At 41.6% G+C, this 537,650-nt stretch overlaps 2 protein-coding genes, 1 long non-coding RNA gene and 1 other non-coding gene across 13 annotated transcripts; 2 read left to right on the top strand and 2 right to left on the bottom strand.

The window, feature by feature from the left end:
- Window positions 1–45,589: 45,589 nt before the first annotated feature.
- Window positions 45,590–48,823, top strand: LOC112449121 (uncharacterized). Of its 2 annotated transcripts, XR_003037613.2 has the most exons (3): window positions 45,618–46,291; window positions 47,829–48,009; window positions 48,635–48,823. It is a non-coding gene; the product is annotated as an uncharacterized lncRNA (long non-coding RNA). The 2 variants fall into 2 exon arrangements; XR_009496659.1 differs by having other exon boundaries at window positions 45,590–48,009.
- Window positions 48,824–237,930: 189,107 nt separating this feature from the next.
- AKAP11 (A-kinase anchoring protein 11) lies at window positions 237,931–289,727 on the bottom strand. 5 transcript variants are annotated; one of them, XM_059892195.1, is made up of 13 exons: window positions 289,433–289,637; window positions 285,447–285,570; window positions 277,768–277,877; window positions 271,675–271,791; window positions 268,781–268,828; window positions 267,129–267,263; window positions 262,052–262,316; window positions 256,557–261,060; window positions 251,677–251,832; window positions 248,466–248,549; window positions 247,641–247,687; window positions 244,218–244,378; window positions 237,931–241,832 (listed from the first exon to the last, which is right to left on the bottom strand). In XM_059892195.1, the coding sequence occupies exons 3-13, from the start codon at window positions 277,825–277,827 to the stop codon at window positions 241,692–241,694; spliced, it is 5,718 nt and encodes a 1,905-aa protein (XP_059748178.1). In that variant the 5' UTR covers window positions 277,828–277,877; window positions 285,447–285,570; window positions 289,433–289,637; the 3' UTR covers window positions 237,931–241,691. The 5 variants fall into 5 exon arrangements, with proteins under 5 accessions (XP_059748178.1, XP_024855795.1, XP_024855794.1 ...); XM_025000027.2 differs by lacking the exon at window positions 285,447–285,570 and having other exon boundaries at window positions 289,614–289,727; XM_025000026.2 differs by lacking the exon at window positions 285,447–285,570 and having other exon boundaries at window positions 289,403–289,637.
- LOC112449151 (U2 spliceosomal RNA) lies at window positions 277,627–277,824 on the top strand. Its single transcript, XR_003037643.1, has one exon. It is a non-coding gene; the product is annotated as a U2 spliceosomal RNA (small nuclear RNA).
- Window positions 289,728–317,403: 27,676 nt separating the features above from the next.
- DGKH (diacylglycerol kinase eta) lies at window positions 317,404–535,682 on the bottom strand. Of its 5 annotated transcripts, none has more exons than XM_025000021.2 (31): window positions 535,589–535,682; window positions 528,144–528,338; window positions 443,644–443,754; window positions 438,548–438,628; window positions 406,807–406,911; window positions 406,402–406,534; window positions 399,720–399,826; window positions 398,928–399,053; window positions 395,101–395,203; window positions 393,853–394,012; window positions 391,988–392,096; window positions 391,712–391,851; window positions 386,161–386,245; window positions 384,131–384,216; window positions 378,334–378,433; window positions 375,764–376,034; window positions 374,722–374,844; window positions 367,158–367,283; window positions 364,544–364,661; window positions 363,442–363,552; window positions 363,205–363,301; window positions 357,135–357,242; window positions 352,378–352,491; window positions 351,762–351,896; window positions 350,650–350,813; window positions 346,241–346,346; window positions 345,152–345,244; window positions 341,364–341,483; window positions 340,108–340,216; window positions 338,019–338,149; window positions 317,404–332,371 (listed from the first exon to the last, which is right to left on the bottom strand). In XM_025000021.2, exons 1-31 carry the CDS (start codon window positions 535,646–535,648, stop codon window positions 332,282–332,284), a joined length of 3,717 nt encoding a protein of 1,238 aa, XP_024855789.1. In that variant the 5' UTR covers window positions 535,649–535,682; the 3' UTR covers window positions 317,404–332,281. The 5 variants fall into 5 exon arrangements, with proteins under 5 accessions (XP_024855789.1, XP_024855790.1, XP_024855792.1 ...); XM_025000022.2 differs by lacking the exon at window positions 535,589–535,682 and adding an exon at window positions 529,015–529,078; XM_025000024.2 differs by lacking the exon at window positions 338,019–338,149 and having other exon boundaries at window positions 535,589–535,680.
- Between the last annotated feature and the right edge of the window lie 1,968 nt (window positions 535,683–537,650).

The following is a 537,650-nucleotide window of genomic DNA, read 5'->3' as shown; positions in this document are numbered from 1 at the left end:
GATTCTGATTATGTATTTTGGCAAGCTTAGGAAACCAGAACCCTCTCCCCCAAACCCTGGTTTCTGCACCCTCAAAGTGGCTTTAAATGAGGCAGATTTTGAATGTGGCAGCAGGAAGCTTATAGGAACCAAGTCAGACTTAAAAAAAAAGAAGAAGAAGAAAGAAAGAAATGGTACAGAGAGAGGATCCAGTAAGGTCACATATAGGACCATAGATGTTAAGAGATTTGGGTCATATGCCATTCCTACCGCTTGGCAGTTATTTTCCTTCAATGTCCTAAAAATAAGAGTATACACTTGGAGGTGGGCCACCCAGGAGGGCCCATCCTGCTGCCAATCAGGAAAGGAGAATGTTACCCAAAGCTGAGCTGGCCTTAAATGTTGGGTTTCCTTGCTAAGGAAAACTTTCTAGGGCTTTTCAAAAGTCTCTCTTCAGAATTGTACCCCTTGGCGAGAAAATGAAAATATGAACATTGCTCACAGATTTTGAAACTTTTTCAGTAGGAGAGAATGGAGGTGCTGGCCAAGGTAAACACAGTTAAAAAGTTCGGATGTTTTCAGTTTGTGTCCGTATGTTTTCAGTTTGTGTCCCCTTTTTGCATAGTTCTCGAAAGGACACTTCCAAGAGGGGAGATTTTTCACAATGGCACATCTCTGAGTCACCAAAGTTTGTGTTCTCGGTTGAACACTTAGAACTCATCATGCTTTGAAGAAGAGCAACTGGGATGGGTTAAAAAAAAAAAAAAAAAAAAGGACCCAAACAAATGAAATGATTTGTTCCTATTCAGATCAAACCCAGGGCTCTGTGACAACCTAGAGGGGTGGGATGGGGTGGGAGGTGGGAGGGAGGTTCAAGAGGGAGGGGAAGTATGTATACCCATGGCTGATTCATGTTGATGTATAGCAGAGGCCAACACAACATTGTAAAGTAATTGTCCTCCAATTAAAAATACTGCTACTGCTACTGCTAAGTCATTTCAGTCGTGTCCGACTCTGTGTGACCCCATAGACAGCAGCCCACCAGGCTCCCCCGTCCCTGGGATTCTCCAGGCAAGAACACTGGAGTGGGTTGCCATTTCCTTCCCCAGTGCATGAAAGTGAAAAGTGAAAGTGAAGTCGCTCAGTCGTGTCAGACCCTCAGCGACCCCATGGACTGCAGCCTACCAGGCTCCTCCGTCCATGGGATTTTCCAGGCAGGAATACTGGAGTGGAGTGCCATTGCCTTCTCCGCCAATTAAAAATAAGTAAACTTTAAAAATTGTGTTTAGCATGTATACGTGTATGCATCTCAGGTTTGATGGGGGAAACGGGAGAACAGCTTTCAAACTCCAGTAGAGAAACAGCAAACGTGTCTACTTCGCGAGGTCCTAGGTTTCTTCCTACTTTTTGTTTATTCACTTTGGGAAATCAGGGTTGTTTTCCCTCTCTTCCTCTTCATTATTTTTCTTCTTTGGGGAAACAATTCTATATTTCATCCTTTTTACAAATCTTTATTGAGTTCAAAGATTTTTAAAATGTGTGATAACTACTAAACCCACAGTGATTTTCATGTATAGCCCTATCCATTCTTTTTCAGTGTTTTTTAAAATATTTCTTAGTTTCTTTTTGGCTGCCTCAGGTTTGTCAGTTGGGGCATGTGAGATTTTTCATTGCCATGCTGGCTCAGTAGTTACGGTGTGCAGGCTTAGATGCCCTGGGCATGTGGGATCTTAGGTTCCGGGCCAGGGACAGAACCTGCGTCCCCTGCAGTGGAAGGCAGATTCTTAACCACTGGAGCACCAGGGAAGTCCCATTTTCCAATGCTTTATACAAGTCTTTTATTCCTTGGCATCTTGCTCTTCAGATTACAAGGAGTTCCCTCAACTCTCTGAATCGCGTTTGGCCCAAACTTCCCTGGTGGCTCAGCAGTAAGGAATTTGCCTACCAATGCAGGAGACTCAGGTTCAATCCCTGGGTTGGCAAGGTCCCCTGGAGGAGGAAATGGCAACCCACTCCGGTAATCTTGCCTGGGAAATCCCACGGAGAGAGGAGTCTGGTGGGCTACAGTCCATGGGGTCACAAAAGAGCTGGACATGATTGAGTGACTAATCAGCAACCACAACAAATGCTTGACCCAGTAGCTTCATGCATAGGCCCATAAATTACACTCCTATGGAATTCTTCATGTGACACTCTTACCTGCACGGCAGTTATTTTCCTTTCTTATCCCAAAGATGCCATCCCACGGTGTTCCCACATCCACAGGCTGGACTGGAGACCCCAATGTCAGTCCACGTGTTGCTTCTTCAATGGTAACGAAATTTTCTGACCTATTAATTTTTTTGTTCATTTGGCAACATTCCACTCCCTAATTATTCAACATTTGCCTAATAAATGGGGTGGTCCCATGGTCGGCTTCCTTTGGAAAATTCTGCATTAAACAAAATTACAGTAGTTGCTTTTTGTTTAACACAGATCTTATCGGTGACATTAATGTACACATGTATTTTGTAAATCTCCAATAAAGGGATTTGGAATTCTCTGTTTTCCAAAGAGTTCTCATCTTTTTTCCAGGGGGAGGGAGGCTTCACATACCAAGGGTTTAAGAAACAAAGTTGGGTAAAAAAACCCAAAAAAAACAGATGAGAAGCATCTATAGGACACGAATGGACAGTGAAACAAAAATGGCCTGAGTGTCAGTAAAATAGTCAGTAGAGGGGGAACTGAGAGGGACTGAAAGAGCAGGAGGGATCTGAACAAGACCACCGAGGATACTAAAGATTGTGCCAAACTGGAGAAAAGCATTCAGATCCATTTATTTTTATTAATTCTATATTGGAATATAGTTGATTGACAAGGTTGTGTTAGTTTCTGGTGTACAGCAAAATGATTCAGTTATACATCCACATGTCTCTGTTCTTTTTCAAATTCTTTTCCCACTTAGGGTATTGAAGAGTATCAAGCAGAGTTCTTTGCGATGTACAGTACAAATCTTTCTTAAAGCATCATGTTGGCTGTCCAAGTTATCACCACAGACCTGCAGTTTTCTGTTCTTGCCAGGGCCTCTTGGAGTGCCCTAAACCCCACTGGCCCATCAGTGAACTCTCAAGCTGGTTACCGCGTCTTAGATCATCTCTGGCTCCTGCTTCCTTCCTGCTGCATGTTTTCCCCTCCAGCCTCACATTTTATGCCCCAGCAACATGGGACAGCTTTCACCCTCGCATGTTCTTGCCTTTATGTGCGCACAGGCACTCAGTCAACCTGACTCTATGACCCCCAGCAACTGTAGCCGGCCAGACTCCTCTGTCCTTGGGATTCTGCAGGCAAGAATACTGAGTGAGTTGCCATTTCTTCCTCCAGGGGATCTTCCCGACCCAGGGATCGAACCTGCATCTCCTGCATTGGCAGGCGAATTCTGTACCCCTGAGCCACGTGGACAGCCCCTCATGCCTTTATATCTTGCACTCATTCGATGTCATCTGCCAGGAGTGATCTGCCCTGACGTTTTCACTTGATCATTGCCTTATTTTCAAGCATTCAGCTAAGGTCCTTTGTCCCCATGAAGCTTTTCCTGCTAGCCCCCCACCCCCAGGCTGAGCGCTACTTCTGATCCTTTATGACGCAATGTGAATATGTTTATTGTAGTTGTGAAACTTGTTTTTATGATCTTTCGTTTTCTTCTCTGTCTCTGTCTCACCCACTAGACTGCAGGCTGCCTGAGGGAAGTCATGAGCTTTGTATTCCTTCCGCCTTCCCACAGTGCTTCATGATGGTTTGTGGAATGAATGAATAAGTAATAGAACATAATGTGTTTCTGACATTCCGATAACAGAGGGCTGACCTAGGGAGAATACTAAGTGTCAAATAGGAAACTGCCCAAATAACATCACTCTCTATACCAATAACCCAATTTAACTGGGGAAGCACAGCAAACGTAAGGGCCTATCATACCTGGACAATAAGGAGGCACACATATAGAAATTTTAATGCCAATTTTGTAAAATTAATATCAAGCTTGTAGAACTTCAGAAAATTTGAACTTGGGTGACTTTCAGTTTTATGTAATTATCTACACTGTAGCAGCTTTCAAACTTTTTGGCCTCAGAATTTGTTTACTTTCTTACAATGGAAACTTCCCAAAGCATTTTTTGTTAATGTGGCCTGTAGCTGTCAATATTTACCATATTAAAAATTCACAGAAGTGTCTACTCATTTGTGGTAACAATATATAACATCATTTATGAAATATGTATCACTTTCAAAATAAAAATAAAAGTGAATAGGATTGTTTATGCTTGCAAATCTCTTTAATAGAAGACATCTGTATTTTCTTAAGTGCTTCTACACTCTGATGTGGCACATGTTTTTCCTCAACGTATATGAAGAAAATACAGCCTCACACAAACATATAGTTTGAAAAAAATAGGAATATTTTAGTTGCTTTTCCTGATACAATTATACAGGGTGTTTTCCTTTTCTGCTGCTGCTAAGTTGCTTCAGTCGTGTCCGACTCTGTGCAACCCCATAGACAGCAGCCCACCAGGCTCCCCCGTCCCTGGGATTCTCCAGGCAAGAACACTGGAGTGGGTTGCCATTTCCTTCTCCAATGCAGGAAAGTGAAAAGTGAAACTGAAGTCGCTCAGTTGTGTCCGACTCTTAGCGACCCCATGGACTGCAGCCTACCAGGCTCCTCCATCCATGGGACTTTCCAGGCAAGAGTACTGGAGTGGGGTGCCATACTACCGCCAAACTCAACAACTGGTCACTTCTTAGCCATTATCTGTACTGTGGAATCTAAAACCTTCGGTGAAATTTTCCTCCTCTGTTTCAAGGCTATCTTTATCTCTATTTTTATTTGAATAAATCTTTTACCCAGGAATGATTTTGTAACATCAGGCATTGGTCATTTGGAAAATACTCATTTACTGAGTTCCACAGATTTTCTAAGTATTGACCTATTTCATTATACAATATCAAAAACCTGCATTCACTAATATCACCACGGATTTTATCAGAAAAGTCTTTAGTATTGGGAAGCTGTTAAGTTCAGAGAGGCAAATAGGAGCTTTTTGAAATTCTAATTGGTCCTTGAAAGCTTGCATCGTCTTGGCAAAAAAATACTGCCAATTGCTTTTCTTAGATTGACAGGCTCACTTTGTTCATTTTTCAGACCATATCTGCCAGATACCCAAGTCTGAAAAGCATAATGTTTGCCATTAATTCATCTGGCAACTCGAACCAATCACTTGAGTGCTTTTTCTCATGACAGTCATACTTAGTTATGTAGCAGAAGTGCTTAACGGCATACATCCCATTTTGTTCCATGTAATATAAAAAGGATGTGTATTCAAGTATTAAGACAGGAAAAATAATAGTTTTTACTCCATCAAGGATATTCTTAAGTGAAGCTGTCAAAAAAAAAAAAAACCAACTCTGAAGTGTGTAGCAGTGATGAGCACATGACTGCTAACTCACTTTCACATCAACTGTACTGATTTATGCTATGGCTCCATCATCTTACCCATCAGTGCAAATGGCTACAGAGTAGAAAAGCAAATTATGATCTTAGTAATACCATAAAGATAGCTTAGATCTTGAGGAGCCCTTGAAAAGGTCTCGGAGACCTCAGAGGTCTGAGGACCACATTTAGAGAACCACTAAAGGCAATGCCACCCCACTCCAGTACTCTTGCCTGGAAAATCCCATGGACAGAGGAGCCTGGTGGGCTGCCGTCTATGGGGTTGCACAGAGTCGGACACAACTGAAGTGACTTAGCAGTAGCAGTAATCTGTTAGATGGAGGCACATCTTGGCACTTTGTACACAGTACAGCTTAGTTCTGTTAGATACAGCAAACACTTGATCCAAAGGTCTTGGAGACATTTTTAAATATGTAAGAGAAAAAATAGAACTTGATGAGTGAACATGGAAGGTGGCTTGCAGGAGTATTGGCTAGGGTAGCAGGGTGGATGTGCCTTAAACCCAGAATATAAAGAATATAAAACGTTTTAGTGATGAAGTCAGACATTGTGAATCTCTTCTCTCTTTTTTTTTTTTTTTTTTTGTTGTATTGTGTGGACCAGGGATTGAACCTGGGCCAAGGCAGTAAAAGTCCAGAATCCTAACTGCTGGGCCACCAGGGAACTCCCGAGTCATTGTGAATCTTAAAGAAAGAGAACACAAGAGAAAAATTAGGTGTTAGGTAGATTGGGGCAAAAAGATGTGGTGAGTTTTATTTTGGACACACTCTTCTTTCTCCCCTGAGCATCCCTGCCTCTTCTGATCTAAGGTCCAAGCTGTTTCAATCGTTCTCTGAGGACCCATTGAAATCCCCTATCTGGGTCTGACCTCCCTAAAAATCTAACCTATCATTTCCATTACCCTTTATAAGCAATCTGTTCTCATCACATTCCCTTGTGATAACAAATGAACTAATAAACTGTAACAAGTTAACATTGATTTGTGTCGAAAGGCGGTTGAATTAAGCTTTTATGTTTGCATTCAGTTGTGAAATTTACTGCTATATCCCTAAAGGAGTGCATTTATTTTTTTTTAATTTTATTTATTATTTTTTTGGCTGCACTGGGTCTATCGTTGCTGTGCGTGGGCTTTCTCTAATTGCGAAGAGCGGCCCTGCTCTCTGCTTGCGGTGCACGGGCTTCTCACTGCAGTGGCTTCTCGTTGCAGAGCACGGGCTCTCGAGTGTGCAGCGTTCAGTAGCTGGTGGCTGACTGGCTTAGTTTTCCCTCGGCAGGTGGACTCTTCCCGGACCAGGGATCAAACCCGTGTCCCCTGCATTGGCAGGTGGATTCCCATCTGCTGCGCCACCAGGAAAGTCCAGGAGTGCATTTCTAATGGTAAATTATGAGACTCCAGGGAATCTTGAATGGTAAAGTGGAGGTGAAAAGAAATCTTGATCACGTAGGAAGGAAGTAACCTGCCTGCAGTGGTGTGGCTCCTCTGTGCACAATGCTGGAACTATCTGAAGTCATTTTACCTCCAGCTTTTTAGGAAGCAACAGTGTTTGATAGGGCTTTTTAAAACAAGTTTTTATTGAAGTATACTCTATTTATAATGTGTTAATTTATTCTCTATAACAAAGTGCCTGAAATCTATCTATCTATCTGTCTATCTATGTATATGTTCTTTTTCATATTCTTTTCCATTAAGATTTCTCACAGGATATTGAATACATTTCCCTGTGCTGTGCAGTGGGAACTTGTTGTTTGTGTTTCATAGGTTTTTAACTAATTAACATCATCTCAGACTTATTCTTGGAGAAATATCAATAACCTCAGATATGCAGATGACACCACCCTTATGGCAGAAAGTGAAGAGGAACTCAAAAGCCTCTTGATGAAAGTGAAAGTGGAGAGTGAAAAAGTTGGCTTAAAGCTCAACATTCAGAAAACGAAGATCATGGCATCCGGTCCCATCACTTCATGGCGAATAGATGGGGAAACAGTGGAAACAGTGTCAGACTTTATTTTTCTGGGCTCCAAAATCACTGCAGATGGTGACTGCAGCCATGAAATTAAAAGACGCTTACTCCTTGGAAGGAAAGTTATGACCAACCTAGATAGCATATTCAAAAGCAGAGACATTACTTTGCCAACAAAGGTCTGTCTAGTCAAGGCTATGGTTTTTCCTGTGGTCATGTATGGATGTGAGAGTTGGACTGTGAAGAAAGCTGAGCGCCAAAGAATTGATACTTTTGAACTGTGGTGTTGGAGAAGACTCTTGAGAGTCCCTTGGACTGTAAGGAGATCCAACCAGTCCATTCTGAAGGAGATCAGCCCTGGGATTTCTTTGGAGGGAATGATGCTGAAGCTGAAACTCCAGTACTTTGGCCACCTCCTGCGAAGAGTTGACTCATTGGAAAAGACTCTGATGCTGGGAGGGATTGGGGGCAGGAGGAGAAGGGGATGACAGAGGATGAGATGGCTGGATGGCATCACTGACTCGATGGAGGTGAGTCTGGGTGAACTCCGGGAGTTGGTGATGGACAGGGAGGCCTGACGTGCTGCAATTCATGGGGTCACGAAGAGTCAGACTCGACTGAGCGACTGAACTGAACTGACAGATGAAATCATCTGAAGTATTAGACTTCTTAACTAAAGTTTTGGGAAATACAGGAATTAATCAAAGGGATTGTAGCTGTTTCTGAAAACATCATCAAATGGAATTGATGATAGTGAAGAACCTTACTGTATGTATCTCCTAAATGTTATCTGAATCTTTCCCCTCTTCAGTTTTGCTCAGAAAGTAATTATTATTTCTCCTTTCCTCCCCTTTGGAAATCCTATTTTCACTATATTGGGTCTCTCAGGTGTATCTCTCATGATCGCTTGTAATGATCTCATGATCACTTAACTTGTAATATTCTTTTGTTTTATTTTTACTTTTCATCATGAATGTGCACTTTCATTTGATCTTCTAGGTCTTTGTTTTCATTTTTCAGAAGTTTCAATTCTATTCTTCAAGTCATCTGTTGGATTTTTAAATTCAGAATTAAATTTTATTTTAAGAAATCTTTTTTTCCCTCTCTGATTGATCTTTTGCAATGCTTTCTTGTGTCTCTTTAAGAATTCTCCTTACAACCATTTTTACATTCATCTCTACTCTGCAAGGCAGTTCTTTTGCTTACTTGGGCTGGCTCCTCTATCAAGTTTCTGAGGTCCTTTCAGTGATGTTTTGACCTGTGTGTATCGGTTACTGGAGGCGTCTTAGGCAGTGATGGACACACGGGAAGTGGGGATGAAAGGGCAGCTGTATAGCGCAGGGAGCTCAGCTCGGTGCTCTGTGCTGACCTGGAGTGGTGAAACAGGCCAGGTCGGAAGGGAGGTTCAAGGGTGAGGGGATATCTGTATACATACGGCTGATTCCCTTTGTTGTACAGCAGAAACCAACACAACATTGTCAAGCAATTATAGTCCAATTTTTTTTTAAGGTGTTTTCTCACCAGGAGGCTGACTTAGGAACGTCTGATGGGATTCAAATAATTCCCAGTGTGTTTCAGGATGCACGGGTATCACCTGGCCAGAGTCTCTCAGTAAGCTATGGGATTATTTTTTAAGATTTTATGGAATCTATTAATTCTTAGATCTACACATTGCCATAAGTAATTTCATCCAGAAATTAGCCAATGCTTTTCAGCTTCTCTGCTGAGTCCTCAGGATGTGAAATTTCAGGTAAACCTCCTGCATTTTATCTGTTTTATTGAGAGTCAGAGGGTGACAAAGACATTTGCTGATGCTGCCATCTTCCCAAAATTATTGTTCCCCGCTATCTGTATCTGAATCGGCCTTTCGTCATTTCTTGCCTCTCATACTAAAGTGGCTTCCCTGCTGTCCTTTTGCCAACCTTCTGCTACTGCCTGTTTCCAGAAGAATCTAATCATCATGAGCAGCTGCCTGTGTCATTCTCCCATCTGAAACTGGTCAGTGGCCTATGATCACTTCAGATAAAATCCGAGCTCTTTACAAATGCCTTCTTAATTTTTTTTCCCACTTGTACCTTTAGTCTCATCGCCCATCACTCACTGCCTTGTACTTAAAGTTCTAGTTTTAGAACATAAAGGATAAGTTATAATTTCCCTATGCACTGTGCTATTTATTTCAAACCCCTGCATTTTTTGTTCATGCTGATAATTATTCATGCAACAAGCACTTACTGAACACCGGCGATGAGTCTGGCACTGTGGTAGGCATAGGAGGTATGATGTTGTCCCCGTAGGGCTTACATTCTAAGACAGATGTCACAGTTACATTGAAAGAACAGAAACCTAATAAATGCAAAAAGAAAAAAAAAAGTGCATTATCCCTCCTTCACTGCCTCTGTTGTTCCCCCTCCTCTGGGTAAATATTTATAATTCTCCCCCTCAGTTTCTACAACTAATAAGTGTATCCCATTGTCTTCTGACCACAGTCTGTCTCTGGCTGAAAGCCCTTTTTCAGATGGAGTCCTTTTATTTATTTAATTTTTTAATGCTATTTTTTTTACTTTACTTTTAAAAGATGTTTATGTATTTTTAATTGATTGATGATGGGTTTATAATATCAGTTTGATTTCTGTCATGCATCAACATGAATTAACCATAGGTGTACATATGTCCTCTCCGTCTTGAGTCTCCCTCCCCCCTCCCATTCATTCCCACCCCTCTAGGTTATTAGAGTTCCAGTGTGAGTTCCCTGAGTCATACAGCAAATTCCCATTGGCTGTCTGTTTACATATGGTGGTGTAGATGCATCCATGCTGCTCTCTCCATTTATCTCACCCTTTCTCTCCTCTCCCCCACCCTTGTCCATAAGTGTGTTCTCTATATCTGCGTGGATGGAGTCCATTTAATACCATCTTCAGATGGTCTCCTCTCTGATCGCCCACCTGGGTACACAGGTGATGGCAAGAGCAGTAGAGAGAAGCGATGGGTTCCCGAGCCATTTAGGAAATGGAATGCATTGGATTTGGTGACTGGCTGGCTGTGGACAGTGAGGCACAGGGACCAAGTCAAAGATACCCACAGGTTTCTGCCTCCTGCAAGTCAGTGGTGCCATGCATGTTGCTGTTTTTCTCATTCTTCTTCTTTCCTCCTGCCCTCCCCCTCCTCTTTTTGATGTTATTCCTGTGAGTACTATGCAGCATCATTTGTCAGCCGGGGAGATTGTCTGTCATCATCAGTCAGGACTAAAAGTAGGAGGACAGGCACGAAGGAAAAGAGCTGTGCCAAAGCCTATGTCCTGTATTTAGCGGCGGTAATTAAGAATCTTAGAAGAATCGTTGTTTCAGGCTCTTATCTTCAAACATAAATTCTGTACATGTGAAAAGAAACAGAAGCGTTGAAACAGGAAAATCTCCCTTGTAGTACAGGATGGCCAACTGCAGTTAGAAATGATTGGTGAGAGCAGAGGAAGAGTTGGAAGAATGACTGAACAAGTAAGGATCGCACAGCAGAGTGGCTGCAGAGCTCCACAGCTAGTGAGCCTCGGGGGTGTGATGACCGGGGTCAGTACTCCAGGGCTGAGGGCAAGACCCTCATAGAAAGTTGGCTGTGTCAGTATGCCCTGCTTAATTAAGCTTAGACATTCTATGGAAATATTTCCATCAAGCTTGAATTTTCCATTCTGATGATGTGGGAGTGTGAAAAAGAAAACTTATTAACTTTTTATCTGGAAAATTCCTTCATTTTTCAATGGTGAAATATTTTTGAGAAAGAAAATCATTGAGAAATGTGTAAGATCAGTATTAGTAGTAAGTCATCTGTTTGGTCATTCATGTTAGTATGCCCAGACCTAATTTTAAGTTGTTGTAAGCATACCATAGGACACAGAGCAGACAATTGCATAACCTCAGCTCTTTTAAAAATAAACTTTTTATTTTGTGTAGGAGAATAGCCAATTAGCAATGTTGTCATAGTGTCAGGTGAACAGGGAAAGGATCAGCCATCCATACACATGTATCCACTCTCCCCCAGACTCCCCTCCCATCCAGGCTGCTACATGACATTGAACAGATTTCCATGTGCTATACAGTAGGTCCTTGTTGACACAAAATCTCATTTTATTATTGACATTTGTATTTGCATTTGACATTTATTCTTCCTATACACTATTGTAATGAAATTGTGTGAGGCATCTATAAAAGGTATTAATAAGAATATGGACTTCTTTAATATTTTCAAAGAAGAAAAGTAACATTGCTAAGGGCCTTGTACTGAATTAGATCAGCCATTTTGGACTAGGGGGAATTCACAGAACAAAATCCAATGCCTTGTAAAGCAACTGTCTATTCTCAGAATTTTCAAGCCCCAAATAGACAGAGAATTGTTGCAGAGTGGATTAATCATCAGCTAGGTAGGTGATCTAGGTCATCTTTAAAGATGTTTCCAGTCCTGAGATATAAATGTAAAATCTTACCTGGCCTTTCCAGATGTCATAGGCTGCAGTTGGCAAAATGTTTTGAAGTGATAAATATTCCATATGAATCTGTATTTCTTTGTTCATTGTCTACACCAGTGCTGCCCAACAGAGCATTCTACCATGATGAAATGTTCTTGATTTGTGTCATCCAATATGGTAGCCATTAGGCAAGCATAGCTAGAGAGCGTTTGAAGTGTGGCTAGTTCAACTGAGGAAATTAGTTTCCTCAGCCCTCATCAGCCACCGAGATAGGTGGCTACCATATTGGAAAGTACAGATCTATATTCACTTTTCTTTAACACTGATTTAGAAATGCTTCTTAGTATTTTGCATTTAAAACATCATTTCACAGAAACTCGGGATCACTGTGACCCAATAACTCTAGAGCCAGCCCACGTGAATACAGTTCTTGATGGACCTGAGAAGAAAATTCAGCTTGACTCCAGTTCCATATCCTAGCACAGTGCCTGACACAGGGTATCTGTCAAAAAACACCACGCAAATTTTCTTTGAATCCCTTGAGTCTCTGAATTCAAACATCTCATTCACTCCATCCCATACGTTTCTTTTAAAGAAAAGCACCAGTTTCTTATTTCATTTTTACTGCACCAAAAGTCCAAGGATAATAAAAGTTCAAGAACTTCATGAACCAACTCAGCCCATGAACTCAGAGATTAGTCAACAGCTTAAACAAACAAGTCTGGCCAGCTGGTCCTTGCTCTCTTTTACCGCAGTCTGGGACAGGGACAAAAGGCATTTTAGGAAAGGATTTGTGTTCCTTTCACCTCGTCACCCAACCCCCTGGCTCACAACCCATCGCTTTTGCTCACAAAGCATTTGACTGATGATAAACAAGATGGCAGCTGGTCTTGGCGACCACTCCGGGCAACCCACCACGGCCCTCAGGAACGTCTCTCTCCAGGGGACCCTTGAACTTCTGTCACCCAGGGCCCCAGCCCAGTGAGATGCGGCCTGCCTTCCCACTCCTCCCTACCAAGACCTGCAGCCGCAGGCAGACGACCATCACTACACGGGCTCTCGTTTTCTTGTTGCTTAATGCCTAAGCGGGGCGGTTCTGCCACACTGAGAAGAGTTTAGACAAATAAACAGGATCAGGGCACACTATAATTAATGGGCTCCACCACACAGCCAAACTGCCCAGCTTCATAGTTTCGGACTATTTTGGATTCACCATAGAACTTTGCTTTTTCTGCAACTGCTCCATTTAGAAGGAGAGCAGGTCCCCAGTCTAGGCTGGGGTTGAGTGGGTGGTTCACGCAGTGCCCTGTTGTAAGACTGAAGTTTTGCATGCAATGTGTTTGCTGATTGGTTTTCTCCACCCCTCTCCCACTAGGATAAAGAGTGGAGAACCCCAGACCTATAGACTCTGAAGACTGAGAAATACTCCTCTGCCAGAGTCTACCACAGCCAGAAATGAATGAGCTTTGTTATGGATCAAATTGTATATCCTCCCAAATTTATATCTTTTTGAGATTAGAGCACTAATTTGATTCAATTTGGAAAACTCTTATGTCTAGGGAAGAATAAAGATGTTTTCATTAAAAAAAAAACCCAACAACAGTATTTCTAAGGCACTGTGCATCTACTCTAGCATATTTACAAGTTGTTGTTTGGTCGCTGAGTCGTGTCCCACTCTTTGCGACCCCATAGATTGTAACATACTAGATTTCCCTGTCCTTCACCACCTCTTGGAGTTTGTTCAAACTCATGTCCGTTGAGTCGGTGATGCCATCCAACCATCTCATCCTCTGTCGCCCCTTTCTCCTCCTGCCCTCAATCTTTCCCAGAATCAGGGTATTTTCCAATGATTCTCTTATACATAAAAGCACCTTACTTAGAATGGAAAAGAATGCCACAGAAATCAAATCAAAATTTGTATTTTTTGAAGCTCTAACCCCCAGTACGTCAAAATGTGATCATATTTAGAGATCAGGTCTGACGAGAGGTAATTAAGATAAAATGAAATTATTAGGGTGGGCCCTAATCTAATGTAACTGGGGTCCTTATAAGAAGAAGCAATTTGGATACAAATTCATGCAAAGGGCAGATGGTGTGAAGCTAAAGCGGAGGCCTGAAACACATCCTTCCCGCACTGCCCTCAGGAGGAACCGCCCCTCCTGACACCTTGATCTCAGACTTCTGGCCTCTATAACTGTGAGAAAATGGATTTCTGTTGTTTAAGCCCCTAGTCCATGGAACCTTGCTACGGCATCTCCAGTAAATGATCACAGACCTCTTCCAGCTCCATCTCTGTATAGGGCCATAGACTTCTTGGGAGGGATATGACCTCTTTACCGCCGTCTTCTTTTTACTACCATGAACACACAGCCAGAAAAAACACCAAGGCGCTCCTCTGCCCAAGATGGGAGCTGTTTTTCCTCCCCTGGAAACCTTTACCCAAAATGTCGCAAATCAGTTACAACAATTCATTTGCTACTTCTCTCCCCTGGCTCCCTCTTTTCCCATTGCCCAGAATAAATTAGGAAGCATCTTCAGGATCCAGACTGTCCCCGGAGAGGCCAGGGAAGCTCTAAGGGGTCCCCGGCATCCAGGCCAATTCTCCCAAAGTTGGCTTTAGGAAAACGAAGACTGATACGGGCTGCTTCTGGTCCAAGTGGTATTTCGTCAGGATCCATGGGAATAAAATTCCTGCTCCAGGCTAGCCCGGCCCCGAGAGCGAAGAGCGAGGGGAGGCGGAGACGGAGCAAGGTCCGAGGAGCAGCTCCGGTCCCCGTCAAGCCGCCAACGCAGGCCGAGGACGGTCGGACTCCTTAAAAAAAAATAAATAAATAAATAAAATTCCTGCTCCATAACACACCCTCTTCCATGTCCTGCCTCCAAATAATTGAAATTATTAATGAAATGAATGATATTGCCTTTAACTTTATTCCAGAGATATGTATTTTCTTGCCCAAGTATGTGATTTCATTCGTTATTTAGTGTTGCCATATTGAGCTTCCCTGGTGGTTCAGATGGTAAAGAATCTGCCTGCAGTGTGGGAGACCCAGGTTCCATCCTTGGGCTGGGAAAACCCCCTGGAGGAGGGAATGGCTACCCACTCCAGTATTCTTGCCTGGAGAATCCCATGGACAGAGGAGCTTGGTGGGTTACAGTCCACAGGGTCACAAAGAGAGCTGGCCATATTTTGAGAACCTCAAAGGCAACTGAAAACCTTAGGAGAGTCTCCTGTCCTCTTCTGATGCCTACCTATCCTAGTCTGGGTCTATATCCCTGAGAAAGCTGGACCTCAGGGTTTGAGAGTAGAGGTCACAGCCAATTGCAAGGTAAAAAAAACCGTTCAGCTTAAGCTGCTTCTGGCTTTGTTATCTAAAGCTGTCATCTAATCCATTAGCACATCTCACTGCACAATGCATAGGAAGCCTTGTGAGAAGTAGATGAACTCAGCCCTCAAGGGTTCCACCGTCTATCATTTCAGTTCAGTTCAGTTCAGTACAGTCACTCAGTCGTGTCCGACTCTGCGACCCCATGAATCGCAGCACGCCAGGCCTCCCTGTCCATCACCAACTCCCGGAGTTCACTCAGACTCACGTCCATCGAGTCAGTGATGCCATCCAGCCATCTCATCCTCTGTCGTCCCCTTTTCCTCCTGCCCCCAATCCCTCCCAGCATCAGAGTCTTTTCCAATGAGTCAACTCTTCACATGAGGTGGCCAAAGTACTGGAGTTTCAGCTTTAGCAGCAGTCCTCCCAAAGAACACCCAGGACTGATCTCCTTTAGAATGGACTGGTTGGATCTCCTTGCAGTCCAAGGGACTCTCAAGAGTCTTCTCCAACACCACAGTTCAAAAGCATCAATTCTTTGGCTAACAGGGGCTTATACTGAAAGGGGACTTGAGTGTAGTAAAGTAGTAAACAATAGAGAACTTACCAACAGAGCTATGTCCTTGGGGTAAATTTTCAAGCCATGTCAGTAGTAAAGCACTTTCCAGAAAAACCATGGTCAAGAGAAAAAAACATGAGCATTGCATGCTGCAACGCTAAACTATCCTTGCTCTGTCTCCGTAATTTAACAGGTATTTAGAACATAAGAGGTACCAGTGACCTGGATGGCCCACACCTCAGATTCAGTAAACTTTCAGGGAGAAAAGTGGGCATCCTTTTTCCATAACTCTTGGGAGCAAGTAGCCACACATTTTACCCAAGGATCTCATTTCAAGTATTTAAAAGCGTTTTCCATCAATATGTTCTCCTTGGTGGTTAACCCAATCCAGCCCACAGTCATTTTAATACTTTTATTATAAATTTTTAATTTAAAAAGCTATATGCCCCTATATGAAAAAATATATTAAAATATTAAGAAGAAAGTAACCACTCATCATATCTCACTGGTGAAATTCATATAAATAATTTGGCATGTGACTATCTGTATATTCATATCAATATGTTTATATTATTTAGATTGCATTGTATGTGCATATGTGTGTCTTGTTTTTTCTTGATATTATTTTAAGTATTCCTTTTCACAAATAAATACACGCATGCTTGATTGCTCAGTCATATCCAACTCTGCAACCCCATGGACTGATTGTAACCCACCAGGCTCCTCTGTCCATGGGATTTCCCAAGCAAGAACACTGGAGTGTGTTGCCATTTCCTTCTCCAGCGGACCTTCCTAATCCAGGGATTGAACCCATGTCTTCTGTGTCTCCTGTATTGGCAGGCAGATTCTTTACCACTGAGCCTCTTGCAAGTGAAAGTGTTAGTCTCTAAGTTGTGTCCCACTCTTTGAGACTCCATGAACTGTAGCCCTCCAGGTTCCTCCGTCCAAGGAATTTTCCAGACAAGAATACTGGAATGAGTTGCCATTTCCTTCCCCAGGGGATCTTCCCAATCCAGGGATCAAACCCAGGTCTCTGGCATTTCAGTCCGATTCTTTACTATCTGAGCTACCAGGGAAGCCCTTGGGATACTTGGGAAGCCCAAATGAATAAATACTCTTCATAAATAAATATTACCCTGATAAGTAAAAGTTGAACCCTATTTTTTTTTTTTGGCTGTCACATTTAACATCCACAGCTATTTGGTGACACTAAAAATAAATCCTTAAGCTTTTGATTTTAAATTACGGATTATTTGTGTATCACATAGACTCGTCCTATCTCTAAAATCCACCTAATCCCAAAAGTCCTGGGGTTAGGATCAGAGTAGGAAGAAGTAGTGTTCCAGAGATGGAATACGTGTTAAGTACATCACTTTTTTTTTTTTTTTAAATTATGAATTGAGTAGTTTGTTCTTTAGGGACAGAAAATATCCATGGCCACAAAGAAGTGCTCTATCATCCACTTTAATGATTACACCCCATAATTTACATAGCCATTGCCCCTTGCTGGACTTTAAAATTGTTTCCAGCTTTTGGCTGTCATATGTCATGATGTCATGAACTTTACTGGCTATGCATCTTTTGCTGATTTCCATATTATATCTTTAGGCTATATTCCTAGAAGAATTCTTAGATGAAAAGATAAAATTTTAAGGCCCTTTAAGCTATAATTTATACTCTTGCAGCCAACATCATTTTCAAAGAACATGATCTTTCATAATCTTAAATTGTGCCATTCAGTTTTCCCCCACCAGATCCACTGACTTCAGTTTCTTTAAACATTAATCCCCTCTCAAAGGAGTGATAAGATTCTAGACTCCCAAGGAATATATAGTCTATCTTAGACACAGAAGCCTGCACACTTCAAGACTGTTCAACCATATTGGAAAGCCTTTGGAGTCCATTCTCCCAGGAAATCATGAGATGCTCTCAAACGTATTCTCTCCCCAGCCCTTGGAAAGTTGCCATCCCCATTTCAACAATAAAAAAGAGAAAACAGACACAGTGACTATACTGACTAAACCAAAAATCTAGCATGATTGTATATAAATGTACATATGAAGACAGTGGGACTGGATATTTTAAGTCCAGACTATATCAACTGTTGTGTATGTGTCTATTCAGTTCACTTCAGTTCAGTCGCTCAGTCGTGTCCAACTCTTTGCAACCCCATGGACTGCAGCACGCCTGGCCTCCCTGTCCATCACCAACTCCCAGAGTTCACTCAAACTCATGTCCACTGAGTTGGTGATACCATCCAACCATCTCATCCTCTGTCGTCCCCTTCTCCTCCTGCCTTCAATCTTTCCCAGCATGAGGGTCTTTTCCAATGAGTCAATTCTTTGCAGCAGATGGCCAAAATGTGTCTATTAGTAGACATTTATTCAACATGAATGACCTTGAGATCATCATACTGAGTGAAGTAAGTCAGACAGAGAGAAATATTGCATGATATTGCTATCAATATCACTTTTAAGTAGAATCTAAAAATAAATGATACAAATGAACTTACAGAAAGAGACTCACAGGATTAGAGAAGAACTTCTGTTTACCAGAGGGGAAGGGACAGTTAGGGAGTTTGGGATTGGCATGTACACACTGCTATATTTAAAGTGGATAACCAACAAGGACTCAGTGAACTCGGCTCGATATTATGTGACAACCTAAATAGGAAAAGATTTTGAAAAAGAATAGATACATGTGCATGTATAACTGAATCCCTTTGCTGAACACCTGAAACTATCACCACATTGTCAATCAACTCTATTCCAATATGAAATAAAAAGTTTAAAAATAGACATTTATTATTCAACAAGCATGCACAAAGAATCTGATATGCATCGGGCACACATGTGGTAGATGTTGGGATTGCAAATGGCAAAGAACATAGACACAGCCTCCACCTACGTGGATTTAGTTTCTGTGGCTGAGGGAGTTTGTGTAAGAGGCGCCAAGAAGTCAGATGGGGAAGCCTTCCTGCTCAGCTGGGAGAGCCTGTGGACGACGCAGTGCAGCCTGGCCTTTCAGCTGCCAGCCTGACCAGCCCGACCCTCAAGCCCTCCCACATCCTCAGAAGGGAAGTCACTGTGAATTTAACTTCTCTGTGTTCACCATGCTGTTGAGGAGAGGCAATACAGAGAGCAAAGAGGCAATGGCTGGGATTTAATCGAAACCCCAGTCTGTCTGGAGAAGAGGAGAGGAGCTGACCCTCCCAGACCCTCCCCAGGCCCTGCATGCAATACTTCTGTGAAGGTGGAAGGTAAACAGGAAAACTCACCACCCCCCTGACTATGGCCTGCTATCTGCAGGGCCAGAGTGGCAGGTTTCCTAGGCAAATACAGCCTCCTCTGTGTGTGTCTAGGGCAGGTTTTATTTGCAGAGCCACTGACAAAACCCTGGGCTCTGGGGAGAGCCCAGACCGTCACGGACCCCAGCTATGCACTTAGTGCGCGTCCGTCAAGGGTGTCTTCTGTCTCTTGCTTTGCTGGTTCGTCTGTCTGTTTGTCTTCTCTCCAAATCTTTAGCAATTCAATAATAAACACCAGAAACCTAACTCCACTCAAAACATTCACGAAGGCACTGCAACCATACTTGATGGCACTGGAGCGAAGGAAGTGGGGCTGGGGGAAGCAGGGTGTTGGTGGGTGTTCCCAGTTCCTATGGTCACGGTCGTGGCCACAGCCCTGAAACACAGTGTTGGGTTCTCAGCTGGCCCCCTCGGCGGCAAGAGCTGGGGGTTTCTGACCTCCTTTGGGGTTACGGATGCTGGTCTCAGTCTGCGTAAGCGAGTGGTCAGAGTCCTTAATTGCAAAGGGGAAGTGGTCAGAAAACACACTCTGTCCTGGTGAGATTGATAACTTGTAAGATACCTTGGAAGCGCGCCAGGAAGTAACAATGAGGTTTTATGTGAAACTAAATATACACGCATCACTTGCATATTTGCTTATAATTTCCAACGTATTCTGGAAAGGAAAAAAAAAAGCAGAAGGAAAGAACTTTGAGATGGCATCCATAACAGAAGCCAATAATATTCTCTGCTGCTTCCTGTCTCTGGTGAAGGGAACATTTTGAAATCATAACAGCGACCATTAAACCCAACACTGACTATGTTCTGGCTACTAGTCAGAGTACTGTCTCTTTATTGACTCACCCTTTATTGACTCAGTTAATAGGCCATCATACTTTCCTTTAAAACAGTCCTCTGCCTCCATTTTACAGATAATGAAACTGAGGCCCAGAAAGTCAAAGATCCCTAAGATTTAGTTAGTGCTACCGCCAGGATTTCTTTGGAAGCAGATGGTTACAGGTCCCCTGCAACTAATAAATATACCCAGCTACCGCTGAGAGCTTCCCAGGTGGGGCAGTGGTGAAGAATCTGCCTGCCGAAGCAGAAGACACAGGAGATGTAGGTTCGATCCCTGGGTCGAGAAGATCCCCTGGAGGAGGGCATGGCAACCCACTTCGGTATTCTTGCCTGGAGAATCCCTATGGACAGAGGAGCCTGGTGGGCTACAGTCAATGGGGTCACCAAGAGTCAGACACTACTGAGCAACTGAATACGCACAAGCACCATTGAGAACTGAATACTTGCCGTCAAGTTCAGAAGCAACATATTGCAGGAAAAAGAGACTTAAGTTTTTGGTCATGCTTCTCGTGAAGTTGTTGCAGTTGTAGTTGGTGTGATTTTGAACTGGACAGCCAGCCTCAATGAGGCCTGTGAGCTGGGAAACAGATTTATTTTGTGCTCTCTTCACATTTCTTAAGAAGAAAGCAACCTAGAGAAATGACATAGAATTTGACCATATGCAGCTCCCACTCTGACACAGCATGTCATTTCTGTTTGGGGCCACCATGTTACCTGAGTTGTCATTGTCACCTAACCTAAATGGAAAGAATTGTTGGGTGCATTGTCCTACCAACTCCTGGAGTTCGAAGTAGTTAAGTCTAGGAACAAAATAAAATGTTGTGAGTTGGTAGACAATGAACTTGAGACCACAAAGCATACTTAGTGATCACAGGCCCATACTTTGTCTTCCAGGAAAAACATGAGAAAGAGTTTCTCTGCCCTTATGAGCTGGCTCTGTTTAAAATGAAAGCCAAGGGCAAGGCTCCAGGGTTTTGCTTTTTGTTCCTGAAGGTTGGTGAAGTTTTTGAAACTAGTTAGAAGTCTTATGGAGATAACCTAAGAGACTACAGTAAATCCAGCAAAAACTAATTGAAAACCTACTGTGTAAAGACGTCCTTTCTAGGTATTGTGGACACAGAAAATAAACAACAAAGTCTCTCTCCCCTAAGATTTCATGGGATTACAGACTCATAATTATCCCCATTTGAAGACAGACTGGGAAATAGGCCTGGGACTTTGAATTAGAGGGGAAATAATTCTGTTTGAAGGGATAGAAGAAATGTCTTTGGCAAATGTGAGGTTTGAACTGGACTTTGCAAGTCATGAGCAGAGTGTCAACAGATGAATAAAGGATAAAAAGGAAATTTCAGATCAAGGAGGTACCTGAATTGAGGGCGCAGGTGTGAGAGACTGCATGGAGAGTCCTGGATGAAGGGGGTGGGCCAACGTGACTGTGGGCCCAGACGTGTCTCTGTGTGTGTACCCACACCTGTACATGCCTACGTGTGGGGAGGAAAGGGGTCAGTGCTCTACTGAGGTCTGGAAACATAGGCCAGGGTAATGCCTATATGAGCTGGAAATTAGCAACTTTATTCCACACATCCTGGCAGTAGATGGCCATCTGGGTTTCATCCAGTTGAATGACCGGATCAGGACTTTGAGATTTGATATATCTTCAGGCAGTGTCCCTGAGTTGCAGACCCTAACGATCAGACTCAGGAGATGACTTGGACAAGAGTGTCCCTGAAGACTGTGTCTGACCCCACTGTCAGACTGTAGGACAGATGGATGGGATCAGTTTGGCTCTCATTTTTCCCTGGGGAGTAATAATGTAACCAGTATTTCACCAGTAGTATGGCATGGCAGGTCAATAATGGCTGTGTGACATTAAAAGTTTTACAGGAACCACCAGCCTCTCACTGATGGGCTCATCCATTTTTGCACAGCATGAAGCCCAGGGAAGAGAGTCCACTCTCCTCAGTAGAGGCTGTAGGGAGTGGTGTTATGGGGAGCCTAGGACTCAGGCACAGAAATGCAAGTGTGAGCTACAGACCCCATTCTCTGGGCCATCTTTGGCAAATTGCATTACCTCCATTAGTTTGGTTTGACTAGTTTGCTAGGGCTGCCTTAAAAAAGTACCATGAATGTGGCTTATACAACAGAAATTTATTGTTTCATGGTTTGGAAGGCTGAAACTCTGGAATCAAGGTGTCTGCAGGGTTGGTTCCTTCTGAGGGTTGTGAGGGAAGGGTCTATTTCAGGCCTCTGTCCTTGGCTTGTAGATGGCTGTCTTCATGTTGGGGCTCTCCCTTCATGCCTGTCTCTGAGTCCAAATTTCCTTTCTCATGAGGACACCAGTTTATTGGACTAGGCACCACACTTAGAGGTCCCATTTTAACTTGATTACCTCTTCCCAGATGACACAGTTGGTCAAGAATCCGCCTGCAATACAGGAGACATGGGTTTCATCCCTGGGTTGGGAAAATCCCCTGGAGAAGGAAATGGCAACCCACTCCATTATTCTTGCTTGGGAAATCCAACGGACAGAAGAACCTGGCAGGCTACAGCCCCCGGGGTTGAAAAGTTGGACATGCACGCACTGTTGTGTTCAGTTCAGTTGAGTCACTCAGTCGTATCCGACTCTTTTCGACCCCATAGACTGCAGCGCACCAGGCTTCCCTGTCTATCACCAACTCCCAGAGCTTGCTCAAACTCATGTCCATCAAGTCAGTGATGCCATCCATCCATCTCATTCTCTGTCATCCTCTTCTCCCACCTTCAATCTTTCCCATCATCAGGGTTTTTCCAATGAGTCAATTCTTCGGAGTTTCAGCTTCAGCATCAGTCCTTCCAATGAACATCCAGGACTGATCTCCTTTAGGATGGACTGGTTGGACCTCCTTGCAGTCCAAGGGACTCTCAAGAGTCTTCTCCAACACCACAGTTCAAAAGCATCAATTCTTTGGTGCTCAGCTTTCTTTATAGTCCAACTCTCACATCCATACATGACCACTGGAAAAACCATAGCCTTGACCAGATGGACCTTTGTTGACAAAGTAATGTCTCTGCTTTTCAATATGCTGTCTAGGTTGGTCATAACTTTCCTTCCAAGGAGTAAGCGTCTTTTAATTTCATGGCTGCAGTCACCATCTGCAGTGATTTTGGAGCCCAGAAAAATAAAGTCTGACACTGTTTCCCCATCTATTTGCCATGAAGTGATGGGACCAGATGCCATGATCTTAGTTTTCTGAATGTTGAGTTTTAAGCCAACTTTTTCACTCTCCACTTTCACTTTCATCAAGAGGCTCTTTGGGTCTTCTTCACTTTCTGCCATAAAGGTAGTGTCATCTGCATAGCTGAGGTTATTGATATTTCTCCCAGCAATCTTGATTCCAGCTTGTGCTTCCTCCAGCCCAGCATTTCTATGATGTACTCTGCATATAAGTTAAATAAGCACAGTGACAATATACAGCCTTGACATACCCCTTTTCCTGTTTGGAACCAGTCTGTTGTTCCATGTCCAGTTCTAACTGTTGCTTCCTGACCTGCATGCAGGTTTCTCAAGAGGCAGGTCAGGTGGTCTGGTATTCCCATCTCTTTCAGAATTTTCCACAGTTTCTTGTGATCCACACAGTCAAAGGCTTTGGCATAGTCTATAGAGCAGAAGTAGATTTTTTTCTGGAACTCTCTTGCTTTTTTGATGACCTAGCAGATGTTGGCAATTTGATCCCTGGTTCCTCTGTCTTTTCTAAATCCAGCTTGAACATCTGGAAGTTCACGGTTCACATACTGTTGAAGCCTGGCTTGGAGAATTTTGAGCATTACTTTCCTAGCGTGTGAGATGAGTGCAATTGTGCGGTAGTTTGAACATTTTTTGGCCTTGCCTTTCTTTGGGGTTGGAATTTGGGGGTGGGATGCATGCACTGTACTGTACCTCTTTAAAGACTGTCTCTAAATATGGTCATGCCATGGGTTTAGACTTCAACATATGAATTTTGAAGGGATGCAAATCGATATACAACATTCAGTTTCTTTCTTTGTGAGATGTCCCTGATAGTATCACCTACCTCTTACACATGTTACAAGAAAAAAGTCACCAGAGCTTATTAATTTCCTTTCAGCAGTGCTTGGCACATAGTAAGTACTTAGAAAATCATAGCTAGTGTTGCATATTAACACAGGAATATAGAATGTTCTCTAACCCCTCCCATCTGTCTTGATTACTCTTGCCTTGCTTTCAAAGAAACATTGGACTGACTGCCGTGTAAGCAGACCATCCAAATTGTATTACAGTTCACTATGAAGATGGTCACAGTGGCTCCTAAGTCACCTTTCGCAGCTTTGAATGTGTATATTCTTCACTGAGCAAAGATTGGTATTATAAAATGAAAAAAGGATGAGGCAACACATTTAGATTTTTCTCTTGGAAAGTATAAACCTCCCAATACTTTTTCCATGCAACAGTCTGATTGATGAGCTTGTACAGCCAAGGCCAATCGGAGTCTCAGCGCTGTGGCCCAGGCTGCCTCAGCGTCCCCCTGCTGGATGGGAGAGCCAACATAGCCCTGGGAAACAGACTGTGTTTAACTGCCAGTGCCGAGTCAGCAGCAAGCGTGCAAGGATGGTTATTTGTGGGAGGCACCAAAGAGTGGCTATTATTTTAAAAGAAATTCTCAGAGAAAGAATGTTGGATTTAAAATAAATAAATGGTCATAGAAGCTGAATAAAACTGTAATGTAAGTCCAATACTGAGCATTAGACGGTGTCCATCCACTGCCCATGAAAACAGCTCTCAGAAGCTCTGTGCTTTCAGTTCTTTCAGGATTCACATGACAATAATTGTAGTAAAAAAAAGGCTTCTAAAATAAAAACACACGTAGTCGATTATGCCTGCCTTATAATTTTTGAAATGTAGCTTGGGTTGGTCATGGCATACCACTGGCTCTAATGATATAAGCTGAACATGCATGTTTTGTCGATTTTTTCACGCTTTAACATCTCCAACATTGATACATATCTTAAAACTGACGTTTTAAGAAAACATGTGTCACAGTTCAGTTGACAACATTTCTTGCTCTTTCTTTCTGTGCTGTGCTTAGTTGCTCAGTAGTGTCTGACTTTTGTGACCCCGAGACTGTAGCCCACCAGGCTCCTCTGTCCATGGGCTTCTTCAGGTAAGAATACTGAGTGGGTTGCCATGCACTCCTCCAGGGTATCTTCCCAACCCAGGAATCTAATCCAGGTCTCCCGTATTGCAGGCAGATTCTTTACCATCTGATCCACCAGGGAAGCCCAAGAATACTGGAGTGGGTAGCCTATCCCTTCTCCAGAGGATCTTCCCGCAGGCATCGAATTGGGGTCTCCTGCATTGCAGGTGAATTCTTTACCAGCTGAGCTACCAGGGAAACCCTGTTTTTTCTTAGTGATACAGAAATACTGCTCAGCTAAAAATTAAGGGAGGCAGATTCAAAGAAATGTGGTTGCGATTGGAAAGTTATTTGGATTTCCTTTGGGAATAGAAACATGACTTGCTTCAGACTTGCTTCATCCTCTTTATATCTCCTTGTTTTTCTTCCTCTAGACCTACATGTGTGTGCCTAGCTGTTCAGTCCTGTCCGACCCTTTGTGACTCTATGGACTGTAGCCCACAGGCTCCTCTGTCAATGGGATTCTGCAAGCAAGAATACTGGAGTGGGTAGCCATTATCCAGGAGATCTTCCAAACTCCGGAATCAAACCCTGGTCTCCTGCACGGCAGGCAGATTCTTTACCATCTGAGCCAGCAGGGAAGCCTTCTAGACACATACTATGGGGTAAATAATAACATTCTCAAGGTGCAAATGTAAAAAAATGGACACAGAGAGATTAATGATCTAAATGATATCACCCTGCAAATTCACAATGTGTGATTCGGACTCAAAAATAGTGTAATAACTACTGCTAGGTCATGCAATAAAAATTGTAAGATCTTAAAAGAATAGCCATGGAATTTCTTGTGTGAGGGGGAGTTTGTATCTTCAGTGCCATGATGTAGACTGGGAACTGGAAAAGAGAAGGAAGCTGAAGCAACGTAAGTGACAGAAATAAGAAGCTTAAGTGGCAGAGACCATCAGCAAGACTCGGAGTAGGCAGGAAGTACAGTCCTCAACATTGTTATCATGCAAATATCCTGTTCCCAACTAGATACTTAACTTCATGTCCACACTTCAGCTCCACAATGGAACCATACGTTTACAATTCTTTATATCCTGGGCATCCAGTTAGTTGCTTCCTTCTTTTTTTTTTCAAACACCTTCCTTCTCTTTTTTTTCCATTAAACTATAGTTGATGCTTTTGAACTGTGGTGTTGGAGAAAACTCTTGAGAGTCCCTTGGACTGTAAGGAGATCCAACCCATCCATCCTAAAGGAGATCAGTCCTGGGTGTTCATTGGAAGGACTGATGCTGAAGCTGAAACTCCAATACTTTGGCCACCTCATGTGAAGAGTTGACTCATTGGGAAAGACCCTGATGTTGGGGGGGATTGAGGGCAGGAGGAGAAGGGGATGACAGAGGATGAGATGGCTGGGTGGCATCACTGACTTGATGGACATGAGTTTGGGTGAACTCCGGGAGTTGGTGATGGACAGCGAGGCCTGGCGTGCTGCGATTCATGGGGTCGCAGAGTCGGACACGACTGAGCGACTGAACTGAACTGATAGTTGATTTACAATGTTGTGTTCATTTTGGGTGCACAGGAGCATGATTCGGTTACACACACGCACACACACACACATGTATCTATTTCAGACTCTTTTGCCTTATAGGTTAGTGTAAGATATCGAGTGTAGTTCTGGGTGTTATATAGTAAGTCCTTGTTTATATATAGTAGTGAGTATAATTGCAAACTTCGAATTTAGCTCCCCACCTTCCCCTTTGGGGACCCTCAGTTTATTTTCTTGTCTGAGTCTATTTCTGTTTTGTAAATAAGCTCCTTTGTATCATTAGATTCCACATACAAGTGATATCCTATCATATCTGTCTTTGTCTCACCTCCTTTCTTTTTTTAAATAATTTTGTTTCTTTTTGGCTGTGCTGGGTCTTTGGTGCTGCACATGGGCTTTTTCAAGTTACCGTGAGTGGGGGCTCCTCTTCCTTGCAATACGGGGGCTTCTCATTGAGGCGGGTTCTTTTGCTGTGAGCACAGGCGCTAAGGCATGTGGGCTTCAGTAGTCGCGCCACGTGGGCTCCAGAGCACAGGCTCAATGGTTGTGGCACACGGCCGTTGATGGTCCACAGCATGTGAGACCTTCTTGGACCCGGGATCAAACCCATGTCTCCTGCAATGGCAGGTGGACTCTTCTCTAAGTGACCAGGAAAGCCCCTCACCTCCTTTCTTAAGAAACACCTTACAACATATTCCTGTTATGATGTCTACCATATGCTGGGGGGAAAGGAAAACAAAAGGTGGATGAACTTTCATCCCCAAACTTCAGGAAAATTCTTCCAGCAGAATGAGGGCCTCTGATGTCACGGAAAGTCAAAAAGAGAATTTTAACTTGTTCACACGAGTTGAGAAACGACCACTCCTGTAATCATAGCTGCTTCTTCAATGCAAATAACTCTTAACTCTTCTTAAATCTAAGTAACCTTGTGGTACATGAACTAGACTAAACTTTTCAGTAGCATGGTTTTTGTCCCTGTCTCACAACACAAATAATTTTAGACAGACATGAACCTACTTAAGATCAACCAGGAAACAAGCATATTTTAAAACAGAAAAAGAATTAAATAGATTCACCACATGACCCAAGGGAATCTAAACTTTCTGTTTTTCCTTCTTAGGCTATAAAAAAAAAAAAGATGGAAATACTAACCATCATATAAGAAGGCATCTGAAAGACGTTCTCAGGAAAATATAACAGTAGAAGAAATATTTTTAAAGAAAATAAAGCTTACACAAATATAGGCTTATTTGCTGTCATTTTCCCTCTTTCTCCACATTTTCTCCTTCCCTACTTCTGATAAACATCGGAAGCTTCCCACCCATCTCCCTGTTGTGTTACAGACACAGAAGATCGACAGGTATTTGCTGGAAACATTAACTCTGCTAGGCTCTAGGGATGTGATGTTGAAGAAAACAGACAGTCGCTGCAATTCTGGAGCTTAAACCAATTACCAGGACAGCAGCCCAGTTCTTCCCTCTAGCTCTTCTGTGAATGTTCTCAGTGAGCATTTCTCCTGGAGTTTGTGAAGCAAACGTGACTGTGGACCCAGGTGTTTACGTAGAAATCCCAGTAAGACGGAGTTTCCAACTGAGGTGAACAAGTCTCCCATCTCTGCCTGGGGCCTTGAGTTTTCTCTTAGGATCCCGCCAGTACCATTGCAATGCAATAATGGACGTGAAAAGCGCCCCCCCTCTGTTGAGACCTGTAACAATCCCAACTGATATCCCTGCCTTATGATTACTAGATATCCAGCACTGTCCTGTTAAGACTGGAAGAGGTCACAGCCTCATTACTCTAAAGAGTAATGCCCTTTTCTTCCGGAAATAGTGAATTTCAACAACCTAAAGAGACCTAGGAAAGGTGAAAGGGAAGCAAGGAAAGCTTGCTTCGAGCAGAACCACGTGGAGGAAATAGGTTTAAATTAAACATGAGGTGTGATGTCCTGATTCGGTAACAACCTATTGAATGATGCACATGCTTAGTGACAAGTTGACATCCTGGAAATTCCATGTACTGTCTTCAGAATGTGACTTGCCACTAAGGAGAAGGATGAGGATAAGCAGTCTATTATTTTATATGTCATTACAGACTTGGGATAGAACCACAAACCAGAAACAGAGGAGCCAGACAAGTACACGACCCATCACAATACTGCTATCGCTCATTGCCATTAACTGTGCTTTCTCTCGCCTACTGTCCAAAGGCCGGCTAAAGCAGAGTTCGCCTGACAAATGCAGTGAGTCCTTTTTCTGCCTGTCTCTGATTTTTTTTTTCCTTTTTAATTTTATTTTATTTTTAAACTTTACAAATTGTATTAGTTTTGCCAAATATCAAAATGAATCCGCCATAGGTATACATGTCTCTGATTTTTAAGAAAACATTTTTATTATCAGCCACATAGGCTAGAGGCTTGGGCAGCACTATGGCTGAGACATGACTGGAAGGCTCAGGATTCCTTTTGCTTTAAACAAAAGACTGGGGGGCGCCTTGGAGGGGACCCACAAAGACAGCTTGAGTGGCATCTTTTCAGCACCTTAATATTCCTTCAAAAAACTTAGCCCACAAAAAAGGCAGAGAGTTGATGGTAGGTTGCTAGAAATTGGTCAAAACATAAATAATAAAAGAACAGATGTAGTATTCTAGAGAGTTCAGTGTGGGGCTACAGACTGGAGCTCAGTAGACCCACATGGACTTGTGTCCACAAAACATGAAGGGAGATGCAAAGAAGGAAAGAAGGTGAGAGGGAGGCAGGAAGGAAGTCAGTCAGCACTAGTCTCCTACATCTTATAGCTCAGAGGAGGAGATAGGGTTAACGAGGTTACAGCCCGCTAGTGTAAAACCACAACTGTGACAACTCCTACAGAGCAGCTTTCCATACCGATACGAGGACGTTTGGCAGAAGGAGCCCGATTCCTTCTGAGCATTCACAGAGGCTTCTCCAAGGAAGCGATGCTTGAGCTGATAGAGGAACACTGCCTGCTAATCAGGAGGCTGCACTGAGGCAGAGGGTCTCAGGCAGAGGGCAGGGTGTGCAAAGGCCCGTGGGTGAATGAATCACGGTCCACCTGCAAAGTGAAGAGCAGGGTTGTTGAAGCCCAGATGACGATGGAGTGAGGAGTCTGCAGAGCATCCTGACCGCATAGACTCAGGTGAAATGGCAAAGGGTTTGGTCCTCATCCTAAGGAACCTAAGGGGACTGGAGGCCCACAGGGTTTTAAGCACAGGACAGGGTTTTTTTTTTTTTAATCACCATGGCTTCAGGGTGGACACTGATTTTTGGAGAGTGAAGGGGATGCAGAAAACCAGTTAGGATGGAAGCTATAGCAGCTGTGCAGGCTTAACGAGAATGCATCTTAGACTAAGGTAGTAGAGATAGAAGGTGGGGAGAGGAGGTCAGGAGGAGAGAAAGAGACAGAGACCAAGAAAGAAAAAGAGAGGGAGAATGAAGAGAAAGAGTTTGATATCGTATATTAGTGCATGTAGGTAGAATCTAGAAAAATGGTCCAGATGAACTTAGTTCTGGGGCAGGAATAGAGATGCAGGCCTAGAGAACAGGCGTGTGGACACAGGGGGAAAGGGCAGGGTGGCATGAACTTGGGAGATGAGGTTCGACATGAATACACCACCGTGTGTAAAGCAGAGAGCCAGTGGGAAGCTGCTGTGCAGCACAGGGAGCTCAGCTCTGTGCGCTGTGCTGACCTAGAGGTGTGGGCTGGGGAGCGTGAAGGGAGCTCCAAGAGGGAGGGGATGCATGTTTACACAAAGCTGATTCATGTCATTGTACAGCAGAGATGAACGCAACGTTGTAAAGCCATTAACCTCCAGTTTTCTAAAAAAGAACCTTATACTTAAAAAATAGATATATACCATGGTGGCTCAGAGAGAGATTTCAGACTGGTTCAGTGGCGATCAGGGTTCTCAGCTGACAGCCACTGATGCCCTTCAATGAACACTGGGCAATTTCTAGCGATATGTAAGGTTATTTCACCTGAAATTGGGGGTGCAACTGGCATCTAGTGGGTAGAGTTCTGAAGCATTGCTAAATATCCTACAGTGCATAGAACAATGTTACAACAAAAATTTATTCAACCCAAATTTGAGTAATACCAAAACCTAAAAGGAAAGTTATGACCAACCTAGACAGCATATTAAAAACCAGAGACATTACTTTGCCAACAAAGGTCCATCTAGTCAAAGCTATGGTTTTTCCAGTGGTCATGTATGGATGTGAGAGTTGGACTATAAATAAAGCTGAGAGCCGAAGAATTGATGCTTTTGAACTGTGGTGTTGGAGAAGACTCTTGAGAGCCCCTTGGACTGCAAGGAGATCCAACCAGTCCATTCTGAAGGAGATCAGTCCTGAGCGTTCATTGGAAGGACTGATGTTGAAGCTGAAACTCCAGTACTTTGGCCACCTCATGCGAAGTTGACTCATTGGAAAAGACCCTGATGCTGGGAAAGATTGAAGGCAGGAGGAGAAGGGGATGATAGAGGATGAGATGGCTGGATGGCATCACTGACTCAATGGAGATGAGTTTGAGTAGACTCCAGGAGTTGGTGATGGACAGGCAGGCCTGGTGTGCTGTGGTCAGTGGGGTTGCGAAGAGACGGACAGAGTTGAGTGACTGAACCGAACTGAACTGAACTGAACTGCAAATTTAGAAAGCCTCGGCCAGATTTGCCTTGTCCCTTCTCAGTCCCACTGAAGGTAGACCATCCCCACCTTCACATCACCCTGAGGATAACTGAGTCACGACAAGAGCATCGTCCATCGGAGAGCAGCAGGAAGGACCACTCAGGGGCCATGCAGCATCCAGCGAGCTCCCAGTGGGCTCAAAGGAAGCTCCTTTTTGCGGGTGAGGGCGAGCTGCACCATCCTCCCATCTTCCCCTCCCTCCCTCTCTTCCCTTCTTCTCCCCTTCCTGACTGCAGGCATCTGTCCCGAAGTCTGTGAGAGCTGGGGAGACTCGTCCTGCCCTTGGCTTCCAAACACGCGTCTCTTTTTAGCTTCTGCCCAGTGTGTATAGACTCGTATCTGCTGCCCCCGTGGGCGGCCCATGAATGACTCTGTCTTCAGGCTTGGGGAGCATTCAGGAGATACGCTAAGGGATTTTTGAAGTGCAGAAATACGGGAGAAACTTACTAATCAGTCCTTTGCATAATTATCCCAATGTATTATTTCGAATCAATGGTTCACCTTTCATATTATTTCTAATCAAACAACAGTTACTCTTTCTTCGTGGGCCCCATGGCACTTGGTGGTACCCTACACTTCCCCCTAGAATCAGGTTGAGGACCAGACCCCCATTCCTTTTACACTTTTCCCTTTTGCTCCTACTTCACCTCTCCCTCACCAACATTCACCTTCTCCCAGTGGCTTCCAGACAAGTTACCTCCCAGTCAGCTCTAGGGTTAGTCAAGCCTTCTCAAAAAAAGTTAGCTTCTCCAAAAAGTTAACTCTTAAGCACCTTTAGGGTAAGGGTGACTTGAGTCACAGTCCCAAGGCAGTAAACCTTCCTTAATATTTCTCTACCCCTTGTTCCTTTTTTGCAGACTTTCTCATTCTCATAGAGAAGGTTGCCTGCTTTACTTGTTTTGAGATAAGATTCACCACGTTGGCTTCTTAGAGAATGAGAGATCCATGATCTCACAAGGCAGACCAGAAACTGGAGGAGAGAGCAGGCAAGCGGGCAAGAATGGGTGAGGATAAGTGATTGTCAAAACACCAACCATAAAAAAGAAATACGGTCACTACATTCCATCAGTGAATACCAATTTTCTACATTTTCATGCTGAGGAAGCATCATCGCCATAATAATGGTCTGCATTGTAGAAACCAGAAGCGTTTGATATTTTATCACATCGCAGGTTCGTTTCTTTTCCAAAGCCCACCTTGCCCTTACATTATCATTGTTCTGCCATTTCTGAAAGTGCATGATATTACCTTTGTAAGAACAATGACGCCTCTGGAAGATTTATCGATGGGTCTTCCACATGAAAAACTAAAAAAGAAAAGGACTTGGATTTGGCGCTGATTGATTTTTCTGCCTTAATGTAATGGGTAGAAGATTGACTTTCCTCTAAGAAATTTCAGAGAAATATTTGTTTCTTTTCCACCCTTAAGGAGACAGTGATTCATGTTTACCTTGCTGTTATGATTATGATAAATAGGGAAATTACACCGACGTTCACAGCAGATGCACAAAGCAATAGGAAGACTTTTTATTTATAGATGATTTCCAAATATTAACCCAGACTAAAATAAATGTGTGTGGTATGTGTCTATAGCTAAAGTCATTTCTACATAGTCCATGCATAGCTTCAGAGGAGAAGGAAATAAATCCATTTATGGACTAGCCCAGGCGCATCTCAAGAATAGGCTGCCACCTGTATGAAGTGATTTCAAAGTCACTGGGAAGGACCTCTGTACCCTCTACTTGCTCTCCAACAGTACTTAGCAATGTTCATAATTTCTCACTTTTTAAATCTGAGCCCTTGTTAAAATGCAAATGTTAATGAAGAAGCAGAGACATTTAGCCATTACACACATCAATAATTGTATTGGTTGGGGTTCTTTAGAGAAATAGAACCAATAGGAGGTGTGTGTGTGTGTATATATATATATATATATATGTATAGAGAGAGAGAGAGAGAGATTTATTTTAGGGAATTGACTCATGTAATTGTGGAGGTTGACAGGTCTGAAATTTACAGAACAGGCCAGCAGTCTGGGAACTCCGGCAGGAGTCAATGTTGTCATCTTGAGTCCAAAAGCAATCTGGAGGCAGAATTCCTTCCTTCTTAAGAAGATCTCAGTCTTTTCTCTTAAGGCCTTTGACTGATTGGATGAGGCCCACCCCCATTATAGACAGTAATCTGCTTTTTCTCAAAGTCTACTGATTTAATGTTAATCATATTTTAAGAAGGCTTCCCAGGTGGCTCAGTGGTAAAAACCTGCCTGCAGTGCAGGAGACATGAGTTCCATGGGTTGGCAAGATCCCCCGGAGAAGGAAATGGCAACCCACTCCACTATTCTTGCCTGGAGAATGCCATGGACAGAGGAGCCTGGCAGACTACAGCTCATAGGGTCACAAAGAATCAGACACAAATGAGAGACTGAGCATGCACACACATATCTTAAAAAATACCTTCACAGCAACATCTAGACTAGTGTTTGATGGGACAGCTGGGCACCGTATCATAGCCAAATTGACATAAAATTAACCATTACTAGCTTGGATTAGTCCATCACATTTATTTGCCAGTTTCCTGGGGGGCCAGTACTTGGAGAAGGCTAGTAAAAGAGAAGAGGAAAAAAGAACAACAGGACAGGAATACCCAACAACAAGGGGCATAAGTCAGACACTGCAGAGGGGAGCCCAAGGCCAGGGTGATGACAGTGGGGACACAGGGTATGGGATCTGGCCGAGGGGAAGGGGAAGGCGGGCATTGGAAAGAAAGTTTTCCCAGAAGATGGAGGATGACTACGGAAATAATCTCAGACAGAATTAGCCTAGAGCTTTAGAAAGCTCATCTGTAGAAGCCCTTGGACCACTCTTGAGCTAGTGCTTGTGGTACTTGGAAACAGTGTCAGACTTTATTTTTGGGGGCTCCAAAATCACTGCAGATGGTGACTGCAGCCATGAAATTAAAAGACGCTTACTCCTTGCAAGAAAAGTTATGACCAACCTAGACAGCATATTAAAAACCAGAGACACTACTTTGCCAACAAAGGTCCGTCTAGTCAAGGCTATGGTTTTTCCAGTGGTCATATATGGATGTGAAAGTTGGACTATAAAGAAAGCTGAGTGCTGAAGAATTGATGCTTTTGAACTGTGGTGTTGGAGAAGACTCTTGCGAGTCCCTTGGACTGCAAGGAGATCCAACCAGTCCATCCTAAAAGAGATTAGTCCTGGGTGTTCATTGGAAGGACTGATATTGAAGCTGAAACTCCAATATTTTGGCCACCTGATGCAAAGAACTGACTCAGTGGAAGAGACCCTGATGCTGGGAAAGATTGAAGGTGGGAGGAGAAGGGGAGGACAGAGGATGAGATGGTTGGATGGCATCACCGACTCAATGGACATGAGTTTGGGTGGACTCCGGGAGTTGGTGATGGACAGGGAGGCCTGGCATGCTGCAGTCCATGGGGTCGCAAAGAGTCAGACACGACTGAGTGACCAAACTGAACTAAACTGAGTCTGTATTTAGTATTAGTATGAGAAGTAGCAAGAAGAGGAAGACATTGGTGTTCACCATGAGTCAGATTCTATCCTAGTTTCTTTATTTGTTAATTCATTTAATCTCCTCGACAATGAGATGAAAATGGCCCTATTGTTGTCCTCATTTTACAAATAAGAAAACAGACCTAGAGCGGCTAAGCCACTTACCCAGAGTCACACAGGTGGCAGTCAGCAGAGCTGGGATTTGAACCTGTGCAGTCTAGGAGGGTAGGACACACCCTACCCTCCTAGGGTAGCAACTGAGCACACACAATCCATTGTCAGACCTGGGCTCATTCTGTTGTCTCCAAAACTGCACTCGAAGATGTCGTTCAGTAAGTGGCTTTGTGTTCCGCATGTTAGAACATATACAGACACAACATGTTCCTTTTAGTACCAGGAAATGATTGTATCTCCCAAGGAACTGGTTTACTTAGATGTATCAGATAAGCTAACCCATTTGGCTTTCTCCTTCTTCTTAGTGTGTAATTCTCTTTTTCCATTTCAGTAGACTCAGTTTATGAATGCTTATTTTTCAGATTATGCCAAGCCCTGCTTGTCAGTAAGAAAGATATAAACCCTAAACAATTTGTAACATTTTATACATGATTTTGTTGCTTAAAATAATCCAGTAACTATGGACAGTGAGAAATTTCATATTTCTGAAGTCCTATTATCCCAGAAAATGAAGCTTTCAAAGTGATTTCTCTGACAGAAACAGCTGAGGCTCAAACACACACCAATATTTCAAGAAATCACGTTCCAAGGTTAAGTGGGTGGAGATAGGAATAGTCTGCTGGAGATTTCAGGCTTCAGAAGGACCAGATCATTCTCACCTGTGATATGCAGAGGAGCCAAACTTCCCATATCCAACCTCTAGGGGTCCAGTTATGAGAACACTAAATAGCACACAAGATTCTTGAAGAAAAATGATGCAGAAAGGTAGAAGCTTACACTTCTAAGGCCCAGAACAATTCCAGAAGGGGAATAAGGGAAGATAAAAATCTGCAGCTGGCTACAGGGTCCCAGCAAAGCAACACGTCTACTCGTTGGAGTTGGTCCCTGGTTTTGCTTCAGATCGTGCTTCTGTTTCTGCTGCCTCCCCAGCCCAGATTTCTCTCTGTGACCAAGACTGGTCTATACTGTCCATGCCCTGGCCTTGACTTGAGTAGAACCCAGCCTCCAATGTCTATAGAGCCCTGCCTCCACATCCTGTCAGTGGCCTCCATCTCACACCAAGCCTTCACTCCACTTTCACTTCTAACTTCCACTTCCCAGTGATGGCCAACATCCTGCCTTATCTCTGCTCCAGCCCAGAGTGCCTCGACCTACTGACACCACAGCTAAAACACTGCCTTTATCCCACCCCTTCATGGTGGAATGGCAGTGCCCACACTGTCTGTGACATGGGGCAGAAGACCAGGGACACAGGCCAGGTACATCATCTAATACTGCATGGTCAGCACCTTCAGGACCATCAGACCAAGGTGGCATAGTCCCAGGTCCAGAAAAGTCTCAGCTTCCTTTCTACAAGTGCCCGAGTCAGATGCAATAGGACACGGCAATGCTCAGCTCATTTCTTGGCACAGCTAGAAGTGTCCATGGAGCTGTAGACAAGGCATCTTTTTCCTCCATACGGAGTGAGCCTTCCTATGAGTCAGCTAACTGGACAGAGTTGCCCATGGGTTACATCCTCAAATGCTCTGAACCAGCAACTGCAGGAAAAACCAGGTCAGAAACACTAAAGCCGAGGTTATGAGACAATCTGGAAAGTCCAGAAGACTTCATTGAGGTATACCTCACAAACCACACACACATCCTCAGCAAGAAAAATTCAGTCACGTGGTGATAATTGCAATAGCCTGAAGGATACTTGGGACACAGTAGTCTCAGAAGCTTCCAGTGACCACTGGTAACCAATGGTTTCTTCCAGGCTTCAACCAACCCCCTTTTCCTTCATAGTCCTTGGGATCCAGTGTCCAGGAGTCTCACCATGTGCTTGGACATCCTATGGTCTCAACTCCAAGTTTGAATGCTGAGCCATCCTTCAGGACTGCTGGGCCCACCTACACCAGAGCTGTCCATTTGAAAGCATCTTTCAGACCATCTCTAAGAAGTGTTTAGCTTTTGACGATTCTGCCCACCATCCTCATTATCACGCCATCAGCCTAGTCCTAGGTTGACCCACGCCGTCTCCCTGTGCTCCCATCCAGAGAGCATGACCTTTATGTACCTGAGAAAAAAAATGTATAGTAATTACATTTATATCAGCTTCCCTGGTGTCTTAGACGGTAAAGAGTCTGCCTGCCATGCAGGAGACCTGGGTTTGATCCCTGGGTCAGGGCGATCCCTACAGAAGGGAATGGCTACCCACTCCAGTATTCTTGCCTGGAGAATTCCATGGACAGGGGTGCCTGGTGGGCTACAGTCCTTTGTAGCCCTTTGCCACAGGGTTGCAAAGAGTGAAACATGACTGAGAGACTTTCACCATCATCAATGGCATTTATATGGTGTCTGAGCTACCCTGGCTAAAAGCTGTGCATGGATAGAGAATTTGCCAAATGAGACAGACTGTGGAATTCTTTATCAACAAATGATCCATCCCATTGCAAACGATAGAAGACCCAACACCAACTAGCTTAAACAAAAATGGGATTCACTGACCTGCATAACAGAGGAGTCCAACGATAGAGCTTAATGGCTCCAGGTTCAGCAGGAGTCAGGGCCCAAACAACGTCATTAGGATTTAGTTTTTCTTTTTCCTGCAATTTCACAACGTTGTCTTCTTCTATGTTGACTTTGGAGAAGGCGATGGCACCCCACTCCAGTATTCTTGCCTGGGAAATCCCATGGGCAGAGGAGACTGGTAGGCTGCAGTCCATGGGGTCGCTAGGAGTCAGACACGACTGAACGACTTCACTTTCACTTTTCACTTTCATGCACTGGAGAAGGAAATGGCAACCCACTCCAGTATTCTTGCCTGGAGAATCCCAGGGACAGGGGAGCCTGGTGGGCTGCCGGCTATGGGGTCACACAGAGTTGGACACGACTAAAGTGACTTAGCAGCAGCATGTTGACTTTAAATACACGGTCAGATCAGATCAGATCAGTCGCTCAGTCGTGTCCGACTCTTTGCAACCCCATGAATCACAGCACTCCAGGCCTTGGTACAAATGGTATTAAAATACTGGCAGCAAATTCAGTGCTTACATCTTCTGGGGGTTTAGGCCCAACCAGAAATATTGAGTCCACTTTCTCAACCACTTAGTCATTTCAGAATTCATTACCTTTGTTCTGATTGACCTAATTTAGGTCAAGTGCTATTCTTGGACCTGACTGTTATGTAGAGAAAAAGTGCATAGTGTAAGGTAAGATTCTGGTGTGTATCAGTTAAAATTCTAGCTGAAAAGAAGAAAACCAATTCATACTAATTCATTTAAAAAGCTTAAGTGAGGTCTTCCCGAATATCTTTCTCTCTAAATGTAAGCTCTGCTATCAACTGTGTTGACATCATTGTCAGACACACTCTTCCCAGTAGGGGAAAGGCAGTCACAAGTAGCTCCAGACGCATATCAAACCAACTTAGCACTCCAGTAAAAAAAAAAAAAAAAAAGTATCTCTTTCCTGGTATCTCCAGCCTAAGTCCCAGAGAAGGTTCTCATTAGCCAAGACTGAGTCACACGCCCACATGTCAACCAGTTGCCATTGGTCAAGAATAAGAAATACTGTAACTGGCCTGGCCTAAGGCATTTTAACATTTGATTAAAAGCACAGTGCTCTGGGCTTCCCTGGTAGCTCAGTGGTAAAGAATCCATCTGCCAATGCAGAAGACACAGGTTTGATCCCTGGTCTGGGAAGATCCCACATGCCACATGCAACAAAGCCCGTGTACCACAACTACTGAACTTGTGCTCTAGGGCCCGGGAGCTGCAACTGCTGAGCCCATGTGCCCTTGAACCTGTGCCCCACAGCAAGAGAAGCCACTGCAATGAGAAGTCTGTGCACTGCGACCGAGTAACCCCGGCTCACGAGACTAGAGAAAGCCTACGTGCAGCAGTGAAGATCCAGCACAGCCAAAATAAATAAATAAATAAATATATATATATATATATATATATTAAGTACGGGGCTCCAAAACTAAACAGAAAAAAAAAATGAAAGTGTTGGTCACTCAGTTTTGTTCAACTCTTTGTGACCCCATGGACTGTAACCAGGCTCCTCTGCCCATGGGATTTTTCAGGCAAGAATACCGGAGTGGGTTGCCACTTCGCTCTCCAGGGAATCTTCTCGACCCAGATATCTAACCTAGGTCTCCTGTATCTCCTGCATTGCAGGTGGATTCTTTACCCACTGAGTCATTAAGGAAGCCCCCAAAACTAAATGGCCAGGAGTTAAATCTCACTTCCTCTTTATATCAGTTATATGCTCTTTAAATCATTGTTTTCTTCATTTGTAAAATGGAGAGAATAGTTCAACCTTGTAGGAAATCAAAAAAGCTAATAGGTGCAAAGTGCTAATAGGTGTAAAGTGCTTAGAACAAATCTGGTCCATCCTACACATCAAATAAACTAGATTCTTTGCTTATTCCCATAACAACGATGAGGATGCTGATGGTTTGTCCTTCCCTGGATAGGGGGAGTGTGGTGAGCCACACAAAAAGCATTTTCTGAGAGTGAGAGAGAGATGATTTCTGAGAGTGAGAGAGGGTTCCTGTATGATGCCATGGCGTATATGTAATCGATTGACATTCACATAGGATCTGGGGTACAGGTACGTGTGTGTGTGACGTGTATTGGCATATGGGAAGAGGGCTTGGAGACAAAGTGCTCCCTGTAATTAGTTTTAAACCTGTCAGTGGAGTCTCCTGACCCCTTTAATGAGGAGACAGAGGAAGTCTGAGTTTGTGGTGGTGGGACCCGATTTGACTGGAGTCTGAGTTTGTGGTGGTGGGACCTGCTTTGACTTGAGTCTGAGTCTGTGGTGGTGGGACCCGCTTTGACTTGAGTCTGAGTTTGTGGTGGTGGGACCCGATTTGACTTGAGTCTGAGTCTGTGGTGGTGGGACCTGCTTTGACATGAGTCTGAGTCTGTGGTGGTGGGACCCGCTTTGACTTGAGTCTGAGTTTGTGGTGGTGGGACCCGCTTTGACTTGAGTCTGAGTTTGTGGTGGTGGGACCCGCTTTGACTTGAGTCTGAGTTTGTGGTGGTGGGACCCGCTTTGACTTGAGTCTGAGTTTGTGGTGGTGGGACCCGCTTTGACTTGAGTCTGAGTTTGTGGTGGTGGGACCCGCTTTGACTTGAGTCTGAGTCTGTGGTGGTGGGACCTGCTTTGACTTGCCCTCACTGTATCCATTATGGTCCCGAGTGCGCAGCCCAGCATCACTGCAGTGATACACTGGTGGCTCGAATAGAGCTAGTGGTTTCCAGTGGTGGTCTGGCTAATGCTGAGAGAAAATCTGAATAATGACAAAGCAACTTTTTGCCTGTATTCAACAAGAAGGCTTTTATCCCCCTAAAAAACTCATGAATTCACCTCATAAAATTTCCTAAGTACATCTCATGTACCCAGCACCCTCTTAAGGCCCAGAGCTGAAGTACAGGGGAAAAAAAAGAGAATTAGGGTTGAAGATAATAAAGCCTAGAGCTAGAGGCATGCTCAGGAGAAGCCAGAAAACTGTGTTTGTTTTAAGCAAAAGTGTTATCCTTTTGAACTGATTTCCTATATTTATCTTCTGAGAGCAGAGTCCACATTAGATAGACCATAAATCTAACTGAGCTCTAAGAAATAATATATTCTCAGACTTGCCTGAGGTGGGGTTTGCATGGCTGTATGTTTTTCTTGGTTTCATTTGCATGAGAGAAAAAGAAAAAAAGAATAGAAAAAAAGCTTAGCAAGCACAGCTGTAAGGCTTTCTTTTCAGCAGGCTATTATAATGACTTAGCTCAAAAGGTAAATTTTGATTTTTCTTGAGCAGGTCTTTCACAAAAAGGTAGCCCTATAATTTTCTTCTAAATTTAGATTATTTTGTAGATTGTCCGTCTGTCTTTCATTTAGTCAATCATCTAAAATGCTTCCATACAATCATGAGTAAAGGAGAAGGAAGTTGAGGTTTGTGTTTGTTTTTTTTTTTTTCCCTAAGCCTTTAAGGAAAAGTGTTGAATTGATCACCTCAGACGTGATTCTTCAACTAACTTCGCTGAAATAGAGAAGGTTTGTAAATACATGCTCAACACTTTTTTTGTCTAATTTTTTTTGTTTATAGTCCTCCTCCAGTAAATGATTGAAATCATTGTCTACTTCCTCATTCACCATTCTTTGCTCTGAGTTGAGAAAGCTGTTTGTCACAGGATGTAATAAAACATTTTAATCAACTGGATGAAACAGGCGAATTATGCCTTGAGCAGTGGGACCCTGTGCTTGGAAAGAATTGGCCTGACCTCTTGCATGTCTAACCTGTGGGGCAATGAGTGTCTTCTGAAGTGGAAGAGTGGTCACCCATGGGGAAGTGAAAGCTGGTGTTTCATTGGAAGACACTCTTGCTGATACCTTGCTTGCCAAGCACAGAAAATTGGCTCGAAAGCAAAATCAGTTGCAACACACAGTATTTGGAGAGATTTTTGAAGTGGAACAAATTTCCCCCTTTCTAAAATCATAATAATTTGCCGAACAGAAACTGTGGTCTAGGAGGAATCCATCTGAAAAGAGTTGGGTATTAAAAATAGCTACTAATCACTCCCTGTCTAGTCTCATGGAGCCAAGTTTAGACCCAATAAAAGTTGTATGACATTCTAATGATATCCAGCTGTTACAATCCAATGAGTGAGACCACAGAAATCAAAGGAAAGCCTTTACTCAGCTGGATTCTTATACCAAAATCAGTGATACCATGACCCTTTGGCTGTTTGAATCTTCTGGGGGAAAGAAAATGACAGCCATGTATTCTAGACAATAATAACAGCTACCACTTCTTATGGGCATATTGGTTATCTAAGTGCCTGCCAAATTTTAACCTGTAAGCCTGTATTAGACATGAACAAAATCACTCAAGTCTCTCAGTTACTGTGTAGTAGATTGGTCAGGGGTACCATCGACAATGTTAGAAGATTTTGCATCTGACTACTTTGCTAACAAAGTGCAGCTTGACATCAATTTAAGGACTTTTATTCGTTTTCACTTATTTTTACAAAATGGCTTCCCTGGTGGCTCAGTGGTAAAAAAAAAAAAAAAAAAAAAAAAAATCCCCCTGCAGTGCAGGAAACACGGGTTCAGTGCCTGGGTGAGGAAGATCCCCCTGGAGAAGGAAATAGCAATCCACTCCAGTAATATTGCCTGGGAAATCCCATGGACAGAGGAGTTTGGCGGGCTACAATCTATGGGGTCGCAAAGAGTTGAACATGACTTAGTGGCTAAAAAACAACATTTTTACAAAACAAAGCTCTTTGACTTATGTTTCAAGTAATTTTGCAAATGAATGTAATGCGTTTCTCTCCCTTCAGACATCACGGTAGAGTAGGAAGTGTATTGATCCAGACAAGTTATTAACCACCTACCTTTCAGTGCAGGATGCTTCTCTTCTGCACAAAGACAGAAAGTCATTTGACTTCAGTTGTTGAAGGTTAAAATGACATAAAACATGCAAAGGATCTGGTCATTCTTGGCACTTACTAGGTGCTTAATAATCATTTATCTTCCCAATTATTTTCTGGTCCCAGTCATTCATTTGTCCACACATTAGACAGCTTCACATTTGGGTTTTGTTTGCAAGTGCCCACTTGTCACCAAAGGTCAGACTGTCCTGCCCCCAAGACCAGATGCCAACACATGTTAACGCATCTGTAACATCACTCCTTAACCACTAGTGTTATTCTTCTGTTCGGTGAACCCCTGCTGAGCATCTATCCCCTGAAGCCATGTGGTGGGGATACTAAGATGAAGAAGACCCAAGGCCAGCACTCATAAAGCCTCAATACCTTGTGAGGAAAGTGGGTAAGAAAATCAACAATTATGTTTCAGTGTCATAAGTTTTACCCACGAGGTCTGCACACAATGTTTGAAAGAAGAGAATTTGGGCTCCCCACAGGCAATAGAGGGGAAAAGGAAGTCCAAGAATGCTTTAACTGAGTGTACACCTAGCAGAAGTTTTAGCCAAACAAGAGGAGGACAGAAAAGGATGCAGGTAAGAGGGTTCAAGGTAAAAGAAGCTATTGCCTCTTTTTTGGTGGCACAAAATCCATCACACTTAGTGTCTATAATCTCGTACTTCAACTCATCATAGATAAAGATGGAAAAACTATTAATATGGAGCATCTCTTGTGGCCAAGGTGGACTGTTAAAAGGATGTAAAGATGGAATGAATACCTTCAGGGAGCTTGAAACAGAAGAGTGAGATGCATAGATGGCAGACAACCATGTAAGGCTAGAAACTGACAATTACTGCTGGAACTGTCCAAGCTACCCAGGATTGATGAGTGCTTTAGAGTGACTGTTGAATTTATTTTACAGAACTGGTGGCTTCTCAGGACTAAAGGAGTTGAGTGCCAAAGTATTAGAGCCTAAGATTTCCAAGTCCAGTCTCAGAGACAAAGTTGGAACAGGTACAAAAGCACTATTCCTGTGGCCAAAGGGATGTTTTCAAGGTGAGAACATGAAAGTGAGTGAATTGTGTGTCATCTTATATTTTGAAATAATAGACAAGTTGTAAAAATGGTTAAGCACTTAAGCAGTGGGGAAGAGAGCAGCGGACCTAAGTATCTTTGGAAGGCAGTGTTTTGACTGGATCCTATAAGGCTAAACATAAGAAGACTACACACAAATATCTGGATCTTCATGACTCAGATAATCACAATGGTGTGATCACGCACCAAGAGCCAGACATCCTGGAATGTGAAGTCAAGTGGGCCTTAGGAAGCATCACTACAAACAAAGCTAGTGAAGGTGATGGAATTCCAGTTGAGCTATTTCAAATCCTAAAAGATGATGCTTTAAAATGCTGCACTCAGTATGCCAGCAAATTTGAAAAACTCAGCAGTGGCCACAGGACTGGAAAAGGTCAGTTTTCATTCCAATCCCAAAGAAAGGCAATGCCAAAGAATGCTCAAACTACCGCACAATTGTACTCATTTCACACACTAGTAAAGTAATGCTCAAAATTCTCCAAGCCAGGCTTCAACAGTATGTGAAGCATGAACTTCCAGATGTTCAAGCTGGATTTAGAAAAGGCAGAGGAGCCAGAGATCAAATTGCCAACATCCATTGGATCATAAAAAAAGCAAGAGTTCCAGAAAAAAAATCTATCTCTGCTTTATAGACTACACCAAAGCCTTTTACTGTGTGGATCACAGCAAATTGTGGAAAATTCTCCAAGAGATGGAAATACCAGACCACCTGACCTGCCTCTTGAGAAATTTGTATGCACTTCAAGAAGCAACAGTTAGAACTGGACATGGAACAACAGACTAGTTCCAAACAGGAAAAGGAGTACATCAAGGCTGTATATTGTCACCCTGCTAATTTAACTTATATGCAGAGTACATCATGAGAAACTCTGGGCTGGAAGAAGCACAAGCTGGAATCAAGATTGCCCAGAGAAATATCAATAACCTCAGATATGCAGATGACACCACCCTCATGGCAGAAAGCGAAGAAGATCTAAAGAGCCTCTTGATGAAAATGAAAGAAGAGACTGAAAAAGTTGGCTTAAAATTCAACATTCAAAAAACTAAGATCATGACATCTGGTCCCATCACTTCATGGTAAATAGATGGGAAACAGTGGAAACAGTGATAGACTTTATTTTCTTGGGCTCCAAAATCACTGCAGATGGTGACTGCAGTCATGAAATTAAAATATGCTTGCTCCTTGGAAGAAAAGCAATGACCAACCTAGAGAGCATATTAAAAAGCAGAGACATTACTTCACCAACAAAGGTCCATCTAGTCAAAGCTATGGTTTTTCCAGTGGTCATGTATGGATGTGCGAAAGAAAAGAAAGTGAAGTTTCAGTTGTGTCTGACTCTTTGCAAGCCATGGACTGTAGCCTACCAGGTTCCTCCATCCATGGGATTTTTCAGGCAAGAATACTGGAATGAGTTGTTGCCATTTCCTTCTCCAGGAGATCTTCCTGACCCAGGAATTGAACCCAGGTCTCCCACATTGTAGGCAGATGCTTTACTGTCTGAGCCGCGAGGGAAGCTCTCATGGATGTGAGAGTTGGACTATAAAGAAAGCTGAGCGCCAAAGAATTGATGCTTTTGAACTGTGGTGTTGGAGAAGACTCTTGAGAGTCCCTTGGACTGCAAGGAGATCTAATCAGTCCATCCTAAAGGAAATCAGTCCTGAATATTCATTGGAAGGACTGATGTGGAAGCTGAAACTCCAATACTTTGGCCACCTGTTGCGAATAATTGACTCATTGGAAAAGACTCTGATGTTGCCAAAGATTGAAGGTGGGAGGAGAAGGGGACGACAGAGGATGAGATGGTTGGATGGCATCACCGACTCGATGGACATGAGTTTGAGCAAACTCCGGGAGTTGGAGATGGACAGGGAGGCCTGCCGTGATGCAGTCCATAGGGCTGCAAAGAGTCGGACATGACTGAGTGACTGAACTGAACTGAACACATAAATACTGTAGTTGGTGAATTGTTCCACACAAGGATATGTGTTCACAATTCTGAAACTATTTGATATGCTTTATAGGGTTGAGCTAATAAGTAAACATATTTTATAATGCAACTCAAAAAGTATTACTGTCAACAACTAAGCCTTTATTGTTAAACCAAATGTACTTTCAAATTATATTTATATACAGAATAAAATATAAAGAGTTCGCTTATAAGATATCATACATAAGTGATATTAACATTATCTTGAGAAATGCAGTTTGATGAGGATTCAGCTTGAGTAAAAGATTAGTCTCTTAAGTACAACCTATTTTTTCACTGCTAATGAGAGAGAATCCACAAACTTTATGTCAAGAGGAAGTCCCGCATTTCTTGGTTTGCTCTTGGAAGTCCATGATTCTTTAGATTTGGAGGAAGGAATGGACCATAAAGGAGTTCATTGCTGAATCCAGCATGTGAAGGTGGAGGAACTCCATCTGATGGGGTGTTCCTCTGGATCCACTGGCCTCGATGACCCCGCGGGTGGAGGCCAAGGTGGATGAATACCGTGTGGCAGCTCAGGAGGCTTGGGTGGGGTTCCGGGGAGGGGGGCAGGGCGGAACACAGCATTGTTTTAAATCCTAGGACCCCTCCTGCAGAAGCGACCACCTGGGCTTGACTCTTGGCCTCCTGGCAGGGTTGGAGAAACTCTTTGTGAGATGCTAAGTCTCGTGATCTCCTCTATGACTTCAAGCATCATTAGCATTTCCTCTATCTCTTCTTTCTGTATCGAGTGTTTGGGTTTCTTTTTCAGCTCTTTAACCAAGGAAGTTAATTTTTCCATCAACATCAAGTTGGTCCTCTTCACCTTCTTGTAAGCATTTGTAAGTTGGCTTATGTTTAAAGACTCTTTTTCTAGCCTGGCACTCTCTAGAACCAATTCAGTTTCTGCATACTCCTTTTCAGCCACCCTAAACTTGTCAGAGCAGTTGGCATTTCTCATTAATCCATGCAGCCAGTGTTTCTGAGAGCTGTCTTTCACGTCTTAGGTAAAGTCGGCTTCTAACAGACTGAACAAGTCTTAATGTAAATAGGAGACCCACCAATAAGGTGATGGCAAGCAGACACATCCCTGCCTCCCTTTGAATGCTGCAGAAAGTGACTTGTGGACTCAGGTCATTGAGCAATGGCTTCACTACCACCTCACTCACCTTCCAAAGGGCCAGCCCAAAGCCAGGCTGCACAGAGGATCACAGCCACTGCATTACACTAGGCCTACCACAGGGTTCTGCCTGGTAACCGTGGGTCCACCAGCCACAACAGAACCAGGAGAAACCCCCAACGTTCCACCCAGAACCCAACCAGCAACTGCCAGCCTGGACTGGTCAGTGGTATGATTGCTGGAGCTGGGAGAGTTGCGGATAAAATATACTCATCTTCAAAAAATAAAAAAAGATAAGTAAATTGTAGATAATGAGATCCAGGTTTCTCATAATTGGAGAAACAGATTCTAAAAAGAAAGGGTTGGGGTAAGAAAGAACCCTATGGTGTTAGATTGGAGTTGGAGAAATCAGTGTGAACTGATTTTTAAAATATATATAAATGAGAGATATGAAAATATATATATAACTGTGTGTGTGTATGAATTAGTACATATACACATATCTCTAGCTTTGTATGCTGTGAGAGACTAGAAGCATGACACCTGAGTAGCAATGAGCCCTCCTAGCATCCAAACTTTGGCTTCCAAATACTGTTCTTCAATAAAAGAAATCAGGGTCCTCTTTGGAGTGGTAGATGATCCCAGGGGTGGGGCAGGGTAAATAGAAGATGAGCAATGCACAAAAACAAACAAACAAACAAAGTTTCTTGAGAGAGAGAAAGAAAGAAAAAAAATGGACTGAGGCATATTGAAAGGCACGGACATCTACTTGAAAGAGCCCCCAGTGGCCAACTGAAACAGTTTAAGCAACAGAATAATGGATCTGGGTCATAACCCAAAGGATAGAGCAAATATCCTTACGTCCATGTAAATAAATAACTGAATAAATAAGTACAACTAGGAGAAGGAACAACTCTCTCTATAGATCTCCTACTAACAAATGTAGAAGGACTAAAGAAACTAGAAAGTCTCCATGACCATACTCCAGTGGTAATTGTTGCAGGTAAGATTCATGGGTAAAAGATGGCATTTAGTGGGGCCAATGTTTAGGGAGAAACAGGATTTTTGTGTAGCTTCAAAATATCTCTTCCCAAAACTATATGTACTAGTTTTAAAGTGAAAGATGGTAATTTACAGTCGAAAAACCTGTAGCTAAATGGTCAAGGTTAACATCACTAGTAACAACTCCACATCATGAATCCTTGATACGATGCCCTGAGAAAAATCTCCTCTCTGTGGTGTTCTTCTCAATAATACAGTCACACTGTCCTCATGAGAAATCATTACACAAACCCAAACTGAAGACACCAGAGATCGTGAAAGGCAAGGAAAGTCTGAGAAACTGTCACGGACTGGAGGAGACCGATAAGACACGATGACTAAATGCAAACAGAAACCTTGGATCAGAAGGGGAAAAAAAGGACTTTGGTGGAGAAATTGGTAATATCTGAATAAAATCTGTAGTTTATAGTATTGTACCAGTATTAACTTCTTAACACCGATCACGTCACTATTATTCTGTGTGATGTTAACATTATGGAAGCCTGAGTAGAGAGTATTTGGAAACTCTTCCATAAGTCTAAAATTATTCCAAAAAGTTTAAAAAATAAAATCCAAAAGCATTTAAGTCTCATGCGTCATCTTTCTATAAGTGGATTTGGTATCCTCTGGGACTGTAGTTGTTGAGTTGCTGAGTCCTGTCCAGCTCTTTTGAGACCCTATAGACTGTAGCCCGCCAGGCTCCTCCGTCCATGGGATTCTCCAGGCAAGATTATGGGAGGGCATTGCCGTTTCCTCCTCCAGGGGTTTTCTCAACCAGGGGATCGAACCCTCATCTCCTGTACAGCAGGCAGATTCTTCCCCACTGGGGAAGCTGTCAGTTTCCTATTGCTGCAGCAGCAAATTATCAGAAATCAAACGGTTTATATAACAACACCAACTTGTTACCTTATAGTTCCGTAGGTCAGAATTCCGTGTGAGTCTCACTGGACTAAAATAGATGTTAGTAGGACTGCTTTCCTTCCAAAAAGCTCTAGTGATGAACCCTTTTCTTTGCCTTTTTCAGCTTCCGGGGATGCCTGCACTCCTCGGCTCACAGTCGCTTCCTCCATTTCAGAGCCCGCACTCTCAGGTCACGTGGCCGTCTCTGTGACCTGCCTTCCATCGTCACAGCTCCCTGACTAGAGCTGGGAAAGGTTTTCCTCTTTTAATGATACATGTGATCAAATTGATTAAATTGTACCTACCCACATAATCCTCTCTCATTTCAGAGTCCTTAACTTATTCCCATTTGCAGAGTTCCTTTTGCCATGGAACACAACATAGTCACAGGTGTGGGGATTAGGACATCCTTGGGGTCGGGGGTTGTGGACCATTGCTCAGCTATGACAGGGACTTTTTGGTGGAAAGGAGACTTAATGCTCTGCATGGGAAACCCCCCACCAGCCCCCGCCAAAAAACATGAGACAAATTCCCAGGGCTTCCTTTTTGAAATCAGTGAAGTATCCTATACAGTGCTACTTTTCTCTTCTTTTTTTTTATTTTTCGATATGGACCTTTTTTTTTTTTTTTTGCCACCTTATTTTTTTTAATTGACAGCTATTTGCTATACAGAATTGGACCATATTTTTAAAGTCTTTATTGAATTTGTTACAATATTGCTTCTGTTTGTATTTTGGTTTTTTGGCTTCAAGGCACGTGGGATCTTATTTCCGCAACCTGGGATCAAGCCCTCATCCCCTGCTTTGCAAGGCAAAGTATCAACCACTGGCACTGCCAGGGAAGTCCCCATAAGATATTCTTAATTAATTAATGATTGATGATTTGTACTGAAAATAAAGTTACCATAAAATACTACTACAGTCAATGTTGGACTGCCTCTTGGGTGGTTCGTCTTTATTCGAACAGCATTCTCCTTTCCAGTATGTAGGAATATATAGCCATTTTTACAGCTACACATTCGGGCCCTCCATTCTCAAGCAGGGCTGGGTCTGGGCATCCTAGAAGTACCACTCATCTTGTTCTGTGACCCCTCTGTGCCAGTGCCCTGCCCAGCATCGGGCACAGGGTAAATAATGAATCAGTAATTGTTGAAATGAACCTCAGTAGTGTATTTGCTTCTGCAGTCCATGCAGTGGACCCACACAGTGGACCCAACATGCTTTGGCCTGTTAAGAAACGGAAACCCATTTTTCACCCTGCTTCCAGGAGAATATGAGAAGGCAGAGAGAAAGGATTTTTTTCCCTCTAATTTTGGTGTGGCAGAGCAGATGATATGTGTGTGATGGTCTTTGATGCAAACAGAAAGAGCCAGGCTGAAAATAAAATTTTCATGGGTTATTTAAATGTTAAATCTCAGCACTCTGAAGCACCTTCCTTATACAATGCTCATACCCTCAGATTGTTCTCGGATATTTATGTGAATAAATGTATATTTTATTCATGGGCCTTTCACAAGCTCTGCTAATAGTTTTTTGGAACCATTTGCTGAAGCAGCTAAACCTAGAAGGCTCATTACCACAACCTGAAGTGCTTTTTTAAAATACTGATGTCCTATTAAAGCATATATATGGAATTTAGAAAGATGGTAACGATGACCCTGTATGCGAGACAGCAAAAGAGACACAGATGTAAAGAATAGACTTTTGGACTCAGTGGAAGAAGGCGAGGGTGGGATGATTTGAGAGCATAGCATTGAAACATGTATATTATCATGCGTGAAATAGATCACCAGTCCAGGTTCGATGCATGAGACAGGGCGCTCAGGGCCGGTGCACTGGGATGACCCTGAGGGATGGGATGGGGAGGGAGGTGGGAGGGGGGTTCAGGATGGGGGACACATGCATACCTATGGCTGATTCATGTCAATGTATGGTAAAAACCACCACAATATTGTAAAGTAATTAGCCTCCAATTAAAAATTTTTTTAAAATACTGATATCCATGCTTGCCCTTAAAAATTCTGATTTAATTATCCAGGTAGAGTCACAGGCATCAGTACACTGAAGCTCCCCAAATGATTGCCACATGGAACCAGGATGGAAAACCATGACGCTAAAGATCCAAAGCGTGTTTGTTACTATTAAAGCCCAAAATGCGTTTTACAGAAACAATGGAGGTGAGGCGGCTGAAATATGCCATTTCCTAGGTGCCAGTGACATCCACACTGATCCAGTGGTTCCTGGCAAGGGCTAACCAGCACAGGCCTTTTCACTCACCCACTCCCATTCAAATGCTTTATTCTGGAAGCATCACTCTTCTCTCCCTTGTCATTCTGCCCCCGCCCCACTTCTCTGTCTTCATTCTGTGGCTGAACCAGAATTAATGCTCCAGGTGCTGCCCTGTCTGCCCCCTGCAGCCACGTCCAGGCACCCACATTTGTCATTTTCGTGGCTCTGCTGTTTTCTTTCATCCTCCTGTCATATATCCTCATCCCTCATAATCCTTGGCTATTTCTAAACACAAATAATAGCAAGAGTCAGCATGGGAAAGGAATTCAGGTGATGTACGGAGGCTGCCATAGAAATGTGCCTCTCAGCTATCCAGCTGCAGGGAGCATGATTGACCTACAGGTCCTGTGCGATGGTCTGAAATCTACCAACCTGTTAGCAGGAGGCTACGCTTCCCTTGGGGGCTCCCAGCCAAGGCTTGAGCATGGGGGGGGGCGCTAAATCTAGCCTGCCCCTGGGGGCCTTAAGCTCCTCTTACTGGTGACTTGGGCTCTACAGCTCCCTATCGGCCTTGCCAAACTTACCTAAAGCCGCAACACCCACTGTTTGTGTGTGTGTGTTTAGTCACACAGTGGTGTCTGACTCTTTGCAACCCCATGGACCATAGCCTGCCAGGCTTCTTTGTCCATGTGATTTCCCAGGCAAGAATACTGGAGTGGATTGCTATTTCCTCTTCCAGGGGATCTTCCCCACCCAGGGATCGCACTGCAGGCAGGTACTTTGTCCCTGTACCACCTGGATCACCTAGGCTTTATTCTTTTTTTTTTCTTCCTTCCCTAAGGTCAGATGCATTGTTGGTTCTCCAAGCCCGTCTCAGCTCCTCCTTCATTTCCCTCCCAGTTGTTTCTGCAGGCAAGTTTTTTTGCACATACATCCCATCATGGCGCCTGCTTCATCTTCTTCCTCTTTTTGTTTTAAGAAGAACATCTGAGTTTATTAAATAAACATTCGATGAAGCCCTAATTTAGCCAGTCAACTTGGGCAAGTTTAACGTACTAGACATTCTATGGGCAAGTGACCGAAAAACATTTTTAAATGGCTAAAATGACCACTTTTGAATGCTTGAGGTAAGTGAGCTACTAAATGTTTTACATGCAGTTGCATCAAATCCTTAAACTTTGTAGAGCAGTAGCACTCCCTCTAAGGTCAAGTGGGCCTTAGAAAGCATCACTACGAACAAAGCTAGTGGAGGTGATGGAATTCCAGTTGAGCTATTCCAAATCCTGAAAGATGACGCTGTGAAAGTGCTGCACTCAATATGCCAGCAAATTTGGAAAACTCAGCAGTGGCCACAGGACTGGAAAAGATCAGTTTTCATTCCAATCCCAAAGAAAGGCAATGCCAAAGAATGCTCAAACTATTGCACAATTGCACTCATCTCACACGCTAGTCAAGTAATGCACAAAATTCTCCAAGCCAGGCTTCAGCAATATGTGAACCGTGAATTTCCAGATGTTCAAGCTGGTTTTAGAAAAAGCAGAGGAACCAGAGATCAAATTGCCAACATCCGCTGGATCATGGAAAAAGCAAGAGAGTTCCAGAAAAGCATCTATTTCTGCTTTATTGACTACGCCAAAGCCTTTGACTGTGTGGATCACAATAAACTGTGGAAAATTCTGAAAGAGATGGGAATACCAGACCACCTTATCTGCCTCTTGAGAAATTTGTATGCAGGTCAGGAAGCAACAGTTAGAACTGGACATGGAACAACAGACTGGTTCCAAATAGGAAAAGGTGTACTTCAAGGCTGTATATTGTCACCCTGTTTATTTAACTTATATGCAGAGTACATCATGAGAAACGCTGGACTGGAAGAAACACAAGCTGGAATCAAGATTGCCGGGAGAAATATCAATAACCTCAGATATGGAGATGACACCACCCTTATGGCAGAAAGTGAAGAGGAACTCAAAAGCCTCTTGATGAAAGTGAAAGTGGAGAGTGAAAAAGTTGGCTTAAAGCTCAACATTCAGAAAACGAAGATCATGGCATCCGGTCCCATCACTTCATGGGAAATAGATGGGGAAACAGTGGAAACAGTGTCAGACTTTATTTTTCTGGGCTCCAAAATCACTGCAGATGGTGACTGCAGCCATGAAATTAAAAGACTCTTACTCCTTGGAAGGAAAGTTATGACCAACTTAGATAGCATATTCACAAGCAGAGACATTACTTTGCCAACAAAGGTTTGTCTAGTCAAGGCTATGGTTTTTCCTGTGGTCATGTATGGATGTGAGAGTTGGACTGTGAAGAAGGCTGAGTGCCGAAGAATTGATGCTTTTGAACTGTGGTGTTGGAGAAGACTCTTGAGAGTCCCTTGGACTGCAAGGAGATCCAACCAGTCCATTCTGAAGGAGATCAGCCCTGGGATTTCTTTGGAAGGAATGATGCTAAAGCTGAAACTCCAGTACTTTGGCCACCTCATGCGAAGAGTTGACTCATTGGAAAAGACTCTGATGCTGGGAGGGATTGGGGGCAAGAGGAGAAGGGGACGACAGAGGATGAGATGTTTGGATGTCATCACTGACTCGATGGACGTGAGTCCGGGTGAACTCCGGGAGTTGGTGATGGACAGGGAGGCCTGGCATGCTGCGATTCACGGGGTCGCAAAGAGTCAGACACGACTGAGCGACTGATCTGATCTGAGCACTCCCTCTTACAGATAAAAAAGACCTCCTCAGATGAATGAACAGACCAAGGTCATAGAGTGAGGGGCAGAACCAGCATTCAGCCCAGGTGGGTGGGATCCTGATGCCCACATTCCTCACGCTTGCTCTGTATGGCTTCCTTGCCCTCCAGCAGCTGATATTCTAATTGAGATTGGGCATCTGCTTCCTGGAGACCAACATATGTACTATTGGACAAGGTGGTAAGAATTATTGAATTTAATCTAAAAACAGTGACTGGGAATTCGCTGGTGGTCCAGTGGTTAGGACTCTGTGCTGCCAATGCGGAGGGCACAGGTTCAAGCCCTGGTTGGAAAACTTTGATTTCCCCCCCTCCCCCACCCAAAAGTGACCATTCTTAACTCATTCATTAATCATCATCAACAAGATGTGTATATATGTATGTGTGCACATCCACTGTATATGAACTTGGGCAAACTCTGGGAGAAGGTGAGGGACAGAGAAGCCTGGTGTGCTGCAGTCCATGGGGGCGTAGAGTTGGACATGACTTGGCGACAGAACAACAATGCACATCCACTCACTTTCAAAGAAAGATTTACAAGGCTAATGAAGACATGTACAGAATGAACAAACTGGACAACTGGATAGAAAAAAGTGGGGCCCATAGTATGTGCAAGAAGGCCCCAGAGCAGTGGTTCTAAACCTTGGCTGCATGTCAGAATCAACCAAAAAACTTTAAAAAATGCCAATGTCCCTCTTGAGATTCTGATGCAATTGGTCTGGGGTCAGCCCTGCCACTCGCACTTACAAAGCTCCCCAGATGGTCCTAGTGTGCAGCAAGGTTGGAGAATCCTGTGCTACAGGTTTGTGATAGAGCCCCAGGCTATCGGTAGGGATGTGCCTCAACATACAGTAGCTACAATATGTAACTATACCCAGCTGCTCAGGAGAAATGTGGTTAATCACGGCCCTGAGGGAAGAGAAAAATGTCTTCAGCAGATCTTCATAAAGGAAACACTGTGGGATGTCATCAACCACATCCTTAACAACATCCCTACTGTAAACACAAAATGAGTTGCATGGAGTTGCTTCTAGGACATCCGTCAATGTTGCCAGGTTCTTTCCATGGGCTACCGCTTAGCGCAAGCAGGTTCTGCTTCCATACAAATTTGGAGAGGAATTTTCCACTTTGGTTAGTATAGGTCATCCAGAGACGACTTCGTGCTGTAGAGTTTCATGGTTGAATGCCAGGGATACCAGAGAAGACACGCTTTTATTTATTTTTCATGCTGACATGCTGCATAAAATTGTGTTTGGCCAAAAGAGTCTACTCCTGACCAGTGTTTTTGAAGATCACTCTCCAGTCTGTAGAAAAAGTAATCCTCCCATTTTTGGACAAGTCAAGGTGGGTCTCAGTTGAATCCACAACAAATCCTGACTTCAGAGTTTCAGAAATAATTTCTTTCACTATGGGTGATCGATAGAGATGAACGGTGAGACTTTTTGATATCCAGACAGACAAGACATACCTGGCCAATGGTATCAGCACTAGCTCCTATCCAGCTAACACCAGGTCATAAGAGACCAGAGAAACAAACTGCTCCCACATGGCCAGAAAATTCAAAGCAGTAACTCGAAGACTAGTCCTTATCTCGTGGTTAATTCTTATCATTTCCTCATTGCTGTTGTTATTCAGTTGCTACCCCATGGAGCATGCCAGGCTTCCCTGTCCTTTGCTATCTCCCAGAGTTTGCTCAAACTCACGGCCATTGAATCAGCAATGCCATCCAACCATCTCATTCTCTGTCATACACTTCTCTTCCTGCCCTCAATCTTTCCCAGCATCAGGGTCTTTTCCAGTGAGTCAGCTCTTCATATCAGGTGGCCAAAGTATTGGAGCTTCGGCTTCAACATCAGTCCTTCCATAACACTAGTTATGATTTACTAACCTCCTTGATTTCCTTTAGGATTGACTGGTTGGATCTCCTTGCAGTCCAAGGGACTCTCAAGAGTCTTATCCAACACCACAGTTCTAAAGCATCAATTCTTTGGGACTTAGCCTTCTTTATAGTCCAACTCTTACATCTGTACATGACAACTGGAAAAACCATAGATTTGACTCTACAAACCTTTGTCAGCAAAGTGATGTGTCTGCTTTTTAATATGCTGCCTAGGTTTGTCATAGCTTTTCTCCCAAGGAGAAGAGTCTTTTAATTTCATGGCTGCAGTCACTGTCCACAGAGATTTTGGTTAATTCTTTTCATTTCCTGATAGTCACGGAGAAAAACTATTTGAAACCTTGAATATGAGAAAGTACAGCTTTCTTGGACATGGTACTAAAACGCATCAGAAAGGCCAGCCTGTTGGGATTCTTGCTTCCAGGTTCCAATCTGGCCATCCTGTCTTCATGACACTGAGTTATACAAAGTCATCCCACTGAGCCCCTGCAAATGGGCCAAAACATGCCTGCACAGACACACAGGTGCCCAGCAGCTTCGCGAGCATTGCTTCATGCTCAACATCTGGCTTCCTCCCTTCCCGAGCTTTTCTTCCCAGTATGCTTGCAGCCAACCTGGAATGTTTAAGATGTTTAGAAAATGAGTTCTCCTCACCAGTTATGATTTACTAACTTCCTTGCTTATTGAGTTGCAGTTCACTGTAACACCAGAGAAACTGATTAGAAAATAACTTTAATATACAGCTCTATTCCCCATGAATTAATGTATGCTTCAAGGACATTGCTTTTTAGTTAATAGAGGGTGCCTGCCATTAGCATTGTAGAAAGACTCTAGTGGTGACTTTGAATAACTCAAGCAGGAGCGGGATTGAGAAGCAAAGAAGCAAAGAGCAGCAGTTGAATGTCGGTTCCAAGGTGGGTGTCTGCACCATTCCAAACGAGTCAGCAACACTGTCCAAAGAATCAGAGTTCAAGGACACCCAGAAGAAGAGAGCAAAGAGAGAGTAATTGTATCTGCTGACCAACTGGGATCTTTGTTATTATATGACCCTTATCCTTGACTTCAAACAAATAATATACTATGTTGAGCGAGAGTCTTATTTTTTTTAAGTATCATGCTTTCTTTCTTGAATAGTCACCTATAACTCTAATCCATTTTCACTAATACACATTCTCCACAGATGGTAAAAATAAAAAGAGTCAAATTACTCTCGGGGAGCCCTCTACGACTGGTAAAATTTGGGGCAACAAGGTACCCTCACCTTCCCTACCAACTTGCCAAACCCTGCTTTCTGCTAAAGTTGAGGGGTAGGGGTAATAAACCTCCTATCAGAGTCTTTCTGGAGAGAGAATCTTGTTAACGTGCACACTAAGTCACTTCAGTCGTGTCCAACTCTGTGCAACCCTGCGGACTGTAGCCAGCCAGGCTCCTCTGTCTGTGGGATTTTCCAGGCAAGGATACCGGAATGGGTTGCCATTCCCTCCTCCATGGGATTCTCTCGACCCAGGGATAAAACCCACGTCTTTTTCATCTCCTGCATTGGCAGGCAGGTTCTTTACCACTAGCACCAGCTGGGAAGCCCCAATCTAATTAATGCTGAGATATTAAAAAAAAAAAAAAAAAATTAAGCATGTGAGTAAAATAAGGCAACCCAAGTAGGATCAAGGTAGAAAACAGCTGAAGAGCCAGGATTCGACATTTTACCAACATCACCACCATCTTGGTTTCACCCCATGTTGGCTTTAGGGGCAGACCTGATATTTAGTGGAGCACAGTGAGACAAGGAACTCACTGATGCTGGGAGGGATTGGGGGCAGGAGGAGAAGGGGATGGCAGAGGATGAGATGGCTGGATGGCATCACCGACTCTATGGACATGGGTTTGAGTGAACTCCAGGAGTTGGTGATGGACAGGGAGGCCTGGCATGCTTTGATTCATGGGGTTGCAAAGAATTGGACATAACTGAGCGACTGAACTGAATGCCTCCCAGCACTGAGATTCTTCCCAAGTGTTCATGGTTTTCAGCCTCTGCACAATCAGTCCTGTCTTGCCATTACGCTAGGCCGTCAGGCTGCTGAGCCAGCAAGGTCACATCAAGGTGGCTTGGAAGGAAGTCATATGACACAGGCTCTCCCTATGGAGCTTGGTCAAGGCTTGTGGTGGATTTACAGGTTATGGAAATAAAATCCACTTCCTCACTTCTAGTTTTAAAGGCTGTGTCAATGATGCATGTGAGTAATGACACAGGTGATATTTAATACCTGGTGATTTGCTGAACATTTCACTTCAAACCTGCAAAAACCTTTTTAGAGGCAATACAAGGACAGATTTTGAGATTCTTTTTTCCATCTGGAGTGAAAGACAGGGACCAGGAAATTAAAAATGAAGGGCTCCCATCGTGGCAGGTTGAAGGGCATGGAGCATAATGCCAGCCTGTAGAAAATCTCAGTAATTCAGCTCTGAAAATTGTCTTTCTCCTTCATCCCCTAAGGCCAAAAAAAAAAAAACGTGAAGTAAGGGATGAGAGGTTTTATCAAATTGGACTTCACTTCATTATTCTCAGTATATCACGAATCCATCACTCTCCAAGGTAACCTTACCCCAGATGACGCTTTTTAAATGAGGTGTGCTTTCTCAGACTTACCTAGTCACAATTTATTGGTGACTGTGTGGAAAGGTTAAGAGTGGAAGATTCTGCCACTAATGCTTTTGAGACAATCCTGAGGTGTTCTTAAATTGATTAAGCCTTTTCTCGTGTGCATCTGTATATGGGTATGTGGTCAATGGCATTAAAAAAAAATATCTTTTAAAGGTGTTTTTATCTGATTCTAAATTAAGAAAAACCATGATTACTGGAGAGAAACAGACCATACGGATATCTTAGAAAAGTGTACAGATTTATTGACAAGGGGATTCATCATCACATTATTTTTTTTGATAGGTAAGAAGTGGATTTATTTAGAGAGAAACACACTTCACAGAGAGAGTGTGGGCCATCTCAGAAGGCGAGAGTGGCCCCAAATATAGCGTGGCTAGCTTTTATGGGCTGGGTGATTTCATAGGCTAATGAGTGGGAGGATTATTCCTACTATTTCGGGGATGCATTCTTTTTAATTCTAAAACTGTAAGCAACCTACATGGCCAAAAGAGTTTAGATAAATATAGATATGCTCTGCAGTCATTAAAAACCATTTAAGGCTACATCTGAAACTAATACAACATTGTAAATCAACTATATTTCAATAAAAATTTTTTAAAAATCATGTAAGGATATGGGATAGTGATCATAGTATATTAAGGAAAAAAATAAGGCTATAAACACTATATACATTATGATCATATTTGCTTTTACATATTTATTCATTTATTTTATGGACAAAAGAAGGACAAATTCTAAAAGGTTAAATGTTATAATTTCTGGATGATCCCAAGTGATTTTTACCTTAAAAAAAAGGATTTCAAACTCTTTTAAAAAATTATTTATCCTTGGATTGCAACACACAGGCTTGGTGGTTGTAACTCGCAGGCCCTAGAGCACGAGGGCTTCAGTAGTTATGGAGCATGGACTTGGTTCCTCTGCGGCTTGTGAAACCTTCCCAGACCAGGGATCGAAGCTGTGTCTCCTGCAGGCAGACTCTTACCCGCTGCCCCACCAGGGAAGTCCAATGTTTATCTTCTTTATATTTTTCTGTATTCTACAAAATGTTTGCAATCACTGTGCATTGCATTTAGAATCAGGAAAAAGGAATCATTGTTACTTTCAAGTTCAAACATGCTGATAACTCCAATACCTTAAGAACTAGTTGTGTTCATAATGGTTTTAAGTCCTTTGAGGGGCTGGGTCTTCCAGTTATATATGAAAGAAGTGGGGTTCTCTGCCTCCCTCGTAGCTGGAGTCAGCGAACGTCTAACCAGGTTCTTTGTCTTGAAGTGAGAAGAGAAAGCGAAGAGAGAAGCCAAAGCTTCTCAGCCATCTCTGGCTGGGGGACAACTTGCCCCTCCGAGAGCCTCTCCATATTCTTCTTGGGCTGAGCAGACAGGAAGAAGGCATATAATCTGCATCCAGCTGCTCCATCTAGGCAGAGTTTCTGACCATCTACCTCAGAGTTTCTCTTCAAGGATGAGGGCAGGATTTCCCTGGTGGTATAGTGGATAAGAATTCGCCTGACAATGCAGGGGACACAGGTTTGATCCCTGATCCAGGAAGGTTCCACATGCCAAGTTGGAATGAAGCCTGTGGGCCAAAACTACTGAGCCCATGCTCTAGAGCGCACGAACCGTGCCTACTGAGGCCACGTGCCTGGAGTCCATGCCCCACAGCAAGAGAAGCCACCGCAGTGAGAAGCCTGAGTGCTGCAGCTAGAGAGCAACCCCCGGTCGCCGCAACGAGAGAAAGCCCCAGCACGGCATGAAGACCCAGCCCAACGAAAAATAAAATTAATTAAGTGATAAAAAATAAAATAAAAATAAAGGATGAGGGCCCATCACCATCATCGAAAGGTGATGTGGACTAGTGTGTTCAAGACAAGTAACCTGAAGACCAAACAGATGAATTCTAGAAAAGCATCCAGTTCTCCTTCTTCTCTAACACTCCACACTTCCACCTTCATTTAAGGAAAGGACTATTTCTGTGACTTTTCTGTAATTTGTTGGTGAATCCAGGTCTCCCTACCTACATTCTTTCCCAGGCCATTAGCCACTAAGTTAGAGTTACAGAACTTTAATCTCAACACCATAGATGTATCTATCTTCATCAATCAGTTCTCATTGGGTATCCTCTCTACATCTGGTAAAGCTGTAGGTATAAAGAAATTACAGCAATTTTTCTGTCTTGAGAAATTAGAATCAAGGGAAATTTATACAATATGAGAGTGTGAGCTTACTGTAGGTGAAACATTACACAGAGAATTTCCAACTTTTGTTTTAAGTCACTCTTGTCCTATAAATAAGTAGAATGGCCAGAATAATCTTAATCAATTTTATTGTGCAAATTAAAATTCAAAAATACTTTTTTGTATTCTGTCCACATCTCAAGACAGTGGGATTTAATGAATGTAGCTATATAGAGATAAATATCAACCATCATTTTTCATTTTCTCAAAAAGATGGTGAGTTTAATGATATCGTTATCTTCACTAGCTTCTAGTGTAGGGAATCTAAGGTTGGTCCATTTCCCCCAAATATTTTGTTTAGTAAGTTTTTAGGCAAGTGGAAAACTTAGTGCTAACAGAAACAAATTTGACCACACTTTTTAAATTATGGGATAATTACTAATTCTGTGGTCATTCATTCCCATGCCATCAACTCCAACACAGGAAACTATGAGAAATAGAACCACTGGTAAAATTAAACCTGCAATTATAGCACCAATTTCTAGGATATGTTGATTTTTCTCTATTTTGCAACATGCACACAGATATATAAAATTTTCTCATTTATTTCTCACACATTGACCCTGTAAATCCAGTTTGTCATGCCATAATGATTTTACTAAATTTAAGAGAGTTTTTGATACTGCTTTATAGCCTTCCTTGTTAGTTGATTTTTAATGTGAAGGTGATAACATACTCAGTGTATTAGCACAAACTGGCATCACCAACTCAATGGACATGAGTTTGAGCAAACTCTGGGAGATAGTGAAAGACAGGGAAGCCTGGCATGCTGCAGGGCATGGGGTTGCAAAGAATTGGACATGACAGCGACTGAACAACAACAACAAATCCTTGAAAACACAAATGGAAGAAAGAAGAGGGAAAAAATGAAAGAAAGAAAGGAACAAGAAAGAAAGAATGAAGCAAATCCATGCTTTACCTTAAAATTTATCTTAATTCACCACCATTTTAGCTAATAATTACCTTTGCCACCTAGTATTTGGGTCAATCTCTGTATTTGCAGTAAATTCCCATCACTTTTCATATCCTTGCTAATATCCATCAACTATTTCTGGAAATTTTTGTAGGTACCCTTCATTTCTCTCATCCTCTACTCTCTGCCCTTCCTGGTTCTTAGGGCAAGGTCTTCAAGGTTTCACTATACCTTGACTTAAAACCACTCAAACAGTTCCCAAATTTTCCTGATTGGTTGAATCCCCCTCTAACTAAAATCCTCCTTCCATCACCATTATCTACGTAACTAGTCTCTAATCTTTTTCCTTTTCTATAGTCATAGCAAGCTATTAATTAAGTAAATTTCATCTAATTCTCTGTGTCATATGCCTCTCTGAACCAATATTGCCATTTTTTTTTCTGGCCACACTGAATGACATGCTGGATCCTAGTTACCTGACCAAGGATCAAGCCCATGCCCCTGCAGGGGAGGCTCAAGGTCACAACCGCTGGGTAGCCAGGGAAGCCCCAATATTGTCAGTCTTAAATTATCTGTTTCATTGGCAGGTGCCCTGGCTAATTCAAATGACACGATCATACATCTGATTTGACACACCCCATCCACAGATCGGAAGTGGAAAGGACAGTAATCAAAGTAATAGTAAATATTGAGCACTTAGTGCTTTGCAGTACTACCTGAATTTAAACTCAGATGTCTAAATATGAAACCATCCCTTTTACTAATACACTATACTGCTGCGCTGAGGAGGAAGAGAAGAAGGAAGGCAGAGGAGGAAGGGGGGAAGGTGTAGCAACAACGGGTTAGTCTCTAATGTTGGAAAGTACTGGAGTGGCATCCTGAATTCCATGCTCTGTGGCTGCACACATGGCCCAACGCAGCGTGTATTGAATGATTACAGTTTCAAGTCCTCGGTGGTGTGCTGTACGTGACATGCTGCCTGGTGTGTAGGAAGTGATGCGGTCCCCATTTTCCTAGAGCTTACAGTTTAGTAATGGAGAAGAGTAAAGGGCACAGAAGGACATAGAATCGGGGACGGGGTTCTTCACCAGGTAAGTGTTGTCTGAAGTGTTCTCTGAAGGATGCTGTGCTGTGCTTAGTCGCTCAGTCATCAGTGCTGATCAGAGAGGGGCAGGGAAGAGCCTTGGAGCAATGGGACTAGCGTGTGCAAATGCCCCGCTTCATGTGAAAGACGAGGGTTATTAAAACACTGCAAGGGAAGTTCCCAGCACAGTTCCTGGCACATAGCAATGGTTAATAATATTAACAATGTTGATGATAGAGGCAGTAATGGTGATGATAACGATGGCGATGGAGGTGGTGATGCTGGGGGTAAGAGACGTGGAGGTGGTGCTGCTGGTGTCGATGTTGCTGGTGATGGTCGGGTGGTGATGATTACGGTGGTAGTGGCTTCTACAAGAAGCATCTCCTTCCAAATTATTGCCTTTAGATTTTCTTAACCTTAGAGCTCAGTAGCTGAGATTTACTCTTTTTTCCCCAGGTTCTGGGTCACTCTTTGGTGAAGATTTTTATTCAAAGTTAATTTCCGTAAGGGCAGAAAAGAAAAGGGAATCGGAAGAAGGAATAAAAGTCTAGATTATGGACATCTGACTAGTATTTATTTTATTTTTAAATCATTTTACTGTAGTATCAGTGGGCTTATTGATTTAATCTTTACAAATAAAAGAAAAAAAAAACATAGATGATCTATCACTCAATAGTTTCTCCAGAGAAATATTGATCAGTGCCAGCGTCTTCAGAGAAAATCTAGTGAGAGCAATTAGATGAGATATTTACCCATAGAACAAAGAAAACAATATTTCCTTCAGAGTAAACAATACCTCTTCCAAACCCATGCCTCTTTCAGACCAGTTCTGAGCAACCATTGCTAATAGCAATGTCTTTTAACAGTCATGCAAATGGTATGGAAATCACGGTCCATGCAGTCTTCTAGTTCTCTTTCATGTTTACCAGCCATCTCAAATAGGTGGGCACTTATTTGAAACACTTTGAAATGCTATGCAAAATATGCAGTGAAGTAGTTTGCATGGATGATTAAATCTTTATCTGTGACCTTCACCTCTTTCTGCAGCTGCTATACATATAACGGGGTTCAAAGGATGAGAGAATCTCACAGCTGTAAACGCTGAATTCCCACACCCAAAACATTTTCATAAAAGCCAGATAAAAACACACAGAAAGGCGTGGTTGCTCACCTTCATTTTCTTTTAAGTAGTTTGGTTATTTTTTATTAGAGTTCACCTGGTTTGTTTATTTAAGGTTTATTTCCAATAGGCTATTGCCTGAAGAAGGAGAAAACAATCATTGCAAGCATGAACTAGAGAAACTACAATCTTCCCACCAGTGCATGGGAAGTAAATTAATTCTTTAAAGCAGAAGTTCTAGGAGGAGCAAAACTCCACCTAAACCCTGAAATTGTGTGTCCACATGCATAGGTGCGGGACTTCCCAGGCGATGTTAGTGGTAAATAAACCACCTACCAATGCAGAAGACTTAAGAAACTCAGGTTCTGTGGGTTCAATTCCTGGGTCAGGAAGACCCCTTAGAGGAAGGCATGACAACCCAATCCCATCATCTTGCCTGGAGAATCCCATGGACAGAGGAGCCTGGCAGGCTACAGTCCATGAGGTTGCAAAGACTCAGATACGACTGAATCGACTTGGCACACACTCACTTGTATACGTGTGCCCCTCCCCAGGGTGGGCAGTGGGGTGAGGAGCCATCACTTTCCTTAGATATTCGATGAAGTCCATGACCACAGAAGAATCGTTAGATCCATGGCTCAGCAGTGTCCTCCTTTTGCTGTTCTTTCCCTGGGCAACTGTTAAACACGTAGAAATATATTTTAAAAGGGCAGCGCCTCTGTTTAATTGCTCATAAATTAAATCTGAGCAATGTGATGTACAGTAAGTATAAAAATGATATGGATGTAAAATAATATCAATAGAATAAAATGATCACTTGTCCAACCATCAGAAAATATCACCAAGAAAGGTAACGCACGAACTGGAGTAGAAGACTATTTAAAAATTTTTGCAATTATTATTTTAAAAAATTTCAAAACCTCAGCATGTGTGTGAATTATGGTGTGATATCCCTGGGACAAAGTTCTTTTCAGTTGACATACAAGACAGGAATTTGAGTGCTGTAGAAAAATCACCACATTTGCTGATATCATCTTTTTTCCAATTGTCATGGTCTGTGAATTTTCGGAGTCATAATTTCTTTTCCCGCACTTAGTCCTTATATGCCTTGCTCATTTTTTCCAGTGATCCTCATCCTTCAGTGGTTATAAGCCTAAATGTCCTCCAAGGTGGGATGCTATGGATGATAACCGAGTTTATGTGTACTTTTAACTGGTAACCTATACTGGAGAGCTAAACTAGCAGTTCTGTCGCAAAAGGAAATGCTGGAGGGAAGGGACTAGTTGCTTGTTTATTTAAGGTGCTATGATTTACTCACCTCCAGGGATGTTTGAGCAAACTCCAGGAGACAGTGAAGGACAGGGTAGTCTGGTGTCTAGGATGCCACAGAGTCAGACACAGCTGAGCAACTGAGCAACAAAGGATGTAAACGAATGCCTTGGATTCTTTCCCTACTTTTGTTTTTAAGAAGCTCGGTTGTGTCTGACTCTTTGTGACCCTATGGATTATACAGTCCATGGAATTCTCTAGACCAGAATACTGGAGTGGGTAGCCTTTCCCTTCTCCAGGGGATCTTCCCAACCCAGCGATCGAACCCAGGTCTCCCACATTGCAGGTGGATTCTTTACCATCTAAGCCACCAGGGAAGCCCAAGAATACTGGAGTGAGTAGCCTCTTCCTTCTGTAGAGGATCTTCCCGACCCAGGAGTCAAACCAGGGTCTCCTGCATTGGAGGTGGATTCGTTACCAACTGAGCTATCAGACCAAAGTAAACAATTTCAGAGCTTATACTAACTAATGATGTGCCTTTTTACGATGTCTGTTGAGGCAGGGGTCCCCAACCTCTGAATGTGGATTAGTATCTCCTGTCAGATCAGCAAGGACATTAGATTAGAAATAAAGTGCATGATAAATGTAATGGGTTTGAATTATCCTGAAACCACCCCTCACCCCTCACCCGTTTCAGGCCGTGGAAAAACTGTCTTCCGCGAAACCAGTCCCTGTGCCAAAAACGTTGGGGACCGCTACAGGTGCATCACCATGGTATGCCTCCGTAAAATAATAGAAAAGAGCTGTTTCTAAGGAAGAAAAGAAAGAGGAGGAGGAAGAAGAAGAGAAGAACTGGAAGAAGAAAAAGAGGAGTGGGAGACGGAGGAGGGGCAGAGAGGAGGATGGCTGAAGGAAAATCCTTTTGCAAAACAGCCTTCGAAGAACATCCTGGGCCAATATACACTAACATCTTGGAGCTAAATCTCTCTCTCTGTGGAGAGGAGAAGCAGAAAACGAGAGAAAGAAGCCCGGTGAGGGCTTAGTTCTGTCGGTGGAGCTCTGGTGGAGTCGTCTTGCGGAAGGGACATGAGGAAATATAGACAGGGCTCCCAGGAGTGCCGGGCTGAGCGCTGGACTATGCTCAGGGCAATTATTTCTCTAAAGCAAGGGTTCTAAGAGGAGTGTGTGCTCAGAGACTTGTGCTGGTGGTTCTTTGGTCACTCAGTCATGTCTGACTGCATGTGACCCCATGGGCTGTATGTGGTCACCAAACTCATCTGTCCATGGGATTTTCCAGGCAAGAATGCTGGAGCAGGTTGCCATTTCCTTCTCCACCCAGAGATCGAACCTACATCTCCTGCGTCTTCTGCACTCTTTACAGATTCAGGCAGGCAGATTCTTTACCACTGAGTCACCATGGAACCTCATAAGACTTAGGTGCACGTTTTTTGCCCCGGAGAGAGGAGCCATAGCTTTCTTTAGATACTTAATGTAGTCCATGACATCAAAAAACATGTTAAAACAAATTGCTTAGGGACAGGGCTTCCCAGAACCACTCTTTCCAGAAGCATCGAGGTTGTTCTGCTCCTCCTAAGTCCTGATTTCATCAGCAGGGAAAGAAGTAACATGTAGGTGTTGGAGCAGCTTTTTCCTGAGTCTGAAACCTAAGGAGCTTAAATCCATAGCCTTGGTCTCCTTAAGCTCATGTCCTAACAAGAACAGAATTTAGACGGACTGCACGTATATGGGAGCACATCTTCTCTATTTGCTGTGTTATTTGTTCTTCACACACCTTTGGAGATAAGTAGGTCGCCTTACTATCAGTTCCCATTCATAGAACAGGAAATTGAGGGCCGGAGAGCTAAAACAACTGGTTTAAGTTTACGAGCGGTAGTGACCTGCTGAGCTGAGAATCTAGGCTTCCGACTCCTAGGCCAGTGTCTGTTCTACCGCAGCCCTCTGCCCCCAGTTTTTATCACGGGCAGGAATCCAAAGAAGGGTAAGACATGTCTGCCCACAAGGAAGTTAAAATCTAAACACAGTTTTGTTTTGTTTTCCTCCCAGTGGCAAAAAGATGTTTTTAATCCCCTCCACTCAACCCTGCACATGTTGCTGTTACGTGCCCTGCCCTTTCTCAGAGGTAGACTGAATCAAAACCATTCAGAGGGAAGCCGTGCTCTTGCCAGACAGCAAAGAAATTAGCCAGACCTTACACTGCCGCAAAACTCCGGGTAGATGAGAAAAACAAACAATACTCCTCATCACATTTTTAAAGATAGATTTTGGTTGAAAGAATAGGGTCAGAATCTTGCTGAGAAGGCAAATAACCTTCCTTCAGTAAACATGTAATGTACAAATTATTATTTATTAGAAGTCTGTTTATTTACTTGAATTTGTGATCAAAAGTCTTATTAGCTCTTTGCAGTTTTGGGTGTGGGGGGGTTGTTGTTTTACCTCTCCTTGAATCTTCACTTCTTTCCACCTAACTGCAATGTACACTCGATTTGGGCAGGATGTACTTCTCTGATTCTTGGTTTGGGGTTTGGACCTGTGACTTGTTTTTGCCAATAAGGCCAACGTCATACTGTACCCATCCAGAGCCAGAGCCTCAAGAGGCCTTATGTATTTTTCCTAGGGTTCCTTGTACTTCTCCCATCACCTTGAGAACACCATGCAGACTAGCCCGCTGGTACCAGGAAAAGAGAGACTGGATATTTGGGATGGATCTGCACCAACCAAGTCATCCCAGCTGGGCAGAGTCTACATTAACCAATCCCCCCAAAAGGCACCTCTCTGAAGGTGTCTCCAAGGCCAAAGCGTCAGCTTGTTACAAAGTTCTTTTTCATAATCCATCATGTATTTTTGGTCCCAACCCAGCAGATTCAATTTTAGTTGGACTTTCCTGTTTAATTTTTCTTTTTTAAAAAATGTCAGCGGCAAGTAGGATCTTAGTTCCCTGACCAGTGATGGACCCCGCACCTCCTGCATTGGAAGCGTGGAGTGTTAACCACTGGACCGCCAGGGAAGTCCCTGTTGAATTTTAACAAAGAAGCTTCAACTCTCCGAGTTTATTTTACCTGGAGGAAGGGATTTCTGGTCCAATTATGTGGTTTTTTTTTTTTTTCTCTTGCAAGATATTTGCTTTACAATATTGTCATGGTTTCTGCTATACATCAACATGAATCAGCCACAAATGTACATATATTCATTATAGATATACCTCAGAAATGCTGTGGATTCTGTTTCAGACCACTGTAATAAAGCAAATATTACAAAAAAAAACAGGTCATATGAATTTTTTGGTTCCCCAGTGCTTCCCAGGCCCCTCTACTTAAAGATGGTGAAAGCATTTATACATGTATGACAAAGAGCCTTGCTTCAGCCAGGGTTCCATGACAGGAGTAAACTCCACAGAATGTTATTTGAGAGACTATTTTTTCAATTGTCTTGAGGGAATACAGCTAATACCCTAGTGCTATTGTTGGTGCATAGAACTTTCAGGATTAAATCTCTCACAAAACCCCAGTTGAGAAGGGCTTCCCTGGTAGCTCAGCTGGTAAAGAATCCACCTGCAATGCAGGAGACTCCAGTTTGATTCCTGGGTCAGGAAGATCCGCCGGAGAAGGGATAGGCTACCTACTCCAGTATTCTTGGGCTTCCCTGGTGGCTCAGCTGGTAAAGAATCTGCCTGCAATGTGGGAGACCTGGGTTCGATCCCTGGGTTGGAGAATCCCATGGACTGTATAGTCTATAAGGTTACAAAGAGTTGGACATGACTGAGCGACTTTCAGTGACAAATCTGATCTGACTTAAATCCATATTTCTTCTTTTAATGCCCAATCCTGTTGTTCTTCTTCTATTGTCTCAGCTTTCATCTGCTGTTGGCCATAACAGTATGACCCATACTGTGTACATATCCACTGCATTTATTTATACATTTATGGTTGCTCAAAATTCTCTAAGTACAAATTTTGAATCAATTGTATTACTAGGATGATTCCCCAAATTGTTCAGCTCTCCTTCCAGTAGGTTGGTAGGGATTATACTTCCATGATTTCTTAAAGTTAGATGTGCCATATATTAATAACTTTCTTTGGTAAAAGCAATGAGCATCATTTTCAAGCAGAGTCTTTAAGAGCTTGTGCATACTTCACCATGTTCTCTTTTCCTGCCTCAACAAACACAGACTCACATTTTGAGATAGAACTTGCATCCTGGAGTAGCTAAAATGAGTAGAATGAGGTCTTACCACCTCACATTGACGATGGATGATGGATGCAAAAAAATCACTTTTGTTTGTGTTCAGCCACGGAAATTTTTGTGTTGTTTGTTACTGCAGCATAACTTTACTTATCCTACCTGCTTCTTCCAAAAATGCTTTGCAAAATTTCTACCCCTATTTACTTACAAACTAGGAGTGATTTATCTTCACTGGTTTTAATGATCTTGCTTTGTGACTCCCTGTATTCTGAACAATGTATGTTTTCTGAATCTGCTAACTCTGTCTTCTACCATCAGTGGTATGAAGAGGTTTATTTCTATTTCGGAACTGTGCCAAAAGCAGGGCTCTGGGAATAGTCTATCCTAGGTATAGCAATAAAGGAGTGAATTGTATGGAGCAAATTTTAAAACAGTCTGTGGCTGTTCAGTCACTCAGTCATGTCCCACTTTTTGTGACCCCATGGACTGCAGCATGCCAGACTTCCCTGTTCTTCACCATCTCCCGGAGTTTGTTCAAACTCATGTCCATTGAATCAATGATGTCATCCAACCATCTCATTCTCTGTTGCTCCCCTCTCCTCCTGTCCTCAATTTTTCCTAGCACTGGGGTCTTTTGCAATGAGTCGGCTCTTCAGATCAGGTGGGCAAAGTATTGGACAGTAATACAACCAACTAAAAATCAGTGGTTTTTTATTGTCATCTTGTGGCTGGGTGCAAGATGGCTTCGATGTGCTCATTGCATAGTAGGTGCAAGAACTCTATCAGCAATAAGTGTCCAAACCAGCTGGGATGCAGGAATTCATTCATTTGCTCAGCAGCTCTTAGGTGCAACAGCCAGCGCTGCGCACTGCAGATGAAGTATCCGGCAGTACTGACACAGTCCCTGACCTCGTGGACTCTACACTCAGGGTGCGGGGCTAGAATCCAGCAAGGCTGCAAGTCGGGATGAAGGCCATTGCTCTTCCTTCTTGAGAGGATAATGTTTGAGTTAGACTGAAGATAAGGAGGGGGCAGCAGTGGAAGATCTAGGCGAGCATTCCAGGTGCAGTGAAAGTCAGTGCAGGAGTCTTGAACCAAGAACACGGCCGTATGTGAGGCACTGTGGGTGGGGTGGTGCCTGGAGACAGATGGTGAAGAAAAGGGCTGGGAGTTGGCACTGTGCAGAATCTCACAAGCCATGGTAAGGAGTCTGGATTTTAATCTGGTTGCAAAGGGGAAGCACTGGAGAGCTTTAAGCATGATAGGTATATAATTTCATAAAGAAAGACCCCTCTGGCTGCTGTATAGAGTCTAGAGAGGCAAGAAGGGGAGCAGAAACCACTTTGGGGACTGTTGCGTTGGTCCGAGTGAGGGGTGATCATGGCTTTGATGAAAGTCCTAGCAGTGGGTATGAAGGAAATGGTCAAATTCAAGAACTGTCTTGGAAGTAGAGAGGATACGACCCACTGGTTTGGATAGTGGCTGTGATGAAAGACAGAACGTATAAATGACTCCTAGTTAAAATTATGGATTAAACAATTGAGTGGGTGATGAGCGTCAATTATTGAGACGTTTTCTTCTTAGCTTATGCTCCGCTAACCTAGAAAAAGAAAAATGAATCCCCTTTCCCCAACTAACTCTTGTGCTGACAAAAAAAGAAATACACTAAAGAGATAGGATGAAAGAATTATTTTTCAGTCAATTAGCATTCTCATATTATTTAAGCTACTGAGTGATGCTGGTGGTAAAGAATCTACCTGCCAATGCAGGAGATACAAGAGACGAGGGTTCAGTCCCTGGGTTGGGAAGATCCCCCTGTAGAAGGTCATGGCAACCCACTCCAGTAATTTTGCCTGGAAAATCCCACGGACACAGGAGCCTGGTGGGCTGCAGTTCACGGCATCGCAAAGAGTAGGACATGACTGAACGACTAAGCACGCGCACACACACACATACACACACACACATTATTCGAGCTACTGGAGAGTATCACAGACCACTCTTCTGGAATCACCGTCCCAGGGCATCCAGGACTGAACTCAGACGAGCAATGTGATTGGCCCATGGTGACATCATGCTTCTATTTCAGAGTTGAACTTGGGATCTGGGTGTTGGTGCCCAGATCCTGAGGTCTGGTCGCCCACTGGCCCCTAAGCCCTGGAGGGCGCCAGGCTGTGCGGAAACCATTCTATGAGCTGATAAAAAGCTCACATGGCTGGGCCTTGGGTCAAAGGGTTGTGTAACACAGTCCACAATGGCAGTGGAAGTAAGACTAGAAACCAGAAAATATATGTCAGTGTGGTCTGACCCCTTGCTGGGTTCACATGAAAAGCCCATCTGCTTTCCAGAAAGCAGTGGTACAGACCATTGTTCCTGTTCACGAGCTCTCTGGGGCAGTTCTTCAAGGACACAGTCCCCTCTTGCACTAGAGATTATTTTAAAAGTAAACAACACAAGATACCACTATTTAAAGAAAGTCTGTGGCTCTAACATCCTTCTCAGAAACATTTTATTGTTGCACAAAAAGGGACCTCATTACAAAGAGTTTTATTCATAGATTTACAAAGAAGGTGGAGACCATGGGTGGTCTGCCCATACCTAGGAGGCAGAATTAACTAGCTCCAGTCTCAAAAGGCAGTGAATTCCAGAACAAATTTCTGCTATGAAAATCGACTTTTGCCTGCTACCAGCTTATAAGACAATCCTCACATGTCTAACCCTGTGTAATGATTTGAGAAAGGCACAGTATTCGCTGTAACTGTGCCATCGGTACAGTCTGCAATTTACCAAATTACAGTGTCAATTTCCCTTTTCACTGCGTCTTTGGAGCATGGTGCCCAAAGCTTAAGGGTGGTGGGGTCCTGGGTTGATCCCTTAAGCTTTAGCCCACTCCCCCTGGGTGTGTTGAAGGCATCTCCGCCAGTTTATGGCAAATCTCTGATTGAGTCATTGCTATAGGATGAAGGAAAATCTCAAATCATGGACTCACACTAATGCAATGTCAGATGGAGCCACAAGATCATATCAGTGCAATTCACAGCAGTCATGACGTGTGGAGGACACATATGCACATCATACACACAGTACCTACACCAAAGGAGGCCTACGATCTAGCAGACAGAATATCATAGTGGTTAGGTGCTTGGACTCTGGAGCTGAACTGCCCAAGTTCAAGTTCCACTTCTCTCACTTATTAGTTGTATATGTAAAGCCTTGGCAAGTCTGTTAAATGGGGTGACAACAGAGTATATTTCATAGGGCAGCTGAAATGGTTAAATGAATTAAAACACAAGAAGATGTGGTGCATAAATACAATGGAATATTACTCAGTCATAAAAAAAGGAATAAATTTGGGTTTATCTGTAGAGATGTGGATAGACCAAGGGACTGTTAAACAGAGTGAAGGAAGTCAGAAAGAGAAGCACAAATATTGTCCTAACACACACATGTGGAATCTAGAAAAATGGTACAGATGAAACTACTTGCAGGTCAGAACTAGAGACGCAGACATAGAGAGCAGACTGTGGTCCTGGCAGGAGACGAGGGGGTGGAAGGAATTGGAAGACGGGGGTTGAGGTATGTACACACTGCTGTGTGTGAATAAATAGCTAGTGGGAAGCTGTGTAGCACAGAGAGCTCCGTTCGGTGCTCTGGGATGACTAAAAAGGTGGGATGCGGTGAGGGTGGGAGGGAGGCTCAGGATGGAGGGGACACAAGTACACGTAGAGCTGATTCACTCTTGTTGTGCAGCGGAAACTAGCAGGACACCTATAGAGCAACTACACCCCAATAGAAAAATTAAAACGATTAAAAGCTAAAAGTAACCAAAAACCTTCACATAAATGACAGAATAGCACACTGGCAAAGAGAGGGTACTATGTAACCATCTGCTATTGTTATGATCATCCTGCACTTTTTCTGTCTAAGGTCACATGTAGTATCTGTTTCATTACTTCGGGTGCCATCAGAGATCATTTTAAGGGAACATGGGAGAAACAACATGTGTTGAGCCTGCATTACATACCAGAAACTGTTCTAGAGACTGTACGTGCTCCACCTCAAAGTCTGAAATATCCCTCCCATAGCAGTAGCCCACGGTCAAAGTTGGGAAAAGGTATGGTTTGATCCAGGCACTTAGCCTTGCAACCACCCATCCTCCATTCAGAACCTGATTCTGCCACTTCCTGCGTGACCTTGAGCAAGTTACATTAGCCCTCTGAGTCTTCATTTCCTTACCTATTAATGTAAAAAAGACATAAAAACTTATTTTCACAGGAAGAATCTAGCAAGTTTATATATGTGTGTGTGTGTATATATATATATATATATTAAGGTGGCTGGCATACACACCAAAATAAATGAACAAATGTAACAAAACAGAAAGAAACTCACAAATATAGAGAACAAACTAGTGATCACCAGAAGCAAGAGAGGTGGGGTGAAGTGCTAAACCGGTGAAGGGGACTAAGAGACACAGCTACTAGGTATAAAATAAGTTACAAGGATGCAGTGTTCAGCACAGGAGATATGTAATAGTCAATATTTGATAGTAACTTTGTATGGAGCTGAAGCTACAAAAAGACTGAATTACTATGTTATACACCCAAAATTAATATAATATTGTAAGTCATCTGCTGCTGCTGCTGCTGCTAAGTCGCTTCAGTCGTGTCTGACTCTGTGCGACCCCATAGACAGCAGCCCACCAGGCTCCGCCATCCCTGGGATTCTCCAGGCAAGAACACTGGAGTGGGTAGCCATTTCCTTCTCCAATGCATGAAAGTGAAAAGTGAAAGTGAAGTCGCTCAGTCGTGTCCAACTCTTAGTGACCCCATGGTCTACAGCCTACCAGGCTCCTCTGTCCATGGGATTTTCCAGGCAAGAGTACTGGAGTGGGGTGCCATTGCCTTCTCCGTGTAAGTCATCTATAGTTCCATAAAAAATAAATGAAAAAAAAAGTGGCTGGCACAGTGCAGATTCTTAAAAGTAATGTTGCTCCTATAATTACTTGTCAGCTTCTCCCTCCCAGGGAACTGGTAGCTTCCCTTGGGAAACCTCAAGGACAATCATCATTTTACTTTTTAAACATGATTTATTATCATTCTTTCATAGAAAAAAAAATAACATGTTAAATCATTATATGTAGAAGTCCTGCTCCATAAAACACTCTCTTCCATCTCCTGCCCCCAAATAGCCAAACGTATTAATGAAATGAATGATATTGCCTTTAACTTTATTCAGAAGATATGTATTTTCTTGCCATGTATGTGATTCCATTTGCTATTTAACGTTGCCATATTGGGCTTCCCTGGTGGCTCAGGTGGTAAAGAATCTGCTTGCAACGTGGGAAACCTGGGTTCAATCCCTAGGTTGAGATGATCCCCCGGGGAAAGGAATGGCTACCACTCCAGTATTTTTTTTAATTAACTAATGTATCTTAAATGGAGGACAATTTCTTTACAAATATTCTGCTGGTTATTGCCACACATCATCATGAATCACCCGTGGGTGCACATGTGTCTCCCCGTCCTGAAACCTCCTCCCACCTGCCTCTCCACCCCATCCCTCTGGGTTGTCCCAGAGCACCGGCTTTGAGGGGGCTGCTTCCTGCACTGAACGTGCACTGGTCATCTGTTTTACATATGGTAATATACATGCTCCAATGCTATCCTCTCATATCATCCCACCCTCGCCTTTTTCCGGAGAGTCCAAGAGTCTGTTCTTTCCATCTGTGTCTCTTTTGCTGCCTTGCATATAGGATCATCATTACCATCTTTCTAAATTCCATATATATGCAATAACATACTGTATTGAGGTTTTCTTTCGGACTTACTTCACTCTGTATAATAGGCTTCAGTTTCATCCACCTCATTGGGACTGACTCAAATGCATTCTTTTTATAGCTGAGTAATATTCCATTGTGTATATGTACAACTTCCTTATCCATTCATCTGCTGATAGACATCTAGGTTGCTTCCAGATCCCAGCTATTGTAAACAGTGCTGTAATGAACACTGGGGTACATGTGTGTCTTTCAATTCTGGTTTCCTCAGTGCGTATCGCTGGGTCATATGGCAGTTCTATTTCCAGTTTTTTCAGGAATCTCTGTATTGTTCTCCATAGTGGCTGTACCAGTTTGCATTCCCACTAGGAATGTAAGAGGGTTCCCTTTTCTGCACACCACCTCCAGCTTTTATTGTTTGTAGACTTATGATGGCACATTCTGACCGGTGTAAGATGATACCTCATTGTGGTTTTGATTTGCATTTCTCTAATAATGTCACTCCAGTATTCTTGCCTGGAGAATCCCACAGACAGAGGAGCCTGGTGGGCTATAGTCCACGCGGTCTCAAAGAGTCAGACACGACTGAGTGACTAACAACAAACAAACAACAAGCATACTGAAAGAAAAAAATTAGTTCCTGTTATATTTCCAACAGGCATATGCTTCCTTACTCTATGTTCACTGTTCAGCCTGATAGATTTGATCCTTTCCTTTTCTTTCCCCTGTAGCTTTTCTTTAAATCAAAGAAGAAACATTAATTGAGACAGAAAGATGGAAGGATGACTAACACCTCTGAGATGACTGGGAGTGATAGCTTTTCTGGTAATCTGTGGGGGCTTATCCTATTCCTTCTAAAATCTGTCTATGGCTTTGTCAACCAAACCTTAAGGCTTTGAGGGATACGTATCTTTTTTTTTTTTTTTCAGGGATACACATCTTATGATTCTGAAGACGGGAGGGCTGTAAGACGGCAGCTCCTCCAAAGAGCTAGGCTAGGTGTTTTGGTACCCCGGCCCTTCCTTTTGGTTCCGGGCAGCAGTGGGGAAGTGCAATTACACAATATACTAAGCTAAGGACCTCAGACCTACAAACACACCTCTATTTACCATAGCCTGGCACTGACCAGGGACTGGCCACAGCCTACAAGGGCAGTTGGTGTCACTGGTGATTATATACATTGGTGTTGCATTGGGTGGCAGAAAGTGCCAGAAGCCCAAGCAGACTAATACTAGGTTGAGACTGGAGAGAACTAGCATCAGAACAGCATGTCCTTGGCAGGACAAGTAGCCCTCGGAGGTCAGAGGGAAGAAGACAGCAGGGACAAGGCGTGGGCCTGGACACAGACAACACTCCGCACTCCTTACTGAGTGCTCACTGCAGAGGCCGCTTTTCCAGCCTCTCAGACATGGCACGCCCTTCTGATGGCCTAAATTACTGGGGCTCCTTGCCCCAGCAGCACTGATGAATACTGAAGTCATAGTCAAGCCAATCAGGAACTCACTCCTTTAACAATTAGTTATCGAGTACCTGCTATAAGAACAAAAGATGTCAAATTTCCATGACCACGGTGCTTACATTCTAGCAAGGGGAGATAGATAATAAGTAAATCATTTAGTATCTTAGAGATTAAAAGTGCTAAGGGAGGATTTCCCTGGTAGCACAGTGGGTAAGAGTCCACCTGCCGATTCAGGGATCACAAGCTCCATCCCTGGCCTGGGCGGATCCCACATGCGGCAGAGTGCCCAAGCCTGTGCGTCACAGCTAGCGAGCCTGTGTACTGCAGAGTGCCTAAGCCTGTGTGCTTGGAGCTTGCGCTCCCCAACAAGAGAAGCCGCCCAACAAAGAGTGGCCCCCGCTCACTGCAACTAGAGAAGGCCCCCACACAGCAACGAAGACCCAGCACAGCCAAAACTAAAATAAATTATTTTTTTAAGTGATAAGGGAAATGAAAACGGAATGCAGGGAGAAGGGGGTTGGGAGTGTAGCGGGAAGTCTAAGGTTCTAAATACAGTGATCAGGGTAAGTCTCATTGTGAAGATGATCTTTGAGAAAAGACTTTAAGAAGTGAGGGAATAGGCCAGGCAGTCACCTGAGGCAAGAGAGTGGCCAGAACCACCAGTGCAAAGATCTTGAGGCAGAGGGAGCTCAGAGGAGGACAGAAAGCAAAGGAGCTAGCAGCAGGAGGTGATGTCACAGAGGTAACGGGGCAGCTGACCAGACCACAGAAGGCTGTAAGGACTTTAATTTTCATTGGGTGACATGTGGGGCCGTGCAGGCTTTTGAACAGAGGAGTGATATAATCTAACTTTTTAGAAAGATTAAAAGGCTGTTGCACTAATCCAGGTAAGATGCCAAGGCAGCTCAGACCAGAGTGGTGGCAGCAGAGATGATGAGAAGAGATCAAATTCTGCATAATTTGCTTAAAAAAATTTTTTTTTGGAGTCTAGCTGGTTTAAATGTTGTGTTAGTTACAGGTGTACAGCAAAGTCAGTCAGTCATACGTATATCCACTCTTTTTTAGATTCTTTCCCCAATAGGCCACTATAGAGAAATTCTGCATAATTTCTGGATTAGGATTTCTTGATGGATTGGAGAAGACTGGGAAATGGCTACAAGGTTTTTGTCCTGGACAGTTAGAAGACTGAAGTTGCCATCAGCTCATATTTGGAAGGAGCAGGTTTGGGGGAAGATCAGAAGCTCAGTTTGGGATATGACAGGTTTGAGATGGTTGTGAGACATGCTGGGGGAAGTGTAGACCTTGAGCAATCAGCCTGGAGTTCAGAGAGAGGCTGCACTGGAGATTCCTGAAGGAGGGAGGCTGCAGAGAGTCACAGATGGGGCACTTCAGCTTTTCAGGTGGCCAGGAGGAGAAGGGACTGACAGAAGAGCTGGAGGCCTGACCACTGAGGCAACTTCCTGCAAAGCAAGACGGAGAGGCTTCCCCACCGGCAGGACAGGGACTGTTGGCTAGGCTGTCTTTCCAATTTGAGATGTGTGATTGGGGTGATGTGATGTGATCCTTGTGTTTGGCTCCTGGTGGTTTCATGGAGGCTGTGGGGGTGGGGAAAGCAGCCTAGATTATATTTGTGTGTGTGTGTATTTTAGCATATTTGGATTATGTGGCTGGGTGGACTCACATGACCCAAGAGATAGAACCTCATGACCAGGGAAGCCCTCTGGGTAAGGCTACAGGCGTGTCTCCTTCCATCTAACAGAGGGGAAAGCATTTTGCTTTACATTTTGTCAGTTAAGACAAAATTATAGAAAATGGGTTTTTTTAAATAAATTTAAAAATTTTTTAATTATATTTTGCAAAATAAATTTACAAAGAAATAATTTCCCAATCACTTGTGAATCTGAAACCCATGAGATATAAATGGTTCACAAGAGCCTTTTCTTCTGAATTCACTGTATTCAACTCTTCTTCAGAGAAGGGGATTTTCTAAGGTGCTTATGGTCTATTATGTGTGATTTTATCTTCTTCTGAAAATATTTCTTCCTCTTCATCTTTTTATCATTTTTATTATAAATGATGTATTACTTATTTTGGGTTATTTGGCTACACAGTTGAAAATGATGGCCCATCCCATTAAGGAGAAATTTATTCACCAAACTGATGCAATCCCAGTATCGAGACCCAAAGAATTTCTCTCCATGAGCCATCCCCTTAATGGGAGCAATTTAAATGACTTAGTTCCACAGACATAGAGGATATTTTTCTATACATTAAGATATTATCTTTTAGGTGTTTCCTGGAGTTGAACTACACAAAAGGACATATATTCTTGTGTTTCCTCTCCTGGGTATTCAGCAATCATTATGTAGCAACTATGCTGCGATTGGCCAGACCCAAGAGCTGGACAGATACTAACTCATTTTATCCTCTCAACAGCCTATGAGGCAGGGACTGTCATCACCACCATTATCCCCATGGGATATGATGGGGAATGAATAAGAGTCACTTTACTTGTGAAGGACACATGGTGAGTTAGTAGGAGGCACAGGATTCAAACCCAAGTAGCCGGGATCCAGAGCCTGTGCTTTTAATCACCTTTCTTTGCCATGTTCTGTGCCCCTTGGGGTAGCTTTCCACTGTGTGAGCTGCCTCTGTTTTCTTTGGGAAGATCAGAATTTCCTATCTGGCACTCCTGAATCACCCTTCAAGTTCACCAAACGGCATCTGAAAAATGGGTGACCAAACCCACTCTGATGATGATGTGGTTAGCCAGTGAGACCACTGACCATAAGATAACCAAGTGGAGGGCCACACAGATGGAATCACTCGTCTCTTTCCTCATAAGAAGGCGGCAGATATTCTCCATGCTGCTAGATACTTACTGTGCTGTGCTTAGTCACTCAGTCATGTCCGACTCTGCGACCTCATGGACAGTAGCCCACCAGGCTCCTCTGTCCATGGAATTCTGCAGTCAAGAACACTGGAGTGGGTTGCCATGCCCTCCTCCAGGGGATCTTCCCAGCCCAGGGATTGAACCTAGGTCTCCTGTATTGCAGGCAGACCTTACCAGCTGAGCTATCAGGAAAGCCCAAGAATACTGGATTGGGTACCCTATCCCTTCGCCAGGGAATCTTCCTGACCCAGGAATTGAACTGGGGTCTCCTGCAATTGCAGGCAGATTCTTTACCAGCTGATCTACCAGGGAAGCCCACTGATTGTAGCTATTGGTGTTCTAAACACAATCAATCTAGAAGTGACTGTTTTCATACACTATGGAATATGTCCATCTAAAGATTAAAAATGTTTATTCTAGGATAACTAACAAGGTCCTACAGCAGAGCCCAGAGAACTATATTCAATATCCTTTGATAAACCATAATGGACAAGAATATGAAAAAGAATATATATATATATATGTGTGTGTGTATAATTGAGTTACTTTGCTGTATAGCAGAAATTAACACAACATTGTAAATCAACTATACTTCAATAAATTTTCTGTAAAAAGAGAGAAAAAATATTTAATCTACTTTTCTCAATTTTTTTAAGTGAAAGGCTCTTTGCAAGCAACTATGTTTGGGTGTATTAGAAAGCAATGCCTGTCAGAGGATTTAGTCCTTAGTAAAGTCCTTCCTTTATACTCTGTCTAGCATGACAGCACCAGGAGCAAGTGTCCTGTTTCTGCAGATATTTGCGTCTCACCCTGTGGCCAGCACTATACCGTCTCTTCTGGCTGAACCAGTCTCGCAGTGCCTGACTTCTGTACAGATGTTCCTGAGCACATCAGAGTCCGAGTAGTTGGCTTGTCAGATGCAGACTCTAGCTCAGCAGTCTGAGATAGGGCTTGAGAGTCTACATTTCTTTTTCTTTAAATTTTCTAATGTTTTAGTCTCACCTCAGAGCATGTGGGATCTTAGTTCCCTGACCAGGGATCAAACTAGTGCCCCTAGCATTGGAAGCTTGGAGTCTTAACCACTGGACCACCAGGGAGGTCCTGAGTACACATTTCTAACAGGCTCCAAGGTGGTGCTGGTCTTCTCAGCTCCATTTGAGCAGCAAAACTGAGGTGCTCAACCTTGGCTGCTCTGCTGGAAACACTTGTGAAGCTGAAAAATACTCTAGCCTGGGTTTTGTCTTCAGAGGCTGATTTTACTGCTCCAGAGTGTGGTCTGGAAGGCAGGACTTTTTAAAGCTTCTCAGATGAACTATTGTTCAGCCATTATTCAGACCCACTGCTGCAGTAGAAAGCAGTGGTCCTCAAAATGAGGTCCTTGACCAGCAGCAGCAGCATCTCCTGAGAACAGTTCAGGAACGCAGGTTCTTGGACCCCACCCCAGACAGACCTGAATCTGAAGCTCAGAGTGGGCCCAGCATCTGTGTGGTAACAAGACTCCTTGAGATTCTGACAATCATGCAAGTTTGAGAAACACTGGTTTAGAGGCTCATAGAATATATTTTCCATTTCTCTATATTTTCCCCCATTTTCCTTATCCCCCTCTCCGCTTCCTCTCTCCCAACTCCAAGCCTCCAATTCCCATCTGTGAACTGTTTGAATTAGCAATGCTATACCAAGATGGGGCTTCCTGGTGGCTCAGATGATAAAGAATCTGCCTACAATGCAGGAGACCTGGGTTTGATCTCTGGGTTGGGAAGACCCCCTGGAGGAGGCAATGGCAACCCACTCCGGTATTCTTGCCTGGAGAATTCCATGGACAGAGGAGCCTGGCAGGCTACAGTCCATGAGGTTGCAAAGAGTCGACACAACTGAGCATACGCCTCCAACTATTTACATAGCATTTTCATTGCATCAGGGATTTAAGCAATCTGGAGATGATTTACAGTGTGTGGGAGGGGACTTCGCTGGTGGTACAGTGGATAAGAATCTGCCTGCCAATGCAAGGGACACAGGTTTGATCCCTGGTCTGGGAAGAGCTCACATAACGCTGAGCAAGTAAGCCCATGCACCGCAGCTGCTGAGCCTGTGCTTTAGAGCTCAAGAGCTGAAACGACGAAGTCCACATGCTCCAAATACTGAAGCCCATCCACCTAGAGCCTGTGTTCCGGAACAAAGGAAGCCCATGCACCACAGCTGCTGAGCCTGTGCTTTAGAGCTCAGGAGCTGAAACGACAAAGTCCACATGCTCCAACTGCTGAAGCCCATCTACCTAGAGCCTGTGCTCAAGAACAAAGGAAGCCACCGCAATGAGAAGCCCGTGCACCACAGTGAGGGGAGCCCCTCCTCGCCATGACTAGAGAAAACCCATGCACAGCAACAAAGACCCAGGCCAGCCAAAGATAAAGATCAATAGATTTTAAGAGTATGTGGGGGGATGAAAATAGGTTACATGTAAATAATATGCCATTTTAGTATAGAATTTGAGCATACACAGATTTCGTTCTCATGGAACAAGGTTTTCCCACCAACAGTGCACAAGGGCTTTAGTTTCTCCACTTCCTTGCCAATATTTGTTTTTTTCTGGATTTTTGATAGTAGCCACCTAGTGAACATAAGGTGACATATCATTGTGGTTTTGATTTGAACACTGGAAGAAACACAAGCTGGAATCAAGATTGCCGGGAGAAATATCAATCACCTCAGATATGCAGATGACACCACCCTTATGGCAGAAAGTGAAGAGGAACTAAAAAGCCTCTTGATGAAAGTGAAAGAGGAGAGTGAAAAAGTTGGCTTAAAGCTCAACATTCAGAAAACGAAGATCATGGCATCCGGTCCCATCACTTCATGGCAAATAGATGGGGAAACAGTGGAAACAGTGTCAGACTTTATTTTTGGGGGCTCCAAAATCACTGCAGATGGTGACTGCAGCCATGAAATTAAAAAACACTTACTCCTTGGAAGGAAAGTTATGACCAACCTAGATAGCATATTCACAAGCAGAGACATTACTTTGCCAACAAAGGTTCGTCTAATCAAGGCTATGGTTTTTCCAGTGGTCATGTATGGATGTGAGAGTTGGACCATGAAGAAGGCTGAGCACCGAAGAATTGATGCTTTTGAACTGTGTGGTGTTGGAGAAGACTCTTGCGACTCCCTTGGACTGTAAGGAGATCCAACCAGTCCATTCTGAAGGAGATCAGCCCTGGGATTTCTTTGGAAGGAATGATGCTGAAGCTGAAACTCCAGTACTTTGGCCACTTCATGCGAAGAGTTGACTCATTGGAAAAGACTCTGAGGCTGGAAGGGATTGGGGGCAAGAGGAGAAGGGAACGACAAAGGATGAGATGGCTGGATGGCATCACTGACTCGATGGACGTCTCAGTGAACTCCAGGAGTTGGTGACAGACAAGGAGGCCTGGCGTGCTGTGATTCATGGGGTCGCAAAGAGTCGGACATGACTGAGCGACTGATCTGATCTGATCTGAATAATTAGTGACATTAAGCTAATAATGTCACTAGCTCATTATGTCATAACTCAAAATGTCATAAAGACATTTTCATATACTTTTTGGCCATTTGTATTTTCTCTTTGGAGAAATGTCTATTCAAGTCCTTTGTCTATTTTCTTAGCTGTTTTGCTTGATTTCTTTTGTTGCTGAGTTTCAGGAGTTCTTTATATATTCTGGATATTAATGTTTTTTCAAACATATGTTTTACAAACATTTTTTGCCTATTGTTAAATTGTCTTTCTGCTCTGTTGATTGGGTCCTTTGAAACACAGAAGCTTTACATTTTTATGCAGTCAGATTTACCTATTTTTACTTTTGTTGCCTGTACTTCTGATGTCACCCCCAAGAAATCATTGCCAAATATAAGAAGCTTTCCCTTGCAATTTCTTCTAAGAATTTTATATTTTTGGGTCTTACATTTACGTTGTTCATCCACATCATGTTAATTTTTGCATATCGTGTAAAGTTAGGGGTCCAACTTCACTCTTTTGCATGTGGATATCCAGTTTTTTCAACACCATTTGTTGAAAAGATTGTCCTTTCCCCCTTAGAACGTTCTTGGTATCCATATCAACAATTCTTGACTATATATGCCAGGGCTTATTTCTGGGCTTTCTATCTACAGCGTTGGATTACAATATAGTATGCCAGGATCACACTGCTTTGTTTATGGTCAGTTCAGTCCCTCAGTTGTGTCTGACTCTTTGTGGCCCCATGGACTGCAGCACGCCAGGCCTCCCTGTCCATCACCAACTCCCGGAGCTTACTCACACTCATGCCCATCGAGTCAGTGATGCCATCCAACCATCTCTTCCTCTCTCATCCCCTTCTGCTCCTGCCTTCAATCTTTCCCAGCATTAGGGTCTTTTCCAACAAGTCAGCTCTTGGCATCAGGTGGCCAGAGTATTGGAGTTTCAGCTTCAGCATCAGTCCTTCCAATGAATATTCAGGACTGATCTCCTATACAATGGACTGGTTGATCTCCTTGCAGTCCAATGGACTCTCAAGAGTCTTCTCCAACACCACAGTTCAAAAGCATCAATGCTTCGGTGCTCAGCTTTCTTATAGTCCAACTCTCACGTCCGTACATGACTACTGGAAAAACCATAGCTTTGACTAAATGGACCTTTGTCAGCAAGGTAATATCTCTGCTTTTTAATATGCTAAGTTGGTCATAGCTTTTCTTCCAAGGAGCAAGTGTCTTTTAATTTCATGGCTGCAGTCACCATCTGCAGTGATTTTGGACTATGGTATTTTGTTTATGGTAGCTTTGTAGTAAGTTTTGAACTCAATAAATATGAGAACTCCAGCTTTGTTCTTCTTTTTCAAAATTATTTTAGCTATATGGGGTAATAGCAGGCAAAGTTTAAAACAAAAATTCAGATTACTTCCATCTTGAAATCTTCACATGATTTCCCATGATGTGTAAAATCCAAGCTCCTTACCAAGAGGATCCTCAGCTTCACCTCTCAACATCCTCTCCTCATCCATGATGCTCCAGTCACATAGATTTCTGTTTGCTCCCCGGGCTGGTCCCTCTTCCCCAAGTGTTTTTTACTCACGTATCCATCCATTTGTTCATCCTGTATGTGTTGAAGTTCTATTATGTGTTGGGCTCTGTTACAGGCACTGGAGATACAGCAGTTAACACACTCATACTGACTCCCTCCTGGCTTTTTAGCTGAGAGGCCTTTCTTTGTTCCCACTCTAAACTGATCCTGTTTTTCCCCTACCCACCAGTCTCCACCTCTATACTCTGCTTTAGTGCATTCATATTATAGATTTACCTTATCTCATCATTTTGTTGATCTCCTGCACCAGACCTTGAGCTACCAAAAGTAGATAGAAGACATTACATAGGGGGAGGCACTCAGTATACATTCTCGAAAGAATAAACTGAGATTAGTTGATAACTTTCTGAGAGGACAGTAGAGCTAAGTAACAAGGGCTCTTTTTTAGAGGACAAAGTGGTCAGTTACTTTTCTGAGTCATGGACATTGCTGTAGGTTTGAATTACCATATAGAAGGTTATTATAAACTTGCACTAAACAGTCAGTAAAGAATCTGCCTGCAGCTGAGGAGACCAGGGTTCAATCCCTGGGTCAGGAAGATCCCTGGAGAAGGATATGGCAACCCACTTCAGTATACTTGTCTGGAAGGCCCTATGGACAGAGGAGCCCAGTGGGCTACAGTCTATGAGGTCGCAAGAGTCAGACATGACTTAGTGACTAAACCACCAAATGTGGAATAAAGTATAGTAACTATAATTTCACTGTTAAAACCAAACAGAATTTCTGAGGACCCTGAAACAGGCACATGACAAGATGCTGAATGTCACTAATTATTAAAGGAATGTAAATCAGAACTGCAATGAAATATCACCTCACACCAGTCAGAAGAGCTATCAGCAAAAAATCTTCAAATAACAAATGTGGGAGAGGGTGTGGAGAAAAGGGATCACTCCTACACTGTTAGTGGGAATATAAGCTGGTGCCGCCGCTATGGAAACATTATGGAGGTTCCTCAAGAAAACATTATGGAGGTTCCTCAAGAAAACATTATGGAGGTTCCTCAAGAAAACACCTAAAAATATAGCTACCATATAATCCAGCAGTCCCACACTTGGGACATATATCCAGATAAAACTATAATTCAAAAGATACATGCACTCCAATATTCATAGCCACAGTATTCACCATAGCCATGACATGTAAACAATCGAAGTGTCCACTGACAGATGGATAAAGACGACGTGGTGTATATAGAAACAATGGAATACTACTCAGCCATAAAAAAGAATGAAGTAATGTCATTTGCAACAAATGGATGGACCAAATAGAGATTATCATGTGAAGTGAAGTAGGTCAGAAGGAGAAAGAAAAATACTATATGACATCACTTATATATGGGATCTAAAAAATAACATAAACAAACTTATCCATTAAACAGCAACAGACTCACAGACATAGAGAACAGACTGGCCAAGAGGGAGGGGGTGGGGGTGAGATGAGTGGGAGTTTGGGGCAGCAAATGCAGTCTAGTGTATGGAGAAAGCATAAACAACAAGGCCCTACCATATAGCACAGGGAGCCATATTCAATGTGCTGTGATAAACTAGAGTTTATAAAAAATATATAAAATTGAATATATGTACATATATATGTAACAATCAATTTGCTGTACAGCAGAAATTACTGCAATATTGTAAATCAACTATATTTTTAAAAAAGAGAAATTTACCTTCTTGTGTCAACTGAAAGCAAGAATCTGATATCTTAGAAAGTGAAAGAAATTATTTCCTGTTAATAACTGGCCTGCCCTTTATTAAACTTATGCATTCTACTCACTGATTAAAAGTCATTGACTTAGAGAGCTGTTAGATTCCAATGCTTTAAAAATGTATTAAAATGTGAGTCAATCCAGGTTTAACCAAAAAGAGGAGGGACTGCTTCCCAAACCATCCCATTTTTGAGTAACGCTGAAGAAGCTGAAGTTGAACGGTTCTATGAAGATCTGCAAGACCTTTTAGAACTAACACCCAAAAAAGATGTCCTTTTCATTATAGGGGACTGGACTGCAAAAGTAGGAAGTCAAGAAACACCTGGAGTAACAGGCAAATTTGGCCTTGGAATACAGAATGAAGCAGGACAAATGTTAATAGAGTTCTGCCAAGAGAACGCACTGGTCACAGCAAACACCCTCTTCCAACAACACAAGAGAAGACTCTACACACGGACATCACCAGATGGTCAACACCGAAATCAGATTGATTATATTCTTTGCAGCCAAAGATGGAAAAGCTCTATACAGACAGCAAAAACAAGACCGGGAGCTGACTGTGGCTCAGACCATGAACACCTTATTGCCAAATTCAGACTTAAATTGAGGAAAGTAGGGAAAACAACTAGACCATTCAGGTATGACCTAAATCAAATCCCTTATGATTATACAGTGGAAGTGAGAAATAGATTTAAGGGCCTAGATCTGATAGATAGAGTGCCTGATGAACTATGGAATGAGGTTCGTGACAGTGTACAGGAGACAGGGATCAAGACCATCCCCGTGGAAAAGAAATGCAAACAAGCAAAATGGCTGTCTGGGGAGGCCTTACAAATAGCTGTGAAAAGAAGAGAAGCGAAAAGCAAAGGAGAAAAGGAAAGAAATAAACATCTGAATGCAGAGTTCCAAAGAATAGCAAGAAGAGATAAGAAAGCCTTCCTCAGCGATCAATGCAAAGAAATAGAGGAACACAACAGAATGGGAAAGACTAGAGATCTCTTCAAGAAAATCAGAGATACCAAGGAAACATTTCATGCAAAGATGGGCTCGATAAAGGACAGAAATGGTATGGACCTAACAAAAGGAGAAGATATTAAGAAGAGGTGGCAAGAATACACAGAGAACTGTACAAAAAAGATCTTCACAACCAAGATAATCACGATGGTATGATCACTGACCTAGAGCCAGACATCCTGGAATGTGAAGTCAAGTGAGCCTTAGGAAGCATCACTACAAACAAAGCTAGTGGAGGTGATGGAATTCCAGTTGAGCTATTTCAAATCCTGAAAGATGATGCTGTGAAAGTGCTGCACTCAATATGCCAGCAAATTTGGAAAACTCAGCAGTGGCTACAGGACTGGAAAAGTCAGTTTTCATTCCAATCACATAGAAAGGCAATGCCAAAGAATGCTCAAACTACCGCACAATTGCACTCATCTCACATGCTAGTAAAGTAATGCTTAAAATTCTCCAAGCCAGGCTTCAGCAATACATGAACCGTGAACTTCCAGATGTTCAAGCTGGTTTTAGAAAAGGCAGAGGAATCAGAGATCAAATTGGCAACATCCACTGGATCATCGAAAAAGCAAGGGAGTTCCAGAAAAACATCTATTTCTGCTTTATTGACTTGCCAAAGCCTTTGACAATAAACTGTGGAAATTTTTGAAAGAGATGGGAATACCAGACCACCTGACCTGCCTCTTGAGAAACCTATATGCAGGTCAGGAAGCAACAGTTAGAACTGGACATGGAACAACAGACTGGTTCCAAATAGGGAAAGGAGTACGTCAAGGCTGTATATTGTCACCCTGCTTATTTAACTTATATGCAGAGTACATCATGAGAAACACTGAGCTGAAAGAAGCACAAGCTAGAATCAAGATTGCCGGGAGAAATATCAATAACCTCAGATATGCAGATGACACCACACTTATGGCAGAAAATGAAGAGGATCTAAAAAGCCTCTTGATGAAAGTGAAAGTGGAGAGTGAAAAAGTTGGCTTAAAGCTCAACATTCAGAAAACAAAGATCACGCCATCTGGTCCCATCACTTCATGGGAAATAGATGGGGAAACAGTGGAAACAGTGTCAGACTGTATTTTTGGGGGCTCCAAAATCACTGCAGATGGTGACTGCAGCCATGAAATTAAAAGACGCTTACTCCTTGGAAGGAAAGTTATGACCAACCTAGATAGCATATTCAAAAGCAGAGACATTACTTTGCCAAAAAAGGTCCATCTAGTCAAGACTATAGTTTTTCCAGTGGTCATGTATGGATGTGAGAGTTGGACTGTGAAGAAGGCTGAGCACTGAAGAATTGATGCTTTTGAATTGTGGTGTTGGAGAAGACTCTTGAGAGTCCCTTGGACTACAAGTTGATCCAACCAGTCTATTCTAAAGGATATCAGTCCTGGGTGTTCTTTGGAAGGAATGATGCTAAAGCTGAAACTCCAGTACTTTGGCCACCTCATGCGAAGAGTTGACTCATTGGAAAAGACTCTGATGCTGGGAGGAATTGGGGGCAGGAGGAGAAGGGGACGACAGAGGATGAGATGGCTGGATGGCATCACGGACTCAATGGACGTCAGTTTGAGTGAACTCTGGGAGTTAGTGATGGACAGGGAGGCCTGGCGTGCTGTGATTCATAGGGTCGCAAAGAGTCGGACACGACTGAGCGACTGAATTGAACTGAGCCACTTAGGTCAGTGCTGCCCAAATTACAAGTGTGACTCTGCCACGTTTATGTTATTCAAGTAAACTGATATTTGTGAGGCCTTTTCACCACTTTCTTCCTTTGGGTTCACAATCCGAAAGTATTTGCTCATAGTCAATGAGTTTAACGTGGACACATACTTGCACGGTTACCTCAGTCAACCACAAGGTAAATGGATTTGCCCATACTAAAAACCCCAAATGCTGTGTTGTAACTTTACACCATTAAACTTGCCCATATTACATTTTATACCCTTCCTTAATGTACGATCCTAAATCACTACTTCTTATGCAAATAAGAACAGCAGACTTGTTCATCCTGAGACAAATTGTGTGAATTCTATTATTTTATCAGATTTTGTTTTGATTCAGTTTCACTTTCCTGTGACACATTCAGGCTAAATTTTTTTTTTAATTGGAAGATAACAGCTTTACAATATTGTATTGGTTTCTGCCATACAACATGTATCAGCTGTAAGTGTGCATGTATGTCCCCTCCTTCTTGAGCCTCCTGCCCACCCCATGCTCCATCTTACTCCTCTGGTCATTGCAGAGCACCGGGCTGAGCTCCCTGTGTTATACAGCGGCTTCCCACCTGCTGTCTGTTCTCTACATAGTAATGTATATATGTCAGTGCTGCTCTCTCAGTCCGCCCCACCCTCTCCTTCCCCTGCTGTGTCCACAAGTCAGTCCTCGACGTCTGTGTCTCTATTCCTGCCTGCAAATAGGTTCATCATCACCAGTTTTCTAGGTTCAAGATATATGCATTAATATACAATATTTGTTTTTCTCTTTCTGACTTACTTCACTCTGTATAACAGGCTCTAGGTTTGTCCACCTCAGTTCAACTGACTCAAATTCATTCCTTTCACGGCTGAGTAATATTCCATTGTGTGTGTGTGTGTGTGCATCTATCTATCTATCTATCTATCTATACACACACACAACTTTACCCATTCATCTGTCCAAGGACATCTAGGTTGCTTCCATGTTCTGGCTACTACAAATAGTGCTGCAATGAACAAAACTATAAACAAGATTAAAAGACAACCCTCAGAATGGGGGAAAATAATGCAAATGAAACAACTGACATAGGATTAATCTCCAAAATATACAAGCAGCTCATGCAGCTCGATATCAGAGAAGCAAACAATCCAATCAAAAAATGAGTGGAAGACCTAAGCAGACGTTTCTCCAAAGGAGATATACAGATGGTTGATAAACACATGAAAAGATGTTCAACGGTGCTCATTATTAGAGAAATGCAAATCAAAACTACCGGTCAGAATGTTGCTGCTGCTGCTGCTAAGTCGCTTCAGTCGTGTCCGACTCTGTGCAAACCCATAGATGGCGGCTCACCAGGCTCCCCCGTCCCTGGGATTCTCCAGGCAAGAACACTGGAGTGGGTTGCCATTTCCTTCTCCAATGCATGAAAGTGAAAAGTGAAAGTGAAGTCACTCAGTCGAGTCTGACTCTTAGTGACCCCCATGGACTGCAGCCTACCAGACTCCTCTGTCCATGGGATTTTCCAGGCAAGAGTACTGGAGTGGGGTGCCATTGCCTTCTCACGGGTCAGAATGGCCATCATCAAAAAAAATCTACAAACAATAAATGCTGGAGAGGATGTGGAGAAAAGAGAACCCTCCTGGGCTGTTGGCGGGAATGTAAATTGATACAGCCACTATGGAGAATAGTATGGAGATTCCTTTAAAAACTTGGAATAAAACTACCATATGACCCAGCAATCCCACTACTGGGCATATACCCTGAGAAAACCATAATGAACTGTTTCTTACTATGTTCTCCTGGCCTCTTACTCACAAAAGGATCAGATACTATAGTGATTATCTTGCAGAGGTTCACTCATTGTTTTTGGAAACAGGCCACAGATGAAGTAACAATAACCGCACTGACAAAATAAAGTTAAACCAGCAATACAGTATTATGACAACAGATTGCCTCTTGATTTGAAAAAGCAGAGGTGGTACTGTGGCCTTTTATTTTTTTTCCTTTGTATATACAATATCATTTCCCTTGCCATTCTGCCTCTACCTACCACCAAGAAATCTTCATCCAAGAAAGATAGTTCAAAGTTTTCCCTAAGGGCCTTCAGGAATGACTAACTGGGTGTGGTTGACAATACATGAGAAATTTTACTTCAAAAATAAATATTTCCATTATACTTCCTTAGGGGATACATGAGGTCAGGATATGTTATACAATTTTGCTTCACAGCATATAATTTTCTAATTTTCACCACAATTATTTCTCTTCAAAACAAATTAGAGTCCTTGCCAGAATGTTTTTTACAAGATTGCTTAGAGTAACTAAGAATGAAAAGCAACCTGAATGCCCAACACCAGGGGACTGGTTGAATAAACACGATGTGTGTACGTACCAGTGGGATATGATGCAGCCAAAAAAAAGTCTATTAATGTGGAAAGATGTTCATTTCATATTGTCTACTGAAGAGAACGCATTAAGCAATAATTTATACTATAACATGTATAAGAGAAATAGCATTATGGTTGCAATATAGGGAATTATGTATGTATTTATAAAGTAGCAGACATTACATTTTATAATGTATGAAATACATTATAACATATATGTGTTAGTCACTCAGTCATGTCTGACTCTGTGACCCTATGGACTGTAGCCTGCCAGGCTCCTCTGTCCTTGGGATTCTCCAGGCAAGAATACTGGAGTGGGTAGCCATTCCCTTCTCCAGGGGGTCTTCTTGATTCAGGGATCAAACCGGGGTCTCCTGCATTACAGGCAGATTCTTTACTGTCTGATGTATTATTCTTTGCTGTCTAACATTATTTCTTTGCTAATCACAAGAACATACGTCTCAGGTTAATGATTTTAGTGTCTACGTATGGGAAGATGCAAGGGTGTGGGCTCATTTTTGAAAAATTTATTTGGCGTCACCAGATGTTAATAGTGGCATGGAGGATCTAGTTCCTCAACCAGGGAATCAAACTCAGGACACTGCGATGGAAGCATGGTGTCTTAACCACTGGCCCGCCAGTGAAGTCCCAACATATTATTTCTCTGGTAATGCCTTTCTGGGCCTCAGACTCCATCACTGCCTCTTGTTAAACACTCTTGCAGCATCCTGCACTTTTCTTTCATAGCAAATGAATGTTTACTTGCTTACTTACTGATTTTGTCTCTCCACTTGAACATAATCTGCTGGAGGGAAGGGATTGTGTCCATCTGATGTGTATCTGTGATGCTGTATCTAACTGCATCTAGGTTTATAGTAAACAGTTGAAAAGCTGCTGAACTGTTGAATGAAAGAATTTCTGATGGACAGAGGAGCGGGCTCCAGTCCATGGGGTCGCAAAAGAGTCGGACACGACTTAGGGACTAAACAACAGCAACAATGAATATGCTCAGAAAAAAGTCTGGAATCTATATATCAAAATGTTAACAATGATATTTTCTGTAAAGAGAGGGATTATGGGTGATTTTTCCTTTCTTAATTTTCTAATTTTTCTACAATGGTTATGTACTTTTTTTTTTTAATAAAAATGACTTGATGGGATTTTTAAAATTGGAAATTGTTTTCGTTGGCTTTGGGGCTGACAGTGCTTCAATCAATTTCAAAATGTCAAAGTATTACAACAGTAAGGCCTTCACTTCTCACTCAGTCTCAGTAGGTTGGCTATGGGAGCTGTGTTCTAGACTCTAGGTTAAGTTCAGGTCCTGCCTCCTACAGGGAGCCCAGCAGAAGGATTAGTTCCTACCTGGATATGCTGTTCTCACGGCAGAAGGCAGAAGCCCAAGAGGGGCCAGCAGAAACATGCAACGCCCTTTAAAACCCCTGCCCAGGATTCACACTGCCCCTCTGCCCACCTTCTGTGGCCAGAGCAAGTCATATGGTCAAGCCCAAAGTCATGGAGCAAGCAAGTGTATCGGCCTCCTATGTGACGTGGGAGCTTCCCTGATACATCAGGGCTTCCCCGATAGTTCAGTTGGTGAAGAATCCTCCTGCAGTGCAGGAGACCCTGGTTCGATTCCTGGGTTGGAAAGATCCCCTGGAGAAGGGATAGGTTACCCACTCCAGTATTCTTGGGCTTCCCTTGTGGCTCAGCTGGTAAAGTACCCACTACAATGCGGAAGACCTGGGTTTGACCTCTGGTTGGGAAGATCCCCTGGAGAAGGGAATGGCTACCCACTCCAGTATTCTGGCCTGGAGAATTCCATTGACTGTCCATGAGGTCACAAAGAGTCAGACACGACTGAACGACTTTCACTTCACTTTCACTTTCATGAGGCGTGGGAAGTCACACGATTATGGCAAAAATATACTATTTCAGGGAGAAAACAAAGATTTGGGTCCAATAACCCAATCTATCACAACACAATACTTTCTAACAAATAAGGTCCATTTTATGCTACCAAAGTCTAAGTTTAAAAGTCAAAATTGCAATTGAATATCAAACTCTGAAAAGAAGGGCTGAATCCCTGAACCGAAAGACAGCTTTTCAAAAACACATATGTCAGCCTAGATAATCAACACAGCCTCAGAATTTAAGGTTAGCAATGCAGCAGAGAAAAACAAACTGAAGTATGGTATCAGTTGTTGTATGTGGAAACTGTTGCATTAACAACCCTCAAAGATTTACGCCAGGTTCATATATCCCTATGGGGCTTCCCAGGTGGCACTAGTGGTAAAGAACATGCCTGCCAGTGCAGGAGAAATAAAAGAAGTGGGTTTGACCCCTGGGTCAGGAAGATCCCCTGGAGGAGGGCATGACACCCCACACCAGTATTTTTTCCTGGAGAATCCCATGGACAGAGGAGCCTGGCAGGTTACATTCCATAAGGTCACACAGGGTCAAATGCGACTAAAGTGACTCACACACACACACACACACACATATACACCTGTAAATCAGTGATTCTCAACCAAAGGCAGTTTTGTCATCCAGAGGTCATTGGCAACATCTCTAGACTTGTTTGGTTGTCATGACTTGGAGGGAATGGAAAGGTTGTCACGACTTGCTGCTGATGTGGTAGGTATGAGCCAAGACTGCTGGAACATCCTGCAATGCACAGTGTAACCCCCACCACAAAGAACTATCCAGAACCCAGTGCCATGAGCGTTGTTGACAAATCCTGCTGAAAACAGACTGTCTTGGTCAGTCCTCTCTCTCATTTATTTTGGATTTGACCATGTGGTCTGCTTCTTCCAATTCGATATTATCCATGATGACCCAAGAAGTATGAAAAGTGAATGCTCACTGCAGCTTGCTATCTCTTTCTGCTTCTGGAATCCCAGGAATCATGCAAAGAAGTCTGGACTTTCTGCTAACTGTTAGAGTCCCGTGGCCCAGCTACACCGATTATCCCAGCCAACCACCAGTCACATGAACACGGCCATCAAGGTCAGTTGTCCCCTGCAGAACCCACCTGTGGTCATGTGAGTGAACCCAGGCAAACTCGCTAAGGACTTCCCAGCCCCAAATGGACAAACCACAGTAATCTGAGCTAATGAATGATTGTTGTTTTAAGCCATAGGTTTGGGGAAAGCTAATTACATTGCACTTGGCAGGATACAGGCTAAGATGCTGTAACTGCTTTAGTTATTTTAAACTCTAAAAATAATTGTTAACTTGACCATGTGCATGTATCAGATGGGGTTGTTAGTTTGTAGCCAGAGAAATTCAGAAAATTGCTTCAGTGCTCCATTCACTTTGCTAGTATGAGTCCATAAGACAATTTGTATTCCTTTGTGGAGGAAAACATGTCAATATCTATAAAAGTGGAAGATGGCATGCAAGTTTTCATAATGTAAATACTTTTTCCCAATGTCCCAATCAAAATAATTTCCCAAGGAGGTATTCCCAACAGGTGGAAGCCTTCGAAGGAAAAGGCAGTGGCTGTCCACAGTACCTGGAATGCTTTGGTATCATGGTCCCATTATTGTCACCTCTTTATTTCATAAAATCCCCCTTGTGCTGCTGCTGCTAAGTCGCTTCAGTTGTGTCCGACTCCGTGCGACCCCATAGACGGCAGCCCACCAGGCTCCCCCATCCCTGGGATTCTCCAGGCAATAACAGTGGAGTGGGTTGCCCTTTCCTTCTTCAGTGCATGAAAGTGAAAAGTGAAAGTGAAGTTGCTCAGTCATGTCCGGCTCTTAGTGACCCCATGGACTGTAGCCCACCAGGCTCCTCCGTCCATGGGATTTTCCAGGCCAGAGTACTGGAGTGGGTTGCCGTGCCTTAGTCTATGTTAAATTCTCTCATTCCTGAGTACAAGATCGTAGGGCCCTTATAGACCATAGAAAGGGTTTAGTTTAAACTGAGCAATATATTCAATGTAGTATAAAACTAGGCAAAATATACAAAAAAGAGTAAGGAAATACGAATGCCTTATAAACTGAGAAACATGTGTTTCTTCCCTCCATGGGAAAAAAAAAGGAATTAAAACTATACAGAAATACCAGCTTTCACTTAGAGTCCTCCATGTCTGGGGACTTCCCTGGTGGTCCAGTGGCTAAGACTCTGTGCTCCCAATGCAGGGGCCACAGGTTTGATCCCTGCTCAGGGAACTGGATCTTGCAAACCACAACCAAAAGATCCCATGTGTCATAGCAAAGATCGAAGATCCCTCATGCTGCAACTAAGACCTGGGGCAGCGAAGAAAAAAAGAATCCCATGCCTGATGACACACCACCGGTGAGAATAGAGAGGACAGTTTCCTCCTCCCACAGCTGGAAAGAGAATTTGTTTTAACCCATGCAAAGATAAATTTAGCAGATACTACATATGCAGGTCAGGAAGCAACAGTTAGAACTGGACATGGAACAACAGACTGGTTCCAAATAGGAAAAGGACTACTTCAAGCTGTATACTGTCAACCTGCTTATTTAACTTATATGCAGAGTACATCATGAGAAATGCTGGGCTGGAAGAAGCACAGGCTGGAATCAAGATTGCCTGGAGAAATATCAATAACCTCAGATATGCAGATGACACCATCCTTATGGCAGAAAGTGAAGAGGAACTAAAAAGCCTCTTGATGAAAGTGAAAGTGGAGAGTGAAAAAGTTGGCTTAAAGCTCAACATTCAGAAAACGAAGATCATGGCATCTGGTCCCATCACTTCATGGAAAATAGATGGGGGAACAGTGGAAACAGTGTCAGACTTTATTTTTGGGGGCTCCAAAATCACTGCAGATGGTGACTGCAGCTGTGAAATTAAAAGACACTTACTCCTTGGAAGGAAAGTTATGACCAACTTAGACAGCATATTAAAAAGCAGAGACATTACTTTGCCAACAAAGGTCCATCTAGTCAAGGCTATGGTTTTTCCAGTGGTCATGTATGGATGTGAGAGTTGGACTATAAAGAAAGCTGAGTACTGAAGAATTGATGCTTTTGAACTGTGGTGTTGGAGAAGACTCTTGAGAGTCCCTTGGACTGCAAGGAGATCCAACCAGTCCATCCTGAAGGAGATCAGCCCTGGGATTTCTTTGGAAGGAATGATGCTAAAGCTGAAACTCCAGTACTTTGGCCACCTCATGCAAAGAGTTGACTCATTGGAAAAGACCCTGATGCTGGGAGGGATTGGGGGCAGGAGGAAAAGGGAACAACAAAGGATGAGATGGCTGGATGACATCACCGACTTGATGGACATGGGTTTGGGTGAACTCTGGGAGTTGGTGATGGACAGGGAGGCTTGGCGTGCTGCAATTCATGGGGTCACAAAGAGTTGGACACGACTGAGGAACTGAAGTGAACTGAACAGAGTTTTTAAAATTCACTATTTTCCTCCAGAAGCAGGGTCTCTGTTTCCAGATGCTCTTTCATTGCCCTTTTGTGCCCCAAACCTTTCAACTCCCCTCTGTTCAGAATGTATTCCCACTGTCCCTGCCCCAAGCCTCATCCTTGCCTGACACAATCCCAGACCATCTTTTCCGACTCAACTCAAAACATCACTTTTAGATGGAGTGGAATGTTTCTCCGGCCTCTGTATTCCCACAGCTTTGGGTTGTTATCTAAATTAGTGTACTTAACACTTTGCTTTGGGATTTATCGCTAAACAATCACTCTTGTCCAATGGACCAGGAGCTCCCACTACAGCAGGACTCTGTCTTCTTTCTCATTGCACCCCAGGATCCAGACCAATGTCCAGCAGAGGGACAATAGGCAATTAACATTTGTTGAATGAATTTGTTGAACAAATTATTGCCAAATTCAGACTTAAATTGAAGAAAGTAGGGAAACCCACTAGACCATTCAGATATGACCTAAATCAAATCCCTTATGATTATGCAGTGGAAATAAGATTCAAGATATTAGATCTGATAGGCAGAGTGCCTGGAGAACTGCGGACAGAGGTTTGTGACATTGTACAGGAGACAAGGATCAAGACCATCCCCAAGGAAAAGAAATGCAAAAAGGCAAAATGGCTGTCTGAGGCCTTACAAATAGTTGTGAATAGAAGAGAAGCAAAAGGCAAAGGAGAAAAGGAAAGATATACCCATTTTGAATGCAGAGTTCCAAAGAACAGCAAGGAGAAATAAGAAAGCCTTCCTCAGCGATCAATGCAAAGAAATAGAGGGAAACAACAGAATGGGAAAGTCTAGAGATCTCTTCAAGAAAATTAGAGATACCAAGGGAACATTTCATGCAAAGATGGGCTCAATAAAGGACAGAAACGTATGGACATAACAGAAGCAGAAAATATTAATAAGAGGTGGCAAGAATACACAGAGAACTGTACAAAAAAGATCTTCACGACCCAGATAATCACTATGGTGTGATCACCAACCTAGAGCCAGACATCCTGGAATGTGAAGTCAAGTGGGCCTTAGGAAGCATCACTATAAACAAAACTAATGGAGGTGATGGAATTCCAGTTGAGCTATTTCAAACCCTGAAAGATGATGCTGTGAAAGTGCTGCACTCAATATGCCAGCAAATTTGGAAAACTCAGCAGTGGCCACAGGACTGGAAAAGGTCAGTTTTCATTCCAATCCCAAAGAAAGGAAATGCCAAAGAATGCTCAAACTACCACACAATTGCACTCATCTCACACACTAGCAAGTAATGCTCAAAATTCTCCAAGCCAGGTTTCAACAGTAGGTGAACTGTGAACTTCCAGATGTTCAAGCTGGTTTTAGAAAAGGCAGAGGAACCAGAGATCAAATTGTCAACAACCACTGGATCATCAAAAAACCAAGAGAGTTCCACAAAAATATCTACTTCTGCTTTATTAACTACGCCAAAGCCTTTGACTGTATGGACCACAACAAACTCTGGAAAATTCTTAGAGATGCAAGTACCAGATAACCTGACCTGCCTCCTGAGAAATCTGTATGCAGGTCAGGAAGCAACAGTTAGAACTGGACATGGAACAGACTGGTTCCAAATAGGAAAAGGAGTACATCAAGGCTGTATATTGTCACCCTGCTTATTTAACTTATATGCAGAGTACATCATGAGAAATGCTGGGCTGGATGAAGCACAAGCTGGAATCAAGATTGCCGGGAGAAATATCAATAACCTCAGATATGGAGATGACACCACCCTTATGGCAGAAAGTGAAGAAGAACTAAAGAGTCTCTTGATGGAAGTGAAAGAGTAGAATGAAAAAGCTGGCTTAAAACTCAACATTTAGAAAACTAAGATCATGGCATCTGGTCCCATCACTTCATGGGAAATAGATGGGGGAAAAGTGAAAACAGTGGCAGATTTTATTTTGGGGGGGCCCCAAGATCACTGCAGATGGTGATTGCAGCCATGAAATTAAAAGACGCTTGCTCCTTGGAATAAAAGTTATGACCAACCTAGACAGCATATTAAAAACCAGAGACATTTCTTTGCCAACAAAGGTCCATCTAGTCAAGGCTATGGTTTTTCCAGTGGTCATGTATGGATGTGAGAGTTGGACTGTGAAGAAAGCTGAGCGCCGAAGAATTGATGCTTTTGAACTGTGGCGTTGGAGAAGACTCTTGAGAGTCCCTTGGACTGCAAGGAGATCCAACCAGTCCATCCTAAAGAAAATCAGTCCTGGGTGTTCATTGGAAGGACTGATGTTGAAGCTGAAACTCCAATACTTTGGCTACCTGATGTGAAGAGCTGACTCATTAGAAAAGACCCTGATGCTGGGAAAGATTGAAGGTGGGAGGAGAAGGGGACGACAGAGGATGAGATGGTTGGACGGCATCACCAACTCTATGGACATGAGATTGAGTGAACTCAGAAGTTGGCGATAGACAGGGAGGCGTGGCATGCTGCAGTCCATAGGGTTGCAAACAGTCAGATACGACGGAACTGAAATGACTGAACTGAATGAAGAAATGAACTCAATTATTTTTTAAACTTTTTTTTTCCACTGTTAATAAACACAGCTTTTTAATTTTTTTTTTGAAAACCTGGTTGTAACTTCCAGAATTCTTTAAATGTATTAATTTTTAAATGTTAAAAAATGGCTCAATAAATTCTTTATTTTTCACTTTTTATTTGTATTGGGGTATAGCTGATTAACAGTGTTGTGATAGTTTCATGGGGAGAGCAAAGGGGCTCAGCCATACATGAACATGTATCCATTCTCCCCTAAACTCCCCTCCAATCCAGGCTGCCACATAACATTGAGAAGAGTTCCCTGTGCTCTACAGCAGATCCTTGTTGGACACGTCCATCCCAAGCTCTCTAACTATCCCTCACGCTGATCCATCCCCCCTGGCAACCATAAGTTTGTTCTCTAAGTCTGGGAGTCTGTTTCCATTTTGTAAATAAGTTCCTTTGTATAATTTCATTTTAGATTCCCCATATAAGGAATGTCATATGATATTTCTCCTTCTCTGTCTGACTTACTTTGCCTAGTATGACAATCTCTAGGTCCATCTGTCCTGCTACAAATGGCATTATTTAAGTGAACTCAATTATACAGATGAGGAAATCAAGACTCAGAAATCAGCTAACTTAGTTAAGCTATACACATGTTGACTCATATTTTCCTTTTAATTTGAGAAATACTTTCATACAAATTAAATCTGCTGAATAGGAGCAAGAGAGAATTAAAACTAAATTGAAAACATGTAAAGGACTCAGCTTATAAGAAGTGGCCCAGGAGCTGCAACCAGGCTTTCTGACTGCAAACTCTGTGTTTTCCACCGAGCCAGTCTCCTTACCCAAAGTGGATCTATGTCATCTGTGCTGACTGGCAGAGATTTATTTCTTGTTTATTGTTTAGGTGACTTCAATCTTAAGGGTTGCACCAGAGTACCCTGGGAGCCACAAGTTTGCCCACCAATATTTCGCTGCAGACACAGCCATAAAACCTATGGCTTCTGTCCAACGAACCCTTCCAGTTACCGCAGTTGCACAACGAAGCAAATGCAACGTGTAAACAAAATGGCTCAAAACACAGAACGTAGCTGTAGCGGTGACAGCCCGGAAAGCAGGGAGATGCTGAAGCGAGTATGTGCCCCCGGCAGCATTCTGAGCCCGCAGACCAGCGCGTGTATCTGGTAGCCACTGGGCTCCCAGAGAGCGGCTGGCCAGCACAACTTGGCAGTACTCCCTTGGGCCGGGCTGGTTCCTGGTGGCATCAGGCAGGTTGCCAGGCATCACCCTCTGTGTGTGAGACAGCAGGGCAAGGTGCCCGAGGGCTAGAGACAAAAACATCTGTCAGAGTCACCGAGTTGTTGGTTGCCTGAGTTCACCCGCAGAGAAAGCCAGGGGAGCCGACTGCCAGGCCATTTCCAGGATGTGCCCTGTCCCCGTGAGGGACACTGCAAGCTTCAGGACCTGAGCCCAGAGGTCAGCCAACACGGAAGCAGATGCAAAAGCCTCACCATCAGCATCTGCCAGCGGACAAGAGCTGGGGGCAGAAGCACAGACCCTCCTGACTCATGGTAATATGCAAAATGCCAGGTTGGAATCACATCTAGATGACAGTCAAGCCACTGGTGGGAAAGTAAATGAAAAGTCCGTCATAATTTTTTTTTAATGTTACCTTTTCAACAAGACACCAAGTAACAAACAGCTTGACGAATTGTCTTTTTTCATAGAAAATCCTGATTCTGAGAGCAGCAGTTTTCTATTTTGTTTGCTTTGGTTGGTTTTTACAGACTTAGAACATTTCAGGGACACAAGCGTCCATAAAGGTCATCTCCTCCAGTATCCTGACACTCACACAGAGTGGCCTTGCTCTTTCTGCTGAGTTAGTCACTCTCCTCCGTTGTATCAGAGCAAAGTCAGACAGAGCACGTGTCAGCGAAGGCCAACTCGCTCACCTTCCTGGCAGGACCCTAAAGATCAGAATTACATTCGTCACCCCTGACCACCCAAGCCACTTTGCCATTTGGTGCACTGTTTTATTTTTTTCAAATCAGAACTTATTCCTCTTTCTCATGATGCCCTTGCCTGGATTCTGATCTGGGGAAAGAATGTGATCATTTGAAGGATAAAAGCAATATGACCAACTTATTTTCAAAATATATGGGGTACTGTCTAAGTCTGTTTGGACTGCTGTAGCGAAAGACCACAGACTGGGCGGTTTATGAACTACAGAAATTCATTTCCCACAGTTCCAGAGGTTGGGAAGTCCAAGATTAAGGCGCCAGCACATTTGATGTCTGGTGGGAACCCACTTCCTGGTTCATAGACGGCCGTCCCCTGGTTGTGTCCTCAGATGGCACAGGGGGCACGGGAGCTCTCTGTGGTCTCTTTTTATAAGAGCACTAATCCCATCCACGAGGGCTCCACCCTCACGACCTCAGCACCTTTCGAAGCCCCGCCTCCGAATACCAGCGAGATCGCTGGGAATCAGGTTTCAACATGTGAATTTAGGGGAGAGGCAAGCATTCAGTGCATAGCAGACCCCATGCTGGGCACCAGATCTATTATGCTGAACAAAAGACAGCAGTTTCCCTTAGAAAACTTGAGTCTAGCAGGAGATCTTCAGCCATCAAATCGGTGAGCTCTGAATGTGAGGAAGGTATAGAAGCTGTAGCATTGATGTACACGCAGTATTTTACCATGTGTAAGATAGATAGCGAGTGGGACCGCTGCCTAGCACAGGGAGCTCAGCTCGGTGCTCTGTGATGAGCTAGAGGGGTGGGATGGAAGAGGGTGGGAGGGAGGCTCAAAAGGAAGAGGATCTATGCATACCTATGGCTGATTCACTTTGCTGTACAGCAGAAATCAGCATAACGCTGTAAAGCGATATAGTCCAACAACAAAACTTTTTACAAAGTGGTAAGGCAGACCCCACGACCACAGGAGCTTTCAAGGAAACCCAGCACTTGCCTCAGGGAACTCAGTGGAAACGTTCATCTAAATCACAGGTATCTTTAGCTATTTTTTCTATTTTGAGTCACTCACCTTAAGTCTGGCTAGAAATTCCTAAAGATTAAAAGGGCTAGCCATCATAACAATAGCAGGGTGTTACTCATTGGGTAATTAAACATTATAAATCCCCTCCAAGGAAGAATAGCATATGCAAATAGAACCCTGACATAGGGAGCCAAATCTTGATCATAAGCCTGAGGCAGGCTGTAGCTCGTAAAGTTGTTCCTGCCGGTAAAGCCCTCAGGGACTTTGTCATTGTGCTAGAAACCTCAGATGGGATTTAACTTGGTATACAGAACTTTTATTCTAACTGTTCCCAACATGATCCCTCTATTATGCATTCAATACATCTTTTTCCCTTGTGTTTTCTTTTAAAAGATTATTTATTTATTTGGCTACATTGGGTCTTAGTTGCAGCACATGGGATCTTTAGTTGCGGCCTGAGAACTCTTAGTTCTCTGACCAGGGATCAAACCCTGGCCTGCATTGGAAACTGTAGCCAGTGGACTGCCAGAGAAGTCTCTCCCCTTGTTCTTTCATCTGTATATTTCAGAATTCATTTTCCTAGTAAGTATCCAGCTGTATGCGTCTCACTAGCATCACTAAGATGGTAGAAGTATCCTGAAAAATCCACAGTTGACAGAGACCTTCCTCTCAGAGCTAGTAAGTTTCACAGGAAGCTAGCTCTTGGGGTTAAGAAAACATATAGGGCAAACATACTGTGACATCAAGGCCTCCTCCCCTGACGCCAGCTGGGTGTTTGATGTGGTGACACTCTGAAGCCATGTGATGCCGGGCTCCATTGCATGATTCACATTGCTAACCTTTGGAAATGCTGAACATAAATGAATGAACCTAAATGCTACCCAGCTGTACAAGAAACACTATTTGTAAATAGTCTCTTCCCTGGTGTAGTATTTGAACTCGGAGAAAGTTACTCAGCAATCTAGCCAGTTCAGTAGTTTGTAAAGGAACTACGGTCACAACTTGTGGCTTTACCATACCACTTTTGCTGCTAATGAACCATAATCAGCATTTATCCTCAAGTATCATTAGTCTTACATTCCTATTTAAAAGAAGTAAATCAGAAGGTTTAACAGCTTCAAGCTTTAAAGGCCCAGTTCCCTTTGTACTGGGCTTCCCTAATGGCAAAGAATCTGCCTGTCAAGGCAAGAGATGCCAGTTTGTTACCTGGGTCGGGAAGATCCCCTGGAGGAGGGCATGGCAACCCACTCCAGCATTCTTGCCTGGAGGATCCCATGGACAGAGGAGCCTGGCGGACTACAGTCCATTGTGTAACAAAGAGTCGGACACGACTGAGCACACACACACACACATCCCTTCATGTTACCACCCCCATCACCCAGAGGGACACAGTCCTTAGAGGGTCCACTTGATTTAACATCTGAAGTCTTACATACTTTCTGACCATGCACCATCTTGAAATCATTTGTTGTCTTTTCAGAAAAAGTATGAGAAACGCTGCTGCTGCTTCTGCTTACCATAGTTCTAATGCTGATTAGACTGCTACCGACCTATGTTCAGAAAAGTCACACAGGAACTTCCCTGCTCGTCCAGTAGTTGAGAGTCTGCCTTCCAATGCAGGGGACTTGAGCTTGATCCCTGGCTGGGAAACTAAGATCCCACAGGCCACTGGGCAACTAAGCCTGCGCGCCATAGCTACTGAGCCCAAGTTCTCTAGAGACCATGTTCCACAATAACCGTGCTCCATGGTTATCATGTGAAAACTCAGCACAACCAAAATAAAAGTCTAATGCATATTTTTAAAAAGTCACATGCAGTAGCATTTGTTTCAATAATGATTTTCTGATACAGATTCAAAAGGAAAAATGATTTTGCTACTATCTGTCCTAAACTTTAACTCAAAGTGAAAGTGTTAGTTGCTCAATTGTGTCTGACTCTTTTCGGCCCTGTGGACTGTAGCCCACCAGGCTCCTCTGTCCATGGAATTCTCCAGGCAAGAATACTAGAATGGGTAGCCATTCCCCTCTCCAGGGGACCTGCCTAACACAGGGATCAAACCTGGTTCTCCTGCATTGCAGGCAGATTGTTTATCATCTGAGCCACAAGGGAAGCCCCCAAATTTTAACTCAAGTACAATAGAAAAATGAATGGCCATGCATGGTGCAACACTCAAGAGTGTTCAGTGAGTCATTTCAACAGAGATGGTGGTAGAGGTCAAAAGTTTATAACAGTCCTGCTGAGGGTCACGTATCGTTTTATTCTTTTATTAACACTTCTAGACATGATGCCATAGTAAGTAAGACAGCCAGTAATTTATCCAGATTAGTCCTTTATTGCATTTTCTCCACACATCTATTATTCTCAAAAAACAGGGACCTAAGCCTACTGTTTTGTGATGACCTAGAAGGGCGGGATGGGGGTGGTGGTGGAAGGGAGGCTCAAGAGAAAGAGAGTATATGTACATTTATGGCTGATTCAGGTTTTTGTATGGCGGAAGCCAACCCAACATTGTAAAGCAGTTATCCTCCAATTAAAAAGAATGGAGAAAGTAACATGGAAACCTACACACTATCATATGTAAAATAGATAGCCAATGGCGATTTGGTATATGACTCAGGGAACTCAAACTGGGGCTCTGTGACCGCCAAGAGGGGTGGGATGGGGTGGGAGGGAGGTTTAAGAGGGAGCGGACATATGTATAGCTATGGCTGATTCATGTTGATATGTGGCAGAAACCAACACAATATTGTAAAGCAATTATCCTTCAATTAAAAATGAATAATTTTTTAATGCAAAAGAACAGATATGGAAAAACCTTTACAATATACTTTTGAGTAAAAGAAAATGTGGATTTTTTTTTTAAGTAAAAATAAATAAAGACCGATCAGCTTCACACTTCATTCTTCCCACTTTGAGATGCGTCTAATCCATAGGCTTTCTGTAAGGTATTTTCATTGTGAAGTATGCAGTGAGTTCCAGCTGTCATCACCACTGCACAACTCAATAGCTAGCTGGTGTTGACTGAGTGCTTCCTCTATGTCAGCCATTACATTCAGCGCTTTGCAGACCAGATCTGCAACCCTCACATCAGCCCAAGTATTTTGTATATTATTGCATTCTATGTTATATTGTATTATTTGATTATTAGTCTCTGTTCACAAATGATGGAGTCACAGGTTTTAATAAGCATTCTACAACCTGACAGTAAGTATATGGCAGAGCTGGGGATTGAGACTCATTTTTAAGTGGCTGTGAGATGTCCAAACATTCCACCCCAACCCTATGTGACCTCTGGGTAGCACTTTAATTGCCCTCGCATGTCTTCTGGTACAAAAAATACCATGTTACTCTCTTTAATTTGTCTCACTTTGGCCCAGAGATTGGGATGCGGTAGAAAAGAGGCCAGTTGCTCATTTGACAGATGACACTTTTAAATCGGGAAAGTCGAGTTGGTGCTGCTGCCATGGCAACTGACCCGGAGAATTTCCTGATAGTTAAGAAACTGCTGGGACGAGAAAGAGGTCCCCAAAGGTTAGCAAGCTTGCTTAAGATGAAGTAAGATATTTTAAAGTCACAAAGCTGAAGCTACATCCTAGTCACAGAAACTATTTTCAATATGTTTGATGTTTTAATGTATTTTGAATTTGATTAATTACTGCTGGAGATAAACTGTATAGGCAGCATGAAACTAAATAATCAGTGTGACTAAATTTTTAACTGGTGGTCTTTACTTTTTGGATGAGAAACAAGTTAGAAGAGTCCAGAGATATATTAAATAACATTAACATGTAGAGAGAGGATGCTGATGTTCACTTCTGGGGTCTGCATGTATGCTAAGTCACTTTAGTCATGTCCAGCTTTTTGCAGCCCCATGGATGTAACCCACCAGGCTCCTCTGTTCATGGGATTCTCCAGGCAAGAACACTGGAGGAAGTAGCCATGCCCTTCTCCGGGGCATCTTTCTAACCCACAAATTAAACCTGCATCTCTTATGTCTCCCTCATTGGCAGGCGTGTTCTTTACCACTAGTGCCACCTGGGAAGCCCTCACTTGGGTCTAAAGATTTATTTAGGGAAATAAGATGTTGAATAAGATCTTAAAAGAGCATTTTAATCAAGAGTCTTCTAGTTTCAGTAACAAAAATAAAAGCTGAACTGACAAGTTTAAAAAAAAAATGGCTTTACCAGTTTACTGGTAACTGTAACTGAAAAGTTGAGGAGGTAAATCTGGCTTGTCAAAATCAGGATGTTCATGCATTATCCCCAGGAACATTTCCCCTCACTTCCTAGGTGTGCTTCCCTTTGTGATGACTTCCTTTTCAGACAGGTTGTTTCTCTGTAGTAGTCCACATGGTTCCTCACTACTCTGAGCTTATGTCCCATCAGTTTAATAGCCATAACAGAAAGAAAGTTCTTCTGAACACATCTGTAAAAATCTCAAGACAGGCTCCCATTGGCTCACTTAGAGTCACATGTCTAAGTGATCCACCAATCACTGTAGGAGAGGAGGGAGTTGTCTGATTCTGGGTGTGGTCAGATAGCCACTTCCGGAATAGTGGGAGAAGGAAAGGAAAACTGGGCTACTATCACCTAAGGGAGGCGGAGAAGGCAGTAGCAACCGACTCCAGTACCCTTGCCTGGAAAATCCCATGGACGGAGGAGCCTGGTAGGCTGCAGTCCATGGGGTCGCTAAGAGTCAGATGTGACTGAGCGACTTCACTTTCACTTTTCACTTTGATGCATTGGAGAAGGAAATGGCAACCCACTCCAGTGTTATTGCCTGGAGAATCCCAGGGACGGGGGAGCCTGGTGGGCTGCCATCTATGGGGTCGCACAGAGTTGGACACGACTGAAGCGACTTAGCAGCAGCAGCAGCAGCAGCACCTAAGGGAGGAGGACATTTTGAAGACAGAAACAACAGATTCCAGGGTCCAGAGGACAACTATTCTTAGGTAGTAATTCAATTTCTGGGAAACAACTGATTTTATTATCTTGACAAGTTATAAGTTACATATCTCTGATAAGTCTTTGAGTATCTCATCCAGAGAATAACCGCTGTGCAGAATTAGCATAGAAATGGGGAGCATGGTGCCTCCTGTACCCACTCCAAACATCCCTACCGGGGCCCTGCAATTCCACCATTAGAGAACCTTAAACCTTTACCAAGTGTCTGAGGCTTTGAAATGGAGTGAGTGAGAGGGTGCTGAAAAGAGAAGTTGAAACACACAAAAGAGAAACTGCCAACCACAAGTCCACAGAGCGCCGACTAGGGCAGCCATCTTTGAATCTGACGCTGGCAACAGTGGATACATACACTCTTGTTAGTCACCAAGTCATCTCGGACCCGTTGCGACCCAGTGGACTGTAGTTTGCCATGCTCCTTGGTCCATGGGGTTTCCCAGGCAAGAATACTGGAGTAGGTCGCCATTTCCTCCTCCAGGGGATATTTCTGACCCAGGGATCAAACCCACATCTCTTGCATCTCCTGCGCTGGCAGGCAGATTCTTTACTTCTGAGCTACTTGGGAAGTCTACATACACTTATGTGCATATAATTTTTATTATAACTGTTTTGGTACAAAAATAATACATGCTTATTTCAGAAAACTTGAAAGACACAGATATCAATAAATTAAGAGCGTAAAATTCAACTGTTCCTCCTAAAAACCATAATTGCAGTCTAATTATGAGAAACTCCAACAAGGAACAATTCCTCAAAATATCTGCCAGGACTCCTCAAAACTGTCAAAAGTCAATGTAAACTATAAATGTCTTGAGAGACTGTCACAGCCAATAGGAAAATAAAAAGACATCCTGACTAAATATAATACAGTCTCCTGGGTAGGATCCTAGAACAGAAAAATAAGAAACCCGAACTAAATATGGACTAGAGTTAATATTTAAATATTTGTTCATTAACTATACTAAATGTAATAGGTAATAATAGCTCATGTAGACTCATGTAAGATGGTAATAATCGAAGAAACTGGATGTGGGGTTTAAAGGAACTCTATACTATCTTAATTTTCTGCAAATTGAAAACTGTTCTAAAAATGAAGTCTAATTAATATTTTGTAAAAAAAGAAATGAGTTGTAATTTCACCACCCAGAATAAAGATGTTAGCATATTAACATCTATATTTACAAATGTTTTGCTTATGTATAAATTTCCTTTCATAAAAAGTGATATTAAACTATTTTCAATTATGTTTTATTGTTTTTAATAAACCATGAACATAGTGTTGAGAAGTATTTTCCTATAGCCTTATTTTTAGTGGCAACACATGCAGATTTTTATGCCTAAATGCGTATAACTAGTGCCTCATGGTAAGATATTTGTTTTCCATTTTTCAATACTAATAAATAACAGGTTAGGGTTTTGTCCTTTAGTTTTACAAAATGGAATCCTATCACACATGGTATTTTATATACTGTTTAAGTCACTCACAATGTGCTGTAAATATTTCTGAGTTCATGAACATGAGCTATGACCTTGAGCCCAAATCTGGAACCTCATCCATAGCTGCATTCCCTAGCTAGCAGTTCTCAAAGTTCTTTTACATTGGGATTTCATACAATCCATGAATTTTCATACAATCTGTCGAATTATATCATGAATTAAATACAGCTTTTTATCGGATGAACTTAAGTATGAATTTACATTAAACAGCCCACAACTGGAAAACTCATTTAATAAAGATGCAACTCTCTTCTTCACTGGCAATATCTCCCCCTTTAAAAGATGTGGCCAAGAGTTGGATCTCTGTCCTGGTTCTGGCTCTTTGTTGACCTATTTTTAAGGTCATCTGCTGGTCCCTATTGTACTCCATCTGTGACTACAGACCACAATGAGCATCATCAGATGATATCAGGACTTATCTACAAATTTCAGAGAATTCCTAGCCTTTATGCAATTACTCAAAGTTGATTTTTTTTTAAGCACAGAATCTTTATTTCCTTGATTCTAACCATGTCTATTTTTATTTGCTACTTCCTTGGTTTGAACCACACTATTTTCGTTGGTTCTAACCATGTCTGTTTTCATTCGCTACTTTATAGGTTGCAATTACATAGTGAGATAAGCTATGTCAAACACTCAGTGTGGCACACAGTGGTCACTCTGTTATTGGTTAGTATTATGCATACAAATGCTGTAAAGACAGAATCCAAAAAATAATGGCTTTAAAATGTCTCACTGTGTTAGGAGAAAGAGTTTTAAAGGCTCTCCTAGATTTTGGCAAGAAAGGATCACTTTCTATGCTGTGTAGCTCCTAAAAGACCCCCAACTTCTCTGTTTTGTATATGTCAGTTGTTCTATATGTATGTTTCACGTATCACAATTTGCCTTCCCAGAGGCTGTCATTATAGCTGAAAAGCGAACTTTCTGCAGCCTCACCAGGTCTTTGCTGTGGAAGGTTAATCATAACGATATGCATGTTGGACTTACACATCTGAAGAGTAAACTGGGTTTCAGACTTATAGACATACAAGGAGTGCGTTCATTTAATTTAAAGTTGCAGTCTAGCTGTGCCTTCATTATCCCATTTGTGACCTGGGCATTACAAATGATTCGCCATATCCCTGTCTACACAACAACTTTGAAAAGATTGAGATAACAGTAATTAAGCTCCAGTGAGTAAAGAGCCTTCAGAAGAAGTACTGTAGTGTGGGTACCTCACTCACAAACATAGCGCTGTTTTTGCCACTGCAATATTTAAACGCCACTGTTTAAATACAAAAAAAAAAAAAAGCCTGTTTGCCTAGTTTGCTAGTCTTCCAACGCTGTGTCTAAGTTAAAAAATAAAAACAAAAACTATTCATATTCCCATTTCTTGTTTATTTGCTATCAACGCATCCTCAAGACATTCCAACTCTCCATCCACTTGGGATTTACGGGCTATCACAGTTTTTTCAGTCACCCCATTCGGACTCCAGTCTTGACAGGTTATCTGTTACTTAAGCACTTGATCTTACCTGAGTTCCCTCTTGTTTCTATCACGCTGTTTGTTCTTTCTTAGGTTGACTTCACACAAATCTCCACTTCGCATCTGATTAGACAAGACGTGGCGCTACCGCGTCTGCTCCCGCTGTGGGCCAGGTGAGTGGCGTCCACACTGCAGGAATTCACTGCCCACTGGGTACTTAGCGGCCCCCGGGAAGAAGCTGACTGGGGGAGGTCCCAGAGCAAACTGGGAAACAGACAAAGTCGATCCTGGGCCCACTGGGGCGCCTCCAGGCTGCTTAAGCCCATCATTGCTCCTCTGGGTCTGCCTCAAGATGTTACAGTTCTCCCTTCTTGGAATTTACTGTTCCCATCCTGCAGCCTTGACCTGACCAATCTGTGCTAATATGTGAATGAAAAGGGAGCAATTATTCTACCCAGTGAAGAGAACTGCATCTTAACAAAAGCTTTCTGGAGCTAATGTTGTAACCCAAAGGGAAACTTTCAAAGGAGCAATTTTATAACTCCAAGAAGACTGCTGGAGGACAGGTGTTTGAGACAAATAAAACTTTCAGCACCTCTGAAATTATAGGAGGCAAGCAGCTCTTTATTCTTCCTAAGGGCAAGCCCATCCTTACAAGGGTGGGAAGTGTTCACCAGATGCAAAGTGGAGGAAACTGGAGACACTTAATCGCATGCACATTAAGCCAAAGGGGAAGATAATCAGTAGGTATCTCATTTACTGCTTTTGCCTTGGAAGAGAGAAAGGGAATGAACATTTATTGAAATTCAACTATGGGCTAGCCATTGTCCCAAGAACTTCATATTTCATCTCATTCATCCGAAGAATAGCTAAGTAAGTGCTTGCTCTGTATCATATCCTGGATCAAGAGTTCGAAATATAGTGCTTAGTGGAATCCTCCTAGTAATCATATAAATACTCTTATAGTATCCTAAAATACTATGTAAGTATTATTATCTCCCATTTTACCTGCTGGGAAGTAAGAGTTGGGTAGTCAACTTAGTACCACACAACTAGTCAGGGGCCGAGTAGAAATCAAAGTTTGATGTAATTCCAAACTTTGTGCTCTTAAGAAAACCAACAGGTCCCATTTTTCAGATAAAGAAACTGAGATCAGAGAAGTTAAATGACTTGCTCAGTGTCTTAGAGCCAGTCAGAAGTGGACCCAGCTTCTTCAAAACCAAGTCTACTTGAGATATAGCCCATGTGCTCCCTCCTGGTGACCCTAGGCAGAAGCTAAAGATGCCTTCCTCCCAAAGACCTTGTGGAAGTAAGTGAGTAATTTCAAGATAAATGATGTGGGTGAAAATCAAAAAATATGTACAGAAAGCACAGTGGCCCATCCTTAAAGAAAAAATAAACTGAATTAATATCTGGGGCCTCATTTATGTGAGTAATTTTATGCTGATTCCCAAATGTCTTTTTCTCAATTTCATTATCACCACATTTCAGGGTAGGAGGAGGAAGGACTCAGTTGTTGAAGGAAGGCTCTGAATATAGTTGCTACAGGTAAATTGCTCATGTTGTTTATTCTGATGAATTAAGAACAGTAGGAGAGAAGAAGGTAGAAATGAGATATGAACAAGTGTTGAATGAAAAGCAGCATCTAGGGGCATCGATACAAAATTATTCTGAGGATGAGGTTGGTGTGAACGGGAGTGAGGCAGACAATTGAGGAAAGAAAAAACTTGAGAGGAAGTTGGAGAAGAGAGGGAGAAACAATCAGGGACATAAACAGGCTTCCAACAATTCCATCACAGGAGAAAACACCAACAAGGGTTTATCTTTTTCTCCATAGGTTTCCCTGAAGATGACCGGTGGCCTTGGCCTGTACTTCCTGGTGTTGAATTCATGACCTCATTTCCCTGATCCCCCACCCACTTTGTAGCCCAGGCTGGGAGCACATAGGTATCGATGTTGAATCCATAAATTCAACACAGACATGTATGGGGATGGCCGCATAGGGTTAAGGGTGGTGACTAGGTAAAAGAGCATGGATCTGGGGGCCAGCAGATTTAGTTCCAATCTCAGCTCTAACATTGAAAGCTGAACTCTGCAGTGCCTCAGTTTACCTAATTGTAATATGAGCCCATTATGCCAAAATCCTAAGGTTGGAGGAGTAAATGTGATCATGTACCTCACATAATGCCTGGCACAGGGACATTTTTGTTCCTTCATCTGTGTGCTTATTGCTTATTCATGTCAGACTCTTTGCGACCCCATGGACTATAGCTTGCCAGGCCCCTCTGGGGGAGGTGGAATTCCCTGTCCATGGAATTCTCCAGGCAAGAATACTGAAGTGGGTTGCCACATCCTCCAGGGGAATCTTCCTGACCCAAGGATCAAACCAGAATCTCTCACATCTCCTGCATTATCAGGCGGACTTCTTACCACTAATGCCTCATGGGAAGCCTTTCATCTGAGTAGTGCATTTTAATAAGATGATAGCAATTCTCCCTGCTGCTGCTGCTAAGTCACTTCAGTCGTGTCCGACTCTGTGGGACCCCATAGATGGCAGCCCACCAGGCTCCGCCGTCCGTGGGATTCTCCAATCAAGAACACTGGAGTTGGTTGCCATTTCCTTCTCCCTACTTTGGCCATTAAATTATGAAGTGAAGTAAAGTGAAGTCGCTCAGTTATGTCCGACTCTTTGTGACCCCATGGACTGCAGCCTACCAGGCTCCTCAGTCCATGGGGTTTTCCAGACAAGAGTACTGGAGTGAGTGGCCATTTCCTTCTCCAGGATCTTCACCATCCAGGGATCGAATCCGGGTCTCCCACATTATAGGCAGATGCTTTTATCGTCTGAGCCACCAGGGAAGCCATGACTAGTTGTTTAACTTCCTCCCGTAGGGTTTAGGCAAAAACTAGAGTCCTCTTCAGAAGCAGTATCAAATTATTTTAATATTTTCATGTTTCTTAAACCTTTAATCATGGTTTTGATTCGAAGGAACATTAAAAAATCATTCAGCACAAAATCTGATAGATGGATGATAATTCTTGGTTTGTTAAAAAATACAGATGGAAGGAAAACAGAAAGGATGGAAGGGGATGAAGGATTGGGAAAGAAAGAGGAAGACAGAAAAATGCCTGAGCTACTAACTTTCATGGGTGACTGAGCTGATAAAAGGTTAGTCTAAGAAGGACTTTGTAAAAGTGGCTTCAGCAGTGTCACCAATTTGGGATAAGAGCCTACTTGGAAAGTGACAAGAGAACAACATTTATTTGGATATGAATGTCCTTTTGTATTTGAATTAAAAAAAAAAAACACAGAGGCATGCAGTCACACCTTGTCATCCTCTGCAAATAGGCCCGAGGGAGGGGGTGTGATGACATCACGTAGGCTCCCCCAGCATCCCCTCTCTGAGACCCTGGTGGGCCATGCGGTCACCTGGTTACACGTCCCTTGTTGGCAGTCTGCACGCCTCTGCAAGGATAAGACAGACCTCATCACGTTTACCCCTGTTATTTTCTCTGCGTTCACAAGGTATCCTGAGAAATAGTACAGACACTCCAGTCTGAAAAATGAGGAGAAGCAGATTCAAATGCGGGTTATCTGTGCAAATACTCAGCAGTGCTTAGATTCTCTGAGCCTTTGTTTCCCCAGCTATTTATCTGTAAAATATCTTGATTAATCTTAAAAGGCCCCTTTGGAGCCCCACATTCTGTGGTGCCTGCTACTTTCCTTTGTCCTCAGAGAAGCAATGTGACTCTAACCTTTCATAGATGCATATGTGGATTTATCAGGAATTAATGAAGCTTTGTGGGTTTCCCTGGTGGCTTAAATGATAAAGAATCTGCCTGCAGTGCAGGAGACCCGGGTTCAATCCTTGGTTTGGAAAGATTCCCTGGAGAAGGAAATGGCAACCCACTCCAGTATTCTTGCCTGGAGAATCCCATGGACAGAGGAGCCTGGGGGGCTACAGTCCATAAACTGAAGCTTTAGATTTGAGGCCACTTACCTCTACAGGGCCCTTTTTGGGGCTTGGGATGGGGTTCTGTGTTCACATGATCACATCTTTTTGTAAAATTTGCCAAAATAGATATTTTTGTGTTTCTTTTCTTAAAGAGGACACTCAAGATCATTTAAAGCTCAAACTTCACAAGATCTCAATTTGTGTTGTACAGAGGGCATATTTCTTGCCAAATCCACTGATCAGAGTTGTGAAGAGCAGATAAAATCACCAAGGGATCAAGTAAGTCTAGAAGCTTGTTTAAAAAGCAACCGCTTCCAACTTCCCCCACTTCTTATCTCCCATTCAACTTGTTCTGCTTTTTTAGAGCAAGAAGCTGAGACCTTGAACAGCACAATGACCAATCCAAACTTATAACCTGAACTGAAGTCATAAAATCCATTCGATAATAGGGTACTGTTCTCAGCCCTAGTAATGGGGGGACCGAAACCCCTGAAAACAATTGAATCAGTTCTAATGGGGTGGATGAAACTAGAGCCTATTATACAGAGTGAAGTAAGCCAGAAAGAAAAACACCAATACAGTATACTAATGCATATATATGGAATTTAGAAAGATGGTAACAATAACCCTGCATACAAGACAGCAAAAGAGACACTGATGTATAGAACAGTCTTTTGGACTCTGTGGGAGAGGGAGAGGGTGGGATGATTTGGGAGAATGGCATTGTAACATGTATAATATCATATATGGAACGAGTCGCCGGTCCAGGTTTGATGCACGATAGTGGATGCTTGGGGCTGGTGCACTGGGACGACCCAGAGGGATGGTACGGGGAGGGAGGAGGGAGGAGGGTTCAGGATGGGAAACACATGTGTATCTGTGGCGGATTCATTTTGATATATGGCAAAACCAATACAATATTGTAAAGTTAAAAAATAAAATTAAATTTTAAAAAAAAGACTATTTTAAACCAAAGGAGGAAGATTAGTCTAATTAAAAGTTACTTGTTTAAAAAAAAAAAAAATCACAGACGGCTTGGAACCACTGGTGAAAGGGGATGGAGCACGTTGCCATCCTTAGAAGGTCAGTTTTCACATTCGCCTCCTGCTTTTTTACATCATTTAAAATAGAGTAGCTGGTGGCTGTTTTTCAAAGCCTGGAAGTGATTATTTTTACTTTCAATTATACTCACCCGAATAGCAACTACTGCTCTGGGAATAGAGACTGGGTTGGCATTTAATTGGTTTCCAAGACAGAGTGAGTCTTCATAAAAATTTGTTTGTTTGTTTTTTTAATGATTTCTCCCCGTTTCTTTATGCCCCCTGGGACTTGCTTTCCTAGAAAATGTCTTCAAATCCCATGCCTCTGACCTGCTTTGGGGGTGCAACTAGCTACAAGCCTTCTGCCAGAGCCTCCCAAGGCACCTCGAGGTTCTGGGAGTTTGCACCGAGCTTCCTGCACTGTCTGAGGGACCCGCACTCCATCAGGCTGCACCCCAGTTTGTTTTGCAGTCTGTCTCCTCAGGGAGAGCATTAGGGATGGCGCATTCCAATCCCAGAGGGAGCCTGTTGCCAGGCGATTACTAAACACCAATTCTGGTCCAGCTGCGGGGGAGCCAGCAGAAGCATCCTTGGGGGGTAAACTACACACAAACATATTTATTCAACTCGTTGGGAATGTGAGCTACTAAGTGCTGTTTCACAAGCCACTTATGCAATGGCCAGCCTACTTCCCGAAACTTATCCTGCTGGCCGTGCGGGTAGGAAAGATATATCAAGGAAATTTTTCTAAACCAACAATAATTATACAAGTATTAAACGCTACATTCCTTTGTCCTTGCAAATTGTTTCTTTCCCCAATTTGTCTCCTACCGTGTCTCCTGCCCCTGGCTCTGCCTCCATCCACATCCAGTGTTGTTCTCTAGAGACATTAGTTGTCAAACACACTTAGCTTTCCATCAAACAAATACTTGTTGGGACTTCCCTGGTGGTCCAGTAGTTAAGATTTTGCCTTCCAATGCAGAGGATGCAGGTTCGGTCCCTGGTCAGGAAGCTAAAATCCCACATACCTCTCGGCCAAAAAACCAAAACAGGAAACAGGAGCACGATTGTAACTAACTTAATAAAGACTTAAAAATGGTTCACATCCAAAAAGTCCTTGAAAAGTGCTTACCTTGTGCCAACACTGGGTTGTGCTCTGGGGGAGCAAAAAAATCAAGAAGAAATAGTTCCTGCCTTCTTTGAACCCACGGGGAATGCTGGAGGCCTAAGACAGAGCACACAGGTGAATCGTAATAAGTGGCGGGATGTCTGCTTCTGAATCTGTGTGCACGTGCCTTTAGGGGCTGCCCAGGAGGAATGTACAGTGGAGATCTGCAGTGATCCAAATATTTCATATGAAGAACATGTTCTACTGCTTTTTAAAAAAATTATTTATTTTTAATTGAAGGAGTGCTTTAGAATAACGCATTGGTTTCTGCCATATATCAACACAATTAATTCATATCTGGTGTATTGGTTTTCTATTGCTACTGTGAAAACTGCCATGAACTTAGCAGTTTAAAACAGCATTCATTCACTATGACACAGTTTTGCAGGGCGGAAGTCCAGTTGGCTTGGCTAGGTACTCTGCTTAGGGTCTCCCGAGGTCAAAGTCTTGGCTTGGGCTCTCTTACCTAGAGAATCTGCCTCCAACTCGTTTGGGCTTTGAGCAGTTTCTTTCTTACTCATGGTTCCCATGTGGCCCCTTCTATCTTCAAGCCAGTAATGGTGGGTTTGAGCCCTTCTTATACTTTGAATCTCTCTGACTTCCTCTTCTGCTTTCAAGGGTTCATGTGATTACATTGGTCCACCTGGTAATCCAGGATTATTGCCCTACTTTAAGGTCAGCTGATTAGTAACCTTAGTAACATCTGCAGAGTCCCTTCTGCCACATAACAACATAACCACAGTACTAATACCAGGGTCAGAGATCCCAGGGGGCCAAAATTCTATCTATTTGAGTCCACTCCCAGCTCCCAGGATTCGTATCACACACAGAATACCTTCACCTCATCCCAAGGTCTCCAGAAGTTTCATCCCACTATAGCACAAAATCCACCTAAATCTCATCAGTCCAGAAGTCCCAAATCTCATCTAAATCATCTAAATTAGGCTCTGGGTATATTCCACTAAGTACAGTTTGGGGGGCACAGTTTTTCCTCCACCTGTGCAGCTACGAAACTCAAGAAACAAATTATCTGCTATCTAGCATACAAAGATAGGACAGACACAGGATAACACAGACATTCCTATTCAAAAAAAAGAGAGGGGAGCAGATAAAGAGAAGTCACCAGTCCAAAGCAGTATTAATATGGAGCCAGACAAACTCTATTAGAGTTCGATGCCTGGAAATAATTCTCTGTGGCTTTCAGTTCTGCCTTCTGAGTCACTAGGCAAATTGAAATAGCACTAATTATATTCCAGGCACTGTGCTATAAGCTTTATATATATTGACTTATTTAATTCTCCAACTACTGTATGAAGTACACTGCAATTAATTATCCTGGTTTCACAGACAAGGACTCTAAGGCATATAGAGGTACAGAGCTTGCCAAGGTTGTACAGTTGGGCATTGAAGATTTGGACTCAAACCCAGGCAGTCTGGCTTCACGGCTGCTACACTACCCTCCAGTCTCTTTAAAAATAAGTAATAATTTTAAACCACTGAGTTCTGCTCAGGAAGGGAGGAATTTGGAAAGTATTTCAGCTTTCTCCATTACACAGCAGTATTTCCTCTGAGATATGCGTGCACGTTGGCATGTCCATGTGTGGGGCTCAGCTTCAGTACAGAGGATTAAGATAATACCTAACATCTCTGTGGTGGGTTATAGAGGTGAGCGTGTTAAGGAAAAGCCCAAGTCTTGGACTGCTTACATGTAGAACGCTTCTCCAAAAATAATAAGTTTATATGTGAGTTCCTCCCACTTCAATATAATTTGTCCTCTTAAGAAAATCATTCCTCTTCATGTCTTTATAGACAGTTATTTTCCAGTCATCCTTTAGTCTTCACCCCTGATGAAGGAACACACGCATTTAATATTTCTTCACAGAAATCTGGCATCTGACTGTGGTTAGGCATGGTGCCTCAGAGGTGTTGGACTACCTGAATCTGAATGCTGGTCCTCCGCTTCAGTGCTCCTGAATCCCAGAAGACTTGCTTAACTTTTCCGAGACTCATTTGTAATATGGAAAGTATATCAGTTCCCGTCTCATAGCATGTGTGCTAAGTCACGTCTGACTCTTTGTGACCCCATGGACTGTATCCCACCAGGCTCCTCTGACCATGAATTCTCCAGGCAAGAATACTGGAGTGGGTTGCCATGCCCTCCTCCAGGGGATCTTTCCAACCCACAGATTGAACCCATGTCCCTTACATCTTCTGCATTAGCAGGCAGGTTCTTTACCACTAGCACCAACTAAGAAGCACCGCCCCCTGCCCCGACACCTCATAGAGATTTTGTTAATCACAAAATGCATATAAACTCTATGTGGCCTTGGATCTGATAAGTCCTCAATAAATCTTAGTTACCATAGACTTCTTATTTAAAAGCATTTCCTTGTTTTTATTTTATATCTTTTCTAATTCCCTCTATGCTATCATAAGATACAATTCTATGTATAAAAGAATTATTCTTTCTATTCGATTTTGTTGTTTGAAATAGGTGTGGTTCTGAAACTTTGCATTATGCAGAATTTTCTATAAAGTTAATTCATTCCTCATTTTAATAATAATCTGAAATGAAACATCAACAATTCTTAAATTTTACATTTTGCATTGAATATTCATTTTCATACAAACCCAGTTTCATTTTGGCTTTTCAGGATAATACATTGATGGATAATATGTCCCAAATATCTTTCTCTTGTTTAGGTAGCCTATCTGTTTTTTCCCAATATCTTGCAGAATTTTTGCTCCAACCCTAAATAGGAAGTTAACCTGAACACAGTGGACTGTCAAAATACGTGAAAGTTCAACCACAAGAAAGAAGTTTGTGATAGAATCAAAAGATCTGAACTGCAGACCTTACAGCTGTTAGGGTGGCTGCTATACATAAAAAGACTAAGAACAGAAAATAACAAGTGAGAGGAAGGATATAGAGAAATTGGAACCTTTGTGCACTATTAAGAAGATTGTGAAATGGTACAACTGCTGTGGGAAACATTAAAGAGGAGCCTCAAAGCAAATGAAACTACCATATAATCCAGCAATTCCATTTCTAGGTAAATATCCAAAAGAATTGAAAGCAGGATCTCAAAAGAGATATTGACACACCCACCTCTGGAACAGTGCTATTCGCAATAGCCAAGGTATGAAAGCAATTCAAATGTCCATTGATTGGCAGTGATATAAACAAAAGGTGGTATATACAGATAATGGGGTAATATTCAACCTTAAAAAAGAAGGGAATCCTGACATGTGCTACAGCATGCAACCTTGAGGATGCTGTGTTCCGTGAAATAAACCAGTCACGAAAAGGACAAATACTTGATGATTCCATTTAATGTGATATTTAAAGTACCAGGGGCTAGGGAAAGAGGACAAAGGAGAGTTGTTTAACGGCTATAGAGTTTCTGTTATGCTAGATACAGAAACTAACAAAGTTCTGAATATCTACATCATAGCAATATGAATATACTAAATACTACTGAACTGTACATTTAAAATGATTAAGATGGTTGTCGGGAGCCACGTTAGGCATTACAAACAAAATGGAGGCACGTACCCCAGCCCCTTCTCCTCATTCCGCAGGCATGGATCCCTGAATGGAGTTAGGCCTTGTAATTCTGACTTGTCTTTTCCTCTCCTCGGCTGAGTTGACTGAAAAGGAACATTAAGGTGCTTATTGTTCTTAAGAGGAGCATGAGAAGGCACAAAGCCTTCTGCAGTTGTGTTCAAAAAATAATTCATAAAGTTAATCATTGACATTTGTTCAAGGACTTTTACAAAAGAGTGCTCCAGGATGAGCACATAGGCCGTAGCTTGAGGCCATGGGAGGGATTGATATCTGAAGCCTATTTGTGAGGAGAATGTTTATGGCAAAGGAGTTTACTGAATTTAGGGCTTAGAAATAATTAAAACAGTTAGAAGTTAAAGATTTAAGGAATGTTGTAAAGTTAGCATATTTTACTATAGCTTATAGAAGTTAGGCCTCTTGATGAAAGTGAAAGTGGAGAGTGAAAAAGTTGGCTTAAAGCTCAACATTCAGAAAACAAAGATCATCCGGTCCCACTACTTCATGGGAAATAGATGGGGAAACAGTGGAAACAGTGTCAGACTTCATTTTCTGGGCTCCAAAATCACTACAGATGGTGACTGCAGCCATGAAATTAAAAGACGCTTACTCCTTGGAAGGAAAGTTATGACCAACCAATAGCATATTCAAAAGCAGAGATATTACTTTGCCAACAAAGGTTCGTCTAGTCAAGGCTATGGTTTTTCCTGTGGTCATGTATGGATGTTACAGTTGGACTGTGAAGAAGGCTGAGTGCCAAAGAATTGATGCTTTTGAACTGTGGTGTTGGAGAAGACTCTTGAGAGTCCCTTGGACTGCAAGGAGATCCAACCAGTCCATTCTGAAGGAGATCAGCCCTGGGATTTCTTTGGAAGGAATGATACTAAAGCTGAAACTCCAGTACTTTGGCCACCTCGTGCGAAGAGTTGACTCATTGGAAAAGACTCTGATGCTGGGAGGGATTGGGGGCAGGAGGAGAAGGGGACGACAGAGGATGAGATGGCTGGATGGCATCACTGACTCGATGGACGTGAGTCTGAGTGAACTCCAGGAGTTGGTGATGGACAGGGAGGCCTGGCGTGCTGCGATTCATGGGGTCGCAGAGTCGGACACGACTGAGCGACTGGTCTGATCTGATAGAAGTTAGGAATTTTTAGAGACACTATAGCTAGAAGCCTTTTTAAGAGATAGTGAGCTCAGGATGTTAGGGGCAAACAGGATTTAGGAAGATAAGTAGTAAACTGAGGAATGTAAACTGAGTAGTAAACTGAGCACGAGTTACAATGTAATCACAAGTTAACTAAGGACACATTAGAAGAGGTAGATCATAGATGATAAGGCTGATTCCCAGAGAATCACTGAAGCAGGAACTCTGAAGAGCAACAGTGATTTATGGAGATCATAAATCTGGGAGAGGGGGAACTGAAAATGTCAAACCTCTGGCCTAATGTTTTTGTAAAAGTGTAAAAGAGAATCTTAAACTTGGAACAAAGAGGCAATCCATAGAAAACTGAGAGGCTGCCTCATCGCCAACACCGTCATCTCTTCAGGTTGAATCCCCGGTTGCTGGTAAAGTTTATGTCACATGTTTTTTACTACAGTTTTTAAAAAAGGAATAGAATGTACAATACCAGAGTTAATTCTAATATGAATCATATGATTTCAGTGATGATGAGGTGCATGAGTGGTAAGAATCTGCCTGCCAATGCAGGAGATGCAAAAGACCCAGTTTTGATCCCTTTGTCGGCAAGATCCTCTGGAGTAGGAAATGGCACCCCACTCTAGTATTCCTGCCTGGAAAATTCCACAGAGGGACCTGGTGGGCTATAGTTCATGGCATTACAAAGAGTACGACACGACTGAGCACGCAAAAGCAAAAAAAAAAAAACAAGCCATGTGTCAATATAGGCTCATTTACTCTAACAAATGTAATGCTCTGATGGGGAATGTTGATAGTTGGCGGGGGCAGAGGGCTGGGGGACTGGTAGGGGGTTATGGGAACTCTCTATACTTTCTGATCAATTTTTCTGTAAACCTAAAATTGCTCTAAAAAAATCAGTGTGCTTAAGTTCTGAACTCTTGGCTATGTAAACGTTCTAAATATCCGATGGTACCTTCAGAAAGACTTAGCTTGGTGTATCACAAGTGAAAACATTAGTGGATGGCCTCAAAAACATCACCAGTGTGGGGTAACGCGACCTATAGCCTATGACCGAATATGTTCCTTTGGGAATCACTCCTTTGGAATAGGCAGAACTCTCTGCTTTTTCACCTGCAATGTAAGAGGCCACAGTAAATGACCACTGAGGCCAGCATGACCAATGCATGGCTTTAGGAGACCGTGAGTACGGGCCCTATACATGATCTCATTGAGTACAAAGTTGTAAAATAGATGACTTAACTTGGGATTTGTGTTTGTGATTCATGCGTACATAATACCAGATTCACCATTTAGAGATGCAAAAAAAAAAAAAACTTTCTGTGAAATATCACTTAACTATAACTTGAATTTTCATATGTAGCACCTAAAAGTAATTCAGTTGCCTTTATTTAAAAATAATTACAGCCACAAAATAAGTCTCCACAAATTTTTTCAAAGATTGACATTATTACAAAGTATGTTTTCCAGTCACGATGGAATAAAGCTGGAAATAAATAGAAGGAAAGCTGAAAAATTCACAATAAGAGGAATTGAATAACACACTCAAACAACCAATGGATATCAAGAAGTCATAAGGAAAATTAGAAAATACCTTAAGACAAATGAAAATTGTGCTTTTACAGCTCAGTCGTGTCCTACTCTTGTGCAACCCTATGGATTGTAGCCCACCAGTCTCCTCTGTCCATGGGATTTCCCAGGCAAGAGTATTGGAGTGAGTTGCCATCTCCTCCTCCAGGAGATCTTTCCGACCCAGGGATCAAACTCGTGTCTAATTATGTTTCCTGCACTGGCAGGCAGATTCTCTACCACTGAGCCCGCTGGGAAGCCCCAGATGAAAACGAACCTGTGAAACGCAGCAAAAGCAGTGTGAAGAGGGAATTTTATAGCTGTAAAGGCACACAATAAAAAAGGAGAAAAATCTATCTTAAATTAACAAACTAATTGTATACCTCAACAAACTAGAAAAAGAACTAACTAAATCTAAAGTGAGCAGAAGAAAGGAAATAATAAAGATTAGAGCAGAGACATTCCCAGGTGGCGCTAGTGGTAAAGTACCCGCCCATCAAAGCAGGAGACGGATGAGTCGCCCCTTCGATTCCTGGGTCAGGAAAATTCCCTGGAAGAGGGCATGGCAACTCACTCCAGTATAGTTGACTGGAGAATCCCGTGGACAGAGGAGCCTGGCGGACTACAGTTCATGGGGTCACAAAGAGCTGGACACCACTAGAGTGACTTAGCGCACAGCATAGCACAGAGCAGAGACAATGAAATAGAGAATAGAAAAAACAATAGGACAACAAAAATAAAGCAAAAGAAACTGTGTTTTTTTTAATCAACAAAAAAAGACAAATCCTTAGATTAACTATTTTAGAAAAGAGAAAAGACTCAACTAAAATTAAAAATTATAGTGAGAACCTTCCAGCTAATGCCATTGAAATAAAAAGGATTATAAGACATTACTATGAAAAAATGTATGCAACAAATTGGATAACCTAGAAGAAATGTTTAAATTTCTAGAAACACATAACCTATCAAGACTGAATCATGAAGAAATATAAAATCTTAACAAACTAATAACTAATAAAAGATTGAATCAGTCGTCAAAATAAGAAAGGCCAGGACCAGATTGTTTCTCTAGAGAATATTAACAAACATTCAAAGAATTAACACCAATCCTGCTCAAAGTCTTCCCATAAATTGAAGACGAAGGAGCCCCTCCAAGCTCAGTCTACGAGGCCAGGATACCCTGCTATCCAAACCAGGCAAAGACACTACAAGAAAACAACAAATCAATATTCATGATGCAATAATCCTTAAAAAACTCCAGTAAACAGAATTCAACAGCCTGTCCAAAGACTTACATCTTGATATAACTTATTCCTGGAATTCAAGAATGCTTCAACATATACAACACATCTGAGTCACTCCTAATGAGGTAGGTGAACCTAGAGTTTATTATACAAGGTGAAGTAGGTCAGAAAGAGGGGGACAAATATTGTATATTAGCACATGCATATGGAATTTAGAAAGAGGGCATTGATGAATCTATTTGTGGGGCAGCAATGGAGCACAGACATGGACAGATTTGTGGACACAGTAGAACAAAGACAGGGTGGGACGAATTGAGAGAGTAGCATAGAAACATATCCATTATCAGATGTAAAATAGATACCAAGTGCAAATTTGCTGTGTGACACAGGGAGCTCAACCCAGTGCTCCGTGACAAGCTAGAGGGGCAGGATGGGGTAGGAGATGGGGGGTGGGGCGTTCAGGAGGGAGGGGATATATGTAAACTTGTGACTGATTCATGTTGATGTATGGCAGAAACCAACACAATATGGTAAAGCAATTATCCCCCAGTAAAAAAAGAAAAAAATATATATTGCACCACAATAACAGAATGAAGGATAAAAACCGCATGACCGTATCAACTGATGCAGAAAAATCATGGGTTTGGGGAGGAATCAATGACTTCATTGTGGGCTTGTCCTTCATTTTCCAAAGCTCTAGATGGTCCAGGCTTCAAGCTTGGCAAAGACAAAAGCCCCCCGAGTGAGCTTGAGAAAAGAGATAACGAGGCTCCTGTCCCCTAGAGGGGTCAGAAGGATAGGAGGAGAAACAGGAAAGAATGTAGAAGGAAATATGTTTTGATATGTGGAGGTTTCACAGGCAGAAAGGGAATTTCCACAGAAATAGCCCATGGATTCTAAGGCAAAGGTTGAACAATCAGCGAAGCGTCCATCATCCTTTTTATCTAAGGTTCAATTCCAGAGAGACTCCACTTATCAGAGAGCATCCATTAGGAGGGAAATCTTTTGCATTAAAACTTCATCCTAATGGAATCAAAGGAGGGAAGATGTTTTAGCAGAGGATATTAATCATCCAACAAACTCTAAAATTTCCTGTAAATGATACCTAGAATATATTACAGCAACTTCTATTGAATAATTATTAAGTACTGTGATAAAGCTCTACGTGAAGTGTGTTTTATTCATTAACCCATTTAACTCTCACAATGAGGCAGGTACTGCTTAATGTAACCCCAAATAAATGAATGTTTAGAAGGGTGAAGTGATTTATCCCATAACATACAGCTGCTAAAGAGTCAGGATTTGAACCCAGGTCTGTCTGGGTTCAAAGCTTAAGATCACAATGCTGTCTCCATCACTTTGCATTCAGATCACGGCTCCTGTCCTTACTACCATCCTGAGGAAATCAGTATAGAGCTGCCTCCGGCAACGCTGGGTTGAGAGGAGGTTATTTCTGGCCACAAGAATGAGCCTTCTGTCATTCTCACCCTGAAAAATAGCCTCCCTCTCTCTTCTCCAAGTAGAACTACCAGGGATAATTGGGCTCATTAAGTTGATCAGACTCCTACTGCCTTACAATTTGAGGACACAGTTAGGAATGGAGCTATTGCACAATGAATATAGCAAAAGAAGTCAGGCCCTGTTATTAATTCCCTTTTTAAAAAGATTCATGAAGCGAGAAATACAGATCTTTAAAGAAAGAATTCAAAAAGATGCTGAAAGTTGTGGGTTCCTACAAAGCTAGTCTAGACATTTACTTCTTGCTTGTGGACGCTAACAGAAAAGGAAATGGCAACCCACTCCAGTATTTGCCTGGAGAATCCCACGGACATAGGAACCTGGTGGGCTACAGTTCATGGGGATCGCAAGAGTCGGACACGACTTAACACTATCTTTTGTGGACTCTAAAAGGTATTGGAATAACATCTATACACGCTTAATCGATTTCACTTAGACTTAAACTTACTGGACTTATCTAGATCAATTTCACTTTGACAGATCAAGTCAGATGCTCCAGACAGGGAACTGAGCAGGTTTCACTGGAAGCCAGTGAAGAGTGTGGAGAGGAGGCCAGCTCTTGCCCTCTTGGGCTGGGAGGCCAGGGGTGGCTTTACTCCAGGGATTCTCATTCTGTAGAAGGTTGACTGGCTCTTCATTTTGCTTGGTATTCATTTGGTAACAAAGGGGCAAGGCTCTGGGCTTTACCCAGCCAGACTAGGTTTTTCCTGTTGTCTTCAAAACCGGTCATCATGAACGAATCCTGCTCTTGCGAACACGTATATATACATGTCCCTGTCTGTATATCATGGAAAGTTACTGTTGTGCTCTTGGGATTCAATCTTCCCTACATTTTTGCCATTCAGTTCAGTTCAGTCGCTCAGTCATGTCCGACTCTTTGCAACCCCATGAATTGCAGCACGCCAGGTCTCCCTGTCCATCACCAACTCCCGGAGTTCACTCATACTCACGTCCATCAAGTCAGTGATGCCATCCAGCCATCTCATCCTCTGTCGTACCCTTTTCCTCCTGCCCCCAATCCCTCCCAGCATCAGAATCTTTTCCAATGAGTCAACTCTTCACATGAAGTGGCCGCAGTACTGGAGTTTCAGCTTCAGCATCATTCCTTCCAAAGAACACCCAGGACTCATCTCCTTTAGAATGGACTGGTTGGATCTCCTTGCAGTCCAAAGAAAAGTATTAACTTTTATGAAATGATGAAACGTATGGTGGTTTTAGTAGCTAAGTCATGTTGGACTCTTTGAGACCCAAGGAGCCTACCAGGTTCTTCTGTCCATGGGATTTCCCAGGCAAGAATATTGAAGTGGGTTGCCATTTCCTCCTCTAAGGGATAGAACCTGGGTCTCCTGCACTGCAGGCACTCTCCTGCATTGTAGGCAGATATTCTTTACTAACTGAGCCACCAGGAAACCCAATAGAATGTATACACACTTGTATTAGTTTTTTACTGCTGCTGTAACAAATTACCAAAACTAGAATAGCTTAAAATACACAGATTTACTCTTTTTGTTAACGAATTAATTTATTTTAATTGGAGGCTAATTACTTTACAATCTTGTAGTGGTTTTTGCCCTACATTGACACGAATCAGCCATGGTTGTGGGTGTGTCAGATTTACTTTTTTACACCCCTGGAGTTCAGAAATCCAAAAGTGGATAGGCAGAACTGGGTTCCTACTGGAGGCTCTGAGGAGAACTTGTTCCCTTGTCTTTCCTGTCTGAGATAGGCTGCCTGCATGCCTTGGTTCAGGGCCCCTGACTCCATGTTCAAAGTCAACAGCTTGACGTTCACCCTCCTGCCCTCTTTTATAAGGATTCTTGGGATTACATCAGTCCCACCTGAATAATCCGGGATAATCTTCCCATCTCAAGATTCTTTTTCTTTGAAATTTTTATTTTATTTTACTATTTTTGGCTGTGCTGGCTCTTCGTTGCTGTATGCAGGCTTTTTTCACTCTAGTTGGAGTGAGTGGGGGCTAGGCTTCATAGTGGCGGGCGGGCTTCTCACTGCAGTCACTTCTTTTGTCTAAGGGCACAGGCTCTAGGTGAGCAGGCTTTAGAAGTTGTGGGCATGGGTTTATTTGCCCCGAGGCCTGTGGGATCTTCCCAGACCAGGGGTTAAACCCGTGTCGCCTCTTCTAGCAGGTGAATTCCTAAACCACTCGACCACCAGGGAAGTCCCTATCTCAATTCTTAATCATACCTGCAAAGTTCCTTTCATCATGTACGGGTAATATATTCACAGGTTCTAAGGACAAGGCCATGGATGTCTCTTGGAGAGTCGGAGGAGGGACCACTCACCCTAATACGTGTCTGGTTGTTTTTACTGGACTTTGTTGCCATAATGACAACTTAGAAACCTTACGCTCAGACGATAAAGAGTTTGCCTACAGTGAGGGAGACCCGTGTTTGAATCCTGGGTCAGGAAGATACCCGGGAGAAGGGAATGTCAACCCATTCCAGTACTTTTGCCTGGAGAATCCCATGGACAGTGGAGCCTGGCGGGTTGCAGTCCAGGGGGGTCTCAAAGAATCAGACACAACTGAGCGACTAACACACACACACACACACACACACACACATTAGTCCCCAGTGGTTTTTTTTTTTTTTTTGGAAGTGTGTGTGTTGTTGCTGTTGTTCTAAGTTTTACTCTCTGTGAAACCAAAAGCTGGGTTATACAGTTGTGAACATCCAGCCAGCCTAGAGCTGAACCTGCATTTGTGTGTGTGTGTGTGCTCAGTCACTCAGTTGTGTCCAACTCTTTGCAACCTCATGGAATGTAGCCCGCCAAGCTCCTCTGTCCGTGGGGTTTCCCGGGCAAGAATACTGGAGTGGGTTGCCGTGTCATTCTCCGCGGGATCTTGCCGACACAGGGATCGAACCCGTGTCTCCTACACTGGCAGGTGGATTCTTAACCACTGAGCCACGTGGGGAGCCCAAGCCTGAGCTTAGATAAGAGAAAGAAGAGCGGAGCGGAGACAAGCTGTCTCACAGCTGCTCAAGCAGGAAAAGGTGCCAAACGATTCCTGCTTATGTTCATGCATTCCCCAAGCACAGAGGTTCTTACCGGGCACTTTGTATGTGCTCGGCACAATGGAAATGCAAAGAAAGATAAAAATAGGATTCTCTAAGGGCTTCCAGTAAAGTCAGAGCATCAAGACATCTAGGAACCAGAGAACAGCCCTACAGTAAGGGAATTTTTTTTTTTTTTATCTTTCATTTTGAATGCAGAGTCTGGTTTTTATCATTTTTTATCCTGGCTGCAGCCAGGCAGAAGAGCTATAGCACCCTGAAGTGAGAGAAACATCCCCACCAGCATTTTGATGGTAGATATTCAAAAGCTGAACGCATTCACACATTATATTCACCTTGAAACTGCAATAATGTTTTGGCTACTGGAACAAGGAGTCAAAACACATGAGAGTTACTGACCAAACATTTTCAAAAATATGGATTTAAAGAGAGATAAACCACGCTTCTGCATGGCTGTACTCCAAGAAGGGCACACAAAGAGATTCTTTTTTTAAAGATGCTATGCCCAAACGAACATCAAAGAGATATTTTTTAACCACTGATGACTTTTTTTGTTTGGGTTTTTTAAATTTTATTTTAAACAGGAAAAACTGGGTTTGTTCTTGGGAGCTGGTTTGATTTTATATTCTTTTAAATATTTATTTATTTTTAATTGATTGATGATGGCTTTACAATATTGGTTTGATATCTGTTATACATCAGCATGAATTAGCCATAGGCGTACATATGTCCCTCCCCCTTGAGCCTCCCTCCCACCTCTGACCCTTTCCCACCCCTCTAGATTGTTATGGATCCCTGGTTTGAGGTCCATGAGTCATACAGTGAATTCCCATTGGCTGTCTATTTTATATACAGTACTGTATAGGCGTCCATGCTGCTCTCTTCATTCATCTCAACCTCTCCTTCCTCTGCCCAGCCCTTGTCCATAAGTCTGTTCTCTACATCTGCATCTCCATTGCTGCCCTGCAAATAGGTTCATCAGTATCATCTTTCTAGATTTCGTATGTTTATGTATGTGTTAGTTACTCAGTCCTGTCTGACTCTCTGTGACCCCATGGACTGTAGCCCACTAGGCTGCTCAGTCCATGGGATTCTCCAGGCAAGAATACTGGAATGGGTTGCCATGCTCTCCTTCAGGGCTAGATTCCATATATATGCATTAATATACAATATTTGTTTTTCTCTTTCTGACTTAAACTTCACTCTGAATAATAGGCTCTAGGTTCAATTACCTCAGTTCATTTACCATTCAGTTCAGTCGCTCAGTCGTGTCCGACTCCTTGCGACCCCATCGACTGCCGCACGCCAGGCCTCCCTGTCCATCACCAACTCCTGGAGTTCACTCAGACTCATGCCCATCAAGTCAGTGATGCCATCCAACCATCTCATCCTCTATTGTTCCCTTCTCCTCCTGCCCTCAATCTTTCCCAGCATCAGGATCTTTTCAAATGAGTCAGCTCCTGGCATCAGGTGGCCAAAATATTGGAGTTTCAGTTTCAGCATCAATCCTTCCAATGAATATTCAGGACTGATTTCCTTTAGGATGGACTGGTTGGATCTCCTTGCAGTCCAAGGGACTCTCAAGAGTCTTCTCCAACACCACAGTTCAAAAGCATCAATTCTTCAGTGCTCAGCTTTCTTATAGTCCAGCTCTCACATCCATACATGACTACTGGAAAAACCATAGCTTTGACTAGACAGAACTTTGTTGGCAAAGTAATGTCTCTGCTTTTTAATGTGCTGTCTAGGTTGGTCATAACTTTTATTCCAAGGAGCAAGCATCTTTTAATATCATGGCTGCAGTCACCATCTGCAGTGATTTTGGACCAAAAATATAGTCTGTCGTAGTTTCCATTGTTTCCCCTTCTATTTCCCATGAAGTGATGGGACCGGATGCCATGATCTTCATTTTCTGAATGTTGAGTTTTAAGCCAACTTTTTCACTCTCCTCTCTCACTTTCACCAAGAGGCTTTTTAGTTCCTCTTCACTTTCTGCCATAAGGGTGGTGTCATCTGCATATCTGAGGTTACTGATGTTTCTTCCTGCAATCTGGATTCCAGCTTGTGCTTCCTCCAGCCCAGCGTTTCTCATGATGTACTCTGCATATAAGTCAAATAAGCAGGGTGACAATATACAGCCTTGACGTACTCCTTTCCCTATTTGGGACCAGTCTGTTGTTCCATGTCCAGTTCTAACTGTCTCTTCCTGACCTGCATACAGATTTCTCAAGAGGCAGGTCAGGTAGTCTGGTAGTCCCATCTTTTGAAGAATTTTCCAGAGTTTGTTGTGGTCCACACAGTCAAAGGCTTTGGCATAGTCAATAAAGCAGAAGTAGATGTTTTTCTGGAACTCTCTTGCTTTCTTGATGATCCAACGGATGTTGGCAATTTGATCTCTGGTTCCTCTGCCTTTTCTAAATCCAACTTGAACGTCTGGAAGTTCACAGTTCACGCACTGTTGAAGCCTGGTGTGGAGAATTTTGAGCACCACTTTGCCAGCGTGTGAGATGAATGCCATTAGAACTGACTCAAATACATTGTTTTATGGCTGAGAAATGTTTTATTTTATATGTGTACATATACATATATATATATACACAGCTTATTTATCTATTCATCTGTCAATGGACATAACTGATGGTTTTTTTTTTTTAAGAATGATGAATCTATGACATTATCCTAAAAAACCTAGTTGAGGTTTATGTATTCCCACACTCCCGTTGCACACGGAATCTACAGAAACAGCAGCCAGAAGTCCAATTTCACCTGACCAGTGCTGTGCCCCCAGGCGGAGACTGTGGCTCAGCCACTGGAGAAGCCTCATTCTGGATCAGAATCGAGTCAGGACCAGCTCATCCTGCAGGAGCTTGAAGAACCCAAGAGGGTAGGAAGTGTACACTGCCTCATGGCGTACACTCTGTGTGTGAAAGCAATCTTCCCATCACCTCTGCTTCAACATATGGCCATGAAAGAGAGAGAGTGGGTGATACAATGATGAGAACAGCTAGAATTTATTAAGAACCTGCATGCCAAGCAGTGGTCTAAGCATTGCACTGCCCAAAAATTTTGTTTGGGTTTTCCATAATATCTTATGGAAAAACCCAATCAAAGTTTTTGGCCAACCCAATACTTAGCACGTATTAGTCGTTTAACCTTCTAGCATCTTACAAAGTAGTTAGTATTCTCTCTCCATTTCCTGATGCAGGACTGCATGACAGAAATGTGATTTGCCAAGTGAGTAAGTAGCCAAACTGGAATTTGAACCTAAATGGTGAAAGTCACACTCTCAACCACAACTCTAGATCACCTTGCTTTACAGCAAAGGTCCTGGGGCTGGGAGCAGGGCTTCAGTGTTTGGAACAGAGTGGTCTTTAGACAGGTAACCCAAGCTGATGGAAAAGAACCAAAGAGTTGGAACCATGCAGGCCAAGCTGGAGTCCATTCTGGCAGTGAGCTCTTGAGGGCTTAGTAGGACTCACTGCAGAGTTCATGCTGTGGTCTGTTGGGTTACCATCATCTGGCTTGGAGAGACATGTGGGCAAAGAGCCCCTGACCTCTAGATGGAGTTCCAAAAGCTGGTCTCCAAGGGAAGAACCCAGCTATCATCCACAGAGTCCTGCTTTTGTTAGCTCTACTGATCCAAGAGCTAGAAGACTGCTTCCAATCCTTAAAAATAAACTCAAAGCAAGTCACAGAAATCTGATACAAGAAAAGAGCCTCTTCTTCAATGATCACAGACTGGGAACGTGTCCAGTTCACTGAGGCCTGCTCCAGAAGTATTGCCAGAATATCACACACTACTCAGAAATCCCCAAGGGTGCTTATTATGGCTCATGAAATCCAACGACAAGCAGAAGAAAGGCTTTCTTAAAGTTTTTCAGATATCTGCTCTGTTGAGAACCAAGCAAATAAAACACTTTGTTCATCTGTCAAAGTTGACAGTTTATTCCCCATCCCACCACTGTAGCATCAATATGTTAATGTTTTCTTTTATAGAAGATGATTAAAAATATATATATATATATATATAATTATATATTGTGTATATCCCAGATCCAAGAAATAAAGACTGCCTTCTTATTCTATGATTTTAGGTAGATTTTTGCTATTGCAGTCTTCTTATCTTTCGTGTGTGCGTGCTAAGTCGCTTCAGTAGGGTCCGACTCTTTGTGACCCTGAGGACTGTAGCCCCCCAGGCTCCTCTGTGCATGGGATTCCCCAGGCGAGAATACTGGAGTGGGTTGCCGTGCCCTCCTGCAGGGGATCTTCCTGACCCGGGGATTGCATCTCCCTCTCTTGTGTCTCCTGCATTGGCAGGCAGGTTCTTTACCGCTTGTGTCACCTGGGAAGCCTGTCACATTACATGGCTTTCAAAAGTAGAAAAATGCAATGAAAAATCTGACACTGTTATAGCCTAGAGTGATTATAACTAAAAATCCACGGATACTTTCATGAAATTCAACCACTATAGTGGACTCCAGGGGAACTGCCTTGGACACCATCCTGAAAGACCTATGGTGCTGACAGAGTCACAAATCATCATCAAACTTGCCTAGCGCATATTTATTTCTTTGTATTAGTACAAAATAAGTTGGGTTCTTGTTTGTTTGGTTTTTTTTAGCAAACGAGCAGATCTCAGAACTAATCCTAAATTTCTTTGTAATTGATTCATAGTGAAAGTATTGATTCACTGGGGAGTTTCTAGGTCATACATGCATTGTTATTCAAAGACTTCCAATCATATGTGTGCCTGTGTCTTTCACTAATATGAAACATATGCAGTCACATTTTTAAAAAACTATCTAGGACACATCAAATCATTCAGATGGTTATTCAGTGTGGCTATTTAGCCTGATTTGAAGAAAACCAAAATGTTGTATAAGTTACTGCCAAAATAGGAGAGAAAAGACCTGACTTTTAATGTTAATATTCTATGATCACTTTTATTTCATGGAGTCAAGAGTCTAAAAAATGCCATTTTAATTTAGGGTGTAGGGTATATGTGTGTATGTGTGTATTTCATGAATATGAAAAACAGTGGCAACTGGGAGGGAAGGTGATGATACAGGTGAGGCTTGGTCTTCAACCTCAAACCAGTCATAAGTCTACAGGTAGAGCATGTACAACATTTATACTTGTGTTTTTCTCATTGGAAAGAATCGGACAAGGGTGGGAAGGATTGAAGCCATGACTAATGCCCTGAGAAATTTTGTGCCAGGCTGGGTTCCTGGGGACTGGCTCTGCCTGTTACATGACCTTTGTGTTCTGATAACAATGTTTGAAAACTAAATATTTGACATACGAAAAAATACCTGGCCATCTCCTAAGACTGGTATGAAAGAACCTTAGAAAATCAGGCACTCAACTTCCCAACAGAAGAAAGAGATGGGAGAAGCCTCTTCTCCTTCAAGGTATTTTCTTCCCTCTGTTTTTCTTCATGAGTGCACTCTAGCCACTCACGTGCTCTACATGAGGCCTACTTCTGGTGGGTTGTAACCCAAGTCTGTGCAGACAGGCAGTCAGCTCTTTACAAAGATCACCCCTGCCTTAGAGAGACCAGGTGGAACTGCTGAGCTGTGCCAGGGACTAGGAGCAACCAGGTCACATTCTTCCTTTATCCTGCTTGGAGGAGTAGAGAGAATCACTAATCCACCATATTGTAAGAGTACTCAATCTCCCATGCCATTTAATGGAAGGCTTTTTTCCTACAAATTTCATTAATGGCTCCCAGAAATAGAACTGTACTACACTGAATAATACACATATTATGAGACATACACCCAGTGCACAAGATGCTTGCAACCCTGTTGAGGCTGAAATATTTATGTTGAAATTCAAACCAAGCTACAACTAAACTCCAAGAGATAGTATGTTGGGAACCATTAATGTCTAGTTGGTAACTGAAGTCACACAGGACACCACTGATGCAGTCACGCAGGACACTACTGATCTTCTCTGGGAGGATGTTCACACTCCAGCTTTGCTGACCTTCCTCCAGTCCCTCACACAGCCAACCTCGCCCACACCCCCAGGTCTTTGCAGATACCTTTCCCCCAAATCTGGCTAACTGCTAGACTTCATTTCCCCTGGAAAACCTTTCCTTGCTCCTTTGATGTGTTCCTAGTTGCACCTCCTGCCCCGAATTTCCCCTTTCATATCACATTGTACTGTAATTGTTTATTAAATGATCTCCCTGATTAGACAACAGCATCGCAGACTAGAAACTACACACAGAACGTAAGGATAAACTCACTGTAGTCCTAACTCTACAACTTGTTGGCTGTGTAATAGTTGGATGAGGTTCTTAGACTGGAATCTCTAAGCATCCATTTGCTCAGGAATAATAATTGTACTTACTCTAGGCAGTTGTGTCAGCTGATAAGTGCATGGGAACACCAGTGTGAGCCTGGAAAGGGTTCCAGAAATGCTAAAAACGTAGAAACTATTACATTATTTATATTCTGCCTTGTCTTTTTATTTAAGACTTTATAAAGGCTTTCATTCATTCATTCATTCATTATTGTGCAATGCAATGGTATAAACCCATTCCTTGTTGCATTTCCAGAGTTATGATACAGTTTGCATGCACTGTACACTCCAGTGTTCATTGAATAAGTTATTGAAGGATGAAAGTTCTATTCATGAGACTTGAGCAGACCCAGGAACACTGCCCATCTCACAGCTTCACTAATTCTACATTTCTGAAGCTCTTCCACTGTAGGAATCAATGTGTGTATCTGTTTATCTGTGTGTGCATGTATGTGTGTATGTGAACATACATGGAAAACATATAAATCTGGTCAAGCTCCTACTCAGGAAATAGTCCATAACTTAAATAGATCAACAAAGTAATAACTATTCCTACAAAATACAGCCTAAATCCTTATATGACTTCAAACTTAGGTCCATTTGTCAAAGGCCACAAGTCTTCAAACAATAACCCATGGTTTTTCTGCCTCACAGCACATCTTAAAATCACCTTCCTGTGTTCCTTTTATGCCTGAGCTCCCACTTCCCACAGTTTGTATCTTGTTCTATTATTTATGAGCCTGAACTATAAATACTTTGAAACATGGAAGATTTCGTCAGTTGGTACAATTTAAGTGGCTTTTCAGTACTATATATTTACAACATCTTATAAATATTTAGAATTATCACAATAATGGCTCTGCTGACTCACAATAAGTTCTGTATTTTGTGTAGGGACGATTGCCAAATTGATAATCTAGAAAATTGGAAAACCCCGTCAAACTTCATGACCTGTTGGTCCCAAAAGAGTATCTTTCTAATTACTGGAAGAGCCTGAGCACTGAATTTAGCTGTCTTGGAAGTTGATCTGAAAAGATAAACATCCCAAAATTTACCTCTTTGGAAAAGATAAGTGAAAGAAATATTTTCCACTGAAGACTGTGTTCATTGAACTGTTTCTTAAAAGCCAAATAGTTCTCAGGAAGTGTATTTAAAAAAAAATCACAGAAACATGAAGTGCCCACCATGCTTGAGAATGGGGTTCCAGACAAGGATGGAGAAACAGTGAGTAAGAACACCAGGAAATGATGCTGCACATGTGCAATCATAGTGCTCAAGAACAAGCCTTTACTGCTATAGAAGAAGCTTGGATTTAATGCCAAAGGGTAACGGCTCTCCAGTGTGGTCCCTGGACCAGTGGCATTACTATCACCTGGGAACTTAAAAAATGCAACTTCTTACATATATACATACGAGTGATTCACTTAGCTGCACAGCAGAAACTGACACAGCAGTCAGTAAAAGCAACTGCACTTCAATTAAAAAAGGGGTTTTTAAGAAAGGTAAGAAAAAAAGCAAGAGAGTTCCAGAAAAATGTCTATTTCTGCTTTATTGACTATGCCAAAGCCTTGGCTGTGTGGATCACAAAAAACTGTGGAAAATTCTGAAAGAGATGGGAATACCAGACCACCTGACCTGCCTCTTGAGAAACCTGCATGCAGGTCAGGAAGCAACAGTTAGAACTGGACATGGAACAACAGACTGGTTCCAAATAGGGAAAGGAGTACGTCAAGGCTGTATATTGTCACCCTGCTTATTTAACTTCTATGCAGAATACATCATGAGAAACGCTGGGCTGGAGGAAGCACAAGCTGGAATCAAGACTGCTGGGAGAAATATCAATAACCTCAGATATGGAGATGACACCACCCTTATGGCAGAAAGTGAAGAGGAACTAAAAAGCCTCTTGATGAAATTGAGAGAGGAGAGTGAAAAAGTTGGCTTAAAGCTCAACATTCAGAAAACTAAGATCATAGCATCTGATCCCATCACTTCATGGGAAATAGATGGGGAAACAGTGGAAACAGTGTCAGACTTTATTTTTTCGGTCTTCAAAATCACTGCAGATGGTGATTGCAGCCATGAAATTAAAAACACTTACTCCTTGGAAGGAAAGTTACGACCAACCTAGATAGCATATTAAAAAGCAAGAGGTATTACTTTGCCAACAAAGGTCCATCTAGTCAAGGCTATGGTTTTTCCAGTAGTCATGTAAGGATGTGAGAGCTGGACTGTGAAGAAAGCTGAGCACCGAAGAATTGATGCTTTTGAACTGTGGTGTTGGAGAAGACTCTTGAGAGTCCCTTGGACTGCAAGGAGATCCAACCAGTGCATCCTAAAGAAAATCAGTCCTGGGTGTTCATTGGAAGGACTGATGGTAAAGCTGAAACTCCAATACTTTGGCCACCTGATGCGAAGAGTTGACTCATTGGAAAAGACTTTGATGCTGGGAGGGATTGGGGGCAGGAGGAGAAGGGGACGACAGAGGATGAGATGGTTGGATGGCATCACCAACCCAATGGACATGAGTTTGAGTGAACTCCAGGAGTTGGTGATGGACAGGGAGGCCTGGCGTGCTGCGATTCATGGGGTCGCAAAGAGTTGGACATGACTGAGCGATTAAACTGAACTGAACTGAAGAAAAAAAAAATGCAACTTCTACATACAGATGGCCAAGAGACACAGTATCACTAAAGATGTTGAAAAGATGCTCAACATCACTAATTATTAGAGAAATGCAAATCAATGAACACTGGGGTGTATGTACCCTTTTGAAACATGCTTTTCTGTGGCTGTATGTCCAGGAGTAGAATCGCTAGATCATATGGTAGCTCTGTTTTTAGTTTTTTAAGCAGCCTTCATGCTCTTCTCAGTAGTGGCTGTACCAATTTACATTCTATGAGCTATCACCTCACACTTGTCAAAATAGCCATCAAAATATCTACAAGTAATAAATGCTGGAGAGGGTGTGGAGAAAAGGGAATCTTCCTACACTGTTGGCAGGAATGTAAATTGGTACAGCCACTACTGAGAACAGTATGGAGGTTGCTTAAAAAACTAAAAACAAAGCTACCGTATGGTCTAACATGTTTCAAAAGGGTACATATACCCCAGTGTTCATTGCTGCACTATTTACAATAGTCAAGACGTGTGCTCAGTCACTTCAGTCATGTCCGACTCTCTGCAACCCCATGGACTGTAGCCCTCTAGGCTCCTCTGTCCGTGGGATTCTCCAGGAAAGAACACTGGAGTGGGTTGCCATTTCCTTCTCCAGTGATAAAGTACGAAGTGAAGTGAGTGAAGTGAAGTCGGCCAGTCATGTCTGACTCTTTGCGGCCCCATGGACTGTAGCCCACCAGGCTCCTGTGTCCATGGGATTTTCCAGGCAAGAGTACTGGAATGGGTTGCCATTTCCTTCTCCAATCAAGACATGATGCAATCTAAATGTCCATACACAGATGAATGAATAAAGAAGGTGTGGTGTATACGTACAATGGAGTATTGTGCATACGTGTGTTAGTTGCTCAGTTGTGTCCAACTCTTTGCAACCCTTTGGACTGTAGCCTGCCAGGCTTCTCTGTCCATGGAATTTTCCAGGCAAGAATACCAGATTGGGTTGCCATTCCCTTCTCCAGGGGAACTTCCTGACCCAAGGTTAGAACCCAGGTCTCCAGCATTGCAGGCAGATTCTTTACCACCTGAGCCACCAGGAAAGCATACACAACAGAGTATAACTCAGCCATTAAAAAGAATGAAATAGTGCTGTTTGCAACAACATGGATGGATTATCAAACTGAGTGAAGCAAGCCAGACAAAGACAAATATCATACGATAGTGCTTATGTATGGAATCCGAGAAGAAGAAAACGATACAAATGAACTTATTTATAAAACAGCGGCAGACTCAGAGGCAGTCTTAGAGAATGAACTTATGATTACCGGGGGGAAGGGTCAGGAGCAAGGATACTTGGAGTTTGGGATTGACATGTACACACTGCTGTATTTAAAAGAGATAACCAACAAGGGCATATTGTAAAAAGTAAATAAATAATTAAAAAAAAAAAAAATGAAACTTCTCCAGCCCTAAGCCAGACCTACTGAATAAGAAACTCAAGGGCTGGGGCATAGTTACCTGTGTTTTAACAAACCCCCCACCAGGGAACTCTGATGCTCCCTGAGTGTGAGAACCACTGCCATAGGGGATGATATAATCAGATCTGAGTATGCTGGTGATGATGTGGAAAATGGACAAGAGGGGAAGAAACTGAAGGTGTGGAGGCCTGGGAAAGAATAGTGCAAGTATTGGTTCATTAGGGAGTTTTGTATTTTATCTATGTTTTAGCAAGTCTAAGATATAATCAATTATTAGTCACACCATTATTTTATTTATCTCTAGAAAGAAAATGTCTGCCAATTTAATGTTAACACAATGTCTCTTATCATTTGGAATTTTTGTTTTATATTTATTGATAGGGTTCTCTTAGATTTATCCTGACAGATTTTTACTGTACATCACCCATGGGCATACATGGGAAGGAAAATAAAAGCAAAATAATTTATTTAAGGTGTTCCTAGCACTTTTTCACGATGTCTGACCCTTCTGGAATATTTTTCCACTCAAGAGCCATCTGGAGTTTTAATGGTGCTTAATTTCTTTTATAAATATGCCACTATTGGGGACTTTGGTGGTCTTCTTTGGTGGACTTCTTTGGTTAAGACTTCACCTTCCAAAGCAGGGAGTGGGGGTTTGATCCCAGGTCAAGGAGCTGAAGATCCCACATGACTCATGGCCATAAAACCCAAACCATAAAACAGAAACAATATTCTAACAAATTCAATAAATACTTTAAAAACGGTCCACATCAAAAAACTCTTTAAAAGTGCTCCAGTATTGTCTCTTGGAGAAAGAAATGGCAGCCCACTCCAGTATTCTTGCCTGGAGAATCCTGTGGATGCAGGAACCTGGTGAGCTGTTGTCCATAGGGTCACACAGAGTCAGACATGACTGAGGCGACTTAGCATGCATGCATGCATTGGAAAAGGAAATGACAACCCACTCCAGTGTTCTTGCCTGGATAATCCCAGGGACGGGGGAGCCTGGTGAGCTGCCATGTACGGGGTCGCACGGAGTCGGACACGACTGAAGCGACTTAGCAGCAGCAGCAGTATTGTCTCTGGGGTGTCCAAGCAACTGAGGCCCATTCTGCAAGTTTAGGTGCAGATGACAGGCTGTGGTATCTACCTCATGACTACTGCTCAGCCAACACAAACTCAAAGATGCGTCCTGACTTGGGAAACGTTAACAATTTGGAAGTAGCATCATTGACTCAAAGGACATGAGTTTGAGCAAACTCCAGGAGATCGTGAAGGACAGAGGAACCTGGTGTGCTGCAATTCATGGGTCACAAGAGTCAAACACGACTGGGGTTGATGGGCATCTTAAAATTGATAAATTCCTAGTGAAAGCTAACCCATGCCTTAAGGGGCAGAAACAGGAGTGAGACGAAAGAGAAGGCAGAGACCAGTGACATTTCATGGGTGGATTCTAAAGCCTATGTGGTCAATTAGATATTGGGAGAGAGGAAGGCAGATGACTCTTCAGTTCTAATCTGAGTAACTGGGTGGCATGCCCTTAACAGAAATAAGAAATTCAAGAGAAGGAGTAGATTTTACAGCAGAAGGGAAGAAGTAGGTTAAGAGTAAAATGAGTTTAGTTCCAAACTTTTCTGAGTTTGAAGCTCTTGAGGGATAGCCAGGTAGAGGTGACGAGGATGTACCTGTGAGTATAAATTTATAAACTCAAGCACTGGGGGTTCATGGTGAAAGATACATAATTTTTAATCAGTAGCATTTAAATGGTAGTTGAAACCAGGGGGTTGAGAACTCTTCCAAGGTGACTATATGGACAACTTGAAGCGAATTGGTAGCAGAACAAAAACAAAATTGAAGAATTGGATAGAAATAAGAAGGAGCATTCAGACAGAGAAAAACTTGTTAGATGATGTTTACATATTTTTGGAGCTCCTCGACGACAAAGCTGTCTTCTTTCTAGTCTGAGTTACCAGGGTTTTGCTTAACCCAGTAATGAAAAAGGTGGCTCAAGAGCCTAAAAGGTAGACATTTTTAGGGAGGAACTGGCCAGTAATACCAAATGTGACAGTTGATCCTTTTAGATCAAAGGGCTGCTAAATTTAGTGAATCTAGTTTCATTCCCAGCATTATCACCTCATTTTACAGCTAAAGAAAGAAACAAGAACAGACATGCCCAAGGCCAAAAGTTGGCTGGTGGGTAAGCAAAAGCAGGACGCTTGTCTAGTCACTCTTGTCCTGGGCTATTTCTTCTACACTGAGGTTTTCCTCTCAAAGAGAGATTATGCCCACTGCCGAAAAACCTCTGGATTCAAGCAACCTCAGTGAAGTGAAAGTCACTCAGTCGTGTCTGACTCTTTGTGACCCCTTAGACTATACAGTCCATGGAATTTTCCAGGTCAGAATACTGGGGTGGATAGCCACTCCCTTCTCCAGGGGTTCTTCCCAACCCAGGGATCGAACCCAGGTCTCCTGCACTGCAGGAAGATTGTTTACCATCTGAGCCACCAGGGACCTCAGTTCAGTTCAGTTCAGTTCAGTCGCTCAGTCATGTCCAACTCCGTGACCCCATGAATCACAGCACGCCAAGCCTCCCTGTCCAACACCAACACCCAGAGTTCACTCAGACTCATGTCCATCAAGTCAGTGATGCCATCCAGCCATCTCATCCTCTGTCATCCCCTTCTCCTCCTGCCCCCAATCCCTCCCAGCATCAGAGTCTTTTCCAATGAGTCAACTCTTCGCATGAGGTGGCCAAAGTATTGGAGTTTCAGCTTTAGCATCAGGCCTTCCAATGAACACCCAGGGCTGATCTCCTTCAGAATGGACTGGTTGGATCTCCTTGCAGTCCAAGGGAGTTGCAAGAGTCTTCTCCAACATCACAGTTCAAAAGCATCAATTCTTCGGCACTCAGCCTTCTTCACAGTCCAACTCTCACATCCATACATGACCACTGGAAAAACCATAGCCTTGACTAGACGGACCTTTGTTGGCAAAGTAATGTCTCTGCTTTTGAATATGCTATCCAGGTTGGTCATAACTTTCCTTCCAAGGAGTATGCGTCTTTTAATTTCATGGCTACAGTCACCATCTGCAGTGATTTTGGAGCCCCCAAAATAAAGTCTGACACTGTTTCCACTGTTCCCCCATCTATTTTCCATGAAGTGATGGGACCAGATGCCATGATCTTCGTTTTCTGAATGTTGAGCTTTAAGCCAACTTTTTCACTCTCCTCTTTCACTTCATCAAGAGGCTCTTTAGTTCTTCTTCACTTTCTGCCATAAGGGTGGTGTCATCTGCATATCTGAGGTTATTGGTATTTCTACCCGCAATCTTGATTCCAGCTTGTGCTTCTTCCAGTCCAGCGTTTCTCATGATGTACTCTGCATATAAGTTAAATAAGCAGGGTGACAATATACAGCCTTGACGTCCTCCTTTTCCTATTTGGAACCAGTCTGTTGGTCCATGTCCAGTTCTAATTGTTGCTTCCTGACCTGCATACAGATTTCTCAAGAGGCAGGTCAGGTGGTCTGGTATTCCCATCTCTTTCAGAATTTTCCGCAGTTTATTGTGATCCATACAGTCAAAGGCTTTGGCATAGTCAATAAAGCAGAAATAGATGTTTTTCTGGAACTCTCTTGCTTTTTCCATGATCCATAGGATGTTGGCAATTTGATCTCTGGTTCCTCTGCCTTTTCTAAAACCAGCTTGAACATCAGGAAATTCATGGTTCACATATTGCTGAAGCCTGGCTTGGATAATTTTAAGCATTACTTTACTAGCATGTGAGATGAGTGCAATTGTGCGGTAGTTTGAGCATTCTTTGGCATTGCCTTTCTATGTGATTGGAATGAAAACTGACTTTTCCAGTCCTGTGGCCACTGCTGAGTTTTCCAAATTTGCTGGCATATTGAGTGCAGCACTTTCACAGCATCATCTTTCAGGATTTGAAATAGCTCAACTGGAATTCCATCACCTCCACTAGCTTTGTTTGTAGTGATGCTTCCTAAGGCCCACTTGACTTCACATTCCAGGATGTCTGGCTCTAGGTCAGTGATCACACCATCGTGATTATCTTGGTCGTGAAGATCTTTTTTGTACAGTTCTTCTGTGTATTCTTGCCACCTCTTCTTAACATCTTCTGCTTCTGTTAGGTCCATACCATTTCTGTTGAGCCCATCTTTGCATGAAATGTTCCTTTGGTATCTCTGATTTTCTTGAAGAGATCTCTAGTCTTTCCCATTCTGTTGTTTTCCTCTATTTCTTTGCATTGATCGCTGAAGAAGGCTTTCTTATCTCTTCTTGCTATTCTTTTGAATTCTGCATTTTGATGCTTATATCTTTCCTTTTCTCCTTTGCTTTTCGCTTTTCTTCTTTTCACAGCTATTTGTAAGGCCTCCCCAGACAGCCATTTTGCTTTTTTGCACTTCTTTTCCATGGGGATGGTCTTGATCCCTGTCTCCTGTACAATGTCACGAACCTCATTCCATAGTTTATCAGGCACTCTATCTATCAGATCTAGGCCCTTAAATCTATTTCTCACTTCCACTGTATAATCATAAGGGATTTGATTTAGGTCATACCTGAATGGTCTAGTGGTTTTCCCTACTTTCTTCAATTTAAGTCTGAATTTGGTAATAAGGAGTTCATGATCTGAGCCTCATGGACCTCAGAGACCTCAGAGAGGCTCAAATACATCCATGATTATCAGAGAAATGCAAATCAAATCTATCATGAGCTATCACTTCACTCTGGTCAGAATGGCCATCATCTAAAAGTCTGTAAATAACAAATACTGGAGAGGATTTGGAGGAAAAGGAACCTCCTATGTTATTGGTGGGAATGTAAATCGGTGCAGTCACTATGGAAAACAGTATGGAGATGCCTTAAAAAGCTAAACGTAGTTACTATATGATCCAGCAATCTTACTCCTGGGCATATATCCAGAGAAAAACTCTAATTCAAAAAGAGACATGCACCCCTCTGTTCATAGCAGCATTAATTACAATATTCAAGATATGGAAGCCACCTAAATGTCTATTGACAGATTAATGGATAAAGAAGATATGGAATACTACTCAGCCATTAAAAAGAATGAAATAATGGCATTTGCAGCAACATGGATAAACCTAGAGATTGGCATAATAAGTGAAGGAGGCCAGATAGAGAAAGACAAATGTCATATGATATCATTTGTATGTGGACTCTAAAAAAAAAGACACAAATGAATGTATTCACAAAACATAAAAAGACTCAAAGACAGAAAACAAACTTATGGTTACCACAGGGGAAAGGAGTGGCAGAGAATTAAATTAGGAGGTTGGGAATAACATATACATACTTCTATATATCAAATAAACAGTCAGTATGGACCTACAGTATAGCACAGGGAACTACACTCAATATTCTGTAATATTTTATAACGGAGAAGAGTCTGAAAAGAATATATACATGTATGTATGTGTAAGGGGCTTCCCAGGTGGCACTAGTGGTAAAGAAGCCGCTTGCCAATGCAGGAGACATAATAGACTCGGGTTCAATTCCCAGGTGGGGAAAATCTCATGGTGGAGGGCACAGCAACCCACTCCGGTATTCTCCAGCTGAAGAATCCCATGGACAGAGGAGCCTGGTGGGTTATGGCCCATGGGGTCACAGAAAGAGTTGGACACAACGGAAGCGACTTAATAAGTGCACCCATATATGAATAATTGAATCCCTGTGCTGTCCATCTGAAACTCACATGACATTGTAAATCAGATATACTTGAATTAAAAAAAAAATCCATTCATTAGAATGAGCTCTGCTAACACAGCCACCTCACTCCACGGAGCAGAAGAGAGCTACAGAGAACAGCAAAGGGTAGGCACTCCAGGTCTTGCTCTAACAACTGGACATTGTGTGTAGAGCTCTCCACAAAAGAAAAAATGCAGATGACTTGAACCTCTGGGTCACAACTTGAGCCAGGGTTTTCTGTAACTGTTGCTACATGTAATAAGATGGGAAGAGATACTGCAAGCAGGTCGAACTAAAACAGAACAAGCTTCTCTGCTGTGATATTGGGTCTATAAACAGGAAACTCCTTCCAGATTTTATATGCTGCTGTTGTTGTTCAGTCACTCAGTCATGCCTGACTCCTTGTGACAGCGTGGGCTGTAGCATGCCCGGCTTCCCTGTCCTTCACCATTTCCCGGAGCTGGCTCAAACTCATGTAGATGAGCAAAATTTGAATTCAGTTAAGTCGAAACAAACCAACATCTTTCTCTTTAATAATAAAGTTGTCCTCATTGCTGCTGTTTAGTCGCTAAGCTGTGTCCAACTTCTTATTGCAACACGTCAGGTTTCTCTGTCTTTCATCATCTCCTGGAGTTTGCTCAAACTCATGTCCATTGAGTCAGACAAAACATGGTTCACTGAAGAAGAGAATGGCAAACCATTGCAGTATTCTTGACTTGAGAACCCCACGAAAAGTATAAAAAGGCAAAAAAAAAAAAAAAGGAGTTACAGTACTCCTCTTGCAGCTGATGACACCCTGAAAAAACAATTTTTTTTTCTCAAAAACAGTGATTCTCAAGGACCAGAGAGCTCAAAAAAGACCCTGAGAGGGTCCCTCCTTCAAAGATTCTGGTATAGCCTAAGTGGGCTCAGCCTCTGAAATTCAAAATTCTCTGAAAATTTATTTCAGGAGACACAGTGAACATAACATTTCCCACATTTCAAAACTCAAAGCTTTCAAAGATCAGGTTCCTTGGCTCATGCCCTCTGTGTGATCCTTGCAGGGCCCTAGGATCTGTAGGATGAGACATTTGCGGTCACAACCCTTGTGGCTTCAGCGTTTTCATCAATAGAGACATATACAGAGGCACAGAGGTTTCCAGAAGCCCCCATCTGGCAGAGATGACTAATGGGGCTTTCCCACTGACATCCTAGCAAAGGTGCCAAAAATATATTCGTTCCAGATCACAGCCTTCATAGAGCAGTTCCTCCCAAGACATTACTCTGACGGATGACCTGGCTTCCTTTTACAACCTACATGCCACCCACCTGAGTAGCCTTCCTCCCCAGTCTGGGGGGCACAGAAATGCATATCTGGCCTGCATCTCAGAACTAAATCCTTCCCAGCAAATGCCGACCTTGCTATAAACTAGGTAGAAGTCGTTTTTCTTCCACTAGCAGCCTGCAATTTTCACTCGCTTTTATATCCTATCCAATGGCCAAAAAAAAAAAAAAAAAAAAAAATGTGAAAAGCAGCTGGGATCTAGCTAAGATTGCAATCAAAGGAGCACCAAGTGGGTATGAAAGCAAATGAAAACTTGTGAAGTCATTATTGGCTGATTGGTATCGGTCGATTGCAGAAAAATCATCAAAGACTTTTGTATAAAGTGTATGCGTACTCAGTCACTTCAGTCGAATCCAACTCTTTGCGACCCCATGGACCAGAGCCCACCAGAATCCTCTGTCTATGGGTTTTTCCCAGCAAAACTACTGGAATGGGTTGTCACGCCCTCCTCCAGGGGATCTTCCTGACCCAGGGATCAAACCCGCGTCTCCTGCATCTCCTGCACTGCAGATGGACTCTTTACCACTGAACCACCAGGGAAAACCATAAAGTAGAAGGAAGAAATTGAGTGATGGGTGATTTCTTCACTGATAAGCCCTATCCAGTCAGAGCTTGTAAAAACAAGTTGGGCTAAGAAATACAGAATAAATTTACTCAGAGACCACTCTCACAAAGACAGGCAAGATCTCAAACTAGGGATAAGACCAATATTATCATTGATATAACCCTAATTAAATAATAATTGATTTTTCCCCTTCGATTTGTGAACAGAAGATTAACCAGTAGCAATAGTAAGAAGTAGGTATCAGGAGCAGGAAAAATTGCTATTAATTTAGTGACCTTGGGAAAGTCACACAATATTTCTGGGCTTCAGTTTACTCATAAATAAAATAAGGAAGTTAATTTACATAATCTCTAAGGTCCCTTTCATCTCTGAATTTCTGCCTCTATAACAGGGACCTTTGGCTACTGACAAGTTTACCCGAGACATTAAGCATGGTGAGGTGGATCTTAGAGTATCAAAATAATTAATCTTTTGACAAAGACTGGAACTCAGATAAATATGTAGCAACAAGAACAGATTAAAGCATTGTAAGGATATCGGAGCTGCTAAGCTGGTCCTGGAATACCAGATCCAGTGTATCCACCTCTCCAAGAATGCCAAATTATTTTCTAAACAGCATCTCAGGGAAGAGAAGCCCTGCTGGTTATTTAAAAGTCTGGTTATTTAAAATGAAATAAGATATTTTATTACCAGAGGCCTCAGAGCCTTTCCTGCACTATCCAATAGAAAAAAAGTGTGAAAGTGTTAGTCATTTAGTCATGCCTGACTCTTGCAACCCCAGGGACTGTAGCCCGCCAGGCTTCTCGGTCCATGGGATTCTCCAGGCAAGAATACTGGAGTGAATTGTCATTCCCTTCTCCAGGGGATCTTCCCGACCCAGGGATGGAACCTTTGTCTCCATCACTGGCAGGCAGATTCTTTACCATCTGAGCAACCAAGGAAGCCCTTGTCCCATAGAACGTTCCTGCAGTGATGGAAACGCTCTATATGTACGCTTTCCAATATTGTGGCCACCAGCCACACGTGGTCTTCAGCACTGGAAATGTAGCTGGAGCCACTGAAGAACTGGTTTTTGTTTTTGCTTTGTTTATTTTTTAAAGGTTTATTTTTTTTACTGTGGACTATTTTTAAAGTCTTCATAAAGTTTGTTAAAATATTGTTTCTGTCTAATGTTTTGGTTTTTTGACCGTAAGGCGTGTTTGATCTTAGCTCTTCAACCAGGGATTGAACTCACACCCCCCTGCATTGGAATGTGAAGTCGTAACCACTGGACCACCAGGAAAGTCCCAGGAACTCTTTTTAATTTGATTAAATATTCATAAATATTCATTTCTAGTTAAATAGCCACATGGGGCTACTAACCCATGTAGAGCTGATACTGTTCGCGTTAACAAGGTTAGCCTAAGAGGGATATAATGCTGGACCATTTCCCAAACTTGCTGGACCATAGAACTGTGTTTTTAAAGGACTGAAATACCTAGCAAATCGTTTAGGAAGGATTAGGCTTTGAGCCATTGCTGAGTGGAGTGGTTGAAGCCCGAGGAGACCATTCTAGCTTGGACATGCTAACCTAGCCATCAAGGGCATCCATCATCACTCTGTGATATGGGCCAGGCTACGTATTCTAACTTCACCTCACAATTCAATCACATCAAAATTTCCCAAGTCCTGAAAGACACCCTTTGCCTCCCATTGCAGGTCCAGTCTGCAGAATTCCACATAAGCTGCTCCTTTCCACCAAGCTTAAAACCATGTCAGTCTATTGCTTCTGGGCTGTCCCAGGCACTCTTGCCTATACCGGGATACATCATTATCTCAACAGTCATTGAGAAAGCAGTATTCCATTTTATACGTGAGAAATGTGAGGCTCAGAGAGATGAATGGAGTTAGTTGCTCAAGGTCACGTATTTGGTTAACAATACTTGACCTCCATCTTTGCTTGTGCCCTGTAAAGCATTCTAACCAAATTTTTTGTATTTATTTATCTGGCTGAGCTGGGTCTTAGTTGCAGCATGTGAGATCTAGTTCCCTGACCAGGGAATGAACCTGGGTCCCTGCATTGAAAGCACAAAGTCTTAGCCACCGGACCATCAAGAAAGTCCCCCCTAACAATATTTTGAGTTGGATCTTTCCTCCAATCTAGGACCCATAAAAAAAATTTGAATTAATACAATCTTAAAATGCCAAAAATTTATACATGCCTGAGTAGAACAGTTTGCTTTACAAGGTTTGCTCATGTTATTTTTTGTGAATTATGATAAATGCAAGGAAAGTTTAACAATCATGGAATGAAAGAACCCAATATGATTTTACAAATGTGTATAAATCCTTTCCTCAAAGAAACCCTCCCCTGGACCTGGAATAATCATATGCCTCTCAGTTGAAAATCCATATTGGTGTGTAAATAAGCAGCTACAAATTTCACTCACCCAATTATTTGTCCTTTCCTGAGTATGCAATCAATTTGGTGTTTCTAAGCATCATTTATTTGGACCACAATCACACATACAACTGCTCATTTTTGCATCTAATTCAGGCTTGGTTCCTCCAGTGGCTGCCTGTGGGCCAAAGTCCTTGAATCAATTTGTCATCACATCAGATGTGAGTGCATTTGACTGTGACCTACACAATTTTAGAAATCAAGTTTTTTCAACAAGGTATTGTTTCTTGAAACATCATTTGGCCTTGCGGGAAATTGACTGGAAACTGGAGTTACTCTCTGACTCAGAGTTCCAAATCCAGGCATTGCCCGAAGTAGCCAAGGCAGTCCCTGAAGCATGTCAATGAGGTGATGCTCTGCAAATTACACAGGGCTGGCCAGCTACTAATGAAACTCACTGTACTCAATTTGGCCCTTTAGATTAAAATATAATCACTTTCAATCAAATACATGGCAGTCATCACTTTATCTGAAATAAATCTGTATGCACTTAATGTTACTGTTGTTTCGTCACTAAACGTCCAACTCTTTGTGACCCCATGGACTGCAGCATGCCAGGATCCTCTGCCTGTCACTATCTCCTGAAGTTTGCTCAAACTCGTGTCCATTGCGTTGATGATGCCATCCAACCATTTCATCCCCTGTCACTGCCTTCTCCTTCTGCACTCAATCCTTCCCAGCATCAGGGCCTTTTCCAGTGAGTCCACTCTTCCCATCCTGTGGCCAAAGTATTGGAGTTTCAGCTTCAGCATCACTTCTTCCAATGAATATTCAAGGTTTATTTCCCGTAGGATTGACTAGTTTGATCTCCTCGATGTTCAAGGGATTCTCAAGTGTCTTCTCCAGCACCACAATTTGAAAGCATCAATTCTCCAGCTTAAGTAATAGCAAACTTTATTATGACACGCACTGGAAAAAATGTATACCACAGTTCAGGGTTCACTACAATACTGCATGCAATTATGCCATGCTTGGTCATCTCAATGGTCGTGAGAAACCTCAAGGAAAGGAAGGGGTGGGGAGTAAACGCAGTGAATGCAGAATACAGGGTCAGCTAGAGGAAGACAAAAAATGGTTCAGGGGTTAAAGCTGGGTCATCAGGACGAAACCTTACAAAGTGACCAACCACACGAGGACCTAGGGAATCTTGGAGATGATTAAAGAGATGATTAAGTGACCAAACTCTCAAAGGCACAGGGGTGGACACAGGGAGGGTTGTGAGGAAGGATAAGGCTGATTAAGGAGGGTTGAGTGGGAAGAGGGGGACAAGCAGGTCTGTGTACAAATCCATCCAGCTGCAAAAGCTCAGGGGGACTATGGAAACTGGGGATGCACCACCAAATCCTACCACTTGGGACACTTGTTAATATCACAATGCCCCATCCCTCTCCAAAGATTGGGAATCTGTGTTTTTAACAAGCACCCCCAGGTAATTCTCATGACAGATGAGTTTGGGAAGCACAGCCTGTGAAGAAGGGCATTAATGGAAGGCTATTAGTCTTGAATTTGAATACTGACCCCTCCATCCACCAGCCCTGTGAACTTGGGAAAGAGTCTCTTCCCTTGATTCTCTGAGCCTTGGTTTTCTCATTCACAAAAATAAAAATGTATTTATGCCCAGTAGCACTCCTCCACATTAGGTATTATTATCATCATGGACAAGACAGGAGTGATTAAGTACTTTGCCCCAAATCACACTGCTGGTAAATGGCAGTGAGTGAGTGAGTGAGTGAGTGAGTGAAGTCACTCAGTCATGTCCAACTCTTTGCAACCCTATGGGCTGTAGCCTGCCAGACTCTTCCGTCCATGGGATTTTCCAGGCAAGAATACTGGAGTGGGTTGGCATTTCCTTCTCCAGGGGATCTTCCAGACCCAGCAGAACTCAAGTCTCCCGCATTGCCACCAGACTCTTTACCACCTGAAAGTGAAAGTGAAGTTGTGTCCAACTCTTTGCGACCCCATGGACGGTAGCCTACCAGGCTCCGCCATCTGTGGGATTTTCCAGGCAAGAATACTGGAGTGGGCTTCCATTTCCTTCTCCAGGGGATCTTCCCAACCCAGGGATCGAAACCGGGTCTCCTGTATTGCAGACAGACGCTTTACCATCTGAGCCACCAGGGAATGGCAGAGCTGAAATCAAACCAGAAGCCACAGGAAGTACAGTGGACCCCACAGTACAGTACAGGAGGTACAGTAGATCCCACATGCTGCGACTGAAGATCATTTGTGTAACAATTAAGACCTGGTGCAGCCAAATAACTAAAAATTATAAAAAATAAATGAACCAGAAGCCACCTGCTCCAGGCATCACACTCTTAAGCCCAACCATGTTCTGCCTCTTCTCCCAGTAAAGAGCACTGAGAACCACAAAGGGCAGACCAGGCAATTTACATTAATTCTTATTCACATCAGATGATAACTTGATGTTCCCACTTACATAAGTTACTCTGTAAATAAGCACAGTTCACTCAAATTAATTTTGAATCAAGCTTTTCTTCCCCAAGATTAATATTAATAATTTATAGGAATCAAACCATGACTCCACCTGGGAGATGGCTCAGGCATATTAGTAACAAACTTCACAGCTAGTAATGATACCACAGGTGGTAGAAATGAATATTCAACTAGGTACCAAGCACTTCCCCCACACCCGTTACCTACACTGTGTGTCTAGCTGTAGGTCTGAGCTAACAGAATTCACCATGTGAGACCACCTGCCCCAAGCGGGTTCACCTCTACCCTGCTTTACAAACAGTCTTCTCAATGTATTCCTTGGCTGGAAATTTGCATTCTCTCCGAAATCAAGTCTTATGAGTTCATTTCTGAAGACACTGTGGCATATATCAAAATGAAGATCTAATCACCCGTTGTTCCAACAATGCATTTTTATTTTACCAGGATGTGTGAAGTGATTGTTTCTCATTTGTCATCATGCGCTGCACTCGGTTGGAGGGAAGATGCATCCTGCAAGATAGGACTTGACACCAGAAACTAATTCTGAATTTTCTGTTTAAAGAGCATATATGTATATATATTGCAGAAGACAGAGTCTATTGGGGGCTGTTTTTTAAAATTCCTACTCAAAGTTCTGAGCCTTTGACTGTGTGGATCACAATAAACTATGGAAAATTCTGAAAGAGATGGGAATACCAGACCACCTGACCTGCCTCTTGAGAAACCTGTATGCAGGTCAGGAAGCAACAGTTAGAACTGGACATGGAACAACAGACCAGTTCCAAATAGGAAAAGGAGTTCGTCAAGGCTGTATATTGTCACCCTGCTTATTTAACTTCTATGCAGAGTACATCATGAGAAACGCTGGACTGGAAGAAGCACAAGCTGGAATCAAGACTGCCAGGAGAAATATCAATAACCTCAGATATGGAGATGACACCACCCTTATGGCAGAAAGTGAAGAAGAACTAAAGAGCCTCTTGATGAAAGTGAAAGAGGAGAGTGAAAAAGTTGGCTTAAAGCTCAACATTCAGAAAACTAAGATCATGGCATCCAGTCTCATCACTTTGTGGCAAATAGATGGGGAAACAGTGGAAACAGTGTCAGACTTTATTTTTCTGGGCTCCAAAATCACTGCAGATAGTGATTGCAGCCATGAAATTAAAAGACGTTTACTCCTTGGAAGGAAAGTTATGGCCAACCTAAACAGCATATTAAAAAGCAGAGATGTTACTTTGCCAACAAAGCTCTGTCTAGTCAAGGCTATGGTTTTTCCAGTGGTCATGTATGGATGTGAGAGTTGAACTATAAAGAAAGCTGAGTGCCAAAGAATTGATGCTTTTGAACTGTGATGCTGGAGAAGACTCTTGAGAGTCCCTTGGACTGCAAGGAGATCCAACCAGTCCATCCTAAAGGAGATCAATCCTGGGTGTTCATTGGAAGGACTGATGTTGAAGCTGAAACTCCAATACTTTGGCCACCTGATGCGAAGAACTGACTCATTTGAAAAGACCCTGATTCTGGGAGGGATTGGGGACAGGAGGAGAAGGGGACAAGAGAGGATGAGATGATTGGATGGCATCACCGACTCGATTGACATTGGTCTGGGTGGACTCTGGGAGTTGGTAATGGACAGGGAGGCTTGGCATGCTGCAGTTCATGGGGTCACAAAGAGTGGAACACGACTGAGCTACTGAACTGAACTTAACTCAAATTCTGAGAATAAACAAATAGAGAAGAAAGACAATGGCTAAACTGTGGACAAAAGAAATACAGGTTTATTCAAACAAAGAAAAGTGGGGATGAGCAAAATTATATATTTTTAGAAAGGTTCTGTGTTACCATAACCAAAAGTGGGGTCCGACTGCCTGCCACTCAAAAGCCAATAAAGAGGCCAGCTTGGTGGAAAGGAAAGTTTGTTTTATTTTGGAGGCCAGCAACCATGGGGGAGTGTGGACTCCTGTCCAAAAGCCAACTCCCCACCCTACCCGTACCTCTGTGCTGACAATCAGTGGGCAAGTGCTTTTACCGGCTGAAGGAGAGGGCTACATGCAGAAAGAGTACAGTCAGCTCTGACAGTCATCTTGAAATCGGTCATCGGTGATCTGACCAGTGTCATTTTGATCATTTTACGTACAGTTAATCTTCAGTTCTCTGGTCAGTTTGTTCCCCTCTCTTTGAGGTCAATTCCATAATTAGAATTATAGCAGCTTATGTCATGGCTACAGACTGATCATCTTGTAGACAACTTCTTCTACCTGGTGGGAGTTTCAGTATCTATAAGACAGATCACAGGATATGGCTCAGAATATTATCTATAGCTCTTGAGAAGAAACTAAAGGTCCCTGACTATGCTTAATGTCTACATTATTATTATTTGGTCTCCTTTGACTGTTTTTCTGTTTCTGCATTTTCTCATTTATCTGATTAAACTTATTCTTTGGCTGAAGTTTTTCACAGACAGAAGGCAGGCAGAAGACATGGAAGGTCAAGGACAATAGGGTCCTGTTCCATTTCATTCCCACAAAGAAGAAAATGATTCCAGAGGAAAATTAAGTAGAGCAGGTAGGTACGATTTGAAGGATCCTTGCCTTTTGAAAAGACTAAAATTCTACAACTAGATAATCCTTTCTTTGGCTTGGAGCTATACGCCAGTGGTAGACATTCTAATCTGTGTCTTTCTTTGTGTAGAGAATCTATCCTCACCTATTCACGTGACCTGTGCCCCCTAAGCTGTAGCTGCCTGGATGAGGGCAATCCACATAACCCAGAGAGAGTTGGTGCAAAGGCTGGGTTGAGCCAAGCTGATGCTTCTTCTCTAGACTTAGGGCTAAGAAGCATGGAGCAGATCATTCTTTAGTAGAGAGTTGATTGCTAAATTTGACTAGAGCCAGGATTAGAGATGGTGACATGGCCAGCCAAAAACTATGGGGGAGATATATGAGTAGGGAAGGAAAGTCGATCTGAAGAAAGAGGAGACCAATAGAGACAAGCAGAGGAAAAGACCATGTGCCCTGATAATTCTCGCTCTGGAATTTGTGGATTCAGCTTCAGTAATCTGCTTATACTTTGTTTCTGGTTCTTGAGGGTCAGTGAGATGGACTACTGCATTCTTCTTCTACATCTTTTTTATTTGAGCTTGAAAGTGAAAGTCGCTCAGTTGTGTCTGACCCTTTGGGACCCCATGGACTATACAGTCAATGGACTTCTCCAGGCCAGAATACTGGAGTGGGTAGCCTTTCCCTTCTCCAGGGCATCTTCCCAACCCAGGGAATGAACCCAGGTCTCCTGCATTGCAGGTGAATTCTTTACCAGCTGAGCCGCCAGGGAAGCTATTTGAGCTTATCTCATGGGTTTTTGTTTTGTTTTAATTCCTTGTCACCAAAGGATCAACGTATCAGATCTTGACATTGGTGGGGAACTCACACCTGGCACCAAAGCCAACTCCTATGTCCTCACAATATTTCTTATAAGAATTATCTGACCATATCGAAGCAAAAAAATGCCTTCTTTTCATTCCTCCCCAGTGACAGATGGTCTGCCTTCCGGAAGCTTTTATATCATCTCACTTGAAATATTTAAAGGAGGTTTCCATGCTCTGGAGTTCTGGGTAGTGAGTTTTCTGTCACAAGAAATGTTCAGAATGAGGTTAATTGATTGTCTGGAGGAGATGTGTAGGAGACAAATGGAAATACCCAAGAGGTGTTTAAACGAGATCACCTCTACTCCTAACCTTCAGTTTCTAGGGTCACCCTGGCCTCTTCAGTCAGACTGCATGTGTGTTTGTGCTCAGTCATGCCCAGCTCTTTGTGATCCCATGGGTCATAACCCACTGCCAGGCTCCTTGTCCATGGAATGTTCTAGGCAGAAATACTGGAGTAGGTTGCCATTTCCTACTCCAGGGAATCTTCCTGGCCCAGGGATTGAACTATGTCTCCTACGTCTCAGGTTCTTCACCACTGACACCACCTGGGAAGCCCCTTTGTCAGACTGCAGGTGCCCAGTCTTCTGTCATTCCCCTAAACCATCTTCCTGTGTTCTCACCTCATTTGGACGTGCTCCCATTCGCCAATGTCCTTCGTCAAGAGTGACCCTCAGAACCAGCCAGGTGTGATCTGACCAGAAAAGAAAACACCCTGCCACTTCTTTTGTCTGCCTTCCCTTCCAAGGAGAGTACACTCTAACATGAAACGATGCCTCAGCAATGGCTCCAGCTGAACCTGGGGTCACCTCAACTGTCCCGAGTAGTAGCAACCTGGACACAAATTTTGATAGGAGGCTGGAAAGGAGGGCATGTGCTCTGTGGTGTGCAAACCCACTGCCTTTTGGAAAGACACCATTACCTTGGGGAAGCACAGCCAGTAGGTAGGAAGGGGAGTGAGACAACTCCAGAGGTAAGTTTCCCTTTTGCAGTTTCCTCTGATTGACCCTTGGGCTCACCAGGTGGCACTGGTGGTAAAGAACCCACCTGCCAAGGCTGGAGATGTAAGAGATGTTGGTTCGATCCCTGGGTCGGGAAGATCCCCTGGAGGAGAAAATGACACCCCACTCCAGTATTCTTGCCAGGAGAATCTCATGGACAGAGGAGCCTGGCAGTCTACAGTCTATGGGGTCTGCAAGGAGTCAGACATGACTGAGCATCTGAGAACCTGATTGACCGCAGGAATTCAGCACCATGGAGACAGCCAACCCCAAATCTCCAGAACAATGTTTTCACCTGCCTTCAGTCTAGATTATACCAAAGAACTTCCCCTCGAAGAGTCTTCCCTATCCACACTTCCAAGTTTACTGTCTGAGCATACCTGAAACCTAGACATCCAAAGATTCCACTGTGAAAGCATTTTATGGTTTTTAAAAAAAGAATCAGAGAAATGGGTGCCCTAATACACAAGAATGTATCCCAGGGCATGGCATAGTGGAATGATAAGAGTGAAGAGAGCTCCTTCAAGTCAGCTGTGCACTGCTTCACTGAAACAGTATCCAACTTAGCACCCCACCACCCATGCGCCTACCCCACACACACTCACATACACATATTCATATTTCAAATTGTGTCTTAAGCATCAGGACAAACAAGGAACTTCTGTAGATTGATGATTCCCACATTAAACCCAACCTATCAACCTGGGATGATTGGCCAGATAATATTCTTGAAAATACTCTCAAGGATTCTATAGGGGTGTCTGCCCCCACTTCACTCCACATCATGTGTGTACACATCACCCCATCAGAGGTGCGCACTCAAGACATTCCAAAGAATGCTATATCCATCTCTTTGTGCATTCATTCAGAATTACTCAGCATCTGCCAAGAGCTTTCCTTCCAAGAGCTTTCCCTCCAAGTGCTTATCCTGGAGGGAATAGTCACAAGATTACATCTCTACCAGTCGTTCAATACAACGATGGATGCACGTTCAGTCATGTCCGACTCTTTGCCACCCCGTGGACTGTAGCCTGCCAGCTCCTCTGTCCATGGGATTTCCCAAGCAAGAATACTAGAGTAGATTGCCATTTCCTCCTCCAGAGGATCTTCTCAACCCAGGGATTGAACCTGGGTCTCCTGCATGTTCATAGTCCTTACCGAGTCATCTGGAAAGTCAATACAATACCGTACTGGGTAAATAAGTTGCAAAAGCAAACACACCGTAGGAGTTTAGGGGAAGAGAAGGCGAAGAGTTGGCAGGTTACAACTTCCTGAAAAGCAGGGGAGGTGAGTTGGATGATGAAGCCTCAGTCAGCATGGGTCACAGGAGAACGGAGGAGCCTGGCTGTCATTTCCACTGCCAGCCTGGAGGGCTGCAGGGAATCATTATCCTCGCACGCCTGAAGCATGATGTCTTGAATGTTCCCGGCAACTCAATTACGGCATGCAAATTTTCCGCGGAGTTGACTTCTTGGTCTTCGAGAGCCACGCACACGCTCCTCTGGGCTGTCTGCACGGGGGAAAACATTGTTGGGAAAGGAGCCTGAGGACCAACCACTGGAAAGTGCACTCAATTGCACTTTGGTTGAGATAATTGCTGCGTTTTGTGTGTGTGTGTGTGTGTGTTTTAAATTGTAGGCTCTGGAGGTGACCGCAAGCAAAATTTGTGACAGACATTTGACACTGAGAAACTGCCGTGTACGGGGTGAAACTTTTCACATCCTCAACCCCTCCCCTCCCCCCAGACTGGTTTGTTGACTAACAAAGGAAAATTATCTAAAACCGCTGGAGTACGTTAGCCAAGTCTTCTCTTTTGTCGTAATGCTCTTTGTGCTGGGCATCAAGATTTCTCATGGTTACAGGCACGCGGATTCCCTTCCAGGCAAGCCCATTCAAGTTCACGGCCCGGGTGACCTTGGCAGCCCAGCAGCCCAATGGGCTCAAGGTGATGCTTCTTGAGCTCGAAAGTACGGATTTGCAGAGACCCCTACCTGCAATGCAGGAGACCGGGTTTGATCCCTGGGTCAGAAAGATCTCCTGCAGAGGGGAATGGCAGTGCACTCCAGTGTTCTGGCCTGGAAAATTCTACAGACAAAGGAGCCTGGCAGGCTATAGTCCGTGGGATCTCCACAAGTCAGACACGACTGAGCAGCTAACACTTTCTCGCCCATTGTGGGCTCCAAAGACTTCATAGCCTTGATCAGTTCCTGCACAGCAACCTTCATATCCTCTGGGGAGATGTCCTCCTTTCTGCCTGTGGCCACTTCTGTCTCCAAGAAAGCTGGCGGGCATGACTGTACAAAGCACACCAGTCCATCAAGTGGGGAAAAAAAAAATCCCCAGCCTCATGGAAGTAAAAGGCAGGGCTGTCAGAGACATTCTCCCTGCCCGCAGCCATCAGGACCCTGTGATGACTCCCAGCATTGCAAGGATGTAATCAGAAGGACTGAGTAGAGAGCTTAGAGAGACACTTTCATGGCAAATCTCCAGCCTCAGCCGGGGCGGCAGGTCCAGACCAGCTGGTGGGAGCTCACAAGCTGCCTCCATGGTCACTCCCAAGGGCACCTCCAACAAGATCCCAGGACTCCTCCAGCTGACTTCTCAAGCTGGCTTCCCTCCCAGAGGAGCATTCTTCCCTATTGGCCTTCACAATCCTACTTCTCATTGTCAAGAAGGCATGACAGCAGAAGTATTAGATTGGGAGGTCATACTGACTTTGTTCCTGCCATCTTTTGGACTGGGGGACCTCAGGGAAGCTCTCCATGGCTTGGTTCCATCACCTGAGAAATTAAAATAATATTCATCTCCTGGGGTCCTGGGGAAGACTCAATAAGACAGTGGAGGTGAAAATGATTACCTACATGGCGCCTATCCCATGATTTGTCACAAATGAAAATAAATAGCCCCACAAACTACCTTAATGAATCAACCAAGAAGCACTTCCAGGGAACCTGCGTGTGTGCTCAAGGCTTCCCCTGTGGCTCAGCAGTAAAGAATTTGTCTGCAGTACAGTAGGCTCAGGAGATGCAGGTTCGATCGCTGGGTCAGGAAGGTCCCTGGAGTAGGAAACGGCAATCCATGGCAGTATTCTTGCCTGGAAAATCCCATGGACAGAGGAGCCTGGTGGGTTATCGTCCACAGGGTGGCAGAGTCGGACATGACGGAAGTGACTGAGCACGCACACAATGAAGATGACAGAAAAGGACCAAGTATTTTCTTTTACCCTCATAGAACTTAGAGCCTAGTTGAGGAGATTATGTAAGCAGGGCCATAACAAATTTAAAAGCAGCAAACAGGCATCCAAAATAAATGCACTCTGTATGCACCACGGGAATCTCAGAGAAGGAGCAAGACCAAGATGGGAGAGTCAAGGAAGGAGAGGCGTTAGCAGAACCTCGAAGGGTGAGGAGGACTTTGATAAGCCCAGAAGACATCCGTCCCCCAGAAAGAAAGGCTTTCAAAAAATGTTAGCGTCCCATGAATTTCCACCATCAAACTTGATCTTTCAAGGGCCCAATTGCCCTTGAAATATTATGAAAACTCAAGCTCAATTCTAGTGTATAAAAGAAAGAAGGGCATCTACTTACTGCCTCCTCCATGAGGCTGTCTTAGATGTAGTACAGGAACTATGGTTTGCGGCTCAGACAGTGAAAAATGTACCTGCAATGCAGGAGACCCGGGTTTGATCCCTGGGTCGGGAAGATCCCCTGGAGAAGGGAATGGCAATCCACTCCAAAATTCTTGCCCAGAGAATTCCATGGACAGAAGAGCCTGGCGGGCTACAGTCCATGGGGTCTCAAAGAGTTGGACACGATTGAGCGAGTAACACATGGTTTTCCAATCTCAGAAAGAGAACTGAAGGCAAGAAAAAGACAAGAGAAACTAAAGCATGAAGAGGGATGAGCATCTGTGTCTGCTGGTTTAGTCTTCCTTCCAATGTGTAATTACCCTGCCAAGGGCTGAGTTGGCCATTTGGAGAGACGATGATGCAGGTCAAGCAAATAACCCACAAATGAGGAAAACAACCTACAGACCGTGGATTGCATGGACCGGGCTTTTCTCTTAAAGGAGATTTGTGTTTGCCAACTAGAAACAAGACCCTGCCTCAAAGCATTTGAATTTGGTAGGAAACATCAAATTCACAGCTCTTCAGCAAAGCCTAAAGTGCTGCCAACCACCTTACCCCTAGAATAAAACATAAGATGGTATTATTTTCATTTTGTGTGAAACATTCAAAGTTCAGGGCTGGAAAATGGTGTGTGGGCTGATGTCTGATAGTGCAGCCAGTTATTATGTAGTGACTCACGAGAAATTTCCAGAGCTACCACACCTTAAAGTTAAACTCACTCAAGCCAGACAGTAAACTATTAGTAGAGATATTTTTGTAACCATAATTTCTAGTCTTTTAACTAATTTTTTTAACTTGCAGCATGGCCAGTTTTGTAAAAGTTATAGAGCATTTTTTTTTCCTGACATCAGAGTTTTGGAATATTTATCCTTTTTAAAAACAATACAAAATAAAAACATGCCCTTGGGGTATTTTAAGGAATTTTTCGGCCTACCAGCTTGGTCAGCCAGCATTGTCCTGGCGCACTGACTCCACCGTGTCAGCCGGCCTGGCTGCCCACCACAGGAAGGACTCAGCTCAGGACTCCTGTGGTTGTGGTCATGTCTGCCCCAGGTACCCAAAAGGAAGTCTCTCTGTGGCCAGGCCAAGCAAGATGGCACCACGCGAGGAGTGGGGAGAGCTGCTGACAGGACACCGGAGTTCTGGGAGAGGCTACTATGAGGAGGAGCTGCCCAGCCTTTCTCTGACACCAAATGAAGCAACTAGCAAAGCATGCATCCCTCCAGGATAGCCTTTATCCCTCCAGCTGAGTCCAGCTGGGGTCCCCTGCATTAATACACTTCATGTACCCAGCAGGAACCCATGATGAAGCCACACCTAAGCTTCTATTGAACGTCAACAGGTCTTTAGAGAACTTCCGAAGGGTAGAGCTTGAGTCTCAGGATCTCTCTATAGCAACTGTGGTGGTGCTGGAGAAGACTCTTGAGAGTCCCTTGGACTGCAGAGATCCAACCAGTCCATCCCAAAGGAAATCAACCCTGAATGTGCATTGGAAGGACCGGGGCTGAAGCTGAAGCTCCAATACCTTGGCCACCTGATGTGAAGAAATGAGTCATTGGAAAAGACTCTGATGCCGGGAAAGATAGAAGGCAGGAGGAAAAGGGGGTGACAGAGGATGAGATGGTTGGATGGCATCACTGACTCAATGGACATGAGTTTGAGCAAACTCCAGGAGATAGTGAAGGACAGGGAAGCCTGGCATGCTGCAGTCCATGGGGTCGCAAAGAGTCAGACAAGACTGAGTGACTGAACAAAAACAATAGCAACTGCATCGACTGGCTTTTCTTCATATAGTTTTGTTTTTGTTGTTGTTGTTGTTTGTTTTGTTTTGGCTGCACTGCAGGGCATGTGGGAATCTTAGTTCCTCAACCAGGGATCGAACCAAAGCTCCTTGCAGTTGAAGCACAGAGTATTAACCACTGGACCACCAGGGAAGTCTCCCTGCAGTTTTAATCCTCATAATGGTCTGTGATCATATCTGTGATGGAGAGGGAACTCGTGGGCTACCAAGGCTGGTGTTTTGATTCTATATTTCTGAGCTTAGAGCTTCACACAAACGTACCCACTCTTCAAATGGGATGGATGAAACAGAAATAATATACAGGTGTCATTGTCCATTTATTCCCATCTCTGACACCACTGCCAGAATCTCAAATGCCTTACAAAACTCTATCATAGAGCAGCACCTCCCTCTCTTTTTACATGCTCAATAAATGAAGGATTGATGACTGACCTCCAAAGACCCTCCCTTTTCAGGAGTGGGGCTGGGGGAGTGGAGGGAAGACCTTGAACTTGTGGAGGCGAGCAGAGGCTTCCTGCCCAGGCTCAGCCAGAGGAACCGCGTCGGGGCAAGGGCCAGGGCCAAGGCCAAGGCTGGGAACAGGAGATGTGGAGGATGCTGACGCACCGCAGGCAGGGCTTGGGATTTTTCTGGGTTAGGAACCCAAACTGTGCACACACCTCAGTCATCAGCCCCTGCAAGACAGAGTCTGACAGAGGGGTTAGAGGACACAGAGGACTCAGAAAGATGAGGGCTGAGGCCACGTCCATCCCTGGACTGTTGTGTCTTGGCACTGAGCTGGCATGTAGCATGTAGGTGCTGAACCAGTGACACGTTGCTGAGTTTGGGGACTGGAGGATGGAGATGGTTGAGGGGAGACTGTATGCTATATGGAGACAGAGGGTACCCCCCTCCCCGACCATAGGTGTCTGGACATAGAGGGTAGTCCATGTTCCCATGTTCTCTGTGCATCTTTCCTGTTTAATTGTCAGCCATGGCTGGGATGGGTCAGTACAGGGAGGACTCCTTGGGGTTGGAGATCCCACACTTCTCAGCAGGTTTCTTCTGAACCCAGCCTTCTGTGTTCTACCCAGGTCAGGATATAAGGTTTGGGGGTCTCCCTGTATGCTGTGCTTAGTTGCTCAGTCATGTCTAACTCTTTGCAACCCCATGGACTGTAGCCCGCCAGGCTCCTCTGTCCATGTGGATTCTCTGGGCAAGAATATTGAAGTGGGTTGCCATGCCCTCCTCCAGGGGATCTTCCCAACCCAGGGATCAAACCCAGGTCTCCCATGTTGCAGGCAGATTCTTTACCATCTGAGCCACCAGGGAAGCCCAAGAATACTGGAGTGGGTAGCCTATCTCTTCTCCAGGGGAACTTTGAGGCCCCATATTCCTGGCCTTCCTTACACATCTTGAAGGCAGCTTCTAGCTAAGAAAGTCTTCACCCACCTCTCCTTTATCTTTCTAGCAAAGCACTTTATCTGTCATCCCATCTTGGTGAATGCCGCCCCCTCCCCATGCTTTGCCCATCACTGACAGTTTCAATGTTTCTATTCCAATCTCTACTAAGATTTATGGGTCCCTTTCTGATATGATGGACAGGAGGAAAGAACAAGGTTCTCATCATGAGTCAGTCCTCGTCCTCACATCTGCTTTGCCTTATGCACTCGTTTCTGTGTCTTCTTCGCCTGCAATCCTTCCCACCCACCCCACGCAGCCTCACAACAGTTGCACACCCTGAGTCAGAAGCTAAACTCAGAGGTTTCCTGCCCTGTGCTCCTTCCTTTGAATTTCTCAAAAGCCCACCTGCTCTGCAGAGGTTCCCAGCCATATAGACCACACACATGGTATCTTTTATCTAGGAGACATAGACAGTTTGTAGAATACTGTGGCTGCTTCTGTTTTCTAACTTCTGCTTATTTCTCTTCTCCAAGGCAGGAAAGTAGTGTGGTCTGATGAATGCCTAACTTGGCATGGAAACGGAAAGATCTGAATCGGACTTACTGTGTCGCTAGGGGAAAATTACTTTGACTCTCTGGGTAAACTGATACTTCAGCAGCCTTGGGTAAGTAAATAAAAAGTGATTCAGCTGTTCAGAGAAGGGCATCCTCCATGGCTGGCCCTTCCTGAAAGTAAAGCACGTGATTGTTTCCATTCGTTTCCATAGCAACTAGCATGAGTAGGTGCCGTCTGCGTGGTCCTATTCCTACTCTCCCTTTCACCAATTTTGACTCTTTGGTTTCTTCAGCATCAGGTGATCAAAGAAGCTCAAACCTTAGACACCCAAAAAGTTAGTGCTTGCCCAATAAGTTCAGTGAATAGCTGCCTGAGGTGTACCCAAGGGCTGGGCATCCATTTTATTTTTATTTATGTCTTTAAGATGTTTTTGATATGGACCATTTAAAAGTCTTTATTGAATTTTTTTTTTTTTACATAATATTGCTTCTGTTGTGTGTTTTGGTTTTCTGACCACAAAACATGGGATCTTAGCTTCCCTACCAGAGATCAAACTCGCACCCCCTGCAATGGAAGACAAAGTGTTAACCACTGGACAGCTAGGGAAGCCCCTGGGCATACATTTTTAAATAGCTTGGGCCTGGGATGGATGAAACATACATAGAGTTTGGTATCAAGAATTTTGATGAATGACCTCACTCTCCACTCCTATACATAAAAAGTCAACACGCTTTCAATCTCAAGTGCCAGCAATTCAAAATTAGTGAAAGCCAAGAAAGAAACCCATGGGCTTACATACCTTGCATGTTTGACCTCAGGCAAAGCTGGATATGGGGCTTCCCTGGTGGCTCAGACAGTGAAGAATCTGGATGAAATGCAAGAGACCTGGGTTTGATGCCTGGGTCAGGAAGATCCCCTGGAGAAGGGAATAGCTACCCACTCCAGTATTCTCGCCTGGAGAATCCCATGGACAGAGGAGCCTGGCTGACTTACAGTCCATGGAGGGGTCACAAAAACAGGTGGACATGACTTAGTGACTAAACAACAAGAAACAATACTGAATACTGGAAAATTGCTAAGGAAGTAGATTTCAGGTACTCTTAGCACAGACACACACACGTAAAGGGTAACTACGTGAGGAGATGTGTATGTTAACTAGCTTAACAGTAGTAATCATTTCACTGTATATAGTCAAACCATCATGTTATACAACTCAAATATATACCATTTTTTATCACAAAATTTCAAATGTCTTAAGACCTCTGCCTCTGTCTCCCCCTGCTGGACAGGTGCTCTCCAGAAGAAGGCTGGAAGATGGTTGGCAGCTCAGAGGCCCAGTAAAAGGAAAGTATTTGGTGATAGTTATTCTTGCCTGGAGAATTCCAACGTACAGAGGAGCCCGATGGGCTACAGGCCATGGGGTCGCCCAGAGTTGGACACAACTGACCGACTAACACTTAGCAGAAACGTCCCAGGGAGACTCTGCTCAGGTCCTGGGCCCATTCCTGAAGAGCACACGGCCTCGTGGCTCAGGGAGGGGAACGCGTTCACCACATGAGAAAAGCATTCACTCCCTAGAAGGATGACAATCAGTGCTGGACAGGCAAAGACATCCAATGTCTCTTAGCCACCCTGAGCTAGTGAGGAGCCAAAACTACAGAAACCCACAGCAAACTGGGCTGCCCCATGCACCCAGGATCCAGTCTTCTAAATCTGATATGCTTCCAATTAAATCTGAAGAAAGAATTGAGCTCGTGCTTTAGCAACGTGAAGCATGACACTGCTGGTGCTACTTGACTCTTTCGCTAGGTTGTGTCCAGCTCTTTGTGACCCCATGGACTGCAGCACACCAGGCTTCCCTGTTCTTCCCTATCTCCCAGAGTTTGCTCAAACTCATGTCCATTGAGTTGGTGATGCCATCCAACCCTCTTATCCTTGGTCACCCCCTTCTCCTCCTGCCCTCAATTTTCCCCAGAATCAGGGTCTTTCCAATGAGTTGGTTCTTCACATCAGGTGGCCAGAGTGTTGGAGCTTCAGCTTCAGTACTGGTCCTTCCAGTGGGAATTCAGGGTTGAACCATGGCACTCTACTGTTTTCTATAGTTGGATAAGGCTCTTCCAGCTTGGTGAAGTTAAATACAAATAGCCATAGATTTTGCTGCAATTGTCAAAATGTTTCTATGACTCATGGGATGAATGAGAAAAATACACAAAAAGGTCAAAGTTACACTGACGTCAGATCGTAATCATACCCCTGAATCAAGTTTCCCACCGAGAGCACATTACTGACTTATTTTTCTCCATGGAGGGTACTTGATTACCCTAAAGCAGATTATCTATGGATTTATCTAAGATCAGCTTTTCACCCAATTTGGCATCCTGTCAGCAATCCACACAGCTCTTGCCTTTACCACTGAGTCAGCCTGCTGAAGCTCAACTCTGACTCCCTGACCCAAGAACACAAATGTGAAACCACCAAATCACCTAATGAGTCACGTGCAGTCATGTCTGACTCTTTGAGATGCTATTGACTGTAGCCCTGCAGGCTCCTCTGTCGATAGGGTTCTCCAGGCAAGAATACTGGACTGGGTTGACATATCCCCTCCAGGGGATCTTCCCGGCCCAGGGATGGAATCAGTGTCTCTTGAGTCTCCTGCATTGGCAGGTAGATTTTGTTTTGTTTTTTTACCACTAGTGCCATATGGGAAACCCCCTGATGAGCCACAGATCAACTTAAAAGACAACACTCTTTCATTAAACACTGATACTGAAGACCTTAAGTGGGTGATGATGTTTTTCCTGCAATAAGAAGATCAGGACTGTCTCTAGCACTAAGGACACTCTTAACACCCTCTGCCCGTAAGTAGGGACTTCTGAGGTAGGTAGGCTTTATAGTCAGAGGAGAAGGTCTCAGATACCCTATGGAGTATGTAAAACCCAACTCAACTGGAAGAACTCTCCCTGACTTTGTGGTAAGTTAATTTTTCTCACCCTCAAGCCTCTGCCTAACAGATCCATGTCCCAGTAACAACAAGCTATCAAAACTCATAGAGGACTTGCCATGTGACAAGCGTGAGAACACAAAGATGAACTGGAAGAGGCACCTCTAGGCGAGACGCCATTGTGAGCTCAAGCTCCAAGCTCTCCAACTCCAGACACAGCAAGGATATAGGAAACACTTTTCAAAATAAAAGCACACTGCAATATTAAATAAATATTTTCCATGGAAGAGAAACACACCATTATATAAACAGGTCAAAGCCATGAGCTTCAAGGTTTCCCAGTTAAGAAGGCAGAGAGGGGCAAAGTTTGACTCCTCTGGGCTGATATTCCCCTGGGCTGATAGGGAGTAAAGCCTTCCGGGCTCAGCACAGGGCCTGAATAGGATGGAGCCTGAAGCCACAGGTGCTGCTCTTCCTCAGCTATAAAAAGAAGCAGGAAAACCATAGCCGCTGCCCTAAACCACCGGCCTTTTTATAAAATCCAGGAAGCTCCAGTGATGAAAAGAAACAGAGACAGCACGGAACCCCATTCTGTTTTAATTGATGTAGAGTTGGTTTACAATGTTGTGTTAGTTTCTGGTATACAGCACAATGATTCAATTATACCTATACAATTAAATTATATATATATATTATTTTTACAGATTCTTTTCCGTGGCGTGCTTAGTCGTTCAGCCATGTCTACTTCTTTGCAGCCCCATGGACTGCTAAAGATATTGAGTGTACTTCCCTGTGCTACACAGTAGGTCCTTGGTGGTTATCCATTTATATATAGCGGTATGTAGACATTAATCTCCAGCCCCTAATTTATCCCTCCCCTCCCCTTCCCCCTTTGGTAACCATAAGTTTGTTTTCTATGTCTGTGAGACTATTTCTGTTTTGTAAGTAATTTCATCTATGTATTTATTTTAGATTCCACATATAAATGATATCATATGATATTTGTCTTTCTCTGTTTGGCTTTCTTCATTTACTATGATAACCTCTGCATGTGTGTGTGCTAAGTCGCTTCAGTTGTGTCAGACTCTTTGCGACCCTTATATAGACTGTAGGCCACCCCCCACCCCAGGCTCCTCTGTCCATGGGATTCTCCAGGCAAGAATGTGGGAGTGGGTTGCCATGCCCTCCTCCAGGGGATCTTCCCAACCCAGGGATCAAACCCACATCTCTCACATCTCCTGCATTGGCACGTGGGTTCTTTACTACTAGCACCACCTGGGGAGCTCCTTGATAATCTCTAGGTCCATGCATGTTGTTCCAAGTGGAATTACTTCATTCTTTTTTATGGCTGAATAGTATTCCACTGTAAAATTATAGGGCTTCCCTGGTGGCTCAGATGGTAAAGAATCTGCCTGCAATGCAGGAGGAGAAACATGAAAATGAATCCTTCAGTAGGACATTTTATTATTATTTAGAGTTTAGCTAGCATGAAGAGCTATGAAATCAAAGGTAGTCACTCAGTCATGTCCTACTCTTTGTGATCCCATGGACTGTATGTAGCCCACTCTGTCCATGGGATTCTCCAGGCAAGAATACTGGATGGGTTGCCATTTCCTTCTCCTGGGGATCTTCCGACCCAGGGATAGAGCCCAGGTCTCCTGCAGAGTGAACAGACTCTTTACTGACTGAGCCACCAGAGAAGAGCAATGCAGACCAGGGTTCAAATCCCTACTCCATCGTATAAATATACCACATCTTATTTATCCATTCATCTGTTGAAGGAAAGTTAACTTGCTTCATGGTTTAGCTATTGTAAATAGTGCTGCTATGAACATTGGTGTGCATGTATCTTTTTGAATTAGTTTTCTCTGAATATATATATGCCAAGGAGTGGAGTTGCTGGATCATATGGTATAACTCTATTTTTAGGTTTTAAAGAACCTCCATACTGTGTCCAGACTGCTCAGGCTGCTGTAACAAAATACCACAGACTGCAAGGCTTAAATAAGAGTTTTATTTCTTGTAGTCCAGGAGGCTGGAAATCCAAGACCAGGTGCCAGCATGGTCAGGTTCTAGACTCATTTCCTGGATGTTTTCCACAGTGGCTCTACCAATTCACATTCTCCACAGCCTCCCTGGAGCCCCATTCTGAGTGAAGCCACCACCCTGCTTGATGGCTGCTTGTATGCATTCCCAGTACATGGGCAGGGAGGAAGTCCAGCCATGAATAGTCAACCTGGTTCTGGAACAGGGCCTCTGGGAGCTAGGTAGAGGAACATTAAAATCACTAAACAGGGAAGAAAATAACCCAAAGCTAGAGGGAAGGATAAGCCAGTCAAGATGAGCACACAAACCTAAATTTTATAGGAAATCTAACATAAGGAAGTCAACTAACAATCTGAAAAACCAGAAAGATATTCTCTCAAAAATGGAAATACCTGAGCAATCTCAAAAATTATCTTAAATAAGTGTGCTTGAAACTTTCAAAGAGATAAAGCGATTGAATGCACGAAGAACAAAAGTGAAAGGCTTTTCTTCTGTGTGTAATTAATATAAAATGTTGTTCTTAAATAAGGCTTTAAGAACTAAGCTTAAAATTCTGATAAATAATCAGGACATGTGAAAAGGGGAAATAAGCTTCCCTTTCAGAGGAGATATTGGGAAACTGCCAGTTTCAAGTCAAAAGTTAACAAAAGTTCTTAAAAACACATACACACAAAAAAAGCCCAAAACAATTTATTAGGACTGTTCCACTTTCAAATGACAGAAACTCTAATCGAAGTAGCTAAAAACAAAAAAGGAGACTTTATTGGCACACTTAACTGAAAATTCCAAGGGATATGGATTCAGGTATGGCTGGATCTAAGTGCTTAAATTATGTCATTAGAAACTTTCTCCTTAATTCTGCTAAAGCCTCTGCTGTGGCTTTATTTTAGGAGGTCTCCCAGGTGGCACAATGGTAAAGAATCTGCCTGCGAATGCAGGAGACCCTAGAGATGCAGTTTCCATCTCTGGGTTGGGAAGTTCCCCTGGAGAAGGATATGGCAACCCACCCAGTATTCTTGCCTGGAAAGCTCCATGGACAGAGAAGCCTGACAGGCTACAGTCCACGGGTCACAAAGAGTTGGACATGACTGAGCACATGCAAACTACACACGTGAGTGAAGAACACATGGTTCTGAAAAATAATCAGTTACAAATCCTAAAAATTAAAAACACATCCCTTAAAATTAAAACCTCATAGACTGGATAAATACTGAACACAAGTGATAAGATTAGAAATTGGAGGGCAGTCCTGGGGAATTCACCTAGAATACAGCACAGGAGATAAAAGAATAGAAGACATGAACAGGAAAATGAGACGTGGCAGATAGATTAAAGCATACTGAGTTTACTCTCTACGAGCCTGTGTTGAGGCAGGCACCATCATCCCGTTTTGCAGAAGAAGAAACTCTGCAGCCCAAGCGTACAGACACTGCCTCTTTGAGGAATGCTCGTTCTTGGGTCAAAGACGTTCTGCTGCAGCCAAGTTGAACATAGCTAGCATCCTGTTGGTCCATTACCACAAGCCCAAAGCTGAAGTTAGGAACAATTTTTTAAACATGCTGGGTAGAGTGTGGTAAGCAGAATTTGCTCACAGAAGTAGACTTGGGAAGGGAAATGTCTAGCCTTTTCAGGCTAGACTACCAGGCTTAAACAACAAGGTTTATTCCTCACAGTCCTGGAGGCTAAAAGTCCGAGGCAAGGTGCCAGTGTGGTTGGGCTCTAATGAGGACTCACTTCCTGGCTTATGGACAGCCGCCTTCTCACCGTATCCTCACAAGACCAAGAAAGAGTTCTGGCTTCTTCATCGCTGTGTACGGGCCCCAGTGCCACCACTGGGGCTCCATTCCCAGGACTTCACCCAAATCCAATTACCTCCCCAAACCCCACCTCCAAACACCACTGCCTGGGGAGAAGGGCTTCAACACACGAATCTGTTGAAGGGACACCAACAAGTAGTCCATAGCAGGTGGAAAAGCATAAGAGGAAAAGGAGGAGGAGGAGGAAGGGAGAAAATGAAACAAGAGATGGTGGAGATGCAGAAGACTCTGGGGCACCAAGGACTGGGCCAGAAATGCACAACCAGCACAGGAAATTCTCCCCAGGATCCAACATGCCTCCCCACCAGAAGAGGAGGCAGCTCACTCCCGGCTTCAAAAAGAGCCCCTCTTGCAAACCCTGCCTCAGTCTTAACAACAGTCACAAAATGCTGGGCTTTTTAAGACCCAAAAGGCAACTTGTCTGGCACTCTGCCCCTTGAACTACAAACTCTGTATGTTTTGGAAGCAGTAGATTTAATTACATTCTGCTTATTAAAATGATGTTTGAGAAAAAACGGTCTGCTATTTAAGATGCCCAAATTGAAATGCCTTTTTCCAAAGAAGAAGATACAGGTAGAAAAGCACACTGATCATTCATTTCCTACCTCCCCCCACCCCCATCTTGGTCTCTGACACATTAATTATTCAGTGGACTTTCAAGTTAGACCGAATGCTCCTTCGACCCTCTTACATTCCGCTGACACAGGCACTCAGGGATGATGCTTTAATGACCCTTCTACATACTCTGGCCTAGCAGCTCTATCCTATACCATTTAAATATTCTCCACTTTATTGTCTGGACTTGGGCAAAAGCCATTTTCAGTCCAGTCATTTATGGCTTTCTTACCTTTGTGATAAAGTTATCATTCAGTTCAGTTCAGTCGCTCAGTCGTGTCCAACTCTTTGCAACCCCATGAATCACAGCACGCCAGGCCTCCCTGTCCAGCACTAACTCCCAGAGTTCACGCAAACTCATGTCCATTGAGTCGGTGATGCCATCCAGCCATCTCATCCTCTGTCGTCCCCTTCTCCTCCTGCCCCCAATCCCTCCCAGCATCAAGGTCTTTTCAACTCTTCACATGAGGTGGCCAAAGTATTGGAGTTTCAGTTTTAGCATCAGGCCTTCCAATGAACACCCAGGACTGATCTCCTTTAGAATGGACTGGTTGGATCTCCTTGCAGTCCAAGGGAGTCGCAAGAGTCTTCTCCAACACCACAGTTCAAAAGTATCAATTCTTCAGTGCTCAGCTTTCTTCACAGTCCAACTCTCACATCCATACATGACCACTGGAAAAACCATAGCTTTGACTAGGTGGACCTTTGTTGGCAAAGTAATGTCTCTGCTTTTTAATATGCTGTCCAGGTTGGTCATAACTTTCCTTCCAAGGAGTAAGCGTCTTTTAATTTCATGGCTGCAGTCACCATCTGTAGTGATTTTGGAGCCCCAAAAAATAAAGTCTGACACTGTTTCCCCATCTATTTCCCATGAAGTGATGGGACCGGATGCCATGATCTACGTTTTCTGAATGTTGAGCTTTAAGCCAACTTTTTCACTCTCCTCTTTCACTTTCATCAAGAGGCTCTTTAGTTCTTCTTCACTTTCTGCCATAAGGGTGGTGTCATCTCCATATCTGAGGTTATTGATATTTCTCCCGGCAATCTTGATTCCAGCTTGTGCTTCTTTCAGCCCAGCATTTCTCATGATGTGCTCTGCATAGAAGTTAAACAAGCAGGGTGACAATATACTCCTTTTCCTATTTGGAACCAGTCTGTTGTTCCATGTCCAGTTCTAACTGTTGCTTCCTGACCTGCATACAGGTTTCTCAAGAGGCAGGTCAGGTGGTCTGGTATTCCCATCTCTTTCAGAATTTTCCACAGTTTATTGTGATCCACACAGTCAAAAGCTTTGGCATAGTCAATAAAGCAGAAATAGATGTTTTTCTGGAACTCTCTTGCTTTTTTGATGATCCAGCGGATGTTGGCAATTTGATCTCTAGTTCCTCTGCCTTTTCTAAAACCAGCTTGAACATCTGGAAGTTCACGGTTCACGTACTGCTGAAGCCTGGCTTGGAGAATTTTGAGCATTACTTTACTAGCTTGTGAGATGAGTGCAATTGTGTGGTAGTTTGAGCATTCTTTAAATAGTCTCAGTTTTATCATCTCTGGATTTTTATGGACTTGAGCGAAAACCATTTTCCTATTGGTCACTTATGGTTTCCTTAATCGCAATTAAGCGAGGAAAAATTCTGTTTAAAACTGCATCTAATTTAAGGCTTCAAGATCCCACTATGTATTTCTACTTACCTGTGGTTCCAAATGATTTCAGTATTTCAACTTTTCTTCAAGGCTCCCCAAATCAGCAGAGATGACCTTTCATCTCCCCCTCCCCACCTTAAGCAGTAACAGCTTAAGGAAACTGGTGAATGACTTTTTCCACCTAAGACCACAATTTCTGAAACCACTTCCTCTCCTCACTCTCCTTGACCTCGCTTCAGCATTAGGCCCTATTAACTGCACTCTCCTTGAGACCCTCTCTTTGGCTCTGTGTCTGTATGTATATTAAGAGCAAAGATCGTGGCATCCACAGACCTAAATTTGAATGGCTGTCTGACACTTTCTAATTGCAAGACATTGGGGAAGTTGTTTAAAACCTCCAAGCCTTGTCTCACACCTCTAAAAGAAGAATGGTAACTCCCACTTCAGAGGAAGTATGGTGAAGACAAAATCAACTCCTCTTAGAGTGTTTAGAAAGGTCCACAGTTGCTGTGAGATCTCAGTAGGTGGACACTCCCCACTTCACATGTTACCTCCTGTGTCAGCTCCTCAACATTAACTTAACCCAAGCTGCTTCGGTCGTCAGCCACCTCTGAGGCTCCCCCGCCTCCCTCCCAGATCTCACCTGTGGACCAGCCGACTAGCCTCACAGTTTTACATGCCCAAAATGAAACTCAAAGTGATCCCCTGTGGTCTCAGTTTTCATGTCTGTAAACCAGATGCTGAGTGAGTGAATAAGTCAAGATTCCTCCTAATGCCCCTTCCTGAATAAGCAAAGTCACTTCTCCTACCTCTTCTCCAGCCCTTTTCTCGCCCCTTCTTTCTTCCTCCCCTCCCTCATTTCTGAGGTCTGGAACAGAATTTGGATCGTTTACCAGACGACAATAGTCTAGGCTGGAAAATGCTTGTGTAAGATTCTGGCTCTCAGCTCCCACAGCCTGGCACAGCTTTGGCTCTGGAGATGTGGGCTAACTCAGATGCTTCTGATAGAAGTGGTTCTTGAGAACCTCCTCAAGACGGCCCAGCTTGCAGGCATGCGTGCTAACTTGCTTCAGTCATGTCTGATTATTTCCGACTCTATGGACTATAGCCCACCAGGCTCCTCCGTCCGTAGGATTCTCTAGGCAAGAATACTGGAGCGGGTTAGAATGCTGGAGCTGGTTGCCATGCCTTCCTCCAGGGGCTCTTCCTGACCCAGGGATCCAGCCCGAGTCTCTCATGTCTCCTGCGTTGGCAGGCGGGTTCTTTACCACTAGCACCAGCTGGGAAGCCCTAGTTCTGTTTTGTGAAGAGCACAAAATCCATAAGGAGATTAGGGTGTTTCCTCCCCGCATTAAGCTGCCTATGTATGTTAATAAATTATTTCCCTGAGAGACAGCTTTGTGTAGCCACTCTGGAGAACAGCTGGCACTACTTAAGCAAACACTCCTTCCTGACACCCTGCTATCTGGCAGTTCCACTGAGGTACAAGGATCCTAAGGAGAGCTGTGTGAGAATGGCCACCATGCCAAAGACTTGGAAGCAGTCCTGGTGTCCACTGAGTGAACAGATTGATAAAATGCATACAGACTTCCCTGGCTGTTCCATGGTTGAGACTTCGCCTTCCAATTCAGGAGGTGCGAGTTCAACCCCTGGTCAGGCCGCTAAGATCCCATGTGCCAAAAAAACTAAAACGTGAAAGAGAAGCAATATTGCAACAAATTCAATAAATATTTTTAAAATGTTCCACATCAAAAATCTTAAAAAAAAAAAACAACCAACCATTTGGTTTAAAATATATATAAACATAAAATGGGTAAATCATACTCTGGAATAATATTCAACAAGCAGAGGCTAAGAAGTAAATGTACACTACAGTATATATATAACTGATACATAAACCTCATAAACAAAAAGAAGGAATCAAGAATTTATCCTGGCCTTCCTCTATGAGTTATACTGTGAATAACCAAATAATTTATCACTGGAACTTTTGTTATAGAAGTGCTCCAGCTAATAAACAAAGAATGCTAGAATTAGAAGATCACCATCTTATAACACCAAATTGTGGCAGACTCTTAGATGACCCCCGTTTATCACCGGTATTCATGCCCTCGTGTCACCTCAGTCCCTTAAACCTGTGACTTGCGCCTGATCGATAGAATATGGTTAAGGTGATGGGGTGTCTCTTCCATGATTACATTACGTATGACTGTCCTTCCACCTTTCCAGCACAGTCTCTTTACAGACTGTCTCTTTTGGCTGGCTTAGAGGAGGTAAGCTGCTATCTAAAAAGGCCCAGTGGCAGCCTTCTGACCACAACTAGCAAGGAACTGAGACTCTCTGTCAGACTCACGCAAAGGCTTGAACCCTGCCAGCAGCCACTAGGCTCAGCAGCAGATTCTCCTCCAGTCAGGCCTCAGACCACACTCTAGCCCTGGTCAACACCTTTTTTGTAGCCTTCTGAGAGACCCTGAAGTCAAGGTCTCAGCTAACTTGTGCCAGGACGTCTGACCCATCACCGTGAGATAATTAATGTGGGTTGCATTTTTTTTTTTTTTTTTGGCAAGCCACTAAGTTTGTGACAATGGTGTTACAAGCCAAAAGACAATGAATACACTAATAAACTAATGAGATCCTAGGTTTTGGTTACCAGGGGCTGCTAATATTACACACACACAAAAGAGAAAACCAAATCTGAGATGCTGATGGGAAAATCACAACACAAACTGTGAAACGGTCTTGTCAAAAAAAAAAAATTATATATGCGTCTGATCAAGTGTCTACATTTAGCTACCTACTTAAAAGAAGCACAGAGATGAATCACACTGTGGTAAATCTTATGGGACAAACAGCTTGTGTTCTTTAGACAATAAATTGAAAGGGAGGAAAAAATAAACACAGATTCAATGGGAAATTTATTGCTTAAAAGAGACTTAAAGAAATATCAGTCAGTCACCATGTATGAGCCTTAGCTGAGTTCTGATTCATGTAAACAAATTATGGAAAGAAATGACATTTATGAGAGGATTGGAAATTTGAGCACTATTTAATGACATTCAGGACATATTTCCTTTTAAAGCTATTGATAAGGATATTGTGGTTATGTTATCTTGTACAGCCACACACTGAAATATTTCTGGATGAGATGATCCAGTGTCTGAAAGGAAGGAAGTGGGTGGGCTGTAGATGGGATGGGCTTGGCCACAGGCTAATGGTAGTTGAGGCTGAATAATGGGTACAGGAAGTTCATTTACTCTTTTATTTCTTTGGGGGTATGTTCAAAATCCCCAATAATAAAAGGTTATATAAATTACAAGTTGACAAGAAAACAATAAATATGTTGCAAGAACACTTATAAACAAAAAGATAGAAACATTAGAATAGTTTCATATGGAGAAAGAAAGGAGATCAGAGAATGCAGACAAAAAAAGCTGAGTAAAGCAATCCCACTCCTGGGTATATATTTGAAGGAAACAAAATCAGAATCTTGAAGAGAAATCTGCATCCCCATGTTCACTGCAGCCAAGGTATGGAAACAATCTATGAGTCTACTGATTGAGGAATGGATAAAAATGATGCAAGATAGATATATATGTATATGATGGAATAATATTCAGCCATAGGAAGGAAGAAAATCCTATCATTTGTGACAACATGACTGAGTCTTCAGGGTTATTATGCAAAGCAAAACAGATCAGACAGGGAGAAACGAGTATCTTATGATATCATTATACGTTGTTGTTCAGTCACCCAGTCGTGTCCAACTCTTTGTAAGCCCATGGACTGCAGCACACCAGGCCTCCCTGTCCCTCACCATCTCTAGAGGTTTGCTCAAGTTCAAGTCCATTGCATCGATGATGCCATCCAGCCATCTCATCCTCTGACACCCTCTTCTCCTTCTGCCCTCAATCTTTTCCAGCGTCAGGGACTTTTCCAATGAGTCGGCCCTTTGCATCAAATGACCAAAATACTGGAGCTTCAGCTTCAGCATCAGTCCTTTCACTGGGTATTCAGGATTGATTTCCTTAGGGTTGGCTGCTTTGATCTCCTTGCTGTCTAAGGGACTTTCACAAGTCCTCTCCAGCACCACAGTTCGAAGGCATCAATTCTTTGGTGTTCTGCCTTCTTTAGGGTCCAGCTCCCACAACCATACGTGACCACTGGGAAGACCATAGACTTGACTATGTGGACCTTTGTCAGTAGAGTAACGTCTCTGATTTTCAACACTGTCTAGGTTTGTCATCGCTTTCCTGCCAAGAAGCAATTATCTTCTGATTTCATGACTGCAGTCACCATCTGCAGTGATTTTAGAGCCCAAGAATAGGAAATCTGTCACTACGGCCACCTTTTCCCCTTCCGTTTGCCATGCCTTAATGGGGGTCAAATGCCATGATCTTAATTTTTTTTAATATTTAGTTTTAAGCCGGTTCTTTCACTCTCCTCCTTCACCCTCATCAAGAGGCTCTTTAGTTCCTCTTTGGTTTCTGCCATTAGAGTGGTATTATCTGCATATCTGAGGTTGTTGATGTTTCTCCTGCTTATCTTGATTCTACCTTGTAACTCATCCAGCCTGGCATTTCTCATGATGTGCTCAGCATATAAGTTTAACAAACAGGGTGACAGCAGATAGCTCTGTCAACACTTTTCTCAATCTTGAACCAATCAGTTGTTCCATGAAGGGTTCTAATTGTTGCTTCTTAACCCACATACAGGTTTCTCAGGAGATGGGAGAGATGACCTGATATTCTCATCTCTTTAAGAGCTTTCCACAGATTGTTATGATCCGTCACTTATATATGAAACCTAAAAAAGCTAGATTTGAGACTTCCCTGGTGGCCCAATGGTTAAGATCCCACACTGCCACGGCAGAGGGCTCAGGTTCAATCCCTGATCAGGAAACGAAGATCCTACATGCCATGCAGCATGGCCAAAAAAAGAAAAAAAGCTACACTCAGAGAAACAGAGAGTAGATGGTTATTACCAAAGCCTGGGGGTGGGGAAAAAGTGGAGATGTTAGTCAAAGTACAAATTTCCAGTTACAAGATAAATAAGTTCTGAGAATCTAATGTACAGAATAGTGACTATAGCTTACACTACTGTTGTACACGTGGAAGTTGTTAAGAGAGTAACTCTTAAATGTTCTCACTGCAAAAATAAAAAGTAACTCTGTGAAATGATGGATGTGTTAACTACCCTTATCGTGGCCATCATTTCACAATATATACATATATAAAATCATCAGGTGGCACACCTTAAGCTTACACAGTGGTATTTGTTAAATATGTCTCAATAAGGCTGGGGTTGGGGAATGAGTAAGCAAGCAATGAATTAATGAAACAAGGGAGAACCCTACAAGAACCAATGATGACAGCAGTTTTAAACAGAAGAGTATGACGAACTCAACTCACTGCTCATTGAGGTCCAAAGGGAAAAACTATGTGCACACAATCCTGTGTCCATTTTCCCTGTTCTCATTTTTTCAGGGCTTCTTTATGACCTTCCAAGGATTTGTCGATCTATTCCTTGAGGGTAGTAAGCCGTCTGTCATCACCTTCAGGGAGGCCTCCTGAGTAGAGTGCTTTCCTTCGCAGTTGGGGGTTGGAAAATCATTAAAAATTGCTTATGAGAGAGAGAAGAGAAAACGGGGTGTGATGGGGGAGGGTGTACAGAGGCACCTCTGGGGTCTCACAATGTCCTATTTCTTGACCTGGGTGGTGTTGGCACTCTATGTTCACTCTGTCATAACTCATCAAGCTGAATACTTGTGATTGGTGCCCTTTTCTATACAGTATTATATTTCAGTTATTTGCATTTTTAAAATATACATTTTTCTTGGATTTTATAGAAACTCTCAGTTGTCTCAGACTTGATGCCCTGGACCCCATCACATTCAGCAGAAGTTCTACATGCTTTCTCTCTCTCTGTTTTCTTTTCCCTATAGTTGAATTCTAGTCAATTAATTGAGAAAAAGATGTGAGTGGGAAAGTAGCTTCATCGCTGTCTTGCTATGATTTCTGGCAAAAAAGTGCTTAACCTCGCTCCACACCAGCTTCTTGCCTGTAATAACTTGTCTGTGATGGTAATAGTAGTACATGACACGTATAAAACTTGCTTAGAAAAGTATCTGACACATCAGTTCAGTTCAGTTCAGTTCAGTCGCTCAGTCGTGTACAACTCTTTGCGATCCCATGCACACCAGGCCTCCCTGTCCATCACCAACTCCCAGAGTCCACCCAAACACATGTCCATCAACTCGGTGATGCCATCCAACCATCTCATCCTCTGTCGTCCCCTTCTCCTCCTGCCTCCAATCCCTCCCAGCATCAGGGTCTCTTCCAATGAGTCAGCTCTTCGCATCAGGTGGCCAAAGCATTGGAGCTTCAGCTTCAGCATCAGTCGTTCCAATGAACACGCAGGACTGATCTCCTTTAGGATGGACTGGTTGGATCTCCTTGCAGTCCAAGGGACTCTCAAGAGTCTTCTCCAACACCACAGTTCAAAAACATCAATTCTTTGGCACTCAGCTTTCTTCACAGTCCAATTCTCACATCCATACATGACCACTGGAAAAACCATAGCCTTGACTAGATGGATCTTTGTTGGCAAAGTAATGTCTCTGCTTTTTAATATGCTGTCTAGGTTGGTCATAACTTTCCTTCCAAGGAGTAAGTGTCTTTTAATTTCATGGCTGCAATCATAATCTGCAGTGATTTTGGAGCCCAAAAAAATAAAGTCTGACACTGTTTCCACTGTTTCCCCATCTATTTCCCATGAACTGATGGGACTGGATGCCATGATCTGATACATGGTTTACACTCAATACATTTTAATTTTTCAGTTTCCTATTTGCTATCTTTCCTTAAGCAAAGTTCCATCAGGACTCTCATCAGAAGAAAGAGTTTGGCATCCAGACAAGATTCATGACTCTGGATCCTTTGAGCAAGACCATCAGTTAGGACCCAAATCTCATTATCTCTTCTAACACTCTCCTCCCATTCAAACTCCTCTAGTCCCCCAGGCCCAGCTCCGATGCATGCCTTTAGGAAGGTTTCCCTAAATATTCCCGCCCCTGGGCTTTCTCCTTCCTCAGAAAGCTCATTGAATCATTGGGACCCACATCTCGATGGCCCACACCATCTCTGTTGAAGTCTTCATGAATCCTTGAGGCCACAGCAACTTCAGCTACATGAGAAAAAAAAATCTGTGTTCTGTAAGACCCTAAGGCTCCAAGTGAAAGATATGAAATCAGCGACTTGGCTCTGGTCCCCAGCTTCTTTCCTGTCCCCTTCCCAGACCTCCGTATCTTCTCACTTACCTTCCTGGTGAGGTAAGTACCCAGAAACCTTTTACTTCTTTCACCATCTCCCTACCAGACCAGCAAGATCCTGTAACCAGTCAATCACACTTGTGGATTGTCCAGTTGGCACCTTTCCTGAAGTTTATTCACGCCTCCAGGGGCACCTCAGCTGGATGTTTATATTTGAAGCCATTGTTACTTGTATTTATATTTGTATTTGAAGTTGTTTAACTCTACTTGTAGAGCAGTAGGTTTCTTCTCCTTTATGAAATTTCAAACACCAGTAGAAAATGAATTAATTTGAAGAATATCTTAAAAATGATCTACTCCTTTGAAAGATATTCTGATCTAAAAATAATAATTATTCCATTGAACACTTACAATGTGCCATTACTGTGATGCTTCATAGGTTTTAAGTAATTTAATCCTCCATTGATGAGATGATTGTTATTTCAATTTTACAGATGAGAAAACCGAGACTTAGAAAATTAGAAGACTCAGGTCATTACAATGACCATGACTATACAGCCACAGTTTGTGTGTGACTAATGAAAAGACCCTGATTCTGGGAAAGATTGAGGGGAGGAGAAGGGGATAACAGAGGATGAGATGGTTGGATGGCATCACCGACTCAATGGACACGAGTTTGAGTAAACACTGGGAGTTGGTGATGGACAGGGAGGCCTGGTGTGCTGCAGTCCGTGGGATCGCAAAGAGTCGCACACGACTGAGAGACTGAACTGAACTGAACTGAATGGAATGAGAACTCAGAGCCATTAAAGCATCCTAAAAGGACACTTCAGGAGTGATTCATGAGTAAGGCAACACACGGTCTCTCCTTCCCATCCAATCCCCAGATATGTCCTCTCTCACCTCCCCCCTGAAAATTCTCTGGCGTGCTGGAGTCTGTGTCTTTGATTTTTTCCCCATGACCTGGGAAGCCCTGACACATGGTCAAACTTTCTCTCCAAACCCTGCTTTCTCCACTGTTTACCCTTTTCCAAATGTGCTGTGCTCTTTCGTTCATGTATTCATTCAGTCAGTATTTATTGAAAACCTATTATGCGTCAGATGGTAGCCCTGAGAACAGAATGGTTAGCGAGACAGATGTTCTCCTTGACTTCCTGTTGCCCACAGTCTGGTCTTTTCCAGACTGACTGCATTCTGTTCCCTCTATTCATGATCCTCAGCCTTCCTACAACTCCACAGCCCGCTCCCCAGCAAGGCAAAGTCCTACTGATTCACAAGATCCAGCCCACACTCTTCCTCCTCTGCCACCTTCCTCAACAACCTGGGGATGACATTCAAAGTACTGAGCAGCCAGCTGGGCAATCATAATGGACACCAGCTGTCAGCCACCAGTTTCCCAAGTTCCAAGCTTTATTTCTACCCTGTCACCACCCTAGTCGGAGGTCATCACCTCGCCCATGGGACCACACAAATATTAAAGTATTTAAAGTCTGTTCTGTATGTCTTCTTGCCTTATCCTCCACCCACTCTCCCCACTGCACTGACACCCACAAATACATGCAAATGTGCCTGTGAGCATCCCGAAGGCAAGAATCTTTATTTAACTAGGAGAGTAACATATATAATCCAGGTACTACCTAACATGAGCTCAATGCAGCTATTAATATACTGAACGAATGAGCTGGGGTAGGAAGTAATCTGGCCTTCATCCCAGAGAATTTCCTCAAATACCATCCCTCTTCAGATCAACAGCATTTCCTACTTGAAGACTCAAAAATTTTTTTAAATTTGTGTTAGGCCCATTTTCCTTTTCTTAAAGCACACCAGTACTTTTCTAATACTTTGGAACACATTCCTATGCTTCTTATATTGCTACCCCTGGTTATCAAGTTATAACAAAATAATTCTGATATGGACTGAAATGGTGTCTCCTCCCGTGTGTTGAGGCCCTAAGCCCTAGCATAAATCAGCATATGACTGTATTCAGAGATAAGGTCTTTTAAGAGGTCATTACATTAAAATTAATCATTAGATAGGCCTTAATCCAATAGGAAGAGGGCATGGCAACCCACTCCAGTATTCTTGCTTGGAAAATCCCCATGGACCGAGGAGCTGGCAGGCTATAGTCCAGTAGGTCGCAAAGAGTCAGACACGACTGAGCGACTAAGCACAATCCATAGCACTGGTGCCCTTTACTCAATTTTTTTATCCGTTTAACATGTATGTTAATTTTTTAATTTTATATTGGAGTACAGCTGAATAGCATTGTTGTGATAGTTTCAGGTGGACAGCAAAGGGACTCAGTCATACATACACATGTATCCATTCTCCCCAACTCCCCTCCCACCAGGCTGCCCCATAACATGGAGCAGAGGTCCATGTGCTCCACAGTGGCCCTTGTTGGTTAGACGACTGGTGTCCTTAAAAGAAGAGGCGATTAGGACACAGCTGCTGAGGGAAGACCATCTCAAGACCCCGGGAGAAGTCAGCTCTATAGAGCCAAGGAGAGAGGCCTCAGAAGAAATCAACCCTGCTGACACTTTGATCTGGGACTTCTAGTCTCCAAAACCTGTGAGAAAATAAATCTCTGTTAAGTCACACAGACTGTGGTACTCTCTTATCGCAGCCCTAGCAAACTAATATAAATACCAATCTCCCTTGCAAGTGAGTTATTGCTGTAGCAAATAACACAACTTTTCAGTGCATATGTACTATGTCCAAATAAATTAGAAACTTCCTGATGTTAGTGAATATGACTCATTTCTTATAGACTCTCTCATAAAACATATCATTTACATGCACAATAGATGCTCAGTGAAATTTTCTCATTTCTTACACTGCAGAATATATGAAGACATTTCTTTGCCTTCATTTATCCCAGGGCTTCTCAAGACCAGCATTATTGACATTGGAGACTGGAGAATGCTTAGTCATGGGGGCTGCTCTGGCCTTGTGGGTCTTTAGCAGCCATCCCAGTAGCACCAAAGCCCTGCTCTCCCCATGTTGTGATGACCAAAAAGGTCCCCAGACATTCTGAAATGTCCCCAGGAATCCAAGACACTCCTGGCTGAGCACTACTGATCTCTGGGGATGCTAGTTTTGTCTCCTCTTCTTGGATATCATGCTCGGAGATGAGTGCTATGAATCTCAAGCATCAGAAGGGTAACAAGATAAGTCCAAGTTGATTGGCAGGAGGGCAGCTGGTGCAGCAGAAGGCGAGCTGGTAGAGATACTCTGTCCAATTTGGCTGTAGGAAGAAGAGTCCCTCCAGTAGGACCAAAGAAGAGGCTAAAAATGTCAGACAGTGGTTTCTGCTGAGTCAGAGCCCAGCCTTCTCTTCCCAAGACTTAACCTCCTGCTCACTGGTCACTAGCTAGGATCAACACAGACAAGGAGTTATTTCTATCTCCAGTAGGATTGACTATTTTAAATGAGTTTGCGGTTCTGGGCCATTTCTTAGTGGAGGAGTCTCCACATCACACAAACCACCAGGGAAATTGCCACTAATTAGCATGCTCGTTAAGGACCTTAGGAAAGAAGGCGGCAGCTGAAAGGGCCGGCGCCCCAGCACTGCGGTCTTCCCTCCGAGGCTGGCCGGGCACACAGGGGCTGAGGCTGGGGTTCAGCAGATAGCACGGCCTCTTACTCCCTAAACCACCTCCTTCTTGGAGAACCATCTCGGGATGATCCTCTGGACCCCATCAATGAGAGCGTCTCAGGCATAGAAAAAAATCCAATGAAGATGCGAGGAAGGTAACCCGGCCGGTCTTTTCCACCAAGACACTGAAAGAATGATGGATCGTACCATGTGGCCAAAAACTGCAATCCAGTCTGCTGGTTCCAATGCCTCTACAATTTGAGATCATACCCCCAGGAGGCAGAAGCAGAGGCGGGAAATAAGACAGACTAGGAAGGGGCTTCTCATACCAACAGTCAGGAATTTGGATTATTTCTGGACTCGTCAAAATTCCCATGTTGAGAAGTCTTTTTCTCTGATATTTCTGAGGGAACCATATTTAAGACACTGGTGACTTAAATTCTTGTAATCCTTTAAAAAAAAATTTTTTTTTTTTTTAATTTGGCCGTACTGCACAGCATATAGGATCGTACTTCCCAGACCAGGGATTGAACCTGTGCCCCCTGCATTGGAAGCATGAAACCTTAACCACTGGACCACCAGGGAAGCCCCAAATCCCTAAAATCTTGTGCTACAAGGATTCCCAGCCATACATACATTTAAATAACTGTAACAGAGACAATTAAAAGCTCCCCAAGGAGAAGGAAACCCGGCACTCTCCAAGTTTCTCTAGATGTACACTTGTTGCTGCAAAACCCAATATCAGACCCATCAACACTTTCCGTTTCCACTTTCTGAATGACTCACCATGCCATTTACCATCCCAGATGTACCAAGGGTACCAGTGAAACAAAACGTACCCACACTCAGACTTCAAAGGAAGTCTGTGCTGTGTTCTTACTGCAGACCGTCACACCTGCTCCCTGTCTCTCATCTCTGCCCTGGGAGACAGATGCAAAACTGAGTCCGATTTGACTAAAGGGCACCCACACATCTGGAGCTGGAGTGAATACTCACAGGCCACAGGCTAAATATGTCAAGGGGGGTTTCACAGGGGCCCCACAGCTTCCCTATTTCCTTTTAGCAAAACAGCATGATGCATAGAGTTCTGCTTATAGGATGCAGCTTGGGGACTTAATAAAGGCAAGGGACTTCTTGCATGGCTTTAGGGAGGGCTAAGGTTAGCTGCCATCAACCCTAATGCTCGATACAAACCACCCCTTATTCATGTTAACACAGTTTCCTTTGTCTTTGTACCATTTTCCATGACATGTTGAATTGCCCGCTGAGGTCCTGCTTTTCTAGACAAAGACAATAATGGCCCCTTGACTTACTAGAACAGCGTTACTACTTTTGTAGTGGGTTGTAATAGCTGTGCATGGTTACTGTTCATTTCATTTAACAAATAAGAAAAAATGGAAAGGCACCGAAACTGATACAGACGCTAAAGACACATAGTAAGCTAAAAGGGCCCATGATGTGAAGTGGGGCTTCGTCCCCCATCTTGGAAGAGAGTGTCAGAGAAGTCATTTTTGTTTTTCCTTTCAACATATACTGTGTCCCATGAGCACCTGATCCAACAGGAAAATAGCAAGTGTAGAAAATTTAGGATACAGCCCAAGCTGTCGTAGCATGGCAACCTCAAAACACAGCACCTCAAACAGAATGGACATGTATTTCCTTTTATTGGAGGAGTGCAGGGGTTTGGGGCAAGTCAGAACAAGAAACTAACTTTGTTCCATGAGGTCCTCCAAGAATGCAGGCTCTCTTTCATATTTTCTTCATTAAGTTTTAATCTATATAGGGTCCAATTTACTCTTTTTATTTTCTTAGATATTTTTTTGGGGGGGGGTGTGGACCTTTTTTGAAGACTTTATTGAATTTGTTACAATATTGCTTCTGTTTTATGTTTTTTTTTTTTTTTTTTTGCCAAGAGGCATGTTGGATCTTAGCTACCTGACCAGGGATCGAACTTGTATCCCTTGCATTGGGAGGCAAAGTTCCAACTGCTGGACTGTCAGGGAAGCCCCCAATTTTAAATGTACCCTTCTACTTTGGGGCTCCACTGTTCCCCAGGATGTTATCCTCATCTACAGCACCTCTTTTCCACTCCACCCCACAGAAAGGATGAAAGACAGCCAGCTTATTTTTTAAAGGGAGCTCACAGCCCACGGACCAGAATGTAATCACATACCTAGCTTCAGGAGCCTAGGAAATGGAGCCTGTGTGCCCAACTAAAACTTGGAAGATCATATTACTAAAAGGATAAAATGAAAAGTGAATACAACAGGAGATCATGCCACAATATCAAAATCTTAATGAAACTTATGAGCGGGGTTATTTACCAACATCTTTTATCAAATGAGAATGTTATTCAGTCACTAAGTCATGTCCAACTCTTTGTGACCCCATGAACTTCAGTACGCCAAGCTTCCCTCTCCTTCACTGTCTACCTGAGTTTGATCAAACTCATGTCCATCAAGTCGGTGATGCCATCCAACCATCTCATTCTCTGTCATCCCCTTCTCCTCCTGCCCTCAATCTTTCCCAGCATCAAAGTCTTTTCCAATGAGTCTGCTCTTCACATCGGGTGACCAAAGTATTGGTGCTTCAGCTTCAGCTTTAGTCTTTCCAATGTATATTCAGGGTTGCTTTCTTTTAGGATTGACTTGTAGTCCAAGGGACTCTCAGGAATCTTCTCTGACATCTTTTATCAAATGAGAATAAAATATCCTTTAATCAAATGAGAATACAAAACTTTTATCCAATGAAAATACAATACTAGTATTTGTATTAGAACACGATTTGCAAACTATCAACAAAGCAAAGGTTTCTTGCAGCAGTATCCCTTATTTGTTGTAAGTATCCTTCCATTTTTTTCCCAAAGGACCTGAATCAGAAGTATAAAATTTTCTGTCAAACACAGGAAGCTGTCACCGCATAGTGCCTTTGATATTTTCCTTTAGCTAGATCTGAAATTTACTTTCAATGACTCTGGCAATCGTAAAAGGAAGATATCTGTGGAGAAAGAATCTTTTCAGCCCAAAGCAATTCTGCAGTCTATGGTTCAGTGTTATCTGGCAACAACAAGAAAGCAAGCCAGTGCTATTCTCTGAATCACATATTTCCTGTGCTATCGGCTGTGACTGGGATCGGATCTTAATTTCCCATGAAAATGTAAGAAGGATGAAGTTCTGTAGAACATTCATATTCCTTTAGGTAGTTGTTGCTTTGATGAAACATGACTAATTGTTGGCAGAAAAACACTTCTGATTGAGTGTAGGAAAATACAAGATGCTATCAGTGTGTTAATGAAGAGATTTTTATGGTGCTCCTACAAAACAAATATATGATAATGTTGATTCTAAATGATCAAAACAGCAGTGAATATGATGTTTATCCGTTTAGAAAATATCAGTGCCTAAGAGCAGCATTTCTATAATCCATTGCCATGATGTATTGGCTGAGCAGAAGTAGACATCCTTCCAGCCTTAATAGCAGGAATAACAGTAACAATAACAACATCAATAATCACAACAGCTATAATTTCTTTATTCTACTATTATTGGCCACTATGCTAATTACTATTTATGTAATCTTTCTTATAATTTTCACAATGATTTTGTTGTTGTTCAGTCGCTAAGTGTGTTCACCTCTTTGTGACCCCACGGACTCTTCTGTCCTCCACTATCTCTCGGAGTTTGCTCAGATTCACGTCCATTGAGTCGAGGATGCCATCTAAACATCTCATGCTCTGCCGCCCCCTTCTAATTTTGCCTTCAATCTTTCCCAGTTCAGGGTCTTTTCCAATAAGTCAGCTCTTTGCATCAAGTGGCCAAAGTATTGGAGCTTCAGCTTCAGCATCAGTCCTTCCAATGAATACTCAGGACTGATCTCCTTTAGGATGGACTGCTTTGATCTCCTTGCAGTCCAAGGGACTCTCAAGAGTCTTCTCCAGCATCACAGCGAAATTGCGAGGTAAATACAATGGGCATTATTCTCATTGTGTGCTTAGTTGCTCAGTCGTGTCTGCCTCTTGGCGACCCCATGGACTGTAGTCCGCCAGGCTCCTCTGTCCATGGGATTTCCCAGGCAAGAATACTGGAGTGGGCTGCCATCTCCTCCTCCAACTCTCATTTTAGGCCCAGAGAATACTTGCCTAAGCTTACCCGGAAGTTGTAGCGGTGGACATTATAGCTGGCATGGTGCTATCCCTGTGCCAGACTGTGTCCCCCAAGCAGTGAAGCTCGATTGGAATCCATGGCGTGTGTGAGGCATATGATGCCTTGCAAAATGAGACTTCTGTTGCCAGAGTCAAACGCCAGATTCATCACACAGGTTTCCTCCTGCTGTATGCAGCCACTCAAGTGGCTTCAGATAGTGCAGGTTTGAGCAACCTAACAAGTCCGGCAGTGGCCCGGGATTCTAAAGTAAACCTGAACCCTGGAGCGCCTGCCTTCTCCTGTCACCAGTCACACGTGCTTGAAGTGGCCGAGGGCCAGGCCGGCTGCAGAAATGCTGGGCTGGAACTGTGGCCGCCAGCAGCTGTGCTCTCCTTCGAATCCACAAATTTGTCTGAAGCAGATAAATGTAATGCCGATCTGAATGATACACCCCACATCCTCAAGCACTCGAAACGGAGACATTGAAAGGAAGCCAGTATGAACCAAGGGAGAGAGATTCCATATTGCTTTTTAATCCTTTCTAGTACTCTTGCCTGGAAAATCCCATGAACGGAGGGGCCTGGTGGGCTGCAGTCCACGGGGTCGCTAGGAGTTGGACACGACTGGGCGACTTCACTTTATTTTTTCACTTTCATGCATTGGAGAAGGAAATGGCAACCCACTCCAGTGTTCTTGCCTGGAGAATCCCAGGGATGGGGGAGCCTGGTGGGCTGCCATCTATGGGGTCACACAGAGTCGGACACGACTGAAGCGACTTAGCAGCAGCAGCAGCAGTGCTTAACAGAGTGCCTTTCGTGTTGTGTGTTGTGTGTCCTCCATAATGCTCAGTAAATAGCTGTGATTGGCTTTAAGGGGGGAGAAAAGTAAAAGTGAATTGACTAGGCAGGTGACTTAGGAGTCTTCCTTGATTTTAAACAATGGATTTATGACAAGTAAATTTAACCAAGAGTTCTGGCTGGTTGATGAAACAGATGATGGTACCCAGAAAGGTTAAATGGCAGAGTCCTCTGTTCTGACTGCCTTTCGTCATATAGATAGAAATAAGAATGCTCTTGGCTTCAAATTGTTTTTATTGCAACAGCTTGCATCCAACTCACCTAGAATGTAAACTTCTGGATGTGGTATGTATATATACAGTGGAATATTACTCAACCATAAAAAGGAACAAAATTGGGGCATTTGTCATGATGTGGATGAATCTAGAGTCTGTCATACAGAGTGAACTAAGTCAGAAAGAGAAAAATGCGTACTATGTATCAATACATATATATGGAATCTAAAACAATGGTACTGATGAACCTGTTTGCGGGGCAGGAAGCAGATGTAGAACAAACCTGTGGACACGGGAGGAAAGGAAAGGTGGGACAAATTGAGAAAGTAGCATTAACATATATACAGTGTGCTGTGCTGTGCTTAGTCGCTCACAGTCGCTCAGGCATGTCTGACTTTTTGCGACCCTATGGACTGTAGCCCACCAGGCACCTCTGTCCATGGGAATTCTCCAGGCAAGAACACTGGTGTAGTTGCCATGCCCTCCTCCAGGGGATCTTCCCAACCCAGGGATCTAACCCAGGCATTGCAGGCAGATTCTTTACCATCTGAGCCACCAGGGAAGCCCATGAATACTGGAGTGGGTAGCCTATCCCTTCTGCAGGGGATCTTCCCAATCCAGCAATCGAACCAGGGTCTCCTACATTGAAGGCAGATTCTTTACCAGCTGATCTACCAGGGTAGCTCATATACACGTGTAAAACAGATAGCTAGTGGGAAGCTACTGCAGAGCACAGAGAGATCATTTCGGTGCTCTGTAATGACCTAGTGGGGTAGGATGAGAGTGGGAGGGAGGCTCAAGAGGGAGGGCAAATATGCACACACATAACTGATTCCCTTACAGCAAAAATTAACACAGCATTGAAACTCCAGGCAAGAATACTGGAGTGGGTTGCTGTTTCCTTCTCCACTGAAAAGCAATTATACTCCAATAAAAATAAGAAAAATACAATGTAAACTTCTGTCTATAAACTATGCTTCAAAAGTTTCTAGAAATTCATGCCACATGACTAGTGGAAGATTATGGACATTCACAAATTATACTAATATTAATTACTTGGGCTATAACTAAATTTAAAATAAACTTGCCCAGTATTATTATTGTAATTATTAGTATTAGTAATTGTATTTACTTGAATCATACCACTCAATGTCTTTGTCTTAAAAAAAATTTTTTTTAATCCATAGTTTTCAGTTGTTGAGACAGCTGTTACAATTTCATCTCCCTTCTACAGAAGCTCATGATTATAAGGGTTAATCAAATATTAATAATAGTGCTTCAGACTCTAACTCTAAACATTTATGCTTCAACATGCTTTTGTCATCATCTTAACATCTCCCACCCACATAGGGAGGTTTTGGAGGGTACGGTTTCTGTCTTATAAGACATCATATTGAATCCACCACATCACAACCCCAATAAATTCCCACAAATCTTTCTTAAAAGAATAATCACCTTAACGTGTACATTCCTTGAAGGGAAAGATTTTATATCTTTTTTTCCCAGTAGTGACTACGAAGCTTCATGTTCATGTGGGATGTTTGGTCATTACCTTTGATAAGAAGAAAGAGAAACCAAAGTAAACACGTCAATCATCACATCACTTGATAAGCAAACTGAAGATGGTTTGAAGTGATAAGTACCAACAAGGCAAAAAGACGCCTGACATTTTCAGTCATACCCAGTATTTCAAAAATGCAGGTACTGAAGTGTGAACTCTGCCTGTGTATTCAAGGCCCAGTGTTGCCTCAAAGACCCCAACTACAGGAAAGCAGTTTAGCAGCTTAACGGTGAGGCTCACATTGATTCTGTGTGTATTTACTGAGCAGCTACTAAGTCCAGCACTACTTTGGGAGCTGTGAGAAAGACTAGAAAACCAATGAGATTCTACAAAGAAGAGATTACCAATAATCCAAGGCAATTAATTCAAAAGTTAATGGTGTATATGGCCTTGTTTCTCCTGGTTTTCTAATGTTTTGTTCTTAGGACACCTTTACAGTCTTCAAAATTATTGAGAAACTCAAAAAGCTTTATTTGTATCTATCAACAATTACCATGTTAAAATTTAAAACCCTTAATATGTAGTAGTTCAGTTAAAAATAACAAAAGTGACATTATTGCACATTAATAGAAATAATACGGTCTTAGGAAAAACAACTACTTTTCAAACCAAAAAAAAAAGTGAGAAAACACTTTTCTTACAGAAAAGTGTTGCTGTTTCACATTTTTGCATAGTTCTTTAATGTCTGATTTAGTAGAGAAGAGTTGGATTCTCAAATCAATGTCTATTATGTGAAGTTGCTCAGTTGTATCCAACTCTTTGAGACCCTATGGACTGTAGCCTACCAGGATCCTCCATCCATGGAATTTTCCAGGCAAGAGTACTGGAGTGGGTTGCCATTTCCTACTCCAGGGGATCTTCTCAATCCAGGGATCAAACCCAGGTCTCCCACATTTCAGGAAGACATTGCTTATTAGAGCCAATCAAATGGAGTCTCATGAGTAAATTCCAACATAACGAAATATTATATAGCCATTAACAATGATGATAAAGACTTCTGTTTTTCTCCAATAGAAATCTAAGATATATATATAGATAGATATATATAGATATATATTGTTGGGCAAAAATGCAAGCTGCCTAATGCCATTTAGGTAAAGTTGCATCAGTTCACTTCAGTTCAGTTCTGTCGCTCAGTCGTGTCTGACTCTTTGCGACCCCGTGAACCCCAGCACGCCAGGCCTCCCTGTCCATCAGCAACTCCCGGAGTTCACTCAACTCACGTCCATCGAGTCGGTGATGCCATCCAGCCATCTCATCCTCTGTCGTCCCCTTCTCCTTCTGCCCCTAATCCCTCCCAGCATCAGAGTCGTTCCCAGTGAGCCAATTCTTCGCATGAGGTGGCCAAAGTACTGGAGTTTCAGCTTTAGCATCAGTCCTTCCAAAGAACACCCAGGATTAATCTCCTTTAGAATGGACTGGTTGGATCTCCTTGCAGTCCAAGGGACTCGCAAGAGTCTTCTTCAACACCACAGTTCAAAAGCATCAATTCTTCGGTGCTCAGCTTTCTTCACAGTCCAACTCTCACATCCATACATGACCACAGGAAAAACCATAGCCTTGACTAGACAGACCTTTGTTGGCAAAGTAATGTCTCTGCTTTTTAATATGCTGTCTAGTTTGGTCATAACTTTCCTTCCAAGGAGTAAGCATCTTTTAATTTCATGGCTGAAGTCACCATCTGCAGTGATTTTGAAGCCCAGAAAAATAAAGTCTGACACTGTTTCCACTGTTTCCCCATCTATTTCCCATGAAGTGATGGGACCAGATGCCATGATCTTAGTTTTATGAATGTTGAGCTTTAAGCCAACTTTTTCATTCTCCTCTTTCACTTTCATCAAGAGGCTCTTTAGTTCCTCTTCATTTTCTGCCATAAGGGTGGTGTCATCCTCATATCTGAGGTTATTGATATTTTTCCTGGCAATCTTGATTCCAGCTTGTGCTTCTTCCAGCCCGGTGTTTCTCCTGATGTACTCTGCATAGAAGTTAAATAAGCAGGGTACTTGCTGCTAAAGTTAAGTTAAATACAGCCTTGACGTACTCCTTTTCCTATTTGGAACCAGTCTGTTGTTGCATGTCCAGTTCTAACTGTTGCTTCCTGACCTGCATACAGGTTTCTCAAGGGACAAGTCAGGTGGTCTGGTATTCCCATCTCTTTCAGAATTTTCCACAGTTTATTGTGATCCACACAGTCAAAGGCTTGGCATAGTCAATAAAGCAGAAACAGATGTTTTTCTGGAACTCTCTTGCTTTTTTGATGATCCAGCAGATGTTGGCAATTTGATCTCTGGTTCCTCTGCCTTTTCTAAAACCAGCTTGAACATTTGGAAGTTCATGGTTCACGTACTGCTGAAGCCTGGCTTGGAGAATTTTGAGCATTACTTTACTAGCTTGTGAGATGAGTGCAATTGTGCGGTAGTTTGAGCATTCTTTGGCATTGCCTCTCTTTGGGATTGGAATGAAAACTGACCTTTTCCAGTCCTGTGGCCACTGCTGAGTTTTCCAAATTTGCTGGCATATTGAGTGCAACACTTTCACAGCATCATCTTTCAGGATTTGAAATAGCTCCACTGGAATTCCATCACCTCCACTAGCTTTGTTTGTAGTGATGCTTTCTAAGGCCCACTTAACTTCACATTCCAGGAAAGTTGCATACATATACTCAAATTATATAAATTCATAGAAATGTGTCTGGATAAATGTGTATGGATTTGTTATCTGAAAAGATTTGGAAATGAGGTTCTTTCTTCCTGTTTTCTGAATTAATTAAATGTTTATATTAAGCATGTATAATCTAAAATAATTTGTTTAGTGTAGGAGTTTTTTCAAACAAAGATTTCTTTAAGCTCCGCAATAATCCCACTCCAGAACTGCTTCTCTCCTGGTCACTGGAGACGTCATTGGCCATCATAGTCAAACTTGATTCTGCCTCAAGAAGCAGGATATCTTCCTCCAAATTTCTTCCTTGAATGAGCTTTTTTTGCAAATCACTTTTTAACTTCTGATTATCTTTGTAATGGATTTCTTCCCTGATGGCTCAGCAGGTAAAGAATCTGCCTGCAATGCAGAAGACACGGGACACATGGGTTTGATCCCTGGGTCAGGAAGATCCCTTGGAGAGGGAAATGGCAACGCACTGCAGGATTCTTGCCTGGAGAACCACATGAACCGAGGAGCCTGGTGGGCTACAGTGCATGGGGTTGCAGAGAGTCAGACACGACCAAGCATACACACACAATACTCGTAACAGACGTTGGTTGGAGAAAACCACCAAGAACATTGACAAGCACCACTTCCATTCAGTGGCTCAATATCTCATTGCACTGTTTCCCCTTCTCTCTCCCAGTCATGTCTTTCCATGTTTTCTATTATGAAATTTGAGAAATGAATCCAGGAAATCCTATCAACCAGTTCAATAACCTCTTTCTAGAAGCCCTTGCTTTTGTTTATGTAGCGGAGGCTACTGGACAGCTACCCTGCCAGACCCACTTCTGGGTGGAAAATGCTGCAGAAATAAATTTCCTGATATGTAACCTAACTACGTCTTTTGAAGCTTCGTCCAGGGTCTGGATCTCTTGTCACACGTAGGAGGTGGTACCTATACTCAAAGTGCTTCAGTGACTGGGACATGTTCCACTTATAGAGTCATTATATCTTATTTGGAGGATGAAAGAACCAACCATGGAAAGGTTCCTTTCTGTTTCCATAAACACTTAGAAAACATGCATGGACCCCAGTGTAGCAGCACTATTTACGATTGCCAAGACACGGAAGCTAACTAAATGTCTGACAGATGAATGAGTAAAGAAAACGTGGTACGTATGTATACAATGGAAGATCACTCAGTTGTTAAAAAAGAATGAGATAATGCCATTGGCAGCGACATGGATGAACCCAGAGACTGTCATACTAAGTGAAATAAGCCAGACAGGGAAAGACGAATATCATATGATATCCCTTATATGAGTAATCTAAAGAAAAACACATATAAACTTATATACAAAACAGAAATAGACGCACAGACATAGAAAACAAATTTATGGAGACTTCCCTGATGGTCCAGCAGTTAAGAATCCACCCGCCAATGCAGAGGACACGGGTTTGATCCCTAGTGTGGGAAGATCCCACATGCTGCAAAGCACTAAGCCTGTGGGCCACCACTCCTGAGCTCTGGGGCCCTTGTGCAGCCATCGCAATGAGAAGCCCACACACCGCAGGAAGAGTAGCCCTTGCTCACTGCAACTAGAAAAAACCCTCGTGCAGCAATAAAGACTTAACGCTGCCAAAAGAAGAAAGAAAGAAAACGAGCTTTTAATATCAAAGGGGAAAGGACGGGGAAGGGATAAATTAGAAGTCTGGGATTAACATATATCTGCTATTATACAGAAAATACATAACTAACAAGGACCTAATGTATAGTACAGGGAACTATACTCAATATTTTGTAATAATCAGTAAGGGAAAAGAATCTGAAAAAGAATATAGATAGATGAATATATATATATACACATATATATATATAATCACTTTGCTATATACCTGAAACTAATCTGATTTACAACATTGTAAATCAACTATATTTCAATTAAAAATAAAAATGACCCCCCCCATCAAAAAATATGGGTAAGATCAGACGAAGGGAGAATTATTAACCAGTGCTAGCTACTTCCCTGTATATTAGATGGGAAACCTCTCAATAACCTAAATTTATACTTCAAGGATGATTTGATATTCTTGAAGAGACGAAAGAGGAGTGGAGAAGATGAAATGTCTGTGGAAACAAAATATTTGGAGCATTTTCTATGTATGAGATGTTTTGCTGGTGTTTTCAGACACTCAAGAGATATACATGCAACACTCTTGTGAGACTGTATTTTTATCCTTGCTTTACAGAAGAGAAATATGAGGATCAGAGAAGTAGAAAAACACATCTTGAGGTCACAAAGCTGAGATGGTCTAAAAAGTTCCAAAGACTGGGACAAATCAAAATATGTGCTTGCCCCCAGTCTAATTATTTAATTTCACTTGTATGAATCATCCAATGTGTACAAACTAATTTGAGTGAAAAGGACATAGAGAGAAACAAATTCTTTGATTTTTAATAGGGCTGGACTGTAAAACTGCAATGCACTTTACTTCAGCATATTACTTATTATTTTCCCCTGTGTACACAGCAATGTGCTTTATATCCTTGGAAGGAATAAAACTGAATAGAGTTAAGTAAAGTGCACATCAGAATATTACAATGAACTAAATAACCATAATTGAAGGGACATGGGAAGAGTATTTTTGAAGTTCAATTTTTGTCCAGTCTTTTATAGCCTACTTAACAGATTTTTAAAAAAAACAAAATATTTTCTTGGTTTATCTCACTCTTTTGACTAAAGAATGTAAATTATCTGGGGCCTAATATTTGCTATCACATCTGCTTTTCTCCGTTCATCAGCTAATCTGTGTATGTTTTCCTGACTCACTGACTTAACACATTCTAACATGTCCTCCCACAATATGACAGATTGCCATTCTGATCAGTACTAACCAACTGAAGATAGTTGGGAGGAGGGCAATGCCATCATAGCAGAAGGAGGAGCAGGCTTGACAGGCATCAGAATGTAACATGTTTGGTTTGATAATTATCACAATTAATTACCATGAGAGCAGCTGACCCTGCTGGACCAAGCACTGACATGGGATCTAATTTTGGCACAAGAGGTCATATGACTTTAGAGAAGCCACTTCAACGCCGCACCCCCCCCCCACCTTCCTTTTTTTTTTTTTTTTTGTCAATAAGGAAACAGAGATCTGAGGAGTTAAGATGTTTAAGACTCTTCCAGCTCTAAGGTGCCAGAATAGTAAATTCATGTTATTTTTCAAAGCCACTACTTAACATGGATATGCTTTATTTTTATTCAGTGTTGATTTACTAACCAAATCACTTTTAAAAAGAAACATTTTTGTCAACAAATCTTTTAGAGTATGTTCCAATTTTCCACCATGTTTCTGCATTTTCATAGCCTGAGATATTTTTACTCTGTGTCCACCTGCTGGTTCTCATCTTTGGACAATAATTGGGTGGGCTACTGACTGCTTACACTAAACCTTTCTGATAATGCAGGAAACTGTAGGCCTAAAGTTACTTCCATCCTGTCTTCTAGTTTTATTCCCACATAAATTATAATTTTCAATTCAACTCCTCAAACATTTACTATGTGCCAACACATAAGCCAGGCAAGGCTTTGAATTCAAAGAATAAACACTTGCTAACAGCAAATACGAGACCACCTGACCTGCCTCCTGAGAAATCTGTATGCAGGTCAAGAAGCAACAGTTAGAACTGGACATGGAACAACAGACTAGTTCCACATCAGGAAAGGAGTATATCAAGGCTGTATATTGTCACCCTGCTTATTTAACTTATATGCAGAGTACATCATGAGAAATGCTGGGCTGGAAGAAGCACAAGCTGGAATCAAGATTGCTGGGAGAAGTATCAATAACCTTAGATATGAGGATGACACCACCCTTATGGCAGAAAGTGAAGAGGAACTAAAGAGCCTCTTGATGAAAGTAAAAGAGGAAAGTGAAAAAGTTGGCTTAAAACTCAACATTCAGAAAACGAAGATCATGGCATCTAGTCCCATCACTTCATGGCAAATGGATGGGGAAACAATGAAAACAGTGAGAGATTTTATATTCTTGGGCTCCAAAATCACTGCAGATGGTGACTTCAGCCATGAAATTAAAAGACGCTTGCTCCTTGGAAGAGAAGTTATGACCAACCTAGACAGCATATTAAAAAGCAGAGACATTACTTTGCCAACAAAGGTCCATCTAGTCAAAGCTATAATTTTTCCAATAGTCATGTATGGATGTGAGAGTTGAACTATAAAGAAAGCTGAGCACAGAAGAATTGATGCTTTGAACTGTGGTGCTGGAGAAGACTCTTGAGAGTCCCTTGGACTGCAAGGAGATCCAACCAGTCAATCCTAAAAGAAATCAGTCCTGAATATCCATTGGAAGGACTGATGCTGAAGCTGAAACTCCAATACTTGGCCACCTGATGCAAAGAACTGAGTCATTGGAAAAGATCCTGATGCTGGGAAAGACTGAATGTGGGAGGAGAAGGGGACGACAGGGGATAAGATGGTTGGATGGCATCACCGACTGGATGGACATGAGTTTGAGTAAGCTCTGGAAGTTGGTGATGGATAGGGAAGCCTGGCATGCTGCAGTCCATAAGGGGGCAGAGTTGGACACAATTGCACGAGTAGCATGCAGTGCCTAGGCAGCATGCAGTCAGATATAGAAATCTAACACACCAGAAAATAAAGAGTAACAAGCATTCAGGGCACATTATCTGACATGACAGCATGTGTATGGTCCAGTATAGACAGATATCTGAGGAATACAGGGTCTCCTTCAAATTCCAGAAAACCTCCCTATCAACCTGCCTGTTAGAGAGGTTCTGAACACATGTTGGCCACACGGCATGCAGGATCTTAACCTGCACAGGGATCCAACCCATGTCCACTGCAGTGAAAGCACAGACTTTTAACAACTGGACCACCAAGGAACTCCCTCCATGTCCCTGTTTATAGCAGTCTCCACCTGGTACTAATGAGTATACCTATCTGTCCCTCTAGTAGGTGATGAGTTGCTCAATGCCAATGATTGCATCTCTTTGACTCCCCAGCAGCTAACACAGTCATAAAGCCAGTGTCCCTCTCTGTGCTTCTCCAGGTAAAATGTCACCCATCCCTTCTTTTATGACATGGGGCTCATCTCCACTGTGAAGTGCAAGGTCAGGTCCCAAGAGGGAGATCAGCCCTTCATTCATTCATTAACTCAACATTTATTCATCACGGACTTGGGAGAAACAAAAGCGAGAGGTTTGGGCAAAGTGATAAAGAAAATTCCAGGGCATAGGGATCAAAGGTGGTCTGATAAATGACTACAGGAAAAGTTCAGGGTCGAGTGGTCACAAACCTTTGCACCCCAGCAATTTTGCCCAACTCAGCAGCCAGAGTGACCCTCTTAGAACATAAGCTGGTGAGTTGATGGAGGCTGGCTGGTTGGTGCTAGCCTTGTTAGGCCAGTGGGGGACCACTGGGGCATCTCTCCCTGTGGTTCTTCTCCCACAGCTGCCCGGGAGGACTGCATTGTGTTTTCAGGGTCCCCAGCAGGAACAGTGGGAGCTCCATGGTCTCTTGAGACATACAGTCAAAACTTCCTCTAAGAAATTTGATCAAAGAAGAAATACAAAGGATGGGGAAGTAGAGTTCATCTCTGAATAAGAAGAGTTGTGGGAACTTCTCAGGTTGCCTAGTGGTTAGGATTCTGGACTTTTACTGCCATGGCCCAGGTTCAATCCCTGGTCAGAGAACTGAGACCCCCACACACTGCAGTGTGTGGCCAACAGCAAGAAGTTAAAAATAAAAAAAGGTGCAAATTCTCATTATCAGAGAAATGCAAATCAAAACCGCAATGAGGTACCATCTCATGCCAGTCAGAATGGCTGCTATCAAAATGTCTACAAGCAATAAATGCTGGAGAGGGTGTGGAGAAAAGGGAACCCTCTTACACTGTTGGTGGGAATGCAAAGTATTACAGCCACTATGGAGAACAGTGTGGAGATTCCTTAAAAAACTGGAAATAGAACTGACGTTCGACCCAGCAATCCCACTGCTGGGCATACACACCAAGGAAACCAGAATTGAAAGAGACACATGTACCCCAATGTTCATCACAGCACTGTTTACAATAGCCAGGACATGGAAGCAATCTAGATGTCCATTAGCAGATGAATGGATAAGAAAGCTGTGGTACATATACACAATGGAGTATTACTCAGCCATTAAAAAGAATACATTTGAATCAGTTCTAATGAGGTGGATGAAACTGGAGCCTATTATACAGAGTGAAGTAAGCCAGAAAGAAAAACACCAATACAGTATACTAATACATATATATGGAATTTAGAAAGATGGTAACAATCACCCTGTATGTCAGACAGCAAAAGACACAGATGTAAAGAACAGTCTTTTGGACTCTGTGAGAGAAGGTGAAGGTGGGATGATCTGAAAGAATAGCATTGAAACATGTATATTACCATATATGAAACAGATCGCCAGTCCAGGTTCCATGCATGAGACAGGGTGCTCGGGGCTGGTGCACTGGGATGACCCAGAGGGATGGGATGGGGGGGAAGGTGGGAGGGGGGTTCAGGATGGGGAACATGTGTACACCCGTGGCAGATTCATGTTGATGTATGGCAAAAACCACTACAATATTGTAAGGTAATTAACCTCCAATTAAAATTAATTAATTAATTTTTTTTAAAGAAGAGGAGCAAATTACCATGGCCATTTTGAAAACCAACCTTAGAAGGAAACAGAAGGAATAACTGAGCTCTACCATGTTGAACTCAGATTTTCCTCTTTTTATCAGTACTTATCTTTTTATGCTCAACCCCCATTCCAGTTTCTCTCCCCTACCCAATGGCAACCCTTCTGATTTGTTCATTGTGCATCTTTCCTTTGTATGTGTGTGCGTGCTCAGTCGTGTCCGACTCTTTGCAACTCCATGGACTGTAACCCACCAGGCTCCTCTATCCGTGGATTTCTCCAGGCAAGAATACTTGAGTGGGTTGCCATTCCAACTCCAGGGGATCTTCCTGGCCCAGGGATCAAACCTGTGTCTCCTGCATCACCTGCATTGGCAGGTGGACTCTTTACCACTGTCCCACCGGGGAAGCCCGTTCCCAAGATTCATGAGCCATGTCTTGTGTGCACGCGCTGCTTTTATTTCATGTTAAAGGCATTTCATGTGCATCTCACTCTGTTTCTCACTTTGCTCATCTTGTACCTTTAAGATACATCTATGATGCTCCATCTAACATTATGTTTGTGTTTATAGATCTACCTCACTTGATCATGATTTATTTCTAAAACCATTGTTGGATTCAGCTAGCTAACATTTTAAGAATTACACATCTACATTCAACAGCGAAATGGGCCCATATTGTTTTATAGTTTTAGAATGTAGTCTACATGATACTAATCCTTTGGTTCTTATGGCAACTTCCTTTATGGCTTAATAAATGTTCCATTTTCTTTCTCAGTCTCTGCCTATGTCCCTCTTTTAATGTGTCTATGTGTGAGGTTCTCTTTATCTTGCTAATGGGTCTTTTAATCTTTTATCTGTAATTCTAGGAAGTTAGTCTCCATGATTTCTCCATACATTTCTGTTTTCATATTTTTCTCTTTCTGGTGGTTCCTATCAGATGAATAATGGCATTTCTACTTCAGTCTCCAGTGCCCTTGGATTTGGCTTTTCTCTTAAATTTCCTCTCCAATTTCCTTCTGGCAAAGTCCCTCAATCTTATATCCTAACTCACAAGCTTGGTCTCAGATGTACTCTTCCAAGAATTTATCCCTTCTCCATGTTACTGATTCAACTATTAAATTTTTCTTACATACTTCTAATTTTTTTTTTTTACTTCTCAGTTGGTCTTATCTTATAGTTCTAATACTGTCCCTTATCATATATATATATGGCTTCCCAGGTGGCACTAGTGGTAAAAAATCTGCCTGCCAATGCACAAGATGAGGGTTTGATCCCTGGGTCGGGAAGATCCCCTGGGGTAGGAAATGGCAACCCTCTCCAGTATGCTTGTCTGGGAAATCACATGGATAGAGGAGCCTGGCAGGCTACAGTCCATGGGGTTGCAAAGAGTTGGACATGATTGAGCAACTGAGCATACCCAATATATATATGATGTGCTATGTGCTTGGGTCAGTTGGGTCTCTGTCACTATATGGCCAATGGCATCTGACTCATCTTTTAAGCAGTAAATTTCAGGTTCATTTCCTCTGGGACCATTAGATTCTTTTTCTGGGCGTGTGTTTTGGAGTAGAGTCTAAGCCCTAGCTTGTGTCACTGTGGGTGATTTTCAGGGGTGAGGACAAGCTTCATGTAGGGAGCCCTAGGCATCATAGAAGCATTGTTGCTTGCTCCCATTTGCTGCTCCATCACCAAGCAACCACCATAGCCAGAATTTTGCATTTAAATCCCTAGGGATGGACAAAGCTTGAACGACATCACCTCCCCAGCCCAAGACCTGTAGGGAGAGGGCTGGACATCAGCAGGTTGTCTACACCTGTTTCTTGCCCCCTCCATCCAGCAGGACTCTCACCCTGCCCTGTGGTCACCCAGACCCCTGGTACCAGCCCTGCCACTGCAGAGTTCCCTATTGATGCTGTAACAAATTCCCACAAACTTTGTGGCATAAAACAACAGAAATGCATTGTCTTCTATGTCTGGAGGTCAGAAATCCAAAATGAGATTCACAAGGCTGAGGTCAAGATGTTGGCAGGGCTGGCTCCTTCTGAAAGACCCAGGGGATAATCCACTTCTTTGCCTTTTTCAGCTTCTTATGGCCACCTGAATTCCTTGATGTGTGACCTTTTTATCTGTCTTCAAAGTGCATCACTCTGACCCCTGCTTCCAAGGTCTCAGGGTCCTCTCCTCTGATTCCTCCAATTCCTCCTGTGTCCCTCCTATGTACCAGCCTCCCAGATAATCCAGGATAAGCTCTTCCTCTGGAGATCCTTAACTCAATCACATCTGGAAAGTTCCATTGCCATATAAAAGTAACAGAGATTTCAGCAATTAGGATGTGAACTTATTTAGGAGTCATTATTCTTCTGACCACAACCATATCATAGAAGTAGGATGAGGAATCTAAGGTCATACAAACACCTCCTTTGTGCAGAGTATTGCATTAGTAGGGGTGTTTGGAAGCACAGAGCTTATAAATAAAAATGAGATGAGATCTCTCCCTATAAAGAAAAGCATCATACAGATAACATTTAGAAAACAAATGTGTAGATTAACAGGATGTGGGCTGTTTGTGAAATTAACCAGCTTCAAGGTTCAAAAGCTCCTATACTTTGGCCACCTGATTCGAAGAGCTGACTCATTGGAAAAGACCCTGATGCTGGTAAAGACTGAGGGCAGGAGGAGAAGGGGAACAACAGAGCATGAGGTGGTTGGATGGCATCACCGACTCAAGGGACATGAGTTTGAGCAAGCTCTGGGAGATGGTGAAGGACAGAGAGGCCTGGCATGTTGCAAAGAGTCAGACACGAATTAGTGACTGAACAACAACAAAGGTTCAAATTTGTCATCTTTCAACTCCATCCCAGTGGCATGGCTGTGCTAGGACCTTCAGGTTTTGGAGTATCACCACTCCCCTGGACTTGCACTTCTTGTAGTATCAGTCTTTTTTTTTTTTTTAATGTAAAGATAGTTGATTTACAATATTGTGTTAGTTTCAGGTGTACAGAAAAGTGATTCAGTTATATATAAATGGGCTTTCCAATTGGTGCTAGTGGTAAAGAACCTGACTGCCAATGCAGGAAACATAAGAGACACAGGTTTGATCCCTGGGTTGGGAAGATCCCCTGGAGGAGGTCATGGCAACCCATTCCAGTATTCTTGCCTGGAGAATCCTCATGGACAGAGGAGCCTGGCGGGCTACAGCCCATAGGGTCCCAAAGAGTCAGACATGACTGAAGCGACTGAGTACACGCACATATATACATATGTGTATGTTTTGGAGAAGAGTTGAAGCCCTAGTTTGTCAAAGTCCCTTTCATTTCAATTCTTGTTATCGAGCAGGTTCTGTGCCAGCAGATTTTCTTGGAATTCAGAATCAGAGAAGTGGGGGAAACGTGGAGGAAGCCCAGCTCCTGTCCTCAGAAGGAGCTCCATCTATTGGGAGACACACATAATGAATGGCGGAGAACACCACCACGTTCTGGAGCAGGGCCATCACCAAGTTCCAGGGGGGTCTGGCTGGCCACCAGCCGCTAATCTCAGTGGAAGCCTCACCTCCTTCCCAGCCGGGGAGGAGATAAGAGGGAATCGCAGTTACAGAGGCCCCAGACATCCTGGAAAGAGTGAGCATGAGGCACGTGGGGCCATCTCAGCGGCTCTGCCCTCCTCCAGCGCTGTTGGGAAGAGATCGGCATCAGAACCCTCCCTCACCGCTCCCTCCAGCCTCCGGACTCCCCTCCTTTCTTCTCGCCCCTTTCCCTAAAGGGGGAGCCAGGGAAGAGGCGTTACAATGCAGGACCTTACCCGCCTCAAGTCCTTACATTACAGCCAACCGAATGCCAAGGGCTTGACAACAGAGGGAGTCTGGAGGCGCCGGGTGGGAAGCAATTGCACAGTGCTGTTATCAGCCCTCAAAGGGCCTCCTGACCAGCGTTTCATCTCTGGAAACTTTTATCTCAAGTTCTTACAGCACCTGCCTTGAAAGGCCCAAGAGCCTCACAGACACTATTCCTGCTCCTTGAACGCAGACAGGGGCTCAGCCCTCAGATCCTCGCTTCGCAGCTGAGTAAACGAGCCACGCAGATCTCAGATCTCCCGTGCGGGTGGTTCAGAGAGCTGAAGGGCGTTCAGCCTCGGAAACACCCCCGACTCAGGGACACCAGGACCTGATGGATGGCAGAGGGTGCCTAAACTGCAGCTTTTTATGAAAGACAGAATCTGAAAATCATCAGGATCCTCCCAGCTGTCTTCTGCCTTTCATTGTTTGCAGCCCCGCCCTATAGCTAGAAGGGAAGAAAGATGGAAAACAAGTCCCTCGTTCCTCTCTTCCGGGCGTGGAAAATGAAAAATGATGGTCCTGTGATATAGATTGAACCAGATACCTCACCAGATATCTGAGCAAAGGCTCATTAGGAGTATTTCTCCTTCTTAAACAATGAATCAGGAAATCCACAAAGACCAGACTGACGTCATAATTCCTTTCTGGCTGATAATGACTACTTAAGCAAACAGAAGTGTATGGCGCCCAGCTCCTGGTGCTAAAAGCCCTGTGCACACTCTCTTGGTGGGAGGACGCTGGGAGGCTGACAGCCTCTATGGGTTTATAGATTGCTACCTTCGGACACTGTGTCAGGGTGGAGCAAGCATCTGCTGTAACCCTGCCCTGACCTTATAGGCAGAATTCCCTGTGCCCGACTTGCTGATGCTGGGAACCCAGCTTTTGATCTGCGCATGCGCACTGGGTACCCGCAGCCCAGCCTCCAAGGTCCACGTGGATTACCAAAAACAATGCATTCAGGTCAGGGAGTGACAGTAGGTTGGCCATGACTCAAGCCCAGTTCAGAAGCGGAGGGGACACTGGCAGACCTCCCGTTGTGGACTGACTGGTGGCATTCAGAAAACCACCATCGCGAAGTCACTATGGTAATTTTATTCACAATTTCCAGTGGCTTACTTGAATGGGTTATGTTTGCTCCATGAGTAACACAGAATGTGCTGCCATCTTTTCACCCCATATGTGGAATTAAATCATCCTACCCGGCCGTGTTTATTTTCTAAGCTTAAAAACAAACGATTGTATCTCCTAGGGGCTTCCAGGGAGTCTGTAATTCCTAAGCATTTGATCCACACCCACTTTAGCATCTAAGGAAATATCTGAACTAGATGACATGACGTGAGAATTTCTCAGAACATGGGTGCTCTTTGGAAGAGCATTTTGAAAATTATAAGGGAACAAACTCAATGATTTTCAGGCTATGGCTTAAAATAGATTGAGAAAGAAAGAATCGGGGGGCACAGGGCAGGGTGGGAGCAGGGCAATGAGAAAAAAATAATAATAATAAAGAAAAATTAGAGTCAAAATTAATCTGTACCCTCTGCAAGGGCCGAGAACCATTCCTGACTTTTTCAGTTCTCTTGCATCTCCTGATCTGCATCCTAACACAATGGGTGCAAAGTAGCTGTTGCTGACATTCATTCATTCAATTCAAAACCATTTTTTGAGCACTTATTATCAGCCTGGCACTATTCTAGGTACTGAAGATACAACAGGGACCAAAAAAGATCAAAACCCCTTACCTTGCAGACCTTACACTTTAATACTTTTGAAACCATCATCACCAGGATAGAGACAGAGGATAATAAAAGCATTGAGATCACAGACCCTATGTCTCCTTTGGCATCACAGCTCACCCTAGGACTGGTGAGGGGGAGAGTGCGTGGAATGGAATGGAACTCAGCAGGGAGGCCACTGATTGACTGGGACCTGAATTTATCGCCACTGTTTAAAAGGCTGTTGTATAATAGGTTATTGCTTCTATTGCCTAATCTTCTTATGAGAATCTCTGAATAGTTTTTCTTTGCATGGTGCAAATGTAAATATTTAAACATCTTATTTCAAATAATGCACAGTCACTTGGCTAGCCATATGAATAAAACTGGATTGGTCAAGCGAAAGAACCCTAACTCAAAATACTTAGGAAAAAAAGGGGAACTTATTTGCTCACATGATGGGGACAGCTAAGAGGTCATGCTAGCATCAGACTCATTGGATCCCAGAAGTTCATAAGCTCTTCTTCAGGACGCCTACTCTTTTCCATGATGTCTCATCTCTGCCTCCTTCCCTCTTGGCTTCATTTTTGGCAAGCTCCCTCCACACAGTGGCAAAGGTGGCCTCCTACGATCCCAGATTTGTGTGACCCTTTCCCTTGTAATTGCAGGGACCACAGTGACCTTAAGGACCCAGGGACTCCAGAAATGTAATCAGATCGTCCTCTCTGTACCCCCACCCCCGCCAATCTGAACTCTGCTTCTCTCTATATGTCAACTTTATTATCCCTCCTATCAGCACTTCCCCAAGCAGAGGGAGAAGGGGAGCTTGGGGTCAGAGATAGTTCCAGTTTTACATAATCCCAGCTCTGCAGCTCTGAGGGGAAAAGAGAGCTTGCCCTCTCTGCATTCATATAAAATCCCTGGAGGCACTCCTGATTGCTCTGGCCTGGGTATGAGACCATCAGGCCAGCTACCACGGCCTTGGGGAGAGTCTACTACAATTGGCCAGGCCTGGGTCATGTGCCCATTACTGTAGACAGGGGCAAGGGAAGGTTAAGTTTAGTTGGCAGTTCCATCAAATTCAAATGCATTCCTCTCCTTCACCTCCTTTGGATTTGCAGTGCTTTTAGGAAAATGACCTAAATCTTTCCTCGTTCCTCCTCAGCTACACTAACTCAAGTGTAACTTTCAAGTGCTCATTAACCACCTGGAGCTCTGGCTTCCATATTGGACAGCACAGCTCCAACCCCCTGGCCTGGCCTCTCTCCTTTGGAGAGTTCAAACCACTTTTTTTTCCTCTTTCTTTTTTTAAAATGTATTTATTTATTTTTAATTGGAGGATGATTGCTTTACAATATCGTGGTTCCCACCACATATCAACATGAATCAGCCATAGGCATACATATGTTCCCTCCCTCTTGAACCTCTTTCCCACTTCTCACCCCATCCCACCCCTTTAGGTTATTACAGCACACTAGATTTGAGCTCCCTGCATCCAACAGTCAGTTTCCACTGGCTATCTAATTTTATATATGGTACTGTGTAAGTTTCCCTGCTACTCTCTCAACTCATCCCACCCTCTCCTTCCCTCAGTCTGTCTCTATGTCTGTGGCTCCACTGCTTCAAAGCATTTGTTTGAACAGGAAGCTATTGTACTAGTTGACTAGTTTACTGCCGCTGTAAAAATTACTATAAACTCAGTACCTTCTTAGAAGCATCTCAGATTACAGTTCTGGAGGCCTGAGTCCAAAAGGTGTCTCACTGGGCAGAAACTAAGGTGCGCACGGCCCGTGCTTCCTCAGGAGGCGGTAGAGAAGAATTCGTTGTTTTGCCTTTTCCAGCTTGCTATATTCTTTGGCCAAGACATCTCCCTCTGTCTTCAAGGCCCGATCACAACCTCTTCAGATCCCTTCCTGCTTCCCTGCTTCCGTCATCACATTGCCTTCTGCCTTCTATGTCAAATCTCTTTCTGTCTCATTCTAGCGATTCCATGTAGGGCTCATTTTGGATAATCTCCAAATTTCAGAGTCTTTAACCATATTTGCAAAGCCCCTAATACCATATAAGGTAGCATTCGTGGATTTCAGAGATTTGAACCTGAAATATCTTTGGGGGCAAATATTCAGCTTGCCACAGGGTAGATAGAGGTAGGATGAGCATTTCAAACAGAAGAAACAGCCTCTACCAGGACCCACTTGTGGATTGGAGAGAGTAAGTCCTTAGAAGTGCAAGACCAGTGATACTGAAGTGTAAAGAGAGAGGAAGGGTGAATGAGATGACGCCAGAAGAGTGGGCAAGAACCAGACCATTGAGAACCCATGCCGTGAGAAAGATCCTGTCTTTTTCCTAAGATAAATGTAAATCCATTAAGGGTGAGGAAAAGGAGTATATTTGTGTTTTTTTAAAAGCATCACTCTGGGACTTCCCTGGTGGCCCTGCAGTTAAGATGCTGTACTTCTACTACAGAGGACATGGGTTCAATCCCTAGCTGGGGAACTAGACCTCACGTGCCACAGCTGAGATTCCCCCATGCTACAGCTAAGACCCGGTACAGCCAAATAAATGAAAATAAATATTAAATAAGATAAAGTCAATAAAATAAAAAAAATAATAATAACATCACTCTGTGTGTAGAAAAGGGACTTGAGGAGGAGGGCCCGCGAGGATGGGGGAAGACCAAGTCAGGATGCTAATGCAGCAGTCTTGCTGAGAGGTGGGGCTGGCTTGGACTGCAGCGGGACAGTGGAAATGGAGAAGTGAGACAGAGCTGAGAACTAATTAGTGGAGACATTGATAGGAACTGGCAATGAGCTGCACCCAGAGGAAGAGGGAAGGAGAGAGCAGTCCAAAGGATGAATCCCGAATTTTTGGCTTTCATCGATGATGTCATTCAGAAAAACTGGAAGATCAGGAAGGGGTACTGGGAGAAAGGCAGACAGACTGAATTTAGCTTTGGACCTATATTTGTAGTGCCCTGGAGATGGCTAGTAGGCATACTGGCCTGGGGCCCAGAGATATGAATTTAAAACTCATCAGTATAGAAATAGCCCTGGAAGCCTTTGTTTCATATGGTAATGTACTGGAAGAAAGAAGGAATGAAAAGAGGAGAGTGTCTAGAAATACCAACATTTGATGGCTACGTAGAAAGGGGAAAGTCTTTTTAAAATATTGAAAAGGGGAGCCTCCCTGGTGGTCCAGAGGTTAAGACGAAACCCTCCATGAAGGGGGTGCAGGTTTGATTCCTGGTCAGGGAGCTGAGGTCCCTGGCCTCGTGACCGAAAAGCCAAAACGTAAAATAGATGCAATACTGTAACTAATTCAATAAAGACTTTAAAAGTGACCCACATCAAAAAATATAAAAAAAAAAAAAACCTGAAAAGGAATAGTCACAGAGAGAGGACTGTATTACAAAGGCCAAGGGAAGAGTGTATTTCAAGGAGAAAGTGGCCAACAGGGTCAAATATTGGTGAGAGGTTAAATAGGATGAGGACTAAATCTACCCACTGGGTGTGACTGCAGCATCTAAGTACTATATTTTTACAACCTCTCCTCACCACCAATAACATACACACATATACAACCTTGCACATGGCATGTATTCACTAAATGTTAATGTATTACTTTAACAAATACGCACCGCAAAGTCGGAGGCAGTGTGTGTGGTAGAGTGGAAAGAGCTTTGAATCCCAGTCCATCCACCTGCTAACTGTTGTGTATCAAAGCAGTTATCTCTGAGTCTTGGTTTCCTCACCCATAAAATGGGGATGGTAATGGTGAGTTTAGTAATACCACTTTATTTCTCAAGGTATTTTCTGGTGTGTTATATTATTTGACCTTTGTGCATGTGCTAAATCATTTCAGGCGTGTCCAACTCTTTGTGACCCTATGGACTGCAGCTCACCAGACTCCTCTGTCCTTGGAATTCTCCAGACAAGACTACTGGAGTGGGTTGCCACGCCCTCCTCCAGGGGATATTCCCGAGTCAGGGATCGAAACTGCGTCTCTTATGTCTCCTGCATTGGCAGGTGGGTTCTTTACCACTGATGCCACCTAGGAAGCCCATCTGACCCTAGCACAACCCAGTGATTTTCGGCAAACTATAGGTTAAGCAAGGCATCCAGGGCCCAGAGCTGGTTAGTTGCTGAACCAGAGTCTCTTGACTGCCAGTCAGGTGCTCTCATAAGAAAAAAGACTCAGGATCTCAGAGTTGTTGCTTTTTATTCCTAGAGATGGATGACCGTTCAGCACTCATTTCAGGGGCCTGATATGATGGATTCTGAGTGTGAAGCTGGAGATATAAAGGTGACAGAGATACAGCTCCTGCCCTCTAGGGAATCACGGTACCATAGATGAGACAGATACTATAAACAGATAATTATAAAAATCACATGATAAACTGTCCAATGTGGAGCCTTTAAGGACAAGGCACTGTGGGGACACAGTGGGAGGAATGGGGAGGTCTGGAACATAGGAAGAGGAAAGAGACCTGGAAGGTCTCAGCAGGTGAGGATCAGGCTTAAAAATACATCCCTGGGCTTCCCTGGTGGTCCAGTAGTGAAGAATCCACATGCCAATGCCGGGGACAGGTGTTGACCCCTGGTTCGGGAATATTCCACATGCCTCAGGGCAACTAAGCCCAAGAACCGCAACTACTGGAGCTCTAGAGCCCAGGTTCCGCAACAAGAGAAGCTGCTGCAGTGAGAAGCCCGTGCACCGCAACTAGAGAGGAGGCCCTGCTCTCTGCAACTAGAGAAAGCCCTCCTGCAACAACAAAGACCCAGAGCAGCCAAAAGCTCAATCGATCAATCATTTAATAATACATCTGAAATTAAACTGTGGTTTTCTTTCGCTTTCACTAGAATCATGGGATTTGAGAGCCAAAAAAGACCTTTTAAAATCAACATCTTTGTATACCAAAGATGGCAGCATTGACGACGAGAGAGTAACATGCCAAGCTCAAGAGGTGGATAAAAAATCCTGGAGTCCCAGGTCCAGCGCAAAGTCCTTTATGTCAGCAATGCGGTCATCTAACACAGAAGGCTCTGCTAGGTGCTCAGATGGGCCGATGTGTCGGTTGCCCTCATCTGAAAGGGGCCACTGGAATCATGAGGGCCTGAGTCTGGGGGCATTGCTGGGCATTCACTGGAAAATTGTAAGAAAGATACCATCTTTTGTCTATGCGAGAACAACAGTGGTTTCTCCTTTTAAATAACTGTATATCCTATAATAGAAAAACAGGGGGAAACAGCAGGGTGGGGGAAATCCACCAGAACTTTCATTAACACTGGGGATAATAACAGGTTGCAAATAAGGAGAAATGGCTACTCAAGGTGTCTAGATCAAAGTAGGAACCATGGCAACCAAATCTCCACATTAAAAAAAAAAATCGAAATGCAAGCTCCATAATTTCAAGACTCAATACAGTAATTATTGAAATGGTACAAGGTATTAGTTAAGTGAAATAAAATATTAACTTCAATAATCCAGACCCATTTAAAGAATGACAGAGGGTTAGGAAGAAAAATTTGACTCTCCAAAAATAAAATCTGTCATTTCAAGCAGAGAACAGATTGCTGTCAGATAGAGCCCTTGGAAGTTAACAGGAAGATTGTGCAGATCAGTGATGTCAGACTGCATACTATTTGCTTGTGAACACGCGCCTGGAACAAACTTGATGGCCCCTAAGAAGCCAGCTTCCATCCCCTATGTCCACGTCTCCATTCCTGCCCTGCAAAGAAGACCATCAGTACCACCCTTCCAGACTCCATATGTATGCATTAATATACAATATGTGCTTTTCTCTGTCTGACTTACTTCACTCTGTATAGTAGGTTCTAGGTTCACCCACCTCACTACAACTGACTCGAATTCGTTCCTTTTATGGATGAGTATGAATCCTATTTCAACAACACAAGAGAAGACTCTACACATGGACATCACCAGATGCTCGACACCAAAATCAGATTGATTATATTCTTTGCAGCCAAAGATGGAGAAGCTCTATACAGTCAGCAAAAACAAGACCGGGACTGACTGTGGCTCGGATCAAGAACTCTTTATTGCCAAATTCAGACTGAAATTGAAGAAAGTGGAGAAAACCACCAGACCATTCAGGTATGACCTAAATCAAATCCCTTATGACTATACAGTGCAAGTGACAAATAGATTCAAGGGATTAGATCTGATAGACAGAGTGCCTGATGAACTATGGATGGAGGTTCGTGACAGTATACAAGAGACAGGAATCAAGACCATCCCCAAGAAAAATAAATGCAAAAAAGCAAAATGGCTGTCTGAGGAGGCCTTACAAATAGCTGTGAAAACAAGGGAAGCGAAAAGCAAAAGGGAAAAGGAAAGGTATAGCCATTTGAAGGCAGAGTTCCAAAGAATAGCAAGGAGAGATAAGAAAGCCTTCCTCAGCGATAAATGCAAAGAAACAGAGGAAAACAATACAATGGGAAAGACTAGAGATCTCTTCCAAAAAATTAGAGACACCAAGGGAACATTTCATGCAATGATGGGCTCAATAAAGGGCAGAAATGGTAGGGACCTAACAGAAGCAGAAGATATTAAGTAGAGGTGACAAAAATACACAGAAAAACTGTATAAAAAAGATTTCCATGACCCAGATAATCACGATGGTGTGAGCACTCACCTAGAGCCAGACATCTTGGAATGTGAAGTCAAGTGGGCCTTAGGAAGCATCACTACGAACAAAGCTAGTGGAGGTGATGGAATTCCAGTTGAGCTATTCCAAATCCTGAAAGATGATGCTGTGAAAGTGCTGCACTCAATATGTCAGCAAATTTGGAAAACTCAGCAGTGGCCACAGGACTGGAAAAGGTCAGTTTTCATTCTAATCCCAAAGAGAGGCAATGCCAAAGAATGCTCAAAGATGAGTGAGATGAGAAATGCACTCATCTCACATGCTAGTAAAGTAATGCTTAAAATTCTCCAAGCCAGGCTTCAGCAATACATGAATGGTGAACTTCCAAATGTTCAAGCTGGTTTTAGAAAAGGCAGAGGAATCAGAGATCAAATTGCCAACATCCGCTGGATCATCAAAAAAGCAAGAGAGTTCCAGAAAAACATCTATTTCTGCTTTATTGACTATGCCAAAGCCTCTGACTGTGTGGATCACAATAAACTGTGGAAAATTCTGAAAGAAATGGGAATACCAGACCACCTGACCTGTCTCTTGAGAAACCTACATGCAGGTCAGGAAGCAACAGTTAGAACTGGACATGGAACAACAGACTGGTTCCAAATAGGAAAAGGAGTACATCAAGGCTGTATATTGTCACCCTGTTTATTTAACTTCTATACAGAGTACGTCATGAGAAACGCTGGGCTGGAAGAAGCACAAGCTGCAATCAAGATTTCTGGGAGAAATATCAATAACCTCAGGTATGCAGATGACACCACCCTTATGGCAGAAAGTTAAGGACTAAAGAGCCTCTTGATGAAAGTGAAAGAGGAGAGTGAAAAAGTTGGCTTAAAGCTCAACATTCAGAAAACATAGATCATGGCATCCAGTCCCATCACTTCATGGCAAATAGATGGGGAAACAGTGGAAACAGTGGCTGACTTTATTTTGGGGGGCTCCAAAATGACTGCTGATGGTGACTGCAGCCATGAAATTAAAAGACGCTTACTCCTTGGAAGGAAAGTTATGACCAACCTAGACAGCATATTGAAAAGCAGAGACATTACTTTGCCAACAAAGGTCCATCTAGTCAAGGCTATGGTTTTTCCAGTGGTCATGTATGGATGTGAGAGTTGGACTGTGAAGAAAGCTGAGTGCTGAAGAATCGATGCTTTTGAACTGTGGTGTTGGAGAAGACTCTTGAGAGTCCCTTGGACTGCAAGGAGATCCAACCAGTCCATCCTAAAAGAGATCAGTCCTGGGTGTTCATTGGAAGGACTGATGTTGAAGCAGAAACTCCAATACTTTGGCCACCTGATGCGAAGAGCTGACTCATTGGAAAAGACCCTGACGCTGGGAGGGATTGGGGGCAGGAGGAAAAGGGGACGACAGAAGATGAGATGGTTGGGTGGCATCACCGACTCGATGGATATGGGTTTGGGTGGACTCCGGGAGTTGGTGATGGACAGGGAGGCCTGGCATGCTGCGGTTCATGGGGTCGCAAAGAGTTGGACACGACTGAGCAACTGAACTGAATTGAACTAATCCACTGTATATTGTGGACACAGTGGGGAAGGAGAAAGCAGCACACACACTATCAGGCGTAAAATAGAGAGCTAGCAGGAAGCTGCTGTGTACACAGGGAGCAGAGCCTGGTGCTCTGTGATGACCTAGAGGGGTGGGATAGGGGAGGGAGGGAGGCCTAAAAGGGAGGGGATTTTACATATATATATAATATATATATATAAATATGTATATATATGTATATATGTATAATATATATATGTATATATATATAAATATGTATATATATAAAAAATATATAAATATGACTGACTTGCATTGTCATACAGCAGAAACCAACCCAACATTGTAGAGCAATTTTCCTCCAACTAAAAAAAAAAAAATGAAATTAGCTTCCTGAAAGTAAAACCTAAGTCATACACTCTGTAAATCCTATCTTTATAGATTATAAAAACAAGCTTCTATCAACCACTTTCTGAACTGCAATTCCAAGTGGAATTCAAATAAACTATTGGAAAGTCCCTTGAATTCTATGGAAAGGAATTAGACCTGTGGGTCATTTTTCTGATTCTTTCTGTGACGCTTTCTTAAAACAATTTGAACAAGGAGGGAATAGTATAATCAAAGACAGTTAACCAAGTAAGGAGCACACAGATCTGTCTGAAGATAGCATTTTTAAAAGCAGACTTTTAAGAAGACTAGGTACAGTAAGGCCGTTTATCCAGTGTTGTTAAACAATGAGACTGTCTATACAAGTGCATTTTCCAAATAGCAGCTGGTTTCCCCTTTAAATGACAACACTTCAAAAATTATCTTGAGGAAGATTATTTTAACATGTACTACAAACTTCCTCACTAGCTCACTTGAGCCAACTCATTAGGCTTTCGCTAAGCATTTTTTTTCAATGACTTAACATTCCCAAATATTAATATTTATTGTGATAGTGGTACCACTTATCCCCAGGGTTGCCTGGAGTTTCCAGGGCTTTAGCTGTAGACCCAACTGCTATGCTTTTTTAATTCTCTGTGGCCTTTCCACGGTTTGTCCTTTTTTCATACAATCTGTGTGCCTTTCTCCAGCAGTCTACTGGACTGTTATTTTTGTTATTTTTTAAAAGTCTTATTATTCCCCTTTTCCATTGTGAAATAGCACGTTCACTCCATAAAACTTGAAAGATTGAGGAAATTTTTAATTAAGACCCAGCACAGCCAAAAGAAGTAAAATTGTTTTTTAAGATGACCTTTGAAAAGTTGTTTGCAACACAAAGATTAGAGGCAATCTTATTACTCCATTTATAAGGGATCGGATCTATAAATACATATGAAATATTGTGCTATCATTAAAAGAGTTATGTAGGTCCATATTGCAGATACAGAGTGATCACTAAGATGTGCTATATTCTGAAAATATAAAGTGCAAAACAATACATATATGTATATACGGGATCTTTGTGTGTGTACATCCACACACACATACACATACATACGTTTACTTCAGATTCAGAGAGAGGGGAGCATATACATATATGTGCTCCAGAAACTCAGGCTGGTTCTGCAAGGATACTGAGAAATGTACCAGGCACTGTCTCAGACTTGCTGGGGGCAGGGGGGTGGGCATCAGGAGGTTCAGGGTTGGAGTTTCATTGACTAGTTACCCTCTGGTACTTACAGAGTGTTCTGGTTGTTGCTTTATCCTGGGTACATATTACTCTTTCAGTTCTTTTGACACCAACATGAATAATTCATTTTGTTTTCAAAAGCATCATAATGACAGTGGAAATTTATCTTTTACCCTGTGCCAGGCAGTAAGGGCTTTTACATGCATAATTTTATTTAATCCTCACAATAACCCTGAAAGGTACGTACTATTATTATTTCCATTCTACAGTTAAAGAAAGTAAGAAACCCAGGAGCCAGGTAATCTGATCTTCATCACACCTCTGGAATGCAACAGATCTAAACCCAGGCAGACTGACCCCCAAGCCTGCATTCTTAAACCCAAAACACACAGGCTACAAGCACAGAACAAAAATAAAAGGCATAAAACCATTTATAAAGTCAAAACAGAGTTAAATAAATTATTTTCAGGGACAAAAATTTCCATGCAAGCACAAGGATACTGGTGCATATTTTTTTCCATATCTTCCATAAAGTTCAAAACCAGAAGTGACAGCAGAGTGGTGAGTGACAGCCGCCTTCACCCTGAAATGATGTTGAATATTTATATAACGTCTAATGTATATACAGGGAGTTTCCCAGGCAGCTCAGTGGTAAAGAATCCACCTGCCAGTGCAGGAGACGCAAGAGACCCAGGTTCGATCCCTGGGTCAGGAAGATCCTCTGGAGAAGGAAACGGCGAACCACTCCAGTATTCTCACCTAGAGAATACCATGGATGGAGGAGCCTGGCGGGCTACAGTCCACGGGATCGCAAAGAGTCAGACACAATTGAGTGACCGAGGGTGGACAGAAATGTATATGTGAAGTACTTTCTCTATTGTTATCACTTGAATAACGAGGAAAACACTCATTTGTGAAATCCCGCAACAGCGGCACTCCTCTGTGCCTTCCCAGTCCTTTTCCCATGTCTCTTCACAGGTGCCATGCTGGTCACAGAAGCAGTCATCTGGATCTACACGGGGTCCTGAGGACAAGCCCTGCAGGGCCCACTCCTGAGCTCCGCTGTGCGTGAATCACTCTTTCAGTGGTGTCTTCCTGCCGGTCACAGGCCTAGACGTCCTTCAAGGTCACGACCACATGCCACCTCCCACAGGAAACGTTCCTGACTGTCTGCATTAAGGCTCCCCCTTCCCTCCTCTGGAGGTCTCTCAGTTTACTAGACATGCAAACACAATCCGTGACTCGGAGGAAATGTAGATTATGAAAATGCCTATCCAGTGGCCCCCCTCTGCCTTGCACTGCGGGTCTCAGAAGAGCAAGAATAAAACATTTCCCTTGATTGCACTACCCCCCTCACCCTGTCTGGCACAATATTTGAACAGCAATTCAATGAAGGTTTGCAAGGAATGGCATACAGGGAATGGCATGAGTCATTAAGAAAACCTGAAGTCGATGGAACTGTGGGAAGTATGAGCAGTCGCCCATGGGCTCTGGGACGTTAGTCATCTTTGCTTGACTCTGAGATGGAGGGGTCCCTCACGTGAGAAGCAGGGACTTGCTGTCCAAGGAAGTGCACATTTGGAAAGAAAGAGAGGCAGCATCCTGCTTTGTGTATGTTCAGTTCTGTCCAACTCTTCGTGGTCCTGTGGACTGTAGCCTGCCAGGCTCCTCTATCCATGGGATTTCCCAGGCAAGAATACTGGAGTGGGTTGCCATGCCCTCCTCCAAGGGATCTTCCCCACCCAGGGATCGAACTCGCATCTCTTGCATCTCTTGCATTGGCAGGCAGATTCTTTACCACTAGCGCCACCTGGGAAGCCCCTTCATCCTGCTTTAGGGCGACTGATATAACGCTGGCTTCCCTGGTGGCTCAGACGGTAAAGCATCTGCCTGCAATGTAGGAGACCCAGGTTCAATCCCTGGGTTGGGAAGATCCTCTGGAGAAGAAAATGGAAACCCATTCCAGGACCCTTTCCTGGAAAATCCCATGGACAGAGAACCTGGTATGCTACAGTCCACAAGGTCACAAAGGGTCAGACATGACTGGGCAACTTCACTTCCCTTTTCTTTTCCAAAATTAAATTCTCAATTTTTTTTTTAATTCTCAATTTTGAGAATTAAATTGAGAATTCCTCAATTCTAAATAGACCTGGAGAATTGCTAATGGCACAAAATGAGCTTCTGTTCACCCTTACTCTCTCAGCCTCACCGCTGGTTTTGTGTGGTGTGTGTTCAGGATGGGAAGGGCTTGGCAGAATACATATCTACTTGATATTAGCAAGAGTGTTGGTGGTTGCTGTTGTTTTAGCTTTAAGGGGTACTTGGCTCTGAAGTACATTAAGGATCCAGAGTTAACAGAGTCGGCCCACATCTAAACACGAAGAGATGCTCCCCTCGCTGCAGGATGAAGCAGAACCCTGGAGGAGAGATGCAGAAAGAGCAAGGGGGCAAAAAGCCAAGAGGGGAGCTTCCCTGGTGGCCCAGTGGATGGACACAGATTCTGTTCCTGGTCTGTGAAGATTCCAATGCCATGGAGCAACCGTGCCCCTGAGCCACAACTACTGACCCGTGCTCTAGAGCCCGGGGCTCGCAACTGTTGAGCCTGTGTGCGGCGGCCTGTGTGCCCTAGAGTCCGCGCTGCACAAGAGAGGCCCATACACTGCAATGAAGAGTAGCTCACCGCTAACAGAGAAAGCCTGCACAAAGTAATGAAGACCCAGCACAGCCAAACAAACGAAAAAAGGCAAGACGAAAGGGGGCTTCTTGAAGCCTGTACAAGGTCAGCTTCCCTTGTCCAAAGAAAACTCGAGAAGATATCTCCACAAGAAACACATGTGCCACGCTCTGCTCCTGGCAGTGCTCCTAACTGGTCATGGGGGAGAATAGACGCTGTGATGATCAATCAAGCCCGCCTGTGAGCCTTGGCAACCACTGCAGGATAGGATCCAAGAGCCAGGTCTCAGCATTTAATGCTTAATAGTATTCTAGCTGCTTTCGGCCGGTCTGGGGAGAAGAAATGGGTGAAGGGTTAGCATGGAATCCCACTGAGACCCCCTCAGAGGAAGAGAATGAAGGAGGTGACTGCAAGGTCAATGCTGGGTGGCTGGAAGCCCAGAGGAGCATCCTTGGGGGATAGACAGGAAAGTACCTCCTCAGTTGGGGTTAGATCTGGAGAGGAACTGGCCAGACGTGCAGAGTAGCTGGGGCCAGAAGAGACGGAAGCCCCAGGAGAAACAAAGAGGCAAACCCTGTGCAGGAACCCTGGACCGGCATCCTAGGGGCAAGATGCTTTGTTCAATCCAGGAAGATAAGCAAGGATCTTTCTTCCCTATTTCTGGATCCGTCCTTTGACACCAGCCCTCTTTTTTTAGTATAATTTTATTTATCTTGGCTGTGTAGGGTCTTCACTGTAGTGCAGATTGTTTCTAGTTGCAGTGAGTGAGGGCTACTCTCTCGCGGTGGTGCGACGCCGCCTCACTGTGCTGACTTCTCTTGTTGTGGAGCACGGGCTCTAGAGCATGCGGGCTTCAGTAGTTGCGGACCCCCCCGTTCTACAGCACAGGTTCAACAGCTGTGGCGCACGGGTTTAGCTGCTCCTCAGCATGTAGGATCTTCCTGGATCAGGGATCAAACCTATGTCTCCTGCACTGGCGGGCAGATTCTATACCACTGAGCCACCCAGGAAGTCCCAACACCAGCCCTCTGATAATTTGGTTGCCTGGCTTATTTACTTAGATCCTCCAGTCAAATTATCCTTACACACTTTTAGGAGTTTGATGAGTTTAAAGGAGAAAAAATAAACTCTTCAGCATCAGTTTTCTCAGCCATAAAATGGAGGTGATTTGTCTAACTCATAAAGTTATTGTGAAAGCCAAACTAGGTAAAAGGGGTTTTAATCCAATTAGACAGATTTCACCGAACAGAAGTTACTTTATTGCCGCTGTTAACATTACTTTTATCATCATTATTACAGACTTGAGTGGAAACTCAGAAGAAGTCTTCCCACGGACAGATCTTTCTAGACATAGATAATCACGCAAGTTGTTAGAATTGCTGTGGTGCAGTTGTTGGATTGGTTGGCACACGCTGGCATCAGATAATTTCAGATGTGGGTTTTTTTTTCCTTCTTTACTTTAGGAATGAAATGACAAATTCCTCCCAGGTGGCAGCAAGAGAATTAAAAGTACAGCCCATCTGCACTCTTGCCTCAAACGGAAAAAAAAAAAAAAGACACCAAGCCCATTTCAAATGAATCTCTGCCATAAACTCCAGCCCAGCAACAGATGGAATAAAAGTCCCATGAGACAAAACACAACACCCCTAATCCCCAATAAGAAAAAATGATCAATAAGGCTGAAGCACTGAAAAAAAAAAAAGTTCTTCCTCCTTTTTTTTGCTACAGGGTGCCAGGAATCATACTGGGGACAGCTGCTGCTGACACGCTAGCCTGCAGGGGAAGGTTACCTGGAGGAGGTTCTTCCACATCTTTGGCAGAACTGAGAGAGGATATGTGTGCTGGGGGTGGGGAGGATGGGGGCAGGGAGAGTGACATGGTGTAGAGAGGAAGAAGAATCACAAAAAGGATAATGTGGGGCTACACCTAATAATAACTAGTGATTCCTGGCCATGAGACTAGACATGCAGCAGCTTAAACATGCCGTGAGGTCTAGGAGTACACATAATTTGTTGTGATCACTAATTAGAAACGCTACCAGATGCATTCTGTAAAGGTAAACAGATGTTCAGAGATGGTGGAGGAGCCAAAGCAAATCTGGAAAGCAAGGAAGAGCCGAGAAGAGCGGGAGCCGGTCGCCTTCCTGCTGGGATGGTTCTGGGAGCGGTGGCTGCATTTGCAGCATCACCGTGCACTGTCCAGCAAGAGTCAGGAATGGCACTAGGTGTGTCTCTGTGCAGTTGGTGTATTGACAGCATCCATGGCTTCGGGAACAAGTTCTTGGTCTAGGGACTCGCCCGGCACGTGGAAGGAAGACTCCACCCTCCAATGCAGGAGGCATGGGCTCCAATCCTGGTTTGGGAATTAAGATCCTGCATGCCTCGAGGTTTGGCAAAAAACAAACAACAAAATAACAGGCTCTCGGTCTAATCCAGTTATAAAGTGTAGATGGCCGTAACTAAGGAAGATGGAAGAAGTGTTCACCCCTCTGCAAGTCTGCATGGACACACACAGAGCAGCACACACTCAGAACCCTGTGCAAATACAGTCACTTCCTCCCCGTGCCTACAGTCCTGGTCTTCTCTGTACAATTCCACCAGAGGGACACCTAGCCCAACCCTGCCAGCCCTCAGCTTTGCTGTCCAGGGGTCTTCTCTGACCCTCTCTCAGAGAAGTCACCAGGAAGTCCCTAGGAAGCAGCTGAGATGGCTCTGGCTCCTCATGGCTAGTGACTGAGACAGCTCAGAGCAGCTTCTGCTCTCCCTCGGACTTGCCTGTCACCCAGAAGCCCTGCCAGGCTCAGCAAGATGCTTCCCTGATGACGTCTCGGGGGGTCCCTAGTCTTGTAATTGGATGTGAATACCTGCCTCTCCATACATGCCTTGGCTTTGTATGTTACAAAATAAACTCAGAGAGACTTTGAAGATACAAATTATTCTGTAACTTCTTTTTAACCACTTGGTGTCACATTGATCTATAAGCAGGCCATTTGGAAATGTCTGCTTTCCATGGCTGGAAATGATAAATCTTGAATTTTAGACTGTGTTGGAGCCTATTTTTAATATGGATATTTTTAATGTGGACATTGTTTTTAATGTAGATTCATATATAAATGTGTGTGTATATATACACACAAATAAAATGAAATATATTTTAAAATGTGGATTCCTGGAGCTGCCTCTGGTGGCTGAAAGTCCCAGAGGTGCATCCACTAAACCACAATAATGGGGCTATGTTGAAAGGAGCCAACTTAAATCCCCAATATGCAAAGCAGGAGGAATTTGATCAACAAACTACTATTGGATTATAACCCAACATCTATGAGTCCATACTGATATAATAAAATGATTGAACAAATCAATGGGGGAGAATAGACAAATCCCCTAAGCAGAAGAATCCCAATGCTACTCCCCCCACGAGGAGGTGGACTATATATAACTCCCCACTCTCTCAGTGTGGGCTACCCACAATGACTTCCTTTCAAAAAATACAGTATGAAAAGGTGGGGAAAAAGAAAACTTTATAGTGGAGAAGCTCGTCAAAACCGGCTCAGCCGGATGATCAAGGTGAACATCAAGCATGAGTCATGTTGATGCTACGAACCCCTGATGGGATGTGATGGGAAGGGCACTTTACCTCTGTGGTCTTCCTTCCCCAAACCCATAACCCCAGTCTCGCCATGAGCAAAACATCAAACAGATCCCAATCGAGAGACAGTCTACAAAACTGTCTCCAGGACTCTTCAAAACTCTGAAAGGTCATCAGAAATAAGGAAAGTCTGAGAAACCATCACAGCCAAGAGAAGCCAAAGGAGACATTTATCTGACAATCAAACGTAATGTGGTTATCTCAGACAGGGTCCTGTCATGGAAAAACGGCATAATGTGAACAAAATGTGGATGTTAGTTAATAATCACACATCAATATTGGTTCATTAAAATTTGAGTTTAATAAAGAACTGGGTATAGTATAAATAGGACCTTTCTGTGCTATCTTTGCAACTTCTCTGTTAACCTAAAACTGTTCTAAAATTAAAAGTTTCAAGAAATTAGGATTTCTGGGGACCCTATCCCCAGAGGTTGCAGTTCAGGAGGTCTGGTGCAAGGCTCACCCATGGACAGGTAGAGGGAGGGAGCCAGGTGATGCCACAGCAGGCATCTGTGCCATCTTTTAAAGGCTACCATCCAGATATATTTGCTTGAAAGTGTGTTAGTGTTAGTCACTCAGTCATGTCTGACTCTTTGCGACCCCGAGGACTGTAGCCTGCCAGGTTCCTCTGTCCACAGGATTCTCCAGGCAAGAATACCAGAGTGGGTAGCCATTCCTTCCTCTAGGGGATCTTCCCGACTCAGGGACTGAACCCAGGTCTCCAGCATTGCAGGCAGATTCTTTACCATCTGAGCCACCAGGGAAGCCCCCATAAGGAGACAAACAAATGGCCAACAAAATGTCTACCTTCCCCCACACTTGAGTACCAGAGGCTCCAAGGTTGAGAATGATGGATTCATGCCTGCCTGGCCCACGAGTAGCATTCCAAGTGCCCGGCCACCCTGAAAATGTTGTCCTATTACCCCAGGGCCATTCAACAAAGGACACATTTCCTCAGGTTTTGACAATCCCCAAGTATGATCACATTCAGCGTGTTAAACCTTAAACTGCGATGGTGATAACACACTGCCCTGTGGCCTCCAGCCCTGCGAGCTAGCAAGACAAAGAAAATAAAAGCGGAAATAAAAGACATTGCTTCCAGCACCCCTCAAACTAAACACAACATCACATGGACACAGTTATGCGTTCACGAGGTGGGGAGCAGGGACAGGGTTGTGCTGTGTATGTCCTCAAAGCTTGATCCACCAGGGCTGAGTTGTACATGGTCTCATGGTATACTTCAAAGCCCCAGGATATTTACTCTACATGTGGTCAATTCAGAGAAATACAGATTTATCTAAGGAGTGGTCTTCAATTTTAAATAGGAGCCTTGAGACTATTACATTTGTTTAGTCAGATGGTGAAGGACAGGGAGGACTGCAGTCCACAGGGGCGCAAAGAGTCGGATACAACTTAGTGACTGAAGAAGTTAAAGAGGATAAATATACATGGCTATTAGAAATCTTGGAATGGTTGGAGTATCTGTCTGTTATCCCTCTGTGGATAGGTAATGCCTTGACCTCTTTCTTCATATAGTTTGTTTTCTTACTGGGCAAATTATTCACTTCCTGCAAATACGACACTTCCATACTGACAGGATGGTTAGTTACTCCCAGCCCGTATCATTTGCCTTAACTTACAGACTTTGCTGAAGCATCAGGAAAGACATAACTCTGTGTGTGTGTGTGTGTGTGTTTAACCAAAACAGCCATGTCGCTTGCTGAAGACAGGGCAATGAATATGAACATACGCTGTCTTCGATCACCTGGTCATCAGCACTTTCTTCCTGGTCAGCGGCCCCTGTCCCAGTAAGGTGATCACACTAATGAACTTGTCCTGTGTACCAGCAACAGTCTCCCAGACAACGTTTTCATGACTAATTTGCTTCCTCCCTCCTGGGAATGAATTGTAACACTCTCTCTTTTTGACTAAAAGGCAATAAATTCTGAGCCTAACCAACCTCAGAGGAGGGCTAACTGTAATATCCGAAAGGCCAGCCGTCTTTCAGAGGGCCCATGATTATGTTTGCTTTTGGAAAACAGCCTAGAATTGGAGATTTGGGGTCTGAAACAGAGAGCCACGGAAAAAAATTCATTGAAGAACTTCAGTCCACATCCACATTGCCAACCTCAAATGATGAGTTTCCATATAGAAAACAAAAATAAAGAAAAGATAAAGTTTATGACATGAATCATCGGAACCAAGTAACCAGGATATTTCCGTCCACAAGACCTCAAAACAGACTCAAATGGCATTGAAATCAATTGCATTTCCCCATTTTTAATGGCACAAAGTTCATTTGAGTTAAGCAAATGATACCATACGGTGGGGCGGGGGTGGGGGCAACAGCAACATTTAGCTGCATGTAACCATGGTAGACACTTTCCAATATGGCATTTTGGACCTCTAATAACTTTTGAACCTCCAAAATTCCATGGACAGAGGAGCCTGGTGGGCTACAGTCCATGGGGTGGCAAAGAGTCGGACATGACTAAGCAACTAAACAATGACAGATGGTTTTGGGGCGTGCTTTCTATTCTTCCAGGATCCCAAAGAAAGCTCACTGTCTTGCGCATGGACAGCATACATCTGTACATACAGGCAGTCCTGACTTTCATAGCTTCAGCTTTGAATCCCAAAATATTCTGCAAATGCCAAATTCAGGGTTGCAGCTAAGCAACCAATCAGATCCCCAATCCTGTTCCCAGGACACAAATTATTCCTGATATTTAAAGAATGCTTCTAATCACAGTCACTAATTAATCCTCAGGGCGCTCGGTGCTGGTCAATGTAAACATTGGCATCTTTATGCAGGCATGATGAGGGGAACTACAGCGAGGTAAATTCAGCATGGGGCACATCAGTGAGAGAACCAAAATTTCAAATGAAGAGTTTGTCTCTCGGTTCTCAGCTCAAGCCCCTTTTCTCAGCGTTACTGAGAAGTTGCCACAGAGACAAGAAACAGGCCGAGCAGAAATCACTATATAGAATGGTTCTTGGTATTTAGGCTCGCAGACATCTGAGGCTGCCTCTTGATTTCTCTTTTTGACATCTCTCTTTCCTGGAAATGCTAACAGACCTTCTCCGGGATGGGAAAGATAGGGGAGCAAATACTGGCTAAAAGGGGAAAAGGCTCAGCCGTTGGATCCTGCTTTCTGTTAGACCACAGTGTCTAGGTCTGTTGGAACAATTGCTAGAGACAAATTTATCACCTTGTTGTGCCTTGTCAAAGCACCTTCTAGGGTCAGCGGCGTCTGTGTGTGCTCTGCAAACAGTCTCCACATAAGCTGGCCACTGTATTAGGTGCTGAGGATATAAAGACCCACGAGACACTTTTCTCTTCCAGGAAGTCTAGTACAGGAAGATACAGGGAAAGTCTGACCCATCCTCTTGAAAACCTATACCTGCATGTCCCAGATCACGGCCTAGCCGGAGAACTGTCTGCCCTGGGAATGATTACCTCTTATCCTTCAGAGGACAGCGGAAGAGTTGACTCAGAAGCACAAATGCAAGCCATGTGTGTGGTTTAAATTTTCTAACAGTCACAGTTTTTAAAAGCTATTTTTAAAAAAAGGTGAAATGCTTTTGAATAATTTTTTAATTTAAATCAGTATGTCTGAAAGCAGTATCGTTTCAACATCTGATCAATAAAAATAAATGAGTCGTTAAGTTTCTCTTCATACTGACTCTTTGAAATCTATGTATATTCCTCTCATAGGACTGAATTTAGACCAGCTGCCTTTCCAGTGGCTACCATGTTGCTTAGCCCAGCTCTAGCTCTCTGCCTGGCCTCTCTCTTTCACTCTGGGGAGCTCAAAGCATTTGTTCAAATAAGAAGGTAATGCATGTAGAGACATGGATGGACCTAGCGTCCGTCATACAAAGTCAGCCAGAAAAACAAATGTCATATATTCACACATATATGTGGAATCTAGAAAAAAGGTATATATGTGTGTGTATGTTAGTCGCTCACTCGTGACCAACCCTTGGCAATCCCACGGACTGTAGCCCACCAGCCTCCTCTGTCCATGGAATTCTCCAGGCAAGAATACTAGAGTGGGTTGCCATTCCCCACTCCAGGGGATCTTCCCGACCCAGGGATCAAACCCACGTCTCCTGTGTTGCAGGCGTATTCTTTACCATCTGAGCCACCAGGGAAGCCAGAAACATGGTATAGATGATCATATTTACAGAGCAGAAACACAGACACAGACAGAGAGAGCAAATAGATGGATACCAAGGGGGACAGGGAGAGTGGGAGAAATTGGGTGATGGGGACTGACGTACAATATATTGTTACTATTGATACTCTGTATAAAACAGACAGCTAATGAGAACATATTGTATAGCTCAGGACCTCCACTCAGTGCTCTGTGGTGACCTGAATGGGATGGAAATCCAAAAGGGAGCGGATATGTGTATACGTATGTCTGATTCACTTTGCTGCACAGTAGAAACTAACACAACTTTGTAAAGCAACTAAACACTGTACGCCAATAAAAATTAAGTTAAAAAGAAGAAAAGGTAATGAATCAGTCTCCTGTCGCTGCTGTAACAAATGACCATAAATTCAGTGGCTTAGCACAAGTTGCACCCTGTCACAGGTCTGTAGATCAGAAGTCTGACTTGGGTTTCACAAGGCTGAAATCAAAGCGTCATCAGGGATGCGTTTCTTTTAGAAGCTCTGAGGGGGAGCCCACTTCTCTGCCTTTTCCAGCTTCTGGAGACAGCCTGCACCCGCTGGCCCTTGACATCTTCCTTCATCTTCAAAGCCAGCCATGCCCCGCCTCTCACTCCTCCTCTCTAACCACATCTTCCCCCAACAGCAGCTGAGAAAGAGTCTTCCAATTCAAGAAGGTTAAATTGGCCTACTCGAATATTCCAAGATAAGTCTCCATCTCAACTTCACCACATCTGCAAAGTCCCTTTGGCCAGATGAGGTGACATAGTCACAGTTCCTGGGGAGAAGGACTTGGACTTGAGGGGCCACTACTCTATTTAACCACAGGTATCAAGTTTTGTTACCCCTTATTACAGAGAAGAGTAAACATTTAAAATTGAGGACTGGGACTTCCCCTGGTAGTCCAGTCATTAAGACTTTGCCTTCCAAAGCAAAGGTTGTGAGTTCTATCCCTGGTGGGGAACATAAGATCCCACATGTGGCAAAAAAAAAAAAAAAAAAAAAAACCCCAAACATAAAACAGAAGCAATATTGTAACAAATTCAATAAAGGCTTTTAAAAATGGCCCACATTAAAAAAATTTTTAATAAATATAGTTTATTTCAAAAAAAATAAAAAGACAGCCTTGATTCAAAATTAATTAACTGATTAAATAGAATTGAGGATTTAGGAGAGAGTCCTTCCTTTTATTCCTAAGTTCATTTAGATTTCTGCTCTTGGAAAAGAAAGAGAGAACTACTTTCATGAAGTTCTACCTATATCTTAGGATGAGTCTTTTCTCTCACAGGCCACTGGCCATTCACTCAAAAACATCTGAAGGTTTTCCAGATACCAGACACAAGCCAATCCTACAAAATAATTACAACCAAGTAGCAAAAGGAAAATCATGACATTGGGTGATCATTCTTCTTCAACATTAAGAATTTTTATATTATTAATAGTATTTTATTTTAAAATCTGCTTACAATAGTGGAAGTGCACTAGAAACATGATATCTTTTTGAAAATAATGTTACTAATTTTCCAAAACCTGTAGGTGTGTCTCCTATAGAATATTTTCAACTCTTTAAATAATCATAAATTACTAATGAAAAGAAATAACCAAGGAAAATTCCAAATGAAGAACAATATATTTTTTAAAAATCTGTCAGAATAATCAGAATCATTAATACATGAAGTCAGAGGTCAAGGTGGAAATATAAGCAAAGACCAACGCATCCAATATTTTCATAGGACAATATTGTGAAGCAATTATGTCTTTATCCACATATATAAATGCATCTTTTGATTCTAAGTTATTACTTGCAACAGCTTTCTGCCAAAAAAGCATGTTGTCTGTTACCTAGCTAATGACCTCAGCACCTTTGGGAATAATTATAAAACCAAAACTGGTCAGGGCAGGAACAAACACCAGATCACAAAGTGCAGCCCACTCATTTTACAAAATAGGAAACAGGCCACACTGGGAGATTTAGTTACTTGCTCAAAGTCCAGTAGTGGCTCAACTGGAGCCAAAAACCTTAGACTCCAAACCCCCAGGACACTGCTTTTCCCCATGGCCTACTGGGGAGAGGCAGATCTATCCATCCATCCACCCATCCCTCCCTCTACTCATTCATCCTTCTACTCATCCACCCATGCATCCATGCATGCATCCATCCCTCCAACTATTCATTCATCCTTCCATCCATCCATCTACCCTTTCATTCAAGAAACATTTGCTGAGTGCCCACCACATGCCAGACACTGTTCTAGCACTGAGGCCACAAGAGAGAACAAAACCAGCCAAGTTCCAGTGCTCAGGGAGCTTCCACTCTAGGGAATGAAGAGAGTACCAATACATACTTATCTCAGGCGGAAAAGAGGCTAAGAAGGAAAATAAAGCAACCTAAGGGGATAAAGAGGGGCCTCCCTGGTGGCTCTGTGGTAAAGAATGTGCCTGCCAATGCAGGAGACACAGGTTTGATCCCTGGGTCAGGAAGATCCCCTGGAGCAGGAAATGGTAATGCACTCCAGTATTCTTGCCCGAGAAACCCCACCAACAGAGGAGCCCAGTGGGCTAGAGTCCAGAGGGTCACAAAAGAGTTGGACATGACTTGGCAACTAAACAACAAGGGAATAGAGTGTTAGAAGGTGGCTGCTATTTCCCATGCAAGCTCAGGGACAACCATACTCGTAAGGTGACACTGAGCAGAGAATAAATTTGAATTACAATTTACAGTACACTCAGAATAAAAGCTGATCATGAATGGCAGGGACATAATGAAACGCTAATAGAAAATTCCAGAAAAATTTTAGCAAAGCGCCTGAGGAGTGACTGAGGATGCGTGTGGAGGGGAGGCAGGTAAGATAAGAAGGTGGCTTGGACACCCGAGGAATGCTAGTGGTGGCAGGCTGCTCACCAGAGCTTCCCCGTGACTGCACAAGGAATGGCACTTACCTGTCCTGGGTGCCTGGCACTGTCTGGGGCGGGGCAGTGGGGGGGGGCATGAAGATGGGCCATGGTCACAGGGCGGCAGCTCAGCCCCCTGAAACTGACGGGTGAACCTGAACAGAAGCCTGAAACACTGAGAAGATGAACCAGATTTGGACCAGGGATAGAAGAGAAGAAGTCAGCAAGAAAAGACCCTAAAATCCGGGCTGGAGTAGGAGGCAGGTTCTTTGAAATAAAGAATGCCCGCAAGTGCCTGAGATATGGTTTAAGCATCAGGGTGGGGTGGGTAGGAATTGTGCCATAGCATCTCAGGGGTCGCAAAGAGTTGGACATGACTTAGTGCCTGAACAAGAACAAAGCATCGTGCAAAGCTGTATTAATTCTTCTGGTTTTTGTTAAGCCGTAGGCTGGGCTGCTGTACCACCTAGCGGCTCAAAGTGAGACTGCAGCTTTAGGACAGCCGCCTCTCCGATGTTTCAGCTGGGTTTCTGTGGCCCCTTCCCAAAGGCTGTCTCTTGTCCTAATAAAGTGCCCTATGCCCCGGGGCTGGCTATGGGGTTTCCCTGCTGTGAACCCCGTGGGAGAGGCTGCAAGATAGCTGCAGAGGGGCAGGGCCTCCAGCCAGCCTGTTCTGTGACGGGTCCAGCCTGGCTGGGGCATGCAGAGTACCACTGTGGAGAGCACGCTGCCAAAATGATCGCCTCAGCCCGGAGCTCAGGCATCTCAGGTTCCTGTTTCTGCAGGCTGGATCACAAGGCAGCTTCCCTGGGTAGGGGGTGGGGGGGGGCGGGGATTGGGGTTCAGCATTTCCCCACTCTTGGCCGGGGCGCTGCGCCCTTCTTCATCTCCTGGCTAGATGGTGTCCTTTCATCCAGCACTGCCGCCTGTTGATGGTGCTAGCTCTGCTTCAAGCCTCCCCGTGTCCTTCCCTGCCCGACCCCATCGCCCTCCATCCCCTGCCTCAGATCCAGTCCCTTTGCAGGGCCACAGGCACTTCTTGATACAACCTCAGAGGAAGAGTGGATAGGGCTTCCCGGGAGGCGCAGTGATGAAGAATCCACCTGCCAGTGCAGGAGACACAGGTTTGATCCCTGGGTCAGGAAGATCCCCTGGAGGAGGCAATGGCAACCCACTCCAGTATTCTTGCTCGGGGAATCCCATGGACAGAGGAGCCTGGTGGGCTACAGTCCCTGCCCAGTCCCTCAGACGTCCAGCTATTTGTGACTCCATAGACTGTAGCCCAAGAATACTGGACTGGGTTGCCATTGCCTCCTCCAGGGGATCTTCCTGACCCAGGGATGGAACCCACGTCTTCTGCCTCTCCTGCCCAGCAGGTGGCTACGAGGTAGTAAAAGAGTCGGACACAACTTAGTGGCTAAACAACAAGAGTGGATAAACCCAGCTTGTGTCAGGAGCTGGGGTGGAGTCCAGATGTGGGAATACAGACCAGGAAATGCAGGACAGACATAGAGAGAAGGCAGCCGCGGCTTCTCTCCCCTCCTCCCTCACTGCCACCCGCCCCAACTCCAAGAGGCTGACAAGCAGAAAGCCTTGGTAATGCGTACCTTTTCAGGGCACAATTTGGGAAACAGAGAAGTTTTCAGCTTTTCCCCTTTAATCTTCAGTTGTGCTTAAAAACTGAATTTTTCTTCAAAGTTGTTTTTAGAAACATTTGAGAAAACACCTAATTAACATGCCCCGCAACCTCTTTGAACAAATTCTGTTGAGTAATCTGTTTTGAATGAATATTTTGGGTGTGAAATTTTAAGTGTTATAAAAGAATGTGTATAATTTGAAGAAAAATTATAAAGTGAACATCCAGGGATCTACCTCTCATAAACAGAACATCACTGGTACCTTCAGTTCAGTTCAGTTCAGTTGCTCAGTCGTGTCCGACTCTTTGCGACCCCATGAATCGCAGCATGCCAGGCCTCCCTGTCCATCACCAACTCCTGGAGTTCACTCAGACTCACGTCCATCGAGTCAGTGATGCCATCCAGACATCTCATCCTCTCTCGTCCCCTTCTCCTCCTGCCCCCAATCCCTCCCAGCATCAGAGTCTTTTCCAATGAGTCAACTCTTCACATGAGGTGGCCAAAGTACTGGAGTTTCAGCTTTAGTATCATTTCTTCCAAAGAAATTCCAGGGCTGATCTCCTTCAGAATGGACCAGTTGGATCTCCTTGCAGTCCAAGGGACTCTCAAGAGTCTTCTCCAACACCACAGTTCAAAAGCATCAATTCTTCAGCGCTCAGTCTTCTTCACAGTCCAAGTCTCACATCCATACATGACCACTGGAAAAACCATAGCCTTGACTAGGCGAACTTTTGTTGGCAAAGGGATGTCTCTGCTTTTGAATATGCTATCTAGGTTGGTCATAACTTTCCTTCCAAGGAGTAAGTGTCTTTTAATTTCATGGCTGCAGTCACCATCTGCAGTGATTTTGGAGCCCCCAAAAATAAAGTCTGACACTGTTTCCACTGTTTCCCCATCTGTTTCCCATGAAGTGATGGGACCAGATATCATGACCTTCATTTTCTGAGTGTTGAGCTTTTAGCCAACTTTTTCACTGCCCTCTTTCACTTTCATCAAGAGGCTTTTTAGTTCCTCTTCACTTTCTGCCATAAGGGTGGTGTCATCTGCATATCTGAGGTTACTGATATTTCTCCTGGCAATCTTGATTCCAGCTTGTGTTTCTTCCCGTCCAGTGTTTCTCATAATGTACTCTGCATATAAGTTAAATAAACAGGGTGGCAATATACAGCCTTGATATACTCCTTTTCCTATTTGCAACCAGTCTGTTGTTTCATGTCCAGTTCTAACTGTTGCTTCCTGACCTGCATACAAATTTCTCAAGAGGCAGATCTGGTGGTCTGGTATTCCCATCTCTCTCAGAATTTTCCATAGTTTATTGTGATCCACACAGTCAAAGGCTTTGGCAGTCAATAAAGCAGAAATAGATGTTTTTCTGGAACTCTCTTGCTTTTTCCATGATCCAGCGGATGTTGGCAATTTGATATCTGGTTCCGCTGCCATACTTGATTATTAAGTGGTTGTATGGGACTTCCCTGGTAGTCCAGCGGTTAAGAATCTGCCTGCTAATGTAGTGAACACGGGTTCAGTCCCTGGTCTGGAAGATTGCACACGTGAAGCAACTAAGCCCTTGCACAACTACTGAGTCCAAGAGCCCGAGAACCATGCTCAACGAGAGAAGCCGCCGCAGTGAGCTCATGCACTTCAACAAGAGAGTAGCCTCTACTCACCACAAACAGAGAAAGCCTGCATGCAGCGACGAAGACCCAGCACAGCCGAAAATACAATAAAATTTTTAATGAATGTATGGTATATATACATATATGTGTGCACGCATGCTCAGTTGCCATGTCAGACTCTTTGTGACAGGCTCCTCTGTTCATGGGATTTCCCACGCAAAAATACCAGAGTGGGTTGCCATTTCCTCCTCCAGGGGATCTTCCCAACCCACGGATTGAACGTGCATGTCCTGCATCTCCTGCACTGGCTGGTGGGTTCCTTACCACTGAGCCACCGGGGAAGCCCATACATGTATGTGTAGATGTATATATTACAACATAATTCAATCATCAGAGGATTATTCCACAAGTCCCTTGTATGCCAAAATGTACAGATGCTGACACCCCTTCTATAAAGTAGTGTAGCCTAATATTTGCATTTAACCTATGCACATCTTCCTGTATACTTTAAATCAACTCTAGATCACTTGTAAGACCTAATACAATGTAAATACAAAGCAAATTGCTGTAAACACAATGTAAATGCTATGTAAACTGTTGTAGACATGCAGCAAATTTAAATTTTGCTTTTTGGAAATTTTGGGGCTTTTAAAAAGGTATTTTCAATCTACAGTTGGTTGGAATCCAGGGGCACGTAACCCACAGATATAGAGGGTCAACTGAACATAGTTTTGCCTGTTTTTGAACCTTATGTAGATGGACTCACTCTTTTATATTCTTCTGTGACTTGCTTCTTTTGCTGTTTTTTGCAGCGTGTCTATGTTGAAGCATGTATCTGTCATCCTTCTTTACCACTGTGGACTATTCCACTGGATGAACATACCATAACTTACACTATTGATAAACACTTGTACACATCTCCTGGTCTTCATAAGCAAGATTTTCTCTAAAGCTTCCATATAAGGGTAGACATGTCACAGGGCACACACACGTCCACCTTAACTAAGTAATCATCCTTTTCCAAAGCAGTTGTCCTCATTTCACAGATGAGGTTGCCCTGCAAACAGACCAGGATGTTCCTGGAAGGAAGTTTACTGGGAGGGGGTGCTCTCAGGAACACCTGTGAGGGATGAAGGAAGTGAGATTTAGATCTGCCATCTTACTTTGTGCTTTTCACTTTTTGCCCCAGTTGTTTTTCTATTTTTTCTTGGCTTCTAATCTTTTTTCTCCACTAGTTTTAAATATATATAAATTGTATATTCTTTTACTGGCAATCCTAGAAATTTATTTTAGCTTGCTTATTGAATAATCCAGAAAAGTAGACAAGTATGTGTATAGGTTTACCTGGGAAATCTAATATGTATATTGTTTTTACTTAAGAATTGTTAGGTTTTTTGAAACTGAGTGGTTCATTCATCATTTCTAGGAAATTCCCAACAATCATCTTTTCAGCTATTGATCCTGTTCATGCCCTATTCTCCTTTTATTAGTTGTCCTTTCCCTCCTGGTCACTTAAACTTTAATATATCACATCTTTGTCTTTCTACATTGCATTCTGGACATTTTTTTTCAATATTCTAAGCCATGACTAATCTGCTATTAAACTCTTGAGTTTTTTGGCTCCATTATTTTTTTAATTTTAGAAGTTTTTACTTGTTTTTTAAAACTATTTCCTTATAACTTTTATCACACAAAATTCATCCTTTTAAATATAAAATTCAGTCATCTTTATTCAGAGTTGTACAACCACTTGTTATGGTTTTTCAGTTGCTAAGACATGTCGGACTTTCAGTCGCTAAGTCTCAAAAGTCCAACCCTTTGCAACCCCATGGACTGCAGCACACCAGGCTTCCCTGTCCTTCACTATCTCCCGCAGTTTTCGTGAACTCATGTCCATTGAGTTGGTAATGCTATCCAACCATCTCATCCTCCACTGTCCCCTTCTCTTCCTACCTTCAATCTTTCCCAGCATCACAGTCTTTTCAAATGAGTCGGCTCTTCACATCAGGAGTCCAAAGTATTGGACCTTCAGCTTCAACATCAGTCCTTCCAATGAATATTGATGGTTGATTTCTTCAACCACTGCTGCTGCTGCTAAGTCACTTCAGTCGTGTCCAATTCTGTGCAACACCATAGATGGCAGCCCACCAGGCTCCCCCGTCCCTGGGATTCTCCAGGCAAGAACACTGGAGTGGGTCACCATTTCCTTCTCCAATGCATGAAAGTGAAAAGTGAAAGTGAAGTCACTCAGTCATGTCTGACTCTTCGCGACCCCATGGACTGCAGCCTACCAGGCTCCTCTGCCCGTGGGATTTTCCAGGCAAGTACTGGAGTGGGTTGCCATTGCCTTCTCAATCTATATAATTCCAGAACATTTCCATCACCCAAAGGAAACCCACTAACAGTCATTCTACGTTCCCTTCTTTCTCCAGACCCTGGAAACAATTAAGTGTCACTTTGGATTTGCTTATTCTGGACATTATACATAAATTGCATCACATAACATGTGACCACTTGTGTCTGCCTTCTTATACTTAGCATAGCATTTTTAAGGTTCATCCATGTTGTAATGTGTATCACTACTTCATTCCTTTTAATGACTGAATATTTTATGGATAAACATTTTGTTTATCTATTCATCAACTGACAGTTGTTTCTACTTTGGGACTGTTATGAATAGTTCTATAAATATTCATGCACAAGTTTTTGTAGAAATCTGTGTTTTTATTTCCCTTGAGAATCTCCTTAGGAATAGAATTGTTGAATTATATAACTTTGACTTTTTGAGAAACTGCTCACATGAGTGTTAGCCTATCAAGTCTCACGAAAGATTTTTAACTTGAGTCACTGCCAAAGTTCTAGAGAAGTTTTCTTCCAAGCCCCAGAGTGGGAAAGCTGTTCCCCCAACCCCAACTTCACTTTGATACTGTGGGTGTAGTCATCTGAGGTCTTCACTCTGGTCATGCCCAAAAGTTTGGTGTGATGGTTAAGGAAAAATGCTTCAGTTTGGCTAGGCCACAGGGCCAGATACTTGGTCACACATGTCTGGAGTGCAGATATATTTACCTGAAAAGGAATTCTTTTTAATGGGATGAACATTCCAATCAGTAGATTCTGAGTAAAGCAGATGACACTCCATTGTGTGGGTGGGCCTCATCCAGCCAGTTGAAGATCTTACGAGAAAACAGACTGAAGTCCCCTCCCCCTAAAAGAGGGAATTCTTCCAGCAGGCTGCCTCTGGACTAGAGCTACAACATCAACTCTTCCCTGGGTCTCCAGCCTGCTGCTGCCCACTTAGATTTTGGACTTACCAGCCTTCACAATCATGTGAATTAATGCTTTAAAATAAATCTTTCTCAATAGAAGATAAATAGGTATAAATAAATATGGATATAAATAGACACGTTATCAATAGATATCAATAGATAATATCAGTTCAGTTGCTCAGTCGTGTCCAACTCTGCGATCCCATGAATCGCAGTACGTCAGGCCTCCCTGTCCATCACCAACTCCCAGAGTTCATCCAAAACTTATGTCCATCAAGTCAGTGATGCCATCCAGCCATCTCATCCTCTGATGTCCCCTTTTCCTCCTGCCCCCAATCCCTCCCAGCATCAGAGTCTTTTCCAATGAGTCAACACTTTGCATCAGGTGGCCAAAGTATTGGAGTTTCAGCTTCAGCATCAGTCCTTCCAATGAACACCCAGGACTGATTTCCTTTAGGATGGACTGGTTTGATCTCCTTGCAGTCCAAGGGACTCTCAAGAGTCTTCTCCAACACCACAGTTCAACAGCATCAATTCTTCAGCACTCAGCTTTCTTCACAGTCCAACTCTCACATCCATACATGACCACAGGAAAAACCATAGCCTTGACTAGACGGACCTTTGTTGGCAAAGTAATGTCTCTGCTTTTGAATATGTTATCTAGGTTGGTCATAACTTTCCTTCCAAGGAGTAAGCGTCTTTTAATTTCATGGCTGCAGTCACCATCTGCAGTCATTTTGGAGCCCGAAAAAATAATGTCTGACACTGTTTCTATTTCCCATGTCTGACACCCATCTATTTCCCATGAAGTGATGGGACCAGATGCCATGATCTTTGTTTTCTGAATGTTGAGCTTTAAGCCAACTTTTTCATTCTCCTCTTTCACCTTCATCAAGAGGCTCTTTAGTTCTTCTTCACTTTCTGCCATAAGGGTGGTGTCATCTGCATATCTGAGGTTATTGATATTTCTCCCGGCAATCTTGATTCCAGCTTATGCTTCATCCAGCCCAGCGTTTCTCATGATGTACTCTGCATAGAAGTTAAATAAGCAGGGTGACAATATACAGCCTTGACGTACTCCTTTTCCTATTTGGAACCAGTCTGTTGTTCCATGTCCAGTTCTAACTGTTGCTTCCTGACCTGCATATAGGTTTCTCAAGAAGCAGGTCAGGTGGTCTGGTATTCCCATCTCTTTCAGAATTTTCCAAAGTTTCTTGTGATCCACACAGTCAAAGGCTTTGGTATAGTCAATAAAGCAGAAAGATGTTTTTCTGGAACTAGACAGATGTAAACCCACCCCATGGACAGAGGAGCCTGGTGAGCTACAGTCTATGAGGTCACAAAGGAGTCAGAGACAATTTAGCAACATGTATTCTTACAGGTGGTTCCATCATGTTTTTGTATTTTGGTTTTTAATTATGGTGAAACAATGTAGTGTGACGAGCAGAACTCAGGCTCTGGAGCCTGGGAGATCAGGGCATCACAACTATCCCTGCTGTAAAAAATTTCAACCTGAGCCTGAGTTTTCTCACAGGAAAAATAGGAATCATAACAATAAGATTGATGTCTGGATTCAATGACATGGAATGCTTGCCATAATGGTAAACAGGATTATGTGAATAAGTGTTGCTTTTGGGTGGCTTTCGTTTTCTTATTTTTTTTAAATGCTGCTAACCCTGTTTCTTTAGAGTTCAATTTCCTTCTTAGAAAAATAGTATCCACTTCAGTAGTTTTTCTTCTCAACAGAGGTAAACATAAACTGTTTCAGTCAACTGGAAATTACCTTAATTTTTATGATCACTCTTGAAAAATAGCTTAGAAAAATATGAATTTCTAGATTTGATGGTTAACCAGCACTTGAAGCTATTCTCTTTCAACGCACTGTTGAGCAGACTGCTAATCGAACTGTTGTGCCTTCTCAAAAAGTCAGGAAGACACAATTTGTCATTCCTTTATCCGTATAAAATGCCTCATTAAAATAGATACTATATCTCTGGTATTCCATCATGCCCGCAGGGTAGTTCTGTTGAAAAAGGAAATGTAAACTGAATCTGCTCTTGGCAGAGCCAGGCTGGCTTTCCCTTCTTTCGTCTCTACGTGCTCTTAATAATTAGGATCTGTTCCCTGTTCAAGAGCAATAAACTCACCAAGTCTGTAATTTCTAGACTCTCCTTCCCATCTCTGCACAATCCTAGAGAAGCAAAGAGCTGTTAGAGAATCATTCAGATTTTCTAAACACATCAAGTAACTCATCTGCTTTAAGTCAGTTTGCATCTCAAACTCCTATAGGGCCCCAGCAGACAACACAAGTGAGTAAAGTGAAGCATGTCAGGCCACTGGCCAAGAAAAACACAAGGCTGGACTACAGGAGCAACCATTATGCAGCTCCTGTCAAACTGCTGCCACACGGGAGTCCAGTCAAGTGCGTGCGTGCATGCAAAGCTGCTTCAGTTGACTGTTCCAGCTCTGTGCGAGCCAATGGACTGCAACCCACCAGATTCCTCTGTCCATGCGGTTCTCCAGGCAGGAATACTGGAGCAGGTTGCCAAGCTCTCCTCCAGGGGACCTTCCTGACCCAGGGATCAAACCAGTGTTTCTCATGTCTTGTGCATTGGCAGGCGGGTTTCTTTACCACTAGCACCACCTGGGAAGCCCCCAATCAGTACTCCATGGCATCCAATGCTTCAAGAGATGCTGAAATACAAAACCTATTTAAATGTGAAATCTCCTTATTTTTAAGTGTTGGCAATTATTTTAAAAATCAGATCTCACGTTGGACCAAGGAGCCCGGTTTTAATCCCTTGCTCTAAACTAAAAAATCGAAGTGTCTGTTTAAAAGATAACATGGGGTGCAGGATGGGGAAAGGCAGGGAGGGAAAGACCTAAAATGTCAAATTTGAAGCTTCAATCCTCTTGCGATGTCTCTTTTCATCTCTTTCCAACCTAAAATATTACCCTTCTTGCTCCAGAGCACAACAGTAAAATGAAGGTGAGGTGATTACAAAACTACTAAGGACAGAGAAGAAAACCATCACCACTCCACTCCCAAGGGGCAGCCTTCCTGAACTCTTGTTTCTGTTGTAAATGCTGCTGCTAAAGGCTCTGAGGTTTTTACTCCTACCCTCTTTGCAAAAAAGCACCAAGAGTATATTCATCCTGGGGTATGTGGCTCTTCCATCTTTCATACTTTAAATGTGAGGTACTTCTTCAAGGCTTGTCTCTCATCCTCCCTCCTTATCCCAGCTGAAACACAGATCTCAAATAAGAGGGAAAAATGCAACCACCACTGCCTCCCAAAATGCAACTTCCTAAACTCTTTACTGTTTCTGCTGTAAATAAATGCTGCTGCAAAGGTATTCAAATGTCATTTGTCACAAGGTCCCATTCCTTTTGAAATGTTTTTCCTCTTTGGAATTACAGTCAAAAGAATCTTATAGCTTGAGAGCATTTTGTTTTCTTGGTTCCTGAGATGTACTCATACCCAAGCCATTATATGTGATCATTATTTCCTAACATTTTGAAACATTCATGAAAAGCTAGAAGATCACTAATTCCAAGGCTGAAGACACTTAAAGTCAAATTCCATTAGTAATAAATAATCAAGCACCTAGCTTTGAAGTACCTGATACTATACAGCATGACAAAGGTCTGATCTCTATATCCTATGGAAGAAGTGCTCGGTCCAGACTGGAGAATTCCCTAACACACTTATATTCAAGGCAATCACAATATTCTACTTTGCACTAAAATCCAAAAGGCAAACAGCCTGTCAAGTCATCCTGTCAGCATTCAGAGGCACTCAAATAAAAACTTAGGATTCAGTGTCCAATTACAAATACTCTAGCTTCCGTTCTTCTTTAAAATAATGTTAGAAACGTAGAGGCTGTTTGATGTGCCTTCTATGCTTTTGTTTTAGTCCAGTATTGAGTGTGTTAACAAGATACTACAGATTGAAAACCAAAGTCAGGCATCTCTTAAGTTTATTGGGAAATTCTTAATTGGGAGAGAAACATCACAGACTTAAACAATTGGAAAAAATAAAAGAACAATTGATCGCAAATTATTACAAAAGTAATTTCTGAAATGTTTATTTTTGAGCCACTGCAAAAACAAAATTTTAGTGCATCCTGAAGTTCATATTTTGGTAAATGAACATATTAAATTACTGAAAAAGCAAAAGAAAAAAGTTACTGTTATACAAGATCTTAACGGAATAATTCAGCACAGTCAAATAAACAGCTATAATTATTCAAAGCTGCTTTTGCTCTATAGCTGGTATATTAAACAAGAATGTGAATTATTACTATTAACACTGCACAAGTAACAAAAGGTAGCAAATCCAGCAATATTAAAACCTGATATTAAATAGTGTTCAAACATTACAACAAAAAACAAGACAATGAACTTCTAGACCTATGATTCTACCCCTGTGAAAGGAATGTACATGGATGGTAGAAAAAAAATAAATATATAAAGTGACAAGTGTGACCAACACTGCGTCTGCATCTCCAGAGCAGGAATACGGTGAGTTAGTCAATGTATGCAGGGCCTCAAACGAGAGTGAGGAAAAAAGCATTTCACTTGAGCACAGCTTCGTAATTCCCAGGGAAGCTCTACTTCTCTTGTGCTGGTGACGGGTGGACAGAGCTTGAAATGGAAAGAATTTTCCCTACACCCTGAATATGGATGCATTATTATTTTTCTTAATTCTGTGGAAAGTTTCTCTTGAAGAAATAAAATTTAAAGCAACAGACTGATGGGAAATTGATCATTTTAATTGTGAGAGAGGAATATTTACTAATCTGAGTCTAGACCCTGGTGATGAGTCAAGGTTAAACACTGCATCTGGGGAATGTGCGTGATATCAAAACCACGTGGGTAAACCATCTTTTACTTTATACCTGGTGCATTTAATAACTAACTTCTCCTACCAGCAAAATAAAACCTTTATTTAAGCAAAATGGAAGTATTATGAGTTGAATTAATTCCTATCAAATATCTAAAAGGGTAAATGGAATGGTTGTCAAACTATGAAGATGTTATCACATATATTCACTGAGTAAATGTTCTCAAAGATTTTAAAACTCCATTAAACTATTAAACTGTGTTAAACCATCCCAGAGATACTGTAATGTTCTTCTGTGATTTATAAATGAATCATTCCTTTTGTGAAAATCAGGAAATAAATCAAAATCAAAATGAGTTAATACCCCAAATATAAATGGAATTTTAAACTTGGCTTGGAAAAAGAAGTTCCATCTGAAACAATGTTCTAAAAACCCCATCCAAGGCTTCCTTCACTTTTTTTTCACAGTTCTCCAATGGTTCTGAAACTGATACAACAGAAAATTCAACCCAAAGCACATCACAACTTTAACAGTTCTGTAAGACATGATATTCATAAGGGCCAAAGTATGCAGAATGGCAATATTACAGTATCATAATAAAATTACATCAAATAGATTTTTAACAAAATAAGAGTTGTCCTCGACAAACAGATCTGTTCTGAAGGCTAAGCAACCAAATAGATCTACATCTTTGGAAAAATCACAAAGTGCCTTTAAACAAAGTAAGTTTAGACTGTTCTTGATTAAAAGATACTGTTCTAAACTCCAATGTTCTCTCTCTATATAAGGAAGCTTAACTCCCGCTTCCTTTCACGTTTGCCAACGTTTAACGTTTTTCTCTACATCCCTGCACTGAACCGCTATGTGTGGAGCTCCACTGTCATCAGTACTATACACACCAGGGTCCAAGGACTGGTCTGTTGGGCCACAGTGGCTGAACAGGGAACTCGGAATCCAGCACAGCTCCAGAAAACGAACAAAAACAAAGACAGGAGGAAAACCTTACCATACAGGAAATCAACGTTTTCAAGTAGAGAGTTTTACAGAACTAACATATTGTCACTTTAGCTTAAAAGAAATTCAGAACTCAGTTTTGCTGTTAATAACACCCGTACATACACTGAAAATACCAAACACAATTTGATAGCTATACACTTGTAAAAATTCAACCTAAGCTTAATAATCAATTAATCTATGTTATAACAACCTGCTTCCTAACAATTAAGAACCTAGTCCAGTGCTGCTGCAGATCAAATTCTAAGAAGCTAAAGACAGAATCAATTCTGCTTACATACATTTCCTACATTTCTCCAACCTTAAAAAATGCCCGAAGAAACTTTAGCAAAATTTATTTTTAAGGCCTGCTCTATTTCTTCATCTTAAATTGAGAAAAATAGAAGCTTCTGTAAGTGTAACCTCAAAACATTTAAATAGATTTTGGCATTTTTCTTAAGAAGCAATGATTTCCTGCCATAACTGTAATTCAAATCAATGCAAGTGCCCTGTTCCTTGTCCCCTGCAGGTGCTACTGTCCTCGATACTTTGTGCAGCTTCCAGAAGAGTCAGTTCTCAGGAAAAAAAGAAAAAGTGAGAGCAAAACCAAAAGCCTTCAACAAAAATGATTTCCTCTCAATTAAAAATCTGCTAATGGAAGAATCAAAAATTCACATGCACATACCCTCATACAAAACACAATCCTGGTCCTCTATTCAAGTCAACTCGCAGTTACTAAAGACGAGTGGAACAAAATGCAGAGCCCAGAAAGACTGTATCAGAGGACTTTACAAAACAGTACAGATACATTTTACTGGGGAAGGGGTTGGTGGGAAGGTCCCGTTTTTCCTAGAAAAAGCTTATCCCTGCTAAAGTGGAGTTTTAATTTAAAAATCCTTGCTAAAGGTTTTCAAAATCCCAACAGAGAAAACAATTATTGGGCTTCTCTAAATGCATTTCCAAATGAACATTAAGTTTTAAAATTTCAATATGTTTTGCACCTTTATTTTCATTTAAAGAATAAGGTGGGGACTCAAAATAGTCAAAAAAGAAAAATTCTTACTGCACAATCTTTATAGACATTTTATTTTAAAGCACCTTTTTAATGTTAACAGCGGGTTTGTGACCAGAAAAGAGTAAAATAAAAGAGGGTACCCACCACTAGCAAGGTTTAAGTTCTCCTTTACATACACACAAATACACACACACACACACACTCACTCACTCACTTTCATGCCAGAACAACTGGAAACATTAGCAAATAAGATCATTTAATGAAAGGCTGGGGAAACTATCATTTATAGTATTTATAGAAACCTAAACTACAGTTTATAAGAAATTAAATAACTTGGGGGATTCAAAAAAATACCAATAGCTGAACCATGAAAATAAAACTGACCCTTAAAAATAGAAAAAGATGTCAGAAAAATAAATTAGCCTCAATGCTGTTTTTTTTGATGTCAGATTTGTTATTAACAGGAAACCATTTGCTTGTAAAGGAGCAAAATTATAACTCTTTATCCCTGGAACCCACCTTCAGCCACCTCAGTGCAATTTCTAGCAGCACTATTTGGATGCGAAAAGAACGCCGTCATCAGTCAATGTTCCTGAAAGCCTCACAGTCAGACCTTCCTTCAAATACATGTTCTTAGGGTCTTACTTAACACACTGCACATGTGTACAGAAGAATAAATGAAGATAATATCTGACAGATTACGAAAGTATGAACTATATACACCATATGATGACACAACACACTTAATAGCTATTTACTTTCCTCCCAATTCACTTTAAATGTTAATATTCACTACTCAAATTTTACCCTATGTGTCTTTTCTTCCTCTCCCAAAACAAATAATAAAATTTACTGGTTTGGAGTTTGTTCTATGCATTTTCCAAGAGCCAATCAAACAGGGACTTGCATCTCTCCTCACTGGATGTCTTCTCCACCACCTCATAGTATTTAAGCACAGCCTGCAGGAGGTCTCCCACCTTCCACCCTTTTTCCTGTAGCCGTTTTGTAAGCTAGTAAAAAAGGAAGATAAGCCAAACATTAACCAAAAGCAATTTTTTAACAATAAAGTTTTCATTTTTATTTATAACACTGGATCAAACTGCTGTTTGCAGCAAAATACTGTTTCCCAGTTATAACAAGGTATTCTCCCCTAAACCACCACTCTTTACACAAATTAAACATTTTTCCTTCCTGGGTTTTATAAATACTCTCCTCCACAGAGTGACACTTTGGGATTGCGGGAGCCAGAACCCCACAAACCTCACCCAGCACAGTGTCTGTGTGGGCGTGGAGAGGCTCCATCTCTACAGGAAACTCTGAACTGAACTAAATACATCTGCCACACCCTCAACTGGGAACATAAAATAATAAAGACAATGTCAAGCTTAATAAAAGGATGTGGATCTTCCTTCCACAACGTACAGTGTGGCTTTCTCCCCTGGAATACGCACTCCAGGCTCAAAAGAAACACGTAAGAAATGTTCATGTTTCAGAAAAAAAGTAAATAAAAATTAAATACTATGGCAGTCATTTTGTAGTATGAACAAATATCATTATGTTGTTCACCTGAAACTAATATGGTGTTATATATCAATTATACCTCATTTTTTTAAGTATAAAAATACAGGTTTAAACTATCATCACCAATCTAAATATGTCTTCAACTCAGATTTTTTTCCTATTTAGTTCTATAAAAACGAATTGTTTGTAATATAAATATGCTTAACCTTTCAAAAATAGTTTTACTGTGATATAATTCACATACCACACAATTCACCCATTTAAAATAGACCAGCCAATGGTTTTTAGTGTATTCACAGAGTTGAATGCAACATCACCACAAACATTAGGATATCTTTATACCAAAAAAAGTCCTACCTGTTAATAATCACTGCCCATTCCGCCCAACCCCGTCAACTCGAGGCAATCACTAATCTACTTTCAGTTTATAGATTTGCCTATTTTGGCCATTTCATTTTAATGGAATCACAAAATATATGGCCTTCTGTGACGTGGCTCCTTTCACTTAGCATAATGACTTCAAGGGTCCTCCACCTCCAGGGTGTAGCATGTCTCTACTTCATTCCTTTTTACTGACAATATTCCACTGCATGGACAGACCACATTTTATTCATCAGTTAATGGACATTTACGATGTTTCCACTTTTGGTCTATTACAAATAACACCACCTTGGACATATGTTTTCATTCCTCTTGGGTACAGACCTAGGTGGAGAATTTCTGGGTTATATAATAATGCTGTGTTTGACTTTTTGAGGAACTGCAAGAATGTTTTCTTAGGTTATGTGGGGATGCGGTTCCCTTACCTCAGCACCATTACACTCAGCTCTGCCTAAGGCCTTCCTTAGTCCTCAATTTATCTAAGACTAAACGACTTGAAAATGCTTGCTTCCATATAGTCAGTTCTAATACTTTCCCTACCCATTTTTTCCCCTTGACAATTCATTTCCTGAACTTATTTTCTGTCTTATTTTCTCCCTCTGCCTCTGAACAGAAATCTATGCTGGAAAAATTCAAGAAGTCTAAATAAAAACAACAAAATACAAAAAACAATTTTTTAATATATCTTTTTCACATACTTCTTTCAATAATATTTTTGAAAATTCTGAACTGGAAATCAAGAGTAACTTGACAATTCCTTTTTTGTTACTATTAATCATTTTATATTGGTTATTCTTTGAACTATTCTACATTATATAATAAGATTAAATTAAAGTTCTGATAAAGAAAAGTCCTGGACAAAAACCTTAAGGCTGCAAACGAAAAATTTTGGCTAATAATGTAACTGGTACACAGTAAATTATCAATAAAAATATTCTCTTAATGCACCTAATCTGAATGTTTTATTATTAGAACCCTACTAAATGCTCAAAGTGAACTATTATCCCTTATTAAATGTTTATAAACTTTTATGGGCTTTTGCTTATGCTAGCTTCTCATACTAATGACACTGGATTAACAGAAGAGACATACTCATTACTAGGCATAATTATGCATCAATTAAGTACAAAGAATAACTCAATCTTTTCATATGAGCACATGAAATGCTTATTAAAGACACCCAGCTTTGAGAATTTAGGATGTGCCAGGCACTGGATTAAGCACCTTTTAACAGTGCTATATTTAATCCTCACAAACCTCTGCCAGGTAAATTCTATGCTCATTTCCACAGTCCAGATAAAAAGACTGCGACTAGTGAACCGCCCAAGGTCACACTGCGACTACGGCAGAGCTGGTATCTGAGCCCAAGCACTGGACTCTAATGCCTGGGCATCTGCCCATTTGCTATCAGTGGGCATCTTATCAGATCAACTGTGTGACACAGAGCAGCATACACTGTGCCCTCATACCCACCCTACAAGGTAGGTACTTACTTGCATAAACTCCTTCTTTGTAGAGTCATGAAAATAAAGTTCTGCAACTTCTGCCTCAGAAGCAACGAGCCACTGAAGAATAATCCTTAGCTGGGGGTCTACTGTGCATGGCTCCATGTCAATATTTGTAATTAGCAGAGTCTTTCCATCTTGCTCCAAACCTAAAATTTAAATTTTTAAGCAATATGTAGTGAAATCCATCAATTCAACTGTCAGTTCTCTGGTTTCTAAGGATATATAAACATTTTCCATTTCTTAAGATTCCAAGGAATTTTCCAAAAAATAATCTTTTCGTAACTGCACCGTAACACCAACTAAAGCATTACTTCGAAAGGGCAAAATAATGCTAAAATAAAGAAACAGTTTGATCATCTGTGACAGCACAATGCAAAACTCTATTCTGAGGCACTGAATTCAACTGGCAATTCACAAATGCCATAATTTATGTCAAAATATAATCCACAAGTATAGCAAATAAAACTAAAATGCTACAATTACAATCAAAACACAAATATATTAAATGGACTTTCAGAAAGCTTTCTGAACTAAGAGAAACAGCAGCAGGAGTGAATACTCGGATCACACACATTACAGCCTAAGTGCTGTTCTAAGCTCTTTATACACACTAACGCCCTCACCCCTCACAAGCACCCTAGGAGGAGGGAACTGCCATCATCTCATTTTACAGGTGAGGGATCAGGGGTAGAGACAGACCAAGAGTCTCACAGGTGGGACACAGTTGAGTCAGGATATTAACATTGGCAATCTGGCTCCATGCTCTTAATCACTTCACTTTTCAGGCAAAATATGGCGGGGGGGGGGGGGTGGGGGGGGTGGGGTGGGGGGGAAGTCATATGCAACACTTACATCCACAAAACCAAACCACGGACTTTTCTGATACAGTCTTATAAGACACTGTTCTCAAGTTTTGTTTTGTTTTGTTTTTTAATAAAATTATGTTTTCAACATAACAAAAGGTGAATCTCTGTTGACTATAAAACTAAACCAATATCCTGTGTTGAATACCACTGCTTAGTGGTGGCTGAGCAACCAGCAGTGCTGAGGCCCGGGCCTCCCCCACAAGCAGCAGGAAGCGGGGATGTAGGCAGACACCACACCAATTTGCACAAGTAATGGACATTTGCTGGTGAATGTCCCTAATTTTTTTTTACAGTTGGGAGGGCATTTTAGACCACTACTAATTTTTAGGGTTCCTACTGACCTGTAAGATTTTTCATTTAAAAAAATTGGTTCATGCTATTCTCTTAAAATAAATGTATTATCATTTCCTTCCTTTCCACACTCTGATTCTCAATCAAAAATGGGTCTGGCACACAACAGTCCCATAGTCTTTGGGCCATTCTATAAATTCTGCAGAGGTCATGGAGTTGAAAGGTTCTCTGTATCACTTGATTTTTCAGTTCAGGATGTCTGGTTGCCTAAGAGTGATCTCTAAGAGAGGTCATTCAACTCTAGTGAAAAGAGAAAGAACTGATATCCTACAACTACAAACAAAAATAAATAAATAAATAAAGCTTGTTGCCTTAGGATTTCCATAATTCTGAATTGTTTTTAGTCAGCAAAAAATAAAGCAAATATTCTTCCCTGGCTGGCTCAGATGGTAAAGAATCTGCCTGCAATGCGGGAAACCTGGGTTCGATCCCTGGGTTGAGAAGATCCCCAGAGGAGGGCATGGAACCCACTTCACTATTGTTGCCTGGAGAATCCCATGGACAGAGGAGCCTAGTGGGCAACAGTTCATGGGGTCGCAAAGAGTTGGACACGACTGAGCAACTAAGTATAAACAGTCTAACAAAAACTCTAAAAATACTGCCTGATCCCCCTGGAGAAGAAAGGCTACCCACTTCAGTATTAGAGCCTGGAGAATTCCATGGACTGTATAGTCCATGTGGTCTCAAACAGTCGGACACGGACTGAGTGACTTTCACTTTTACTTTCCCTTTTCACCCCTACTTTGTATCTGATGAGGAAAAAAACTTACTTCCAGAAACCCTATATAAAAAATGGCTACTTAGGAGTGGTTTTAGAACTAAAATAATAATAATCTTAGGTCTGAGGATTTGGACTCAAAACTGATACATGACCTTTCTAAATTAAAAAAATACAATTGGTAATAAAACTAACTGGAAACCCAGGTGGAAAGTACATTTTAAGTAATTTGTTCCTACAATTTTCTGTTTGCCTATTTCTAAAGAGATGATTAAAGAATCACTGGTTCAAAAACTAATGTCTAAACATGAATATTCTTACATTGGTATTTTCAGAAATAAAGGAAAATCAGATTTTTGGAAAAAAACTCAACACCCATCTAAATATAATGAAAACTCAGTTTCAACATGAGAAGTTTTTGATATTTGCTTAAGACATTCTAATATATTTAACTAAGAATTACAAATCACATTCCAGAACTGTAGTATTTACACATTTGGAACCATGATCATTAAAGGAAGAAATGAGTATTTTCTTCAAATATATGTGCGAGTGTAAGACTGCAATTAATGGAAGGGAGAACTGGTTTAAAAATATCTTTTATTTACTGATTTTTATAAGATTGACATCAAACAGTAATTCTAGAAATAACTAGTTTAAAAGGAAAACAAATTGACATGTGATAATTATAATAATTATATCTCATTATATAAGAATTTTATATTTTAAACAAAATTATATGAAGAGACTATTATAAATTTCTCCCTCAAATAACTGAATACTTCTTTTAAAGTAGTTCATCTTTATACTGATGAGTACCCCTCCTTTTAGTTTAGCAAATAACACAAGGTGCTCAGCAAAAGATCTGACACTGGATAGATTAGTTCAAGAATACCCTGATTTGGAATATTTCTTCATCTTTCAATTCCTTTATTATCTGTGTAATAAGAAATGTAGACAAGAACTTCTCCTGGGTCTACTCCAATTGCAAACTTCTGTAATTTTAATGGAAAACAATTTAAAAATAAATCAATGTTTGTCCTAATAAATAATTTCAAGTTACACTGAATAGTTTAAATGAGTAATATTGTGTTGAAGGGATCTCAAAAGACATTAATAACCAAAAGGGAAGGGGGAAAAAAAACATTATGGAATTATAAAATGATTTTTTCTGTTATTATTAACAGTCTTCAGTTAGTATTTCCCATCTGATAGGGCTCCATATACATTCTTATAATAAACGTCTTTTTTTTGGTATGTTTGTGTTGTTTGAATGTTCCAAGTCTAGTAAAATGGCAAATAAATTAATGAATTTAAACAAAAAAGAATTTGTTTTGCAATGTAAAAACCCTGATAACTCAACAATAATACAGTGCCTATTTGATGAAAATGCACAATTAAAGACTTTCATAAAGAACTTTATACCTTATACAAAAAACAGGCAAACACTTTAAAAAACAAACAGCCAGTTACCTTCTACATCAGTCTGATGCTCCTCTTCATCATTATCTGGCCCATCACTTACCAAATGAAGCAAAAGCAGTTAAAAAAAAAAAAAAAGAGCTTTAATTAATAATGGTATTAAAGTCAATTCTTAAAATGTGACCAAAAAATGAATGTTACAATATGACATATGACATTTAAAAAGGGGAGAAATGACAATAAAAAGGAAGCTTTGCTTCTCACACCATTTCATGTTAAAATCTCAAGTGCCAATGATGCCTAAAGGGAAGTTATCAGTAATAGAATTTCTACCTGACCACAACATACAGAGTGTCAAGTAATCACATAATAAAATTTAAAATAATTTAAAGCAAAAATATGCTAATTTGGTTTTAGATAACACAGCATTTGAATATCACAGAATGCCATGAGTAATTATTTATTAGTGCTTCGGTTGATGCCATTTGTATATTTTTAACAGTTAAAAACACATTTTTTCCTATACTTTTCTTATAAATGAAATGAAACTATATACAGAAACAAAACAAAATAAAACAAAACAACAGAAATCCTGTAGGAAGCAAGCTCTTTTTAATGAAACAGTAATTGGTAGAATGAAAAATAGCAAGCAGTGCAACACATGCATAAAAGTAACACATTTTGCAATTAGGTGTCAGTCGTATCTTAGTAGAGTTGAATTTTTTCATTAGATGTAAATTTATCAAGCAGAATCAAATATAGAAGAAAAGCAGGTTGATACATGTTGGCACTCTAACCCACATTCTTTTAAGAATATGATATCATGCATTAGTGGTGAAAGACTCATCAGTGTTTAGATTTCTGGACTGGACCAACCTGTCTGATGTTGGAAAGGATAAATTGTCCTCATACAAATCTCCTTCTAAACCAAGACTGCTCCAGCTACTGCTGTTACCATTACTGCCAGAGGAAGAAAAGAACAGAGCTGAACTAGAAAATGAATGGTAAAAACAACCCTGGTTTTCCTTGGAACGGCATCCATCACTGATAACTGAGGATGTTCTGAAGCTGCCTCGGTGGGCGCAGCATCCATGGAGTTACGTGAAGACCATCGTTGCTACTACACGAGGTGTTTGACAGCTTCAGAGATTAGGGAGTTTACTTACTTGTCCTCAGCAGTTCATGAAAATTATTCTAAATTTATATTTATTTTACAGATTCAGACAGTGACTTTTAGGACAGTAAATGAATGGAAGAAGGAAAAAGTTTCACAATGAAATTAACGTCTATGGCAAAACTTAGGACATAATTTGTAAAAAGCCAATGCTCTTCAGTTTGGATAAAGTTTACACAGGTTAACATTCTCTCGAGTCTTTTTTTTCCCCTGAGTCTTCAGAGAGTGCACACAGTGATGGCCAGGGCGGGGAAGGAGGATGGGAAAAGGATGAGAAGGAAGACACTGAAACATTCCCAAAAGACCTCGTCTAACTACGGGGAGAAAAGACATCTTCTCACTTTAAGATACTTGTTATTATGTCAATTACCTTCATTTCACACATTATGTATAATTCAGCAGGTTAAATAATATACAGTTTCTTCAGAATACTGCAAGGTCTAATCACGTGTCACACTTGACAGATCAGCCAGTCACTAACACCCCACCAATACCTTCTTTCACTGCCTAATCAAAAGAAGAAAGCAGCTACATTCTACAAGTGCGGCAAAGCGACACAACACAAAAAGCAACTGTGTTCGGAAACAAAACTAAATTCAGCTTTTCAGATTAAAATCTAAACATGCAATTTTTAAAAATTCTTATCATTAAAATAATTAGTAAGCACATTAGTTTGCAGTGATAAGCAGCTGTATTTTCCCATAGTAGGCTAGACAATTATAAAAATATTTACACAATATAAAATTTGGGTTCTAAAAATTAGTTAACATAAAATCACCTTTTATCCATCAGTAAATGTTGATACGGTTCCCAAAAAGGGGCTGATTACTTAAAAGTTCTAAAGAGTTTCCAGGCTATCTCAATAATTAACATGTACGTATTAGCACTATCCAACTGTCACAAACCGTAATGCATTACAGAATAAAAATTAAAACTGATCAGTGTCTTTTCAACATTACATTCAAACAAATACAGCTCTAGTGTAAAACCATGAAACCAACCAGTTTTGCCTACATAGTCTGGTGACAGACAAACCAAAATCGAGAAAATATGGAAATACAGAATGGTTAGACAGCTGTGAGCCAAAGAGAGAGAAAATCAATGATCTCAAACACCATATTTACTTCCATTAATAGAATGATTACGCACAGAAAAAAATTACAAAATTAAAATTTTTACCCATTTCTACACTAAAGTGGATGTATCTTAAGTGAGGTCTCTGAAACACCTGCTTTAAAATCATCTGAGGCACTTATCAAGCATGCAGAATCTTGGGACTGCCAATGACCCAGTGAACCTTAATCTCTAGGAGACAAGCACACCACCAACCCTGGATGAGCCCCACTAAGTTTTTCTTTGTGCCGGAACCTTAAATTCACACAGTATTGTTAGTTCTTATTAATTCTATGGTCAATTAAACCACAGGTTTTTTTTTCCCCTGGACAAAATGCTATCAGGTCAGGTTTTTCCCATTCAAGTAATTAATTTTCTGAACCTAAAGATATTTACTCATGTTAAACACAACTGGTTTAGCCTCAGCCTGATTTGGTCTTTCTGAACTCTGGTTCTATTAACAGGATTAACCTTTTCATCTCTGTTTTGAGTCACTCACAAATAATGAGTGTTCTACACCACTGATAAAATAATGCTAAAGAGGAAGAACCAAGGGCTGACCCTGGTAGGTACTTCCTTCTTTTCATCATATTGGAGAGCATTCCATATTGAGTCGTTCAACCAGCTACAGTCCTTTTATGGCCACTAGCCTTTAAGTTCTCCCACTTTAACACCAGGATTTCATAAGCAACAATGTCAACTCCACTGAAATTCTAGAAGCCTGTTTCTCAAAGTGAGAGAAGAATTTAAGTGTAAACATTCTAAAGCTATGGAGAGGGCCAAATGATAATCTGTGATATTACCCCACTTCCTACTACTAATTTTAAAGACTGCCTTTTTTGGATTTAAATTTTGTAAAATGTTGGTGGCTTGTGTCACATTTTAAAAACTATGACAATAAAAATATAAAAATATTAACACTCACTGGTTAATCCAAGCATCAAACCAAGTACTCCGAGATGATGTGTTCTAACAGCTGAAAAACCATTTCCTTTCCTTCTGCTTCCTCATCCCCTCTTTCCTCCTCCTCCTGGTAAGTCCATTCCAAGGGCCTGTTCTGCAGAAGCTTCACAGGGTCCTTTCTACAAGTGCCCAAAACCCCCTCCTCTCCCTAGGCTCAGCTAGGGTCAGTGTTTACTATTTCCAAGTATCACTTAATGTGAATAAAGATTTTGTAACATTTTATAGGTTACTCAGGAAGGTCTGTACAGCATTACGAATAAAGGAAATAATTCTAATTAATAAAATATTCTAAAACTGGTTTTAGGAACAAGGTTAACTGAGAGAATGATACATGAAGTGCCTTCTGTTATATTATACTGTATTTTTGTAATGAGTTTACGTATTTTCAGTCATTCAGGTATAACTGCTCAAGTTACAGTGTTCCTGAATGGACAAATAAGGAATCCTTCCCCTAGAAAAATACTACTATAATATTAAAAAAATTACAGGACCATTTTGATGCCTTTTACAGATAATTATTCTTTTTCCTGTCCTTTAAAGTGAGAAAGAAAATTTTTTCTCAAAAGTTCATGAGAAGGCCAAGTATAGCATGAAGCATATAAAATCAAATGTATGACATATTTTTCAATTATTGGCACAAAGAAAATTAGTCCAGCTAATTACTATATTTAATAAATGTCAAACCATTAGAAATAATGTTGGAACAAAATACACTTTGATAATAATGGTTAGGTTTACAAATTAAGAATTTTAAAATTAAATTCAGTATAATTTGGGACTTATTTCTGAGGAGTCTGAGTACCTAAACTATGCAATTACATGCAAAATCAGAGTTACCTTTCACTTAGATGGTGAAAACTACTGCTTTCATCCTGGTGTTCATCTTCAAAACTTAAGTTGGACCAGCTCCCAGTACTGTCCTCACCAATACTGAGATGCATCTGCTGGCTACCAAGAGACTCAGCTGACTGAATCTCTTCTGTTTCTTTTGGACTAGAAAAAAGAAAGAAAGAAAATAAGTCCAAAAGCATCAGGTTATGATTTGTATTATTAACAGGAATATCCATTTGATGATACCGATGACAAAAACAAGAAATGGGACCTTCAGAATTAGACCAGTGGTCGATCTAACCCTTTGTTTGGATCTGCTAATAAAGAGACTTGGCAGGACAGCTTATTAATTTCAAAATTAACTGAGATACCCACTGATATCCCTAACCTACTCTGTTCATTATGGGTTCATCCCAAGCACATCATTTATTTAAATTCTCTTCAAAGCAGTTCATATTTTCAATAGGGACACTATGAAGGACCACAAGTTCCTAAGTCTGCCACATCTGCTTTGTAAAACAGTATTTTTATTTGTACCAAAAATTACCCCTTTTCTGGCTTTAAGAACAACAAAAAAAGTAGTTCAAGGAATTCTACACTGCCAATCGAGGGTACAGTCAGACTAGCCAAATCTCTTCAACATTCTGAGCATGGATCATAATCCCTCTCATTTTTTTCCTCAACGAAAAAACATTTATAGTTTTATTCATTGAGGAAAAAACATTTATAGTTTTATTCTATCTTCACAAGAAATTCCATTTGTTGTTCAATTACTGTGTATGCCCCTTCTACATTTTATTCTTGACTAACAGACTATGCCCCAACCAGTAACGCTGAAGAAGCTGAAGTTGAACAGTTCTATGAAGACCTACAAGACCTTTTAGAACTAACACCCAAAAAAGATGTCCTTTTCATGATACGGGACTGGCATTCAAAAGTAGGAAGTCAAGAAACACCTGGAGTAACAGGTAAATTTGGCCTTGGAATACAGAATGAAGCAGGGCAAAGACTAATAGAGTTTTGCCAAGAAAATGCACTGGTCATAGCAAACACCCTCTTCCAGCAACACAAGAGAAGACTCTACACATGGACATCACCAGATGGTCAACACCGAAATCAGACTAATTATATTCTTTGCAGCCAAAGATGGAGAAGCTCTATACAGTCAGCTAAAACAAGACCAGGAGCTGACTGTGGCTCAGATCGTGAACTCCTTATTGCCAAATTCAGATTGAAACTGAAGAAAGTAGGGAAAACCACTAGACCATTCAGGTATGACCTAACTCAAATCCCTTATGATTATACAGTGGAAGTGAGAAATACATTTAAGGGCCTAGATCTGATAGAGAGAGTGCCTGATGAACTATGGAATGAGGTTCGTGACATTGTACAGGAGACAGGAATCAAGACCATCCCCACGCAAAAGAAATGCAAAAAAGCAAAATGGCTGTCTGGGGAGGCCTTACAAATAGATGTGAAAAGAAGAGAAGCGAAAAGCAAAGGAGCAAAGGAAAGATATAAGCATCTGAATGCAGAGTTCCAAAGAATAACAAGAAGAGATAAGGAAGCCTTCCTCAGCGATCAATGCAAAGAAATAGAGGAAAACAACAGAATGGGAAAGACTAGAGATCTCTTCAAGAAAATTAGAGGTACCAAGGGAACATTTCATGCAAAGATGGGCTCGATAAAGGACAGAAATGGTATGGACCTAACAGAAGCAGAAGATATTAAGAAGAGGTGGCAAGAACACACAGAAGAACTATACAAAAAATATCTTCACGACCCAGGTAATCACGATGGTGTGATCACTCACCTAGAGCCAGATATCCTGGAATGTGAAGTTAAGTGGGCCTTAGAAAACATCACTACGAACAAAGCTAGTGGAGGTGATGGAATTCCAGTTGAGCTATTTCAAATCCTGAAAGATGATGCTCTCAAAGTGCTGCACTCAATATGCCAGCAAATTTGCAAAACTCAGCAGTGGCCACAGGACTGGAAAAGGTCAGTTTTCATTCCAATTCCAAAGAAAGGCAATGTCAAAGAATGCTCAAACTACCACACAATTGCACTCATCTCACACGCTAGTAAAGTAATGCTTAAAAATTCTCCAAGCCAGGCTTCAGCAATACGTGAACCGTGAACTTCCAGATGTTCAAGCTGGTTTTAGAAAAGGCAGAGGAACCAGAGACCAAATTGCCAACATCTGCTGGATCATAGAAAAAGCAAGAGAGTTCCAGAAAAACATCTATTTCTGCTTTATTGACTATGCCAAAGCCTTTGACTGTGTGGATCACAATAAACTGTGGAAATTCTGAAAGAGATGGGAATACCAGACCACCTGACCTGCCTCTTGAGAAATGTGTATGCAGGTCAGGAAGCGACAGTTAGAACTTGACATGGAACAACAGACTGGTTCCAAATAGGAAAAGGAGTACGTCAAGGCTGTATATTGTCACCCTGCTTATGTAACTTCTATGCAGAGTACATCATGAGAAACGCTGGGCTGGAAGAAGCACAAGCTGGAATAAAGATTGCTGGGAGAAATATCAATAACCTCAGATATGCAGATGACACCACCCTTATGGCAGAAAGCGAAGAGGAACTAAAAAGCCTCTTGATGAAGATGAAAGAGGAGAGTGAAAAAGTTGGCTTAAAACTCAACATTCAGAAAACGAAGATCATGGCATCTGGTCCCATCACTTCATGGGAAATAGATGGGGAAACAGTGGAAACACTGTCAGACTTTATTTTTTCGGGCTCCAAAATCACTGCAGATAGTGACTGCAGCCATGAAATAAAAGACGCTTACTCTTTGGCAGAAAAGTTATGACCAACCTAGATAGCATAATGAAAAGCAGAGACATTACTTTGCCAACAAAGGTCCATCTAGTCAAGGCTATGGTTTTTACAGTCGTCACATATGGATGTGAGAGTTGGACTGTGAAGAAGGCTGAGTACCGAAGAATTGATGCTTTTGAACTGTGGTGTTGGAGAAGACTCTTGAGAGTCCCTTGGACTGCAAGGAGATCCAACCAGCTCATTCTGAAGGAGATCAGCCCTGGGATTTCTTTGGAAGGAATGATGCTAAAGCTGAAACTCCAATACTTTGGCCACCTCATGTGAAAAGTTGACTCATTGGAGAAGACCCTGATGCTGGGAGGGATTGGGGGCAGGAGGAGAAGGGGACAAGAGAGGATGAGATGGCTGGATGGCATCACTGACTCGATGGACGTGAGTCTGAGTGAACTCCGGGAGTTGGTGATGGACAGGGAGGCCTGGCGTGCTGCGATTCATGGGGTTGCAAAGAGTCGGACATGACTGAGCGACTGAACTGAACTGAACAGTTTAAAGTGATGTTTTAACTTTTTGTTGAAGTACAGTTGATTTACATTATTTTATTAGTTTCAGGTGTACAACACAGTGATTCGGTATGTCTGAGGATTATATTCCATTTAAAGTTATTACAAAATAATGGCTTATATTTATTTCCCAATGCTATAGAATTTATCTTTGTTGCTTATTTTGCACATAGTAGTTTGTGCCTCTTAACCCTATACCCCAATCTTGCCCCGTATTTTCAAACATGAAGAGGGGAAGTGTTAGTCTTCTGATCAAAACCTTCCAGTGGCTTCTCATCAATCAAAATAAAGAGTCCAAACCCTTTTAACATGCATCTGGTATGATAACCTCTCATGACCTTCCCTGGGCTCCTGCTCTCCCTGGCTCAACCACCTTAGCCACACAAGCCTCTCTGCTGTTTCCCCAAAACGCAGTCCCACTAACCTTGGCTGGGAAGCCCATTTCCCTGATTCCCACTTAGCTTACTGTCTCTTCACCTTTGGCTCGCTGCTCAAATGTCACTTTGTCCGAGCTGCTTCCTGCTACCTCTTCAAAACTGCATGCCACCCCTGCCTGCTGCTGCCCACCGCCACCCCCAGCACTAGCTCCCTGCATCTCCCTCTGGCCAAGAAAAGAGGCAGTGCTTGTCACGGCATTGACAAAAGCTACTAAAATATCCTGGGTTACCATGTGGCTCAATGGAATTCCTTCTCAACTCAAGAAATTTTCTCTTTCCATAAGACTAACAAAAATAATCCTACAAACTAATAACACAAGTCAGTCCTGATGTTTTCCCAGGGAGAGAGAAGGCTAAAAGTAAACATCTGAACTAAGCTGTTAGGACCACTAAGCACAAGGCACAGTCTCTGAAACACAAAACACCGTAGGACTATCACAGAGAACTGCCCCTTAGACGGCGGCTTATCAAGAGGAGTGGTGGCAGGAGGGAACTATGTAGAGAACACTTGCTTTCTTCATGGGGCTTCCCTGGTGGCTCAACTGGTCAAGAATCTACTGGCAACACAGAACCCTGGGTGGGTAAGACCCTCTGGAGAAGGAAATGGCAACCCACTTCAGTATTTTTGCCTGGGACATCCCATGGACAGAGACGCCTGGCACGTTATTTATACTCTTTGTAAGAAAACTTACCTTTGTGAACAGAAATAAAAACATAATCTCAGAGTGGTACATTAATATGGTGCAACTCAGTACTTGCTGTATGAACTTCTCCAGCTGTTTCCTTGATTCAACCCTACCTACTCTACAGCTGTGTAAACTTGGGCAAAGTGACTTTCTACTCTAAGCCTCACCTTCCAATTGAGGAAATGGCTCATATCTTCCTTCCCCCAAAGGGCTGCTGGGGGATAATGAGACAGTGTCTATGAAAAGTAACAGGTAGGATATCAACGATATGCAAATGTAATAGGGAGTATTTCTTTTTGTTCATTTAGGATTAAAAAGAATCACATCTTTCTGAACATCTTTCTAAGACATAAATAATCAAGTTAACTCTTTACTGCAAAACCCAAAAGAAATTAGGAGCTTACCTGCTGATGGCCTGTCCAGCACTGACCACTGCTGACGCCAGTATCTCTGTGCTGAGGCTCTCGGCAAAGCTGACACCTTCCTGTCCGATCCCACTGTCGGCTGCCTGGCTGGTACTGCTCAGCTCTCTCTCTGCCTTTTCAATTGCTTCAGCAACTATCTTCTCAGCAAGCACTGTCTTCTTATCGAGATCAACGTGAATTTGAGGAACATCGAGATGAAAAATCCTAGATTTCTGATAGAAGCTGCTAAGCTGTGAATGAGAAACTGGCTTACTACCAGCAAGCGAATCCGGTCTGGGAAAGCGAGGAGACGAATTTCCAGTGCAGTCATGGAGCTCTTTACGGTCACAGTATCGGCAAGCCTGACCCACCAGAGGTGACAGCTTTTCTGCGTAAGTAATCCTATCAACTGCTTTTGTGGCTTCAGACACGTGGAAGGTGGCAGATCCTAAACCCAGCTCTAAAGTGTCGCCCACAACTTTGTTAGCATACTGCTCTATAGCTTGAACGACAGTCTCTCCATAGCCACACCCACTCAAGCTGCCTGTACTCTGAGAAAATCTGTGATTCTGTGAAGAAGGCTGAAGAGACTTGGGAAACTCTGGCCCGACATGAGTCTCAGTATCTTTGTCACATACGTTTTTTTCATAAAGGCAAGAATCTGTTAAGGATTTTGGCAAGCCACCTGTCGATGCCATCAGCTCTTTTTTAACATCTCTTGTGATGCTGTGAGCAAGACAGGTTGAAAAACTACGTAGTTCCGAGCACTCGTTTCTGCACGTGTCCCGTGTCCACTCACAAGTCTGGTTTTTATGAAGGTAACTTCCAGCACTTCTGCTTTGTCTTTTTGTATCTGCTTCTTGCTGGTGTTCTTTATTTAAAAACAGTAACAGTTCATCGTTGGTTTTCACCTGTGAGCTCTGCACAGGGAATATTTTGGAGCTGCACTTCACTTTGGCTGTTTTAGCTGCTTCTTGCAATCCTGACTTAACAGACCGATAGGCAAGTCTGTTGGCGTACTGGTCCATTATTAACTCACTGTTGCCACCTTCCTGTTTTAGTATTTGGATAATGTGACCTGCATACTCATCTGTCACACTTTCACAGCTGGGATACTTGTACGTTAGACCTGACAGACAAGAACTTGGTGGTAAAGGAAGAACAAACGGATCTACTCCTCCCGGGTGTGCTACAGCCTCTACATCCAACTTCTCTTCGGATCTATGATCTTGGTCACCATCAACACAACTGTTCCTCTTCCTCCTGAAAAACATACAGCTCCTAACTTTTGCTATTTTTTCAGCTTCCGTAATGACTTCTGCTGCCATATCACCTGCAAAACTGCATAATGCCTGTAAACTTTCATCTGAGCAATTAAAAAAAGCAGGTGATAGGCTTCTTTGACTCTGCACATTTAAGCAAGGGCTTTTCACCCTGGCTTCTTGAATCACTTTATTATTCAAATGGGAAGCTGCCATTTCTGTTGCAAGAGAAACGATGTGTGTCGCTAATGCGTCTGCAAACTGAACTTTTTTCCCTGCTGGCTCCAACTTCACGTCCACCTCTTGCTGCTCTTCGCCGTCACTACTTTCAACTTCTTCTGAGAGAGACCGCATGAGCTTCAACATGAACTCTTCTTTTTCTATTGCATTTTGTTCATTTTCAGACAAACTGCTTACAGACGAGTTGTGAGGTGTGGATGGTGGTGTGGCCGGTGCAAACTCTTTTGCTAACTCCCCCTTAAGCTTTTTGGTTAACTTCTTGATATCCCAATCAGAAGGAGCCTGGGATGGAACCAGAGGAGTTGATGGAGGGGTGTCAGGTATTACATTCCCATCTCTCATTTTCTGTTTATCTTCCACGTGCAAACCATCTACACAGGTGAGCACTGTGGATGAGAAAGCATGTGAATGGGGAAACGAGTTTTCCTGCCCAAAAGCCAAGGGCTCGAGGGCTGAATTATGCAAATTCTGCTTTTTCACAGATTTGTCCTTAGCAATTTCCTTCAGATCAGCTTTCTGGCCTGCCGCTGCTAGACAAGGTGGTAGTGTCTCCAAAGAAAATCCAGGAGCCACAGAACCTTTACCTTCTGGAACACAATCCTTTACTTCTGAAAGTGAACAGTGAGTTAAATGATCTTGAGCTTCAAGAAACTTGGGGAACTCTTCCAAGGTCAACTGTGACTCATCTCCAGGAACAGGCAAGTCTTTCTTGGGGAGGACATTTTTATCTACATTTACGATCACTGACTTGCTTTCATCTATGGAATGTTTGATAATAGATTTAGATAACCGATCGGCGAACATGTCCTTCTTGCTAGCCTCACTCTGTGGCACTGTTGCTTGATCCCAGTAGAAAGAAGGGGTTTTTCCCTTTCCTGTTTGAGTTAAACAATCTGTGTGTTCTTCTGTTTTTGCAACTTTGGAAGATGTCACTGAATCTATAGTTTCATTTACTATCGTATGCACCATTGCGGCAGAAAAATCGCCAATAATGACAGGATCATTTGTTAACTTTGAAGAGCTTTTTGTTTCAACAACATCACTAGTTGGTTTCACCTCATTCTGGCTACCGGGGTTGTGGTCTGAAGGTAAACAAATATTCCTGAGACAAGCTAGCTCCTCTTCTTTGTTTTTTGTGGCAACACTTGCTGGGGTAGGACCACCATTCAAATGACTATCATCACATGATGGATGAGACTTTGTCTGATACGTATTAGAAGAAATACGGTATGGGTGAAGGGCACTCCCTGCCAAGGGCACTGGTATTGAAGTAACAATTCCTGAAGTACAGAGCAAGGCCTGCTGCACCGTGTATTCCTTTTTATACTCCTGCACTGGTTTTGTCACCGTAACTGTTTGACTGTTAGAAGTAGGGGAACACACAGAAGTCTGTGTTGCTGGCACTACATCTTCTGTGCTCACAAACTTGATGTTTTCTGGGGAAACACTAACTGCTGCCTTTGTGGTAAAGGTAACATCAACTTGAGACAGCTCAATGAATGCTTCCTGTATTACAGATTCAGACAGATCTCTTGCATAGGACTTCACCACTCTGTCTTCACAGTGAAATGACCGACCCTGCAGAGATGCAGGTGTTAGAGGATATGAGAACTGACACACTTCCATGATGCCTTCAAAAACAAGCTCTTCAGCAAGATCTGCAGCAAATCTAGTGACGGTGTTAGTGAAGATCTGTTTCTTTACATACTGTAGATCTTGTAAAGCATCTGAGAATGCCTCACTCACCAAAAAACTAGCCAGGCCACTAATGGCTCGTTCTTTCAGTGAAAAAGCACACTGCCTTCTCAGTTCGTTAAATGCCATTTGAAAAATGGATGACGTCAATTTGATGGCTAACTGGCATAAGGCATTGGTACATGAAGAGACCCCTTTCTGTAAGTCTTTAAATGCACTGCCAAAACTTTTTTCCACGAGATCTGCTGCAAACTTCTGAATGCTATCAATCATTATGGGTTTATTTTTAGATTTACTTTTTTGATCAAGGCTTCCATGCTGAAGAGCTACCATTTTATTTTCTCCCTTTTTAATATTATTAGTGTTGGATGTTGCATTAGTATGTTGGCTATGAAGAACTGAACCCAGAACTTCATAGGAAAGGCTATTTGCATAATCTTCAAAGGTATAATAAAGAGAATCAGGATTTTCATGACCCCTATCTTCACCAATATCTGTTTGGCAAAAGCATTCAGCTGGAGTACAGCCTCCAAGAGGACTGAAAGCAGAGGATCGAATAGGACTAAACAAACCACTGTCTTCCCCTGAGGCCTTCACGGGGCGGGGAGAATCTGGGGCATCACACAGGTTACTATAAGGGGATTCTGGTTTACGAGGTGTTGGCTTCCTAACGTTAGCTGGGAGAGCTGGCCGATCAAACTTGAATTTTTGAGGATTCATAGTAGTGGTTACAGAGCACAATTTTTCATGTTTGTGCCCTTTCTTTTGCGATGGCTTCCCTACAGCAAGATCTTTCAGAAACGGACAAGCAGTCTCTAACGTTTGTTCTAGTTCATCAAACTGATCAAAACTATCAAAAAACTCACTCACTTCTGAGTCTGAATCCTCAATATCATCTTTCATCACAGGAATTTTAGGTAACTCAAGTTTTGCTTTCAAACTTTTTTGATAACCTTCTTCATCCAAGAAGATAACAGGACTTGGACTTGAGCACTCTGATTCAGACGAGTAGGCAGGAGAAGACGAGAACAATGGTTTCTGGGCATCACTACCTTTCTCTGAAGCAGCAAAGGAACTATAGAAACTCCTTTGGACCCATGGTTCAGAGACTGATGTCGTGACTGAAGTTCTCACTGGAGGCAGTTTTTTATGTCCCAGAATGTTTATTAAAGAAGCTGAAGGTTTAGCCAATGACTTCTGCTGCTCAGAGCCAACCAGAACCCTGAAATCATGGGTATCCAAATGGTGACCAGAAATAGTCTGTGAAGTAGCATCACACTGGCTCCTTAGTGCAATTATGTTTAATCCTAGAGGAAAAGAATAAAATGATTATTCTTGAAAAGAATTTAACTGATTTAAATCGATGGGAATAAGTAGACGTGAACCATGAAATACTCATTTATATTATAAGTATCTTCTATACTATTTTAACACAGGGATCCCCAACCTCCAAGATGTGATGCCTGATGATCTGAGGTGGAACTGATGTAATAATACTAGAAATAACATGTACAATTAATGTAATGCACTTGAATCATCCTGAAACCATCCCCTTCCTGCCCTAGTTCCATGGGAAAATTATCTTTCATGAAACCAGTCCTGGTGTCAAAAAGGTTGGGGACCACTGAATTAACAGATTCATCTCAAGTTGTACTTAAGAGCAAGTATTCAGTTCATTTGCTCAGTCGTGTCCAACTCTTTGCGACCCAATGAACCATAGCACGCCAGGACTCCCTGTCCATCACCAACTCCCGGAGTCCACCCAAACCCATGTCCACTGCGTCAGTGATGCCATCCAACCATCTCATCCATCCTCTGGTGTCCCCTTCTCCTCCTGCCCCTAATCTTTCCCAGCATCAGGGTCGTTTCCAATGAGTCAACTCTTTGCATCAGATGGCCAAAGTACTGGAGTTTACCCATTACTAAAATATTCTCATTCTACACCACATCTAGGAATACCTGGTCTAAGGAATATCTAGCACGTTGCCACATGTTAGAAACACTAATATTTAGGTGACCCTGACAGCTAACTCAAGTCTGAACTTAGGCATTTTTAAGGGAAACAGTGTCTGAACAGTACAACCTAATAAAAGAGCAAAACTAAAAACCAGGTAACAATGACCTTAAAAGACACAAGAAAGTTAATTCCTCTATCAGACAAAAAATAGGTATCAATGCTTTAATTTGAACAAATTTCAAAATAAATGTCAACTGAACAAGTCTGTCTTAAAACTTTTAAAACTGAACTTTAAACCTTAATTCTCTATTTCAAGAAAAAAAATCTAGTGAAGAACAAACCATCATTATATGGCTTTGAAGTCTCTTCCTCCTCTAAGTGCTCAAAAGCAGTGACAAAGTCATCTTCGATGGAAGATACAGACTGGTTAGTATCATCGTCGTCCTCATTGGTGGCCTCAAGTTGGTGCTTGTGATGCAAATATGTGTCCACGGTGTACCTTATGCCAGTAGCGTATTTACTTAGGAGACTAAAAATAAAATCAATTTTAAGTCTTGGTAATGTAGGTGACACTCTCATGACACAAAGCATTCCAGGATGTTGACTCTGGGAAAAGATAAAAGATGGTAACAATTTTAATTTCAAAATATACTATACTTACAAGACATATTACCTGGAAATAAAGCCCAGAAATAACACGATACCGTTTTAAAAGAAAAAAAAAAAGAAACACATGCATCCTAAAAGGCTGCCTGATTTTGTAATGTTTAATTATTTTCTTCATTCTTTCTCCACAACACTTCTCACTTTCCAGTGTCTTCTCCCACCTTTCTCTTATCCAGGTATTCAAATTCTACCTATTATGTCTCTTTAAATGTCAAAAGAACTTGCCATCCATTTCTGTGACAACGATGCTTTCCTGTTACTATACAGCCCTGTGCTTTTTCTTAATCATTCACCTGGTTCACTAACTATATTATTAACTGCTTAAGGACAGGAACTAGGTCTTAGTCTTCCCGTATCCCATTTTCCTGCAGCTTTCAGCATGATAATACATTCTCTTCTATCATAAAAGAACTGTCCCTTCCTTTCTCCTAAATTCCCCTAGTATTTCAATTTCCAAGGTTTATAGCTTTGATTAAAAATAGTCAACTGAACTTTCCCATACATATTAAAAGACAAATGTTGACAAATGACTTGTTCAAAAGGCTAGAAATGAGATAAAATAGCTGATCACCTCTTCTCGTAAATAAAACAAAGTAAATATAAATGAAGAATCTAATGAAGGAAATGAGCACAGTTCTACTTTTATCTGTAAATCTCATAAAAAACACAGTAGTCTATAACACTTGAAGGAATAAGTAACCTAAATTTAAACCTACTGATTCAATTTTTAGGAGGGAAAATATGCAATGTATTTTTGTTTGGTGCATTATCAATAAATTAACACTTAGTAAAGAACTAAATGTTCAATATTATGATACTAGTGACCTCACTGAAAGGTGACATTTTTGCTTATAAATAAATAAAGAACACATCTTCAGGTACTGATTTAACATGAAATTTTTTAAACCAGAAAATGAGTTAAAGTATATTCTTTAAAAGATACAGCTCAATATTTACATAAATTTGGAGTTGGAAAGAAGAGGGAAAATTTTATATGACTTACACACAGGTAAAAATTCAAGAATCCAGAAATAATCAATTTTCAGAAAAAAATTAATATGTCTTACATACCACTTATGGAGCTTCATACATGGAAAATCTAATTTAAAGCTATGACCAAAATTATTTTACCCTTCAGTGATTTCAAAGATTCATGAGTTCGATTTCTTATGAATTATATTTCCTTCAGATGGTATTAAACAAAAAGAAACTTCACCCAAGCATTTTAAAATTTAATGCTCTAAATTAACCCCTTCATGGACTGCAGCCTGTTGTGGCAAAGTGGCTTACGTAACTCAATGAAGCTATGAGCCATGCCATGCTGGGCCACCCAAGGCAGACAGGTCATAGTTGAAAGTTCTGACAAAATGTGGTCCACTGGAGGAGGGAATGGCAACCTACTCCAATAATCTTGCCTGGAGAACCCAGCAACACTATAAAAAAGGAAAAAGTTATGACACCAGAAGATGAGCCTGCCCAGGTCGGAAGGTGTCCAATATGTTACTGGGGTACAGGAGAGGGCAACTACAAATAGCTCCAGAAAGAATGAAGACCAGGGGCCAAAGTGGAAACGTGCTCAGTTTTGGATGTGTCTAGTGGTGAAAGTGAAGTCAGATATATAGAGAACAATACTACATAGGAACCTGAAATGTAGGTGCATCAATCAAGGTAAATTGGATGTGGTCAAATAGGAGATGGCAAGATTGAACATCAACATCTTAGGAATCAGTCAACTAAAGTAGACAGGAATTGGCGAATTTAATTCAGATGACCATTGTATCTACTACATGGGAAAGAATTCCTTAGAAGAAATGGAGTAACCCTCATAGTCAATGAAAGAGTTCGAAATGCAGTAACTGGATGCAACCTCAAAGATGACCGAATGACTTTGGTTCGCTTCCAAGGCACACCATTCAACATCACAGTAAACCAAGTCTACGCCCCAACCATTAATGCCAAAGAAGCTGAAATTCACTGGTTCTAAGAAGACCTACAAGACCTTCTAGAACTGTCACCAAAAAAAGATGTCCTTTCCATCATAGGGGATTGGAATACAAAAGTAGGAAGTCAAGAGATACCCAGAGTAGAGTAACAGGCAAGTTTGGCCTTGGGAGTACAAAACAAAGCAGGGCAAAGTCTAACAGAGCTCTGTCAAGAGAACATGCTGCACCCTTTTCCAACAACCCAAGAGACAACTCTACACATGGACATCACCAAATGGTCAATACCAAAATCAGATTGCTTATGTTCTCTGCAGCCAAAGATGGAGAAGCTCTATAGTCAGCAAAAGCAAAACATGGAGCTGACTATGGCTCAGATCATCAGCTCCCTATTGAAAAATTCAGGCTTAAACTGAAGAATGTAGGGAAAAGCACTAGACCATTCAGTGGTTCAAATCAAAACCATTTTGATTTGATTCAGTGAACCAAATCCCTTATGATTAAACAGTGGAGGTGATCAATAGATTCAAGGGATTAGATCTGGTAGAGAAAGTGCCTGAAGAACTACAGAAGGAGATTTTTAACACTGTACAGGAGGCAGTAACAAAAACTATCCCAAAGAAAAAGAAATGCAAGAAGGCACAGTGGTTGTCTGAGAAGGCTTTACAAATAGTTGAGCAAGAAAGAGAAGCAAAAAGCAAAGAAGAAAGGGAAATACATACCCAACTGAAAGCACAGTTCCAGAGCATAGCAAGGAGAGATAAGAAGGCCTTAAATGAACAATGCAAAGAAACGGAGGAAAACAACAGAACTGGAAAGACTAAAGATCTCTTTGAGAAAATTGAAGATACTAAGCAAACATTTCAAGAAAGGGCACAGAAAAGGACAGAAATGGTATGGACTTAATAGCAGCAGAAGATATTAAGAAGAGGTGGCAAGAACACACAGAAGAACTATACAGAAGAGATCTTAATGACCCAGATAACCACAATGGTGTGATCACTCACCTAGAGTCAGACATCCTGGAGTGTGAAGTCAAGTGGGCCTTAGGTAGCATTTCTATGAATAAAGCTGGTGGAGGTGATGGAATTCCAGCTGAACTGTTTCAAATCTGAAAGATGATGCTATGGAAGTGCTATACTCAATATGCCAGCAAATTTGGAAAATGCAGCAGTGGCCATAAGACTGGAAAAGGTCAGTTTTCATTCTAATTCCGAAGAAGGGCAATGCCAAAGAATGTTCAAACACCAGATAATTGCACTCATTTCACATGCTAGTAAGGTTATGCTCAAAATCCTTCAATCTAGGCCTCAGCAACACATGAACTGAGAATTTCAAGATGTACAAGCTGGATTTAGAAAAGGCAGAGGAACATGAGATCAAACTGCCAACATTCGTTGGATCATGGAGAAACTAAGGAAATTCCAGAAAAATATCTACTTCTGCTTCACTGACTACACTAAAGCCTTTGACTGTGTGGATCACAACAAACTGTGGAAAATTCTTAAAGAGATGGGAGTACCAGACTACCTTACTTGTCTCCTGAGAAACCTGTATGCAGGTCAAGAAGCAAAAGAACCAGACAAAGAATAAGTGATTGGTGCAAAACTGTCAAAGGAATACGTCAAGGCTGCATATTGACACCCTGCTTATTTAACTTATATGCATAGTACATTATGCCAAATTCCAGGCTGGATGAATCACAAGCTGGAATTAAGATTGTTAGGAGAAATATCAACAACCTCCATGTGCAGATAATACCACTTTAATGGCAGAAAATGAAAAGCAACTAAAGAAAAGAGTCTCTTGCGTGGGTGCTAAGTCTCAGTTGTGTCTGACTCTTTGCAACTATGGACTGTAGCCCACCAGGCTCCTCTGTCCATGGAAGTCTCCAGGCAAGATCATTGGAGTGGACTGCCATGCCCTCCTCCATGGGAGCTTCCCATGCGGGACTGAACCAGTCTCTTGTCTCCTGCATTGACAAGCGGGTTCTTCACCACTATCACCACCTGGCAAACCCAAAAGATGGTCAAAGTAGAGAGTGAAAAAGCTGGCTTAAAACTCAACAATAGAAAAAAAAACTCATGGCATCCGGTCCATCACTTGATGGCAGATAGAAAGCGAAAAGGTGGAAGCAGTGACAGATTTTATTTTCTTGGGTCCAAAATCACTGCAGATGGTGACTGCAGGCATCAAATTAAAAGATGCTTGCTCCTTGGAAGGAAAGCAATGACCAACCTAAACATCATATTAAAAAGCAGAGATAGTACTTGGCTGCAAAGGCCTATATTATATAGTTAAAGCTATGGTTTTTCCAGTAGTCATATACAGGTGTGAGAGTTGGACCATAAAGAAAGCTGAGCACTGAAGAACTGATGCTTTCTAATTTGGTGCTGGAGAAGACTCTTGAGAGTCTCTCAGACAGCAAGGAGATCAAACCAGTCAGTCCTAAAGGAAATCAACCCTGAATATTCACTGCAAGGACTGATGGCTAAAGCTGAAGCTCTAATACTCTGGCCATGTGATATAAAGAGCTGACTCACTGGAAAAGACCCTGATGCTGGGAAAGACTTAAGGCAAAAGGAGAAGCGGGAGGCAGAGGACTGGGTGGTTAGATGGCATCACCAACTCAATGGACATGAATATGAGCAAACTCCAGGAGATCATGGAGGACAGAAGAGTCTGACATGCTACAACCCATGGGGTTGCAAAGATTCGGACAGGACTGAGCGAGTGAACTACAATGCTAAATTAAAAGTCATTTATAAAATGTGCCAACAAAAACTCATTAGAAATAATATATAAAAGTTACCTGGTTTAGAGGATCACTGTTTATATCTGATGATTTATTTATATCCTTCATACAAATAATTTCATTTTCATTTAGACTGCAGAAGTGCAGTGAGTTCAGAAGATCTGGGAGTTCCAAAGAAACTGCAGCCAAATCCTAATGTAAAGCAATAACACAATAAATAACACTGTAGCATAACACTTTAAATCCCTTATATTGTGGCCCTGAACTAAAATCATAAAGTCTACTTGTTATTGTTGTTTAGTTGCTCAACCATGTCCAACCCTTTGCAGCCCCGTGGACTGCAGCACGCTAAAGCCTACTAGTTAGTAAACTTTCCAGTTCATAATAGCTAACACTTGCAGTTTATTGACCACCATCGATTGTTTAGAAACTCAAAAATAAAATGTACTAAAATATTTTAAAATTGACAATTTTTTTAGCACTTTAAACATAATGATACCAAACTGTAACAAGATTTCACATGGTACCTCACACATCAACAACAACGAGGCATTTAATAGTTTTCAGCAGCAAATGTCAAATCTGGAGTCCTCAAGTTTAACCATGAAATGTCTCAAATGGGATTCTTGCTTTTACAGTTCTTTGGCGGTTAAGTTACATATTTGTATAATTCAAGTCTATTTTTCTGCCTTTCTTCCCTTTAGTGAAAATTTTATGAAGATGTAATGAAAAACGCCTGTTTTTCTTTCCATTTGCCCCTTTTATGTAACTGTTTTGCCCAGTGCAAGAATTATTACCATCTCTGACCATTCATATAGTACTTTCCTTCATAAACATGGTTTTATCAGTCATTCTTAAAGAGGAAGTGGAGTATGAAAGAAATAACTTTGGATTCATCTTTTAAGCCTTACGCTCTCGCAACTATATCTTCTCTTGTGCCCTCTGTCTAAACTATTTCCTTCAGGTAAGGGCACAATCAAGACACACAGCAAAGGTTTCTTTTCTCATCACCAGATACGCATTACCTTTGCAAACAATGCAGTGCTAGTGCTGCTGCTTCTGCCAGATGTTTTACTGACACAAAAGGAAACACGACAAGCACAAGTTTTAAGAAGCAGTACAAGGTGAAAAAGAAAGTACCCCTATCACATCTACCCGAGCTTCCACTCCTCTTCACCTAAGTGTGCAGCTTTGCTTTGCTGATCCTAATCTCAACTGTCAGTGCCTCTATAAACACCTGCCTAAATCAAACAGGCTACAATTTTTACACTGGTTCTTCATTATTTTTTACAAATTTACTCTTACTTTAACAAATTTAACTCTTTTCTCAATTAAAAACATAAGAATATGACTGTTGAAGTTAGATTATAAAAACCATCGAAATAAAAAATAAATCTTCCATTCTACATTATGACAGATGCAGAAAAAGTTAGCCTGTGGTTTGCAACCTTCTCAGATAAATGACTTTTGTGGTCCCCTGACCTAAAACTGCTTTCCGTAACAGAAACACTCAGTGAAAACACTAAAAGTGAAAATGTCGAGGACACACTCAAAAGGTGACCTCAAAATGTCATCTTTTAACTTTAAATAGGAATGATAACAGAAGAGTTTAACGTAACTTTAAGGCTAATGAGCAAATTTTCCAGGCTCTCAAAATTTGTTTCAAATAATCTCTCATGTCCCTTTCCAGTTCAATAAATCGACCGTACCTGTATATGAGCAGCATCTGTTTCTTCATTAAAACCTAGAAATGTGACCTGAATAAAAAAGGAATAAAGGTCCATTAAAATTTTTAAGTCTTGTCTCAATTAGATTGTTGACAGAGCTGAGAAACAGAAAGCAAAGCACACAATGCATTAAAATGCTGCTGCAAGATGATTAATTTTTTCAAAGATGATCACAAAGGTTTTTCACCAAAGGTCTGGCTCCAACTGGGGTTCCCAAACCTCTCCCACACCCACTCATTAGCAAATTCAATCCTCACCCTCAAACATAAAGCACATGTCTCTTCTCTCCACAGCCTCTGTGGCCACTTCTCCCCGGCATGACCCCAGTCCTCTCCTACCTGCCTCAGGAACCATCCTGTCATTTCCCTGTCAAAACCTTTCCAAGCTTCTCAATGCAGAGTCCTAATGGAGGTCCCAAGGCTCTGGCTTAGCTGGTGGCTTCAACTTTCCCTCACCTTCATTCAAACACATGGGCCCCCTCGCTGGGTCCAGGACACGCCTGATTGTTCCTGCCTAAGGGCTTCAGAGTGGTGCCTTCAACCCAGACCCCTATTCCTTGGATGTTTACCTGTCTAGCTGCTTCTTGTTCTTCTAGTTCCAACCTAAACATCACCTCCACAGAGAGGCTTTCCCTGGGAACCTCCCAAGGTACCTCCTGACTGACTCTCTGTGATATCACATTTATTTCCTTCAATACCTTTACATGGAGATTTCTCTACAAAAGTTTATAGAAATTAAATTTTTAAAGACAATCTAATGGTCTGAAGAAATGTCACATTATTAAGCAAAAAGGACAAATTATAGAAAAATGATATAGACTATACACATAATTTCAACCTTATTTTTAAAAATATACACCAGGAAAATAATTCTGGAAGTTAATATACCAAATTATAAGGAGGGATTAACTTTTAATGATGGAATTGTAAGTGATCTTATTTTTCTCTACTTTTGCCCCCCTATGGTTTTTTCTTTCCTCACTTACAGAATTAATGACATTTTTTTTTAATACTTTCAGTATTTCTTATTTTTCTATATGGAATATGTACAGTTTTGTAACCTGAGTATCATTACTTTAAAAATTTATATTTCTTTGTCTTTGACATCATAAGAAGAAATTTTGACTGCTTGAAGCTAGACTAGTAACTGTCTACCAAGTAAGTTCTATGACTAAAAATATGAAATAAGTGGCAACAATATAAATAATCAATTCTCAAGAATTAATGGAAAACAGCATAGTTAAAATACAAAGCAACACTCAATATACTTTTGACATCTTTCTGTTGACTCAAAAGCAAGTCAGAATCTTAAGATTGTTGCAGAATCTTTATTCTCATTGATTATGAGTACTGCCTTCACAGAAATGTTACAGTTAACTTCCAGGTGTCCAGGTAAAGTCATTAACCTGTAGGAACCTGTCTCCTTACGTATAAATCTTAAGGCAACACAACTCCTCTCCCATGGTTGTGAGGGCTAATAAGAGAATGTGGAGGAAAGTGCCCAGCATATCGCAGGCACTCAACAACAAAGAGACACTCAAGTAACAAGCTTCCTTTCTTCAACAAAGATACTTCGGAAATATATATGCCCTAACATGAGACAGAAATTCCTTCTATTCTTTTAAGCTTCCTTTAACTGAATGCAAGAGAGAAAATGAGCTGGCATGGAGGTCTGAAGGTGCCAGCAGAGCACTGCATTTCGCAGTGCTTAAGGAATGTGGGCTCAGAGGGCACTGAGTAAACCACTGGAGAGAGGCGGCTGGGACCCCGGTTGAGGGCAGAGGACACAGAAGACTTGTCATGCCTGGCAACAGCTGAGGAGATCAGGAGAGGCTTGGCTCGACTAAAATAAAACAATAAAGGATAACAAACAGGAGAACAGCCAAGAGCCAGAGAACCGAGCTCACACAAAAAGAAGAGGCTCGGGTCAGAACCACTGCAGGCCTGAAAGCTGTGCTCGCCATCCTGTGCAGCTACTTCAAACAGTTTCTCAAGGAATATGAAAGAAAACCATACCCAAAATAATAACCAATATTTTTATTAGAACCCTGATTTCAAAAAAGAATCTTTAATCAACATATTTATCAGTTTTGAGCTTCAATGACCCCAATATCCTGTCTCTCTTCTTTGGTAAATAAATGTATAGATGGACTATGGTTATATATTGTAGAAAAAAACTTTACCCCTTTTAATAGTAATAAATTCAAACAAAGATTGGAAACATTGACGCAACAGAGAAAAAGGTGAGCAAGTAGTATATCATATCCTTAAGTGGCAAATATCTTACTTCAAAATAAATATATCACTATTTCATTTTTGAATCAAAGCACTGAATTTAAACAACCAATAAATGTAAGTATATATTTTGTTTCAGAGTAGAAAATTTCAGAATGTAAGTCCCAATTACTGAACATAGTAGAAATCATTTAATACACAGCTGTGTGTCTGAGTGGTCAGTAATGTCTGTGCACTGAATTAAATGTGTGCATTATAATACACTAAGATGACTATGCTGTGTGTGCGTGCTAAATTGCTTCAGGTGTGTGGGATTCTTTGCGATCCCATGGACTGTAGCCTGCCAGGCTCCTCTGTCTGTGGGATTTTCCAGGCAAGAATACTGGAGTGGGTTGCCAAGCCCTCTTCCAGAGATCTTCCTGACCCAGGGACTGAACTCACATCTCTTATGTCTCTTGAACTGGCAGGCAGGTTCTTTACCACTAGTGCCACCATAGCAGGTACTTAAAACAGGTACTTCTCACACATGAATTAATGTGCAGAGATTTTAGGCATTTAAAAACAGACCACGTAGTCCTACAAAGATACATGAAAATACACTGTGCTGTATTAGAAAAGGGTATAGTGCGTAATCCGTCAAACCTCAGTCAAATTGGCACGTTCATCCTGCTTCAAACAGTCCTCGGCTGATACACTGCATAGTTCCTTCTCGCTCTGCAATAAAGACTTCACAGACTGGAACACATCTTCATTGAAGCTCTGAAAACAAAAGATACTCTTAATTTACTTAATTCTAAGACAATGTAAAAGAACCTGGTGATGGATTAAATGGAGAGTCCGTAACTTTCCAGAGAATATTCAGTGGGCACCTTTTGATGTAACAGAACTCAACTCAACTGAGAGAAAGAAAGAACAAAAGGCTGAAGCAGAACTCCACATGCTCAACACACAACAGCCCCAGGCTCTCAACCTAGAGAGACGTGAGGCCCTCAGCCAGGCCCTCTCCCTTCCACCCTGCACTGACACCTAGCAGATCGCACACCTGATTTCCAAGTCACTGGAAGAACAGAAGCAACAATTCATAAGATGATGATGGGGGGGCTTACAGTAAGGTATGCTAACAATGTGATTAATTTCATAGCGAAGTTGGGGATGGAAAAATCAAAGAGGTAAGAACCCAAAATAAGGCTTTTCAGGGTTCTTAAAGCAGCAGTATGATGAAAGAGGGAAGGCATTCCAGATTTGAAAGAAAAGGATGTCATAAGTGCAAAGAAACAGAGGAGGAGGAAAATTTCATAAATGAATATTATAGTTGGATATAAAGAGAACATTAATTTCTCTCTACCTTATTCCCCTTCTGATTTGTTGATCTGCTATTTTGGCAAAAATGTCCTTATTCCCTAATGTTCCCCTGTAGAAATCCTATGTATTCCAAGACCTGTGAAGATTTCCCACCCCTTAGTCGTAATAAAGCTCTCCCAAACTTCCTACTGTATTGTTTGCACATTAAGATCATTTAATCTATACCACAATGTATTATAATTACTGCTTTTGTATGTATGTCTTTCCTACCTGTTAATCCAAATTACTGAAGTAATTGTCCTTTACTCAATCTATTATCCCAGATTTCAGTACCTCACATACAGTATGAACTCAAACAAAGAGAAAAGATGCAAATATGAAATCAAAGCAATTAACAAAAAAAATGTAATGTTAAATCTGAACTTTCAATATGAACTCAGGGCTCTTTAAACGTTTGTACTGCATTTTTTCCATTGATAGATCATAGAATCAATGACCCTTAAGAGCAATGAGCAAATCCAGCACACAAACTCCTGGAATGGTATTTACCATTCACCAATTAAATACCATTCACCAATGAAAAGAACTAGAAGTTCTCTGAGTGAAGGAATTCCAGGTCTGAGGCGGAAACTTATGAAGTGCAGCTGAACGTCTTACTGTGACACAATGGAAGAAAGTGTCTCAAAAGAACACAGAAGCTTGAAGAACACTTGAAGGAATTTCCAATTGGCCAAATATGGGATAATCTAAGCATCAAAAGAATACAGATGGTAATGGAGTACGACAGCTGAGTTTTCAAAGAAACTACAAGCCCATTAAGAGAGACAGATAAAAGGGTAGGGGTTGGAGGACTGTGCTACCTTACCTTAGAAGGCTGGCTAACAAATATGAACAGAATGACAAAATTTAAAAATTCCATTTGTAACTCCCAATATAACTACTGATTCAGGAAAGGACTATCAATGTATCCTAATCTACCAGATTAAAAGCTACTGGGGAACAAGATAGTGTTTTGCCACATCACCCTATAGATTACTTATTAACAGTATTAATTACAAAGGGATTATGTGTCTTTATGCTGCAGATAACTGGTGGTTTATCAGAGTTAAGGCAGTTAAGGGTAACTAACTATCTGGTCAAGCCTGGCCTTAAAAAGATGCACCTTCTGATCTGAAACACTAGAATGACCATGACATGATCCGTGAGGTGTTCCTACTGAACCTAACCACAAGGAAAAAACAAGTGAACTCAGAATATGAAGATGTTCTACAAGATAAGCGCTACAAACTCTTCCAAAGATCTGCCATCATGAGAAAAGAATTTAGACCAGAGATGGAGCTGACGGGGGTGGGGAGATCAAAAAGATACAATACCTAAGTAGAGAATGTCAACCTTACTTGACTCCTAGATGAGAGGCAAGGGGAAAATCACAAGGATACTGAGACAACTGGGGAAATTTATGCATGGATTGCACGTTAAGACTGTGCTACTGAATTAATGATTTTCTGAAGGACAGTAATAATGCTGATGTTCTTAAGAGAAGCATGCTAGCAGAGGAAAACGAGAAGTAAAATAATGTCTGTAGCCTACTCTTATTTGGTTTCAAAAGGGAAGTGTGTATGTACATATATACACATGCAGATAGAATGGGTTTGGTAAAATGTTAACAGGGTGAATCTAAGTGAAGAGTAGATGTGGTGTTCATTGTACTGCTTTTCCCCCCAATATTTGAATATTCAAAATTTTAAATGATTCTTCTTTCACTAATGAGTGGAAATTTTCAGGCTAAATTATGAACATGAACTTAAAAAAGGAAAAAATATGAAATGTGAAATCTGAACATAAGCAATCAACATAAACTCCTGACAGTAAAAGAACAACAGTCACAGTTAGTACCCAGATCTTGATTTCTAAAATCAAAAGGTTCTGTGGAGAAAGAGCCCATTCCAGGTCTGAGGAAGGTAAAGCAGAAACAGGGTCAGTCTTATACTAGAAAGCAAGGAAGCAATTAAAGAATTATAAGCCTGAGACAAAAGGACTTTGGCATTGCCTGAAGGGGCTTATAGGGACCAAGTCTGGGGCAATCTGAGCAACTTAAATAAACGAGTGAATAAATAAATGATTGCAAATAAATAAAAGATAAGAAAACATAGTTATTTTAAAATTAATGCTTCCAGAGCAACACAAATAAATTTAAACTACTAGCATCCATGTAAGGTGACTATTCCACCAAATCATTCATCTGAAAATTGATAATCACCATGTTGCAACTTTCAGGAACTAGCTGCAGGAAAGGACCATCAAGGGATGCCAAAAGTGTTAATGAAAGTTGAAAAAACAAGATGCTTGCACACCACCAAGTATCATCCCATAGATTATCTGCTAACTAAAAAACAGAAACACTTTTAAAATGGACAACAGTTACTACCTTAATCAACTGATCGATTCTAGCATCACTAATCATTAGGAAAACCTGCAATTTTGTCTTCTCACTACCCTTTAGTATCCTGGCTAAAAATTTTTAACTTGAATCTAAGTTAAGCCTTTACACCTAACTTCTAGTTTATATGAAATATATAGAGAGGGGAGAAGAGTAAGTTAAATAGCACTGTGAGAAAACCACGAGACAAATGCAGAATGTGGAACACTGTACAAGAAACTGGCCTGGCCCATTCAACCAGTCAGTCTTGAATTTAAAAACAGAGAAAAAGAAGAGAAGCTCTTTCAGAACCACTCCTCAAAAACATGAGTCATAACCATCAAATGCAATTAGCTCAAATGCAATAGGAGCCTACATTGAACCCAAAATGGAAGTGGGGTGGGTGATGGCCTATAAAAAACATTTTCAGAGTAATAAAGGAAATCTGAGTATGGCTGGGTATTAGATATAGGGGATTATATTTAATTTTCTTGAATGTGATCATGTTTGGAGTGATGAAACATCAAGAATGTTAACTTTTACAAGGATTTACTGTATAGCACAGGGAACTATATTCAACATCTTGTGATAACCTATAATGGAAAAGAATCTGAAGCTCTACACCTCAAATTAACACAATATTGTAAATCAATTGTAGTTTTAAAAAAAATAAAGACCATTAATTTTCAAATGGTTCTGCCAAAAATTAAATACACACAGAAATAAAACAAAAATATTAACTGCTGAATAGGGGTGGTTGGTATGTAGGTTTACATATGGGTGTACTATAGTTTCTCTATATGCTTGAAATTTTCATAATAAAATGTTAGAAAAAAATTAATGGAATATAAAGTGCAGTTCTTTCTGGTTCTCATAGTCCCTGATTCCCAATAAATATTCAAAGTATCTCTTTACCTTTAATGCAAAGTAAGGTGAAATCTAGAAAATCTGAGTATATGTTTCCAATTTCCACATTAGCCAACAGGGAAGTTTTTTTCAGCTAATATATATATATTATATATATATTATACATATAATACACACACACACACACACACAGACCTTTTGAAATAAAAAATGTCAAAAGTTGTACTGTGCATACAGAACACACATACAAAGTATATAAGATTTAGATTCATATACTTCTATCTAAAAGGGTTTCCAAATATTCAAGAGAATTCAAACCAGAATTTTATCATGTGTCTAATATAAACAATGGGCTGCTGCTGCTGCTGCTGCTGCGTCACTTCAGTCGTGTCCGATTCTGTACGACCCCATAGATGGCAGCCCACCAGGCTCCGCCGTCCCTGGGATTCTCCAGGCAAGAACACTGGAGTGGGTTGCCATTTCCTTCTCCAATGCATGAAAGTGAAAAGTGAAAGTGAAGTCGCTCAGTCAAGTCCGACTCTTCACGACCCCATGGACTGCAGCCTACCAGGCTCCTCCGTCCATGGGATTTTCAGGCAAGAGTACTGGAGTGGGTTGCTAAATAACAATATTAAATTAACAGTATGAAGTTTCGGCTGTGGCTGAATACACTGGTGAATTCAAATTAAATAGATAGGTAGTACAATGCTTGGAGTACATGGTCACTCACTACCATATTTTCTGTATATGTGCATTTCTTAGTTCTAATATTAATTTAAAGCAATCAGTACAATTTAATTACTAATTTAAAGCTATGGATCCAATGGCTAATCTGAAAAAACTATAATATACCTATAGTTTACAAAAAGTAAAAACACACAGAAAATAGTTTTTACTATGAAGTGAAGTTGCTCAGTCGTGTCCAACTCTTTGCAACCCCATGGACTATAGCCCAGCAGCCTCCTACATCCATGGAGTTTTCCAGGCAAGAGTACTGGAGTGGGTTGCCATTTCCTTCTCCAGGGGATCTTCCTGACTCAGGGATAGAACCCAGGTTTCTTTTTTCAAATTAAAAAGGGGACCTACTAAGTTTAAAGGTCCCTGAAAACACAAGGGGCATATTACTTAAAAATATAATTACTACAGAAACTAGCACAATATTATAAAGCAATTATCTTCCAATAAAAAATATAAAATAAATAAGTTTACTTTCTGTTTTCCAACTTTACAGGCACCTTTTTCGACAACCACTCTATTCCAGTTAGCAGTCAAACCCAAACATTTCTTAGATCTCTGAAGAAATGAATAGCTAAATGAAAAAGCAGGCCTAGCAGCTTTAAGAACACTAACAATGAGAAGCTGGAAAGAAGATCTGCAGAGAGACAAGAGCTACTATAAGAGAGGAGCGAGAAAAAGCTACAATGCAAGAAGTCAAAGACCATTTATCAAGCAAGGACTTGTCAACAGTGTCATATAATGTAAGAGATGAAGCTAAAAAAAGGTTTGACAAAGACTGCTAACCGTCCTCCAGTGTTCATTCTCCCTTTCATCAAGTGACACCCCCACAGTGTTAGTCAGGAAAAATGTCAAGAATGAAAGGGTAACAAAATCATCACGAGAGGAAAAGAGAGAGGGTTCTTCCTCAGACTAGAAACCCGGAAGCATCAGAAATCGCATTTCATTTGCTCGCTCTTTATTTTCCACCTGCTACCTAGCCTAGGGCCAGGCATACTAGCAGCACTCAAGTTTATATCTGCTGAGTGAATCAGTGAACAGTAATATTTTGAGGTAAAGCTAAAGCTATGTAAGAAAAGTCACACCTGATGCTTATATTGTGAAGAAGAAGAAAGAAAACTACTGAGAAGAAATAGGGAGAGATTTTGATCTTTGGGAAATAATGTTTATTGTCTCCATGATTTCATATCACTATTTACATATATCCCAATCTCTGCATTTTATCATTATTGATTTCAATAATTAAAATGCATTTAAAAACAGTAATATCAATTCCTTCTTGGCCTTTTGGCTAAGATCAAGTGTAAAAACAGTAATATAACACAGCTGCTTAAAAAGACTCTGACTTCAGAAAAAGGATCAACATTTTTATTAAAACAATCACTAAAAGAAATCTAATATAGTGAACTTACTTTTCTGACAGATGCTCTAGTTTTCATGTGATTGTTCCTGAAAGACTGGAAGGTCGCCATGACTATTCTGCTGTTGTATGTAATCAATGAAGAGTTAATCCACTAAAGACCTAAAGAAAAAATAGTAAAAGAAACTAATTTATTGATCTGAGTAATTCAGGCAAGCATTTTGTCCTAAAATAACTTCTTCAAATTCACTTAGAAAAATGAAAACATAAACAAAAATTCTCAGACATAAAAATGTACTCAACAGTCTAACATGAATATTTGAATATTCATGAAAACTATGAATACTGGTAACTTAGTAAGATCAAACTATTACAAAATGTTATTTTTAGGTTCAAAATTATTATATATTCAAAATTACCCATATCTAGTCAGTCTTAGCCCTTTTTATTACAAATAATATCTGAAAGCCTTAGTAAGAAATATTTCAAAAACTTTTAAAAAACCTAAAACAGAGTATCACAGAAAGAACCTCAACGTTCTTGTCTCCTAAAAGTGACTCTATTACTACAGCAACCATGAATGCTCTAGACATTCTTATTTCTTGGGGAGAAAGGTTTAATAATATACAAACGAAAATATGAAATCTGTACATATCAGATAAAATCAGATAAAAACAAATCCCTTCTACAGGACTCTTAAGAGCATACCAATGGCAAGAATTCAAAAACATCCAATTCAAATGATAACACCATAGTATTTAAAACACACACACACACCCTCCTTGGTAGAAAACGCTAGCTATGTCACTTTTTATCAATGCTTTAATGAAACACCTTTGAGAGCTTAAATCAACTTGAGTATTAACCACTCAATACCCACATTTGACCACAGTAACTTGTCCCTTCGTTCATAATCTATGGGCACCAGATGCTATGGATACAGGTATAGAACGGGGCATATACAGCCCTTCTGGGTCAGAGCCTTACAAGGAAAATCCTTTATTACTGTAAAGGGCAGGAGTGAGAACTGAATTCTAAATCCTTAATACTAAAAAAAAAAAAAATACTAAAAAATAAATAAATAACTAAATCCTTAATACTAAAAAAAATCTGAATGGAGATTGAAGACATGCCTAATCAGTTTCAGTCAAATTGGTCTTCTCAAGAATTACCTAGTTGAAGTTTTCAAGACATTTGGTTGATATTAATTTATACTATGAAGAGATTTATACACAAAACCAAACTTCAAACTAGTCCCCCACAGAACTGCAAAAAAAAAAAAAAGAAAACCTAAATTATAGTGGAGCTCTAATTTTATATTCTTTTGCTACAAAGATAAAACTGAAGTATCAGCGCCTGCACACAAATGCACCTCACTTTAGGGATTCCTAGATTCTAATTTTTCCCAAAGAATTATATTTTTTACTTATTGGGGGGGCCACACACTTGGGGAGGCTATCAGCTCCCCAAATAGGGATCAAACCTGTGCCCTCTGCAGGAGTAGCGCAATCTTAACCATCGGACTGCCAGGGAAGTCCCAGAATTTAATTGTTTCAGACAAAGAATTTCTATTCTGAACTAAAATAAACTTCTATTCTGGTCTCTTTAACAATAAAACGTGATTAGTGACTGGAATTGAAGCAGAGTTGTCAGAAAGACAAGGAATGTCCAGATAGCACAAGATAAAGAGCGATACACTGGGATACAGAACAGTAGCATTTGTATCCCCCTTGTGACTCTCACTAGCTCTGTTCCCTCTAGGCAAACTGCATTATCTCTGGATCTGTTTCCTCTATGTATATATCTGGGTGTATATGATGTATGTTAACCTCAATGTATACTACCCTACTTACTGGACAAGTTTATTGTAAGAATCAAATAGAAATTTATAAGAGGCACTTCAAAAACTATAAACATAGGTAAAAGATTTACTTACAGACCAAAATGATTAAGAGGACCAAACTTCTCAAAACAAGGTATAAAGGTTTATGTAACCAAAGCAAAGAAATAATCTTTTTCTTTGTCCCAGTCCAAGACACTCTCCATTCCCCTCTTCCCCGCCCCGATTTTTCTACACCTACCAAAAACCCTCAGAGACGAGTGGACTTGCCTCAAACTTCACATAAAACATATAAAATTAAGAGGCCAACACAAGGATGCAACAACAGTGAAACTCTAACTCAGCTCCTGAGTAAACTGGCATCACCTTTCTGGAGCGCAATTTTGTAATGCATGCCAAAACCCTGAAAACACCCCTACACTCTGACACAGCCACTCCACTTCTGGGAATTCATCAAAGGAAAGAATGCCCCTGGAGCAGCCAGGGTTCTCAGGAGAGCTTAAGACACACCAATAGCTGTGCTAAAAGACTTCCTTGCACGTATCGTTCAATCCTTAGGACTGGCAGAATCCAGTTCTACAGTGAGAAAAACAGAGGTGAGCAAAGTTAACCACTCACCAGGCCCCCACAGTTAGCAGCAGAGGGCTGAGACGCAAATCCAGATCTTTGAACTCTAGCCCCCAGGCGCTTATCCTCCTCTCTACAGTGTACAGAGGCCTGAAAAGCTGTTCATCGCACTTTGTAATAGCAATAAGGACCACCCCAGATGTCAGAAACAGAAAGACTGAATGCCCGAGAGTGCCTTCCCACCACGACATGATGTCGGCCACAGTACACAATGCGCACGGACAGACAACCAGCATGCAAAGCATCTGTACTTTCTCTGACCCCTAATCTTCCCCAAGAGATGGAGTTGCTAAGAGATGGTAATTGCTAAAAGCAATTAACTTTGCAGCTGCAGAATAAAGGCAACACGAGCAAAGATTAAACTTGAACTCAATGGTGGCGTCACCAAACCTGAAACTGACCCATTACCTCACCAGAAGGTGGACTCTGCAACAGGCCAAGCCCCCAAGGAAAGAAGCAGTCACAAGGCCTTCGGGGAAGGCCAGGGCCTCTGATACAACATCCGTATCTGACACCGTGTACTACCGCAGCTCACTACCTGAAATATTCCTGAATGGCAGACCTAAACAGGACACCCTTTTCAAAGCTGAGAACTGAACAATCCAGTATGAACCTACAAAGAATCATTAAAACACACACACACACAAATATACACTGAAGAAAGGAAAAAAAAACAAACTCCCAACATACTCATGCCACCCAAAACTCACATTATCTATTTTTAGAATTTAAGAAACTAGTTTTAATCCCACGTTTACACTCTGCTTCACTCACTGAAGAAAAATACTTACTGAATCCTACTCCATTACTTCTGTGTTTCACTTAAAACATAAGCAAAATATTAACCTTGCAGAGAAAAGAAATCTATCAAAGAATATCTATGAAACAGTCCGTAACAGTGAATCCAGCATGAGATGGTATGACTCATACTTCTGATAAAGCAAAGAAACAAAAATCTCTTTAGAAAAGACACAAAGGCAGATAGAGGGAGAAAGAGTAACAGAGTAGGGTTCCTCATTCTTTCATAATTACAGAATATGTACTTTTAAACAGATTTTACAAAAGGTGCAAAAATACAGTATTTTTCCCTGGAACATCTTTATGTTAGGATAATAAACTTTTCCCTTAATGCTTTTTTGTTTTGTGTTCCATTCTGGGTGAATAAACAAGAGTCCTAAACAGGAAATCACTAAGGGTTTTTCTCTAAAGTCAAATATTAGAGTGAACCTGGATAATGTTTTACTAAACAGCTCTAAGAAAATAAAGTACAGATGGACAAGGCAAACAACTCAAGAGTAAGCTGTCAGAGCTCAGGAAAGCCACAGGATATAAAGCACCATGAAACAAATGAAATCTTCTGAGAAGCAGCAAAAAAGCAGAACAGTTGTTTGCTGAAACACAAACAACCAAGAAAGTTTTAAGAAATATCACAAAAGAAAAATAAATACCACAGAATGTAAAAGAAAACAAATGAAAACTAGAAAAATTATAAAGAGCACAGAAAACAGGTATCAGACACTTTGAATAAACTGTACCTATCCTTGATCCTGCGATTTCACTTCTTAAAATTTATCCTATATACATACTTGCACAAAATTCACGAGGATATATGTGAAAGAATATTCACTAAGACAAAAAAGGATGAAAACTAAAAATAACCTAGAAGCCCAACAAGTCAAATAAATTATAATAAATTCATATGACTGTGTTGGAAAGAAAGCAATACATACTGACGATAGTCCAGCGTGTTCACAATATATTAAGGAAAAAAGAAAGCTACAGAACAACATAAATAGTGTGCTCTCGGTGATTTTTTTAAAAATTATATACATACAAAACTGACACTGCATGTTTCCCTCTTTTTGAGTTCTGAAAACAAAAGTGTTTTATTGTATTTGTATTCAAGCACAGTAAGCATTCAAACATCTGCTGAAAAAAATAAAAAATTATTTTTAAAGTACAAAGTAGATCTTTAAATGTTGAAATGGATACCTCTACATTTAAATAATTATTTCTGAAAATATAAGTCTCCAATAATTTCTAATTGTATAATATTTGGGAACGTATTTATAATAAATACACCAAATACATATTTTGGCCAAATCCCAAATATCCAGTGTTAAAAATAAATATTCTATTGAATATAAATACAACTAAATAGGACAAAATATGTGAAACATTAGTTTCAGACACTACCAGACAAGAGACAACACAAGAGTTGATCTATGCAAGACTATCATCCAAGAGAAATACTTCCAGGTCACAACACAAAGAGACACATGCCAAGCAGTCTGGCAGTCTCACCGAATTGAAGAAACAGGGACCAGAGTTTGGGAAGGCCAAGTTGCTTAGAATTTGCAGGGCAGGTACTGGAGAAAGAGCTCAGAAAGAGTCAGAACTTTACAGACCTGCAAGGTGGGCTTCCTAGGGTCCTTATATGTGCTGAGTAGCTGAGGATGGGGAAATAATTTCCAGAGAGCAGTAGGCCAAATAGTACCTTGAGCCACACAGGACTTTTGGAATAAGTCCCACCAACCAGAGTGGGAAAACTCTGTAACATACCAGGAAATGGATGGACTCCTCAGAAGGAAATTTGCCTCAGCTGAGGAACTAAGTCAGCACTAAAGTCTGCTCTGGACTTACCCTAACAAAGATAAAAGTCCAGCCTCAAAACACCCAACAGACTACAAATAATCTAGCTGTATACTCCAACTAACTCCAACACTTAAAGGAATACAACAAAACTGAGCAAGTAACAGCATAAAATTTAATAGCTGGCACACAGTCTGAAATTATCAGATATACAGAGGAGAAAAATAAGACCCATAAGCAGGAGGATAAAAGTCACTAAGTGCAGATCCAGAAATGACGGAGATAATGGAATGCACAGAACAGATATTAAAACTATATTACAAATGTGTTCCATACAGTCAAGAAGGGAAAGAAAACATGATTATGATAAGGAGAGAACAGAAGATGCAAGAGATTCAAATTGAATTTCTGGAGATAAAAATAAAGTACATCCTAGATGCAATTAACAGCAGATTAGACACTGCAAGAGAGAAGCTCAGTTAATTTAAAGACATAGCAATAGAAACTACCCAAAATGCTGCACAGAGAAACTTAAAAACAAACAAATGACTCACTGTAAAAGATGAATAACTGGAATCCCAAAAAGTGTGAGAACAAGGAGCAACATATGAAGACAAAATGGCTCAGAATGTCCCAAAGTTGATGAAAACCATAAACTGACAGATGTAAGGAAGATTAACAAACCCTAAGGAAAACAAACATGAGGAGGACTTCACCAATACACACTGCAACCAAATTTCTGAAAATGTGTGATAAAGAGAAACCTCTTGAAAGCAACCAGAGAGAAAACTACTCACTACATACAGAGGAACAAAGGCAACAAATTTCTTATTAGAAACTATGCCAAACCATAAAACAATGGGGAAACATCTAAAGAGTGTCAACCCAGATACGCATTCCCAAATATCTTTCAAAAATTAAGAGAAAATAAATTTATTTGAACTAAAAAAAAGCTATGAGAATTCATCACCAACCAACCATCACTATAATCAGTGTTAAAAAATTTTTTTTTCTACAGGCAAAAGAAAAACACTATCACATGCAAATTTGGATCTAAACTAAGCATAATATCTCAAAGGGTCAATATAAGGGTAATATAAAAAATATTTTCTGCTTTTTTAATTCCTTAAAAAATAACTTTAAACTGAAAATAACAATGAATTATGGGGTTTACAACATACATATAAGTAAGATGTGTAACAAAATTACACACAGTTAAGAACTAAAAAAAATACTGTTCTACACTATACAAAAAGTGATATTGATAAGTTATCTTGTTAACCCCAGAGCAACCATCAAATACAAAGCAAAGTGGTGTGAAGAGGTGCTATCCTCTTTTTGCAGGTAAGGAACCCAAGGCTTCATCTTCACAGGATGGTTATAAGAATACAATTAATACATTTAAAAACAATACTTGATGTAGAAAGAACTGAAAAATGTTAGCTTCTTCCTTAGATTTATGAAATCTAAAAATATCACAGCTATCAGTTACTACTTTGTCTTTCAACACAATAATCATTCATGCAAAAAGAAGTGTGAATGTAATCTGATTATCTACTAAGATATCTGCTTCTCTATAAATGTCCTGTATATGAACAACAAACACAACTTAAAAAAATACCCTAAAGTACTGAGGCTGTGCACTTAATGTGAATACGCTTCCTAGAAGGTAGGGTAATAATATTCTTAACCTTCTGCACAATCCCCACCTACAAGATTATTTTTAACAAAAAAGTATGCTCAAAATTTTAATTCAGGAACACATTTCTCCATGTCAGTGGCATCTGTGATTTCACAGCTCTAAGAATATATTGCTGAAAAGGCACTTAAGCAGCTCGTGCAAATAATAATAAGGTTCTACCCCAAACTGCCAGCAGCAGGAATGAGTGAACAGATCTCCTTTGCAGATGGGCCCAGTGCTTGGCACATATGTAGCATTCTAAAATTCTGTGCAGAACCTATTAACCAACAGAATACATGAAGCATAAAAAAAAAAGTGTGGGGATTACCTGGTGGTCCAGTAACTAAGACTCTGTGTTCCAAATGCAGGGGGGCCTGGGTTCGATCCCTACTCAGGGAACTAGATCCCACATACCACAACGACAGAGCCTGCAAGCTGCAACTAAGACCCAGGTGGAGCCAAATAAAAAAATGAACAGTTGTTTAAAAAAAAAAAAAGAGTGTGAAAGGTAATTTTAAGGTTTCAAGCTTGGGGAGCTGTAAGTGAAGCCAACTAGAGGGTAAGTGGAAGATAGCATTATTTTATGTCAAGATAATATCCAAAGAGCACCTAAAAAAATAAATTTAGCTGTGGTAGTCAGAGCTAGAGACACTACTCTAGGAATTATCTGCATACAGAGAGCTTCAAAGCTGACTGACCCTAGAGACTCTGACAAGACAGAAGACAATCATGACGAACAGTCCCCAGGCAGGTAAACGAAGAACCACAAATCAGTGGCAGTCAAAGCAAGTGAGGCAGCAATTTAGGAGAATTTAGGTGTCACTGAGGAGAAGGCGATGACACCCCACTCCAGTACTCTTGCCTGGAAAATCCCATGGATGGAGGAGCCTGGTAGGCTGCAGTCCATGGGGTCAGGAAGAGTCGGACAGGACTGAGCGACTTCACTTTCACTTTTCACTTTCATGCATTGGAGAAGGAAATGGCAACCCACTCGAGTGTTCTTGCCTGGAGAATCCCAGGGACGGGGGAGCCTGGTGGGCTGCAGTCTATGGAGTCGCACAGAATCGGACACGACTGAAGTGACTTAGCAGCAGGAGCAGCAGCAGCAGGTGTCACTGAAGTCAAGAAACAGTTTTAAGTATGCAGTGGTCAGTACTAGACTTAGCTAGGAATGAGTGTTTCTTCTTCAAATGCTGCAGGAGCCACACCACAATACCCACACACAATACCCACAGCCCTCAGTCAGTCACACCACATCCCTTACACTCTGCCAGGCAGGCACTGCTGAATTGCTGATGAACAGAATTTATATTTTTCACAACAGAAGTTGCTGTTTTATACCCATTTTTACATAAGAAAACTGAGATACAAAACATTTACTTCAGTGGTCCTCCAACCTTTCTGGCACCAGGGTCCAGTCTTGCGGAAGACAATTTTTCCTCGGACTGGCAGGGCTGCGGAGGGGGGGATGTTTTCGGGATGATTCAAGCACATTATATTTATTGTGCACTTTATTTCTATTATTATTACATCAGTTCCACCTCAGATCAGGCATTAGATCCTGGAGGTTGGGGACACCTGATTTACATACACATTTCTCCCTCATACACCTAGAACCTGTCCTGAAGGAGATCATTGGTGAGAGCAAGTTCAGAGGAGTACGAAGGGGAAAATTCTAACTGTAGGAGGTCAGAGTACACCGGAAGTACCCACCTTTTCCTGCTGTTCACACCCCCTTTACTAGAGAAATTGCAGTACCCAGCCTGAAAAAATACAAACTGTGGGACTTTTTTGGGACTTTTGTGTAGAGCACACCTACATCTTCTCCCCCATCTTTCCCCACCCTCAGCCAACAGGACTACAAGTAGGTACCTGATCAACTGGACCATCTATATCTCCAGAAATTCGGAATTAAGACATAGAGATATCTCAAGAGAACCACACTGCAAAATCAAAACATCTTGTGTCGGCACTAAAGCAAACCAAAGTCTCGTGCAAACCAAAGGTATGGGGAAGCAGAAACCAAGAACTTGAAAGAAACAGTCTGAAGAAGTCGAAACAGACATTACAGAGTAACAGAGACACAAGACCCGTGTCATGGCTTCCCAGAGAAAAACTGGCTGGTTAACTGCCTGAAGATCTTCTGGTTTCCAGAACGCTGAGCTGGACTTCAGACGCCTTCTGTCTGACAAATGCCCTTTTTAAGTAAGTTAATTCAAATGGTTTCTGTTTCTTGCAGCCAAATAATCCTCAAGACATTAAAAGAGGTCAAAGAAAAAACAGTGGGTAAGCAGTTACTATGTGCTTCACTGTAACTAAGGTTTTAAAAACTTTCCTGTCGGGGATGAAGAAAAAGAGGCTTTGTAGTATCAATGGACAGATCTGCTGGACTCCCAAACACAAACTCTTTTCTTTCTACTTTTTTCTTTTACACTGTACCTCTTTTTCACTCAAGTAACATCTAATCTGTTCCAATCCTCAATGCCATTTATCTGTTTTTTCCCATGAAACATTCTCTGATTAGTCCAAAAATGTTTTCTTTTCTCCTGTCCAGTCTCTAACCTATATATTTCAAATGCCTTTATGCTAGTATTTTATAATAAACTTTAATAATGAAGATGAGTGCCAGAATAAAGCCACTAGGAGCTGTATGATTTGTTTCTAAATTGATGAAGTATTTTTCTTTCCTTACTTTACCACTTTATACACTAACCCTTAACTCAAGCCCAGGCCAGCTTAGATCTTTTCCTGACCTGCCCCATTCCTCATTTCCTCCAAATCATTGATTTGACTAAAAATGCAGGCCAGAAAAAGAACAGTTTAGCTTACCTAATCATCCTACCCAAAGTGACTTCATTTACAAGTATCTACATCCTAAACCTGAAAATATTGCCAAAGTGATTAAAAAACCAGCATAAAACTGTTTTTCTATCCCTGAAAATCAGCTTCCCAAGATGAAATGACAGAGAACTTCTTAAATCTATACAATCTCTTTTGCCCATTCTCAAAAAGACACTGCTGAAGTTTTTCATGTTTTCTCCAAGTACAAACAACAGCATAGCCTACTCATTACTGGAAATTTCCCTAAGAACAACCTAAAATGTATCATCTGATTTGGTTTGATTTACTTTTCCAGACAGTTAAGTTCCTGGAATGTTTCATTAAAAAAAAAAGAAAAACAAATGTACTATCCTTCTTCCATCCTTGAAAGGCAAAGGAAAACTTCTTCAGCTTCTAGAGTTCTCCGAAGAGTTGTAAAGCTAGAGAACTTCTCACTGTGGTTCAGGGTCTCTGGCAGGTCCCATATCCTCAATAACTGGGAAATATCATTGCTGCTACTGCTAAGTCACTTCAGTCGTGTCCGACTCTGTGCAACCCCATAGACGGCAGTCCACCAGGCTTCCCCGTCATGGGATTCTCCAGGCAGGAACACTGGAGTGGGTTGCCATTTCCTTCTCCAATGCATGAAAGTGAAAAGTCAAAGTAAAATCACTCAGTCGTGTCCGACTCTCAGCGACCTCATGGACTGCAGCCCACCAGGCTCCTCCGTCCATGGGATTTTCCAGGCAAGAGTACTGGAGTGGGGTGCCACTGCCTTCTCCTGGAGGTAAACCACTAGGCCCTTATTAACAGAGCAGCTATGTGGGTACAGATATTCATCCCTAGGTACCAGTTCAATTTTGGGAATTTGTTCTGACTGCCCTTTACATTCTCAGATTTCTCATAAACTTCTGTTACAGCCAAGAGTGAAATTCACGGTCAACCTTTGGGTCAGTTCTGCCACAGGGCCATAAAGAAAAATACAACTGTGTATTTTAAGAGCTTCATTAAAATGGTACTACCTAAACTGACAGTGATTGTGCTGGGCACTGGGATGCCATTTCCTCTAAAACCATAAATAGGACAATAATAAGACATGAAAATAACTGCTGAGAACCCTAAATTTTCTGAGTACATTTCCTATTTCCAGACATACCAAAGTCAGTATCAATCAATATATCATCCCTAACAAGGTGGAAAACAGCTAAGGAAAGCTTATGAGTTTTGCAAGGGACTAAGGAATTACAAAGCTGAAAAGCGAACCAGAATGTTTAACGCCAGGCTGCAAAAAGGCCATTAGATATATGTCTCAGCAGTATTTCTCACCCTGAAATTTCCTTAGCATCTTAAGCTAAACCACCTCCAGTTTAACAGGGGTTTCAGTGGAAGGAAATCAGAAAGACTGTCCCCACGTCATACACTGTGGTTCAGATTCTACTGCCATTGTTATTCTGCCAACGTTTTTAACACTTTGGTCACACCCACGTATTTTTTTTAATTAGGCAGTTTAAGTGCCTGGAATAAAAGAATAAGTCTACCCAGTCCATTCAGATGAGGGGTGGTGGCCTGCATTTGAGCTGTTTAACAGCGCTGAAGGAAATCTGAGAGCAGATAAATCCAAGTAGCACCCCGAGGAGCTGCTTGACGCTTTCCGTTTCTGTCACAGTATTTGGGCTGTGCCCGATTCCAGGGCTCAAAGGGATCTGACAGAGGATGGCTGTTGGTTCGGGGGACAAAATGCATCCTCCTATTCCTCCCGCAAAGGTTTCTGTGCGTGCAGCACGCACCCCAACGAGGCACACGCAGCAGCACGCACGGCGGGGGCCCGGCTGTGAAGACCACCTTAGGGGACGGAAACTAGGCCTGTCACCCAAAGAGCTGCCGCCCCGCCGCCGCCCTCAGACCCCGGGAAGACCCTTCCGGAGCCCGAGGACGCTCGTCCCCGTCCCCTCAGGCCCAGGGCCTCAAGCTTCCTCTCCTCTCCCCGCCCCGCTCCTCCCTCCGCCGTGCGAAGGCGCAGCTCCGGGCAGCCCCGAAGTCAGAGCCGGGGCTGCTGGCCGCTCCCGGTCGCTCCATCCAGCGAGGCCCCACGCCCCGCCGCCGCCCCAGCCAACGGGCGCCGCTCACCTCAGCGGGCGGACCCGCGCCAAGGCTCACCTGGGGGGCCGCAGCCTCCGCAGCTCACAAGCATGACACCCGCCCGCAACGACCAGCGGCGGGAGCGGCCGAGGAGGCGGGCGCCCCCCTCCCGCAGCGGCCCCCAGCCCTCCCCCCTCCCCGCCCCGCGGCCGGCCCACCCGCCCCCGGCTTCCGCCACCGCAGCTCCAGCCCGCAACACCTCCGAGAGTCCTCACGCCTCCCACTGGCTATCGCGAGAGGACACCCCGCCTCTCGCGAGAAGAACTCCGCGACCAAGCCCGCGCAAAAAGTGGGTGGGCTTTTAAACGGGAGAGAAGGAACAGGAAAAAGCCTTCCCACGTGCTCCGGGGCTGCCAGCCGGATGGCCGCGCGCGTCACGTGACCACGCCCAGCGGCATTCCCATTGGTCAGAGTCCGTTTGGCCCACGGGAGCTTTAAACTCGAGGCTGACCTACGAACCTCCTGCAGACGTCTTGCGCGCTTCCTGGTCCGTTACCTGGGGAACCGTTTAACCCTTTCCTCTGGCAAAATATCCAAATCTTGGCTTGCTCTGCGGTTCGGGTGTAAGGCCCTGCCTCCTTTCCTTCGTCCCCTAGGTTTTACCGCCGGAGGTCAGCTGGGCTCCTTCTTCGCCCCAGATTAGCTTGTGCTTGCTTCTGATTCCGGGGTCCCCTTCCCATAGCGGCAGCCCCTCGAGATCCGACGGCTCTAGAAGGGCTCATCCTCTGACACAGCTCCGCCCTTTCCCCCCAGCATTTCCCAGAGGACCATTCACAGCGCGCCAGGCCCACGGCCCCATGCAGACCTGGACAAATGGTATCAAGGGATCTCCAGGCCCTAATGCTCACCTTTCCGTCGTGAGGCGATGTCAGAATCGGGAAGTAAAGCCTTGATCACGGAGAAACCAAAACAGAGATGAAAAGCTAGTATGTTTAGAATCAAGGTAGAAAAAAAAAAAAAAAGAAAGTAGAATCGGAAGGGCTAGTCCAGTGAAGTTGCAGTCTCCTCGAAGACATCTATTCCTCAAGAGTGGAGATACCTGATAGATGAGAACGACATTTTTAAGTATATCTTCATTATAAGTTTTGCCCAGGCTGGGAGAGAGGAGGGCAAGGAACAAAGGGTATATTCATATGTTTATTTCTTAACAATTTTTTGTTGAGCTTCTATGTTAGGGACTATTCAAACTCTCGATTGAGCATCCTCAAAAACATGTAAATCTAAGTTCTAGGGAGCTTATGAGCAGGGGAGGAAAAATATCTTGGTGTTAAGCTCCACGCAGAAGAAATGCAGGGAATGATGTGATTGATGACTATTGCAATGGAGTGGCCCTTTTGAGGAGGAAACATTTAAGAAGCGGTTTGCGTAACAGGCATGCAAATATCAGAGAAGAATTTGGGGCGAAGGAAACTGCTAATTCTAAGGCCCTAAATTGGGTTTGAGGGGGAAGGTATGAGAAAGTAAAAGGAAAGTAAGCTTGGAAACACTCTTGGAGACGTAAACAAGCACAGGTTACATCCTGTAGGGTTTTGTAAGCCAATATAGGAATTAGTTTATTCTGAATGCAGTGGAAAGCCCTGGAGAGTTTTAAATAGGGAAGAGACACCTATGTTTTAATAATTTTAAGCTCTTTGCTGCAGAGCACGGATCTTAAGAAGGCCACAAAGGAAGAAGGGAGATTAAAGGATTATAATCTATGTAAGAAGGAGCCCCGAAATTTTTAATTTCCGATGACATTGACATTCCTGTTCTAAAATCTGTTAGGTCAGAGTCCTGGTTCTGTTTGCCATATTTTGTTAAAAAAAAAAAAATCTAGATATTCTTCAGTTACTGCTGTTTAATTACAATTGGAGAAATAAATGGGAAATTTTATTACACGGGAAAACAAATGGCCCCCAAAAAATCATTACCTTTGATTTTTTTCCCCTCCATTTACAACTCACAGATAACCACCTCTTCTGTCCAAAGGTCAGTTCTAAGAATAGCCAACATAAAATGATGTTCAATGCAGATATTTATTCCTGAGTATAAGATTTGAAAAGATAGAGGTCTAAGGCTAGAAAATGGAGATGTTTCACTAACAAGAAACAGAGATCAGGAGAACTGGGTTCCAACTAGAAGAACTCATTAACTGGTGACTCAGCCAAATCAAGCAAGGTACCTTATCATCCGTAAGTCTCAGCTTCCTCATGCATAAAACAAGACAATGAAGTAGCCTGCACGCAAAGTGGTTAAGCCTGAATTATATTTTGGCATGCACACACCCACAGGAGGGAAGCTGGAAAGGGAAATGAAATGAATTTCTATAAAAACCTAACAGAGTCAGCAGCACAAGTCAAATGAAATTGGAAGCTCGTACGCGCGCACGCACACACAGCAGCTGAGAAACTATCAAACTGATTAATACAGATACCAGGAATGCTTCCCTAAGAAACCTTGGCCTTCTCAGAGTGTGAAAATGGAAACATTCCACCTGCTCAACCTCATATTCCCTTTCTCTGTAGCTATTTTGAACCTGTGTAGTGTGTAATAATGATTCACATATCCCTAATCAAAATTTAAGAACTAGAAATGTTTAAAAGATATGGAGCAATATTTTAAAGTTAAGCCAACACCTCGATTTTAATGAAAATAAGATTTCAACACTATAGGGTTATTTTTTTGAAAGGAAAAACACTGAATGAGAAAAAGTATTATTTTAACATATTAAGAGCATTCATTTAAAATGCTGAAAGAATCAAGTACTCTTTGAATGCTGTTTGCAGTCCTTATAATGATTAACTGAAACAGCTGCTCCATACTGCTAATTTAATGCACAATGGGCTCAACTCTCCCATTCTAACCTAAACTAATACAGCAATAAACCCTCCCAACTCAAGCTAGCAAGACAGTCACTGTTGTCTCTTGCGGTCTACAATTATTTCTAGGCCAACAAATATAAAATGAGAAGAAATCAGGATTGAAATCCATTTCTACAGGTGTCCCTAGTTCTAGATAATTTTTTATTTTCTTTTTTAACAGCTTGATTGATATATAATCCACTGATCATACAGTGTTCAAATGTACAATTCAGTGGTTTGGGTATACTCCCAGAGTTGCCCAATCATTAGCAAAATCTAACTTTGGAACAATTTTTTTCCCCCAAAAGAAACCCCTTATCTGTTAGCAGTCAATCCTCCACCCTGTCCCCAGCCCTACACTACAGCTTTTTTCTTTTTATATATAAAAATTCTTTTATAGACTTTCCTATTCTGGAAATTTTGTATTAACAAATTTATCCAATATGTGGTCATTTGTCTCACTCCAGTCATTTCATGTTTTCAAGGGCCATCCATGTATCATGTAGCATGTATCAGTAGTTCATTTTTTTATTGCCCAATAATGATTCCATTGTATGGATATAGCACATTTTATTTATCAACTTATCAATTAATAGACATTTGTTTTGTTTCCACTTTGGGGCTGTTTGTGTGGATGTTGCTTATTCTTTTTTAATACTTTAAAAAATAATATATATATCCAGTTTACAAGTCCATATGTTTTTCTCCTAGCAGAATTACTTTGCTCCTTGTTGTTATTTAGTCACTGAGTCATGTCTGACTCTTCGAGACCTTGTGGACTCTAGGCTGCCAGGCTCCTCTGTCCATGGGATTCTCCAGGCAAGAATATTGCAGTAGGTTGCCATGCCCTTGTCCAGGGGATCTTCCCAGACCCAGGAATTGAACCTGTGTCTCCTACCTTGGCAGGTGGATTCTTTCCCACTGGGCCACCAGGGAAGCCCCCTAGCTTTGTCTTTTTTGCCTGCTGTTTGAAATCTGCACTCATCCCCGGAAGGCTGGCATTTCTATTTGGGTATTTCACATCTGGCCATATCACTGCCCTGTTTAAAACCTTTTAAAAGGCTTGTGATTGGTCTACCCATGATCTTCCTAACTTTCTTCCCCACTCTGATGTCATTCTCTTTCTCAGATAGTCTTCGTTTCAGTTCCTGGACGTAGGGCCAGACCCTCCTTGCTTCAGAGCCTTCCCACAAGCTGTTCCTTAGTAAATGTTCTTTCTCTCCCCATTCCCCTTAGCCTCTGAATGAATGCCCGTGAATCTGCCAGCATCCTGCTCTGCTCTCAGTTCGTCAAGAACTCTTCCTAACTCCCCAGACTAAGCCCCTCCTTATCTAGGACTCTCTACTTTTTCTTCAAAGCATTCATCAACTTAAAATGATTTCTCTTTGAGTAATTGGTTACTGTCTGTCTCTTTCCCCTGCTAGACTGCAAGATCCCTGAGCAGGAACCACATCTGTTTTTACTTAAACATGCCTGGCACACAGCAGGTGTTAGTAGTTCTTCAGTAACTATTCAGAGGAAGTAAGGGAGGAAGGGAGAGGAGGAGGGAAGGAAGGAGGGAAGAAGAAAGAGAAAGAAGGAGAAGGAGGGGGTGGGGAGGGGGACGGGGAGGAAAAGGAAGAGGAAGAAGAGAAAAATAAGAAGGAAAGGAGGGAGGAAGAGAAAGAGAGGGAGGAGAAGGAGGGGAGAGTGGGAGGAGAAAGAAAGGAAAGAAGGAAGGAAGAGAAGGAAAGGGGGGTTCTATTTTTCCCTGTTTTTCTAGACTTGAACTAAATTATAAGCCCACCATGGAGGCTCTTGGGCCCACAGTACTACCTCAGCAAACCAAAACTTAGAGAACTTTTATGTTCCTGTAATTCCGCCACTAGACCAGAAACACAGTCTATTCAGTCAGACAAACCCCCCTGTTCTTGCCTGGGGAATCCCATGGACAGAGAAGCCTGGTGGGCTATAGTCCATGGATGGCAAAGAGTCAGACATGATTGAGCGACTAAACAGCAACAAATCCCCAAATGCCAAGGCAACGCCGAGTTTATTTCCTTGTTCCTTCTCACCCCAAGCAAGGTCGGCAGTGTGGCCCCAGGCACTCAGATATTTTCTGTTTTTGTTTTTCCCTGTTTTTTAGCCTGTAAAAGCTTCCTGCCTTTCATTCCATTTTGCAATTCTTGGAATGGAGGCTGTCTACTTCATGAAGAGTTAGCTCATTTGTATCACCTAAATTGTTTACTTTGAGCATTTTTTTAATACCAGGAAGTCCTGGTCTTCAGCAAGTCCTGAAGCAAGGTCCTGATAAATGTTTTAAGGCCTATCTGTGCTGTGGTAAAGGAAATGAATAGAAAGCCTGGCCCATGCTTGAGATGGTGTAGCAAGGGAGGCACATATCCGCTGCCCGGTGCTTCTTACAGAGAGGGCGATGTGCGGAGGGAAAGGCATTGGTGTACAGTGAAGATGAGGCCTCAGTATGACAAGTCAGAGAACACAGGCTGTGTCTACTTTACCTAACATATACCAAGGAAAGCCTCAGTGGTCCCCCAAGTGCCCAGGACACATTTTAGTGGACTGATTCCCAGCAGTCAAGTTAGTGGCTGGTGGATCTCCTCCAAAGTAGTTTTGCCACTTAATGAAAATGTTACTTCCATTTGTTTGCATAGCCTAATGGAGCCAAGACATTTGAGTTATAGGCGCATGAAAGAATCCTGGCCCAGCCCAGATGAATGATTTGTTCTGATCACCTGGGGCATTAAGCATCATGTTGTTGAGGCTGTTGTTCAGTGAGTCAGGTACAACTCTTTTGTAACCCTCCCGACTGTAGCCCCCCAGGCTTCTCTGTCTATGGGATTTTCCAGGCAAGAATACAGAGTGGGTTGCCATTTGCTTCTCCAGGGGATCTTCCTAACCCAAGGATCAAACCTGCATCTTCTGCGTTGGCAGGTGGATTCTTTATCACTGAGCCACCTGGGAAGCCCACTAAGTGTCGTGGTTCTGACTCAAGTCAGCTCGTTCAGTCTGGTTCTGCCTTTCCATGGAACTAGGCATGCGAACAAAGCTAGCTGTCCATGTAATCCTCCTAATGACCTTTTGACGACAAAGCAGGCATCATCTTTCCTCCGGATCTCTGGAGCTTTACACCAGCAACCTCTGACAGCCAGGAGTAGATTCCATGTCGCTTCCTGTTTGAAAACTTGAGTCTCCCTTTGGCCCACTTGCTGAATTCCTGTTTCCTGCCTGAGTGATGGTGCCAGCTGGCTGTTCACTTGTGACAGAGAGATGTCAGTCCTTCTTTGTCACGCTGCTGTTTGGGGATTTGGGAGGTTTTAGTAATAACAAATCAATACACGTTATGTAGAATAATGGAACATACAGGAAAAGAGAATAGAGCTGATTCCCTTTCTAGTGGTTGCTTTACATACATTACCGTTTCCCTGATGGCTTAGACTGTAAAGAATCTGCGGGCAATGCAGGAGATGCTGGTTCAGTCCCTGGGTCGGCAAGATCTCCTGGAGGAGGAAATGGCAACCCACTCCGATATTCTTGCCTGGAGAATCCCACAGACAGAGGAGCCTGGTGGGCTACAGTCCATGGGGTGGCAAAGAGTCGGACATGACTGAGCAACTAATGTTTTCACTTTACATACATTATTTAGTAATATTTAATAAACCAACTTTGGAAGGTGGGAAAATATGAAAGTTATAATTTCATCAGCCAGTTAAAAACATAAAAATACTTTTTAAATTTAAAAGATGAAGTATCTCATTCATGACTTTGTTTTGCGTGAGTGATTACTCAGTCATGTCCGACTGTTTAAGCCATCAGAGAAACGGTAATGTATGTAAAGCAACCACCAGAATACTGGCGTGGGTTGCCATTTCCTACTCCAGGGGATCTTCCTGACCCAGGGATTGAATCTGCATCTCCTGCATTGGCAGGCAGATCCTTTACCACTGAGTCACCTGGGAAGCCCTGACTTAGTTTCACTAGTGTGCATATTACATCACAATCTGTTGTGTCATTTATAACACTTACCTTACTCGTTTGTAATGAGTCTCCTGAAGGACAAAAGTTCATCTTAACCTTTTGTATAAAATGACACCTAGTAACATTTTTTGTTGTTTGTTTGTTTTTACTGCAGTATAGTTAATTTACAATGATGTGTCAGTCTCGGCTATACAGCAAAATGACTCATAGACATATATACATTCTTTAATATTCTTTTCCATTATGGTTAATCCCAGTAATGATTTTATGTATAGTAGGTGTTTATTAAATGCTCCATGACTGCTAAAATCCTGACTATAAGTATTAGTAAACAGTACAGAAGATAATTCATAAGTGCCACTCCAAATTAAAGACATATTGAATTGGAAAAATATATTTGAGTGCTGTTATATATCATACTCATATATAATAATTATTCTGATTTAAAACATTATGCTGCTGCTGCTGCTAAGTCGCTTCAGTCGTGTCCGACTCTGTGTGACCCCATAGAAGGCAGCCCGCATAGCTAAATGACTAACTTAACTTCCAATATGTAAAATACAGGTATACCGTCTTTTAAGAAAACATAATGTATGACTGTATGAAGTTCAAAAACAATGTCTAAATATAACTGCTTCATAAGACAACTTTTAAAATAGCAGTGCCCTTCTTATTTTGTGTGGTTGGTATAGAGTTAACTGTGGGCTTTCCAAGTGGTGCAGTCATAAAGAATCTGCCTGCCAGTGCAGGAGACACAAGAGACACGTGTTCGAAGCCTGGGTTGGGAAGATCCCCTGGAGGAAGAAATGGCAACTCACTCCAGTATTCTTGCCTGGAGAATCCCAATGGACAGAGGATCCTGATGGGTTACAGTCCATGGGGTCACAAAAGAGTTGGACATGACTGAGCACAAGCACAAAGAGTTAATCATAAAATAGAAGAGCAACACTTTATAAAATAAATTTTTACTACAGCGACTTCCCTGGTGGCTTGATGGTAAAGAATCCACCTGTCAGTGCAGGAGACACAGGTTCAATCCCTGATCCAGGAAGAACCCACTTGCCAAGAATCAGCTGAACTCATGCGCCAAACTATTGAGCCTGTTCTCTAGGGCCGGGGAATCACAACTACTGAGCCCATGTGCCACAACTATTGAAGCACCTATCCTCTAGAGCCCATGCTCCACAAAAAAAGAAGCTTCTGCAACGAGAAGCCGGAGCATGGCAGCTAGAGCGTAGCCCCCTCCGGCAGCAACAAGAGAAAAGCCTGCACGGCACAGCTCTGTGATCCAGTGGATGTTGGTAATTTGATCTCTGGTTCCTCTGCTTTTTCTAAATCCAGCTTGAACATCTGGAAGTTCTCGGTTCATGTACTGTAGAAGCCTGGCTTGGAGGATTTTGAGCATGACCTTGCTAGCATCTGAGATGAGTGCAATTGTGCGGTAGTTTTAAACATTCTTTGGCCTTGCCCTTCTTTGGTATTGGAATGAACTCTGGCCTTTTCCTGGAGCTTTTCTGGAGTGGGTAGCCATTCCCTTCTCCAGAGGATCTTCCTGACCCAGGCAGGGATGGAACCTAGGTCTCCTGCATTGCAGGCAGATTCTTTACCATCTGAGCTGCCAGGAAAGCACTGCTTTTTGAAAGCCTGTCCATATCTCACATTTGATTGACCAGGTTGCTATCCTTATCAGTTGCTGTAATAAGATTCTTACAAGGATCTTGTTATCTTGAAACATCATGATTAAAGGCAAGGTGTAATGGGTGTAACATGATTCTTGCTGAGCTCCTGTTTCACACTTGAATAGCCTGTAACTCTCTTTTTCAGGTGCATGCATGCGAGCCTAGCCGCTTCAGTTTTGTTGTTGTTATTTAGTCACTGTCGTGTCTAATTCTTTGTGACCCCATAGACTGTAGCCCGCCAGGCTCCTCTGTCCTTGGGCTTTCCCAGGCAAGAATAGTGGAGTGGGTTGCCCTGCCCTCCTCCCAGGGACCTTCCTGACCCAGGAATCAAACCCTCATCTCCTGCATTGGCGGGCAGGCTTTTTACCATTGACACCACCTGGGCTGGTCAGTAGCTATTCTGAAGTTCCTATATAAACATCTGATGAAAACAAGATGTATAGTAAAATAAAACCAATAGGATACCACACTACCTTTTGTATATGGGTTGTGGAAATGTCATTCTTTTATGGAAAATACAAGTCAAGACTTTACTAGGTTGGTGCAAAAGTAATTATGGTTTTACACTGTTGCACTTTGACATTGGAATACAGTCTTAAATGAATGTGGTTATGTTATACATCATTTTGATGCATGTTTCTTGCTTTATGTTTTTTTGCTAATGACTTATTACTTGCTGTTTATTTTAGACTATAGAAATGATGTTAGACAAAAAGCAAATTTGAGTGATTTTTTTTCAAGTTCAAAATGGGTTGTAAAGCAGTGGAGACAACTCACGAGATCAGCAACGTGTTTGGCCCAGGAACTGCTAATGAATGTACAATGCAGTGGTGGTTCAAGAAGTTTTGGAAAGGAGACGAGAGCCTTGAAGATGAGGAGCATAGTGGCCGGCCATAGGAACTTGACAACAATCAAATGAGAGCCGTCATCGAGGCTAATCCTCCTAAACTACGTGAGAAGTTGCCAAAGAACTCAAAGTCAACCATTCTATGGTCATTTGGTATTTGAAGCAAATTGGAAAGCTGAAAAAGCTTGATAAGTGGGCGCCTCATGAGCTGACCACAAATAAAAAAAAAATTGTTGTTTTGAAGTATCATTGGACAGTGATGTGAAACAAGAAGTGGACTGTGTACACCAACCAGAGACAACTAGCTCAGTGGCTGGACCAAGAAGAAGCTCCAAAGCACTTCCCAAGGCCAAACTGGCACCAAAAAAACATCATGGTCACTGTTCGGTGGTCTGCTGGCCTGATCCACTACAGCTTTCTGAATCCCGGAGAAACCATTACATCTGAGAAGTATGCTCAGCAAATCGATGAGACGCACCAAAACCTGCCATGCCTGCAGCCGGCATTGCTCAACAGAAAGGACCCAATTCTTTTCCATGACAACGCGTGACCACACGGCAGGTCGCACAACCAGCGCTTCAAAAGTTAAATGTGTTGGACTACTCTCACCAACCAGCTACCACTTCTTCAAGTGCCTCCATGAGTTTTTGCAGGGAAAATGCTTTCACGACCAGCAGGAGGCAGAAGATGCCTTCCAAGAGTTCATCAAATCCCAACGTATGGATTTTTGCACTACAAGAATAAACAAACTAATTTCTCATTGGCAAAAAATGTATTGACTGTAATGGTTCCTATTTTGATAAATAAAGTTGTGTTTGAGCCTAGTTATAATGATTTAAAAGTCACAGTTTGAAACCACAATCACTTTTTCATCAACCCAATACTAGGTACTTCTTGGACTTTAGTGTCAAATCCTGTGCCCTGCCAACTTTAATATTAGTCTGAATTTTTTATAACTATTCTTAATTATTATGAACATTTCTTGCTCACTGTACTCTTTATGTAATGCCAAGAATTCAGCTAAATTCCAGGAGGAACTAAAGCCCTTGGTGGATGTCTGCTGAAATGTATGCTATCTTATTCGATTCTGAATCATTATTACCTCCTCACTTTGGCATGCTCCAAAGTGCCTGCAGTTCTACCTGGTCTCTACCAAAAAGGTCAGTGCAGCCTTCTTGCTACAGCATCCTTCATTAAAACAGAAATGGACAGTGAAAAGCTCTTTCTGAAGAAGTAATTGATTCTTAGACGCCATGTGGAATCTGTAGGGCATGGTATGCAGGACATGGCACATCCTTCTGCCAGGACACAGCAAATGCTTCCTCTTCTTGTTTTTAACGATCTGATTCACCACTTCCCCTGGAGACAGGGTTTTGTGACACCAAAATGTTCAATCCTCTGATCCAGCCTGTATTCCACTCCTGTCCCTCATCCTGAAATGACAATAATTTACGAAAAGTCTTAGTTGATCAGTCATGTCTGACTCTTTGCGACCCCATGGACTATAGCCCACCAGATGCCTCTGTCCATGGAATTCCCTAGGCAAGAATACTGGACTGGGTTGCCATTCCCTTCTCTATGGTATCATTCTGACCCAGGAATCAAACCCGGGTCTCCTGCATTGCAGGCAGATTCTTTACCATCTGAAGCCCATAATATATGAAGAGACCCAGCAAATTTTCTGCCTTCCCTCAATCAGAAGTCTCTCTCACATTACCTACAAGTCAGAGAAGATTGCCATGAATTGCCATGAATCCTGACCTCTGTTCACTTGTTAACTTTGGCCAACTTGGGTTCTACTTTTCATGACTCGTGGCTTCTGATACCTGCAGGTCAAAAGGTGAAAGTAATGAAACATAAAGATGCACAAGTATACACAAGCACAAACACCTGCAGGGAGAAGCCAAAGGCTTTCTGTGTCCCCTGCCAAGAAATTAGTCTCCCTGTCCACCTTCATGATGGATTTCCTCACTAGGCTCCCTCCTTCTCAGTGATGTAACAGCAACTTCACGGCTGTTCCAGTAACAGGTGGTTCACTTCCACCTATTCCAGGAGCCGCTGGGATGTTCATATCGGTCATCTTTGACCTCCATAAAGGCATCAACAAAAGCACTGTAGTCTCAGGACCACGCTCTCACCCCAGCCCCTATATTTATATTCAGGATCACTTTACATCCTCTTTTCACCTGGTACAATCATATACCATCCTGATACAATCATGGTCCTTGCCTATGATCAGTACCTCTTTTCTTTCTTAAAAAAAAAAAATCTCAGTTTGTAAAATAAATTATAATGACATTGTATGTATGTCCTGCTAGACAGACCTTTTTTTTCCTGCCATGTCAAAATGGACCTGTCCTGGGATACTTGCCAGAGAGAAATAACCAGCCAAATCCTAAAGTTACAATCTTCAGTTCTACTCTTCCCCCTACCAAGAAATCTAACGGTCGTTTCTCCTTCCCACCATCTAAATTGAAATGTCATCCATCCTTACCTCAGAATATCAAAAGTGCATGAACCACATTTTCTAACTAGGGTACTTCCTGGACTTAATTCTCTTTGTCAGCGTTTGTAGCTGTAAAATATGGTGAGGAATTCTAAGTCACAAAGGATAATTGACAAGCTTTCTCAAGGAAGCCAAAGTGACCTTCAAGTGATATGTCAATAGAGGTACCCAGGGACAACCCTACCAGCGTGTTTCTAATCTCAGTAGCATCCTGGTAATTTCTCTCTTTAAAACCTTTTGCAAAGCTGCCTGACACCTGTCTCATCTTCTCAACATTAAGCCTGCCATATTGGTTTGACCTACAACTACAGCTCTTAAGTGCTCTCAAATTCTACAGCTCTCAAATCTAGCAGCCTCTCCTTCATCCTGCCAAGCACAATCCCCACTGTTCCCACTAATAAAGGGTATTTGGGAATATGTAGTTCATGTCATACCAGATTTTTTGGATGTCCTGGAAAAAATTCCAGTACTTTGATAAATGGAATACAAGCAGAAGACCAGAGCTGGGAGCCTGCCTTCTCATCTCTGCTTGCCATTTGCAGTCCTAGGCCATTAGCCTATGCAAATGATGCAGAGGCCCATAATTCTAAAGTGTCTATTGCCCCCTGGGCCCTAGAAAACTATCTAGTCCACTTAGAGAAAATGACATCACTACCTATCCCCAAGGGTCTAACTCCCCCTAAGAATTTCTGAAAACTCATTTGGCAGGAAGCCTCCACGGGATAAATTTGTCTCCACTCTGATCCTGCCCTCTTCACCCATTATTTTTGCTTCATTGCAACCTGTTTGACAGCTGTGCCACTTGAAGGCAGGCAGGGACTGTATGTTGTTTATCGTTGACTTTCCCCAAGTCACAAAATTAGGCAAGGAGCTTCCATAGTGGTGCAGTGATAAAGTGCATTGCCTGCCAATGCAGGAGATGCAGGAGACACAGGTTCAATCCCTGGGTCGGGAAGGTCCCCTGGAGGAGGAAATGGCACCCCACTCCAGTATTCTTGCCTGGAAAAAAAATCCCATGGACAAGGGAGCCTGGTGGTCTATAGGTCATGGAGTCGCAAAAGAGTCAGATACAACTGAGCAACTAAACAGCGACAAAGAGCTGGGCAATGAGCATCATTTAGGCAGCAGACTCATCCCTGCTGCTTCACTATATCCTGTAGCTCTCTCTTTTCCATATGCTGGCCTTGAGGCTTGGCCTGACGAATGGGAGCAAAAAGCACTGGAAAAAGAGATGTATGTTTTCTATATATAAATGTTTTTCTACTGCTGGTTATTTCACAAATTGAATAAAAATCTGTACTCTAGCTTCTTGTTTTTTCTCTCACAACCATCCAAGGTTCTTTTTCTTCCCTCAATAACACAGTTATATCAGGCCTGGAAATGGAATGACCCAATGAGACCAAGTCACTATAGTTCTCCATCATCATATCGTGGTACACCTTCTTTGGAACAGGGTGGAGAAATTCCCACTCATGCTGAAAGAACTCTATGGCCACACCCCTGAATGTTATTGATCCACGGGCCTTGGTTTTAGACCTGCAAGAGCTGATCAGTCCTCAGGGTTCCTTTATCAGAAAAAACTCAGAGAGGTCACACATGTATTGGTATTTGCCTTTCTCTGTCTGACTTCACTTACAATGGGGCTTCCCTGGTCACTCAGATGGTAAAGAATCCGCCTGCAATGCAGGAGACTCAGGTTCAATCCCTGGGTCAGGAAGATCCTCTGGAGAAGGGCATGGCTCCCCCATGCCAGTGTTCTTGCCTGGAGAATTCTGTGGACAGAAGAACCTGGTGAACTACAGTCTATGGGGTCACAAAGAGTCCAACACAGCTGAGCCACTAACACTTTTACTCATTTTCATTCTCTTCACTTAATATAATGCCTTCTAGATCCATCCATGTTGTGGCAAATGGCAGGATTTCCTTCTTTTTATAACTGAATGACATGCGATTGTATATATGCCACATTTAAAAACTCTTGATGATCTCTTGTTGTTTCCGTCTCTTGGCTATTATAAATGGTGCTGCACTTAACACTGGGGTGCTGATATGTTTTCAAGGCATGATTTTGTTTCCCTTGGATAAATATCAAGAGGTGGAACTGCTGGGTTATATGGTAGTTTTGGTTTTGGGGGGACTCTCCGTGCTGTTTTCCATGGTGGTTGCACCAGTTCACATTCCCTCCAGCAGCGCATAGGGGTTCCCTTTAGTCCACATCCTCGCCAACACTTGTTGTTTCTTGTCTTTTTGGTAAATGGCCATTCTTGCAGGTGTGAGGTGCTATTTTATTGTAGTGTTGATTTGCATTTGCCTGATTGCTGATGATGTTGAACTCCTTTTCCTGTACTTGTTGGCCATTATTGTGTCTTCTTTGGGAAAATGTCTCTTCTGAGCCTCTCCCTATTTTTCTTTCTTTTTCATTATTTTATTTTTTTAAATTTTATTTTATTTTTAAACTTTACATAATTGTATTAGTTTTGCCAAATATTGGGATGTTTGTTTGCTTTTCTATTAAGCTCTATAAGATTTTTTAAAATATATTGTGAATTATAAGTCAACTATATTCTAATATAAAATTAAAAAAATTTTTTTAAAGCAGTGGAGCTCTGGGATCAGAGTTCGTAGCCTTGAAGATAGTGGGGCTTCAGTTTGGGTGTGATCCGGTTGCTAACGGATCTAAATCAGGCCTGAGCTGTAGTCATCTCTAAAAGGGCAATAAACAGAGGAGTCTTAGAAGAAGCAAGAAGACAAGCTAGTAGAGCCAGAGAGAAATGTTCAGAGAGCAGAAAGACCACACTGTTCAATGCAGAACTATTCAGGAGACCTTGGGCAAAGTGTTGCTGACAGATGTTGTATTTCACAACACAAGTAGCCTGGAAGCATGCCATCCTGGGTATGTGCTTAAAGGACTCATGATACCCGAGTCTTCTCTAAGACAGAGGGTTATATTTCTAAGAGGCGCTTTAGGTCTGAGGAGAAAGAGAAGGTTAAGAGAGACAGTTGTGTCCTAATAAATGAGTTTCTATTCTGAAGGCCTGGATCTCAAGAGTGTTTAATTTGATCAGTCTGACACAGGTTAGGAAGGAAGTCTGAAAGCAAGTGCAGAGAGCTGTAAATTTTCATCACTCTTAGCTGAGCTATCTATTACACTCATTCACTGGACTGAAAGAGGTTTCAGACAACTGAGCTGGGTGGAAATCCAGTCTGGAACTCAGAGTTCCATATCCTGAAATAGTTCATGAATGCAGCAGGTGTCAAAAGATCTAACAACAAGTCTAAGAGGTGATTCAAAAGGCAGACAAATCCAGGCTCAGGGAACCTAGGCTCCAGAGATATTTAGGAATCCAGGCTGACAGCTGGCAGGATGTGTATCAACAAATAAAAGAATGTCTCTCCAAATGGGTGCAGAAGTGGGACATCAGTTTTGGACAAGACATGGCCCAAACAAGGGAACTCCTGTTCCTAGATCAATTCCTTAGGTACCCAGGAGCTCAGGTTCAATGAAAAGAGAAAAATCAATTGTGTGAATCAGCAATCAAGTTACTAAATTGAGATGTAAGATCAGGGCCAACACTAAGATATTTGGGGGACTTCCCTGGTGGTTCAGTGGCTAAGACTCTGCACTCCTAATACAGGGGGTCCAGGTTCGATCCCTAGTCAGGGAACTAGATCCCAGAGGCCATAACTAATACCTGGCACAGCCAAATACATAAACTAGTTAATTAAACAAAATACTAGGATGTTTTGTATACCTTAAAGAAGTTTTGCAGTAAGGATAAATTCTAGAACCTGGCTCAGCTTGTTCTGCAGGGACAAGATGGAGGCAGATGATGGGAACTAGGTATAGTTTTAAATTAAGAAAATTTACAAGAAACTGCAAGTAATATAACAGATTTTTTTAAAAGAAGTAAAATGTTCCAGGTACAGTTAAAGCTTTATTCTCACTATGCTTTCTTCTCCTTTTCTCTTCATAGGAAACCGCCATCCTGAAGTTGATGAATAGCTTTACCACAAATGTTTTTATATTTTTAGTATATGAATTCATAAACAATATATGCTATTTGAGTGTTAAAATTTTTACATAAATGGTGTCACATGGTCACATGGTGTGTATATATTTGGCAGCCCACTTATTCTTTGATTCAACACTAAAAAGTCTAATATACTGATGGATGCATGTTTCTATGATTCATTCCGTTGTATTAACAGACAAGTTTATTTACGCATTCTCCTTGAGCTTCTCTGGTGGCTCAGATGGTAAAGAATCCACCTGCAATGCGAGAGACCTGGATTCGATCTCTGGGTTGGGATGATCCCCTGTAGAAGGGATAGGCTACCCACTCTAGTATTCTTGTCTGGAGAATTCCATGGACAGAGGAGCCTGGCAGGCTATAGTCCATGGGGTCGCAAAGAGTCAGACTAAGCGACTGAGTGGCTATCACACACATTATTAAACATCTCTAGTTTTCATTAAGACAATCTTGAAATACACCCTGTTATACATATCTCTTTGTGCCCGTATGTATATACCTAGGAGTGGAATCACTGGGTCATAGACCAGAGGTATCTTCAACCAATAAGGTATTACCAAATAGGGCTCCAAGTGGTTATACTGATTTACATTCCCATTTGCAGTGCGTATGAATTCCTATTTTCTTTTGCCCTTGCCAAAACCTCTGTTATCATACAGTTTTGCCAAGCTGAGGGATCTAAAATGATCTCTCATTTGCCTGCATTTCTCTGACTACAGTACCACTGAGCATATTTTTCGATTTTGTCAACATTGATTATTTAAATTCCTTTGATAGAAGTTGCTTTTTCATTCAAATTGCCCATTTTTCTAATGGATTATTTGCTTTCTGAAATTATTTGATATGAATTTATACAGATGGCAAAGAATCATATGAAAAGATGCTCAATATGACTAGTCACTAAATAAATGCAGAGTAAAACTATAATGAGATAAGCTAACCTACTAGAACTTACCCATTCATCGGGCTCAGTCACTTGATTGTGTTGGACTCTCTGCGACCCTGTGGACTGTAGCCCGCCAGGCTCCTCTCTCCATGGGAATTCTCCAGGCAAGAATACTGGAGTGGGTTGCCATGTCCTCCTCTAGAGGATCTTCCCAATCCAGGGATCTAACCCAGGTCTCCCACACTGCAGGCAGATTCTTTACCATCTGAGCCACCAGGGAAGCCCAAGAACATTGGAGTGGGTAGTCTATCCCTTCTCCAGGGGAACTTCCCAATCCAGAAATTGAACCAGGGTCTCCTGCATTGCAGGCAGATTCTTTACCAGCTGAGCTACCAGGAAAACCCATATGTATATCATAGATACTAATTCATGGTACAATAGTTTTTATGTTTGAAAGTATTTTTCCAGTCTGTGGTCTATCTTTTAATTTTTATATGTTGTTTATTATTGAACAGAACCTTAATAATTTTGTTTAGTCAAATTTTGAATCCTTTTTAAAAAATGGTCTATGCTTTTTACACCTTATTTAAAATAATCCTTCCCTAGCCCAACAACACAGAATATTTTCTTATATTTTCTTTTAAGAAGTCTGAAGGTTGGCTTTTTACATTTATGCATTTTATTTATTAGAATTAATTTTGAATATGATGTAAAGGAAGGGATCTAATTTTTTTCTTTTTCCTTGTAGATGTCTAATAATTCCAGCACTATTGACTGAACAGCTTTTTACTTCCCTCTTAATTTTAAGTATCAATTTTCATTCTTCGAGTCTAAGAAACATGCCTGACACTGCTTTTTCTACATTTATATTTTGTCCCTCAAATAGCATGGCATTCCACAAGCCCAAAATCTTGTCACTTTTGAGAGATGACATTGACAGCAAATCAAGTGTTTATTAAATACTCCCTTTTAGAATAAAAATTCTAGAAAATAACTAGAATTTATTAGCTTTTTAAAAATTTTTTATTTAATTAAAAAATTAAAATCTCCATTTGTGCTCATAAACACCCTTGTAATATATATTAGCACCCATAAAGTATAAAAAACTAATATAATGCTGTGATTAAAAACAGGTACATTTCCTAAATAATCCTACAGACTGAATTATTTAAACCAGTACAGTCTGAAAGAAATCTAATGCAAGCCATGCATGGAATTAACTTTTTTTCTAGTAGCCATATTAAAAAGGTAAAGAGAAATATGAAAAACTAATTCCATGATATATTTTATTTAGCCCAATATATTAAGAATAGTATCATTGCAACATTTAGCTAATATAAGAATTATTATTGAGGCATTTTACATTCTTTTTTTCATCCTAAGTAGCAAAATTTGATGTGTATATCTGAATTCAGACTAACCTCATTTCAAGTGTTTAATAGCCACATGTAGCCAGTGGCTACCATATTGGATAGTGCATATTGAGGCTCAGACGGTAAACAATCTGCTCACAATGTGGAAGACCAGGTTTGATCCCTGGATCTGGAAGATCCTCTAGAGAAGGGCATGGCGACCCACTCCAGGGCTCTTACCTGGAGAATCCCAGGTAAGAGGAGCCTGGTGGGCTACAGTCCATGGGGTCGCAGAGTCAGACACGACTGATCGACTAACACTTTCCCTGTAAATAGCTATAACTGTTGGATAAAATCTGAATGAAGACAAAATTCTAGAGAGTTAAGTTTACTACTGAATCAGATTTTATCTGAGGGCGTTTGCCAAAATGGCTGAATGAACGGCTATTTTCATGGCTTCCAGGATCTCAGGAGAAAGACTGTCTAATCAGGAGCCACCCTAGGTGAGGAGTCTAACAGGAAACCCTTGTCACTGTTGTTTAGTAGCTCATTCATATCCGTCTCTTTTGTGTCCCATTCCCCCTCCCTAAAACACAAAAAGGCTGCCCCCTCAGCCTCATTCAGGTGAGTCAGAAATTCATCCATCCCATGGACTATGACTGGACCGTCTCCAGAATGGAAAGCTGCCATTAACACACGTATTAAAATCTTGTGAATCAAAGAGAAAAATCATGAAGTAAATTATTATATGTTTGAAATTGGGTAATGAGGCTGAATGTTAAAAGTTGGGGGATACGCAATACCTTCCCCGCATCAGGCTCAGCCTTGCTATGTCAGTCCTGAGCAGGGCATGGGCCTCTGTCTGTTGGAGGGCTTCTCACACAGCGTTGGTGTGAAATTGCAGGTCTGGTGGCCGGAGGACTTGCTCTCAAACCTGGACATCCACAGAATCTTTCCACTGAACTCCAGCTCTCTCCTGCTTCTACCATGCTGGGTTGGTTGTCTGATTGGGGTTTGGCCTGAGTTTCCTAACTGAGGTTAGAGACTTGTCCTAAGTCTAACCCACAGACCTCTCTTAAGTGACTGAACTTGTCCAGGAAGTCCCAAACAGACAGATGACCATCTTGGACCTACCATGCTTGTGTGGTACCTTGCGTCTGACTCTTTGTGACCCCACTGACTGTAGCCTGCCAGGCTCCTCCATCCATGAGATTCCCCAGGCAAGAATACTGGAGTGGACTGCCATTTCCTCCTCCAGAGGATCTTCCCGACCCAGGGACTGAACCCACATTTCCTGCATCTCCTGCATTGGCAGGCTGATTCTTTACTACTGAGCCAAGTGAGAAACCCCATCTTGGACCCAAACATGGCCTCTAAAAATAGAAAAAGAAAAATCCTGTGGGATGCAGCTAAAGTAGTACTTAAAGGAAAATTGATGATTTGTATCCTTTTATTAATTAATAAAAAGTATATACTAAACATCCAACCCAAAAAGTAGAGAACTAAAAAGAGAACTAACTGAGAGTTTCTAAGAAACTAAGAACCTAACAACTAACTAAGAAACTAAGAGGAAATAAAGTCATGACTAAATAGTTCTACTGGTAACTCCACTGTATGTTCAAAGAACGGACAATTCTGTTCTTATGCAAACTCTGTCACAGGATAAAAAAGAAGGTATGCTTTCAACTCATTTAATGAGTTACTGTAACCTTGACTCTCAAACTAAGCAAGGGCAGTGTCACTTTTGAACATAGATGTAAGAATTTTAAAATATTGCACATAAGGTATCTTCTTCACTCATTCAATAGACATTTTTTGAAGATCAGCTAGGAGCCAAGCTTCGTTCAATGTGATGGGGACAAGATGAATAATATATGCTCTTTGTTCTTAAGAAACAGTGAATTTAGTGGGAAGAGAGATGCATTAATAATTATGCTGTAACATAATTGCTCTAGTCAAAAATGAAGTGTAATGGGAACAGAATGTCTAAGTTTGCCTTAAGAAGGTCACATTGGGAGATCCCCTGAGCTGTGCCTCTATGGAAGTTTGACAGGTAGAGAAGAGGTGGTGTTGGTGGTGGAGCCAAGGAGGAGGGTAGGAGGTAATTTAGGGTACTGTGTGTGTGTGTGTCTGTGTGTGTGTGTGGTATATGTTATATGTGGAGGGCAGAGGAAATGATGTAAAGGATGAGAAAAAAACACCAATTCAGAGGTAGGCTTGAAAGCTTTCCTTTCATGCAGACTCAATGTACAAGGGAGATAAGTGACTTTGTGCTGTGCTTAATCGCTCAGCCATGTCCAACTGTTTGTGACCCTATGGATTGTAGCCCTCCAGGTACCTCTGTCCATGGGGATTCTCCAGGTAAGAATACTGGAGTGGGTTGCCATTTCCTCCTCCAGTGGATCTTTCCGACCCAGGGATCTAACCCAGGTCTCCAGTGTTGCAGGCAGATTCTTTACTGTCTGAGCCATCAGGGAAACCCAAGAGTATTGGAGTGGGTAACCTATCCCTTTCTCCACGGGATCTTCCCAATCCATAAATCGAACCAGAGTCTCCTGCGTTGCAGGCAGATTCTTTACCAGCTGAGCTACCAGGGAAGCCCTAAGTGATTTTAGTTAATACCTAAACTACTCTGTAATTAAAGTTATCAGAGAATGCAGAATATCAGAGAATGAGTCAGTATAACATGAATATAAATTAACATTTAAGTTCACAGAGTTTACAATGAATTGATTCACTAAAGTTAGTTTGACTTCCAATTTTTGCTTGTGTTTATTTTTATTCATTTTATTGTTATTGAAGTCCCTATATTAAGATAGATAGAAATTACATTAAGATAATTTCTATCTTGACGAAAATAGAGACTGGATTTTACTTTTAAATTTAGAAATTACTTCTGGCCAAAAACAGTAAAACATATTTCCAAGGATTCTATAATCATTTTCAAATAAGCTGAAGTGCTCTTTAATAATTTGATTTCCAGTTGAAATTGCATATTTCATCAAATCATTATTAAGCTAATCAGAGTGTTATATATCAGTGTTTCTTGATGGTCAAAAAATTGTCATCATCGAATAATGAGCTTTTAGACATTCATGCCATTGAGCTGAACAAACTTTTATCATAGTCTTGAGATGTTTAATATTCTTATTGTCAGTCTAACGGTTATTGGCTTCTGAGCTTTAACTGGTTATCAGTTTTGCTGATTTACTGTGGGGATATATTTTGAACAAGTTATGAGAGGTAAGTTTTATGCTCTGTTGCAGATTTCTTGTTATTAATTTTCAACTTAACTGCACTATGGTTAAGAGTCTCTAGTTTGTATGAGTTGGGTTCTTTAAACTTGTTGACAATTTCTTGAAGCCCAGAACTTACCTTTTCAAGCTCTAGTTTATTTTCTGTAAACTAGGGGCTAAGGTGAGTAGAGAGGTTGGATCAGATCAGTGATTCCTAAGCCTGGTCAAGGTAAGAATTATGCAGGGAGGGTGATCAGAATGGCACACTGATCCCTTCCCCAAAGATTCTAGTTCCATAGGTCCTGGACATTTTTTAACTTGCTTTCCAGATGATTCTTGGGAAGTCAGTGGAGCACTGGAAACTTTTGAACTAGGGCTGCATTTTTAAAACTGTAGAACTGTGGACAATGACCTATTAGTGCAGGGGTCAGGCTGCCTTCTGTTTTGTTTTAGTATTTATTTATTTGGCTGGGTTGAGTCTTACTTGCAGCATGCAGGATCTCTGCTGTGTCATGCGTGATCCTTTATTGCAGTGCATGGATTCTCTAGTTGTAGTGTGAAGGCTCAGTAGTCGCGGCTCACACGTTCTCTAGTTATGGTCCATGGGCTTAGTTGCCCAGAGACATGTGGGTCTTAGTTCCCAGACAAGGGATTGAACCCATGTCACCTGCATTGCAAGGTGATTCTTAACCACTGGACCACCAGGGAAGTCCCCTTGTCATCTGTTTTTGTAAAGAGCGTTCTGTTGGAACACAATGATGCCCATTATTCACATCTTGTCTGTGACTGCTTTTCTGCTGACACAGCAGTGTTGAGTAGACTTAAGAGTCCCACATGGCCCACAAAGTCCAAAATATTCACTAAACCCTTTACAGAAAAAGTTTGCCGATTCTTTCACTAGTGAGTTATAAAATCATTTTGATAGGTTGCAATCAGTATTTTAAAAAAGAAAATAGAGGTGCTTCCCTGGCAGTCCAGTGGTTAAGACTTTGCCTTCCAGTGCAAAGGGTGCAGGTTCGATCCCTGGTTGGAGAGAGCTAAGATAGGTTCGATCCCTGGTTGGAGACAGCTAAGATTCCACATACCTCACTGCCAAAAATCCAAAACTTAAAAACAGAAAGCAATATTGTACCAAATTCAATAAAAGACTTTTTAAAAAATGGTCTACAAAAAAATAGAAAATATTAAAGCAGATTGCACGTGCATAAGAGCTGTTCAGTTAAACTTGTTAACATATAAGCATGTGTATACATATGTATTGGAGAAGGCGATGGCACCCCACTCCAGTGCTCTTCCCTGGAAAATCCCATGGACGGAGGAGCCTGGTGGGGTCGTGAAGAGTCAGACGCGACTGAGCGACTTCCCTTTCACTTTTCACTTTCATGCATTGGAGAAGGAAATGGCAAATGCCTGGAGAATCCCGAGGATGGGGGAGCCTGGTGGGCTGCCGTCTATGGGGTCACACAAAGTCAGACACGACTTAAGTGACTTAGCAGCAGCATACATATGTATGCATACACACATATGTATATATTTGTGTTGTTCAGTTGCTCAGTCATGTCCGACTCTTTGTGACTGCAGCACACCAGGCTTCTCTGTCCTTCACCATCTCCCAGAGCTTGCTCACACTCATATCCATCAAGTTGGTGATGCCATCCAACCATCTCATCCTCTGTCGTCCCCTTCTCCTTCTGCCCTCAATCTTTCCCAGCATCAGGGTCTTTTCCAGTGAGTTGGCTCTTCACATCAGGTGGCCAAAGTATTGGAACTTCAGCCTCCGCATCAGTCCTCCCAGTGAATATTCAGTATTGATTTCCTTTAGGATTGACTGGTTTGATCTCCTTGCAGTATTTATATATACTGGAAAAAATGTATTTTTTGGAAAAAATGAGTAGAATGCTTTAAAAAAAACCTACTGGATAATCTTTGGTCCCTTCCCTTCGTGGACTTTCTCCCAGTTGGTAGGGTGCTATGGTAGGGTGCTATGGCAGTGTGGATTGGGGTGGGAAGGAAGTGTGGGTAGGAAAGGAGGTATTCAAAGAATGTGCTTTACTGATACCATGCTTCTGGGGCTTCTTCCTACTTGGTGAGTCAGTGTCTCTCCTTTAAGGAAGGGTAATGCACAATGCCCATATTGATCCAAAATATCATGGCCAAAAGTAGAACCAACCTGAGTTGTGTGGAGGTGTGAGAACATTTCTCATGGGACTAATGCTAAACTTACAGGGTTATGATGAAGATTAAGTGTACATGTGTGCATGTGTGCTAAGCCTCTTCAGTCGTGTCCGACCCCATGGACTGTAGCGTGCTAGGATCCTTTGTCCATGGAATTCTCCAGGCATGGATACTGGAGTGGGTTGCCATTTCGTACTCCATTAAATGTACATATAGTGCCTCAAACTAAGAAGTGCTATTCAATTCTAGGACGCTACAATTTCTCATCTGTAGCCTCTCATTCTTGTGGCTGGAATCTACACCCCAATCAGAGGCAAGTTCCAGGATGTTACCAACCATAGCACTAATTGTCACATTTTGTGAAGGCACCACGATGGCACAAGGACTGGGGAAGACAAACATCAAGGCTAGAGATAGGGGAGGAAAGATAAGGTTCAGATCCTTGGACTATTGGGAAAATTCTTGTCTCTAAAATAATAATAATGCAGAGAAATTCACTGTATTTAGGTTTCCCGGTAAAAAATTATTGTGCTAGCACTACACCACGATCTGAATGTTTGTTGAAATCCTAACCCTCAAGGAGATGATATTAGGAGGCCGGGCCTCTTGGAGGTGAGTAGGTCACGAGGACTGTGCCCTCATGAGTGGGATTAGTGCCCTTATAAAAGAAACTCCTGGAGAAGGAAATGCAACCAGCCCAGTATTCTTGCCCGGAAAATCCCATGGACAGAGGAGCCCGGTGGCCTACAATCCATGGGGTCACAAAGAGTCAGACACGATTGAGTGACTGAGCACACACACAGAGACTCCAGAGAGCTTCCTGGCTTCTTCCAGCATATGAAGACAGAGGAAGAAGGTGGTCCTCTGTGAACCAGAAAATGGGCTCTCGTCAGACACAGAATTTCCTAGGACCTTGATCTTGGACTTCACAGCCTCCAGAACTATAATCTATAAATTTCTGTTGTTTAAAATCTATCCAGTTTATGGTATTTTGTTATAGTAGCCCGAAAGGTCAAAGACAGACTCTACACTGTTTGCTGCCAAGATTAGGAAACTGACCTTCTGATTAAGGAAGAATTATGACTATATAAACAAGTTACTGCTTTAAAGAATTTTTATAGAATATAATTTGCATTTTAAAGTAAAAATAATTTAATATGATGATTCAGAAAGTCCTTCAGACAGTATCTCAGGGTCACCATGGAAATGAGTAAATGTTTCGGTCACTAGTGACTTGTTTTTAAAAGGATGCTGGATAACAAGCTTTTTTTTTTGGAGTTTAAACTCTGGTTCTTTTTTTTTTTCCTAACTTGGTTAGGATTCTGCGTATTTTCCCTTTATATATAGCCAAATGCAAGGTTAAAGGGCCCCTCAAGATGTTCTGCTCCTGTGATCTGATGCTCGAATTAATTCTTACTTAGTCATCAAATAGATCATGTGCATACCATGTGCCAAGCACTGGTCCATACACTGGGATACAGTGGTTAAAAATTTTCTTCCCCCGTGGGTTCACATCCTCTCAGTCTCTAAACCCTTTTCTTAAAGGGGAACTCATTCAATGAGACAGTCCAGTGCATCTTTGGACATCATAGTTTTTCCTGTCAATTTCACTTGTTTATCTCATTTAGAAGTGTCCATCAATAGATGAATGGATAGAGGAGATGTTTTATATATATATATATATATATATATATATATATATAATGAAATACTATTCAGCCATAAAAAAAAGAATGAAAATGTTGCCATTTGCAGCAATATGGATGGGACTTGAAGGGTATTATGCTAAGCCAGACAGAGAAAGACAATACTGTTTAACATCACTTACATGTGAAATCTAAAAAAATACAACAAAATAGTGAACATAACAAAAAAGAAGAAGACTCACAGATATAGAGAGTGACCCAGTGGTTACCAATGGGGAGAGAGAGGAGGCAATATAGGGGTGGGGCAGTAGGAGGTACAAACTATTGGTTAGAAGACAGGCTACGGGGATGTATTGTACAACATGGGGATATAGACAATATTTTGAAATAACTGTAAATGGAATATAACCTTTAACATTGTATAAAGATATGAAAAATTTTAAATTAATGATTTAATAATTTATTAAAGATGGATAAATAAAAGATAAATAATTTAATAAAATATTAAGAATTAATGCAAGCCAAACTCCCTGTGATTGTCTCTCAAATATCTTAATCAACTTTAGGTCCAACTTCATCTCCTCCCACCTCTACCCCATTTCCTCAACCCGAAATTTTCTCTTTTTCAAACTAAGAATCCTCTGGTCCCTCAGCTGTTTCTCTGGGGGCAACATCTTGCCCCACTTTCCACTGTTCTTAAAGAAAAGTGCTGTGTGCGACTAAGAAGCCACTGACCTCTCAGCTCCCATATACACATTGTCTGCTGTGATGCTGGGGTTGAGGCTCTCGCAATACGAATGCTCTGCTCCCTTGCCAGCTGGTTTCCTGCCCACTCTGCCAATGTGGGGCACAGGAAGGCAAGTAGGAGGCAAAGAGGCTTACTCTTCCTCCTTTCTTCACCCTTGTTGCCAGCATGGCCTGGGACCAGTTCTCACCTCCGAAGTGTAGTTGGTCCCGTTCTCCAGCCCGGAATCGGCTTCATCACACCCATCTCCCAGAGGCACCATCTGTACAGCACCCCTTCCTCGGAGGTCTTCCTCAAAGTTGGAGGAAGAACTCCAACTTCCTCGGAGTCCTAGCTCTGTGGACGCCTCTTCTGAGTCCTTGGGGATCTTTCAGGACTTCATCTTTCTAATGGCTTCAACCCACCTCATGAGGCTCCCAGATCTGTATTTCCTTCCCATCTCTCTCCCGGACACTGTCATGTACCTTATGGAAATCCTATGGTCGTCTTACCCTGTGATGCCCGAGTAAGAAGTTGACCTAGGTACTTTCCTTTTCAGTTGGTAGAAATCCGAGTCTTCTCTTCTCCTTGCTTATCCACTGCCAGTCTCCAAGCGCAAGCCGTTTTCATCTCAGTATTTCTCAGATCTGTTCCCTCCTTTCCATTTCCACTAAAACTGCCCTAAAGAAGTCCCTCATCATCCATTGCTTCAATCTCTAGCTAATCGTCCTGTCTTTAGTCCTCTGCAGGTCTACTCCACCCACGGAGGTCAGACCTGATCACGTGGTCAGATCTGATCACGTGGTCCGGCCGTCACCAGCTCAGTTTCCGTCTCCGCTGTACTCCGTTTACGCTTCTGCAGCACCAGGCTGCACTGTCAGCCCTACATCACACACCCGTACTTTGCCTGGCTAACTGCTTGAAGACTCAAGGTCACTGATCCAGGAAGGCACCCCTAAACCTCCTCTCATCCTCTGTCCCTCTGTGCTCCCCACATACAGTAAGTCCCCTACATACGGCCCTTCAAGATGCAAACTTCAAAGATGTGAACACGTGTTCATATGTCCAGTCACATGAGTTAGGTCGTGTCTAACTCACATTATCACGTGGGTGGACCCTCTACAAGTGGTTGTGCGTTTGTGTACTTTGCTGTACAGCATTGTAGAGAGTACAGTATCTTTATTTCAAACCCAAGATGTCCGGAAGTAAGCGTAAAAGCAGCAGTGACGTAGCTGGCGCTGGTACTATGATAAAATGTTTTGCTTGCTTTCATGTATTATTCGGGTGAAAAGTATTATAAAGCTATTACAGTACAGTTCTAGACAGCCAATCGTGTTCATTAGGTACCTAGGCTAACTTACGGTGTTCTTGGAATGGAACTCATTCCTTTTGCAGGGGACTTGCTGTACATGGTTGCAGACTTTTATGACTGCACATAACAGTCTGTGCTACAATAGCCTTTCTTTCTCACTAGACAGGACTATTCATAGATTGTTCCCACTGGAAACAGCTACTTGGTTCTTAACAAGTGTTTATCAGTAAACTGCAATGACTCTTTACTATAAGGATAAACCAAATAAACGTTTACCATGAATCCCCCCACTGAATGGAGTATTACTCAGCAATAAAAAGAAACAGACTACTGATGACTATTGATATATGCAACAACTGGATGAATCTCAGAAAACCAGACTGAGTTAAAAAAGGAAGTCACATACTATATGACTCCACTAATATAATGCTCTTGAAATGCTAAGATTATAAAAGTAGAAGTAGATTAATGGTTTCTCAGGATTAAGGATGGGGTGGAGGTGGGAGGGAAATAGATGTGGCAAAACAAGGGGATCTTTGTTGTGGGTCCTTGTGATGAGAGAACATTTCTGTCTTGACTATGTCAGTGTCAATATCCTGGTTGTGATATATGTTTGCAAGATGTCATCACCAGGGGGAAATGTGCAGAGGGTACACAGGATCTCTCTCTCTGTTATTTTCTTATGACTATATTAGACTCCACAATTATCTCAACAGAAAATATTTAATTAAAAAAAAAAAAAGATTCCAACCAGAAAAAAAATGGAGACTTCACACACTGTCCAAATGCAATCTTTTTATTTGAGAAGGACAATCTCAAGGCAGTGCCCTTTGGGAAAGGCATCTCTCATCATCAGATACATCAAGATCAACCATTACTCTCGGCAAGGTACAAAAATACACGCATCAGTGACTTCCATACAATAAATACATAATCATGCATCCCACAATAAAAGGCACAGAAACCTGGTCACTTAGTAGTCATAAAAATTACTAGCTACATTAACAAAGCCACCCAAATTATCAGTATAAGGAACTGTAACAATATATTCCAAAGGTGAAAACACATAAAACATCTTTAAAATAGTATGCAATAAATATCTCAATTGTTGTATATATTTTAAAAATTATGCCATTGTAAACAGCATGTAAACAAACAAAACTCACGTTTTCTTACCATTATTAAAAGTTATTAGAGCTAAAGTTATGACCTCTGCTCTCTCAGGTATATTTCACTGGCAAGTGTGCTAAGCAGTTTAAAGTTTCACTCTTTTCTGCAGCAAACAGAGCCCACTGTATAATAAATAGATAGGATCTCCATCTTTCAGATCAAAGTTTCAAAACAGACTACAAAAATGTAGTAAATTATTAGCTATAAGTAATATGGCAAAGGCTAGAGTACAACTATCTTCTGCAATGCAAGGGACAAAAGGAACTATGCTGTTAGATATTCACTGTGATGATAAATAAGAGGCAAATCATTGCTAATTCTCTTTATTGAAAGGTAGAATGATGCTACTGAGCGTAACGGTCAAGCGTCCAGTCTTCTGAGCCTCCTTTGTTTGTGGGTCTTTCACAACACGGAACAGAGCAAAGTTCTATCCAACTATGAATTTCTTTTTGCTAGAGAACATAGAAATGGTTGATATTTTATACTGATGGGAAGTGGTGACTTCAAAATATGCCTATCAAAATGTAAGTATACATTCAAGTAAGGTTTTTTCCATACTTACAATATCTTTTCCTTCTTATAAAGGAATCCAATTGTCTAACCATTAATAAATATTCAGAGAAGTTAATTTTTTGCAACTCAAATAGTTCATCTATGTATCAGTGCATTGCGGCACATAAATACTAATAGTGGATTTACCATATGCTTAGATAAGTATGCTAGCTGTTAATATTATGACTCCTTTCTCCCCATTAAAAATAAAAGTGGTGGAAACATCAACCCATAACTACAAATGGAGCCTTTGAAGTACATTGCAAAGCATTGTTTTATAACTTTTTCCTTTTACTGTGAATTCCCAATGGATATTTCATATATTTTGGAGTAACTGTCATTAATAAGGATATATGCCTTCCTAAAATAGACTTAAAGTTGAATTTGTGTTCTATAAACTCATTAGTCATTTGAATCATGTATAGCACCTATGGTTGTGGAAATGGGGTTTTATAGAATTGGTGAAAGATGTACTTGACGACTGATGGTCAAAAATTATTTGCAGTTGACCTGAAAATACAAGAATTGTGGACATAAAATGAGATTAGTCCTTTATGACACAGAACTTGTTAGTTTTTTGGGTGGAAGGTGATGACTTTTCTGGAAAACCCTGAGAAGTAGTATTTGCCTTAAAAACATGTCCTCCCAATTTCTTAAACAGACTAGAAAAATAATCATGACCATGAACTTGAACTCTATTAGATAAGAGCGGTCTTATTTTATTTGCATCCCCAGCATTAATCAAAGGTCAAATGTAGAGCAGGTAGAAAAAATCCTACTGAGTGAAGTAACAGGTGATTTAATTTAATTATATGCAAATTGGGGACTTGTTTCATTTTAAAAATTGACTTTAAAGGACTTTTTGTGTCAATCTTTATCATAATTTGGAGACATGGTAGAAAGGCTTTATAGAATCACAAAATAAAAACAGTCCCTTAGGTAATAGTTTTTAGTCTTTATGGTCTATCTGTGTGTGTCAGTCGCTCAGTCATGTCTGACTCTTTGCAACCCCATGGACTGTAGCCCGCCAGGCTCCTCGGTCCATGGAATTCTCCAGGCAAGAATACTGGAGTGGGTAGCCATTACCTTCTCCAGGGGAATCTTCTGGATCCCGGGATCAAACCCAGGCCTCCCACACTGCAGGCAGATTCTTTACCATCTGAGTCACCAACAGTGGCAAAGAAGCCTTCTTACATTTACATAATAAAAAATGAAATAATCATTAACTATAAATGACCTGAAAAATGACCTGAAACTGCACAAATCATTCTCCATCTCTGGTTGAAATCTATTTTTCAGAAAATTTTACCTTCATTTTTTTCTATTCTTTCTCAAGTGTCATTATTTTGTGTAGGTCATTAGTGTACGTATCTATGTAGACTGTATACACTGAATACAGAACATCTGCCAATGAGGAAGATCATCTTTAAGGCATATTTACGAATTACAAATAAGAATTCTGCAATTACAAGAAAATTTTCTAAGCCTCAACTTTAGAAACAAGAATTCAAATTTGGTAAATATTTCTCATGAGTAGCTAACGATTATTCTTCATTAATCAACTGTTCTTTCCTGCTGTTTCTCTTCTGTTGATTCTCCCAAAATTCCTTTTTTTTTTTTAAATTTTTTCCCCCAAATTCCTGCATGCTTCTGAACACACACCCACCTCTTGTGGACTGTCAGGAAAGTTTATACGTTCATTTATGGAAGTGCAAAAATACAGAGAAGTCTGGGCTCTATAATATCTTCACCATTTCAAAAACATTTACTAAAATCCTACCATGGGCTCGCTAGATACTGAAACTACGAAGATAGAGAAATCCAGTTGTTGACAAGCAGATATATACATTGAATTGCTGAAATGTGAGATATATATATATATATATCTTACATATGGGGGCATCCCGGATGGCTCAGACAGTAAAGAATCTGCCTTCAATGTGGGAGACCCAAGTTCAATCCCTGGGTTGGAAAGAGCCCCTGGAGAAGAACATGGCTACCCACTCCAGTATTCTTGCCTGGAGAATTCCACAGACAGAGGAGCCTCATGGGCTACAATCCATGGGCTCGCAAACAGTCGGACACGAATGAGTGACTAACACTTTCACTTTTCTTTCATATATTCATACATATTCAATAATTATTGAAATGATTTTATAGAATAAATTTCAAGAGACTATGGAGCATGGATGAAATACTTAACCTTCTGGGTAGTTAGGCAGAGTGTCCCAGAAGGTAAAATCTGAACTGAATCTCAAATGAGTTAATCTCCAGCAAGTGATTATGCCAAAGCACTGAACTGTGAGTAGCTCCAAATTCCTGGGTTACAAAAGGTCTCTAGTGGAAACAGTAGGTGAGGATGCTAAAAAAGGTGGGACGAGGTCATGGAGATCCTTATCCATCACACTAAGGAGTTGGGGTGCTGTGCTGTAAAGAAGGAGAGTCTAGTTAAGATTTTTTTCAGCTGAATCATGACAAAAGAAATTTGTGTTTTAAAAAGACCACTCTGTCAGTCATGTGGAAGATGGATGAGTGGTAGGGGAGAATGAGGCGGGAAAACTGGTTACTGAAAAACCATAGCAAAACCATAGAAGAATAATGAAGGTTTGTTCTGATAAAGGCCTGAATGGAATTGTCACTTTGCTTTACTGCAACTAATTAGAAATAGAACACAAAATGCCAATTCAGTTTTTGAGATGGACAAAAAATGAAATATGCAACTGTATAAGTACTAAAAAAAATTTTTTTTGATATAGAAAATGCTTTGGCTTACACAATTCAAAACCAAGATTAGGTTAAGCTTGTGTTTTGTTCCACATTTTAGCTTAGGAGTTTCTTGGCAGAAAAACATGATCACATAATGTTGCTATGAGAACTGTGTCACCTCTCAAAAGCTTTCTAAAATCTTTTCAAGTAAAAGGAGGCGAGGAAACAAAAGACCTGCTCGAGTTTGCAATGCTTTCATCCTCATCATTATGTATATAAAAAAATAGCTGCACAACAGAAATCTGTAAACAGGGAAGGTTCTAATTAAAATTATAATTAAGTTATACTAAGATCAACTGTATATCAGGTCACTGTGGGAAGCAAATTCCCAGAAAAATAACTTATTCCCATCACTGTACCAAACCGTTCTGGAATCATCATTTAGAGATCTGTTATTACGAAAGCTAAGTTGTCCCATTGTTGTTGTTGAGTCTCTAAGTTGTGTCCAACTCTTTGTGACCCCATGGACTGTAGCCCACAAGGCTCCTCTGTTCATGGTATTTCCCAGGCAAGAATACTAGAGTGGGTTGCCATTTCCTTCTCCAGGGGATCTTCCTGACCCAGGGATTGAATCTGCATCTCCTACAATGGCAGGTGGGTTCTTCACCACTGAGCCGCCAGAGAAGCCATTAAGACAGATCAAAACACAGGTAAATGAGTTCTGATTCAGTCTTTTCCTTGATGTCATGCAGCTTACAGCCTCTTAAAATCCCAACATTTTTAGGGGAAAGGGATGCCACAGGAGTGCCAATGTATCATATTATACTGTTATAAATAGCAGATTTAGCAAAGAACTTTTTGAGTCAAGTGGTCAGATAGTGACTGAATTCAAGGGTCAGGGGAAAATAAAGTCAATATTCATTTACCCTCATCTACATTTGATAATTTTAACTGGGTTATTCTAATTTCTTTAATTGTACTCAGGTTTTAATTATGGTAATGAGTAAGACAATCTCTAGCTTAATTTCTTTACCGGAAGTTTTAAAGGTACTTTGCAAGAGAGAGTACCACTCCATAGCTAGAGAAGACAGTGATGCATGCTTCAGATGATACAGGATGTTCAGGGCTGGTGCACTGGGATGACCCAGAGGGATGGTATGGGGAGGGAAGTGGGTAGGGGGTTCAGGATGGGGAACATGTATACACCCATGGTGGATTCATGTTGATGTATGCCAAAACCAATACAATATTGTAAAGTAATTAGCCTCCAATTAAAATAAATTTATATTAAAAATTTAATAAATAGCAAGGAAACCATTCAGAATTCACTGGGTAAATGACATCACAGAGTTAAACATCCGGTGTTCCTTTTTTTCAATGCTGATTTAAAGAGACATTTCCTCTTTGGGGATTTAAGCTATGAAAAGATGTGTAGTTCTTAGTTATATATATATAACAGAATCACAGAACTCAGCTATATTATATAATATACATTATGTATATATTTATAAAATGTTTGTCTGGGGTGAGTGTAAAAAAATTACTCTAAATTTCTGAAGATTTTAGAAGTTTTTAGCCTATCCTAAGATGAAAAGATAAATCTATACTACATAGATGAAAATACCTATAACCTACTCTGAGCAAGATAGTGCTAATGTGACTTCACTCTCATTTTTAAAATAAACACTGAAGGATACTAACTCGGACTTTTAATTTTCATGCTATAGTCTGGGATCCTTTATATCTAAACGACAGCGGGAAAAGAGGTATGTTTAAGTACAACTCACACTTACATAGTTCCCTGATAATATCGTGGGCCATTTCTAACTAGGGAAACCAAAGGACCGAAACATAGAGCTCGTAGAAAGGACAAAGGGAGCCAGGGCCAAAGTCAGTTGCGGAATCCAATGAACCCAACCCTATTCCCACCTCTAGACTCACAGGATTCAGCTACTAGGAATACTGTAAATTTGAATACTTTGTTGCTGTTTCAAACGAAAGAAAAATCCATCCTTCTAACAAATTTCAAGGCTGGGAAGGTTCATAAACACCTCTTTACTCCGTGTGGTCTGGTCTGATCTACCTTTACCAGAGCTCTTCTTTGGGAAGTTGCTAAGCCCTACTGACCAGTTCTCTATCATTCACGAACGTGAAAAAAGTGAAGTCGCTCAGTCGTGTCCGACTCTTTGAGACCCCATGGACTGTAGCCTACCAGGCTCCTCTGTCCATGGGAGTTTCCAGGCAAGAGTACTGGAGTGGACTGCCATTTCCTTCTCCAGGGGATCTTCCCAACCCAGGGATCGAACCCCGGTCTCCCTCATTATAGCAGACGCTTTACTGTCTGAGTCACCAGGGAAGTCCAGGGATTATTGTCTAGGAAGTCTGTATATATATTATGGTTTATCTTGCCTCATGTAATGCACACAAATGATCAGGTCATCCAAACCATATCGTAGCTATAAAATGTTATGGAAAAACCCAAATGAGCTTTCTGGCCAACCAGTATCTGTTTAACCAACTTCCAAGCTTCAACAGTAGAATGGGCTCCTTAAACTCACTGGTTATTTTGAAAAGAGTAAAGATACAATCCAAACTTCACCAGTGTGACATTTTTATGTTCTTGTTTTGTGCCCACCATATATCTCACACCTGCTTTGCATTTCTATAAAATAAGCTGAAAGAGATCTACATTCACACTCTTCATTTCCAAAACTCTCCCAAATTACCAAGCTCCTTTATCCTTTAATTTTCATAGAATGTTTCTGATATGTTTTCTTCTTTCCTGCCATCAATAATTGATTGGGCAACAGTATAATAAAACTCTTTTGAATTAAATTAATTCTTAATTTTCTACATTTCTTAAACAGTTTACAATTCATCTACTGCTTATACTGTAAAGCAATATGGCAATTGAGTTTAGGGCTTTAATATGTGACATTTTTCCTTGAAAATGTGATTTTTATTCTGTGTAGTATGCTGTTGTGCTACTATGTTTCAGATTTTTGGTTTTTAAAAAGTTGAATAGAGAATATTTCAAAAACAGAAATAGTTCAAGACTCAGTTAGAATCTCACTGACTTAATTGACAGAAACAAACTAGCAAACCATAATCGCTTAGGGGTACTCTGACCGAAGCAGCCCAGAGTCAAATGCAAACCCGTTAAAAACATACACTTTGAAACCAAGAGCTGGAAGTGTGTGAAATTTGGAGGGTTCAAGATTCTGAATGTTCATTCAAATGGCACTCGTGTCTGTGCGCTCAGTCACTTCAGTCGTGTCCGACTCTTTGTGACTCCACGGACATGGACTGTAGCCTGCCAGGCTCCTCTGTCCGTGGGATGCTCCGGGCAAGAATACTGGAGTGGGGTGCCATGCCCTCCTCCAGGGGATCTTCCTGACCCAGGGATCGAACCTGCATCTCCCGCATCTCCTGCATTGCAGGTGGATTCTTTACCACTGAGCCACTGGGGAAGCCCTCAAATGTTATACTGGCAGTATAATCACTGAGCTCTCTTTTACAACAAAAGTTGAAGATTAACTACAGAAAAGATGTTCTGACTTGAAGATAAAATGTATATTGGGCAAATACAGCATGACGAATCCCTTTGCTATATTAAATTCTTAACCTTGATGATTTCATTTTTTGATTTATGCCTTATTTATTTTAAACATGAAAATGATTTTTTTTAAACAAAGTCCCTATGACTTTTCCATTGTCTAGGAAGGTAAATAATACCATTTTTTACAAGGAAAAAAAAACTGGGCATCTGTTTGGCAGAAATGAGTACTTCAAGTACATAAGTCAATCAGGAACAGAGCTATTACACTCTAAGCAACAGCAGTAACAAGGAAAAGAGCTAGAATATGCATTTGGTATAAAGATTAAATTTCATGGTATAATAAATAAGTGCACTCTGATTTACACAACTTGTAAAACCTTCTGCTGATGATTATGAATAATACTGTCTATCACTGACTTTGCTGATATCAGCACTGCCTCACATAGAGTTTCAAAGACAAAATTCTTGCCCCCAAAGCCACAAAATGTACAAAGCTGCTTTGTTATTAAATATTTTGTCTGCCAAAAGCCCTGCAAACTAAAATACATCTTGGAAGTCTGAATCACCAGCGTGATCATTATTTTGGTATAAAAAGATAAGAAAAATTTTAATATGAAAATTAATAAAACCAGTAAAAGGAGAGACCTGTTGTATAAATAGACATTTTAACATAAAAGTGAGACTTTTATCTCACTTCAGAGAAAGAAAAAATTTGATACAACTTACTTGAAGGTTTGAAAATATTTTCCCAGCTCTAGATAAATATATTACTCCAATTTATTAGTCATCTTCAATACACAATATATAACTCACAAAACTGGGAATATCACAACACCAAAACCTTTCACAGCACTAGCTACCAGTTACCAGAACTGTAAGAAATCTCATAGCTACATATCAGCTTAATACTTAGAATAGAGAAATAGATGGCTAAGCCGCGGTAAACAATAGTGCAATCAAACAGTAAGGACCACAAAATATATTTGTTTTCCTTTTTAGCTTGTATAACTAACCTCATTAACCTACTTCAATAGCCTTATCAACTGAGTATGAAACATTTTATTCCATTTAAAAAGTTGCCATATGTTCCTTTAGGTTAGGTTAATTTATTCTTGAAGTGCAGTTCTATGAAATATCCAGACTATTCATAAATTCCTATACAATGAGTAACTCGTAGCTAAAATGAAATATTTTATGTGGAGCTTTTTAAAATGACTTTTAAGTAGTGGCTTGGTTTCTACTTTTCCAACTAAAACTTGGAAGTGCATACAAAATTAAGAGAGAAGATATAAATATATGTAAATAGAATCTTAATTACATAAAAGAATTAACTTGTTCACCTATGTTAGTAATATGGGTTTTTACTAAACACCATTACTGAGTTTTTTTTTTTTTTTTTCTTTTGGCTGCATTGTGCAGCATGCAGGATCCTAGTTCCCTGGCCAAGGATTGAACCCGTGCCCCCTGCACTGGAAGCACAAGTCTTAACCACTGGACCTTTGGTGAAGTCCCTATCGTTACTGAGTTTAACGCAGCCTTGGTTACTGTGATAAGCTTCTCCTGAAAATAACAGAAAGAAATACACAAATAGGTACAGCCCAGCTGTCATTTCTCTCTCTGTTCTCTGTAATGACAAACCTTTATAGCTTTTTCCATTCTACCGGAAATATCTCTCAACAGAACTTGGAGAAAATAAAAGAGAAAACAATAAGAAAGATATAAATTAGTGCTCTGCATATTATAAAAATCAACCATTGTCTTTCTAAAGTTTTGCTTGTTTCTTCAGGAAGGCATCCCATTGCAAAGTCAACATATTATCCATCTAAGACAGAAACTGCTATACAGGAGTCACTGGGGAGATGCCGGAGCAGACAGAAACAAGCCCCGGGCCCCCTGGCATCGGGCGAGGGGCACTGAGGGGACAGACGTGGCAGCCAAGCTCTGGAAAACACTTGGGAAGCCATCCCACTGACCAACATGAGTACTGAGGACTCTGCACTTCCCATTCTTTCAGCTGACTTAAAGAACTGTCACTTTGGTCATCAGTCCAAGCTGCATGTGAAACATTCAAGATAAGTTCATTTTGGAAGGGGGCGGCAGGAGGGACCGTAGATGTCAAGGTTGAGAGATGTAATGTTTTTAGAGCTTAATGAGAAGCAGTATCATTAAAGAATTCACATCTGTACAACATTAAAAGTCCACTATGTTGTCAACTCTGTTGGGCAAACGGGTCATTTACTTTAGACTTGGCGTAGAGAAGTTTCTGCTCTAATTTTTTAAGTCATAGCTTTGCATGAGTATTTCCTTCCTCCATTCCTGTTACAAATAACTTCTATGGAGACTCAAGCAGTGATCTCATCATTCTTCAAAGTTAGCTGAAGAATCTCTAGGCAGTAATGTTTTGGTCAATTATATCATTACGTAAATAGTAAAGGCTTACTGACTGTACGTCACTGGGAAAGATCTTATTATAGAATTACATAATTTGTATTTTGAGGGTCAAGAATCTATTATTTTCCAGGCACTATTTTAAAGAATTATTAACTACCTGAAAATCAAGATAAGGTAGCATAATAAGAAAGCCAGATTTTAGTCTAGCAAAATATGCCTCGAGGGCTTTAATGACATATTCACTTTACTTGCAATCATTTTGGGTCTCTCTCCCCCACCCCTTTTTTTTTGCATGCCTAATGATTCATTTAATGTGTGTGTGCTGCTGTGTGTCCTCAAGCATGAACAATGTCAATAGGATAGTCTGCTGATAAGAGAAAGCGAAAAGTACAAGTTGCTGGAGACTGACCCAGTCTTTCCTTATCTCAGTACATATTCTTCTGAAACGTTCCCTGTGGTTTAAGTTGTGAACAAATGAGAATGTCACATGAGCAAATGCAGACTGTTAGTGACTTAGACGTGGGGTGAGGGCCTAGAGTGAGGTCAGCTGTGTTGGCCAGGATCTGTGTGCCACCTTAGCTACCAAAATATATACTGGGTAGGCAGGGCTCATCCAGAACCTGAATTAGGAATAAGGACTGAGAGGGAAACTGGTGATGGGTGATGAATGAGTTTCAGCTCATTTCTGAGATTAGCTGGAGAAGGGATAGGAAAGAGTGGGTTGGAGAGTCAGCTATTCTAAGCACCTCTGAAGACCTCAGATCCCACTCATCTAGAAGAGATAAAACCAGTTAGGCCAGTACTAATCACCTCACAAATCTTAGGAAGATTTTGACTCAGTAGGGACGGAGTGGACTGAGATTCTGCACTCCTCTAAGCTCCCAGGTGACAGGATGCCGCTGGTCCATGGACCACATTTTGAGTGGCAATGATTGTAGCGCAACGTTACCCAGTAAAATTTTTGCAATGACGGAAGTATTCAACATCTAAATTGTCTACTCTCGTTACCGAGCACTTGAAATGTGGTTAGGACAGTTAAGAAAGTAAATTTCTACTTAAATTAACTTTAAATAGCCACATAGCGCTAGTGGCTACTATGTAGGACAGCATAGATCTTGGACATTTACGGACCTCTTCTCACCAGAGAATTTACATCATGGTCCCCAAATGCTCTAATCCATCAATTCATTTAGATGAGTAAGTTCCCTTCCATTAAATGCAAACTATAAAATTTAAATTTAAATTGTTTTCTTCCTAATAACACTTGGCTAGATGACCCACAATGAGGGGGCAAAGGTGCTCATGCTCAGTTACTCAGTGGTATCTGACTCTTTGCAACCCCGTGGACTGCGTAGCCTGTCAGATTCTGCTGCCTGTGAGATTCTCCAGGCAAGAATACTGGAGGGTTGCCATTTCCTCCTCCAGGGGATCTTCCCAACCCAGGGATTGAACCCACGTCCCCAGTGGTTTAGCGGTAAAGAATCCGCCTGCAATGCAGGAGCCACAAGAGATATGGGCTTGATCTCTGGGTGGGGAAGATCCCCTGGAGGAGGGCATGGCAACCCACTCCAGTGTTCTTGCCTGGAGAATCCCATAGACAGAGGAGCCTGGTGGGCTCCAGTACATGGGGTCGAGAAGAGTCAGGCGTGACTGCAGTGACTTAGCACGCATTTCTGCATTGGCAGGCAGATTCTTTACAACTGAACCACCAGGGAAGCCTAGGGGCAAAAGTGGGGTGAGACAAAAGGAGCCCTTTTGCAGTGGGATAATTGCAGAGGAAAGAGTAGTACATGGTAGTGAGAATGTGAGTAACCATCTCTGACTGGGCCTGTGGAAAGATGGGAAAGTGAAAGTGAAGTTGCTCAGTCGTGTCTGACTCTTTGTGAACACATGGACTGTAGCCCACCAAGCTCCTCCGTCCTGGGATTTTCCAGGCAAGAGTACTGGAGTGGGTTGCCGTCTCCTTCTCCAGGGGATCTTTCCAACCCAGGGATGGAAGCCGGGTCTCCTGCATTGCAGGCAGATGCTTTTACCATCTGAGCCACCAGGGAAGTCCTGAAAGATGGGAAGCCAGGCAGTAAGAATGAAACTCAGAAAGTGACGTAGAAGGACGAATGGAAGAGAGAAAATGAGTACTTGGAAATTTTATCCAGGCCTGACCATGTCCCTGTCTTTCTTAAAAAGTCAGTTGTTCCTCAGGAAAATGAGCAAAGTGAGGGAACATGAAAGGAAGTGGGTGTTGGGAGGTCGGCTGTGAGTCTCCTCCAGTGCTCTGAGATTACCCATGTGTAGGAGAGTCTGGAGGGGAGGAAAGTCTGCAATTACAGTCCCCAAGCCAGGCTCCGACTTGAGCTTCTCACCTCAGCTTATATGTGGACTCAGGCACGGAGCCCCTCTGCACTCCCCAGAGCTCTGATCAGCTCTCATGGAAAGCTCCTCCTATCCCTGCTGTAACCCCCTCTACGACAGAAGCTGGTTCCTCTGTGAGGCTGGACCGTGGCCTCCGGAGGCTCTGAGGGCACTGTCCTGACAAGCAGGTGTGGGTGAAGTCCTCTGGGTCCTACAGAGCCATGCACGGATGACTCATATAGTGAAAAGTGCTCTTATTTAACCCCAAAGATCAATCTTGTCATTTTTAAAGAATTTCCCTCATCCAAAAGCCATGTGCAGGAAAATTCTAGCTAACGGTTCTGTTTAGTGAGGTTCGGCATACATAAGAGATGTTACTCAAGACTGAAAAGTGTTAGTCACTCAGTCGTGTCTGACTTTTTTGCGACCCCATGGACCACAGCCCCACCAGGCTCCTTGGTCCATGGAATGCTCCAGGCAAGGACACTGGAGTGGGCTGCCATTCCCTTCCCCAGGGTGAGGGTGAAAGAGCAACATCAAATTAAAAATTCGGTCATTAACATCTTACTCTTAAACTGAACAAGTGATAACTTGAGAATCTTTTCAATTGGCAAAGAAGAATTTGAGGAGAGTGAAAAATCAATAAAGGTTTTTTATACTAATTCATTCTTTTCTAGGATTTCTTGCCTCCTTTTCTCTACCTTTCCTTTTTTTGTGTGTGGACAAGGATCTCTGATCTAAGCAGAGTTCAGAGAATCTGGACTGCCTGATTTCACAGGGAAGTGACTGAGGACACTTTCCAGTGTGGATGACTCTAAAAGGAACTGGAAATGACTTTTGATTTCATAAGTGTGGATAATGTTAAAATTACTAAGTGAGTAGCTCTTGGCTCTTTTAAGCTACCTGATACAATCTGGAAATTTTCCCATTTATTCACAACTTAGGTAAAATATATAGTCAGACACATTCGGTCAGGAGCCTGAGTTCATTTATTTTTAAGATATCCAAACTGTGACTTTTACTAGTAAATACTCAAATCATAAATAAAGTGTCAAATATGTAAACCCTTTTGATACAATTAAATTATATGTCTGACAATAGCTCATTTTAAATGTTTTCCCATCAATATTTCTCTTTAAGCATTTGGCAAAAAAGTCTAGAAAATATCAATGAAAGTATATTTTAGATTACACGTATGCAAGTAGGAACATACATATAAATGTACACGTGTATGTGTACATATATGTGCGTCTATATATTTATGTGAATATGTATATCTTTTGGGCACCTACCTAGAAGGCTACTTTATGAGAACTGTCACCACTGGGTCAGTATCTTGTTTAATTCTCTTATATAGAAGATTTTTAAATACTATAATGAATTTTTTAGTATATAATGTCTAAAGTAAATTTATTTGAGGACATTTTTCTGACTTTGTGATAGGTATGCCTTTGGCTTTCAAAGATTTTGATTACAGAAATGTTAACTTCTCATGCACTATATTGAAGTAGAGTGGTTTATAAAAAGTAAAATAATATCTGCCTAACAGGATATAAGAATTAAGTGAGATAATAATAATGGAAAGCCCTTAAGAGAAAATTTAAATCTCTTTCATTGGGAAGTTTCTGTCAATTGTCTCTTTAGCAAATGGATGACTCTGGTGGCCAGTCAGTATACTGATCCTAGTTTGAGACACTGGGGAAATTCCTGGTTGTCAACAGTCTGTTATATTATAGATGCAAACACAGTATTAAATAAATATTAAATTGAAATGAAAAACAGCATGGGAATTTTGGTTTGGAGAGCTATACTAAGTTTTCTTAAGACAACAGAACATATAATTTTATGAAAATATACAGAGAATTTTCTTAATGTGCACGCCTGCTGTTTACGACAGACTGATATAAAATTGGCTTGCATAAGATATATATCATTTGTTGATTGGGGCCCTGACACATGTTCACAGATTCTTAGATATATAATATGCAAAATTCCACATCAAAGAACAGAAAAGCGCCTTTAGCCAACCAAAAGGTACTTGCTGCTGCTACTGCTGCTGAGTCGCTTCAGTCGTGTCCGACTCTGTGCGACCCCATAGACGGCAGCCCACCAGGCTCCCCCGTCCCTGGGATTCTCCAGGCAAGAACACTGGAGTGGGTTGCCATGTCCTTCTCCAATGCATGAAAGTGAAAAGTGAAAGTGAAGTCGCTCAGTCCTGTCCGACTCTTCGCGACCCCATGGACTGCGGCCCACCAGGCTCCTCCGTTAGGTAATAATAAATTAAATTCCATTAAAACTGACGTTAAAGCTAAGTGTTACATATTAAATGTGACATGCAAGAAACAGAAAAACAATTCAGGCAGCAACATCGTGCATTAAGATCTGCATTCATTCATAGTGTTTGAGGGATTTTAACCATATCCTTTGACCACTGAGAGCTAGAAATCTGAAATGATACCAATTCAAAACATCACTTAACTGACATCTTAGTCTTCTAGCCAGTGATTTGAGGGAAGAAGCCAATGCCTCTAACAATGAAACCCAGTAAGTTTCAGCCACATATTTTTATGTGGTTGTGCGATAAGAAAACCTCATCTGACCAGATTAAAGGAAAGTAAACATTCTACAGTTCCACCTTTTGGACAATGCCGTTGTCTCAGATTCCTCCTGCCTTTTTACTAATATGAGCATATTTGAACATGTCAGGTTTGCACAATAAGAAAATGGCTTCGTGGAATGTATTTTTTTGGCACAAAAATATTTTCTAATACCTCAAATCAAAATTTTCACCCGTAGCCAAATATTAAGCCATAGAGGTGTCTTAGTGGTGCTTACTCATCTAGGCAGAAAAGTACAAGAACAGCCAGTGGCTCCCAAGGACTTTGTATTAAGTAGCGAGGACCTTCCTTCCAAGGAATAGCACCAGTATGATTACACCTCAGGCTGGAGGGTGCTCCTTTCAAGCTCTTTAATTCCCTGGAGAATTCGCTTCACATGACCCACTTTCGGTATCCCCAGGTCCTAAAAAAAAAAAAAAAGGTAAAAAGAAAGAAAGAAGTTAACTGATATGAGAAAACTGATGGTTAAATATTTAGCCAGCTAATAAAATGTAGTTAGCATTCAGCTCATTCATCTTAGTTGAGATTCAATGATTTACAAAGAAAAGTCAGGAAAGTAAGTTTATAAAACCAAAATCCTGAAATTAAAAAATTACCAACCATTAAAAAGCCCACATCTTACACACTCTTAAATGTAACATTCTCAGGTTACACGCAAGGTCAATTTTTCAACTGTCAAAATTACTTTCTCCTCTTTCTTTTTTGATTTACAAAAACACAGGTCCTATTGGAATCTCTGAGAGAAGTGACATGTGACACCAGGGTACCCACAAAATTTACTCAAATAAATTTTGTAGTCTTAAAACAACTACACATTTCCTTGCTAAAATATTAAACTTACAAATAAGTCCTGCTCCTCAAGGAAGACTCCAGTACCTATGACCTACATGTGGAATGTAAATCCTTTTGTACTTGCATTTAGAGTCTTTGATGTGAATGAAATATTTAAATAATTTTTATGTTTTATAAGTGTAAAAAAAAATCACATAAGCATAGGTATATGTGAGTTGATGTTTTTCCTCAAAACACTTTTGACTCCTTTCCCTCAGAACTCTTCTTGTTTTTTTAATTTATTTTTTTTTCCGTGCAGCCCCAGAGGGGCTATTCTTGTTTTTTTTAAAGACCCATCTTCCTGAAAAGAACCAAGAAGCCAAGATTTATTGGGTTGGCCAAAAAGTTCATTTGGGTTTTTCCATAACATCGTATGGATGTTTCCATCAATGTTATAGGAAAAACCCAAATGATCTTTTCGGCCAACCTAACAGTTTTCAGAAATGAATAGTGACTGCTGAGTGTGCAGCATAGAGCAGGCACTTGGCAAACGAATGCTTGTTGCATGGATAAAGGAGATGCATTCAAGATAGACATAATAGTTACTGTCTGAAAAACTAAAACAGATGGTGAAGATCTCTACTCCCGACCGCTTCTTAAAGCTTAATGGCCATAGTGTATTTGCCAGTATGTGAAGTCAATTTCTTCACAAAACAGAGTGTGGAATATCTGAAAATAAGTAAAAGATGACTTTCAAAGCAGTCTCAAAAGTAGGATTATAAGGTATCACAAGATTATTTGTCTGAGAAGACACACACACACACACACGTTCTCTCAATCTCCCCCAAATACTTTATGAACTCTCTGAATTCTATAGCACCAATGTTACTGAGGATTCAGCATCTTTCCGGAAAATAATCTTTCCAAAGTGAGTGCTCTTTTTGAGCCTGAGATAACTTCAGGGTAATGTTTTTAACAATATTGATCCTGATTGATCCTGAAAAAAATCTGCTCATGTGACACCAGGTCATCCAAGACTAGTCTTACATCAACTATCCAACTCCTGAGTGTGTGCTAAAACAGCAAACTTAAAACAAGGCCAAACCTTAAAGGAAGATAGAAATGCAGATGCATTTGATTTGAGTGGAATAGGTAGGTATTCTTTATATTTTGTGATAATGTAGTTATCTGATTAAGAAAGATATTTAATATCAAATATTTTATCTTAGGCCATAGGCATACTATATTCTCAAGAGTAAAAGCTTCGTTGAGAAAAGCAGACTCTACTCATAATTATTTTTGGAGTCATGAGATGAATGTTTTCCCTAGAGTTACACTAACTTCTTAGCTATATTTTCTTTAGTTTGAGTTCAACACATTCATGTCTTCTAGGAATCAGGCTGTGATAAAGTTATGCCATGAGATCATGTTCATTAGTGTTGACTTTTTCTTTCTTTGGAAGAAGAGCTTTAACTTTGCAGAGGCATGCTTTGTAGCTACTGTTATCGTTTGGCCCACTCATAAACAACTTTCCAAATGGAGAAAACAAAACACCAGCCAAACAATCCCCCCGTGTCTTCACCACTTTCTTTGGGGTGTGTGTGTGTGTGTGTGCACTCAGTCGCTCAGTCATGTCTGACTCTTGAGACCTGCTGGACTGCAGCCCACCAGGCTCCTCTGTCCATGGGATTTTTTCAGAAAAGAATACTGGAGCGGGTTGTCATTTCCTGTTTCAGGGGATCGTCCCAATCCAGGGGTGGAACCCGAGTCTCTCATGTCTCCTGCCCTGGCAGGCGGATGCTTCACCACTGTGCCACCCGAGAAGCCCTACTTTCTTTGGTATCCCTCACTGCTTTCTGCTGGCTTCCAGGAGAGAAACTGCTGCAATCGGTTTGTCTGTTACAGCACATTAGAAATATCTTCCCTTTCCCACCTTTAGACTGTCACATTGCTACCTCCAGTTGAGCCAAGATCTGAGCAACAGCTAGCCAAGTGGCAGGTAGGTAAGAAGCACACCTTCAGAGGTTATACCCCTGATGTGAGAGTTTCATATTTTTAAATCAATGAAGCACGGCCAGATTGGAAGAGTATATCCCCAAAGGGTCAGTGGCCCCACAGCAGGTTAAATACATAGGCAGAACTTTGTGGGTGTCCCATAGATGCTGAGTCTTTATTGGGATTGAAATGGGAAGCCACCAAAAGGTTTTAAGCAGATGAGTGATATACCTGATGTTGTTAAAGCATCACTCTGGGCTTCCCTGGTGGCTCAGATGGTAAAGAATCCGCCTGCAGTGTGGGAGACCTGAGTTCAATCCCTGGGTTGGAAAGAGCTGATGGAGAAAGGAATGGCAGCCCACTCCAGTATTCTTGCCTGGAGAATCCCACAGACAGAGGAGCCTGGTGGGCTACAGTCCATGGGGTTACAAAGAGGCAGACAAGACTGAGCGACTAACACACACACACACACAAAGCATCACTCTAGTTGCAATGATAATAGATGAGAGGGCAAGAGTGACAGTGGGTGGGCCAGTGAGGAAGCTACTGACCTTACAGAGGCAAGAGGAAGGGTTGTGGAAAGGAGAAAGAAAACTAAAGGGAGATTAAAATCAAACTACTTTGTGATGGTCTAATGAGGCACGGGGGAAGGATAAGGAAGAGGAAGGTGCTAAATGTGACCCTGGGTTTCTCTGGCTCAGGTCCCTGAGTTGCTAAGATAACAGACCACAGGAGAAGGGGCAGAATAGGAGGAGGACAGGACTGCAAAAGTTTGGTTGTGGACACTTTAAGACTGATAGTCTGTGTTGTGGCCTAGTGGCAAGCAGACTTGGTGATACGATCCTAGACTTTACAAATGAGGTCAGGGCTAGAAGTAGAACTGTGTGAACCAATAATATATCCATGCACAGTATCTGAAGTCATGGAAATGGATACGGTTACCTAGGGAGTAGATAACCCTTCACCAACATTCAGAGACTTTCCTCTAAAGGGTCTGCTCCCTCTTAAAGCTCCAATGACAGAGAACGAGGTGAGCTCATTTCTGGCTTGGTTTTGTTCCACTGAAGACTGTAAAATTACTACCCTTCCCATTGCCCTATACTCTGTTTTAGAACCAAAAGAGTTAAAACTGACTATGTCAATACAAATTTCTGAAAGCAAAGTTTTAAGGGAAGGAATGTCATTTGCCCTAAAAATAAAAACAAAAAAGTCTCATGCTAAATAAAAATTTTACTAACATAATTCTTCATCATCTCCTTTGTACTCTTATTGATTTTCCCAGCCGGGTTCTATCAGTCTAACTTTAACTTTTATATGTGAGCTTTGTTTTTTTGTTCTGCAAATATTATCACTCATTGTGGGCATGTGTTATGTTTATGTATGTTTGTGTATGTTTATAATACATATATTATATATAGACAAAGTTTTTTCCTTCAATGTATGCTTATTCATGGCAAGTGAAATGCAAGCTTCTAGAGGGCAGATGCTACCTAGAGAAGAAAATAATATATTCATCAGTATGTACATATGTATGTGTTAGTCGCTCAGTTGTGCCTGACTCTTGGCAACCCTATGAGCTGTAGCCCGCCAGGCTCCTCTCTCCATGGGATTCTCCAGGCAAGAATACTAGAGTGCATTGCCATTTCCTTCTCCAGGGGATCTTCCCAACCCAGGGATCAAACCTGGGTCTTCTGCTTTGCAGGCAGATTCTTTACCCTCTGAGCCACCAGGGAAGCCCATTCATCACTAGCTATTCAATAAATATTGCTGCCTGTTGAGGATATCAGAAGCTACACAAATATGTTACATGTAATGGTCTTCTACATTTACTTTTTGGTGTATTCATTCCAAGTGCTGAAGTCAATTTTTACTCTAATACTATATATTCTATATATTTTGCTATGTTCCAGATTTGGGACTTTCAACTAAGGTAATTAGTTAATCTATTATTTTATTATTCTTCTGGCTAAAAATGTCTAGGTATATGTCTTTAGGTATAATGTTTAGTTATGTGTGCGTGTGTGCATGCTAAACCACTTCAATCCTGTCTGAATTTTTCTGACCTTATGGACTATAACCCACCAGGCTCCTCTGTTCATGGGATTCTCCAGGCAAGAACACTGGAGTGAGTCACCATGCCCTCCTCCAGGGCATCTTCTGACCCACAGATCGAACCCACGTCTCTTACATCTCCTGCATTGGCAAGTGGGTTCTTTACCGCTAGTACCACCCGGGGAAGTGCCAATGTTTAGGTATAATATACTTTATATTACCCATTTGGGTTTAAAAGTCTCTACTAACATATTTTTAGATAAAGGCACAGCTGTTCATGAATTTATTAGGAATTTACTGTCTCATAATTTTACGCATTTTAGAACCAGGTGATTAGGAAAGAAATCAATCCATCAAATGTTGAAGGCTTTATCACTGGCTTAATGAATCACTCTTGGAATTTTTAAATGGCAGTATGTGGCAAGAAAATATAATATGACAGAATGCTACTTTTAACCCTGGGACAGAATATGCTACTTTGGCCATTTCTGTGGTTGAGTGTCCACTCAAAGAGGAAAAGGGAATTGCTGCAGACCATGAATTCATAATTTTTCTTCCCTGTCATAAAAGACAAATAAGTTTTGAGAACCTCTCTAGCAAAAACAAGGCATAATTTTTACTTCATTCACTAAAAAGGAAAATACGTTTATTTGGGGGAAGAATACAATTTCAATAATAAAGCCATGGAAAGGAAACTTGAATTTATGTAGTTGTTCATGTGACCTCTGAAAGGTCAATTCAGAAACACAACCAAATCATAGAATTCTAAGTAGCCACTGCTATAAGTCTCTCGTCTAGTTCCCTGTATCAGGAAGGCCTTGTTGTTGGTATTTTGAATGAATTTTAGTTGTTTGAACTTTTTAGTAGATATTTTCAGTCATTTTAAGCAACAAATATCACCTTTCATGTTGATTCAAGAAAATGAACTGATGGAAACGTGATCCATTTGGAAATACTAGCACAGCCATGCCAATGGACACAGAGAAAAATTACTAAGTTCATGCTAAGCTTTAGCTATAACTGTCCGACAATGATTCTGACAGAAAAATATTACTGACTTTCTCTTTTCAAAAGCACATAAGGAACCCAGGCCACAGAACAATGCATATTATATAGATTACATACGCATACCATGAGCCAAGCTGCAAGCGCAGAACTGAAGGGTGCAGCAGAAAGGAGTCTGTTTTGCAAGAAAAAAATTTAAGAACAGAAGAGTAGCACAAAGGAAATACCTTAAGATCTCGCCTTTCCAGATGCAAAAGTTCAGCCCCTCTGATGTCATGGCGGATGAAGATTTCTTTGTACTCTCCCAAATTGAGCAGATCCAGCCAAGCAGCAACTTCCTCTGTGCCCCATTTCTGAACTACCAAAGTTAAGAGCAAAACCCCCTTAATTTCTACATGCTCAATGCATTACAAAGCACAGGTTGGCCAAAGAAGATGCAAAACAGAGTACAGCGGCAGTGCCAGCAAAGGGAAAGGTTCAAGGTACTGTCTCAACAAAACTACAACTCCGCTTTTTCCCATGCAAGTTTCAGACTGCCAATCAACTTGAGGTTCTGACTCTACAAAGACATTCACTGCTGTGCACTTGAGCCTTTCGCTTTAGCTCAATTTCCTCCTTAAAGCCATGCAAACTACACAATGTATATAAAAATGTGTTCCTCATAATTGGGATCAGCAGTACAAGGTCTAAATAAACTCTGACGATTTCCTTAAGATCATATACGAAACTTATTATAGTTGAGCTACCAATGCTAATAAAAATTTCAAATCTGACACAGGATATAATTTTACACAAACTTCCGCTTCAGGTCTTGCCAACTTCAAGACCTTCATTGGTTCTCAGATGCCTTTATTGGTTCTATTCTATTGATGATACCCATTACAGACAATCACGCAATGCTTGCGTGCTAATAATTATGCAAGGCTTGCGTGCATGCTAATCGCTTTAGTCGTGTCCGACTCTTTGCGATCCCATGGACTGTAGCCCGCCAGGGTCCTCTGTCCATGGGATCCTCCAGGCAAAAACACTGGAGTGGGTTGTTGTGTTCCCCTCTAGAAGATCTTCCCGACCCAGGGATCGAACCCATGTCTCTTATGTCTCCTGCATTGGAAGGTGGGTTCTTAACCACTAGCGCCACCTGAGCGACTTCACTTTCACTTTTCGCTTTCATGCATTGGAAAAGGAAGTGGCAACCCACTCCAGTGTGCTTGCCTGGAGAATCCCAGGGACAGCGGAGCCTGGCGGGCTGCCGTCTATGGGGTCGCACAGAGTCGGACACGACTGAAGCGACTTAGCAGCAGCAGCGCTACCTGGGAAGTACAATTATGCAATAAGTGTCTTGTTAAATCAACTTAACATTGTCTAAAAACTGTCAACACTGCTTTCCAAGATTAATTGGGTTATTTTACTGTATGTATTCTCTTTCATACGTTTTACCCAACATTGATTAGCTTAATAAAAAGTTTCCCTGTTTGCCACATTTGGTTTTAAAATGCTCTTCAACAGCTGCTCTGTGCATTATCAAAAATAAGGTTATATATCACTTTTTAATATGAGATGGCTAACTCAGAAGAGTTATAAAATTATTTGATAAATTAAGACATCTACCATCATATACATAGAACTTGAAGGTCTTCAGCAGTATTACAGGACTAAATTTGATCTCTAGGGAAAGGTGAAAAGGCAGTTTGAAAGAATATCCAAGAAAGAGTTTAATCTTTGCTTGAGAATACAAGCGTCACAGTGAATTGTTATTAATGAGCTGAAACAGCGTTCTAAGTCCTTAAACGAGGAGGAACAGAATATATAACTTGAGGTGGGAAATACACGTGGCAAGTTAAAGGATTAAGCGAAAGTTTCTATGTTCCGTTTGTCAAAATGAGGTAGATTGTGCATGCTAAAGAAGGAAAACAAATTATAGGCGTTGAACTGCTGTTGAGCAAGATGAAGAGCCAGCAAACAGAGGTGCTGACGTTCACACAATGAAGCAGAAGCAAATCAGCAACCATTTCGTAGTCCTGTGTGCTTCATGACTACAGACTCCTACTCACAACGGGACTTATTTTAGGTGTGCTATGATGGTAAAGTGAACATAAAATGAAATTCACTATTTAAACCATTTTACAGTGTATGATTCAATAGCATAAATGCTATTTATAAGTACATCCATAAAAGCTATTTATGAGTACATCCATAATGTGGTACAATGATTATCACTCTCTAATCTCAGCTCATTCTCATCCCCTCAATGATATCACATTAATCCGTTATTTTTTTCATAACATTATACTTTCCCTTTCCGTGTGGATCACCTACCAGGCTGTGAACTTGTCTTCTGCTTCTGAACCTTCTCCTTTTTGAATTTGGGCACAATACGAAATACCGTGCTTCTGCTATTTCTCTTGGTGCAATCCATGGGGGGCTCCTGTTTGAGTCGATCAAGGAAAGAATTTTCTCAGGATATTAAGAGAAGAAAAACCCACTCTGACAGCAGAGATAACAGAGGAAGAGGTTATACACACAGAACATTGTTGGAGTGATAACTCCCTCCCCAGGAGTTCATGGTGTTGTATACTCCTGAAAATGTACTGATTCCTGCAAGATGACTTTGTTCACATAAAAGCTTTTTCTCATTTGCTCAAGAAAAGTGCATTCGAAAGGAGGACAGTAGTCTCCCCGACCAGGACAGTAGTGTGGTTCCCCTTTCCATGGTTTCTGTTACCAGCCGTCAACCTCATTCTGAAAATACTACATGAAAATTCCAGAAATAAACAATCCGTACAAGTTTTAAGTTGTACCCTTCTCTGAGCAGCATGATGAAGTCTTGAGCCATCCTCATCCATCCCGTCTGAGTCCCTTCGTAACCAATCTGAGTTATCTGACCAGGTGTTGTGGTATCACGGTGCTTGTGTTCAAGTCACCTTATTTTACTTAATAATGGTGCCAGAGAACAAAAGTAGTGATGCTGGCAACTCACATATGCTAAAGAGGAGCTGTAAAACGCTTCCTTTAATGAAAAGACGAGAGTTCTTAATAAGGAAAAAAAAATTGTATGCTGAGCTGGCTAAGATCTACGGTAAGAATGTATCTTCAGTCTGTGAAACTGTGAAGAAGGAAGAAAAAATTCACGCTAGTTTTGCTGTTACATCTTAGATTGCAAAGGTTATGGCCACAGTGCGTGAGACATGCTCAGCCAATTTGGAAGACGCATGACACCTGTACAGGAAGATATTTTGAGAGACGGACCACACTCACGTAACTTTTGTTACAGTGCATTGATCGTTATAATTGCTCTATTTTATTATTGCTGTTGTTCATGTCTTGCTGTGCCTAATTTATAAACTCAACTTTATCCTAGGTATGTGTGTGTGAGGAAGAGCATAGTACATGTAGGGTTTGGTCCTGAGGTTCCAGGGGTCCCGTGGGAGTCTTAGAATGTATTTCCTGCAGATAGGGGAGGATGGCGATATTTAAAATGTATTTCCTCCTGAACATTTCTTTTTTCAAAAGGTGTGTTCAAATTCTATTGTCACAAAGCGCACACATTTATAAACAGGTTGAATGTTACATACCTCATCCTCATTCGGGTGTAAGATATAATAAAGCCATGGAATCTCTGTTAACTTCTGTAGCTCCACTTCCACGGAATGTAAGGCATTGGATACTCGCTCTTCATGTGGAGATTCCAATTGCTATTTAACAGCAGATTAAAACCGAGATAAAACAAGCCTTAGAGACCAACCTCAAACCCTCAAACAGAATAAACTATTTCACTGACACTGAACATCCTCACCTCTTGTGAGACGAGACAGAGTGTTGTTGATTTTAACACAAAGGAATAGAGAAAAAAGAACAAATTATTTTATACTGACTTCACTTAAGCAAATTTGCATAGATTTATCCTCACTTCCGAAAGGTAGTATAAGCAACTAGTGTGACTTTAATAATTTCACAGCAAACACTATTGCTATTGGTGGTTTTTTCCTATGCAAATCTCTTCTTCCTTCTTATCCTTGCATCCCATCTGCCTTGCCATAGTGAATAATCTTATCATTTTAACTTATTTGTAGCAAAAAATCATTTTTATTTACATAGGCTATGGTGTAAACAAATAATGATATTTCAAATTGGTCAAAAACATGTCACATAAGAAGAATCACCTGCCACAAAAATCTTTTGGGTAAAGATTAATAAAATAATAACTAAAATAATAACTTTAGGAGGAAAAAAGCCTATGGATCTCAGAAAAATTGGTGATAAAAAAGCTGTTGTACAAATCAGGAAAAGCTAAATGGCTTGTAAACTGGAAGAAGATTTGGAAACTTTAAAGAGAATTTAACTGGTCACCTCTTGCTCATTCATTTAAAGCACTTATCATCACTATTTTTTAAAATTTTTTGGCTACACGTGGCAGCATGGGGAACAGTTCCTTGACCAGGGATCAAACCCCAGCCCACTGCATTAGGAGCTTGGAATCTTAACCACTGGACCACCAGGGAAGTCCGTAAAGCAGTTATTAAAAGTCACAAATTCAATAAATAAATAAAGGTGAAATCAGCACTGCTATAAGCAGAATTGGGAGGCGCTGAATTCTAGCCTTGGCCTTGTTACTAACTATGCCCCCAAGGGATGATGAATTGATTTGAGGAGTCTTAGTTTCCTTCTTGGGCTTCCCTGATAGCTCAGTTGATAAAGAATCTGCCTGCAATGCAGAAGACCCTGGTTCAATTCCTGGCTCGGGAAAATCCGCTGGAGAAGGGACAGACTACCCACTCCAGTATTCTTGGGCTTCCCTTGTGGCCCAGCTGGTAAATAGTAGAACATGACTACACAATTTCGAGGATCTCTTCTGGCAAATCGAATTTTGATAAATGATGTCAAAATTGTACAGTACCTATATATAGGTTCACGGGGATTGAATTTATTTATTTTGGTCACACTGCAAGGCATGCAAGATCTTAGTTCCCCAAACAGGGATGGAACTCACACCCGCTGCAGGGGAAGTGTAGTCTTAACCACTGGAACACCAATAAAGTTCTGGTTGACAAGATTTTAAACTGAAAGTTTAGAGAGAATATTATTATTTTTTTTATGGACATTATTTTTTCCCCTCTGTTCTTCAAATGCTCTCAATTCCCCTCTGTTATTCAAATTCTAGTATTTCTAGAAGCTAATAAAAATACAGAAATTCTCCACCATATCATATAAAGTTATCACTTTTATTTTAGTCTAAGTATGTATGTCTTATAAAACTGATAAAATAGTCATTGTGTGTGCTATGTGCTAATAAGTGGCTTCAGTTGCATCCGACTCTTTGTGACCCTGTGGACTGCAGCCCGCTAGGCTCCTCTATCCATGGGATTCTGCAGGCAAGAATACTGGAGTGGGTTGCCATGCCCTCCTCCAAGGGATCTTCCTGACCCAGCGATTGAACCTATTTCTCTTATGTCTTCTGCATTGGCTATATTCATTCTATAAGCAAAATAAAGAGTGTAACTTAGCTGCTCTCAAATATGATTGGTTTTTTATTTTGATATCAATATTGCCAAACATTTAAAAATCATCCACTGGTAAAGGGGAATTCCCTGATGGTCCAGTGGTTAGGACGTATCCTTTCACTGCCGTGGACCAAGGTTTGATCCACAGTCAGGGAACTAAGATTTCACAAGCGGTGCAGTACAGTCAAAAAATAAAAATTTCACTGATGTACATTTTCAAGCCAAACATCCATGTTTGACTATGACAGAAGAATGAAAAGTGCATAAGAATCCTATATTAACAAAATATAATTGATTAATATTAACCAAGTAATACTCAATGGGTACTTTCAGTATAGAGAGCTAAAATATAAAATAAGTTATGCTTCTAGTTCATCTCGATCAGCAATTATCTTAAGTATATTTCAAATAACATAAAAAAAATACATGTCCTTCATCCAGTAATTGGTACTGAGGTCATGACTTGCTGGATTTCCTATAGGACTAATTTTAGAAGAGCAACAAGAAGATTTTGGTTAAAAATATAAGTGTCAAGAATAACCAAGATGATTTTCCTATTGGTTTTATCAAAAGATATAGCCAATATTTCTTCCTAAAAGTTTCTATTCACGACCATAGCAGAGGCAGCCACCTCTTGCCCCAAGGAAGTCACTCTTGAGTTTCCCTTGGAAATGGGTAAAACCAATTGATTCATGCAGCCTTTAAGATTCTCTTCTCAGAGCAAAGGATGCTTCAATGGCAATATTCTTCTGGACAGCAGCCAATCACCTCCAATCACCTCTCTCATTCTTCCACTATGCCAGATACTATGATTTTTATTCTCACTTTTATTTAGATGTATACATTTTCCCCAGCAAGAGATAAAATTATAGTAAACAGAAATGTTTTAAGATTATCACCTCATCTATCAATTAATGAAAACTGTTACAAGGAATTTAAAAATAGCTAATATATTAGGCTTTCTACATTTACAACAGCATGTGTGAATAACCTAAAATTGAACACTAGGTGGCGAAAAGACCCAATGCTAGAACATTTCCAGGGTGAGGGAGAAAAGCTAGCAAGGGAAGGATTCTTGGCAAACCAGACAGAAACATTTACAGAATCCTAGCACTTATGCTTGAGGTCCAAGGACTGTGGTCTGATTCACACTTGGCCTCAACTCGATTTCCAGCACAAATCTTGAGTTAATCCAGGGCTAGGTCTAGTTCCTGAAATTTAGTTCTGGACACACCAAGTCTAGAAAGCATCATCTAAGCCCATCTAGAAAACAGTAACAATTGTATTTCAAAGGTTAATTTCGGAGACACAAGACCTCCTCTACTTTTCTGCATTCATGGGTGAACAAGTCCTTGAAGAAGGTCTCACTGTCTGTAAAGCCCAAGATTCTCAAAGCTGACTGGGGAGAGCAGGATTATATAAAGACATGATGACAGGGAAGCTCTACTCCTGCTGTGGTTTAGTTTCAAGGTCGTCTCTGACTCTTGTGACCCCACGGACTATAATCCATCAGGCTCCTCTGTCCATGGGATTCTCCAGGCAAAAATACTGGAGTGGGTTGCCATTTCCTTCTCCAGGGGATGTTCTCCACCCAAGGATCAAACCTGGGTTTCCTGCATTGCAGGCAGGTTATTTCCTGACTGAGCTATGAGGGAAGCCCTCTACTCCTGTTAGCCTGAAGTGTACTCCCAGGCACAGCCGTATAGTTTCTTGAAAGCAAAAGCGAGGTGAAAAGGAAGCTCTAGAGATAGGGGCCAGAGCCTGCCTGTGCATTAGAATCTGATGAATGCATGCTCCCAAATGAAGGCAAGAACCATACATTTATCATCATTCTGATGTTATCCATCATTTCTTTTCCTTACCAAAGGAACCCTGCCCACTAGTAAAGATTCTGTTTCGTTATATAGGGCCTTCACATTGATGGCTATTTCAGTGGCAGTGTCTCTTGTAAGACTCTAGGAGAAAAAAACAAACAAACAGAGACATCAAAGACAAGTAGTTCTGTATTAAACTGGGATTCAGTCATCAGAGTACATTTTATCTTTCTGATTTAAATTCACATTGCAAATCTTTTAAAAAATCTGCCAAAATGCTCTTGTAACTGCAAAATTTCACACTCACATTTGTTAGCAGGATTACCTCTTCTACGTCTTACAGCACAGAACCAAAAGAATACGCTGACTATAGTAAACACATAGAAACACATCTCGGGCACACAAGCCCGTATATGCTGGTGACAGAAGACACATGTTCCCACAAAAATTAAGTCAAAGAAACTTATGTCTTAAAAGGGGCATTATCTGATCATATTAGCTCTATCCATTGAATTTCACTTTCATTAGTTCCAACCAACCAGACTGATTTTTAGACTTTCATCTTGAGGATGAACACTTCTTTTTACACTCACTTAGGCAACTTCAACTAAATAATTGAAAGGATAAAAACAATGCCATGTATCACTTGGCAAGTGAATATGACTTCAAGAGTCAGATTCTATCCACCTGTTGTAACTTCTATATTAGAAAACTGACCAAATTTACTGATGCAGTAAAACAAAACGATGAATTATTTCAGTGGACAGCTTCAACACCAAGTGATCAGTTCTAGTTAAACGCATGATACCTAGGTGTGCCCTGTATGAAAGGTGCAGGGGGGAAGGTAAAAAAGAGGAATGGTGGGTACTTAAAAGGACAAGGAGTACAAGGAAGATGGTAGGGTGCCAAGTGAGTCAAAGCGAAACAGAAAAAAAGTGATGTGAACTTAAGAGCAGGAGTGGGAAAACGGTGGCAGGAAAGGAAAATCAAGAAAACTCTGGTCATAAGTGAAGGGTAAGCTTTCAGTAGAGACTCATATACTGTTTTCTTTCAAAACATGCGGCATGTTTAAAGTATCAACCTCTGTACGTAACACCAAAAAATGTGCGGAATGGGCATTTACCATTAGCTCCTCACCTCTGGGAAGCGTGGGTTGGCTTTGTTCAGGGCGTGGGAGCAGGCGTTCACCGCGTGGGCCAGCTCCTGCTCCAATAGACAGTGGATGGTGGCCGCATCGCAGATCCTGGAGGCAGAAACAAGACCCATGAACACACCACTCTTCTGAGCACTACTTGAGTTTTCTGAAGTGTAGAAATGGTAGAATAAAACAAGTAAAAAAAAAAAAAATATCACGAAAGGGAAAATTTTTTTTAATAACTGCTCAATTATAAATGGCACAGGGTAGATTTACAAAATTCAAACTCTACTGCAACAAAAAATGTGTGTATGTGTTAGGCGCTCAATCATTTCTGACTCTTTGTGACCCCATGGACTGAGGCCGCTAGGCTCTCTGTCCATGGGATTTCCCAGGCAAGAATACTGGAGTGGGGTGCCATGCCCTCCTCCAGGGGATCCCGGATTCGATGCAGGGATCGAACCCGGGTAGCCCACATTGCAGGCAGATTCTTTACCATCCGAGCCACCAGGAAACAAAAAATACCAACCCCCAAATCTTTTATATAAAAAGTTAGGCCTATGGACTCTCCAGGTGGTTAAGAATCTGCCTGCCAATGCATATCAAACACAGGTTTGATCCCTGGTCTGGGGAGATTCCTCATGCCTTGGGGCAGTCAATCAAGCCCAAGTGCCACAACTACTGAAGCCCGCGCACCCTAAAGCCTGCGCTCCATGAGAGAAGCCGCCGCAACGAGACGCCTGTACGCTGCAACAAAGAGGAGCCCCTGCTCACTGCAACTGGAGAGTCCGTGGGCAGCAACGAACACCCAGTGCAGCCAAAAATAAATTAATTAAATTGAAAAAGACGTTAGGCCTAGCATCAGAGATACGCATACTGAGGTGCTACTTGGAAGCACAAGATACAGTAACACTTCATTTTGCATTATCGCTGGAAAGTTGAGAGGGGTCCCAAATGTAGAGTGTAGACACATCTTTTATTCACTGGAAGTTTAACCAGGCACAGTTACAACAGATTCAGTCAGTTCAGTTCAGTCACTCAGTTGTGTCCGACTCTTTGCAACCCCATGGACTGCAGCACGCCAGGTCTCCCCGTCCATCACCAACTCCGGGAGTTTACCCAAACTCATGTCCATTGAGTCGGTGATGCCATCCAACCATCTCATCCTCTGTTGTCCCCTTCTCCTCCCACCTTCAATCTTTCCCAGCATCCGGGTCTTTTCAAATGAGTCAGCTCTTTGCACTAGGTGGCCAAAGTATTGGAGTTAGTGGAAAACATTACCACATATATCATCATGCTAAGTGCTTTATATGCACTATCTAATTTAATGTTCACAACCTAACAGGTAGTTGTGGTTTTTCTCCACTTTGCAGATGACGACATATGAGGCTCAGAGAGCGTTAGTATGTACACAAAGCTAATCAGTGATAGAGCCTGGATTTTAGTCTATTTCTATCCAACGCCAAAGCCTGTTGTGCCGCAGTCCTTTGGAATCTAGACCTTCAAGAACAGTCCTAGAAAGACAGGATCTAGAAAGGCAGGGCAAAAAGGTCAAAGAGAAAAAGGAGAAATTCTACTGACTGCTAGAAAATGAGCAAGGTGTGCAATAAGCAAGAAGGTACGTCTATTCTAATCCTTTTGCTTCTGACATCTTCAAGCAGAATGATCTTCAATCCAGAAACGGAAGAACAAAGGAAGAGACAGGAGTCCTCCATGGCTGAATCATGAGCAAAGGAGAAGAATTTAATTCTTAAGGATAATATGATTGATATCCAAGACACAAAGGAACTTTCAAACATCACCTAAGCATCCTTATCAATAACCTTGAAATCATGAGGAAGAGGAAGAACAGAGATGAGAAAATGTTATTCTAATTTTCAAGGCAAAAGAAAGTATTCAACATCAAGGGAACCCTTCCAACTGCTAAATGAATTTCCTACTAGGTGCAAGCTTCCCTGGTGGCTCAGATGGTAAAGAATCTGCTGCAATTCAGGAGACCAGGGTTCGATCCCTGAGTCAGGAAGATCCTCTGGAGAAGGGAATGGCCACCCACTCCAGTATTCTTACCTGGAGAATTCCAAGGACAGAGGAGCAGGAGAGGCTGCAGTCCTGGGGTCACAGAGAACTGGACCCGACTATGAGACCAACTTTCACTTTTCTGCTTTTTCAAATGAATACACATTCTGAAAATTGATGAGTGAGCCTGATTTACTGGCTGATGGGGAATCATGTCCCCTCTTTTTTTTTTTTTTTGGATAAGGATATTTGGTTGATTGACAGGATGATAATATAGGAAGAACATTGCGGTTTCAAGGGAGCATGCTTTAGTTTCAAGAAAACCAAGGAACCTCCATACTGCTTTCCATAATGTATATATTAGCTGGATTGTATTAATTATTTTACAATATATATGTATATCAAACCATCACACTGCATACTTTAAATATACAGTATAGAATTTTTATTTGTCCATTGTATCTCACTAAAGCCAAGAAAAAAAAAACACAAAAAATTCTGTAAATTGAAGTCAACAGAACATGTTCACAGTATCTAAGATGTATTTACCTTAAAACTACTATGTCTGTGGATAAGAAGCTGAGATGCACAATAATGCAGTTACGTGGATTTAGCTGGCTAAATATTAATTTTCCCTTATCTTTTTCCTAAGCTACTCACTATCTTACAGTTATCATCCTTTATTCTAAAATGTTAAATACTGGTCTCCAGCAGTAGGGAGTGTGTATCTTTTTTCATATCTCTAACATCTAGCACAGTCTGGGCATCTAACACATATTTAAAGAGGAAAAGAAGGAATGAGTGAGAGAGAGCAGACGGAGAGGGTGGGGAGGGGAAAGGAAGCAAGTTAGCTCCTCGGACTCCTAAGCTTTGCTTTCCTTCTTTTCTATTTCAGCGTTTTGATCAGTGACCAGGTGAAGGTGTGGGAAGCCTTAACAGCAATCATGCCCAGAACACCGAATATGCCAGACCTGCTGTGCCAAGGGCACTTCCCATGGCGGGTCTCACTTAACCTTCACAGTGACCTGGTCAGGCAGCTCTTACCCACGTTGGGTAGATGCCATTTGGGTGAAGAGGCGAGAAGACGCATGCCTGTGGTCCCGCCTCATCTTTGAAGTTTAATCCTGGTCATAGTGATTTTTATCTGCTTTATGTTCACAGAACTTTTTCTCTTTTTTAAATCTTCTCTTTCTGTCTCCTAAAATTAATTTCTGTGGTCTGGCAAAGTCCATGATGTATCTATTGGAAACAGATTTTTGGACAGTTCCCACCCATTCCCACCCCCTGACTCTTCTTGGGAGCAGGGTTAATGTTTATATTTCCTTCTATATCCTATAAACATTTAATAAATACAAAGCACCATATAAGTGAGTAATGTAGTATAAAGAGGGCTTCCTGGGTGGCTCAGGGGTACAGGAGACACAAGAGACCTGGGTTCAATCCCTGGGTGGGACAGATCCCCTGGAGGAGGGCATGGCAACCCACTCCAGTACTCCTGCCTGGAGAATTTCATGAACAGAGAAGCCTGGTGGGCTACAGTCCACTGGGGGTCACAAAGAGTCAGACACGACTGAGCGACTAGGCACACACGCACAGTAGAGACTGTATGTAAAGTGGGGAAATAATAACAAAAGGGTTATATATATAATATATATACATAATACATACATATATGCTTTATATGTGTTAAGTTGCTTCAGTTGTGTCTGACTCTTGCAACCCCATGGACTGTAGCCTGCCAGGCTCCTCTGTCCACGGGTTCTCCAGGCAAGAATACTGCAGTGGGTTGCCATTCCCTTCTCCAGGGGATCTTCCCGACCCAGGAATCAAACCCACATCTTTTACATCTCCTGCCTTGGCATGTGGGTTCTTTACCACTAGCACCGTCTATAAAATAGGGCTTCCCAGGTGGCTCAGTGGTCAAGAATCCAACTGCCATGCAGGAGATGCAGGAGACTGGGGTTCGATCTCTGGGTGGGGCAGATCCCCTGGAGAAGAAAATGGCAACCCACTCCAGTATTCTTGCCAGAAGAACCCCACGGCCTGAGGAGCCTGGAGGCCTACAGTCCATGGGGTCGCAAAGAGTTGGATACAATGGAAGCGACTGAACACATATATAAAACACAAAATATACAAAATAACAAGAGTGTACATTAGGCAAGCTCTGCCTTGTGTTTCAGGAAGTCCGAGACCCGGCCTGTCGTGGTGTCGGAGTGGACTGATGAAGGCAAACGGGGATTTCTGAGGCACAAGGGAAGTAGCAAATGGAGGAGAACAGAGGCGTCCCTTCCAGAGACCCAGAACCACCGCAGAGACGGATTCAAACTACGGAAAGCAGAACGGGCCACGCCCGGTGTCCTCGCAGCCACAAGGCTCGCGGGGCTCCGATACCTACCTGGTGATGAGCTCCTCGGCCGCCTGCGAGCACAGCTGCATCTGAGACACTTCCTCCGTGGCCAGGTCCGCCGCGTGCTGGATGTACAAGTGCGTTCGGAGAACTGGCTTACCCGAATCACATTTCTGCTTATCTTCCCAAGACTTCAGGGTGCTTTCAAAGGCCTATTTAAAGTCAATACGTAATGAACTGTGCGCTTAGAGCTAAACGCACACAAATAAATGTGTATGTAGATAGTACACATGGCTTTAAATGGCTTTAAATTGGCTTTAAATGGCTTTAAATTGGCTTTAAATGGCTTTAAATGGCTTTAAAACTACTAGTAGTTTTTCCTAATCCTAACACTTCATGAAATATATTGCAAGGACGAAGAAGATATCTTAAAGTTTTCTCATATATTACAACAAATAAAAAGTAATGTAATTGATGATCATTATATCAGAAAGTTTTTAAAAAGCTTCAACTTATGCTTCAATATTTACTACTGTATGAATAACAAACCGGATGGATGTTGTAGTCTTATTTGTTATGGGTGTGACCTTAATTAAGAATACATATTCTGGTAAGGCAAAACTGTCAAGACAGAAAAAGATGGGGGTGCCAGGGGTTGGAATAAGGGAGGGAGGGATGTGAGGAGGAGGACAGGAATATTTAGGGCAGTGAGACTACTGGGCATGTATCGGTAACGGTGGACACAAATGATTATACACTTGTCAAACCTATAGAATGGAGAACACAAACTATTACTTCAGTGAATAATAATGGATCAATAGTGGTTCATCAGCTGTAATAATGTACCACACTAAACCAAGATATTAAGGGGAACAGAATAGGGAAATACAATAGGGGAATTCATGTGCTTGTCAGGGAGGTGAGGACATATGTGGGACCAGAAGCAGAATCCTCTACAGCTTCTGCTCAATTTTTCTCTAAACCTAAAAAAAGAAACCATTTTCAGAACTAAATATTTTTTTCATGTTTTTAAACTAGAATGATCTACATGTCAGACTTAAAAGACAATTTAAATCTTTTCCCTGGGCTTCTGTTTTTCATGACAATTTACTTTTTACAGGTTGAACAGACTCTAGAAGAACTTATTTTCGGTTACGTACCCTGTCCCTGGTGAGCATCTGAGCTCTGTTCTTGTGCACGATCTTGATAATCCCTGGAGGCTGAACCCATGCTTCTCCGTCCACCTGCACTGGGACTCCCTCGTCACCAAAGATAGTGATCTTTACTGTACGGCACTGAAACAAAGCGAGTTATTTGAGAGTACAACTCATCTGACACTCAATCTTGTTGTATTCAAAGTTGACTCTTAGTCCATTCTGTGGAATGGGATGTTATGCTTTTCCACATAGGATGACACAGTAACAACTGGAATAACAAGAAAGCCCATTATTTTATAGATGAATATACAGCGTACGAGTCATTGGAATAGCTTCTCAACAGCCCAAGAGTTGAGGGCTTCTCAGCTGGCATTAGTGGTAAAGAACCTGTCTGCCAATGCAGGAGATTTATGAGACACAGGTCTGATCCCTGGGTCGGGAAGATCCCCTGGAGGAGGGCATGGCAACCCACTCCAGTATTTGGGCCTGGAGAATTCCATGGAGAAAGGAGGCTGGCGGGCTACAGTCCATAGTGTTGCACAGAGTCAGACACAACTGAATCGCCTTAGCACGCACATGCACACAAGTAGTGAAGTCAGGTTTGGGTAGGGAAACCAACCTGGGCGATTCGATGGTGCTGCAGTTTAATGACCCTTGAAACGGCCATTTGCACGCTGTCAAATATTGCAACGACTTCTAGGATCTTGTCATCAAATGATGGTGCAGCAAATATCTGAAAGAAAAACCACATTACACTTTCACTAATACAGTTAAGGTTTAAATGAAGTGGCCCACCAAGCAATGTAAACCCTGCAACATATATATTTTTTAAAATATATAAAAATAGGAAGCAGAAAAGTAAGCAAATATTATCAGCAAATGATACTTCAAGGACAAAATTAATCACTGAAGAGAGCTTAAAATAAACTTAATAAAGGTTTGAAAACCCATGGATATAATACTCATGCCCCTCTTATAAAGCAATCTTGACAGGAGTAAACTAATATATTTCCAAATGATTCATCTTGGTGTGTGTGTCTGTGTGTGTGTGTCTGTGTGTGTGTGTGTCTGTGTGTGTGTCTGTGTGTGTGTGTGTCTGTGTGTGTGTGTGTGTGTGTACTGTGCTCAGTCGTGTCTGACTCTTTGCAACCCCATGGACTGTAACCCGTCAGGTTGCTCTGTCCATGGAATTTTCCAGGCAAGAATACTAGAGCGCATTATCACTTCCTACTTAGGGAATCTTCCTGACCCAGGGATGAAATCTGCGTCTCTTGTTTCTCCTGCGTTGGCAAGAGGATTCTTTACCACTGCACCACCCGGAAAGCCCCATCTTGGCATGAGATGTACTAAATATCTGTTCATACATAACTCAGGTATCTCAATTAAATGATGCATGTAACTTTAGGAAACTTTAAAAGTTCAGAATGTGATGCAGATTTCAGAAAAGTAAAGATAATGCCCACCACTGCGCCACCTGGAAAGCCCCGTCTTGGTATAAGATGTATTAAATATCTGTTCATACATAACTCAGGTATCTCAATAAAGTGATGCATGTAATTTCAGGAAACTTCAAAATTTCAAAAAGTGATGCAGATTTCATAAAATTAAAGGTAATGAACATGGAAATTGCAATCGGGTTCACTTGGTATATTTTAAGGGAAATTTTTCAAGGTGTTACAAGCGGTGTCTGTATGTGCTTTATTATATACCTTACTACAACTTTTTAGGGCATTTAAGAACATGAAAAGAAATCTCAGAAGATGAAAACACGTGGGCTTACTTTGCTTTGATGTTAAATGTATTTTCACAAAATTAACCTAAAAACTTTAAATTTCAGCTCTATTACTTTGTTCCTTTTACTCCCTCTTTTTACTGTATCATACATAATTATGCCTCTGAAAAAATATTCAATGTAAAGTAGTACCATAATTAAAACTTTTACTGAAAATCTCAGGACACAAATTTGGGAACTTTTTGTTATCAGACTGCCTGGTTTTAAACTCTGTCTCCCCCACTTATGAATTGTGTAAACTTGTGTCAGTTTCTTCATTGATAAAATTTAGATAAAAATTGTGGCTATTCATATGATAATCTCAATAGATGCAGAAAAAGCCTTTTACAAAATTCAGCACCCATTTATGATTAAAACTCTTTAAAAAATGGGCACAGAAGGAACCTAGTAAAGCCATATATGATAAGCCCACAGTAAACATTATTCTCAATGGTGAAAAACTGAAAGCATTTCCCCTAAGATCAGGAATAAGACAAGGATGTCCATTCTTGCCACTATTATTCAACATAGTTTTGGAAATCCTAGCTATAGGAATCAGAGAAGTAAAAGAAATAAAAGGAATCCAGATTGTAAAAGAAGAAGTAAAGCTCTCACTGTTTGAAGATGACATGATACTATACATAGAAAACCCTGAAGATATTATCAGAAAATTGCTAGAGCTAATCAGTAAATTTAGCAAAGTCGCAAGATACAAAATCAATACACAGAAATCATTTGCATTCCTATATACTAACAGTGAAAAATCAGAAAGAAAAACTGAGGAGTCAATCCCATTCACCATTGCAACAAAAAGAATAAAATGTCTAGGAATAAACCTACCTAAGGAGACAAAAGAACTGTGTACATAAAACTGTAAAACACTGATGAAAGAAATCAAAGATGACATAAACAGATGGAGGGATATTCCATGTTCCTGGGTAGGAAGGATCAATATTGTGACAACGACTATACTACCAAACGCAATCTACAGATTCAGTGCGATCCCTATCAAATTACCAATGGCATTTTTCACAGAACTAGAACAAAAAATTTCACAATTCATATGAAACACAAAAGACCCCAAATAGCCAAAGCAGTCTTGAGGAAGAATAGAGCTGGAGGAATCAACCTTCCTGACTTCAGATTACACTACAAAGCTACAGTCATCAAGACAGTATGGAACTGGCATAACAACAGAAATATAGACCACTGGAACAAGATAGAAAGCCCAGAAATAAGCCCATACACCTATGGGTACCTTACTTTTGACAAAGGAGGCAAGAATATACAACGGAGAAAAAACAGCCTCTTCAATAAGCAGTGCTGGGGAAACTGGACAGCTACATGTAAAAGAATGAAATTAGAACACTTCCTAACACCATACACAAAGATAAAGTCAAAATGGATTAAAGACCTAAATGTAAGACCAGAAACTATAAAACTCTTAGAGGAAAACATAGGCAGAACACTTGATGACATAAATCAAAGCAAGATCTTCTATGACCCACCTCCTAGAGTACTGGAAATACAAACAAAAGTAAACAAGTGGGACCTAATTAAACTTAAAAGCTTTTGCACAGGAAAGGCAACTATAAACAAGGTGAAAAGACAAACCTTAGAATGGGAGAAAATAATAGCAAATGAAACAATTGACAAAGGATTAATTTCCAAAATATACAAGCAGCTCATACAACTCAATGCCAGAAAAATAAACAATCTAATCAAAAAGTGAGAAAAAGATTTAAACAGACATTTCACCAAAGAAGAGAAACAGATGGCTAACAAACACATGAAAAGATGCTCAACATCGCTCCTTATTAGAGAAATGCAAATCAAAATTACAATATATCAGCTCACACCAGTCAGAATGGCCATCATCAGAAAGTCTACATACAATAAATGCTAGAGATGGTGTGGAGAAGAGGGAACCCTCTTGCACTGTTGGTAGGAGTGTAAATTGGTGCAGCCACTATGGAAGACAGTATGGAGATTCCTTTAAAAACTAGGAATAAAACCACCATACAACCCAGCAATCCCATTTCTAGACATATACCAAAGACATATACGTGAGGAAACCAAAATTGAAAAAAACACATGTATCCCTATGTTCATTGCAGCACTATTTACAATAGCTAGAACATGGAAGCAGATGTTCTGTAGATGTTTATCAACAGATAAATGGATAAAGAAGCTGTTTTACATACACGAAATGGAATATTACTCAGCCATAAAAAAAGAACACCTTTGAGTCAGTTCTAATGAGGTGGATGAACCTAGAGCCTATTATACAAAGTGAAGTAAGTCAGAAAGAGAAAGATAAATATCATATACTAATACAAATATATGAAATCTAGAGAGATGGTACTGATGAATTTATTTGCAAGGCAGCAATGGAGGAACAGAGACAGAGAAGAGACATGGGGAGAGGGAAAGAAAGGGTGAATGTATGAAGACAGCAACATGGAAACTTACATCACCATATGTAAACTAGATAGCCAATGGGATTTTGCCGTATGACTCAGGGAACTCAAACAGGGGCTCTGTATCAACCTAGAGGAGTGATCAGGAGGAGCTTGGGAGGAGGTTCAAGAGGGAGGAGACATATGTACACCTATGGTTGATTCATATTGCTGTTTGACAGAAAACAATAAAATTCTGTAAAGCAATTATCCTTCAAATAAAAAATAAATACATTTATTTTTTAAATGTGGGTTATTAAGTTATGAATGTGAAACTCTCAGAAAACTGTCTGCCTACCTAGTAGGGGTTCAAGAAACATTAGCTTTATTTATCGCAATCTCACTGATTTCTTCTTGAAATATTTAAGAGTGATGATGGGCTGACAAATAACTGGTTGCTAATTTAAATTTCTATACTCCAATAGGATTGGAATATATTCATATTATGAAAATTACAAATATTTTCCAATTTATTTTATACCTTAATCCCTGCCTGCACATCTAAGCGCTCTGAGAAATTGGTTCAGTGAGAGCCACTACATCATAAGCCTCAAATCACAGGGCCTATCATTCGGTGTATATGACTCTTCAAAGACCATGGTAAACTTTCCAGTTTTATTGTTATATATGCGTTAATAAGTGTGTCAAGTCTCATCTTTAGCACAACTGCATTTCTTAGGTTGTATTTTTTCTTTTTTAATAAAGGAGAGTATAAAAACAAAAATAACCATATTCCTCAATGGCCAAGTGAGCCCTTTGACATTTCTAAAAATTAAAACAGTAATAAAATACAAATTTAGAAAAGTAAAGGTACAGAAAAGTATTTTGGTAGGCAGAATAATATTCCCTTCCCTGCCTTCCAAAATGCCCATGTCCTCATTCCTGGAACCCGGGAATGTCACCTTACACGGCAAAAGAGCCTTTGCAGATGTGATTAAATTAGGGAGATGGGGAGATTATCCTGGATGACTGGGGTGGACCCAGTGTAATCACGGAAGTCATTATAAGTGGAAGCAGGAAGCAGAAGAGATCAGAGTGATGCAACGTGACAAGGACTCAACCGCCTCCATCAGCTATGGGGATGGAGGGAGGGACCTCATGCCAAGGAATGTGGGCAACTTCTAGACAGAGCAAGGGAATACTTACATCATCTTCTTTAGTTCCACCCCAAAAGTTAGTGCCTCCGGCATAGCTGGGGATGTTCAGCACTGCTATTCCTTGCAGACTGGGGAGAGGAATATACTGCCCGTCACACTGTAAAGTCAAAAGCTGAGAGGTCAGATCAAAAGAGCAAAACCACAAGTTTGGAAGACAGCAGAAGACCAAAGGCAAAGGACAATGGAGGAAAGTGGTGGTGACGTCAGCTTTCCTGTAAATATGTTCCTACACATTATCTTATTCTTTAATTTAAAAAATTTTACAGAGTAAATAATTATTTATTTACAGAAGTTGTTACAGAAAAACAAATTGAAAAAAAGTGTTTTATAAACCAACCTCAGTGTTCACTGATGGATAAATGGATTAAAAATGTGATATATATACATATATATACATATATATATATCACATATATATAAAATATGCTGTGCTATGCTTAGTTGCTCAGTTGTGTCTGACTCTTTGTGACCCTATGGACTTTATCCCACCAGGCTCCTCTGTCCATGGGATTCTCCAGGCTGGAGTAGGTTGCCATTTCCGTTTCGAGGGGCTCTTCCCGACCCAGGGATCGAAACCCGTGTCTCCTGTACTAGCAGGCGGATTCTTTACTACTGAGTCACACATGAGTAAGTTCTTGCTGAAGAGAAGGTTTTAGCCTTTGTTTTGAAAGCAAGGAGTCTGCAGATGTCATACTTAAAACAGGTGCTGTATTTTCACTAATTCTCAAATTAAACTAATTAAAAATTAAAAAATAATTAACATAAGTTTGTTAAAATTCCATTTTAATGCCCAATGAAAATGATCTTCAACCTTTAGAACAAATGAGAATCTGGTCTGAACCCACTTTTCAAAAATTTTAAGTAAGTGCGAATACTTCCTAACACTAACCTCCACGAGGTGTTTTCAACCTTTCCTTTCCTTTGCAGGACAATATAGTCAAAGGCTCACACTGTATCTGGGCGCCTAGGGCAGTTCTCGGCACACAGCAGGTGCTCAGTGAGTGTTTGATAAATGAATGAACAGAAAGTATTTAGTTGAACAATAAACCTTTTCTGAACTCAACTGAACAAATATTTTTGTGTGCTTTAGAAAAAAGTCATATGAGTCACAAAGGAAATGGAAAAATGATATCTTCATAAATATAAAAGGAATACTAAAAAAATTCAGAGCAGTCCTTAAAGATTTTATCAATGAACATACTATTTGCAAGCATAATACGGAATAAGACGAAAATGTCAAAAGCTCCATAAGCTTTGCTGAATTTAACAAACATGCATTAGGAAAACACCAGGGTTAAGAGCTTAATGTCCATTTCATATAGTCTCAGGGAAAGTATGAGCAGTACAGATTCAATAAATTAAGGTCACCTGATTCAACTGTTTCTTTCAGATTCAGCAGTAAATTCAGGAGTGTTATATTTTTTGTATAATCTTCTCTAATCTCATATTTCCACTTGTTCATGATGCTGCAAAATGCTTTAAAACTGCAGTCACACTTTTTTTCTGATCAGTGTTTGCTTTTCAGCTCCTTTCATTAGGAACTATGGGAAGACAGGGGGCCTGTTTGGAATCCTGTCACTTATTTGGTCAAATGCCTTAGACTTTCAGAGATTCATTTTGCTCATTGGGAAAATGGGCTAATAATACTTCGTCCACAGTGCGGCCAACAAGGTACGGGATGAGAAAACATCTACAACATCTAGTGGGGAGTCAGTAGATGTCTTTTTTCAGTTATATTACAAATTAATGTTTTACAGGGAAAAAAACTGGAGTTGAAGTTTTGGCATCTCCAGGTACCAACTGCTTGATCTTAGTTAGGTAAGTGACTTAAAATGAAATAATACTTGCCTCATAAAGAATAATAACTCTCATAAAGTTTAAATATTAAACATAATATGTAGAAAGCATTCAGGAAGCTTCAATTATTATTTTTGCTGCTGTTTAGTCACTCAGTTGTGTCTGACTCTCTTCTGACCCCACGGACTGTAGCCCGCCAGGCCCCTCTGTCCACGGGTTCTCCAGGCAAGAATCCTAGAGTGGGTTGCCATTTCCTGCTCCAGGGGATCTTCCCAACCCAGGGATTGAACCTGCGTCTCCTGCTTTGGCAGGCAGATTCTTTATTACTGAGCCACCAGGGAAGCCCTCAATTATTATACAACATGACTTAAAATGTAGCTATAGTCATTATTATTGAATGAACTAAATAAAGATAGAAATTACTATAAGCCAATTTTAACAAATTATGGAAACAACTGTTGTGAGACTATGGAAATATGTGAAATTACAAAAAATGTGAATTAAACAACTCTTTGTTATATTTTATTAAGGATTACAGGTGAACATTGTTTTTCTCCTTCATGTATCTTGGTATTTAAAGGACTCAAAACAGTATTTGATCATTACTTTACTTAAAATCTAGAACAAGCTGCTTGATGCATGTAAATTAGGTATATCTGGACAAAAAAGTCATCTTTAGGAAAAAATTTGAATCTTAATGACATTTTTCATTCATAGGTCAAAGGTATTTCTGCTCTACAAATTGCAAAATTTGATATTACATTATTCTACGTTTCTGGCATTCCCATGATTGTAGAGAGGATTATAAATGTCATTCAAAGGTTCTAAATCTTCAGTACCTATCAGATTCACAGGGTATATGGCTTGAGAAACAGGGTTTATATTTGCATAATTCTTTACAGTTTAAACTGTGATTTCTCATATCAATGAATTATAATTCTGCACATAAGCATTATTTTATTCATTTTGCCACTGGAAAAGCCAAGGCCAAGGTCTTTGCTTTGTGCAAACTCAAAGTCAACACATGACTTCTATACAACACAACAGGGGAAGGCAGACTCCTGAGCAAAAAGCTGAGGTTTTTTGGCCAGTGACTGGCACTTGATGAAAAGGGATCTTTCTGAGAAAAATTCCCTAAGCCCTGCGTCTCTCTTCTCTACCTTTATCCTAAGTGATCCAACATCAAGGAAATTAATTTTTCAACAATGGACCTTCCATGGTCCTCAGGAGTAGCAGGCGTTTTGTTTGTTTATTTTTAACTATAGCAAAAAATTCTCTTAATTTTTCTACTTTACCTTTTGTGCATATTATCAAGATGCTTTCACCTATCTTGTTTTCCTAAATTTACTTTCCTTTTAATCACTGAATATAAACTTCTGTATCAGGTCAGAATTATATCAAGTTCTGAATCTGAGGTTCAAAAACCAAGGGTCCACGGTTAGATTCACTGTCTGTTAACTACAATGGTAAAAACATATCTCTTATAGTCAGCAATCTCTGAAATCTAGCAATGCACTCAATTATAAATGTAGACAACAAACCACACATTGGCAATACAGTACTTGTGACTTCATCACAGTAGAAACCAATATTCTGTATTATATTACAGACGTTTCGGATATCTTTTAGTATCATTTATGTTCATCATTACTTCAAAAGTAAGGTAAAAGTGTGAAGTGTTAGTCGCTTAGTTGTGTCTGACTCATTGCGACCCATAGACTGTAGCCCACCAGGTTCATCTGTTCATGGAATTCTCCAGGCAAGAATACCGGAGTGGGTTGCCATTCCCTTGTCCAGGGGATTTTCCTGACCCAAGGATTGAACCTCTTCTATATTGCAGGAAGATTCTTACTATCTGAGCCACCAGGGAAGCCCACACTTACTATTATATATACCATTAGATTTTTGTCATTTGATGTAGCAATAAAGAAACAAATATATCACTCTACAATGCTTTAAAAATATTTTGTTAATTTATTTCAATATTATTTTATTTTGTGTCTATATATATTTAAAGAGTGCTTTAAAAACAATATTCCGAGAAGGGGTCCATAGTTTTTAATAGCATGCCAAAGGGTTCACAGATCAAAAAGTGTTAAGAACCTCTGCTTAATGGAGATTACAAAGCAGCTGCGCAGGATATTGTTCAGAATTTGGACCATCAATCAAAAAGGACAGAAACAGAACTTCTGAAGACCTGAAGGCTCTCCTAGAAATAAAGCAATCCAGTCATTCTCATTCTGGATAGTTCCCCAAATCCTAAAGATGGCCAGCTATGGGTCTTGACCACACAACACTTAACAAATTATGTAAATGATCATTTGCCTGTCTGTTTCCCTCTCAAGTCAGGGCCAGGACCTGTGCAAGCTTATGGGGCTAACAAAAACTTCTTACCCATCCTTAAGCAGAGTGTAGCTGACTAGGGGACATGAATAAGGAAAATGATTATACAGGCAATCCATAGGCAAGAACCCTAGTTAAGCAATGGATGGGGTGGCCAACAATAGCATTTACAGAGTATGAGCCTTCCTGATTTTGTACCTTTTCAGCCAGTAACATCTATCTTCATTTCATAAGCAATGATAAATCAAACCAGTGGATGATGTAGCTGTCCTCTAGAGTGGCAGGTAAAACAGGTTTATTTTTGCTAGGACATTTAGTTGATAATGAATGAGCCAGACACGTCTCTAGTCCATATTTCATTACTAAGATAACAACTAAAATAAAAAACATTCTGTTTAATTCATTGAGCTGTCAACTTAAGATTTGTCCTGGTGGCTCAGACAGTAAGGAGTCTGCCTGTAATGCAGGAGACCTGGGGTTCGATCTCTGGGTTGGGAAGATCTCTTGGAGAAGAAAATAGCAACCCAATCTAGTATTCTCGCCTTGAGAATCCCATGGACTGAGGAGTGTGGCAGGCTACAGTCCATGGGGTCGCAAAGAGTTGGAGAAAACTGAGCAACTACCAATTTCCCTTTCACCGTATGTAGTCTATACCTCAACTTAAAATATCTGGTTATAAAAAGATCCAAGATAGGAAAGACAAGCCTATCATCATAAACAGTGAGCTCTGGAACAAAGGTGAAGGAAAATAGTACTCTAAAAATAAGTACACTTCTCGGGCTTCCCTGGTGTCTTAGTCGGTAAAGAATCTGCCTTCAATGCTGGATCCTGGGTTGGGAAGATCCCCTGGAGGAGGAGATGGCAACCCACTCCAGTATTCTTGCCTGGAGAATCCCCATGGACAGAGGAGCCTGGTGGGCTACAGTCCATGGGTTTGCAAAAAGTCAGACAGGACTGAGCGGCTAAGCACACACATACACAGCAGACTTCTCAGAGCCATGTCCTCTATCTTCTTTTTCCTGTTACCAGATTAAAGAACTTTTGCTGTCCTTATCATCCTATTTAAATTAGAAAAAAAAAAAAAAAAACTAGAAAATGTAAATGCTCAGAATCTCTTTTGATTTTATTAACTTGTTGTTAGAATTAACTGGAACAAAGTATACATTTAACTTAAAAACTATTTATTGTGAATGGTATTTTCAGAGATTTGTGAAACTTCAGGCATTATAGAATCAAGTCAGAATTTAGAAACTTAAATGAAAAAAAAATCTGATAAAAATGCTTTTCTGGGAGGGAGGTTCCAGAGGGAGGGGGCATATGTATACCCTATGGCTGATTAATGGTGATGTATGGCAGAAACCAACACAACAATGTAAAGCAATTATCCTCTAATTAAAAATAAATAAATTGTAAAAATGTTATCCTGTGTATGTACACACTTCCATGGTCTGGCCTTTTCACGGGGAACCTCAATTTCATAGAAACATCTAAATTTCAGGATCTAATGATAATGGTAATTAAGCATATCACTCATATCCAGTGTCTAATACCTCCTTTGGCATAAAGTAGAAAACCACATTAATTTTTTTTTCCTCCAGTGTTTAAGCACTATTCAAGAGAATAAAGTGTGCCCTAAATGTCCTAAGTGTTAGTCACTTAGTCATGTCCAACTCTTTGCGACCCCTTGGTCTGTCCATGGAATTCTTCTAGGCAAGAACACTGGAGTGGGTAGCCATGCCCTTTTCCAGGGGATCGTCCCAACCCAAGGTTCAAACTGGAATCTCCTGCAGTGCAGGCAGATTCTTTACCATCTGAGCTACCAGGGGAGCCCATTCAAGAGAGCAGTTAAGGCCAAATCAGCTCCACAAATAAACCTTGCAAGATAATCTGAAATTTCTTTACTATCAAGATGAACTTACTTCGAGTTGAACCCTCTGTTCCAAATTCTTGTATGATCTTTGTAATAATTCCCGAGTTCCAAGGACTCCATACCACATCAAGTTTTTAGTTCGGCTCCTGAAAATAAACATAGGCGGAGAATTTCTGTAACTATTATTTATTTACGCTTTAAACGCAGAGTGAGCCAAAGAGGTAATAAATGAAATTAAAGTAAAATTGCCTTTGTGTAATTACATTATCTCTATTATCCAAATTACCTGCATTTTTCAGGGTGCTCCTCTCTCTTATTATTAAATTCTAATGAAATTTTTGCATCTAATCCAATCCCAAAGTAATTGTTCATGACACATTTTTCTGAATAGCCATCTCTACAATAAGGAAAAGTATGTGAAAGTCAATTTCAGGTTCATAACAACAATTACAATTTGCACACAAAATAACACTTGACACCATTTAAGCTTACATTTCCTATGAAAAGGGGAAAGTTTACCAGGAATCATTTCCTATTTATGTGCCATGCGCATGTCCCAGTGTGTCTTAAATTTCAGAACAAGTGACCTAAAGGGACTGCGGGCAGGGGAAGTGGAGACAGTAGTGGTAATGCTTTTTCTATTAATTGTAACAAAATCTTAGTTCTTCTACTTCCTATGTAAGCCCCTCACTACATACACAAATTAGAGGGCCTCACAGTCAGATGCTAATACTCTTTTTTTGGTCAGAAAGTCTCCTCCACACTGGTACTTTTATTGAGTATTTATTGAGCAGAAAACAACTAAATTAGTCCCTTCTTATAGGTGCTTTAAAAAAGTACAAAGGAGTGTGGCACACTCCTTCAGGAGTGTCATTAGAGAAATGAGACATAAAAAAGCAAAGTTAAATATGGAAGTAAAACAAAGTATCAGTACATATTGAACAACTGATGTTTTAAAGGAATTTTAAGAAGGGAAGGGATCAGTATGAGCCAGAAACTCCCTGGAATAAGTAAACCTTGACGTTGAAAGATGGAAGAATTGGCAAGGCTGAGAAAAAATGAGGTGAAAGGAATAGCAAAATTACAATTATGAAGGCAGTGATGAATAAAACATTCCAGGGAAAAGTGTATACAGCTGCGACTCACTTTGCCACCGGGTTGGTATCCGAGACTACAGGCTGGAAGGGACCTACCTTAGATCATGAAAACCACTGTATTTCACATATGTTAATGTATTCATCACCATCAACTTTTGAAATTTTCTGATGATTCTTTTTTTGGAATTTTTGGGGGACTATTTTTATTGTAATGTATTTAAAATGTTACCATTCAAATAAAACAGAAACAAGGAAAGCCAAAACAAAATATATGCAAAAGTATATTCTTACACTGAATCTGGATCTGGGTCAATAAATGGCGTGGCACCAAAAGGGTCAATATTTGCTAGCAACATTTTGTTGATAATAGAACTTCCAGCAATTGAGGCAGCTAGTCCTGCTCTTAAACCTGGCCAGGAAAAAAATACAGGAGGACACGTTAAGAGAAGACAGAAACAGCCGATACATTGTTTTTAGTTTTCATCAGAAACATCTTGCTCCCAAAGCATGGAGCAAAATGTCTCTATGCTTTTCAGTGTTTGTTCTCATTAATCAAAACTAAGAATTATGATATTGGTAAATACAAGGTTTCTGATGCTCCTTTTTATGATCTGTTGTCATAAAAAGTGAAAGAGGTAAGGACCTAAATAGGAGTCTCTTCGTGACAGTTTCTCATTGACCATCAATGATTCTGTAATTTCAACAAGTAACCGCTGCTTCCTTTTCATTAGCAAAGAAGGCAGGGAAGGCAGTCTGTAAGGAATTTACAATAAAGGCCGAATTATCCAGAATGTCACAAAGTTAACATTTTCACACTCTTGATGCACAGATAATAATACTCAAGTGAAAATGCTGACGTCCAAGGGTGAAAGCTCAGTGTTGGTGTCAAGAATAAGTAGTAAAATATTAAACCCAGGTATTTATGGATTTTAGAAGAATACAGCCTTGAACATAAAAATGAAGCATCTTACCTCTAAATATGCAAAACTTCAAATTCATTTCAACAACTAGTTAGCTTTCTACTAACTAGTTATAGTATTCAAAGCTAATGAGTTTTATGATTTACCAAACCAAATGTTAAGGCCAGAAGCACTAAGGAATAAGGACCCCAGGGAAGAGACAGACAAAAAGGAAAGAATAGTGAAGAAAAATAGGTTTTGCAATCAAGAAACACTAGGAAATTAGGAAACAAAGTCCTTTCTTTAGCTAACATTCCTTTCTTCAACAAAGCGCTCCTCTTAGAAATATTCATTATTTTAGTTACAAAGGTTAGCTGATTATCAAATAATCAAGATTAACTGTATTCTGTCATTTACTCTCATAGTTTCGAATATACAACGGTTATGCCAGTTCCCTTTACGTCTAAATAAATAAATAAATGAACAAAACAACCATGCTGGTGAGAGAATAACGGCTTGAAAAGATGAAGAGTCATATTTCAGATGCCCCAAAGAAAAGCACAGTATTTTCTAAAATGTTTTAAGGTTAGCCATATGTACAGCTTCCATCCAGAAGGGTCCAGGTTTGAAGAGAGATAGGACTTCTAGACACAGAATCCTTTCCGGAACCAAATGTGTCCTGGATTTATCATTTATACTTTAATATTTTCACTAAGATATAATTCACATACCATAAAATTCACCCCTTTAAAGTATGTAACTAAGTTTTACATACACAAAGTTGTTCAATGATCATTACTACCTGATTCAGAACTTTTTATTACCACTGAAAGAAACCCCATATGGGTTTGCAGTTATTTTCCATTCCTTCCAGGGCCCCCAGGTCTCAGATCCTGGAAACCACTAAGCCACGAAAGTTCTCTTTCTCTATAGACTAGACTCTTCTGGAGATGTCATGTAAATGGAATCATATAATATGTGCCTTTCTGTGTTGAGCTTCTTTCGCTTGGCATAATGTTTTCAAGGGTAATTATGTTATAGCATATATCAGTGGTTCATCATTTTTAATCACTAATATTCCATTGTATGGTCACAGCGTATTTTGTTTCTCCACTCATCAACTGATGAATATTGGGTTGTTTCCACTTTTTGACTATTATAGTACGATGAAGTCGCTCAGTCGTGTCCGACTTTGTGATCCCATGGACTGTAGTCTACCAGGCTTCTCTGTCCATGGGATTTTCCAGGCAAGAGTACTAGAGTGGGTTGCCATTTCCTTCTCCAGGGGATCTTCCTGACCCAGGGATCGAACCCAGGTCTCCTGCATTGCAGGCAGACGCTTTACCCTCTGAGCCACAAGAAGCTCTATTATAAACAATATATGACTATTACAAACAATAATAAAGTCTCCAAATATTACTCTTGAATTGTGATACACCTTTAAAAAATCATTTGTAGAAGAGATTGATTTTTAGAGTGTAATCTAGGTTCCAAAGTACTCTGGAATGAATTTGGAAAGTTTTCACTAAGGCAAACAAATGGTACTTAAGGAGATCTCTGAGACACTTATCCTAAATCCCAAGCCCTTATCAGGGCTGAAACAGATGCCTCGGACATTCCAAAACGATGCAGTATTATCAGTCTAAAAATAACTGTAGATACTTGTGCTTAAAACTAAGAGGAAGGCTGTAAGGATACTTTAAAGTTGGTTAAATACAAGATCAAATTTACCTTAGGACTTAAATTCAGATTCCTGGGTTCCATTCTAGAGCTACTCAATCAAAATTTCTCAGGTCAGGGGCCAGGAATATGCTTTCTAAGAGTTACAGACAATTCTTAAACACACCACAGTCTAAGGATCTGGACTTTGAATAATGAAAGTACTAAGAACACTTTCTTAAAGGAACACATTTATGAGCACATTTCTATAAAGTTCAGGAAGATGAGTACTTATACATTTTCACAGAAACACTTAAAAATACACCATGTTTCAGAGTCAGTACTACCTGGGCAAATTATTCTGGTATTGAGCACAGGGAGGTTTTCCTTGCTGGCTGCCACAGGGGCACCAGGGCCAGAGTCAGTTTGGGAACGACCAGCCCGGCCATCCGGAGACCGAGGTGCACCTTTAACTGTGGGCAAAAAGTCCAGATTAAAAAGAGATGCTGATAAAGCTGTTTTAAAAAACAAGCAAGTCTCTATACACTTGATGACATAAAATAATTTCATACATGTTTAATCAGTCGAACTGAAAATATTACCTTGTGTTTACTTTTTTTTTTTTTTTTACCATTTTCTATTCATTTTCTTGGGATTTACCATGTGGAAGGAATGTGTCACAGGTAGCTGTATTGATCTCTCATTTGAAATAGATGATGATCAATAGGATCAGACGGTAAACTATCTGCCTACAATGCAGGACCAGGGCTTGATCCCTGGGTCAGGACGATTCCCTGGGGGAGGGCATGGCAACTCACTCCAGTACTCTTGCCTGGAGAATCCCCATGGACAGAGGAGCCTGGTGGACTAGAATCCATGGGGGTCACAAAGAGTCGGACACGACTGGGCAACTAACATTTTTACTTTTCACCATAATTAAAGGTCTATCCCACATTGAAGGTCAGGAAGGGTGGTGGTGAGGAGATACCCCTCGTCCAAGGTAAGGAGCAGCAGCTGCACTTTGCTGGAGCAGCCGTGAAGAGATACCCCACGCCCAAGGTAAGAGAAACCCAAGTAAGATGGTAGGTGTTGCAAGAGGGCATCAGAGGGCAGACACACTGAAACCATACTCACAGAAAACTAGTCAATCTAATCACACTAGGACCACAGCCTTGTCTAACTCAATGAAACTAAGCCATGCCCGAGGGACAACCCAAGACGGGCGGGATCATGATGGAGAGATCTGACAGAATGTGGCCCACCACAGAAGGGAATGGCAAACCACTTCAGTATTCTTGCCTTGAGAACCCCATGAACAGAATGAAAAGGCAAAATGATAAGATACTGAAAGAGGAACTCCCCAGGTCAGTAAGTGCCCAATATGCTACTGGAGATCAGTGGAGAAATAACTCCAGAAAGAATGAAGGGATGGAAAAACAATACCAAAGCAAAAACAGTACCCAGCTGTGGATGTGACTGGTGATAGAAGCAAGGTCCGACACTGTAAAGAGCAATATTTCATAGGAACCTGGAATGTCAGGTCTATGAATTAAGGCAAATTGGAAGTGGTCAAACAAGAGATGGCAAGAGTGAATGTCAACATTCTAGGAATCAGCGAGCTAAAATGGACTGGAATGGGTGAATTTAAATCAGGTGACCATTGTATCTACTACTGCAGGGAGGAATCCCTCAGAAGAAATGGAGTAGCCATCATGGTCAACAAGAGAGTCCAAAATGCAGTACTTGGATGCAATCTCAAAAACAACAGAATGATCTCTGTTCATTTCCAAGGCAAACCATTCAATATCACAGTAATCCAAGTCTATGCCCCAACCAGTAATGCTGAAGAAGCTGAAGTTGAACGGTTCTATGAAGACCTACAAGACCTTTTAGACCTAACACTCAAAAAAGATGTCCTTTTCATTATAGGGGACTGGAATGCAAAAGTAGGAAGTCAAGAAATACCTGAAGTAACAGGCAAATTTGGCCTTGGAATATGGAATGAAGCAGGGCAAAGACTAATAGAGTTTTGCCAAGAAAATGCACTGGTCATAGCAAACACACTCTTCCAACAACACAAGAGAAGACTCTACACATGGACATCACCAGATGGTCAACACCGATTTCAGATTGATTATGTTCTTTGCAGCCAAAGATGGAGAAGCTCTATACAGTCAATAAAAACAAGACCGGGAGCTGACTGTAGCTCAGATCATGAACTCCTTATTACCAAATTCAGACTTAAATTGAAGACAGTAGGGAAAACCACTAGACCATTCAGGTATGACCTAAATCAAATCCCTTATGATTATACAGTGGAAGTGAGAAATAGATTTAAGGGCCTAGATCTGATAGATAGAGTGCCTGATGAACTATGGAATGAGGTTCGTGACATTGTACAGGAGACAGGGATCAAGACCATCCCCATGGAAAAGAAATGCAAAAGAGCAAAATGGCTGTCTGGGGAGGCCTTACAAATAGTTGTGGAAAGAAGAGAAGCAAAAAGCAAAGGAGAAAAGGAAAGATGTAAGCATCTGAATGCAGAGTTCCAAAGAATAGCAAGAAGAGATAAGAAAGCCTTCCTCAGCGATCAATGCAAAGAAATAGAGGAAAACAACAGAATGGGAAAGACTAGAGATCTCTTCAAGAAAATCAGAGATACCAAGGGAACATTTCATGCAAAGATGGGCTCGATAAAGGACAGAAATGGTATGGACCTAACAGAAGCAGAAGATATTAAGAAGAGATGGCAAGAATACACAGAAGAACTGTACAAAAGAGATCTTCATGACCCAGATAATCATGATGGCATGATCACTCACCTAGAGCCAGACATCCTGGAATGTAGAGGAGGTGATGGAATTCCACTTGAGCTATTACAGATCCTAAAAGATGATGCTGTGAAAGTGCTGCACTCAATATGCCAGCAAATTTGGAAAACTCAGCAGTGGCCACAGGACTGGAAAAGGTCAGTTTTCATTCCAATCCCAAAGAAAGGCAATGCCAAAGAATGCTCAAACTATCGCACAGTTGCACTCATCTCACACGCTAGTAAAGTAATGCTCAAAATTCTCCAAGCAAGGCTTCAGCAATATGTGAACCATGAACTTCCTGATGTTCAAGCTGATTTTAGAAAAGGCAGAGGAACCAGAGATCAAATTGCCAACATCCGCTGCATCATGGAAAAAGCAAGAGAGTTCCAGAAAAACATCTATTTCTGCTTTATTGACTATGCTAAAGCCTTTGACTGTGTGGATCACAATAAACTGTGGAAAATTCTTCAAGAGATGGGAATACCAGACCACCTGACCTGCCTCTTGAGAAATCTGTATGCAGGTCAGGAAGCAACAGTTAGAACTGGACATGGAACAGACTGCTTCCAAATAGGAAAAGGAGTAGGTCAAGGCTGTATATTGTCACCCTGCTTATTTAACTTATATGCAGAGTACATCATGAGAAACGCTGGACTGGAAGAAGCACAAGCTGCAATCAAGATTGCCGGGAGAAATATCAATAACCTCAGATATGCAGATGACACCACCCGTATGGCAGAAAGTGAAGAGGAACTAAAAAGTCTCTTGATGAAAGTGAAAGAGGAGAGTGAAAAAGTTGGCTTAAAGCTCAACATTCAGAAAACGAAAATCATTGCATACAGTCCCATCACTTCATGGGAAATAGATGGGGAAACAGTGGAAACAGTGTCAGACTTTATGTTTTGGGGCTCCAAAACCACTGCAGATGGTGACTGCAGCCATGAAATTAAAAGACGCTTACTCCTTGGAAGGAAAGTTATGACCAACCTAGATAGCATATTCAAAAGCAGAAACATTACTTTGCCAACAAAGGTCGGTCTAGTCAAGGCTATGGTTTTTCCTGTGGTCATGCATGGGTGTGAGAGTTGGACTGTTAAGAAAGCTGAGCACCGAAGAATTGATGCTTTTGAACTGTGGTGTTGGAGAAGACTCTTGAGAGTCCCTTGGACTGCAAGGAGATCCAACCAGTCCATTCTCAAGGAGATCAGCCCTGGGATTTCTTCGGAAGGAATGATGCTAAAGCTGAAACTCCAGTACTTTGGCCACCTGATGCAAAGAGTTGACTCATTGGAAAAGACTCTAATGCTGGGAGGCATTGGGGGCAGGAGGAGAAGGGGACGACAGAGGATGAGATGGCTGGATGGCATCACTGACTTGATGGACGTGAGTCTGAGTGAACTCCGGGAGTTGGTGCTGGACAGGGAGGCCTGGCGTGCTGCAATTCATGGGGTCACAAACAGTCGGACACGACTGAGCGAACTGATTGAACTGATTGAACTGAAAGGTCAATGATACTCCTAATCTGAAAGTGAGCAATCCATATTTAAAGAAAGGAAATTTTGACACCTTACAATCTTTGAAAATGGAACATATATATTGTAGTGTATATTACCAATGTAATCCTTTTCTCAAAAATGTTGAGTAAATAATCAAAGGTAATTAATGTAATTCTCAGAGGAAAAATATTATTTTTTCAAATGAAATCAATATACTTTTATGTCTCAATTAACCATTACTCAAAACAGTTCTACCATATTCTTATAAAAGCTCATTAAAAAAATTATTCCAAAACAGAATTATTCTCAAAGTAAACAATAAAAAGAGATTTAATTCTACCTAAACTGGCACAATTTAATGGAGATCAAATAGTATCTCTAACTGATTTAGGAGCAGTTGGCAGGTGTTTAAAAGAAACAGTAATCCTCAAATTCAATTTAAAAATACTCTAAAACCTTATTATCTTTACTTTGCCTAAGACTAATTACAAACTAACTATATTAATCTTACACTCTCATCTCTCGTTCAAAAACTGTCCAGTCGCACTAAGGAAAAGGAACAGAACAGAGCTCTTTTTTTTTTTAGACAGATGGGAGCCCTGGAACTAATTTCTTATAAAAATAACCTTTTGATATTCATCTCTGATTAAAAAAACCAGGGAGTATTCTGATGACCAAGATTGATGTTTCACTACAGGTAACTAAATTAATGTTTCATGGCTCTTCTTAAACATATCATTGATCATATTAATGTGTATTTTGCACATCTCAGACATACAAATAATCAACTTATTCAATGATAATATAATGAATGTGCTTCAGAAAGTTAATGATTTAACTTAGAAAACACTCCTCCAGATACTGATGCCCAATAAACTGGAATACTAGGCAAAAATTAAGAACAAATGCTGTACCATAAAGACTTGCATAATCTATGCTTATTTCAATAACAACATCTACGTCATTCTATCTCTACTTTTTGGTTTTCTTTGCAGACTACAACAGAAGCATCAAATTCATGACAGTATAGTAAGATGGGATGGGAGGTGGTTGGAAAACCAAAACCAATGAGCGCTGAAAATCCAATCCTCCAAAGAGCCATTCACTGTGTCCAGAAGGAGGAGTGTATGAGTATTGATGTGCTATTACATTACAGAAATACCTGGAAGATGCTGTTCAAAATGGGGCATCACATTTTAATGGGGCATCATATTGACCATTAATGAGAAAAACAAAAGGTTTAAAATGATCACGTTAGATTGGTAAAATAATTTACTAGACAGAACCTGGAAAAAGAATATGCAATGTGTGGAAAGAGGATATGATGCCCTGAAAGCTGTTTTCAGTAAGGGCTGTCCCCTGGAAGAGCAATCTGCAATATCATGAAATGATGCGTGTAAAACTGAACCATGAAGCAGATGTCAGTAGTTGTTTCTCTTAACATGATCTTACAAAATGTTTTTTAATAATAACGTAACCACGGGTAGAAATTTAAGGAAGAAAATATAGAGCTCAATACATTGACAGAAGAAAAACTTTCTAACAATTAGAGCTGATCATGAGAGCAGGCTCCAAAATCACTGCAGATGGTCAATGCAGCCATGAAATTAAAAGATGCTTGCTCCTTGGAAGAAAAGCTATGACAAACCTAGACAGTGTATTGAAAAGTCAAGACATCACTTTGCCAACAAAGGACTGTATGGTCAAAGCTATGGTTTTTCCAGTAGTCATGTACGAATGTGAGAGTTGGACTATAAAGAAGGCTGACTGCCAAAGAACTGATGTTTTTAAATTGTGGTGCTGGAGAAGACTCTTGAGAGTCCCTTGGACAGCAAGGAGATCAAACCAGTCCATCCTAAAGGAAATCACCCCTAAATATTCATTGGAAGGACTGATGCTTAAGCTGAAGCTCTAATACTTTGGCCACGTGATGCGAAGAGTTGACTTACTGGAAAAGACCCTAATGCTGGGAAAGAATGAAGGCAGGAGAAGGGACAATAGAAGATGAGCTGGTTGGAAGCCATCACTGAATCAATGGATGTGAGTTTGAGCAAACTCTGGGAGAAAGTGAAGGACAGGGAAGCATGGCGTGCTGCAGTTTATGGGGTTGCAAAGAGTCAGGCACGACTTAGAGACTGAACAACAACAATGAGCATGGGTTGTAGCGACAGTGAGTAATACAAGGCTCATGACCATTGGTCAAGGGTGTAAAATATGCCTGCACTGGATTATATTCTGCAATGGGGCCATTTAAGGTCAAAAAGGTCAAAGGTTAAATTAATATAACTGGGTTATGTGCTGGAAAAGGTCTGCTAAGTCACTTCAGTCGTGTCCAACTCTGTGCAGATGTGCCCACCAGGCTCCGCCGTCCCTGGGATTCTCCAGGCAAGAACACTGGAGTGGGTTGCCATTTCCTTCTCCAGGAAAAGGTCTAAACAGGTCTAAAATAAGGTCCAAAAAGACGCTGTAAAATATGAAAGAACTGGTTATAGGTCAGACACATGAGGTCTATAATATGGTCCAGTTTCAAAGTTTCTAGGAGTTTTAAATACAATTAAGAACTAGTCTTTCAAAGTTAGTGTAGTTAGTAGCAACAACAGCAGAAGCAGTAGCAATAATCATAATCGTGACACTGACCGCAAACATTCCTTTTCAGCACAATGTATCCAGAGCTATTCTAAGCACTTAATGGGTGTTAACTTATTTAAACACCACAAAAAAGTAGGTACGTTATTACCCCCATTTTACAAATGAGGACACCGCAGAGAACTTAAGTAATCTACCCAGGTTTACATGTAATGAAAGTAAAAGCAAAAATGTAATGATTGCGAACAGTTGTGATAGAATAGTATTGATTTTCATTTGTACTATGTTAATTATTTCCGTATTATCTTCTCGCCTTCATTAATAATTCGGCTTGTTTTATATCCTAGTAAATTAATACCTTTTCCCTTATTCAACATGAAAAATTAAAAGTATAAATTCACCTTCAGTTAAAGCTGGAAAAGTAGAGAAATAGTTAATACTCTTCAAGCAACTACATATTAATTCCCTGGCAAAAATAATTTCAGTAGAAAAAAAATAATAATAATTTCAGTAGAGATAGGGTTGTAACTAGATGTCCTATGATTTAAAAACTTAATTTAGCAATAAGGATTATCAACCATCTAGGCTGATCAATAGAACTCAAGGGACCAATGAATTATTTAAATGCAACGTTTTATGCTTGTGAGGCCTGCAGCTTCCATATTATTCTCAAAGAAATCTGAAAGCTAAAACAAGTTAAAATCTTCAGTTTTTGTAGTTACTCTTCCTAGAGGAAAATTAAGATATTTAGCCATGTTTGGTCCCCAAATTCTTAGTTTATGATGATGATTTTCAGATTAAATGATAAAAAGGGATGTGAGAGTACTTGCCAATAGTCTAAACAATGTTACCTTCATTACTTCAGCATTCATGAATACCTAAGCTTTAATTTCTGAAAAACCTTGTTAAAAAATAAAAATGCAAATAGTTTATTTCATACTAATAAGCCGTTCGAAAACAGAAAGCAGAGTTATATTTTATCTAATCCCAAAATAATCTTATCACAGTTTTCTTACCAGTTAATGACTCTTTCGCATCATCTTCTTTTAACTCATCTTTGGAATCATCTGTTTCTGTGCTATCATAATCGAATGACTGATTAACTAGTTCAGAGGAGTGAACTGGCTGGTCATCCATCACTTTAAGTAGCAAGAGGAGAAATATGTTTGAATCAGCAAAAATAAGATCCATAAATATTAACGTATTCTTGGAAAATTGAAATATAAACTCAAAGAAATTTCCCATTCACCAATAAGCACTGATTGGCAGTGAACTCTGGGGTCATGTGATATCTGTTAAGTATTAATACTAGAGACTATAAAAGGAAATATTTTAAAATCTCAAAACTATATTTTTAGCAGAAGAGAAAAATTTAATCTAAGAACTTCGAGGATGAAAGACAAGTCCAACCACAAGTTACAATTCATAAAGGTTTCTGAATATTATTCAAAGTTAAGTTTTAGTCGACTACCTCAAATTCTAAGTACACATATTACAGGAATACAGAAAAACTAAAATAGAGGTGGAACTTTTATAAAAACCCTTAAAAAAAACAACATAAACATTTAAGAGATAAATGTTAAGAAAATATTTTCAAAGTAGCTTATAGGCTTGATTTTCTTTTAAGAATTTAACAGATTCCAGTTAAAAATTTTAATTTCAGAAATATGGTTTAAAAGTAATTTGTAATTTTATTTTAACATTTTCAGTGTACTTTATCTCTGAAATTCTTTTAACATGTGTCTAGTCTGACCAACGGGCTTCCCAGTTGGAGCTAGTGGTAAAGAATCCGCCTGCCAATGCAGGAGACTCAAGAGTTGTGGGTTCAATCCCTGGCAGAGGGTGGGGGGCAAGATCCCGTGGAGTAGGAAATGGCACCCCACTCCAATATTCTTGCCTGGAAAAGTCCATGGGCAGAGAAGCCTGGTGGGCTATAGCCCATGGGGCTGTAAAGAGTCAGACATGACTGAGCGCGCACAGTCTGACCAGTAGGAAAATTCTCTTGTGCTTGCAATAAGAATGTTGCCAACTCCAGAAGCTGCTTCTGTTAACGTGTACCTTTTCTGGCCTCCTCAATGACTTGCCTCACTGCTTTCTTTAAACTGTTTGCCCGCAGCATTATTTCCCTTGGTTTGACAGCTTTCTGGGAAGAGGGTTTCGTAGTGTCATCCAAGAGATGTTCCTTGCTCTCACACAAGGATTCTTCGCTGGAAGATTCCACAGCATCTTCTACCCTGAGAGGGCTGACGCCTGGGAGAACTGGACCTGCCTGGGACTCTATGTGCAAAGCCTGGAGCAGTTGTTCAAGCTTCTCATTTAGGATGGAACACTAAGAAAACAAAAACAGAGTGATGAGTCTTCATTGAGTGGAGATGGAAAGTGACAGTTTAAATGATGGTTTTCAATTTTTTAGAGGAAAGATGCCTACATTGATGTTTTTCATTAATATTGTTGCTGTTTAGTCCCTAAGCCATGTCCGACTCTTTGTGACCCCATGGACTGTAGCCCACCAGGTCCTCTGTCCATGGGATTTCCCAGGCAAGAATACTGGAGTGGGTTGCCATTTCCTTCTCCAGGAGATTTTCCTGATCCAGGGATTGAACCTGAGTCTCCTTCACTGGCAGGTGGATTCTTTATCACTGAGCCACCTGGGAAGCCGTTATCATTAATTGGCTATCTATTATAAATTATACTTTAGATAACTATGGACTAAATAAATTTTTTTAAAAACTGCACAATTATTTTGTAAATTTACTGATTTATACTTCCAGAACTATTTAAACTCCATTGCATGAGTGAAAAATCTTTACATTCCTCCTAAAGTTATTTTTCCGTAAAAGAAAACAAAGAATGTTTCATGATAAAGTGACACATTACATAAACAATTTACACATTATACAAAATTTGCTATACATTAGACAAAACATGGACTTCCCAGGTGGTGTGAATAGTAAAAAAAAAAAAAAAAAATACCTGCTTGCCAAAGCAGGAGACATAAGGGTTCAGCCCCTGGGTTGGGAAGATCCCCTGGAGGAGGGCATAGAACCCACTCCAGTATTCTTACCTGGAGAATCCCATGGACAGGGGAGCCTGGCAGACTGCAGGCCATGGGGTCACAAAGGGTTGGACACGAATGAAGAGGCTTGGCACACACGCATTCACAGCAAAACACTGAATAAACATTTTTTAAGTGATCAACTTATGGCACTGTTTGGAGCATCACAAATTGCCAAGTCTGGCTGAGTCTTGCAAACACACCTTCAAAGCTGTGGTTTTGCAAAGGAGTGTGAGTACTTAAGGGATTATTGGCTCAAAGAAAGAAAAAGAATGTGCCCAGGATAGGAAATCACGATGCAGAAAGGAAAACAAGTGCAGGGCCCTTGTTTCCTTCTGCTTTCCTTGAATTCCTCAGGGTAAAGAAAGACTTAGGACTGAAGGTGTGGCTCATGCTGCTTAGTTGCTTCAGTCGTGCCTGACTCTGTGAGAACCTAAAGACCACAGCCCGCCAGGCTCCTCTGTCCATGGCATTCTCCAGGCAAAAATACAGGAGTGGCGTGCCATTTCCTTCTCCAGGGATCTTCCTGACTCCGGGATTGAACCCATGTCTCTTATGTCTCCTACTGGCAGGCAAGTTCTTTACCACTAGCTTCACCTGGGAAGCCCAAAGCTACTGATGCTGCTCCCTAATGTACCTGGTATCTCCACACAAATTTCCAGTCCTCTCTGCCTTTTTTTGATCACAGGCCAAGACAAAGTCACAGCGGAAATAGTCAGGAGAAAAGCGTATAATGACGCAGGGTCTCTGTTTTCTGAAGCTCTCCACAGAGTAGAAAAATACGAGAAAGAGGCCGAAAACTTCAGATGTATTGTTTCTATTTTCTTTCCCTTCCACTCAATCCAACCACCATCCACAGCTGGGGAAGATCATGCCTTTGCAAAGCCCCAGAGAGCCAAACCTTCTGTAAGGATGCCCTGTTGTTAGCAAATGAAAGCAAAGGCAGTGGCTTTCAGGGTTCAGTAAACTGTTCCTATTTTAGCCTAAGACAGCTCACAAAGGGAAGAAAGGTACCTATCAAGAAAAAAGGCAAAGAAAGAGACAGAAACCTGAAAGATGCCAAGGACCATAACATCCGGGGAATTCGAACAACCATTCTGGCAGGGAACTTGGGTGGTCAAGGTTTGCCTGGAAATGGAAAACCATTCCTCTCCCCACTGAAGCACCAGCTGCCTAGCAATTTCCCCCATATGACCCAACTACTGTGCACTTCTCCTTCAGAATGTCAACCAGTGGGGAAAAGGAGGTGAGTTATCAAATTCGGATTGTTGGTCTTCAGCAATGCAGTTTTCGTAGGTACCAATGGGAGGGAGGTCCAAGAGGGATATTTGTAAACCTCTAACTGGTTCACTTCATTGTAAAGCAGAAACTAACACAACATTATAAAGCAATTATACTCCCCCCAAAAAAAGAAAAAAATAGCGTATGTTTTAAATCCTCGTATCTGATACAAAAGCAATTTTCTCTTGCCTTGAGATGCCTTGGCAGGAAAGCCACTTCATCAATTTAGCTGTAAAACAGTTTGATGTTCACATTGTAAAAGACCTTCCCGCCCTGAACGTGTCCCGCTTACTTTATTGGCCACAGCATCAGCTGCAACAGCTTTTTCCAGCGTTTTCTCGTGTGCTTTTTCTACTTTGGCCACGAAGTCCTTTACAGTCTCACAGAGTATCCTTTGAGCAAAAGAAATTGTGCAATTCAGGAAACTCAGAAAGCGGCTTTGCTTTGATTTACAAACATATTTAAAAATAAGCACAATTGAGTAAACTGTTAAAATATCAGGAACATTGCTTTATAAACCCAAACTTGAATCTGTTGTGTGGTGCGCTCTAGATTAGTTCAGGACATTCAAAGTGATAAATGGATATACGAATAAGCCTTGCTCTACATAATTGAAATAAGTCGTTTTAAGGTTATATCAAGTTTTTCTCAAATATTTAAATGCTTTAAATTCTTGAGAAGAGTAGTTTTAGATCGTATTTAAAATATAAATCATTATCTTCTGCGTCTTACGTATTCTTATAATAGAATTTGCAGTGTTGAACAAACAAAAAAATTTGTCACTGATGATGTCCCTGTTGCTCTTCTATTCATTATATGTGTAACTTGGAAGTATATCTTTTCTGAAGAGAAAAGAGGTTGTACATTATGCTGGAAACCAACCTGCCACTTGAACTGACTTATATTCTCTGTAAATCCAATCTCCTCCCCACCTCCCTTAAGATAACTAATGCAATACCATGCAGACTAATTGAATTTAGGTCTTGTTAGTGTCAGCAATACACGGTTTATCTGTTTGTGTCTTTTAATTACATTTGGTTTCTTTGCAATGAAATAGACTAAAAAGAAAAAAAAATCATCTGAAATAAAAACAAAATTTGTCAAAAGTCTAGAACTGGTGTTGGATTAAAAACTACAACCAACAGAATGGTATGAGCAGCTTTCTGAAGCAAGAGCTTATAAAGTAATTTTTGAAAACAAAATCAGACTATTTAAAAAACAGTATTTCTCTTTAACACTGATAGAAGTTGAGGAATTTTAAGAAAAAGAAGATTCCACCAGATATTTTTTTCTATTATATTGACAATTTTCTCTGGTATGTGAGCAACATAAAGTTTTCAGATACTTAAATAACTATGAAATCAAGCCATTCAATAGATATAGGGGACACACACATACTCCAAACCTTCACATTTATCATCTAAGAAATAAATAAATTACTCCAAACAATTTTTGTTTTGTCCTTTGGCAACAATTTCTACGTGTCACTTGGACAAAAGGTAATATCCTAACCTTCCACCTTTTTGATCACCCTTTTAAACTCAAATTTCTACAGAGACTCTAGTTTATCAGAGATTCATTCATGTGTTTCATGTCATTTGGTCTTCTTTGTTTTATGTATAATACTTCTATAGAATTTCTTGAAATATTAAGACAGGCTACTATGAGATTTCTTCTATGGACTTTAGGATTCTGTGTTAGAACACTGGCCACTTAGCTGGAGGAATCTCATGGTTCATTAAGTTCCATATTCCAGAAGATAGAGGATATTTATTATAATCCAGAGGAATGAATTCACTTCTTGTTACACCTAAATGGGTAGAGTTTTTAAATAGAAATAAAATATATACTTAAAAGCAGTATGATTTCAAAGTCACACCAACCAGGAACTTGCAAAATTGGGGAAAAACAGGTTTAAGATGTACTTACCATAGTAACACAAAAAACATTCTCCAGCTGATACAATTTCCCCCTTAATACATAAAGACTGCCAGAAAACACGCACAAAAATCAAATGAATGAAAGCGGCACGTGCACCTTCAAACGGAGCTAAAAATATTTAAAATTCCTAATTACATATTTGATTAATGTTAGTTATTATTTTAATGAAGCATTTCCAACACTGTATTTCTTTAGTTTTGCCCTCTCTCTTCAAGCTGAACAAACACGTGCATTGAATATTCAGTTGAACCTAACAAAAGCCCACAGTTAGCATGCCTGATGGTTCCCACCATCATCTCAATTACGAGATCCATACTTATCAGCAGCAGTACCGTCATTTATCAGTTTTCACTGATTTTTTATGAAAGATAAATGACAATAAAACATGCAAATGCTACAGTAAGAAAAATATGGCAATGGTGCCCAAACAGGATCACATGTTGGTAGGCAGGGATCATAACGATCAGAACCCGAAAATTTCATTTTTAATCTGATATTAAGAAGTTCCAATCAAAAATTAAAGGTGATTTACAAGTATCAATGCATAATATATTAAAATCCCTTAGCTACCTATGTGCTCTGAAGAAGAGTCTAACGACTATGTATCATCCCTCATCTGTTCAGTGAGGCAGGCTGCCTAAGTTATCTCTAAAATAGTCCCCAAATCTAAAATTCTATGGTTCTAAGACAAGGATTCCAATTTTATTGTTTTGTTTCCTGCTAGTGATCCCGTTTTCTGAGAAGTTTTGTCTACAGAGCAAATTGCATTTACTTAATAACCTGCTTTTCATTTTTATTAATAAATGACATCTATAATGACTAATTAGTGCGTCTGAGTCTCAGAAGATAACTCATGTTGTCTTACTGGACTGACAAAATTTCAAAGTCAAAGAAATATTGATGTTGTGTTGATGAACTACATTAGTTAACCTACTTATTAGCTATGCTGATGAAATACAGCTTTTTCATCAGCATTTTCAACATTTAAAAATAGTTAAAAATAGCTTAAGCTACTGAGAATTACTATCTTACGAAACAAATATAAACATAAAAAACAGGAGGCTTATTTAAAAAATGTTCTGCCTCAATATTGGATCATTCAATAATTAAATGGCACTAACAAGAGGAGGAAATGCTTTATTTTATCTGGGTGGTGGTCAGAAGAATGTGAGTGTGAATGTGTGTTATTTTTCTCTAAGCATGAGTTGTACCTTTATGGTTTGAGCACTTTATTGTGTATGTATCATGCCTCAATAACACAATTTTTTAAAAGCAGGGAGAAATATTATAGATTTTCCATGTTTTAGAGACATAAAACCTAAAGGCAATATGTAGCTTGTTAGGATTTTGATTTGAATGAATCAACTGTTTAAAAAAAAAAGACCTTGAAGAAAATTAAAGAAATGGAATATAAGTTGAGTAATTATTATTAATTTTATTAGACTTTAAAAAAATTATTGGATATACAAACTGAAAGTAGAATAAAATGATTTCCAGGATTTACTTAGATATACCAGCAAGAGAAAGTGGGGAGTAGATAACAAACTATTGACAAAATACTGAAGCTGAGTGATAGGTATGGTAGAAAATCATTATACTAATTTCTCAATTTTTTTGTATGTCTGTAAAAAGTCTGTAACAAAAATCAAAGTAGGGATCTTCCCTGGCAGTCCAGCAGCTAAGACTCTGCACTTCCATTGCAGCAGGCACAGGTCTGATCCCTGGTTGGGGAACTCAGATTCTGCATGCCACTTGGTGAGGCCAAAAGGAAAAAAAAAAAAAAACTCAAAAATATACTATACTGGTATAAAAATATACTATATTAGTACTATATTACTGGCATAGTAAAAACATACTATACTGGTACTATTACTATATTACTGGTACAAAGTTATTGCATATAGTCCCATCTTTTCTCTCTTGAACCTCATTATGGCAAATCCCCTTGAATTTTAATCTGCAGTTGCAAAGGTCGGGCATCTGGGTAGGTCTGGGCACCTGGACGAGTGACAAGAAAGAGGGGACCAAGACAGGAACAGAGTCTGCTTAAAGGCAAGTCAGTCAGTCAGAGAGAAATCCAAAGCTAAGCTAATAGAGGCTAGACAAGGAGCCAGGTCAAGGTCAAAGAAAAAATGTGAAATGCAGTTGGGTAAAACATGAGGTGACGACACCATAGTTTAATACAGCACTCTGTACTTCATAAGTTCTATATTTATTTCGTTCCTCAAGTTAATTCCCCTAACAGTTCCACGAGGGAGGAAGGACAGGCATTCTTTCCATTCTTACACTTGATAAAACAGACATGGGTCACAAAGCCAGCAAATGGCTGAATCTCATGTAGGACCTCAGACTGACACGGCGCAGCACTGCGACTTACGTCAGTGGTTTTCAAGCTACTTTTCAGAAATATTTCAAGGATTCTACCAAGGCTAGATTAAAATTTCATTTAGAAATATAGACTATAATTTTTAAAATGTGCTCAAATCATTAAGCATGTAAGAGAACAATACTATGTTAGCTTTTAATTTTGAATTCACTACTTTTTGGGCAAGTCTTGGACTATATTCAATGCAGTTTCCAGCTATTTCTGTATTTTATGTTGGTTACATAATTGTAAGGAAGTTGTCCTCAATTAATAAATAAAAATGGCATCCTTACAATTACATAACCAACATAAAATACAGGTAACTGGAAACTGCATTGAATATAAACTAAAACTGTCACCTGTAACCTTATTGCTTATTTTTTCTCATAAATAACCAAAAACTTAATCCTATCCAGTGTATTAATGTCAACAAAATAGAATTTTAGTTTTTAAATATTGAGATTCTGCATAAAATATTTTTTAAATTGTTATAAGTTTTTTTAAAATGTTATAAGTCTTAAAGATATATACTCTTAAAGAAATAAAATAAAAAAATATATAAAATGTAGAGGAGGCAGTAACCAAACACATCAAATACACAAAGTTCAATATTAAAGCTCTGCTAACATCCAAACTAAGAGAGGTGGGCAAAGATAATATTTACTTAACTATATTGAAGAATAATTCTGCAATTCCCTTTAAAAAGGTCCCATTTCAACTTTTCATGTTTTCTAACAATATCCTTTAAAATGTCGTGTAAAGAAGCATTTGACTCGTAGGGCCAGAGTGCAAATGCAAATAGCTTCCTTGTAGAAGTAACTTAAGAAATACCTAAGGAAGTAACTTTAGTCTATGGATTTGGCCCAAGATGAAAAAGGCCATAGGAGGTGTTAAGGCCTGGGATAAAGTTGAGATTTGTACATTTCACCATAAAGCAATACAACTAATTAGAAAACACCCAACCGAGGCATCAAACCCAAAAACCCAGTAGCAGCACTGTCCATCAAGGAGCTCTGGAGCCCAGCAATCTGGACAACCAGTGTGTTCCCTTGACTTACACTGCTCAACTCTTTTCCTACTGCTCGGTCATATCTCCCCTCCTGGGGGTTGTAGCATCAAAAGCGACTGTCACTACATTTGTACTTTTGTCACAAGCAAATTTATTTATAATGATTTATCTTGTCTTTCCTTGATTTATTTGCTAATTAAGTATATAACATACTAAATTTTATGTCTTTTTTTCCTCCACCACTTTCCCGTCCCCTTTCTTTACTTCCTCTTTCTCACTTCTTTCTGTGCATCAGTAATATTTCCTTGCTAAACCAGACTCCTAAAGCATGTTTTTACTTTCACTTATTAGTTGAAAATTTGAGTGAGTTTCACCCCTTCCTCCAGCTGATTTTTCCATTTCTCATGATGGCAGTAGAGGATGCTTCAAACCAAAATCCTAAGTTCTACCCAGGCAACATTTGGAACAATAAAATAGTTTGGGGGTCCATGTATGGAATCAACAATTAAAATCTGATCACTTTGAATTAAAATATAATTACAAAATTTAACCACGCTGAGAAATGCTATTTTGAAAAATCTCCCTGTTATTTTCCTTTCCTTTTTCTGATGTGAACGATCCCTAAATAGTAGTGTTTATGGAAATAATGAATTATAGTAAACTGTGTTTTCCACGTCATAATTAATCATAAATGTTTGTTTAATAAGAAAGATAAAATGCTTTCCTCGCATTTTCGCTGTATAACTATTTCATGACTTGAACGCCACAACTCACTTGGTAGAAGATATGACCACTGCATGTTCATCAGAATTGAGGATTTTTGTAAGATGAGCTGCAACTGAGTCTTCATAAATTGTCATCTGAAAAAAATAAAAAAAAAACCTACCCTGTATTACTGTTGCTGGCATTCATACAACTCTGTTATAGTGCTTCAAAAATGGCATCATCTTGACGCATGTGACACACGGCAATGGCTATAATGAAATATAAATGACTTTAATGAAATAAATACATTTATGAGAGTCATTATACAAAACAGATAAGTATTTCCTTTCTCTGAAAGATTTTTAGTTTCTGGATTCCTTAATTCATATTCTCAGAGAAACCCAGAAAATCCATTTAAAATTTTGTAGGACGTTTCATTCAAAATCTTTCACACTAAAAATAGCCTTCTTCCATGTAGTTACAGTTGTACCTTATATTTAGTGACTACACATGTGATAAAAGTAAATTGTCTAGCTTTATTTTATATGCTAGGAGATAGACATCTCTGAAGTAAGAAAAGCAAAACAATCTCTTCCTTTTGTCCCTTTGGAGAGAAAATTGATAACATTAAAAATTCTATGAAGAAAAAAGATTGGTTCCTATAAAACCTTTATGTTTACAGTTGGATAAAATATTCTTATAAACAAAAACAAAAATGCTGCTGGAAATAAAGTAGAAAATATATCCATCTTTAACAGTAATTATTAAATATTAGTAATTAGGGCTTCTCGGGTGGAACTAGTGATAAAGAACCTGCCTGCCAATGCAGGAGACATAAGAGACACAGATTTGATCCCTGGGTTGGGATGATCCCCTGGAGGAGGGCATGGCAACCCACTCCAGTATTCTTGCCTGGAGAATCCCATGGACGGAGGAGCCTACCGGGCTACAGTCCATGGGGTCACAAGGAGTCGGATGTGACTGAAGTGATTCAGCACACATGCACCTCTGGGTGGCGGGACTATAAATAAAATTTTTCTTTTCTTTGTTAAATGTTTTTGTATTTTCCAAATTTTTTAGAAGCAGTTTTTGCTATTTCTATACCAGGGAAAAAAATTAAATACAATTAGTTTCTTTAAGAAATAAAGCCCGTGTTTCTAGATATTATTCCCTTCCTTAGTTTTGACAAGATCATAATTTTCTTAATGACAAAACAAAGATTTCCACTGTAAAATAAACAGATGAATTTTCCTAGAGGGAAAAATAAGCTGTCATAGATCAAACGGTCTTAGTAAGTCAGAGAATAATCCTTTGAAAATTATGTTCTTTTTAAAATCTCCAGTGCTTTGAGGTTTAATCAGAATGTAGAGTCTTTAAGAACATCTAAACACTGCAGCTATTAACGGTCTGGAGCAGGGATGGAATGAAGGGCCCTGTCTTCCTTTGTTTTATCTTGATCAACAGGCTTAATCTAGAGAACCTTAACCTAGGGAGGTTATTCTGATACGCCCTCAACACAGTAGGCAAAGCAGGAAGAGAGAAATTCTACAATATTCTGGCAACAAGTATTGGTGTGCTTGGAGGTTATTTAAGGGAGCTGGGTGAACACCTAAGAATCAAACAGGTGCTCATGGCTGACGCAGGAGATAAGTGAAAGCTGACCGGAGCCTGGCATCAGCTGGCTTCCCTAGAGCCCTGCTGGAAAGAGTAAACGGGCAGGAAGACTATTCAGGGAGAATTCTCTTGGGGTGGGATTAAGGGGGTCTGGATATGCGGTGCTTTCCACACCTCATCACTTCCTTCAATCCTCCCAACAAGGCGCCTCCTCAACAGATGAGATCCATGAAGACGAGACCCACGAAGGCGAGTGATGCGGCTGAATTCACACAGCCAAGGAGGATGTCAGGGAAGGACCCTAACCGGGATGGTAAGGATTCTTTCCTCCAGAGGGGAGGACTAGAGGCAGTCAGAGACCAAACCCCAAATGGGAACAATTACAATTAAGTGAAGATGCTACTAGATCTTATACATGTTTTTTTGTTGTTGTTGTTCAAGATACTCTGTTTTCAAATGATAAACAGGTAAAGAGTTAGTCTTACATAAAATTCTTCAGACGCCTCTGGAGGTTCGGGAAGTAGAGAAGCTTTTGGCGGCAATTTGAGTTCATAGGTCATAATACTCCACCTGAAGGGAGAAGAATATCTGGTCTAAAATTGCTTTAAAATTTAATGGATTTTGTTCTCACCTCACATCCACACATGCTCGTGCTAAGTCACTTCAGTCATGTCTGACTCTTTTGCAACTCCATGGACTGTAGCCCAACAGGCTCCTCTGTCCATGGGATTCTCCGGGCAAGAGTACTAGAGTGGGTTGCCATTTCCTCCTCCAGGGGATCTTCCTGACCCAGGGATGGAACCTGGGTCTCCTGCATTGCAGGTAGATTCTTTACTATCTGAGTCACCAGGGAAGCCCCTCACATACACATGCACATACATTCATGAACATGTTTACCAAGTATGGGAAGAGATGGACTTATCATAATCTCATAAAATGCTGAATTCATAATTTATGATTTCCCTATCTTACCAAATCTGAAATAACCAAGTATGGGAAGAGATGGACTTTATCATAATCTCATAAAATGCTGAATTCATAATTTATGATTTCCCTATCTTACCAAATCTCTGATTGGAGACTTTCAGACATTTGAAGGCCATGGCCCACAGTAAGAAATGTACATATGTAACAAGACCGCCCCTCTTTACTAAGTGCAAAGCATTATGACTTTTCTGTTCTTTTCTGTTTTACTTTTTAAATAATGCTCACTGCAATTTCTAACTAGATTATAAAAGTTACTAATGGGTCACAACCCCAAATTCTAAAATAATGTTCAAGATTAAATAAATGCACCTATGAAAAATAAATCATTCTGCAGGTAACAATCACTCTTACCAAGTCAGCTTATACAGATATGAAATGGAAATTAGCTAAATAGTCCCTCTTAAATTAAGAAAATAAGTGTGGAATTGAGAGGAAAATATTAATAGAAATAATGCTTGACTGAAGCAAATTCATTTCAATTAGCTGTAAACATTAATTTCAAACCAAACACTGAATCATTTGGTGTTAGACATAAGCAATCAACTCCAGATAAATCCAGTCATTTATCTAAAATAATTTCAATACGTGAGAAGAACAATTGGGTATAGACATTATTATTGTCAGTAACAAGATGTGAAATAAAGACTTTTAAAAGACGCAAAGCATAATGAGAGCAGTATTACAAATTACGAAACTTTAAGAAAAGCATATCACAGTGACAGAACGTAGAGGGAAATCCCAAGATTAGCACCAGTATGTAAACAGAACCTAGTATATCAATCAGACTAATAAGTCTGCACAAAAATTCAAATTCTGAGAGAATTCCCAGAAAGACATAGGTTATCTGTTAGGGTGTGTAAACTAAATAGATGTGTATAACTACTATTCAACTCTTGATATGAATATATTATAAATATATGCCTGTTGCTGGTTTAGTCACTAAGTTGTATCTAAGTTTCAGACCCCATGGACTGCAGCCTGCCAGGCTCCTCTGTCCATGGGATTTTCCCAGAAAGAATACTGGAGTGGGCTGCCATTTCCTTCTTGACCCAGAAATCAAACCGCCATCTCCTGTATTGCAGGCAGATTCTTTACTGCTGAGCCTGCATGGAAACCCTCATTATAAATATACATATTTGAGCATAAAAAGTCATTCTTTCCTTCATGCATCTATGCAACAGGTATGTACTGAACATCTCACACTGACAGTATTCAAGGGTCTGGTAATAGAAAAGTGAATATGACCTCTCTAATAAAGCTTATATTTTGGTGCCGAAAACAGATGTAATAAAAGCAATGAATAAAATAATAAAACTTTGTAAAACTTCATAAAGGGAAAAATCACAACTGAAAACCAGGAAGTCAAGTTCTGTATACCTGGAAATACTTCTCTGGTCAAAGGACGGTTACAGAATTGGGAAAGAAATCCACCCAAGTGTCCTTGACCTTCCACCTATACCTCTTCCTTTTATTGGCAAATGACTGGAGCTGAAGAAACAGGAGAAAGTCTCAGCACAAGCCAGGAAGGGATGCTCATTGGTACCGACTAGGTAGAGCTGGAGGCAGGAAGTAGGGAACCAGTTTGGTGGTGATTATGTGCATTAAGGGCTTCCCAAAGTTCAATCCTTGGGTTGGGAAGATCCCCTGGAGGAGGGCATGGCAACCCACTCCAGTATTCTTGCCTGGAGAATCCCATGGACATAGGAGCCTGGTGGGCTGCAGACCATGGGGTCGCAAAGAGTCAGACACGACTAAAGCGACTTAGCATGCACGCATGTGCATTAAGAGTGAGTGCAGTGTTGAACAAAGGCCCTTGGAAACAGTCTGTATTTTGGTGTAGACAATTGGTTCAACCGCTTATTAGCAATTTGACCTTGAAAACAAAAGAAATCTACTGAGCCTTTTACTCTGTAAGATAGAATAGTATTAACCATCTCTAAATGTATAGTGAGGATTAAATGAGATGATATTCTATTAAGAAAAGCAACTAGATGTGCTAGGCAGCCAAAAATATTAATCATTCTTACTCCCACTGTCTCTAGAAAACTCAACATTCATCTTTGTGAAATAGTCATAATAATGCTTTTCTTAGCCAGTGCTGTTTTGAGGACTAAATAAGTTAAAGTGAAGTCACTCAGTCGTGTCCGACTCTTTGCGACCCCATGAACTGTAGCCTACCAGGCTCCTCTGTCTATGGGATTTTCCAGGCAACGGTACTGGAGCGGGGTGCCATTTCCTTCTCCAGGGGATCTTCCTGACCCAGGGATCGAACCCAGGTCTCCCGCATTGTAGACAGATGCTTTGCCGTCTGAGGGAAGCCCATATAAGTTAATATATATGAAAAAGCATATATAATGTGGAATATTTTTAAACATCAATTTTCCACTTGTACTGACAAACGTCCATAGTCAAAGCTATGGTTTTTCCAGTAGTCATGTACGGATGTGAGAGTTGAACCATAAAGAAGGCTGAGTGCTAAAGAATTGATGCTTTCAAACTGTGGTGCTGGAAGACTCTTGAGGAGTCCCTTGAACTGCAAGATCAAACCAGTCAACCCTAAAGGAAATCACCCCTGAATATTCACTGGAGGGACTGATGCTGAAGCTGAAGCTCTAATACTCTGGCCACCTGATTCAAAGAGCCGACTCACTGGAAAAGACCCTGATGCTGAGACAGATCGAAGGCAGGAGGAGAAAGGGGTGACAAAGGATGAGATAGATGGATGGCATCATTAACTCGATAGACATGACTTTGAGCAAACTTCTGAGAGACGGTGAAGGAAAGGGAAGCCTTGGCCTGCTATAGTCCATGGGTGGCAAAGAATTGGACACAACTTAACAACTGAATGACAACAACGATCAGCTAAAGATATCCTGTTATCCTGTGGCCTTCTGACTGACTGAAGTGGGTGACAGAGGATGGGATGGTTGGATGGTATCACCAGCTCAATGAACATGAGTTTGAGCAAACTCTAGGAGATAGTGAAGGAGAGGAAGCCTGGTGTGCTGCAGTCCATGGGGTTGGACATGACTTAGTGACTGAACAACAACAACAATTCTTAAATTAGTAAAGAAAGCACAAGAACAAAATTGTCTTATGTTTCTAACAATAGTCCTAGCTTTTTAAATCCCCTTTATTTTTTGGGGGGGTGGGGTGGCTTTGGGGGCTTCCCTTGTGGCTCAGCTGGTAAAGAATCCACCTGCAATGAGGGAGACCTGGGTTCGATCCCTGTGGGAAGATCCCCTGGAGAAGGGGAAGGCTTCACTCCAGTATTCTGGCCTGGAGAATTCCATGGACTGTATAGCCCATGGGGTCGCAGAGTCGGACATGACTGAGTGACTCACTTTCACTTTTTTTTTTGCAGGTCTGTATTAAGGAGTTTTACCACAGGGGTGTTGTTTCTCTGCTAACCACCTGGAGACATTAATTTTTATAACATACGAGGGAAAAGCACACACCCAGTGCAGAGGAAATGCCTCACAGTATTTCCTAGGTTGTGGGGAGAGTGGTATTTAAATTTACAAGAAAAAGCCATTTAAAATACCTTGTGAGGTTTGGTAAGTGCTAAATTGGGCAGTCTTCTGGGAAACCACCTCCAGACTCTTTTAAAGACTGGAGACTGAGTCCACTTTATGCTCCCAAACTACATGGGGATCCCCCTCATGACTGGTTTGGGATTAACTCAGATAAATGCTCACCAACCTAGCTTTCTTTTTAAATATCCTGTCTGCAGAAGAATCAGCCATTGCAACATTACCTTATGGCAGGAAAGGTTACCATTAATTAGATTACAGCTTATTTTAGAGTAATTACATTTTGGATTGGTGGCTCCCTGATGAGATTTTGTTATTTTCGGGAAGAGTTCCACAGATGGCTAATCCTATCAGAGTTGTTTTGATTCATGCTAGCTAGAGTTTATAATGAGATTTTGACATTTGTGTTCCAGTGATGATGGCGGTTACTGCTTACTGAGTCCTGGTTGCTCCTTATGTGCCTGAGCGCAGTCGTGTCTGACTCTTTGCAACCCCATAGACTAGCCTACCAGGCTCCTCTGTCCATGGCATTCTCTAGGCAAGAATACTGGAGTGGGTAGCCATTTCCTTCTCCAGGGGAGCTTTTTGATGGAGTAATCAAACCCACATCTCCTACACTGGCAGATGGATTCTTTATCACTGAGCCACTAGGGAAGCCCGGTTGCTCCCTATATGTCAATTCTAAACACCTCCTCCATAATACTCAGGTCACACAGACTGTTTTTTTTTTCTTTTTACATGTGAGGTATTTAGAGAGAGAGCAGTTAAGAGGTGCAATCCAGAATACCATAAAAACTGTGATGGCTCCTCCATGTGAAGCTGTTTTCCTAGCATTTTCCTGTCCCTGGGAAAGGATTATATTTTTTGGTATTTTGTTGGCTCAATTTCTTATTAACATGTATAATTAAGAAGATATACTGTCTAAAGTTTGTATGTTTTCTTTGGTTTTCATGAAACCAGAAGAGGAAAGGGCCATACCTTGTATATTCATCAAAAGACCCCCCACAAATTAACTATTTAAGCTTTCTGACCCAAACAGCAGTTAAAAGTAATTAGTATCAACATGAGCTTTCCAAATGGTTCAGTGGTGAAGAATCTGCCTGCCAAGGCAGGAGACGTGGTTTCAATCCCTGGGCTGGGAAGATCCCCTGGAGAAGGAAATGCAAACCTACTTCATTATTCTTCCCTGGAAAATCTCACCGACAGAGGAGACTAGTGGGCTACAGTCCATGGGGCCACAAACAGTAACGTGACTGAGCGACTAAACAGCAGTAAGCATTAATGTAGCCATCTATCTTTAAAATAATGGGTTCATTAAACTAGTCTTCTCATTAAAAAAATTCATTCATTCACTCAAAAAACATATTTACAGAGTGTCTGTTCTGTGTCAGGCTCTGTTCTAGACCACAAGGGTGGAACCCCTTCATGGGCTTACTGTCAGTACAGTCCTAATGATCAAAAAGAGGATATCAGTATGCTGCTTTCAATCTAGTTTTAGAAGAGAATTTGTTATTACCTGTCCAACATTTTGGTACTGGCTCGTTCCAGCTTCTCAAGTATCTGAGGAAGTTGGGTGTCGTCATCGTACGAGCCTCCCCAGCCGAGAACCCGGGCAAGGTCGTTTCCTGTCCCCAGAGGCAGTACTCCCAGCTGACACTGAAAAAAAAAACAGCCCCACCGGAGACCTCAGACAAGTCGAGAGAGGGGGACTCTGACACTTCTGCACTTCACTGGTCAGCAGGTTAGGATACATTCATGTTAACTAGCAACGAAAAGAATGATGACCACTTGCCTGTTTGTTCAAGTTGAGCTTATCAATTTCTGACAAAACCCAACCTACACTTCCATCTCCTCCACAAACAAGAATCCGGAAATTGTCAAACTTCTGGAATAATCTTAAACTGAAAGTAAGAAGTATTTGATTTTAGGATAAGTGAATAAAAATCACTCTCCCCAATTCTTTTGTCATTCTATTGTTACATATTGGTACTCATGTTCAGATTAAATATAAGAACTCTTACAGGTGAATCATACTATAAAAATTAATTTGAGTGCAATGTGGAACTCACAAAAATGTCTTAATCATAAAGAGGAAAGAGGATTATATGCAGAAATGGAGACAAAATTAGGAAGAAAGGGGAGTGAGAAATGCAAAAACAAAAAAGAAGCAGAACCCAGGAAAGATTATTGAAGGTTAAGTGATAGGCAATGGTAAAAATAGTGATTTTTTTTCTTTCTATCACAAGGATATATTATTTCCATGAGTAGCATATTAAGACCAGGGTGGAGAATCCAGGGCACTGATGCTCTTGAGTGGCATGGGGGCGATTCCTAAAGAGATCCACCAAACATCACTAATGTACCCCCACCACACTGCCAGCAGTTTTTTAACTTCCTCTTTTCCTTTTCTCAGGTCAATCTTTCTACTTCTGCCTTCCTTCATCTCAAATTTTGACACATCTCACCCTCTGAATGTACCTTTGTATACCTCAAGTATTGTGGAAAATTGAAAAAATATGGAGACAATCTCAAGAAGTTTCACAAAGGGAGTTCCTTGGAATTTTAGAGGATGAGTAGAAAAAATAAGATATTGGAGCCATGAAGGGTTATAAAACAGATATGCTAGAAGGGGAGACAAAGCTAATCAGCAATGGGAGAGACAGAGGTGATGAGAGAAGCTAGATGGGGAAGTGCCAGGACCCATGCAGGGGGAAGGAAGGGAGGTACAGCACATAAGGCAGGACTCGGGTTCAAATGAAGAGCGATACCCAGGGAACCAGAAGGGCCTGAGATAGCAAGAAAAAGGCAATGGGAACAAGAAGGAAGGCCCCGAAGGGACAAAAGTGAAAGGGGCACAAAGAGAGACTGAGAAGAGAAACAGAGAAGACAGGAGAGTGCTGGAGCTCAACAGGCCTTTTCAGGAACTGGGATCTAAAGTCTTCATTTCTACTTCGGCGTTACAGTGGACTCAAGAGAAAAGCCAAGCTGGCGTGAGCAAATCGGAAAGAGAGTGTATGCCCCTGGTTCAGACGACTCAATACCACCTCTTCAACGAAAATCATAAATATATACACTAAAAATGTATTCAAAGTGCCTCAAGGCATATTTTCCAACACTGAAACATTAATTTTTTCCCCCAGATTTTAAGTTACATGACATTCCAGAAAGTCTGAAGTGGACAGTTAACAAAAGTACTTTCTGTCATTTATGGGAACCAAGTCTTAAATCCTTGACAACTTGTTTCTGAGATCCACAAGAGTATCTGTGTTTCAGTTAAATAACTGATTATTTGTATTGTATATAGTTCAATACTAGCCTCCCAATGCAAATCATTTTCTGAAGTTATTTTTTTGTATTTCTCCATTTACATAAGTTGGTCTACTTCTATAGAGCTAAGCAAACAGAATTGTTTGATGTAGGATATATTCGAAAACATTTTCTAAACAAATTTTAGAGCTTTGGGCACACAGGAAGTTATATAAATATCAAAACGGTTGTGTTAAAATTTATAATTAGAACGTTAAAAAAAGGGACGTGTGAGAAGATCAACCCAGAGGCGTCTAGATGAATCTACAGTTTTCATGAACTGAAAAATCAAATGTACTTCACACTTAGTGCTATATTTCATTCAAGGAAGATTTGTCAGTAATCAATTACCCCAAATGAGGACCGCCATTCATCAAATCAAACACCTGAGCTGGATTTAGTAACTGTTTAAATCGACGAAGAAACTTTACTCCCTGATTATCTCCACTCTTAGAATTGACAAAAACCAATAAAGGACTAACACAGAATGAAAATGTTGCTCTACAGAAACCTGTGGGGAAAAAAAACAAAAACACAACGTAAGATCAATATGCACCGCTTTCTCTTAACAAAACTTTAGAAGAAAAACAGTTAAGTTCATACTTCAGAGCCCCCATATGCAGACAGGTTTATTACTCACATATTAAGAACACAGAACTTACCTTCTAAAATATGAGCTATAATGAAAAATCATACAAAAGATGGTGAAAGTATTAAGCACAGATAATTTGAGATCTACCACTTGCCCTAGCAACACTTAATTATTAAGAGAAACCAATCATAGTGTACAAATTCACAGTTGTTAAAGGATTCATGCTAATTTCCAGTATTATACAATATTTAACACCTCCTCCTTAAGGTCTCAGAAAGTATTTTTAAATTTTATAATAAGTAACAGAACTTTGATATATTGGGGCTTAGGGGGAGGCTGTTAACAGCACAGGTTAAAAAAATCATATCTTCTGCAGCTTCTAGTAGCTATGATATCTACTGGCATATTTCTATAAAAAGTTTGAAAAGATAAAGCACTTTATTGATGCAAAACATTAATAATAGTTTATGGTAAAAGCCTTATGTAATACGGTTTGTTTACAAAGAAGTGGTAAGTATGCTATCCCCAAACCAGTGTTGTAAATGGGTTCTTCCATATGTACAATTAAGTCATAAAATAGAAACACTAAAAAAAGTGAATGAATGTATGGGAATATAAATTCTTACAATGAAACGATAGAAAAATGGGTTTCAAAAAGAGCTTTGCTAATGGGCAGTTTCAACTACAGAGGGGAAAAAATGCTTATAAAAAATTAATTTGTTCAGGTTGCATTTTCTTACAGAATAATGATTTTATTTGATTTGCTGAAATGTAAAATCTATAAATCTTATACACTGTAATTTCACCACTGTGTTAATAGTTATGTTAAACCTTAATTTTAAAATGTTCTTGTATAAATTAAATGTACTGTTCTGCAATTGAAATGGAATTATTATATATAAACTGACCAGAATAACCAACCACAGTGTTATTTATACTAGGGAAATAGTGTACATATCAACATTTGATGAACCAGGAATATACATACTTCTACTACCGATACTTACCATCAGAATCAGTGCTGTTGAGTGCAATTGGAGGTATGACAGATACTTTACATTGGCCAAGTGGACATACAGGATGATATAAATCTTTACAGGCAGTGTGTACCTAGTAGCAAAGAAAGAAGCCTTCAGGAATCACTAAACACACATCCATGTTTTGTTATGGTACAAACTATGTCTAAGGAACTGAAAAATTAAGACTAAGTGCATCTTCAAATGTCCAGGAATTCATAAAGTATTTTAATGGCACAGTGTTTCTATTTCTAAGGAATGGACTAATCATTTTAGAGATGGGAATTTGATTTGGTTTGTGCAGTCTGTTTTCGTGGGTGACTCAGGCAAGTAGTATGTAGTCAGTAAATGCCTGGTGAGAGCAAGGAGAGAGGAAGAGACAGAGGAAGGAGGACAGAGGAAGGAAGAAGGGGAGAGAGGAAGGGAGGGAAGAAGGGATGAAGAAGGGAAGCAAACTGGTATGCGTCCAGCATCACTGTCCATAAGAAAAACTGATGACACTAACCGTACAAAATTCTTACATAATATAATGAAAATAAAAACAGTCTGCAAGGTGTCTGCAGGGATCCTGCAACTTTCCATTCACACCTTTTTTATAACACTGTCATGCTAGTACAGTTATAAGGACATCTGTGCCTACTGTCTCAGCTAGACTGCCCTCTCGGCAACAAAAAGAGAAAGGTCTTATTATCGCCCACTCATCTTGAGAAGTGATCCACATCGCCAGCACTCAGCAGATGTCTTAATTCCGTAGGAAAAAAAGTTTCAAGGTCACTCAAGCTTTGGAAACATATAATGTAGGACCTAGGCAGGAGTTGGAGAAGGCAATGGCACCCCACTCCAGCACTCCTGCCTGGAAAATCCCATGGATGGAGGAGCCTGGCAGGCTGCAGTCCGTGGGGTCGATAGGAGTCAGACACGACTCAGCGACTTCACTTTCACTTTTCACTTTCATGCATTGGAGAAGGAAATGGCAACCCACTCCAGTATTCTTGCCTGGAGAATCCCAGGGACAGGGGAGCCTGGTGGGCTGCCGTCTATGGGGTCACACAGAGTCGGACACGACTGAAGTGACTTAGCAGCAGTAGCAGGACCTAGGCAATTTAGAATAATTTATGTATCTACCTAGAGAGCTTTTAAATGCTTCATCAGTAAAAGCAGGCACTTCATAAAGCACTTATTTAATGTGGTTTTATTTCATTAGTCCTTTAGAAAACTGGCATATCAGTTAAATATATTTATAAAACTTTTAGGAAAGTAATTGAAATTTGATAGTGATTCTTATTCTGCTGATGACCTGATTTGGGACAGTTTCCTATTATGATTTATAATAATTAATCCATCAGGATTTTAGAAAAATGAAAATGCACAGTTTTAAAAGAAAAAAGTTTGAGAGTCATGAAACAAAACAGAAAAATATTTATAACAGTGTTAAATGAAAAAAGCAGAGATAAAATTGTATCTTCACTATTTTTATAAAAAAGGTAAAACTATATCCAAAAACTGGGCAACAGCTGGAAAACTTAGGAGGTGATTCATTACGGTTGTGGAAATACGGCTTGGTTTGGTTTTGAACCAAGTGACCATGTTTAGACACTAGAGATTCTGCTGTTAGAAACTCATAGTCTAAAGGTAAAATAATATCATAACAGATAAATGATAGTGTATATGAGGTACAAGATTAAGAGGGATGGAAAAGGTGGCAACAGAGGATGAGATGGCTGGATGGCATCACCGACTCAGACACGACTGAGCGACTGAATAACAGCAAGCTTTCCTTTTTGGTTACTGTAAGTTTATCTCCTATGTCTGCAGGATAAATTAGGAGTTTGGGATTAATGTACACACACTACTGTATATAAAATAGATAACCAACAAGAACCTGCTGTACAGTACAGGGAACTCTACTTAATATTTTGTGTAGCTATAAGGGAAAGGAATCTGAAAATGAATATATATACACACTTATGTTTACTTATGTATAAATGAATCACTGTGCAGTACACCTGAAACGAACACACCGCTGTACATCAAGCATACTTCAGTTAAAAAAAAATAATAGCTGACTAAAGATAAGTAGAGAGCTATATATTGCAGGTAAAGACAACTTTTATAAAATCTTTCTAAAATGAATCATCACACAGATGATCTCCTTTCTTTTCAAAAAGTTATGAAAAGAGCAGCTGCAGTTTCAGAAGGAGAGAAATAGACTTCAGTAAATGCAGACTAATAAAAGCAGTGGTAGAGACATTTGTCAGCAGTTACCCCCCCAAAAAAAGAAATCTTAGGTGGAACGGAATCTTGACTTAAAATCTGGTTTGAATGGCACAAGAGTGTTTTCAGGGTTAGGGTTGCACGAAAACTCCAAAAGGAGAGAGATTATCCAATATAGTCTGTATATTATATTAAATGGGATTTAAAAAGTAACACCTATGGCAATAAAAATCATGGCAATCAGGAGAATTATGTTTGATTCAAAGATGAAAAAGAAACACAAGATAACCTATCAGTCCTGACTAAAAAGTCATAGGACTTATTTTTCCTCCATGGCTCATGGAATCAATTTCATGGATTACAAAATCAAAACATCATATGCAGACCTCTTGCATTCACTGATCTTCAAATCAACAGTATTTTTAAAATTTTTATTAACACTATTTTTTATTTTTATTTTAATTTTTTGGCCACATCATGAGAAGATTTTAGTTCCTGGACCAGGGATTGAACTCACACCTCTGCAGTGGAAATACAGACTCTTAACCACTGAACCACCACGGAAGTCCCTTCAACGTAGTTACTGAGAGCAATGGTTTCCCATCTTTTTTGTTGGGGGGAGGGGGTGACTTCCAAGACTCAAAACTTGACCAAACAACTCAGCCTCAACGCAAGGCAATCGGCACCCTAGCTGGACAGCATCGCCCAGTGCTCAGGTGGGCGCACACTGCCTCCTTGCCCTGCTGTCTTTTAGCCCCACGTCACCCTGCAGCATGGAGGCCCAGTCCTCACGCAGACTGTCAGAGGTGGGACCATTCCTTGCCGCGGGCTCCATGCTGTGCTGTACCTGCTTCCCACCACTTGCTTACATGTGCAAAGAAGATTTTAAATATCTACTCATTTCTAAAACATAAAGGCATACACTTTAAAATGTATCAGTGCACGGCCTATTGAATTCGGCTTCTTTCTGTCAAGAGAACATGCATGGGGTTGTAGCAAACCCACACCTTGCTTGTCAGTCAAAATCTGGTGGCTTTCTGTCAGCAACAGGTGTTAAAATGGGCTGAAAATAGCAAACCACTAGATGCGGCTAAAGCTTGATGAAAAACAGTAAGACTGTGAGAAAGAGGTCTTCAGATAAAAGAAATATATAACAAGAACAGGTGTCACAAACAGGAAGCGTGCAGAAGTAGCCAGAGTGGAAGGAATACACTTTGAAAAAGGTGCATCTTAAAATGGGCTTCCCTGGTAGCTCAGCTGGTAAAGAAATGCAGGAGAACGCCTGCAATGCAAGAGAACGCCTGCAACGTAGGGCACGTGGGTTCCATCCCTGGGTCAGGAAGATCTCCCGGAGGAGGAAATGGCAACCCACTCTAGTATTCTTGCCTGGGAACTCCCATGGACAGAGGAGCCTGGCGGGCTACAGTCCACGGGGTCACAAGAGTCAGACACAACTAAGCGACTAAACCACCACCACCAAAACGGGTACCTGTACTATCGGCTGTGCTCCGCCATAAATTCTTAGCTTTGTCTCTAAATCACATAGATGAAAAGATACAGGAAGAGTCATTTCTTTTAATGGAGAATATTTATAAACCTCTCACCATCGTTCTACACCAAAGGCATCTCCAATCTTGAAGACGGAGAACACTGCCGCACGTTTTGTCGCAGACGGCACACTTGGCGCTCACGGGCAAGTTACCCTCGAGCCACTGGTGAGGCATAGCCACCTACACAGCAGGAAGAAAGGGCAGTCGAGTTAAGACCATGGAGGACACTGTTCTTAGCCCACGGAAGAGAGACAATGATTTCTTACTCTATGGAATCAGCAGCATGTATCATTCCTGGCATGCGTGCATTTCCCCCACTTTTAATGAGCATCTATTATGCCCAAGCACGATAGGGATACAAAAATAAAACTAAACCCCTACCCTGCAGGATGTGTATTCTCGCTGAGCACAGAGAGGGATTATCATAAACTGACCAGGAAGGGGTATCAGAGATTTGCATGCAAAGGAGATAAGGTTTTGAAGGTGGGGGAGCAGGCTCCAAAGTCCGAGGAGTGAATGTCTGGGTATACAGCTGAGCTGAGCCTTACAGAGTACCTTAGTCGGCCAGATAAGGGTCTGCAGCATCAGCCCAGCCCAACAACCCCTCCTAAGCCCTTACACACCAATCGTCTTAAAATTTAAGAGCTGAAAGAAGCTACGAAGGATTGAATTGAAAATAAAAAGTCCCAATCTACCCAAACTTTCCATCTAATCCTAATAATCAACACTTCCTCTTAACTTCCTATTGTAATTTAACTAATTAGATGGCTCCCACTGAACTTCCACGGGAGCAGAGAACGAAGGAGTGGGGGTGTCTGGGAGAGAGGGGAGAGGAAGGGAGCCTACCCCGTCCTCGTTCTCGATGATGTCCTTCCCGATGGAGGCCAGGGTCGTCCACTTGCAGTTGTTCATTGCCCTCACTGCACAGCGTTTGTGAGCCTTGAATTTACACACTAAAAAAAAGCCAACCATTGCTAAGTGAACATATACTTTTGGACCAACGATGAAAGGAAATCACAGCATGAAATTTCAAAGGGCTGGGGAGGGTGAGTAGAAGAAAGACAATATTTTTTAAAGTTTCTATTACTCTTCAATAACCGTCGATATTCTAAAAAGCAAATATGATTATGTGCTTATGAAGCATTCTGATCAAGCTACAGATTGCTAAAGAGATTTCATTTACTCCTAAAAGAAGAAAGGAAATAAATACTAAAAGAATTAATTCTTGAGAAAGGAGACAACACACATACACAAAGAAGATAAAATTCAGTAATACAGGTTTTCCAGTGGTCATGTATGGATGTGAGAGTTGGACTGTGAAGAAAGCTGAGCACCAAAGAATTGATGCTTTTGAACTGTGGTGTTGGAGAAGACTCTTCAGAGTCCTTTGGACTGCAAGGGGATCCAACCAGTCCATCCCAAAGGAAATCAGTCCTGAATGTTCATTGGAAGGACTGATGTTGAAGCTGAAGCTCCAATACTTTGGCCACCTCATGCAAAGAGTTGACTCATTGGAAAAGACTCTGATGCTGGGAGGGATTGGGGGCAGGAGGAGAAGGGGACGACAGAGGATGAGATGGCTGGATGGCATCACTGACTCAATGGACATGGGTTTGGATGGACTCTGGGAGCTGGTGATGGACAGGGAGGCCTGGCGTGCTGCGATTCATGGGGTCGCAAAGAGTCGGACACGACTGAGTGACTGTACTGACAGACTGACAGGAGTTCTGGTAATATCCAATTTCTAAGTCTGGGTGCTGATTACATAAAAGCATTTAATTTGTGAAAATTCAACAAACTGTGTACCCTTCTGATGTTTTCTTTTTTCTGTTCGTATATTACACTTAAATAAAAAGTTTGAAAATATCAGAGAGATAAAGAACAAGATAATTCAGGGGAATTTGAAAGTCCAAGTACGTCAAGAAAATATCCAGACATCATGGGAAATGCATTGATGAGGGTCACAAAGACGGCACTGTCTTTTAAAAGTGTCCTGTTGGGACTTCCTGATGGTCCAGTGGCCAAGACTCTGTGCTCCCAATGCAGGGTCCCCAGGTTCGATCCCGGATCAAGGAACTAGATCCCACATGTCACAACTAACACCCAGTACAGCCAAATAAATATTTTTTAAAAGTATCTTGTTGGAAGTGAGTAAGTAAAAAAGAGAAAAACAAACATCGCATACTAACGCAAATGTATGGAATCTAGAAAGATGGTGCTGATGAAATAATCACAGACATAGAGAACAGACTTGTGTACACTGGGCAGGGGAGGCAGGGGGTAAGGGAGGAGAGGGTGGGATGCAAAGAGACAGTAATATGGAAACACACATTACCATGTGTAAAAGAGACAGCCTTTGGGAACTTGCCCTGTGACTCAGCGAACTCAAACCAGAACTCAGTAACAGCTGAGAGGGGTGGGATGGGGAGGGAGGCGGGAGGAGGTTGGAGGGAGGTAATTTAGGTAAATCTACGGCTGATTCATGCTGGTGTCTGGCAGAAACCAAGATAACACTGTAAAGCAACTGCGTGTGTGTTAAGTCACTCAGTCGTGTCCCACTCTTCGCAACCCTATGGACTGTAGCCCGCCAGGCTCCTCTGTCCATGGGATTTTCCAGGCAAGAATACTGGAGTGGGTTGCCATTCCCTTCTCCAGAGGAACTTCCCAACCCAGGGATTGAACCTGGTCTTCTGCATCATAGGCAAATTCTTTACCGTTTGAGCTACAGGGAAGTCCTAGGGATATATCCTTTGATTAAAAACAAACAATGTTTTTTAAAAATAGATTTAAAAAGTATCCTGTTGGGATGACTACATGATAATGCAGAAGAAAGGAATAATGAAGTGACACTCCCACTACAGGCATCGCTAAAGCTCCCCAGCCATATCACCAGAAAGATACCTACAAAAGAGAAATATGAGGAAACAGCAAGATAGAAGCAGTGCGTACATGAACAAAACAAATAAACCACAGATTATTTGAAAAATTAAACCTTGCTTATGAAAATCAGAACTTGACTACAACTATGCTTATCCATCCCTGTAAGGACACACGCAGTTGTTTACTCGCTCAGTCGTGTCTGACTCTTTGCGACCCCATGGACTGTAGCCCACCAGGCTCCTGTGTCCATGGGATTCTCCAGGCAAGAATACTGGAGTGGGTTGCCATGCCCTCCTCCAGGGGATCTTCCTGATCCAGGGATTGAACCCGTGTCTCCTGCACTGCAGGTGTATTCTTTACCATTGAGCCACCAGGGAAACCCACCAAGAACATGCATTAACATACATTTAGCCAACTGCTAATGAATATTGACATTATAAAGAGTTTCTGACTTTTCAGAGAAATATTTAAAAGTAGAGATCATTTTGGTAGAAACATAAGAAGGTACCTGTTGCAAATTCAAAATGAAAAGGTGGCTCCTTTTTGCATGGTTTTTGAATTTCTGCCAGTAAACCATTAACAAATTTGAAATAACAGGTTATAAGCTCTTCTCTTTAAATTGTCTTAATTTAATATAACATGAAAACAAACAGGTCAAGTAAAATAAATGAGATGCCTATATAGCCAAATGTTCAGAATGCTTCAGGTATCATAAGTAGCCAGTATATAAATGGCCATTTAAATTGAGCCGTTTTTCCTTAAAAACAATATGAGTACATAGATACTGGCAATGTTTCATTTACCTGCTCTTTTTGTGTACACTGACAAATTCTTTCCTGGAAATCATAATATTTTTGCTATAAATGACTTTGTGACTCAAGCACAGACCTCATACAGAAAACAAATTTTCCACTTAACTTTATTGCTGAGAAACAGCAAAGTAAAGAAACAGCATCGCAGAAGGTAAGCTTTGTTTGAACAGTTACTTCAGCATGATATCTGCTCCCTTTTGCTATAAGGCAAGTGACTTTTACATTAGTTACTATTTTAAATTATTTAAATGGCTCAATCTGTTATTTTATTTCTCAAAAGAATGGTTTTAGTTTTAAAAAAGCAAGCTGTTTTCTAAGTACAAATAAGTGTTGATAGTCAATAACTTTTCTAAGAGACAAAGAAGGAAGTAATATAAAGAGGGCAACAGGGTCTAATTTCATGGCTTTTTGAAGATTTTGCCATTAAAAATTAAATGGTTCATGAAGAATAAAAATCACTTTTGTAATAATAAAGTTCTTCATGCAATGAGCATTGAGAATCACAAAGGTGTTTAATATAATATATAACGATTAAAATAAAACAAACGAATGAAATTATGGTCACTAAGGAATGGACATGAGGAATAGGCACCTTAATTTGGCAGGTGACAATTTTCTCCACACAAGTGATTCTGAAATAAAGCATTTTTTCCTGACCTGTAATATAGCCATTATTTTAAACCACAGAACTTAAAAAATACACTGGCTTGTAATAAAATTATGATTCTTTATTGCAATATAGTCTTTAACAAGTTTTAAGTGTTCAACAGTGGTTAAGACAAAAATTCATAAATACCCGTGTAGAGATATTTTAAGCTGTTGATTAAAAAGAATTACCATCTAACTTTTTATTCTTAGAGTGCTGTTTAAATCCTTGAGAATCACAATTATGCTCTGAAATTATAATTAGCATCCTCAATTGATTTAGGGAATTATCTGTGAAATGCATTTTCTGCCTTCTGTTTTTCATTCATATATTTTATATACGCAAGGTTTTAAAATAATTCAGTTATTGTTTAACACAAGCCTAGAAGACAAATCAGTACAGACTCCTTTTACTGTGAAAAAGGGGAAGAAAGACTAAGTAAATATAGTATTGGTGTTGCACCCTGGAAGATGGATTCTATTATAATACTTTATTCATTGTCATTATTGAATGAATTTTTCCTGAATTTGCACCTCTGTTATAACTTTAAAATTTTTTTGTGTTGTAAGCCTTCGGTTTTGCTAAACAAGCAGTTTATGCAGATTTCAAGGGGATTTCTAAAATTTAACTTTGTTTACAATAAACATATCCTAAATAACTACAGTCTCAGAGAATAAAAAGGCTTCCCTGGTGGTTTGTAGAGAATCCCCCTGAAAATGCAGGAGATGTGGGTTTAATCCTTGAATCAGGAAGATTCCCTGGAGAAGGGAATGGCTACCCAGTCCAGTATTCCTGCCTGGGAAATCCCATGGACAGAGGAGCCTGGCGGGCTACAGTTCATGGGGTCACAAAAGAGTCAGACATGACTTAGCAACTAAACAATAAAACAACACAAAATAAAAGGCAATCTTTTTGGGTATTCATAAAACCTTTGGGATTTCTAAAATCTGCTACAGTTCTAAATATACTAATGGCAAGATTTAAAATTTTTATCAACAAAAAAAAATTGAATACTAACATATATTCCTCTAAAAGGTATTTTAAAAATGCTATAATTGAGACTTTAAAAATCAGAAACTTAATTATCAATAGAATAATGTAACACATCTTTTTAAAGACTTGGAAGCTTTTTATCCCCACCAGCTAATGTAATTTTCATTTTTCTTTTAAAATGTTTAGAAAAATATTCAGTCATCCCACTGTTAAGTTCAACTCCTTTACCATTAAATATATTTAATAATGCATAACTCTCAGATCAGAAGGGTACCACAGATCAGTTCTAACAGTATCTAAGATACTAATAGATTTGATTTTTTTTTTTAGCAGTTTGAGGAATAACAGACTATAAGGTAACTGTAGGGGGGCTTCCCTTATGACTCAGTTGGTAAAGATCTGCCTGCAGTGCAGGAGACCTGGGTTCAATTCCTGGGTTGGGAAGATTCTCTGGAGAAGGAAATGGCAACCCACTCCAGTATTCTTGCCTGGAGAATCCCATGGACAAAGGAGACTGGCAGGCTATAGTCCATGGGGTCACAAGAATCGGACATGACTTAGAGACTAAACCACCACCAAGGTAATTGTACAAAGACCTTCAGAATAACTCCATATAATCACTAAAGTCAGAAAGACTAATTATGTCTTTGTTTTCAATCATTTGTTAAATCTAAAAAAAATGTTTACGTCTCCTCCAAATTCTCATTTTCATGAATTTTAATGCATCAGGCCATGATACAATCTCTAATTGTTTGCTTGATGAATTTCTTATACAACTCACCTACAAATGTCTACAATTTATCTGACTAGAAAAACAGCATCATTGTATGCATTCTCTTATTTCATTTTTATAGTATTCTGTGAGATATAAATGACTATTATCCCCATTTTAGAGAGGAGGCAGCCAAAGTCTAAAAGGGTTAGACTAATCCTGGTCATAGTCTGTAGTGTTGAAACTGGAATCTGAACCCACAGAGTTTAACTACAGAACTTTATTCTTACACACTAAGCCTGTCATGTTAAATAGCTGAAATACTGATGTATCCTGGGTTTTATAATTCAAAATGAGTTAAAACTGTGACTCTATTTCTTATTTATTATTTAATTGTAATAGTTATATTACAAAATTATCTAAGAATTTTTTGTATTAAGAGAGAAAAGCTAATAATAGTATTATATGTGGTTTAAAAAGAGGTACACAGTGATGGAACCACTGAGCTATTAAATAAATCAAAAGAAGGTATGAGTTTTCTCCTAGTGATGTTAAGTGGTCACTTCTCTTAAATTTAAAAATAATCCACAAATCCTGTGATGAGAACAACAGCATAGACCTTATTTTTAGAGAACTTTAAAGAAATTTAAAAGGATGTGTGTGAGTGTTAGTCGCTCATTCATGTCCGACTCTTTGCAACCCCATGGACTGTAGACAGCCAACTTCTCTGTCCGTGGGATTCTCCAGGCAAGAATACTGGAGTGGGTTGCCATTCCCTTCTCCAGAGGATCTTCCTGATCCAGGGATCAAACCCAAGTCTCCTCCATTGCAAGCAGATTCTTTAGCATCTGAGCCACCAGGGAAGCCCCATTTACATTAAACACAAATGAAATAAAACATTTAAAATGATGTAGTATAAGTAACCATCGGAAATTCTGCCAAAAGAGTATATACTATCCACCAGAAAGTTTTGTCCTCTATAATCAAACAGAACAGAAAAAGAATGCTGGAAAATGAGAATGAAATACACAGTCTACAGAGTTTTCTTTACCAGTAGATGCTAGTTCCTGAGGAGGGAAATGCCATACTTTGATTTATGCGTGTATGCTCACTCACTCAGTCGTGTCCTACTCTTTGCGGCTATTTGGACCAGAGCCCACCAAGCTGCTCTGTCCATGGGATTTTTCAGGCAAGAATACTGGCTGCTGCTGCTGGAGTGGGTTGACATTTCCTCCTTCAGATGATTTCATGTTATCTTTTCCTAAGCTAAACTATTTTCTAAGTCATTCGTATCTGGGCAGAGCTCCTCCTGAAGCCACAGTTTAAGGACAACACTCTGGTCCCCCGAGAGGCTCCCACTCACTGCTTCCACCCAAGGGCAATGCCTTGCTGCGGTGCTGTTTCTCTGTTTGCAGAGGTGCCGGTGGCGGCATGTTTACAGGAAGGACAGCGTTGAAGGAGGACACGCCCTGGATGCTACTGTACCTTCGCAGGACAGGCCGTGGGAGGTGACTCCAGAAAGACTCTCTCGGCACACGTTACAGAAAGTGGGGCGGGCGTGGGAGCACGCGTACCAGTTATGCATCCCTGAGAAATGTTCCACGTTAAACTGGGCCACCTGGAAACGAGACGTCAGGGTAGGTTTGCCAAACAAGAGAACAGGACTACATGCAGAAGCTACATAATGATGACCGAAATTTCAAATCCATTATTTTTAAAACTAAAACACTTTGCTTTAGCTAAAAAAAAAAAAAAAAAACCTATATCAGGTTTAAACAGGTTGCTGAATGAATCTACATATACTTTTTCCCCCCACAGAATATAGCTGTAGCATTATGGATCACATTTATTCTCTAAGAGGGCAAGAGGACAAGAGAGATGCTACTTCACCTCGTAAGGTTCTCTGGTCTGTACAGACTTCAGCGAGCTGATCCAATCCTCCATCTCTTTCCTGTTCTCAGCGCACAGCATTAGTCTTCTAAATGGAGTGATTATCTGAAAGGGATAATTCAACATAATGACTGCTAACAGGCAACAAAGAGAGGTGATTATAAGACCTAACATCTTGCAAGGTGATTCTATTTCTAACCTTTGAGTCCTTACTTCCTTGATGAAGAAAGTATGATGCCCTATAATGTAAATGGATTTAGTTCTCACTGTGGTACAGAATGTTTCTAGGAAAGACACATTCTGACAAATCTTTTCTAGTTTTTTATCTCATTGCTATTCACTTATCAGGCTTTTCAGCCCTTTACCCAAGTCTATGAACTCAAATGAGCAGAGTATTCTTATTTCATGGAATATATCTTGAAAATTAACTTAAAATATACTTCAAAATAATTCACAGTAAGCTTAGAATTAATACATTTTCCAATATGGAAATTTTTTAAATTCAAAAATCAAAGGAAAGTAATATTATATGATTTCATAACGGGTTCATTACAGTTTCAAGACTATTCTAAGTAATGTTGGGTTTACACATCCTTCCCATGGCCTATTGTAATATGATTTATGTGATGAACTTTTCTTCCTGTTGTGTAGAACTCCACTGTACTACCTTTTAGTGAGAGCAGGGAAGAGGAATTAGCATGCAAGTCCTTTAGCTGGCTTTAAGAGAAGAAAATAATTGTGACTTTCATCTTTTTTCTCATGTTACTAAAGAAGGCAAATTCACTACACCAAGAATCTTAAAGCAAGAGGAATAAAAATTTCATGCTGTTATAGTACCAAAAGTAAGATTCTTCAAGGTAAGATTCTGAAATGACTTGAAAGCAGCCACTATTTACCTGTGAATACAATACTCAGGTTGTAATCTTGAAGTTGCTAGCCCCAAAGCATTTACGGACAGAAGGGACCATTTATTTATTTGTGAAAGAAAAACAAAATGTCACATTACTACCTGGAAACTAATTCCGAGTAATAAATTATATATTTATTTATAGAGCAAACAAGAAATTTTCCCAGGTTAAAAGCCATTTGATTGAGTGATAATCTACATATTGCATTAGAGAGCAGATTTCCCAAGTTATGGAAAAGTAATAATTATATTAAAAACAAACAAACACGGAGCACTTCTCCAAAAGAGTAAACTGGCAAGCCTCAATCACTACAGCTCATCTTAGGAAATAAGTCCTTTATTCAAAGCTAGAGTTCAGCACAGTTGTAGCTACTCACCGGTCATTGCCTATTGCCTCCTGTCAACCGTCGTTAGTTAAGGCTAACAATCCTTCCGCAGACCAAGGGGACTTCAGTACACTGCACAGGCACTCGTGCTTAAATACAGCTGGCCAGAAGTCACGTGGATGGGGAGCACGAACCACTCAGCACTGAGTATTTGTTAATTGCACATGAAATTGAACAGAACCTCACTTTTCTTCTGTTTTCCACTAGGCTCTCTGGATGAAGCTTATTAGCAATTGGTCACTCCTCTTCCTCAATAAATAGTTAATGCAAAGAGCAATGCCTCCCTCATTACTTACAAGCCAAATGGATGCTTTATTGCTTCAAAATGTTTTTCCAGGACAGCTCATCGAGTGCAGCAGAGAGGTACCATTAAATGATAAAACACCCCTGGCTCCAGTGACTGGCACAACACTCCAGAAATATCTGCATGTCAATGGGACTGACTGAGTAAATCTGGTATTTAAATAAGTATCATCTTCTGTATGCTTTACTTAATTTTTCTGCTATATGATATGATGTCACTTTAAGGATTCCTTCTCTTTCATTATGGCCTTAGAGTGAGTGAGATGCATATTATACAGGTAAATAAACCAGGCTTGCTATCTTATTCTTTCATTTTGTTTTTGTTGATGTTAATTTCTTAGTAAAGCAGGATGTCTGATGGTTTTAACTATCTTTAATGGCTTTAACAGCCATTGTGAATTCTATATAAAGAGGGTAAAGAAAGATGGAGAAATAGCTTCTAATTTTTCTTGTAGTTTTTGGAACTATATAAATGCCTCAATGCTGAACGATTTCAGCAACATAAATCATGCATGTACTTCATGCATTCACAAAGTAAAATGTTTACACTTTCAAATTCTCCTTTTAAAAAAAAATGCGTTTTAAAATGGGCAATAATAAGCCAGTAAAGATAATATATTCTTAAAATACAAGACTTTTTAAAGCCATACAGAAATTATAAATAATCAGGATTTACAAGCCTTGTGATTAAGAAATCTACTGATTATCAAGTTAAGATGTTGATCCAGAAAAAGTAAATCCTCCATAAATCGTGAAATGCAGAGAGATCTCGTTTTGTGGCTGCAGGACCAAAAATACCCAGAACTGGCTGGGCTGAACAGAAGACAAGACTGGTTCACCAGGCAAACCGGTAACACCTCCCAGACTGCCCCTTTCCCCTGTGGGTTAATCGCTCATCCATTCGCCAAAGCAAAGAGTCTTCTCCCCACCTTTAATGTAAATTCTTCCTCATCACCGAGAAGAGGAGCAAAAGAATGTGATGTGACAGTCACAGCCGCTAACTGATGGGCTCTGGCTGCATCGTCACCAAACCCCATTAAACTACAGTAGTCCCTCATCCAAATCTTTATTAGGAAAATACCTGAGAAGCAGCAAACTCTGAGAATTACTTAGTTCTACTCTGAAAGCCTTTTTATTACAACAGACAAGGGAGTAGGGTAGGGAGATCGAAGGACAGAGGCGAGGCCATTCCCAGGGAAGACTATATTTGTGGGTGCTCACTCAGTCTCGTCTGACTCTTTGTGACCCCAGGGACTGCAGCCCACCAGGCTCCTCCCGTCCATGGGACTTCCCAGGCAAGAATACTGGTGTGGGTTGCCATTTCCCTCTCCAGGGGATCTTTCTGACCCAGGAATCGAACCTGTGTCTCCTGTTTTGGAAGGCGGATTCTTTACCCACTAAGTCATCAGGGAAGCCCTGCTGGGGGACAAAGCTGGGATGTTTCTGGAAGTAGAGGACTTTTTCCCTTTATTGCGGGATTTGTGCTTTACCTATTCTAAGGCATCCCCAGCTTTCCCCGTGGCTCACCAGTAAAGAACTCACCTGCCAATGAGGAGACATGGGTTCGATCCCTGGAGTACAAAGGAAAGATATCTAACACTACTATGTATAAGATACATAACCAACAAATACCTACTGTACAGCACAGGGAGCCCTTCTCAAAATTCTATGATAACCTATGTGTGAAAAGAATATGAAAAAAAATGAATATATATATATAGAGAGAGATAGATATAACTGAATCTGTTATAATTCAGCAATAACTTTGCTGTATACCTGAACTAAAAAAAGCAACTACACCATAAAGCAACTACAATCCAATACAATTTTTTTAAAAAGGAAAGATATCTAAATTAGTTTTTTAAGTGCTACCTCGAATTAAAGACAAACTGCAGAAACAGAGATACTCTTTCACTTTGATGGTTACTGGCCTATAAGGGTTAATCCAACAACATGATTATGTTGTAAAAGGATCAATAATTTCTCAGTCCAGTAAAGCATATAAATATAAAAAAACAGATATAAAACAATCTGGCATTAATATATAAAATTATATCAAAGAGAAACATTAAGACTTTAAATACATGAACAGGAAAAAACAAATAACTGTATTGGTCATCTTTCAGTGAAAGAACTGTAGACAATTTAAATATTTTGTTTTGGTTTGCCTGTGGTTTCTAAAGCAAATATGTAGTATTTCAGTCATAAAAACATTCTTTAATTTTTTTTTTACTAACATTAGAACAGGAACTTAAAACTTTGCACTGTTTCAAAGCAGGAGTTTTCAAACTTGGCCGTACTTTAAAATCACCTGGAGACTTTAAAAAATTCCAGTGTCAAGGCCATGCTCCACACTGATGAACTCGGAACATAAGAGGGTGGGATCCAGCTACCAGTGGTAATTTTTTTAAACTCCCAAGTGATTCCAAAGTGCAGCCAAGTTTGAGAACCAACATTCTAAAGATGCGTGCGTGCTCAGTCACTCCAGCGCTCAGTCGTGTTCAACTCTTTGCGACTTCATGGACTATAGCCTGCCAGGCTCTTCTGTCCATGGGATTTCCCAGGCAAGAATACAGGAGTGGGTTGCCATTTCTAAAGATATTTTACTGTAAATTCCCAACTGGAAACCAAGAATGTAACAACAGAGTGATTCAGCGTCTAAACCCTGAAGTCAGACTTAGAATGAATACCAACAGCATCCTTCCTTAGATGTGTGGCTAGGAACGCCTCCTGGCTCTCTGAGCCTCAGTTTCGCATCTGCAAAGAGAGGCTGGAGCAGCTCCTCACAGCTCTGCAGAGTGTGGTGTGCATTAGGGAGACAATCCAAGCAAAGCCCTCAGCACAGTGTCTGTTAGGAAGCCAGAGATGAGATGAGGTACATATTCATGGCTTTCTTCTATAATATACATATTTCTTGTGACAATATACATTGCGTGTTAAGTCACTTCAGTCATGTCCAACTCTTTGTGACCCCGTAGACTGTAGCCTGCTGGGCTCCTCTGTCCATGGGAGTCTCCAGGCAAGAATACAGGAGTGCGTTGCCATCCCCTTCTCCAGGAGATCTTCCCGATCCAAGGGTCAAACCCTCATCTCTTATGTCTTCTCCAATAACTAGCACGTTCTTTACCACTAGCACTGTGTAAGTGTGGTCATAGACAAAAGTAATAGGAACTTGGGTCAAAAAAATGGAGGCATTTTGCCAAGAAAATAGTCACTGAGTAGGAAGCCACCCAAATAGAGTTAAAGATAATGACCTATTCCTTAGAAGACATTAGGAAATATCAACAAATAAATCAGGAAACAATGGTCCCTTCCTTTAATTGCATTGTGTCTGCTGCTGCTGCTAAGTCACGTCAGTTGTGTCAGACTCTGTGTGACCCCATAGACGGCAGCCCACCAGGCTCCGCTGTCCCTGGGATTCTCCAGGCAAGAACACTGGAGTGGGTTTCCATTGCCTTCTCCAATGCATGAAAGTGGAAAGTGAAAGGGAAGTCTCTCAGTCGTGTCCAACTCTTAGCGACCCCATGGACTGCAGCCTACCAGGCTCCTCCATCCATGGGATTTTCCAGGCAAGAGTACTGGAGTGGGGTGCTGTTGCCTTCTCCAGCACTGTGTCTAACCTTACCCAAAGCAGTATTATAATGGTGAAAGGCTTACCAAAGAGCATGAGATCCCAGGACAGCAGTGAAAGAGTTCAGAATGCTGGCTCTGGTAGGTATCATGTCTCAACTAATTAAGATAGAAGGTTCCTTCTGCAGGGATGGGGGAGGTGCAGAGGAGAGAGTGAGAGAAAGTGTGTGTGTGTGTGTGTGTGTGAGAGAGAGAGAGAGAGAGAGAGAGAGAGAGGGAGCATGTATGTGAGAGAGAGAGGGAATGAGGTTGAGGTGGTGGTGTGTGTGTGTTAGTTGCTTAGTCATGTCCGACTCTTTTCAACCCCATAGACTGCAGCTCACCAGGCCCCTCTGTCCATGGGATTCTCCAGGCAAGAATACTGGAGTTGGTTGCCATTTCCTTCTCCAAAAGGAACTATAGAAAGAAAGCAAGTGAAGTCACTCAGTCGTGTCTGACTCTTTGCAACCCCATGGACTATAGCCTACCAGGCTCCTCTGTCCATGGAATTTTCCAGGCAAGAGTACTGGAGTGGGTTGCCATTTACTTCTCCAGTGTATATATGTGTGTGTATATATATATATACATACATATATAAACATACATACGTATATACATACACACACATATATATACACATATATATATGTATAATACACGTCAGGTGGATATGTGTAAGATAGACCGTGTGTGTGTGTGTATGTGTGTGTGAGTGTGTGGTGTGTTGCAGGGAAAAAAACGTAGAGGGTTCCTCCTTTTAATTAATATTTCTGATTCTGCAATGATGGAAATTCTGAACCTTCTCTGGTAACTTTAAGTGTCCAACAACTTCTTCTGTTAGAAAATTCTTATTTCTAATCTAAAGGTCTACTACATAGCTATGTCTGCCCTCTGGCAAGTACTTACTGTTATGTCTTCAGTGATTAATCCTGAATTGCCTTGATTGAAATAAAAATTCGAATGCAGTGAGAAGCCCTTCTCGGAAAGCAGGACAAACAGAAAGTCTAGTTGCTCTATGACGATGTTTGTTGCCTGTATTTAGGCTGCAGTCCATGGGGTTGCTAAGAGTCGGACACGACTGAGTGACCTCACTTTCACTTTTCACTTTCATGCATTGGAGAAGGAAATCGCAACCCACTCCAGTACTCTTGCCTGGAGAATCCCATGGATGGAGGGGCCTGGTGGGCTGCAGTCCACAGGGTTGCTAGGAGTCGCACACGACTGAGCAACTTCATTTTCACTTTTCACTTTCATGCATTGGAGAAGGAAACAGCAACCCACTCCAGTGTTCTTGCCTGGAGAATCCCAGGGACAGGGGAGCCTGGTGGGCTGCCGTCTATGGGGTCACACAGAGTCGGACACGACTGATGCGACTTAGCAGCAGCAGCAGCAGGGACTACACTTTGACTTTGTGAAAGCCAAACCAGGTATAGAGATATGTCTTTCTAACACTAGGTCTGCTATACACGAAGTGGCCAAAAGCTCAATCTTAATATCCCTCTACCATCCTTCCTCGTAAAATCTACATCCATCTCTTAAATTATGTATGTTCTCTTTTGTTCCATTCTCCTTTTATGGAATGAAATAATTCACTTTGACAATTTAAATGTGCCAACACAGCTAAGCATCCTACGTGGGTATTTTGAGAGCAGAGATACTCCCATACTTCAGCGAGTAAACAGGGACCGCTACATCCAAAGGCACAGACAGGTCTTCAATGATGTGTCCATACTTGAATCAAGCCGAGAGTTTTTTCAAAACACGCTCCAAATCAGACTTGGTGAATCAAAATCTTATTGGGGGGGCATGAATAATTTCAGATATTACTGCATATTGACAAAGCTATACAGGTAATTCTGGTGCACCTCCATTAGTCAACCATGAAGGATAACAGAAGCAACCAATTTTCCCATTCGTCAAGGAAGGATCTGGTCTAAATAATGTACAGAAAATGATCTTAAGCTTTATGGCTCTTTATGGGGAAAGAGTCATACCCCTTTCCCCATACCCCTGTGCTCCCAAGTTTCCAGAGCTCTGCCCCTAGCAGTATTTCCTTGTGTGGGACCCATATGTAACATGGAGAAGGAAATGGCAACCCACTGCAGTATTCTTGCCTGGCAGGCTACCATCCATGGGCTTGCAAAGAGTCGGACACGACTGAGTGACGATTACCCACTCACTCGTATGTAACAGCCCACCACCTTTAGCACCCACGTGATACAACATTAGTTACCAAATGGTGGGCTCCGAGGTTTTCGTTTGGCCCTCTGTTGACCACTGAAGCGCTGTGTTATGAAACAAGTTAATATCTATCATATTAGACAGGTTCCTTGCTCATCACAATACAAGCAGCTTAAACCTATTTTCTTCAGCTGACCACTCCATACCCTGTTGGTCCCTAGAGGCATCCGAGTTTGCAAATCCTACATAAACTCTGATGCCTTGCCTTCTAAGGCAAGTTTCCCTTCACTTAAATTAAAAAATCTAAAATACTCAAAAATCAAAATTTTCTTGAAAAATAACATATTAACACTACAAAATAGAGACTTGTTAGCTGCCAGAATCTAAATATTTTTCAAAGGAGCAACGAACTCGACATTACATAATTCACACAGTCTTAGAATCCATACAAAAACTGTAAAAGAAAGCAGTGCATTTAATGTCTTTATGGGAATGTCGTGTCTTTAAGGCTTTGCTTCAGGGCAATCGTTCTGTCACTTCCTAGAAGCATTTGGTTCACTAGAGAGTCAAAGAGGGGACACAGTGAAGCTGTAAAGTCAGTACCTCTGAAGCTGTGCTTCCCTGACCTGCTATCCCTGGAAAACAAGACGAGGCAAAGGCTTCATGGAGGCTATTAAGGAAAGCTATAAAAGTGTTCCTTTCTGGGATTTCCTACCATATCATTTACATACATAAATTAGTTGTGTAATGACAAACCACTGTTTCTTTGAAGACAAAGGAAGTTTGTATCCAAGTTAGTATTAACAGTCTCTATGCTGCTGTTTAGTTATCAAGTCACATTCAATTCTTTTGCGACCCCCTGGACTGTAGCCCGCCAGGCTCCTCTGTCCATGGGGTTTTTCCTGGCATGAATACCGGATCCAGTTGCCATTTCCTTCTCTAAGGAATCTTTCTGACCCAGGAATTGAACCCATGTCTCCTGCATCTCCTGCATTGGCAGACAGGTTCTTTACCAGTGAGCCACCTGGGAAGTACAGTTATTAATGTCAGGCAATCCCTACTGTATTAGTTTCCTATTGCTGCTATAACAAAGGATTCCCATACAGTTGTGATAGGAGTTTGAAATCAAAGGTGTTGGAGGGCTACATTTCTTCTGGAGGCTGTAGAAAGAATCTACTTTCTGTTTTGTTTCAGTTTCTAGAGGCTGCCTGCATTCCTTGGCTCACGGTGCCTTCCTTGTATCATATCATTTCACCTGTTTTCTTCTCTGATTCCTCCTGCCTTCCTCTTACAGGGACCCAGGTGATAACTGGGCCCACTCCAATAATCCAGGATAACCTCATCTAGCAAGTCTCTTTTGCCATAGAAAGTGATGTTCACAGGTCACAGGAATTAGGGTGTAAACATCTTCAGGGTTCATTATTTAGCTTACCACACCCACAAAATAAATATATAGTTGTAACTTTTGATACTGTAATAATGAACTGATAAATTAATGACACCCCTAGTATATTTTATTATATTCATAATTTTAACTAATATCCATGGATGTAAACAACTTCTTTTCAAAGGGATTAATAATTAAGTTCCTTAAAAATAGGAGGCTCTTCACATGGAAACTCTCCCCAGCGTTATGTGGCAGCCTGGACGGGAGGGGAATTCACAGGGTAATGGAAACACGTGCGTGTATGGCTGAGTCCCTCCACTATTCACCTGAAACTATCACAACATTGTTAACTGGCTCTACACCAATACAAAATGCAAAGGTTTTTAAAAATAGGAGGCTCTTATGTTCTAAATGGGATTTCCCTGGTGGCTCGGACCAGGTTTGATCCCTGGATTGGGAAGATCCCCTGGAAAAGGGAATGGTAACCCACTCCAGTATTCTTGCCTGGGAAATCCCATGGACAGAGAAGCCTGGAGGGCTACAGCCCATGGGGTCACAAAGAGTCAGATAACACTCACTTCCATGTTAACAGACAGAATGATTCCTCCTGCAGCATCTTACATTTTCAGAGTGCCTTACCGTCAATAAGGTCACATACATTATCTCATGCAATCATCCAGCTATTTAGCTGGCCGACATGACAGGCAAAAATAAATTTAACTTGTTTAAAATCTCCTATTTAAACTTGTTAAATAGGAGAGCCAGAGTGTACAGTTAGAATGTCCAGCTTCATACCACAACCTCTTTTTCTTGTTAAGCCAAACAAGTAGAGCCTGTTTCTCAGCTGCTGAAAGTGAAATCTCTTGTGCTATAAACTGAGCTATCAACTCTAAGAAACCAACTGTTGACAAAATAATTATGTCAACAGAAAACAAAAAGCTTAAGGTGAAGAAAGTTTCAGATTAGCAATAACAAAAAAAATTTCCTATAAAAAATATCAAAATAATTAAGCTATAACTTAACTAAATAATAGTACCTAAAATATACTTGGTTCACCAAAATTGGTTTCTAAAAAATCTAAAAATCACTGATCATCATTCTAAAAGGACACCAAAGTCAATTAATATTTACACTGCCAGTACAAAGCAAACCTATTTCACAACTACCAAAGGGAATTAAAAGAATTCAGAACCGAAAGGCAGGCCACACCCATCAGCTGTGTAGTGTTCTATGTAGTTTGCTTAGTGCGTGCAGGTTCCCCACGCGTCCAACACCCAAGCGTCTGAAAAACAGAGTTGAGTAACTTCCTGAGTTCACCTGGCTTCTAGGTGCCTGGGTTCACCTGGAGCCAGACATCCTGGAATGTGAAGTCAAGTGGGCCTTAGGAAGCATCACTATGAACAAAGCTAGTGGAGGTGATGGAATTCCAGTTGAGCTATTTCAAATCCTAAAAGATGATGCTGTGAAAGTGCTGCACTCAATATGCCAGCAAATTTGGAAAACTCAGCAGCGGCCACAGTACTGGAAAAGGTCAGTTTACTTTCCAATGCCAAAGAAAGCCAATGCCAAAGAATGCTCAAACTACCGCAAATTGCACTCATCTCGCACTCTAGCAAAGTAATGCTCAAAATTCTCCAAGTCAGGCTTCAACAGTACGTGAACAGTGAACTTCCAGATATTCAAGCTGAATTTAGAAAAGGCAGAGGAACCAGAGATCAAATTGCCAACGTCCGTTGGATCATCAAAAAAGTAAGAGAGTTCCAGAAAAACATCTACTTCTGCTTTATTGACTATCCCAAAGCCTCTGACTGTGTAGATTACAACAAGCTGTGGAAAATTCTGAAAGAGGTGGGAATACCAGACCACCTAACCTGCCACCTGAGAAATCTGTATGCAGGTCAAGAAGCAACAGTCAGAACCGGACATGGAATACCAGACGGGTTCCAAATTGGGATAGGAGTACATCAAGGCTGTATATTGTCACACTGCTTATTTAACTTATATGTAGAGTACATCATGTGAAATGCCAGGCTGGATGAAGCACAAGATAGAATCAAGACTACCAGGAGAAATATCAATAACCTCAGATATGCAGATGACACCACCCTTATGGCAGAAAGAGAAGAAAAACTAAAGAGCCTCTTGATGAAAGTGAAAGAGGAGAGTGAAAAAGCTGGCTTAAAACTCAACATTCAAAAAATGAAGATCATGGCACCCAGTCCAATCACTTCATGGCAAATAGATGGGAAAACAATGGAAACAGTGACAGACTTTATTTTGGGGGGCTCCAAAATCACTGCAGATGGGGACTGCAGCCATACAATTGAAAGACGCTTGCTCCTTGGAAGGAAAGCTATGACAAACCTAGATAGCATGTTAAAAAGCAGAGACATTACTTTGCCAACAAAGGTCCCTCTAGTCAAAGCTACATCCAGTAGTCATGTATGGATGTGAAACTTGGACTACAAAGAAAGATGAGCACCAAAGGATTGATGCTTTTGAACTGTGGTAAAGGAGAAGACCCTTTAGAGTCCCTTGGACTGTAAGGAAATCCAACCAGTCCATCCTAAGGGAAATCAGTCCTGAATATTCATTGGAAGGACAGATGCTGAAGCTGAAACTTCAATACTCTGGCCACCTGATGTGTAGAATGGACTCATTGGAAAAGACCCTGATGCTGGGAAAGATTAAAGGCAGAAGGAGAAGGGAACGACAGAAGATGAGATAGTTGGATGGCATCACCGACTTGATGGACATGAGTTTAAGCAAGATCCAGGAGTTGGTGATGGACAGGGAAGCCTGGCGTGCTACAGTCCATGGAGTCACAAAGAGTGAGACACAACTGAGCTATTGAACTGAACTGAACTGGACTTCCCTGATAACCTTATCTAAGGTTTCCACTTTCACTCTCTACCTTTACGGCACTTTTCTCCACTCAGAGAGAAACATTTGACTGTTTCCTGACTCCACCCACTTCATGTCTGTTGTACAAGTGCATTCTAAAAGTCAAACACACACACACACACACAACATAAATAAATAATAAAAAATAAAGATCAAAAGCAAGTGTAGCACAGAGTGTATTAATGTCTTAAACAATGGGCAAAGATAACGGATTAGATGAGCTATAACATTATGAGGAAAGTGCTAAAGGCTATCTATTGTGATCGTTTAAAAACTTACCCTATTTGAATCCATCAATCAAATTACTCACTCAATCACTAGAAAATATAAAGAGTGTCTATTTTATGCCAAGCAATATTGCAGCCCTGGAGGCAAAGAAATGAAATACTCCATTCTCAAGGAGCTCATAGAATAATGAGGAACATGAGGTAAGTAAACATGATTTCAGTACAGTTAGTTCCTGCCATCTTCTAGACCACATGACCCGACTTCAAGATCCTTCAAGATCTGGACCCTTATCTATGCTCTCAGCACCCAGGGTGCAACTGGAATACAGTGAAACTTTGGCAGCTAACCAAGACTGATGCATCAGGGAGCCAATATTCAAGCATTTAAGGATGAAAATAAGATTTTTTTCACACCTAAAAAATGTAATAATCCCTTACTATCATTTTATAATCAGTCAATGGCCAAAATTTCCCCAATTGTCCCATTAAGTGACTTTTTTTTTCAAGTTAAGATGTTGAGTGCATTTCTATGGAGAGGGAGGGTTATTGCCAATAAAGGGACACACAAACCACACAGCTGAAGAAAGGTCAAGGTGAGAACCAGTATTGTAAGTAGTGTGATAAGCCAACCATAGGTGGAAGAACAAAGAGAAGCCAAAGGTAGTTATGAAAAGCTTTCAGCCATGCTCAGGAATCTGGCTTTGATCCCCAGAGTGACAGAGCGCTACCAAAGGGCTGTAAGCAAGGAAGGGAGCAAACCCTTTATTTTAGAAAGAGAACTCTGGCAGCAATGTAGCGGGTCAGCCGGGTGGGCAGGAGACAGGGGAGAAGACTCTTCTGAAACTGTAGGCAAGACAAGCCAGGGTCTGAGCTCAGGGTGGCGGTGGGCTGCTATGGAAGGAGGAGTCCAGAACAGACAACAGAGATGGTGAAGGGTTTAACAGCTTTCCAGGGGCATTAATGGGACGTGGCGACCGGCTGTGAGAGTGATAATGAGAGAGCAGTTCAGATGACTCCGGCTTTCACACTTGGAATGAAAATCAGTTTAAAGTCCAAAATGCTAAGAATTACCATTTACGGAGCGGTTATAACAGGCCAGCACACACGTGTACTAAGAAATATCTCATCATATATCATTTCATCTGTCATACAGTGTATACCATGTGTGTGAGCTCAGTCATGTCCAGCTCTTTGTGACCCCATGGACTGTAGCCCACCAAGCGCCTCTGTCCTCGGGACTCTCCAGGCAAGAATACTCGAGTGGGTTACCATTTCTTTCTCGAGGGGATCTTCCTGACCCAGGGATCGAACCCTTATCTCCCGCACTGGCAGGCAGATTCTTTCCCACTGTGCCACCTGGGGCACCCAGCATATATAATATTACATCACATATCATATTGTATCAATTTCATCCACAGAGCTCAAAGGGAGCAAACCATTTTACACTTGAGGAACCTAAGACCCAAAGAGGTTTGCAATCTGCCCAAGGTCACAATGCACATGCAGGATTTGAAACTAAATTTGGTCTGCTTTCCTAGCCATCTCCTAGAGACTGAAGGAACATCAAACAATTTACTGGCATTATCCTAGAAGAAATGACAGAAAAGGCTGTACAAACTGCTACCTTTTTCTCCCCTTAAAAAATAATCAGGGATATTTCATTTATATCTCAATCCTGTATATATTTGTACATTCTTTAAAGATGAGCACGGAAAGGTGCTGGTAAAATAATAACTTCATTTACTAACATAGACAGATCTCTGCAAACCAGATATCTTTGGAGAGCAAGAGAGTGACAAGAACAAGGAAATCGTAAAGGAAATCAACCCTGAATAGTCATTGGAAGGACTGATGTTGAAGTTGAAGCTCCAATACTTTGGCCACCGGATTCAAAGAACCAACTCACTGGAAAAGACCCTGGTGCTGGGAAAGACTGAAGGTAAAAGGAGAAGGGGGTATCAGAGGATGAGATGGTTAGATAGATAAGATTTATGTCCACCAACTCAGCGGACATGAATCTGAGCAAACTCCCGGAGACAGTGCAGGACAGGGGAGCCTGGCGTGCTGCAGTCCACGGAGCTGCAGAGTCAGACACAACATAGCGACTGAACAACAGCAACAAAGACAGTCATGCGGAGCACTGTGCTTGAGGTATTACACTGTCCATAGGAAACTGAAAGGTTTTTTGTTTATAAACAGACCATTAATCTCAGTATTAATGGCAATAACAAGGATCACAGTGATTTCAGAAATTATTTCTGTAGGCCGTCACATACACTTCCACTGAAAATTAGCAGCGAGCATTAGTTAATGGACACATTAAAAGTTTTACCCTTCATTTAATATTTTTAGACTGTACTAGGGATTGGAACAATGCATTAGCCTCATTCCCTGGGCACACGCTCTTTTGGTTTGTAACCATAAATTGCTTTGTACAGAACACACAGGCAATGGAAACTGTCAAAACAAAGTAATTATCTTATTTGTACTGGTCACCACAAAACTGAAACGTTTCTGAAATCTAAAATTTCCATTACACCACAATCATACGTAAGGAATACAGAAGATATCTGAATATGCTAGAAAAAGAGCCATGAAAATGATAGCCCCCCAAAAGTACTTCATGTTATTTTAACAGTTTTTTAAAGCATCTCTCTCAATAGCCTCCTAAGAATCACCAGGATACCTTACCATTATTTCAAATTCACAATGTCCAATTTACACTGTCTCCTTTTCACTCCCCATAAACCTGCCTGTCTTCTTATTTTCTATCCTTCAATAAAAGCATCATTTATATACCAGTCCTCCCAAATTCAACAGTTCTAAGTCCATTTCCTCCTCTCCCTTTGGCCACTGTTGTCTGGTTTCCCCCACATCATCTCTCATCCATCCCTTGCTTCCCTCCTGCTACAGACGGTCTGATATGCACCCTATGATGGTTTCCTTAGCACTCTAGCGGTGTCCAACTTGGGCTTCCTACTAAACCCATCTGGCGCAATGGTAAAGAACCCTCCTGCCAATTCAGGAGAGGCAAGAGCCTCGGGTTTGATCCCTGGGTTGGGAAGATCCTCTGGAGAAGGGAATGGCCACCCTCTCCAGTATTCTTGCCTGGGAAATCCCATAGACAGAGGGGCCTAGCGGGTTACAGTCCATGGGGTCCTAGAGTCAGACCCAACTGAGTGACTGAGCGTGCACACACTAAGCCCATCACTCTTGTCAAATGCATCTGATATGAAGCTATCAGAAAGGGCTTCCATATAGCATGTAAATTTTTTAAATAAGTAATTTGTAAGTTTCCTTCCTGATGGAAATATTTGTAGGCTTCTGTGTACCTCTTCAGAGACCTTCTCTGCATACACAACAAATATGTAGTCTTTTGAGGCTTAAATGTATGCGCGTGTGCACATATGTAGACTGTGGCATTTTATACACACATGCTTTTCCACAGCTGGCTTTTCCCACTGAATAAAACTTGGGAGTTTAGTATTTTTTAATTCAATTTTTTTTTTTTGGCTGTGCCACGTGGCATATGGGATCCCCATTCTGCACCTAGGAATTGAACCTGTGTCCCCGACATTGGAAAGGCAGAGTCCCAACCACTGGACCATCAAGGATACCCTGGTGTACACTGTTACAGAGAGAGCTCATTGAATCGCTCTTTTTCATTATTGTGTAACATTCTACTGTGTGACAAGTTTCACCATTCATTTCAGCCTCTAATTTGCACATTTGGGTTGTTTCCCATCTTTCCTTATTTCAGTGTGCAATAAATATCCTTGTACATATGTCTTTGCACACATACACAGTACATTTCACTGCCTCTGCTAATTCTAGACGCTGTGAGAAGTAAAGGCATTGATGAATCTAAAAGCCTGAAAAAATATTCTTTACAAACTATCCCAGAAAGTATGTATCTTGATCATATGGTGTTAACCCTGGGGTCAAAATTTTTTATAAGCTCCTCAGTAATTGTTTTGAGTAGCCATGTCAATCTTTGCTGGTGGGCATGCTTCCACCCAACCCTAGAACAGAGTCATAGGAACAATGCCTCATCTGTACAAAAACAAAACACAACACCCTGGATTCTTATAAAGGTCTGCAAAGGGAGAAGGATTTGCCGCTTTGTCCATCAGCCTTTCTCACTTTAGGAGGTTAACAAACAGGGAAGTTCTAACACTACTGTTGAGCAACTATGAAAAATTAATGTTGGGATTCTGAGAGAGAAAATGGCCAAGGTTTGTGCAGAAGCCAGACCACAGAGGCCAAATACTCAACTGTCATAAACATGAGCTACATAGAACATACATACAGATAACACATGCTATACTGTGACTCTTTCCACTTGAAATACTAGCAGCAGGTCTATATGACTTCTGCTTACTATCGCATTAACTACTCACTTCAGACACTCATACCAAACAGGGTTGTGCTAGATTATTACAAGGGCTTCCGAGGTGGTGCCTGGCAATGCAGGAGATGTAAGAGACACCAGTTCAATCCCTGGCTCAGGAAGACCCCCTGGAGAAGGATATGGCAACCCATTCCAGTATTCTTGCTTGGAGAATCCCATGGGCAGAGGATCCTGGCAGGCTTTAGTCCATTAGGGCTGCAAAGACTCAGATGTGACGGAAGCCACTTAGCATGCACACACACACGCAGATTATCACAAAGCATTAGTGAAATGTCCAAAAGCACCCCCATCGCAGAGACTAGACAGCCTACCAACTGATCCAGACAGACGGCATCATTAGGTCATGTCCAGGGTCCAGGTCACTGGAAGGTATCACTCACTCTTGCTGGAAGGACGTCTAATCAAGCTCTGATGTCAAGGGCCGAGTTATCTAATGGCCACACCTTCCACTCTAAGATGCCAGCTCTGTTTAACAACTTCTTGATGATAATCTGCTTCTCTCCAAGATTTAAACACCATCTTCTGCCTTGAATCCCATAGTGGAGGCAGCTTACAAGAAACTTCTGAAACTATCCTATACAGCTGTCTGATCCTTCATAAACCCTGATCAGCAAACACAGCCTAAATGCCAGGACCATCCACAAGCCTTCAGATCTCCTCTCAGCTAGTCTCTGTAACAATAAGCAAAACCAAACAGGGAAATAATCTCCGACTGCCTAGCACTCCATCTGCCTGTTGTCCATAGGAGTCTTTCTTCTGATGTGTTGCTGACTAGACTGTAATTCGTCTTCCATAAGTATAAACCCATCTTTGCCTGCATGCAAAGTTTAAAAGCACTGGGTCCAGAGACCACAGAATATTTAAGGCATAAACGACTGAACTGAAAAATCTCTTTTTTAACAATGTTTTTGTTGGAAATTAAATTGTTACTGGAGACCTGTCACAATGTGGAGGGCAATCAAAATTGCAAAATCCTCTTTCTTCCATTAAAGATAATTAACCTAATGACTACACAAAAATTGACAATGAGCAAGCACTCTAATCATTGATAGCTGGTACACGGGTCTACATATCCTTCTCTCCACTTGTAAGGTAATGAGGATTCACTAAGAATGTCTGGATTGAACTAAATCCTATTTAAAATGTTGATTACTGCACTTGCACTCATAAAATTGTAATATGCTATTCATCCTCATGGAAAAATCCCAGACTTTAAATATTAATTATCCTACCCATTAACTATATAAATTTACAAAATTAAGTTCTCTGAACTTCACCTTTTCATGCACTAACGGGAAGAACTACTTCCTGGGTTAAATGAGATAATGAAGCAAGTTATAAACTAAAAAGTACTTGCTGAGTGCTCATGACTCCTTATTGTGGGTTACCAGACAGACCAAAGAAGTTTTAGAAATGAATAATCATTTATTTTGTTTACCTATATTATAAACAGCTTAAATTTTTTAAACTTGTAGAATAACAAATAGGCTTTCCTGTGTGTGCTCAGTACTCAGTCACGTCTGATTCTTTGCAATCCTATGGACTGTAGCCCATATCAGGCCCCTCTGTCCATGGGACTCTCCAGGCAAGAATACTGGAGCGGGTTGCCATTTCCTTCTCCAGGGGATCTTCCAGACTCAGGGATCAAATCTGTGTCTCTTCCATCTCCTGCATTGGCAGGCAGGTTCTTTACCACTAGAGCCACCTGGAAGTTTTAATATTTCATTAATGTTCAAGGTAAACTTAAAATTAGTTTAATATTTAAAAAAAATAAGCAGTTGATATTTTAAATTGTCTAATGGAGCCAAAATCTGAAAAGCATAATGATATGTTTAATTTTTAGAGCATTTCAGGCTGAATGCAAGGCGAGATTCCAGAGTCATCAACAAGGCCAGGAGTCGTGGACAAAGCACCCCTTTTTGTGTGCACATCACTTGGGCTTTGTCAGAGTGATTTAAGGCTGTAGGAGGCTTGGATCACTCATAGGGAATAGGACGGCAAACATTTCTAGAATTTTCTGGAATGTTTGAGCACCATGGCTTTTAACTATTTCTAATTTCTTAAAAGGGTGCCAAAGATTCTGACTTCCTAGGAGATATGGAACATCAAACTCCTTAGAAAGACTCTGCTCGGCTGGCAAGGACAGAACTTCCAAGACACTGAACCCTTCACAATTTTACTGCTTCAGTCAGAAGACCACAGGATAACGGGATATCTTTAGCTGATTGTTGTCATCGTTCAATCGCTAAGTCGTGTCCACTCTTTGAGACCCCATGGACTGCAGCACGCCAGGCTTCCCTGTCCTTCACCATCTCCTGGAGCTTGCTCAAACTCATGTCCATCGAGTCAGTGATGCCATCCAATCATCTCATCCTCTGTCATCCCCCCCTTCTCCTCCTGCCCTCAATCTTTCCCAACCATCAGGGTCTTTTCCAGTGAGACAGCTCTTCACATCAGGTGGCCAAAGTACTAGAGCTTCAGCTTCAGCATCAGTCCTTCCAATGAATATTCAGGATTGATTTCCTTTAGGAATGACTGGTTGGAGCTCCTCGCTGTCCAAGGAACTCTAACACCACAATTCGAAAGCATCAATTATTTGGCACTCAGCCTTCTTTATGGCTCAACTCTCACATTTGTACATGACTACTAGAGAAACCATAGCTTTGACTAGAGGGACCTTTGTTGGCAAAGTGATGTCTCTGCTTTTTAATATGCTGTCCAAGTTTGTCATAGCTTTTCTTCCCAAGGAGCAAGCTTGATTCAGACACTGATGATGGCTTGGGTCTTTTTTTTTTTAACATTTTTATTGCTGGTAATTTATTTTCCCATATTAGGCCTCTATTTCAGTACCTCTGTGAGATAGGATCTGGTCTCTTACAGGGTTCAAGGCTCCATTCTGCCCGACAAATGGAGATCAGAAGACAGGGCTAATCTAAATGAGCATGGAACTAAAGAGCCTTCAGCCACGTCAAGTCCACTGAAGTCCAAATAAACCCCACAGCCCTTCTCCAAAAAGGGCCTCGGTGGAGCGGCCAGGCTGGCGGTGTGAATGTGTCTCCTGTGTGGTCTGCACACCTTCGAAGCCTCTGTGGAGCTGGATGGCCGGTGGGCCTGGGGCGGCTCTTTCAAACCTTGGGCAACCCTCGCCAGTCTTCACGCAGCATCTCTCCAGAGAGAAGATGCGATCTAGAAGTTCAAGTCCATGCAGCTATAGCAGCTGCTCCCAAGATCACAGAGAGACAGCATCAGCTAGCTCACCACCAGCTAGCTAGAACCTGGGAAAGACCTCGTATGTGGAACGTATCACTGAAATGCAGATTTACAACAAGCCCAAGAACGGGAGGCTGTGTAGCACTGCGGCCATTCACTGGCAACTTCAGTGCAGCGGGGGCGCCGTGAAGATCAACCGTCCAGGACGCAGGCCGGGCCTCCCGTTAGGATGGACGTCTTCCGCTGCCATCGCCGTGGTCCCTGAGGCGAAGTCTTCCCAGGGAACAGGCTTCTTGCAACACTGGTGTTTAGGGGCAGGAGTAAGCAGTTCTACCTGGTCACCATATTGTGGTCACAGGAATACTGGTACAGGGTGCACGTTTGTACAGAAAAGCAGTGGAAGCCATGCCAGAGGATTTCTGTCTGTGGAATCCTGAATGGCCTGGCCCCTTAAGAGTTTGTTAAACCTTCTCTTTCCGATCACTTGAGCTCTTGTGATGGCATAGTTTCTGGACCTAGCTGGGAGGCAATTCATTGTTTTTCATATCTCAAGAACCCTATTCCAAGGCCACATACTTCAAAGATAGGGACCTGTTCCTGGAGGCTCTTAAACTCTTTCAAAATATAGTATCAGTGACCAGTTCCTTTTACTCGCCACTATAAATATCCAGAATCTAGCAGTGCCTGATACATACAGTAAGCTTTTTTGATAGGGTCAGTCGCTCAGTCGTGTCTGACTCTTTGCAACCCCATGGACTGTAGTCCGCCAGGCTCCTCTGTCCATGGAATTCTCCAGGCATGGAGAATGGAGTGGGTTGCCATTCCCTTCTCCAGGGGATCTTCCTGACCTGGGGATCTAACCCAGCTCTCCTGCACTGCAGGCAGATGCTTTACCGTCTCAGCCACCAGGGAAGCCCCTAAGCTTTGGGTAACTATTTGCTAAATGAATCAATGAATGTCTAAGGGCAGTTCTGAAAATGGAGAATCGGGGGGAGTGTGGCCTGCGGTACAGGTTGCAGGTTTCTGGTCCCGAGCACCATGTTCCTCCTGAGTCATGGATCAGCGCTGGGCAAGGGGCAGGTGGTAATGCCAGGCACAGCAACTGAACACGGTACCCTGCCTGGACCTCCAGGCACACAGCTCCCTCAACGACAAGAGAACCTTCCCGGCCTTTTAGTGGTGTCTAGTCACACAATAACAGGCTCTCTTGTGAAACGGATCTGGACACCTATGGTCTGATTATGCAACCAAGCTCGGGTTCCCAGAGCTCCTGAGCTGCCAGGATACTCAAGGACATGCTCAATGGTTTACTTGAGAAAGTCCATTTAAAAGATGTATGGAAGGTTACTAGTGAAGGTGGAGATCTCAGTAAACCTATCTGATAGGTTCATGGAAGGGTACTAAGGAAGGTGGAGACAAAGGTAGAGTTCTCCCACCCGCACCGCATTTCCAAACATTTCAGTCTAGCTACAAAAGGACCAATGTTTTCTTACCTCCTAGGACTGTGGCTTATGAAAATGTGAAAAAGTATTTTGTTGTACTCTTGAAAAAGATGTGTATCACTCAATGAAAAGATTAACATGATACACCCACAGAAACAATGCTATTTCATTTCTAAAGGCCTGGTGTCTTTTATAGAAAAACAAATACAAATTTCAAAAAATGTAAAAATCATCAGAATCATAATATAAAGTCTAACCTAAACTGTATATGAATCGATTTTAAAAGCAAAACAATAGCCACTCCAATTGCATTAATGTGGTATCACTTTGGTGGTGGTGGTGGTGGTGTAGTCGCTCAGTCGTGTCCTACTCTTGTGACCCTATGGACTGTAGCCTGCCAGGCTCCTCTGTCCATGAGATTTTCCAGGCAAGAATACTGGAGTGGGTTGCCGTTTCCTTCTCCAGGGGATCTTCCCGACCCAGGAATCGAACCCAGGCCTCCTGCATTACAGGCAGATTCTTTCCCAACTGAGCTACAAAGGAAGCCTGTGGTATCACTTTAGAGTACAAGAAAATATTTTCATCAACATAGACATTAAAATAGTTTCATTGACATTACTTTCAGACATCTAGTAATTATGTGGAAATACTGCAATGATCAACATAAGTGAGGATCATGTTTGTAAGGCTTATTGTTGGTATAAAAATAGTCTGAGTCATAATGTATAGATGTCAAAGAAGGATATACATATTTATGGGTATATTATAATCCAACACCATGGGGGGAAATTAGGAAATTGTGCTCTCTAGGCTAAAACTTGAAATAACACCTTTCTAAAAACTAGAGTCTACAAATATCACTCACTCCTTCAATAAGACCTATCCATTCATTCATTTGACAAATATTTACTGTCTTTCCCTTCTGTGTCTGGCCCCGTGTTAGCCTTGGGGATTCAGTGGTGGAAGAAGACAGTCTTTGCGCCTAAGGAAATCTCAGGCTCCACCATCTCCTTAGCCCCTACCCACATACACACACCACGAAATAGTCTCTTCAACAGCAGTCTTGAGGAAGGTCCCTTAGCTCTTGCTGTGTGCGATGAGACAGAGGATGCACACTGTCCAGCACGAAGTCCAGCCATCTCTATAGCCCTCGCCCCCTGCTTACTCCCAACGAACCCTGAGGGTGGAGAGCCCTGAATTCTAAACCAGCTGTGCACAGCTATCAGTCATCCAACCTTGAGAAAGTCACTTCAGCTCTCTGAACCTGAGTCTGCCCTGAGCGCTCTCTTCTTGAAGGCCCCTTCCAGATCACATGGAAGCAAATGACTGGAGATTTCTAATAATGGGCAGAGCCGTTACCTCACAAGAGGCTTGTTCTATCAGATGACACAGCAAGTTCTCTCCTTGTGTAGAGCTGAGATTGTCCCTCCATGAATACAGGATCTTTGTCCTGTACACCAAACCTGCCAACTGTTTCTTATACATAAACGCGTGCTCAGATGCTCAGTCCTGTCCAACTCTTTGTGACCCTATGGACTGTGTAGCCCGCCAGGTTCCTCTGTCCACGGGATTTCCCAGGCAAAAATACTGGAGTGGGCTGCCGTTCATCCAGCTCCAGGGGATGTTCCCAACCCAGGGATCAAACCCACATCACCTGCATTGGCAGACGGATTCTTTCCCACTGAGCCACCTGGAAAGCCCTCTTATACATAATAATCCTTCAAATACTAAACAGATGTCACATTTTCCCAAGTCTTTAAAATAAAAAGTGCCCTTTAATGTCAATTAATCCCATGATTCCCAGACCTTTTTTTTTTAATATTAGCTTTTTATACTATTAGTTACCTGCTTTGTTATGAATCTTTCTATTTAAAGTGCTGCCTTCACAATAAAATGTAGTGCTCTAAATCTGTGGTACCACCACCAAGCACCTACTGCACGTCGAGTAACACTAAGACTCTGTGATTGACTTGGCAAAGAAAACACAATTGAACAAGTAAAAACCAATAACAGGAATACTATCTGAATCATACTCGTTTAAAAATCTATGAGAGAGAGACAGAAGAGCAGAGTATCAAGAGTACAGATCAAGGGACTTCCCTGGGGGTTCAGTGGATAAGAATCCACCTTCCCAGGCTGGGAAGGAGAAGGGTGTGTCAGGCGACCCACACGCCAAGGGCCAACTAAGTCTGCCCACCGCAGTTAGAGCAGCCTGCCCATGCAACAGAGAGGCAGCACGGCCGAAAAAGAAGCACAAATCAAGGCCTTAGAACCCAGATACGTTAGATGTTAACTTCTCTGTCTCAGATTTCTCACTGTAAAATGGGAAGCATACTAGAACCTACATTACAGGACTGGTGTACAAAATTGAATGAGTGATGAGATCAGTGATCTTATAAAACAGTTATAAGAGGTACACAGCAGACTGCAAAGAGAGAAAGTGTTACTCGCTCAGTCGTGTCTGACTCTTTGTGACTCCTTGGACTGTAGCCCGCCAGGCTTCTCTGTCCATGGGATTTTCCAGGTCAGAATACTGGACTGGGTAGTCCTTCCCTTCTCCAGGGGATCTTCCCATCTCCAGGATCGAACCCGAGTCTCCTTCACTGCAGGCAGACTCTTTGCCATCTGAGCCACCAGGGAAGCCCCATGCAGCAAACTAAATATTATCTAATAAAGCAGGCAACTTACTTTTCTAAGTGATTGTACATCAACTTGTTTACCCGAATACCTGTTTTGTGATGGGCATTCAAAACTGACAGAAAGAAAACAGCTTTTTGCTATTTCCACCTAACTAAAGATTGCGTTGTTAATAGACAAAAGTAAACTGACACTTCCTTAGGTTCAAAGGATGTGACCTCTCTCTTAAGAGAGAAGATGAAGTGAGTTACATCAACAGAGAGAAAGCTAAGGGGAAAACAGGATAAACAGAAAGTAAACGTGAAAGAAATAAGTTCTTAAAAACATCTTCCCTTCCATTAAAACTCAGCCTGCTTATTTTGACCGTACTGTGAGAGCACCATTTTCAGGACTTTACGTACCGTTATGAGTATTCCCTCTATTGGTTTGCTTTCATGTCTCCTTTTAAGAACCTCATCAGAAGAATCATAGTCTAATGCTAATCAACTTTTGGTCATGTTTACATGACCATGGCAAGTGACCCAGACCTAAAAGGACTCTTTGTTCCAGTGCTCATTTAGTTCTAAAAACAAGTGTTGCCACATGGCATCTGTTTCCATACAACTGAGTGAGCCGGCAGGGATGTAAAATAGCCAGGGGATCTGAAACACACTTGGAAATCACTCACTAAAAATGCCAAGGGTAGTTAAATAAATTACCTTTGTACCTCTTTCTTGTTTAAAAAAAAAAAAGCTTTCTTTACAAACTTCCATAAAAAATTTCACCAACGTCAATACAATCATTTCTTTAAAAATGATGACTTCTTTGTTGAAGGTTTAGCCTAAACTTCATTAAAATTTAAAGAAAACAGTCATTTGAACAGTACACTTTGAAAGCCTGATGTATACCACACCACTGTGATGGCTTTCAAATCATTAAAAAGCTTTTCTTTAGCAAAGAACATTTAACCAACAAGGAACAACTGTATTTTCATTCATTACAAAATGGTCCCTTTGCCTAATAATATAATATGAGATAAGAGTGGAAATAAATCTTCACAACATCTCTGAGAGACAGGAAGGATGGAATGTTTTCTCAAGATAAAGTCTGTCCATATTCTCTTTCAAAATCCCCAAACTTTTAAAAGTTGGCAATACTGACACTTGTGAAGGGAATCAAGGGATAATTAAGTTCAAGGGAATGCTAAACAGTAGTCCCCAATATGTAGGGCTTCCCTGGTGGTTCAGACAGTAAAGAATCTGCCTGCAATGCTGGAGACCAGAGTTCGTTCCCTGGGCCAGGACCATCCCCTGGAGAAGGGAATGGTTACCCACTCCAGATTCTTGCCTGGAGGATTCCATGGATGGAGGAGCCTGGCAGCCTACAGTCAGTGGGGTCAAAAAGAGTCAGACACAGCTGAGAGACTAATACGTTTACTTTTCACTTTCAGAGGTAAGGACACTGAGCAGTTAAGGATTTAGAGCAGTTAACTAATTAGTCCGAGGTCACCTAACTAGACATGGCCGAGCCCCGACCCAAACCCTGACTGTTTGACTTTGGAGTCTAAGCACTGCACCTGGAAAAATCACCTAGTTCCAGAAAGAGCTGCAGATGTAGAGAATGGATGTGTGGACACAGAGGGGGACAGGGAGGGAGGGATGAATCGGAAGAGTAGCGTTGACTTACATTCAATACCATGTGTGAAATAGATAGCTAGTGGGATGTTTCTATATAGCACAAGGAACTCAGCTCAGTGCTTTGATGACCTAAAGGGGTGGGAGCATAGGAGGGAAGCTCAAGAGGGAAGGGATATATTTATACCTAGGGGATATATGTATGTGCTTAGTCGCTTCAGTCGTGTCCGACTCTTTGAGACCCCAGGAACCGTAGCCTGCCAAGCTCCTCTGTCCATGTGATTCCAGGCAAGAATACTGGAGTGGGTTGCCATTTCCTCTTCTGGGGGATCTTCCCCATGCAGGGATCGAACCTGTGTCTCTCAGGTCTCCTGCATTGACAGGTGGGTTCTTTACCACTAGCGGCACCCAGGAAGCCCTGGTATATGTACACTTACAGCTGATTCACTTAGTTGTATAGCAGAAACTAATGTAACCTTGTAAAGCAATTATGGTTCAATAGTAAATCAACAGAAGCTGGGTCTGTAAATGCCATGATTAGTGAGAAAGAGATGAAGAGAGCAGCGGATGTGAGAAGAGACAGAACAGAGGCAAAGACTGACCAGCCGGAAAGAAGCCCACCCGGCAGGAAAGCACTCTGGGATAGCTATCAGGGGAACTGCAGCCCCTTCCTGGGGGGCCCAGTGGGACCAAAGGGAAATGAGTGCTCTCCAGTCTAGTATCAGAAGAGCACAATCACACATAGCACAGAAGTGTTAGGGATAAAAAGGTTAAAGTGAAAATAAAACCCCAGAACACTATGCAAATGTCAATAAAATAAAGAAAATGAACGATTAAAAATAGACCAAAAAATTAAGAAAGTTTTATTGATCCCATAGTCAGAGAAAATGCCATGGTAGAACTTAAACTGCAAATTAATTGTGAATGTTAACCTCAGTTCAGTTCAGTTCAGTCGCTCAGTCGTGTCCGACTCTTTGCGATCCCATGAATCGTAGCACACCAGGCCTCCCTGTCCATCACCAACTCCCGGAGTTCACACAGACTCACGTCCATAGTCAGTGATGCCATCCAGCCATCTCATCCTCTGTCGTCCCCTTCTCCTCCTGCCCCCAATCCCTCCCAGCATCAGAGTCTTTTCCAAAGAGTCAACTCTTCACATGAAGCGGCCAAAGTACTGGAGTTTCAGCTTTAGCATCATTCCCTCCAAAGAAATCCCAGGGCTGATCTCCTTCAGAATGGACTGGTTGGATCTCCTTGCAGTCCAAGGGACTCTCAAGAGTCTTCTCCAACACCACAGTTCAAAAGCATAAGGACTCATAAAATGCCAATAAGGCTGTCAGGAATTGGTCTTTTCTGTTCCCCAATCACATCACTGACAACTGTTCAGCATTAGTAGATTTTGTTGTTGCTGCTGCCTAAAGCAGAAGACACTTGCAAAACCAGAAATTCAAACACAGGTCAGAATTAGGCCAATGTGGGACTTCCCTGGTGGTCCAGTGGTTGAGACGCTGTCTTTCAACACAGGGTATGCGGGTTCAATCCCTGGTCAGAGAGCTAAGATCCCACACGCCTCAAGGCCAAAAAAACCAAAACACAAAAAAAGAAGCAATACTGTGACGAACTCAATAAAGATTTTAAAAACAGTTCACATTTTTTAAAAATCTTAAAAAAAAATTAGTGCAAAGTCGTGTCACTAGTGGTAAAGAATCCACCTGCCAATGCAGGAGACGCAAGAGGTGTGGGTTTGATCCCTGGGTCGGGAAGGTCCCCTGGAGGAGGAAATGGCAGCCCACTTCCGTATTCTTGCCTGGAAAATTCCATGGACAGAGGAGCCTGGAGGGCTACAGTCCATGGGGTCGCAGAGAGTTGGACACAACTGAGTGACTAAGTACACAAGGTAATTAAAGAGTGTGTGTGTGTGTGTGTGTGTGTATTTAATTTACCATATCTATGTATTTCAACATCGTGAGACCTGAAGAAGAAGAATCCAGCTATTTTACGAGACCGACAGAAACTGTAAGATTATAAATAAGCATTGTTTTAAGTCACTAAATTTGTGGCAATTTGTTAGGAAGCAAAAGAAAACTAATACAATACCTGAGGCAATTTAAACAACCTCCAAAGCAAAACAATTATTCACTCTGGGGATTAAAGCACACGACTATTTAAAAGCAGTCCTCATGCAGGTAGGTCTTCACGATGCCTGCAGATCCCTTAACACCATCCTTGGGAGGTCTGTGTCCCCCCACTCCCTGCAGCATCCCCCTACTGAGCCCCAGCCAGCCTCGATGCCCGCTCATAACCACAGAATGAGTTAGAACACTCCCTCTAGAACCCATTTTACGAGAGCTTGACAACTGGGTTTTGGGGTGAAGCACAGCGTTTCCACTTCCCGTTTGCTAATTATAGATTTTCCATTTACTGTGTGTCCCTTGTCGATATATCATCCTTAGGGACTTCAAGGCAAGGAGGAGTGACTGAAGGGAAGCAGAATTTGACCATTTGCTGGATTCACCAAACTACACCATTAACCTCTGACACAAACTGGTCAAAATAACATCATCAGCCAGCAGTCACTGTGACCCAGGAAGGTGGAATATTTAAATATTTAAAGACAGGGAGGACTGTCTTTAAACAGTCCTTGGAAACATGCTTGGAAACATATCTCTTATTCCATTTTATACCCTGCAAAGTTCTATTGAATTGACTTGCTATAAAATTCTAAGCAATCCACCCAACATTTTAGTCTCTGCATTTCTAGTTCAACAAACTTGAGACACAACATTGGGATGAGTCAAGAAATTTCCTAAAAATAATTCAACAAAAAAGTCTTCTCATACCCCAAATAAACTTTCATTTTATTCGTTAAAATCAACAAATACTTATGGATAAGGAGCTATGCCCTTAAATGTGTGACAGAGTCCCTATTCTCAAGGAGGTTATGAAAACACAAGTACTTAACTAAAAAAGGCAGAAAATAGTAAATTCTAGGAAAAGACACAACAGGAGACACCGCATGCAGTTGAAGGTCCAAGAAAGAGTTGTACAAACTATGTGAATAACCTCTCCCAAACCCAGGCTGTCCAAGTCCCTTTACGTAGTCCAACACCCTAGGTCTTGTCTTCACCTGAAGTTACTCCATCTTTCAAATCTTAAATTTTGGAACCCTTTTTCATATTAAACTCTGGATCCTGGTCAGGGAGAAACTCTTATCTGCAACCATCACTTTGAGTCTCCATGGAGGGGAAAAGATGCTTGTCTTGTTCACTCCCCAGGGAAGGCAAGTGGTTAATCTGATAGCTTAATTACCCAACCCCACCCTCACTTCAGAGGAAGGAATAAAAAGCAACATTTTGCCCTTGAGCCTCCAACAACTTATCAGAAGCTCTGTATTTACTGGTTACTGGATCCTGTTCAGCCATTAATAAAGTCAACCCTTATTCCTTATACTCTATTCTCAAAAACTGAGAACACAGAGGGGGAAGATGGATGAGTTACTGATCCCTGAAATCCAACAATCTGTTTCTTTCTTTCCAATATGCCCTGCCTGCGGGCTAAGTCGTTCAGTCATGTCTGACTCTGTGACTCCATGGACTGTAGCCTGCTAGGCTCCTCTGTCCATGGGATTCTCCAGGCAAGAATGCTGGAGTGGGTTGCCATGCCCTCCTCCAGGGGGTCTTCTCAACCCAGGGATCGAACCCAGGTCTCGCTGTTTCCTGCATCAGCAGGTGGGTTCATTACCACTAGCATCGCCTGGGAAGCCCTCCAATGTACCCTAGAAGTCATCAATCCTGGGCCAACTTAGCTGTTTTTCTTTACTCATCTTATAGAGAACTCTGTTGGCCTAGGAATGAAGAACATTTCTAAACTTAATCTCCAATCTTTGGCAGACACTCTCTACTACCTAGTAATCTTCTACTAGACTCTGTTCAGTGATAATTCTCATTTTCTACAGTAGCTCTTGCAAACCCTCCTGAACTCCTACTCATAGTATATATCCTTATCTTTAATTTCACTGAGAAAACAGTAGTGTTTGGTTTTGAAATATATGATCTTCCTGCCCACATCTTTACTTCCATAAACTTTCTGTGTCTTGTTCAGGGTTATCTTTCTTTCTTTTTTTTTTTAATTGGGGTATAACTGCTCTAAAACGTTGCATAACAAAGTGAATCAGCTATATGCATCCATATATCCCCTCCTCCATGCCCCTTCCTCCCAAACCCCACCATAGCTCACCACAGAACACCAGACTGAACTCTATGCTGTAGAGCAGGTTCAGTATTCTTGCTAGAGAATTGATGGACAGAGGAGCCTGGTGGGCTACCGTCTATGGGGTCACAGAGAGTCAGACATGACTGAGCAACTAACACTTTCACTGTTCCCCTATATCGTAGGTTCCAGCTATCCATTTTAAAGGCTAACCTCTTAACCTGTGTTCTGGGTCCCACCCCCTGTCGTTTACTTGGCAAATACTCTCCATCAGTTACACCCTCTCTCTCCTGAAGCTTCAAACTTTTGATCTAACACTTCTGTCCTCTGGTGGTATAGACACGCTCAAAAACCAGTTTTAAAAACCAAAGCAAAAGATCTATTACTACAACAACGGAACCAGAGCTGCCTCTTCGAACCTGAAAGTTCTTGGTGCTGTGTCCCAGCTCCTTATTTTAACAGCCAGGCTTTGGGATCAGGAATCCATGCTGCTTCTCTCTGCCTTCCCACTTGGCATCTCCATGTGCCTCGTGCACATGACCCTCCACTGCCACTGCTCCCACCAGTGTGACCGGATGACCTGCCCTGATTCCACATTCAACAGACGCTCTTCCTTTCTTCTTGGGCTTGACCTCTCTACAGCATTTGATGTGTGACAACTTCCGCCTTAATACTCCCTTCCCCTGGCTTTTCATAACATCACTGCCTCCTGCCGTTCCTTCTATACTTCAGAGTGCTCTCTCTCAGTCTTTAGTGGCCAAACCTTATGTTGTGAAGCTTTTCCCAGGATTCTATTCTTGGCTGTCCTCTCGCTTCTCAAACTCAATGGTCCCTGGGGAGGTGGGAGGGGGAGGGATGCACGCAGCATGAATTATCTCTCACGTCCATAAATCAATCAGACTAAATCTGAACTCTTGCTTCCTCTCCACCCCCAGCCCTACTTTCTGGAGCTCACCTCCATCATGGTACTGCCCTGCACCTGTCTGTCCTCCCTGACCTGCGTGCCTAGGGCATGAACACAACGCCCTGCTGTCTATGCTGGTGGCTTCCCAGAAGAGGGGCTGGGAGCCTGGATGGCGACAGGACCCAGAAAGAGCACCTGAGCAGACCTAAGGATGCAGCTACACAAAGTATCCCAGATGAACTTCACTCAGTTATACTGTGCATATCTTCAGCAGAGTGGTATATATATATGTATTTTCATCTCTGAATCTCATTTATTATGTTTATTAGTTCCTGGCACATGGTGGATCCTCAATTCATATTTAATTTGTATTTTTGTAATCAAAGAAGTACAAAAAGAATGGGATATCTGACATAATCTTTGAAGCGTCGGTAGACTTTCCACAGCTACAGATGCAGGAGGCATCGTTTAAGTCAGAGGAAGCAGAAAAAGCATTCGGCTCAGAAAGCAATGCTGTATGGGTGGGAGCGCATACGGACAAGCAATTATCAGCAACACTAGAATGCAGTGGTAGGAGTTTATAGGGCTTTATAATGTAGTTACTGGAGAAGGCAATGGCACCCCACTCCAGTCCTCTTGCCTGGAAAATCCCATGGACAGAGGAGCCTGGTAGGCTGCAGTCCATGGGGTCGCTAAGAGTCGGACACGACTGAGAGACTTCCCTTTCACTTTTCACTTTCATGCACTGGAGAAGGAAATGGCAACCCACTCCAGTGTTCTTGCCTGGAGAATCCCAGGGACAGCGGAGCCTGGTGGGCTGCCGTCTATGGGGTCGCACAGAGTCGGACACGACTGAAGCGGCTTAGCAGCAGCATAATGGAGTTACAAATGCAACCTGAGCCTATGAGGCCTTTGAAGCAACATGATTTGCAATTGAAAAAAAAAATAACTAGAACTGAGGACTCTTCTTGAAATAGCTGCCAAATGAATTACTTAAATGAGAAGAAATGAAGGTGTAAACCTTAGCAACTGGAGTAACAGTAGAAGAAAAAGAGAAAATACTGTTTTTAAGACCGAAGGGAAAAAAACAGACGTTGTGAATATTCAAGAACAGTGGAATCAGTTGAACTACTATATTTAAGGAGGTGAAATATTTAAAGCACTAAAATTAAGACATCCAAAATATATATATATATTTAAAATATACATTTAATGGATTGGTTTTTTGACCCAAACAATCACGAATGGTTTGGGGTATTAGAATCTACAAGGTACTAATCAGGTTTATTGTCTTGGTGGGAACTCCAGCACACATGACGCGCAGCTGGCAACTAAGGAGGGCATTCAGTACAAGCTTTGCAAAGGTTTTTCTATAACGTTCGAGGAGGGAGTCAGCAGAATAGAAGCATACCGTGAAGCTGTTGTTAGCGTTTTTCGTGCTTGCTTCAGCTACACTGGCATCTGAGAGGTCAACTTCATCAAATATCAGAGACTGTTAATGAAAAAGAACACAAACATATTATTTGAAAACCTAACTCAGTGCTCCTCAGTAATTTTTTTTTTTTTAACCATCAGGTCATGACCATGAAGCTATATCAGGAATTCGAAATAAAAAAAAATGATGAAAAACTTAAGTTAGTGATACTTTTTGAGTAAAACCAAACACATAAATTTCAAACTGTATAGGACTTTAGAGAAGCCCCCTGGTACATAGTCTCATTGCAAAACGCCCTGTGGTCTCCAGAAGCATCGTTTATGGGGAACCTATTAAGTGTGTGATATGCACACCTACTCACATACCCCACCATGAGAAGAACTAGTCCTGGCTCAGGTCACGGCCAGTTACCGAACCTTCTGAATGTTGCTGTCCTCATCTATAAATGTGTTCTAATGAGACGGTGCGTATGCTCTGCAAACATAAGATGACTTTCTTTATATACTCTTAAAAGTTTTATTTATATTCTTTTCTTTTTTGGGGGGGCCAGGTTCAAACACTTTTTTTTAGGCTGAAAAGCATTTTAATCAAAAAAGTTTCAGTGGTTAAAAACTCCATAGAATTAAAATCTTTAAAAATGGACCACTGAGAGATTAGGAAATTCTAGTCAGTATGTGTATCCTTCCTACTTTCAGTCAACTGGTCCTCATCCACAGTCCTTCGGTGTACTTCCAGCGATGTCGGTATAACACTGCTCCTCTAGAACTACAGAAAAAAGGGCTCCCTTATCTAATTTAAGTTTCCACCACTCCCCAAGATCTCCAGGGTGTAATGCAACTCTACTTCAAGCCAACCAATCTGACAATCAGACTTGTTCCCTAACTAGAAAGAATTTATAATCTAGCATGGGAACTGAAGAGACACAACTAGTTTTAAGTAAGGTGAACTATTAAATGTGGAAGAGGAGATACGCAAAATACTATGGAAGGTCATAGATAATTTTTCCAGCAGAAAACAAACACTTTCTCTTGTGCATACTGGAATAAAGACAACTTTAGAGGGATCTTAAAGAAAACAGGGAATTTCTTCAAGTGGAGACAGAGGGAAAATCATCCTGGAGATGGAAAATATGGGGCTGGGCTGTAGGCGATCAAATGGTCCGTGTTGCCTGGAAATAAATATGCGGGGTCAGGATGGAGCCAGATCAGGGTTTAACTGTGAACATAATGGCCTTTAAAATAAGATTATTTCATTTTGCTATTATTTCCATAGCTGCATAAGCTAAGAATTAGGTTTGTTTATTTATTTTTTACCTCCTGGTGTATAACTATACTAAGTATTATATCACAAACATATTTTTAATATAAAAATTATCAATTATCTTACTGGTGCAGTAACAATAAATCTTACTATTTTTAAATTGAAGTATAGTTGACATACACTATTATGTTAGTTTCAAGAGTACAACATAGTAATTTGACAATCAAATACATCATCAAGCGATGGCCTAAGTAACCATTTGTCATCATATAAAATTATTACAATATTATTAATTATATTCCTTTTCCTGTATATTAAATTCACATGACATTTACTTTTATAACTGAAAGTCTGGATCTCTCAATCCTCTTCACCTGCTTCACCCAACCTCACATCCCCTCCCCTCTGGCAGCACCCATGTGTCCTCCGTATCTGTAAGGCTCTGTTTGGGTTTTTTTGTTCATTTGTTTTTTAGATTCCACACATAATTTACAGATTCCACATATAATTGAAATTATATGGTATTTGTCTTTCTCTGTCTAATTTATTTCACTTTTAGCATAATACCTTCTATATTCATCCATGTTTTTGCAAATGGCAAGATTGTTATCCCGTATTTCTTTTCATTTCTATTTGCATGGCTGAAAACTTTCCTAACCTGGTGAAGGATACAGGTATCCAGGGCCAGGAAGTACAGAGAGACTCAAACAAAGGGAACCCAGTGAGACCCACACCAAGACACATTATAACTAAAATGCTAAAATGTTAAACTAAAGAGAATATTAAAAGCAACAAGAGAAAAACAACTAGTTACATACATGGAAGCTCCATAACACTGTCAGCTGACATTTCAGCAAAACTTTACAGAAGGGAGTGGCATGATATAGTCAAAGCATTGAAAGGAGGGAACTTGACCAAGAATACTGTACCCAGCAAAATCATAAATCAGAATTGACAGACAGAGTTTCCCAAGCAAGCAACAGCTTGTCTGCACTGTGGTTCATCACCACTAAACCAGTCTCACAAGAAATGTTAAAGGAATTTAAACAGAAAAGAAAAATTATAACTAGAAATATGAAAATTATGAAAGAAAATATCTCGCCAGTAAAGGCAAAAATGTAGTAAAAGTAATAGATCGAAGGTATGAGTGCTTTCCAGGGGGCACTAGTGTTAAAAAAAAAAAACCCACCTGCCAATGCAGGCCACATGTGAATTAAAAGACAAAACCAGTAAAATCATATATATCTACAATAATTAAGGAATACACAAAGTAAAATAACATCAAAAACATAAAATGCTGAGTGCAGTAAAAATGTAGTGCTTTTAGAACATGTTCAAACTTAAGCAACTATCAACTTAAAATAGACTGTAATATACAGAGGTTGTGATATAAGCAGTAACCACAAACCAAAAACTGTGATAATATGGGGTTGGTCAAAAAGTTCTTTTGGGTTTTTCTACAGGATGTTAGAGAAAACGATACACAAATAATAAAAAGAAAGGAATATAAACATAATACTAGAGAAAGTCATGGAATCACAAGGGAAGAAAAAGCAAAAAAAAAGGAGCCGAGAACAAAGATAACCAGCAAACAGTTAACAGAACGGCAGGAAGCACATACCTATCAATCATCACTTCAAAAGTAAATGGACTGAATGCTCCAATCAGAAGACACAGGGTAGCTGAACAGATACAAACACAAGACCCATACTTATGCTGTCTGCAAGAGACTCACTTTAGATCTAAAATCACACACGGACCAGAAGTGAGCAAATGGAAAAGCTATTCCATACAAGCATAGATGAAAAGAAATATGGGATAGCAACACTTATACCAGATAAAATGGTTTTAAAACAAAGACTGCAACAGGAGAAAAAGAAAGGCATTACCTAATGGTAAAGGGATCAATCCAACAAGAAAATGTGACACTAGTTAATACATATATACCCAACATAGGAGCACCTGGATCCATAAGGCAAATATTAACAGACATAATGCGAGAAACCTGCCAGTCATACAGTAATAGCAGGCAACTTTAACACCCCTCTACATCAGTAGATAGGTCATTCAGACAGAAAACCAATAAGGAAAACCGCTGGCCTTAGGTTGGGGCTTCCCTGGTGGTGCTAGGCCTTAGGTTAGGCAAGTTTTTCAGCCATTATTTCTTCAAATGGGTTTTCTGTCCTTTTCACTCTCTTCCCCTCTGGGACTCCAGTAATGTGAATCTTAGCACACTTGATGTTGCCCAAGAGGTCCCTTAAGCTAGTTTTTTCTTTTTTCTTTTTGCTGTTCCAACTGGGTGAATTCCACTAACTTATCTTCTAGATCACTGGTCTTTTCTTCTGAATTATCTAATATGCTGCTGGTTTCCTCTAGTGTATTTTTCATTTCCATTATTGTATTCTTCAGTTCTGATTTTTTTAAAAATATTTTCTATCTCTGTTGAAATTCTCACTTTTCTATTCCACTGAGTTCAGTGAGTTGTCTTTATGACCATTACTTTGAACAACTTATCTGGAAGGTTGCTTATCTCCATTTCATTCAATCTATTTCTGAGTGTTTGTCTTCTTATTTTGTTTGGAACATACTCCTCTGTTTCTTCACTTTGTCTAACTTTGTGTTTTTTCCTACATATTGGGTAGACCAGCTACGCCTCCTGGTCTTGAGAGAGTGGCTTTGTGTAGCATGGCTGGTCCCCGTAACGTGGTCTCCTTTGGTTACTAGGGTCAGATGTTCAGGGAGTGCCCCGTAACGTGGTCTCCTTTGGTTACTAGGGTCAGATGCTCAGGGAGTGCCCCGTAACGTGGTCTCCTTTGGTTACTAGGGTCAGATGCTCAGGGAGTGCCCCGTAACGTGGTCTCCTTTGGTTACTAGGGTCAGATGCTCAAGGAGCGTCCCCTCGGTGGGCGGCATCTGTTTTCCTGATGCAGCTTGGCAGCACTTTCTGAGGATGTGCTCGCATGCAGGACTGGACGCCAGTGTGGCTGACTGAAAGGCCCAACTGCAACGTGATGGATGCTTTGATGTGTGTGGATGACCCTGGGGCAGGAGACACTTTGAGGCAACATGAGTGATGGCCAAAGGTGTCTGCCAGGCCTGACAGGGCAGGGGGCCACTTTGGTGGGGCTCCAGTGTCTACTGAGGGCACCCATCTTAATTTTATTTTTGAAGGAATAGTAAAGTATCAGTTTTAAGTGGAAGCTCATCAATATCATTTTTTCTTCCAAAGCTACATCATTCTTATTTCATTCAATTATTTTATAAAAATTATTTAAGCCTTGATTTTATTTCACTATGATTTTTATTTCTAATTGCTAGACTAACTGAATGATTGCTTTGAGCTTGGTATTACATGAGCACTTCATTTTCATTATTTAAGGGTCCTCTCAACAATATGCTGCTCACTGCCACTCCACTGGAATATGAACTCTTGTCTGAAATCAGAGTATGAATTCTTAGCAACTATAGCAAATCCTCTCTCATGTTCAGGAAAAGATTTATAAGGTAAAAATTAGCAAGAAAGGGGGGAATTCAAGTCTAGACTTTATTATATCTAATAAAGTTACATTTAAATTTTCATCTCAATTGGAAGGAAAAAAGAAAGAAAACTACACTAGAACCTTGCCATAAGAATGTCCTTAGGGGACATCACATGAAATTGTCTCAAATAGACCCCCTTGTGATCTGGTCCAAGATGAAGCCTATTTATATTGAATTAGACCAGTAATGCTATACAAAGCCCCAAGACAAAGACAGTTTACAGAACCATCTGCAGCCCTCAAATGCTTGCAACTAGCATTCTCTCAAATTACCTTTGAGTCCTTTGCATAATAAAGTGTACGACCTCGAAGTTTGAAGTATCGCTTTTTCCACCTTTGGAAGGAACTGGTTTGCTTCAGCAGCTGTCCCTCTTTAATACTGGTCTAGGGAGAAGCAGAAGCAGAAGCACAACATGATTAAAATGAAATTCAAAGCCAATTAACACTCAAAATTCATGACACACTACCGCTGACATTTTGAATATTATTTCTCATGTTTTGCAAATTACGGGAGAAAATACTTTACTCGCACTTTACTCGCACGGAAACACATATGCGAAGCTCCAAGTAGCCAAGGCGAATCTGACATGCCCTCAAAGCAGTCACAAATAGTATGGAAGACACATCCACAAAGCTAGTGCTTTCAACACAGTGATGAATACACGTACCTATTCAAATGCGTACTTATATATAGAAAAGACTTAATAAGTGATGGAAGGGTAGATGTACAGTAAATGCAATGGTTAAGCAGGCATGAGCTCTGGAACCAGAAACACTGTGATCAACTCTTGGTGACACCACTGAGTAGCTGGATGATCTTAAGCAAATCAATAAACATCTTCTGCCTTTAACTGTTCATCTGTAAAACGAAGATGACAACAAGATATACCTTTCCGGGCTGTTGTTGTCAAGAATAAGCCTTTAAAACACGTAAAGGATTCACTGCATGGCACATAGGAAGTGCTCATTAAATGTCAATTATCATCAACTATGTGTTACTGTAACACACACAAACACAAAGCATGGTGCATGGTGGTTCAAAAAAGAAAGCTCTGCCTCAGAGGGAGTCAAAGGCGTCATCCTCCCAGAGGACAGCCTTAGGTGGGTCTCCAAGGAGTTTATCAGAAGATAAGGAAGGGTTTGTTGTCGTTGTTCAGTTACTAAGTCCTGTTCAATCTTTATGACCCCATGGACTGTAGCACGCCAGGTTCCCCTGTCCTTCACTGTTTCCCCAAGTTTGCTCAAATTTATGTCCATTGAGTTAGTGGCTATCTAACCATCTCATCCTCTGTCGCCGCCTTCTCCTTTTGCCCTTAATCTTTCCTAGCATCAGGGTCTTTTCCAGTGAGTCAGCTCTTCGCATCAGGTGACCAAAGTATTGGAGTTTCAGCATCAGTCCTTCCAATGAATATTCAGGGTTGATTTCTTTTAGGATTGACCGGTTTGATCTCCTTGCAGTCCAAGGGACTCTCAAGAGTCTTCTCCAACACCACAGTTCAAAAGCATCAATTCTTTGGTGCTCTTCTTTACAGTCCAACTCTCACATCCATACATGACTAACGGAAAAACCATAGCTTTGACTAGATGGACCTTTGTTGGCAAAGTAATGTCTCTGCTTTTTAATAAACTGTCTAGGTTTGTCATAGTGCTTCTTCCAAGGAGCAAGAGTCTTTTAATTTCATGGCTGCAGTCACTGTCCATAGTGATTTTGGAGCCCAGGAAAATAAAATCTGTTACTGCTAAACTTCCTCCCTTTCTATTTGCCATGAAGTGATGGGACCAGATGCCATGATCTTAGTTTTCTGAATGTTGGATTTCACTCTTTTCTTTCACCCTCATGAAGAGGCTCTTTAGTTCCTCTTCACTTCCTGCCATTAGAGTGGTATCATCTGCTTAACTGAGGTTGTTGATATTTCTCCCAGCAATCTTGATTCCAACTTGTGCTTCATCCAGCACAACATTTCATATGATGTATTCTAGATAAAGTTAAATAAGGAGAGTGACAATATACAGCCTTGTCATATTCCCTTCTCAATTTTGAACCAGTCCATTATTCCATGTCCAGTTCTAACTGTTGCTTCTTGAGCTGCATACAGGTTTCTTACGAGACAGGTGAAGTGGTCTAGTATTCCCATCTTTTTAAGAATTTTCCACATTTTGCTGTGATCCTTATGTCAAAGGCTTTAGCATAGTCAACGAAGGAGAAGTAGATGCTTTTTTGAACTCTCTTGCTTATCCCATGATCGAATGGATGTTGGCAATTTGATCTCTGGTTCCTCTGCCTTTTCTAATCCAGCTTCTACATCTGGAAGCTCTCCAGTTCTTATGTACTGCTGAAGCCTAGCTTGAAGGATTTTGAGCATAACCTTGCCAGCATGTGAAATGAGCACAACTGTTTGAACATTCTTTTGCATTGCTCTTCTTTGGGATTGGAATGAAAACTGACCTGTTCCAGTCCTGTGGTCACTGCTGAGTTTTCCAAGCGTATTTTAGGTGTGTGTAAAAGTAGAAAACTTTAAATCAGCCCAGATATTTGGGGAATCTTCATAGAATTTTTGGTTATAAACACAGGTAGGGCTCTCAACAGGGAGCAACAAGAGATGTGGCTGGAAGAGGTGGGCAGGGCCTCTATGGTTCTTGGCTACACCTTGCGCTGGCTGCTTTATGTGTATATCAGTTCATTTTATTGCCACCAACAACATCCTTGGAACCCCTCTGACTTCATCTAGTACCTCTCCTTCACCTGGTCACCTTCCCTCCCTCACAACAGCGCATCTCTCTTAAGTAGGCATACATGCACGACCCTCAGGACTGAACACCACCTCTTCTTTCCTCCTAGACGGTTCTGCCCTCAAATATCCATCTGATGAACTCCCTCATTTCTTTCAAGTCTCTGATCTTCTCGATGAGACCCACCTCACTGACCTACTTAACATACTCTTCACATTTCCCTCCATCCTGATCTTACTTTCCCCACACAAAGTACTTCCCATCTTGTAACATATAATGCAATGTGTGTGAGTGAGTTTTCAGTGGTGTCCGACTCTTTGCGACCCCATGAACTGTAATCTGCCAGGCTCTTCTGTCCGTGGAATTTTCCAGACAAGAATACAGGAGTGAGTTGCAATTTCGTACTCCAGGGAATCTTCCCGACTCAAGGATCGAACCCTGGTCTCCTGTGTCCCCTGCATTGACAGATGGATTCTTTACTGCTGTGCCACCCGGGAAGTCCATTATGTAATGTAACTTATTATATTTATTGTGTTCATCCATTCCAGTATTTTTGGGCTTCCCTTGTGGCTCAGATGGTAAAGAATCCTCCTGCAATGAGGGAGACTTGGGTTCGATCCCTGGGTTGGGAAGATCCCCTGGAGAAGGGAAAGGCTATCCACTCCAGTATTCTGGTCTGGAGAATTCCATGGACTCTACAGTTCATGGAGTCACAAAGAGTCAGACACAACTGAGCAACTTTCACTTGCAGTTCATTTTCATGATATAGAAGTCTGTATGAATGAACAGAAGATGCTGAGATTAAACTCATGTTTGTTTGACTCCAGAGTTTATTTCCAACTTTTACACTTTTATTATTATTGCCTTTTATTATCAACAAGACATAAAATATTGAGAAAAGTTTATTTCCTCTAATAGGGTAGTTAGGTCATACTAATGTTTACTTTCAATATAATTAGAAGATTCCCTCTAGAGCTTGCTCTCAGATGGTCCTCCAGGAATTGTGAGAGCATTAAAGTTTAATGATAACAAAACATTTTTGTATCTTCAGTACCAAAGAGCCCGACTTAGAATCAGACAGACAGCCTTCAAGCCAGGCTCCACTACACACTACGGTATAAATCTGGGCAAGTTACTTCAGTTCTCTGTGCCCCCATTTCCTCCCCTAAAATCCAGGCATAATAATGCCAACTTCACAAGCTGATTGCATCTAATTTAATGATAAGATAATGGCTCAAGAGCACTTAGCACACCATCTGGATTACAGAAAATATTTAATAAATGGCAGCAAGTGTTACTATGATATCATGATGCTATTAAGTTCAGGGAGTATTTGCCAGGCACCAAATTAAAAGAGCTTTTCGGAAGAAGTGAGTAAGTGTTTGCAGGCTGCTGTGAGAGCAAATAACAGCTGGAATGGAAGCAGAGTATCCAGAGATGAAGTGAAGGGAGCCAAGAGCCAGGAGATGCTGGCCACAAGGGGAGTTTGCTTTTTATTCTCAGTGCAAAAAGCTAGTGAGCTGTCTGAAGCAAGAGACGGAGAAATGGGTGAGGAAGCAAGGGGAGAACCAATTAGGAGGTGACTGCAGGAGTCCCAGGGACAGACCAGGGAAGATGGAACTAGGACTGTAGCATCACTGAGACAGACAGAAGTAGCGAAAGTTGAGCTGTTAGTTTGGAGGCAAAATCTACTGGCCTTGCCGGCCTTACCTTCTTACTTACCTTACCAGCCTTACCTTCTTGACATGAAGGGCAAGAGACAGAAAGGAACCAAGAGAAAGTGTAAGCACTTGCCTTGGGCAACTAGATGCAAAAGATTGCTAGAGTTCCGTGTGCTATACAACAGGTCTTTGTCGGTTATTCATTTTAAATACAGCAGTGTGTACATGACCATTCCAAAGTCCCGAGCACATGGAAATCTGCTCAGTGTTAGGTGTCACCCTGGATGGAGGGGGGCTTGGGGGAGAATGGCTACATGTGCACATGGCTGAGTCCCTTCTCTGTTCACCCGAAACTCCCACAACACTGTTAATTGGCTAACCCCAATACAAAATGTTTTCGGTATTAAAAAAATAATTTAATGTTGAAAAAAAAAAGATTGAGAGAGAGAGGGTAGGAATAAGCCATGCTGCTGTAGCCCAGGGTAGAAAGTCTACATTCTTAAACCCAAACACAAACTCTTGAAATGCTAAAGAGAGATAACTCACTCAGGGAACAAACCTCTTGGCAATTCAAAGGCTAAAACGTGGGTGTTTTCAGATTTTTGTGAAGTTGCTTAAGGCAATGAGGAAGAAAAATTAACGTTTAGTCTACTTATGTTCTATAAGGCTGTTTTTTTTTAAAGCATAAGTAACCTAATATTTCTTCTCCACGTGTTTATTAAAGCAATTTTCTAAAATGAAAACCCTGTAACAATATGCCGCTGCTTAGAGTCCTTCCAGTTTTCTTTTTAAGTGTTCAGCTCAGTTCAGTTCAGTTGCTCAGTCGTGTCCAACTCTGCGACCCCATGAATCACAGCACGCCAGGCCTCCCTGTCCATCACCAACTCCCGGAGTTCACTGAGACTCACATCCATCAAGTCAGTGATGCCATCTAGCCATCTCATCCTCTGTCATCCCCTTTTCCTCCTGCCCCCAGTCCCTTCCAGCATCAGTTTTTTCCAATGAGTCAACTCTTCGCGTGAGGTGGCCAAAGTACTGGAGTTTCAGCTTTAGCATCAGGCCTTCCAATGAACACCCAGGACTGATTTTCTTTAGGATGGATTGGTTGGATCTCCTTGCAGTCCAGGGGATTCTCAGGAGTCTTCTCCAACGCCACAGTTCAAAAGCATCAATTCTTCTGCGCTCAGCTTTCTTTACAGTCCAACACTCACATCCATACATGACCACTGGAAAAACCATAGCCTTGACTAGATGGACCTTTGTTGGCAAAGTAATGTCCCTGCTTTTGAACATGCTATCTAGGTTGGTCATAACTTTCCTTCCAAGGAGTAAGCGTCTTTTAATTTCATGGCTGCAGTCACCATCTGAAGTGATTTTGGAGCCCACAAAAATAAACTCTGACACTGTTTCCATTGTTTCCCCATCTATTTCCCATGAATTAGTTTTCTGAATGTTGAGCTTTAAGCCAACTTTTTCACTCTCCACTTTCACTTTCATCAAGAGGCTTTTTAGTTTCTCTTCACTTTCTGCCATAAGGGTGGTGTCATCTGCATATCTGAGGTTATTGATATTTCTCCCAGCAATCTTGATTCCAGCTTGTGCTTCTTCCATTTCTCATGATGTACCCTGCATGTAAGTTAAATAAGCAGGGTGAAAATATACAGCCTTGATGTAATCCTTTTCCTATTTGGAACCAGTCTGTTGTTCCATGTCCAGTTCTAACTGCTGCTTCCTGATCTGCATAAAGGTGTCTCAAGAGGCAGATCAGGTGGTCTGGTATTCCCATCTCTTTCAGAATTTTCCACAGTTTATTGTGATCCACACAAAGGCTTTGGCATAGTCAATAAAGCAGAAATAGAAGTGTAGCTGACTTACAATATTGTCTTAGTTTCAGATATACACCAAAGTGATTCAGTTATACATATACCAATTCCTTTTCAGATTCTTTTCCCTTATAGGGTATTACAAAACACGGTGTGGAGTTCCCTGTGCTATATGGTAGCTCCTTGCTGGTTATCTGTTTTGTACACAGAAGTGTGTATATTTTAATCCCACACTCCTAATTTATCCCTCCCCCCTCTTTCCCCTTTGGTAACCATACATTTGTTTTTTATGTCTATGGTACTTTTACTATTTTGTAAATCAGTTCATCTGTATCTTTTTTTTTGCCTTCAATATAAAGTCCAAACTTCTATATGTGTCAGAAAAGACACCTGTGTGATGCTCTCCAAACTCCCCACTTGCCGGTTTGCAGGCTCCTCCCTCTGTCCTAAATGTCCTTTCCTCAATCACCTGTCTTAAAAAAAAAAAAATTATATATATATATATATATATATATATATATATTATATCCTTTTATTTGGCTGTGTCAGTTCTCAGCTGCAGCAGGCAGGATCTTCGTCGAGGGGCGAGGGCTTAGTAGTTGTAGCAGGAGGACTAAGCTGCCCCATGGCATGTGGGATCTTAACCCCCCACAAGGCATCAAACCGCATCCCCTAAACTGGAAGGTGGACTTCTCAACCACTGGACCCCCAGGGAAGTCCCCACAATCACCTGTCTTGAAAGCTCCTAATCGCTTGCACTCCGACTCAGTGCCACGGCCCCCGGAAGGCTTCCCCACCCGCTAGGAAAAAGCGAACACCTCCACCTTTGCCTGTTGAATGCATCCTCCTCCTACCTGTTTAACGGCACCTCTGACAACCGAGTGGCCTGTTTGTGGTCCCACCAGGCTGTGACATTCACAGAGCAAAGACTGTGTTCTCCGTATTTTAACAACGTCACCAATTAACACATTCGTTGGCACTTTAAGGGGCTTCCCTTGTGGCTCAGCTGGTAAAGAATCTGCCCGCAATGTGGGAGACCTGGGTTCGATCCCTGGGTTGGGAAGATCCCCTGGAGAAGGGAAAGGGTACCCACTCCAGTATTCTGGCCTGGAGAATTTTGGACTGTGTGGTCCATGGGGTCACAAAGAGTCAGACACAACTGAGCAACTTTCTCTTCACTGACAGTTTAAGACCTTCATAAGTGTTAAACCGAAACCATTTTTATTTTATTTATTTCTTGGCCGTGCCAGGCGGTATATGCGATCTTCATTCCCCAATCAGGAATGGAACTGCATTGGAAGTGCGAAGTCTTAACCACTGGACTACCAGGGAGATCCCCAAATAACTTTTAAAGTATATAAGTTTGTCTTTTAAAGAAAACAGTAGAAAATGGAAAAGAGTGACTATAAATGACTTCATGGCTCCTGGCATTCAGCACATCTGAGCCTGCTTCTTTTTACTGTGTATAAAAATAGTAGTGCTCAGTCGACAGTCCTGTCTGACTCTGCAACCCCATGGACTGCAGCCCGCCAGGCTCCTCTGTCCATGGGATTCTCCAGGCAAGAATACTGGAGTGGGTTGCCATGCCCTCCTCCAGGAGATCTTCCCCACCCAGGGATCGAAGCCAGGTCTCCCACATTACAAGTGGATTCTTTACCATGTGAGCCACCAGGGAAGCCCCAAAAACATCAGTGCCATCCCTGTGTGAAGGGCTGGGGAGAGACAGTCAGAGGGACAGGAAAATATCTGTCTATCCTGATTTTAAGACTATTGCTAATTTACAGATGCTCTTTACACAGTCACTTTCAAAGCAAATTTATATGTGTTGTCCCATTTGGCTTTATACATTTTTTCAATCCTGCACAAGCATGGATTTATTTGCAATGTGTAAGGCTGAGGAGAATACAGAGATTTGTAACATATAGTCCTTATTTTCATGCATTTATAAACTTCTCTATGTTATAATATACAAACAGTCAATTTTAAATTCTTGAAGAAAGAAAAAAAGCAAGGAAAAAAAAAAAAAACATCTGAAGTTAGCTCACTTTCCTAGAGATGTGATTAAAAGGATTTAACTGGGAGGCGGTTTTTCACATGACGGTTAATCCTCAAAATAAACTTCTGTTTATATATGGAGAGTGAAACAAACACTTCTCATGAAAGAAGGCGCATAACAAAAATGATTAATCTGCAACAGCCCCAGCCAATATAATCAAATAAGTAAAGTGTGGTTCAGGGAAAAACGATGTGGTTCGAAAAATCTCAAAATAATGAGTAAAATAGATCAAGAAACAAGAAGGTTTTTAAAAGTCACAATATTTAATATATTCAATATTACTGTTCACCTAGAATGACAAACTGAATTTGGTAACAGAAATAAGAAATAGTTATGACCAGAGAGCTATTATTAAAATCTATTAAAAATACATATTAGAATTTTATGTTGTTTGCAATTTCCAGGATAAGGGATAAACTCTCCCCTCCCTCAAAAAAGGGCTTAGAAACATTTGCATTTAATGGCCATTGGTCACATAAATTGATAGCTCAGTTGATAAAGAATACGGCTGCAATGTGGGAGACCTGGGTTTGATCCCTGGTTGGGAAGATCCCCTGAAGAAGGGAAAGGCTACCCACTCCAGTATTCTGGCCTGTAGAATTCCATGGACTGTCGCAAAGGGTCGGACATGACTGACTGAATGACTTTCACTTTTCGTCACATAATCTAGCAGATATTAATTTAGTATTATTTGACCCTCATGAAAAATCAAGAAAGCCACAGAGCCCCCCAATAGTAATCCAATAACCCAGTTTCCAAATATTAAAACCAAAAAGTCAAATGAATTGGCTTTGCAAAAAATGTTTCAAAAAAACAAGCTTTAAAAGTTTTAAGATCTCTTTTCTATCTGGCTTTCTGCAGTCCAACGTCTTCAAGCTGTGGAATTACTCATTTCACACCCCTTTCTAAAAGCAAACACAAGTAATTTCTCTTTTAAATTATACACACATGAGTGCTCCAGGATTTCACCTAATATTTCAGAAACAGCACTGCGTCAAAAGTTGAAGCTGCTTTGGGGACTTACTACATCGATGTCCTGAGGAGAGTGCAGCTTTATAAACAGCCATTCAGTGAGCCTTTTTATAAAGCTAAGAATCTCTGAAAAATCTGTTCCTGAGTGATTTATCTGATACATGTACATTTTCATAGGTTGGCTTTGGGGGAAACACCACACAGGCGTGGTGAAGAGTCTGATGTGGAAAAGGGGAAATGTCAGTCATGACTCATGTTTTACAGATGCCTTCAAAAATTCCAGAAGCATCTTGAGCTTCTCCTCATCTTGTCCCAACATGACCCCTTAACTTCTCTCCTAGGGAATGGGAATAAAATTTGTTGTGATAGGAGATGTGGGCTGTTATGGACTAAATGTTGGAGAGCAATCCTAACTCCCAGTTTGATGGTACTAGGAGGTAGAGCCTTTGGGAGGAGACCGTGTCAAGAGGGGCTTCCCAGGTGGCACTAGTGGTAAAGAGCCCGCCTGCCAAAGCAAGAGACTTAAAAAGATGCAGGTTCAAAGCCTGGGTTGGGAAGATCCCCGGGAGGAGGGCATGGCAACCCACTCCAGTATTCTTGCCTGGAGAATCCCATGGACAGAGGAGCCTGGCAGGCTACAGAGTCCATAGCATCACAGAGTCAGACACGACTGAAGCAACTTAGCATGAATGCGTGTGTCAAGAAAAAAAAAAAACCCAGAGCCCCTCCTGCCCCTTCCACCATGTAAGAGCACAGCCAGAAGATGGCTCTCTCTACTGGGACACTGACCTTAGACTTCCCAGGCTACAGAACTGTGAGAAATAAGTATTTATTGTTTATTTTGGCAGTCTGTAGCATTTCTGTTATAGCAGCCTGAACAGACGAAGACATAGGTCAAGAGAATTTTTACCACTGTATATTTTGTATGTAATCACTTCTTTCCTCTGAAAGTCGCTCAGTCATGTCTGACTCTTTGAGACCCCATTGATTATACAGTCCATGGAACTCTCCAGGCCAGAATACTGGAGTGGGTAGCCTTTCCCTTCTAAAGGGGATCTTCCCAACCCAGGGATCGAACCCAGGTCTCCCGCATTGCAGGTGGATTCTTTACCAGCTGAGCCACAAGGGAAGCCCAAGAATACTGGAGTGATATATTAAAAAAAAAAAGAATACTGGAGTGGGTACACAGTCTTCTCCAGTGTATCTTTCCGACCCAGGAATAGAACTAGGATCTCCTTCTAATTCTCTGTCTACTTCATTCTCCCAAACAGAGAATTATTCTTTGTCTTATACCTTTTGCTGCCATATCCAGTTTGTTATATAAGATCCAGGAAGGCTGTCTGTGTACAGGTACCTGTCCAGAACCTATAACATCAATGAGTCTATAAGACTTCCTTAAACGGTAAGCCTCTTTAGTTTTACAGATTTTAATTTCTAAAGTGGAAATAATATCTGTATATCTTTATGTGCTATTGTGATATGTGAAACAATGGATAGGAAAAGATATTTAATTCTTTAAAAAGGTGGTATGACAAGATATCATCATCAGTCACCTTAGGCCCCATGATAAGCATTATTTATTACAGAACAGATCTTATCTTTCATTCCATCTCTTTCCACTCCTGCCTTTGCCTTAGTTCAAGCTTCTCTCACTCCTTTGAACTCAACAGTACCCTACGTGATCTCCATACTAGCAATTTTTCCCACCACTAGTCCATTCTTCCCACTGGGGACAGAATTACCCATGGGGGAAAAAAATTTTTGACCCTGCAAAACTCTGGTTTAATACTTTCAGTGGTTTCCTATGACCCACAGTGTAAATCCAGAGTTGTGAGCTAGGCAGAGACTCTTCCTTCCATAAATGCCCACCTTCTTTAACAGCTTCATCTTCAGCAGTCCTCCTAAATTCATCCACAGTAGAGAAGAGAAGTACCTGTGAATGCCCAAATCCTCCATGAATCCCTGCGTCCAAGCTGTCACTCAAGCGTTTCCTTCTGCTCATAATACTTTCCTCTGCTTCTTCCTAGAAACCTCCCATTCCATCCTACCATCCTCCAAGGCTCAGGTCACTATCATACCCTGGGAGCACCCAGTGCAACACAACACACACACACACACACACACACACATAGCACTAACCATGTGAAATAAAAAATTCTTGTCTCGCTCCTCTGTATCTTATTTATTTTTCCATTCTACACACATAACCATGTACTTGACACTAAGAAAACAATGAGTATGTTAACAGATTTATTCAATAATTAAGAAACAAAAAGTAAGAAATTTAAAGGATTAAAACATATTTCTCTAAAAGACCTTGAGGAATTCAACAGAGAAAGAGTTTTCAAATTTTCTTTCCAGCTAGTCAATGTAGTGTCAGAAAGTGCAAAAGAAATAGACCTGCCTCCTAAACGAGAGCCCTGGGACGTCCCTGGCACTCCTGTGGCTAAGACTCCGTGCTCCCAAAGCCGGGGACCCAGGTTTGATTTCTGGTCAGATAACCGTAACAGATCCCACGTGCCACAATTAAGACCCGGTGCATCCAAATAAATTAAAAATATTAAAAAATAAAAGAAGAACCCTGGATAGAGTTCCATCTCTGGCTCCGTTTACTGTATTTGTGGCTGCATATGAGTGACAACATCTATGACCCTAAGTTTTCCTATCTGCAAGGTAAGGATAAATATCACCTGCTCTGCGTGCCTCAGAGTTGCTAGGACAAAACAAAATATAGCATAAACATCTTTCATAAACTTCCAAATGCCATACAAAGTTTCATAAGCAAGGTACTTTTTTAACAGGCCATACTTTTGGGAAAAGTATTTTAAGTGGGACTGGCACAGTTAAATAAAAAGATACACCATTTCTGAACAATGGCTTGATGCTTACATTTAAAGAAATTATCCCCAAAAGATCAGGCTTAATTACATAAAGTATACAGTCCCAAAATGCATACTAGTTTTCTAAACATTAAAATAAATCAATCATGAAATTATATTTAATAATGGAGCAGACTTTATAGCTCTTATATAGTATTATTATTTTACTTCTTAGAATATCAGTCTTATTTACCAGTAAGAATTATAAAATGATGACCGCTGCTGTTGGATAGCTCCACTCTGGTGCCAGGGGCTCTTCAAAATTCAATTAGCCTCAAACCAATCTCCCTATTAGTTAGAGCAAGGCCAGGCCCACCTTATTCACCGCTGCAGTGCCAGCACTTCATCATGGTTCCCAGCACAGAGAACAGTTCTTAATTGCACAAATGAATAAATGAAGTGAAGACGGATATTCAAATAAAGCAGCTGAAATGTCTTTGAGAGGAAACATGAACTGTACACTAAGAGCTTTTAAGGCAGAGCCTGGGCAGGACACTTGACAGCATTCTGAGAACCAGATCCAGAGGGCTTTATTTTGCAGCCATCTCCTTCTCATTTGCAAATGTCCTTGCAGCAAATTTAAGCACTTAGTCGCTGACTATTCTCTTGGGGTTTGCTTTCCCCCAAATTGAAAGCCAGTCTGCTTTTATTCACTGCCATTCACTCCACTAGTATTAGTCGCTCAGTTATGTCCGACTCTTTGCGACCCCGTGGACTGTAGCCCACCAGGCTCCTCTGTCCCCTGGGATGTCCCAGGCAAGAATACTGAAGTGGGTTTCCATTCCCTTCTCCAGGGGATCTCCCCCGACCCAGGGATCGAATCCGGGTCTCCTGCATTGCAGGCACATTCCTTACCACCTGAACCACCAGGGAAGCCTTTACTTTACCACCGGAGCCATGAGGGAAGCCTTTACACCAGGGAGACCACCTACTGCATCATAATTAATTTTGTATTTGAATGGTATCTAGGCATATATCCATAAAATGTATGTATCAGTGATTATCTGCAATGAACTTTCTATCATTCCCTATTTTATCCAACAGTTAAACTGACAAAATTTGGCTTGAAAGGTCGAATGGAACCACACAGGTCCAAATTCTGCTGTCCATCTCTAAAACTAAAAGTCCATCTTCATCACAAGATTGCACATTAATGTATGTGCCTTCTATGACAGCATCACTTTTTTCTTTTATTAGCTCTTCTAGTTTTTGCCTGATTATAAAATAAGAACTATTTTTCTCCACAAACATGCCCAAGCTTATGCTGAATGGTTACTGCCCATCGTCTTAAGACTTTGGAAGGTTGGCCAACTACTGTCATTCTGATTCAGTCTGTCAATCTCTTTTATCAGCTGCATATTCAATTGCTTAATGCCTGGTTTTTCTATCAGCCTCCAAATTTCCCTCAGTTCCTCTTAATTCCAGACCCTTTGGTTTTGTGCCTTATATTCCTCTTTCCCCTTCTGAATTCTGTAGGAAATATCTGTTAAAGTAGATATACATTAAGCCCTATCAGATACACCAGTTATTCTTCTAAAATCTGGCTTATCATCTGAATCACATGGAGAACTTTATAGACATGAACAGTCTCAGTTCATCTGGGACTTTTTTAAACTGAAGTATAGTTGATCTCATGGGAAAAGACCCTGATGCTGAGAAAGATTGAAGGCAGGAGGAGAAGGGGACGACAGAGGATGAGATGGTTGGATGGCATCAGCGACTCAGTGGATAGGACTTTGAGCAAACTTCAGGAGACGGTCAAGGACAGGGAAGTCTGGCATGCTGTAGATCATGGGGTCCCAAAGAGTAGGACACGACTGAGCTACTTAACAATAGTTGATCTACAATATTGTGTTGGTTTCAGGTGTACAGCAAAGTGATTCAGTTATACTTTTTTCAGATTATTTTCTATTATAGATTATCATAAGATATTGAATATAGTTCCCTGTGCTATACAGTAAATCCTCATTGCTTATCTATTTCATGTAGTTTGTATCTGCTGACCCCATATTCCTAATTTGTCCCTCCCACTTCCTTTTCCCCTTTGGTTACCATGTGCATATTCAGTCACTAAGTCATGTCTTGACTCTTTGCAACCCCATGGACTGCAGCACGCCAGGCTTCCCTATCCTTCACACTGTCTCAGAGTTTGTTCAACTTCATATCTATAAGTTTGTGTTTTATGTCTGTGAGTCTGCTTCTGTTTTGAATACAGATTTGCTTTTATTATGCTTTAGATTTCACAAGTGATATCACACGGTATTTGTCTTTCTCTGACTTATTTCACTTAAGGTAATGTCATCTGAGTATACTCATGTTGTTATAAATGGTGAAATTTCACCCTTTTTTAAGGCTCAGTAATATGCTTTTGAACTGTGGTGTTGGAGAAGACTCTTGAGAGTCCCTTAGACTGCAAGGAGATCCAACCAGTCCACCCTAAGGGGGTCAGTCCTGGGTGTTCATTGGAAGGACTGATGCTGAAGCTGAAACTCCAATACTTTGGTCACCTCATGCAAAGAGTTGACTCATCGGAAAAGACTCTGATGCTGGGAGGGATTGATGGCAGGAGGAGAAGGGGATGACAGAGGATGAGATGGCTGGATGGCATCACCAACTCGATGGACATGAGTCTGAGTGAACTCTGGGAGTTGGTGATGGACAGGGAGGCCTGGCGTGCTGCAATTCATGGGGTCGCAAAGAGTTGGACACAACTAAGCGACTGAACTGAACTGAACTGAATATTCCATTGTGTATATACACCACATATTAAATGAATCATCTACCAAGGGACATTTAGGTTGCTTCCGTGTCTCAACTATTGTAAACAGTGCAGCTATGAACACTGCAGTGCACAAAACTATTCACGTTATAGAGTTCTTGTCTTTTCTGGATATATACCCAGGAGTGGGATTGCTGGAATCACATGGAAGCTCTGTTTTTAGTTTTTTAAGTTACCTCCATGCTGTTTTCTATAGAGACCGCACCAACTTACGTTTCATCTGGGATGTTCTGCTTCAACAGATTTGGAGTAGGACACAGGAACCTGCACATACTAAAATTACTCCTGCTGTCACAGAGCCTCGGCTTTGGGTTCCCTGTGTCATACAGCAAATTCCCACTGGCTATCCATTTTACATTTGGTAATGTATATGTTTCAGTACTACTCTCTCAAGTCTTCCCACCATCTCCTTCTCCCACTTTGACCAAAAATCTGTTCTTTATGTCTGTGCCTTCTTTGCTGCCTCACCAATAGGATCATCAGTATTATCTTTCAACCTAGAGGAGTAGGATCAGAGGGAGGTGGGAGGTGGGTTTAAGAGGGAGGAGCCATGTGTATGCTTGTGGCTGATTCATGTTGATACATGGCAGAAACCATCACTATATTGTAAAGCAATATAAAAATTAATTTTTATATTAATTAAAATTTCAATTAATTCAATTAATTAAAATATATCCATTAAAATTTTTAAATTAATTTTTTTTAAAAGGAAAATTTCTTTTTGTGATTACAATTATCAGTCAGGTTTAATAAACTCTCATAAATATTTAAGTATAAAAATTTATATAAAACCTTGAAAGATATCTTAGTACTTTAATTGATTCCATTCAGTCTAATCATTTACTCTTACTTAACTTCAAACATTTTAAAAACTGGGGGCCAGAGTCTTCCTAAAATACAGTTATAGGAAGTACTGCATCTCTACATTCAAGCGATCCTTTCCTCTGTATGCATGCATGCATGAGTGCTAATTCGATTGAGTCGTGTCCGACTCTTTGTGACCCTCTGGACTGTAGCCCCCAGGCTCCTCTGTCCATGGGACTGTCCAGGCAAGAATACTGTAGTGAGTAGCCAAGCCCTTCTCCAGGGGAACTTCCTGACCCAGGGATCATACCCACGTCTCTTCTGTCTCCTGCACTGGCAGGCAGGTTCTTTGCCACTAGGAAGGCCTTTCCTCTGTATGTGGAGCCCATTGGTGCACCACTTCTGACCTCTTTCCACCCCTGCTTGTTCTGCTCCAGCAAAGGTGGGAGGAGTCATTTGGCTTTAATAACCGAGCACGTTGGGAATTCCCCTGTGGTCCGGTTGTTAGGACTCTGTGCTCTTACTGCCAGAGGATAATGTAGCAAGGGAGGAGAACCTCAGCTTATAGAAGAATGGAGACAGCGTGTGTTCCCAGAATTAGTATTTAAGAATAACCCAATAAGGTGATAGGTCTCCCCTCATCGCTCAGTTGTTAGAGAATCCACCTGCAACTCAGGAGACCCCAGTTCAATTCCTGGGTCAGGAAAATCTGCTGGAGAAGGGACAGGTTACCCACTCCAGTATTCTTGGGCTTCCCTTGTGGCTCAGCTGTAAAGAATCCACCTGCAATTCGGGAGACCTGGGTTTGATCCCTGGACTGGGAAGATCCCCTGGAGAAGGGAAAAGCTACCCACTCCAGTATTCCGGCCTGGAGAATTCCATGGACTGTATAGTCCATGGGGTCTTAAAGAGTTGAACATGACAGAGCGACTTTCACTTTCACTTTAAAAAGGTGATGCAGGTGCTCTATTTACAAATTACAAAGTTACGAAACATTTCCTTTTTATAAACTATCACTTGAAGCAGTGGTCCTCAAGCAGTTTTGTCAGAATATATGACCATAAACTTAGTTTTTATTTTATTTTTTTAAATTTATTGAAGTATAATTTACAATGTTTGTGTTCTTTTTTGCTGTACAGTGAAGTGACTCAGTTATACATATATATTTTTTCATATTCTTTTCCATTGGAATATCCTATTCCAATATCATAGGATATTGAATATAGTTCCCTGTGCTATAGGGTCTGCTCAGTCATGTCCAGCTCTGCAACCCCATGGACTGTAGCCCGCCAGGCTCCTCTGTCCATGGGATTCTCCAGGCAAGAATACTGGAGTGGGTATTGCCATGCTCTCCTCCAGGGGATCTTCCCAACCCAGGGACTGAACCCGTGTCTCCTGCACCGGGAGGCAGACGGAGTAGAGCCCTGCTATTTATTCATATAATAGTTTCCATCTGCTAATCCCAAACTCCCAATCCACCCCTCCCTGCTCCCCTTCCTTGTCAACCACGAGTCTGTTCTCTGTGTATGACCAGGCACTTTGAATAGGTATTCCAGAACCTAACCAGCTCAACTGCCACATTCTGGGCTACTCAGAAGAATTCTACAGCTGCATAAAAAACAGCTCAAAACTATGAGACAATGATGAGATCCATTTAACATAATGATATTTATAGTCATACAACAAAATCTTGGCATTTATTATTCTAGAAGTTTGTGAAATCATTTTGCTTTTATCTTTAGAAAAAAAACAAGCTACTGTTTTGTTTTTAAAGTTGTAGGATATAAAATCAACACACAGAAATCCCTTGCATTTCTATACACTAATAATGAGAAAATAGAGAAATTAAGGAAACAATTCCATTCACCATTGCAACGAAAAGAATAAAATACTTAGGAATATATCTACCTAAAGAAACAAAAGACCTATATATAGAAAACTATAAAACACTGGTGAAAGAAATCAAAGAGGACACTAATAGATGGAGAAATATACCGTGTTCATGGATTGGAAGAATCAATATAGTGAAAATGAGTATACTACCCAAAGCAATCTATAGATTCAATGCAATCCCTATCAAGCTACCAATGGTATTTTTCACAGAGCTAGAACAAATAATTTCAAAATTTGTATGGAAATACAAAAAAAACTCGAATAGCCAAAGCAATCTTGAGAAAGAAGAACGGAACTGGAGGAATCAACCTACCTGACTTTAGGCTCTACTACAAAGCCACAGTCATCAAGACAGTATGGTACTGGCACAAAGACAGAAATATAGATAAATGGAATAAAATAGAAAGCCCAGAGATAAATCCACGCACCTATGGACACAAGGAGGCAAGAATATACAATGGAGAAAAGACAATCTCTTTAACAAGTGGTGCTGAGAAAACTGGTCAACCACTTGTAAAAGAATGAAACTAGAACACTTTCTAACACCATACACAAAAATAAATTCAAAATGGATTAAAGATCTAAATATAAGACCAGAAACTATAAAACTCCTGCAAAACACTCTCCGACATAAATCACAGCAGGATCCTCTATGACACACCTTCCAGAATATCAGAAATAAAAGCAAAAATAAATAAATGGGACCTAATTAAACTTAAAAGCTTCTGCACAACAAAGGAAACAAGAAGCAAGGTGAAAAGACAGCCTTCAGAATGGGAGAAAATAATAGCAAATGAAGCAACTGACAAAGAACTAATCTCAAAAATATACAAGCAACTCCTGTAGCTCAATTCCAGAAAAATAAATGACCCAATCAAAAAATGGGCCAAGGAACTAAACTGACATTTCTCCAAAGAAGACATACAGATGGCTAACAAACACATGAAAAGATGCTCAACATCACTCTTTATCAGAGAAATGCAAATCAAAACCACAATGAGGTACCATTTCATGCCAGTCAGAATGGCTGCTATCCAAAAGTCTACACGCAATAAATGCTGGAGAGGGTGTGGAGAAAAGGGAACCCTCTTACACTGTTGGTGGGAATGCAAACTAGTACAGCCACTGTGGAGAACAGTGTGGAGATTCCTTAAAAAACCGGAAATAGAACTGCCATACTACCCAGCAATCCCACCGCTGGGCATACACACCGAGGAAACCAGAATTGAAAGAGACACGTGTACCCCAATGTTCATCACAGCACTGTTTATAATAGCCAGGACATGGAAGCAACCTAGATGTCCACCAGCAGACAAATGGATAAGAAAGCTATGGTACATATACACAATGGAGTATTACTCAGCCATTAAAAAGAATACATTTGAATCAGTTCTAATGAGGTGGATGAAACTGGAGCCTATTATACAGAGATAAGTAAGCCAGAAAGAGAAACACCAATACAGTATACTAACGCATATATATGGAATTTAGAAAGATGGTAATGATAACTCTGTATGCGAGATGGCAAAAGAGACACAGATGTATAGAACAATCTTTTGGATTCTGTGGGAGAGGGCAAGGGTGGGATGATTTGAGAGAATGGCACTGAAACATGTATATTATCACATGTGAAACAGATCGCCAGTCCAGGTTCAATGCATGATACAGGGTGCTCGGGGTTGGTGCACTGGGATGACCCAGAGGGATGGGATGAGGAGGGAGGTGGGAGGGGGGTTCAGGATGGGGAATACATGTACACCCATGGCGGATTCATGTCAATGTATGGCAAAACCAATACAATATTGTAAAGTAATTAGCTTCCAATTAAAATACATAAATTTATATTTTAAAAAAAAAGAAAATTTCTTGGGGCAAAAAAAAAAAAAAAGAAAGAAAAACTCACAGTATAATCAAGAGATCTAATCTGGATAGATAAGCAACGTTCAAAAAGAATTCTGGTAACAAAAGTGGAGGTAATCCTGAAGGAAGAAATTATTGTGTCTGCCAAGATAGCTCTTTGGTAAGTTCATATCTTAAAGGATCGTTGGCAGAGGAATAAATAATCAAGAATTTTACCTGCAAAACAAAGCTGAAAGTGAAAAGCATCTTACCGAAAAACGTTAGGTGATGCAGCGAACTTTGCTACATAGGTGTAGAGCAAGGAGAACAAACGGTAAAGAGGTGATGGATGGTAACCAAACTTACTGCAATCATTTCACTATATAGACATATATCCAATTATTGTGTTGGGTGCTTTAAACTTCTACAATGTTCTATGCCATGTATCGCAAAAAAACTGGAAAGAAAATAAAATGTAAATGAGTAATTAAAAAAAAAAGAAATTTTCCAGAAGTAACTGTTGACCTTTCCATGTAACACACATATGCACATAATCCTCTAGCATGCGCACATGCACACACACACTCACACCCTCAGGTTGGAGGTTGTCTGGGCTGTATATGTTGAGAGAAAAATGTAGTCTGGCCATCCATCATACATCAGTGTATTCCTGGTGTATACGTACTAGTACTGTGCACATAAGAGGTTGTTAAGTCAAGTGAAGCAGAAAACTCTAAAATGGCCCTGTACATGGCTTTGCAGTTTTTCATCCTGCCGTGTTCAACACAGTGATAGAAGAGGCTTTCCACTACAACTCCTGACATCTTCCCTGTCCCAAAAGGAAAAAATGTAATCTGTCAAATAAAAGTTTGTTATACTGCAATAAGTACAAACCCTGGAAAGTGATCAGGTCTGCCCCCTAAAAAATCAGGAGACCATACATGCCCAGGGAAACATAATGAAGAAACCACAGTTTCCCCACGCCTAGAGAAGGGCTCTGAAATGTCTGGATATATTAAAAACATCCTCATTATTATTTATTTATAATTATTCTTGGCTGTGTTGGGCCTTGGTTGCTGTGCTCAGGCTTTTCTCTGGCTGTGGCGAGCGGGGGTACTCTCAAGTTGCCGTGTGAGGGCTCCTCGCTGCGGTGGCTTCTCCTGTTTGTGGAGCACAGGCTCTGGGCACACGGGCTTCGCTGGCTGCGGCTGGAGGGCTCTAGAGCGCAGCCTCGGAAGTCATGGCTCATGGGCTTAGTTGCTCCGTGGCTTGTGGGATCTTTCTTGACCAGGGATCGAACCTGTGTCCCCTGCATTGCAAGGTGGATTCTTAACCACTGGACCACCCCAGAAGCTCAACTTCATTATTTCATCTGAAATACTATCAACTCTAACTTGGGGACACATATTTAGAATGCACAATATTTTCAATCGAAGCATAGCTGATTTACAAGGCTGCGTTAATTTCTGCTGCACAACAGAGTGATTCAGTTATACATATACATACATTTTTTATATTCTTTTCCATATGGTTTATCTCAGGATATTGAATATAGTTCCTTGTGCTATACAGCAAGACCTTGTTCTTTATCCATTCTGTAGAACACAGGAGCCCAGCATGCTGCAGTCCACAGGGTCTCAAACAGTCGGACACAATTTAGCGACTGAACAATGAAATGTAATAGTTCAGAATTCACCGTATTTATAAATTAAAACATTCTAAAGCAATATAATAAGCACTATATTAAATTTCAACATATTCTAATTAACCTCTATGTCATTAAGCCATCTAATGATTATGAAAGTATTTTGTCCCCTACACTGCTTTGTAATTGTCTTGAGAAAAGCTGTAGGGAGGATCACGTTCCTGAGACTGTGGTTATTTTATGAAGTTATTTTTAATGTGTTCCTCCTTTAGAAGTTCCTAAACGTTTTTCTAATTAATATTAAAGGGATAAAAATATATGATTTTATAAAGTGCTATTATACTGTTATACAAAGAAGAAGGAACAAAACGCTCATACTGTAAACACATCAGCTGTCCTGTTTTTCATGAAATACCCTGAATTACAACGTATTACCACAGGGTGGTGGTGGTGTTATACCCAACGCCTGGCTGTTTTTTCTGAGCCAGGAACAAAGATGGGCCTTTTGTCAGAGTTAGACCAATCTTTGCCTAGACTCGTGAGTGGCATAAAATAACTTTGTTGTAAAGGAGTAAAAAACCCTCCCCTCTTAATCCTGAATTCGCTTCTTTTGTTAAACATCTCTGCTTACTTTGAAGAGTAACCCCTTTGCCTATACATGACATTTTTTTCCCTCTGTAGAAAGATCAATCTTAATAGTTTTAGTGAGATGTAATTGATACGCAAAAAAAGCTGCATACACTTAAAGGACTGTGTACCCTTTGATGAGTTTTGACCTATGACACTGTCATCACAATCAAGGTAATAAACATATCCGTCACACCTCCAAAAGACTTCTCCTGCCCTTTTCTTTCTCATCATTATTGAGGTGAGTACACTGAACATGAAAGCTACACCCTTAACAAATGTCTGAGCACACAATTCAGTATTGCTAACCACAGGCACGATGCAGTGTAGCAGATCTCTGGAACTTACTCGTCTTATGTAACCGAAACTCTATACATTTGGGATAGGACTTCCTCATTTCCCCCTCTCCCCCCAGCCTTCGACCACCATCATCCCACTCTTTCTACGTGTTTGATTATTTTAGATGCCTTATACAAGAATTATACTCCGTGTGTCCTTCTGTGACTGATGTGTTTCACTTAGCAATTAAATGCCCTCCAGATCCACCCACGTTGTCACAAAGGCAGAATTTACTTATTCTTTAATGTGTGTGTGTTCTTGGTATTCAGTCATATCTGACTTTGTGATCCTTTGGACGGTAGCCTCTGCTAGGTTCCTCTCTCCATGGGATTTTTCAGGCAAGAATACTGGAGTGATGTAACTACTTTCCCACTCGGCCACAATGACACAACTATTTTGATGTGGTTAACACAAACCACCAAACATCGTGCTTATTTTTTGAGCTAGTAAGTAATGTGCATAACAAACAACTTCACGCCATGCCCAAGTGTCACAACACTACTCCCTGTGTCCGCAGTTCAGACGGCAGTTCCACCGGGGGGTCAGTGGTCAGAGGATCCAGATGGTCAGCAATGGGACGGGGAAATGGGGTGATGCCCAGGATCTGGCCACATCTAACCAGGAGTTCTACATATATATCACACATTTATATCAGAAAGGGCTTTCACCATTCTGTGCAAAGTATCTGTTTAGTTTCAGGAATTTCAGTTGTGATCTTCAATAGTACTCTTCAAGTTCACTGGTTCTTTCTCAGAGATTATCTGGGTCTCAACTGCATAGGAAATTCTTAGCTGTCTGCTCTGATTTCACTGATAGGTGAGGAGGTGAATAGATGGACAGGTCAGGAGGTAGGTGGAAAGAAGGAAAGAAATTTTATTATTTTTAAAATCATAAACTCCACTCTAATGATGGTTTCAATCTGCAGGACTGATACTCCTAAAAGGATAACTTGGTTCCAGGCGACTTTTTTTCCTTGTTTGAGTTTTCTTTCTTTTTTTAAAATTAATTAATTTTAATTGGGGGCTAATTACTTTGCAATATAGTGGTGGTTTTTGCCATACATTGACATGAATCAGCCATGTGTATACATGTGTCCCACCATCCTGAAGCCCCCTCCCACCTCCCCAGGAGATATTTTAAGAGCATCTTAATTGTTCAAAAAAAAGAATAAAATCAAATGTGACTGTCCTCTGTGATTAGAATGGAACGGAGCAAAGGTCAGAGATGAGAGCTGTGAAATTACTAGGTAAAACAGTAACACACACACACGACCAACATGGGTTCCTACAGGGCTTGGGACCACGTGTTCCTTTATTAGGACCTTCTGTCCTCCACTCACTCCTGCTCTGAGATTTCCTGCCCTACTCTATCCCACTCACTGCCAGAAAAACAACTCCTCCCTCACTTCGGTGCGTTCTGTTCACATGGCCCCCGGGGGACAGAGCTACAGTCTGGGTGCAAATCATGGCTCCAGAGCCGACAGCTTGATAAAGACCTTGAGCAAATGATTTAATCTTTCTGTGCCTGAATTTCTCGTCCTTTGAACTGTGGCTACTAACGATGATAACCAGCATGTATGGGACGGTTACGGACTAAATGAGCCAGTGAATTTATGTAAAGCTTTTTTGTTTTTCAACTTAACCTTTTTTATCTTTCAATTTAACTTTATCTTTTTTTTCAATTTAACTTTATGAGTGTTTTTTATATAACTACATAAGTATAGTTGGTGATGGACAGGGAGGCCTGGCGTGCTGCGATTCATGGGGTCGCAAAGAGTCGGACACGACTGAGCGACTAACCTGATCTGATCTGATCTGATCGTTGATCCACAGTGTGGCATCAATTACTGCTGTACAGCAAAGTGACTCAGTTATACACACATATACATTCTTTTTAAAAAAAATTATCTTCCATTATGGTTTGGAGCTTCCCAGGTGGTGCAGTGGCAAAGAATCTGTCTGCCAACATGGAGATACAAGAGATGAGGGTTTGATCCCTGGGTCAGGATGGTCGCCTGGAGGAGGAAATGGCAACCCACTCCAGTATTCGTACCTGGAAAATCCTATGGACAGAGGAGCCTAGCAGGGTACAGTCCCTGGGGTCACAGAGTCAGACATTACTGAGCGTGCACGCACGCGCACACACACACACATTATGGTTTATCACAGGGTACTAAACATAGATCTCTGTGCTATGCAGTAGAACCTTGTTGTTAACTTATGGTGGCTCACATGGTAAAGAATCCGCCTGCAATGCAGGAGACCTGGGTTCTATCCCTGGGTCCAAAAGCTCCCCTGGAGAAGGGAATGGCAACCCACTCCAGTATTCTTGCCTGAAGAATCCCATGGACAGAGGATCCTGGCGGGCTACAGTCCATGGGGTCACAAAAAGTCAGACACAGCTGAGCAACTCACACACACATACGCTAAATATAGTTCTCTGTGCTATACAGTAGGACTTTGCTGTTTATTTATGTGACATATTTACAACAGTTCCCAACACATAAGTCTTAGCAGATATTAGTTGTTCTTACGTTATTCTTTAATAATTATTTTTAAAAATATTTATTTCTTTATTATTTATTTTGGTTGCACTGAGTCTTAGTTGCAGCTTCTGAGCTGTGGCATGTACGCAGGGTCTAGATCCCTGACGGGGGGTCGAACCCAGGCCCCCTGCACTGGGAATGCAGAGTCTTACCCACTGGACCACCAGCGAAGTCCCCCTTATCTTATTCTTGGTCCCGTCCTTTATGACGCAGAAAATGCCCCAGAGGCAGGACTGTGTTTACTCCATCTCTGTATCCCTGGTCCCCAGCAACACGCTCATCACCTCAGTGGTACTTATAATTTTTGTGTTAAACTGAACTGAATTCTTCCCTCTGCCTCCCATCTCTAATCCTTCCTTCCCTACCCATTCTTTCCCCCTGGCAAGTCTGCACTTAAAAGGCAAAAACTTGTCTCACCTCTTAATTATGTCCCAGGTTACAATCTATGCCCTCCCTCTCACTTAAACTTCCTCTAAACTTCTTTTTCTCCCCTGCAAATATAGAGTATTCTTGCCTCTTTCCTTTTCCTTTACTGCCCAGCTTTCGCTCCTTGTTCAAGACAACTGCCCCTTGGCTATTTCCAAATATATCCTATCTGCCCAATCTTTCCCTGTGAGCTGATTCTTCAATTATGTCCTCTAAATATATACAGACCTCCTAAAACCAATGTCTCCACTTACTCTTGGTTTTTATTCCAGCTCCATGGAGATGCCATCACCGTCTGAAACTCGACAAGCACATTTTACTTCACAGAATGTGTCTTGGTACAGTTTTTTAAAAACACGTTTGTCTGGTCCAGGAAACCTAGATTCTAATTCTGAAACTTCCGGGAAGTAACTACACAACGCTGGGTAAAAGTCACCCATCTGAAATTCGAAACGCTCTCAGCACCTTCCCACGGCAGCTTTGCTCCTCTTCCTGTGACCCCATCTGTCAACGGCAGCAGCAGCGTTTTCCGAAGCACACAACCCCCAGACTTCTGAACTATCTTTAATTCGCTCTTGCCCTGAATTCCTTAGTTTGCCATCAAAACGATTTGGAAATCCAGTCTTTCTTTCTGTTCCTACTGCCAGTGCACCAGTTCTGGTCATTCTGTTACTTTTCACCTAAGGTGAAGTGTTAGCCGCTCAGCTGTGTCCGACCGTTTGCGATCCCATGGACTGGATCCCGCCAGTGGAATTTCTGTCCGTGGAATTTCCCAGGAAAGAATACTGGAGTAGGTTGTCATTTCCTTTTCCAAAGGATCTTCCCAACCCAGGGATCAAACCTGGCTCTCCCGCATCGGTAGGCAGAAGCTTTACCGTCTGAGCCATCAGGGAAGCCCACTTCTCACCTAGATGTCAGCTGTGACCTACTATGGAGAAGTAGAACCGGCCCTGGAGGAAGAATTTCCTGCTAGGCTGCTGTCTCCAGCACCATCCTTCATCTGGAAGTGACTGCTTCCCCTTGAAGTCTGGCCTGAGTGTGGAAAACAATTTCAGTCTTACTAGCTCGCACTAAAGTGAAGGCAAGACAGAACACTCAAACGAGTCTTCCCTAAAGACTGGCAGAAATAAACAGACGAGACACGGAGAAGACCCAGACAGGAGGTATGAAGAGAAGACCTCTTGTCCTCTGGGCCTGTGAGTCCAAGAGGGACCCAGACCTTTGTGTCTTGGCTCCCCCAGCAGGTACACACCAGGGGTTTCCTGACCACCAAAACACTGCAAAGTCTCCGAACAAACACCAAGAAGCAGAACCCTCCTATCCGCCTGTCTAGACCCTGTCCTCACCATTGCTCTCTACTCACAGGGATGCTGGCTCATGGCACAGGCTTCAACTGAACACCACCATCCAACAAACCTTCCCTCCTGTTCATAAATGGAAATCTCGTCCTTGCTAGTTCTCCATACTCCTTCCCTCCAGAATTGTTTCCTTAAGATACAGTTTCAATCCTGTCACTTCCCTGTTCAAAATCCTGGTCGGTTGCTCATAAACCACAGAGTAAAACAAAAACCCTGCATTTGAGGCCCTGGGCTGTCAACACCTTCACTGCCTTGGCAGTTCACTCTCCACAGCAGTGTCCAGCCTCACTGGTCCTGTAGCTCATGCTCCCGGTGTACTGGTCTACCTGCCAAGGGCTGAACGAGGGCAGACTCTCCTGTGCTGGGACCTACATTTACGTGTTTTTAGAGGAGTGCTTTTCTTCAGGATCTTCCCTTCTCATTGGCTCTCCTTTAATTGTTGAACTTAAGTATCCTCCTGTCCAAATGCATTACCCAGGCAGAGCTCACTCATTCGCAGTTCCATGTGCTGAGTCCTCACGGAGCCCCATTTGTAAAAGGTAATGCATTCCTAGAGGAGAGCAATGTGCTAAGATTATGTTTACTCTAAAAAGCTTATTATCTCTCTCATTTTCAATATTATCAGTGGATGTGAATTCTGAAAAATACATTACAGTTTGAGAAGAAAATAAAGCATAAAACAGGTCAAGCTACCCACTCAGTCAGTAGGCACAGACAACAGTTTAACCCTATCTCCTTAAGCCCACAAAGTCATTCTAGTGTCCAAATTATTTTATTTCTTACTCAACCCATTCAGACTCAATCCACTTGAGAAAAACCGTGTTGAGAAAAATGGATGCTTTTGTTGTCTGGCTGGAATGGAACATTTCCTTCCCTCTCTTCAGTTCACATATACCTACACCTTGATGCCTATCTTAGGCGGCATCACATACCTGTTTTTGTTGTTGTTGTTTAATCACTCAGTTGTGTCCCACTCTTTGTGACCCCATAGACTGTAGCCCACCAGGCTCTTCTCTCCATGGGATTCTCCAGACAAGAATACTGGGGAAGGTTGCCAAGCCCTCCACCAGGGGATCTTTCCAACCCAGAGATCGAACCTGCATCTCTTTCGTCTCCTGCATTGACATGCGGATTCTTTACCACTAGTGCCACCTGGGAAGCCTGGGGTTGACGTATACTCACTACTACATAGAGAATAGATAACTAATAACCTGCTGTATGGGACAGGGAAGTCTACTTAATACTCTATAGTGGCCGATATGGGAAAAGAACCTTAAAAAGAAAAACAGAGAGGATAGATGTATCGCTATAGCTGATTCACTTTGCTACACATCTGAAACTAACACAACATTGCAAATCAACTACATTTCAATAAAAATGATTTTTAAAAGTTTAGGACAACATCCTACCACTCAAAAATAGTTTTCTACATGAGAAAGTAAGCAACCACCTCCGAGTAGCAGAATCAAAATCCAAATGGGCTATAGGAAGAAATTTCACCATCCACTTCCAAAGAGATGCCTGTTTTCTTTTATCAAACATATAACCTTAGGTTATAAAAGTTCAAACATACACACACATGCAAATACACACACTGTCTTACAAGGCCAAGATCATGTATATTCTTTTATAAAAAATGCCTTTAGAAAAAACTTTTTCATAATGATTCTACTAACACTACTTTACTACTAATATCAGTTTTTCCTATAGTGATATGATAGCAAGTAACTCAAATCAAAAGTGTTATGATGATGATGCCTTCGGTATGATGAGATATTAGCCTTTAGGCATTAATAAAAATGTGTCTAATAATAAGTCCCAAGATAGAAACCTTTATATGAGAGAAACAGCTATCATAATCCATTCTTCCCTTCCCCCGGTACTTGGCCTTCCACTACAAACTGCATTTCCTAGCCTCCCTTGTATGCAGCCACGGGACTAAGTTTAGGCCAATGGGGAGTGAGTAGATGAGATGAGTACATCTGAAGTGCAATCCCCTTTAAGACTCTTGGCCTCTTCCCCACCTTCTGCTGGCTGGTGATGGTTACGACTGGAGCAAACTTGGAATCTGCCAAGTGACACTCCCTTTCCCAAGTGCTGACTATCTATGTCCCTGCAAAGTTCATACATTGACCTCTACTCTCCAGTGTGATGATATTAGAAAGTGAGGCCTTTGGGACATCAGTAGGTCTCTACTCTCAAGAATGCGATTAGTGCTCTTATAAGAGAGACCCCAGAGAGCTCCCTCACCCCTCTGTCATGGGCGGACTCAGCTAGAAGATGATCACCTATGAATGTGGAAGCAGGCTCCCACCAGATACTGAATCTGCTGCCACCCTGACCTTGGACTTCCTACCTTCACAACTGTGAGAATAAATGCTTTTTGTCTATAGGCCAGCCAGCCTTCAGTATTTTCTTACAGCAGCAGAAACAGAGAACAACCTCAGGCTTTTCACAGTTGGATGAGCCTTGTGGCTAAGATCCTGCACAAGGAATGGGAGCAGAAGGAACGAGTGCCCTCTGGCCTGGCCCTTGATACATGGGCTTCCCTCCTGCATGTTTTCTTTCTCCACTTCCTGGCTGGAGCCTGGAAACGGTAACAGACTGGACCCCCTGGTTAAGGACAGTCAATCCCATGCTGTTTGCTGTTGGCATTCAGTCGCTAAGTCACGTCCAACTCTTTGCAGCCCCGTGGACTGCAGCACACCAGGCTCCCCTGCCTTCACTATTTCCAGGAGTTTGCTCAAATTCATGTCCAGATGGCAAAGAAAGAACACGGAAGGAACCACGGTCTCTGAGCAGCCCGACGTAGCAGAGATACCCACTCACCTCAGAAGCTTTCCTAGGACTGTTACGTAAAACAGAAACTTCCTTGTTCTCTCAGTCTCTGAATCTGGGGGAGGTTCGTTATTATTACAACTTGGCAACTCTTAATATTCAAGCTATGTTAGAGCTCTCCCACCAGCTCTGGGCCACATGCTTCTGAACTGTTTTTGGTGAGAAAGAAGTAAAGTTTGCAACAGACTTCCCTGGTGGTCCAATGATTAAGACTTCACCTTCCAGTGCAGGAGGTACATGGTCAATCCCTGGTTGGTCAGCCAAAAAGCCAAGACGTAAAACAGAAGCTATACTGTTAACAATTCAATAAATTGTTAACAGTATAGCTTCTGTAAGACTTTAAAAATGATTCACATCAAAAAAAAAGACATAAACTTTTGTATAATTAAACCCACTATATTATGGTGTTTTGCAACAAGTTAGTCAATGCATACTATGGTCCTACCATCTAATCTGTAATAAGCTGCTATATATAATTCTAGGAATATCTACAAGGCTTTTTCCAACATTTTTTCTCCTTCCTCACAGAACCCCAATTTGGTTTAAACACCCACTTTCTCTCCCTGCAAGCCCTATGCTGGGGGGATGCCGACTCTATTCCTAGTTCTAGCAAGTTGGTTTAGTAAGTTGCTATGAGGATTCCTTCCCCGCTCCTATGAGGAATTAGTCTGGAAGCAGGATGAGACCCAATCCCAGCCCATGAAGTCTGAGTGGAGGTCGGGGGTGGGGGTGTGAGGGACTGCTCTGGGTCCATTGGAAGAAAGAGCCTGTTCTCTGTGTGCTGTCGGGACGCGACACCTGGAACTGACTGATGTTAGCTGAGGATACAGCTTACACAGAAAGGAGGGTACAACCTTGAGAATCACACAGAGAAGTCAGAGCCAGCCCTGCATCCAGGTGCTTAAGGCAGTATGATTTACGGGTGTTTTTCTGGGTCACCTATAGCTTATGGCATTCTAACTCATAAAGTATAACAGGAGTCCCCATAGAACATGCACGAATGCTCAGGCCCTTCAGTCATGTCTGACTCTTTGCAACCGCATGGACCGTAGCCCCTCCAGGCTCCTCTGTTCATGGGATTCTCCAGGAAAGAATACTGGACGGGGTTGCTGTGCCCTCCTCCAGGGGATCTTCCCTATCCAGGGTTCAAACACGCATCTCCTGCGTTGCAGGCACATTCTTTATAGCTGAGCCACCAGGGAAGTCCCCCATAGAACATACATAATAAGTAAGTCAAGCCTAATAATAAAATATAAATAATACACTACCCCAGCCCAATCATGAACTGAAAGAAATATATTTAATAACTATCCCCACTCCAGTATTCTTGCCTGGAGAATCCCATGGACAGAGGAGCCTGGTGGGCTACAGTCCATGGGGTCGCAAAGAGTCGGACACGACTGAGCGACTTCACTTTCACTTTTCCCATAGCATCAATGGCATTAGAACCACCGACAGAAGAAAAGCGACTGTGTTATATAGCGTCCTCCTCTTCCTTTTACTCTTACTTCAAAATGACAATCCACAAAACCGTGAGGCTTAAAAATTCCGAAACTATAAAAACCAAGTAAATATATGTCTCCTCCTTATCCCAGACTAGAGAATGCTCCCCCAATGAGTGGCAAAAATCCCATCTGCTGAATCCATTAATTCCTATTGTTTCTCTTCAACCGGCCGCACTGGAGGTTATTATCCTTTTTGCTTTTTTGTTGTTGCTCAGTCGTCAAGTTTGCAACCCCATGGACTGCAGCACACCAGGCTTCCCTGTCCCACACGGTCTGCTAGAGTTTGCCCAAGTTCATGTCTATTGAACCAGTGATGCTATCCAACCATCTCATCTTCTGTCGACCCCTTCTCCTGCTGCCCTCAATCTTTCCCAGCATCAGGGTCTTTTCCAATGAGTCAGCTGTTCACATCAGGTGGTCAGTGTCAGAGCTTCAGCTTCAGCATCAGTCCTTTCAGAGTATTCAGGGTTGATTTCCTTTAAGACTGACTGGTTTGATTTCCTTCCTTTTGTTTCAGTTCAGTTCAGTTCAGTTGCTCAGTCATGTCCGACTCTTTGCGGCTCCATGAATCACAGCATGCCAGGCTTCCCTGTCTATCACCAACTCCTGGAGTTTACTCAAACTCATGTCCATCAAATCGATGATGCCATCCAGCCATCTCATCCTCTGTCATCCCCTTCTCCTCAAGCCTTCAATCTTTCCCAGCACCAGGGTCTTTTCAAATGAGTCAGCTCTTCACATCAGGTGGCCAAAGTATTGGAGTTTCAGCTTCATCATCAGTCCTTCCAATGAATATTCAGGACTAATTTCCTTTAGGATGGATTGGGTGGATCTCCTTGCAGTCCAAGGGACTCTCAAGAGCCTTCTCCAACACCACAGTTCAAAAGCATCAATTCTTCTACACTCAGCTTTCTTTTATAGTCCAACTCTCACATCCATACATGACTACTGGAAAAACCATAGCTTTGACTAGATGGACTTTGTTGGCAAAGTAACGTCTCTGCTTTTTAATATGCTGTCTAGGTTGGTCATAGCTTTTCTTCCAAGGAGTGCCTTTTAATTTCATGGCTGCAATCACCATCTGCAGTGATTTTGGAGCCCCAAAAAATAAAGTCTGACACTGTTTCCACTTTTTCCCCATCTATTTCCCATGAAGTGACAGCACCAGATGCCATGATCTTAGTTTTCTGAATATTGAGCTTTAAGCCAACTTTTTCACTCTCCTCTTTCACTTTCATCAAGAGGCTCTTTAGTTCTTCTTCGTTTTCTGCCGTAAGGGTGGTGTCATCTGCATATCTGAGGTTATTGATATTTCTTCCTGGCGATCTTGATTCCAGCTTATGCTTCCTCCAGCCCAGCATTTCTCATGATGTACCTTTTACTTACTTCTTATTAATTCTCAACATAATCTCTTTTTTAAGTTTTATTATTATTATTATTTGGCTATGCTAGGTCTTGACTGCTGCATGGGCGTTTCTCTAGCTGCAACGAGAAGGGGGGCACAGGATTCTCATTGCAGTGGCTCCTCCTGTGTGGAGTACAGGCTCTAGGGATGTGTGCTCAGTAGATGCGGCTCCCGGGCTCTGGAGCACAGGCTCAGTAGTTGTGGCACACGGGCTCAGCTGCTCCTCAGCATGTAGGATCCTCCCAGATCAGGAAATGAATGTGAATCTCCTGCCTTTAGAATCTGCATAAAGTAGCTCTGGCAGGTGGATTCTTTGCCACTGAGGCACCAGGGAAGCTCCTTAACATGATCTCTTAATAGCTCTTCTAAACATTCTATACTCTCATCAAACTCCAAATCAGTACAGCCTCTAGCCCAAATGGATAAGACTCCCTAGAGAGCAGGCAGCAAAAATGGTGGTCTCTGCCTACTGTGCCTTTATTCATTCCCTATCGAGGATGGAATCTGTCCCAAAGCTCTTCCAGTCATTCATAAAAATTAAAAGTTCTCTGGCCACCGTTAGTCACAAAAACCATTATATTCATATTTCACTAGGTTAAGTGTCCAGCCCAAACTCCAAACTTCATTCATTGTTCAAATTTCTCCCCTCCCCAGTCCAGACTGTTTCAAGTGTGAAAAGGCTTCTTCCCTTGGAATCTGTCAGCTCCTTCCTTTCATTTACTATCCACAGCATCTGGCTCCTCAAAGGGGCCTCTTCACGAGTTCTGCAGAGATTTTCCTTCTGGAAACATCCTTGGGCATCTCCTTGTATTCTGGGCTCACACACTGGAAGGACTGATGCAGAATGTGAGGCTCCAATACTTTGGCCAACTAATGTGAAGAGCTGACTCCCTGAAAAAGACTCTGATGCTGGGAAAAACTGAAGGCAGGAGGAGAAGGGGACGACAGAGGATGAGATGGTTGGATGGCATCACCGACTCAATGGACATGAGTTTGCGCAAGCTCGGGGAGATGGTGAGATGGTGATGGACAGGGAAGCCTGCCATGCTGCAGTCCATGGGGTTGCAAAGAGTCGGACATGACTGAGCGACTGAACAACGACAACAACAAAAGGTGGTCACCCTCCAGGTGGTCGTCAGCCTCCAGCCTCCGTATCTGATGGGCACACCTCCAGCCTGTACCAAGGAGGCCGTGCTGTCCCCAGCAGGAAAGGCTCCTGCGTGGGGTCACTCTTTGAAAGACCACCCACCAGGCCCTGTCCTGGTTCATGGAAAACAAACCCTGCTGCTTTGCGTTTTTTTCAACTGAAGGATAGCTGATTTACACCATTGCTTTAGTTTCAAGTGGACAGCAAAGTGATTCACATATATATACATATCTATTTTTTCTTCTTTTCCCTTATAGGTTATTATTACAAAATTATTACAGTTTCCTGAGTGATACAGCACATTCTTGTTGGTTATCTAGTTCATATATAATAATAGTGAATCTGTTAATCCCCAACTCCTAATTTACTCCTAATTTACGTACACACTTTTCCTTTTCGGTAACCATAAATTTGTTATGTATGTTTGCAGGTCTATTTCTGCTTTGTATATAAGTTCGTTTGTACCATTTTGTTAGACTCCACATATAAGTGATATCATGATGTTCGTCTTTTGTCTCGCTTAATGTGATAAATCTCTAAGTCCCTCCATGTTGCTGCAAATCGCATCATGTCTTTCTTTTTTATAGTTGAGTAATATTCCATTCAGAGAAGGCAGTGGCACCCCATTCCAGTACTCTTGCCTGGCAAGTCCCATGGACGGAGGAGCCTGGTAGGCTGCAGTCCATGGGGTCGCACAGAGTCGGACACGACTGAAGCGACTTAGCAGCTGCAATATTCCATTGTGTATACGGACCATATCTTCTTTATCAATTCCCCTGTCACTGGACATGCTGCCTTATTATTAGTGAAAGCACAACCTCCTCTCCTCGTTCTGAAGCCAGGCAGGGAGATGGAGCTATAGCATCTGCCCTCTAACCTTGTCTAGTCCAGGTTCAGTGACCACACAGATCATGTCAAGAGAGTAAAGGGGAACTTCCCCGGTGGTCCAGTGGTTATGAATCCACCTTTCAATGCAGGGGAAGGAGGTTTGATTCCTGGTTGGGGAACAGATATCCCATATGCTGCAGGGCAACCAGAGAGCCTGAGAGCCACAACTGCTGAGCCCACAAGCAGAGCAGAAGCTCAGCAGAGGCTTCTCTGTGCCTCAACGAGACGCCTGCACGCACTGCAACTAGAGAGAGTCCGTGCCCCGCAGCAAAGACCCAGCACAACCAAAAAAAGAAAAGAAAAGGAGCCAAGTGGTCTCTTGCCAACCCCCTCACTCAGGTGAGATGGACGCATCTGTTTCCCTCCCACCCTCTCAGCCCCTGCCTTGGTCTCGTCCAGCTTGACCACACCTTCAAGGTGCTGGGCTCAGGGATGCAAACCTTACTTAGGAACACGGATGTCATTGCCATTTACTGTGTGACACCTTTTGGACCTCACTCAAAACTGAAACAAAGTGAAACCCATGCCAACATCCTGTTTCTTGTTTATCCCCAAATCCAATATGTCTAGCCTTTCCTCCTTACTCTCCCTCCGATGTATAGAACAGACTCAGTCCTGTTTTCATGACCTTTTCTCCCTACACACCTCATTTTACTTGGTTATTACTTTTCCTCCTTTTCCTCTTGTCACTTTCAAACCTCTAGGAACAACTATCTAAACTCATCACTTCCATTTTTCAACAGGCATTTCCTCTGACCATCTGCCAATCTACTCCTCCCCCAGAAGTTCCTGAAACAGAACTCCAAAGTCACCTGTGACCTTTTAGACACGTGATGTCCAACTGAACGTCCTGCAATGACGCACATGTTCTCTATCTGCACTTCTTACTAGCCACTGGCCACACGTGGTTACTGAACACTTGAAATGTACAGTTGAGACTGAAAAGTCAAAGTGTTACTTGCTCAGTTGTGTCCTACCCTTTGCAACTCCATGGACTGTAGTCCATCGGGCTCCTCTGTCCACGGGATTCTTCAGGCAAGAACACTGGAGTGGGTTGCCATTTCCTTCTCCAGGGGATCTTCCTGACCCAGGGTCAAACCCAGGTAGGTCTCTCACACTGCAAGCAGATTCTTTACCATCTGAGCCACTAGGGAAACCCCGAGATTCAAAAACTGAATTTTTAATTGTACTTAATTTTAACTGATTTTAATTTAAATAGCCACACATGGCTGGTGGCTACTGTGCTGGACAGCACCGTCTTGACAAAACAAGGGGCTTGTTCCCAGTTTCCAATCTACTTAAATGCTGTATAATTTGGTATTGCCAACACTTTCCAGGAACTTTTCTTTAACCATGAGTTCTAGGAGACTATTTTAAAACAATGTGCATAATTTAAATCAATGGCCTAAAGAAAGAGCCCAATCTGGAAGAACAACATAAATATAAACAAAGAGTAATTAATCAGCAAGTGGTGTGTGCGTTGGAGAAGGGAGGAGACAGGAGTGAAAAAGAGCAACTAGAGCATCTTCAAAGGGCAGGGATTATTTGGAGGGAGAGGGGCACCGGGTGGGTAAGCTAGAGATGGATCAAGAACCACTGACACAGCTGGGAGAAAAAAATCACAGAAGTAAAAGTTTAGAGCACAGAAGATACCTACAGATGAGGAAACTAAGATTTGCTTAGGGTCTTACTTTCCCATACAATAGGGTTTGAGTTTTAAGCATTTAATTATAAACTTCAGCGTTTTAAGAAAATTAACTCTATCAATGGTATGCAAGAGAGATTAGAAAGGAGAAAAGTCTGAAGGTGCTGAAGACAACTCTGGTAAACCAAGGGGAAGGCAAATTAAATTCTATAAAGTTTCAAAAACTTTTAGCAGTGCATTCTCAATGTGTATGTAAGTTCGATGTTCTATTAAAGCAAAATCATCTTTAGGTTTAAGTGGGTAAAACTACATATTATGATATTAACAAAAATTGTATATTATAGTAAGAACATAACTGTGTCAAAACCCAGGCCTCTTCCCAAACATGACTATTGCGTTGGCACCAGTCAATGCATTGGTGGTATCTAATGTGTAAAACTTCATACGTAACATATTTGTCTGCACATGCTATTGCTCATTACTATTTTTGAAATGTTTTCAAACATATTAAAAAAAAATAAAATTCAGAAAACATGGTTACTGATCCTCTGAACCACCATGGCTACCCCCAGCATTCTGGAAAATACAGTATGAAAACCATTCAGCCGCAAGGTAGGGCCCAAATTCTCCCTTCTCCATCCCTCTGCTTTATAGTTTCCCTTGCAATTATCACCTTCTAACATACTGCACCGGAGAAGGCAATGGCACCCCACTCCAGTACTCTTGCCTGGAAAATCCCATGGACGGAGGGGCCTGGTGGGCTGTAGTCCATGGGGTCGCTAAGAGTCAGACACGACCGAGCGACTTCCCTTTCACTTTCCACTTTCATGCGTTGGAGAAGGAAATGGCAACCCACTCCAGTGTTCTTGCCTGGAGAATCCCAGGGACGGGGGAGCCTGGTGGGCTGCCATCTATGGGGTCACACAGAGTCGGACACGACTGAAGCGACTTAGCAGCAGCAACATACTGCACAATCTATTTATTATACTTAAGCTTTCTATGTATGACATATGTATATATGATTTTTATATGTCTGTTCACTGCTACATCCAATTGTGAAACAGTTGCCTGGTTTCACAATTGAATGAAACCAACTGTGACACTCAATAAATATTTGCTGAATGAATGAATTCAGTATCTTTCGAGCCTTCGCCCGAGCTTACCAGTGGTGTCTCACCTGCAGTGAAAACAGCCTCAGAGACTTCCCTGGTGGTGGAGCTGGTGAAGCTAAGACTCTGTGCTCCCAATGCAAGGGGCCTGGTTTGATCCCTGGTCAGGGAACTAGATCTCACATGTCATAGCTAAGAGTCTGCATGCCCCACCTAAAGACCCTGTGTGCTCCAACTAAAGACTCGGGGGTGTGTGTGTGTGTGTGTGTGTGTGAATGTGTGTGTGTATGTGACAGTCACTCGGTCAGTCAAACACTTTGGAGCCCATGGATTATGGCCCGGTAGGCTCCTCTGTCCATGGGATTCTCCAGGCAAGAATACTGGACTGCCTCGCCATTCCCTTCTCCAAGGGATCTTCAGGGATCAAACCCAAGTCTGTATATACAGCAGAGTCAGGCCTAATATAAAATTTAGCATTTAATCATGTTCCCTGTGAGTCTGTAATTCTTCCAACAAGACAAGTCTTCATTAAATACTTACGCACTTTAGTATCCTCCTGGGATGTGTCCTTAAATATTCAACATTACTTTTCTCAGTGAACAGTAGCTCTGAAGCACTGCCTTGGGCTTCAGAATAGCTCATACAGCACTAGCACATATATGCCTTCAAATATTTATGCAATTATCGGATTTTTAATATAACTCATTTTAGAAACATGTGCTACTAAAAGAGTGAAAAGTAAATTATTTATACTTCTGAAGTATTCATCACATATTTAGATCACAAAGAAAGTGGCATTACACTACAAATCTAACGAACATGAACACATGAGGGATCATATACATAAGCCTCTTCTGATCTATTTTGGGGTGATCATCCAAAAGCTTCACTCTTACACTATGCTCCAACTGCCACTACACACTAACAGATTTTTAAGTATTAATTTTGACATTAAAACATTCATTCCTTGAAGTATTGCCATTTACAACAACATGGATAAACCTGGAGATCATCATACTAAGTGAAGTAAGTCAGACGGAGAAAGACAAATGTCATATGACACCACTTAGGTGTGGAATCTAACAAAATGATACAAACGAGCTTATTTACAAGGCAGAAGCAGTCTCACAGACATGGAAAACAAACTCATGGTTAGCAAAAGGGAACGGGGATGGGGAGGAGAAACAAATCAGGAGTTTGGTATTAGCAGATCAAACTACTGTAGATAAAAACAGACACACAGCAAGGTCCTACTGCATAGCACAGGGAACTATATTCAATATCTCGTAATAAACTATAATGGGAAAGAACCTGAAGCATATATATATATGTATATGTGTGTGTGTGTGTGTATATATATACACACACAATTGAATCCCTTTGCTGTACACCAGAAACGAACACAACACTGCAAATCAACTATAATTTTAAAATAAGTTTATTAAATTTAATAATTTAAAAAATTTATTTATTCAAATAAAACAAATTTATTTATTGTAAATAAATAAAGATACCCATTCTTATATCACCTTGATCAAGTTTTAAGTTCCCAAATTCCCAATTTAAAATAGATGATTGAACACATGCTTTTAGCTCTACTCATTCTCAATACTTCAAAATCTCAATAAAGGGATTTCCAAAAAGGCATAAAACCACAAGGATAAATGAAATGAGATGTAAAATTCTGTAACATGTAAAATAAATGGATGAGGACGGATGGACTTAGCACAACCTAGGACAGCAATGAGGAAAAGGTGAAAACCACCCCCTTGAACAAACCATCCCCAAAGGGCTTAAGAACTGGCAGCACCAGGTGTTGCTGGATGCCAGATAAAGGTGAAGCTAAAAAGTCACTGCAGATGGTGACCGCAGCCATGAAATTAAAAGACGCTTACTCCTTGGAAGGAAAGTTATGACCAACCTAGATAGCATGTTCAAAAGCAGAGACATTACTTTGCCAACAAAGGTCTGTCTAGTCAAAGCTTTGGCTGTTCCAGTAGCCATGTATGGATGTGAGAGTTGGACTATAAAGAAAGCTGAGCACTGAAGAATTGATGCTTTTGAACTGCGGTGTTGGAGAAGACTTGAGAGTCCCTTGGACTGCAAGGAGATCCAACCAGTCCATCCTAAAGGAGATCAGTTCTGGGTGTTCATTGGAAGGACTGATGCTGAAGCTGAAACTCCAATACTCTGGCCACCTGATGCGAAGAGCTGACTGGGCGTAAAAATGGGGCAAAGAGAAAACAACAAGAAGAGAGGGCTTCCTCGAGGAGTACAGGCCACCCTAGCTGCAGGGCCAACCCCTCTAGAAGCAGATTCCCACTGGCCCAGGGGTGACCCGATTTCAGCGTCGGGGCAGAGTAGATTGACCCCACCACGGGGAGGAGGGGGAGGCCGGAGCAGACGAGCCTGGAAAGACCTAAAGCAGACGACTGTTAAGATTTAAAGAAAGTTGCAGCTATTGTGTTCTGCAAAGCCAGCAGAAGTGTTTCAAACTGATGCAAATTTAGACATGCGTGGTACTTAACAATAAAGTTTTTAATGTAAAAAAAAAAAAAGATCCTGATTCTGGGAAAGATTGAAGGCAGGAGGAGAAGGGGATGACAGAGGATGAGATGGTTGGATGGCATAACTGACTCAGTGGACATGAGTTTGAGTGAACTCCAGGAGTTGGTGATGGACAGGGAGGCCTGGTGGAGGAGGAAATGGCAACCCGCTCCAGTGTTCTTGCCTGGAGAATCCCAGGGACGGGGGAGCCTGATGGGCTGCCATCTCTGGGGTCTCACAGAGTCGGACACGACTGAAGCTACTTAGCAGCAGCAGCAGCAGCAGCAGGGAGGCCTGGCGTGCTGCAGCCCATGGGGTTGCAAAGAGGCGGACACGGCTGAGCGACTGAACTGAATTGAACTGAAAAGGAAGTGGTTCTATTTAACGGGGAAGGGAGGCTCAAGAGGAAGGGGCTACATAAAATTATGACTGATTTGCACTGATGTATGACAGAGACCATCACAACACTGTAAAGCAATTATCCTCCCATAAAAAAATACATAAATAAAAGAAAACCTATTTGAAAATCACTCAGTCCCCTCTTTACTCCCTACATTCCCTCAACACCTCCATCCTCTATTTCTTCAACTTCAGCCCAGCAACTGCCCTCTTCAACCCTGGAATAAAACTGGAGGTTTATTCTGCAGAGGGTCACACAGAGAATGCTGGAAATAGAAGCCCAGGCATAACTGAAAGTGGGGACATAATATTAAAAAACAGGAAAATTACACAAAATTTTACACGCTGGATATTGAGAGCTCCACAGAGTCTCTCCTCAATAGATGCTGGTACCAGGACTACAACTTTCCATTGGAAGAGTCTTCTCTGGGCCATGGACAAAGTGAAGAGAAAAGCCATAAAGACAGTGATGGCAGAGGCTATAGACAGAACGGCTGACCCAATTACACAGCAACAAGCCCCCAGCCCACGCACATGCACCGAGTCCATACAGCTCTGAGGGTGCTCCTGTTTGTCCCTTCTCTTCCTCTCTTCCTCTCAAGCTCCACCACCCTGCCAAGCCACCTTTTCCACATAAAATACACACACACAGTACATACATTTACACAGGTGTATGTGCCTAGCTGGCACTAGTGGTAAAGAACCCGCCCTGCCAGTGCAGGAGACATAAGAGATGCGGATTCAATCCCTGAGTCAGGAAGATGCCCTGGAGGAGGGCATGGCACCCCATTCCAGCATTCTTGCCTGGAGAATCCCATGCACACAGGAGCCTGGCGGGCTATGGTCCATGGGGTCGCAAAGAGTCGGACACGACTGAAGCGACTTAGCACATGTGTGTCTACCTAGATAAAGACATGGAAAATGCAATAAAAGAGTTAGAAAAATAAAGTTGAGAACATCATCCGGAAAACAGAACAAGAAAACCAAAAAGATGGAAAATGGGGGAGGGAGGGGGAAGAGGAAAATAAGATGATGCGTGGGGAAGGGACGACACCCAAATAGTAATGATTTCAAACAAAAGAGCGCAGACAACAGAGCAGAAGAGATCATTCAAGCCAGTTTCCCAGAACTGAAGACCAAAAGGGCGTAAAAAGCCACAGAGTGGATGAAAATAAACCTACTCAAGAGTACTGCTCTGAAGTTTCAGACTCCTGAGGAAAAGAGAAGAGTCTGCAAGCTTCCAAAAAAAATGGAGGAAAAGCTATATACAAAAGCCTCAAAGGTCCAGAATGTAAAAGAATTTCTGTATTCTGGAAACTGGTAATAGTGGAGCAATGCTTTCAGTGTTCTGACGGGGGAAAAAAAAAATCACTTCCAAACAAGAATTCTAAACCAGCCAAGCCATCAATCCAGGGTGATCAAAAAGCAGACCTACCTTCAGACACAGAAACCCACCTGCCAAGGACCTCCTCCCGCGTGCTCACACCCATCATCAGACTCTGCATAATCCTTACACACTCTCCTTTCTCCCGTGGTTCCCGCACCCCACCTCAGAGAAGACCTCCCCCTGGAAAGAGACCTCGGTCACGTGACCAGAACCTTCTCTCCCAGTGGAGCAGCAACTTTAACCATTCTGCCAGTTCCACTAAGCATAGAAGAATATACAATGCATTACATTATTGAAATTCATGGGTGCCACAAAATCAAGACGTCTGGAATGACTGTGGAACGCTTACCACGATAAAGGGATCTGAAGTGAATTTGACGGCTCTCAAAAATTACTTGTCACAACCCGACACTGTTGAACTGACATAAGTTAACCTGGAATTATTCTCAAAATAAAGTTTCAACTAAAAAAAAGTTTCAACTCTAAAGAAAATAACAAAACATATACATCATACAATTTCTAAACAAATCTAATTACATCTTTTTTTTAATAAAATTCTTTATTCTATACAGTCCATGGAATTCTGCAGGCCAGAATACTGGAGTGAGTAGCCATTCCCTTCTCCAGGGGATCTTCCCAACCCAGGGATCGAATCTAGGTCTCTCGCATTGCAAGCGCATTCTTTACCAGCTGAGCCACAAGGGAAGTCTTAATAAATCTAATTGCATAATTTTTTAAAATAAAATTCTTAAATGGCACACTGTTGCACACTTGTCTCTTAACTCTGCCCAATGGTAAGAGTCATTTCATACACAGATGTAGGTATGTGAGAAATAGGAAAAATATAAACCTTTATGAGGCATGAAAATTCAAATAAAGCATTACTACAGAGATAGCTGGACAAATCTCTGTGAACTCTGTGGTGCTTTTTACAGACCCACACTAAATTCTGTTTCCTAATTTATGATTGAAAACAATGTATATTTAAAGATGAATGTGTTTAGTCGCTTGGTCACGTCTCTTTTGCGACCCCACGGACTGTAGCCCGCCAGGCTCCTCTGTCCATGGGATTCTCCAGGCAAGAATACTGGAGTGGGTTGCCATTTCCTTCTCCAGGGGATCTTCCTGACCCAGGGATCAAATCTCTGTCTCCTGTATTGGCAGGCGGATTCTTTACCACTGATATCACATTACAAAATTTGAATCAAAGTTTGCGTCTTAAAATCTAGACGTATAACCAGATTCGATCAATTGTTGCTGAGCACTATTTTAACAGTCACCTTTATATATTAATAGTTTCTGCAGGCTTTCCTTAGAAGTTGGGATACAATGCACATGACCCAAATCTGACCATCATAACCACCTTTAAGTGTACAATTCAGTAATGTTGGCTGTTCTCACATTGCTGTACAACCAGCCTCCAGAACTCTGTATGAGAAACATACACTTCATATCCATTAAACTCTCCATTGTTCCACACCCCCAAGTCCCTGGCAAACAGCACTCTACCTTCTGTCTCCATGATTAATGACTATAGGTGGATCACATAAATGGAATCATACAGAATTTTTTGTGTGTGGCTAGCTTAGTTCACCTGGCATAACGTCCTCAAGATGTATCCATGTTTTAACATGTGTCAGGATTTCCTTCCTTATTATGACGGAATAATATTCCATAATAAATATTCATAATATTTAACACATTTTGTTTATACATTTGTCAGTTGATTAACATCTGGAATGTTTCCATCGCTCAGCTAATGCGAAAAACACTGCTATGGACATCATGAGTGTACACATAACTTTTTGAGATCCTGATTTTGATTTTTTTAAAGATCCCTGCTCTTATTGCTCTTTTAAGAAAACTGAAGTCTTATAATAAGTGAGATTAAAAATACAGACATCCCACAAATACATCACTATGTTGTAAATACCTTTGGAAAGATACTTCTTAAGTGCTACAGATATTCACAGAGGAAAGAGAGGACTCAGATGATGAACTTTAAAGATACCTGGATCTTCCAAGAGTTGAAGTATTTTTTAAAAACTCATTATTTCAATTTAGAAACTCTGCCTACACTAGCTTCAAAAAAAGGCATAGAGCTATGTCTCAGAGTCTTAAATCCTAGTATTATTTTTTCTTTATTCTACTTTATGTTCTTCCCCAAACAATCCACATCATCCATGTAAAGGCAAGTTCTGCTGAAGAACTACCCATTCTCCATCATTTAACATTTCAAGAAATATGGCTGCTGCATCATAGCAGCCTTATTGCTTATATTTCAAGAACTATCAGAGCTTTCAAACCACCTACAGAAACAAACTGCCCATCAGTGTACTTTTCTTCTTGTGTGATCAGTCACTCAGTCGTGTCCCAACTCTTCCAGACCCCGTGGACTGCAGCCTTCCAGGTTCCTCCGTCCATGGAATTTTCCAAGCAAGAATACTGGAGTGGGCTGCCATTTCCTCCTGCAGGGATCTTCCAGACCCAGGGAATGAACCCGCATCTCCTGCAATGGCAGGCGGACTCCTTACCGCTCAGCCACCAGGGAAGCCCATACTTTTCCCCTTACATCAATGTATTTCAAATTGTATCCCGTGGGGCCATGACCATCCTGGGCAGTTTCAGGAGGCAAAAGTGAAAGTGTTAGTTGCTCCGCTGTGTACGACTCTTTGTGACCCCATGGACCGTAGCCCACCAGGCTCCTCTGTCCAAGGGATTTCCAGGCAAGAATGCTGGAGTAGGTAGCCATTCCCTTCTCCAAGGAATCTTCCAACCCTTGACTGAACTCAGGTCTCCTGAATTGCAGACAGATTCTTTACCATCTGAGCCACCAGGGAAGCCCTTCTGGAGGCAGGATTGCCATTATTTTGCAGGGGCAAGGGAAAGGGAGGGATGGGAGGGGGATCCGTGCCACTATTTTGTTCATACATAGTTTACATACATGAAATGTAATATTACAATTTACAAACAGTTATTATATTATCGAAGGTTCCCTATGCCCTGCCAACTTAAGTGTTGGTCAGTACACCACAGCTAGTATTCAGTTGATGATCCAGCCTGTCTCAGTGTACATTTCTATCATTTTATGTTAATATAACCTATATTTGCATTTTAAAAATATTGCATCATATCCTCAACTCATAAAGGAGATCAATAGACTGCTGGCTATTTCAAAGCAGGGATAAAAATAGCAACATAAAGTACCATGAAAAAAATAGTAAACAGAAATCCAGGGTGCATACACAATATCCATTTATGGGATTACAGGTTATTTTATACTAACAGAGAATGTCCATTGTGAAAATTTCCACTGAGTTAATAAAGCGGGATTCACCTGACCATTACCATCTGCTTTTGCCAAATTTGCTATACTTCTCCGTTACACTCAGAACAAAGGCAGCTATAAAGTCCTAGTAATTTTGCCAGAACAATGACAACACTAAATATTATAAGTATTATAAATATATTGAAACTTAAATCTAGTATGTTTAAGCTACTAATCTAGAAAAAAAAAATCTAATCCTTAGCTTCCCCTCTACAACCTACAAGAGTACTATTAAGTGTTAAGATTGCACTCTAAGCCTGTATTGGTTGCATCAAACATACCCACAAAGGTTATTTTAATATTAGTTCAGAATGAAAAGAATATAGGCAGTGCTCCACTCAGCTAAAGCTTAATAAACATATATATTTTTTTAATTAATTTATTTTAATTAGAGGATAATTTCTTTACAATATTGTGGTGGTTTTTGCCATAAATCAACGTGAATCACCCACAGGTGCACATGTGTCTCACCATCCTGAATGGCCCTCCCACCTTCGTCCCCACCCCACTCCTCTGGGTTGTCCCAGAGCACTGGCTTTGAGTGTCCCGCTTCATGCATCAAACTTGCACAGGTCATCTATTTTACATATGGTAAGATACATGTTTCAATGTGAAGCTTAATAAATATATTAACATTAAAATAATCCATACTTTATTACGTTTATATAAAGTTAACATCACTAGCCATTTTTTGTAATAGTAAAGCTCTTTAAGATGAATGAGGCTATTGTGAATAGCTTCCTGAAAAAAAAATTCCTGGTAGTTTTAAATATTTACACCTAAACTAAAAACACACAAGCGCTCTTATATACAACACTGAATAGCAGATGGAATCATTTCCTACAATGTAGCAGCAAAGAAAAAAAGAACAGATTGTACTATTTCTGTTTGGAAAGCAATAAGAAGAACAGCAAAGAACTTCCAAGAGATACCTGGGAATAAACAATTCAAAAAAATTTTGTCTTCAATCACTTTGCATAAGTACGTGCTAAGTCGCTGCAGTCATGTCCGACTCTGCGACCCCATGGACTGCAGCCCACCAGGCTTCTCTGCCCATGGAATTTCCCAGCAAGAAAACTGGAGTAGGTTGGCATTTCCTATTCCAGGGGATCTTCCCAACCCAGGGATTGAACCCAGGTCTCCTGCATTGGCAGGCGGATTCTTTACCATTGAGCCACCAGGTAAGTCCAATGGTCTTTATACTGTGTGTATGGTAGTTGCTCAGTCATGTCCGACTCTTTGAGACCCCATGGACTGTAGCCCACCAGGCTCCTCTGTCCATGGAATTCTCCAGGCAAGAATACTGGAGTGGGTTGCCATTTCCTTCTCCAGTTCTTTATATTAAATGCTTAGTATTTTTACATACATATCCACAACTAGGAGTTCCTACATCACTATGTAGAGATTGTTACTAAAATTCGATCACCAGTTTCTATTATTCTACTATTTGCCTTAATCTGCTCTCATGTTTCATCCTCTGCTACGGTCACAGCTTCTATTTGTAAAGCCAGCTGCCCCTCTTCCTGGGACTACTGCACTTAAAACTGGGTATAACACCAAGTCCACTTGTCTTTCTTATTCTGTATAACCCTTGAGAAAATATGCTGGTTTCTGGGGTATTTTTTCTTTTTCTATTCATTGATTGATTGGAGAAAACGTGTTGGCTTCTGGGTTATTTATTTATTGATTTATTTGGCAGGGCTTATTTCATTTTCAGTATTTTTTAATTTTTGGCCACACCCTGCAGCATGTGGGACCTGAGTTCCCAGACCAGGGATTGAACCCTCGCCCGCTGCACTGAAAGGTGGAGTCTTACCCACTGGGGTGGGTCTTCGTTTATGTTACGTGTTTATTTGACTGCACCAGGTCCTAGTTCCCTGACCAGAGACTGACCCCAGGCTCACTGCATTGGGAGCGCAGAGTCTTAACCACAGGACCACCACTTCAGGGAAGTGCCTGTAGTTTCTGGGAACTAGTTCCCGCAGGCCTCACCTAAGACAAGGGATCAAACCTGGGCCCTTTACATTGGGAGCTCCGAGTCTTAACCGCTGGACAACCAAGGAGATCCCTAAGCCCGTTTATATACGAGACGTGAACATCCATGGATTTCAGTCTGAGGGCCCTGGAACCAGTTCCCTGGAGACTGAGAGATGACTGTATTCCCTGCATTCTGAGTAGTGAAATTACAGAATCTTGAATTTGCATAACTCTTACAGCTTTTGGCGTGTCTCTATTTGAATCTCACAGTTGAATAAAACAGGAAGAGAGGATGGCAATCATTACTTTACAAATGAAAGAATAATTTCAATGACCTCACAAGTGTCACCACCACTATATACTGGTATCACTGACCCTTTGATATAGCTCTCCATTCAAGGCGCAAGTTCCTCAAGGAAAAACTAAATCTTTTTTTTTTTTTTTCGCTTCTCAAACATTTTAAAATGCTGACAACTGGCAGCATACTTACTAAGAGTGCCATCTTTAAAGATTCTTAAATTTATTATCTTTAAAAAATTCTCATGATCTTATGTATGCTGCTAAGTCGCTTCAGTCATGTCCGACTCTTAGCGACCCCATGGACTACAGCCTACCAGGCTCCTCCGTCCATGGGATTTTCCAGGCAAAAGTACTGGAGTGGGGTGCCATTGCCTTCTCCAGATCTTATGTATACCACTATGTATAAAATAGGTAACTAATAAGAACCTACTGTATAGCATAGGGAACTATACTCAATGCTCTGTGGTGACCGAAATGGGAAGGAAATCCAAAAAAGAGGAGATATATATAAATTGGATCTCATTGCTTTCATATATATATATGCATAGGTGATTCACTTTGCTGTACAGAAGAAACACAACACTATAAAACAACTATATTCCAATAATTTTTTTAATAAATTCTCATGATCTTAGCTAGTATTAGGCTAGCTAAAGCAGAAATTTCTAGGCTATTCTCCTAGACCAAAAATAGGAAGAGAGTCTGGGCAGTCAGAGCCTCTGGCATAAACCCTATCAACTCCCCAGTATCCCAAAGTTCTAAAACCGACTACTCATTTTCACCCTCTTCAATTCATTTCAAAAGACTTTCAATAAGCCCTACGCTGGGCCCAAGGGCAAAGGCTGGAGACTCTAGTGGGGAAACAAATATAGACTGGCAGTACAATCTGTAGAGTAAAGAGGAATATGGAATGTTATCAGTGCCTACAGGAGGGGCATCTAACCTCCTCCAGAAGATATCAACATGGAGTGCCCTTCTCTTAATAAATTAAACAAAGAGCATTCTAGCACCTGGTAAAAATGACGATTTGAAAATATCAGTGTGACTACTCGGAAAAAGCTAGCATAATTTTATACACATTAGTTCTACCACAGGACAAGCAATGAGATCCAATGATGCATGGCATCGAACAAAAACACTGCTATAAACTAAAGTTTAAAAATACAGGCCTCTGCCTCTGACATGTATTAACATTGCAGGGGAAACTCTATAATAATAAAACAGAAACTGATGGGTAAATATAATTTGAGATAATAAGGCAAACAATACAGGAAAAACATATTAAGGAATATGAAAACCCTAAGAACAAAAAGGTCACTAAAAGTACAGTTGGAAGGTCTAGAAAAAAATTTCAAAAGGTAGTTTCACTTTGCATTATTATTGCTGCCAATAACAAATGTTTTCCTTTCCTTCTTGACTAATTCAGTTCAGAAGCCCATTAGGTGGGGCTGAGCAAGGCAGGTAAGCATGGAGTGCTGGAGGCCAACCAGGGTAATGAAGGTCTGTCTCCCCAGAGCCCTGTGGGGAGCATCAGTGGCTTATAACCCACTGAGTAAAATAGAAAGTCACAAGCCCATACAGACATAGGCAAAAACAAAACTTAAAAATAAATGGAGAGGACTTCCTGGTTGCTGCAGTGGGTAAGAATCCGCCTGCCAATGCAGGGGACACGGGTTTGGATCCCTGGTCCGGGAAGATTTCACATGCTGCAAGGTAACTGAGCCTGTGACCACAACTCCTGACCTGCAAGCTCTAGAAGCCACGAGCCGCAGCTACAGCCGAGTCCAAGCGCCGAGAGCCTGCGCTCCTCAACAGAAGTCCCTGCAGTAATAAGCCCACGCACCGCAACTAGAGGAAACCTTTGCCCGGCAATGAAGACTCAGCACAGCGAAAAATGAATTCATTTAAATAAACAGAAGCCAAAACATCTCCTTAGTAAAAGAGCAACTCACAAATGTAGAAAATGATGTAATTAAAAACAACCCATTTGGCAAATACCATAGTAATTGTTCCCAAAATGCTACAGCATTTTAAAATAGGGATATAAGATGGTAAGTGTGGAATGAAGAATGATCTGAGTTTTTGTTTTCCAGGACTGGGTGGCTGAAAAAAATTAGGAATCTGGCTCTGTGACTTACTGCCAACGAATTAATACTTAGTTATTTCTGATTCTTAAATTTTCCTCACATATAAAGACATATAAACTCGATTCATGGTTCTAAATTATTAGTTAAGAAATACTTTTTCCCCTCCAAAGTAAAATTTTATATGGAAGCTACAATCTATAATATTCAGGTAAGTAGTTTGGAGAAGGCAATGGCACCCCACTCCAGTACTTTTGCCTGGAAAATCCCATGGATGGAGGAGCCTGGTGGGCTGCAGTCCATGGGGTCACTGAGGGTCGGACATGACTGAGCCACTTCACTTTCACTTTTCACTTTCATGCATTGGAGAAGGAAATGGCAACCCACTCCAGTGTTCTTGCCTGGAGAATCCCAGGGATGGGGGAGCCTGGTGGGCTGCCGTCTATGGGGTCGCACAGAGTCGGACACAACTGAAGCGACTTAGCAGCAGCAGTAGCAGCAGTATGGGGATAAAATTTTCTGAGAAGAATTTAAATAATAACTAAAATGGGTATACTTGGGACTTCCCTGGCGTTCCAGTGAACCACTTCACCTCCCAAGGCAGGAAGTACAGGCTCAATCCCTGGTCAGGGAACTAAGATCCCACATGTCTCATGGCCAAAAAAACCAGAACATAAACAACAGAAGCAATACTGTAACAAATTCAATAGAAACCCCACCCCCAAAAAAAAAAACAAAAAAAATGACCCACATATTAAAAAAAAAACTTTAAAAAGGGTAAACTTAATGAAAAATGCTCAGAAATCTCAAGTTTTCAGACGTCAAGAAAAATACGTAGGGCAAGAGAAAAAGTCATAAAGGCTTCTGTTTTAACAATATTGCCGACTTGACATTTATAATCGTCAATTCAGCAGCCTTCTTAGAATCTGAAACTCTTAGAGAAAGACTTTTAAGAAGTGAGTTAATTTAGAACCTAGTTTTTAAAAAGATTATCAAGAACTGGAAACAGTTCATTCGTTTTCATTACAACAAGCATAATTAGCAAAGGATTTCCCCATAATATTGCCTAGTTACAGGCCGATACTGGAAGTCACAAAATACTGATTGAGGAATATCAGAGCGGGAAGGGTCACTGATCGTGCGTGCGTGCCTAAGTCGCTTCAGTCATGTACGACTCTGCGACGTTATGGACTGTAGCCTGCCCGGCTCCCCTGTCCACAGGATTCTCCAGGCAAGAACACTGGAGTGGGTTGCCATGCCCTCCTCCAGGGGATCTTCCTGACCCAGGGAACAAACCTGCATCTCTTATGGCTCCTGCATTGGCAGGCAGGTTCTTCACCACTAGCGCCCCCTGGGAAGCCCACTGGTCACCTAGTCCAATCTTTTATCCAAGAGGACAGAAACCCAACCCATTCAACAAGTACTCAAGTTGGGAATGGCAGAAAACAGCACCTTGTAAGGTACAGACTAGATCTAGAACTGGAAAGTTAAATGCCTTCTCTAATACTCTTACATTTGGTCTGAAAAACATGGACTCACTTGTAGAGAGAGTTTTAGAGGCAAAATAAGGCTGGAATTGGAAAACCACTGACCATGCTGATGCAACATCTTGAACTGCCCTTGCAGGAACACTTACAGCTAGACATTTTCATACAAAATCTATTTGGTGGAAATAGAAGTAGGTAACATTTAAATCTTGATGGTCAGAAGCCTCTTTTATTTTCTTTAGCCAGAAAAGCAGTAGACTGCCTTGAACCAAAAGCCAAATTAGCTTGAGATGTTTCTAAATAGGCTGACCTTATTCACCCTAACATTTCCATTAAACAGATAAAAGTTCAAGGACTGTGCCAAGGATGATAAAAATTACTTTCCAATTTCAGCTCTGATGCAGAGAAACAGCATTCAGAAATTTGTATCAGTCATTCCTTATCTGAACATATTAACTAATCCTTTTTTAATTTCTTGGCTAAATGACTTTACTATTTTTTAGTCTTGCACCATTAAGCCAAGTGCCATCAGTAATAATCAACAATAAAGTGCCATGCAAGCTTTCAAAAGCTCTAACAACAGAATTTCATGAATTATGTATTTCTATTCTGAAGTTTGTAACATCATCCTTTCAAGTATTAATAAAGTGGTGATCTAAATCACATCAGAAAAAAAGTGCTACATTCACAATATGGGCAGATTAATGAACATTTTCTAGTCTTTTTTTTTTTTTTTTGGCTGTGTCATGCAGCATGCAGGATCTTAGTTTCCTGGCCGGGGATCAAACCCAAGCCCCTTACAGTGGAAGCACAGAGTCTTAACCACTGGACCTCCAGGGAAGTCCCTCTTCTAGTCTTCTAGTCTATAATTTCTCAAGGGGCATGTTAAAGTTTTATTAAATGGTTAAGTGGAGGGATTATTACAAATATAAGCACCCTAAAAGCACCAAGAATGTCTGAACCATACTGCAAAAAGAGTGTGAATACACATTATGGAGAAAGAGAAAGTGGTGCATAATTATATTTAATACCCTTGGGGACTTTTGTTGTAACAGGATAAAAGTCTTAGTTACAAACCACCAAAAGAAAAAAACACACATACACATATTTTAAAAATATATAACATTCTACTAACTTCTTTCTCAGTGCTATGGAATTTGGAGCTGTATCTAATTATTTTAACCAGCAGGTCTTGGTTGCTTCTCTTGGATGAAGCGTACTGTCACATCTGAATAACACAGGTCTTAAACCAATATTCTGTTGCTTATGTATTCTTAGAAAAAGAGCCATGCATTACTTATGATAAAACAATCAAATCCACAACATTATATGTCAAAACCCTACAGTCACAGAAAACAGAAATAAAATTAAAATAGTCAACTGTAGAGAAAACATGGTTAGCCTGAACAGCAGTAAAATTTCTAGAAAATGGGCAATAAAAAAGATTATAGTGTTTTCTTGAAAAACACTCAACTGAGATAAATATTTTGCCTTTCGCCTTCCAGCTCTATGCTGGAAGTTGATTTTTCTCTTCTTTCTTCAGCTGGTCATTGTCCAAAAATCCAGTGCAGAAAGTTTTCCATTATAGATAATAGAAAATAAATAACTATGTTAGCACAGATTATACATCCAACTCTACCAAACATTGAATTACTTTTGACATATAATAATTGCCTTAGTCCATATGGACTGTTATAACAAAATACCATAGACTAAGTGGCTTATAAACAATACTAATTTATCTCTCAGACTTCCAGAGGCTGGGAAGCCCAAGATCAAGGAGCCAGTAGATTCAGTGTCTGGGGAAGGCCCATGTCCTGGTTCATGGACAGCTGGCTTTCCAGTGTCCTTATGCAGCAGAAGGGGCAAAGGTGCTCTCTGGGGTCGTACCATAGAGGCATTAATTCCATTTGTAAGAGCTTCACGCTCACAACCTAGTCACTTCCCTCAGTCCCACCTCCAAATATCCCCACTGAGGATTAGCTTTCAACACAGGAATTCTGTAGGGACACAAACTTTCAGCAGTACCACTTTTATTCTCTAGGCCAATAAAGAACTGAGCTGTTTCCTTTGAAACACAGAAGTCTGTGACCCAGCCTAATAACAACATGATTAACAATTTTTACTAGCCAAGTAATTTTTTCAGCTTATTTTAAGGAGGCAAGAGTCCTGTATGTTTTTTTTTTTCAAAAGTGAAAGTGAAGTCACTCAGTCGTGTCCGACTCTTTGCGACCCCACGGACTGTAGCCTACCAGGCTCCTCCATCCGTGGGATTCTCCAGGCAAGAAAACTGCAGGGGGTTGCCATTTCCTTCTCCAAATCATAGACTAAATTTTGGGAAGTTTATTGATATAAACCATTAGTACAATATTTACAAACACCATCTGCAATTACAAAAAAAAAAGGTTTTAAGAGGATTATATACAATGATTGGAAGGTGGAATTACATTGAAAGTGGGCTGATGTTAAAAGGAAAAAGCTATTATTGAGATTTAAAGCTTAATATGTACTACATTGTTTAAAATCACTCAGGAAATTTAGGGCCTTCAAAAATAAAACCAGGAAGGTTCAATTAGGAGCACAGAAATCAAGGATGACAATAGCTAACACAGGTGGAACTGAGTTGACAATGAGTTTGTAAAATGTAGAGAGCAGCCTGAGAACAGAAAGAGCAGGAGGGGGCTGCTGAGACAGGTGCCAGCAAGTGCTGCTGTGATAACTAGGGTAACAGATGAACAGCCAGGATAGAATCAGACCTAAAAGAGTCCCCTTCACGCTCCTTTAACTCCAGCTGGTGGCTCCAACAACCTGAAGACATTAATAAATAACATGCAGGTCATATCAAACACCCTTTTCCAACCCAGCTCTACACATAGACATGACCAGATGGTCAATACCAAAATCAGATTGATTCTTTTCTTTGCAGATGAAGATGGAGAAGCTCTACAGGGTCAGCAAAAACAAGACCTGGAGCTGGCTGTGGCTCAGATCATCAGCTTCTTATTGTAAAATTCAGGCTTAAATTGAAGAAAGTAGGGAAAACCACTAGGCCATTCAGGTATGATCTAAATCAAACCCCTTTTGTTTATACAGGGGAGGTGACGAACAGATTCAAGGGATTAGATCTTGTAGGCAGTGTCTGAAGAACTATGGACGGAGGTTCGTAACATTGTATAGGAGACAGTGACCAAACCCATCCCCAAGAAAAAGAAATGCCAGAAGGCAAAGTGGTTGTCTGAGGAGGCTTTACAAATAGCTGAGGAAAAGTGAGAAGGGAAAGGCAAGGGAGAAAGGGAAAATATACCCAACTGGATGCAAAGTTCCAGAGAACAGGAGAGATAAGAAGGCCTTTTTCAATGAACAATGCAAACAAAAGGAGGAAAACAACAGAATGGGAAAGACTAGAGATCGCTTCAAGAAAATTAAAGATACACAAGCGTGAGCATAATAAGGAAAGAAATGGTAAGGACCTAACAGAAGCAGAAGATATTAAGAAGAGGTGGCAAGAATACACAGAAGAACTATACCAAAAAATGTCTTAATGATCCAGAAAACCATGATGGTGTTATCACTCACCTAGAGCCTGACATCCTAGAATTTTAAGTCAAGTTTGGCCTTAGGTAGCATTACTATGAACAAAGCTAGTGGAGGTGATGGAATTCCAGCTGAGCTATTTCAAATCCTAAAAGAATATGTTGCTAAAGTGCTGCACTCAATATGTCAGCAAATTTGGAAAACTCAGCGGTGGCCACAGGAAGGTCAGTTTTCATTCCAATCCCAAAGAAAGGTAATTAAAGAATGTTCAAACTACTGTACAGCTGCAGGCATTTCACAGGCTAACAAGGATATGTTCAAAATCCTTCAAGCTAGGCTTCAGCAGTACATGAACTGAGAAGTTCCAGATGCACAAGCTGGATTTAGAAAAGGTAGGGAAACCATAGATCAAATTGCCAACATTCATTGAATCGTGGAGAAAGCAAGGGAATTCCAGAAAAACATCTACTTCTGCTTCACTGACTACACTAAAGCTTTTGGCTGTGTGGATCACAGCAAACTGTGGAAAACTCTTAAAGAGATGGGAATACCAGACCACCTTACCTGCCTCCTGGGAAACCTGTATGTGGATCAAGAAGCAACAGCTAGAACCGACATGGAACAATGGACTGGTTCCAAATTGGGAAAGGAGTATGACAAGGCTGTATATTGTTACCCTGTTTATTTAACTTCTATACAGAGTATACCATGCAAAAAGCTGGGCTGGATGAATCACAAACTAGAATCAAGATTTCCAGGAGAAATATCAACAACCTCAGATATGCAGATTATACCACTCTAATGGCAGAAAGTGAAGAGGGACTAAAGAACCTCTTGATGATGGTGAAAGAGGAAGTGAAAAAACTGGCTTGAAACTCAACATTAAAAAACTAAGATAATGGCATCGATCCCATAACTTCATGGCTAATAGATGGGGAAAAAGTGGAATCAGTACAGATTTTCTTTTCTTGGGCTCCAAAATCACTGCAGATGATGACTGCAGCCATGAAATTAAAAAGACACTTGCTGTTTGGAAGGAACGCTATGACAAACCTAGACAGCATATTAAAAAGCAGAGACATCATTTTGCCGACAAATGTCCATATAGTAAAAGCTGTGGTTTTTCCAGTAGTTGTGTATGGTGTGACAGTTGGACCATAAAGAAAGCTGAGCACTGAAGAACTGATGCTTTCAAACTATGGTGCTGGAGAAGCCTCTTGAGAGTCCCTTGGACTACAAGGACATCCAACCAGTTCATCCTAAAGGAAATCAGTCCTGAATCTTCATTGGAAGGACTGATGCTGAAGTTGAAGCTCCAATACTTGGGCCACCTGATGCAAAGAGTGGACTCACTGGAAAAGAGTCAGCTAGGATGCTGAGAAAGATTGAAGGCAAAAGGAGAAGTGGGTGACAGAGGATAAGATGGTTGGGTGGCATTACTGACTCAATGGACATGTATTCGAGCAAACTCCAGGAGATGGTGGAGGACAGAAGAGCCTGGCGTGCTGCAGTCCAAGGGGTCAGAAAGAGTCAGAGAAGACTTAGCAACTCAACAACAAGTAGTCTAAAGAAGTGGGCAGGAGTGATGAGGACCAGCTGAAAAATCTACTGAAGGCTAAATTTCAAAGGGACTTCTGAAGGACTTGCCTGTCCATCCAATAGTCGAGACTTCACACTCTCAATGCAGGGGGAGTAGGTTTGATCCCTGGTCAGAAACTAGGATCCCACATGCCCCATGGTGCAGCCAAAAAAAAAAAAAAACTAGTTTTAAAAAAGGGAGACTTCTGAAAGATTTGCAAGCTAAGGTAAGAGAACAACAGTATTTTATTTATAGATTAACAGGGATGCAAAAATAATGATGGTGAATGTCGAGCCAAGTATGTATTGCACTTTTAGACTTTGATGTCTTATTCATTGATGCCCTCAGTCCCAGGAGATACGTTTTCATGATCAAGTGAATATTTTAAAGGTTCTTTCACTTTAGAACAGCGAGACATAATGCAGCAGCAGAGCCAACACAAAGCTGCCAGTCTGAAAAGTAATATCCTAAATGTATTGCCAAATTAGAGGACTCCTACACTTTCAAACAACTCGTAGTAAACTCAAACCTGAACTTATTTAACAAGTTGCAGAAATATGACCTAAAGCAGGAAAAAGTACAAAAGAGACAGAAAACAAACTGAAGCTCACTTTTCCACATTTCATCTCATTTAATCTTCATAACAACCCCAAAAGGTGAATGGAATTATCTCAATTTTAAAATCAGGAAACTGAGGTTTGAAAATGTTAACTAACTCACCTACTATCACACAATTAATTCTAAGTGGCAGAATGGTTTATAGGTCCTTAAGACACTCAACACTATCCATTCCCAAGCATTGCTTCAATAATACTGGGTGTGGAACAAAGTAGCAGGTACTATTTATTTCAAGAGTGACATGTATTTTCAAATATTCAATTCCATTTTCCAAAAATTGTTTTGTTAAATCAAACTATGCATTTATTAGAAGTAAGTTTTGAGGTATTATTCAACATGAGAAAGCCATATCAGACAATGAACAGCTAAGATGCAGGGGATGTGTTTCATTCATTATTGTAATTTCAGCACATAAACAGCTCCCAAGTTCAAGTTGTTAGCAGGTGAGTGGATGGATGGATGCTGGAGCACAGCCTGTCTTGAAACATTATCTGGGTCGGGAGATACACAGATATGCTGCAGCCCGTAAGCCAAGGTTCGGCAAGGAAGCCACTGTTCCTCTTCCACGGTATAGACTGTTACACGTGTCATCCTTTTTTCTCTTTTAAAAAGAAGAATTTCTACTGCAGTACAGTTGCTTTACAATGTTGGGTTAGGTTCTACTTTACAGCAAAGTGAATCAGCTTTACATATATATATATATGTAAAAGATATATATATATATATATGTAATATGTATCTCCTTAGGGTGATTCAAGTGTCATCTTAATAGTTATTTTAATATGCCACAGACAAAAGTTTACAAATATTTCCTTTGTTTACAATTTATTCAAAGGTGAAAAGGACGATGAAATTTGCTGCTTTTCACAACTGATTTTGAGTGAGATGCCTGAAGTTTCATCGTCCTCAGAATGTAGATTTTAGTAAATGTAGCAACCTTATAGAAGATAGGAAAGTACACAAAGAGTTTAAAAAGGGCAAAATCATGTTTTGAAGAATTCCTTAATATGCCTAAGTTTCTCTTTAAAAAACACATGTAACCTCTGTAATAATTCTCTATGTTCAAAACACAGAAATGGAAATAAACTGGCGTTCTTCAACTGTTAAGAGTTTTCTACTGTGTATCTTAGAACCACAGGGACTACAATGAAAAGAAAAATCTTTAATTCAAGAACACATACTGGAGCATAACGAACATAATTTATATTATTTATATTAGAACAAATTAATTAGCAATTTTTCTAATTAGCAATTTTTCTAATTACTCTTTCCTGTTATACACAGTCTAAGAAAAACACCATAGGCAATTTCCATGAGAACCCCTGAAAAAAGTTCCATGAATTCAGTGAACGCTAAAAAACAGTGTTTTAGGGAAAGGATAACACAGTCGTTATAGCAGAGCACCTGAAGAAAAGAGCCAGGATGCAGGAACATCTGGCTAGAATGCCCTGCTTCCTTGGTGCGCTTCCTGCTTCCCTCGTCCCTGCCTCCTGTTACTCACCGGTCAAGGTCCACTTCAGTGTGACTCTCCTGGAAGGCTTCTGTATCTGCCCAAGAGCGCCCTCTATGTCTGCCTCTGTTACAGCATCCATCGGTCACCATAGCAGCAGTCTCTAGCCTTTCTGACACTAGGGACGGTTTCACGGGAGACAATTTTCCCACAGACTGGGGTTGAGGGGATGGTTTCGGGATGATTCAAGCTCATTACACTTATTGTGCACTCTATTTCTATTTTTATTATATCAGCTCCACCTCAGATGATCAGACATTAGATCCCAGAGGTTGGGAACTCTGCCATATATTATATATTTGTACACATGGCTATCACTTCTGCTAAAAGAGGACTGTGTTCTACTAATTTTATATCCCCAGCACAGAATAAATCCTTAATAAGTGGCAAAGAAATAAAGTATTGATAGCTACATACCATTAATACGTTGTACGCATGCTAAGTCGCTTTAGTTGTGTCCAGCGTTTTACGACCCTACGGACTGTAGCCCACCAGGCTCCTCTGTTCATGGGATTCTCCAGGCAAGAATACTAGAGTGGGTTACCATGCCCTCTCCAGGGGACCTTCCCAACCCAGGGATCAAACCCACATCTCTTATGTCTCCTGCATTGGCAGGAGGATTCTTTACCACTAGCACCATCTGGGAATTACATAATATGTTGCATACTCTGCTATAAAATATTGAGAGTGTCTATCAGGAAGGATCCTAATTTAAAACTGAGTTACTCTTAATTAAACTGATATCAAAGAGAAGGATGAATATTACCACAACATTTAAAATACATAGAAGAATTTCTCAAAACTAGAATTATATCCTTATTCATTCAACAAACTTTCTAGGCAACTACTATCTAATAGGCGGGCTTTCAGATGGCTCAGTGGTAAAGCATCTGCCCGCAACGTAGGAGACGTGGGTTTGATCCCTGGGTTGGGAAGATCCCCTGGAGAAAGAAATGGCAACCCACTCCAGCATTCTTGCCTGGGAAATCCCATGGCCAGAGGAGCCCAGTGGGCTACAGTCCATGGGGTCGCAGAGAGTTGACACAAAGGAGCAGACGCACGCACACATTGTTCAAGACAAGAGATAGAGCAGAAAACAAAACAGACAAATATCCCTGCCCCCGTGCAGTTTATATTCTAGAGTTAGGAGATAAACCGTGGAGAAAATAAATAAACGTATAAGGCAGGTATCAGACACTAATCCACGCTAAGGGAAACAGCAGAGAAGGAAAGGGTGTTGGAGCACCCAGACTGAGTGCGGTTTGCAACTTCCAGGGCACGGCCGGAGCAGGTCTCACTAAGGAGGTGATGTTTGAGGGGAGGAAAGGATTTAGGTATTTTTTCCCTTCGTTTAAAACTCATTGGGAACTTTGTTGTTGGCTCAGTGGGTAAGAATCCACCTGCCAATGCAGGGGACACGGGTTCAATCCCTGGTCCGAAAAGATTCCACAAGCTGCGGAGCCCCTGAGCACACGCACCACAGCCAGTGAAGCCCGTGTGCCCTGGAACCCGCACGCCACAAGTACTGACCCACATGCTGCTGTGCTGAAGCCCGCACGCCCGAGAGACTGCTCCGCAACAAGAGAAGCCACCGCAATGAGAAGTCCATGAGCTCCGGTGAAGAGCAGCCGCCCGCCCTCCCCTCCACCGCAGCCAGAGCAAGCCCAAGCAAAGCCACAAAGATCTGGTGCTGCCAAAAAAAAACCCATTGGTTAAAAACATTATGTCCTATAAGTTGTTGATAATAAACAAAACTGCAATAGACAATGCCCTGTCTCGGCTTTCATAATGAGATTTCACAATGCAGTAAATTTATTAATAGAAACTATTTACAACAGAACTAATGGGATGCCATTGTCTGATGACAATGGGCAGATCTATGTTTCTTTGTGAAGTAAACATTCTTTTTTCTTGATCATCATCACAGAGAGTAAAGTGTGTTTTGGATGCTGGCTTTATTTTAAACACCAAACTTGTCATGGTCCATTAGCTGTATTTCTTTAATATTAACATAGAACTGAGCATTATTAATTACCAGTTACGCTCCAGCCACGGTTCTAAATTCTCCTATTATCTCATTTAAATCCTCACAACAACTCTATGAGGTAGGTGCTCTTAGTATATCAAATTTAATGAAACTGGTTGCGAGAGTGACTCTCCCAAAGTCACGTAGATAGTAAGCTGGACAACTCGGATTCAAGACCAGGCCTTTCTCATAAAGCACAGTGTCCTTGACGACCACACTCTACTGCTTCAAAGGAGCAGTTATGTTATTAATATATAGCATTTCAACATACCTGCTGATTAACTGTCCAAACATAAACTTACTACAGAAAGATTTTATAACAAAAATTTTTCTTGTAATTCAGACATGAAGTAATATGAGCTCCAAGCAGCAGAATACAGCCCCTATTTTTAAAGACCCCTTCAGGAATCTATTACATAAACACAGTGAGTAGGGATCCCAGAAGGGTCATTCTGATAGGGAAAAGGAAATAAAATGCAACTGATAAAAACAAAAGTAAACTGCATCCTTCTGTCTCTAAGAATATCTCTAGTCTCAGAGTTGTTCCTTTTAAATTAAACCAACAGAGGAGTGAGAAATGTATTGTTGATTGCTAAATCAACAGTAGCAAAAATTAATAATTAAGCCCAAAGATTAAGAACTAATGTAAAGTGTTAGGGTCAACACACACAATATCTACTTGTTATTTCAAGCTTCTATGTTCTTTCTGGGATTAAGGCCAGTTTTCTATGACATGAAACAGATTATCTCAAAGTCAAATATGTGCTTGGTATAGAGAAAAATGAGTCCTCTTAATGAAGTGAGTAATTGTGCTCTATCTTTAAAATTCTTCTTTTAAGTGTGTTGAAAATGGAAACAACAGACTTGATTCTCTTTGGACAGAACAGATTTTTTGGTATACTATTCTGATTTGATTGGTTCTGCAGTGATGAGTTTCAGCTCAAATACTGGCTTTGCTTTCATGATAATAAAAAATACTTTAAAAATCTCTGATAATTCTTTTCTCCTGAAGAACAAAAATGAACTCAACAGAACTAAGGTTTTTAATAAATGCTTTTTTAAAGAATCATTACCTAAACTGGATTCCACAAACATTTTCATTTTCCTTGAAAAGAAGAGTTATTGGTGACATTTTTCCTTTAAAGTAGTTTAATATACAGTTAATTCTCATTACTTACAGTGGTTGCTGCTGCTGCTGCTGCTGCTAAGTCACTTCAGTCGTGTCCGACTCTGTGCGACCCCAGAGACAGCAGCCCACCAGGCTCCCCCGTCCCTGGGATTCTCCAGGCAAGGACACTGGAGTGGGTTGCCATTTCCTTCTCCAACACATGAAAGTGAAAAGTGAAAGTGAAGTCATTCAGTTGTGTCTGACTCTTCGTGACCCCATGGACTGCAGTCTACCAGGCTCCTCCGTCCATGGGATTTTCCAGGCAAGAGTACTAGAGTGGGTTGCCATTGCCTTCTCTGACTTACAGTGGTAAAGCTCCATAAAGCCACTGAGGAAACAACAAAAGCCCCAAATAGCCAAAGAAATCTTGAGAAAGGACAAAGCTGGAGACATCATGCTTCCTGATTTCAAACTATATTACAAAGTTACGATAATCAAAAGAGTATTTTCCTAGCATTAAAACAGACACATAGATCAATAATGAACACGCAAAAGAGAGAGTCCAGAAATAAACCTATGCATAAATGGTCAATTAATTTACAACAAAGGAACCAAGAATATACACTGGGGAAAGGAACAGTCTCTTTAGTAAATGGTATTGGGGAAATTGGACAGCCACATGCAAAAGAAGGAAATTGGACCACTATCTTACACTTCTCACACTATACACAAAAACCAATTTAAAATGATTTAAAACTTAAACGTAACCTGAAACACAAAACTCCAAGAAGGAAACATAGGTGGTAACACTTACTCCTTGGAAGAAAAGTTATGACCAACCTAGATAGCATATTGAAAAGCAGAGACGTTACTTTGCCAACTAAGGTCCGTCTAGTCAAGGCTATGGTTTTTCTAGTAGTCGTGTATGGATGTGAGAGTTGGACTGTGAAGAAGGCTGAGTGCCAAAGAATTGATGCTTTTGAACTGTGGTGTTGGAGAAGACTCTTGAGGGTCCCTTGGACTGCAAGGAGATCCAACCAGTCCATTCTGAAGGAGATCAGCCCTGGGATTTCTTTGGAAGGAATGATGCTAAAGCTGAAATTCCAGTACTTTGGCCACCTCATGTAAAGAGTTGACTCATTGGAAAAGACTCTGATGCTGGGAGGGAATGCGGGCAGGAGGAGAAGGGGACAACAGAGGATGAGATGGCTGGATGGCATCACTGACTCGATGAACGTGAGTCTGAGTGAATTCCAGGAGTTGGTGATGGACAAGGAGGCCTGGTGTGCTGCGATTCATGGGGTCGCAAAGAGTCGGACATGACTGAGCAACTGAACTGAACTGAACTGAAACATATGTGTGAAATATGTGTCAAGACATCAGTAGTGGCAATGATTTTTTGGAACTGACACTAAAAGCAAAGATTCATTTTGATATTTGGCAAAACCAATACAATATTGTAAAGTTTAAAAATAAAATTAAATTAAAAAAATAAATAAATAAAATAAACAAGTTGGGCTACATCAAACTAAAAGGCTTCCACACAGTAAAAGAAACCATCAACAAAATGAAAAGGCAACCGACAGAATGACAGAAAACATCTGCAAATCATATATCTAATAAGGAGTTAATATGCAAAATATATAAAGAATTCATACAACTCAATAGCAAAAAAAAAAAAAAATCTCATTAAAAAAATAGGCAGATTTCGTAGGCTGCTGAGTCACTTCAGTCATGTCAGACTCTGTGCAACCCCACAGATGGCAGCCCACCAGGCTCCCGTGTCCCTGGGATTCTCCAGGCAAGAACACTGGAGTGGGCTGCCATTTCCTTCTCCAGTGCATGAAAGTGAAAAGTGAAAGTGAAGTCACTCAGATGTGTACAACTCTTCACAACCCCATGGACTGCAGCCTACCAGGCTCCTCCATCCATGGGATTGTCCAGGCAAGAGTACTGGAGTGGGGTGCCATTGCCTTCTCCAGGCAGATCTGGCTTCTCCAGACATTTTTGTAAAGAAGACATACAGATGGCCAACAGGTATTAACACATGAAAATGTGCTCAACATCATTAATCATCAGGAAAATGCAAATGAAAACCACAGTGAGATATCATCTGTGTTAGAATGGTTATTAACAAAAAGATACAAAACCGCAAGTGTTAGTAAGAACATGGAGAAAAGGGAACCCTTGTGCAATGTTGTATGTGAACTGGTGCCTCCCCTATGGCAAACAGCATGGAGTTTCCTCAAAAAACTAAAAATAGAACTACCGTATGAGTCAACATTCCACTTCTGGGTATTTTTCCAAAGAAAATAAAAACATTAACTCAGAAAGATATATGCACCCCCATGTTCACCGCAGCACTGCTTACAATGGTCAAAGTACAGAAACAAATATCCATCCATGATTTTTTTTTTTTTGGCTATGCAGGTCCAGCCTCTAACACCTCAGTAACGTTTTTACAGCAATCATATTTATAAGTATGGATCACACCTTGTAGGGGTTTTAGGGGTTACACATGGCTACACATGGCATTATAATCTCCTTTTTCTACTATATTGTGAATCTCTTCCAGGTCAACATGATGTAAATTAATTTATTTGTTCATTTAGGTACTTCCCTAATAACAACTGCCAGGCACTGTACATCTGATGGAACAGTGATTTATTTGATATGAGCACAGCATAATTCATTTAACCAATATTTTATTATTGGACATTTATGTCATAACCATATAATGAGAATTTTTCTAGATAAACACTAATTTGGGAAGTTGTTTGCCTTGCAAATTGGTTCATGATTGAGTTTCAATATGTCAGGATTCAGGAAGCTTTTACTCTCTGTTTTCTTCCTTAGTGTCACATTTTAAAATTACCTCCAACCCTATGACAATGCAATTACTTATCTTTATGAATTCTAGTACTTTTATGATTCATTTATTATAAGTTTGATCTTTAATCCATCTGGAAACCACGTAGTCCATAGTGTGAGGTAGAGTTTGGGCTTCAAATTTTTTGACTGAATGGTGAGCTAGTTGCCACAAGAGGAATATTGAGTAATACATTTTTTTCACCACTGACCTGAAATATTATATGTACTGTAAAATATATTCTTATATATTTATGGGCACGTTTCTGGATTTTTTATGTTGCACCTTTGATCTCTCAGTTTATTCCCATATCAAAGCCACATTGACTTTTGTGTAGTTTTAGGCTAAGTTTTATTATACCTGATTAGCTAAGATTCTCTTCAGTACTCTTTCATTTCAATATGTAACTAGATACGATTTTATGGACTTTCAGATCATTTCAGTAAGCCAAAATTCCAATAGCAAATGTATTTGTAATTGTGTAAAATTTACAGATAAAATTAGGTAAAACTTAAGAGCATTCATTCAAATTCTTTTTGTCCTTAAGCAAAGTTTCATAGTTTTCTGTTTTCTTAATGTTCTTGATGCTTTTCATATCTCTTGAGTTTATTTTTCACTTTTGTCTCACTAAAAAATTCTCAATATTTTAGTTTATAGTGGGCCATTTCTATGAAGTTTACATTATAATTTGCTTTAATTATAAAATACACAAAACATAAAATTCACCATCTTTTTAAAATGAATTTTTATGGAATATAGTTGGTTTATAATGTGTTAATTTCAGGAGTAGAGCAAAGTGAATCAGTTACACATATACATATATCCACTCTCTTTTAGATTCTTTTCCCACATGGGTCATTACAGAGTACTGAGTAGAGCTCCCGGTGCTATACAATACAGTTGCTATACAGGTTCTTATTAGTTATCTATTTTATATGTAATAGTATATATATGTCAATTCTTCTTAACCATGTTTAAGTGCACAGTTCAGGGGTGTTATGTACATTCATACTGTTGTTCAACCACCGTCCATCCACAGAACTCTTTCACCTTCCAAACTGAACCCCAGTACCCATTAAACACTAACTCCCTGTTCCTCCAGTCCCTGGAACCCACCATTCTATTTTCTGTTTCTCTGAATTTGACTTCTCTAGAGGCTTCATGTAAGTAGAATTATACAGCACCTGTCCTTTCACGGTCCTTTCAGTTTATTTCACTTCGCATAATGTCTTCACGGTTTAGCCATGTGATAGCACATGTCAGAATATCTTTCCTTTTTTAGGCTAAGATCCTGCTGTCTATATAGACCACACTTCGTTTACCCATTCATCCACCAATGGACACTTGAGTTGCTTCCATTTCTTTTGGCTCATGTGAATAATGCTGCCATGAACATGGGTGTATGTGGCTTTGTAATCTAAGTATTTTATGTATCGCATGCTCATCGTATGCCGTGATGGAGAATAAAGTGTACGTCGAGTCCCAGGCGTCATCAGCCTGCAGATACACACGCAATCGCAACAGTGGCAATGCCCCATCCTGGACTGGCTGCTTCTCTTACTTGTTCACGTAGGGGCCCAGTCGGCCTCCTCTGCCCATATATTTCCTCAGAAATGTCTCACACATGCTCGCAGTTTGCTTTAACAAGAAAGCCAAGTGTATGTGGCTTCCTGCTCATTCATTCCAGCCTCTCAATTACACCATTAGCCCCTTAAGGTACTAAGGCCCCTGAGGGAATTTTCTCCTGTCGATTTATCATATCTGTTCTCCTCCTCCATAACCAAGGAGAATGAAGAAGCTGATTCAACGAATTAGAGCGGGTTTTTCTTTAAGAGGAGGAGGAGAAAGACCATGAATCCTCAAATGGTAGTAAATTAGAACTGTTATGACAAGTATGGGTGATGATAAGGCAGAAGCGTTATGGGGGAAAGTTGAATCTCCTCCTTCAACATTCCTCCCTTTACTGTGGAATCTTAACCAGATTTATGATAAGATCTCTGTAAACTTCCCAACTTAGAAAAGGTTTACAGTCAAACAGCTCTGAGCTCTGCATGCCAAAGGCAGAATTAGCCTGGGAATTTTTCACTGTGACTGAAGACTTTCCTAGCACCTCACTCACTCATATACTTGTAAGCACAGAGGTATCCTCTTGAAAAAGATTCCTGAATAATATAAATGAACATTTATTATCATTAACTGTGTACCAGGCATTGAGTTAAAGACTTTATCTCTTTGGTCCCCACAAAAGTTTTAAGATGGTTTGTTGTTAACGTTGATACTTCACGTTTGACACTTTTGTGATGCCATGGACTACAGTCCACTAGGCTCCTTTGTCCGTGGGATTTTTCAGGTAACAATACTGGAGTGGATTGCCATTTCCTTCTCCAGTGGGGCTTCCTGACCCAGGGATGGAACCCACGTCTCCTGCATTACAGGTGGATTCTTTACCACTGAGCCACCGGGAAAGCCCTCAAGATGGTTTACATACAAGGAAGCGAAGGCTGAGAGAGGTCCTGTAAGTTAACCAATAAGAGCTGGCACGGGAACACTTGAGTTACTTAATGCACGTTAGACTGTCATTGCATAGTTAAAAAAAAAAATCCAAACCAGGTGTACTTATTTCTTTGAGAAACTGTTTCATGATCTAAGTAAAATATTCTTTGTACTTACCGATGGAGGGATACCAGCTGTACATACATGATCTAAAGATTTCCCGAGGAAAACCTATTATTAATGCATCTGCAAAGCACATTTAAAATAATTAAAGCTTCTTCTGGTGGTCTTTCTTTCATCTCTTTTCTTCCTTTTTTAATTTAAATGACTACAGTTTAACCCTCTGCAATAATGTTCTCTTCCACCCTCCCTTAGGTGTTGGGTGCCAACCCTACTCCTTAGGACCTCTTTCAAGCACCCACTGGATACCTAACACAGATCTCAGAGCTTGTCATGATAACCTCTCTTTTGTATCCACTCTCAATCTCCCCATCCCCTCCAGCTTTGCCATACTTTCTTAGACAAACCTCAATCCTGGCTTAATCCAATTCTCCACTTATTCCGTGCTTATACTCATGCAGCCAAACGTGGTCCCACAAAAGGCTGGCAGTGCTGACCTTAAACTCACAGCCCCTCACTTCAGGAGTACCCTAAATGCCACTTGATATTCCCACTATCTTCCCAAGTGGCACAGTGGTAAAGAATCTGCCTGCCAATGCAAGAGACACAAGTAATGAGGGTTCAATCCCTGGGCTGGGAAAATCTCCTGGAGTAGGAAACGGCAACCCACTCCCACATTCTTGTCTGGAAAATTCCATGGACAGAGGAGCCTGGTGGGCTACAGTCCAGGGCGTCTCGAAGAGTCGGACACGACTGAGCAGCTGAACACAGCACAGCTGATTCCCACTCTATTTCTCTACCCCACTCACTTTCCACTCTCCCCTTCAAGTATTTCACATCTCCTCTCTTCAGATCAATAATATCTTCCCCGCCATATTGATTCTCAGCTGTTGGCCTCAATTCTTATTCCACTAAGAAAACTGAAAGAATCAGAAAAGAACTTCCAGAAAAGAACTGCCGTTGGGTCTACCCAAACTAGAGAGAAACTGCCCTGTTCCCAGCAAAGACCAGCTACTCACAAGATCCCATCCTGCCTCATATATTCAGGAACACTGCTCTAGCAACAATGCTCTCTCTTTTCTGCATCGTCTAATCCTCCCTCTCCACTATTCTACTCAGACCACCAATACTCCCTTCTTTCTCCTTAAAAAAAAAAACACCCTCACTTGATCCTAGAGATCAAGAGATCCTCAACAGATCAAGAGAAAAAAAAAAAAAACCTCACTTGATCCTAGAGATCAAGAGATCCTCAAGAGATCAAGAGAAAGAAAAAAACCTCACTTGATCCTAGAGATCAAGAGATCCTCAAGAGATCAAGAGAAAGAAAAAACCTCACTTGATCCTAGAGATCAAGAGATCCTCAAGAGATCAAGAGAAAGAAAAAACCTCACTTGATCCTAGAGATCAAGAGATCCTCAAGAGATCAAGAGAAAGGAAAAAAAAAAAAAAAACCTCACTTGATCCTAGAGATCGAGAGATCCTCAAAAGATCAAGAGATCAAGAGATCCTCACTTGATCTCTCCAGCTACAGCTTCATGTCTCTCCTAGTTCTAGAGTCTGTTTTAGACACTGTTTTTAAAGGTCAAATTTGTAACTGTATTACTTTACTATTACCATGACATGCTGCGTGCTGTGCTAGGTCACTTTAGTCATGTCCGACTCTTTGCAACTCCCTGAACGGTAGCCCACCAGGCTCCTCTGTCCATGGGATTTCCCAGGCAAGAATACTGGAGTGGGTTTCCATTTCTGCCTCCAGGGGATCTTCCCGACCCAGGGATGGAACTGGCCATCTCTTACGTCTCCTGCATTGGCAGGTGGGGTCTTTACCAATGCATCACCTGGGAAGCCCATTACTATGATAAGCAGTATCTCTGAAGTGTCGACTGTGTATGAGCTACCATGCCAAATATGTATATTACCTCACAGAAATCCTCAAACATGTCTGCTGTCCCCCAACCTCTCTTGGGGTCCTTCCTGCTACTCGCTCCCACCGCCCTCACTTCGCCCTAGGCATCCTTTGCCCCCTCACATTCCTGGGCTGTGTCAAGAGTCCTTCTACCTCAGGGCCTTTGCACTGGCTTTTCTCTCTGATTGTTCTGTTCTTCCTCCAGACATCCTCCCAGCTCTCTCTCTCAAAATAAAATAAAATAACATCGGCCCCAATTACATTGTGCAGACACAGCAGTTGTCAAACTGTCCTCAAGACCTTTCCAGGGGTCCATGAGGTCAACACTCTTCTCGTAATTTTCCTGAAACGCATACATGTTTTTAACATTCTGCACTGCACTCATAAAACACTGCAAACGTATTCTTAAAAAAACTACTCTCAGAAACATTTAATACTGAGTTGAGAGCTACCAAGAAACATCAGATTTTTCTTTCTGTACCGGCTGAGAACATACCCTTCAATCCCCTCTTGTCAGTCACACCTGAATAAATAACAGCAGCAAAGAACGTGAGACGCTAGGATACTTCCAAAGTACTTCGGCAGACGCCCAGTTTAACAGGCGGATGGTCTGAAGGTCATGCCATTTATTCAATCTTCAAAAATATTTTGGATTTTATGCCTGGATTTAGTCATAACTAAAGCTGCCTTACTTAAATCCCCTCCCAAACTGCTGGCATGAAGGTTCAGTTTGGAGCATGTCCAGCCCTGAAAAGGAGCAACATTGCAGGGACATGCCCACACTTGCGTCGTGATGTAGGTGAGTGTCTACCTCAGCCCTCAGTGACAGCCACGCGGATACTGGCAGAACACCACACAGCCCTGGGGACCTAGAAAAACTTGTTTTCCTGCTAAAATCCAGAGGGCTTTTTCACTCCTGACCATATAATTTTGTAAGTGATTTTGCTGCTGTGGCTGCCAGGAAGTGTGGGGCCAAATTTACAACTCACCTTCCTTTTGTTAATAAAGTATGTATTATACATTATAAAATATAAATATAAAGCATACATTTATATGTAACATTATATATAATATAGTATATATTATTAGTGTTATAAAATTATTACATATACTGTACATATTATCTGATATGTAACATATAATATAAAGCATTGTCATATCTATTACACCAGCTTCCCTGGTAGCTCAGCTGGTTAAAGAATCCGCCTGCAATGCAGAAGACTCCAGTTTGATTCCTGGGTTGGGAAGATCCCGTGGAGAAGGGAATGGCAACCCACTCCAGTATTCTTGGCTGGAGAATTCCATGGAGAGAGGAGCCTGGCGGGCTACACTCCATAGAGTTGCAAAGAGTCAGACAGGACTGAGCAACTAACACTTTCAGTTTCATGTGGTATATAATGTTATATAATACATATATAAAGAGAGAGAGAGCGGAGTCTCTGCTCTATAGACTAACCCACTAACCTCCCTCTTGGTCCCACAGTCAGAGCTACATTTTACTGAAGCTTGATACACAGTACTGGATGTAAGCCACTTCACTGTTTCAGAGATGTGGGAAAATAAGAGTAGAAAATGGATCAGGCAGAGAAACAGAAAAGAGGAGGCTTTCCATGTAGACAGAATAATGAGTGCAAAGACTTGGAAATGAGACCGCACCTGCCTTACTCTGGGAACAGAAGAGGGTCTGGCCTGACTGCCCCCAGGGTGGCAGAGGCAGACTGGAGACCTCAGTGTTGACTCTGCCTGGCACGCCCTGACACCAGATATCTGCATGGCTCATGCCAGTTCATTCAGATCTCTGTTCAAATAGTACCGCACCCAGGAGAGTCCTTCCTGGACCAATTCACCCAAAACACTTTACACTCACACACATGCATGTACACACACACACACGCTGCTCTAACTACTTCCTCTCCCTTTATCCTATTTTATTTCCCTTCATTGTGCTTATGACGGAGAAGGCAATGGCACCCCACTCCAGTACTCTTGCCTGGAAAATCCCATGGATGGAGGAGCGTGGTGGGCTGCAGTCCATGGCGTTGCTAAGAGTCGGACACGACTGAGCAACTTCACTTTCACTTTTCACTTTCATTCACTGGAGAAGGAAATCGCAACCCAATCCGTTCTTGCCTGGAGAATCCCAGGGACGGGGTGGGCTGCCGTCTATGGGGTCACACAGAGTCGGACACAACTGAAGTGACTTAGCAGCAGTGCTTATGAACATCTGATATGTATTTGCTTATATGTTTATTAACTTCTCCCTCAATAGACTAGAAGCTCTAGCAAGCAGGGTTTTTTATGCGATTTTGCCATTCTGGCAACTACAACAGTACTCGATAAATACTGAATAAATGACCAGAAAGGTGGTTTACCGCTAAATTGAGAAAGACCTACTAAGCCATAAGAAATTTACCATTATGGGTACTAGGTAAGTAAGAGATTATACAAAATTTTATTATAATCAAACTTCTCTTTTATAACGATAGCTTTGGCAGAGGAGTAGTAGAGAATGGACCAGATAGGAAATCCATGACAAAAAAATCCAAATGCTAAATCCTAAAGGTTAAGTGAAGGTTAGGAAAAAACAGCAACAGAAGTGGGAAGGAACGAAAGAACTCCTGACAGACACAAGCAGGAGAGAAAAAGACAGTAGTATGTATCATAATGGACTTCCCTGGTGTCTCAGTCAGTAAAGAATCCACCTAAGAATCACCTGCAATGCAGAAGACCCCAGTTTGATCCCTGGGTCAGGAAGATCCCCTGGAGAAGGAAACGGCAACCCACTCCAGTGTTCTTGCCTGGGAAATCCCACTGATAGGGAAGCCCGGTATGGTTCATTGGATCGCAAAAGTTGGACACGACTTAGTGAAGGCTCTATATAAATATTGTAATAGTTAAATCAGGCATGAAACAGGTCGCTTGAAGGCTTGAGTGATCTTGTGTAAATTACTTATATAATCCTTGGTTTCCTTGTTTCTAAAACGGGGATAATATTGGTATCTACCTACTTAGTTTTATTATGGGGATTAAGTGAAACAACCTATGCAAATACACAATTGACCAAACATAGTGACTGCTAACTGGGCTCCATGAGGAAAGGGGCTGTGTCTGCTTTATACACTAGTGTTTCCTAGGCCCGAACACTCACCCTAGCCAAAGGAGGCACTGAATGCATATCCGCTAAAAGCAAATGAATTAATGAAGATGATCAGCAAGACAAAAAAATAATAATCAATCAGTTAACTACAAAGCAAATTCTTCCTATAAAAACAATGAAGCTAAATTTGCCCAGGGAGTGGGGAGAAACTATTTAATCTATTTACGAAAATACTGAGGCTGAGATGGTTACAGGACCCACCACAGTAAGTGTCTAGTAGGCAAAGGAACTGTGGTCCAGATCGCACAGCAAAGCACAGGCTGGAGCAAGACAGGCCTGGACGCCAAAGCCCAACCTAATAGAGGAGATCAACAAAGGAAGGGCAAAGAGAGTTAGAATCCTGGGAAAACGCACACAGGGACAGAGATTGAGAGGCAGTCAAAAGCTAGTAAGAAAGAGAACAGGAATTAAACCTTGAAAGCAAATGGGGAAGATGTGAGGAGGGAAAAATGGTCAACAGTGTCAAAATTGCAAGAAATACAGTTGAGTGAAAAGTAAAGAGACTGCTGGAGGTTAGCAATTAGATCACCTTTGCAAAAGAGGTTTTCATGAAGTGGTTTGGGCAAAAGTCAGATTATGGGGACAGAGGAGGAGTTGAGAAAGGGGACGACGGGGAACGTGCAGAGAAATTGGTTCAGGATAAAGCAGATCGGGCTGTGGATGCACCTAAAAGCCTACCTGGCCACGTATCTCCACTACCAGCTGCGAGAGGTCACTTGTTTTTAATAAAGTATATTTTCCCTATGACATTTGTAACATATCTTACTCTAGAAGCAAGGTTAGTCCTCATGAATGTCATGCAGTGAGCCCATCGACATGGCTCCTGCAGTATGAGTTTTCAGATATCCAAAGGGCCCTTTGTGGTGGCAAAGATAGTTCTGGATATTACAAAATAATGGTCTGTAAAAATATAATACTTTTATCAAGCCTTTTAAAGAGCCAACAAAGGACCATGGTCTATATAGCCTACTGAGTAAGAAGCTGCTTAAAATATTTAAAAGCACATGTATCAGGAATAACTGCAGTATGAGGATTTTATACCAGTTTTTAAAAATAATTATACTAGTCAGGGATACAAAAGCATCCTGTGTATTTCCTTAATCCTCATCATGACCCTGAGAGGTAGGAAGCACTAGCCCCATTTGGCAGATGAGAAATCCAAAGTTCAGAGAGATGAAGTGTGTCGGTCATGGTATGCTAACTGCTGCAGCGGATAATACCTAGATCTTAGGGGCTCAACACAGTAAAGGTCCACAGCCCTTCTGAGTCACAATCCAATGTGAGCTTGGGGGCAGGAACAGAGGCTCTGCTCTCTGAGTCAGGGATCCAAGCTCTTTCCGCTGCATAATCTACATCTGCAAGGAACAACGCAAGGAGAGGCCCACAGACTGCTTTAGAGGCCACAGTGACAAGCATCACTCCCACTCATGTTCCACCAGCTGAAACTCGGTGACACAGCCCCACCTTTCTGCACACAAAATGAAGCCTCACAGCTGGCCAGGAAAGGCGGGGAAGCCCAGAGACTGAAGAGCACAGCATTCTCTGCCACAGTAACACTGAAGGGACTCTTGTGGAGGCCCAGTTGTTAAGAGTTCACCTTCCAATGCAGGGGCTGCGGGTTCGACCCCCGATTGGGGAACTAGGATCCCACATACCTTGCAGCCAAAAAAACCAAAGCATAACACAGAAGCAATATTGCAGCTAATTCACTAACGACTTTAAAAACGGTCCACATTTTTAAAAAAAAATAGTATATGGAAGAGTTGAGACACAAACCCGACACTACTTAAGGGTCCCAAGGAACCTTGCTGTCCAATGGGGCTTTTCCTTTCATTTCATTAATCCATCACTAATTTTAGCATTTCTCCAAATAACTATGATAACGGATGATTACAGTATGTGTTTCTTTTTTTTTTTTTCACCTATCTTTTACTGTCTGTCCTACAATTCCCTTTTACAAATCGATGGTTTTAGTCTTCTGAGGGGCATACACATGAACACAAAATTCGGGGAGCCCCCTGAAGCCCATCCAGACTACAGAGCGCATGTGTGCTCTGTGTGCACATTCAGTCGTGTCAGACTCTGAGATCCCACGGGCTGTAGCCTGCCAGGCTCTTCTGTCCATAGGCTTCTCCAGGCAAGAACACTGGAAAGAGTCGTCATTTCCTACTTCAGGGGATCTTCCCGACCTAGGGACTGACTGAACCTGCATCTCTTGCATCTCCTGCACTGACAGGCAGATTCTTCGCCACTAACGCCACCCTATCCCATGGATGGAGAAGCCTGGTAGGCTACAGTCCACAGGGTCGCAAAGAGTTGGCCACGACTGAGCGATCTCACTTCACTCACTTCAATGCCACCCTATGGGATGCATGAGCCCAAGGCAAAGGACTCCCCACTACTTTACTGTTAACGTCTGGCTTTCTTGCCATCCCCCCACCCCACTTCAGCCCCACCCTGCTGACCCCCTCCTTGTTGTAGCTTCTGTCTCTTGGTCATTGTACCCCTGTTCCTTCTGCCTAGGCTGCCTTCCCCCCAGAGGAAGGCTCATTCCCTCAAGGTCACCATTCCAATGTCACCTTCTCAGGAAGACCTTCCTCTTCCTACCCTACCCACACTCCCATTCGTGTTTTTTTTCCCCTCTTTAGCACTTCTCACCTTCTAATATGTTATGCATTTTACATACTTATAAGTTTCTAAGTTCTCCCAGGATTAAAATGTGAGCTCCACGAGGGCAGAGATCTTTGTCTATCTTGGTTCTGATTACTGCTCTATCACTGGCATCTATGACAGTGCTTGGACACCATATGCATCTCTGGAATAAATTACTTTCTAACATTTATTTATTTACTTTTGGCTGTGTCCAGCCTTAGTTGCTATGTACGGGCTTCTCTCTAGTTGAGGCATGTAGGCTCAGTTGCCCCATGGCACGCAGGGTCTTAGTTCTCAGAGCAGGGATAGAACCCTCATCCCCTGCCTTGGAAGGCGGATTCTTAACCACTAGACCACTAAGGAAGTCCCTTTTTGAATGAACTGAGGGACAACAAAAGAGTGAAAAAGAGAAGGGGCACACTTAGATAGCAGCTTAGATGGCTGCTGCTGAAAATGTTCTCTTTCTAGTTCATAGGGGTTTATTTTACCACAGTGCTCCACAAACCGGAGACAGTATATATTCATATATATATTTATATATATAAAATAATATGATTTTAAAGTACTATATTCAGTTCAGTTGCTCAGTCATCTCCAACTCTTTGCAACCCTAAGAACTGCAGCACGCCAGGCCTCCCTGTCCATCACCAACTCCTGGAGTTTACTCAAACTCACGTCCATTGAGTCAGTGACGCCATCCAACCATCTCATCCTCTGTCATCTCCTTCTCCTCCTGCCTTCAATCTGTCCCAGCATCAGGGTCTTTTCTAATGAGTCAGTTCGCATCAGGTGGTCAAAGTATTGGAGCTTCAGCTTCAGCATCAGTCCTTCCAATGAATATTCAGGACTGATTTCCTTTAGGATTGACTAGTTTGACGTCCTTGCAGTCCAAGGGACTCTTAAGAGTCTTCAACATCACAGTTCAAAAGCATCAATTCTTCAGCGCTCAGCTTTCTTTATAGTCCAACTCTCACATCCATATATGACTGCTGGAAAAACCACAGTTTTGACTAGATGGATCTTTGTTGGCAAAGTAATGCCTCTGCTTTTCAATATGCTGTCTAGGTTTGTCATAGCTTTTCTTCCAAGGAGCAAGCATCTTTTAATTTCATGGCTGCAGTCACCATCTGCAATAATTTTGGAGCCCAAGAAAATAAAGTCTCTCACTGTTTCCATTGTTTCCCCATCTATTTGCCATGAAGTGATGGGACTGGATACCATGATCTTCGTTTTTTGAATGTTGAGTTTTAAGCCAGCTTCTTCACCTTCAACAAAAGGCTCTTTAGTTCCTCTTCACTTTCTGCCATAAAGGTGGTGTCATCTGCATATCTGGGGTTATTGATATTTCTACCGGCAATCTTGATTCCAGCTTGTGCTTCATCCAGCCTGGCATTTCACATGATGTACTCTGCGTATAAGTTAAATAAGCAGGGTGATAATATACAGCCTTGACATACTCCTTTCCCAATTTGGAACCAGTCTTGTTCCACATCAGGTTCTAACCATTGCTTCTTGACCTGCATACAGATTTCTCAGGAGGCAGGTCAGGTGGTTGGGTATTCCCATCTCTTTAAGAATTTTCCACAGTTTGTTGTGATCCACACAGTCAAAGTCTTTAGCATAAAGCCTCACTAAAAACATGAGTTTTGAAAGTACTACATGAGTTTATAAAAAGTACTATATGACTCTGTACAAATAACCCCACTCAAAATGGTGTGCCTGCTCATGTACACGTCCTGGAACTATTTCTTACCTAAATGGAAGAGTCAGATGGAGAAAACTGTACCCTAGAAATGTCATGTTCATTCCTTAGCTAGTTAAAAATAAATTTTATTCATGTATTTTCCTCAAGAGGCCAAATGGAAAAGCACTTTATATAATTCATATTAGCACTATATCATGACCTTTTAAAACCAGCATCTCATCTTACAAAAGTGAAACTAACAGTTTTCTTTGAAAATCTATTTGAAGCGTTAGATACCTATAAGCATTTCTTATAAATGAGTCCTTCTAAAGCCATTTTCAAAGTGATTCCATGATTTGGCTAATGGTAATTAAAATTAATAGAAATTTCAGCTGAAATATTTTATTTTTAAAGTGACTTTTCAAACATATACTGTTCAACATCTCACTAAAAACATAAGTTTTGAATGCAAAAAGGCATTGCTGCTGCTGCTAGGTCACTTCAGTCGTGTCCAATTCTGTGCGACCCATAGACAGCAGCCCACCAGGCTTTCCGTCCCTGGGATTCTCCAGGCAAGAACACTGGAGTGGATTGCCATTTCCTTCTCCAATGCATGAAAGTGAAAAGTGAAAGTGAAGTCGCTCAGTCGTGTCCGACTCTATCGACCCCACGGACTGCAGCCTACCAGGCTCCTCCGTCCGAGGGATTTTCTAGGCAAAAGTACTGGAGTGGGGTGCCATTGCCTTCTCCGCAAAAAGGCATTAGGAAACCTAAAACATTGGTCAGAGATACATTCAGATTAAACAGATGAATAAAGGGCAGGGCAGGAAGGGAGAGGGTAACACAGGGGAAGGGAAGCAGGAGAGGTGAGCAGACACCCACATATTGGGTTGGCAAGAAGTTCGTTAGGGTTTTTCCATAACACTGTACAGAAAAACCCTAACGAACTTCTTGGCCAATCCAATACACCCATACTTGTATACTATAGAAGTCAAGTTTCAAATCCAAGAAGCTTACTGGACTTAAAAGAAGACACTTGGAAGCCATCCACTATTTCCAAGTCCTGCTTTTGAGTTGCAGTCCTGCAATTTACTTAGAAGATATTCCAACCTGCTGCTCTCAGTTTTTTCATTTGTAAAATTCAGATAGTTTTACACAACTGTTTGATGAGATCATGTATATATTATAAAACTGCTCTATAAACAAACACTAAGGAGAAAGGGATCTTTACATTTCTGACATGAATGTCCCAAGCTTAAGAGCTAGACACGACTTTGTGACTGAACAACAAACATTAAATCACAATCTGGTGTTTGGACAAAGTCCTGGTATTCAACCTGCACAGTGAGAAGGTTAGGGATGCCTGCTCCACACATGATAAAGTTAATCATACTTCCTTGGAATGAAACAAGAGGCTTAGGTAACTAATAAGGGCCTACCATATAGCACAGGAAACTCTACTCAGTACTCTCAGTGATCTACATGGAAAAGAATCATAAAAAGAGTGGATCTATGTATATGTATAACTGATTCATTTTGCTGCATTTTTTTATATTCCAATATAAATAAATAAATAAACCCCAAGAGGCTAACAAGTCTTCCAAATATCCTTCTAATAAAAAGCAGGGAGGGGGGAATATTGTCATTTATGTTACTTTGAAAAAAATAAGTGACAATCTATTGACAAAATAGAAACAATGTATACTGCATCTTAAATTAGGGTTATTATCAACAATGGATATTGACCTTTTAAGCCACTTAACCAAATCAAAAATACAAACGTGTTTCAAATAACTAAATAGTTACAGAAAAAAACCACTCCATACCCAACAAAATCAAATTAATTTGTCAAGGGAAAACATAATGGAGTAACATGTTATGGGTCTTTTTCAAGGGTCTATTTTTAGACATAAACCAAACTCTCTTTAATTAAAACCTTTGCCTATAAACATATTTCCTGAGCAAGTAAAGCCTAACAAATCCAATATGAGTGAAACCCTGTACCCTGGAAACAGAAAGGAGCCCCGAGTCATCTACAATAAAAGTTTCATATAACCTTTCATCACTCCCACCACAACAGCAAACATGCAGCCTTAAAGTGAAAGCTTTCTAAATTTAGATACCTTCAAATAATGCATCTTAAGTTGTATGTGAAGGTTGAATAAATTATTTATTAAGTCTCATCTTTAATAATGGGATATCATGTTTAACTTGCAATCAAAATGGAAAGAAAGTTGTTATACCATATATTACTGTACCAAGACTCAGAGTTTCCAATCTATATTTAGTTCACATTAAAATGGAAGCAAAGACGCAAACCAAGCTAAAAATAAAATGTTCTACAAAGATGAGATTTTTAAATGGATTGAGATCTAGCTTTATTTGGTCCCTTCAACACTGATTGCATTTCGCAGCACCTTAACTTTGCAATGCTATGCAAACCATTTTCCATTACCTAGAAAAGTAATCAGAAACTAAAGCCCACCAAGAAGATCCATGGGCCGTATACTTCTAGCACCTGATTGTACACAGCCCACAAGTTAAGAAGGTTTTTACGTGTTTAAATGGCTTTAAAATACATATATATATATTTGTTAACACATGAAAATGTTATGAACTCAAATGAAAAAATATTTGTTAACACGTGAAAATGTTATGAACTCAAATGTTAACATCCTTAAACTTTTATTGGAAGAGATGGTTAGATAGCATCACCTATTCAACGGGCATGAAACTTAGCAAACTACAGAAGATGGTGGAGGACCACGGAATGTGGCATGCTGCAAGCCACGGTGTGCAAAGAGTTGGACACAATTTAGTGACTGAGCAACAACACATAGAGAGACATATATCACATGACAGCCACTTAGAGGTATATTCAAGTACTGCTTATAGATGCTTTTGCACTACAGCAGTAGAGTTGAGTAATTCTGACAGTCTATGGCCCACAAAGCTTTGAATATTTACTACCTGACCCTTTATAGAAAAAGTTAGCTGACTTCTGCCTGCTGCTGCTGCTAAGTCACTTCAGTCGTGTTGGATTCTGCGACCCCATAGATGGCAGCCCACCAGGCTCCCCCATCCCTGGGATTCTCCAGGCAAGAACTCTGGAGTGGGTTGCCATTTCCTTCTCCAATGCATGAAAGTGAAAAGTGAAAGTGAAGACGTTCAGTTATGTCCGACTCTTAGCGACCCCATGGACTGCAGCCTACCAGGCTCCTCCGTCCATGGGATTTTCCAGGCAAGAGTACTGGAGTGGGGTGCCATTGACTTCTGCCTAGACGAATGTTAATTACTCTTATAATTCAAGATATCTTCCTGCTTATCACCTATCAAAATGTAAATATTCCTACTTGCCTTTCACATCATAGTGAGTTTCTGAACAATAAACTTGTTAATATTACTTTATTTATTACCAATCTGCTGGCCTTGTTTCTGTTTCCCATACTATTTGGATCATCACCCAATTCAATGTTTCCATGTAGAACTACATGGAAACAATGTTTCCATGTAGAAAATACTTAAATAGTATTTTCTAATTTATTCTGTTTCTGTTTCAAATACTGGATATGAACCAGCAGAACCTACTAACCGGCTGCCATCTACAATTTGCAAAACACTAAGCAAGTCCTCCCTAATCTACTCTACAGAAGGTTTATGGTGAAAGATAATGTTTAATTGCACATATTGCATCTCATAAAGCAGTGAAAAATACAAATCAATATTTCCATATTGATCATGCCTTACCATAAAGACACGAGTTTATTTATACATCCTTCAAGTTAAAGTAAAACCAGGTTTTAACTGAAGAATGTGGTGGTTATTCTTTTAATGGGCAGAAAAACATGTCCTAATACAGGTATCATGTTGCAAAGTTCTGAATATCTTTTCAGTGCTCAGGTGTGTTTTAGCTAAATTTAGAAACTCATTTATGGACATTAAAATTAACTGTAAGACATAAATGTGGAAAAAATAAGTGGGAGCATAATAAAGCAAATTAGGAAGCATTTTTGACACATGAAGCTTCATGACCTTAGCCAAGATGAGTCAAAAAGTCTTTGAGTTGGTTCCTATCTGTTTTTACCATTTGGCTTATGATAGTTGAACAATTCTAGTCTATAATCCTGACCAAGGTTCCTCTAGCCATTCACTGCAAGATGAAAGACTACAGTATTGATGGGCCAACAAAAAGCAAACCAAGCGACCTTCACACTCATGTTCATAATTAAGCTGTTCTGAGTTTGTATTAGTGCTGTTCCAGAACGCCTCACGCCCAGTAAACACCTGTGAAATTCTCTACAACAGTACATCTAAATGCAGAATCAATCTAAATGCAGAATTCTCCTTGAGGCAAGATGAAGAATTTAGGGATAATAGTCCTAGGTAAAGAGAAAGGAAGAGATCTGATGAGTTACAGCTCCCTTTAGTTTCCCCAATCAGTAGTACTTAAACTTCTGTATGCAAGTGATTTATTTCCTTTGAGGAGATTGAGGCAGCCATAAAATTATCTAGTGTTTAGCACCTGGGTAGCTAGATAAGCCTACCTGAAATTCTACTTAGCTGATAGTTTGAGAATCACTGTGTGTATGTGTTAGCCACTCAGTCGTGTCCAACTCTTTGCAACCCCACGGACTGTAGCCCACCAGGCTCCTCTGTCCATGGGATTCTCCAGGCAAGAATAATGGAGTGGGTAGCCATTCCCTTCTTCACGGTATCTTCCCGACCCAGGGATTGAACCCAGGTCTCCTGCACTGCAGGCAGATTCTTTACCATCTGAGACACCATAGAAAGAAAAAAGGTGAAAAACAGAGAATGAGAAAAGTAGGAGAGAGATAGCAAGGACAAAGAAACAGAAGGAAAAAATGGGAAATGAAAACAGGAACAGAGTACACAGTATGGGATTGAGGAGGATACTAAAACGTACATGTGGATTTTATTAGACCATACTAATTCAAAAAGCATGCCAGTCTATTTATTCCTTACCTAAAAAGTGCATAGTATCCACTGCAAAAAAGCTGAGATTGGTGCTGTCTTAAAATAGCCCATATTTCCTTTCATAGAGAGCTGGTTAATTAAGTGAAGACATAACATGCTAGATTAAACCATATGAGATTTCCCATATGGGATCATTTTTTTCCAGCTTTATTGAGGTCTAATTGACAAGTAAAATTGTATAAATACTTAAAGTACTTAATGTGATGATTATTTGATAGACATATATATTGTGGAACAATCACCACAATTAAGTTAATTAATATATCCATTACCTCACAGCTACCATGTGTGTACCTGTGTGTGTGGTGAGAATATCTTGCTATTCTCTTAGCAAATTTCAAATACACGATACAATTTTAGTAGCCACAGTCACAATGCTGTACATTAAATGCCCAGAAGATATTCCTCTTAGAGTTGAAAGCGTGTACTTCTCCCCGTTTTCCCCACCTCCCAGCCTTACTCTCTACCATTTTGACCTGACGACAGTGCAGTTTCACTGAGCTCAATCTGATATAAAGGAATACTTTGCCATCATCAGAAAGAACAAAGTATCTGTAGACAAACATTAGAGAAATGATCTCCATATTATATCCCCAAACAAACAAGATGCAGAACATGTACAGAATGTTCTCATCAGTATTTGCAAAATACTACATATTTAAGTGTGGTGTGTGTGTGTATATATATATATATATATATACACACACACACGTGTGTGTGTGTGTTAGTTGCTCAGTCCTGTCTGACTCTTTGTGACCCCGTGGACTGTGGCCTGCCAGGCTCCTCTGTCCATAGGATTCTCCAGACAAGAATACTGGAATGGGTTGCCATTCCCTTCTCCAAGGGATCTTTCCAACTCAGGATCAAACCCAAGTCTCCTGCATTGCAGGTGGATTCTTTACCATCTGAGACACCAGGGAAGCCCATCTATGTATACATATATATATTCTTTTATGTACATAGAAATTTTCTAGAAACACACAACAAAGAAACTGTCAACAGTTGCCTTTGAAACAGAGACTATGAAGTCTAGTGTGGGAGGGAGATGACTTTTCACTGGATACCGTTCCCTCACCAAATATCCTCTCACACTGTCTGAATGTCTTACTATATGCACACCTTATTTTTTCAATTAAGAAAAGTCTGGACACTTTCCAAATGCCACAATTAAGGTTCTTCACTAACACTCAAATTATTTAAAACATTAACCAACATTTACCACAAAAAAAACACTTAAAATAAGGTAATGACTTAAATTAGTGGTTATTTTTCACTCCAAAGCTAAACACCAATCGGCTTTATGAGCCTAAGGATCTTAAAGGAAACTAAAAGAAGTAGTGTGTTTTAATGGTAATACCCATATATATGAAGCATTACGTGAGCACATGTAATGTATACACATAATCATTCAAGAAATAATATTCAACTCATCTTTTCAACTCACTCTGCTGTAGGCCCTCTCTGTATGTGCACAAGTGCTTTCCAAAGAGACAGCATATATTAACATACACAAACATACGTAAGCATGTGGATATAGGCATGCAAATTATGTGTTCGTGTGCCACATATACCATTCCAGACTGCTATACACCATAATTGAAGACGCTATTAGTAACCACAACGTGTCAGACCTAGTGATCCCTTGGTTTATCTTCAGGATGTATGAGCTCCTACTGTCTAAAAAATGACCAAGCTGTGGGCTAGTCCCAGGGCCTCCTCCTCCAGGCTCTCCCATCTCACAAACCTGTGCAAGGGATCAATGGTGTATCCGTCCTGTGCTCAAGATCTTTTCCCTCAACTTTTATCTGGATCATAACTGAAGACTGGAAACCAACAGTTGAATTTAGCGGTGCTCCTTCCCCCCACTGCTCTGCCTTCATCCCTGAGAATCAGAGATGTAACTGCTGAAATTTGTGGCAGATATGAACAGTCTGGACTGGGGGATGGGGCGGGTAAGGAGGCCAAGGATCAGCAGTTTCAGCCAATTTAGGCCCTGATCGCTTGTGTCCATGTATGATAATGATGATGAACCTGTGTGCACTTGCATTAAGCTAGTACAAAAAACACAACTTCTGAAATTCAGTACATAGGAACATTTCATTTAATGATCATTAATTATTCCTAATTATGCCAAAACATCAGTGTTAAATATTTTTGTTAAAAAGTTAAATGGGAAACCAACAATAAATATGCTTCTTGAATTGACTCTCAGTCTTGATATATATGCTTTTCCCCAAACCACAGAAAATATCAAATTTAAACAGTATAACTGTAGCTATCAACATCAGTTCAAGTATCTTTCAAATTTTAGTGGTACTCCCAACAAATTTGTTTTTTATTTCACTCAGTTCAAATTAGAGATCTCTGTAAATTTTCTTCCAAACAGTATAAATTTACTGGTCAATTTTGACGTAAGCATACATGGAATTTTAGCCATTTCAGGTGAATATGTAAAAACACCACTTTACCTGTCATTTTGCTGATTATCAACACCGTTTTGTGAACTTTTTAAATTAAGATTTCAAATGTTAAAGGCACTCTCTGTTAGGAAAGACCCTATTTTATTTAGCCTTAATCTTCTAAAAATACATTAAATGCCATACCCTTAATTTATCACAAAGTTTATTAAATTAGAAATGTCACTATTAAAAGCAGTTACAAGACCTGCACTTAAAAATGAAGCAGTCTTTGACTCTTCACTCAGTGAAGCTTGTTAACAGTTGTGTGTGTGCTTACACATATTTATTTTAGAAAGTAAGGAGCCAGGCAAGTGCAAACATGAATCCACAGGCATATAATAAAAGTTCTATTTTCATATGTGGCTCCATTAACCTTAGAAAACAAGTTCTCGTAAAAATAGGTATAGAATGAATTAACTTCTGCACATTTATTTTTAAAGACCACACAAATCTAACGATTTTATTGGTTCCCTTTTCTAATTCCTCGTTAAAGTCGCCCAGTGATAACAGACTCTCAACGTCATAATTTCTAAAATATGACCCAAATTTAGAATATATAAGTAATGTTTAAGTTGCCAGCACTTGAAATATATATATTATATAAAATCAAATTAAAACGCTCAACTTGAGCCCTCACAGGTCAGTAACACTTGTTACAGAAAGAATAACACAGCTTGCATATCTCCATATACGACAAAACAGTTACTTTTCAGTATTAAAAATAACCATGCGTGCGTTGATAAGATCTGAATACAGCACTTAGTGGAAACCTGGGACTCGAGGTTTGTGGTTTGTGCTGCGCAGAGTGCGAGCATCATTTACCAAAGCACAGCAAAGGGGCAGGCAGGAGTCACCTCCCCATCCTACCCCTCTGGGAGGGTCAGGGAGCGACAGGCTGCTGCCCTCGGGAAGAGAAGGTGGCGAAGGTCACAGCAGCTCTGGCTGGCCTGCCTGCACTTCTCTCCCTGTGCAAAGTGTCAGCAACCACTGCTCGGCAGGTAGGACCAAAAATAATAAAACACTCCTTTTTGGATCCCTGAGTGGTAACTCTAAACAGCGTTTCGGCATTTTCCCACGCTGCTTGGTTCCCCGTCTCCACCCTGGCTCCCCAGGAGCCCACCCTGAAGGCCCCAGCGTCGGGACCGGGAACAGCTCCAGTGGGTCCCGCCCCCGGCCCAGGCTCTGCCCTCACCTCTGAGCCCCAAGCTCCCAAGATCCGTCGGCGCGCTCCCCGCCCCCGGGTTCAGGCCCCGCCCCGAGCTCAGGCCCCGCCCCCGGGCTTAGGCCCCACTCTCACCTCTGCTCCCCGCCCCCGAGCCCAGGCCCCGTTCTCGGACCCCGCCCCAACTCTCACCTCTGCTCCCCACCCTCCCAGGCCCAGGCCCCGCTCCCGGGCTCAGGCCCCGCCCTCACCTCTGCTCCCCACGCTCCCCGGCTCAGGCCCCGCCCCCAGGCCCAGGCCCCACCCTCACATCGGCTCCCCACGCTCCCGGGCCCAGGCCCCGCCCCCCGGCCCAGGCCCCGCCCTCACCTCCTCACGCTCCGGGGATCCGCCGGCGCGCTCCCCGCGCCCGGGCGCCCTCGGTCCCCTTCCCCAGCTGCCTCCTCCCGTCTTCCCCGGTTGCTCTCGGCCCGCCTTACCTTGGTGCGGATCTGCCCCGAGGTGGACACTTTGCGGATCAGCTTCTGGGGTCCCTCCTGCTCCGCTTCGCTGTCTGACGAGTCGTCTCCGGGCCCCGCCGGGACAGTGGCGGGGGTGACCGCAGCGCCTGCCGCTCCTCCCGCCGCGCCCGGGTGGTGGTGTTGGCTGCCGGCCCCGGCCATCCTGTCCGACTCCTGCGGGAACACAGCCCCGCCCGGCGGGGGCGGCGGTCAGGGGCGCTCTGCTCGAACGGGGCCCGGAGCCCCGCGCCGCCGCCGCCATCTTCACCCCCCCCCAGCCGCCCGCGCCGGGGAGGGGTCGCCCGGGAGCCCCCTGGACCCCGCGCCCGGTCGAGAGCCTCCGGGACCCCGCGCCCGGCTCCGGCAAGAGCAGCGGCCGCGGCGGGGCGCCGGGGGCGCGGACCCAGGCCCGCCTGGGACCCCAGGGCGCCCGGCCCGGAATACCACCGGCGCGGGTAGCGGTGATGGGAGCGACGGACGGGTCGGAACTACGTCCCATGTCCCACGTCCCCGAGGGTCTGGGGTCCCCAGGGTGGGCCGCGGAGGGCGAGCGAGGCGCGAAATCTCCGCACCCCTATTCCCGCAGGCCCGGCCGGCGGCGATGCTTCCTCCCTCCCTCGGTTCCCGGGCAACCGTGGCAAGAACGGCCCCAGGAGCAGAAAGGGAACCTGGCTTCCTCCCGGCTCCCCTGGGTGCTCCCGCCACCCTCCCGAACCCAGGATCTCTGCAGAGACACTCGGGCCTCGCCGCACGGTCCCCGCAAGTACAAGTCCCCTGCGGCCCCGCGATGGACGGGCGCTGCCCCTTGGTGGGTCTCCGGATCCCCCAGCCCCTCCGTGATGAAGCGTACCTCTCCCGCCTCCGCCCGGAGGTCCGGGTCCCGTCGGCTCTCCTGACCGTGGCCTTTAGTTTCTGGCCCACCCCCACCCCCATCCGGCGCACACGGAAGAGAAGAGCATTTTCCGGGAGGCTCCACTCGGCTCGGAGAACTTTTTCGTTCGGAAAGAGCGATCCCTTGGGCTAACAGGAAACTGGCAAGGGCGTGGAGAGCGCGCAGAAACCAGCGAGTTACACGCAGCCCGAGACGACGGCGGGCAAGAGAAAGCTCTGAGCTCAAGCGCGAACCGGGGGGGCTGCCTAGAAGAAAACAATGCGCCGGAGCCGTGCGAACGCCGGAGCCCGAGCACGAAAACACTGGAAGGTCCTGGGAGAGAGCCACTCCCTAACCCGGACCAGAGCGGGAGGAAATGGGATCAACAGGCGGCAGCCACCGCTCTCAGCTCGTCCCCTGCGAGCTGGCGGAGCGGACGCTTGGGAAACGGCAGCCTTGCATTGCCATGTGCACGCCTGCTGTGGGAGGGCTTCGGGGAGAAGAGACTCAAGTGACAGGTTTCTCTTGTCATCCACAGAGAATTCCAGGCTCCTGTTAAGCTGTGTGTTTAAGTAGGGCAAAAAGTCCCTGCCACACCATGGAGTCTCTTCACAGTTCAGGAAAGCATCCAGTCTCTTTAGCGTGTTCGCGCCCTTCAAACTCATTCGAATTTTTTTCAGTTGACATGACCTTTAAGGGTCCTCCAGACTAAGGGAGGGGGTGTTTTGCTTTGGGTGGTGTGTTTTTTTTTGTTTGTTTTTTGTTTTTTTTTTAGTTTAAATCTTACTGTCAATAATTTGATGCTGTGGAAGAACTAACAGTTCCAAGAGATTTTCAGAAACAATCTACAATCCCCGTACCACTGTCTAGCCACTAGGTAGATTAAATTGATTGAAATGTGAAATGTGACGGTTAGTTCAAATGTGCAAAGACAGGAGTTTGCGGCCAGGTATTACTAACTGATAAAGGCTACTTCTTTGGGCTCTGTTGTCTTCTTTAGAAAGGGAAAGTAATTGGGCAGAATAAACTTTAAGAACACTTAAGCCTCCATAAAAATGCAAGTCTGTATCTACAGAGAACATACCTCTGAGAAGGGAATTCTTTTAATAGGAAAAAAAAAAAATCAAAAGAATGGCCTTTATTCTAACCCAACTGTTTGGTCACTGACAAATCCAGTGATCTCACAAATCCAAAGAGCACCTAAGTCAGTGGCCTTTTGAAAGAATAAACCTAGTTCAGACCTTCTCTTTTAATGTAAAGAACCCAAGGCCCAAAGTCACAAGCAGGACCAAAGTCAAAATCATGTGTCTTATTCTAATGTTCTATTCACATTACCACATCACACAACAAAAGTTGGTTTGTCCGTTATCATGTTTCTATTCACATTTAGGTTTAAAGTTTTATATAAGCAATGTTTTCCAAAATCCAGGCAGAGAGTGAAACAGAAGGGCAAGGTCCATTGTTTTATGTCCATGCCTATTCTGTGATCTTAAGAGGACTGAATACACTTCTCACTCTCATTCAAACATTGATCACTTACAAATATTAAAAAGTATATATATATATATATATATATATATATAGCTTCACGTGCAAAAGCTGGGCTATTAATACCTCAAAGTAAAGGTATTCATTACTTCATGAAAAATTAACCTCACAGTTACCCCTGCTCTTCAAAGACTCTTGTAAAAAGTTCTAAAATTTGGTTGTGACTCTGAACGTACAGCCAGTCTTCACCCGCCAATGTTAACTAAATGATCCCTGGTCTGCATTTTCCCTAGCACATACTTAGAGTGAACTGCTGTGTAAGCAAGTGAAGGAATGTCGCATCATTTCCCACAAAAGGTAGCTCATGAAAGATGCTCTTTTCTCCAGTCATCTCTTCTGAGGAACTATAATCCCTAACTTCAAGTAGCTGACCCACTGGCATCTTCTCAGGTCTTATCTGTAAATTAGAAATTGCCAGAAGGGATATTCAGTCTGTACACTGTATACCTGCAATGCACTTCACTTCCCCTAAAAATATAATAGCAATGTCGAGAGCTCAATATGTACAACCATTTTAATGTAGCTCAAAATAGCAACTAAAACAAATTTCAAATATGTGGCATATTACATTATTTCTTTATAAGATTTCCTTGAACTGTTCTCCAAACTGTTCACCAAAATTGTTGGTGTTTTCAGATATTCAAATAATTTCTTAGATGCATCTTACATATTTATCTTATTATTATTACTTTGAAATCTTTGTTTTGAACATAATGTATCACAAACAAACTATTATAAGCTCGGACATAAGCCACATAGACACTGCATTCAGAAAGAAGTGGAAATAGAAGCCACCACTAAATTACTTTTAGGTGTCTACTTAAAAGGGCTTTCCACCCCATTAAAAAAAAAAAAAAACTATTATACTAAAGATAAGTTACAGCCAATTCTCATTCTGATACCAACCTTATAAATATTACCTATAGAGATATTTTGAATTATATTCTTATTAATCATACTTATAACAAGAGATTTAATATCCATTTGTAGCTTTTATTGATTAAATCCCATATGCTCTATGGTTTTACATTAAATATTATGTCATAAACATGAAGTCTACATTAGATTCTGAAGAACCTAAGTACATAGGCACTTTAAAAACACGTTCTAAGACTCATGTTCCTAGTCAACTGGAGCCATGCAAAGAACACTGCAGGTTGAACAGGTACAGACTTGCTTTCATGCCAACTTTAAAACAGCTTCCATAATACACTACCTATTCCTATGGTTTTTCCAGTGGTCATGTATGGATGTGAGAGTTGGACTATAAAGAAAGCTGAGAGCTGAAGAATTGATGCTTTTGAACTGTGGTGTTGGAAAAGACTCTTGAGAGTCCCTTGGACTTCAAGGAAATCCAACCAGTCCATCCTAAAGGAGATCAGTCCTGAATATTCATTGGAAGGACTGATGATGAAGCTGAAACTCCAATACTTTGGCCACCTGATGCGAAAAGCTGACTCATTGGAAAAGACCCTGATGCTGGGCAAGATTGAGGGCAGGAGGAGAAGGGAACACAGGATGAGATGGTTGGATGGCATCACCGACTCGATGGACGTGGGTTTGGATGGACTCTGGGAGTTGGTGATGGACAGGGAGGCTTGGCGTGCTGCGGTTCATGGGGTCGCAAAGAGTCAGACACGACTGGGCGACTGAACTGAACTGATTCCATGTTTAGAATGTAACACTGAAAGCTTCATTAAAATTCCCTTGTTATCTCAATGAAGAGGATTTTGAAATGACAGTAATCATGATATCAACTCCATGTACGGATGCCCATCCCTGCACCTAAGGCACACAACTTCGGTCATCTAGACTTCATACATAAATATAAACTCTCATTTATGTGTTGGCCATTTTTCCTTTGAAACTCTTCTCTCCCTAATTTTTCAGTGGTCTGAATAGCTTCATCAGAGCCAACTAGGTAACAATCATTCGGAAATAAAAATAAATTTTAATAAGTAAAGGGTACTCTAGCATCCCAGTACTGTTCAAGCATTACTCTGTAAATACCCTCATACTCTGCTAAGTTCTGGCAAGAATTCTATTTACTTTCTCACAGGCTATTATCTACAAGGACTACTTGGCTAAATATCTTCCTGAACCCACCTATTCCCACCACCGAAATATTTTTTAATTAATTGGAAATTTAGGTAATGCCTCTGTTTCCATGATTTGATTACATTCTAAAGCTAGCATTAAAGGAAATACACAGACACCTGAATGCTAACATTTATCTTCTTGCAGGCCCAGTGCCCTCAATGGGGTAATGATAAGGTTAACAGTTTATTTAAGTACCCTCCCTTAATTAAATAACTTCATTTCATCTCCAAGTACAAAGACCATCCTGATGGCCAGCAGCTGCCTCGCTGCTCCAAGCACGAGTACATTTCAAGCTAGACGGGCTATTCTCTTTACTATTACTCAGCATCTATTCCCGACATTATGTTAACTCTTCTGTCTGAATGGTTCCATGTGGAATCATATCACGTTTTGGGACATGGCAAAAAAGACCAGAGAAACTATATCCTTACACATATGCCGTTATTTACAGTAAGAAACAATGCAGCATGATCTGTGTGCTGGGAATATTGCCTGTTCGTTCCTGAATATTCCTTTTTCATAAATGTAACTGAGTATACTTTTATGGTAAAGAAGTATTAAAGTAGCCTGTATTGGAATTAAGGAAAAAAAGAGATTTTAAATGACAGCAAAATGGAATCCAGGTCAAAGCAGATCTTTTAACCCAAGGTCTTTGAAGGTCAACAGAATGGGCTATGGGAACTCTGATTCCCTTGAAATTTTATTAAATTTTTATATGTATGTTGCATGGCTACATCTTGGGGAGGAAGACAGTACATAGCTTTGATTAGATTCGTAAGGGATCACTGATCTGAAAAAAGTTTTTGTAGGGAAATCTGTCCTTCAACATAGATTAAGCTGACATTTCCCCAGTTAGCGCCCCACGTCTGAAATAACTGACATTTACATGCATTATTTCCCCTGTCATTTTTCTTGTCCACACTTTTCAGTAATTTGGATAACTTATCTTTTTTAAGAAGTTAAATGAGAGTCCCCTTTATTAGTTCTTAGACTTCATGTCAGACATGGACAGCCACAGGGTTTCAAATAAAACCACTTTGTCCACAGGATCACTTTATGCCACATACACGAGATCTCTGATGATTTTCTTCTTTGAACTCTTTTCTTTTTACTCTAAAATAGTAAAATGTATGAAACAAGACATTTTGTCTACGTAAGAATAAAGGCTCTGTGATGATTTAAGGATTTGTGCCTGTGCAGTCAACTGCTACATTCAACAGTCCTGGAACATAGTAGGTGCTGGATAAAAGACCTGTTGAGTAAATAAAAAGGCCTGCAGCGTTTAAAGAAAATAAACCTCATTTTTTAAAGGAGAGTTCTGCAGACTGGACAAAGTGTCACAATTCACTCACATATTTCTGTTTGGGCTCTAGTTTTAAAGGCTAATAAATAAACATTTTCATTTTTGTCACTTAAAGTAAAGCAAAAATAAAAGTTTTCCTGCCAAAGTAGCTGTGGCATCAGCATCCTACAGTAAAATAGATACAACCAGGCATTTTTCATTGTGATTGGTGTTGACTCCAGGTCTGCAAGTTCATAAAGGACTTCCCAGGTAGGAAAGTTTAAAAGTAAAGAAGTTACAAAAACAGGTCACTAAATTTAGTTTTCAGGGATCTTTGACTTAAACTCCAAAACCGAACTGTATTTTGAATTTCAAGGATATTTTAATCCTCAGTAATACACACAATACACACAACAGAAGAAATATGAGCAGACGGGCAAGCTAATAACATGTTCAACTTTATGAAAGCAAAGACAGCTGCAGATACAGACTGATCAGGGTTGAAGGACACTGCCGAAAGGTCGGGAAACAGAAGGCAGAGAAACTTGGGCAAAGGAGCCGGTAGGGTACACATTGGAAAAGAAAAAAAACCAAACCCGGCACCTGACCTAGAAGCTCTCAACAGGCAGGGGGCCAGCCTGAGCAGATAATGCGGGAGTCCCTGGGAACACGGTAAACAGAACACCGGTGAGGCTTTTCAAAGAGGCTCAAGAATATCAACCAGGACGAAGTACCAAATATCGAGGCAGGCGCAGAGAGCTAAAATTCGATGCCAGGGGAAAAGGCAGCCCACACAGGATTACAGAGCTCTGAGTGAGACGGGAATTTAGGGGGAGAAACACTGGAGGGCGGTGAGGTGGTTCTGACTGTCTGAGTTGCAAGAAATAAGTTGAAAGAGTTTGAGAGAACGGATGCGAATACCCCCTCTCCCCCCGGGCTCCTACTCGTTACCGTCGCACATACCAGGCACATGTACTGGCTACTCGGGTCCCTAAAATCACCCAACCTCCGCGTTTTATGGGCGGCGAAAAACCTAGGCGAAATCAAGGTCAGCTTCCCGCTTCACCCCTGGAAAGCCCCCTTGACCCTCTAGAAAAGCCCGGGGCTTTAGCGGCGAGCCAGAGTCGGAGGCGTGGTTCCGGGCTTCAAGCCGCGATGCGCCCGGCCAGCGCGGGTCCCCGGGAACCTGCGCGCCCAGGTGATGGGCCAGGGCGCGGTCTCGGGCGGGGGGAACGCGGATCTCCTCCGAGCCCTGCCGGTCGACCCACGGTCTGGATTTCTCCTTTCCTCCTCCCTACCCACCCTCTTCGCTCTAAAATCAAGTCCAAAAAAAAAAAAAAGTTGAGAAGTGGATGAAGCACGGAAATCAAACAGTGCTCTGAGGGCCGTGGTCCGCGCGGGTCGCCGGCGGCCCCCCTCGGGGAAAGCCCCGGCGGGCCGGACAAAGGGGCTCCGGGCTGCGCGCGAGGAGGAGCCGGGGCGGCGGAGGAAGCGCGGCCCCGGCTGGGAAGCAGCTGGGGACCTCATCCCGGGCCATTTCCTGAACGGAACCCGGCCCGGGCGGGAGGGGGGGGACGCGACAGAGAAGAAGCGGGAGGGGGCGGGCGCGGGCGCGGTACCCACCGGTTCCTCCCAGGTCGGGCTGCGGGCGCCCGGCGAGGGGCGCACGTGCCGCGGCTCCATCGCGCCGGCCCGCGCCCGCCGGCCGCCCGCGGAGTGCGGACCCGGGCCCCCCGCCGCCGCCGGGGCCGCTGGATGCGCCTCCCTCGCCGCGGTGCTCGCGGCCGCCGCCGCCCGGCTCCCAGCCACCGGCCCTCCCGCCGTCTCCGGCTTCCGCCGCGCTGAGCTCTCCCGCCCCCGCGCCGGGCCCTCCGTCCACCTCCCCCTCCTCCTCCTCCGCGGTCCAGCGCCGCGCGATCCGCTCCCCGCCGCCGCCGCCTCCCGCGCCTTCCTCCGCCCCCGGCTCCCTCCCCTTTTCCTCCCCGCTCCCCGCCCCGCCTCCTCCCCACCGCCCCCTCCTCCCGGCGGGCGGCCCGGGGCGCACGTGACCCCCCGGGCCGGCCTTATAAGGCGCGGAACCGAAAGCGGCCGCCGGTTGGTGAGGGGCGCCGGGCGGCCGCGGGGACGCGAGCGGCCTCCCCCCCGGGACCGGGCGCCGAGCTGCCGCCGCGCGCGCGCGCGGGGAGAGCAGGGAGCGGTGGGGAAAGCCCGGCGCGGCCGGCCGATGCGCTGGCGACGGGAGCAGCAGCGACCGCGCGTCCCCGGAGCCGCCTCCAGCCCCCCTGTCCCCGCGTCTCCCTCTCCCGGTGCCCGCAGCCCGCGCCCGCCTCCCTCCCCACGCCGGCGGCCTGCGCGCGGGCACCTCCCCTCCTCCGGGCGCTGGGGCTTGAACTGAATCGCGCTGGACGGTAACCGACTTCGACAGAGCGAGGGAGATCATTGCATTCCAGAGCCGCTCTTGAACCAGCTGCGCCAGGGATGGTTTATGCTTTGTGACATTAAAAAGCCTTGCAGATGGGTTAGCATCTGTGAGAGGGGTTCAGCTTCAGGGAGTACTTTTTTTGTTTGTTTTTTTAATGCCTTTTTAGTGATTAACGGTTTCATGGAAACAAACCCGGCTCCGGAGTGGGTCTGCCTTCCAGTTAGAGCGCTGCCTTCAAATTATGGAAAGGGACTGGCTCGCAGTGAGCGCTCAATAAATGACATGTCGCCTGGTCCCAACCTTTGAATACAACGTTTCAAACAGCGTTTCTGATCCTCTTATGGGCATCGGAGACGGTTTCAGTCTATTTCCAACCCGAGAATGGCTCTGTTGTTGTTCAGTCCCTGAGTCGTGTCTGACTCTTTGCGACCCCCATGGACTGCAGGACGTCAGGTTCCTCTGTCCTCCACCATCATCTCTTGGAGTTTGCTCAGATTCACGTCCATTGAGTCCGAGTTGCTAACTAACCATCTCATCCTCCGCGCTCCCTTCTCTTTTTGCCTTCAGCCTTTCCCACCATCAGGGTCTTTTCCAATGAGTCGGGATGGCTTTTCAGGTATTCCCTCTCCTGGACTTGTAGTCTCCTTCTATCAGCATCTTCCCAGGCCCTTCATCATGTAAAACATATACGCACATTTTAAAAACAAACTGAAATTTTCAAAACGCTTCCTTGATCCAGTCTGGATCCTCCAGTCCCCACCTCCTCACTGTCAAGCTCTTTGGGAGATAAATGCCTGTTTTTTATGATTCTTACAACCCTTTCTTCATCTACCACTCATTCTTTCCTGCAACCGATCTCCGTGCCCACTCTTCTTCCAAGGCGACCCTGACAAAGGTCACCTGTGCTTTCAAACTTCCCTGAACCATTGGGTCGTTTCCCTGCCCCCCACCACCATTCGCTTCTTATTTAATGTATCTGCAATATTTGTCACTGGAGGCCAGACTTGATACTTCAGTTTCCTGTCCTCTAAACGTCTTACTTGAACTTGGCCCCTTTTCACCTTTGACGTGTTGGAATGCTAAAATAGTCTGTTTTTTTGGTCTGTTTGTAATGTTATCTGGTCTATCCAGACCCATCCATGACTTCAACCATGTGCTAGTAACTCATAACCTGTCCAGCCTATCCCAGATCTCCAGTCTGTAAAGCCAATTTCTTATCAGAAATGTCTACCCAGACGTCCCACTGGCCCTCAGCTCAGCTTG

This window comes from Bos taurus, chromosome 12 (genome assembly GCF_002263795.3).
Source record: "Bos taurus isolate L1 Dominette 01449 registration number 42190680 breed Hereford chromosome 12, ARS-UCD2.0, whole genome shotgun sequence".
NCBI lineage: Eukaryota > Metazoa > Chordata > Mammalia > Artiodactyla > Bovidae > Bos > Bos taurus.
This window is presented reverse-complemented; position numbering and strand designations above follow the sequence as displayed.

Bases quoted from the DNA above. Each gene is read 5' to 3' on its own strand.
- AKAP11 (XM_025000027.2), bottom strand. From the start codon at position 277,827: ATGGCGACCTTCCAGTCTTTCAGGAACAATCACATGAAAACTAGAGCA. The intron at 248,550-251,676 runs GTAACTCTGATT...TTCCTCTGGCAG, and splicing joins TTTCACCATCTAAGTGAAAG to TAATGGTAACAGCAGTAGCT. The intron at 244,379-247,640 runs GTAACTGGCTGT...TTTAAATTTTAG, and splicing joins GCATCAGACTGATGTAGAAG to GTTTGGAGCAAGATGGAAAG.
- DGKH (XM_025000021.2), bottom strand. From the start codon at position 535,648: ATGGAGCCGCGGCACGTGCGCCCCTCGCCGGGCGCCCGCAGCCCGACC. The intron at 399,827-406,401 runs GTACAGTAGCAT...GCTTTTTTTTAG, and splicing joins CCACGGCCTGTCCTGCGAAG to TGTGTAAATTCAAGGCTCAC. The intron at 378,434-384,130 runs GTGAGTTGTGGC...TTTTGCTCAAAG, and splicing joins GTGGTCATATCTTCTACCAA to GATACTCTGTGAGACTGTAA.